This window comes from Phascolarctos cinereus, unplaced genomic scaffold (assembly GCF_003287225.1).
Source record: "Phascolarctos cinereus isolate Bilbo 61053 unplaced genomic scaffold, phaCin_HiC Scaffold_3;HRSCAF=262, whole genome shotgun sequence".
Classification (NCBI taxonomy): Eukaryota; Metazoa; Chordata; class Mammalia; order Diprotodontia; family Phascolarctidae; genus Phascolarctos; species Phascolarctos cinereus.
In genome coordinates, this window is record NW_027555736.1 from 124,075,335 (window position 1) to 124,652,050 (window position 576,716).

The 576,716-nt window shown below is 37.5% G+C and overlaps 1 protein-coding gene, 1 long non-coding RNA gene and 2 pseudogenes across 3 annotated transcripts in view; all 4 read left to right on the forward strand.

Annotated features, from left to right (window-relative positions):
• SV2B (synaptic vesicle glycoprotein 2B) overlaps positions 1-4,334 on the forward strand; it is a 165,961-nt gene extending 161,627 nt beyond the window's left edge. For both annotated transcript variants that reach the window (XM_020964491.2, XM_020964512.2), the window contains 2 exons: positions 1,968-2,127; positions 3,776-4,334. In XM_020964491.2, coding sequence (XP_020820150.1) covers positions 1,968-2,127; positions 3,776-3,959 — 344 coding nt within the window. In that variant the 3' untranslated portion in view covers positions 3,960-4,334. The remainder of the gene's footprint in view (positions 1-1,967; positions 2,128-3,775) is intronic.
• Positions 4,335-203,437: 199,103 nt separating this feature from the next.
• Positions 203,438-203,906, forward strand: LOC110192320 (tropomyosin alpha-4 chain pseudogene; annotated as a pseudogene).
• Positions 203,907-231,677: 27,771 nt separating this feature from the next.
• LOC110192313 (elongation factor 1-beta pseudogene) lies at positions 231,678-234,190 on the forward strand (annotated as a pseudogene).
• Positions 234,191-291,261: 57,071 nt separating this feature from the next.
• LOC110224076 (uncharacterized) lies at positions 291,262-295,468 on the forward strand. The gene is made up of 3 exons (XR_002328864.2): positions 291,262-291,485; positions 293,046-293,138; positions 295,418-295,468. It is a non-coding gene; the product is annotated as an uncharacterized LOC110224076 (long non-coding RNA).
• The last annotated feature ends 281,248 nt before the right edge of the window (positions 295,469-576,716 follow it).

The window sequence follows — 576,716 nt, forward strand, 5'->3', positions numbered from 1 at the left end:
CATTCTTTTGGTTTTGTTTCACAATGTCTTGATTTCTCATAAAGTCACTAGCTTTCATTTTCTCCATTCTAATTTTTAAGGAAGTATTTTCTTCGGTGAGCTTTTGGGCTTCCTTTTCCATTTGACCAGTTCTGCTTCTTAAGGCATTCTTCTCCTCATCGGCTTTTTGGTATAGGACAGAGATTAAAGTTGTGGGACCATTCCTCTAGAATTGGGGACATCAAGGGACAAGGTAGTACATGACTATAATGCCTGATTCTGGGGAGGCTGAAGCTAGTGGATCATTTGAGCTTGGAAGTTCTGGCAGGCAGGAATCCACACTAAGTACTGCACCAATGTGATAAGCCATGGGAGTAGGGAGTGGATTGCCTAAATAGGGGCAAGTTGGCTAAGGGCAGAGCTCTCAGGCCAATCAATGGGCAATCAAGCCACTACATTTCTGTCTTCTGGAAGACAGGGAAATAGTCGATTTTAAAAATTGAGGACATTAGATCATGAAGGAGGAAATTGGGAATAATTGTTTTGTGACAGTTCTTTGGCATGAGGAGTCTCTTCGGGAGGACATAGAGTTCCTCTACCAGCCTTTGCTTTCTACAACAGCTCACAGTCCTCTACGTCCCAAACTGTAGCTGTCGCTCTCAATGGATTAAATCCTTGTCTGGGTACCCAGTTTATGTCTAAGAAAAGATCTATCAGCCACCCAGAAACACTGGGGAAAACAACCCCTTAATGAGTTTGAGTGCTGAGAAGAATGTACAGAGTAATGAGAGTCTGTTCAACGTGAAGCTTCATTACAAGGAGTGGGAACAAGGAGTAAGAGGAGAGATGAAAAGAGGACCTGGTGTACTGTTCAAACTTAAACACTAACGTAGAGTATAATTCACATCAGGGCAGTGCTACGTTGGCAAGCACAGAGACATGGCTCCATTCAGCAGGAAGACGATACTCCAGCGGGGGAGGGTGTGTTCCAAAGTGCCCTTCTGAGAGTGAGGTTCTTATACCACAATTTTGGATGGCCTCCCTGGAACTGACTGAGGTGCATATCAGGAATCAGAGAAAAATACTGTTTTGGGGGTTTGTTATTAGGGAGAGAAAACAAGCTAGAGGTAGACAAAATGTTATTTATTTGGACAACACAGCTATATCATCAGTATTTTTCCTTGAGTATGTTCTATAAGCTTACAGCCTCTCTTAAGGGAAGACAGTCAGTTAGGATGGTCTTAAAACCATCAGGCCTAAGCTTATAACAATGCTTTCCATGCATAGATTCTATAAGCTATACCCTCCCTTAAGGGGAGACTGTCACGGTAGTCTTAAGACCACCAAGACTGATCTTACAATATCCACAAAGCTGAGGTTTAGAATAGCGAAGCTTAAGTAGAAGGTTAGGTCTGCGTATAAGAATGGTAGAACTAACGCGTATACAGTGGAGAATAGTCAAGACCAGGGCTGTCTGTCTTTTGTCAGTCACTGATGACTTGTGGCTTCACCCCTCCTTTTTTGTACAGTGGGAATTACACCGGATCAAGAATCGGGTGATCCAGGTTGGAATCTTTGCCACCAAATAGCTGTGTGATCTTGGACAGCTAGGTGGCATAGTGGGCCTGGAGTCAGGAAGACCTGAGTTCAGATTCAGCCTTAGATATTTACTAGCCGTGTGACTCCGGGCAAGTTACTCACCCCTTTTTGCCTCAGTTTCCTCATGTGTAAAATGAGCTGGATAAGAAAATGGCAAACCACTCCAGTATCTTTGCCGAGAAAACCTCGAATTGGATCATGAAGTCGGACATAACCGACATGACTGGACGATGACAAAGTTAACATTGTACTTCCTTCCTGGTCTTTTGCCAGGGTTTAGAGATTAGGTCATGGAGTGGGTTGACTTTTCTTGAAATATACGCTTATGTTTAACCGGCTGGTTGTTAAAGAAACTGATGCCACGCTTTTGTCTCTTGGCTTCCTTCAAGGTGGCTCCATGCTGATATCGGCGGTCTGCTGCTTCTTCCTGTTTTTTGGCCACAGTGAGTCCGCCATGATTGGCTGGCAGTGCGTGTTCTGCGGGGCCAGCATTGCTGCCTGGAATGCTCTGGATGTGGTTACAGTGGAGCTGTATCCCACCCACCAAAGGTACCCTGGGCCTGGTTGTTGTCTGGCTTTGATCAAGCACAAATACGGCCCTTCGGCTAGAGGGGGGGGGAAGGAGAGAGGAGAGGGGAGCAGACGGGGGGTCCCGCCAAGCGCCACAGCTCCTGCCCTCTCACAGGTGGCTCTTTGGTAGCCCTGAGGTCCAGTGACTGACCAGGATCACATAAGAGCTCAGTTGTTTTGAACCTGAGTTCAAATCCTGCCTCATGCATTTACTAGCTATGTGACCGCGGGTGAGTCACTTAACTTCAGCTGACTTAAGTTGCCTCCTCTGTAAAATGGTGAAGATGATAGCACCTGCCTCACAACATTATTGTGAGGAACCGATGAGGTCGACGTGGGAACTGCTTCGCGCTATATAAATGCTAGCTCTCCGAGGACAATGTCAGGGGTACCATCCTGGTCCTCTGTTCTTCAGAGAACAGGAATCTGAATAAAACTAAAGGTCAAGGAGGATTCTTGGTCCCTGAACTGAGGCAGAAGCAGGTGTCACAAGGGACAAGGTCAACACTCTGTCCCAGTAGAGTACAGGAGCGGGAGGAAGTTGGGAGACCATGTATCTCTGGCTCTTGCTGTTTCCTACATTGCACCTTCTGGTGCACTTATTTCTTTTTGTCCACCCGAAACAGCCACTTGGTATGTATATGTACTCTATAGGCCAGTATTGCTGTTAATCTTTATTAAGAAAGAAAGTAGGCAGCTCGTGGCACAGTGGATAAAGCACTGGGCCTGGAGTCAGGAAGACCTGAGTTCAAATCCAGCCTCAAATGCTTACTAACTGTATGGCCCTGTGTAAGTCACCTAACCCTGTTTACTTCCATTTCCTCATCTGTAAAAGGAGCTGGAGAAGGAAATGGCAAACCACTCCAGTATCTTTGCCAAGAAAACCCAAGGGGGTCACAAAGAGTCAGACATGACTGAAAATGACAACAAAAAAAAAGAACAACAAAAAAGAAAGTAGATGTAATGTGAACTACTAAAGTAGGTAACAAGGATACCCTAGTGCAATTTTCCCACGTCCCTAGGGCTCTCTAACATTCTTTCTTAATTACCTAAAACTATCCAGACTTGATTACTAGCCTATTTACATCCTATAAAAACTCAGCTGTGAATGATAAATACCCTGACCCAAGTGGCCCTTGGCCAGTGGTTCTGAGTTACCCACAGCAGATTAGTGTTCTTCCATCCAACTCACTTGTATTCTGAATCAGGAGATTTTTTTTCCTGCTGTAAATCTCTTATACTGAGAATAATAAATGGGGATCATAGGGTCATATATTTAGAGTTAGAAAGGACCCTAGAGGACATAGTTTACTCTAGGGGTTCTTAATCTTGTTTTTCTAATGGATCCTTTTGGTAGTCTGGTAAAGCCTATGGAACCATTCTCAGAATGTTTTTAAATGAATAAAATAAAGTACATAAGACTTTATTTTTAAAAAGTTCACAGATCCTTAAACCCCCTCATTTTACAAATAACAAAGTTGAGGCCCAAGGAGATTAACTGGTCCAAGGTCACATATGTAGTTAGTGACAGAGGTAATAAGATTGCTTTGCTATACCTAACGTCACCGTGTTCAGCTCTCTTTATCTACTCTGGTTTACCTTTATTCCTTTTTTTTTTTCTCTACAGAGCGACAGCCTTTGGTATCCTCAATGGCATCTGCAAATTCGGGGCCATCTTGGGAAATTCCATCTTTGCTTCCTTTGTAGGGATAACCAAAGTAGTTCCCATCCTTTTGGCTTCCTCTTCTCTGGTTGGGGGAGGCCTGATTGCCCTTCGATTGCCAGAGACTCGAGAACAGGTCCTGATGTGAACAGCTTAGGGGAAAAGCAAAGACCTGAAGAGCCATATCAAGGAAAATTGATACGCCCCTCTTGCTGTTTACCCTTTCTGGTGGATCCCTCAGATAACAGGGGAAGAAAAGCCAATTTTGAGACCCATAGTTTAGGACCAGTTTCAACTGTGAGAATGCTCTGGCCTCAGTGGATTGATTTGGTGGTACCAACAACCACCCATAGGAACACAGAGCTTTGTGCAGCGCCTTTGGTCTCCCTAGCCCAAGGTACGGGGAGTGAGGGTACAGTGTCTCCTCTTCCAGTGAGTGCACATACTGTGCAGGAGTGAGGGGGACCATCTCTGCTTCTTTCCCTTAAATAAAGTATAGGTCATGCTTTGCATTTCAATACTACTTTTTAGCCAGTCTCCTTCACAGAATGCGGCAGGGTCAGAAAAGTTCACAAATTGTTTTAGTTAAAGATTCAATCTTTTTGATTTTTGGTATGAGGAAGAAGTGTGTGTGTGTGTGTGTGTGTGTGTGTGTGTGTGTGTGTGTGTGTGTGTGTGTGCGTGTGTGTTTTAAAAGATTCTAAAATGCCACCTTTTCCAATTTCAATTTAAAAATTAGGCCGAAGCATCCCAAATGTCCCCAAACAGAACCGCATACATAACTGTTTGGAGCAATATTTGTTGAAATTGACTATTGTTCTTCAGCTACATCCTATCCATTAGATCAAAGTTAGGAAACCCAATGTAATGATGGGAAGTTTATTTTTTATCCAGGTTTATTGGAAGGCAATTATGTGATGAACATTCTTTAAGCCAAATGTGTAGATATGATGACACGACAGAAGAAGGTATTTGGACATTAACATTTAGAATATGGGATCTAGAGATGCTTAGTAGCATTTTGTTCATATTTGGGAAGGCATTGTTGTTTGGGATCCCAGTAGAGATGGTCAGATCTCCGTGTTTGCATGGTTTCTTGTAGCCATTTAACCTCTTATCTAGAGGATGCATTAGTAAGCTCACATTGTACAGCCCACTAACCCAGGTGCTTTTCTCTGTGTAGGTGGATCAGTTAAGTTTATATGCTATAGAGATCATCCATGAAATACAAATATATGGTCCTCATGATCTGAATTTGACTTCTATCACTTCTCGGGACTCAGATTAAGATGAGTTCAATGGCCTTTGGCTATCATCTTGTGGGCCAGAACAAAATACCATTCACTGGGGTGAAAACATGGTCAATGTTTTACAAAATGTAGATTCCCTTCATGTGTTCTAGCAGTTAGCCAAGTTAGCATCTGTTAAAAGAGGACATGTCCCATGGGCAGGTAATGCCTCTGTGCAAATACTGCATGCCTGCCTTTCTTTCATTCAAGACCTTTCCAATGTTGGAGAAGGAGAGAGTGGAACATTTACTCAGTCAGCTTTACATTGTTCGCTATTTTAAGAAAGTTGTGCTGGAATGATTGGATCTAGAACTCAGATGTGGATAAGCATATTGGATACCTTGTATGGAAAGAGGGAGCAGGAGATGGATCGATTGCTCCTTTATTATACATAGCGTTCGTTTTGCACATTGACTTGCAGTGTATTCTTTGACTGTTAAATAAATGTGATCTATCTACTACAAGGAATACTCATATAAAAATGATTCCTGCATTTACATGGACTATTCGGAGGTCCCCAGTTTTAGAGAGAGTTGTTTAGGTTCAGAGATGACTTGAGGTGGTCTTATTCAATACTCTCTTGAGTGTGGCTTCTTTAGCCTTCTCTCTGCTTCTCTATGTGACCTTGGCTCTATTGCTATGTACACCCCCCCATTCTATGTTCTCTTTTCCTTATTATTTTATGTCAAAGAAAGAAGTCACATCATCATTAGCTCCATGATCTTAAACCTTACTCCACCCCACCCCCAACCATGTATATGTTTTGCAACTTCATATTAATTATACTGCTATTCATGGTGCACAGGGTGTAACTGATGGGAGTGCTACCTCTTTTATGAGAGGTCGTATGTGTATATTAATGCTTCCCACATCTGAAATATTCTGGCTAACTTTATGAGGAAAGATCATCTAATCCCAGGATTTCCATGACACTGTCATATAAATCCTCAATAGAAGACCAGTTTAATGGAGAGTTACCACTTAAGGACGTCACAGGCTGTTAGGTATTGTATTTCTAGTTATGATTGATCTTGTGGATCCTGAAGGTGATGAATTGGGGAGTACTGGAACAGTGGTTATAACTCTCGGTTCAACTTTGGTCAGTTCTTCAAGTTCTGTCTTCTCAATTTATAGGCATTGCTGTACCATTTCTATTGCTGCTTAAACCAACCAAGTGCAACCTTCTTCCCATCCATCATGGAATCCCTCATAAACAGTGCGCCTAGTCTTTGACAGCCTTTAAATATGAAGAATAACCTGGCAGTGATGCCTAGCCACTTCTTCCATACTGTCATGGTGGTTGAGAAGGATAGCGTTCATTAAACATCATCCGTAGGGCATGCCATTAGGTAAGATTGTTGATTTTAAGGAGATCCCTTAAATAAAATTTGATGGATTCTTTGTTGTTTTAGTCAGAAAAGGAACTGAAAAGGGGTGTAGTATGGGACTATAAAACTGGTCCATATTTCATGATTCTCTTTTTTTTTTTAGTTCCTTAGGAGTAGCAGAGAAGTAGCATTGTATAGAGGAGAGAAGGCCAGTCTAAACATTAGGAAGACCTAGGGTCATGTACCACCCCTGACATATGCTAGCTCTGTGACGATGGTGAGTCATTTAACCCTTTAGCCTCCTCCTCTACCCTTAAATAATAAAATTACAGATGAGAATCCCAGCTCCATTAGCAGGAATTCCCTATGCCATTAAAATAATTGGTTTACACTAATAATTATAATATTTTTAAAATTGCACATATAAATTGTAGGGGTTTTTTGAAACTGTTCATTAGTATACTGTCACCTTGTAGTGCTGAATTTAGGCAATTGATTTTATAGAAAACAATTAGCAGTACATGGATTTGTGAACTTTTCACCCGAAACAAACTAATAGTTCCCAGAAACATTCTCTTATTCTCAATCTTTAACTGTGATTTGTTCCTGCATTTGTTCAATTTCTTCTCAGACTTTTGTTAATTTCATGGGCCTCTGATCTCATGCCCCTAAATTCCTCAAGCACTGAGATCTTAGCAACTAAACTTTCCTAGATCTTTTGGTGATGGGGGTCATATGATTAATAATTGTAAAATGTCAAAGTTCACCAAAGGCCTTTTTAAGCTGGACCTCATAGAGCTAATAAACACCCTGGGTGTTCAATCAACTGAAGTTTGCTGAATACAGATGCCACTCTGGGATTGTCTTCTTCTCAGAGTAGTTTGTCAGATTTGGATTCCCTACACAACACAGGTAAGATAGGTAGCAACAACGATAGCTAGCATTTATATTATGCTTTAAGGTTTGCAAAATCCTTTATAAATGTCATCTCATTTTATTCTCACAACAACCCATTTTACAGAAGAGCAAACTGAGGCAGCCTGCGTTTAAGTGATTTGTCTGAGGTCACACAGCTAGTAAATGACTGAGGTGATCTTGAACTCAGGTCTTTCTGGTACCAAGTCCAACACTCTCTCCTTTCACTAAAGTTTCTCTATTTTTCTTATCATTCACTCAGAGGTTTTATTTTTCAAATGGCTAGATCTAAGCCTCTGCATGATTAATAGGCCTGACAGAAGGTGGCAGCAACAGAGGTTATTGGAAAACAGTTCTTAATTAGATAGGAGATAAAGTGTAGAACTAGAAATGAGAATACATTCTTCCACTAACTCAAGGCAATTAATTTCTTTAGAAAAGATGTTCTTACCTGCTTTTGTGTCATGGACCCCTTTGGCAGTCTGGTGAAGCCTATGTACCCCTTCTCAGAGTCATATTTTTAAATCCGTAAAATAAAATTCATAGATTGCAAAGGAAACCAGTAATAATGAAATAGTTATCCCCCCACCTCCTCCTAAAAATAGTTGGTAGACCCCAGGTTAAAAACTCCTGAGAACAAAAGAGTCTTAGAGAGTTAGAAAAGACCTCAGAAGTCATGTACTCCAACCAGTACCTATGCAGAAATCATCTCTACATTATTGCCAAAGAACGGTCATCTATCCTTTCCTTATAGACCTCCATCGATGAGACCTCTCTGTCTACCAAGGTGGCTCATCAAAGTTTTGGAAAACTGCAGTTGTTGAGAAGACTTTTTCCCCTTCCTTATACTGAACAGAATACACACACACACACACACACACACACACACACAACACACACACACACACACATTTGTAATATATTGCCTTTTTCTCCTCTGCTTATCTAGCTGTGACAAATTACCTTAAGATTCTTTGATAAAAACAAAGTATTTTAAAGTGGGTAGTGAAAATTCTTTCAGCATAAATCCAGCCTTATCGGTAGTTTACATATAGCCATAGCCATAACTAACATGTAGCTATATAATATATGTATATATATTTAATAGCTTATAACTCTTCTGAATTGGCTGAAAAATATACTGGTGCACCTCATACCTACAGTAGAGACCCTAAGAATTGATAGTGGCATTACTGACCAAAACTGAGTTCTTTGTGTGTAGGGTATATTTGCCACTAAAAAAAAATTCTTTCTCCCTATCCATTGGTTTTTTTAAAAAAAAAATTTCTAGTTGTAGACCTATAGACTTGAGTGAAAATACTAAAGATCTTAGATTAATGATTGACAGGCCTCTATTCATTTCGTTTGCATGTGGTCAGAATTATATAGCCACAATTTTCTTGTCTGTACATTACATTTATTATTGAAATTTAAAGTGGTGTTACTTAGTTCTAAATATCCTCTCTCCAATTTCTCCCTAACTATGTTGTCCATAGGGAGTTATAGGGAATATTAAAGATATCATAAAACTAGAAATCTGACTTACTAATAATCATAAGAATTCTCTGTTTTAGAAATTTTACTTTAAACAGGATAAAAAACAAGGTTTTGAAGGAAAAGTGAAATTAAAAATAACTAACCTCACATTGACACTATTGACCACAATATATGTGGCATCATATTCTCCTCTAAACTTTCTTCTTCCCCTCACCCCATTTTTTGGGGGCTTTTGTGTACAAGGGATGTTACATGTGTTAGAATATTGTATGAGACACAGCTCACAGGACAGTCTGGGAATATGTCAAATAGATTCAGCCTTTGAAGTTGAGACGTGCTTTAAGCAAATTCTCTTTAATGTACAGAGATAGGGTATAGAATTTAGATGCATGCTTTTGTGCTAGTGGTGAGGTTTCCACAGAGACGAGCCAGGAAATGAAACAGAAGTTAGTCACAGAAGTTAAATGGAGAAATAAAATGTGTTAAAATATTTAATTATTACTGAGTAGATGAGGTATGTACATAGCAAATACACCATCCATTTCAAAACCTTCCTTTCATCAAAAACACATTTAGACTGCCCTAGACTATGGTTTGCATGTCTTAAGCACATTAAAACGTTTTCAAAAGCATGAATGTGTATTCAGTCAAAAAACCCTTCATCTGTCCCCTATCAATGTGAATGTGGTTGCTACATATGCTTTGAGACAGGTTGGCTAGTTTGATTTCTCTCAGGTGATATCCCTGATGGGGGCAATTGGAAGAGAGATTGCATTCAAAAAGAAATGCACTGCCTTCCATTTCTAATGTAATAAAACCTCAGCAATTCAGACTAAAAAGAAATCTGAATTTATGATCATTCTAATAGGGGCTGGACTGAAGTTTACCTTTGCCATACGTGTCCATGGAAGAAAAAAAAAGAATTGTCAGGCAAATTGATAATATGAACAAAATTGTAAAGGGGAGTTTTTAAAACTATTTGAGAACTATTAAGCAATTTAAAAGCCTCTATTTATTTACAAACAATTGACACACTAATCTCTAATCACTAATTCATTCAGTATTTACCTTTAGGCATTCTACTAGGCTGCTGTTTTCTTGGCCCTGGTCCAGTTGCCCTAAGTTCTTGAAAGTGAAACAAAACAAAAAACATAAAACAAAACTGCACTTCTAAAAAAACCCAAAACCCCCAAAACAAGCCAACCCAAACAACCTAGGAATGAAGATTTCTCACTATTTCAACCTTTGTTCAAATTAGTGGGGTGCTGCTATATAGTTCAACTGAACAAGCATTTTTGAAGTTCAAATTATGTGCCAGGCACTGTTAGATGTTGGGAATAACAGACAAAAACATATAAATCCCTGCCCTCAAGGAGTTTATATTCTATGGAGAGATGCTGTAAGTATACACAGAAATAAAATAGATTATGTTTGGAGTGGAATTCTTTTAGTTAACTTAATGATATTCCCTGTAGCAGTGGCTTTAAACACAATTTTCCAACTCTGAAGTATTTATTGTGATATCAAAATACATGACAAATGATTTAAATCACAGGATGAACAACTTTGATAATGAAGATGCCATTGAGATGTGATTTGGAACTTGGACTGGGGGAAGATAGTACAATCCATTGTCCTATTGATCATGAGGTTGAGGTGAGATGAGTCTGGTAAAATCCAAGTGTTGGATCCCGCCCCAAAAAAAGGTTATTGTAGAAGAGGTTTATAGCTCCCCTTGCCCCATACAAAGATGGTAAAGAGAAGAGACAGTCAGGAGGGGATTCATACACGAGCTGCTCTATCTATCTATCTATCTATCTATCTATCTATCTATTATCTATCTATCTACCTATAATGCAATGTTTCACATCACAATTTTATCCATACACACACATGTGCAATGTGTACTGCATTTCTATGTAAACAATGAATGAGACTGAATCATAAACTAATTTTATTAAAATCACTTTTGGCAAGTCAGCTGGAAAATAATGGAAAAGGTGAAAGAGGTCACAAATTTGTGACCTATGATGCAACATAGAGAGAACAACACATTGTATGAGTAGAGTAAAATGTCTTGAAATGTATTTAATGTATTATATAATCAGCTAGTTTGGACACAGTCTATTTTTAACATTTGAGAATAGAATTTAAAAGATGTGGGTTTTTAACAATTAATAGCTTATATATTTGCCAATTTTGCAATATTTCAAATGTCTATATTAAAAATGACTTGTGGATTCAGTTTTTCAGGTTCTAGAGGATGTATTTTGCATTGCTTTTCTGCCTGAGATTAGGCCTTGGGTTTTGATCTATCTGAATGATGGGGGACACTAAATCCAACAGCTCTAGACACTGTCCCCCATGTAATTAGTTGCATAGAAAAAGAAGTGATGTAATAAGCTGAAATATCAAATATACTTGATTTTTGGATGCATGCCTACAAACCCCTCTAGTCATTCCCACTCAGAATTAAGGCTAAATGAAAGGTGACTTAAGGAACAGTGTTGGGAATTTGAGAGGTTCCATTATGTCAGTTGTTTCTGTATTAGGAGTAGTAGTATCTAAGGAAAATTTATCAGAGGCAATGCCAGAGGTGCCATCTGTGGAAAGACGTATGAAGAGTTGGAACATGGCTGATCATTCTTGGACTGCTCAGAATGGTTTGTCAATGACGATGCTAAAATTTTCTTAGGAGCCATTACAACTTTGGTTGCCTCAGTCCTCTGACAGGGTAGAACATTTTTCTTCCTTTTCTAGTCTTGAATTGTTGGGTTGTAATGTTAGTCTAATCCAGGAATGGCTATGTTTGTGGGCTGTGTAAATAAAGATGAACCCTCTGGATATAAGTTTGTAATTTTTGTAAACTACTTTGCCATCTGTAAAAAGTACTTTGTATGCATAGTAAATGTTCTGAGTAATGTTGCTACTAATGAAACGTCCAAGGAAAGAGAGAAAATATTTGCCTTGGAGGACTTCATTCTTTCTTGAAAAGCCCTTTACATTGTGGTCTGTGACATTCATTTGTGTTTTATAGTCCTATGCCAATAGGAGGGATGCCACTGCATTCTCACACTGTTCATCCTCAAAATCATTAATTCCGTTGGCCGTTTCATTGGCTTGAAAGGGAAGGTGAAATATAAAGAGACTCAGCCTAAAAAACAACCATTAAAAAACCAAACTTAATCTAGCACTGTCTCAACTTGTCTTCAATGTGGGTTTCACTGTAAATAATGTCAAATGTAGTGCTTTTGCTGGACTATTTCACGTCTGTCTGCTCTGCTCATGCTGCATGTGTGAAATGGCCAAGTTCAGTCTTCAATTTCTCTTTGCTTCATTTAAAAACTTTAAAAAATTGAACCTCATCTAACAGTTGGAAAATGGAAGTATTCTAACAGGTTATGTTTTAGTATTGTTGTTTTTATTTTTGGTCACATTAAAAAACTAGAAAACAATGATTTGGTATATGGCTAATACTTTCCTTATATCTTCTATCCTTGTTGATTTCACTTTTCCTGGCATGTAAGATATTACATGAGGATAAATGAGATTCTGCTTAGGGATGCTTCCAGTCCATCAGAAAATCATCAGGGAACAGGGATTGGATCTGTGATATCACTGAGATGGGAAAGTCCTAGCTGAAGAAACCTCCATGTCCTAATGGAGGTCAGTACCTTCTCTGCAATTTATATCCTTAGAGAGTTCCCTGGGGACACTGACTTGTGCAGAGTCACTCAGCCAGTATAGGTGAAAGGCAAGAACTAAACCCAGAACTTCCTGTGTTCTAGCCAGCTCTCAATCCACTGTTTTATGTTCCCTCTCCAAATATCATTACAGAAGTTAAATGATGGTTTTATGGTAATGTATTGTACAGCAATAAGGTCAAACTCAAATAAAAATAAGGCCACTATACAATACATGAGAATCTCTGTAGACCACATATTGGATTAAAAAATCTCACATTAGTATTATCTATATTCTTTTGCATTTTTATTTTGTTAAATATTCCCAGTTATATTTTAATCTGGTGGACGTGGCCCTCAATGTGCCACGTGGTTAACATCTCTGCTTTAAAGGGCTATCATACAGTAGCAAATACTGATTCTTGGGAAGATGGGAACCATTGACCAAACAACAGTGACTTTAACTCCACAATGGCACAGTTTCTTTTTAAATGATATAGTGGAAAATACATTGAATTTGAAGTCAAAAGAACCTGAATTTGCAAACTAGCTCTGCTACTTATGACCTTTTATGTTTGCTTTAGTATAGTTGCTTCACTTTTCTGGGCCTAAATTTCCTCATCTACAAAGTGAGAGTGGAGGGTGGGCGGGGTGGGGTGGGTGAGGGTGGGATTGGACTAGATAACCTGTAACACTCCTTCTGGCTCTAAATCAGCCCTATGATCCCACGACTTAGTGCTGCCTACTCAGCCTGACGAACGTGTATGATTGGTGGAAGTCTCCAGGGCTAATAGCGATTATAGGCAAAGAACTAATTGGTTGTGAGGCTGGTACCACCTTACACAAAAATCTCTGCTTCCTTTCTTGAAATAAATTGAATCCACCAACAGAGGGCAGCAATTCCTCAGAAAAAAAGTAGAATGTTCTTCCTACCCTAAAACAGAAAAAGCTTGTTCATCAGGGCTGGCCGCCTGATCCCTCATTATTGTCATGCTTTTGAAAGGATTTCTTACATGAAAAGTTGAACCTTGTTTCTTCCTATGCTGAAGGTTGTATATAAGGAAGGGCAGATTATCCCAGAAGACACTTGAGCATTTGCCCTGGGCCTGGGAGAGCAACCTTCACTACCAGGGTGAAAGAGTGGGCTGCTGTCTTGGGAAACTGCCTACTGGGCTTGGTATCCTGTAAATATTCCTAGCCTGCTTAATGGAGCCTGTCTCAGGCTATGAATCTATTCAAATACATGGAGTTTGTGGGGCTAATAAAGTGTCACAAATGGGAAATGGTGTCATGGTGGTTTGTGTGTGCGTGATACAATTGACTCGTGACATTCCATAGAGATGGACTACAATGGATCTCTGTTCTCGTTGTGGGAACGTTTAGCCTGGGAATGTTCAGGAGGGACATGAAAGCTTCAAGTATTTGAAGGATGGTCCTATACAAGGCGGGGTTAGACTTGTTTTGTTTGGCCCAGAGGTAAGAGCCAGGAGCGATGGGTACAAGTGGCAATGAGGCAAATTTAGGTTTGACATCAGGAAAAATTTCCTAACAGACCTTTCTAAATGGGCTGCCTCTGAAGGTAGTGGAATGTCCCTCCTTGGGTGGCTTCAGGGAGAAGCTGGAGAACTATTTGTGAGGTATGTTACAGTGAAGATTGCTTTAATGTATGAGCTGAACTAGATGGCTGCTGAGGTCTGTTCCAGTTCTCAGAACTCTGTGATTCTGTGTAGTCTCTCCAGTGATATAAGTATTTGCCCATCTTGTGCAACTCTGTCTATAAATTCTCTATTAGAGATTATGGCAATTAACGAACTTAGGTGGTACAGTGGATAGAATTCTGGGCCTGGAATCTAGAAGACCTGAGTTCAGGTCTGACCCTAGACTCTCACTAATTATGTGATGCTCGACAAGTTACATAGTCTCTCTGGGCAATTTACTTAAATTCTCTGCCTCAGTTTCCTCAACTGTAAAATGGGAATCATAATAACACCTACCCTCCCAGGATTGTTGTGAGGCTCAAATGAGGTAATATTTGTAAAGTGCTTAGCACAGTGCCTGGCACATAGTAAGGACTTAATAAATGCTCATTCCCTTCCCTTCTCCCCTTCAAAATGAAGGAGAATCCATTTAGCTACTCGGCACCCCAGTCCTTACTAAGGCCTTTCCAGCTGCAGAATTCTGTAATAAGAGTTATATCTGTGGGAGAATGGGAGGTGTGTGGCAATCCAAACAGGAAGACAGTCTCACTTTAAGAAGTGTTGGGAGGCCTAATGCAAAGAATAATAGAAACCAATTTCATCTCAAAAGGCTTTACAAACCAAGTAAATTATACATCACGCAGGATACACTTTACTTATCCCTGACATATATTGTTTATGGGCAAGAAAGCAGCCTAAAACATATAACCACGCTGAGAAGGGAAACTTGAGACCTGGATAGCAACAACTCCAAAGAGAAAGACAAATCAGTAAAGTAATGATGGGCAAGGATAATATGGGAACAATGAGATCTGAAAAGGAAAGTCTTTTTTCTTTTTTTCTGACTGTTTCTCAAAGAGGTCTCTGCTAATGTGGTGAGCAAGTGGTCACCAATGGGTGGCAACTTTTGAGCCTCCTTGTGGCGTCATCGTGGTTTTTTTTTTTTTACTTGTGATTAGTTGTCTGATGGGACTTTGAAAGACTCCTCTGTTCTCTGAAGGTCTATGTTGCAATAGCTGCCTAACGATCTGTTCTCACCTCCTATTCATGGTCTCACTACCATTTTCTGCTTTTTATGCACATTTCCTGAGTTCTGTCATGAAACTGGAACAAAGGGCTTTTCCTATGACAGTTTTATGCTCTCAATAGAGTCAGTCTTTATTTCTGCATGTTTTTTTCCTGCCCAGTCTGCATTTCTGGATTTGACCTGGGCTTGGATTCAGACCTTGGTTTTGCCAGCATGGGGTTGTGCACTCATGCATTCATTCTTCCTGTACCCCAGGACATCACACACCTGTAATTGTATGTACACCTATTCTGTCTCACTTTCCTGAAGCTTTTACATCTGTTCGTGGTTCCTTTTGCTTAAAACATCTCATTCTCTTTTTCTCTGCCTGCTGAAATCCTTCAAGGTCTAGTTCAAAAGCTACCTCCCACATGATGCCTTCTCTTCATTATTCTCTCCATTACAAATAGCATCTCCTTCCTCTGAACCCCAAACGAACTTTCTTTGTACCTTTTTTATGCGCATTTTATTTTGCATTTCAGTTATTTGTGCATCTGTACACTGGCTGTAAGGTTGGAGAGATCTAGGTTTAAATCCCACCTCAGATGCTTACTAGCTATGTGAACCTGGCCAAGTCCTTAGCCTCTCTGTTCCTTGAAAGCCTCTAAGGTTACTTCCAACAGTAAAGCTATTATTCTATAATCTCTTCTACTATACATTACTATACTGCTGTACTCTTCTACTAAACTGAAAACTTTTTGAGGGCAGGGACGAAATCTAATTTATCTTTTTATTTCCTTCAGTGACTAGCATGGTCCTTTGCAAACAATAGGCAGTCAGTAAATGTCTGTGTAATAAATGTTTGTTAATAAATGAGTCATTGAACTTTCTTCTCTTATCCAATTCATAACTTGAATATTTACCACTAGAGGTGCGTTCTTTTGGACAAAACATGACATCTTGGTAGTCTTTTAAAATAAAAATCCTCTTTGAAGAGGGTAATATGCAAATCCAACAACACCTTATTATTGAATTATAATCAATAATTAGCATATCAGTCATGGAATCAACCTGGAAGAAGACACCCAATAGGAGTCATCACTGGTAAGTTTGGGAAAATCTGAATCGTGAGATTTTGCTGGAGCAAAATTCTTCATTAGGAAATCCTCAGCAGTCAAGGGATAGCATGAGGGCACAAAGTGCCAAAGGAGAGGGGTGTCAGTCTGATTCCCATAAATGAATACCCCTTAGTCTTAAATGCCTGATTTCTTTGGATGTCTCAGGTAATGGACAATGCAACAGGTCTTGAGTTGAATACCACCATAGCTAAGGTACTGACCCTAGTCTGATGTTTTATCTGACAGACATTGCTCCCAAGTTGTGGCACTATTTCTATTTACGTCTATGTGTGGAAAGAGTCCTGTCTTTGGGCAACAGAATGCCTACCTGTCCCCATCAAGAAAGCTGCTCCAAATCAAGACCAAAGACAACTCCTTTTCCTCCTCCCTATTCTAGAATCAGTAGTCTGGTTAGGCTGTTGTGTGCATTTAGTAGTATACTTTGCCTATACCAGCCTCTGAGATACTGTTCCCGGTTTCTGTCTGGAGTCTTATTTTTTGCCTGTTCTCTCATATCTAATTTGAATTCAGTTGATGTTCACTGACAGAGGTGGGGCAGGCAGCTAGGTGGCGTCATAGTGCACAGAGCGCCAGGCCTGAAGTCAGGAAGACTCCTCTTGAGTTCAAATGTGACCTCAGACACATACTAGCTATATGACTTTGGGCAAGTCTGCCTCAGTTCCTCATCTGTAAAATGATCTGGAGAAGTGAATGGCAAATCATTCCAGTATCTTTGCCAAGAAAACCCCAATGGGGTTACAGAGAGCCAGACACAACTAAAGTGACTGAACAACAGCAAGCTGTCTGCTGGCCCTTGCCAACATAGTCAGTATTAATTTCTTCCTGCTTTTCCCTGCCCTGTCTGCATTTGTGGACTTGACCTGGGCTAGCCACCTCAGTCTCTGCATCTTGTGCATTGCCTTCCATTTGTTTTGAGACCCTGGCTTCAGACTTTGATTTTGCCATCATGAATCTATGCATTTGTGCTTCTTTTTTCTATAATAAAACACTTCTGTGGTTGTGAAAAGCACTGAATCTGGAGATAGAAGATCCAACTGTGCTCTCTGCTTCTGGTTATTTTGTACATTTCTCTTCTATGGGCCTCAGTTTCTTAATTTAAGAAATCGGTTTGGGCTAGATGATCTCTAAGGTCTAATCCAGTTCCAAAGCCAGAGATCATTCAGCAGATCTTTGCCTCAATGCAACCCTATCCACCATGATCACCCCCACCCCCACCCTGCTCCAACTCCTTGCTTTTCTTGGTCATCTTCTTTCTACTGCCACTGGAAACTTGGTCCCTGTCAGGACTTTTTCTATTTCTGGTTTATTTTCCTATCTGTCAGCTCAGATACTCTAGGGAAGTTCCTCCTGTGGACAGTGTAAAATAGACCTGAGAATGCCATGTAAACATGATATCAATTTTCATGTACCGTAATGTAAATTTGTTGTGCTGTATTACTATATTTGTTGAAATTGTTTATCAAGGGAATTATAGGCAGCTAAGTGGGATGGTGGACAGAGTGGTGGGCCTGGAGCTAGAAAGACCCAAGTTTAAATGCGACCTCCAGACACTAGCTGTGGGACAAGTCACTTAACTTCTGTCTGCCTGAGTTTTCTCAACTCTAAAATGGGAATAAAAAACAGCACCTATCTTATAGGGCTGTTGTGGGGACAAAATGAAATAACATTTGTAAAGTGCTTAGCACTGTGCCTGGCAAATAGATGTTTATTAAATGTTTACTCCTCTTCCCCCCATTAACAACAAAATCATTGAGTTGGGCTTCTTTGATAGGAGCCAGATAGTTAAGAGCAAACACGTGATGTTTAAATCATTGTCTGGTGAAGCCTAATGTATTCTCACAGGACCTTAGAATATGAGAGTTGAAAGGGACCTCTAGACATTATCTAGTAAGGCGTCTTTATCTTACAGATGATGAAACAATAGTAATAGTAATGAAGGTGAAGATGATCATAAGAATAATAGCAGCCAACATTTAGATAGAGCTTTACAGTCTCTAAATTCCTTTATATATTTATCCCATTTGATCCCCACAACAATCCTATTAGGTAGGTCCTGTTATTATCTCCATTTTGCATAGGAGGAAACTGAGGCTGGCTGAGGTTAAGTGACCTGCCCAAGATTACACAGCTAGACTTATAAAAATTACTTGATCTAGGGCCTCCAATGCATCAGTGAGATTGTGGTATCAGTGCACATATTCCCTCCAGCAGTGCAGATTATAACCCATCTACCTTCTCATCCTCTGACCATGTCCTCCCATAAACTGGGTTGACAGGAAGTAAACCCAGTATTCCAGGGACCTTTTGCTAGATCCATGGCTTTTTGGTAACCCAAACTTTAGTGTTTTAGAAACTGTGGCATTTCATGATTCAACCATGTGAAGACAATAGACATTGTAAAGATGATATTCAATCATCTGAAGACAATAGATATTAAAAATATGGGGCTCTGTTTTAGGGAATAACTCGAGATTACCAAATGCATGAGGCAACTCTGTCAATGCAATTCATCTGCTTATTCAATTCTAGGCCCAAATTATTGACCATCTACCACAGGAGTGCTTAATATTTTTTGAGTCATAGACACCTAGGACTCCTCAGAATAATGTCTTTAAAGACTTGAAGGAAATGCTAAGTTTCAGTTTGAAGTTAGTGAAAGTGAAGATGTAGTTTCCCCCACTAAGTTCACAGACCTCTGGAGTATGTCCACAGACCGTTTGCACTCTAGGTTCAGAGTGCTGATCTAGTATTTGTCCAGGAAGCTAGTTGGTGCAGTGGATAGAGTGTGGGCCCTGGAGTCAGGAAGACTCATCTTCATGGGTTCAAATCCAGCCTCAGACACTAGCTATGTAACACTGGTCAAACCACTTAATCCTGTTTGCCTCAGTTCCCTCATTTGTAAAATGAATTGGAGAATGAAGTGGCAAAGCACTCCTGTATCTCTACAAAGAAATCCCCAAATGGGGTCATGAGGAGTCAGACATGAATGAAGATGACTGAGCAACAGCAATATTCACTGATGGCCTAGATTTATGGTTTGTCCATCCAAGTGTGTCACAGTTTGGACAGAACATGTCCTTTATCTACTTGGCTTTTCTGTGTGTATTAATATGTCTGAACTCTTTGGAGTAATTATGGATGTCATTTAAGATGCTTTGCAGTGTGCCATAGTTTATATACAGCAAGCGTAATCACTTACAAAGAAGGGAATCCAGAAGACCTGGTCATTTCTACGATCCCTTCAGTTTGGACTCTGCCCTAGATATACTCTGTGAAAGTGACAATCAACTACATTACAAGCACGCATGTACCTGTTTTATGCCTCATTTGATATTAATAATCAAAGGGTGATGAAGTGATATCTATTGTTAACTCTTTTAAGGAACTTTGTGTGATTTTAACACATGCATGACATACAACTTGTTAAATACGTCATCATTTTCTCTGCAACTTATCTTCTCAGAGAATTTCCTAGAGCAGAGCCCACAAAACTCCAGAATGCTGCTGAACCAGATTAAAATGTAATTGGGAAAAGTTTGACAAAATTAATACAAATACGACATAGATAATGTTAACTTGTGGTTTTCTAAGTCAATATGTAGTCACAGGGATCTGCTTCTGAATTTGAGAACAGTGGCCTAGAACATTGACTGAGAGGTAAACAGGGAATGCTTAGAGTCACGTTGTTATATATGTCAGAGTTGGTACTTGTACCCAGATCTTTCTGGCTATTCACGATGTCACCCTGCTTCTCAGCATTAATCTAGATGTTGATTTAAATTGGAGGATCACCAAATTCTTTGTGGAATTTTTTTACTTCTTCACATCCCCTTTAAGGTAGCTCTTTGAGGTAGAGATGTTGGCAGGTGAACACTAATGATTTGAGTGGTAGTCTTTTTGCAAATGCTTCTCACGAGAACTCTGATATGAGATGAACCAATGTTCCATGAAGCAATGCTTCTTGTTGCCTTTGGATACATAATTAAGCTAACTTCAACAAAGATTGCATTTGCCTCTCCAAGGAAAACAAGTGAACCATCCTTCCATTTCATCACAACTTCCTTTAATATTGTGGCTTCATTTATAGTGATAATGTTAAGACCAATATGCTTCCTTTCCTTCAGTAATATGTTCACTTGCTGGTATCTGCAGTCATCATTGTTGCCATCATCATTGTCATCATTATCATCTTCATGATGCACATTTCTGTCATCTTTCAAAGCTTACACAGGCCTTTATTCACAACAATCCTGCCAGGTAAGCAGTACAAGCAATATTATTACCATTGTATAGATGAGGAAACTAAACTCAAGAAATTCAATTCAACAAAAATGTATCATGAGCTTTTTGTGTACCAAGCTCTGCGTTCTAGCAAAGATACAAAATGGTGTAATTGATAGAATGCTGAATTTGGAATTAGAGAACTAGAGTTTGAATCCCAGCTTTGCTACTTCCTACCTTTGTAACCCTATGTAAGTCACATCATTTCTCTGGGACTTGGTTTCCTAAAATGAGGGGTTGAGCTTGCTGTCCTCAAAGGTTTCTTCCAGCTCCAAATCTGTCATCCTATGTTTCAAATGTGAAGATGAGTCCCTTCTGTTTTCTTACATTCTAGTAAGGGAGTAAATTCAAGATTTGTTGGATCTTTTTTTGTCCAATCAATTAATAAACATTTATTAGGTACCTACTCTGTACCAGGTACTGTGCCAGTTTTGGGTTATACAAAGACAAAACTGAAACAGTCTCTTCTATCAAGGAGTTTACATTGTATTGGAGAGACAACACACCCATCCATCCATCCATCCATTCATCCATCCACCCATACAATATGTGTGTGTGTGTGTGTGTGTGTGTGTGTGTGTATATATATATATATGTATATAGATAGATAGATAGATAGATAGATAGATAGAGGTATGTCATATACATTTACATACAGAATAAATACAAAATAAAAATAATGTAATTGATGGAGGGACAGCACTAGCAATTGAGGGCAATCAGGAAAAGCTTTATGGAAAAAATGATACTTGAGTTGATTATTAGAGGAAGTAAGGGATTTTTATGAGTCTATGAGGGAGAGGTGATAAGGAAGCATATTCCATTCATAAGGTTTTGTTGTTATTTAGTTGTTTTTAGTGATGTCTGACTCTTCATGACCCCTTTGTGGGTTTTCTTGGAAAATATATTGAAGTGGTTTGTCATTTCCTTCTCCAGTTCACTTTACAGATGAGGCAACTGATACAAACAGGGTTAAGTGACTTGCCCAAGGTCACACAGCTAGTGTGAAGTCAAATTTGAACTCAGGTCTCCCTGACTGTAGACCTATTACTCTAGCCACTGCACCACCTAGCTACCCCATCCATAGGGTACAAATGCACAGTCATCCTTAAATCATTCACTTTGCCTGAGGTAGTGACTTGGTCTCTTCCTGTTGTATGCATTTTTACAATGAAAACCTTTCTGACTGAGCAAAGGGAATGGCAATTGTTGTCTTGGATTTTACAGGAGAGAATCATTTGAAGCAGGTGAAATTAATTTTCTGCATACCTCCTCTCTGGCTGTCTAGCCTCCTTACTTTGACACTCCTCCCCAGGTAGTAGCTTATATTAAAGGCATTTCTTTATCACCTCAGCCTCCCTCATCAACTTTTACCTGTAGTAAAAGGACCTCAGGGCCAGATAGCTAATTTGGTAAACTAACCCTTACTAATGGGTTATGATTACCTCTCACCAGGTAATACAATTGCATTTTAACAAGGTGCCTTCTGGTGAACGTTTTAACTAAATGGAATTTCAGGTACTATATTGGAGGTGTTTGAGAGTGGGGCAAAGGGTTGCTTGAGAACTCTTTAAATCCTACCATCTAGGCAAATGTTTATTGTGTGTATGTACAGCAGAATTTGCTGAAGTACAAAAAACCCTGATCCGGAAGACCCAGGCTCTGATCCCAACTCTGCCACTAATAAAACATGCGACCTTCATTAAATATTTTACCACTCTGGACCTGAGTTTCCTCATCTGCAAAAGTAGGGGTTTTAATGAGATGATTTCTAAGGCTGCTTCCACTTCTGTGGTTCTGTTAAACAGTTCTAGTCCTCAACTCAGCATGGCTAAGATTGATTTGTCTGGCAGTCGGCTGATTGCTTTTTTGTATGTAATTGACTCTCTAATACGCCAAAAGCCAATGACTCAATACACATCATACCAAAGAAGAGCTATGAAAAGATACTTCCCCTAGTACTTTGCAGAGTTGAGAGGTGCATAGGGGTAGAAATTTCTTTCTTTTTTTGAAAATAATTATTGTTTTGTTATGTGAGGTAGCTCTCAAGAAGGGGAAGAAAGTGGGATACTGAGAGAAATATAGGCAACATAAGAGTGAAAGATACTATTGAAAGTTTATTTAAGAAAAAGAAAAAAAAACTAATCCATCTTTTGCTGAACCAGTGGTGAGTGTTAATTTTGTAGACAATGAGAAACTTATTCACCAGTGAGTTCAATCATCCCTAAATCTCAGAAAGAACTTGTCCTGTCAAAGAAAGCCTCAGCATAGAATTTTTCTGGGTCATACTCAGAGAGATAAAATTATAGGCAGTGAGAGCAGGAAGTGACCTGAAAAGCCATCTAGTTTAACCCTCCTACCCCAGGCAGCAGTTCTTTCTAGGGTCCCTCACTGGTGGCCATCTAGCCATTATTTGGATAGTAAATAATGGGAAACTCACTATTTCATGAGACAACCTAGATCATTGTAAGAGGGTTGGAATTATCAGAAACTTCCCCCTTATGTTGAACTGAAATCTGTCTCCTTTTAACTTTTACTTCTTGGTACCAGTTTCACCCTCTGGAGCTACACAGAACAAGTCTATTCTTTCTTCTCATAATAGCCCTTCAAATATTTGAAGGGTATTTTCTTTCCCCAGAGGTCTTCTTTTCTCCATTTCTTCTAGCAGATTCTCTTGTGACAAGATCTAAAGATACCTTGCCCCCTTGGTCACCTTCTGGATGTACTTGAATTCATCAATGTCCCTCTCAAAATGTATAACCAAGACTACTGGTAACACAATATGCCAGATGTGGTTTTACTGATACACAGTACTATAAAACTATTATTCTCCATCATCTTATTAGCTGCTGTTTGGGCCAGTCACCTACCTACTCTTAGCCTCAATTTCCTCATCTGTAAGATGGGGATTGTTGTGAAGATTGAATAGGATAACAAGTAAATCAATGTGCAAATCCTAGTGCTCTATATAAATGCTGCTGCTGCTGTTGCTACTACTACTACCCATTATTGTTTGTTGTTGTTTGTCTACCATTTTCAAGGAGGACCAATGACATCAGGGGGGATGTAGGTGAGGCAGAGTTGCACAGTCATCAGCCTCTCTCTCTCTTCCTGACTTACTGAAGTCCAGTGGCAGGACAAAAATCAAGATGACAGGTGATGGCCCAGGATGCAGTGGATGACCTTTGGGTCTCTGATATCTGACCAAGCTCTAAGTACTCCACAGAGTCTGCTTCGACTTCTTTTGTGGCCATTAGGACAAATTGTTCTCACTTCCCCATTCCACCAGGAAAAGTCTTCACATGCTTGGGGCAAACATACCCCAACTCACTCACAGGTTTGGGGCCTGTTGGTTACCCTCAACCTGGTTTAACCTGTTTGCTGAAATGTTTTTATGAGGGTGCTACAGCTTCTTGGTACCATAGCTGAGAGTTGGGTGACAGGGGGACACCAAAGGTGGATGAGCAGCTCTGAAAAGGTCTCAACAAGCCCTTATGCCAGAGGTACTAGTCCTTCCTGACCACCCCATACACCCCACAACAACAACAACAATTACTACTACAATCATTGTTACTATTATTAGTATCAGGATGCCATGCTTCAGATTGCAAGATTTACTCCAGATCCAAGATATGGGATAGTAATTGCACCTACAGGAAACCAAACGATAGTGTTAGACTCATTGTTCACCCACCTTACATCTAACACTATTGACCTCAACTAGTTATTTTCACTGGGAAAGTGCAGACCTTCAGGAAAGATGATATTTTAAATTACAACCTTTAATTTCAACTCTTTACCAAACACTATAATAAACCAGCTCTTCACCCTCTAGTCCATTAAAAGGCAGGTTTCATCCACAAACAAGCTTTTACTGAATTCTGTTTCCATTTTGTCACTGTGTACAATTGATATTCACACCCACAATAACAAAACACCACATGTGAGGGTATGTAACTTTTGTCATAATTACTTTTAGCCTTCCTCATCTTAGAAGATGTGAAGAAGGCTCCAAATAAGGATTGCAACTCTTCATTTTTCATTTACAGATTGGAAACGATTTCTATTGTTGACAGATTCCCAGCTAGGGGTAACCTCAATGAGATGTCAGGGTAGGCAGGCCAGTGGGAGGCAAGAGTGTGGGTCTCACAGCACAGAAGTCAGAGCCACTTAGCACCTTGAGTGCTGTAGAGATGGAAGAATGTTTGGAAAACTGTCTAAATGACTTCTAGGTTTCTATGATATATTTCTAGACCTATCTCCCAACGCTCCCTGTGTCTGTAAAATTAAACTGCTCCCAGGCAGATCCCTGAACCCAGGCTCAAAAATATAGAGCCAGAAGGGACCTTAGTGGTCCTTGAGTGCAAGTCCTTCATTTTATAAATGAAGAAACTGAGGCTGGGAAGTTAAATGGCTTGCTCAGGGTTAAACAGCTAGCAAATGCCTGAGTTATGATTTGAACCCAGTTCTTCTGACTCCAGATTAGTTTCCTCTCTCCATTCTTTTGTTTAAATTATTCCCTCAAGATAGAGTGTGCTTCCTATCCAACTTTATCACCTAGTGGTACAAGGCGAAGGTGCTACCTTCTATAGAGCTAGGAATCTGTCATTAGGGGGAAAAAAAGCAATGAAGAGTTATAGTCTTCCTCATTTGAGTTTCTTTACTGTTTTCCAAGATGAGAGGCTTAAAGTAGTAAACAGATGACCATGGATTAGGGGCATTAGAGAGGTGGTTCATGTTTCTGTTGGGGTCTGGACTAGATGCCCTGTAAAGTACATTCTGAATCAGAGATTCTTGAGTACCAGAGGGGATCACACGTTCTTACATCAGAAGACTGTATTTCACCACCTGGGTGTGCTCCCTTGTGTTTATTATTCTGAACTCCAGATGTTGCTTTTGTGGCACAAAAACACGGTTATTTTTAGTAACAGAGAATTAGAGGCACATGACGAAACTTAACAGTTTACTTATAGAAAAGTCATGAAATAAGTAATGCCTCACATCCTTATTTGATGTCATTAAAGAACAAAAAGTTATATGTAGTAGAATTTTCCATATAAAATTTTCCATATAAAAAAGGTTTGCTCTTTAGTCCCCAAGCTCTACATATTCGAGCCATTTTCAATGACAGTCTTTCAACCTGCATTACACACCTCCCTGTCCCTTTAAACAAAATCATACTAACAAGACTTCAGTTTGTTTTATGTTAGAGTCATCACGATGAACGTGAAATATGACCACAGAATTATAGAATATTAGAGCTGCAAAGAACATTAAGGTTCATTTAGTTCACCTCCCCTCATTTTATTGATAAGGAAACTGAGGCCCACAGAGGGTGAATGATTGCTTACTGTCACAGTACATATGGAGCCAGAACTAGAACTCAGGTAATCGACTCATCCTAGTTCAATGATCTTTTCAACTGCATCTTGTTCTTGGGAATGTAGTGACACTCTCAGCAACTATCAGGATCTATAGGCTGGATTATTCTGATCCTACATGACCTTGTGCATCTTAAATTTTTCCTTTTGATATTTTATAATTTTTTTGGTCTCTATTTTCTGTTAGATGCCAAATCTGTGGGCAGCTAGGTGGCACAGTGGATAGAGTGCTGGGCTTGGAGTCATGAAGACTCATCTTTGTAAGTTCAAACCCAGCATCAGACACTCTTACTAGCTGTGTGACCCTGGGCAAGTCACTTAACCCTGTTTGCCTCTGTTCCTCATCTGTAAAATGAGCTAGAGAAGGAAATGGCAAACCACTCCAGTATCTTTGCCAAGAAAACCCAGAATGGGGTCACAAAGAGTTGGATATAACTGAAACGACTGAACAAAACCACATCTATCACACTTGCCTCTGATATACCTCTCTCCATACTGACTAATTTGCTCCCTCTGGTTTGTAGTTGGAAACCAGATTACCACCACCTCCTCCTCTACCACCACCATCACCACCACCACCACCACTACTACTACGATGACGACGACGACAATGACGACTACTATAATGACAACTGCTACTACCGCTATTACAGGACCTGTGATTTCACTGGCATAAGAATCTATTTCCTGGTGAAGAAACTGATACAAATCAATATCTACTATGCATTTTGTAGGCCTACAGAATTTCCTGGGGCCCTAGGAGTTTGAAAAACTTGGAGAACATATCCAGTATGTAGCAGAGATGAAACTTGAACCTAGTTCTTCCTGACTTTGAGGGCAACTCTCTATGTGTTGTGTCACATTGCCTTTCTGAGACACCTAATAAATCAAATAACTAAGTTTATTATCCTAGGAATAGAGAATTAGTCCTATTGCATGGGTTTGAACTGCCAAAATTGAAATCAAGGCTCTTTTTAATTAAAAAAAATCCTTCTTGTTCTCATCTGTATTCTAGATTAGCGAGGTTGCTTCCACATGGAAGTAAATAAGTGAATTAGAGTCATGGATTGTCAGAACTAGAAAGGATCTTAGAGATTACCCAAGTAAAGTCTTATTGTATTAAGAAAAAATGGAGTTCATCGTGGATGTGGTTCTGAGTGAGGGTGTTGGTAGGGGGGATTGGAAGGAAGGGGTATTTGTGATAAACATTCCCAGAAGCAGACTTTTTACATTAAGAGCACACAAATGGACCCCTATTATTCTGTAAACAGCTTTGTATTGCTTATGCTGAGAATGCTTCTCTCTCCTCCTTCCTGATTTGTTCTTGGTTCCTGAAAGCCTGGAACTCCTAAAGAGAAGGGTGACTATCCCCTTGTTAGATCCACGATGAGGGCAGGAGTTAGGCCAGATGGGCTCTGGGGTGCAATTTCATTATGTTTCTGAATATTTAATGAATATATCCTTGCAAAGGAGTATATGCCTGCCCCTTCCTCCTTCATAATAATAATAATGATAATAACAATAACTGGTATTTATTATAGTGCTCTAAGGTCTTTTGTCTGTAGCTCCACTTAAAAGGAATTGCATTTTGGTCATTCAATTTTTAGAATAATATTTTATTTTTCCCCTAATTACATTTTAAAACAATTTTTAATATTTGTTTTTTTATTTTGTTTTGAGTTCCAAATTCTATCCCTCCCTCCCTCCCCACACCCATCTCTGAGACAATAAGCAATCCAATATAAGTTATACATGTGCAATCATATAAAACATTGCCATATTATTTACTTTGTACTAAAATAAAATTAAGAAGTAGTGAAAGAAAGAAAGTGAAAATAGCACACTTCAAGTCTGTATTTAGACAATATCAGTACTTTCTCCTGGATCATTGTATTGATGAGAAAATCTATGTCATTCATACTTTTTCATTATAACAGCATTTTTTGCTACTGCATACAAACATTGGTCTCCTGGTTCTGCTCACTTCACTTTGCATCAGTTCATGTAAATCTTTCCAGGTTTTTTCTGAAGTCTGCCTGTTCATCATTTCTTATAGCACAATAATATTCCATCACAATTATATACCACAGCTTGTTCAGCCATACACCAATTGATGGGCATCCCCTTAATTCCCAGTTATTAGCCATCACAAAAAGAGCTGCTATAAATATTTTTGTATAAATAGGCCCCTTTCCCTTTTTAAAAAAAATCTCTTTGGGATATAGATGGCCATTCATTTTTAAGTCTTTTTGGTCAATATTTGGAAATTCAGCTGTGATGTAGCCTTCAGAATGGCTATTTACTGGAGTGTTCTTGTGAACGGTTGCTTGAGACTTTCATGATGGATAGCAAGCATAGACCAGGTGTCCTATTCTATTCTGGTAGTGCAGAGTCCTAGAAACTACTTACTTAAATACAGGCAAGGGGAGCCTGCTGAGTGTAGATCAATCTTGCTCTTCCCAGAGAAGGCAACCAAAGCATATTGGAGAAGTAATAAATTCTCCAATGATCTATTAGTCTGGTCCTTGCCTATGGGAGGTGAAACAAAGCCATCTTCAGAAGGTGTCAGTGAAAATGAATGATCACCCTGTGTATCTGCCTCACTGAGTTGATTTTTTGTCTAACACATATTAGCCAGGCTTAGGGGTGGCAGAACTGCCCTGGGATATGATGAAGGAGCCACACTAGCTTGTTTTTTACGCTTAACGAAAATAAATGATCATAGACCCTATTGTGTTAGCAGCTCACCTTTAGAAAGTTCTTTTGAGTTTATGAAGTGTTTTCCTTGCCATAACCCTGTGAAGGAGCTGGCATAAACACCTTTCTCCATTTTATGGATAAAGAAACTGAGGCTCATAGAGCCTCCTACCGGCCATGTCATCTCATCCAACATCTTGTCCAAGCCAGGCCTTCAAATTGAGTCTTCTGACTCCAAATTCAGCATTGTTTTTTTCCCCTCCTACTAAGAAATTGCTAGATATCTTCTAACAAGGGATATGAACCACAAGACAGAGAATCTGTTAATCGAGCAAGACCTTAACAATTAAAAGTTAGTTCAAACAGGGGTTCTTAACCTTTTTTGTGTCATGGACCCCTTTGGTAGTCAGTCTGAGGAAGCCTATAGACCCTATTTTAGAAAAATGTTTTTAAATGAATAAAATAAGATACATAGGATTCCTAAGGAAATTAATTATATTGAAATACATTTACATATATACATACATATACATATACATATAGAATACATACAAAAGTAAACCAATTATACTGAAATACATACATACATATATATATATATATATATATATATATATATATATATACACACACACATACACTTACACACACATACATGCACACACATATATACATATACAAATTCAAAGACCATCCTGAAATATATCCAAGGACCCCTTAGGTAGTCTGTGGACCCCTGGTTAAAAACTCCTGCTTTAGGGTCAATCATTGGGACCTTTACCACATATTAGTTTAACTGAGATGAAAAAAAAAAGATAAGATTGGGAGACAGAGTAACAAGCTTCACAGTTAAATTAGGTACAAAGAAAAATTCCTGACTTGGAGATTGGTATCCCAGGCTGCCAAGATATGTCTGTTCATTTAGCAGGCCCTTCTTGAGGCCATTGCTCCATGGAAGCTCATTTGTTCTGTCTGATCCCCTCAAGGCCCTGGTTCCTGTTAGTTGATTTATTTTAATTGTCCTTGGTGTCTGTGGGAAGACCCCTTTCCCTTGGAAACTGATAGACAAATGTCAAAGGCTTGTATGTTCACAGTAACCTTCTGGAGACAATGCTCCAACATAATGAATACTTTAGGTTGGAGATTTTTGGCAAAGAATTATTAGGGGAGATACAGACCCTTATTTGCCATTCCGATGTTACTGTGAGGGCAATGTTCTGCATCCTTAAAAGCACTTTGTGGGACTGGGGAAAGGAAGAGAAGGAGCTCGTTTATTTTTTCTATTGGCTGTCTCTCTATCAGTCCCCCCCCTCCTCCCAGTTTCCTGTATTTAAGGAGCATGACATCTGAGCAAGACAAACTGGATAAACAAGGGAGTTCATAAAGAAAGGAGAGAAAAGTGCAAGCAACTGCAGAGGGGCAGCACTATATAGAGGAAAGAACACTAGAGTAGAAATTAAGACTGAGTCTGGCTCTGGACAAGTCACTTCCTCATCTGTAAAATGGGGATAATAGTCAGGGCTCTCCTACCTCATTAGAGGCTGTGTGCCTAATGAGTAGTGCTCTGGACATGGAGTTAAGAAAACCTTTCTTAAAGTCCTGGTTTACTATCTATGTGAACTTGGACAAATCTTTTAACTTCTCTGAGATTTAGTTTCCTCATCTGTAAAAATGGAGATAATAACATCACCTATCTCAGGGGGTTGGTGTGAGTATCAAATGAAATATGTGTCAATTGCTTTGGAAGCCTTCAAGCCATATATAAATGAGAATTATACTATATTCATTGAGCCGGAGGAAGGATCAAATAAGATAATATTTGGAGAAAGTGCTTTGTGAGCAAATGGGAAAATTCAATTACTTTGCAAGTGGTGGGGGTGTATTAAGTCAAAGGAAAATGCACATTTAAAGATCTTTTTCTCCTATGTCAATCTCACTTTCACCTCATGCCCTCCTCTCTTCACACTGGTATTTCCAGGTTTGGTGAGTCTCTCAGGCAGACCCACACATGGCAGAGCCTAGCCAACCACAGCACACACACAGAGTGCTTGATTGTGGCCCCACAGGAAAAGTGTGCTTTCACAGGATACAAAGGCCAATTAAAAGAAATCAATTAGTCAGTTTTAGGCAGGCAGCGATCCAACAAAAGGGGCATAAATGAGAAATGGATGTTTATCCTAATGGATGCTGAAAGACTAATATGTTTTAAAAACTCATTTATAACCACTGAGACTGGCATCAGCATCTAGGCACAGGAGGATTCTATTAGGCCTGAAGCTTCACAGTTGCTGCATTTTCTGGATCCTTCTACTCTCTTAAATAAATCAGCTCCAACTGACAGAGTATATCAGCTAGAGCAGAAGGGCTACTCAATTGCTCCTTTAAAAAAAACGCAATCGGAAGCCAGACTAATGCCAGCCTTAACATTAATTATACCCATGGCTCCAATGGTGAGGTTTCCTGATTATTTTTGGCAAATCTGTTTGGGAGATAATGGGAGGGGATCATTAAATTCGAATAATTCTTTGCCAATTCTAGGAAGCTCCTATTGGACAGCATTTGACACTGTCCTGTAGAAAGCTCTTAAGCCAGTGAAGCCAGAAGGCATTGCAGTATTTGGGAAGAGCTTAGTGACAGAGTCAGAGATCCACCTCATTCTTCAATGCTTAACCACTGAGGACTATGTCTGTGAATCCTCTGGGAGACAATAGAAAATTGGCTGATATGAATGAAGTGAGCAGAACCAAGAGAACGTTGTACACAATAACAGCCACATTGTACGATGACTAATATTGATAAACTTAACCCTTCTCAGCAATACAAGGATCTAAGACATCCCCAGAGGCCTCGTGATGGAAAATATTATCCACATCCAAAGAAAGAACTATGGAAGCTGACTTGCTATCATTTTTTTTTCTGTTCTGTTAAGTTTTGTTTCCTCTTTCTAATGGTTCCTCCCGTTGGTTTTAATTTTTACTTACAACTTCACTAATGTGAAAATATGTTTAATAGGAATGTAAATGTATAGCCTATATGAAATTGTGCACCGCCTTGGGGAGGGTGGTGGGGAGGAAGGGGGAGAAAAATTTTAAACTCAAAAGCATATGGAAGTGATTGTTGATAAATCAAAATAAATTAATAAAATTTAAAAAAAAGAAAAAAAAAGAAAATTGGCTGATAGACTCCACAAGGGCCAGACTGGAAGGTTCTCTCTTTTACTCTCTTGTTCTCTAATTACTTGTAATAGGTAGCACTAACATGATGCTCTGGGCAGCTAAGTGGCACAGTGGATAGAGTGCTGGGCCTAGAGTCAGGAATACTTCAACTCAAATCTTGCCTCAGACACTTACTAGCTGTGTGACCCTGGACATACTACCTCACACTATTTGCCTCAGTTTCCTCATCTGTAAAATGAGCTGGAGAAGGGAATTGCAAATTGCTCCAGTAGCTTTGCTAAGAAAACTCCAAATGGGTCACAAAGAGTCAGACATGACTGAAGTGACTGAACAACAACAACAAATATAGTGCTTTGTGGGTTGCAAAGGCATTTACATATATCATCTCAAAAAGAAATCTTGGCTACAGGCATATGATTTGGAAGGTTTTGAAGCTCTAGAGCCCAAGTGGATATTATGAGAACTTGAACTAGAGGCTGAAATCTAAGAGCTAGGGTGGGATATAGCCATGGGCTGAAGATAGGTCCTTAAATGTTTCTTTCCACTCTTCTCACTCCTTATTGGGGGAATTCCTCAGGGATAAATCCTGCCCATCATTTGGCACTGATACCCGGGGCCATCAAGTTCTAGAAACTTATTGTTCCTAACATCAACCTTCCAAGACCCTCATTACCTGGACCATTTTGATAACTTCATCACTAGTCTCAGAAGGATCATAGAGACTTAGATTTAGAGCTGGAGGGATCCTTCAAAACCACTGAGTTCAACTCCCTTACTTTACAGAGGAAGAAACTGAGGTTAGATGAACTGTCCAGAATCACATAGCTAGTAATTGTCTGGGGTGAAGTGTGGTCTAGTGAAAAGACCTCGAGTCAGGGGTGACCTGTATGACTGGGAGAATATGATACTGTCAACATATTAAGGAAATTTGGAGATTTAGGTGGGAAGATGATATTTAGTTTTAGATATGCTGAGTTTAAGCTGGAGCTGTTCATCAGGTATGTAAATGCAAGTAAATTTCAAAATGCAGATTCAGTCTGGATATGTAAATTTGGCCAGCATCTGTGTAGAATTGATAATTGAACTTCAGTAACTAACTGGAAAATAGACGGAGTTCAGTAAAGGACTAGTTGCAAATATCATGTTCATAACAGGCAGATCTGTTCAACAATCAGGAATCAGGGTAGTCTGAAACTTCCGGATTATCAGAGGTGAGCTACCCAGGTAGCTAGAACTGATAGCGGCAGGGCAGAGTGGGAAGACCTGTCTCAGGTTGATTAGTGACCTTTTTGTGGAGGATGCTGCAGTTCATGGTGGCAGACTCTATGTTCTTAACTTTATCGTTTCCACTTGGAAAGATGGCACTGATTGATGTTAACAATGTAGGATAACTTGGGCCAGGCCTGCACAACATGTGGCCTGCAGGTCACTTGTGGCTTGTCCTTCTATTATACTCATGGGTCAGACTGAATGCATGGTGGTGATAGATTTATTGGGTTTGTAGTGGGCTGGACCAGCTCAGTGTATGACTTGAACAGCTGGGCCCCTTTCAACAGGTAAAACTCTTAGAAAATATTCTCATTTGGCCAAATCAGACCCGTTCAACTTGGCGGTAGGTAGAGGCCAAAATTAAAATAGGCTAAACTTCTTCTAGCCACAGATAGGTTTTTAGCAGTTCACTTTCCAAGTAAAGGTATAATTGATGATTATACTATTTTGCAAATAAACCGTATTTTAAAAAAGGGAAATTTCAATTACACTTATTATTTAAGATTTTTATTTATCATGAAATCACTCCTCTCACACTAGAGACCGATGGATGGTGGTTGATTGCTGCAGGTCACATGACAAACAGGAGAGAGTACACAGTGGCAAACCCCTGCCAAATTACACCACTGGCACAGTAGTGACTAGTGGAAGGCAGGTTAAGTGGGACATAGACAAAACAATCATTACATCTCTACTTTCTCTTACATCCTTTACATTTTTCACTGGCCGCATGAAATCCCCATCTTTCCAACTCTTTTCATACCAGCTCATTGTCACCAAGTTCTGCTGGTTGTACCAAATGTGGGGTTCCAGGTTTATTTTGGTCCTATGTTCAAGGTGTTTGGTGAAATTGAGTTAATGAGGAAATTAGCCCCCCTCCCAAAGAAAAGAAAACAAAAGAAACAAAACAACCTTTTCATGCACGGCCACAGCCACAAGGTGAACAATCAACAGGATATGTATTGATCAGTTCAGGACTGAGAATGTGAGAGGTAGCGGTGGGAGGAGATTTTCATTTTCACATCAGTAGATTCTGAGTCACTGGATTCATGGGACTGGGAAATATAAATGTATTTCCCATAGGGAAAGAGAAGACCCAAATACATAGAAACTTGTAGATAAAATTAGTCCCGAGGTTATAATTTGAATTCTAGCATGGAAGTGTCTCCCAGGTGGAACCTCTTAATTGATAGGAGCAGGGGATGGGTGGGTTGATGCTAATAGCAGCCAGAAAGGTCTTATTGTGTAGGAGGACTGAGCAGCTGGTGTGCTCACGTTTTTCCCTTCAGTGGTTTGGGGCTGGGAACAGGAAGTTTGTTGCTAAAGGTAGCCAGAAAGATCTTGTGGAGCACAAGGTCTCACATCTTGGGTGACAGTTTCATGCCCTCTCTATCATACATGGGGCCAGCCTGATGCTGGGGCCAGGTTAATCAGGGGACTGGGAAAGTTTAGGGCAAGAGTATTTCCTCTCTCTTTAGCTGCTCTTGCTGTTTTTCTTTCCTTTGCAAAGATTATTTCTTTCTCTGGAACATCCAGATGGAGTTGCCTCAGTTGATTGGAGCAGGGGACAGAAGGGTCGGTGGATTCAGCATTTGCACAATGGTTAGAGTGTAAACACATCAACTTGCTGGTTTTCATTTTAGGCCAAGAAATTTAGGCTTGTGCAATCTTTTTCCCTTATTAAATGAACTCTCTAGAGACAAAAGACTCAGGGCTTAGGGCAGACGCTTGGCTTGAGGTGAGGGATAAAAATGAACAAGAATAATTCTATTCTACTCTTAATACTGTTCTGTCAGAAGAAAGAGCTATAGGGGAACTATGAATATAATTTAAGTTACCCAGTTAGAAATTCTGAGATAAAACAAAGCTCTCCTTTGTTCCTGTCCTGGTTTAGAGCAATGGTACTCAAAGTTCTCCCCACTAGGGGTTCCTGACCCCCTGTTAGGGGGCCCATGAGGTCAAAACTATTTTCATAATAAAATTAAAACATTTTTTAAATTTTCTAACATTTTCTAATTCTAAAACAGTTTCTAATACAGTAAATATTGGTAGCTTATACCCCATTAAAAAAAGCTCTTTGGGAGAGGGTGCTCAATAATTTTTAGGACTATAAAGAGAGAGACCAAAAAGCTTGAGTTTTTGAGGATCAAAATGTTTGAGAACTACTGGTCTAGAGAATAATAATTGTAGTTTATATTTTGTACTTTATAGATCAAAAGGATTTCCACATTTATCTCATTTGAGCCTGAATCACTCAGTGAAGTAGGTAGTATAAATGGCCTAGGGACATGGATCCTTGTCTGTCGCTCAGGGACAAGATTGTTCTGTTCTCTTTCCTTTTGCTTAAGAAACCCTGGGCTAAGTTTCGTGGCCTGGCCAAGTTTCCTTAGAGAAAGAAAGGCATGGAAAAGAAGATGAAATAAGAAAAGACATGGTGGGAGATATTGATGTGGGTAGGAATCACACTGCCTGAGCCCTGGGGAAGGCAGAGATAACTCTAGTATGACCAGGAAGAATTTGCATAGCACTTGAAGAAGAATGAGTTGTGGGACTCAGCATAAAAGAACAGGAGGAGTTAATAACTTCGAGCCCTTCTGGATTTGGGAACAGAGAGATTTCAGGCTTGTGACTCCAGTCATAATTTGATTGTTCAAGGGCTGGCATTATCTTCTATGGAAAGGGGTCAATTTCTGGATAGCATCTACAGAAAGAGATCAGGGCAGCAGAAAATGTTGAAATGAAATTGAAGATAGTGATGCTGGATGAAGGCTGCAAGCAGAGGAAACTTTAGCGAGATGGGGAGATGGATCGATCCCTTGCTAGAATAGCTATGGTATCCTTGCCTTGCCTTCTGTGGTAGATCCACTCACGGAGGAACTGCAAGTCATGGGAACTCTACAGGTCTTTGGGAAAGAGGATCATTGGAAGAGGAGAAAAAAGATCATGCTGGATTTCTATAGGTATGGGGGTAATTCCTTTCTGTGCCTTTACTATGTTAAAAAAAGAAAAAGTTCTATGTTTGATGCCTTATAAGCTTTAGAATTTATAAGGATATTTGGCATTATCACTTAGGGAGCCCTTCATCCTAAAAGCCCCAGGTTCCACCTGAATAGGGGCAAATGAGGCAGATAGTGAAGTTCCCAGGTTGCACCTCAGTAGGGGTAAATGAAGCAGAGAACTATAAAGTCCCCAAATATAACCAGAACCTTCATATAAGGAGGAAATTTCTGATATAAAGGTTACATGAGATTAGCTCCATTTTATTGGATGAGAAAATTGAGGCTCTGAAATAATCACTACAGCTTTATTTTGTGTTGTAGGAGAATGATGCATGACAGTTGGGACTACTATTAGGGCAATCAAGTAACCTGAAGGTCTAGTTAGGTGGCTTTATAGGATCATACATCATTAGAGCTGCAAGGGACCCCAGAGGTCATCTGGTCCAACCCACTCATTTTGCAGATGAAGAAACTTAGGACAAAAGAGGCTAGATGGTGCAGTGGATAGAGTGCTGGGCCTGGGGTGAGGAAGACTCATCACCCTGAGTTCAAATCTGTCCTCCCACACTTACTAGCTGTGTGACCCTGGGTAAGTCACCTAACCCTGTTTGCCTTAGTTTCCTCAGTTGCAAAATGAGCTGGAGAAAGAAATGGCAAACCACTCCAGTATATTTGCCAAGAAAACCCTAAATGGGGTCATGAAGAGTCAGACACAAATGAAATGACCAAATGACAATTAGCCACACGGGTGGTAAGTATCAGAGCCAGGATTCAAACCCAGCTTCCCTGACGATGAACCCAATATTCTTTCCCCACAAACTTGCATAAGTCATGGAATTACAGAATACCAGAGCTGGAAAGGTCATAAACACTCATCTAGTCCAAATTCCTTATTTTACAGATAAGGAAACTGAAGGAAAGTAATTGACTCATCCATAGGTAGTAAGCAGAAGGGCTTGGATTAGAATCCCAGGATAGTGTTCTTTCCACGAAACTATTCCCTGTGCCTTAGTTTCCTCATTTTTAAAACAAAGATATCTTAGAAATGAAGGTAATGTGAAAAAAGAAAAGATAGTAATACAAATTTAAAAAATAGGGCAACAATACTTTCTCAACCTACTTCCTGGGGATGTTAGGAAGATAAGGAAATAATGGAAAACATTTAGGTAAGCATAATAGAATGGGAGATAGGGAAATAATGAAAAACACTTTGAAAAAGCATATCTTATTGCTATTTATATGTTAAAGTCTATACTGCAGTACTTTGAAATGCTGATCAAAAAAATTCTCCAACATTTTAGTTTTCCAAGGATGAAAGTTTAATCGAGTCGCTTCTTTAAATGACTGTAAAGAGTCACACTGTGGCTGCTTGTCTATTTGAAATACAATTTCCCCTTTGGTATTTGACATCCACAAATTAAAGTACTAGACCAGATGCTTAATTGCCCTAAATGGAGATTGTTAAATGATCAGCATTTTTTTGTCTTTTTTTTTTTGTAGAACATTGTATCTCCTCCAATGTCATCGTTGATCATTAGTTTATTTTTGAACTGGGAACCATGAAGGACCTTAAGAACACTTTTTATAAAATGGTGGGATTTATTCACAGAGGAGACCTCCTAAAAAACTTAAATGCGCACATCCAGATTTCCAGTCGTTTTATGTCTGCTCGCATTTTCCTCTTGCTACACAATTAATTGGCTGTATCTGCTGAACTCCTGTTCAATGTTACAGAAATAAAACATTGAAACTAGTAAAGAAGTTTGGGGAAAATTGACCTCCGTGAATCTAACACTTTCTCATTCCAAGACTGCAAACAAAAATGGACAAACTTGGCTTCTTTTACTAGGGAATTAAAAAAAAAATCCCATCTCTTTCTTCCTGAGCTTCCTTTGAAATAACACTTTAGTGTAAAGCCAAGCTTGAGGAGAAACTTAAATTATTTAAATCTCAGTATTTTTAGGGGAAAAATGTAAATATTTCAAGGGACAAGGGAAATCTTTTGAACTCTATGGATTATTATTCCATTAAATGGCATTTACTCACTAAGGGTTCTTTGAATCCTACCTGACCTCCCATGTTTTTAATGACTGCCTCTTCCCCTTTGCTCTCATTACCCTTTACCATGTATTATATTTATAAGATCATAGTGAAGCCCTCTCCTCCCAAAGGTAAGGGGAGAGGAGAGAGAGAGAGAGAGAGAGAGAGAGAGAGAGAGAGAGAGAGAGAGAGAGATTGATTCAAAATAGGCTCACAGTTAAATCTCTGGGTCCATAACTTCCCTTTTGTACTTCCTCAATTGTGTGGTTGACCCCTCTATAGAAAACACACTCTCAGAATGCAATGAAAATCAGCTTCTCTTTGTCTGGAGACAAAATTCATTATAAGATTTCTATAAGATTTAAAGGTAAGCAATACTATTTCACTAGATAACAGTGAGGTAGAGGAGGGAAGGGAGTGAAAAGGGAATAAATTACCAGTGCTGGTGACAATCAAGGATACTGCAAAATTATGTACTAGTAGCTCAATCCTTAGGTAGGTAAGTGACCATTCAAGGCTCCACCCATGTCTGATTATATTCAGTTTATGGTAACATCACTCTTTATTTGTAGTTATTTGGCTACTGGTCCCACTGTGTGTTCACAGAGGTCATTAAATCTGATCCTCTTATTTGACACATGAAGAGGTTGAAATTCACCACAGTTGGGTGACTTACCCAGGGTCACGCAGCAGCTGACTGTCAGATGGATTATGAATGTTTCATTTCATTACAATTTCTAACTTAAGCTACTGGGGCTTGGGCCTGAGTCAGGCTCAGCTCACTACTATTGGCATAGTTGTAAGGATTGGAATAAAATGAGATATTTGAGATTGATTGGATTGTTGACAAAAAGGTTGACTTAACACTAGCTGGGGAAGATAGGGGGCAGCTAGGTGGTGCTGGAGTCAGGAAGACCTGAGTTCAAATCCAGCCTCACACTAGCTGTGTGATTCTATGCAAATCCCTTAACCTTTTTAGTTTTCTTAAGTGTAAAATGGGGATAATAACATGTCTTCCTCTCATAATCGTTGTGAGCATCAAATAAGATAAAATTTATAAATTGTGCTTAGCACAGTGCCTGGCACATAGTAGGTGCTTAATAAATGCTTGTTTCCCTTCTTTCCTTCCTAAAGGGGGAAAAACTAGATTAACTTGTATGGGGAGCTGGAAGGAACCTCAGAGACCATTTAGTTTAACCCTCTTATTTTATAGATGAGGAAACTGAGGCCCAGGGAGGTTGTGATTTGCCCAAGGTCACACCAATAGCATGTATCAGAGATGGAATTTGAACCTAGGCCCGTTGACTTCAGAGCCTGTTTTTTCCCCCCCTACTGTACCTGGATGTGACTATATGTCACAAAACCTTAGAATTTGAAGGGACAAAATCACATTCAAATATTCTAGAAAGTTGAATGGGTTGTCAGCCCATTCAAAAAATGGAGGTGCTATGTATTGCCCAATTTTGTTGTTGTTGAGTCCTTTCAGTCATGTCCTACGCTTCATGACCCTATTTGGAGTTTTCCTGACAAAGATATGGAGTGGTTTGCCATTTTATTCTCCATCTCTTGTTACAGATGAAGAAACCGAGGCAAACAGGATTTAGTGACTTGCTTAGGGTCATAGAGCTAGTGTCTGAGGCCAGATCTGAGCTCAGAAAGATGAATCTTCTTGAGTCCAGGTCTGGTGCTCTCTCCATTGTACCACCCAATTGCAGGTCTTTAAACAAGCTAGACAACCACAGATGACTAATTGTTGGGAGAAGTGGTAGGAGGGATTATTGGTCAGGAATGGTTTGATTAATGGCCTCTAAGGTCCCCTTCCTTCTCTTAGATTTTGAGATTCTCTGGTCCTTCATACTCTTAGATATTGTGATATGTCATCTGATGGTTTAGGGATCATAGACAGCTAGGTAGAATGATGGATAGAATGCTGGACTTGGACCCAAAAAGAACTGAGTTTAACCCCTACTTTGTGACTGTAGGGAAGTCACTTAGCCTCTCCTAGTTTCCTCATGTGTAAAATAAAAATAGTACCTATTTCATAGGGTTGTTGTGAGGATTCAGTGAGATTACATATGTAAGCACTTTGAAAACCTTAAAATGCTATAAATACTTATTATTATTTGACCCACCATTTTATTGATAATTCTTTTAACAATCAATTTGAGTAGATTTTTGGGTTCTTTCCACTCTTCCATCTAATCAGTATTGTTGGTTCTGTTTCCTTGGTAACTTTCACATTGATCCCTTCTTTCACCCTCTTTACCATATCCTTCTTAACTCAAAAAACCAAAACCAAAACCAAACCTGAGTACTTCTGAATTGTCTATTGATGTCAGTTGTGGGGGTATGGTCATGCTGCAATCTGGTTCCAACCTCCCTTTCCAGTCTTACATCATTCTCCTCTCCTGTCTCTGTCCTCTGCGTTCCAGCCAAAGTGGACAACTTTCCATTCTTAATTTTCTTCTTTCCCATCTCCCTGCTTTTGTTAATGGTTTCCTTGATAACTGAAATGGATTTATCTTCCTCCATAGCTCTTTCCATCTACTAAAATCCCTCTTTTCCTTCAAGAATCAACTAGATGATCCCCTTTTTCTCAGCTGAATTTTTTAGTTACACGTTATTTTTCCTTTCACTTATTATACTTTCCACTTGTACCATGATTATTTGTGTACATGCCTCTTCCTATTCCACTCAACATTAGATTATGAGCTACTTGAAAATAGGAACTGTGTCATATCTCTGTCTCTAGCACCTCACAGAGCTCCTTGTACACATTAGGCACTTAATAAATGTTTAAATTAACTCAAGTAAGCCAATTGTTTCTATCCTCATTAACTACAAACATTCCCATAGAAGTACAGATTTTTAGAGTAAAAAGAGATTCCAAAAGATCTGGCCTAGACTCCTGTCTGTAGAGAGCAGACAGAATTTGTTATCCTCATTTTATACATGAGGCAGCTAATTCCCAAAGGGCCCAAGTGGTTTGCTAACATCATACGCATACATACACTTATTCTATAGATGAGGGAGATTTTAGATCCTTTGATGAGGCTCTCTAGACCTAAAATAGGTAAGCAATAGTGCTGAACTCTCTCAGACTTACGTCTCCATGTACTTGTATATAAGAATCTATAATATTGGACTTGGGAGTGATAGCATGAGGGAGGGACAGCTCATAAAGACATCATTAATGTACTCTGTACATGTAGAGAGTGATAAAAATGCTAAATGGAAATAACCCATGTGCCAAAGATGATTGCTTATGCTACATGTCCTGATTTATTCAATTAGGTATTGAATTCATCTGGACAACATCACCCTATGTGTCAATTAAGATAGAGGCACAATTCAGGGGAGCCCTCAGGGCAGCCTGAGTCTTTAGGAAAAGAATGTGCTATAAATTGCGGGTCATATTTTATGTATTGGAGTCACTTTTTCCTCAATCCTTTAGAGATTAGAGTCTTACTGGAAGAGAGTCTTAGGATCTATAGCTGAACAAATTAAAACCACAATCCCCTCTCTTGGCTTCTATTAACAGACATTTGATTTTCTTCTCTAGATTATATAGGTTTCACATAGATGTCAATGCTGTCCCTCTACAGTTAGCACCCTCTCCTAGTGCAAGCTTCTTTAAACCATATATAACAATATAAGTATGAAATAAATATTTCATTCCTTTTTTTTTCCCTCCTGGATCAATGATGCTGCATTTGGGTTATTAGAAGATCCAGCTTGCTTCATTTATTCACTGAAATGTGGACTATAGAACATAAATTTGAATTTTAAATGAGATTAAGATTATTTTTGCTTATGTGGAATCTTTCTTTTTTGTTCCTTGAATCTTAGAGCCTATATATGGTCCTACTTTTTACTGTAATTCCTAGAAATGACATAAGAAAACAGAATCACAAAAATAGGGTCATTGCTTTCCCAGTGTATGTTATGTAGTTTAAAAGGATTACATAATATAGAAAGTTTGAATTTACCCTTTTAGTCATTCAGTAGTACTTCAACTTCGTGGGTAGAGAAAAGTAATGATGTTATATTCTGTTGTTTCTCAAGACTGGCTAGGAATTGACAAATGAGTAGACCGCCAGTCCAAACAAAAGACTTGTTTTAGGTAGTGCCAGTAGATAGATGAAATGGAAATTGGTGGCAGGAAAGAATGGCCTATACTAGAGATTAATAAAATTATAGCAATTTGTTTCCACAGAATCTTTCAATATGGAATTATTGATACAAAGAATATCAATGTGAATGAAAGAATTGAGCTGTTTTCCTACATTCCCATAATATTAATAATTGATGTGAAGCATAGTACAGTTGACTTGGTCGTGGCAATCAGTATCAGATGTCAAATTTGCTAAAATAAATGATCAAAGATCAGCTCTGTGATAGACCCAAACAGAGAGGGTATTTTAAAAATGTAAACAGAGGTCAGTTTCTTAAGAAGCATAGGACATGATTCAAGAATATAGATATCATCATATTGTGGTTCCAGTTATCATGTGGGACCTTTCAAAAGATGAAGGGCATGCTAAGCACATAGGGCATCTGGGTGGATAGAGTGTTGGGCCTGGAGTCAGAGAGACCTAGATTCAAATCTGGCTTCAGATACTTAATAGCTGTGTGACCCTGGGCAAGTCACTTAACTCTGTTTGCTTCAGTTCCTTATCATAAAATAAGCTGGAGAAGAAATAGCAAACCAATGTGGTATCTCTGCCAAGAAAACAACAAATGGAATCACAAAGAGTTGAACACAACCAACAACTTTAAGAGGTGGAGGTAGTATCTCTCTAGGCTAAATTATCCTTCTTTGAATTAGACTAATCAACTATTAAGGAAAAAAGCATTGGTCTAGAGGTGACCTGAGTTCTAGATTTGGTTTGCCATTGACTAGAACAATGGGACAGTCAACTGACTATGCTGGGTTTCAGTTTCCCCATCTATAAAATGAGAGGGTTGGATCAGATGTGGTGTTAGGTGTTTTGCTGAACTAATTTTCTGTTTTCTACGCATTTAACTTGAGTGGTGGAAGACTGATATAGAACACCAGAAATGTTGAACACTAAAGACTGACATACAATATCGTTTTCATTTTGTATAGTAAACTCAAATCTTTGTTAAAACTAAGCCTTTTCTGATTGTTTTAAATCCTGTCACCCAGGGTAGTTCCAGGGATTCCTACCCTTTAATTTGACTTTGAAGAGCATCAACATTCTGGGGAAACAACTAAAATTATCCTTTACCTTCATTTACCACTATCACTACAATTCTGTCTCTCCTCCCTTCTCCCCCCAAGCCCAAGATGAAGAAATGGAAGTTTTAAGTAGCTAGAGATAGGAGTAAACAGTTCATTAACACCAATTTCCTACAGAGTCTCAACGCAAACCAACAAACAATTGAACACCTACTATATAGAAGGCATTGTGTTAGGTTCTGGGATAGATAAAAAAAAATGAAACCAAAATTTCCCTTAAGGAACATGGATTCTGCTGGGGGCTTATGTCATCGGTCCCCTTCCAAAATGAAGGGCAAACAACAGGAAAGCTAAGAAACCACAAGTAATATTCAGCAATTTCAAAAGGACATCTAACACCTCAGGGGTCAAGAAATTACTCCTGTAGGAAGTGGCAACTAAGCTGTGCTTTGACTACAGATGAGAAAGTTACAAAGAAATACATTCAGACATGGTGGATCACCCACACAAAGTTGTGGAGGCAGCAGATAGAAATCATTTAACCTCCCTCGTCCTCAGTTTCCTCATCTGTAAAATAAATGAAGGGGTTAAATTAGATAGGCTCTGAGGTACCTTCCAGCTCTGAGTCAAGTTTCTATGATCTTATATCTTATGTGGGAAACATCTAGGTTTAAATGAAAGGAAGACTGTACAAAGAATACTCATGAAGTAAGTTTAAAAAGGTAAGTAGCGACAGGATTTCCCAAGGCTTTAAAATTTTGTATTTTATCATAGGGTCAATTGGAAGCCACTTTTTTTTGAGTAGAGTAGTGACATGGTCAGATTTATGGTTTTAGCTATATCAATCTGGTAGCATTATGGAGTAGAGATTGGAAATAGGAGAGACAAATTAGGAAGACTAATTAAGAAGCTATTCCAATAGCGTAAAAGAAAGGTCATAAGGTTTGAACTACGGTAGAGGCCATATGATTAGAAAGAAGGGAGCTGTGATAGATAAAAAGTTCGAGAGACATAATTCCTGGTTAATTGATCATTTTATTAATTATGGCTAGTGAGTAGTAAATAAAAGGAGTAATTAATAAAAGGATGGTCATTTGGCCATCTCTCATAAACCAAAGAACCCTCATGGAATGCACTCAGCACTTACATGTCTTTGGAAGAGTGTTCCTGAAGGTGGAAATCAACTCTGACTGGTTAACAAGTAATGAGAGAATGAATATTATAATGAGAAGTGGGCTTATTCTAATGAGGGTCTGGGGCACATGACTGATCACTCAGTCTTGGACAAAGAGACTTATCTATACCAGACTATCCTGTCTAGGGAAATCTAGACAAAAGAGAGAATCCACTACTACTCAGACCTGTCCGATCCCTCTTTACTCATCAGTACTATGCTTCATGCTGTATCCTGCCTACTGAAACCTATACCTGCCTATGCTTTCCCTGCCTCAAATGTCCTCCCTAGACTTAGTAAGCCTAGTTTACCCTCTTCATTCCCTTTCAGTGCCTTCTTAGTTAGACTCAGTCCTGAATCCTGGCCGTCTGGGTCCTACTGCTACCCATGCCCTGGTGTGAAATCTTGGGAGGGAGGAGGAGACAGGAAACTGAGGAAAATCCTTAGGGAAGGGTAGTCTGAAACACTTTACTACTTAATTACCATATTTAATACAGTTTCATATGTAGTGTTCAAATGCTCAATTTTGTAAATCCATGGTGGTTTGGAGTTGGCAAATTTTCACTTTCTTGCTACTTGCTTAGAGAGGGCAACTGAAGGAGAAAACAAGAAGCAGGGGGTGAAGTCAGTGGATTTTGGTTCTATCTCAAAGGTGCCCACAATATATCACTTCTTTGTGTCTTACTTAGTAAAGTGGAAAGGGTGTCTGACAGCTGAGATTAAGTAAAAGATGCTGCTTTCATTCTAAAGCCCTAAAAACTCAGCAATTATTTTTCCAGCCATAATCATAGAGTGGAGGTACATTGCAAGCAAAAGTGAATAAATAAATACAAAGATCACATTAATATAACACCTTATGTGTCAAGGTCAGTCAAGCAGCATTTATTAAACACCTATTATGTACAATCCAGACACTGTGGTAAGCTCTGGAACTGCAAAAAAAAAAAAAAAAGGCAAAAGATGGTCCCTGAACTCAAGGAAGGAGCTCACAGTCTAATGGGGGCAAGCAGTTACATATAAACAAAATATATAAAGGATAAATAGGAGGTAATCTCAGAGAGAAGGAACTAAAATTAAGGAGGACTGGGAAAGGGTTCTTGCAGAAGGTGACACTTTATCTAACACTTTAAGGAAGCCAGGAAATCTAGCAAAGCACTTTATATGTATTATATCATTTGATGTTGATGACAATTCTATGAAAGAGGTAAGATTTCTATCCTATTTTACAGCTAAGGAAACTGAGGCCCGGAAAAAGTAAGTGTCTTACTTGCCTGAGAGTATCTTGAGATAGAATTTAAACCTACCTCTTTCCTGACTCCAGGTGTAATAGTCTCATCTACTGTACTAGTCAAATCAACTAGCATTTATTAAGCGCCTACTGAGTACCACATGCTGTGTCAAGCTAGTACTTAGAGAGACCCTGGTCCTACTCTTATTTTACCTTCATGGTGTAGTAAGCTGTTACAGCAGACTGGTGCCTTGCATTTGGTCATAAGGACAGGCAGGAAAACTTCTATAGGCACTCTCCATCTTAGCTGAGAGCGGCCCTGAGTGGGTCTGTGAGTAGTCAGGCATCTGTTTAGAACTGTTATTCAGCAGAGATGGAATTTGATTTAAAAAACTTTCTATCTTTCATTACCACAGAATTCTGTGGGACCCTGGACAAGTCACTAAACTCTCAGCAACCCCAGACAATTTTCTAAGGGAAAACAAAATGCAGAGTTGGTACTGATCTACTCAAAATCATATTACATTTATGTGATAATTATAAATGAGCCTTTGGACCTTCTTTCTCCCTCCTTCCTTCTTTCCATCCTGCCGTTTCTTCCCATCCTGCCATTTCTTCGTTCCTTCCTTCTTCCTTCTTCCTTCCTTCCTTCCTTCCTTCCTTCTTCCTTCTTCCTTCCTTCTTCCTTCTTTCCTTCCTTCCTTCTTCCCTCCCTCCCTCCCTCCCTCCCTCCTTTCTTTCCTTTTGTTTTCCGTAAATTTAAGCTCTAGTTTTCATGGATAGAAAAGAAAGCAAATATACCTACTCTTTAGCCTTGCTCTCTGACCTCTAAAAAAATCTAATGGAAGGATAACTCTTTACCCATCAGAAAGGAATACTCAGAGACTCTTCTAAGCATGAAGGTCACATTTGGGACGAGCTCCTTGATGTGGAAGATGCCACTCATTTCCTATTCCTACGCAAGCTTAGAGATGGCATTCCTTCCTTCTCTGCAAGTAGCACCAGGAGGAAGCAAGCACTGGACAGGCCCCAGCCATTAGATGCTGTTTACTGTTTTTCCCCAATTTCCAGTGTCATTACTGCTGCTCAGAGGCTCCCCACTATGATAACAATCTGTCCTCGGGCTGGATGCATAATGAGAGGTGGCAGAATAGACTCGTTTTTGCAGAAGGGGATGCAGGCCACTGGAGGGAGGTCACAGTGCTGTTAACTGAAGTTCCCACTAATGTCTGATGTGGGCCCAGTGCTGCTTATTTAATCTTGAGTCCATGCCAGAATTCCAGGCATGAAGTCCTACATGAGCCCCTACTGAGGAGATTAAGATCACAGGGTGTGGGGGACAGGCTGGGTAAGCTAGTCAGCCTTAAATGACTGAGAGTGCCGGAGATAAAAATGGGAGTGTTTGTCTCAGCTGTGACATTAGGCCCAGCTGTTTATGCCCTTGGCTGCCATGGGGGAGGTCTACTCAGATTTCAAAATTCAGTGACTTACTACTCCTCAGGCTGGTAGATACTGGCAACTCTGCATGTTGACTAAGCCCTGGGAGAATAGGAAGGGGAGGAAGACGCAAAGAGGGGGAAAAAACCAAACTAAAAAAACCTTCCTATGATTTATTAGATTCTGGTAGATGAATTAGGACTCACCTGTGAATTAGTTTAACTCTGAGGAAGTTCTGCTCACTTCCTGCTCTCATTTTTGAGTCTGTGGATCATTAATTCAATGATCCATTAACTAAGTGAAATAAAAGAGTAAGGAGGAAGAGGAAAGAAACAACCTCTTCTGTAATAAATGTAAAATAAGTCTTGATGTAGAGAAATAATGCTGAAAATGTGCTTCAAAATAGCCTTTAAATATACAAATTAACCTTGTGGCAGATTTAAATGCACCTACTGTGTATTAGGCACTATGCTAACACTTTTAGAAATATTATCTCATTTGATTTTTACAAGAACCTTATGAGGTAGGTGCTATTTTTACCCCCATTTTACAACTGAGGAAACTGAATCAAAAGAGGTTATGTGCCTTGCCCAGGGTCACATTGCTAGTCAATATCTGAGGCTGGATTTAAACTCACATCTTCCTGACACTAGGTCCAGTAATCACAGTGTCACCAGCTGCCTCTGACTGATGGTGGAGCATTCACCTGGAATTAGGAAGATTCAGGTTCACGTCCTGTCCCAACATTTGCTATACCTGTGACTATAGGCAACTCACTCTAGGCCTAGAGACTTCTCATCTGTAAAACTGGGATGATAATTAAACAAGTATTTATTAAGTGTCCTCTATGTGAGACAGTTGTTGTAGGGTTCTAATAAGATAATACATGCAAAGAACTTTCCAAACTTTGAATTGCTATGTAATTGCCAGTTATTATATTAATGAGGGAGTGGGACTGTTATTGGTTGCTAATCAGTTCAGCTTAATTTTTGATTGAACCTGTATTAAGTGCCAATTATAGGCAGAGATGAAAAATGACACCCTGTTGGTCCTCAGGGAGCTAGTGTTCTAATATAGGATTTAAGATGTGTACAAATAAGAATGCTGCAAAGTATAATCTACTTGGAGCAAAAAGAGAGTTCTAGATATGATCACTCTTTGTGCCATTTCAGGAGTTTTTAACCTTTTTTGTGTGTGTCATGGACCCTTCTTGCAGTCTATGGAAGCCCATGGACCCTTTCTCAGAAGCATATTTTTAAATGCATAAAATAAAATATATGGAATTTCAAAGGAAGCCAATTATATTGAAATATCGTCATCAAAAATAATAAAAAAAATTGTTTGTGGACCCTTAGCTTAAGAAAAACAACATGGCAAAGATAATGCCATTGCTTAACGGTGGCTTCCATTTGCATAACATCTTGATAGTGAAGTTTGCTGTTTCATTATTTCCGTGGGAATGTTTGACTCCTTAATATTTTGTATGCTGTGCAGAAGCTGAGTTTGTGGATCAGTTCTGAAGGCATTATTATCAGGTATAAAGAAGAGCAATACTAGAAGTTGGCTGTAGTATCTCAGAGCTTGTTTAGAGGGTCCTTCAGTATGTCATTTCTACAAGAAATTAACTATCCAGAGAGTGATTCTGACCCATCTGCAATATCTAGTGCCAGGCCATTTATTATGTTTGTCACATACTCCATCAGTAAAATTTTACTAAGCACCTACTATGTGCCAGGCACTATGCTAAACTCTGGGGATACAAATAAAACCAAAGATAGTCCTTGCCCTCAAGGAGCTTACAATTTAATAAGGGAAGACAACACACAAAAGACAAAAGGAAGCTGAAAAGGAATAGAGAAGAAAATACTTAGCATGGAGAAATCCAAAGAAGTCTAAAACCTTGCTGGTGGGAAAAAGGGAGTCAGTTAATAAACATTTAATAGTAATTTGTAATCAGGTACTATACTAAGCACAAATGATACAAGGAAAGGCCAAAGATAGTTGCTGTTCTCAAGCAGCTCACAGTTTAATGGGGAAGATAACATGGAAACAACTATGTACAAATAAAATATACATAGGATAACTTGGAGATGATAACAGAGAGAGGGCACTAGCATTAAAGGGGAATGTGAAAGAATTTACATAGATCATAGGATTTTTATCTGGCACTTGAAGGAATCCAAGAAAGCCAGCCAGGGTGTAGAAATTAGGAGGGAGACAATTCCAGTTGTGGAGGACAGCCAGTGAAAATTCCCAGAAGTCAAGAGATGAAGTGTCTTGTGCAAGGAACAGCAAGGTCAGTGTCACTGGATTAGAGTACGTGCGGGTGAGTGAGGTGTAAGAAATCTGTAGTTGGGGGAGGGCAGTTACAAATGGCTTTGAATACCGAAGATTTTATGTTGATTAATTTAGAATTGAGAGGTAACCACTGGAGTTTATTGAATGGGGAAGGGGGAGATGTGGTCTGATCTTTAGGAAGATTACTTTGCAGTTAAGTGGAGGATGGACTGAGTTGGAGAGAGATGAGGCATTGAGACTAACCAGAAGACTTGCAATACTCCAAGCACAAAGTGATGAGCACATGAGTAGGTGTGAAGGCAGTAGATGGTATTTGTTACTGAATAGCATAGTTTAAATTTTGGTTAGAAGTAGTAAATCAGATATTTCCCATTCTATATTAATTGCTAAAGGATTGGTGTTTTTATGTTACATTTCACATGTAAAATCTGTTCAATTTTTACATAGCGTGGTTGTTCTTCAAATAGTCAATAAATGCTTTCTAAACCACTGAGCATTATTTAACATCATTTAAAAACCCACCACATTGGAGAGAGAGAGAGAGAGAGAGAGAGAGAGAGAGAGAGAGAGAGAGAGAGAGAGAGAGAGAGAGAGAGAGAAAGTTGGGGGGAGGGAGGGAAAAGCAGTGGATGGCTTGAGTAAAAGTCCGTTAAATTGCGGCCCAAGGACACATGCTCTGGGCTTATATGGCCAACCTCACAGGTGGTTCCAAAAGATCAACATCTCTGACTTGCTACTGTACCAATTTAGGGTTTACTCTGGGAAATCTCTGAAATAGCTTAGATATAGATTGTTTTTACTTCTGTGTCAGTGTCCTTAGTCATTGCATAAGCACTCAAGGTAACAAATGCATATTGGGCTCTTATTCCCTTCATCCTCTCTTTTTTCCAAGTCTCTTCTTCTTCAGGCCAAACCTTACACTACAAATGGAATCTGTTTTGTTTAGCTTTGCAATGGGGTGGGTGGGTGGGGGGTGGGTGGGAGAGCTTCTTTCAGATTCTCCTCAATGGATACTTCTGCCCAGTTTTCATAAACCTGCTCTGTTCTTTGTCCAGGGTTTCTTTTCCTGGATCCTTAAGAAGCATGTATTCCCACTATATGATGATCAACTATACATGACAGCTATTCTCAGCAATACAATGATCTGAGACAATTCAGAAGGACTTTGGATGAAAAATGCTATCCACTTCCAGAGAGAGAGAACTGATGAGCTCTAAGTGCAGATGGTAGCATATTTTTAAAAACTTTTTTTCTTGCTTTTTTTTTTTGGGAGGGGTGTTGTATTTTCTTTCACAACACGACTAGTGTGGAAATCTGTTTTGCATGACTATACGTGTGTAATCTATATAGAATTCCTTGCCTTCTCAAGGAGGAGGGAGTAGAGGAAGAGAGTGAATTTGGAACTCAAAATTTTCAAAAAAGGAGCATTAAAATTGTTTTTACATGTAATTGAAAAGGATATTAAATAGAAAAAAAGAGAAGTGTGTACTCTCTATTTCTTAGCCTGAGTTGAACTCACTCTCCCCCAGTTACCTGAGAGGTCTGTTTTCCTTTATGCCAATATTGTTTTGCATGACACTCTTTTGTGTCTTGGAGTACTTCAGAAAATCTGTCTTTGCTTTATTTTTCTTATTTAAACCCAGAGCCAGAATTTTTTCTCAGGGAAGAAGGACACATCTCCTGTGTATTCACACTTATTTGCTACAGTCCATAACACATACAGAAAATTGCACACATTCAAACACTTACAATGGTGGTGGTAGTTCATAACATCTCTTTGAGCACCTGTGTGGGTGTATTAAATGTGTGTGGTTTGCCCACAAGTCTTTGTGTGTCTTAACCAAATCCTGACATAAATGATTTTGGTGCTTTTACTCTCTTTGGATTTGGTTTTGATGGTTTTGGATTATATTCCCTGACTTAGCACTGTTATCAGAGAAATGAAATGGAAATTTTGTAGTGTTCTACTTCCTGGAAGAGAGAAAATATTTGGGTAAAAGGGAATAGGGTATAGTATAGAGGCTAAAATGCTGGACCTAGAAATCAGGAGACCTGGGTTTGAATCCTGGCTTCAACACTTTATGGTTATGTGACCTCAGACAAGTCATAAGCTCTCTCATCTCCAGTCTAGGTGCCTATTCACCTAGCCTTGGGTTGGAGACTTCCAGTGATGGGAAACTCACTACCTTGAACGAGGTGATAAATTGAATTATAATATCATAGAATTTTATAGAGTTGGAAAGTTTTAGGAAATTTTTTTTGTCCATTTGTCCCATTTTATAGAAGAGGAAACTATGGGATTTCTTAAAGTCATAGAGTTAGAAAGTGGCAAAGCTAGAACTTGAATCCAGAATTAATTGGAATAATTAGAATTGACCTGGTCTAGTGCTATTTCTTTCACATCAGTTGGGTCAGATGGAGTTTGCTTTCTCTAGTTGTTTGGCATTCTTCATGATACTTCATTTAATCCATGTGTTCCAAGACAATGTTTCTGTAGTTTCCAATCTGTGTTTTTGAATATTTCACATAGCCATCAATAGGATCAGACCATTCCCTAGTATGCTGCCTCCATATGAAATAAAAAACCTTCGCCAATTCTGCTATTGGAGACTATATAGTCCTAGCTTTCAGAAAATAAGATAGGGTGCTTGCCATATTGTCTTCCTATTTCTTTGTTCATTTGTCTTTCCATGTTCTGCTTTCTTCATAGCTAGTAAGTAGCTGCAAAGTATTAGACACGTGGTCTGTGTTCAGTTGTCTCTTCCAGAATGAAAATTTTACTCAAAACTTCAACTGAGAGGCAGCTAGGCGGCGCAGTGGATACAGCACCGGCCCTGGAGTCAGGAGGACCTGAGTTCAAATCTGACCTCAGACACTTGACACTTAACATTTACTAGCTATGTGACCCTGGGCAAGTCACTTAACCCCAATTGCCTAAGCAGAAAAACAAAACAAAACAAACCAAACTTCAACTGAACTGTTTGTTGCAGTGGGGCATTAGGTTTCCTATGACCTGAGGTTGGTGAACCTGCTTCCTTACAAATTATCAAATACTTAATTTCTGCCTAGAAAGCACTCTAAGTGTGAAATAATAGAAAATCCAGGCTTATCTGGCATCTTAATCACATCCCTTTATAAACCCAAAGATTCTCTCATTAAGTCTCACCTTTCCATCAAGAGATAGTATAAGGATAAGATCAATGTTCATTACTTCTAGCATGTTCAACTAAAAATACCCCTCTCAAGTGAGACTAGTTGGGAGTTAAATCTAATAAATTTAGCTGTCTAATAAATTTCAAAAAAGTCAGTCCCTCTCTTTTTTATCCAAAGTTTAGAAATTTCATTTGGGATCTTTTGGTTTATCCATTTTTCTTCCAACTTAAATTAAGCCTCAGGGTTTTTTTTTTTTTCTGATTGATTTTTTCTTTGTTGACAGACATTTACCAAGTGATCCATAGAAAGTCTCAGTGGAATTACATACATGGCCTCATATAGAAGCTGTTATGAATCGATACAAGTTCAGCTTGAATTATTTTCTATAATGCTTGTAGTTATCCTTGTTAGTATGGAGCATAGAAAGGATAATTTTAGGATTTTCTTTTGGCATTTCCTCTTCTCTGAGGAATTGCACCAATGAATCAGTTACTGTGGGTTGGGTTGGGGGCAGGGAGCTGTTGGCCCTACCATTTATTTGCAACAGAAGAAAAAGAAGCTTTGATTTATAGATACAGTGTTAGAAAAATAGATGTGTACACCCACTGGTAACTATCAGTTTCTATGGTTTCTGCTTCTCAATAATAATGATGATAAATCATATAGGACAGGAGAAAGTAAGTTTTTTTTTTTAAGAAATATGAGTCTGGACTAAATAAACAAGCTTGAGGACCACAATCCTATCATTTTGGGATCCAATTTCTCTACTAGATACATCTCCCATCTCATTGTGAGCTACATTGGGGATATTTTGTATAGAGAACAGCTGACATTAGCACTGCCTGACACTTCCATCTTTGGCACTGTACATGAATCTAGGATAAGAAGATTACCAAGCACAATGGGAAACTTCTGATGGCAACTGAGTGAAAGGTATAGACTTAAAAAAAATTGCAATTTTCCTATTTGATTAAAGCCTGAGAAGTAATTGCTCTATGAGACTTTTGGGGGGGGGTTAGTGATCAAATGGATTATTATCTATATATGTCAGAAAAGAAGGAGGTATTCTTTAGCAGAAAGCTAAAAAAGACAGGATCAAAACTTGGAGTGGAACCTTTGAGATCATTTAGTCCAAAGTTCTCATTATACAGATGACAAAACTAAAGCCCAGATAGAAAAGGGGATTTACCCAAAATCAAATAGGTGGTAGGTGGAAGAGGCAGGATTTGAAGTCACATCCTCTGACTCCAAATCCCTACCACTTTTCATTGGTAACATTCTACCTTTAAGAGTAAAGGATGTATCCCCTAGACAAAAAACAATTGTCCATATTTCCAGGTTGTGGATAATTAGGTAGTGATAGCAATGATGTATTAGAAGGGGAATTGTCCTAAGGCAGTGGCATTCAGACTGTGAGGTGGTGTCTTTGCTGGTATTTGCTTCCTTTTTTCATTTTTGCATAACCTTTGTTCTTTCTCCATACATAGAGAAGTGAAGAGAAGGCAGCAGGAGAAAATTAAGTATTGCTGTGGTTAATCAAAAGGCACAATTCATTCAGCCAGTGAGATCTATCATACTGTGGCTTCATGCCAAGCATTGTATAGATTAAATTACATAGACAGCTGCCTTCAAGAAACTTCCTATTTACCCTAAACACACATGAAGGTCATAGAGACAACAGGTCTGATATTAAATAGGTATATGAATTAAATGATTTTCATAGTACCAAGTAAATTGGGGAAAGGAGAGAGAGTCAAATGATTCATGTTATTGAAAATGATTCTCACCCATTGTATTGGTTGACTATTCAGTGTAAGAGTTATTTCCCATGTAGGTCCTTTGCTTCTCTTTTGCTTGCATGCTAGTTGATTGGTTTTTGACCATTGAGTTAATTAGTATCTTCACCAGAGGGAGAACAAGGTAAACAAACTAGACAAAAAAACAGAAGAGGCAGGATAATATAGTGGAGAGAGGATTGAAAAAGGCCCTAGAACAGCTGGCCTCTATTTCACCTCTGCTGTTTTAATGTATGACTTTGAACAAGTCGTAACCTCTGAACTCCAGTTTCCATAGATGGAAAATGGCCACAATTCTTGTTTTGATTAATTCATAAGGGACTTTCTTGGATGGAATGAAAGAATATACATGTTATGTCTTGGAAAACTAAAGCACTATACATGGGTATGGACTACTTTGGTGAGCTCCCCATCCATAGAAGTACTTAAGCAGAGTCTAGATGACTACCTTGTTGTATAAGGTATTCCTAGTGGTAAAGGTGGAGTTGAAGTAGAAAGTAGTAAAGTTCTATCCAATCAAAGGTTTTATGATTTGATTTGATTTGATCTTATTTTATGTTGTTGTTGTTATTTTGCTTGTTGTTAATACTTTGGGTTATTTCTTTGGGGAAAAACATACCAATCAAATTTGAGAATAAGACTTTTGCATTGCCTATTGATTTAAATTAGCTATACTGAACCTCTACCCCACCTAAATCTTCCCTTCTCACACAGATAATTAAGAAAGATAATATTGAATCATTCTATTATATGGTCTGAGATTAGACAAATTTCAAGAAATCAGATATACAAATAGGTGTATTTCCCAGTTTGACTTGCTCAGAGCAAAACCTGTGCCTTTTCCCTTTCAAATTCTAACCCTTGGAACCAACCCTTTTGTCCTTGATCTTCAGAAAACTTCAACTGAACAAAGGTCCTAAGTGTTGTGTTGAAATAAACTGAGTATCCACAATTGCTGGCTGGTTGGTTGTTCATCCTTCATTCTTGAAGATAGATGATATCACAAGGGTGACATCTTGACTCGTTCTTGAATTGGATTTACATGAGGCAGAGCTGCACAAAGTCATCAGCCTCACTGCGTCATCAAAGTCATCAAAAGTCCCATAACTATACTGGGGCACAGGGACTGGGGTCAGGACTGAAAAACTGGAGGACCTCTCCATCCCCATTCACTAGAGTAGTATCACAATCCCTTATACTGGACAATATGTGTTATCCTACGAGGCAATTGAAACACAAGAAAGGAAGAGGGAAGGAGGGAGTGAGGAAGGGAAGGGGAAAACAGAGGGGGGGGAGAGAGAAAGAGAGAGAGAGAGAGAGAGAGAGAGAGAGAGAGAGAGAGAGAGAGAGAGAGAGAGAGAGAGAGAGAGAGAGAGAGAGAGAGAGATCTTTATGGAAAGGAAATCCATTTACTTTTCTGAGGTATGTTCTTTTATGAACAGGTTTTTTAATCTTCCAAGATCTCATTAGTGATACAGGCTCACAGACTTGTGCTACAAACTTCCTGGGTAAACAAGACCCCCGAGTTCATTTTCACTTGAGACAGATGCTACCTTTGACTTTAAATACCTTGGTGAGGTAGGGTTTTAAATGACCTCTTTGCTTTTTTCTGTATAGCTGTGTGTCTCAGAAAAAGAAATTTTCTGTGAGGTAAAGGAGAACCAGCTGCGGTTTTTCTCTGGATGTGGCATGACCTGATTTTAAGCTTATGACTATGAAGAAAAGGAAAAGGATGAACTCCTTGAGTGCAGGAAATACTTCATTTTGTCTTTGTATCCCTATGCCTGACAAAATGCCTCGAATATAATGGGTGCTTAATAAATATTTATTCATATGATCATATGTTTGGAACTGGGAGAGACTTGAGAGCTCATCTAATTTAACCCTCTCACTTTACAAATAGGGAAACTAAAGGGTCAGAGACATTAAATGACTTACCCAAAGTTACCCAGGTAGTAAATTCAGGTTACTTACCTGGGTCCTCTGCCTCCAAATTTGTTTCTCTATCAATTGAATTGGAATGTTGAGACTATCCACAAGCTTTGAAACAACAGTGTTAGAATGTTCCTGGTTCAATGCAGTTATTACTCCAGTTTGACCAATCAATAAATATTTATTGAATTGCTACTGTGTGAAAGGTATTATGCTAGGCACTGTGAGAGAAAGAGAGAAAAGAAACATACATTGTGGTCTTTTTAAGGATAGTATAGTAGAGATATGTCAAACACATGGCTTCCACAGGCAGAATGCAACGCATAACATTCCTGAATATGATCCAAGCCTGTTTAAAATGTAATTGGGAAATACTTAGCAAAATAAATAAAAATACAATAAAACTAGATAACTTTACATTTTAAAACTAAGTCAATATGTGGCCTGCAGGATTTAGTGATTTAGTGGCCTCCATTTCTATTTGAGTTTGATGACATTGGTATAGTCTACTGCAGTTAAGGAGTTGACCAATATAGTTAATAACGTAATCATGTAATGGTGATAAAAAATGATATGGTACAGATGATTAGAATAGCAGGAGTTCAAAGAAAGGAGACCATTGTTGCCTGGAGTAGTTGAAGATGGCTTCATGGAGGAAGTAGGACTTCAGGTGAGTGTTGAAGGATGTATTGCATTTGAAAAGACGGAAAGAAAGCATTCTGGCTCCTACCTACCTTTCCAGGTTTATCTCTTCATATACTCTCTGTTTAAGTCAAACTGATATGCCAACTATTACTTATATATGATAGACATTCCATCCTTTGCATCAATGCCATTTGCAGAATTTGTCTTCCATTTCTGCAATGTACTCTCTTCACCTCCACATATGTCTTAGAATTCCAATCTTCCTTCAAAGCTCTGCTCAGGGACTACCTTCTAAGTGAACCTTTCTGCGATCCCTCCTTCCTGTCCTCTTCCCCCAGTTGCTAGCGTTGTCTTGAATTTTTTTTTTGTATTCACTTTTCTGCATATGTATTACATTATATCCTTAACTGACCCCACTCAAAATATAATCTCCTTGGGAGTAAGGACTTTTTTTAGGTCTCAGCACCCCTGGAGTCAAGAACAGTGCCTCAAACATAGTAGGCACTTAAATGTCTATTGAGTTGAATTGATGGGGGTAGTTGGAAACAGTAACAGAGGCAGATAGAAGAATGAGAAGGCATGTTCATGAGATCATGACTGACGAAAGTGAAAGTGTTATGCTGGAAAGTAGTGAGAAATAAACTGATATTTTAAGCTAATGGACTTTGCCTCAGGCATATATAGCTTCTTGAAATTCCTTCACCTTATCTTCCTGCACTGATTTAGCAAATTCATTTGAAACAGTTTATAAAGTTGGAAATTCATAATTCAGACTGTGGCTCCATCTTAGATTCTACCAAATTATATTTGGAGAAGATGTAGTTAACAGCTGAAATGAGAAAGGAGGATTCCTATGTAGTCTAACCAGAATTAGGAGAGTCAAGGTCCATCCCCAAACAGACAGCCGAAGAATTAGAAGCAATTGATAGACTCCTATTGTCAAGGTGCCATGTGTCAATTTTCTCATTTGTCCTTTTGGGCTTTTAAAACAAGGTAATATTGTTCTTTGAATTGTTGCTCTAGAACAACTCTTTCCATTAAGATTTATTGAGTCTATGCTGATGATCTGGACCAACTCAGATAAAAAAAAAGTGAATCACATGTGTGTAATATTAGGGAGAAGGTGGGGCCAAGTGAAAAACAGAAAAAGAATTTGTCAAAAATTTTAATTATTGACAATTAGGAAATAAACACTTCAATATACAAAGAACAAAGGAGCAGAAGATACAAAACTCAACTCCTGTTATATAGTATGTTTTTTAAGTGCATGTTAAACTCAGCAGGTTTACAAAAATACCTTGTTTCCACCTCATTCTGAGCTTTTTGCTTTTTTCTTCTGTTTTTTAAACATTGTTCTCATTATTTATATTTAGATTACCACCTACTCACTTACCCCTTCCAAAATAGGACCCCTCTTTTATTAAAAAAAACTACAGTCAAGCAAAAGAAATCAGTAATACATTGGTTATGTCTGGAATCTCATTCTGCTTTGTGATTCTGTTGATTATTGCTTTTATCGGAGTTCTGAAGTCTTGTGAAGTTAACTTTTTTTGTAATTTATTGTGTAAATTTACCCTCTTTTCATTTCACCCTGCATCAGTTCACTCTCATGTGTCTAACAAAGTTTCTTTGAATTGGTCACAACCATCAATTCTAGTGGCGCAATAATGTTCAATTACATTAATATGCCACAATTGCTTCTGCCGTTCCCCAGTTGAGTACCCACTTTGGCTTTAGTTCTTTGCTTCCACAAAAAGCCTTACCATAAGGCATTTTTATATATATATGTATATGCTTCTTCTGTCTTTGACTTCTCTGGAATTTGTGCCAAGACTATATCCAATTTAATTAATTTTTTTCTGGATACTTCCAAATTGTTTTCTAGAATGGTTGGATTAATTTACAATTTCACCAATAGTGCATTAATGTGCCTTGCCTCCCACAGTCTCTCCAATAACTGCAGATTTTCTCTTTTGTCATTTTTGTTAATCTGATGGATATGAGTTACGCTCTAAGGATAATACAAGGCTAGTATATATGTGTATGTGTATAGATATACACATACACATACATATCTGTATGTATGCATGTATGTATGTACATGCACACACATCTACAAATGTTTATATACATATACACACACACCTAGATACGTATCTGCATATATGTGCATACATATATATGTATATATATACGTATATAATATTTATATATACATATTATACTACTTTGCAAGCTTTAAAGTGCCATATCAATTTCAGCCATTATATTTTACCCTTTTAAAAGTTATTTTCTGGAATCTTGGTATTTACCCACTGTAGACTGATGTATGGTAATGGTCCAAAAACCATTTTTTCTCCATGTAGAAAAGCAAAGAAAATGCCCTTTGCCGCTGACAAGGTGAGAGAACAACTAAGTTTATTTTCTCTCCTGAACTCTTCTCTCCTTTATCAACCTGTGCCACATTTTTGCAGGTGTCCTCAAAGGAAGAAGTTATTTTAGAAAATAATCATTCTCAGGTCATATAATGTTAAAGCAAATGGTCTCCATGCAAATGTGGTTTCAAACTACAACAGCTGAAATATCTATATTTGAAATATAGCTAATGAATAGTTGGCACAATTGTGATTTTTGTTAATAAAAAATAAAGTTGTGCATTACACCATCTGGCAGGGTACAGAGTGGAGAACAATTAAAACATATAGAAGAAAAATTTCTACCTTTCTTTGGTGGTATATGGACTTCCTTGGTAGTTCTCTGACTGACTTAAGGATAGAGAAAAAAAGGAAAATCAACATTTAAAACTCTTCTGTCATACTGAACAGCACCTTCTGTTTGAATCAGCATTGTCCTTGCTAGGAATGTATGGTCCTTTTGTTGAAATTTTTAAATAAGTTTGTTTACTGAATGACTCACCCCATCCAAATTCATTGTCCTATTTGGGTATGGGATTGATTGTTGTTATACGCTCTCCCATTTCCGTGCCTCTGCTCAATCCACTCCCTATGCTTTGAATCAATCCCCTTCTTCTCATCATTACCTGTCAAACTCCTAACTACCTGTCAATCCCAGCTCGAATGCCGTCTCCATATTCTCCCCCTGCCCCAGCTCCAACAGGCAGTAATGATCCTTTCCTTCAATGCCCTCCTGACCCCACTTTGCAGAGCACTTGTTTCGTGCCTCTTTTATGCATTTTTCAAATGTCCTTGGGGATGATAGTTATCCATGTGTTGTCTTTTATTAGGTCCTACTCTGACACCTCACTGTGGCACATAGGTTAACTGTCTTCTTAAATGCTGTGCTAATGTGGTGTGGTAGATTGAGCACTGAGCTCAAAGTCAGTGGTGCTTTGATTCCAATCTTGCCTCACACATTTAGTAGCTGTGTAGCTCTGGGAAAGAATCTGACCTCCCAGTGCCTCATTTCCCTCATATACAAATTGGCAGACCAACAAGTGTATATTAGATACTTACTATGTACTGGGCAAATGTATTTAGAATAACAGGTATACATTAAGTGCCTACTATGTGCCAGGAACACACACACACACACACACACACACACACACACACACACACACACACACACTAAGTGGTCACTAAGGTACATTCTGCCTCTGGTGTCTCTGATGCTCTGATTCAGTGGAATGTAAGTGTGGACACTAGCAATTCTGACCCACTAAGTTAGACAAGATTCATGGAAGGCTTGGTCACAGACTACATGTCTAGTTTGTGAGTACCAGCCCAGTCAAGTTCGCAGAAGTTTCTTTCCAGTTGATAACTTTCTATTTTTTCCCAAAACCACATGGGAGACTAAGTCATGTTATTATTGTTGAGTCGTTTCAGTCATGTCTGACTCCTCATGACCTCATCTGGGGTTATCTTGGCAAAGATATTGCAGTGGTTTGCCATTTCCTTCTCCAGCTCATTTTACAGATGAACTAAGGCAAACAGGGTTACATGACTTGTCCAGGGTTACACAACTAGTAAGGTTCTGAGACTGGATTTAAACTCAGGCCTTCCTGACTCCAGGCTTAGCACTCTATGCCTGTGCTTAAGTCATGGGGGAATCTGCAATCTCTGTCAGTGGAGGGAGTTATCATAACAATGAAATTGTGGATCTCTTGAGGTTTGGAGAACAAGAATAGTGATTGATCCAGGACAGAACTTTCATCATGGGTTCTTAATAGATGTTTTTTGAAGTTGAATGTGGTACTTGGATGATGCTGCTATTTGCTTTATTTTTCTACAAGTTATTCATCATCCTATTAAACTGGGAAGATTTGGGAGATTTCCCCCTCTTCCTACCCTTCCAAACCTCCCCAATCTGCCTCAACATATCAGGTTCAGGGCTCCTGCATTACTGGCACTCACTCTTGTTGCTGAGTTGTTTTAGTCGTGTCCAACTTCTCATGACTCCATTTAGGGTTTTCTTGGCAAAGATACTGGAGTGGTTTGCCATTACTGGCACTCACCACTGTACTAAACACATCTGCCTCATGATTTACCCATAAAAATGTTTTATTTGTGTATATCTGTTTGGTTTTTGTACAGTGCCAAGTCCCCTGTGAGACTGTAACAAACATAGGAGAGGTCTGAATTCATTATCATTGCACTCATTACTCTAGGGATTTGGCTATACCATGCTCATGGAAACATGGCAGCTACATGGAGGAGCAGTTATGACATAAAGGAACAAGTGCTGGATCCAAAGTAGGAGGACATGGGTTCAATTCCAGGTCTTGCCACTTTCTATCTGTGTGACCTTGAGGAAGGCATATAACTTCTATGAGAATCAGCTTCCTTATCTGCAAAATGAGGGGTATGACTTTTGACATCCATTCAGGCTTTAAATCTATGATTCTGTAAAAAAGAAGACTTAAAAGACCTAAAAGATCATCTGTGGACTTATTCTTTATGTATTTTGATAACTATATTTCAATATAATTGGTTTCTTTTATAATCCAATACATTTTATTTCATGCATTTAAAAACATTCTGAGGAATCCATGGACTTCATCTGACTGCCCAATGTGTCCATGACACAAAAATGGTTAAGAACACTTGATTTAGTCCAAGTACAGGGGGAGGACAGAACCAAAGAGGGAGAACATTCAGGGTGTGGAGAACAGATATTACAAAGGCATGGTGTTATGAGAGGGAGTGCTGTGTATAGAAACATTGAGAAAGCCGATGTTACTGGATCCAAGAATCCAGGGAGAGAGTAGAGTGTAATAAGACTGAAAAAAGGACAGCTAGGTGACTCAGTGTATAGAGCATTGGCCCTGGAGTCAGGAGGACCTGAATTCAAATCTGGCCTCAGACACTAAATAGCTATGTGACCCTGGACAAGTCACTTAACCCCAATTGCCTCAAAAAAAAAGAAAGAAAAGAAAGGAAGAAAGAAAGAAAGAAAGAAAGAAAGAAAGAAAGAAGGAAAGAAAGAAAGAAAGAAAGAAAGAAAGAAAGAAAGAAAGAAAAGACTGGAAGGGCAAGGGGTGCCAACTTATAAAGAACTTAAAAAGCTACATAGAGGACTTTCTGGTTGATTTGGAAGGTAATATGGAGCCACTGGAGTTTAGTAAATAAGTAATATGTCATGGTCAGTTACATGTTAGGAAAATAACTTGGGCAGCTCAATGGAGACCAAATTTAAGTGGGGAGAGACTTGAAGAAGGGAGATAATTATAATTTTCTATTATGATTTTCTAGGCAAGAAGTAATGAGGCTTGTACCAGGGTTGTGGCTATATGAGTGAAGAAGAGGGATCATGTTAGATATGTTATGAATGTGGAAATGTTGAGATTTATCAACATATAGGATATATGGGTGAGTTAGAGTAAGGAACTGAGTATGGCACCAAGGTTGAGATTCTGGATGACTTGAAGGATTGTGGTACTCTTCACAGTAATAGGAAGCTGGGAAAGGGGGAAGGTCTTGGGAGAAAGTCAATGAGTTCTGCTTTGGGTTTGTTGACCTTGAAATGCCTATGAGACATTCATTTCAAGATATCCAAAAAGCTATTGGTGATGTGTGACTGGAGCTCAGGAGAGAGAGCACATCTGACTATATCAACTTGGCAGTCATGTATACAGATGACAATTAAATCCATGGTAGATGATCGCCAAGTGAGATAACATAGAGGCTGAAGAGAAGAGAGCCCAGGACAGGTGCTCAGTGAGAACCTCATGGTTAGAGGATATTACATGGATGAAGAACCATCAAAGGAGACTGAGGAGGAGCAGGAAGACAGGAGAACCAGGATAGGGCTGTCACTAAATCTGTGTTTAAGAGAAGATGATCCACAGTGTGGCAGAGAGGTCAAGAGGGATGAGGATTGAGAAAAGTCCATTAGATTTTGCAATTAGGAGATAATTCATAAGTTTAGAGAGAGCAGCTTCAGTTGAGGAACCATCTGAGTGAATAGCAAACACTACTAACTTACAGAACAGCCGTCTTTTCATGATACTGATTGGTAATAGTCTAATGTAATCCCATTAACCTTTAGTAGGAATTTGAGTCTTATCCCTACACGGTCCTTGTTATCTAGTTAATTTATGTGGGTTCACATCTTTGGTGGTCTTAGATTGTTAGTCTCTACCCTTTGGGAACTGTGAATGTTAATCTAGTGTTCTATTAGTCTACATTGTTGCACCCCACTGTTTTAAAATCTGCTGCTGAACATTTATTTGGCAGAGAAAGGGGGCAAGCCATTCACTCATGAGATCTGCCTTTGCCGGAGGCATTTTCCTAAGAACTCCAATACAGTGGTCTTACAAGCTGGCTTATTATCTTTCTCACATTCTCCAGATTTTCTCATGGTTGACTTGATGACATTTTCCTCATATGGGTACCATTTCCAATCTAAATCACTACACAAGGAAATTAAGTCTCTAATTACTTCCACCTTTGAAGTGAAAGGGATCAGGAAAGCGCCTTCATAGCTCTGTGGATGGCAGATTAATTCAGTGGAATAGAAGTCACGCAAAAACATCCTTACTTTGCCATAGTTTGCCTTTCATTTTCTTTTGCAGCTCAGAAAAAAAGTGAATAATTTCCCAATAAGCCTCTCTTTTGAACATATTGAAAAAACATGTCATTACCAAAGGAAGCATTTAGTTGTTCTATTACCATGTATACCCAGGTATATATTACAGCCATTTTTTCAAGTTTGGGGAACATAGCTGAACTGAAGAATTAGAAATTTAAATGCCACAATGTGTGTGTGTGTGTGTGTGTGTGTGTGTGTGTGTGTGTGTGTGTGTGTGAAAGAGACAGAGACAAAGAGACACATACAGAGAGAGGGACAGACAGAGACAGAGAGAGAGCAAAGATAGCTCACAAAATAAAGTACTTAGGAAAAGGGACTGGCTGATTGCTTTTCTGTTTGCTCAGAGGCAGTCCTAGGCAATGGGAAGGATATGAGAGGAGCTGGACTTGATTTATTTTCATCTTTAAAAAAAGATGAGCAATGAAGGTTGGTGAGTGTGAATATGTTTGCTTGTGGGATCTGTGTGTCTTTCTAAGCAATACGTAGAAGTACAAAAATACAAGGAAAGGAAAGATGACAAAGTACATGAAGAGAAATTCATCATTTCCTTTGCTTTGTCACCTTTCATGAATCCTTCTTTGCTCTTTTCCCTTCTTCTGGCTCCTCAAAGCCTTGGAAATAAAGTGTATGTCTTTGGGTATGTAGATTGGGGGAATCCAGAGTAGGCTAAGTGAATACTGGGAGAATATTAGTTTCATTACTTTCTCTCATATTTCTCCTCTTAAGAAAAAAAATGACATGAAAGGACCTCACGGACACACTAATACAGCAGTTCTTGTCTGTATCAAACAATGTTTCCCAGACTGGTCCTTAGCACCCTGATGTTCTGTTCAATGTAAAGGTGAATTTTGTGGGAATTTAGATATTAGATATTTCATTGTCTAATACTAAATATGAACTTATGTATATATCAAAAGTACTTATGTGCAACACTGGTTGCAGGGGATGGAAATAGTCCTAATTTCCTCTGTTTTGTTCCAAAATTTCTCCTACCATTGGAGAAAGTAATTAAGGCAGGACAAAGAGAGTTATATCTCATGGAGATGATTTTTTTGAGGGTGCTGACAACATTGTCTTAAGTCATTCTTCCTCCAATCTCTACTCACCTAGGGGAACATGTCCAGTCCTCAGTTTCTTTCCCCCAACATCTTTCTCTCCTCCTTTCTTGATGTTTAAACAAATACCTTGTTTGTACTCTACCTATGCTTCATTCTAGGGGTGCTCTGTTTCCTTACATATACTGTACCACCATTTGTGCATTCTGCCAATTTATTTCAAATTTAAGAGTGTTCCATGACCAGATTAATTTGAGAAATGCTAATATAGGGGCAGCTAGGTGGCGCAGTGGATAGAGCACCGGTCCTGAAGTCAGGAGTACCTGAGTTCAAATCCGTTCTCAGACCAAACACTTGACACTTACTAGCTGTGTGACCCTGGGCAAGTCACTTAACCCCAACTGCCTTAAAAAAAAGGAAAAAAGAGAAATGCTAATATAAAGAGTGGAATTTAATTCAACAATTCACAACTCCTGAAAATGAACAAAGATTTGAAAAAATATTGGGAAGAAGTGACTTAAATTTAAATAATAAGCTCTCCAATTAAAAGGTTTCCCTCTAGGCTTTCCCTCCAGGCTTTCCCTCAACTCCACTCCCCCCCCCCCTTTAGAAATAGACTTGTACAATCTTGGAGGATGGGGCATGTGTGTGAAGGGGGATTTCTTGGGTTCTCAAACCTTGTAGAAATTCTTAGATAGTAATTAGATCTTTGTCAGGAAGTAAAAGGCAGTACTCTCATAATTGGTTCTTTAAGTGATTAGGTCTCCCACAAGGAGGATGTTCGTTGTGAATTGGAACACATAAAAGCAATGATGGGAAATCCATTCCTCCCTAAACCTTAAAGGTTTTCAAGGAGTTTTCGTAAAGATTTATGAAAGCTAGAATATTGATTTGATGACTCTGATGATTTCTTTTCAGTGGAAACAATATCGATGATTAGACCAGTCTAAAACCTTTCTTCTTAATATATCCATGCAGTGAGTGCTTATATTATTTGCTCTAAATGCTGGGGTCCCTCTCCAGAACTTCATTCTCCCCTCCCTTCTCAACCTCAAATTCTTTTACTCATTATTTTCCTCTGTAAATACAAGGAAGGAGCTGGGATCCTGGACCTAGGGTACAGATGATGAGCCTGTAACTGGTGTTGATTCATGCTGAGGGAGGGTGGGGAACTCTGGGAAATTATCAACTAGTTAGTAGATATTTAGACTTCCTGCAGACTTTGCAAAAAGGGTCTACAGGCCATATTTTGCTGGGATGACTCAAGGATGTCTCATTTGAAACTAGACTTCTTAGAGGTGGGCAGGGAAACTACTGAGGTCCTGACAGTTAAGAGACCAGTACGTATCAGTACATATCAGCAGTGCACAGTATATTTCTATGGAGGGGAGGAGTGAGAAATGGGGGCACAGAAAGGATGGGCAAAGGATAGTCCATTTGTTAGTACAATTTGACTGGGAGAGGGAGTCTGCTACATTTCTGAAGAATCCCACCTACCAGCCTGCAGGACTCAGGTGTAGAAGATAACCATAGCAAATGTTCTTGTTGGACAAGTAAACACACCAACTATGTCATTTCTCATGAAGGAGACACAGGAGGGCTTCTAGCACCTCTCTCACTAGCAGGTTTGCTTTTGATTGAGTCAGACTGGAAGACAGGAATGGGATCATAAGGGGTTAAATAAGCTTACTTTATTCTAGTCTAGTCTTCTCAAAGGGAGTTTGCTGATAACGGGAGCTCCAACTCCTACAGCATTCCATAACAACCCTTCTTGCAGGGGCCGGCATGAAGGGGGGTGCAACTACCCCTTGTCTTGATGGGGTCAATCGAGACCAGCAAAACTTGTGCTCTCCCTTTAATCCCCTCAATTTCACTGGGGGCTGGTTGAGGCAAGCACACAGATTCTCCCTCCTAAGCCTTGATGGGGGCCAATCAAGGCATGCACAGTATTCAGCCTGCACATTCACCCCTGTGGGGGTCCCCAGTTACTGACCAGTGCCCACTTACTTTATAGGGAAACAGACAAATGAGGCACATTGCCAGCAATAGCCTCACAATTTTACATTACTTCACCCCTACGTCTACTGTGACTGCGCAGTAGAAACTGTTTTGAACCATGATCCTAAGAACTCATATCTAACAACTGGGAAGTAGAGATTATTATGGTTATGGATCCTGGGAAGAAAACCCTAAGAAAGAATAACAAAAAATCCACTTTACACACACTGAAATTCACCTTACTTACAGTTCTCTAGGGATGGGACAAATATGGGAACAGAATCCCCACAGGCCAGTATCATACTTTGTATTCCTAAAACGGTGATTTCCAGAGCTCAGGCACTGCAATTCCAAGTCTGGAAATTCTAAAGATCAACTTTCCAACTGGCCATTACAACTTGGCAATGGCGCTGATTCACAATGGGGGAAAGCTAGGAGACATCTGGGGAACTGGCACTTAGTTGATATCCAAACTCTGAGCAGGTGGAAAAAAGAAGATCCCTTTAAGCCTGGGATGATTGATCTGTTTCACCTGGGCTTTTAAGTACTTAGGATCTGGTAGTAAACTTGACCCCTCCCACTCCTGTGGCCAAGAACAGCCTGGGAAGCTCCTGTTTACAGGAATGGCCTTAAGAGAGGACATCAACATGACATGATCTGAAGGGTGCCAAGGGATCCCCTTGACCACGGACCACAACAAAATACTTTATCAAATTCCTACTCTGAATCTCACTCCTTAAGAGATTTTTAAGTCAACCCAGCTGTGAAGAAGCAGAGTAAAAGCCCTGATGGAACATCAACCTGGACTGACTGGTAAATACTCATAGAATCAGGGAATCGGGAACAAGGTAACTTATGAGTCCTGTGAGGTAGGAGTAGGAGGGATTAAGCTTATAGCTAAATCAGCACTTGAGGCATGAGGTACTTATGGGGAATTGGTGGTGGAGGGATCTTCCAGAAGGTGTGGTTGATGACCTTGGGAATGTAGACCCTGCCAATCAGTTACCCCTTAAAGAAGAAGAAGAGGTTGAGGCTAACAGCGTTAGGCAGCTGGCTCCAGGAGCACTATAAAACTGTTCATCAATGAATGAAAATGAATGAGCTGCTATAGGTTGCTTTCCGTTGCCTCCAATTGGATTAGTGACTTACTTTCTGATTGGTTAACCTTCTTCCCCCATACTCCTTTTACTGTTTTAGGTGTGGCAACTGAAACTAGAACCTATCTGTGTACTGCTGATCTTATGGGGCAAATTAGGTAGTGCAGCGGATAGAATGTATGACCTGACTGTTCATCTTCATGAATTCAAATCTGGCCTCAGACACTTACTAGCTGTGTGACCCTGGGCAAGTCACGTAACCCTATTTGCTCAGTTTATCATCTGTAAAATGAGTTGGAAAAGGAAATGGCAAACCACTCCAATATCTTTGTCAAGTATGTCAAGGCTGAAAGGACTAAACAACAACAGGGCTGATCTTACACCCCCTTCCCAAACAAATAAACAAACAAGAAAATTTAATTAAATGGGAGCCAGAGAAATCCCTCCAATATTCAAGTGTGAAGAGCATCATTGGGCAGATAGGTTTATTCATAACACACAGTGCTTATCACATGTAATTTATTGCTGCTGTGCTTGTAAAATTCAGAAAGTGAATTTGGCCAATAGGGAACTTCCACCCAGGCATTTCTCTGCCAGCGTCCTTCATTGCCCGAGGCCTGTCATTGGGAGTTCATTCAGCAGATTTTCTGAGCATTGACTTAGTAAATATATTCTAAAAACATGGCATGACTTTTGAATAAATGGGTAAAGGATAAGATTTGAAGGGATCAGTCGCATGTTACCAAGTCCTTTCTGAGTACCATAAGAACCTAGCTCCATAGTAACCCAGAAAAGCCACACAGGTAGATTCCCATGCTTGTGTAGAGTAGCTAACTTTGAAACACAAGTGGTCCAAAGTTTACTGTACTTTAAGACAGACAAACTGGAGTCCAGGGTGTTGGCTGAGATATTTTATCTGAGGCTCATTCAAGAGACTATTTAAAAAAATTTTTTTTTGACTTTTTGGTGAAGCAAATCAAGGTTAAGTGACTTGCCCAGGATCACACAGCTAGTAAGTGTTAGGTGTCTGAGGTCAAATTTGAACTCGGGTCCTCCTGACTTCAAGGCCAGAACTCTATCCACCGCGCCATCTAGCTGCCCCTACATTTAAGAAACTTTAATCAGAGGTTACCTACCTTCCTTTGTCACATGACTGGTATTTATTCAACAATATATGAAATTTTTAGCATCATGTAAAAGGTTTATGCCTTTTCAATCACTTGATATGTTATTTTTGTATTGTTATATATATATATATATATATATATATACACCATCCTTGTTGCCGTTAGCTTTACAATGCCATGTGACTGTCATCAACACAGTACTGATCAGCCTTTACAGGGTGTCCCAAAAGTCTCAGTGAGTTTTTAAGTCTTAAATAGATTTTATATGATATAGATGCCTGTGCACGTGCACGTACACACACACACACACACACACACACACACACACACACATTCAAAGCAGAACAAAAAGATAAATACACCAATGTATATTATATAGTATATAAGGGTGGAGCTATACCTGTGATTTCACTGGTATAGGAATCTCCTGGTGAGTAAACCAGAATGGTAGTTATTAGTGGATCTGCCATTTATAGGTTTGTTGTTATTGTTCTATAGTTTCAGTTGTATCTGACTCTTCATGACCCTATTTGGGGTTTTCTCTTGGCAAAGATATTGGAGTGGTTTGCCATTTCCTTCTCCAGCTCATTTTATAGATTACGAACTGAGGCAAATAGGATTAAGTGACTTGCGCAGGGTCACCTACCTAGTAAGTGTCTGAGGCTGGATTCAAACTCAGGATCAGTCTTCCTGACTTTAGGTCCAGCACTCTACGTACTGCAAGGTGCTTTGCTGCCCATTTATCGTTAAGTGATTAGCTAAGGATCACATAGTCAATATATGTCAAAACAGGACTTGGACCAGGTCATACTGAATCTGGGGTCAGTTCTGTGTCTATGTGTGCATGCATATTTAAGCCCTTAATAAATACTTTTAGGATTTGAATATGAATCTAACTTTGCTTTTGATATCAGCAATATTAATAAGTTTTAATAAAATTAGATGAAAGCAATTACTTTGACTCTAACTGAGGCAGGGGACCTTCTTTAAATAGTATTATTCTTTACTCAGTGGTGTCTGAAGACTTTCATGGTATTTTTTTTTTAATCTAGAAAATGAGGATTGTAGGAATTTCTCCTATTCTCCTTTATGGGTGTTTTGAATATTAACTAGAATAAGACAGTTGGTATTATTCTTTTCAGAATGCTTTAGTAGGAGAATCAAGGAAATGTAATCTGTATGTTATGCATCTCTGGAACTGCACTGATTAGGGGTTCAATGTATGGGTAATTTAGAAAGCAATGTATTTACTTTGGCTCAAGCCCCAACCCTGGGTTTCCCCTGTGAAATTCTGAAGTCTAATTGAGTTCTTGGTATATAGTGGCTGCCATAAAAAGGGAAATCAGAGGAAAAACAATCTGGATAGAAATTTAAAGTAAAATAACAGCAAAATAGTTTCACTAATATATGTCGTGAATAGAGAGTACAATCTCCTTTTACTTCTTCCTGCATAGTATTTGGTAAACAATTTTATTCTAAAGCAATTACTCCAAATTCATAGTCCACATGTAGATATTTAGTATATAATGTCTAAATAAGAGTTTCATACAGTATTACCCAAAATGAATTTTATATATTTATGTATGTGTGTGTATATGTGTGGGTATGTGTATATCTACACATATATGTATATATTGCATATGTACATATGCACGCGCGCACACACACACACACACACACACACACACACACACACACACACACACACGATAGCCTCTGTTCCCTGGGAGTCTCTACAGCTTGAGTCATAAGAAAGAATTGGACTTATTTCAGTCCTTCACTCAGTCTGGGCAGAGGTCCTCCTTGTGGCAGGGTAGTTATGGCAAGCTACTACAGCCTTACAAAGATAGCAGCATCCAGGTTTCTTTTAATTCTCTTGATTTTGATCCACTGGACGTGGACCAATCTCAATTCCAATTGTCCTTCTGCAACTGGTTGATAGGTCCTTATTGCAGCCCACTTCTTTAACTCTCCTGTTCACTAAGGATTTCAGTTAACTACACTATGATGAATGGATGGCTGCTTCATCAGCATAGCAGACTCTCCTGAATTACTTTATAGAATGGCAGATTACTAAATATTTCACTTATTTTTAAGGGGAGGCTGGGGTGCCAACATTTTTTAGAAGGACTCTGTCTCCTGAATGAAGTCCTTGATAGTAAACTCCAACACCATATGGTTGTTTGTTTGCCCTGTGCTCTTCCAAAAGGATGGCATAGCTAGGTGGAAGGTATTCTTTAAGTGGTTTCGTAGTCAAGAGATATCCTGGCTGTTTCTAGTTTCATTAGATGCAGAGCTCAATAGGCAACCACCATGGCTTTCACTTGAATACATGGTGTTGATATAGCATCCTCTTTGGTGTTGTTATGTGTATGCATTAAGGAGTGTTTTAAAAAGTACTCTGTACTTTCCTGATGATGCATTTCATGCAGGGCAAGATATCCTAATATATAAAACAATGAATGAAAATTCCTGAGTAAATTTAACTTGTTTACTGACCTTATAGAGCATGTTTTAAAATTTGGAAAATGGTTGGGAGAGTTCAATGTTAGGTCATGTATTTGCCTTATAATGATATCTTTGATTCATGTTTGTTACCCTTAATTTTTTAAGTTATAGTATTTCTCACTAGACTTTCAAGGAGCCATGGATGTATCGGTAATGGCAATTTGTGTGGAGAGGTGGCCCCTAAGCTCCAGAAATGTATCAATAAAGGAGGTTCACAGAGTCAAACTCAAGGCCCCTTTTTCTATGCAGTGTATGATAAACTTATGAGATCAGTTACAAGGTGAACCATCCCATCCTACTTCTTCCCCTTTATCTTCTTTTCACTCGTCCAATTGAAGATAATCAACAGAGGCCGGTGTAACTGCACTGCAGAATACATGGGGGAGGTGAGGTGTAAGAAGATTGGAAAGGTAGGAGGGGGCCAGGTTATGAAGGGCTTTTAATGTAAGATTTCATGTTTGATCCTGGAGGTAATAGGGAACCATTGGAGTTTATTGAATGGAGTGCGGGGTGGTGACATAGTCAGATCTGTGCATTAAGGAGAGTAATTTGACAGCTAGACTGGAGTGGAGAGTGACTTGAGGCAGTTAGACCCACCAGCAGGCTATTATAATAGTTCAGATATAAGGTGATGGGAACCTGCACCAGGGTGGTGGCAATGTCAGAGGAGAAAGGGGCATATATGAGAGATGTTACAAGTGGTAAAATTAACTGGATGAAACAATTTGGATGTGTGTGTGTGTGTGTGTGTGTGTGTGTGTGTGTGTGTGTGTGTGTATGTGGAAGGGGGGTGTCAGAGATTGGAGAGTTCAGAATGGTACCTTTATGGCGAGCCTGGGTAAATGGGAGGATGGCAGTGTCCTCTCCAGCAATAGGGAATTTTTGAACAGAAGAAAGCTTGAGGGGAAAGATAACGAATTCAGTTTTGGAAATGTTGAGTTCAAGTCATGGAAGTGACATCTAGTTTGAGTTGCCTAAGAGGTTGTAGTCAATGTGACTTTGGAAGGTAGGAGAGATGACAAAGTTCTTTACCAGTCTCCAGCAATAGTCATTGAACTTTATAACTGCATTCAGCTTTTGAAAAATTCTTTTGAGGTAGCCAGGTGGCAAGTACTTCTATCTTTTCAGGGTTAGTATTCACTAGCTGTTAAAATAGCATGTGACTTACTCACTAGAAGCTTTGCAAAAACTACCATGCTCTTCCTTATGCCCTTGGTTCCCTTAGTTTCTGAATATTGAACAGAAAACTCTTTCTATAAATCTCTGTCCTAGAGTCTCTCTGAACAAACCAGAGTCCATTCTTTGGTTGGCTAGCTTCCTAGGAATTGTGCCCTATTCCAAAGCAGTCTGTGTTGGAGGACCAGGATTTTATGGGAAATATAGTTGGGTATGTATCTCTTGCTAAATACTATGCTGGAAATAATAATAGAGAACATCTAGCTCACCCCACTTATTCTATAGAAGGGAAATCTATTGGAAGTGCAGTGTAGAGACAAGAGCACAAGTTTCCATGGCTGATTAGTAGCAGAATTATTAATATTAGAACCCAGGTATCTTAGTGCAATGTATAAATTACCATTTTGTAGTTTTTATTTTTATGATCACTGTTCAAAATACAGAAATAAGAATAAAACCAGTATTTTTTTTTCTACTCCCATACTCTGGCTGTGAAGTCATTGTTAGATGTTCAATACATAGGCTCAGTAACTCTCTTAGTGACTGAATAAACTATTTCCCCCTCCTCACTCTGAGCAGCACTTGTGTGACCCTTGGAAAGCTGCCCCTTTAAAAAAAGAGAATGATTCCTGAGTGTTTCATTATGTCTCTCAGTTCTTTTAGCTGTGTGAATTAACTGATAGGAAACCAAGGCAACTGAAAATAGAATAGCTGAGGAAGAGGCCATCCTCTTCCTGACAGATTAGAAGAAATCTGAAGTATTTCTTGATTACTAATTGAACAACCCATTTAGGGGTTTACAATAGACCCTGCACTTAGGTTAAATGCTGAACAGGTGATGCGGGCTGCATCTTCTGACTTTGATCCCTTTGCTCTTTAACTGTCTACTAAAGAGCAAAGGAGAAATGGAATTCATTGTATCTGTTGTCCAAGAGCTGGAAGTAAGTAAAGGCTGGTAGATAGTGAACAGGGACATGGCTGCTCTCTGGCATTTGCTCATCTGAGGATATGTAGACCCTGGCTTCCTTCTTACTTCTCAAGTTACTTTTTAGGTGGTGAACAGCTACATATTTTGGATCTTTAAGCTGGTGCTGGGGATAATTTTCTTCTGTGGAATTACAATGAAACCATGCCAGCTGTCATTCAGTTCAAGCAATATTTATTTATTTGTCAATCTATTAATTTGTTTATTTATTTGAAAGACATTTTTATTTATTTTGTTAAATATTTCCTAATTATGTGTAAAAATTTAACACTCATTTTTTAAAAATTTGAGTTCTGAATTCTCTTCCTCCTACCTCTCCCTTGTCCTTGAGAAGGCAAACAGTTTGATGTTGATTATAAATATGAAATCATGCAAAATGCATATCCATGTTAGCCATTTTTCAAAGAAAATAGATGAAAACCCCAAAGAAAAATAAAGTAAAAAAATTGCTTCGATCTACATTTGAACCCCATCAGCTATCCCTCTTCAAGTGGATAGCATTTTTCATGATGAGTCCTTTGGATTTGTCTTGGAATATTGTCTTGATCTGAATAGCTAAGTCCTTCATGGTTGATCATTCTTGCAATATTGCTGTTGCTGTGAACAATGTTTCCTGGTTCTGCTCCCTTCACTTTACATGAGTTCATTTAAATATTCTCAGGGCTTTCTGAAACCATTCTGCATAATTTCTTATAGCAAAGTAGTATTCCATCACGGTCATATACCACAACTTATTCAGCCATCCCCTAACTGATGGGAATTATCTCAATTTCCAATTTTTTTTTGCCAGCATAAAAAGAGCTGCTATAAATATTTTTATACAAACAGGTCCCCATCCCTTTTCTATGATCTTTTTGGATTGCAGACTCAGTAGTGGTAGTCCTGGGTCAAAGGGTATGTGCAGTTTTTATAGCTCTTTGGGCTATAAAAATGATTGGAATGGTTTACAACTCTACCAACAGTGCATTAATGACCCAATTTTTCCACATCCCCTCTAGCATTTGTCATTTTTCTTTTCTGTCATGTTAGCCAATATTTAGGTGTGAGGTGGTACCTCAGAGTTGTTTTAATTTGCATTTATCTAGTCTAATTATTAGTGATTTAGAGCATTTTTTCCTTTGACTGTTGATTCCTTCTATTTCTTCCTCTGAAAATTTCTGTTCATATCCTTTGACCATTGATCAGCTAGAGAAATGCTCTTATTTTTATAAAGTTGGCTCAATTCTCCATAAATTTGGGAAATGAGACTTTTATCAGAGAAACTTTTTGTAATTCCCTGTGGTTTCCTGTTTTCCTTCTAATTTTGGCTTCATTAGTTTTGTTTGTGCAAAAGCTTTTTTAAATTTCATGTAATCAAAACTGCCTATTTTAATTCCTGTGATGTTCTCATAAATTCTTCCCTTATCCATAGATTTAGCAGGTACATTTTTCCATGCTCCTCTAATTTGCTTGTGCTGTTATCTTCTATTTCTAAATCATTTATTCATTTTGAACTTATATTGGTGTATGGTGTGAGATATTGGTCTATGCCTAGTTTCTTCCAAAATCCTTTTTAGTTTTCCCAATAATATTAGTCAGGTAATCAGTTCTTATCCCCAAAGATTGGATTTTGGGGTTTATCAAACTGTAGATTACTATGGTCATTTATTGAAGTATATTGTATACCTAATCTATCCCACTGATCCACCACTTTATTAGTCAGTACTAGATTCCCCCCCCTTTTTTCTCTTTTTTTTTTTTTGTTACTTTTTAATTTCTGAACCATTTCCCTCCCTTCTTTCTTCCCTTCCTCCCCTGCATTTGAGAAGGCCACCATGTGATACAGATTTATAAAGATATGTAAAATCATACTATACATACTTTTATTTCTGTTTTCTCTGGAGGTATATAGCATCTTCCTTTGTAGGTCCTTTGTAACTAATTTGAATATTTACAGTACTCAGAATAGCTTGGTTGTTCACAATTATTCCTTGAACAATATCGCTATTACTGTATACAGTGTTCTCTTGGCTCTACTCAATTCACTTTTTATTATTTCATGCAAGTTTTTCCATGTTTTTCTAAAACCAACCAGCTCATTATTTCTTATAGCACAGTAGCATTCCATCACAGTCATGTACCACAACTTGTTTAGCCATTCCCCCATCAATGGGAATCACCTCAATTTCTAATTCTTTGCCAGCACAAAAGTGCTGCTTTAAATATTTTTGTACAAATAGGTCTCTTTCCCTTTTCTTTGATTTCTTTGGGATATAGACCTAGTAGTGGTATTGCTGAATCAAAGGCTTACACAGCTTTATGACTATCTGGGCATAATTTCAGATTGTTCTCCAAAATGGTTGGATCAATTCACATCTCTACCAATGGTGTATTAATATCTCAGTTTTCCCACATCTCCTCTAATATCTGTCATTTTCCGCTTCTATCATTTTAGCCAATCTGATAAGTATGAGATGACATCTCAAAGTTGTTTCAATTTGCATTTCTTTAATCAATAATGTTTTAGAGCATTTTCATGTGACTATATATAATTTTGATTTCTTCATTGAAAAACTGTCCATTTATATCTTTTGATCATTTATCAATTGGGAATGACTTGTATTCTGATAAATTTGACTCAGTTCTCTATATATTTGAGATATAAGACAATTATCCAAGAAACTGTCTATAAATTTTTTCCATAATTTTTGCTTTTTTAATAATCTTGACTACACTGATTTAATTGTACAAAACCTTTTTAATTTGATGTAATCAAAATTATTTTATATCTTGCAAATGCTCTCTGTCTATTTATAAGTTCTTCTATCCATAAATCTGATAAGTAATGTGTTCCATATTCTTTCATGTAAATCTGATAAGTAATGTGTTCCATATTTTTTAGTGGTTTTAATTGTGACGGCATAGGATAAGTAGATTAGTTCAGGTAGAATTGTTATTTTTATTATATTAGCTCTGCCCCTCATGGACAATTAATATTTCTCCAATTATTTAAATCTGACTTTATTTATATAAAGTATTTTATAATTATGTTCTTATAGTTCCTGGGTTTGTCTTGGCAGTTACATACCCAGGTATTTTATAATATCATCTCCAAGGAGTGATCATTTTGTTTCCTCATTACCTATTTTTATTTCTTCATTTTCCTTTTCTTGTTTTATTGCTATTGGTGACATTTCTAGTACAATATTGACCAATAATGATGATAATGGATATCCTTGCCCTACCCCTGATCTTATTGTCAAGGCTTCAAGCTTATCTCCATTACAGATAGTGTTTTCTCTTGGTTTTAGATAAAAAACTACTTATCATTTTAAGAATTGTTGTTTAGTCATTTTTTAGTTATTTCTGACCCTATTTAGGGTTTTCTTGGCATAGATATTGGAGTGGTTTGCGATTTCCTTCTCCAGCTTATTTTACAGATGAGGTATCTGAGGTAAACAGGGTTTAGTGACTTGCCCAGGGTCACATAGCTAGTAAGTATCTTAGGCCAGATTTGAATTCAGTAAGAGACGCATTCCTGACTCTAGGTCCAGCACTCTATCCTCTGTGCCACCTTTGTTTTCTAATGTTTTTAATAGGAAAAGATGTCCTTTGTCAGAAGCTTTTCCTGCATTTAATGATATAATTATGAGATTTCTGTTGTTTTTGTTATTGATATGGTCAAATATGCTGATAATTTTTCCTAATATTGAACCAGCCCTGCATTCCTAGTATAAATCCAGCTTGGTCATATTGTATGATTTTTGTGATATATTGCTATAATTTCCTTGTTAGTGTTTTACTTAAAATTTATTTAATGTTTATTAAAAATTTAATTTAATATGCATGTATGCACACATACATGCTTACACACACATATGTGCATATACAGGTGTGCACAATACACTTTTTACATGCATACACACATATATACTTTTCACACGCATTCACACATATACACTTTCACACTCATTCACTTGCATTCACTTGCATACACTCACATACACTCGCATACACTTGCATATACACACATATTATGTGAAGAGTGTCAATTATGCTGATAATTTTTCCTAATATTGAACCAGCCCTACATTCCTGGTATAAATCTAACTTGGTCTTATTGTATGATTTTTGTGATATATTGCTGTGATTTCCTTGTTAGTGTTTTATTTAAAATTTATTTAATGTTTTTAAAAATTATTTTTATTTAATATGCATGTATACATACCTACACAAGTGCACACATATGCAAACATGCATGCATGCATGCATGCATGCACACATACACATGCACACACACGCACACACATACACAGACGCATACAGACTCACACACACATACACACATGCATACATGCATACACACATGCATACACACACCCATACCCCTGCATACACACGTTTGTATGCATACATGTATACACACATGCATGCACACACGTGCATGTGTGCACACATATGCACATGTACACGCACACACATATACACAATGTGCGCATGCACACAATGCATATAATGTACACACATGCAGACACACATGTACACACATGTACGCACACATATACATGCATACACATATTTATATGTGTGTGTGTATATATATATATGCATTGTCCAGCCATGAGCACTGAATATTCCTCTAGTTATTTGAGCAATTCCTTATTTCATTAAGAAGCATTCTGTAATTGTATCCACATAGGTGTTGACTCTGCCTTGGTAAATTGACAACCAGGTACTTTAAACATTTTGTAGTTATTTTGAATGGGTCTTCCTTTTGTATTATTTCCTTCTGATCTTGTTGCTGCTATGTTGAAACGCTATTGATTTTTTTTGTGTGTGTATGTGTGGGCCTGTTATATTCTACTATGAAGCCACTCATAGCCTTGATTACTTTATTTGCTTATCTTGTAGAATATTCTAAGCAAACTACCATGTCATCAGCATATTGGAATAGGTTTTCTTTGCCTATCAGGATACCTTCAAATTCTTTGCCTTGTGTTACTGTTATTGCTTGCATTTCTATAACTATGTTAGTTAATAGTATGGAAAGCACGATCCTTGCCTTTCTCTTATATTTATTGGGAATATTTCCAATGTTTCCTCATTGCATATGTAAGGTGGTGGTAAACTGAATCAATCACCTCTACTCCACTTAGAATAACTATTTTAAACAGGTGAGGATCAACCAATCAATCAAAGGCATTCACCTTGGTGAAGAAAAAGTCCTTTATGAATTAGGAAAAATAAAAGCCATTGGATGAAATGAAGTGGTACTACCAATGAAGTGTACTGGGGTTGGCTGAAGAGCCTCAGTCATGCTCTGTAGGGTTTGTGTGAAATGGTAAGCCAGCCCAGGGGATTAAAGTGTCAGGCCAGTCTTGGAGTGGAAGCAATTTTAGCTATGCCTCTGTGAGAGAATCGCTTAAGCGGGAGGGGAGAGCCTTTCTCTCCTTGTCTGCCCTTGACCTTGTGAACTTCAAAAGGCTAAAGGATTTGGAATTCTCATTAGCATCCCAGCTATGTTCCCAGAACAACAGTGATTAATGGCAATGCCTGCATCAGGATCCAAAGATAAACTAGACATACCAAGAAAAGTCACCTTCAGAACTCTACAAGGACTGTGACAGAAAGCAACACCATGCCTAAGGACAAGTTCTTGAGGATTTCACAAAGTAAACAAAAGACTTCCTGCAACCAGGAACTATGAGTTATCCTTCTGTCATTTGTACTGTATGCTTGAGTTCATTTTTTTCCTGTACTCTGTATGTACTTAAGCAAGAGTATGTCCCTAATTTAGAGTGGGAGAGATTTTTTGTATACTACTTTTGTAAACATCTTCTTATAAAAGCTAATAAGCTCATGAAACGTGGCTGGCCAATTGATACAAACTGATAGTCAATCAGGGAAATATAGCAGTGGGGACCAGTAGTTCTCAAGGAATCCTGCCTGCCTCTGTGAGTAGAGGTTGGAGAGTGATTGTCAAAGCCTGTACTACATATATAATACTAGCTTTTGATTTCAGATATATCATATTAAAAGACATCCTTCTATGTCTATGCTTTGTGGGGATTTAGAACAAATATTGCACTTTGATGTACTTGTAGAATAAGTATTGTATTTTAGATCTAATGATATATCCAAGGAGTTGTGGATGTTTTGGTTTTTAATGTGATTAATTATGTTGTTTCCCTCATGCTGTCCCATCTTTGTATTCCTGGTATAAATCCAAATTGACCATAGTGAATACTTTTTTGGATAAGTTACCATATTCTTATACAGGAAATGGGGTACAGAAGTCTATCCTGCCCTACAAGAAAATAGAAGGGGAAGGGGATAAGAGAAGGGAGGGGAGAGATAGAAGAGAGGGCAGACTAGGGGAAGGGATATTCAGAATGCATGCCATCTTGGGGTGGGGTAAGGGGTGAGATGGGGCGAAAATTTGGAACTCAAAAACTTGTGGAAGTAAATGTTGAAAACTAAAAATAAATAAATTTATATTAAAAAATAAAATAACATCATATTCTTTTTGCTAGGATTTTATTTACAATTTTTGAATTGATATTCATTAATAACATGTCTATTCTCTTTCTTTGCTGTATCTTCCAAGTATTTTAGAAAGGCATGAATAGAAGTTAGATGTTAAGAAAGGTAGCTGAGAATGATTGCCAGAGTAACATGGCTAAATATGAATACTTTCAAGAATGGTAAAGTTCATAATGCACTGATGTTGTTGATGAGTTCAAAAGACAAAAAAGGGGACCTTTAAAAAACTTATGTTGGAATGAGAAATATCAAAGAAAGGATAGTAAAACTATTGATTGGAGTGAATAGATAAAATAACAATAAAGGTACATGGAGAAGAGGAGCTTTTAAACTCATTTTGCTTTTTTATTTTCTCTGCAAATGGGAAGGATATTAAAATGATTACTTTTCTGGGGTTTTGTTCCCTATTAAAGAGATAGTAAGAGAGCACCTAAGTGAATTCAAGTCAGCATTTTTATCCCAGTTTGCTCTTGCCTGACTATTCCCCAAAAGAAAAAGTGCACATGATTGTTTAGCCACAGTTGGTGACCTTCAAAAATTATAAGGAATGTGAGGGGTGCAATAAAACTGGAGATAGGCAAAATTTTTTTTTTAATGGGAGAAGTTACAGTGTTCAAACTAAAAGCCAGTGAGATTGAATTTGAATTCTGGCAAAATTTTAGAATGTATCATCAAAGGTATATTTTGTGAACATTTAGAAAAGGAAGCCATTATTACTATGTATGAACATGAATTTGTCAAGAACAGGTTATGCACACTAAACTCATTTCTATTTTGGATTGGGTAAATAGATTAGTGGATTAGAAGAATACCATAGTTATAGTAACTGGGGCTCAATAAAGCATTTGATAATATCTTCCATAAAATATTGTAAACAATATTGAGAGATGAGATAGACGATGTGATAAGAACAATATCCTAACCCTTCCCCCCAACCCTCATGCAAATTAGGCTAATTTTCCTTAGAAAGTATTATTATCTTCAAGTCTTGTTATGTATGTGGGACATCTTTTCCTGAGTACAAAGCAATTGTGAGGAGCTGGGAGGGCGGGGAGACCTTTTGATCTAATGCTTGGATGGCACATCATGATGTTCAACTCAGACAAGGAAATCTTTAGGCTCAGCTAAATTAAAAATATTCTTAATGCCTATTTGTATTGACTATTTTCTTGCTATGGCTGAGTAAAACTTTTTTTTGGTCAAACTGCTGAATGACATATTAATGTCTCATTTTGTTCTAATATCAAATCTCAATTATCAGGAGATTGTCCTCAGTCAGGCTGAGCCCAGAAGAGATAACATTTAATTGTTGAATTACAAGACCCAAAGAGTAGCCATTAATGAACAATATCAACTCAGAGTTGTCTGTTGAAATGCTCAAGAGATTTATCTTCAGTCATGCTTTGCTTAACATTTTTGTCTGTGACTTGAAATAAATTTTCCTCAGATTTTCATATGACATGAAGGTGAGAGATTCCATAACACATTTAATGACAGAATCATAATTCAAAAGGATCTCAAGAAACTGGAGTGATTGGCCAAATCTTGTAAGATGAAATCATAAATCACTATACTTGGGTAAAATTCAGTAAGGAAAGGATAAGGTACTAATGGGTAGACAACAATTTCTGTCACTGACTCAGGGGTTTAAGTGGAATGCAAACTCAATTTGAATCAACATTTTGACACTGCAGCCAAAAAAGCTAATCTGGCTATAGACTTCATTTATAGAGATATAATATTCAGTATAAAGGAGATGAGAATTCCATTGTATTCTCTACAGTGATCAGACAGTATCAGTATTGTATTGTGTTCTGGTCACCACATTTTAGAAAGAACCCAGATAAATTAGAATGCTTTTTGGTGGAAGGAAGGCAGCCAGAATAATGAGGAGATTGAAGGTGATCTCATTCAAGGATTAGTTGAAGAAACTGGGCATTTTTTTAATTTGTGGAAAAGTCTATTTGGAGGAACAGCATATAATATGTCTTTAAGTATTTGAAGGTTTTTTGTGTTTGAAAAAAGGATTAGACTTGTTCTTTATGACCTTAGAGGGCTAAATAAGAAGCAAACTATGGAAATTTCAGGAAGGAAGATTTTTAGCTTGATATAAAGATAAACTTTCGAATAATTAGAGCTAAGTGGGCAATAGTTTGCTTTGGAAGATAATAGGTTTCCTTTTCCTGAAAGTCCTCTAGTAGGGGCCACTGATCAATCAACAAGCATTCAACTGTCTCCTATGTGCCAGGCACTATGCTAAGCCATAGCGATGCAGAGAAAGGCAAAAAAGTACCTACTCTCAAAGAACTTAAAGTCTAACTGAGGAGAACCCATGCAAACAGCTCTGTACAAGCAAGATCTATACGGGGTAATTGGAGGTAATCAATGGAGGGAAGGCAGTAGAATTAAGGGGGCATAGGGAGGGGGAGTATGAAAGGTAGAAGGTGGGATTTTAGCTGACACTTGGAGGAGGCCAGGAGGTAGAGATGGAGGAGGAGAGAGAGTTTGAGACAGTCAATAAAAATGCCCAGAATTGGGAGGAGTGTCTAGTGTGAGGAACAGAAAAGAGGCCAGTGTCACTGGATTGCAGGGCATGTAATTGGGGTGATGGTGTAAGGAGTAAGAAGATCGGAAAGGACAGGAAGAGGCCAGTCTACAGAGGATTTTAAAAGCCAAATGGGATTTTGTATTTGATCCTGGAGACAATAGACAATTGGTTGAATAGAGGGATGATGAGATGACATGCTAAAACTTGTGCTTTGGAAAGATCACTTTGATAACTGAGTTAGTAAGCTATTGTAATAGTCCAGGCATGAGTTGATGGGGGTGTACTCCAAAGATAGGATGACTACATCTGAGACATTAGAAAGGAGATTCCCATTCATGGATGGGTTGGAATAGATTGCCTAGAAGGTCTCTTCTAATTATGAGTTTATATAATTCTACTAGGGTCATGAAGTCAGACAGGACTGAAAAAAACAACTGAACAACAAAAACAATAATTCTACAAATAGCTATAATTCATGACAAGTGCATTGGAAAAGTTAACCTCTGAAAATATACAGAATAGATCTAATCTGTTTTATGCCATCTAACTACCAATCAAAATTGACACTGACTGGCCTGATGCTGATTGATAGCTCATATAAGAGAGTGACACTAATAGAAAGACAGCTGGGGTATAATTTGTGCCTTTATATGATTAAAAATGATACCTTATTAATATCTTTTGTTTTTCTGTAACACTAATTTCCAGGCAGCCCCAGTCCCTACATCAATGAGATTTCCTTTGTAGAAGGGAGATTTAATCAAAATTCATCAGTATAGTGATCATCTAAAAGTATAGGCAGTATTTTACCCTTAGAGTCCTTCACCTCCTACCAAAAGAAAAGAGATGAATTTCCTTATCTTTTCCCCAGGGTCAAGATTGATCCTCACAATTACTTAAGGTTTGGCTTACTTTAATGTTCTTTTTGTTTATTCTTTTATACTATTGCATTACCTATTTATACTATTATTTTGCATTGTATTGTGGCTATTGTGTTTATTGCTCTTCCAGTTCTGCCCTGTTTCACTTTATTTAGATCTTATATTTCTGTGAATTCCTTATATTTGTCAAGGATTATGACAGAAACAATATTTCATTACATTCGTGTACTGCAAATTGTGCAGGCATTCTCCAATTGATGGAAACTTACTCTGTTTCAATTTTTTTTCTTGCTACCACAACAAGTGCTACTATCAATACGTTGGTACAAATAGGGTCTTGGACCATATTTCCTGAGGACTTCTCTGTGTCAAAGGCTAAGGCTGACTTAGTGACTTTTCTGACATAATATTAAATTGCTTTCCAGAATAGGTGGACCAATACATAGCTCCACCAAAAATATATTAGTGTTATATGAAATAGTTCTCCACAGCCCTCCTCACATTGACTATTTCTAATTTTTGTTATCTTTTCCAATATCATGGGTGTTAGAATAGCCTATGGTTTTAATTTGTATTTCTCTTATTAGTGAATAGAAACAACCTTTCGTATGGTTGTATGTAGTTTGTGATTCTTCTTTTCAGAGTTGTTCATAATATTTGCTCACTTAATTATTGGGGAATAACTCATTATATTTTTTGTGTTAATTCACTAGATTATCTTGAGTATCAGATTTTGTCAGTCATTTGATGCAAAGACTTTCCCCCAATTCACAGATTCTCTTCTTATTTTAGCTGCATTGATTGTGTCCTTCGAGAACTTTGAAGTTTAGTGTATTACAGATTGTCTCTTTTTTTTCTTTTTTGTGATCATCAAAGTAGTCATTTGCTAGAGGTCTGAATGGAGCTTTGGCCATCAATTTTTGGACAAGCCTGCCCCTATAGGTAGATTATGAGCTAACCTATACAGTATGATGTCAGGGGCCTGCCCTTCCCCCCACAAATATTGATGTCCCACTTTCTGTTCACCAATGCTAAGAATTACTTCACCAGCGATCAAATCTTTTAACTCATAGCACATGGCTAATATTAGATCCTTTCTTAAGAGCAGGTCTTGACAAAGAATAGGAAGGAAAAGAAGCAATGATGTGAGAGTCCAAAAAATCCTAGACACCCATTGGTCTCATTTGTGGCACACAAATTCCACTCTGGAAAGCCCCTTTTTTCTTAACCTTTGCTAGATTGTCAGAAAACCAAAATATCCATCCTGGGTTTCTTAGTTATTTTTAAAAGTTTTATATAGTTGAGCTATGTTGCCTTCTTTTGAATTTCTGTCCTTTCCATCCAACTTAAAATGTATATCTGGAGAAGCCTGAGGTCATATCTACCTTTTTTTTTTTAATAATGTCTGATCCAATGCCAGGTACTTGTGAGCTACTTATATGTATATATGATGTTCTATATTATATATATCTATATATATTCTAATTCTTCTGGGAAGGGACTTATCTTTATAAAGGAACCCTACTTGAGGTTGATAAAAGAGGCAACTGTTTAATATTATGGTGAGTTCCACTTTCCATCTCAGGGACATAAACAGACCCCAGTCTTATGCTACAACCATTCGATTCTGAGTTTCCTCTGTAAAGGAAGTAGGCTTGCAGTTGTTGGAGTGGCAACCCCCTTTCCCATTAGACCTAGACCATCTAAATAACTCCTGGTAATAGTGGAAAGTGAAGTCCAAGTATTTGTCCCTCCCTGTTAAGGATCAATCCCTTGCTGCTCTTTTAACTCTCAGTCCAGGAGTCTTTGATGCTCTTTGAGAAGGCTAGGGCTCAGAAACTCCCACAATTCAAAGACATAGATTCCCTCTCCACAGCTGCCATCTTGAAGGTTGAGGGGCTGTGCCAATGTTTGTCATGTCCACCTTTTGGGCCACATTGGCAAAAGCATATTGGACCACAACATGATTTTCTTTTCCTATCCATTTTATAATTCAATTAAAGGTTCCTGAGAGGGGTGGGTTGGGGAGGGGGTAAGGGATATACAGAGGTAGAAGCTTTCTTTTTATAACCAAAGACCCAAGTTTACTTTTAGTTCTTTTGTGACAGAATTGCCCCAAGACTCCCTTCATAGACCCAGTAGAAAGGGAATGGCTCAGATGCACAATAGCCTGAATCAGTCATAGACTTAGAGATAGAAGGGACCTAAGGGGTCCTGTAGTTCAACCTCCTAATTTTAGAGATGAGAAACTGAGACTTAAAGAGATAAAGTGTCCAAGGTCACACTGGTAGTATATGAAAAAATAAAGATTTGAACCCAGATTTTCAAATATTTTCCAGTCATTGAACTTTACCATCTATCCTCAGATATGAAATGTGAATGAACAAAAAGGAGAAGCATCCTGAAGAAGTGTCCCAGAGATGTGCTCAACCTTCCCAATAGAGTGCCAATGGACAATTTTACCTCTACCCTCCACGTGGTGATATAATTAAATGCTTACCTCTCCCAAACTCTATCAAGTGAGTCTTCTTATACAACATGACTAATATGGAAATGTTTCACATGATTGCACATGTATAATGTATATCTGATTGCTTACCATCTCAGGGTGGGGAAAAGAAGGGGAGAGGGAGGAAGGGATAGAATTTGGAACTCAAAACTTAAAAAAAAACCAAATGTCAAAAATTGTTTTCACGTTGGGGAAAATTGGGGAAAAAATAAAATATTGTGTATGAAGAAAAAAATTTGCTCAGATGCCTTTGGTCAATTCTCTATATATGCACCATTGGATTAAAGAAAGGATATCTTTGTCTATGTAGCATGTTAAACTTGGAGTTAGGAAGATCAAGTTCAAATTTTGCCTCTGATCCTTATTAGCTATTTGGCAATGGGCAAGTCATTTGTCCTCTGTGAGACTCGGAGAAGCTCTAAGACTATATGTTATAGACTATTAGCATTGACTAGGGTTCCTAGGAATTGGAAAGTGAGTGTTAGAATGCAGTACCCATCACCCTTATAGTCCTGTCCCTCTCTACCAGCTCAGCAAAAAGAAGGTAGGTGACAAACAGGGGGAATCTCATTTCAGTATTCTTTGTTTCAAATACCATGTCCTCCCCTATTTATTCTGCTTTTTCTCCTCATGTGCATATGTACTTTTATCACTAGGCCTGTAAAGGGCACATAGAGAAATGAAAGTATTACTCCCCAAAAGGAGGAACAGCTATACCTTTACAACTGACAAAAGCAGCTTGATTTATGAGAAGTGTTTTTCACAGGACTTGGCAAGAAGATGAAAGTTTTTCTCTAATCCATTGAAGTTGTTAAAAAAAAAAAAGAAAAGGATAAATGAGTTGACTCAACCTCGGCTTGATTTGCCTGGGAGCCAACAGACTGGTGCTGAAGGGCTTCTGGCCCCAGCTGGAAAGCTGAGATAGCAGCTAGGAATGCTTTATGTTGCCAAGAATGTCAGAAACTGGTTCTCAAGCCCTGAAAGACAGCAGCAGGTTTCACTGCTACCTTGACAAGCCACTCTAAAAAAAGACGGGTGGCAGGTGAAAGAGAAACACAGAATAGTGTTTGCAAAAATTCTCACCATGTTGTCAGTCCTTGAGACATCCTATTTTTAAGGGGCATAGATGAGGGAAGAAGTAAAATGGTTAAAAGAGTGAGGGAGACGAGACAGGTGTCTTCCTCTTCAAGAAGGGTGACCACCCTTTCCCCACCCCCATAGGAATTTTCCTGGAACTCACTGGTTCCTAGATGTTTCACTGAGTTGTGTGCTCAGTTTCTTCTGATACATCAAGTGAATTAATGAATTAGAGTTTTGTTAATCATCACTCATTTTTACACAGATACAAAAGAGTTTGGGGCTTCAGTTCTTCCCAGATGCTGGGGTAAGTCTGACTGACCAGTCCTGAAAGTATTGTTGCTGCAAGTGGAGACATATTGCAAGCTGGTTCTGGGATTATCACTTTTCCTCCGCTTCCACAAACCGTTCGAGAAAATCAGTCTGATTAATTTATAGTCACAACTCATAGTGTGCTGTGATGCCAACCCACTCACATATGCCAGCTGAATCACTCAGCAAGTTTTGGGTCAGCTTGTTTTTCCTATTTTCCCCTGGGGCTTTCGTTCCATGGGTAGATGTTACTGGGAGCTTAGAACTGTGCCAGTCAGATTCAGCCTGTGGAAAGAACACTGGATTTGGAATCAGAGAATCTGGATTTGCATTTCCAAGATCTCCTGTTTACTGCCTATGTATATTTGGGCGAGCCACTTTAGCCTGCTTCCTCATCTATAAAGCTGGGGTAGGGGAGATTAGGAGGACTATACTACTTGTATGATACCTTTTGGCTCTAAATCAATGCCCTGTATCTGCCAGGGATAGGTCATCCTAACTGCCTCAAATGCTAGTAACTCTGTAGGGGCCAGCACTTCAGACCCAGTCAGTGTACACTCAATTTGGGGGCTCAAAGCATCCCTCTAGAATACCTGTCTCCATCTAACCTCTGGACCTATTCTTACCAAATCTTCCAGAGCTCCTAATGGTCCAATGTGTACCTCAGATTGCCTGGGGTCTAGAACATACCCTTCCACTCCCATTTACTGACTCCTACTCCCTCTGCCTGCTCAGAGGTGTGTAATGCATCATTCCACTTCTACACATTACTTGGTTTGAACTGATCATTCTCTATATAATCTGTCACATGAATGCAGGACCTGCTTTATAACCACAACTATTCCACAGGTTCTGAGCATGAGGAAAATTCCTGAAATTCTTTGATAGGCAGTTAGGTGGCACTAGGGGTATAGTGATGTATTTAGAATTTAGGAAAACTTGAGTTCAAATCTTGCCTCAAATACTTTTTGCTGTGTGACCCTAGACAAGTCACTTAACCTCTTTTAGCTTCAGTTTTCTATCTGTTAAGTGAGGATAAGAGTACCTACCCTACAGGGGTTATTGTGAGGATCAAATTAGGCAACATATGTGAAACACTTTGCAAATCTTAAAGTGCCATCTAATTTGCTAGTTATTATGGATACTAATATCTAATATTATATGTAATTATTATTAAGGACACTAGTATGAACAGTTGTTGAGTCCCCTTCTGAGTGCATACCTGCTTTCTCTCCAAAGTCTATCATGCTACTTTGTTAATTATATATTCTATTAAGAAATGCCAGTATTCACCCACCTGAAGGTATTCATATCTTTGAGGCTTGTAGATTTGTCGGCTCCTAGACATCTCAGCTGCATAACGGGTAATTTGTTTCTGAGTTATTGGCCCAATTAACAAAGTGGCATTTAAACTTTGCCTTTTAAACCAAATCTCTCCTTTTAAACCAAAACTCAGCATGTCATCAGGAGTGCAACATTTTCCTATTTGATTTCTTCATAGGCAAGTATAGCATAGTGGAAAGAGTACTGGACTCGAAGTCAGGAATACTTGCATTCAAATTCTGCCGTAGACACTTACCAGCTATGTGACCCTGGATGAGAAATTTAACTTCTATTTGCCTCAATTTTCTCATCTTTAAAATAGGCATGATGATAACACCTCCTTTCTCAGGGCTGTTATGAGGATCAAATGAGATAATATTTGTAAAGCACTTTTAAAACTTAAAAGCAATGTATAAATTCTACTACAATTGTCAAATGGGATATATGACATCTCTTCCAGCTCTTATATTCTGTTATTCTATCAGCCAAAGATGGCATTTGTCTAGTCCTTCATAGTCCCATGACAGCCCAAATAAAGTTGAAAAGTCCTAATGCAGAAGCGTAATTTTAGGAAATCTTATTTCCCTGCTATGTTGTAAGCACTTGGATGTTAGGGAGTCCTTGTATTGCACCTAGTACCTAGCTTGGTACTCTGTACACAGTAGGCACTTGATGATGAAACATTTAAGTTGTATTGTGTTCCTCCTGCTCTATGGCTTTGCTCTTTGCAAGCTGCAATAGGCTGCTTGGAAACCAATAGTAAGAACTCAGTTTAGAAAGTCCTGTAACTAGGTAACCCAAAGTTGTCAATTAGTTTAGCTTTTAGCTGACAACTTTCTCAAGCTTGGTCCATTGGATTAACATAAAAGAGGGGAAGGGGTCTTCGGTTTTCCTTCTCTCTCACAGCTGTTGTGAATTGCCTAGATGATGTTTAGTAAAATTCTGTTCAAAGAGGTCCTGGTGTTGGTTTGAGCTAAAGTACTCCTTAGACTCTGCTTCAAAATCTTTTTTTCTACAAGAACCCAAGGAGAGATACTAATTCTTCCTGAGTAAATGAAATAAATTAGAGATGAAGAGAGAGAGAGAGAGAGAGAGAGAGAGAGAGAGAGAGAGAGAGAGAGAGAGAGAGAGAGAGAGAGAGAGAGAGAGAGAGAGAGAGAGGAATAGTTTCCAGGAAAAGGAAATTGAAGCAAGAACAACGGAGGCAAACTATGTCTCTAACTTTCATCTTTGGTAACTTTGGAGTCTTGGGTTCTATATTGACAATTATGGAATTCAATAAAACTTAACCTAATACTTCATTAAGAGAAGCATGATGCCTATAATTTAGAGTTGTAATTGTCCTGCCATACTCTGCTGTGGCTAGATCATAGGCAGAGTACTGTATTCAGTTCTGGTCACTGAATTACAGAAAATACATTAATAAACTTGAGACTATCCAGAGAAGGTGAGCAGAATGTTAGCTTCTTAGGGTCGGGGATTATTTTATTTTTATCTTTGTAGCAGTTGCCCCCTCTGATTTACCCAGTATGTCCCCTGGAAGAGGTTAATCCAGGTTCAAGGCATTTGGGGAGAGGGGCATAATGTCTCTCTCTCTGCATAAATACATACACATTTATATATATATACATATATGTATATATACATATATATGTTATATATGTGTGTGTGTATATATATAAATATATATATATATGTACACACACACACACATACACACTCCTGAAGTAGCTTACAATCAAACTGAATGAGGCAGGCACATGAAACACATGGAAACAGTTAGGAATAACAGGAGCTAAGTACTATAGAAAGCCAGTGGTTTGTTAGTAGCAAGCACTGTGTGGATATAGGATGAGAAATTAGGAAATATCTATGTGCATATATACACATATACATATATCTATATGAAATTTGCCAGTATAGCTTATCTACCCACCCATCCATCTATGCATGGATGAGTATGCAATGAGCTGCCTTACATCTTCGTTTCCCCAGTGCCACAGTGCTGTGCGTTCAGTGGGAACTTACATTTGATGAATTGAATTTGTTGTTGAATTTCTACTTCACCACATTTTTATTGCACTTTTGTAGACCAATAAATCATAAATCATCTCCAGATGTATGAGAGGAAAAGGCAAGGGAAATGTTCTAACTATTTAAATCTCATCTGAGTCCATATACTGAATTTTTGTGATACAAAAATCTTGGCCTCACGTTGCTGCTCAACTTTAATTATATAAACCCTGAGCATCTGAATATTTCCAAATCCACAGCAACTTAGATATTTAAAACTAAAAGGGAAGTTAAAGATTTTTCCAGTCTATCTCAACCTCACCACATTTTCCAGGTGATACAACAGATTCAGAGAGGTTAAACAACTTGCCCAGTGACACACAAAGTGAGTTAGTAGATAAAGCCAGATCTGCGATGCAAGTGCCTTGACCTTCAGTCTTTCCCCACTCTGCTATGCTACTATATCAAGCCAATCAACAGGTATAGACTGATAGAGTGTGGGTACTGAATTCAGTAAAACTCATCTTCCTGAGTTCAAATCTGGCCTTAGACATTTACTAGCTCTGTGACCCTGAGCAAGTCATTTAACCCTGTTTGCCTCAGTTTCCTCATCTGGAAAATGAACTGTAGAAGGAAATGGCAAACCCCTCCAGTATCTTTGCTAAGATAACTCCAAATGGAGACATAGAGTCAGACAGGACTAACAACTACTGAACAACACCACATGCCCACAGCTGTGCTGGACACTGTGGGTGATAAAATAGCTCTCTGCCCTCAAGTAACTTACAACCAAACTGGGTGAAAGGGACATGTGTAACACATGAAAACAGTTGGGAATAACAGATGGTAGTATATAGCTAAATATTACAGAAATTCAGGGGTTTGTTAGTGGCAAGCATTGTGTGGATGTATGATGAGAAATCATAACTAAGGAGTCTAAGCCAGAGAAAGAGGAGCACATAGAAGGTAGGTGCAGGAGTGAGCCAGGCAACAAAGGCCAGAGGCAGGTAATTTGTCAACTGCCAAGCAGGATAAGACTTGAAGGCATAGGGAGATTTCAAGTCTAGTATACAGACAACAGAGCTCAGAAACAAAGATAAGGAGGCTGAGCAGTGGTTATGGGGTATAAGTAGCAAGGGAAGAGCAAAATACTGAGTCACAAACTGTGTACACAAATGACTCCCTGCATATGTCATGGAAAGATTAGGAACTGGTGTCAAAGTATAGCCAGATCTGAGTCACAATGGAGACAGACAAATGAAACACAAATGGAGAACTGGCTGGCTGGTGTGGTATGAAGGATTGGAGAGCAGGCTAGTTCTTAGTGGAATGGAAAAATTGACATGGATTGCAGTAGTTGGACAAAGTTTCATGAAATTGCTAAGACTTGAGCTGGGTCTTGGGAGATGGATAGGATTTGAATATACAAAGAGCAAAAGGAGGGCATGTTAGGTATTAGGGACCAGCATAAGTAAAGGAATGGAGGCAGAAATAAGCATAGTGGTTTTTTTAAAATATAAATTTATTTATTTTTAGTTTTCAACATTTACTTCCACAAGATTTTGAATTCCAAATTTTCACCCCATCTTGCCCCTCCCCCACCCAAGATGGCATGCATTCTGAATACCCCTTCCCCTAGTCTGCCCTCCCTTCTATCTCTCCCCCACCCCATCTCTTATTCCCTTCCCCTTCTATTTTCCTTAAGGGCAGAATAGATTTCTGTACCTCATTTCCTGTTTTTCTTATTTCCCAGTTGCATGTGGAAACATTTTTTTTAAACATGTGTTTTTAAATCTTTGGGTTCCAAATTTCTCCCTTCCTCCCACCCCACCCACCCTCATTGAAAAGGCAAGCAAGTCAATACAGGTCATACATGTGCAGTTATGCAAAACACTTCCATAGTAGACATGTTGTGAAAAACTAACTCTATTTCCCTTAACCCCATCCTGCCCCCCCCATTTATTCTGTTCTTTCTTTTGACCCTGTCTCTCCTCAGAAGTACTTCCTTCTGATTACCCCCTTCGCAATCTGCCCTTCTCTCTATCATCCCCCTGCTCTCTTGTCCCCTTCCTCCCCTATTTTCCTGTAGGGTAAGACAGATTTCCATACCCAATTGAGTGTGTATGTTATTCCCTCCTTAAGCCAAATCCTATGAGAATAAGATTCCCTCATTTCCTCTCACCTTCCCATTTCCCCTCCACTGTAAGAACCTTTTCTTTTCTGTTTTGTGCAAGATAATGTACCCATTGTGCCTCTCCCTTTCTCCTTCTCCTAGTATAATCCTCTCTCACCCCTTAATTTTATTCTCCAGATATCACCCCTTCATTTCAACTCACCCTGTGCCATCTATCTATCTATCTACTATCTATCTATCTATCTATCTATCTATCTATCTATCTATCTATCTATCTATCTACCTACCTATCTATCTATCTATCTATCTATCTATCTATCTATCTATCTATCTATACATACATATAATTTTTTCCCCTCCCACTACCCTAATACTGACAAAGGTCTCATGAGTTATAAATATCATCTTTCCATGCAGGAATGTAAACAGTTCAGCCTTAATAAGTCTCTTATGATTTCTCTTTCCTGTTTACCTCTTCATGTTCCACTTGAGTCTGTATTTGAAAGTCAAATTTTCTATTCAGCTCTGGTCTTTTCATCAAGAATGCTTGAAAGTCCTCTATTTCACTGAATGACCATTTTTTTCCCCTGAAAGATTATACTCAGTTTTTCTGGTAGGTGATTCTTGGTTGTAATCCTATCTCCTTTGCCCTCTGGAATATTATATTCCATGCCCTGCGGTCCCTTAATGTAGAAGCTGCTAAATCTTGTGTTATCCTGATTGTGTTTCCACAATACTTGAATTGTTTCTTTCTGGCTGCTTGCAATATTTTCTCCTTGACCTGGGAACTCTGGAATTTGGCTACAATATTCCTAGGAGTTTTCCTTTGGGGATCTCTTTCAGGAGGAGATCTGTGGATTCTTTCAATTTCTATTTTGCCCTCTGGTTCTAAAATATCAGGGCAGTTTTCCTTGATAATTTCTTGAAAGATGATGTCTAGGCTCTTTTTTTGATCATGGCTTTCAGATAGTCCAATAATTTTTAAATTCTCTCTCCTGGATCTATTTTCCAGGTCAGTTGTTTTTCCAATGAGATATTTCACATTGTTTTCTAATTTTTCATTCTTTTGGATTTGTTCTACTGTGTCTGATTTCTCATAAAGTCACTATCTTCCAATTGCTCTATTCTAATTTTTAAGGAAGTATTTTCTTCAGTAATCTTTTGGACTTCCTTTTCCATTTGGCCAATTTTTCTTTTTAGGGCATTCTCCTCATTGGCTTTTTGGACCTCTTTTGCCATTTGGGTTAGGCTATTTTTTAAGGTGTTATTTTCTTCAGTATTTTTTGGGTCTCCTTTAGCAAGCTGTTGACTTGTTTTTCATGATTTTCTTGCATCACTTTCATTTCTCTTCCCAGTTTTTCCTCTACTTCTCTTACTTGCTTCTCAAAATCCCTTTTGAGCTCTTCCAAGGCCTGGAATGGATTCATATTTTTCTTGGAGACTTTGGATGTGGGAGCTTTGACTTTGTTGTCTTCTGGTTGTATGTTTTGATCTTCTTTGTCACCAAAATGAGGTAATATAGTCCGACTCTTTTTGCGAGGTTTGCTCATGATCCCAGCCAACTACTTGAGTTTTAAACTGTGTTAAGGTAAGAGTCTGCTTCCAAGGTGGAGAATGTATTGTCCCAAGCTTTGGGGATTTGTATAGTTGTTTTCAGAGATACTTGTAGGTACCTGTAAATTTTCAGTTCTTCCAAGGTGGTATGATAAGGGTCGAGGTGTTTACTCTTTTCCTGGCCTGAGCTCTGGTCTTTGAGTAACTGGCCACAAGCAGTCTTTTCTCTCTTGAAACTGTGAGGAGGCTTTTCTCTCCACCGCCACTGCAAGCTCTACCACACCAGTGCTCATCCTCACCCCACGACTGCCACCCAGAACTGTAACCCAGATCCAAGCACGGGCAAAGCAAGAGATTCCTACCTCAGCACCAGGAAAGAGATCCCTGCAGTCCCCCTCTGATCAGCCATTTGATTCCCCCTCAGTCTGTGGGCCTGAAGCTGAGGACGCAGCTACTGCCCCGGTGCTCTGCTCTCTGTGCTCTGGAAGTGGCTCTAACCTAGCTCCTCTCTCACCTCAAAAACAGACTTTTCCCACTCACCTTCTAAGTTGTCTTTGATGTTCCTGGATTGAGGAATCTGGAAACTGCTACAGTTGCCTGTGATTCATTCCTCTGAGGCCTGCTCCAGGTTCGCTGTGGCCTGTGTGTGCATGTCAAACTGTGCTCCTCTCCTCGCCCTGTGTGATATGCCTTTCTGATCAACCATCCAGGCTGTCTTGGGCTGGAAATTTGTTTTACTCTGTCTTTTTGTGGGTTCTGCTGCTTTAGAATTTATTTAGAGCCATTTTTTTATGGGTATTTGGAGGGGTTTGGGGTAGAGCTCAAGCAAGTCACTGCTTTCACTCCACCATCTTGGCTCCACCTCCAGCGTAGTGTTTTCAGGTGATAGTGAACAGAATAACTGGACAAGAGTGGACATTCTGTGATGGAGAGTATGGGGTTGCAATGGATGAAGCAGGTTCTTCTGATTCAGAGAAGAGAGAGAATGGAGTAACTGCTGTTGATGTAATTCATGAGTTCAGTTTGACTGCCTTATTAATGTCTAATGCTATTAGAGCTATGCAGCTAAAAAGTTAGTTCAGGGGCCCCAAAGAAGGTAATTATAAGGATTTCTCTGGCTCTGTATCATTATATAGTACTTATCATCATATAGGGCTTATACTATTTGGAAAGAATCCTGTTACAGCGAACACTGATATGGAATGGGAAAAAAACCCCTTGTCTTCTAAAAATATTTATTCAGGCTTCTATGATTCTAAATGTTTCAATACTTGCAGAGTTCTGTAATTTTATTGATGTGGCTATTTCCCATCCTACCACTGACATTGATTGTCACCCTTTGATTACATAGTAAATAGGCTTGGAGAGACTTTTTTGAATTAATTTTTTTTTAATGAATAGACATCTTCTTACTCTTCCTCCCACCCCTGCTAATGTTGAGAAAAATGCAAACAAAATGATTTACTTATAACAAGTGTGTATAGTCAAGCAAAATTGATTCTCTCATTGACTATGTCCGAAAAATATTGCTGTGCCTAAAAAATTCAATACCCTGTGTTCAAACTTCTCCTAAGGTTCTTTGAACTTAGTAGGCCAGCACTCAGGTGATGGATAGACATTCCATAATTAGTCCCATACTGAACACCTTTCTACTTTGATAGAGCCTATGTGAACTTACACTTTCCTGATATAGCCACATAGAAGATGACCACAAGTCATCTTCTTGCCATGATGAAGTATGTGGTGGGTGGTTTAAAATAGAAAATAATTAATTAGTCATATTAAAATTACATTTCCACAGAGCTTAACAATCATCAGATGACTAATGATCTTACAACAAAGTTGGTTAGATTTTGACCCATAGGTTTGCAATAATGTATTTGTTACATTAATGTGGCATTTGACATTAAAGAGAATTGGTCAAATTTCTAGAATATGAAATTTAATTTACTGAAAAAGATGTTATCAACAAGTATTTGTTGGGGTACAGAGCCAAGATAGCAGAGTAAAGGCAGAAACTCACCTGAGCTCTCTACCAAACCCCTCAAACTTTTTAAAATGGCTCTAAATGAATACTAGAGCAGCAGAATCCACAAAAAGATGGAATGAAACAAATTTCCAGCCCAAGACAACCTAGAAGGTTAACAGGAAAGGTCTGTTGCACCAGGCTGAGAAAGGAGGGCAGTCTAGCACAGACATGCCAGTGTAGGCCTGACCCCAGCAAACCAGGAGCAGGCCTTGGGAGTGATTGAATCAGTAAAAGCAGCAGCAGTGGCTGCTTCTGGAGCTCTCACCATACAGATGGTAAGGGAGTTGAACAACTGGTCAGAAGGAGATTACAGGAGTCTCTTAGCTAGCACTGAAGCAGGACTCTCTTGCTTTGCCCATTCTTGGATCTGGGTCACAGTCCTGGTGGCAGTCCTGGGGCGAAGAGGAGCACTAGCAGAGCAAAGCTTGCTGCAACAGTGAAGAGGGAACCCTCCTCACAGTTCCAGGGCAGAAGAGAGTTCTTGTGGTCACTCACAGACCAGAGCACAGGCCAGGAGAGGAATAAACACCTATCCTTAGATCATACTATCTTGGAAGAACTGAAAACTTACAGGTGCCTAGAAGTATCTCTTAAAACAGCTGCACCAAACCCCTGAAGTTTGGAACAGTTCTCCCTCCACACTGGAAGCAGAGCCCTACTTTAACAAAAAGTTAAAAAGTGAAGTAATAGGCTGGGAAAATGAACAAACAACAGGAAAAAAAACCTCTGAATAAAGAAAGTTACTATAGTGACAAGGAAGATCAAAACACATACTCAGAAGAAAATAACAAAGTCAAAGCTCCTACATTCAAAGCCTCCGAGAAAAACATGAATTGGTCAGGCCATGGAAGAGCTTAAAAAGGATTTTGAAAATCAAAGTAAGAGAAGTAGCAGAAAAATTGGGGAGAGAAATGAGAGTGATGCAAGAAAATTATGAAAAATGAGTCAATAACTTGCTAAAGGAGATCCAAAAAGATGCTGAAGAAAATAACAATCTAAAAAATAGACTAGACCAAATGGCAAAAGAGGGCCAAAAAGCCAATGAGGAGAAGATTGTCTTCAAAAGCAGAATTGGCCAAATGGAAAAGGAGGTCCAAAAGCTCACTGAAGAAAATAATTCCTTAAACATTAGAATGGAGCAAATGGAAGTTAATGACTTTATGAGAAATCAAGAAATTATAAAACAAAATCAAAAGAATGAAAAAATAGAAGACAATATGAAATATCTCACCAGAAAAACAACTAACATGGAAAATAGATCCAGGAGAGAGAATTTTAAAATTATTGGACTACCTGAAAGCCATGATCAAAAAAAGAGCCTAGACATCATCTTTCAAGAAATTATCAAGGAAAACTGCCCTGATATTCTAGAACCAGAGAGTAAAATAGAAATTGGAAGAATCCACCAATCACCTCCTGAAAGAGATTCCAAAATGAAAACTCCCAGGAATACTATAGCCAAATTCCAGAGTTTCCAGGTCAATGAGAAAATATTGCAAGCGGCCAGAAAGAAACAATTGAAGTATCGTGGGGCCACAATCAGTATGACATAAGATTTAGCAGTTTCTACATTAAAGGATTGCAGGGTTTGAATATGATATTCTGGAGTGCAAAGGAGCTAGGATTACAACCAAGAATCACCTACCCAGCAGAACTGAGTATAATCCATGAGGGGGGGAAAATGGACATTCAATGAGAGGAATTTCATGAATTCTTGATAACAGACCAGAGCTAAATAGAAAATTTTAGTTTCAAATACAAGACTCAAGAGAAGCATGAAAAGGTAAACAGGAAAGAGAAATAATAGAAGACTTATTAAACTGTTTGAATGCCTCCATGGAAAGATGATATTTGTAACTCATAAGACCTCTAGGAGGAGTATATATATAGACAGAGGGCACAGGTGTGAATTGAATATAAAGGGATGATATCTAAAAATTAAAATTAAGGGGTGAGAGAGGAATGTACTGGAAGAAGGAGAAAAGGAGAGGTAGAATTGGGTAAATTATCTCACATAAAACAGACAAGGAAAGGCTTTTACAATGGAGGGGAAGAAGGAGGAGGTGAGAGGGAGTGAGTGAATCTTACTCTCATCAGAACTGGCTTAAAGTGGGAATAACATACACATTCAACTGGATATTGAAATCTATATTACTCTACAAGAAATTAGGAGGGAAGGGGATAAGAGAAAGCAGGGGATAGAAGGGAGGGCAAATTGGAGGAAGGGGTAGTCAGAAACAAACACTTTTGAGGAGGAATGGAATGAAAGAGAGACAGAATAGAATGAATGAGGGGTAGGATAGGATGGAGGGAAATATAGTTAGTCTTTCACATCATGATCACAGCATGATTACTATGGAAGTATTTTGCATGACTACAGAAGTGTAACCTATAGTGAATTGCTTGCCTTCCCTTACAATATTGCTATTTCTGTGTACAAAGTTCTCCTGGTTCTGCTTACTTCAATTTGAATCAGTTTATATGAGTCTTCCCAGGTTTTTCTGCTCATCACTTTGTATAGCACAATAGTATTCCATCAAAATCATATACCACAACTTGTTTAGCCATTCCCCAATTGACGGGCATCCCCTCAACTTCCTATTCTTTGTGACCACAAAAAGAGCTGCTATATATATATATTTTTGTACAAACAGGTCCTTTTCCATTTTCTTGTTCTCTTTGGAATACAGACTTTGTGGTGGTATTGCTGGATCAAAGGACATGCACAATTTTGTAACCCTTTGCACATAGTTCCATATTGTTCTTCAGAATGGATGGACCAGTTTACAACTCCATCAACAACGTATCAGTGTCCCAATTTTTGTACATCCCCTCCAGCATTTGTCATTTTTCTGTACTGTCGTGTACAGTACAGAAACCTAACAATCTGTTAGGTTTGAGGTGATACCTTAGAGTTGTTTTAATTTGCATTTCTCTAAACTAGTCATTAGGGATTTTGAGCATTTTGTGTGTAACTATTAGTAGCTTTGATTTCTTCTTCTGAAAACTGCCTGTTCTTATCCTTTGACCATTTTTTAACTGGGGAATGGCCATTCTTATAAATTTGGCCCTAAATATTTAAGAAATGAGGCCTTTATCAGAGAAACTAACTATAAAATTTCACCTCAGTTTACTGTTTTCCTTCTAATTTTGGCTGCATTAGTTTTTTTTGTACAAATTTTTTTAAATCTCATGTATTCAAAATTATCCATTTTTTCTCTTGTTTTGTCTTAAACTCTTCCTTTGTGCATAAATCTGATAGGTACATTTTCTTATGCTCCCCTAGCTTACTTATAATATCACCCTTTATGTCTAAATCATTTATGCATTTTGAACTTATTTTGGCATATGTTGTGAGATATTGGTCTGTGCCTAATTTCTTCTAAACTATTTTCCAGTTTCCCCAGCAAATTTTCTCAAATGATGAGTTCTTGTTTCCAAAGCTTGGGTCTTTGGGTTCATCAAACTAAGGTCATTTACTACTATGTATTGTATACCTAATCTTAGGAGGTTCATTTATGGCTTGTTCAATTTTTTTTTTCTGAAATGGAGTTATTTAAGTATTTTATATCCTCTTCCATTAATCTGGGCAATTTATTTTTTTTTTAAAATATTCATCCATTTCACTAAGATTGTCAAATTTATTACTATAGATTTGGGCAAAATAGCTCCTAGTGTACACCTAATCTATTGCACTGATATGCCACTCTATTTCTTAGTATCAGATTGTTTTGATTATTACCCTTTTATAATATAGTTTCAAAACTAAAGCTATTATGCTGCCTTATTTTACATTTTAAAAATTGATTCCCTTAGTATTCTTGACCTGTTTCTTCCAGATGAATTAAAAAAATTTTTTTTCTAGCTTTATAAAATAATTCTTCATTAGTTTGATTGATATAGTACTGAAAAAGTAAATTAACAGGTAGGATTGACATTTTTATTATCTTGGCATACCCCTAAGCAATTAATGTTTGTCCAGTCGTTTAGTTCTGTCTTTATTTTGTGAAGAGTGTTTTGTAACTATGTTCATATAGTTCCTGGATTTGTCTTGACAGGTAAACTTCTAAGTATTTTATATTGTCTGTAGTTATTTGGAATATTACTTGCTTCTAGGGGGCAGAGCCAAGATGGCGGAGTGAAAGCAGTGACTTGCTTAAGCTGTCCCCCACACCCCTCCAAATACTCATAAAAAATGGCTCTAAACAAATTCTGAAGCAGCAGAACCCACAAAAAGACAGAGTGAAACAAATTTCCAGCCCAAGAGAACCTGGATGATTGATCAGAAAGGTGTATCGCGGCAGGCTGGGAGTGCAGCACAGCACAGCGTGGGTGCGCAGGCCACAGTGAACCTGGAGTAGGCCTCAGAGGAGTGAATCACCCACAGCTGTGGAGGTTTACAGACTCCTCAACCCACTAATGCCAAAGACAACTTAGAAGGTCAGTGGGAAAAGTCTGTTTCTGTTTATGCTGAGAAAGGAAGGCGAGGTCTCAGCTTCATTCCCCAAGAGCATGGTCCTGGGGGGCAGCTGCTTCCCGAGCTCTGGCCCACAGACTGAGGGAGAATCCAGTGGCTGATCAGAGAGGGATTGCAGGAATCTCTTGCTTTGCCTGTGTTTGGATCTGGGTTACAGTTCTGGGTGGTGGTGCTGAGGTGAGGAGGAACACTGGCATGGTGGAGCTTGTAGTGGCTGTGGAGAGGAACCCTTCCTCACAGTTACAGGACAGAAAGGAATGCTTGGAATTTTGTTTTTTAAATGCCTAGTAGATTTCACTTGTAAATTTATCTGGTTCTGGAAATTTTTTCTTAGGGAGCTCATTGATGGCTTATTCAATTTCTTTTTTTAAGATATAGTTATTTAAGTAAACTTCTGTTAATCTGGGCAGTTTATATTTTTGTAAATTTTCATTCATTTCACTTGTGAGTTTTACTGATGTATAAATGGACAAAATAATTCATGATTAATTTAATATCATCTCCGTGGGTGGTTCATTCACCTTTTTATTCTCCTTCATTTTTTTAAAAATGAAATTAACCAATGGTTTATCTATATTTTTTCATAAAACCAGATCCTAATTTTATTTATTACTTTAATTTTTTAAACTTTCAATTTTATTAATCTCTTTGGTTTTCAAGATTTCTATTTTGGTGTTTAATTAGGGATTTTTAATTTGTTCTTTCCCCAGTTTCTTTAGTTATACACCCAATTCATTGATCAGTTCTTTCTCTCTTTCATTGATGTGTTCATTTAAACATATAAATTTTCCTTTAATTATTGCTTTGATTGCATCCCTAAAATTTTGGTATGTTTTCTCATGTTGTCATTCTCTTAAATAAAATTATTGATTATTTCTATGTTTTGTTCTTTGACCCACTCATTCTTTAGGATTAGATTATATAGTTTCCAATTAATCTTTTATCTATGCTTCCATGGCCCTTAATTGAATATATTTTTATTGTATCATGGTCCAAAATGGGCATATTTAATATTTCTTTTTTTCTATATTTGGTTGTGAGCTTTTTATACCCTTATACATGGGTCAATTTTTGTGATGGTGCCATATATAGTTGAGAAAAATATGTACTCCTTTCTATTCCCATTCAATTTTCTCCAGAGGCCTATCATAGCTAACTTTTCTAAGATTCTATTCATCTCCATAACTTCTTTCTTATTTTTTTTATGGTTATTTTAGTTGCCCCTAGAGGGAAAAGTTGAGGTTTTGCACTAGTAGAGTTTTACTCTCTATTTCTTCTTGTAATTTCTTTAACTTTTCCTTCAAGAATTTAGATGCTATTTGGTGCACATATGTTTAGTACTGATAATACTCCATTGTCTATGGACTGTGTCTATGCCCGTCTTTTAGCAAGTGTAATTTTCATGCTTATTTCTTTTATTTAGGTCTGTATTTTACTTTTGCTTTGTCTGAGATCATATTTGCTACCCTTGCCTTTTTTTACTTCAATGTGAAGCATAATAGATTCTGTTCCAGCTCCTTATTTTAATTTTGTATTTCTCTGTTTCAAGCATTTCTTGTAAAGAACACTTTTTTTTTGGATTCTGGCTTCTAATCCATTCTGCTATTTATTTCCATTTTATAGATGAATTAATTCCATATACAGTCACAGTTATGGTTACTAACTGCATATTACTCTTTATCTTGTTTTCTTCTATTTATCCTTCTTTCTCCCTTTTTATCCTTTTCCTTCTCTAAAGACTGCTTTGCTTCTGAAGACTGTCTTCCTTTATCTGTCATCCCCTTTCACATTCCCCCTTTCTCATACCTCTTTCTCCTCCTACTTCCCTGTTGGGTATGATGTATTTCTATACCCAATTCATTGTGTGTGTATGTGTAATTTCCCCCCTTTTTTAATCAGTTTAGATGAAAATAAAGTTCAAGCATTGCCTAGACCCCAAAAGATCTTCCTTTCCATTGTAAAAGCTCTTCTTTGCATGCCTCCATTATATAATTTCCTCAATTTTTCCTTCTCATTTCCCATTTTTGCAAGGCATTTTTCTTTCTTACCCATCCATTTTATTTATATCATCCCAACATCATTGGCTCACTTCTACACCCTCTTTCTTTGTAGAATCCTTTCAACTGTTCTAATAATGATAAAGTTCTTAGAAGGTACATGTATCATCTTCCTGTATCAGAATGTAAACAGTTTAATCTTACTGAGTCCCTTATGATTTCTCTTTCATGTTTACCTTTTAATGCTTCTCTTGAGTCTTATATATGAATGTCAAATTTTCTATTCAGCTCTGGTGTTTTCATCAAGAATGCTTGAAATTCCTTTATTTCATTAAATATCAATTTTTTCCCTTGAAGGATTATTCTCAGTTTTGTTGTATAGATTATTCTTGGTTGTAATCCCAACTCTTTTGCCTTTGGGAATCTTATATTCCAAGCCATCTACTCATTTAAGGTGGTGATTAATAAATCTTGTGTGATATTGACTATGGCTCCATGGTATTTGAATGTTTTCTTTCTGGCTGCTTGAAGTGTTTTCTTTTTTTTTTTCTTTAACATGAGTGCTCTGGAATTTGGTTATAATATTCCAGGAAGTTTTCATTTTGGGATCTCTCTCAGATGGTGATTGATTTTTTTTTCAATTTCTATTTTACCCTCTGGTTCTAGGATATCAAGGCAGTTTTCATTGATAATTTCTTGAAGTATGTCTATGCTCTTTCTTTGATTGTGGCTTTCAGGAGGAGGAGAAGAAGAGGAAGGAGGGGGAGGGTTCTGAGCAGGAGCCAGAGGAGGAGGGGCCAGAGAAGCAGAAGGAGCCTCCTGGATAAAATGAAATTTCAGCTGCTGACCAGCACGTGATGTAGATGATAAGTCCTGGTAACTCAATATTATAAAAAGCTAGATCTACATGGCAACCCTTTATTTCCATCTGTCCTCCAAAAAGCAAAGGGAAGTTTGCCAAAAGGAAAAGATTATATGCTTGTCATTTGTTACCTTTGGAAGCTATAACAGTTTGAGAAAAAAAAAACCAACAACTAGTTTGTCAAATGTTTTCCCTAATGAATACTCCTCTGTTTATTAAGCGAATTTTAGATATTGACTTTATATGACAGTAATATATGTAGTGTTCAAGATTGTATGTAATGTATTTGATCAGTAGAAAATGCAGGTCCAATTCTATTACCTTATTAGAATTTTGTTGTATTTTCCATTGCATTTGTTGAATTGAATGTTACTTTAAGTAAGCAGCACTTTGTGTGAGACTTAGAAATCTTTTTGTTATGTAGGGGCTTTCTTAAATGTTATTTGTTGAAACAAAATTTTACATGCAGAGCCAAATCTGATTAATGATCCCAAGTTAAGAAAAACATAAGTCCAATGGCTTTGACTGTCTTTATTATCAAATTGGGTTGACTACTAGCTAATTCAATCAATTCTACAAACTAGTGCTTAAGAAAACAAACAAAAATGATTCTCTTTAAAGTCAATTCTGTGATCACTAAGGCAAAGCTAAGTTTTGTGTGAATTAACTTGAGTGTAATTTGATGATAGAGGAATATGAATTGATAGTACTTTGCTCATAAAGGCTTGCAAAAATAACTAATGACCTGCTCATCCAAGGCAAAAGCCAGTTTATGTCAAGACAAGTGGAAAACTATGCCATTTAATTTTAATACCAGTTTATCCAGATGAGGAGATGGCCTGATATTTTAAAAAAATGTATACGCTAATACTAAATGTTTCATACTTGTTTATCTCTGTGCTTTATCTCTGTGATTATGAGAAGGGGTGTGTATGTGTGAAGTCAGTGGCAACAAGCACTTACCTATAAACTGCTGACTCTGTGTTAGGCACTGTGCTAAGCACTGGGGATAAGAAGAAAGACAAAGACAGTATCTTCCCTTGAGGAGTTCACATTCTAATGAGGGGAAATAGCATATAAATAATAATGTACATACAATATATACACAGTATACATGGGATGTAATCTCAAAAAGGCATTTGGATTGGGGAAAGTCCTCTTGCAGGAGGTAGGATTTGAAAGGAGTCTTACAGGAAGCCAAAGGGAAGCCAGGAGGTGGAGGAGAGAAGGGGGAGCATTACAGTCACGGGGATAACCAGCAAAAAGGGACAACAATTACCTCCTAAATCTCATTTCAGATGCATCACTATTCCTTGTTTGCAATTTGATCCAGTGAACTTGGCCTCTGGGCTATTCCAAGAATTATACTCTATCTTTCCACTCTTCTGTCCCTCATGCCTGGAAAATTCTTCCTTCGCTCCTCTACCTCCTGACTTCCCTTTGGCTACTTGCAAGACTCAAATGAAAAAGCACATCTTTTACTAAAAGTTTCCCCATCCCTTATCAAATCTAATGCCTTTCCTCTGTTAATTTGTCCTATATATTCTTATATAGCTTGCTTTATATGTGTTTATTTACATTTTGTTCCCCCCATTAGATTGTAAACTCCTTTGAGGGCAGGGATTATCTTTTGCTTCTCTTGGTATCCCCAGGGTTTAGCACAGTGCTTGGCACATAGGAGGCACTTAATAAATGTTTATTGATTGATATCTCTTTAGCACTCCTTAGTAGAGACCAATGATTGCGATGAATTCTTTTAGATTTAGTGATCTGCAGAAAGATATATTAAGATAACTGTTTTGTTTCCTGAGATGTAGCCACAGTGCTGATTTCTGTCATTACCCATATATACTCACAAATTCTTACCTCTCACCTGTTATCAATATTCCTCCTCCCTCATTGGCCCCCTGTGGATGGTCAGTGTCATATCTTTGTATTGTTTTATTCTTTCTTGACATCACCATCTCGATGTCTTTCATCTTGTAGAACCAGTGGCCTTTTAAACTTCTAGTTCAGAGGCACTTCCTAATTTTTTGCCTGATAATTTTGTTTTCTCCCAACTGTTTTGGTCAGGTTTAACAAATTCAAAAAGCACAAAGTATCACTCTAAATTATTCTGACTATAGGGTTTATCCAATTAATAGACATGCTCACACAAACCAAAAAGATGATTTGCTTTCTCTGTCTTATTGGCAATGCCATCTCCAGGTTCCTGCTTTAGTCTGGACTAAAGAAATAATGCCCAGGCTAAGCCCCATACTGATCAGCCAGTATGATTCAACATGGCCTGTGAATGTTAAAGGATTATGGAATTGTACAGAGGAAGGGAGCAGGAATATGATACAAATATATCAATCTTAGAATAAACAGATTTTTTTTTCTAAATTAGAATTCCTTTCTCTCTTCTGAAAAGATACTACTTTTTCTCTTTAGTTATTTGTAGTTTAATCTATTTTAAGGCCACACTATTCTAGCCAGCTTTCTTCACATCACTCTCATGCTCCCCTCTCTTGTTTATTATTTCTTTTCCTCATTTTGCTTAACTTATTAATTTCTTTTTCTTTTTTCCTTTTTTTCTTCTCCCTCTCCCCCCACCCAATTAAGTAGTAGAATAAAACTCTCCCTTATCCACCCCTCTTCCAACTTGTCTTATTTATCAGTTTTAAAATTTCATTTTTTGTGCCTTTTTCTAAAAAAAATTTTTTTCATTCTCTTCCCTTTGATGGGGTGTGGGCCCAAGCCTACATCTTGGCCCCTTGTTACCAAGGGAATCTGGCTCCCATTTGTCTACAGGCACCAGCTCCTCATCTCCCTTTGAAAGCCTTAGCCTTACCTTTTGATCTTATTCAGATGCGCCTTTGGCCCTTGCCCCAGAAAACCCTTAAACTTTTAGGTTCCTTATCAACTCCCCTTATCTCCATTTGAAAGCCCTAGCCCCACCTTTTGATCTTATGCAGATGTTTTTCAAACTTCTACCTTCCAGTTCCCTTCATTATGTATTCCCATTGTCTATTCAATCTCTCCGACCTTCCAATCAGAATTCTTCCCTAGACCCTTTGCCCAGTCCCTCCTCTGGCCACCCAAAATTACTTTAGTGTATATAAGATCCACCCTGGCCCCCATTCAAATACTGAGAATCTCTCATGCCAAAAGGCTGAGACTTTCTCATGCCAGCTCATCCTTATGGGTGTCACTTGGCCTATATGATTTATCTCTAATAAACTTTTTCTCTACCTGGAAGAAGATTTAAGTCGAATTCATTCAGGCAGGGCCCCCACAATGTTGGGGGTTCCCAGCATCCCCAAACCTCTAGACCTCTTCACCTTCTGGTCTATTCTTTGATTTGTGACATTTATACTTATTTATTCCTTCAGTCTCCATATTTCTCATGGGATTAAAGCTTCTAAGGTTCATATTTCCAGGTTTGGCTTAGTACCATGTATCCGGCTTTTGTTTCTTTACCATCCCCTTTTGATGTTTTCACCCTTGGGAAAGAAATTTCTTAGTGCTTTCTGTTACTATTTTGTGATGGTTGTTGTTGTTGTTTTTGTTGCCAATTACCCATAGGTGTCTTTTTTTTTTCTGGAGCAATTTATTTCATTTTTCTGTGCCTTCCTGGGTTTCTGTATTGTTTACCTTTCTTTATTTTTGTTATTTGGTGTGTTTGAAAAGTATACAATTTGTTCAGATCTGGTTTTCTTTGTAGGAATGTTTAAAAGCCTGTTCCATCTTTCTTTTATTAATTATTAAACACAGGTTTTCAGGTTTGCTGGATATGTCACCTTGGTTTGCTCCTTTGCTCTTTGGAAAAGAGTGTACATTCCTTTGTGTGTTTTCTGAATATTCTAATGTTATTCAAATTTCTTTTCCTTTATATTTGAAAGTCTTTCTCCTGGTTACTTGTAGAATTTGTTGTCATTGGAATTGTTAAATTTAACTATTGTTGCATTCTAGGGATGTTGGGAACCCTGAAAGTCAAGGGCAAAAGGGCACTGGTCTTTCTCAAAAGAATCTGACCACTCAAGCCTCCTTTCAGTCCAAGTAATAAGGTTTATTGTATCACCAATAGAAATTGGTGGGATTTTAATACTCTGAGAAATTAGTAGACAAAACTGACCTTTTCCCATAAAAGATTATGGGAAAATTTGGATGGCATCAAGGAGTGATCAATAGTCTGGAATGACCAGGAGGTAACTGAAAAGGGGTCTTGATGGGATTAAGAATGGGAAATAGCCTGGGGTGGTCAGGAGGTAACTGACAATGAAGGTCTGGGCTGGGTCAGAAGTAATAGAGAATTGGAGATTGGGCTGGGTCAGGGCCAGAATGAAAGGAGAGTTGAAAGGATTATGCTGGGATGAGCTGATGCCTCAGGCAAATCCAGGGATCTGGGTTCAGGGGCTGGGTTCTTGAAATTCCTGGGAAAGTTCAAAGTCTGGGGGGGGGGGCGCGCCAGATCCCATATCCCATCATTATGTGTCTTGGATTTTTATCAATTTTTTTTTCTGGATTCATTCTGTGGATGCTTTCAATAGGCTCACAACCTAGGTGCCATCCTCAACTTTTCATCTCTCACTCCCTCCCCCCATATCTAACTTTTGCCAAGGCCCGTTTATTTTACCTTTGCAATATCTCCTGAATATGTCACCTCTTCTCTGATATTTGGTATCACTTTGGTGCAAGCCCTCAGCCCGTCATGCTCAGATTATTGAAGTAGCCTGCTGTTGAATCTGCTGACTGAAGTCTCTCCTCATGCCAATCCACCCTCCAGTCAGCCACTAGTGATTTTCTTGAAGCACAGATCCAACCATTTCACCTTCCTAGATTGATGATTAATTTAGGAAAATTGTGAGATTATTAAATGGGGCCAGACATTCTTGCTTCTTTGAATACTCACTGAAAAAGACCATGAATGGCAGTAGGAAGAGAAATGGCAATCACACTTTAATAACCATGGAGGGTACAGAGACAAATGGTGACAGGGTGTGAGGGAGACAATATGGTTACAGGAGATGGGATGGTGAAACAAGGTAGGTAACATGGTGAAGAGGATAATGAGCAGGAGAGGCAGATAGTATAATTCAAGTAACCATGGATTAGAGATGAGAGCACTAAGTAGCATGGACCTGATGGAGCTTAGATTGCTTAGGGAGCAGAAGTTGAGGTCTCATTTTATAATATTTTTCTTGAGGGGAAATAGACCTATCTGTGCTACCCTGGGGATAGTTCATTAACATATCCAAATTATCTCAAAGTTATTAGTAAACTTAAGTCATTATCTCAAAGTTATCAGCACCTTTTTTGATGTTCTGCTGGTCTGGAACTGTGGAGGTCTGGATTTTGTGTGGGATTTACATATCATAGGACCAAGAACCTTGACAGCAATGCCAAATGGCTTCTGCTGAGTCAGCGTGTGGAACCAGGGTGGGAATTTTGGTTAATATATAATACAATTTGTAAATTACACTCCTTTGAAACATTTTGTATGTGACTTTCAGGGTCCTCTTTGCAATCTTGTTTCCTGCTATCAACTCTTTATACTGGCAATTTATAAACTCACTTACTATATTAACTAGAAGGGAGTGGTGATCAGGAAGACCAGAACAAAATAAATTTTAACACACACCCCCCTACTCAAAAACTCTAGTAGTTCCGTAACACCTCCAATACCAAATACAAAATCCTCAGTTTGGTATTCAAACCCCTTCATAATCTAGCTCCCTGCCCCGCCTCCAATTACCTTTCCAGTTTTCTTATACCTTCATTTCTACCACATATTCTTTGCAATAGCGCACCAGCCTCCTGGCTGTTAGATATGAACCAGAGGCTCCATCTCTTAGCTCTGGTCATTTTCTTTGGCTATCCCCTGTGCCTGAAATGTTCTCCCTCCTCATCTCTGCCTATTGGCTTCCTTTATGTCCTAATTAAAATACCATCTTCTATAGGAAACTTTCCCCAAGACTTCCCTGAATGGGACATAACCCCTGTGAAGACTTCTCAGGGTGCCTTGAAATTAGTTTTTAAAACTATCCCTTCTGATTGTCACACCCTGGCCATTACAGCACTAGGTTTGCTAAGTCAGGACACTAGAGAGGACAAACAGGCCATAGGTTAAAGTATGCTAAATTCTGTTTCTTTTCACCCCCTTTTAGAATGTAAGCCCCACCCCCAGTTAAGGGGATAGGGAAAACTATTTCACCCCTTTTAGAATGTAAGCCCCATCCCCAATTAAGGGGGTAAGGGATAGTGGTGGGTGGAAACTCGTTTGCTCGGTGGGCGGAGATTTGCTTTTATAAGGCGGCCTCTGTTACCGGGAGCTCTCTCTCTCTCCACGCATATGGAAGGAGCAGACAGCCATCTTGCGAGATTGTAATAAAGGTAACCTTTCCTTTCCACCATGAGACGTCTCTGAGTTTAATTTGGATTGGGGTTGCTGTCCCACACATTCCCCCTGGTATTTATTTCCTATTTATCTTCTATATAGCTTGTTTGTACATATTTGTCTGCTTGTTGTCTCCCCAATTAGATTTTGAACTCCTTGAGGGCAGAGACTGTCATTTAACTTTTTTGTATCCTTAGCTATTAGCACAGTGCCTGGCACATAGCAGGTACTTAATAAATATTTATCTACTAACGGACCAATCAGTTGTTTTTGCTTTTGTTTCACAGTGAATTCTATTTTTTTTCTATTCTGCCAATTATTTCTGCTGTGAAGGTCAATTCTGCTTTCACAATTCTTATTTGCCTTTTAAGCAATTTGAGATTTTATTGTGTGTTCCATGCTTTCTTGGGAACCCAAAGGATCCTCATCAGGTATTGATTCATCTTCTTTTGTTTTGCAATATTTATTTATAGATGTCTGAACTCATTTAGCTGATCTGGAAGCCATCTTCTCTTCTTTTATTCATATCTTCTTTGTTGCTCTATGTGTTTATGCTAAAGGTCTTCAAGCACCTTTCTTTCTTATAGAAATCTTTGGGAATTTGTCTCTCCCCCACCCACCCATATTCCTTCTTCACTAATTTTCTGATTCTTTCTTTGATAGCAGTGACCTCAGGGGCTGAACCTTAAAGTTATTTTTTTGCATTCTTCAAAGCTAAGGAATTCATACTTCACTGGCCTTAATATATGCCCTAAGGGATTTCTGGTGGGACATAACTGGTCCCATCTGGATGCTAGGCCTTTTCTCTCGGGCTTACTGGAATACCACACAAGTGCCTTGCCCCAGTTTCCTCTGTTTCTTAGTTTTCTGTCTGAATGCTATTTTAACATCGCAGTTGTGCTGCATCCCAGCCAGAGCAACCTTCTTTCTACCTTTTATTTTTCTGTATGTAGAAGGATGGGTAGGTGAGAAGGGGCACAGAGTTGAATTTTGTTGTGAGCTTGTGGGTCAGCTTATACAGCTCTGCTAGAGTATGATGCCTCGTAGAAGAGTGAAAGCTCATTGAGCTAATTAGGGGTTAAGAATTATATTTTCTGCTGGTAATTCACTGGGGTTTTTATCTCATTAGAGTTCTTATAGTCTTAGACCATGGAAACAGCTGAAATTGCTTTATTTCTTATGTATAATTCCAATTTTGGCAAGGTTTGAGGGGTTGTGAGGATCAGAGAAAGTATCTAGTCCTCCATCTTGTTGGTCATATACCCTAGATTCCAACAAGCAGTTAATATTAATTAAGCACATGGGTTGATAGAATTACTGTTATGTTTGAATCATTGCTTGCCCTCGTAGATATTCTATGGTCATTGTAGCTGTATTCATCTGCTTACCTGTCCCTGAACTACCTCTTGCCCAAAGGGCCTGATCTACCTAGCCATGTGTCAACATAGCCTAACACTGTTATTGACGTTTTCTCCTTTATAATTCTTGACCATATATCCTCTCATTTTTTGGAGCACTAACTCCTCATCCTTGCCCCCTGATGACATTTTCTTTGGTTGTGGAAAACCTGGCTTCTTCCTTTTTAGTATCTTATACAATGACTGAAAATAATATGCGATCAATAACATGACATAATGATAGACATGGGGCAGGAAAAAAACTTGGACTCCCTGTCTTTGGTCCTTGATGCCCTCTTTGACCACAGCTTTTTAGGCACTGTTCTCTTTGGATTCCCTCTTACATCTCTAACAAAATCTAGGATTTCTTTTTGGAAGGCTTCTGTCATAGTGGTGTTTTCTCTTGATACTCTTCAAGGTCTATTTTTTCATCTACACCTGGATTCTCAGAGTTTATAGCTCCCATCAGCCCAACTACCATCTGTACCAGTTTTCCCTATATCCTTTGTATCTCCTTGATCAGCTCACTAGTTAAAAAGAGACACCGTCACAGAAGTGTGTGACACGGCAAGTGAGATGAAGTATCAAGCAATAGGACAGTGATAGTCCTATTGTGCTCTACCCTGGTCAGTCCATATAAATACACAATAAATGTTTTCTCATTTGTTCATTATTTTCAGGACTTCACGACATATTTTTGAAAGAACATTGGTTAGCTGAAGAATGTCTAGAGGAGGGTCCGCAGGATAGTGAAAGGTCTCCGGGGGCTAGGATAGTTGTCTTAAGCACTTGAGGGCCTGCCCTGTAGAAGAGGGGTTATATATATTATACTTGGCCACAGAGGGCAAAACTATAAGTTTTTATAAATTATAATGATTATAAGACTAGAATTATGAGTTGCAAAAGGTAAATTTAAGCTTGATGCCAGGAAAACTTTCTAATAATTAGGTGTTCAAAATTAGCATGGGCTGCCTCAGAGGATAATGGGTTTCCTTTCACTTAAGGTCTTCAAAAAAGGCTTGATGACTTGTCATAGTGTAGAGGGGATTCTTGCCTAAGTACAGTATGGAAGAGATGGCCTCTGATTTTCATTCCAACTCTGGGATTCTGGGATATGCCAATACTTAATTTATTAGATGCTAGAAGGCTGGACCATGTTAATCAAAACAAGGGAATAACCAGTTGTTTATAGTGTCCTCATTGTGTATGAAAGACCATTTCATGATCTTTCTTGGTCCTAATGAGTAAATTAGTCCACATGGAGGAGATGTCCCTTATAAGAGGGCACAGATCAATGGGTTAGACTCGTGATGTTAATGTGTCTCCCTGATTCTGACTAAAGACTTTCATTAAATCCTGACACATAGTGGGAATTCTTCCCCTCTGCCCCTTGAGGTAAATGACCATAAGCATATTCTTACATTGGAAAGGGACTTCTCATTTCCTGACTGGCTCTGGTAAATACAGTGACATGAAACCCCTCAACCAGTCCGTGCTTAGGCACTCTGTCTTTGGCCCTGGGTAGTGCCCCAAGGCCTCTCAATTCCATGAGCAACCATTACAGGAATGCTGATTTTTCCTCTCAGACTCTTGCTTGTCAACTAGTCTCCTTTGGATTGAAAATTTCTGCCTTATTCCAGATTAGTATTAATTCCTAAGGATTTAGCAAGTTGCCTTTAGTTAAAAGGTTCCTTTCTAAATTGTTTAACCCAGTGGCCAATGTCTTTGCAATAGAACCAAAGACCCCCCAACTTTATCACTTTGATCAGTAAATGGAGGGGAGATTGGAGTGGGGAAAGGTAATTTAGTAGGTTTTCTTATATTATTTCAAATGGTTTTCCGGAAGAGTTAAACCAAAATTCACAGCTCTTTTCATCTGTTATGACCCTGTCTGCCCTTCTGCTTGTTCCTAATTCATCTATTTTGTGTTGTCTTGTCCATAACTGCTTCTTCCCTATCTTTCTGATCCTGTCCACATTCTCCTTATCTCATCCAGTATCTAGATCATTAAGCTAAACAGTAGGATCTATTATTTCAGTCAAGTTGGCATGAACCAAATGCCCTACTAGTCCATCCTCTTAATTCATTTCAGTCCTTTTAAAACATGTCCTTGTTCTTCTTCCCAAAACATGGATTTCCTAAAATTAACCATAACCGTCAAGACTCCATAATGTTAACAATGCAGTAACTGAATAGTGTTTCAGTAAGGTATAATTAATTATCACAAAGAACTAGGACTTACTGTGTTTGTAATCTACTTATAGGATGCTCATTTTTCTCCATCAGGTAATTACTCAATGAAGAGTAAATCTTCCCAATTGCTCTATCACAAAGGCTACTTGAACTTCCTGCTGGATACTCTCTCCTTACTCAGTTTTTGTGCCATTGCATTCTCAAGGTTTTATTTCTATCTGACTATTCTCTTTCAGACTTCTTTGCTGCATTTTCTTCCTTGTTTCACCCACTTACATCATAAGTCTAACCCATTGACCTGTTGCCCTCTTATAAGGGACATCCCATCCAAGTGGGCTAATTTACCACTCTTTATGTGTCTATAAAGTCTTGTCCTGCGCTCTCTTTTCTTCCCTCTCTTTACTCTTTCTCAGTGATGTCATCAGTTTAAAGAGTCAAACATTTATTCATCTGTGCCTGTGGTTTTAAGTATCTCCATTAGTCATTTATGTATTATATAAATGTATAAACCTACATTTTATATCAATAAATATTGAGATATATAACATTTATGTAGTGTATCTATATATTATATCAATCCCAATATCTTTTCTGAACTCTAGTTTCATGTCACCAACTGCCTAATGAATCTCCATTTTGGTGCCCCACAGGCATCTCAAATTCAATATGTCCAAAATGGAAATCATATTCTTTCCCCTTTAAACCTCTTTATTTCTTTTGAGGACTCTACCATCTTTCCAGTCACCATGGTACATTTGTGTGATCAATTTAATGAGTTACCCAATCATTTAGTGTGGACCTTCATCTACAGACATCTGAAGGGCACCTTCCATAGAATGGCTATCTGCACTCCTTCTTTACTGACAGAACACAAGACACCTGACACACAACAGGGTTATGCTCCAATGACCCCATGGGCTAATGTGAGGGAAGAAGAAGGTATTCTATTTCTTTTCCAGCACACACGCACACACACACACACACACACACACACACACACACATGCATATAAACATATTTAAAAATCTGTTGATATGTAATCATACATATATGACACATGTATACACACATGTGTGTATATGTTATACTTACTGTCCAAAATTTTTTGGCACAGTTTTAATAACCTAAAACTGTGCTAAGACTTCTGAGACACCCTACATATACATGGAATACATGACTGCCATCTTGGATTATGTGCTTAAACTTGTTGATAAACTGAAGAATAGATAACACATTGGATGAAAGAATTTAGATTAAAAAAGATATTGGCAGGATAGACCCAAATGAGATGAAATTTTATTTGAACAAATGTGAAGTCTTATGCCTGGGTTCAAGAGACTAGTTGCACAAATAGAGGATGCCCAGGGATGTGTGTTTAACTGAAAATTCATGTGAAAAAGTCTGGGTATTTTAGTGAAGTATACACTGAAAATCAAAAACAATATGCTGCAGTAGCTAAAAATTAGTGAAATCTGAAGCTATATTAATAAATGCAAGGTGTCCTGAATGAAGAATTTTATAGTCATCCTATATTCAGCCCTAGACAGACAACTTCTGAAATACTGTGTTCACTTCTGGGTTCACTAGTTCAGAAAAGAAGTTAAGTAGTGGAGTATATCCCAAGTAGGATGCTGAGGTTAGAAATGATGTCATATGATGGCCAGTTGAAGGCACTGCTACTACCTAGGATTTATATAATACTTAAGGTTTGAAAAGTACTTCACAAATATGATCTCACTTTATCTTCACAACAACATTGGGAGTTAGGTCCTATTGTTATCCTTCTTTTACAGGTAAGGAAATCAAGGCAGATAGAGGTTGAGTGACTTGCCTAAGGTCACACAGCTAATAAATATCTGAGGCTGGATTTGAATTCAACTCTTTCTGACTCTAGGTCCAGCACTTTATCCACTGTACACCTAAGTTTACAGATTGCTAGAAATAGTACCCAAGTTGCCCTCATTTCAAACCTGTTGTTTATACGATTCACTTGCAAAAGGAGCTTCCAGTATAGAAAAAGAACAAGGAGGCCTATTTCCATGTGAATGCCAGAGAAGGGATGACATTTTTAACTTTGGTATTCCTGATGACACCTTGCAAACAAAGTGATTGAATAAATATTCTTAAATGAATGAACTGAATATATTAGTCTGGCACATTTAACATAGGTTACATCACCTAAGGTCTAAAAAACACAGTTGGAAACATGGGCTGCTCTACAATTCTTGACAGGCCCAAGTAGAAAATGGGCAGCTGCACACATGATAATGAAAAAGTATTTCTCAATGGCCTATTGCTAATGTCTGAAATTGTGACATGCTATAGAATTCCTTTACATTAATGGATAATTCTTTATGAGAGATGTCAAGGATTTGCATGTTAAGCCTTTATCAGTCCTAACAAGTCATTGTTAACTTTATAAGTGAGAATTTGTTTACAAGATAGATTACAAGAAGAAAACAAGGTGAAAGCAGATTCTGGTAGGAGAACAGACACTCTAACTGTGTGCTGCAAGACACAGAACAATTGCTGGATTTGGGATCAGAGGTCCTGGGTGCGAATTCTGCCTGTGTTAAATACTGCTTGTGTCATCCTGGAAAAACTGTATCATTTCTCAGGAATGGAAATTCCTCACGTGAAAAATAAAGGGGTTGGATGAGATAACTTCTAAAGTTCCTTGTCTTTAAATCCTATAATTCTACGAAGTGACTAAAAGCTAATAAAGAATAGAACTAAAGACAAATTTTATCTACCTTCACAATCCCCCCTTCCCCATAGTTGGGCATAGCATCAAGAATTCTTAGACCTTTCTCTGTAATCTACAATATGAATTAAGTATTTAGTTACTATATGTCTTGATTTGCAGTTCATTATCCCTGGTTCTCCCACCTCTCTCCTCCACACACTCAATACCATGGAAGGGAGGACTATTATTTATATGTTCTATTGGTTAAATAGGGATAAAGAATTGTCTTATTTTCACTTCCCAACTAGTGCAGCACTTCTCACACACGTGCTTATCTTATCCTAGGCTGTTAAAGTTGTCTGAGAAATGATATTTTGACCTTGAAGGGAGAGTACCTTTCAACTGATAATGTTGGATGCATAGGAACATTCTGCCTGGTATGGTCCTGATGGTAATGGGATCATTTTTTTTTTCCATTCTAAGGTCATCAATTGGTATCTCAGGCTGATTTTTTAAAACTTCCAAATAAGGCAACATAACCCAATCAAATGTTAGGATAGGCTACTATCAACAGGAAACTCGTAGCCTCATCCTAAAAAAGGGGATTAGGAGATTGTTCTCCCCATGCCTGATTGCTTTGCTCCAATCCATTATTCAAAAGTTATTATTCTCAACATGAAGTATGAAATGTATTAGAGGGGATATTGAGTTTGGCTCTGGGATAAGCAGAATGGAAACTCTACAGAGATATTTATGGTAGGTTAGAAATTGGAGCTGATATAGTAGCTCTTAATATGGAATGTAGCTAAAACTCAGGCGACATGTTCCCAGATTTCTTGATAATTTAGATTAGGATATCCTAAGGGGAAAATATTTAAGAAGGAAAATGGTTGCTTTTGACCTAAGATGATTTTAGAAAACCTTCGTTACAAATATAGTCAGTAGTTTCTCTGTTTATCTGCAACTTTGTCTGTTTTTGTCATTTTCCATATTTTCCAGATGCTACTTGGGCCTCCCTCAAGTGATGCCCTTACAAATGAGATGAGTTATCTTTTCAAATGTGTTTTTAAAAGAAATTAGAACAATTGCAGCTCCTGTTCTTGGAGGGAGAGGAGTGTGTTTGGCAATACTCAATGAGCTCAGATCAAATTTCAGGCAGTCAGACTCATGCAATGCCCTAATTAAGATGAACAGATATTGTCAGCCAGCCTGTTTAATTAGCTTCCCATTTGGCAGAATCATGTTTTTAAGAAGTATCTGCTTTTGCTTTGCTTGGGAAATGGCTAAAATCGGCCATTCAAGGGTAACTGGCTGAAAGAAAGCCTTACTTTCCAAAGCAAAAAAATTGGGGTGCTGTTATTTGCCCTTAAGTCTAACTGGATGTGAATGTTTGTTAAATGAATGTTAGTTCAATGAGCAAATCTCACCTTAAATGTCTTCAGAGTGCAATGTCTTTTTTGCCCCTTGTGATTCACTGAACTAAAAACATGCGAGTATTGATGCAAAGACAAGATGAGAAATAGCTAGGTCTGAAATACTCATCTTAGCCCAGTGTTTTGATTTATTCAGAGCAGGATTCTGTTTCTGACAGCATCAAGAAAGGACATTTGTGAAAGAGCAAAGAAGCTTCCTTCCAATAACTACCTCTAAATACATCATGATCATGTCCTTAAGCACCTGATAGTGCCATGCCTGGTCCATAGTAGGTGTTTAATAAATGTTGATAGATTTATTGATATCCAAGACTTACAATATCACATACGATTACAGTACTTAATCTTCTAAAAAAATCTGAGGCAACTAGTGGCTCAGTAGATCACTGGGTCTGGAGTTAGGAAGACACTCCATTGATACTAAGGCATTCAGATTCTGATGTTGGCAAGAAGAATAATTAAACATATTACAATTGATAGTGTGGTGTAGTGGAAAGAGCACTGGATTTCCCACCCAGACAGCTATTTGTGTTGTGACCTTGTTTAAGTCACCTAAATTCTTATGAAATCATAGGTCCTGTAAAAAACAAACTGGTTCCAATAATACCAGCAGTACCACTAATGGCACTATAGTGCCATGAACCCATTAAAGGTCAGTGTTCTAAAGGCGTCTTTTGGCAATGGATAATAGGACACTTGGCAGATTGAGTATCATTAAATAGTAAGACAATTTTGCATGTGTTTGATTTAAGAAGACAAGCTCTAAGATTTAAGAGGAAATTTTTAGCTTAGTAAAAACATGTAAGTCCATCAAAATGACTTTTATAAGTTGAATACATAATTCTCAGCAATATCTCTAAAGATATGAGACCCAGAAGTATTCCTGAAAAGAAGATAGAAATACAGTACAATCGATATGTGTCCTACATCTAGTGGGACTTCCCGCACAAACATTAGAGAAGAGTGGAAGAGAGAAATCATACTTCTGTGCCCCAGAGAAAGAAGAAATTCCCAGAAGAGAAAGCCCTGTTTCTCTGGCCAAAAGGAAAGAGAAAGAAAGAAAGCAGAGTCCTCCAAAGGCTATCCTTAAGTCTTTGCCACTACTTCTATTCTAACCAAGCTCTGTATTATTCCTTCTTAGAATCACAGGGACAAACTGTGACAAAAACTTTCGTAAGTGGAAGGGACTTTGGAGGTCATCTAGACCAGGGCTGTGCTGGAGCCAGCTCCAATAGTCCCATGAGAGCTGGTTACTAAGTTGTCAATGTGAGCATTGACACCATAGGAATTGGCAAATGTGGCAAATCAGTGCTTGAATGATTGTTTTATTGATTATCTAGACTTAAGAAAGTGATGGGGAAAGTGTTCATAATCCAGATGAAACTTAAAAGTGTGTCACAGGTACATTTCCTTTTTCTTTTTCAAAGAGCTGGTTGTTAAACATTTACCAGCACATTTTGAATTCTAGACCAACCCCTTATTGTATAGATGAGGAAACCTAGGCCGAGAGAGGTTAGGTGACTTGCACATAACCTCACAAAGGGGAAAAATGGAAAAGCTAGGATTGGAACCACCTGGTCCTTTGTCTCCAAATCCACGTTTGACTATACATATTTTTAACAAGAGCTATTAAAATAAATATATATAGTATTTAAATATGCTATGTTTAGTATATATACATATGTAGTATTTAGTATGTATATATAGTATTAAGTATTTTATATTTGTAGTATAGTAAAAACAAAAGCTGTTTTTCTTTTTTAATTGGGTTGGGGGGGTAATGGGGAAGTAGGAGAGTAATAAGGCAGATTTGGTTAATTGAATAAAAGATACAATTTAATTTCCTGCTCCCCATATTTCCTTCTGCAGTACCATATTTCCTTTCTTACTCAAATGTAGCCCTGCTCACCTCTTTCCTCTTGAGGATTTGAGGCAAAAGAATATCTTCTGCATTCCCACCCTCTATCAGTGACATAGAGGTAGAAGGCATTCCCTTAAAAGAAAAAAAAAGTCAGCATTAAATAAAGGCTGGCCTGTTCTGTGAACAGCAGAAAGTCACTTCTCCATTCCAGTCACTTGACTCACATTTGGACTATTTTCCTGAGATTTCTTGTTCTGGTTAGAGTCTATTCCAAACATCTGAAAGGTAACTTGTCAATTGTAATTACAATTTAGCCAAGGATGGTTAAGCAGGCTGACTCCTTACAGTGCCTACCTTGCAGGTAATGTATGTAAAGTGCTTAGGAAACCTTTAAGAGACATATAAATGTCAGTTTTTGTTATTACAATCCTTGGTACCTGCTGGGACTGACAGGTAGAGCTCAAACTGTGACATGCTGTGTGGGCTGCAGGCAACCTCTACTTCAGACCAAAGAGGATCCTGGAATCTTGCCTAAGGTACAGGGTTCCATGTGCTTGACAACACCAGCTGGTCCTAGTTTTCTCTTCTTTCTTGTGTGGGTTGAAGTCAATAACTAAAGAAACTAAAATGAAGAAGTAGCAATGGATAGTGTTGGATCAGAAGAGGGGCACAATTAGTGTTTTTGTGCTGTTAACTTTCAAGTTAGCGGTGTGATTTGGGGCAGAAGTCAGGAAAAGGCGATAGCTTCTTACTTGGTTGCTATTCTGACATTGCCAAGACTCCTAAGGATAGGGTGTAGTCTCATACTGGTCCATAGTAGGGTCAACTTGATATAAGAAAAGAATGGTGACCATTTATTAAGAGCTTACTATTTATCAAGCGTTGTGCTAAATGTTGGAGCTACAAATATTAAATTAAGACAGTGCCTGCCCCCAAGAAGCTTACATTTTAATAGAGGACACAGCCCCTGCAAAGGAGTGCTGGCCAGGGCGGGAAGTTATGTTTTCTATGGAACAATAGGGTGGTTACTTAATATTCGCTTTATAGAGGCAATGGCAATGTTGATTTCATTACAGTTCTCAGAACAAGAGTTAGAAAGTGTGTGTATATTGGGAGAGGAAGACAGCTGGTAGTCAAGGACAGGATGGGAAATGTCTGGGGAAAAGAGGTTTTATGGTCCCAGTGAGTGGCAAGTCAAGTGGCTAAGCTCCTTCTAAGTGTGGCCTCTGGGAGACTGAGCAAGTACATCTATAGGTATAACTCTGTGCTGGGCTCTGAGGGTTAGAGCCCTCAGGAAGTCTTGCAGCAGCTCTAAAGCTGCTTCTCCTTGGCCTACCATTTAGTTTGTCCTCAGTATGTTTCTTAGCTTGTCCTCAGGAGGTGTGAGATGTGACTGGCTTAGCTCCTCCCAGATCTGCTCTCATCCTGAGACAAGTAGAGCCATCATTGGTGGACTGGAGAGTATAGACAGCTGCACTAGCAGCAAGTACCAGACATCCCATGGAACTTTCAATCTGTTGGCTTTTCAAAACTTCTGCGTTACTGTTGTGGTTTTTTTTTTTTTGGGGTGTGTGTGTGTGTGTGTGTGTGTGTGTGTGTGTGTGAACAACTCATTTTGTATATTTGAGGTTGTTGATCTCTCGAAGACTCCAATGGAACCTTGGTAGTTTTTCAAAAGAAACTTGCCTTTTTCTAGAAATATGTATACATGTGGTGTCGTAAATAAATGGCCCATTTTAAGATTAGGAAAACCAGGATTCAAGTTCTGCAACTGATCCACTAGCTGAATGACTATTGGCAAGTCACTTAGCCAACCACTACCTCAGGTAACTCTCTAAGTTATGTTACATAGGATTTGTCAGACTGGGAGTTCTCCAGATAGAAGAAATCCCATATTTATATCCTCTTGCTCCTCAGACTTATATTTCTGTGGTTCTTTAAAATTTCCTTCAAATGTTTTCCTTGAAAAACTACAACCATGTGCAATAGATAATTTGAGGATTAATATGATCATGCTTCTCCAAATGAGGAAAGACTCTTAGGGTGATGAAGGGACTAGCTGGTGTCTACTATGTTGTCTCTCATCTGGTGTTTGGAATGTTTGCTGAGATTCATTAATTTTGAAAGTCACGTCTTACAATTCAATAGAGATTGCCAAAAAATCTAATTTCTAGTATTGACTAATGATTGTTTGATAATGGAAACCAAACCTCTAGTAAGACAGACAAATAGCTCATAGATCAATTTAGAGTGAACAGAAACAAGCTCAAGTTATATGCTTTTCTTTTCCTTATTCATATAGAAATCAACATGTATTTGTTGTGTCCAAGTATCTATTAGTGTGTAAATAACTATTCTAGCTGCCCCCTTTTCCTAGACTTAACGATTTTTTTAGTGTAGGAAACTCATGGTGAGAAACCTCCTTCTAAAGATCTTCATCTATTTTGTGACTTCTAGTCCTTGAACGTTTTCTGGAAGCACTGTTAGGTTATGTGGCTCACCATGGGTCGGTCACACATGGGTCAGAGATGGGATTTGAACTCAGGTTTTTCTGACTCTGAGGCCTGTTCTTTATCTGTTATTTCATGCTACCTCTCTGCTAGGCACTTTAGGGCAGTGATATCAAATGAAGTAGAAACAGGGACCATTGAACTATACACGAGGATCCCTGTGGATCACATCTTGACTTAGTTTTAAAACATAATATTATCTATGTTTTATCATATTTTTACTTATTTTGTTAAATTTTTCCCAATTGCATTTTAATCTGGTTCAAGCTGCACTCAGGAATGTTTCAGGCCTTATACAGTCTCCTGACCCCATATTTGAGTCTGCTTTAGGATAGGCAAATGTGAATAAAGTAGAGGGGCTATCCTATGCTAGCCCCGAGGTTCTTAAACTATTACTAAATGAGGAATGGCAGAGGGTCTGTCTTCAGTGAGTGAGCCAGAAGCAGCCCTCAGTTACCCTCATTAACCCTTTTCCCTTGCAGCCCCTTACTGAATGAAAATGAGTTATAAGGTTCACTTAATTGACAAAACAGCAGCCCTGGCCTCAGAATCCTTTTTACCCAGTAATGAAAGGAAGGGAATTTGCAGCTCATGTTCCCTTTAACTTGATTACTCTGACCACAACCCCCTTTGCTCAATAGGAAACTGAAAGGATTCTAAGAGCAATTGTTTTTAACCTTTTTCACCACATAGGAACTGAGAAAGGAGGCATTTCTTTCAATATTTACTTTAGACCAATGAGTCATGTCTGTCCTGCAAAATATATCTCATTCAAGCTGCCAGAAGAAAGCTCTGTTCACAGGGGGACTAAATGAACATGTGCTCAGTGATCCTCGTTGGGGATGCAATATGCTGCCTGGATTTCATTGGTTCATGGGTTTAGAGTTGGGCAGTACCTTAGAGGTCATCTAGGGCATTACTGACGTTCACTGATTTTCTGTCTAAACTTAATTAAAAGCAAGGCAGGACCAGAGAAAATGTAAAATCTAATGATGTCATTGGTCCATATTCTATTAGAATGTAAGTACCTGTAGGGCAGGGACTGTTGTGCGTGTTATATCTCTGGCGCTTGGGACATAACAAGTACTTAATAAATGCTCATTCATTCATTCACACACTAAGTTGAAAAGGGTTTAATGGGTTATCAAAGCTACTTTACCATCTTGGAAAAGGTTAGAGATCATTTGAAGTGTGGACCTAAATGTGGCAATATTGTTAGCCCTTATAATGTAATTCCCTAAAGATCAATCAATAAACATGTATTAAATGCTGACTATGTGGCAGGTACTGTACTATGTGCTGGGGATATAAAAGAGGCAAAAGACAGTCCTCAAGGAGCTTTCAATTTAATAGATTGTCAGTAATGCTCCTATACTAATAGCCGCTTGACTCACCCTGGCCAAGTTCATCCATGACAACTTTAGCATTATGGAAGTGGTCATGATTACAGCACATTGGTAGGACTGCTTTGGAACACCTAGGTGATACAGTGGATAGAGCACTGGGTCTGGAGTCAGGAAGACCTGAGTTCAAGTCTGGCCTCAGACTCTTACTAGCTATATGACCCTGAGTAAGTCACTTAACTCTTTACCTCAGTTTCCTCATCTATAAAATGAGATGGAGAAGAAAATGGCAAACCACTCTGGTATCTTTGTCAAGAAAATCCCAAAATGACATCATGAAGAATTGGACATGACTGAAAGTGATTAAGCAACAGCAGCACACCACTTGTGACTTTTCTCTTCTCCCAAGGACAGCAGCTCTTCTTGTAGTAAAATCTCAATGGTAAACCTTAGTCATAGCAAGTGAATTGATTTCGGGACCTTTCACCAGAAGCAGGAACCTGTGCTGTGACTTGTGGTAGATCCCCAACCACACATAGCAGGTATTTGGAGTGGGAACCCATAGGGCCCAATTTATAGAAATGTTGCTGTAAGAAAAAGGAACCTTATAAGAAGTCCTTACCATTCCCCAATTAGTGGCTGACACAGTGACAGCCTCATTGTCAGCAAATTTCCACAGCCCAAGGTAATCATCCAAACCAATTAGCAGGCACACACTGGACCAGCTAAGCAGAATGCAGTGAACACCGAAAAGCACAAGACCCCAAGCTTTGCCAGTTGTGAAACAAAAGATTAAATGAGTTCTGCAGCCCCATGTGGAGTGACTGACTCCTCCTTATGAAGGCAGAATTGTATGGCTCCACAAGTCTCTCGTTGTGTTTGACGTAGTCTTGAATTAAATTTCCACTCAGCAGTACCCACAGAATTTAATTTGCTACACACACTTGAGGTTATTGATGTTTCACTTATTTGAACTTCAAATGACTTTTCAGGTATGTGGTACTGAATGTCTGCTGAGGGCTATGAACAGCCACAGGACGAAAGGCTGAATTCTGGGGGATGCCATTCTATCCCACTCCTCTACTCATACTGGGTTGGGAGCCAGAAAGCATAGATTCTAATTCTATCACTGCCCCAAATGAGTTGTATGACATAGGGCAAGCCATTTAATTTCTCAGGGTCATCTATTTCTTCATCTGTAAGTTGAGTGGGTTGGAAAAATTAATCGTAATATTAACAATAATAGTAAAAATGGACATTTCTGGAGGTCTTAACATACATGTCTCATTCGATCCTCCAGATTACCCTATGAGGTAGGTGCTATTATTGTCCCCATTTTACGGATAAAGAAACAGAGGCCCCAAAAAGTTAAGTGACTTGTCCAATGTCACACAGCTGGTAAGTATCAGAGGCAGGATTTGCACTGAGTTTTTTTCTCCTGACTCAAGCCCAACCACCTCTCCACTCTCCATTGTACCACAATGCTTCAAGTGATTCCTAAGGTGCCATCTGGCTCTAACATGGCAGCTCTGGGTCTTTCTTGTTTTTCATGCTCACATGTATGATACTATGTAACATATGGTAGTGGACAGAGGGACAATGGCCTTAGAGTCAGAAAGACCTTAATTTAAGTTCTACTTTTGACTGATGCTAATTGTATGATATCACCTAGCCTTTCTGGGTGCCAGGCAACATTTTTAAGATTCTAAGCTACAAAACTACAACTAATTCTCTGAAAAAAGAAATGTGCATTAAGACACACTTGGCAGTTTAATCTGCATTGTTAATAGTTTTCTCATTGACATTTTAGAAGATAAAGTAATAAACCAAGCCCTAATTTGTAGTGTTAACTGATTTTGGAGGTGAAAATGCTCACACTGGAAATTTAACATTTGGCTCTTTCCAGCCAGTCAGAGCTGGCTCCATCATGCCCCTACATATAGGTTCAAACACAAGTCTGTGCAAAACCAAAACAAACTTTTTTTTGTGATATCCATTCTTAACATGCTCAGACAGGTAAGACCTAGACAGAATGGAGCATGACCTGAACAGATAAGGTAGATGTAGAAGAAGACTGGCTTGCCTTTAAGATATTAATCACATGCCAATAAGCTGATTTGCTTTGTAAGGCTCTTAGTCTAAAAAATGGGCAATTTAGGTCTGGGGACTAGTGACTGATTGAAGGGTCTCATTCATTAATCCTATACTCTCTTAGTTCCTATTGTAGAGACTGTACATATATTGAACATGCATATAATTCTCTTTTTCAATAGGTTTTGAGCACTGATTTTATTCAGGGATAATTGATTCTTCTCAGCCGTTCCTTTTACATTTTTTACCTTTTGTTACAATTTGTATCACTTGTATTTTAAAACAACAAATAAAGAAACAACAAAATCTTCTTCCTAGAATGATGTCAAGCTCTTCTCTTAAATTTGTGTTAATGAATTTAACAACTTGATTAATTTTTTTTGTTAGAGTAAGCTATGGAAGGGATTATTGTTATGTCCTTCCTAACATTTTGGTGAATATTTTAATGATAATTATAACTTGCATTTATATAATGCTTTAAGATATGCAAATTTCTTTATATATGTGATCCCATTTGATCTTCACAACAATCATATAGAGGCTCTTGTTGTCCCCAGTTTAAGTTATGTGACTTGCTCAGGGACACATGACACCCACATCTCAGCGAAGCAGGATTAGAACTCACACTTTCCTGACTACAAGGTGAGTGTTTTCTTCTTTATAGCTCCTGTTTGGGTGGCTGTCCTTCGTGCTTGAAGAGGACCCAAATGACATTATTATGTTGTGATCAAGGTACAGTGTATTCAACTGTGGTTGATCAGATCAATATGAACTTGGAAGGCTGTCTCATCGATTGGACACACATAGTTCATATGAACATTTGGGGTGGAGATGTCTCTAAATTTGCTCATCTCATGTTTCCTTTGAGCCACTGCAATTCTGCTTTGCTCATAGAGCACAGCATCTTCACTGATGTAGGCATGCTATGCTGGTAGGTCCTGCGCCAGTGTCTCTCATATTTCCCAATCAATTCCACAGTTCTTCACAGAGACCTTGAGAGTGTCCTTGTATCACTTCTTCTGACCTCCATGTGAGTGCTCGCCTTGTGTGAATTCTCCATAAAATGTTTTTTTAGACAAATGTGCATTTGGCATTCAAACAACATGCCAGCCTATTAGAGTTGTGCTCTCTGCTGTAGAATTTGAATGTTTGGCAGTTCAGCTTGAGAAAGGACTCAGTGTCCAGTACTGTATCTTGATAGGAGATCTTCAGTTTTCCTGAGACAGTTCAAATGGAAGTGATTCAGTTTTCCTGGCATGGCACTGATATACTGTCCAGGTTTCATAGGCATACAACAATGAGGTCAGCACAGCATCTTTATGGATCTTCAGTTTGCTAGGAAATCTAATACCTCTTTTCTCCCATACTTTCCTTTGGAACCTCTCAAACACTGAGCCAGCTCTGGCAATGTGTGCATCAACCTTATCAGTGTGTGTATCCCTGGAAAGTATACTGCCAAGGTGCATGAACCTATCCCTGGCATTTCAAAATCTCTCCGTTTTCTGTGACCTATGGTTCCATGTATGTATAGTGTTTTGCTGGTTGGTGGAGAAACTTTGTTTTCTTGGTGTTAATGGTTAGGCCAAAATTAGCACAAGCAGCAGAGAGTGATCCATACTGTGTTGTATCTAGGGCTCAGAGACTACATTGAGTGCACGATCATCTGTGAACAAAGTCGTGCACCAACTCTCCCTCCACTTTAGTCTTTGCTTGTAGCCTTTTCAAGTTAAATAATTTACCATCAGTGTAGTAGCTGACCTTGATGACATTTTTGTCCTTGTTGAAGGCATCTGACAACATTGCTGAAAAAAATCAAGTATGGGAGCAAGCACACATCCCTGTTCCATTGCATTGTGACTGTGGAAAACATGAAAGCATCATTTCCATTATCTAGAGTCTAAGCATGCTGTGATAGAACTGGCATATAATACTGATGAACTTCTCTGGATAACCAAATCCTGCCATGACCTTCCTCACAACCAGCAGCATCAAAGTCACCCAGAATTACAAGGCTGTCCTTCACCACACTGATGATGAAGATCTCCAGGTCTTCATAAAATTTTTCTTTGACCTTCTCAGGGTTTGTCATGGTGGGAACATTGGTTGCATGGCACTGTCCTGCAAGTGGCAATCACATTGTCATAAGCCAATTGTTCACTCCTTTCAGGAAGCATACAGGCTTGCAGACTAGATTATTTTTGATTGCAAAACCTACATCAGCTTCACGGTGCTCCCTATCTCTGCAGCCACTCCAGAAAACCATATGTCCCACGTTGACTTTAGTAATCTGGCCTGCATTTGCCTTGTTTCACTCAGGCTTGCTGTTTGGATGTGATACCTGCTGAGTTCTATTGCAACAAGAGCTGTTTGTCTTTCAGGTCTGCTGGATTTCATGTTGTCCGTAATTATGCCAACATTCCATATGCCAATCATGAGCGGAATCATCTTTACAAAAGTTTTTGTATGTTTTCTGTGTTTCAACTACAACCAGGAGGTGAGCAGTTGGTGCTTAAAAACGGCTGGTTGGACAACCAAGAAGCTGCTGAATCCCACTGCTGTTTCAGTCCAATGAGAAGATGACCTTATGGCCTGGGACATCTATATGCAGGGTTGTGACTACAGCTCCCAGTGTATCTATACCTGTTGCTTCATCACTTGCCTGTTGCCACAGGACTTTGAGGGTAAAATGGCAACATGGCATGGATGATGTCTTTTGACTCATACCTAAATTGCATTTAAGTGAGGTGGAGTTGCACGAAGCTGTTGGCATCGCTCTTCCACAGTCATTGAAGTCCATTGTCAAGACAAAAGTCAAGATGACTGGCGATGGCTTGGGATACAATGGATGATCTTTGTGTCTTCTATGTCTGACCAATTTCTAAGTTCTCTGTAGAGCCTGTTTCAGCTGCTTTTATGGCCATTGGGACAAATTATTCTCATCTGCCCATTCCACTAGGTGAAGTCTTCACATGCTTTGGGTAGACACCCCTTCCCCCAACTCACCAAGTTTGAAACTCCTTGGTTACCCTCAAACTGGTTCAGCCTGTCTACTGAATTTTTTTTTGAATTTTCTACTGAATGACTTTTATTGGTGTGTGCCCACTGCACGTGCTACAGCTTCTTGGAGCAACAGTTGGGTTAATCTGGTGAACACCAAAGATGGAAAACAGCCCTGAAAAGGGCTTTGTAGAACTCATATCAGAGATACTAGTCTTCCCTGAACACCTGTATGCCCCTCTGTAGCATCTATTTACAGGTAGAGCAATAAAAAAGAGTATCACTTTATCTATTGGTTTTAAATGTTTTATAGGGATAGGAATGAACCTGTGATTGTACTGATATAGATAGCATACAGGTTGGGACTTTTAATGTAATTTACTGTAAAATCAGTGGCTAAGTTCCTCTGATAGTTTACAGATCACTGGGGATCTCTATTTTACTACATTAGTTTTGGCCTAATAACTATGTGGATGGTCAGACAGAGTTTTGCTTTCTGGTTTTCACTCTATGAAATTGCCACTATGACCCAACCAGGTCAGAACTCTGGATTTGATCTATAACTAAAGCTTCAGAACAATGGAACTTTCTGGTAGCCTGTAAAGGCAGGGGCAGCCCCAGTCTCTCAAAGAACAAAGACATGGCAATCCAGGGACTTTTATCAAGCAGACATCCAGGCATTGGTAGAGAGTTGTTCCAGGAAGAGCTAGAAAATTGATTGACACTTTTAAGATTCCAGAATAAATTTCTCAATCTCAAGTCATTCCGGTATAAATGTGAAGGAAAAAAAATAACACACAAAAAAACCCCCTTTTAGAATACTGTGAGAAGTGTGATAATATGGTCATAGCTTTATATTTTTATATCTCAAGTCCAGCACATAGACCTCTTTATTTCCCTTGGGTAACTTTGCTGGCAGTTACCATATGTTGTCCCCAAAGTCAAGGCCTGATCATCTGAACAACACGTTTATACTGAACATATGTTGGTGATGAAAGAGTAATTTTCTGTTCATTTCGATTACTTATCATTCCTTAATCTTGATTTCTTTCCACACTGCTTCTTCCCAATGTGCCCTAAATCTTTACCTTAGAGTCAAGCCCTTCTTGGGATACCTCTGGGATTTCAAGCCAAGCTGGCATCAAAATGCCTCTAGGGGACTCTCCCCAGGTATGATAATTTGTACTTAGGCTAGGACACATAATTCAGGGTACACCCTGACCTCCAGATCACCTAAAATTTTTGGAATTCCTTCTATCTGTCTTCCATTCTCTTTTATATGTGGCACAGGAGCTGGAAGAAAGAGATTACAGCAAAATGTTGCATAATAAAACTAATAGTGGGAAACCTTGCTTTTTTTTCTAAATTAGAAGAAAGTTTCTCATGCAGTTCAGTATCCCTATGAACTTGATTTTTGAGAAAGACCACTCCATCAGGTATTTGTCCTGAATTTGTGCACTAGGCATGCTCTTTTCAGATCAGGGAGACCCTTAGCAACCAGCTCATCAATAGGGTCTAATAAACACATCAGATCTAGTTACACATTGTGCTGTTCTTGACAAAGGCTCCTCCATCTCCAGTTTCTGTTCTTGGGCCCTCTCTCCTCACCTTTGCCACTTAGAAGACCTTGTTTCCTTCAAAGCTCTGTTCAAGCTACACCTTCTATAGGGAGCACTTCTTTGGACTAGCTCCCACTGTGTCTCCAGGAATGTCATCATAAGGCAAGTCATCACCCTGTAGGATTACATCGGCCTTACCAGTCATACCTCATCAGTACTTTCTGCCCCCCCTCTTTTGAAGGGCTTGAGGGAACAAATTCCTCCCAAAGACTCCATTTTAAGAGAGCTCCCAGACAAGCTATCTCTTCATTTCTTACCTAAACTCCTCTTTGCTGAACTCCCTCATGATTGAGTCTCCCTGCTTTTCAGCTTCCTTTTCTGGGTTGGCTTAACACTATTAGATTGTGAGCTCCTTGAAGTGTTCCCTCCCCTCTCACTCCTCACTTCCCCATATGTATATCACCAATGCCTAGGACATAGTAGGTGCTTAAAAATATTTATTGACTATTGACTATTCAAGTCTTTCCTGATTCTCCACAGCTGCTACTATTTCCCTCCTCCTGAATTTACCTTGTATTTTATTCTATGTAGACTTATGTATGTACATGTTATTTCCTCAATCAAATGTAAGCTTTTTGAAGGCAGGGGCTATTTTATTTTTCTTTCTTTCCCCAGTACCCATGCTCCTAAAGGAGCATAATTAATGCTAGTTGATTGATTGCTAATTCTCAGAGGAACAGATTCAAACCTTGCCCTTCACTAGTCCTGTTAGTTGGTCTGTGGGAACAGGAGATACACTTTCTGGTGGTGTGCTAAATGTTTCTTCCGGAGGGGGTATTTAGGTCCTTAGCCCTGGTCAGGATAAAGCTTAGCTCTAGCAACTTCTAGCTCTTTTCCCTCAAAGGGTGACCTCTGTCCTAGGGGAATGTGTCTGAAGGGCTACATAGTTTCCTGAGGAAGGAGGGACTTAACTGAAGAAGAGTTAGCTTTTTAGTAATACCAAATGCTATTTGTCATCAGAAGAGCTTTCAACCTCAGGACAGTACTAAGCCTGGAATACTGTGTAGATCCCTGGTGGAGGCAGAGGCTCACCAGAGAGACAAGAAGAGTGGTTTTTGTGTATTTATGGGCTTGGTTATGAGGAACTCTTTACATTTTTTGTTAAGTTAAATAAAAACTGCCCCAGAGTCATAAGTAGAAATTCTGGTGCCTGGATCAAGGAAGAAGTGGAGGAAATCTGGTAAAGATCGAGGCCAGCTCCAGAAGGAGAACAGGGCTGAGCAAGGACTTCATTCATCTGGACTTTGGGGGACTTCAGGATCCCACCTCAAGCATGCTCCAGGATTCACTTTTTAAAAATATTTTGACATCTTTTGTTCTTATGTCACCTTCATTGCCAAATATGTACTTTCCCCCTCCACTATTGAAAGAACTTTCCACCACAACAAAGGATAAAAAGAGAAGAAAAAAGTGATTCAGCAAATTAACACTTCAGCTCAAGCGAGGCAGTATATGTAATTTTCCTTACCCATAGTTCCCACCTCTGCAAAGAAGGGAAAGAGGTGCATTTTCTTATCTCTTTCTCTGATCACGCTTGGGGATTATAATTACATAGTGTTCAGGTTCAGTTTTTGTTTCCACTTATATTGTGATAGCCATCATAATATTATTATATGTAAAATATGGAATATTATATATAGAATATATAAATATACACATATACATATATGTGGTTTTCCTTCTTCTGTGTTCTTTATTTTGCATCAGTTTATAAAAGTCTTTCCACTCCTTTCATTCTTCATATTTGTTTCTTATAACAAAATACTGTTCTATTACATCATTATACTACAATTTGCTTAGGCAATTCCTAATTACTTTGCTAGCCTTTCCTACTACAAAAAATGTTCTGCTGTAAGCATTTTGGTGTATATGTGACTTTTAAAAATATCTTTGATATCCTTGGGGCATTTACTTAGTAGTGAGATTTCTTGGTCAAGGGTACAGACATTTTAATTGCTTTCTTATCATAACTCATAATTACTCTCCAGAATGACTGGACTAATTCACAGCTCCACCAAGAGTGTATTATCATACTTGTATTTCCACAGATTGTCTAACATAGACTATTTATATCTTTTGTCATTTTTGTCAATGTGCTAGGTGTGAGGTGAATCCTCAGAGTTCTTTTGATTTATATTTTCCTTTTTATTCATGCTTTATAGTAATCTTCATCATGATTGATAATGGTTTTAAATTCTTTTCAGAACTATCTTTATCGTTCTTTTGACCACTTATCCGATGAGGAATTTCTTGGTTCTGTGGATTCACTTTCATTGTGTCACACGTTGCTTTCCCATGGTACACTTAATACCAAGCTGTAGGAGGGAAAGCCAATCCCACAGAAAATATGATTTGTGCCCTTACAGGGAGGCCAGTGGTTGTCAAGGACCCTTTTACTACCCCTCACATGTTCCCTTGGTTCTAGGTTGTGGTAAAAGCTGTGGCAGGTTTGGTGAACCGTGGATCCTGAGATCAGGGCTCCACTGTCAGGGTAATGCTCAGGTCCCCACAACAAATGAAACCAGCCTATTCAAACAGGGGAAGGAGGAGGAGGAGGTGCAGGAATGATAATGGAAGGATAGGGGTTGAGAGTATGGTTCCTTTAATTTGTTTCCCAAATTCTCAGCCTCCTCAGCTTCCCTTTTCTTTTACTACAAACTCCTTTTACTTACCTCTGGGTTGCCAAGGTAACTCCTTTAAAAAATTCATAGGCAGAAAGCTGGTGCTGAAACTTTTGAAATTATTTTGGAAATTTACCTCTACTGGCCTTAGGTGTTGAGAATTGAGTGAGGAAATGGTGTTTGTAGCAGAATCACATGACTTGCCTGGGATTTAGTAGTATGCAAAGCAAATTGTTCTGTGCTGCCATTACAGTTATTTTCATACCATGGATGTCATCCCTGTCCAGGTCAAATCACGTTCAACTGCCTAGCTAATACTTTGAATGGAGCTATAATTGCTGGAGCAGAATCTTTAAGAAGTTACCTACAGCATAGAGACAAATGGCCGTTGCAACATATTTGCTGATGCTTATTCTCCGAAAAAGATTTTTTTTTGGTGAGATATGTGTGTTAATGTGAATTATTTTTAAGTTCTACCAGATATAGGGAGTGGAAAAATAGTTTTAAGGGCATTCAGAGCAGCAGAAGTTAGGGTGAAGGAGGGTAAAACCATATTTATATTAGGACACATGATTTGGCAAACAATATGCTTAGATGTTTGGCTATTTTTATATCTGATGCAGATAGCTAAACTATATATGGAATTCTCAATAGGGTGAGAAAGGATACTTCTCTAAATTCAGTGTCTGGGGCAAAATCCTGTTTGCCCAATCATAATTCCACATTGCATCTGTCCAATATCATCTGTATTGTTTCCCTGGGCACTTGCATGGACTTTTTTTTTTATTGTTGTTGCTTTTATAGAAACCTAGACATGATCTAGATTCTGATGTCTCCAAGTGATACTTTGGTTGAGGATATAAACCAAAGGGAGATTATCTTAAAGTGAACCCTTCAAGACAAAACTCATTCCACCATATAAACACAGAGCTTTGATTCTGGGTCTCAGGGGTATACAGGTATAATATTGAAGAGTTATAGCTAGGCAGCAGTTTGGCTGAAGAAAAAGATCCATGGGTTTTAGTGGACTTTAAGTTATGTTTGAGTGAATAGAGTGGTGTAGAACTATAACAATCTTAGAGTGTACTAAAAGAGACCCAGTATCTAGTATTGGGGTAATACCAGATGTTAAATCTGCCCTGAGCAGGCCTTATCTGAAGTAGTATTTACAGTTGTGGACAATCCATTTTAGGAAGGACATTGATCAGTTGGAGAGCATACTGGATGTTGAAGATGATGATTCCACATGAATATCAGTTGGAGGAACTTGGGACATTTATCATGGAAAAGAGGATACTTAGCCTGAACATTGTTGAGGGCTGGCTCTAAGAGTCCAATCTGGGTTTAAGATCCAGGACAGAGTTTGACTCTTGCCCAGGCTTAACCCACAGGGCTCAATCATTTAGGAAGCAGGGCTCTCCAAATCTCCCCCTGCAAGGGAGGCTCCTGAGACATTCCTTCTCACTCTTTGAATCTTAGATTTACGCATTCACTCTCTATGCAGGTGGCACCAAGGCACCTGGGAAAACCTTGGAAAATACAACCCAATCTAGGAACCCTGATAACGAGGAGGAAATGTATGTTATCATGTCCTCAGAAGATGTTTTGGGGAATACCTTATGGGGAGGACTCTTTGAAGTTAGGTTGATTTTCTCTATATATCTTTACTGCTCCACCTGGCCCACGTCTCACATTTATTTCACACCTTCCCGTTCGGTGCACTATCTGCTTGCTGGCAACAGAACATGATAGCTGTCTTCAAATATTTTAAAAGCTGTCATATAGAGGAGAGATTAGCCCTGTTTTTCTTGTTTCTAGGTGCCATAATGAGGAGCAATACCTGGAAGTTTTAAAGAGGAAAAGTTAGCAATAAAGTAAGGAAAAATTTCCTAACAGTTTAAGCTGTCCATAAAGAAAATGAATCACTGTAGGACCTAATGGGCTCCCCCTTCTTTGAGGTCTTCAAGAAAAGGTTGGATGAATACTTTGAGAATGTTGTAGTTGGAATTCTTGCTTAAATACTGGTTGGATTAGATAGTCTGTGAGGTCCCCTCTAACACTGGAGCTCTATGATGATGAGAAATGCTTCTCATGTTTTATTGAATCTTACAATAAAGTAAGAGTAGAATTATTCAACTTTCTTTCAATTTTTTCCCTTGAAGACCCCATGAAGATGGTAGACTATATTTCTGTCTCCCTTTAGGGCTTAGGAGAGAATTTGGTTCCAGGACTGATTGATGGAGCTTATAAAATTACTTGAGGCCAGAATGTCCCTGTGTTCTGCTCCAAACAATATCTATCATGCTGTGAGGGCTCATTAAATGTTGAATACAAATAACCCTATAGTGGATTATTCCTGATAGGCTCTTGATATAAATCTCGTGGACTAAAGGGATGATCTCAGAGTATATCCAAATGCACAACCACATATTCTTTTTGATATTGGGGTTCTATGTTGTGGTCAAATGTTTATGTTTTTAATCCAATTCAAAAAGCTTTTGTTAAGGGCCTACTATGTGTAAGGTATTGTAATAAGCAAACTAGGGGTGAAAGAAAAAATGTACCATAATTAGATGAGTGGAAATTGTTGCTTGGTGGCAGCAGAGTAGTACTGCACACAACACTAAAAAGCAGTTGAATTCTGTTGTAATCAACAACCTTGGTCCTAGAGAAGAAATAGGGAAGCATGCTTTCCTTTTCACAGTAAAAGGTGGGGAATATGGATGGGAAATGTAGCATGTCTTGTGGAACACAGCTTTTCTTGTAAGAAAGAATTCAATGCTGATGGTAGGAGTTAAGTAACAATAACTATGAGAAAAAGCAAAAGATGATGATATACCTTTAAAAAATAAGATTTATCACACACCATGTTTTTCCTTTTTTTCTGTCAGGAATAAAGGAAAAAAAATTAAAAAATTTTGAAGTTTTACTAAATTTTAGCTGACCTATAAATCAGCTAAAGTTGGGAGTTGGGAGTAATGATAGGGGTTCTGATTCTTCCTAGCTTTGTGGCTTTAGGCAATCTACTTTATGTCTGGGGTCATTAGTTTCTTCATCTGCAAGATGAAGGCTTTAGACTAGATTATTTCTAAGATCTCTTCCTTGTGGCATGAGGTGGTTCTGGGAGTAAAGCAAAGATAGGGATGGAGTCAAAAGGCTATTTGAAAATGAGAAATGTGTAGGTGTAGTTTCCACTGTTACTCAGGAGAGGGCAGGTTTGATGAGTATCTTATCTTTCTGGCTTGTTTTTGTCTTGACTCAGAAATTGGCACTTGGTCTCAGGATAGCACATGGAAAAATCAGACAATCTGGTCCTTGCCCAAGTCAGTGTGCATTCCATCACTGAACAACAAGTATCAGCTTGTATTGTGAAGGGAACAGATCTGGAAAATCCCAGCTGTATCCTTAGCACCTGAAACAGGGTTCAGCTTGCTTTCTCATGAAAATACATGGCTAAGACAATAAGATACTGTTAAATGCATACAGGAGCATAGACTTCTAAGTTTGAACTTTCAGCTCCAAAGCCATGATACAGGAAGAAAGAGCAATAATTTTCTTGTTTAACTGCTTCTCTGAGATGAGATTCTTGGCACATTTCTTTCTTTTAAAAAAATAAATTTGTCATTTATTTATTTTTAGCATTCATTAAAAAAAAATGAGTTCTGAATTTTCTCTCTTCCCCTTGACAATCCCTTACCCATTGAGAAGGCAAGTAATATGTCAATTATACATGTGAAATCTTGCAAAACGTATTTCCACATTAACATGGCACATGTTTCAATGAGAGGTTTTGTGAATACATTTCCTTAGCTAGGAACTGTTAAGGAAGTTGGAATAGTGGAGTTCCATTAGTACTGCTCTTCAGTGAGGTATATAGCTCATGACTCAAACAGCTCTGGATCCTTTAAGGCTCTGGTTCTTATTAAAGGGAGTTTTGAATGTTAAATATCTTATAGGTAGTTTGTTTTTGACATAACCCAACTAGAAAATTGGGAATGTCTTAAGCTCCAGTCACAAAAGTATCAAAAAGTAATGCTCATATCTGGGAGAAATTGGGTATCTCTCTAAAATTATGGAATGGTCTCATCAATCTCACAATCCAACTGGTAATATGTAGAGTTCACTTTAGCCAAATAGAAGCAGAAGCAAATTTTACATGCAAAGTAATATTAAATAGTTTCTGGAAGTAAAGGAAAAGGAAGCAAGATACAGATTATATCCTACAGATGCAACTGGCTTCAGTATTCACTTTACAAGGTGCCCATGCAGATTACCCATGCCAGTTAGAGACTAAAAAAATACTGAGTCCTTGGTACTGGTGGTATGTTTTAGACTAGCATTCTCATATAACTAGATTGACTGTTATGATGATGAAACTAGTTCCCTGAAAATACTGATTCCTTTAAAAATACTCTATTCAATTAAAAACATATTTATGAATCTTCTACTTTGTGCATGGCTAGCCATTTGGGGATACAAAGACAAAAAAGAAACAGTCTGGACCCTGCCTCAGAAGCTTACATTCTCCTGAGTTAATACGACATGTGCAACATATCAGTAAATATAAGTTTGAGGAAGGAGAAAGCACCAAGTTGGTGGTATTGAGGGAAGTCACACAGAAGAGCCAACTCAGTTGAATATTTTAGGAAGGTAAGGATTCCAAAAGTCTGGGGTGAATGGGGGTGTATATTTCAGCTTGTGTGTGTATGTGTGTGTGTGGTTGGCTTTTGCATATGCATGGAGGTTACAGAATGTCAAATTTGGGAAATAGATACTAATTTGTCAAATTTGGGAAATAGATACTAATTTGGCTCATATATTAGAGTGTGTCAAGAGGGGTAAAGTGAAATAGTTATATTGTTAAGAAGCCTCGCTGAAGAATTACTATTTTATATAAGAGGCAAAGAGATTTCTCTGAAAATTTTTGAAAAGGGGTGTGACATTAATCAGACACATGACTTAGGATCATTATTTTGGCATTATTATTAAGTTATTAATAAATAAAGTTATTAAACCATTGCAGTCTGCAGTTTCCACATCTGTAAAATGAAGAGATAAGACTAAATGACCTAAGGTCACTTCTAGCTCTCTCCTATGTAGTGGTAATACTGATTAATATTATAGGGGATAGACTGAAAGCATAGGCTATCAGCAACATGGAATGAAGAGGAAAGATGAGAGAATTGTTGTGGCTTCTCATAATTGATGAATTATTGGAATTACATGTTTTATACAGCAGGGTTGATTGAGGTCTATGTATAACTTGGATTTCATTTTAAATGCAGTCTCTAGGTAACTTTATATTCTTGTAAGGGGTGGCCATTGTCATGGTCATTTGCCCTAGGCAAAAATTTCTCTTCAAGGATCAATAATTTCCTTTTCTCTTTTTTTCTCTTTATTCTCCCCATTTCTTCCATGATTTCTTCCTCTACCTTCAGCTTCAGAGGCCCAGTGTCTTTCTGTGTCTTCCTGACTGTATAAGCATTTTATTTGTGACTTTTAGTCATTAAGACTCAAGGGAAAAAAAATGAGGATTCTAAGCAATTTTTGAAAACTAGCATGGAAAATGAATCTGGACAAAGAGGACTTTGATGGCCCTAATTTTTTTTTTTTTACAACTTTTGCTTATTGGCTTCTCCATTGCCTTAGTTTAGGACGCAAAGAGGCTTAACGGGAGCAGAAGTAATCAGCCTCTCCTGTCTACTTTTCCCACTGTTTGGCAGCAAACACTTTCTAAACAGGCAGTTTTGTTATAAGCAAATGGCCATGCCAGAGAAGTGAAAGACAACCTATGGACAAAATATATGTATCTGGAGCCATATTTATCAAAAGATAAAGAGTCACTAGGCCTTGGATGACGAACATGGTTGTTGGTTTTTCTCAGTAATTCTCTGTGTGAGACATAGCTCATCCAGCTCTTGGGATTCCTAAATTGAATGCCAAGTGGTGAGTCAGACCCTGTGAAGAACAAATGTTTGGGAGCAGTTTGTGGGATGATAGAAAAAAATGATTGTTCAGTTTTCCCCTTGTAGACAGAAAAAAAAATCATAGTAGGTTACTTTGTCTTATTTGTTTTCCTATGTACAAAATTTATGCCTTGAGAGGACGGTAGTCGCAGGTCAAACTTTCACTTGGGAATCTGAGATAGTGAGGCCAAAGGGATTATTGAAACATTTAACAGAAACAAAATATTAAAATGATCCAATAATATAGTTTCTAATTCTACCTAAATAATTGATTATAAAAGAGAAATAGAAGTTGAATCTTACAACATTTAAAAATTTTCTTTCCACTTTAGCACTTCTACACTGGGAAGAGTTTGGTTAAAAAAAATTAGGCCTTTTCATTGCTCCCTCAATCTAAGTAACTGTTGAAACATGAGAGGAAGACATCAGTGGGAGGAGTTAAAATACTCCTTCATAATGTTTTACATAATTGCACATATATAACCTATATCAGGTGTAGGGAGGGAGGGAGGGAGGAAAAAAGGAAGGAGTGAAGAGGGAATGAAAGATAGAATTTGGAACTCAAAACTGGAAAAAAATGTTAAAATTTGTTTTTATATGTAATTGGGGAAAATATTATTAAGAAAATCCTGCCTCAGACATTTGCTAGCTGTGTGACCCTCGGGAAGTCACTTAACTTATTTCAATATCATATTCCTCATTGGTAAAATGTGGATAATAATAACATGTATCTCACAGGATTGTTGTGAGGATCCAATGAGATAACATATGTAAAATGCTTTGCAAGTTTTAAAGTATTTAATGTAGAAAAATGCTATTTGCTTTGCAAGTTTTAAAGTATTTAATGTAGAAAAATGCTATTATTATTGTTATTATCATCATCATTAGTATTGTAACTCCAAATTAATCATTCTTTTCACTGTATTATGCTGCCTTCATAAAGCCAGCCCAGGCCATGGTCATCTATGACATCTCATGACACATTAAATAATGAATGAATTCAGCAGGATTTCTTTGGGTCATGTTAGTCACTCACTCTCAGGCACTGCTGTTCTCTGGAGAGAGTGGGGAATAGGAATAGGGAGCCTACTCACTCATTAAATGTCATTTTATAGACCCAGATTAAGGATACTCTTAGATGAAATGGCTACATTACAGTATGCAGATAATTTTTATATTGGTATGAAGCAGCTTCTCTATGAAGTAGGCAGCAAGTATCTGTGGGATATAAAAAGAGTAGATATGGAAAAAAGGCATGTTAAAGGGTACGGGGGGGGGGAAATTGAATGAATCAAGCCACATGAGAGAGCTTCCTAAAGTAAAAAAAAAACTCTACAAGAAAATATATTTCCACCCCAGGGCCCTGGCAAGTTTTATTAATTTTAAGGGCTTCTTTCTTCCTTTATGGTATAAGAAAAATATTTTGCATGCATTCAGAGAAATGTTGTGTCTGCTAGAAAATGAAATTGTCTGATGAGCTAAGGTTTTAAAAGGACATGTCGAAAAGATGGAAGGAGAAATATTTGCCCAAGGACTTACGCAAAAGCATGGAACTAACCTTGAAGAAGAGTGTCAGGAAAGCTAAACTCCCAAATGATCTGAGGCTGGCAAAAAGTACTAACAACAACAAAAATGGATTTTAAAGTCATAGAATCATAGAACGCTAACGTGGGAAGGTACCCTAGAGATTATCCATGTCAACCTACTGATTTTATGGGTGAGGAAAAAAGCTCAAGAAAGGCAAAATGATTTGATTAAGGTTATAAAACAGTGATTAGCAGAGACTAGCCTTCTCACTGCCTGTCTTCTGTTCTTTAATACTACAGTGCCTCTGAGGAGGAGTTACATTAATATGTTATCATATTATAATATACTTATATAATATATATCTTTATAACATATGTTTGATTATTAATGAGGATCACTGTCACCATAAGAACAGTTCTGGGAGTGGAGCCAAGTTCTGGGAGTGGAGCCAAGATGGTGGAGTAGAAAAGCATTCATCTGAACTCTCCTAACATTCCCCTCCAAACAACTTTAAAATAACACCTCACATCAAATTCTGACATGTCAGAACCAACAAAAGGTCAGAGTGAGACATTCTTCTAGCCCAAGAAAACTTAGAAGGATGGGAAGAGAGATTTGTGATGCTAAAGTGGAGGCCAGACTAGCGCCCACCTGGATGAAACACCAGTGGTGGAAGTTGTTGGTGGTAACAGAGGCAGAAGCAGATTTGGGAGCTTTCAAGCCAAAGGTGGTAAGGGGATCTGGGAAACGGCCACAAAGAGATTACAGGGATCCCCTGTGTTAGCACCATATGCAGGACCATATACTGTTTGGCAACTCATTGCCTGTACCCACTTCTGGGTCATAGTTCAAGGGCAGAGAGGAGCAGTTTCACTAAAGAGGAATGGGAGCCTTGAGGCACAGTATTGCTTTTGACTCCAAGGCAATGGGACATGAAAAACCTCACAGCCAATTGCAGAAAATCAGAAATGCTAAATGAACTCTTTTAGACAATAATGCAATAAAAAAAATTACATTCAATAAAGGGCCCTGGAAACATAGTTTAAAAATTATTTGGAAACTAAGTAATCCAATCCTAAAGAAAGAGTGAGTCAAGAACAAATTATAGAAACAATCAATTTCATTAGAGAATGCCACAGTGAGGCAACATTCCAAGATTTGTGGGATGTAGCCAAAGCAATAATTGGGGGATAATTTATATGTCTAAACTTGTACATCAATAAAATAGGGAAAGATCAGATCAATGAATTGGGCATGCAACTAAAAAAAAAAAGAAATTAAGCACCAAAATCCTGAAAATCAAAGGAGAGATTAATATAATAGAAAGTAAGAAAACAATTGAACTAATAAACAAAATTAGGGACTGGTTTTATAAAAAACAACAACAATAAAATAGTTAAACCATTGGTTAATTTGATTAATAAAAGAGAAAGAGGAAAGCCAAATCACCAATATGAATAACAAAAATGATGAATGTACCACCAATGATAATGAAATTAAAACAATTGTTAGGAGCTATTTTGCCCATTTATATACCAATAAATCTACAAGCTAAGTGAAATGGATGAATACTTACAAAAATATAAATTTCCTAGATTAACAGATGAAGAAATAGAATACGGTAATAACTTTATCTTAGAAAAAGAAATTGTGCAAGCCATCAATGAGCTCCCTAAGAAAAAAGTCCCCAAGACCAGATGGATTTACTAGTGAATTCTATCAAATATTTAAGGAATGATTAATCCCAATACTATATAAACTATTTGAAACAATAGGTAAGAAAAGAGTCCTACCAAATCATTTTTATGACACAAGTATAGTTTTGATCATTAAACCAAGGAGAACAAAAACAGAGGAAGAAAACAATAGAACAATTTCCTTTATGAATATTAATGAAAAATTTTTGAATAAAATATTAGCAAGGAGATTATAGCAATATATTATGAAGATCATGCAATTATGACCAGGTGAGATTTATTCCAGGAATGCAGGGCTGATTCTATGCTAGACAACTATAAGCATAATTACTATATCAATAACAAAAACAACAAAGATCATGTAATTATTTCAAGAGACACATAAAACATCTCTGAACAAAATATAGTACCCATTCCTATTAAAATCATTGGAAAGCACAGGAATAAATAGAGCCTTTCTTAAAATGATAAGTAGTATCTATCTAAAACCAAGAGCAAGCATTATCTGTAATGGAGATAAACTTGAAGCCTCACCAATAAGATCAGGGGTGAAGAAGGATGTCTGTTACCACCACCATTATTTAATTGTACTAGAAATTTTAGTAGCTATAGTAATAATACAAGGAAAAGAAATTAAAGGAATAAATATAGACAATTAGGAAAGAATACTGTGAGTCTTTGAAGACCACACAATGGTATATTTGGAGAACCCTAGAGAATAAACTGAAAAACTAGCTGAAATCATTAACAACTTCAGTAAAGTTACAGCATATAAAATAAACCCACATAAATCATCAGCATTTCTATATAGTACCACCAAAATCCAGTAGAAAGAGATAGAAAGAGAAATTCCATTTAAAATAATTGCAGACAAACTGAAATATGAAACAAACCAAAGGATTATATGAACACAGTAACAAAATACTTTTCATATGAATAAAGACGGATCTAAATAATTCAAGAAATACTAATTTAAAATGGAAATAGAGGGGATGTCCCTTAACTGGAGAATGGCTGAATAACTTGTGATATATGGTTGTGATGGAATACTATTTTGCTATAAGAAATGATGAGTAGGATGGTTTCAGAAAAATCTGGGAAGACTTATGTGAACTCATGCAAAGTGAAGTGAGCATAACCAGGAGAACATTGTACTCTAATAGCAATATTGTAAGGATGATCAACTATGAAAGACAGCTACTCTGAGCAAAACAATGATACAAGACAACTCCAAAGGAATCATGATGAACAATGCTATCCACCTCCAGAGAGAGAACTGATAAGCTCTGAATGCTGATTGAAACAAACTTTTTTCTTTTCTTTTTTTTTGTGTGTGTTTTCTTTCATAACATGGCTAATATGAAAATATTTATTGCATGATGTCACATGTTTGCCTTCTCAAGGCAATGAGAAAGAAAGAATTTAAAATGCAAAATGTTAAAAAGTGAAAGTTAAATTGTCTTTTGCATGCAATTGGGAGATATTTAATAAAGTAAAAATATATTTGAAAAATAAAATATTAAGCTTTCCATAAAAAGGAACTGTTCCACAGTTACTTTCCCTGTAAACTTAGCCTTTTGTTATCTTCTCCCTATCTCCCCTTAGGTAAGTAGCTAGTTAATTGTATGCCATTTAACTGCAGTCATTTCATTTCTTCCACACCTTTCCCATGAAGTCAAAAGAAGTATGAAGAAAGGATAATCACACTGTTTTGGGGAACATGATAGCAGGTAGCAGAGAAAGAGAAACTATTTACTTGTCATTGACCTTGCATCTTTTCCACTAAGAAAGATGATCTTCAAACAGGTAATATATTCTTTATGATTTTGCCAGAACCCAGGCAGAGGAAATCATATGAAATGTTCTCTTGTTATAGTGTTATCTTTCTGGCCACCTCTCATTTATATATTATCTCCCCCATATGCTCCTTGAGGGCAGAGATTGTCTCACTTTGTATTTGTATGCCCAGAAACTAGCACAATGCCTTGCAGTTTATAGATGCTTAATAAATGTATTGTCATCATTCACTGGGGTGCTTTAAACAAATTCAGACCTCCCAATACCATGCAAATCCTATTTCAGGACCTTGAAAGAACATGTAAAGGTGTTTGAAGAGCCCTTGTCAAGTCATCTTTGAGAAATTGTGGTGGAAAGATTTGCCAAAGGACCAGAGATTGGTAAATTTTAATGTTTTAAGGAAGTGAGAGGGTGGTTAATTGCATTCTGGCAACTATAAATCATGAATGAAAGATGAGTCTCACAAAACTCATGTCTATTATTACAGAGGTGCTTTGTGACTAGTTAGGAAGGTAAATGGTATTTACTAGGTGGTAGATAGCTTAGTTTATCATAATTTGTTATTTGTAAATCTGATTTCCATTTTTGATTGGGTTAGTAGACTGATCGATCAAGGACGTGGTAGATAAGGTATATCTGGATTTCAGCACATCATTGGATAAAGTCTCTCATGGTCTCATTGTGAATAAGATGAAAATATGTAGCCTAGGTGATTATTTGGCTAGGTATACATCTAGCTGAAGCATACCTAACTGAACACAGTGTTGCTTGATACATTGACTGATGATGTTCTCTTTAGTGGTATCTATCATTGAACCATAGAGCTCTTTGTTTGATCTTGTCCTGTCCAATATTGTCTATCAATGACTAGAATGAAGGTGTGAGAGTCAACACATAAATGGATACCACAAGTGTAGCAGAGAGGTAACTATTATGTTGGATGATGGAATCTAGATGATTGTGACATGCTGGGAAAATGGGCTAAAACTAGCTAGAGAAAATTTATCAGGAGTAAGCACAGAGTCTTAGAGGTTCAATTTAGAGAAATAATTGTCTGCATTAGGGAGAATGAACTGCAATTTATGGAAAAACACTAGGGGAGTTTAGTTGATGACAAGCTTGACATGATTCAGCGATATAACATGGCAGCCAAAAAAGCTAATGGAAGCTTAGGCTTTAAGAAACAACAACAGAAGAATATTGTCAAGAACAAGAGAGATAATGTCCAAACTCTTTAGCCTGGAAATGGATGCTAACCTAGCTTTCTAATCTGAAGCTACTGTTTGGTAACATAAGCTCTCTTGCTGTGGTCAAACTAGTGCACCCATTGACTCCCAAAGATGCCTCTTTTGTTTTCTCTTTCCCATTTTTTCTCATGTTGAAATCCCATCTGTCATTCAAGTCCTGGCTAATTCTTCCCAACTTCATAAAGACTACTCTGACATCCCCCAGACAGAAATGAGCTTTCTCTTGTATGAATTATTGCATTTACTTTGCCTTGGCAGCTAAGTAGTTCCATAGTGCACAGAGTGCAGAAAAACCTGAGTTCAAATCAAGTCCCAGACACTTATTAGCTGGGTGACCATAAGCAAGTCCCCTAAACTTTGACTGCCTCAGTTTCCTCAACTATAAAATAAGGATGATAATAGCACCAGCTTTGCAGGGTTGTTTTGAGGATCAAATGAGACACTAATTGTAAAGCACTTAGCACAGCGTTTAGCACATAGTAACTGCTTAATAAATGCTTATTTCCTTCCTTTACCTGCCTTAAAATTATTATGCCATTTATCTGCCAGTTACCATAATCTACCTCTTATTATAGTTACTTTTTCTGTTCATATCTTATCTTCCCAAATAGCTTATAAGGTCCTAGGGATTAGTAACCATATCTTACTCTTCTTTACGTACTCTTATGACTACTATCATAACACTTTACACATAATAGGCATCCAGTAATTCTTATTAATGTGAATAGTCACATCACTCTTTTAAACTCAATTTATTTCAAGTAATATAAATCAAGCACTTAGTGTGTGTAAAGCACTGTTCTAGACACTGTGGGAGATAAAGAGATAAATGAGATACAGTCTCTGTCTTTGGGTGCAATCCACCCTCAAGTATATGAGAAAAAGAGGGCAAAAAAAATTCTAGGTATAATGTGAAAATTCATTGGTAGAAGAGATTACTAAAGATGACAATGATAAAATACAAGCCTCACCTCTGGTACCTTTTAGAGTATGGCAGTTTTTTTTTCACTTGATGCGACATTTATTATATGTTGCATTAAAATTTCTGTGGTTGTATCTTGTCCCTATAGACAGAATGCTGTATGAGTGTCAAGACAATATTTTATCTAAAAGGTATCCTTGTTGTTCAGTCATTTTTCATCTGTGTCTGACTCTTCATGACTCCTAGGCAAAAATATTGAAATAGTTTGCCATTTCTTTCTCCAGCTCATTGTACAGATGCGACAAACAAGGTTAAGTGACTTGCCCAGGGTCACACAGTTAGTGTCTGAGGCCAGATTTGAACTCACAAAGATGAGTCTTATTGACTTCTGGCCCAGTACTCTATCCACTGTGTCACCTAGCTGACCCAAAGTATCCTTACTCTAGTACCTAAAGTGGTATTATGTATATACATTCATGTAAAAAGCATGTGAATGACAAAATTAATGATGTTACAGCTCTAATAGTCATGGAATTTCTTGACCAGAAGAACAATTGATTTACCCTAAAGTGATTGGTACTGGCTGTGGTAGAAATCTCAGTATGCCATTGCCCTCATACAGACTTTTTTTGCCTTCAAAGACAACTTTTAGGTAAAGTCCACTATCAAATCCAATACCTTATATTTGCCTGCCTTCTTTAATTTTGAGGCAGTTGTGTAAACTTTACTTATAAATCTCTGACTCTAAGAGATTTAAACATTAAAGATTTCAGTGGGAAAGAAAAAAAAAATCCACCAATTGGAAATGATGACAATTTCATTTTATGGAAGCTTGGCAAAGTAATTGAAGCTATACAAACTAGCCCACTTTGGGAGTTTTGCAAACCTCTTTTTAAATGTTTTATTCATGCTTCTTTTATTTTTTTCATCACTGTCACTCCCTAAACCATGTCCTGGAACTTGTAACATAGAAAAAGGGCTTAGCAAAACAAATCTTTGTAGAGACTGTATTTGGCAGTGTATGCAAGATACTAAACCTGTAGTTTACCACCTCTTTACTAAGTGGAGAGACATGTGTATCATAATTGGTCCTGTGGAACCAAGACTGGGCTTATTTCACTATGTATCAATTTTATTCAAGGCTTCCTATGTGTGTGTGTGTGTGTGTGTGTGTGTGTGTGTGTGTGTGTGTGTGTGTTTTAATCCCTCATATTCATTATTCATCTAAAGGCACAATAATTTTCCATTACATTCATATGCCACATTTTTTTCAACTATGCCCCAATCAACAGGCACCCATCTTGTTACCACAAAAAACCATGTTAATGAATTTTTTTTAATATTTGAAAATTCCCTTACTCCTTCCTTCTGTTATTGACTTCCTTGTTTGCCCAGTAGTGAGATAGTAAGGTCCAAAGGTAGGGAGAATTTAGTAGGCATAATTTCAAATTGTTTTCTGGAACAATTAGACAAAAATCAGAGTTCCAATTACAGCTCATGCATCTTTTTAGGACTATAGCATTTAGGAAAGTCTCTAGAGAATTGACACAGGAAATAGTCCTATTTGCTAGCAGACTTGTCTTTTTCCTGTTGTCTTTCTTGTAAAAGAATGTGTTCTATGAAAACCAAAGGCCATAGCAAGATGTAATAAATCCTGTCTCCAAGATCCAAACTCCAGGAAGAGAAGAATAGTAGATTTTCATTACTTCAAAATACAAATTGTCATAGGAGTAGTTAGGAAACTAGCCTATAAAAATAGAACCTGAGATCTAAGTTCTGAGGCAATCTCACTTGTGGCAGGATCCTGTAAAGATGCCTCTACAGGGCATGCTCCCTTAAAAATAGACTGTTTGCACAAATAAAGTCAGATCTAAAAGATAGGAAAAGTATCAATTGCTCATGGGTAGGCAGAGCCAATATAATAAAAATTGTAAGTCTACCTAAATTAATTTACCTATTCAGTGCCATACCAAATTGTCAAAAAACATTTTATAGAGCTAGAAAAAATAATAACAAAATTCATCTGGAGGAACAAAAGGCCAAGAATATCAAGGGAATTAATGAAAAAATAAATGGAAAGGAAGGTGACCTAGATGTACCAGATTTAAAACTATGTTATAAAGCAGCAATCACCAAAACTATTTGGTACTGGCTAAAAGATAGAGTGGTGGATCAGTGGAATAGATGAGACCCACAAGACACAGTAGTAAATGATTAGAGTAATTTACTGTTTCATAAACCCAAAGACTCCAGCTTCTGGGATAAGAACTCATTATTTGACAAAAACTGCTGGGAAAACAGTATTGCAAAAACTAGGTACAGACCAACATCTCACAAGATAAGGTCAAAATGGGTATGATTTATATGTAAAGGATTAAGTGAATTAGGAAAGCAAGAAACAGTTTACCTGTCAGATCTATGGAGAAGGAAAGAATTTATAACCAAACAAGAGATAGAGAACATTATGAAATGCAAAATGGATAATTTCCATTATGTTAAATTAAAAAGGTTTTACATAAACAAAACCAATGCAACCAGGATTAGAAGGAAAGCAGAAAGCTGGGAAACAATTTTTACAGACAGTATCTCTGATAAAGGTCTCACTTCTCAAATATATAGAGAATTAAGTCAAATTTATAGGCATATAAGTCATTTCCCAATTGGTAAATGGTAAAAGGATATGAACAAGCAGTTTTCAGATGAAGAAATTAAAGCTATTTATAGTCATATAAAAATGCTCCAAATCACTGTTGATTAGAGAAATGCGAATTAAAACAGCTCTGAGGTATTATATTACTCTATGAGATTGGCTAGCATGAAAAACAGGAAAATGGTAAATATTGGAGATGTGGGAAAATTGAAACACTAATACATTGTTGGTGGAGTTGTAAACTGATCCAACCATTCTGGAGAGCAATTTGGAAACATGCTCAAAAGGCAATAAAACTGTGCATATCCTTTGATTGAGCAACACCACTACTAGGTTTGTATCCCAAAGAGAACATAAAAAGGGGAAAAGGACCTACATAGGCAAAAATATTTATAGCAGTTCTTTTTGTGGTGGCAAAGAAATTGAGGGAATATTTATCAGTTGGGGAATGGCTGAACAAGTTGTGGAATATGAATGTAATGGAATGCTATTGTTCTATAAAAAATGATGAGCAGGTGGATTTCAGAAGAACCTGGAAAGACTTTCATGAACTGATGCCGAGTGAAGTGAGTAAAACCAGGAGAACATTGTACACAGTAACAGCAACACTATGCAATGATCAACTATGATTGATTTGGCTTTTCCTCAGCAATACCATGATCCAAGACAATTCCAAAAGACTCGTGATGGAGAATGCTATCCACATCCAGAGAAATAACTAGGGAGCCTGAATGCAGATAGAAGCATACTATTTTCACTTTTTTGGTGACTTTTCCCTTTTATTCTGTTTCTTCTTTTACTACACAGCTAATATGGAAATATATTTAACATGATTGCATATGTATAATGTTAATCAGATTGCTTGCCATCTTGGGAAGGAAGGATTGGGGGCAAGGAGGGAGGGAAAAACATTTGAAACTCAAAATATTATAAATATGAACATTGAAAACTATCCTTATATGTAATTGGGAAAAAAAATACTATGTACAAAAAAAAGTGTCATTATTTCAGCCCATCTCTAAGTCTGAATCCCTACCATACTTGATAAAGATAGAGCTGTAGGCTGCACGAGAGAGATAAGACAGTCATTGAAGTACTTGCAGAAGGTAGGAGTTATAAAATACCACAAAGAGTTCTGTAATTAAGTCTTCCTTTTTCTCTTATTAAAATTCAGTGAAGATTACCTTGGAATTTGTACTTTATCTGAAAAACAAATCATAACAATTTCATAAGCCTGCACTGGGCTGGCTGGATTGAAGCTTATTATCCTACAATAGCTTGATAAATGTGAAAATTTATATTAAAATCTTCAGCACACTATTAGAGAGGCCCAAGCAACAACTGTGCTTTGCAGCCTTCTGAGAAGACTGTCTGACTGGCCATCCACCAATTATAATATAAACCTAGATACAGTATATTTTAGTAATTACAGCTATGTTTTGTTTGCATTTCTTTAACTTGAAACTTTTGGAGGACAGAGCCAAGATGATGGAGTGTTAGGAACTGTGTGGTCAGGGCTCCCCTCTCCAAATTTCTTCTAAATAGATCTTGAAAATATACCAGCTGAATTTTGAAGGGGAAATTCAGAAAATGACATAGTGCATCATTTGCCCAGATCCATTCGGAATAAGGAGACAGAAGGGGAAGTCTGTGGATACTGGGGACAGAATTGGGCAACGTAAATGCAGGACACTCCAGCACTGAGGGAAAGGCTGTGCATCAGGATATATAATGGGGCTCTACCACACCCCAACTAGGGCATTGTGACAGCAATGTGTACTAACTGGCAGCTTTGTTTTCCACTATCTGCACATTGGAGTTGTATTCCTAAGTAAGGAAGTTCTAGTGGTGTACTGAGAAAGGAGGAGGTTTAGCAGCAGCAGCAATTGGGTGCCTATAATTCCGCCACTCTGAATTAACATATCTTTCTATCTGGCTGATAGTGGCTGAGTCTGGGAGCAATATCTTCTTGGTCAAACCCAAACCTAGTTCAGGAACTTGAAGATCTCAGACCACAGGGGCAGCAAGAAAACTTTGCTCTGGATAAGACTACTTTGGAAGTACTGAACCCTTAGAAGTCCTCACCCTGTCATTGAGATCCTCAATAACATAACACTCAATACTCCAAGAAAGCAATAATAGGCCTAGCCTAGACATTCCCTCTGGAAGTGCCTCAGAGCCTAGCCCTAATAAAGAGGGCAAAGTTAGGAAGTAGGCTGGAAGAATGAGCGAACCAAAAAGGAAGTTCTCTATAAAAAGCTATTATTGTGGCAGGAAGCTTCACACAAACTGAAAAGAAAATGACTCCAAAATATCTATAAGCAAAACCTCAGAGAAAAGCATGACCTAGGCAAAAATTCAACCAAATTCCTGGAAGAGAGAAGGTAAGGATTAAATAAAAAGTTAAGAAAAAAATTTTTTTAAATAAATAGAATGAGAACATTTGAGGGGAAAAAAATGGAAAAGAAATGAGAGCTATGGAAGAAAGAATTGGAAAAAGAATAAATAGCTTGGCACAAAAGTAACAAGACCTTTTCCAAGCAACAAACTCTAAAAATTCTAAAGGATCAAATGGAAGCCAATGACTCCATGAGTCAACAAGAAATATTAAGACAAAGTCAAAAAGCTTGAAAAAAGGAGGAAAATGTAAGATACAGTAAAAACAATGGATTTGGAAAATAGAAGGAAAAAACTTCAAAGGAGGAGAAAAAAACCCTTCCAAATCATTAGACTATCTGAACACCATGACCAACTCCCCCCCCCAAACTTGAATAAGCAAACAAAAAAAACCCCCAAACAAATCCAGCCTAGAAAGCTTATTTCAAGAAAGCACAAAAGAAAACTGCCCATATGTCTTTTTATTTATTTATTTTTATTTTTAGTCAATTGGGATTAAGTGACTTGCCCAGGGTCATACAGCTAGCAAGTGTCAAGTATTTGGTCTGAGGTCACATTTGAATTCAGGTCCTCCTGACTTCAGGTCTGGTGCTCTCTCCACTGCGCCATCTAGCTGCCCCTGCCCATATTCCCTAAAGACAGAGGGTGAAGTGGAAACAAAGAATTCATCAGTCATCTGCTGAAAGAAACCTCCAAATGAAGACTCCTAGGAGCATCATAGCCAAAATCCAGAGTTTTCAAGTCAAAGAAAAAATACCACAAGCAACCAGAAAGAAAAAAAAATACTGAGGAGCCACCTACATGAATTAGCAGCCTTTATAAAGGAATAGAGGACTTGGAATAGAATATTCCAGAAGGCAAAGGATATAGGTTTATAGCCCTTGCACCCTGTCTACCACACCACCTTGCTGCCTTTTCCCAAGGATTGTGGTAAGGATCAAATGAGATAAAGTCCTTAGCAAGTGCCTGGCACATAGTAAGTGCTGTATGAATGCTTATTCCATTTTTCCTTCCTTCCTTCCTTCCTCCCTTCTTTCCTCCTTTCTCCCTCTCTTGCTTCCTTTTTTCTTTTTTCCTCCCTCCCTTCTTCCTCCTTTTCCTCCTTCCTTCCTTCCTTCCTTCCTTCCTTCCTTCCTTCCTTCCTTCCTTCCTTCCTTCCTTCCTTCCTTCCTTCCTTCCATAAACTTGACAGTGGACTTTCTCATCTCAAAAGATGGTAGCAACTTAGGGAAATAGTAGAGTGTGCCCTGGAGAAGCATGTAGTAGTTTTATACTAACCAAGAAGGAAGTTGTTGAATGATGTCATTCCTGACAGGCAAAGTAATCCCAGAATTTAGTCTTCCAGCCAAAGAACAGAGATGTCTTGGTTTTGCCTGCCTTTGGGGCTGACTCCAACTTTGTGAGTTTGAAAATCCAACCTTCTATCCAAAGAAGGGTAATTTCCCGAGCAGCATGCCTCTTAGAGAGAGAAGATGATCACCCATATGACTCCCACAGTTGGAGGTACAATAAGGGACAAAAATCACCACATGGGGAAGCAAAAGGCTTGTCTTGCTTTCAGAAACCACAGCAAATTATTCAGTTAGTATAGGTACCATGGGAATGAAATTGCCTCTCTAGCACTTCCAAAGTGTTTTCTTTTTCCTTCTAACAGAATCCAATTCGTAAGGCACTGCTGTGAATCTGGGGAAAATTGTTGAACAATGTAGAAAAACAGGATTTACCAGAAACTTAGGGGAATTCTGTCCATTGTTTATGGGTTATTGAGAGTCCTTAAGTGGGTTTTCTGCATTTATTTATTGGTTTTGGTTCTTTACATCTTCAGCATTTCCTGTGGAATAATAAAAACGCTGTCCTTTGCACTCGATAAACTGTTGTTACTTTGAGTGCTTGTGTAGGAGGTAGGGACCCTGTTGCTGAATATTTGTGAAAATCTTTACATATGACTTTGATTTCTCAAGCTGTATTCAGAGATTTACCAAAGGAATTCTAAGTAAGGAATGTACCAGCCAAAGAAACATGGTCTTTTAGGGCTAACTCTGAGATCAGGTCCAGTTAATGTGAATTGAGAGCTTGGGGTCCCTGGCCTACAGGTTATCTGTACAATTAAAAGATTGGGCTAAAAGTATGAGACCCCTTCCAACACTAAATCTAAGATCTTACAACTGTGATTTAAAAGAACACTGTTCTGTAAGTTGTATAGTAAGAAATACAAGAAGAAATACTAAGAATTCGATACTCGGACACATTTGGTCTTTAGAATCTAAGAGGTAATTAGTCATACAAGTGGGAACATTAAAAAAGCAAATGTTAAGTTTCCATGCAAGTATTTCTAGGGAACCAATTTATGTAGCCCTCCTGGGGGCACTTCTATTAGCAACATGCTTCAAATTTTAGGAGTTAATCTTCACAACAGCCCCAGTAAACTGTTTGCTGTTGGTGTTATCTCCAGTTTACAGGTTTGAAAGCTGAAGCATAGAAAAGTAGAATAATTAGCCTCAAAGCCTCACAAGTGAATTAGTGGAATCCCTACAATTAAAACTCAGTTCTGAGTTTTTAATATGGTTCTTTGGTCTTTGAACCAAGATAACTTTTGACAACCACCTGGGAGGTAAGAATGTTGTTGAAAAGGTGTCAGCATTTTCACAATGGCACAGCTGGAGCTAGGAATTTTTGCATCTGAGTCAACCACCAAAAACAGTGCCATGGGCAAGTGGCAAAATTTATGTCTTCAACTGAGGCATGGGGCAGGACCAGACACTGTTTTGTTTGTGGGGAAGACAGAGACTTTAGGATACTGATGTGACTTTTCTTTTAGGGAAGCTGGAGAGTAGGATAGGGAGCAATGTGGACTGGGGAGGAGCTCACCTCTAAAAATATTTTTGCTAACTAAATTCTAACTGGTATTTTTTTAATTCTTTTTTCTTTCTTATTAATTTATTTTGATTTATCAACCATCACTTCCATATGCTTTTGAGTTTAAAAATTTTCTCCCCCCTTCCTCTCTACTACCCTCCCCAAGACAGCACACAATCTGTTAAAGGCTATACATTCCTATTAACATATTTTCACATTAGTGATGTTGTAAGTAAAAATTAGAACCAATAGGAGGAACCACCAGAAAGAGGAAACAAAACTCAACAGAAGAGAAATAAATAGCAAATAGTACGCTTAAATCTGCGTTCAAATAACATAGTTTTTTTCTTTGGATGTGGATAGCATTTTCTATCACAAGACCTTTGGAGATGTCTTAGATCCTTGCATTGCTGGGAAGGGATAAGTTTATCAACATTAGTCATTGCACAATGTGGCTGTTATTGTGTACAAAGTCCTCTTGGTTCTGCTCACTTCACTCAGCATCAGACCATACAAGTCTTTCCAGATTTTTCTGAAGTCAGCCTGTTCATCATTTCTTATAGCACAATAGTATTCCATTACATTCATATACCACAACTTGCTCAGCCATTCCTTAATTGATGGGCATCCTCTCAATTTCCAATTCTTTGCCACCACAAAAAGAGCTGCTATAAATATTTTTGTACATGAGGGTTCTTTTCCCATTTGTATGATCTCTCTGGGATATAGCCCTAGAAGTGTTATTGCTGGGTCAAAGGGTATGCACATTTTGATAGCCCTTTGGGTGTAGTTCCAAATTGCTCTCAAAAGTGGTTGGATCAGTTCACAACTCCACCAACAATGCATTAGTGTTCCAATTTTCCCACATCTTCTCCAACATTTATCATTTTCCTGTTTTGTTATGTTGGCCAATGTGATAGAGCTGTTTTGATTTGCATTTCTCTAATCAATAGTGATTTACAGCATTATTTTTATATTCTTAAATCACTCCAACTTCTGTTAGTAAACTCTAAATTCCCTTTAAATAAGAGGTTTTTGACCTGGAGTCGGTGCACTTATCTTCCTTAATAAAATTTTTTTGGACAGGAGATAGAGAACATTATGAAATTGAAAATGGATGAAGGGAAGCAGAAAGCTGGGAAACAATTTTTGCAGCCAGTGTCTCTGATAAAGGCCTCATTTCTAACCCATAGAGAGAACTGAGTCAAATTTATAAGAATACACATCATTCCCCCATTGATAAATGGTCAAAGGCTATGAACAAGTAGTTTTTAGATGAAGAAATTAAAGCTACCTATAGTCATGTGAAAAAATACTCTAAATCACTATTGATTACAGAAATGCAAATCAAAACACCTCTCAGGTACCACATCACACCTATCAGATTGGCTAACATGACAAAGAAGGAAAATGATAAATGTTGGAGAAGATATGGGAAAATTGGAACAATAATGCATTATTGGTGGAGTAGTGAACTGATCGGACTATTCTGTAGAACAGTTTGGAACTATGCCCAAAGGGGTATAAAACTGTGCATACCCTTTGACTCAGCAATACCACATTTAGGTCTGTATCCCAAAGAGATCATAAAAATGGGAAAAGGACCCACATGTACAAAAATATTTATAGCAGCTCTTTTTGTGATGGCAAAGAATTGCAAATTGAGGGGATGTCCATCAATTGGGGAATGGTTGAAAAAGTTGTGGTATATGAATATGATGGAATACTATTGTGCCATAAGAAATGATAATGAGGCAGACATCAGAAAAATCTGGAAAGACTTATATAAACTGATGCTCAGTGACATGAACAGAACTAGGAAAACACTGTACATAGTAACAGCCACATTGTGTGATGACTGACTTTGATAGACTTGGCTCTTCTCAGCAATGGAAGGATCTAAGACAACTCCAGAAGACTCAGGATGGAGAATGTTATCCATATCCAGAGAAAGAACTATGGAGTCTGAATGCAGATGGAAGTATTCTATTTGCTCTCCTTTTCTTTTGTTGTTTTGTTGTTTTGTTCTTTCTCTTGGTTCCTTCCATTAGTTCTAATTCTTTACATCATGACTAATGTGAAAATATGTTTAATATGAATGTATAAGTAAAGCCTATATCAAATTGCATGCTCTCTTGGGAAGGGGGAAGGACATAAAGGAGGAGAAAATTTAAAACCCACAATCATATGGAAGTGAATGTTGAAAACTAAAAATAAATTAATTATAAAAGAGAAAATTTTTTGAAGACTGTATTTCAATATAAATGGTATCCCTTGTAATCCTATCTATATCTATCTATCTGATTTTATGCATTTAAAAGCATTTTTCTGAGAGGGAGTCCATGGGCTTCAGTTGCCAAAGGGATCCCCATAACACACAAAAAGACTGAGTCCGTATTGTAAATGCATTACCTTGGCACAAAACACTGATTTCTTCACCCTAATTATGACTTTACAAAGCAGCAAGTGAGTGAAGCTCTCTATCAATTTTTTTCTTTGTGTCTTCTCAGTCTCCTCATGTCTACCTTATGATTAGTTCTATAGAGTAGATTCTTACAGAGAACATGCACGTTTATGAAACATTTGGCTAAATAGTGACAATGGAGGACCCCCCAAAATATTCATGAATACAAAAAGTATATAAGCACCTAGGAGGGAGAATAGTTGTTTATACTATCTAAGAGTGAAAGAAAAAAAAAAGCAAATATATTTTAAGAAACAGAAAAAAAATTACCAGGGAGTCTGATTTGATTCAAGAATAGTTAATAATGAGACTATTTAAACCTATATATTTCAAAGTAGATCAAAAGTTATACAGGCAATTAAATTGTCCAAGACACAGGCGTCAATCTGTACTGCAAGAGAAATTTGTGAGACTAGAGACTTATTTGACCTTTACTGTCTGTGATGAGTAGAAATTTGAATTGATGATTTGAAATACTCAGGGCAAAAAGGGAAAGAGTCATTTCAAATATCTTTGGGCTAGATGGAGGGTAAATGGCCAGGGCGTGGCAGGAAGCAACTTAGGTAGAAATTTCAGCTGCTATTAAGTCTTGTACCCTGTGGCTGACTGGAGTAATTTTCAGCCAGGATAGTCAATGTTACATTTTCTTTAATATTTTTGATGCTTCTATTTTGTTACACTGACATCATTTCCCAATGCCACACCTAATAGAATCCTTCCTTTCAACAGAGAAGTTTTGTTAAATAAAAGCAAAACAATATATTTACTATGTCTGACAACATATGCGCAGTCTACATCTGTACTTTACCACCTCACTAGGGAAAAGAAAGAGATTCCATCATTGGTCCTCTGAAATTGATTGGTCATTGCATAAATCTGAATTCTTATGAACTTCTTTAATATTGCTTTCCTTTATATTATTTAGATAATTGTGTACGTGGTTTACTTGTTTCTGCTTATTTTACTTTATTCATTCAAGTCTTCCCAAGTTTCTTGGAATTTTTCATGTTTATTGCTTCAAGCGAAGCAATGATATTCTATTTAGCAGATTCATATACTAATAGCTAGTTTAGTCATTTCTCTGTCAATAATAGTGTTTGTACAATGTTTTAAAGCTTGCAAAGCACTTTACATATATTATTTCATTTGATTTTCAAAACAATTTTGTGAGTTAGGTGCTATTATTTTCCTCATTTTATAAAAGAGATAACTGACACTTAGGAAGAAGGATTTGATCTCAGGTCATCCTTACTCCAAGTCTAACACTTTATCCATTGTGACAAACAATATGTACTCACTTTATTTCAAATTCTTTGCTGTTACAAAAAGAGCTGCTATAGAAATATTTTGGTATCAGTATAGTACCTTTCCTTGGGTCTTTAAACTCCTTAACTCCTTGTGGTTATTGTTTAAAAGCAAATGTTAATACTAACACTAATTCTGTGATTTTAGGCTCTTCTGCCAGAAGCAATTTTATTTAATTTAACATTCATCTCATAGCCAAATATTTCTAGCTGAGAGAGAGAGATAGACAGAGAGAGACAGAGACAGAGACAAAAGAAAAGAGAGAGAAGAAAGAGAAAGAGGGAGAGAGAAAGAGAGAAATTTAGCCAGTAAACGCTAGATCTTTTGCCTTTCTTTCATTTTGCCAGTTTCAAGCACCTCAAATCTGCCAGGAAATGCATTTTAGGATCATGTGGCATTTATTTAGATGCTTTTCTTGCCAAGTTAGCTTAGTGTTTTAGTATGATAAAGCACTAGACTGAGAAGGCATAATGATGGGCATTTACTGGCTTATAGTCTTTAGTCATGACATATTTCCACAAGTAGAAACATATGCATACTACAGCTGTACTTCCATGGGAAAGATGGGGAAATGAACGCACACACACAATCTCTGTCTGTCTGTCTATCTATCTATCTATCTATCTATCTATCTATCTATCTATCTATCTATCTATTCTTTCATTTATATTTATTACCTTCTGTGTATATGTGTATGTATGTATCTAATCTGTCTATCCATCATTTATCTCTTAGATTTAGAAATGGAAAGGACTTCAGAAGTGAACTAGTTCAATCCTCACATTTTTTCTTTTGTGTGTGAGGCAACTGGGATTAAGTGACTTGCCTAGTGTCAAATATCTGATGAAGGATTTGAACTCAGGTCCTCCTGACTCCAGGGCCAGTGCTCTATCCACTGCACCACCTAGCTGCCCTGTACCCTCACATTTTTTAGAGGAGGAAACTCTAGCAGAGAGAGAAGGGACCAGCCCACAAGTATTAAGTGGCAGAGCTGGTATTTTTAAAAAATAATTTTTGTGTTTATGTTTTATTTTTACATAGCCTAAATTTCTGCCTGCATCCCTTGTCCTCTCTCCTCCCAGAGAGCCATCCAATATAAAGGAGTTAAAAAAAAAAAAAAGAAAAAGAGGGAGAGGAAAATCAGCAAAACTAATTTTTGCCTAGAAAAAATAATATGAAAACTTAGGTAATGTTGCACACCTGAGAATTCCCCCTCCCTGCCTATCCAGCTTGAGATGCCCAAAAGGCAGTTGGAGTTGGGAGACTGGAGGTCAAGAAAGAGATTAGGACTGGATAAGTAGATCTGAGAATCATCAACTTAAAGGTGATAATTGAATCCATGGGGGCTGATGAGATCCCAAGTGACCTAGTACAGAGGGAGAAGGGAAGAGGAGGTAGTTCAGAGGCCTGGGGGATACTCACTGTCCATTAGCAAATATGACCCAGACAAATATCCATCAAAGGAGATTGAGGAGCGCAATAATGAATTAGCGTGCCTTTCTTTCCACATCTCCCAATTACTTGTTCCTGTCTTTTCTCATCTTTGCCAGTTTGCTGTGTGTGAAACCTTGGAGGTGTTTTGATTTGTATTTCTCCTATTATGAATCATTTGAACTATTCTTTGATATTGCTGTGAGTTGTTTACAATTCTTTTGAGAAGTGTCTATTCATATCCTTTGGCCATTTATTTATAGGCCTTTCATATTTCTGTTAATTGTCTATATATCATGGATAGCAATATCTTATCTGAGAAATTTGATACAAAAATATTTTTCCCCATTCAACTATTCTTCTTATCCTAAATTCTCATGTGTTTGTCTGTGTGAATGTGTATTTATACAGAAACTTTTCAATTTCATGTAATCAAAATCTATTTAATATTTTGCAATTCCCATATCACTTGCTGTGTTAAAAAATACCTTTTCTATTCACAGTTAGGGAATGTATATGATTTGTTCTCTTCTAATTTTTTATGGTATGATCTTTAAATTTAAGTCACATATTCATTTTTTAATTTGTTATAGAAAAGTGTATAAGATATTGGTCTAACACTAATTTCTGCCAGATTCCTTTCCAGTTTTGCTAGGAGTTTTTTTTTTTTTATTTCAATAAGGAGTTCTTTCCTAAGTAATTTGTGCCTTGGGGTTGTGGTGAAAGACCTAAAAACTTTGTCAACAACAAAAAAAGATAGAAACTGAATAAAAGGTAGCATAGTTAGTTAAATGGTTAAATAAATACAACAATAATATATGCTACAATAATAGAAATAATAATAACAATACATAAATACTATAAAAATACAGGCAGTTAGGAGGCACAATGGATAGAACGCTGGACCTAGACTCAGCAAGACCTGAGTTCAAATGTGGCTTCCAACACTGACTAGCTATGTGACCCTAGACAAATCATTTAACTACTATTTGACTCAGTTTCCCTATCTGTAAAATGAGAATAATAATGGCACCTATCTCCCAGGGTTGTTGTGAGTACCAAAAGAGATAACAACTATAATGTGCTTAGCCCAATGCCTGACACATAGAAAGTGCTATGTAAACATTTGCTGTTCAGTTGTTTTTCAGTCTTGTCTAATTCTTTGTGACCACATTTGGGTTATTTTTTGGCAAAAATACTGAACTTATTTGCTTCTCTGGTTCATTTTACAGATGAGCAAAATAAAGCAAACAGGGTTAAGTGACTTGCCCAGAATCACACAGCTAGTAAGTGTCTGAGGCCAGATTTGAATTCAGGAAGGTAAGTCTTTCTAACTCTAGGCCTGGTAATCTGTCCACTGCACCATCTATCTACCCCAAGATGAATGCTAAATGTAATATATTATGTAGTTAAATGTTATAGATGCCACATATAAATGTTAGCTGTTATTAATAAATAGTGGAAGGGGTGGTGACATCAGGCTGCTTGGTTTGTGCTATGACTTCCAGAGGCTGAACTGGCAAAATAGGGAGGCTAAGACTGGCAGGATGAAGGTGGTGGTGGAGTCCCTAGCTATGCACCAACCCTCTTCCACTCCATAGCTGATGCTGTATGAAGAGATATAAAATCAATGTGGCACTTCACCTTGCACTTAGTGTAGTGCCTGGCACATAGTAGGTCTCTAATCAATGTTTATTGATTGATTGAAGAAGATATTAAATTTGTTTGTGGAAGTAGATGTCAGAAGGGTTACAGCTTATAAATTATTGTAAAGTGGCAGTTTTTTGCATTTTCTCTATTCCTGGTGGACAAAATTTTACATAACCAAATGCAAAATTTGAGTTATGCTGAAATTGTTCCCTGATTCATGAATCCAGTTGGGACAAATTAAAGTTTTCAAAACATGTGTTCTAGTAGAACTTACTGTATATATCTATATATTACATAATATAATAAATAATTATATGTTCTAGCAGAACTTACTAAATATCTATATATTACTTATTATTTATAGTAGATAACATATAATTACATATAATAAGGTGGAGGAAGAAATATCAAACCACTCCGGTATGTTTGCCAAGAAAACTCCAAATGGGGTCATGAAGAATTGGGCATGAATAAAGCAAGAACCTACTCTGTGTATATATATGTGTGTGTGTGTGTGTGTATAAAACAGATTTATAACAGATAAGTATATACAGCAAGTATAGCAGAACTATCTGTATGTATATAATCCATTATTTATAAGTGATAATTATAATAAATATTATAGCAGAAATTACTCTCTGTCTATATATATACATATATAATTATATATATGTATATATATATGTATATGTATTTTACTTAATACATATTAAACATTATCAGTAAGGGAGCCCAAAGATCTTGAGGGGAAAAAGAAATAATTTTCCTACTCTTTTAAACATAATTTAAAAAATTGGTACTGTCAGTTTTTACATCATCTTCACTTCTGAATATATCTTTTCCCTGTCCGCTAAGAAGCCATCACTTGCAGCAAACACTAAAAAATGAGAAAAAAAGGTAGTTCAGGAAATTAATGTTTCAAGTAGGTATGACAATATATGCAGTGTTTCATATCTATGGTCTTCAACCTCTGCAAAGAATTAGAAGAAGGTATGTCTACTCATCTTCTCTCCAGGGCTAAGCTCATTCATTATAATTATATGGTATTTCATTTCCTCTCTGGCTGTTCTTTCTGTTTATGTGTCGTAGTCCTTGTATATCTCACTTTCCCAGTTTTGTCTACATAACTTTCGTCAGTTCATTTGTCTTCCCATATTGTTTCTCTGTATTTTTCATATTTAGTGTTTCTTATACAACTGTCCATTGTACTTATACACCACAATTTGTTCATTCATTCCTTAACTGATATGCATCTGCTTTGTTTCTATTTTTTTCTTACTGAAAAAATGATTGATATAAATATTTCCCTGTATATGGTACCTTTCTTTCTACCTTTGACCTCCTTGGGGTATATGCCTGGCTCTGGTTTCTCCAGTTTAAAGTATATTGACATTTTAGTTACTTTTTTTTTAAAAGCACAATTGAGAAAGAAGCATTTTAAGAAAGTGATTGTTTTCCTTTTCTTTGGAGTATATTTCATTATAATGCCTGTATACCCAGTGCTCCAAAGGGGAAGTTGTTTTGTCAGGCTCCTTAAAATGAATTTTTCTACTTGTCTTTCTCCAGCTCCATATCACTTAAATCCAGTAGGAAATATATGAAACTTTTCAGCAGTGTCAATGTCTTACCCTTTCCAAATAAATGGACTATATACCATTTCCACCTAAGGCTAAGGACAAGACATCCCATTTCATGCTTCAGTAAGCTCACTAAGGAAACAAATATAGATTTTTCTACCAAATTCCTTTAGGTTATAAGGCAAGTTGATTAAGGCCTACCTCTAAATCCCAGCAGTGAAGTAAATGGATGAGAGATTTCACCTCCCCTTAAAGCATGTGGGGTTATGTTTAATGTTGACTCTCCTAATCAGTTTGACATGAAACATATTTCCCACAGATGTGACACTCCAGATAAGTTCACGTGATGGAGAAATGAATGCCATCTGGATTTCAGTTTCCTGCCAGCTCAGAATAAATTCAATTATGTTCCTTCTCCTTTTTACCATCCCTTTGTGGATTCAGTTTCCATGTGTACATGTACAATTCTTTTGGGGAGGAGCTAATAAAACTGTCTTTTCCTGATACTTGTCTCACCACAGTTTTCTCTCCTTTTGCCCAAAACAACAAGGAAATCATACAAAGTCCTGAAGAAAATGGAGAGGATAACTTGGCTTGTAGACTTTCACATGATCTTTGCTAGACTCCAGTGAAGTTGATTGTATATTGTCATGTTCTATCAGTTAGGACTGCCTCTAACTCCCCTGAAATTCCAAAAATGATGTCATGACACATTTAAAGAAGTCTAATGACCTTGATAACACCCCTATTTTTTCTTCAGGATATGGGCTTCTACAGTTCTTGAATATTGTTTCTGGCCTTTTTTATAAGGATTGGGTTGTCATTATACAACTCATCTTTGTAGGAACATGTATTTAGAAAAATGAATTAAATCCAGTCCTTGGCCTCAAGCTGTTTCTCATCTATTAGAGAAGATAAGACATGCATTCATATAATTATAATACAATGGAATTCCAACTATTACTATTCCATCTCTTCTGTTTAACATTTAAAGCCTTTTATAATCTGGCTTCTGCTTACCTTCCCAGGGTTATTTCACATAATGGCCCCTCACATGGTCTTCCTTCTCTCCCAGCTGGCTTACTTCTTTTTTCTCCATAGGCTCACTTCTGTCTTTTTGCATAGTCTGTCCTCTATCACTGAAATGCTTTTCCTTCTTTTCCTTACCTCTTGGAATCCCTAGATCCCTAAAAGGCTTAGCTCAGGAGCCCTTTCCTACAGGAAGCCCTCTCTGATTTCTTTCTTCCTCACTTAGACCTCTCAACATTATCTTTGAAATTATTTTGCATTTGATTTGTATTTCTTGTATATTTTCTTATCTGTGAATATATATTGTAGTCATGCCAACCTCTACCTCCACATAAATTCTTTATCAAAGCAAGGATTCTTCTATTTTGCCTTTGTATCTCTAGTACCTAGCACAGTGTAGGCAATTAATAAGTTCTTGTTTAATGAATGTACAACATGATAAGTGCTGTAATAGTATCAACAGAATGCTTTGAGAGTTCAGATTATGGAGATTTGGCATAAATGGTTGGCAAGATTTTAGCAAATATAACTAGGGTGAGAAGAGAATTCCACGTGAAGGAAAAAGAGAGGCCTAAAGCATAGAGCATGTTTGGGGAACAGTTGGGTAATCTATTTTGAACAGAGAGATTAGGGAGGAAAGCATCTAGCACTTTGGGTGGCCCCCCACTAATGAACTTATGAAAGGATATGAACTAGATTTGCATAGCTTAGGCAGGGATGGATGTATTGGGAGCTGTATGTTTGCTGAAATTAGAGACATGTTTGAATATTTGGAAAGGTGAATAGGGATAGGACTGGCAAGATTAATACTGTGAGATCACAAAGGACCTTGACTGACTTCATAAGGAGTACAATTTTATTTTGTAGGTTGTAAGAAGAATCTCGTTATTTGCAGCATTGAATGAAGGAATCAGTGAGAGAGTAACAGGATCAAAAATAAGAGTAGCTAACATATGGGTTGGATTTCTAGGACATGTGCCATAGCCTCTCAATGGGGGCATGTTACATAAACGTATTGTATCTAAGTTTTGTAAGAAAAGGAAAAGACTGATTTCTTGGCAGAGAGGATTCATGTTCAGAGCTTAAATGCTAGGGCAATTGGAGCTTTCCTCCAGAGTACTGACAGCACTTTCAGGCTTTTACCAGTGTCAAAATATTTGAGCTTTAGACTAAGTGAGTATAATTCGTTAGAGTGGGAAGCAATGACAGTCACACTCTAGGTGATGTCCTCTTCCCCTACTTTTGAGGCCTCCCCAGCTACATTTGAGGAGATCATTTCTGCTGTTAGCTCTGCTTCCCATTGTATTAATCTGTTCAGTTAAAAAACAATAGGTCACTTGTAACTCTGCTCAAACTGACTGACTTGGAAGGGATTTTGGAGTTAGGTTGGCCAGGAAAATGTTAAATTTGACATGGAACATGAGAATATGAAATAGAAGGAAGATGGGAGAGGGCCTGAAATAGATTCAAAGGACAGTATTGGAAAAGCATGAAGAAACAAGTGTGTTGTGAATAAGTAAAGTGGTTTTGGAGTAATAAAATTAAGGAAATGAATTGAACAAATAACATTTACTCAGTTTTGTCCTCCTCAAATAATGCACCTCATTTGGAAGAAATGTTCATTGAAAAGTGATAATGCATTTAGATAGTCAAGAAGGAAAGAAAAACAGGATCAACAGAGAATCTGAAACTATTAATACGCAGGCCTTTGACTCCTTTTGCAAAGAGTGGAAAATTCTATTTGTTACAGTAATGTTAAAATGTCATGATATCATTTAAAGGGAAAATCACTCACTGGTTTCAAAAGAGCTTAGCTCTTTGTTACTGATATACTTTGTGGGAGTTTCTGGTTGAAATACTAATGATCATAGGCTGAGGGCTGGAAGGGACTTCAGAGATCTGTTCCTTGAACAAAACACTCTATCTCCTGATTCTGAGCATTTTAATTATCTCTTCCCCATCCCTCCTTATCTCCATCTCTTCGCTTCCCCTAGCTTCCTTCAAGTCCCAGCTAAAATCCTGTTTTCTACAAGAAACCTTTCTCAGTCTCATCTAATCCTAGTGCCTTCCTTTTGTTGATTATCTCCAATTTCTCTGTCTCTCTGTCTCTGTTTCGTCTGTTTCTCTTTCTCTCTCTGTCTCTCTCTGTCTCTGTCTCTCTGACTTTCTCTCTCTCTCTCTCTCTCTGTCTCTCTGACTTTCTCTCTCTCTCTCTCTCTCTCTCTCTCTCTCTCTCTCTCTCTCTCTCTCTCTCTCTCTCTCTCTCTCCCTCTCTCTCCTTATTTTATATATAGTTACTTGCATGCTATTTCCCCTATTAGACTGTTCATTCCTTGAGTGCAGGGACTACTCCTCCCCTCCCACATTATTTTGTGTCCTCAGCACTTAGCAGATTACCTGGCTCATATTGGGCTCTTAACAGTTATTTGTTGACTGACTGCCAGACCAACTGTTTCTTTTGACAGTGAAGAAAAATGAAACCCAAGGATGTTAAATGACTTGCTTAAGGTCACGCAGGTGGTAAGTCTGAGAGGTGGTATTTTGGCCCAAGTTCTTAGGGTCCAGAGTCAATGATATTTCCACCACACTGATTCTAGTTAACTAAAATATTCAGAAAAAAGAAACTTGGATCCCACTTGAGACAACTCTGTTAATTCACTTTACATCAGTAAGGTGATGATGGGTGCAATGTGCCTTACACAGAGATTTTCTAGGGAAGCTCACACACCACAAGGGCTTCTGGGAACTGCTGATGTGAGTTGAATCTGATTGTAATTATACCAAGACAATGCTCTTTATCTGGGATATATGAAGTTATTTTTAATATGTTGATAACTATATTTTAGTACAATTGGTTTCCTTAGTAATCCTATGTGTTTATTTTGTGCATTAACAACATTCTGAGCAGGGGTCCATAACCTTCCCCAGACTGTCAAAGGGGTCTATGACATGAAAACAGTTAAACCCTTGTACCAAGGTATTTTGGGGACTAAAGAGTGGGCATGGTGTGTGATTGATCAGACTGGTCTATCCAATAGCTATTATGTACCTAGCATTTATATAACACTTCAAAATTTACAAAACACTTTACCCTAAATGCTCTTAATATTCTCACTTTACAAAATGGTAAAACTGAGGCTGAAAAAGGTTAAATGCCCAGAGCAAGTGACTAAGGCAGGATTTCAACTCAGGTCTTCATGATTCTAGGCTCAGTGTTCTATCCAGTGTGTCACCTAGCTACCTTTTTATATAGAGTGGAAAACTGAGCACCTGTTGTCAGTGTATGGCAAGTGTACGCTGTCAAGAAGCAGGGGATGGCTGTTACCTGTGGTACTGCTGCAGAGCCCACAATGCTGTGCTCTGGGTTCCCCCTGCCTTGTGTTTGTTTCACAGTGCTGAATGGAGGGTATTCATAGACATTTTGGGGTCCAGGGATCATGGATTGAGTTGTTCTTTGAACATAGCTTTTGCCAGGATTGGAGGTGCAAGGGATGACCAAGTTGTGTTTCAGATCCATACAAGAGCTGCCTTTCATTGATTTATCCAGCACTTGAAATTGTGTCTCCGTATTCCTCGCCATTGTTAGTGAATGGGTGCCATGTGGTGGGCATTGGGACATATTTAAGCCCAGTTTATCATGTATGCTTTACTCAGTCCCCACTCTAATTAAATGTTGTTATAGGACCTCCTCCCTCCTTTTTCTTTTTTTTGAGCTCTGTGTTTCTATGGGACTAGGGAAGTTATCATGCCACTTTCTTAGACTAAGAAACAGATAACGAAGAAAGCTCAGTTTTGCCAGCTTTTTTTTTCTACCAAAGCAGTTGCCTTACTTTAACCAGAGTTCTAAGTATGAGTGACTGGCGATAAGAAAATGGAAATTATACTGCACAGGAAAACCCATCTGAAGAAGGGAAGAAAATTCTTCAGAGACTTTCAGTTTCTTGCAACATCTGACCTTTCACTATAGGGACAGAAGTACCTTTGGATACTAGGAGATGCAATGGAACCTTACAAAGGCAGAATAAAATGATGGACAAATTTGTAATTTAAAGTATGTTTTAAAAGAGAAGCAGTTGTATTACTTTTAGATGTTGTCCCTATTATGAACTAAGATACAAATGGTTGCTAACAAGTAAAGTGAGATATTTAACTGAAAAATTTATATTTCACAATAGGCCTGCAGTATATATTAGTGCATTATAAAAATAAATGCTTCTTGCTCCTCATTTCTCACTGCCACCCCCGCATGCTGGGATTACTCCAATATCCCTCTGGCTTGTCTCCCTGCTTCTAGTCTCCTCTTGCATCAATCTTTCCTGCATGATTCTATGAAGTGAATTTCCACCCCCCCCACTCTGAATACAAACGGGGGGGGATTGTCTTTGTAATCAGGAAGTATTGGGTTCGAGTCCCATCCCTCTCACGTATGGACTCTGTGACCCTGGGCAAATCACTTAACCTCTGAGATTCCTAGGCAGCTCTGTAAGGTATAGCTGTAGAATAGTGACTTCTTTGCATTGCAGGAAGGAAGGGTTTTCTCACCAGGATCTCCAGACATCAATGATGTCAAATTCATATAGAAATGGAATCCACTGAACCATACATAAGGATCCCTGCAGGTATATATTGACTTAGAAGACCATATATTAACATTATCTGTGTTCTGTTGTTTTTAAAATTTATTTTGCTAAGTATTTCCCAGTTATGTTTTAACACTTGGTAGTATGGCCTTGTATCTGATCCCTCTGTCCTACAACAATGAAATTACAGGTCTGGAAAAACCAGCCTTCGTACTGAAGAACTTACAGTGGCTCCTTATGACTTGGGCCCTCCCTAATCTGTTCTCAGTCTTGTAATAACAGCCTCCTTTCCTACTCCTCTCAGAAAAAAAAACACTCTGGCCTAATCAAGTCAATCTCCTTAACTATCTGTTCCTCTAAATACCATATTAAAGCCTGCCTCTGCACCTTTGCTTATGCAGTTTGTTGGAGAAAACTATGGGGTCTGAAAGTTATTGCTGGTGCATCTATAAACCTTAATAGCAATTCAAGAAAGCATAGGACTTTCTGAACAGCATACATGAATTGAAGAAAGAAGTACTTTATCTTTTGAGAAATTCTTTCTTCATTACCTAGATCCTTTCTATGACTTGTTCATTGACCCTACTTAACAAGGTCAACATAGGTCTTGGGAACTGGTAGCCTCCTACTCCACATGGAGCCTGTGAAATTTGGGGTCAAGAGGAGCATCTTCAATAAGAAACCTAGTAGTTACTTTCTTTCCTGGCTCTTCTTTCTGCCTCTTCCTCAGCTGCCAAAGCATGATCTCACACAATGAGGTTTTTCCTAAACCATGTGTAACAACTACAAAAATCTGTAGTTATGATTTGTTAAATTAAGATAACACTTCAATAAAATATTTATTCTTTCAATATTACCAATCTTTTTAGTAATTTTTCTCTGGATTCTTTGATTTTACTATCATGATTTGCAGTAGAATATAAGCTCCTTAAGGGCAGACTTCTTTTTTTTGTTGTTTTATTTTGTTTGATCATATCTGTATTCCTACACATGGGTATGCATCAACTTGCACATGGCAGGAACTTCATAAATGCTTATTGAATTGAATTCTAATTAAAATTCTCTTTTTTAAAGAGGAAAATACTTCTGCTATTACAGATCTTCTTTGAGATTGGGTTGAATTTTAGATTCAAGGTGTTATTTATTAGTAAAGAACTGAATACATTCTGTTTTTAGTCCTTGCTATACTGCTCAACTCCAACTAGAAATAAGAAGGACTGGATTGTTCTTGCTTTTTTTTAACAAACTACTGGCAACTCTAATTTTTGTTTGGATGTATTATAGATAGCGGAGCAAGGGATCTCCAAACTATGCATCTTAAATTCTGAACTCTAGTTCTCAGTCCTTGACTGCATGAGAAATTTCTAACATTATTCCCTCCAGGTGTGATGCCTCTTCCTCCTCTGTATTTATACATTTCCTTCCTATTTTTCAAGGTACAACTCCAATTCTACCTTCTTCTAAAAGCCCTCCCTAGTGATTGTTTTTTCCCCTTTAGGTTCTTTTGTACTTTTTTTTTGAGGATTTAAAAAGTTTTATTCATATTTAATTTTTTCATTACATTTAGTTTATTCCTACTTTGTGAAAGGTTTTTATAACAAGAATAAAACAATGAAGTCAAATTAATAATACTGTGATATTATCTGAAATTTTAATCAATACTTCTCAAAGTTCTCCCATCACTATTTTTAAAAATTAAGAGAAATCAATTTTCTCACTCTTATCCTCCACTGCTTTGGAGAACATTTCCATTGTAACAAATATGTACAATAAAATTCTAATTCCCACAATGGTTGAATAAAAAAAAGTATGTCTCATGCTTTACCTTAAGGTTTTTCACATCTCTATAACGGATAGCGTTTTTCACCATAAGTCATTTTATTGATCACAGTTCATTCACCTTTCAAAACTGCTTTTTTAATAGTGTCCTTATTGTATAAATTCTTTCCTTGGTTCCATTCATTTAATTTTTAATCCATTTATAAGAATCTTCAAAATTGTTCATTTTTATAATATTGATGATAGGGAATAAACTTGTTCTGGTTCTGCTTACTTCACTCTGCATTGGTTAAATCAAATCTTTCCATTGAAAAACTAATTTTTATTGATGTTTTCTGTCTTATGTGACCATAATATGCCATGTATAGTTCCCCACCCCCTTTACCTCTCTCCAAGAGCCTTCCCATAAAACAAGTAGTGGTTTATTTGGTTTTTAGAGAGGGAAAAAAAATCAGCATAACTGGTTGATAGATTGAGAAAGCCCCAAAACATATGCAGTGTATAACATCTGTGGACCTCCCACTGTCACCAAGTCATAGATTGGGGGTGTTTTCTCATATCTCTTCATTTGAATGCCACTTGATCTCTACAATTTTGTTATGTTTACTTTTGATTCTTTTGTGGGTCATTGTTCTTTCCATCCATGTCTTTTGGAAATCAATTTTCTCATTCTTGAATTTTCTAAACTCACATAGTTTATTAAGCATATTTTGTCTCTCATCTGTGGACCATCAATATATCTGATGCTGACCTCCCCCTAGTATGTGGTTCATTGCTTGAATATTACAAAATAAGACAAATTTCTCCCTGCTCCCAAAATGAAGTACATCCTAGTACAGGGTAAAAAAAGATCATATATGGGGGTCAGGGACTGGGATTCCCCTCTGTAGGAAGTTTCCAAGCAAGTGTCATTGTCATGGTCATGCTCTGGGGTCTCTTCAGCCTCATCTGATATGGGGTCAATAGTCAGAATATTTTCATTCTTGGAGTAGAGACCAATAATGGAAAATATAGGCCAGAGAGGCTCTAAAAAGGAACTGGTGAATGTATAGTTGTAACACTTACTGTCTACATCATAAAACACTGTCTCCTGCCTCATAATCCAAAAAGTGCCCTACTTTGTAGTTTTCCTCTTAATGGAATTCTGGTCCAAGGTATGGTACAGACTATATATTTATTTTGTCTTAGACTCAAAAGTCAGTATCCAATAGAAGATTATGAAACCTCTCCAATTCTATGCACAGAGTTCTTACAAAGGCCAGCATCCCAAGCAGACTTTTTCCAACTGTCGCCTCCCAATAATGTCTTTCAGACATGAAGTTCTGAGTTGCTAGGGCAAGACCACATAGATCAGGTCTCTCCACAGCACAATGCAGCTTAACCCATGCATCTCCTCCCATTGTTTTCACATCTGTGGATAGAATGATCCCAGGATGGGCAGTTTCAGAATCCAGACTGATTTCCTCAGGGAATTTGTCTTGATCGTTGTCTCTGATTCAGGCTCCTCCTCAAGTGAGGTTGGAGTAATTTGAAGGACTGTGCTACTATGCACACTTGTTGATTGGGCCAGAGATTCTTCACAACAGAAATTTCCCAACACGCAGGACATTTAAAATTGTCCCCACAAATCGAATGAATGTACTTTAGGATACAGTCTTTGCAGAAATTGTGACCACATACTATAGATGTGGCACATGTGAAGAAATCTAGGCCTAGAGCATGTTACCTCTTCTGAAATACTAGAAGTAAGAAATGAATTCATGATTCTTTCTGATGCCTCTGATTTGGGTCTTTCCCTGTGTTTGGAGCTTCCCTCAATTTCTGTGCCGCATAATTAACACCTTATTATGTAGTATTCCATTTTTCTAGGTTTTTCATTTCATAAAACTTAAGAACTTTATTACATATTGGTTTAGAATGCAATGCAATCCTATTCATTAACCATTTCATTTCGGCTTGTCAGAGTAGGTGCTTAATAAACGTGTATTGAATGAAATTGAATCAGTAAATTCCTTGTGGATCAAGGCCATGTCTTATGCAGTGATGCCTTGATCAGAAAATTCCCTAGCATGAGATGAGAGGTCCACTGTAAGAAGTAAACTCTGTGTGTATGTATGTGGTTGTTTTGAAAAACAAACACATAAACAAACAAACAGCAACAAAGGGCCTTTCTCAAATCATATGAAGCACATATGTTTTTATTTTTATTTTTGCAGTTTTTGATCAAACCAAGCAGAGTGGGAAAAATGCTAGACTTGAAGCTATAGGTTCAAATCCTACTTCTGCCATCTATTTGTGTGACTAGAAATTAAACTCTTTGGGCCTCAGGTTCCTCACCTATAAAATGTGTTGGATTAGAGGATCTCTAAGCTTTGTTTAAATTTTAAATTGATTTTCCTTGCTCAGTTGAAAGTAAAAACAGAGACTTGTGAATTCTGGGAAGTTTGTTTCCTATGTCTTCATCTTATCCCTTCTGAACCCTTTCCTTTCCAGTTCTTTGTGGTAACTACATACTCCACTTTAGATACCCAAATATTTAATCTCTTCCATTCGACTCTCTCTCATTTCTCCCAACCTGGAAAAAATTTGAAGATAATCCTTTACTACTTTTGATGGACTGACTGATTATATGCATTCATACCAGTATTAGAGATACAAAGAAATATAAACTACAATCTTAGCTCTTCAGGAGCTTATTCACTAATCAGATTCTAAACAAGACAATATCTGTACTAATAATTAGAATACTGGTTAGTACATGATAAGGGCCACTTACATGATACTGCTAATGAGTATTAGAGGAATTTAGGGAAGGAAAATACTTTTGGCTAGAATGTTTGGAAAATGCTTCCTAAAGGAGATAGGGTTAGATCTGGGCCTAGAAGGATGTATAGAATTTTAAAAAATAGTAGAATAGCATGGACAAAGTTACAGAGCAGGAAAATTCAAGTTATATTGAAGGAGCAGGAGGTAGTATACTGCCTTGGCCAAATTGGAGTATCTTTTTTAGTAGTATCTTGTTTAGAGTATCTCATTTAGTGGGGGAAATGGACATGGAAAGTGCAATTGGGGCCAGATAATGAAGGACATTGAATACCAGACTAGGAAGTTTGGGATGTAATTAATAGACAGTGGGCCATTATTGAAGAATTGAAAGCAGAAGATTGAGATGATCAAAGTAATGTTTTAGAAATATCAATACGGTACTGGTCTTGCAAGATGGATTAGAAGAGAAAGAGAGTGGGTCCTGGGAAACCTAATGTTGTTATAAGGGGTCAATGGGGTGAGTAAATTAGGGGGAATTTAGCAATTGAATTTCTTGGTGAGTACAGAGAGACATGAGCAAGAGACATGGGAGATCAGAAAATTGTGGTCAGAAAAGGGAGTGTGTTGTGTTGTTGTTATTTGATTGCTTAGTTGTGTCTGACTCTTCATGATCCTATGAACCTTACTGTCCATAGAGTTGTACTGGCAAAGATACTGGAGGGGTTTGTCATTTCCTATTCCAGTGGATTAAGGCAAACAGAATCTGACTGACTTGCCTAGGGTCACACAGCTAGTAAGTATCTGAGGCCAGGTAACTCAGGTCTTCCTGACTGCAGGCCCAGCACTCTATCCACTGTACCTCATAGTTGTCCCTAATTGATTTTGAACTTTTTGCTCAAAGAGACTTAGATAAATTGGTTCTGAAATTATTAGAAATTAAAATTGGAGAGGTTTGAATTTAGCTTGGCTTATGGTACTTAAAATGATAACCCTTGGAAAGCTCTGTTGCAATGTCATAAACCTTTTATTTGAAATCTACTAATTCAAACTGGGCTGAAGTTTACCTTTCTGTTATTTTTGAAGATAGATTGACCTGAGCAAACTACTACTGTACATAAAATTGCATACACTATATTTAGTTACTGAAGAGAAGCTATTTTAAGAATTTTTAGTGCAAGGACTTTTTAATATGTGTGTGGTTACTAATTACAAATGAGTCATTTACTCATTTATGAAGACACTACAGGATCTCTACTTCAAAAAAGATTTGTTTAAAAAAACCCAGTTTATTGTTAGGGTCTATCTTAGATTTAGATCTGAAAGAGACCTTGGAGGTCATCTAATGTAACCTTCTCATTTTACAGATCAGGACATTAAAGCCCACAAAGAACAGACTAAACTTGACTTGGCTGATCAGAGAGGGAATTGCAGGGATCTCTTCACTGGTACAGGATTGTCTTACTTTGCCCTTGCTTGGATCTGGGTCACAATTCTGGGTGGTGGGCATCATCCCTGGGCAAGGATGAGCACTGATGTGGTAGAGCTTGCAGTGGTGGTGCAGAAGGAAGCCTCCTCAAAGTTCCAAGGCAGAAAAGAGTGCTCATACACCAGAGCATAGTCCAGCAAAGGAGTAAACACCTTGCCTCTTATCATACCACCTTGGAAGAACAAAATATTTACAGGTCTTTAGAAGTATCTCTGAAAACAGCTGCACAAAACCCCTGAAGCTTGGGACAGTACATTCTCCACACTGGAAGCAGAACCCTAACTTAACAAAAAGTTTATAACTCGAGTAATTGGCTGGGATTATGAGCAAACAGTGCAAAAAAAAAAAAGTCAGACCATAGAATCTTTCTTTGATGACAAAGAAGATCAAAACATACAACCAGAAGAAGACAATGAAGTCAAAGCTCCTACATCCAAAGCCTCCAAGAAAAATATGAATTGGCCCCAGGCCATGGAAGAGCTCAAAAAGGATTTTGAGAAGCAAGTAAGAGAAGTAGAGGAAAAACTGGGAAGAGAAATGAGAGTGATGCAAGAAAATCACGAAAAACAAGTTAACAGCTTGCTAAAGGAGACCCCCAAAAATACTGAAGAAAATAGCACCTGAAAAAATAGCCTAACCCAAATGGCAAAAGAGGTCCAGAAAGCCAATGAGGAACAGAATTCCTTAAAAAGCAGAATTCGCCAAATGGAAAAGGAAGTCCAAAAGATTACTGAAGAACATAATTCCTTAAAAATTAGAATGGAGCAACTGGAAGCTAGTGACTTTATGAGAAATCAAGACATTGTAAAACAAAACCAAAAGAATGAAAAAAATAGAAGACAATGTGAATTTCATTGGAAATGAGAATGGAAATATCTCATTGGAAAAACAACTGACCTAGAAAATAGATCCAGGAGATATAATTTAAAAATTATCAGACTATCTGAAAGCCAAGATAAAAAAAAAGATCCTAGACATCATCTTTCAAGAAATTATTAAGGAAAACTGCTCTGATATTCTAGAACCAAAGGATAAAATAGAAATTGAAAGAATCCACTGATCACCTCCAGAAAGACATCCCCAAAGGAAAACTCCTAGCGATATTGTAGCCAAATTCCAGAGTTCCCAAGTCAAGGAGAAAATATTGCAAGCAGCCAAAAAGAAACAATTCAAGTATTGTGGAAACACAATCAGGATAACACAAGATTTAGCAGCTTCTACATTAAGGGACTAGAGGGCTTAGAATAAGATCTTCCAGAGAGCAAAGGAGATAGGATTACAGCCAAGAATCACCTACCCAGCAAAACTGAGTATAATACTTCAGGGGAAAAATGGATATTCAGTTAAATAGAGGACTTTCAAGCATTCTTGGTGAAAAGACCAGAGCTGAGTATAAAATTTGACTTTCAAATACAAGACTCAGGAGAAACATGAAGAGGTAAATAGGAAAGAGAAATCATAAGGGACTTATTAAGGTTGAACTGTTTACAGTGATGCATGGAAAGATGATATTTGTAACTCATGAGACCTTTCTCAGTATTAGAGTAGTTGGAGGGAAAAAATATATGTATGTATGTAGATAGATAGATAGACAGATAGAGGGCCCAGGGTGAGTTGAAGATGAATGAGTGATATCTGGAGAATAAAACTAAGGGGTAAGAGGGGATTATACTGGGAGAAGGAGAAAGGGAGAGGTAGAATGGGGTAAATTATCTCACATAAAGCAGACATAAAAAGGCTTCTACAGTGGAGGGGAAGTGGGGGAAGGTGAGAGGGAATGCATGAATCTTATTCTAATCAGATTTGGTTTAAGGAGGAGGTAACATACACACTCAATTGGGTATGGAAAGCTATTTTACCCTACAGGAAAATAGGGGGGAAGGGGATAAGAGAGTGGGGGGATGATAAAGGGGAGGGCAGATTGGGGGAGAGGTAATCAGGAGCAAACACTTCTGAGGTGGAACAGGGCCAAAAGAGAGAATAGAATAAATTTGGGGGGGGGATAGGATGAAGGGAAATATAGCTAGTTTTCCACAACATGACTACTATGGAAGTGTTTTGCATTACTACAGAAGTATAACCCGTATCCAGTTGCTTGCCTTCTCAATGAGGGTAGGTGGGAAGGGAAGAAGGGAGAAAATTTGGAACCCAATGTTTTAAAAAGAAATGCTAAAAATTGTTTTTACATGCAACTGGGAAATAACATTTACAGGCAATGGGGTATAGAAATTTCCTGCCCTGCAGGAAAATAGAAGAGGAAGGAGATAAGGGAGGTGGGGGGAGACAGAGGGGAGGGAGATTAGGGGAAGGAGTATTCAGAATACATGCTGCCTTGGGATGGGGGAGGGATGAGATGGGAGAAAATTTGGAACTCAAAATCTTGTGGAAGTGAATATTGAAAACTAAAAATAAACAAATTAATGAATCTTTGAAAAAAAAGATGCTTGCTCCTTGGAAGGAAAACTATGGCAAATCTAGACAATATACTAAAAAGCAGAGACATCACCTTGCTGACAAAGGTCCACATAGTCAAAGCTATGATTTTTTCCAGTAGCAATGTTATGGCCATAAGAGTTGGACTATAAGGAAAGCTAAGTGCTGCAGAATCGACACTTTTTGAATTTTGGTGCTGGAGAAGAATTTTTAGGGGATGGCAAGGAGGCCAAATCAGTCAATACTTAAATCAATTCAGGCTATATCCTGGAAGGTCAAATACTGAAGGTGAAGCTTAAATAATTTGGCCACATAATGAGAAGATGGGATTTACTGGAAAAGACATTCCCCACTCCCCCAAGAATATGTTGGTAGAGATTGAAGACAAAAGGAAAAAGGGACAGTAGAAGATGATAGATAATATCATGGAAACAATGAACATGAACTTGGACAGACTTTAAGAAATAGTGAAGGATAGAAGGATCTGAAATGCTGTGGTCCATGGGAGTCACTGAGCTGCTGAACAGCAACAATTAGGGGAGTGCATGGATTTCTTTAAGTGAATAAAGAGGAAATAGGGCAATAGAAATTTATTAAGAAAGAGATTTGCCTATGCCATTGCTACTTACTTGTGCTATGACTTGAATATTGAGGTCACACTCTGGGCCAGATCCAAGCTTGCTGAAGAGCAGGTGAGCTTAGCAGGCAATATTCAAGAGCACTGGCAGAGTGGAGCATTGTCAGAGGCCAGAGTAGACCTGGAGGAGGCAAAAAAAGATGCCTCTAAGAAGAGCTGGATCAGATAGTCACAGTGTGCAGGGCCTCTGTGACAAGCAAGGTGAAATGATTCTCAGGCTAGGCTGACGCTATGTCTTCTGTGCTGAGAAGGCAAGTCAGTCTTCCAAGTATTAGTTGCATTCATTCTTTTTAGTCTATCCTTAGTGAGGTGAGGGTGGGGTTGAGTTGAATAAAGTGACTTGCTTTGTGAGATTGAAATACATGATGGGATGAATGAATGAGAGTTCATACTGACCCTCAGTGATCCTTTTGTTTCATTACTCTCTTCTACTTTGAATAAATTTCCTTTATTCTAACTATACTGATGATTGAATAATTTAAAAAAAAAACCACAGGATCAAGAAGAAAGGGATGAATTTTCCTGGAATGGTATGGAGGCAAAATGAACTATGATCTGATTAATGCCTTGGGGTGACTACCAGACTTTCCTGGAATCTTAGAAAGCTCGCTGTTGCTCTCCCCTTGGCTCCATCCTTTTGTGAATGGAATTAATGTTCTCAGTCTAAGAACTCAAGTTGACAGATTAGTCTTTGTAAGGGGAAGGCTCACCTCTTCATCAGAACCTGTCACAAAAGAGAAGGGAATGGAAAATGGGGATGAAAAGAGGTTTGTGGCATGAAGTGGTTGTTTTTTTTTTAATTTTGTGACTTTGAGTTTTAGTAGTAGAGACTATAGTGATTTCTTAAGTAGTCAGTTCACACTAATAAAATTCAATGGAGCTTAAAGCCTGCTCATCTCTTCCCTGTTATGGATACTGACAACAGGAACACAGGATTAAGAGAATTTCCCAGAAAAAAAGCATTCAAGTTGCCCATCAAAAGAACTGAAGTTTTCTAAAAGTGAATAAAGCTTCTGCTTGTACATGGGAAGGAAGAATTCAAGCAAAGAGGGATAGGAATGATAAGAAGAGGCTAGTAAGCTGCTTTTCAGGCATCTCATTCTCTGGTCCTTTTGACTTCCTCTTTGTCCTTTGCCTCCTGGCTGGGTGAGGTGTGAGCTCTTGGCTCTCTCCCTCTGGCCTTTTAGCTGAATTCCTGGTGATTGGCTGACACTGGTGAGGTGACACATTCCTAGAGGCTCTTGGGAATCTAGCATCTATTTATCTTGTCTAATTTTGTCTTTCTGACCTAAGTTTGGTGCCCAGAATCAGAGTCCTGTTCTGCTGATTCAAGAATAAGTAATTCCTTTCTATTGATTCTCAGCCTATGTTACTGGGACTGCTTCTTCCCTTACTCAAATATCTGCCTCCACCCCTCTGTCCCTAAGGAGTAATGCAGTTAGCTAGTAAAAGAATCATAGAAATTAAGTGCTACAGTGAGCCTTAGAAATCATTTAGTTCAATCCTTCATTTTATAGATGAAGAAACTGAGTTCTATAGAGGTTAAACCCTCAGTCTAAAAATCATAGAACTAGTTAGTGACAGAGCCAGAACTAGTTCCTACCTCTCCCGATGCCCAATGCAGTTCCTTCCACTGCAATATGAAATGTCAAGGCAACAAGAGGCATGCTGGACATAAGACAGAATTAGGACCTTTACTTACCCTCTTCTCTGAGGTTATAAATCCTTTTAAAGTTTCCTTCCCACTTGAGAATCATCAGCACCTGTGCCTGTCTAAAATACCAGTAAAGTTCTAAGGTGAACTCTTTCACCTCTTCTCCAAATTTTCTTATGTCTTCACATTCTCCCTTCCAGTCTCAAAGTAAAAGATGGCCCTTATTTTTTGCCAAGGATAATCCTTCTGCCTGTGTCATTGATCCCATTCCCATTCATGGGATGGAGCCATTTCACAGCAGCTCATTACTACAGGCATCAAGAGTAGGTTCCTCTTTGACTTTCAATTGCCAATCATCTTTGAAGCAGCACCAATCACTGGGGACCTATAAGCAAAGTTCATAGTGTCTTCAAATCAAAGGGCTGATGTGAATGTCTAGCTCTATGGAAGGTTCCTCCTTCTAATAAAGTTCCATACTCTATGGTCTCCTCAGTTTGATTGAGGGACTCATCAGATTGATTATAGGTTCTCCTGATCACCTCTGTTATAGGAGAAAACATGGGAAAATATATAATAACTAATGCCAGGAAGAAACAAGCAGCCGTGTAAATTAAGAAATCACTAAATAAAAGGCAAAGTCTGAGTGACTGAAAAACCAGTAATGGTCTTAGAGAACAGATAATGAAACATATTTCCCTCCTCTCAGCAGAGAGGAAGGGATTATGAAGGTAGAAAAGTTATATGTATTATGAAACCTTGTCACTGAATTGGGTTGTTTTTGCTTGAATGTTTTCCTTTGTTAGGAGGGAAGGTTCAATTTGAGGAAGTGGGAGTGATAGATCCAGAAACAACAATATAAAAACAAAGGGTATCAATTATATATATGTATATGTGTGTATATATATATACATATATATATATACGTATATATATATATACATACATATATATATACATATATATATATACATATATATATATATATATATATATATAAATAAAAAGTGTGTGTGTGTGTGTGTGTGTGTGTGTGTGTGTATACCTAATGGTACCATTGCCTTACATTTGTATCATAATGTATACTTTTCAGGACTACTTCCATTTAACCTATTTTATTTTTTTCAGTCATACTGTGAAGTAGTTCAGTAGTGCTGTGAGATAGCCAGGGAGAGAAAGGTATTATTCATCTCCATTTAGTAATTGTATTTTCACTAAAGGTCAGTAAATTACTGGTGGAACTGGGACCAGCAATTCAGTCTCCTGATACCTATCTAGTTCTGTGCTTTTTTATTTCTTCATGATTTCTCCCAGCTCATGGCAACTGAAAAGTTATTGTTGCTGGTTAGAGACCATTTATGATTTCATCTCTCCCTCTCCCAAATTCAGGCAATTATCTGGTCCTGTTGATAATTCTTATTGACTTACACTGTCATCTCCTGTCCAGCCTTTATCATCTCTCTCCTGGTCTATCATAATGGCCTCTTCATTGGTCTCCTTGCCTCCTTCTCCTCTTCATCTTTCATACAACTGCCAAAATATTTTTTGCAATGTACAAGTCTCATCATGTTTTTGTTCAAACAACTTTAATTGTCTGCCATTATCTACTAGATAAAATGGAAGTTCCTTTAGACAGTATACAAAACCCACCCACTATTTTTAGCTTTGTTTCATACCTCTTTCCATGATACGCCATATGTTCCAGCCAGATGAAAGCACCAACTGTTCCCTGATCTTATCCTGCCCTCTCCAGTTTAAACACATGTAGACAGGGGCTGCCATCTTCCTTTATGTCTTTGATACATCCCTTCACTTTTTCTCCCATTGAAATTCTTCTCCTTTCAAGGCCCAGTTTAGGTGTTCCCTCCTCTCTAAAGACTCAGGCAAAGTCACTTCTCCCTCCTTATGTATCTTTTACCATTTTGTCTGGACCACTTATTTGAACTTGTGTCATATATTTATCTGTGTTCATAGTTCATTCCATCTTTTAGACTGTAAGTACTTTAAGGGTTAGGACTTCATCCTTAGTTCTGAGCATGGAACATAGTAAATAAATACCTGTTAAGTCAAATTGAATTAGATTTTACTGATTTCTGCTGTTGTGATATGAGCTCTGGCCCTTAAATAAATGGCTTCCTTTTCTAGTGATTAAGAGGGGAATGGAAGAGTTAGAGGACCTGGATTTGATTCCTGACTGCTGCTTGTGTGATCTGGTACAAGCCACTTATCTTCTATGGGACTTAGTTTCCTCAAATATAAAATGAGGAGGTTGAGCTAGATGACCTCTAAGGCTCCTTCTAGTAGGAAATCTGCAATCTTATTATCCTATATAGAATGACATAGCCAGTGAGTGGGGGCAAAATGAACATAAATAGCAAATGAGGTAGAGCGGTGTGCTTAGAATCAGGAAGACTCATCTTCCTGAGTTCAAATCTGGACTCAGACACTTACTAGATAGAGCTGTGTGACTCTGGGCAAGTCACTTAACTCTGTCTCAGTTTCCTCATCTGTAAAATGAGCTGGAGAAGGAGATGGCAAATCACTCCAGTATCTTTGCCAAGAACATCCCAAATGTGCTCACAAAGAGTAAGACAACTGAACAACAACAGCAACAAAAGGAAGCAAATAAAAAAACTGCTCACCTACATATCACTTCTGACTTTCTGGAGTGATGTATTTAATTATAGTCATGAGGAGTGGTGAGATCTTCTGTTTTCTGTAAAAGAACCAGAGATTGGACTGAAGATTTCCAGGTAGTATTTGGCTTATTCAAGTATGTAGTCCCTAAAGAAGCCCTCTTTATTCATGATGAAAATCATTTTCAAATCAACAAGCTTTGTGAATTAGTTAACTTGAGACAAAAAGAAATGATATAAATCTTGTTCTTAAGAAGCTTACAATCTGATAGGTTGGAAAAGAAATGTACATAAATAATTATGATACAAGGAGTAATGTGGTGATGCAATGGAGAGCACCCATTTCTTTCTCTCAAGTAAAATGAGAAATTTGTCAATACCACTTTCAGGGACTGGTTTAATATGATGAAAAGGTTTAATGAAGGAGGTAGCATCTTAGTTGAAGGAAGCAGCTTCAACAAAGATGGGGAGGAGCCCATTCCAAGTAATTAACTTGACTATAGATTTATATAATCTTAGCCCTGAAAGAGAACTTAGAGTCATCCAGTCCAGTTTCCTCATTTTATCAGTAAGGAAATAAGATCCAGAGAGCTACATGTTTTTTCTAAGGTCACATATCTTTTGAAGAGAACTCACTGATCTTACAAATAAAGAATTTGGACCAGGATGCTGTCACAAACATTAAATTTGTGTTCCATAACTCTTAGTAATAATGGAAAATCATAGTTCAAGGTTTTAATTTTTATTTTCTTTTTCAGCAAATCTTTGATCACAGCCAGTAAGTAGTGACTGATGGGATTTTCATTTTTTTCCTCTCTTCCTTTTTGGTAGAAGGACCAGAGAACTCCTAAAGGACCAGAAAGTTACCATGTTAGAGGGAAAGAAAGAAATCTGCCAGGGGAAAAATTCAATAATAGATAATTAAACTTAATTATCATATTACAGGGTGATCAGGGAGATCCATCTCAGATTTTCTGTCTTTGAAGATTAGAATCACAAATATTAGAGCTAGAACATCTTGTTATAGGTCATCTTGTTTGACTGCCTCATTTCATAGAAGAACCTGAGGACCTGGGAGTTGCCAAGGTCACACAACTACATAGTGGCAGGTCTAGGACTCTTTTCCTTCACTACCACTCCCTGCTCATTCATACCCATCCAAGTGTAAGAGTTGGCCATATGTTAGGCTTATGGTCAGATAGGGCAGATTTAAAGGCATAGGTTCATTCACAGCCCTTGTAAGTATAATTATGAAACACATGAATAACTTGTGATGATGCCCTCAGTTAGGGAGAGAAAACTTTCTAACAATGAATGAAGGAGCTGGAATCCCAGGTCTGAGCTAGGAAAAAGGTCATTCTTTCTAATTTGACTCCTAGAGCTTTTCTGTGCCCTCATTCTATGAACAAAGGGACATAAGGAAAATGCAAAGGACAGGGTCAACCGAAGATGTTTGTGAATGAGACTTGATAAGTCAGATGTCGTCTATCATGTAATAAAAGGACATGCTTACAAACAAGTATCAATCATACTTGGCTGAAGTAAGGCAGGGGCAGGGATAAGGACTACCACTTCCTACATATCTTTTATTTTTTTCTTAGCATGTCAGCTACCCAAGAGAACACCTGTGATTTAAAAAACAAACACTACCACACTAAAAATATTTGATGCTCTTATACTGACCACCTCACTGTTCTCTAAGTATCTAGTATTCTCTCCATTTCTTTCTCTCAAGAACTTAAAATGAAAAATAAAACAAAACCTCTATAGTGGAAAATTCTGTCCTCTCATTTTGATCTCATGTTAACTTCGTCTCTTTTTGAGGTGAGAAGATATACAACTTCCACAGTCTTTAGTGACTTAAGCCCCTCCCAAGCCAGCAAATCCAATCCTAGTCAGAAGGGTTTTATGTATCAATCCCATACCTCTGCCAATTCCAGAGTTCCCTATCCTTCTATTGCCCCTTAGAACTTTAATCTATTGTTAACAAACTGTCCTTCATGTTAGACTTGTGACCTCCCCCCAGAAATCACTTTACATATATGCATTTATATATATATATGCACCATTTCCCCCCAACAGAATGTCATCTCCTTAAGGGCAGAAACTATTTCTTTTTGCCTTTGTATTTCAGCACCTAGCTCAGTGCCAGGAACACAGAAGGTGCTAAATAAATGTTATTTTAATTGAGTCAAAATTCAGATCTCTTGTCTATCAATTTCTCCCATGTACTGAAAATTTTTTGAGTCCTAACACTAGTATAAAGGTGTACAAGTGTTTATTTTGCTTTAAAATTTATTAAGTGAATATGTCATGGGGAAAAAAGAGTGCATTTTTATTAATGATGGTTCAATGCTTTAGTGAAAATGTTTCCCTGGAATTTTGCCCAGCTTATTATGAAAAATTAGAAGTAATTGATTTGGTATTGTTGTAGCTAACTTGGTGCTATTTAAAGTAGGCCGAAAGACTCCTCTCATTGATTCTCATCGTTTAATATACTGTCTTGCTCTTTCCTGGGTTGAACCATGAAGTTTTGGTCTTTCTCTAGTTTGCTGTCTTAATGGGCCAGAACTTGCCTGATAAAGAAATGTTCCAAAGGTAAAGAGTTCAATCAACTATATGAAGAGTGACAGCTCAGATGAATGCATACTTTGAGTGATCCATGCTGTCATTGGTGTGGGTTCTGGCACAGATTATAGACCTTTCATATCTTTTCACCCTATGAGGCTATAGCACAATTTTTACAGTATATTCACTTATGATGATAAAAATAATTTTATTGTGATAGAAGACTGTCATAAAGTTTGATTCAAGTGTGTGATGTACATATGGCCTAAATTAGTGTCTGAACATACATTAGGCGAGTGGGTGAACTATTTCAGGTCATTGGTGTATAATTTAATGTAAAGGAGCACTAGTGTAATTAATGAAATCCTTGTTAAAGTATCTTGTAAAGTTCCTAATTCATACCCAGAATGAGCAGCTTTACTTACCTGAAAACACCTGGCTTATATAATATAATCATACTTGCAAATTCCTCCATTTAAACTCATGTCCTCCTTGCTTTTTATGGAAGATTAATTTCTCTTTTCATTATTTATAGTATGTATGGTAGTATATAAGAAACTGACATGAGTATTTCAAGCAAGTTATCAATAGCAAATATTATTATTATTATAGCTAAGATTATGAAATTTGATTTGTATTTTATATTTTCCTTTACAAAAGATATTATACAACCCTTTCATGTGTCTCATTATTATACAGATTCTGGCATAACATGGGAAAAGTGCTGTATTCTAAGTATTAAAATTTGTATGAGAAAACAGTTGATGGAACACACTTAAATTTAAAGCCAATTGATAATCCTGCCCCTTGACATTAGCTTCACAAATAGGTTTTGCTGAATTTTAATAGTAGATACAGTTTCTCTTGGTCACTTTATGTTTTAATTAGTGTTAATTAAGCAGGTACCAATTATAATCAAGGGGCAGCAAGGTGGTACAGTGTTATAGATTGCCGGGCTTGCAGTCAGGAAGACTCCTCTTCCTGAGTTCAAATTTGGTCTCAGACACTTCCTAGTTGGGTGCCCCTGGGCAAGTCATTTACCCCTGTTTGCCTCAGTTTCCTCATCTGTAAAATGAGCTGGAGAAGGAAATGACAAACCACTTCAGTATCTTTGCCAAGAAAACCCCAAATGGGGTCATGAAGGGTCAGACACGACTGAAAGACAACTAAATAAATGACAATCAAATGCCGCTGTTCGCTACAGTTCTAGTTTGTACTGCTACTTAACTACTCTCTTTTCCCTTCCCAGTTGAAAAATAAAAGATGAAGTCCAGAATACCACAGTTGAGGATTTCCTGGTTGAAAAGGGATTACATTTCTTCTGCTTGATCCTGACGGGCAAAGTTTGAACCAGTGAGTTCATTGGAAGTGTATTGAATTTGGTAATCTGAAGATCTGGGTTCAAGTCCTACCTCTGTTATTTTCAAAGTGTGTGACCTCGGACAAATCACTTCATGATTTTGAGGCTCAGTTTTCTCATTTGTAAAATGGAGAATTAATAATAACAATAATTGTAACTTTCAGAGGTAACATAGTATAATTGCAAAGCAGCATGCTATAATGGATAGAAAGTTGGCCTAGGAAGACCTGATTTCAAGTCCCACTTCAGATACATATTGGATGTCCGATTCTAGCCAAGTTACTTAATATCATAATGGTCTAGGCAATTCTCTTAAGAATATAAAGTATGGAGAAGCTTCTCAACTAAATTGGCATGGGGAGTTTGATCTAAGGAGTTTCCTGAACCAATGAAATCACAGTTCAAATACTACTCCTAAAAATAATTAATAATAATAATAACAACAATAATAAATTTACTCCATGGGAAAAGAAGGGAGATAAGTCCTTTGTAAACTACAAAACTATGCAATATAAGCCATTTATTATAGGGAGTCTTATTTCAGCTGAATATATCTCTATGTATCTAACTAAAATGTATCCCACAATATAGCTGTCCAATAATGAAATTGACTAATTTGAAGATTATCAAGTTCTCCATTATTGAAAGACTTCAAGTGAGTCATCAGAGATATCATAGTTGGGTTTCATGATTTTGGTAGAACTTAGACTAAATTTATCTCCCATGTGCCTTCCAAATCTACTTCTGAGTTTCCATGATGTTTCTATTTTAAAAGTTTCTTTTCCAGTTGTCATCCCTAATATTGGCATCATATCTTATACACAAATGAATCTACCACATTCTCCTTTAGGCCAACAGGCAAGCAATTGCTAAAAAGACATCTGGTGATTTGTGTATCTTAATGACCAGATCAGACTGATTAGGCTAGAATCCAATGAATTACTCATGGGTCTACTATAATTACAATCAAAATACTGAGTCAGCAAAAGAAGGGTTAATTCAAAAGAGTTAATTCAATGCCTAAGAGTTTCAGATTGGCTTTTTCCTCTTCATTCACTTATCCTTAGAAACTAATATGAGACAGACCGCAAGACCTGGAAATTACTTAGCAAACCTATAGTATTTCACTCATTAACTTAACTCAAGGTTTTTAGTTTCCCATTGAGATGTCATCTTATGGTTTTGTGGCAACATATGAGTATTTTAATTTTAAATAAATGAAATCTTTCATCTATAGGAGTCATGTGTTCTCTATTTGTTTTAATGTACCTCAGGAGAGAAGCCAATGTGCAGTGGAGATTTAATTAGCAATAGTGGGGATGGTGATTAAAAAACTAGAATCATCTGGCTGCTTCATTTGGTCTCTTTTCATCTCATTTCTTAGGGACTAAATGTAGCTTGAAATAAAGTTTTTTTCTCTTTTTTAAACAAGCGTTCAGTACCATTCATCCAATAAGAAATGTTGAAGGAATATAGTCTTTTCTGTCTGCAACAAAATTTACCACCTGATCTCTACCACAAACTAACCACTCAAGCATTTTAGAGGAATTAATTAGTACCTTGGGTTGGGGAAAGGTGAAGGATGACTTTGTGTCACTACTGTACAAAGTTACCTCCTACTATCTTACCCTCAAATATAAAATCTGAAAATTCTATTGTAAGATAAGTTAACATTACAGACTTAGTCATCGGGTTCCAATTGAACCAAAGTAGTTAAGGCATTATTTGCCAACACAATCAATCTGGACAATTGTCATGAAATTTTGAAGCATATTATTTAGAAGTAGGTCAACTCATTCAAACATGGCAATTTCTGAGGAGATGGGAATATAATAAGGATGTGAAATTCAGCATAGTGGGTGCTAAGAATAGGGCCTATAGCCTGTTGTACTATCTCTGGGAAAGGGGTAAGGTCTGGAGGTAAAGGAGGATAGCTGGTGTTTACAGCTGCTTTCTAAGTGTTTGGATACCTACCAACACTGGCCAGGTAATTTGAGAGAGTAACAGTATAAGTAGGGTGAGAGGACAGGAGGTCTAATGCTAGGTAGGTGTCAAATAAACTAAAGGGTCATAATAATAACAACTGATTAATAATAATAACTAATCTCCTTCCTTATTTCCACTTCCTGGCCTCCCTGATGTCCTTCAAGTCTCTGCTCAAATCCCAGCCCTTTCTGGTTTGGGTTAGCTCTACCTGATTATAAAATTTTCCTACATGAACATTTATACCTCATAAATTTGACTATTGCTAGATATCAGGGCTTGATTTATTGTTTTGTTGGTTGTCTAGACTTCATAAAATGTTAATCTTGCAGATTAAATTTGAAAACATGTGCATACATTTCTCCCTCGCCCCAGAATCTGGTTGTTAAATGTTTACCAGCACACCCCTGCATTGCTCTATAAACGTTACTTGAGCTCAGCATGGCTGCAATAGAAGACTCGGGGAATGAAGTCATTAACAGCTGAAGGCCTGGTGACTATAGGGTAATAATAATAATAATAATCCCAGCTGACATTTAAATAGTGCTTTACTGTTTGCAAGGTACTCTATGTTTATTATCCCATTGGAGCCTCACACCGTTTCTGATCCTTTCTCCTCTTCTTCTCCTCACTAAATGCCTTCCTTTTGAAGTTATCTCCAACTTATATTTCTGTATATCATCTGTATCTATATCTATATCTATTTACTTGCATGTTGTTTCTCCCATTAGAATATGAATTCTTTCTGGGTAAGGACCATGTTTTTGCCTTTCTTTGTTATCTCCATAATTTAGCAAAGTGCCTGGCATATAATGCATAATAATTGAATGTTATTGATGAAGATAAATGTATGTATATATATCTCACCTAATGGAATAGAAGCTCTTTGAGATCAGAGATTATTTCATTCTTTCAATTTGTGTTCCAAGTGCCTAACACAATACCTGGATAAAGTTGGGCTTAAAAAAAAAGTTTGATGATTGATTTTCCAATTAACTTTGTGTCCATTAACCTTTCTGTTAACTCCTGTAGCTCCTATGTCATCCTGCAAACGAAGTAGGGTCAAACACATAACAGTTACATCCTCTCTGGAACCTGATATGCTTGCTGCTCTAGCTAGGGCAGGTCATTCTCAGAGAGGTTACTTTCTCAAATACATCACAAACTGCAAAGTCCCTGTAAGTCATTCAATTTAAGGGAAAATAAAGGAATAATTAAACTAGGCATTAAACTAGAGATACCAAAGAATGAGAAAACTAAGCTATGTGCTATATTGATTGTAACACTTTAAAACATGTGAAAAAAAACTGTTTTTCCCATTAAACTTCTCCAAATGGATGTTTGTTTCTGGGATTGGATATTTCATTGGTATAGGGGAGTCCTCATGAGGAAACTCCCTCTACCAATGCAGATCAGTGCCTTCTTTGCAATTCATAGTCTTAGGAAATTGCCTGGAGCACTGAGAAATTAAGTGACTCATCCAGTATCACCCAAATGGTGTGTGGCAGAGCTGAGACTTGAACCTGGGTCTTCTTGACTCTGAGGCCAGCTGTCACTGGCTACTGCAGCATACAACCTCTCTAAATGGATGAAAGAAACTCCTTGTAGCCCCTTTTAACTTAAACCCACTTCACATCTTTGTCAAAAAGAAATTGATTTTCTAAGTTTAATAATATGAGCGTCATTATTTTATTTATGAATTTTGAGCCTTTAGAGAGCAGAATTGATGGATGGAGATGGCCCTTGCTAGTTCAGGTGTCTGGAGGTATGTTGGTGAGTTCCACAGAGTCAGAGATAGAGTGTTATTAATTAATCTTTTCTATTTTAATTTATTTATATGTCAAAGTATAGTATGTGCAATGAACACTTAAAACAACTGTACTTAAATTTTAATTTAAAAATAATATTCTATTTAAGAGCGACTGTAAACAGGAAATTAACTTCTAGTTGAAATGTAAAATGACTCTTTGAATGATTCAAAATCATTCTGTTTTACCTTAAAAGAACCATGCTTACCTTACTCCCTGGGAAAGAGAGTCTCTCTTGCCCCCAGATGTTTTTTCATTTATCTTTTTTCTATAAAAGGCTCTGAAGCTGTCCTTGCTGCTTATTTCATGGTACTGACCAATTTCTCAGAATCTGGGACTGTTTTCTGCATAAAAGGGCTCATTTCTCTCCTGACATCTGATTTTCTCACTTGCTAAGTATGAGGAGTCACTTGATAGTTAAAGACAAAGTATGGTTTCTTTATTATTTGACTTTGAAGGGAAAGAAGAATGAGAATTATCAAACAAGATCTGTAGCAAATACCTATCTATACAAACCTTCCTATCTCTGTCCAAAATCTTTCTTTGTCCTTCGAATTCAAGAGACAGTGAACTCCACAGTATTATACTTCCCTTATTAGAATATGAGATCTCAAGGCTGATTGTCCCTTCTTTCCACAATGGCTTTCACATACTAAATGAGCTCCTTTCTCAATTTTTTTTTCCTCTGCCTCTCCACATTGGTTAAACCTGGGGTGTTTATAGAGTTGAAGCTGCAGATGAGACACAAATTATTTTCCTGCAACCTTCTTAATATGAAGAAGGCCTACCAAATATATATTGGAGGCAATGTGGTACGGAGGAGAGAACATGGGTTCTAGAGTTATAGGACCCAGATTCAAACCCTACCTCTGAAGATTACTACTTTTGTGACCTTGGGTAAGTCAAATCTCCCTGAGTCTCAGTTTCCTTATCTGTAAAATGAAGAAGTTGGACTGGATGATCCCCTAAGTTCTACTTACCTTGAAAACTATGATTCTATCATTTTTTACTTAATAGCTTGAGAATGCATTATGAATTGGAAAATAAAATTAAATAAGGAGTCAGAAGACCTAACTTCTAGTCCTGGTTCAACTGCTTTCTTCTGAGGTGTGTGACCTCAAGTAAGTCATTTAAACTCCCTGAACCACAGTTTTTCTTCATCTATTAGATGGGAATAATAATACTTACTATGCTACTTTGTTGTTGTTGTTTAGTCTTTCCAGTCATGTCTGACTCTGTGTGACTCTATTTGGGGTTTTCTTGGCAAAGATACTGGGGTAGTTTGCCACTTCCTTCTCCAGTGCCTACTTTACAGAAGTGAAAGCACTTTGAAAATGGCAATAATGCTTTGTACAAATATGTATTATTTTTTACCATCTACAAGTTTAAGTCTGAATTAATTTCCCATCATAATCTTCTTGTAGAAGGACCTCCGAATGTGAAATTATCATGTTCTCCACTGCCCCCTCCCAGATCCTTAGAGCATGTCTCTTTCTTCAAACTAGGATCATGGATTCAAAGAGAAAGTGATCTTACAAGTCATCTAGACCAAGCCCTTAATTTAACCATAAAGAAACTTAGAGTCAGGGACATAAAGTGACATGCCCTGCTTACATAGGATTTGTATGTTCTCCTGATTCAAATTCAGGACTTTTCAACTATAACAGGTAAGGATTAGATTGGCTAATTGGGAAACCAATTGCTTGATGTGTTTCTGGATTTACTGTTTAAAGGAAATGGTAACAGGTAAAAATATAGGTAAAACACAGGTAAAGTGCAATGATGCTCATCTATCTTTTCCCACTGTAGCATTCAGGTGTTAAAGACTTGAAGAGAAGATTTTTCTCGGTAGTGGTGTCTAGATTTTATTTAGCAACACCTCCTTATGTTTTAAGAGGAAAAAAATGTGCTCCTTTCTCACTTATCATAAAATAACAAATACAAATAATTTTCTTAACTTATGTTGTAGTTAAAAATTTATGACTATTTTATGACAGCACAAGCTAATCTTGAACACATTAAAATTGTGTGGCACACACAGATATTTACTGATAAATCATTTATATTTTATATTCACAACTTATAAAATAATAACAGTAATAATATTCATGTCATGGTAGACTTATTTTTAGTGTCTTAAAATCTCAAAATGTGTCGATTGTGATACTGCTATTCTTAATTCTTTTTCAATCACTAAGCAAGATTGATATTATGAGCTTTCTCGTAGATATAGGAGAAACGATGTTTCGCACAATAAGGTGCTATGAATGTTAATAAAAGTAGTATTGCTTTGTTTGAAAGAGAATTTTTATTTACCAAGAACAGCAATATAATCAGATTTTTTTAAGATTCAAAAGTTTGTTTCAAAATATCAGAAGTCTATTAACCATTTTCATTCATAGGGAGAAAGACCAAAGGTATCAGATTTGTCTTGACAAATGGATTTCTTAGTCATTCATATTTAGAAATAGCAAGGTCCTTAAAATAAAATGGGACCTGCTGTCCTGAATTGATTGAGTGATTAATGATCAATTATTTCCTTTCTTCTATTTCATTTGCAGACAAGGTTTTCTTTTAACTGGTAAATGTCAAAATGTAATTTTATAAATTTATTATACATAGTTCTAAATATTTCAGAAAATAATCACTTGCATGAATTTGAGGACTTTGCATTGATTTGTTTAGAGTACTGTGATCATTTAAAAATATGCAAATCTCACTAGCTGAAACATTTAACAACTTTAGCAAAGTTGTAGAATATAAAATACGCACACATAAATCATCATCATTTCTATATATTATCAACAAATTCCATCAGGAAGAGATAGACCAAGAAATTCCATTTAAAATTACTGCGACAATCTGGAATACTTGGGAGTCTATCTGCTGAGACAAAACTAAGAACTATACAAACTGTACAAACACAATTATGAACTACTTTACACATAAAGTGAGATCTAAATAATTGTAGAAATATTAATTACTCATGAGTACACTGAGCCAATATAAGGAAAATGACAATTCTACTTAAATCACTTTACTTATTCAGTGCCATTGCAATCAAGCTACCAAAACTTATTTCATAGAGCTAGAAAAATAATAACAAAATTCATCTTGAGGAACAAAAAGTCAAGAATAATATCAAGAGGATCAATGAAAAAAAATGTGAAAGAAGGTGGCATAGCCCAGATGATACTGCCTTGGAAGAACTGAAAATTTATAGGTCCCTACAAGTATCTCTGAAAACCCCTGAAGCTTGGACAGTTCATTCTCCACATTGGAAGCAGACCTCTGCCTTAATAAAGAGTTTATGACTCAAGTAATTGGCTGGGATCATGAGCATAGAATCTTTTTTTGGTAACAAAGAAGATCAAAATACACAACCAGAAGAAGACAACAAAGTCAAAGCTCCTACATCCAAAGCCTCCAAGAAAAATATGAATCCGTCCCAGGCCTTGGAAGAGCTCAAAAGGGATTTTGAGAAGCAAGTAAGGGAAGTAGAGGAAAAACTGGGAAGAGAATGAAGTGATGCAAGAAAATCATGAAAAACAAGTCAACAGCTTGCTAAAGGAGACCCCAAAAAATACTGAAGAAAGTAACACCTTGAAAAATAGCTTAACCCAAATGGCAAAAGAGGTCCAAAAAGCCAATGAGGAGAAGAATGCCCTAAAAAGCAAAATTGGCCAAATAGAAAAGGAAGTCCAAAAGCTTACTGAAGAAAATACTTCCTTAAAAATTAGAATGGAGCAATTGGACGCTAGTGACTTTATGAGAAATCAAGACACTGTAAAACAAATCCAAAAGAATGAAAAATTAGGAAACAATGTGAAATATCTCATTGGAAAAATAACTGACCGGAAAAATAGATCCAGGAGAGAGAATTTAAAAATTATTGGACTGTCTGAAAGCCATGATCAAAAAAAGAACTAGACATCATCTTTCAAGAAATTATCAAGGAAAACTGCCCTGGTATTTTAGAACCAGAGGGCAAAATAGAAATTGAAAGAATCCACCAATCACCTCCTGAAAGAGATCCCCAAAGGAAAACTCCTAGGAATATTGTAGCCAAATTCCAGAGTTCCAGGTCAAGGAGAAAATATTACAAGCATCCAGAAGAGAAACAATTCAACTATTGTGGAAACACAATCAGAATAACACAAGATTTGACAGCTTCTACATTAAGGGACCTCAGGGCATGGAATATAATATTCTGGAGGGCAAAAGAGATAGGATTGCAACCAAGAATCACCTACCTAGGAAAACTGAGTATAATCCTTCAGGGGAAAAAATGGTCATTCAGTGAAATAGAGGACTTTCAAGGATTCTTGATGAAAAGACCAGAGCTGAATAGAAAATTTGACTTTCAAATACAAGATTCAAGTGGAACATGAAAGGGTAAACAGGCAAGAGAAATCATAAGAGACTTATTAGGGTTGAACTATTTACATTCCTGCATGGAAAGATGGTATTTATAACTCATGAGACCTTTGTCAGCATTAGGGTAGTTGGAGGGAAAAATTATAGTATATGTATCTATATCAATATCGATATCAATATTGATATTGACATAGATACATAGATAGATAGAGGGCACAGGGTGAGTTGAAGATGAAGGGGTTATATCTGGAGAATAAAATTAAGAGGTGAAAGAGGATTATAGTGGGAGAAGGAGAAAGGGAGAGATAGAATGGGCTAATTAATCTCACAAAAAAAACAGAAAAGAAAAGGCTCTTACAGTGGATGGGAAACATGGGAAGGCAAGAGGGAATGAGTGAATCTTATTCTGATAGGATTTGACTTAAGGAAGGAATAAGATACACACTCAATTGGGTATGGAAATATGTCTTACCCTACAGGAAAATAGGGAGAGAAGGGGACAAGGGGAGCAGGGAATGATAGAGAGGAGGACAGATTGGGAAAGGGTAATCTGAAGCAAATGCTTCTGAGGAGGGACATGGTGAAAAGAAAGAATATAATGAATGGGGGTGGGGTGGGATAGGATTAAGGGAAATAGAGTTAGTTTTTCACAACATGCCTACTATGGAAGTGTTTTCCATAACTGCACATGTATAACCTATATTAAATTGCTTGCCTTTTCAAGGAGGATGGGTGGGGAGGGAGGAAGGGAGAAAATTTGGAACCCAAAGTTTTAAAAACATGTTTAAAAAAATGTTTTCACATGCAACTGAGAAATAAGAAATACAAGAAATGGGGTACAGAAATCTATCCTGCACTACAGGAAAGTAGAAAGGGAAGGAGATAAGAGAACAGGGGGAGAGATAGAAGGGAGGGCAGACTAGGGGAAGAGATATTCAGAATGCATGCCATCTTGGGGTGGGGGGGAGGGGCAAGATGGGGTGAAAATTTGGAATTCAAAATCTTGTGGAAGTAAATGTTGAAAACTAAAAATAAATAAATTTAAAAGAAAAAAAAGAAAAAGCAATAACAAAATTCATCTGGAAGAACAAAAGGTACAGAATATCAAGGGAACTATTGAAAAGAAATGCAAGGGAAGGTGGTCTAGCTATACCAAATCTTAAATTGTATTATAAAGCAACAATCATCAAAATACTTGGTACTGGCTAAGAAATAGAGTAATGGATCAGTGGGATTGATTAGGTATTATACAAGATACAGCAGTCAATGACTATAATAATCTACTATTTTATAAATTCAATGACTCCAGCTTCTGGGCTAAGAGCTCACTATTTAACAAAAATTCTGGGAAAACTGTACATATGATAGTATGGCAGAAACTAGGCATAGACCAATATCTTATACCTTATACCAAGATAAGATCAAAATAGGTACATGATTTAGATACAAAGACTGATACTATAAGAAAACTAGGAGAGCAAGGAATAGTTTACCTGTCTGATCTACGAGAAGGGAAGAATTTGAGACAAAACAAGAGATAGAGAACATTCTAAAATGCAAAATGGATGACTTTGATTACACTAAATTGAAAAGATTTTGTATAAACAAAGCCAATGTAACCAAGATTAGAAGGGAATCAGAAAGCTGGGAAACAATTTTTATGGCCAATGTCTCGGATAAAGGGCTCATTTCTAAAACATATAGAGAACTGAGTCCAATTTATAAGAATATCATTCCCCAATTGATAAATGGTCAAAATATATGAATAAGCAGTTTTCAGAGGAAGAAATTAAAGCCATCTGTAGTCATATGAAAAAATGCTCTAAATCACTATTGATTAGAGAAATGCAAATCAGAACAATTCTGAGGTACCACATCACACCTATCAGATTGGCTAATACGACAAAACAGGAAAATGATAAATGTTGGAGAAGATGTGGGAAAATTGGAATACTAATGCATTGTTGTTGGAGTTGTGAACTGATCCAACCATTCTGCAGAGCAATTTGGAACTATGCCCAAAGGGCTATAATACTGTGCATACCCTTTCACCCAGCAATACCATTTCTAGGTCTGTATCCCAAAGAGATAAAAAAAAAAGTGAGAAAAGGACCCACATGTACAAAAGTGTTTGTAGCAGCTCTTTTTGTGGTGGCAAAGAATTGGAAATTGAGATGATACCCATCAATTGGGGAGTGGCTGAACAAGTTGTGGTATATGAATGTAATGGAATATTATTGTGCTATGAGAAATGATGAGCACTTGGACTTCAGAAAAACCTGGAAAGACTTACATGAACTGATGCTGAGTGAAATGAGCAGAACCAGGAAATCATTGTATATAGTAACAGCCACATTGTGTGATGACTGACTTTGATGGACTTATCTCTTCTTAGCAATGCAAAGACCTAAGACAACTTCAAAAGAGTCACAATGCAAAATGCTATCCACACCCAGAAAAAGAGCTATGGAGTCTGAATGCTGATGGAAGCATACTATTTGCTCTTCTTTTCTTTTGTTTTATTTCTTCTTTCTCATGGTCCCTCCCATTAGTTCTTATTCCTCTTTACATCATAATTAATGTGAAAATATACTTAATATGAATGTATAAGTGCAGCCTATATCAGATTGTATGCCATCTTGGGGAGGGTTGAGGAGAGGGAGGGGGAGAAATTTAAAACTCAATATCTTATGGAAGTGAATGTTGAAAACTAAAAATAAATAAATAATTTAAAAAATAAAAAAAAAGAATGAATGAGCCAAAGAACAAATCATAGAAACAATCAATAATTTAATTTAAAAATGACAACAATGAGGCAACATTTCAAAATTTTTAGGATGCAGCCAAAGCAGCACTTAGGGAAAAATTTATTTTTCTCAATGTGTGTATGAATAAAAGAGAAAAAGAGTAGATCAACAAATTGGGTCTGCAACTAAAGAAAAACCTGAGACATTAAAAACTTAAAAATCTCCAATTAAACACCAAAATGGAAATCCTGAAAATCAAAGGAGAGATTAATTTTAAAAATTCTAATGAACTAAAAAGTAAAATCAGGAGCTGGCTTTATGGAAAAAACCCCCAATAAAAATAGATGAACAATTGATTAATTTTATTTTAAAAAATGAAAACCAAATTACCAGTATGAAAAATAAAAAAGGTGAATGTACTGTCAATGAAGATGAAATTAAAACAATCACTAGGAATTATTTTGCCAAATAATGTATCAGTAAAACTGACCATTTAAGTGAAATGGATGAATATTTATAAAAATATAAACTGACCAGATTAAGAGAAGAGAAAACTGAATACTTAACCGTATCTTAGAAAAAAAAGAATTTGAGCAAGCCATCAGTGAGCTACCTAAGAAAAAACTCCAGATGGATTTACAAGTGAATTCCAGGAACAATTAATACTATAGAATACAATACTATAGAAACTACTTGAAAAAATAGGTAAGAAAGGAATCCTACTAAATTCCTTTTATGACACAAATGGTGATTTTGATACCCAAACCAGGGAGAGCAAAAACAGAGAAAGAAAACAATAGACCAATTCTCTTAATGAATATTGATGTGAAAATTCTAAATAAAACACTAGCAAGTATATTACAACAATATATTGAAAAGATCATACACTTTGAATGGGTGGGATTTATAACAGAAATGAAGGGCTGGTTTAATATTAGGAAAGCTACCAGCATAATTGACCAGATCAATAACAATAACAATATCCCCAAATCCTGTGATTATATCAATAGATATGGAAAAAGCCTTCAACAAAAGATAACATTCATTGCTATTAAAAACATTAGAAAGTATGGGAATCAATGGGTTTTTTTAAAAAAAATAAGTGCTGTCTATATAAAACCATTAGCAAGTATTATCTTTAATGGGAATAAACTTGAAGCCTTTTCAATGAGATCTAGAGTGAAGCAAGAATGTCCATTATCACCACTATTATTCAACATCACATTAGAAATACTAGCTATAGCATAAGATAAGAAAAAGAAAGGATTAGGAATAGGTAATTAGGAAACCAAACTATATATTTTTTAAAGATGATGTGATGATGTGCTTAGAGAACTCTAGAGAATCAATTGAAAAACTATTTGAAAAAATTGACAACTTCAGCAAAGTTTCAGGATATAAAATAAATCCACATAAATTATCAGCTATATACTACCAAGGAAACTCAGAAAGAAGAGATAGAAAAAGGACAGCTCTAAAAGGGATTTTTGCTTCTCTGGTTCCAAATCTATAGTTTCCCAGATATTCTGGTTTTCCAATTTTGAAATTTCAGAGAATTTCAGTTTAAATCCTATGCCTGATATAAGAATCCTCAAAAACAAACAAACAAACAAATATATGAGCTACTTTTCTATTTCTTAGCCAGCACCAGATCGTTTTGGTACTTCTCCCATTGCTATTGCAAATGGTTTTATTTGTTTGTTTTTTAATAGGAATGAGTCTTGTACTTTATCAAAAACTTTCTTTTCTCTGTTTTTACTCTTCTGATTTTAGGTATCAGTATTATATATGTTTCATAAAAGGAGTTTGGTAGGAATTCTTCTTCATCTATTATTATAAATAATTTATTTAATATTGAAATTAGTTGATATTTAAATGTTTGATAGAATTCACTTATAAATCTGTCCTAGTGTTTTTTCTTAGGAAGCTCATTCATAGTCTGTTCTTCTGTCTTTTAAAATTATCAGAGAGATAATTTACAAATAGGAGAATAATTTCACTTTCTCTACTATTATCAATACAATTTATGTATAAAATCCAATTAATCTTTAATTCATAAAACCTTACAACTTATTAGGAAAACATACTTCGAGCCTGAGTTTTCATAACAGATAAATTTGAATGCCAATCGTATACATATGTATAGTTCTTAGAGAAAACAATCTAGCCCTATTGCTTTTCTCAAAATTTATCATTCCATTTATTTAGAAAACTTTTTACACAACATCTTTGTCTTATTACCTTGTGTAATCATTTCAGTCTTTGGACTATATCATCCCCATATTATAATTTGACCACAAATTAAAATTATAAGATGTTCATACTTGAATCCCATTATAGTAATTCAGTGATGTTCCAGTATAATCTATTATTTAATAAATTTAGGGTTGTACCAACAAAACTTCTTGATTATAGAAACTTACTATAAAAGGAAAAAGAGGGATATAATTATAATAATGCCAAATCATAACAGGAGGTAAAAATTCCCTTAGCTCTGTTTGATTCCAGGCATGAGCCATATCTGACAGCCAATCATGTAGTCAGAGAGTGTTGAAGGCAAGGCTCAGGATTAACCAGGTGGGGAATTTTCCTTTTCAGCAAGGAAATAGCACAGTGGGAAAATGAAGTCAGCAGGATCCTACCTAGGCTGTGTTGAAGGTCATCCCCAAAACTTTTCTCAGGCATAGATATCCACCTTTAGCAGTTCTCAGACTGCAGCACATGCCATTTGCTAGTATTGGCTTCATGACAATTTAGCCAAGTATCCTGCTAATCATAGCTCAAATTATAGTCCCAAGAATTTTTACCTTAAACAGCAAAATTTCACTAACCTCAACTTAGAGCTTGAATATCTTTCCTGATGTTTCCCTAACAGTTAGTATTTCATTTATCCTTTTCTTATAAATTAAAACTACCCATATTCTGGAGCTTCAGACATACAGCAAATACCGATGCCTGACTTCAACATTAATATGTTGAAACTACATCTTTAAACCACCTTATACACTTTCATAGTAGCTAAAATTTTTCAAATGAAAATTTGCTATTGTAGTAAACAATGTTATTCTTGTTAGTAGTATTACCTGTTTTATAACTAAATATACCTCATAAAATATTTAACTGTTTTCAAATATCTCTTTTTTTAATCACATACTTTTAAAAGCCCAATTCATGTATAATGGCATCCAAATTAAAAGGGAAGTTTTGTCTAACAGCATTTCTGGTTAGTAATGGTCTCTCAAATTTCACAATGTAGATGTAGAAATACAATGCAATTTAGAAATACAATAACAACACAAACAACACATTTTAAGATGACATCAATTGTATTTCTAAATTATCACATATAAAAATCATTGATCTTATCACTCTTGGCATTTTAAAACAACTTTAGAGTTATCAGATATGGAACAATTCCTTTCAATTAAGAAATAATGTAGGGCTTAGCATACGTCAGTCACTGTGTTAAGCACTTTGCAATCATTATATTATTTTGATCTCACAAAAACAACCCTGGGAGGTGGGTACCATTATTATTTTCCTCTTTAAAGATCAAGAAACTGGGGTAAACAGAGCTAAGATAACTTGCCTAAGATTACACAGCCAATAAGTTTCTGCAACCAGAACAGAGAAGAGTTAGGTCACCAAGGGCAGAGACTGTCTGGCTCTTCCACCTCATACTGCCACACTAGGCACTGCCAGGGGGATCTGGACCTTTCCAAACAGCAGCTGGGTGGGACCTGCTGAGGGCTAGGCCTACCCTGGAGACACTGACTGGGCTTTGGGGGGGGTGGTACTGGAAAGGGTATTGCCTAGGGGTTAAGATGGCTGGTGCCAGGATCTTTCTATTGGTGGTAATTCTTGGTGGCAGGAAAAAGCAAATGCCATCTCTGGGTGACCCCCTTCCCTGTTTTTGATAGCTGCAGGCACTGCTAGGGCTGGAGCCACTTGAAGCTGCTGGGTCAGGGTGGGTAGGATGCACTGCACCAGGATGATACCTCCAGACTTGCCTAGAAGGGTGGGCTGAAGGATGACCAGAGTCACAGGGCCATTGGGGCCACTGCCCATGTGTGGCCCCATTGCAGCTCCTGCCCTCTCCCTCTACTAGGTGGGAGAGATCATAATTCAGGTTTCCCTGCAATACTACAACATTCTCTTTTCTTAATCTGATCTGAGATTAGAGGGGTTAACAGAGAGACATGGGATGTAATGTTCTTGTTAGCAATTCCCACAACTGAAGGGAATGGAAAAGGCAGAGGGATTTACTGAATATCCCCTCCTTGTGCTACCTCTTCCCAGATCCACATCATCCTGAGTCATTGGGGTTGTCAGGAGAGTCCCTCAATACTTTCTGGGGTGTTTTCCCTTTTTTCAGCATCTACCCTAACCTTCATTCTACATTCTTTCTCCCAGTGACCAGGTTTCTTACAGTAAAAACAGACTCCTAGCTTGAATCTCTTGTTGATTAAAGGGATCATACTTTCCTTTCCTAGTAGTGTAGAAAGTACTTGGGGACTAGTTTCAATCTCTTCCACTAGCTGCAGTCTCAAGGGAGAACCCAATGTCAGAATGTTGCCAATCAGAAATAGTCATCTTAATTTGTTTAGAGATGTGTAGGTGAAGATTACTAACAAAACAGGATAATGAGAGGTTGCTATAAAGTGTAGAGCCTTTACCTATTTTTTTCTTTACTCTGGGGTTACTACTAAACTAGCTTTCCTTCATTGCCCTAGAACAATGAAGCTACTAATGTTGTCAATTACTTAAATTTTTAAATAAAATTTAATCTTTATTTTTCCTTAAATTCTACAGAGTGGTACCCCAAAACTTGCTAAGATATTTCAGAAGGGAGTGAGTTCCTGGAATTACCTCAAAGTCTCAGGAGTTCTTTCCTGCAATCTTAAAACTCCTTAATCTGCTAAAAGGTTTTTAGCAGTTCTGTAAATTTTGATTCTAACTGTCCCCTCTTGTAATTCCAATATAGCTAAAGCTGAAATGATGGGGAAAAATGTATTACAGGTTTTTCCTCTTTTCTTATAACCTAATCTTTCATGGAAAGCCTAAAGTGGGGATTAGTCTTACTTACTGGGCAACTGCTTCACCTGTGAAAGTTCATTAATCTTCCCCAGTTCTCTAGCTACAGCCCTTAGAAGTTTTTCTGGCTGACTGCATTTTAAATCTTTCAAGGTAACAGAATCTAGCTCACAAAACAAAGATGACTTAGATATTCTACATTTTACAAAGACACAGACAAAATAACAAGACAAATAAAAACAGAAAGCTAATTCACAATCCTAAATCCAGTTGACTTGAGGCACACAGGGCTGAGATATGCAGATAAAAAAAAAAGCCAGAAGCATGTACAAATCTGATATGCTCAGAGGAGCCAATTAACAAAGGAGTGCCATTTAGGCATGTGGCACTGAGGCATGCAGAAAAAAAAAACAACAGAGGCATACAGCAGCAAATTTACAGAGGCATGTAGAGAAGAACAGAGGTACGCAGAAGATGTCCAGAACTGGGTCAAAGGAGAGGCCCCAGAGTTTTCCTCGCAGAGAAAGGTGAGCTCAATCCAAAGATGAGCTCAGGGATAGGGTGGGAGTGAGAGCAGTGAACTCACCAGATGAAGGGTCAGACTCTGGAGAAATTCCCATTTCTTACCAATACTCAAAGCTCTGCCTTCACATCCATTCCACCATTGCCACCAATGAATGTTAACCAGACCAAAACTGGCCTTTAACCTCTAAATGGCCAGAGCCAAACAAAGCAGGCCAGAGGTAGGTGTGTCAGGAATCAAGTAGTGATTTAACTAATTTCAGAGTGAGGAACATGCTTGCAAGTGAAGTCCACCCAAGTAGGAGGACTTAACTTGCTGGGGCTGGGGTAGGGCTTATATACATGAAAGGCAGCCTTGTGATCCCTCAGTGGGGGTACAGAACCCATCAATTGTCAAAGTTGACAAAAAAAAAGAAAATGTTGAAAAGCCTATGAGAAAGCAGGCACACAGATGCATTGTTGAAGCTATGAATTGGACCAGCCATTCCAGAAACTGATTTTGAATTACACCCCAAAGTAGCTCAATACACACACCTTCTGCCCCACTAGTATCACTAGTAGACCAACATCTTAAAAAGGTAAAAGAAAGAGGGAAAAGACCTATATGTATAAAATATTTACAGTAGCTCTTTTTGAAGTGGCAAATAACTAGAAATTAAGAGGGTGTTCATCTATTTGAGCCATCTATTAGGACAGCTATGTGGTGCAGTGGATACCGGGCCTGGATTCAGGAAAGGTCATCTTCCTGAGTTCAAATGTGGCCTCGGAGGAGGCAGGGGATCCAGGACCAGGGCTGCGACTCCTCTCCCCAGCGCAGATCAGCAGCGCCAGTCCCGCCAGCCCCAATGCTCCCACCGGTACTGCCCCGTGCCCCCAGGCCTCTAGTCCCCATAGCCGGCCTCAAATCACTGGAGGCGGTGAAAAGGAAAACCCAGGCGCTGCAGCAGCAGGCAGATGAAACAGAGGACCGAGCCCAGCGCCTGCAGCCAAGAGAGTTGAAGGAGATGCGGCCGCTTTGAATCGAAGGATTCAGCTAGTTAAGGAAGAGTTGGGCCGGGCCCAGGAACGTCTGGCCACAGTCCTGCAGAAAGTGGAGGAGGCGAAAAAGGCCGCTGATGAGAGTGAGAGAGGAATGAAGGTGATTGAGAACCGCGCGATGAAGGGTGAAGAGAAAATGGAAATTCGGGAGACGCAGTTGAAGGAGGCCAAGTGTACTGCAGAGGAGGCTGATCGCAAATATGAGCAAGTAGCCGTAAGTTGGTCATCCTTGAGGGCGAGCTGGAAGCTGAGTGAGAGCTTAAGTGTGGTGATCTGGAAGACGAGCTGAAGAATGTCACCAACAACCCGAAATCCCTGGAGGCCACATCTGACAAGTGTTCTGAAAAAAGAAGATAAGTATGAAGAAGATACCAAGCTTCTGTCTGACAAACTTGAAGAGGCTGAAACCCTGGTTTGCAGAAACAGCTGTTGCAAAACTGGAAAAGACTGCTGATGACGTGGAAGAAAAACTCGCTCAGGCCAAAGAAGAGAACATGGGCTTACATGAGACACTGGATCAGACGGTAAACGAACTTAACTGTATATAAATCAAAAAAAGAAGAATTTTGTTTGCCAGAAACTCAAGAACTACATATTGTCGCCTTCCCTTGTAAGGAGTTTTTTCTATTATTACATCTTTTCTTTACTGGAAATATCAATCAAATCATGAATACCTGACCAATATTTGTTATCAGAGAGGCTCTGGGCACCAGTTACATCTAGTTCCTCCTTTCAAACAGCACACTAAAGCTTCTAGTTGGCTTTTTTTTTAATCCTTAAATTGCATTTTTTCCCCCTTAGGCAGGCAGGGTATTTAGCTTAAGCCAGAACCTCCAAGATTGAGAGCATTCTGTTACACTGTAGGCAATAGTAGGGAAACCAGTTGAGCTACTGACTGGATCAGGCCTGGGTTGATATAACAACTTCACAAGCATTCCAAGTCACCCTGAGCCTTTTTACAGAAGGGCAGGGACCATCTGGTAAAATGGGTGGGAACTTTCCCTCCATAGTGAAAAGGCTGCTTTAGGAAGTCATAAACCACAAAGAATGGTCTAATTATTGTGGCCCTTCCTCCCACTCCATACTGCAGGGCAAACATCCTCTGAGAAGTCACTGAGAAAATACTTTTAAAAGATAATCGACATCTAGATTTTTTTCTGAATGACTACTTGAGATTCTGTTTTTTGTATTGGTCCAAATGTAGATGGCTTGTATAAAAACCCAACCTACAATTGATTTTACTTTCACTGTACTCCTAGATTTCTTTTTCCTTTAAAAAATTTTAGGATTTTAGGTGAGAAGCCTATATTTGTACCAGTATAACACTTTACCACCTCTCATTTAGGAGCTGACTTCTGCAAAGCAACTGAAAGTCTCATTCCAAATAAGAAATGATGTTTTGTTCTGTTCCCTGATTTCTGTGTGACTGAGTATCAGGAACAAAGTCAGCTAGCAATTCAGTGGAGACCCATATGGCATCCTGCCTCTCTGATGTTTGTAGCACAGCAGTGCTTCCCATCAGCCCTTTTGCATGCCACTTTGTCCATGAATCTGTTGGCTAGAAATACAAGACTAAAGGCACCTCACTGTCACTAAAGGAGAAATAAAATTCCAATTTCCTTAATTTTATTTTAGACTACCATGGTATAGCACATGGAAGATTGTTCTATTTCAGAGGGATTTGAATCCCTATTTTTGGGACCAACTTAATAAAGACCAAGACCCTCTTGATTTAACTGGATTCAGAGATTCAAATAGACAGTACCTATTTGTTGTTGCTAAATGGTTTCCTTGTGTACAACTCAGTGCTGAAACATTCCTTATTCCACAGCAGCATGGAATAGATATGAAGACTCAGGTTTGTAGTTGTGATTAAAAATTTCCCTGCTTCTAGCATATAATCCCAGTCCTCATTCCTATTTATTAAGCATCACTCTACCCAGAAACATGCTAGGAAATGTGAAGATGAACACAACCAGTGCTTTTCATTTAGATCTTTACCAAATATACCATATGTAATAGTATCACCTTTTTCTAGCTTCTGGTCAAATAAATGTTTACATAAACTAAAAAAAAATCTGGCTTCAGACAATTATTAGCTGTGTGATCCTGGGCCAGTCACTTAACCCCGTTTGCCTCAGTTTCCTCATCTGTAAAATGAGCTGGAGAAGGAAATGGCAAACCACTTCAGTATCTTTGCCAAGAAAACCCTAAATGGAATTATGAAGAGTTGGACACAAACTGAAAATTCACTAATCATTTGTTGGAGAATGTCTGCATAAGTCATGGTGCATGAATATAATGGAACAGTATTGCGCCATCAGATAAAAAAAATTATAGTCTCAGAAACCTGGGAAAACTTGCATGAATTGATGCAAAGTGAAGTGAGCAGAATCAGAAGAATAATTTTTACAATCATAGCATGATAAAAAGAAACAATTTTGAAAGAATTAAAAAATCTAATCAATGCAATGATCAACCATAATTTCAGGGGATACATGATGTTCATTCTCCCCATCTCCTGACAGAGAAGTGATGGACTAAAGACAGAGAATGACACATACTTTTTTGTACATGACAAAGTGTGTGTTTGTTTTGATGGACTATGCATATTTGCTACATTTTTCTATTTCATTGGGGGTGAGGGAAAACGGAAAAAAACCCAAATAGTTGTGAATAAAAAAATTGAAAATTCCCATATCACCATCACACAATTTTATATTCCTTTTAGTGGGGTATTTTTTTTAAATAAAGTTGATTATTCTTGTAAATAATTTGAAAAGTATTATGTAACTCTCCATTCATATCTCTGAAGCAAGCACTGGATCCAAATTGTATGAGGGACCACATTTTTAACCAGTGCTTATAGACATTCATTTTGTTCTGGTATTGACTGAGCTGATAGCTCAGTGTGGAATCCAATACAATTCTCCCATGTTCTGTAATTTTCATTTTAAAAAACATCAAATATATTGACAATTTCTCTTGATGTAGCGTTGCCATCAATAAACTTTCAAAGTAACAGATCTTCTCTGACAGTAATTTTGATAACATATGCAATGTAATCAATTGAACATTTTGAACTACATTGGATGATTCTGGTTTCTCAATTAATCGATCCCAAAGGTCTTCAGACAAATGGGTAATTCTGCTTCCCCCATATTATCTGTAAGTGGAACCATTAGAAGTTGTCATGCATGTAATTCATGAAGCAATGTTTTGACCATTACAGTAGCTTCAGGTATACCCAATGTTTTCTCTATTTAATGAGACATTTTTCACATTTAATCATTCTCTATGAAACCTTGTAGATGAATGTAATCCTAGATATCACAGATACATTTTTTCAAAGTTTACTTTTACTTATTAAAATTACTTAATTTTCCATGACAATTTTTTCCTCTCATCTTACTAATGTATCTTGTATTCTGTATTCTTATAGTCTTCCTATAAATAGAGCTAGGTTATGCAATAGTTAAGAGTGTCAGACTTGGTATCAGGAAGACTCAAGTTTAAATCACTTCTCAGATATTTATTATCTGTGTTATCTTGGGCAAGTCATTTAACCTTTCTGAGCCTCAGTTTCCTCCTCTGTAAATGAAGATAATTGCATTTGCATCACAGGATTATTGAAAGGAACAAATGAGCTAATTTACAATACTTTCATAAATGCTATTATTATTACTGTATAGAATTATTTAACTATCTCCATGGTCTTTGTTTATACTAGTTTCATGTATTCCACTGGATTTATTCTTCAAATGGGTTTTATATTTAATATCATGTGAGATTTTTATTCTTTTAAAAGATTCAATAAAAATTCATCAAAACCTAATTACTACAAGCATAAAATTATTTTAAAAAACAATTCTGAGTTGTTTCAATTTACAGGGTTCTTTTTTTGGAGACTATCTCATTATACCTTCTTGCCAAAATAAATGATGTTGAGAACTTACTGCATATATTATGGTAATTTAAACTTTCTCAGAAAAGTTGTTTTACTTTGAGGTTACACTTCATCTTCCAATGCAGCAAGCTGCTCAATGACAATTCATCTGTGGTATAAGCCCATGTAGATTGGTGGTGATGGTAGAAGAACATGCCAACATTAAGATTCTAGATAAATTGACTCAAATTTGACCTCGTTAACACCTAACATATTAAATAATTGCTATACTACTTTCATTGTTAGTTACAGCAGATTCATTTGGTCTCACTTCTATTCATTTTGATTTGAATTTTTGTTTCATCAAAAATGAACATATTTATGCAAATGTTCTACTTGAAATTATTCAATAAATTTCACCATTTTCCCCTGTCCTCCTTGAGAACTGTGGGGTTTGAGGGAGGTGCTCTTCACAGTTTGGAAATCTGCTATAAGAGCTTTTTTTAAAAGCTAGTTTCTTCTTAAAAATATTAAAGAAAAATTGTTTGCTTTAAAAATTGGAGGTTAAATTTTTGAAATTTCCAATTAAGACATTTTCTCCTCAAATACTTTTTGTTTATAGACTTTAGATTTCTAAGCTACTTTTTCCTTTGTTATTCCAGTTTTAAAGATAAAAAAGGCATATACCTTAAACACCTCTATACTATTCAGAACATTTCTGATGGAGATATTCTTTTAAATTCATACACACACGTATGTTTTAAAATTGTTATTCTCATTTTTCTTGTTCTCTAAAAAGAAGATTTTGGATTAAGCTGCTATTTCTTTTTTTACTTCAATTTAAAAAATATTTTTCATACCTTGCTCTTAAAAACTTAAATAATTGAGTTTTATGTTCTTGAGATTTTACATGACCCTATTTTCCTTTAAGAGAAGAGCATTAAAGAAAGGAGGGATAGAGAAGATGTTTAAGAAGCCTAGACTTGAAGGGGTCACATGATATCATTGCCTCTTTCTCTCCCATAAATGCTTTCTCTATATCCTTTCTACTTCTGCATCAGCTGTCCCTACTTCCTGCAGTGTTCTCTCCCAGACTGCACTGATTAGATTCCCTGGCTTCCTTTAAGACAGTTCAAATGCCATCTGCAGATCTTTCCTGGTCCACATAGCTCTTGATGCCTTCCCTTTTTTTCTTTCTGTGATTTATTCCATATTTATATTGGAATCTTGAATGTTGTTACCTCTCTCATTAAGGCATTCTCTTTGATGGAAGGACTGAGAATTGTTGGGGTTATTTTTGTTTGTTTTGCCATGGTTTTGTTTCCTCTTCTCAGTGCTTACTTAGTTCAGTACCTGTCACACATTTAATAAATGCTTGTTGGTTGGCTAATTAGTTAGTCAACCTCTTTTATTCTTTGGTTTAAATAGCAGAGGTTAAGATCTTAAGGATTTCCCATGATGCTATTTTCTCCTCAGACAGCTCAGACTTAAAAAATGGAGGGGTTGAAGTTCTTGAACATTTATAGCTTACCCAGGACATCCCTCAAGAAGCCACTTACTTTCCTATGCTGCAAACATTCCCTTCTTATTCTACTTTATACCTTTGGCTTAAAACCCCGGGACCTTTAAAAATATAAATAAGGAGATTTTAGATGAACTCACTGATTTATTTTCCATCACAAACTATTGTTTCTATCCTTTTATATTGTATGTTCATTTTAAGGTTCTGAGTCTGTGGTCTTGAGATTTCTTGTGAAACTACCAGTACCTCGAATAGTGCCCCTTTAAGGACCAGGGAATGGATTTCATAAAGGAATCTAGATTATTTACAATAGTCTGAATATTTAAGTTATTTTCATTTTTAGATCATAATTTTTATTCCTCAGCCTTAAAGATCAGAGATTTTATACACTAGATAAATATATTTTACATGAAATTACATTCCCTTTTTTGATGATAAATACCATTTTTCTCTGTTTTAAATATCTGAGATTATGTTCTTGAGATTTCCTATGAAATGAATTTCACTTTTAATAGTGCAGTCTAAAAGACAAGGGGAGAATTTACTAAATATACCTAAACCAACAAAAATTTGTTAAACACCTGTTATGAGCCAGATGTTGCACTAAGTGCTGGAGATGTGTTGTTCAGTTGTTCACTCATGTCTAACTCTTCGTGACTCCGTGGATCAATTGTCTATGTGATTTTCTTGGCAAAGATACTAGAGTGGTTTGTCATTTCCTTCTCCATTTTTATTTAGGCAGGGGTTAAGTGACTTGTCCAGGGTCACACTGCTAATAAGTGTCAGAGATCAGACGTGAACTCTAGTCTTTCTTGCTCCAGGTCCAGTGCTCTATCCTCTATGCCACCTATCTGCCCCACTGGAGATATACAGAAAGACAAAAATCCCAGGCCTGCTCTCAACATGCTCACAGTCTAATGGGGGAGACAATTTGCAAACAACTATGTGAAGACAAGATATATAAGTGATTTCTTGGAAGTAATCTTAGAGAGATAATAGGAGCCACTAGCACTTACTAAATGGGACTCTTTCGTACTCAGACCTGTGTTTTCAACTTGACAGCTGACTGGAGGATGGATTGTAATGGGGATAGATGTGAGGCAGAAAGACTAAGTTGTAGGCTACTGGAATAATCCAGGCATGAGGTGATGATGGCCTGAACCCAGGTGGTGGTACTTTCAGAGAAGATGTGAAGAGAGAAACGACAGGATTTGTCAACTGATTGGATATGGAGAGGAGGTGAGATAGAAATTGAGTACTTAAGGATGACACTTAAGTTTTGATTCTGGGTGACTGAGAGGATAGTGGTACCCTAGACAGTAGGAGGCAAATTGGGAGGGAGGAAGGGTTTGGTGGAAAAGATAACCAAATAAGTTTTGGACATTTGAGTTTAAGATGTCTTAAGGCATCAGTTCTAGAGGTCCAGTAGGCAGTCTGGAGACACAAGACTGGAGGTCAGGAGAGAGAGGTTAGGGCTTGAAAATAGACCTGAGGATAATTTGCATAATGATGACTGAATCCATAGGGGCTGATGAGATCACAAGGGAAACAGGATAAAGGGAACTCCAAAGAGATGAGGAAGTACACCATCGTAGTTTCTTTGGGGAAGTGGAGGACTATGAGTATTACATTCATTGTCAGATGTGGTTGCTAAGTTACTTGTTTTGCTCATTTGTTTTTCCTTGTTATAACTAAAGGCCCACTAGATATGGTGGCTGTGGAAATGTCTGTAACAAATTCGAACAATAAAAGATTAAAAATTAAAAAAAAATCAGTGTATGTAGAAAAATTACCATAAAACTATTTTCCCTTTTTATATCATGACTATTATTTTTAAATTTGTATCATGCCCTGGCTTTAAGGATCTGAGATCTTTTCTTCTTTTAACATAAGGACTGCGAATCAAACCAGTTACCCTTTCCCACCACAGATATTCTCTTTTAATTTTCTTTTATTTTTCAGGCATTAAAGATATGAAGTTATATTAAGAAGATTGTGCATTCATTCAATCATTTTCTTCTTTCATGACATATTCTTTTTTTGTACTTCAGTCTTAAAGATCTAAGCCTGTAGTCCTGAGATTTTACATGAATTTACTTTCTGTTTTTAAGCTATAAGTATCTTTTTATACCTCTTTTATACCTTAAGCCCTCTTCTCTCGACAAAGAGGTTTTGCATGAAGCTGTCATCCTTCCATTGCAAATACTCTTTTGTATTGTAGCCCCAGTACAAGTTGAGTCTTAAGAATTCATGTGAAGCTACTTTCTCATTTGAGATAACAAATAGTTTTTAAGTTCATCTTATGCTTCATTTAAAAAACAAACAAACAAACCTTGAATTCCTGCTCTCTCAAGTGGAGACTTTCGAATGAAGCTAGAGTCACTTCCCCTGCCCCCCACCATACTGATTCTCTTTTTACTATTCTCATTTGTACCCTACTTATAAAGACCTATAGTCATCTTATGGTTTCCTATGAATATACTCTCTTTTCATACTTAAAACCTAGAGGTCTGAAATATTACAAAGGTTTTGGAGAGGTCAAGACATTCCTTTTGACTAATTCCTCCCCAAATGTACATATAGGGATAGGACTTTGACTTATGTTTTTTATTGGCAGCTCTCAGGTGAAGAAATTTTCTCTGCTAATGAAGGTCAGCACCTGCTCTGCAACTTTTTCTCTTAGAAATTTGCCTAGACCACACAGAGGTCACATGATTTGCCCAGAGTCATGCAGTTATTTTGTGTCACAAGCAAAACTTGAACACAGGTCTTTCAGGTCAGCTCTCTTTCCACTACATGAGTAATATCAAACTTCAATAGAACCAAGGGCCATTAATCCATATATGAGGATCCCTGCAGGCCACATATTTATTGACTTAGTTTTAAAATGTAATGTTATCTATGTTTTATTGCATTTTCACATATCTTGTTAAATATTTCCCAACTATATTTTAATCTGGTTTGAGCTGCACTAGGGAATGTTGCAGGCCATGGTCTATTCTATCTCCCATCTTCATTCACTTAAACCATCCCCAATGCCTGGAATGCACACTCTACTTCAAATCAGCCTCTTAGCATCTTTATCTTACTCCAAAAAAGTCAGCATTAGAGCAGAGATTAAAAGAAAGCTTATAAGGAAGCAAAGAAAAGATGGACATCACTGAACACAATGCTTAATATTTATTATATAGGCTTTCTTGAAATGGAAATTGCTGTATATTTTGAATCATCTCTTAAGTTCTGCTGTGTACATAGCTTCCTCCCCATTTTATATTTTAAGGTTTAATATTGAAGTTTCTAATACTTTTCTTTTTTTATTGTGTGTTTAAGTTTTTGTATTGAAGTTTAAAGTAAATAATTTTAAAGAGCAGCATAGAAGAATGGAAAGAATGCTAACTTTGGAATGAGGACCTGGCTTCAAATTCCAGCCCTTCTATTGATTACTCTTATGATCTTGGATCGTATTTAGCATTTCTGGTCCTTTCTTTCTTCATCTGTAACCTGTATCTGTACTGTTGAGTTTGGGAAGAAAGTAATGTACTGCTTTACTTGAAGTATAATATGTGAGGGGAGAAATGTGAAATTAACCTGAAAAAGTAGATAGATCCAGATTACAGAGCACCTTACATACCAGGTTGACTACTCTGTATTTTATCTTGAAGGCAATAGGGAATCGCTAAGTGTTTTCAAGCAGAGCTAGATGATAGAATCACAGAATTAGATCATAGAATTAGAGTGGGAAGAGACCTTGAAGGTCATTCAATTCCAAATCCTTCATTTTATGGCCGAGGAAACAGTGTCTGCAAAAAGGTTCTGTGATTTACTTCCATGTCCCACAGGCATATGGCTTTTTGTTATGAAAGACTACAGTCATTGAAGAATTAAAATAGAGTATAAATTAATGGAAAATGGAGAGGTTAGAAATAATAAAAATTCATTGCTGGTGGCGCTTTGGAAAAATAGGCTTCCTTACTAATACCTTGCTTTTGGAGTTCTGAATTGTTACAAGCATTTAAAAATAATATGGAATTATAGAACAGGAGCTATAAAACCATTCATGCACTTAGGCCAAGAAATGTCATTATTGAGATAATGTCCCAAAGAAGTTATTGATAGACACAAAATAAATAAAGTCTATTTGTATGAAAATATTTTTAGCAACATTATTTGGCAGAATCTAAAACTTTGAAGTAACCACAGAAGTCACTTAAACTGATGCATACTTGAAAGAGAATCTTCTCATTTTATAATAGCAAAAAAGGTAATGAACCCAGATATTTGACTATGGAAGAATGGCTGAGTGCACTGTAGTATTTGAATGAAATAGAATATTTCAAGCACATCTTTTTTATTTAAAAATATTATGGTATTTTATTTTTTCCAATTACATGTAAAGACAATTTTTAACATTCATTTAAAAAATTGAGTTCTAAATTGACTACTTTGATCTCCTTGTTGGTCAAGGGACTCTCAAAAGTTTTCTCCAGCAGCACAATTTGAAAGCATTGATTTTGCAGTGCTCAACCTTCCTTATAGTCCAAATCTCACAGCCATATGTTGCTATTCAAAAATCATAGCTTTTACTATACAGACCTTTATCAGCAAGGTGATTTTTAGTGTGCTATCCAGATTTGCCATAGCTTTCCTTCCAAGTAGCAAGGATCTTTCAATTTCATGGCTTCAGTTACCAACTACAGTGATCTTTGAGCCTAACAATATAAAATCTGACACTGTTTCCAAATACTGAAACTGAAGCTTAAATGCTTTGGCCACATAATGAGAAGGCAGGGTTCATTTGAAAAAGATCTTGGTGTTGGGAAAGACCAAAGGCAAAAGGAAAAAGGAATGGTAGAATATGAGATGGATAGATATCATGGAAACAACGAACATAAACTTGGACAGACTTTGAGAGACAGTGGAGGATAGAAGGGCCTGGTATGCTATGGTCCATGGGGTCAGTAAGAGTTAGACACAGCTGGACAACAACAACAACAGAGTGGGTTTGATTAGGCTTCAGCATTACAAAGGAGAACCAGAGTAAAGGATATCATTAAAGAAATACATGATTGAAAAACTGAAAAAAGAAATGTATGATTTAAAGTTGAATTGATCAGTTAGCAAGAGAGAGAGAACCAACGTGTGTTCTACTGGTGCAAAAGGCAATCTCTTTCTATAGTGTTAAGAGTCCCAACCACATTAGGTGAGTCTCACAGGGAACTTTTGCTAGTATATGGACAAGAGTGCCTAAGTTTAGCAGACATGGATGGGTTCTATCGCTGGAGTAAATACCCATGCTAGTGAAATCACAGATGCATTACAACATCTGAATAAAAATAGAGGTTTTAACAGCAGCAAAAAGTAATGCATCTGCTTGATCGTCATTTTTTATAGCATAGTAGTACAACAGTATAACATGCATATTTCACAACTTCTTCAGCCATTCCCCAATTGATGGACCTTTCTTCTTGCCAGGGAGTGATGGAACCAATTGCCAAGATCTTAATTTTTGTTTTTTATGTTAAGCTTCAAGCCAGATTTTATATTATCCTCTTTCACCTTCATCAATAGGCTTCTTAATTCCTCTTCACTTTCTGCCATCAGAGTGGTATAGTCTGTATATCTGAGATTATTTGTATTTCTCCTGGCAACCTTAGTTCCACCTTTTGATTCATCCATCTTGGCATTTCACATGATGTACTCTGCATATAAATTAAATAAATAAGGTGACAATATACAGCCTTGTTGTATTCCTTTTCCAATCTTAAACCAATCAATTGTTCCATGTTCAGTGGCCCTCTCCATTTTCCATTAATTTATACTCTATTTTAATTCTTCAATGACTGTAGTCTTTCATAACAAACAGCCATGTGCCTGTGGGAGATGGACCATTTATCAAATGGAGAATGACTTGTATTCTTATAAATTTGACTTAATTCTCTGTATATTTGAGAAATAAGACTTTTGTCAGAAACACTGGTTATAAAAATTGTTTCCTAGTTTTCTGCTTCTCTTCTAATCTTGGTTGCATTGGCTTTGTTTATGCAAAAACTTTTCAATTTAATGTAATCAAAACTATCCTCAAGCACATCTTTATATTAAGGTGAATAGGAAGAAAATAAACATATAGAAAGACAGTGACGAAGAATGAATAAAGAATAAAAATGTATGCTAACAAATTTACTATGTAAATATAAGAACAATAAATGAAGAATAGGACAAAAATCAAGGGAGAAAGAGAATGTGCAAGATGAACCTAAGGGTGAGCATATTTTAAATTATTTCATTAAAGATGACATAATTTGTTAAACTCAGAATTATAGATTTTTTTAGGATTTTATATATTTTTTCTTTTTTGTGTGTTTTTAAATGTTTGGTTTTTTGTTGAAAATTTCGTTTCTTTTTAATTTCAAAAAAATTACAGAAAAAAAAGAACTTGGCAGACTTCTGATACAACCTTTGAAAATCTATAGTCATCTGTTGAACCTCTGTGGTAATAGTATGATACTTTAAATTTATTTTTCTTTAAATTGTTTATTATTTTACTAACTACATTTTCCAGGCACCATTTTTACATGTCAATAGTTCATTTTGACTGCACATCTTCAAAGTAAAGTGTAAAGAAAATCACAAGTGCTAAGGGAATTCTTTTTTGGAGTAATAGAGGAAAATATTTCAAATTTCCTTTAAAAATTTAATTGCTGCTTGGCACAATAATATCATAAAGAGATTACAAATTTTGTGATATATATTTTCCTTCAGTTTTTTTGTCTTCATTATTTTTATCACCAACTCTCCTCTGTGCAAAATGTGATTTAAATATGCATACAGCACCCGCAAAAAATACTCCTGCCTTTTTCTTCCTCTTTAATTTAACCTTGATTCTGACCTGAGTGTTTCATAGGTAGTTGAGGCTGTAGCTCAGAGAGAAGAGTTCTCTGTTGTTACTCTGCTACCTTCCAGTTCTATAATGATATGGAGGTTCTTTCAAGTATAATTGACTAACTGTTCCCTCTGTCTCTCACCTTCTCTGGCTAACGTGTCCTCCAGTGGAGCATTGTGAAGCTGAGCTAAGCAACTCTGGCCACTTCTGAAGACACATGTGCTCAGCACTGAAGGACTTTGGAATGACTCCTAAATCACTTGATCCTTGTGACAGCAGAGCCTCTTCGCTCACAGCTATAATGGGAGAGACTTCTCTTACTCTCTTCTTCCTCTTTCTCATATATGTGGCTTGAACTCTCTCTTTTGGGTTTATGGTGGGACACAGAGTGTCCTTCTTTCCCCACCGGCTTTTGTAGTAGTTGCTAGCTCATGGAAAAGAGCACATGTGCTTCCTAGATGAAACTGAGCCTGGACTTCCAGCCTCTGGCTGACTTTTCTGCTTTGTTTTTCTTTCCTTGAGCATAGGTGACTCAACAGTGATCTTGTGGTGAATATTTCCAGCCTCTATGGCATCCTTAAGAGTTCCAGAGTTCCAGAGTTCCTGATTCTTCTGTCGGAGCTGACTGGCAGGAACATAGAAGTTTCTGCAACTATATCTTTTTTTAAAAAAAGATAACCACTGACAGGATGAGTTCAAATCATACTTTGTTTTTCCAGAAGATAAGAAATGAGGGATTTGTTCAGACAGGATAGAATCACAGGGAAGTTGAAATAGCTATTCAGGAGTCCCGCAAAATATTGCATATTTTGATATTTTAAATATAAACTTCCAAGGAGATGATAATAGGAGTTATGAGTTGCTGTTAATGTGTGCTTATGGGAATTTGTAATTTCAAGCATTTCTTTTGTGCGCAAGAAATAAATAATTGTTCTACTTTTGATTTACATTGTGCAGTGAATACCTCTCTGATTCCTTTGGAAGATGCCTTAGACTGATTCAAACCTAAGCCTTAAGGAATTTTCCCCAGGGTTTTAAGATAGAAGAATGAAAAACCAGAAACAATGAAAAGAATCTCACATTTCTCTTAAGAGGCTAAGCTTCCCAGGATGAATCTGCATGAGCCAGATCTCAGGGTTTTTAATTGTGAGATGATGGTACCCAGATCCCTGGGACTTGCAGATTCTGAGCTGAATCATACCAAGTCCTGGGGAATTGCCCCATCCTTCTTTCTTTTGTTACTGCTGTCCCTCATCTTGTGAAGCCATGTACTCATTATCCATCTTGCCTGGCCATACTCATTGTGCCAAATATCTTAGGTCAGATGTGGCCTGGTCCTAAATACTAGTTCTAGACTAGAAAAAATTGAACCAATGAAGTAAAAACAAATCCCTTTTAATAAAAACAAACAACCAACAAAGATACATGAACAAACATTCAGCTAGGATATGTAATATGATAGCCATAGATATGCATCTATCTATCTATCTATCTATCTATCTATCTATCTATCTATCTATCTATATCTATATATGTATCTATCTATCTATCTCTAGCTATCTGTCTAGAGAGAAGAGGAGGTGGGGAGGGAGGTGTGTTTTGGCTCTGCAGGTTCCCCAGTTGCAAGGATATACTGAGGTTAGTAAGCGTAGCTCACATAGGGATAAACAGTTTGTCATATTCCAAGAGTCACCCTCCCTTCTCTATAACAACTGATAAAAGATTATTCCAAATGGAGCTTAGTGCAGTTAGCTTATTGCTATTCTGCATCTCTATGAATAAAGTCTATGCATACTAATTACATAATTTTCACTATGAAACCTAATCAGTTCCCTGGTGGCATAGGCATGAGAAGAATAAAAAAGCCCAAGATACCACATTAAAGTTGTAATAAGAATTGGCCCAAAGTTTATATGATTAAATCTCTAAACCTTGTGCTCTTGGGGAATATCTCTATGTCTGACTTCATCACTTTTTCTCATGTCCAATCACAGCATTCCTTGTGTTACCTGTGTTGGTTTCTTTAATCACCACCTGAAGCCTCCGTAGCTTCTAGTGAACTTTTATAGGGACAAGGACTAGGTCAAAAACGGTAAAAGCAAGAATCCTCTCAGAAATCCATAGGGAAAGCCAAGATGGCAGAGTAAAGGCAGATAATGGCCTGAATTCTCCCAAATTCATCTCCAAACAACTTTAAAACAATGCCTCAAAATGAATTCTGGAGCAGCAGAATCAACAAAATGACAGCGTGAGATGATTTTGTAGCCCAAGACAACTTCAATAATCAGGACAAGCCCGTTTTACTAGAATGGAATGCAGGCCAGTGCAGGCAATGCTCCAGAAATCCAGCAGCAGGTCTTGGAGGCGACTGAACTGGCAGCTGTAGCTTCTGGAGCTCTCAATCTACAGACAAAAATGAGATTGGACAACTGGTCAGAGGGAGATTACAGGGGACTCTTGGCTGACACTGGGTTGAGGACTCTTGCATTTTCCATATGCAATTCCACGTCACAGTCCCAGGATGAAGAGGAATACTAGCACATTAGAACATGCAACTGTGGTTACTCACAGACCAGAGCCCAGGTGAGAATAGTGACCACACCTCTTCTTACATCATACCTCCTTAGAAGAACTGAAAACTGTAGACTCCCGGAACTAGCTCTAAAAACAGCAGAATGAAAAACCTAAAGCTTGGAACACTGCCCTCTCCAAAGAGCCCAACTTTAACATAAAGTTAAAAGTCAAGAGATAGGTTATAAAAATGAGCAAACAACAACAAAACTGATCATAGAAAGTTACCATGGTAGCAGGGAAGATCAAAACACAAACTCAGAAGACGATAAAATTAGAAACAGCTGCATACAAAGCCTAAAAGAAAAATAGGAATTGGTCTCAGACCCAACAAAAATTCCCAGAATAATTCGAAATGGATTTTTAAAATAAAAAACAAAATAGAGGTAAAAGAAAAATTGGGAAAAAAAAGAAATGAGAGTGATGTAAGAAAATAATAAAAAAGAGTGAACAGCTTGGTAAAGGAGGCACAAAAATACTGAAGAAAACAACACCTTAAAAACCAGAATAGGCCAAAGGACAAAAAGGACACAAGGATTCATTGAAGAGAAGAACTCCTTAAAAAGCATAATTGATGAAATGGAAAAAGAGATGCAAAAGCTTACAAAAGAAAATAATTACTTAAAAATTTGAAATGGGATCTACGCATTTAAAAGTCAATTGGGGACTTTCAGGAGCCAAGATGATGGATTATGCAGTAAATCACTGTAGCTCTCCTGTATTCATCTCCAAACAATCAAAAGCCATAAAATAATGCCCTGGAACAAATCCTGGCACAGCAGGGCCATTGGAAAGACAGGATAGAACAGTCTTTTAGCTTGAGAGACTTGGAGGATCAGCAAGAAAAGTCTATGTCACTCAGGTAAAAGGGGAGACAATACAGGACAGGAAGCATCCCAGCAAGCCAGCAGGAGAGCCTGAGCCCCAGTGCGGCGGAGTAGACAAATGCCAACACCAGAACCGCCCCCTCCATACCTTAACATAACTAGGAGAATTGGCAGCTCCAGCTCTGAGAACCACTACCTACTTTAGCATAGCCCAGGTCAAACAATCTTCTTCCAGGGGCCAGAACTCCACATGCTTCAGTGTAGCCCTGGGGAAATGCAGAAAAACCCCACTAGCTCCAGCACATACTAGCCACCACCACTAAGATTCCAGCACAGGACCAGATAAGCTGCTAGACCCCTGAAGCCTCTAGCAGCACCAGACAACTCTCACCCCACCCCTGGAATATAGCACCAGACACAAAGATCCCAGATGGGCCTTAGAGCAACATAGGTACGGCACCAGGTAAATAGCCAGGGCCTGAAGCCACTAGCACAAGAAGCCAGAGACAGTGCCCCTTCCAGTATAGGAGAAGAGCTCAAATTTAAAAGAAAGCAGAAAGGCCTCCAAAAGAGGGGAGCACAACAAAAAAAGAATCTGACCATAGAAAGTTACTATGGTGACAGGGAAGACCAAAACACAAACTCAGAAGAGAACAACAATGTCAAAACACCTATGGGTAAAACTCCAAAGAAAAATGGGAAGTTGTCTCAAGGCCAGAAAGAACTCACAGAATTGCTTAAAAAGGAGCTTAAAAATCATATAAGAGAGGTGAAAGAAAAATTTGGAAGAGAAATGAGAGTGATACAAGAGAATTATGGAAAAAAGACTCAACAGCTTGGAAAACTGCTTGAAAAGTAGAACTGGCCAAATGAAAAGGAGATACAAAAATCCATGGAAGAAAATAACTCCTTAAAGAGTATAATTGGCCAAATGGAAAAGAAAGTACAAAAGCTAACAGAGGAAAACAATACCTTAAAAGTTAGAATTGGGCAAGTGGAAGCTAATGAATCTATGAGACATCAAGAATCAATCAAACAAATTCAAAAGAATGAAAAAAATAGAAGAAAATGTAAAATATCTCATGGGAAAAACAATTGACCTGAAAAATAGATCCAGGACAGATAATATTAGAATCACTGGACTACTCAAAAGCCACAATAAAAATTAGGACCTGGATAGCATCTTTCAAGAAATTATCAAGGAAAACTGCCCTGATGTCCTGGAACCAGAGGGCCAAAGGCATTGAAAAAATCCACCCATCGCCTCAGGAAAGAGATCCCAAAATAAAAAAAATCCCCAGGTAACATAGTAGCCAAATTATAGAGCTGTCAGGTCAAGGAAAAATACTGAAAGTAGGCCAGAAAGAAACAATTCAAATACTAGGGAGTCACATCAGGATCACATAGGACTTAGCTGCAATATTAAAGAACTGGAGGTCATGGAATGTGATTTTCTGGAGGCCAAAGGAGCTAGGACCACAACAAGAATCATTTACCTGGCAAAATTAAGCATAATACATCAAGGGGGGAAATGGTCATTCAATGAACAGAAGGATTTCAAGCCTTCATAAGGAGAAGACCAGAGCTAAACCAAAAATTTGACCTCCATCATCAAGACCCAAGAGAAGCCTAAACAGGTAAAAAAGGAAAAGAAAACAAAGGGATTCAATGGAGCTAAACTCTTTGTATCCTTATATGGGAAGATGATACTTGTAATTCTTAAAAATTTTATCACTAACAGTACAAATAGAAGGAATATACATAGATAGAGGGTATAAGGTGTATCTGAGGGAATAATATAAAAATAAAGGATGAAAAAGAGGAGTAAAATGGGTATAGAAGGAAGGGAGAGGTAGAATGGGGTAAATAATCTCACATGAAGAGGCAAGAAAGACCAATTACATTGGAGGGGAAGATGAGAAGGGGTGCGATGGGCATTGTTTGAACCTTACTCTCATTGGTATTGGCTCAAAGAGGGAATAACATATACAATCAGATGAATATAGAAATCTATCCTACCTGACAGGGAAGTAGGAGGGTAGGAGATGAAATAAAGGGGGTATGGAGACTGACAGAAGGGAAGGCAGAACAGGGGAAGTGGTAGATAGAAGTAAACCACTGGTGATATGGGAAAGCGTGAAAGGAGAGAGAGGATAAACAGGACGAAGAATAGGATGGAGGGAGGTAGTAATCATAACAGTGAATGTGAATGAGATGAACTGTTCCATAAAACAGAAGTGCTTAGCAGAGTGAATCAAAAGCCAGTATCCTATAAATATGTTGCTTATAAGAAACACACTTGAGGGGCAGCTAGGTGGTGCAGCTGATAGAGCACCAGACCTGGAGTCAGGAAGACCTGAGTTCAAATCTGGCCTCAGACACATAACACTTATTAGCTGTGTGACTCTGGGCAATTTAAAAGAAACACACTTGAAGCAATGAGACACACACAGAGCAAAGAAAAACTTGGAAAGACTTGTATGAACTGATGCAAAGTGAAATGAGCAGAACCAGGAAATCACTATACACAGTATCAGTAATATCATATGATGATCAGCTGTGAATGTTTCAGCTTTTCTTAGCAACACAATGATCCAAGACAAGTACAAAGGATTCATAAAGGAAAATGCTATCCATATCCAGATAAAAGAATGGAGGGACTCAATGCAGATTGAAGCATATTTTTTTTTCACTTAACTTTATTGTTTCTCTTAGTTTTTTGTTTTTGTTTTTGTTTTTTTACTTTTGGTCTGGTTCTTCATAACCGTGGTTATATACATGATGGTATATGTATAAACTGTATCAAATTGTCTAATGTTTTTAGAAGAGCGGAGGGGAGGGAGGGAAGGAAGGAGAAAAATTTGGAACTAAAATGAATGCTGAAAATTTTCTTGACTTGTAAATGTGGGAAAATACTATTTACAGCAATAAAATAAAAAGATTTCATTGCTTAAAAAATGTGAAATGGGCAAGTGGAAGCTAATGACTCCATGAGACATGAAGAAACAATAAACCAAAATCAAAAGGATGAAAGAAGAAAATGTGAAATATCTCATTGGAAAAACAACTAGAAAATAGATCAAGGAGAGATAATTTAACAGTTTTTGGATTACCTGAACACCATGATTTAAAAAAAAAAGCCAAGACATCATATTTCAGAAATTATCGGGGCAGCTAGGTGCTGCAGTGGATAGAGCACGGGCCCTGGAGTGAGGAGGACCTGAGTTCAAATGCGGCTTCAGACATACAACACTCACTAACTGTGTGACTCTGGGCAAGTCACTTAACTCCAACTTCCTCACACAAAAAAAAGAAATTATGATAGAAAATTGCCCTAAATCCTGGAACCAGATGGCAAAATAGAAATTGAAAGAATCCACCAATCACCTCCTGAAAGAGATTCCAAAATGAAAACTCCCAGGAATATTGTGGACAAATTTCAGTGGACTTGGGTGTGATTTGACTATGATGGGATGATTTTCTAAAAAAATAAAATTGAGTTGTTAGAAAGAGGGACCTAGTTGGAGAAAAGGGAAAGGAGAGGTAGAACTGGCCTAAGTTATCTCACATAAAGGAGGTATGAAAGACTTTTTACAGTGGAAGGGAAGATTAGATGGAGTGGCAGATAATTCTTGAACCTAACTATCACTGAAATTGGCTCAAAGAGGGAATAATGTACAAAATCACTTGGGTATTGAAATCTACCTATTGGGTATTGAAATCTTATCCTACAGGGAAGTAGAGGGCAAGGCATAAAATAAAGGGTGTGGGGCTGATAGAAGAGAGGGTAGATTGAGGAAGGTGGTGATCAGAAGTAAAACACTTTTGAGGAAGGATAGGAAGAAAGGAGAGAGAAGGATAAGTGGGAAAATGGGTTAGAGAAAAATACATAGTAATCAAAATTGTAAAAAAAGTTACAAGTTTCTCTTATAAAGGCTTCATTTCTTAAATATAGAGAGAATTGAGTCAATTTATAATAATTCAAATCATTCCCCTGTTGACAAATTATCAATGGTTATATGAACAAGGAGTTTTCAGATGAAGAAATCAAAGCTACCTATAGCCATATGGAAAAAATGCTCTAAATCACAATTGACTAGAGAAGTGCATATTAAAATAACTCAGGTGACACCTCATGCCTAGCCAATTGGCTAATATGATAGAAAAAGAAATAACAAATGTTGGAGGGGATGTGGAAAAATTGGGACACTAAAGCACTGTTGGTGGAGTTGTGACCTACTCCAACCATTCTGAAGAGCAATTTGGAACTATGCCCAAAAAGGTTATAAAACCATGCATGCTCTTTGGCCCAGTAATAGCAGTACTAGATTTGTATCCCAAAAAGATAAAAAAAGGGACCTATATGTACAAACACATTTATAGCAGCTTTTTGTGGTGGCAAAGAATTGGAAATTAAGGGTATGCCCATCAATTTGGGAATGGCTGAACAGGTTGTGGTATATGATTGAGATGGAATACTATTGTGTTATAAGAAATGGCAAGTATGAGAGCTTTCAGAAAAACCTGGGAAGACTTACATGAGCTGATGCAAAGTGAAGTGAGCAGAACCGAAACAGTGTACACATTAACAATAATATTGTACAATGATCAACTGTGAATTACTTAGCTGTTCTGAGCACTACAATGTTCCCAGACAATTTCGAGGACTTATGATGGAAAATGCTAACCACTTCCAGAGAAAGAACTGATGTAGTCTGAATGCAGATCAAAGCATACTTTAAAATACTTTAGTTTTCTTGTTTTTTCTTTAGATCTATTTTCTTTTAGAACATGACTAATATGGAAATATATTTTGCATGACTGCACAGATATAACCTGTATCAACTTTCTTGCCTTCTCATGAAGGGGTGAATGGAAGGAGGGAATTTGGAACTCAAAATTAAAAAAAAAAGTAAAAATTGTTTTAACATGTAATTAGAAAATATATTATTTGAAACAAAAAAATGCAAGGAAGGTATTGCTATCGCTGGCATTTCTAGTACAATACTGAATAACAGTGGTGATAGTGGACATCCTTGCTTCACCCCTGATCTTATTGTGAAGGTTTCTGGCTTATTGTCATTATAGATAATGTTTGCTGATGGCTTTAGATAGATACTACTTACCACTTTTAGGAAAGCTCCACTTATTCCTATGCTTTCTAGTGTTTTTAATAGGAATGGGTGTTGTATTTTGTCAAAAGCTTTTTCTGCATCTATTGAGATAATCACATGATTTCTGTTGCTTTTGTTACTGAAATGATCAATTATACTAATAGTTTTCCTGATATTGAACCAGCCTTGTATTTCAGGTATAAATCCCACCTGGTCATAGTGTATGATCTTTGTGATATATTGATGTAATTTCCTTGCTAGTACTTTATTTAAAATTTTTGCATCAATATTCTTTTGGGAATCCTTTTATTTTAGAGACTTGAAACTGTAGATTCTTACAGAGGCAATTTTATATGATTCAGTGTCCTAAAATTTCCCAACTTTCAAAAAAACAGGTAGATTTTTCAGACAGAAGAGATAGATTTCATGAGAAGTCTCTTTCCCCTTTTCCACCACCAATAGTTCTCTATTTTGGCCATGTACAACAGAGGTTGTATTTTCTCAAAAATCTAGGCTATAGTTTTAGGACAACTTTCATGTAGTCATTTCTTTTCATAGGCTTCCACAACTAAATATTAACCTCACTTTGTGTATATGTAAGTCCATCTGTGTTTCTGGAAACTCCTTCATCCCTTGCACTTCTAAAAAGCCATTAGGCATTGTGATTCCATTTACTATGTCTTCAGAATACATTAACTCTTAAAAGAAAGAGTAATATTTTCTACTAAATAAATGCCTGCATCTCTTTTTAAGACTGCAATGTTTTGTTAGCATTGATATGTCAACATGTCAAAGTTCTGAGTCTTTTAATGTGGACAACCTATACAATTGAAACTCATCTGTAGTTTAGTAGAATAGTGCATGATGCACTGCCTTTCACAAATGTCCCTCAAAGGCCCCCCTAAATTCAGGGGCCCTCATGGGCTTGCATCTACTCAATATCACAGCTTTGTAAAGTGATGACCAGAGTAGGAGGCAATGAATGCAAAGTACAGGCAATTAATGAAATAGTGTAACAATTAAAAAGCAATAGAAAGTTATCTCGTAAACCTAGGGCACACTCTCCTACAAATATACATACCACCAATGGAAGGAGTAGATGTTATGGATCACATGTGGGCGTACATGAGCAACAGGCATTAGTAGCCAGTCATGTTTGTGAAGGGACAGTTCCTTTCTTCAACACTACAAGACCAGTGATGTCTTCTGGTGATATCCTGATGTTTTATTGGGCTTACTCCCCCTGTATCACTGTTGTTCCCCACTGAACATTGTCTTTCTTGAACTTCTTGCCTCCTTCCCTTTCTCATCTGCCCCCAAATACTTGACTACATGTTGAGATGCATCCATTTCCCTATAAGAGGAAGAGTAGGCTCTGTCACCCCTTTGTAGCTTATGGCCAGTAGCTAAGCTTTAAAAAAAAATCAAACAAACAAATAACACATACTCAGTCACCTGACTAGGGAGGGAAAAGTCTGTCAACTCCCAGAGTCTTAGCCTTCAGGTGTTAAGCTCTTTCGTGACAAAACAGCCAGTCTGCTAATTAAAACCACATGCTATAATAGGCAAAGCAAGAACAAGGAGTCCAAATAGGATCCCTAGGACATTCAGTTGAGATTAAGGGAGAGGTATCTTCTGGAGCTGCAGATCCTCATGAACATACACTAGGAAAAAAGGAAGGAAGGAAGGAAGGAAGGAAAAAAGAAGGAAGGAAAGAAAGAAAGAATACCACTACTAGGTCTATTTTTGAAGATGATTAAGGAAAAAGGAAAAAAACCCTATGCATTCTAAAATGTTTATAGCAGCTCTCTTTGCGGTGGCAAAGAACAAGGAATTGCATGGATGCCCATCACCTGGGGAATGGCTGCACAAGTTGTGATATATGATTATGATGGAATACTGCTGTGCTATGAGAAATGATGGTGTTGATTATCTTAGAAAAACATGAAAAAACTTGCATGAAATAATGAAGAGCAAAATGAGCAGAACTATGAGAGCATTGTGCATAGTAATAGCAATGTTGTTTTAAGAATGCCTTTGAGCAAATAAGTAATTTTGACTATAACTATGAAGGACATATGAAGAAAGGCACTATCTGCATCTAGAGAAAGAACTAATAATTAGAAGTATGTATAGAATAATTTTACATATACATACATACATGTATACATATATACATATATATCCTATTTGTGTCTAGTGGTAGCCATCTCTGGGGGGGAGGGAAGGAAAAAATAAATTTACATGATGGCTATTACATATTCAAAAGGAATAGCAAGTTGTACATAATAGATTCATAGTTTCATGTTTTATTCTATAAATTAAAAATAAAATAAATAAATGTGGAAAAAAGAAGGAAGGAGGAAGGAAAAGAAGGAGGGAAGGAAAGAAGGGAGGAAAGAAACAAATTTTTATTTAGTTATGTATCAGGCACTGTACTACTCATTTTGCTAATATTATCTCAATTGACCCTCACAACAACCCTGAGAGGAAGATTCTATTATTATCCCCATTTTACAGTTAAGGAAACTGAGGAAGAAAGAGGTTAAATGACTTGCCCATGACCACACAGCTAATAAATGTCTGAGGCTGAATTTGACCTCAGGTCTTCCTGTCTCCAAGCCCAGATTCTCTCTGTTGAGCCATCTAGTTGCCACTGTAAGAAGAGGAAAAAGAATAAAGAGTTCATGGGCTGATTGAGCCAACAGAATATCACAGAGCAGAGAGAGCGGAACAATAGGCAGCCTGCAAAAAGAAGGATGAAATGGGAGTGGCAATCCCAGCTGGCAAAAAAGATGAGGAAGGAGGCCAAACAATAAGCTGAAGATATCTTTCAAACTCAATTCCTTCTTCTAGCATGAGCCTCATCTTAATCCTGAACCTCTATCTTACTTCGCATTTAGAAAGTACCCTTTAACTCCAGTCAGTTTGTGATTGCCAATCTGTGTTCCCCTGGAACTACCTTTTTGGGGGAGGTTTGCTGCCTTCCAACAAAGAACTGCATGGGTTCCTCCTCCATGGGAGCAACCATCTTTCTTTCAGCCCTCCAAATAGCTCTGCATTTCCCATGCAAATGAATGAACTGGGGAAGTCAAAAAACAAAAAGGCTAGGTGGAGGTGGGGTCAGGTGGGCGCTGCAAGGTTATTCTAGTATCCCTCAAATCCTTTGTTACTCAGATTCCTGCTTTTCAAATGAAAGCATGTTAATAACAAATCTTCCAGCAATTGAACTTTCCAATGCATTGATAGGCATTTATTAAACACTGACTATATACTGGACACTTGGGCTAGGTATACAAAGACAGAGGAATGAAATGAATTTTTCTGTCAAGGAACTTGTGTTTAATCAAAGGAGACAGCATGAACCTATATGTGTATATGTAAAATAATTACAAAAATAATCACAAGGTAATGTAGTTATAATAGCATTCATATAGCACTTTATGGTTTGCAAAGTGATTTGTATCTGGTCATTTATTTGATCCTCATGACACTTTGTGCAATAGGTTTTATTATTATGATCTCCATTTTATAGATGAGGAAAATGAGGCACAGAGAGGTTAAGTGATCTCCTGAGGTCAGGAGCTAATAAGTATCTGAGGCAGGATTTGAACTCAGGGCTTCCTAATGTTGTAGCTACTGTATCACCTTGATGCCTAGTAGTTGAAGAATGAGGGTCCTGGTAATTGAGGCAAGGGATAAAGAAAAGCATCATCTAAAAGAAAGTGCATGAACTGTGTCTTGAAGTAAGTAAGGGATTTTATGAGGCTGAGGTAAGGAAGAAATGCATTCTACATGGCCATCTGTAGGATGGCCAGTGCAAAGGTAGAGAGGAGCCATGTGCAAGAAATTGAGGAAAAGTCACTTTAACTGTACTGTAGAGTATGAAGAGGGGAGGGATACAGAATGAGTCTGGAAAGATAGATTGGAGTCATGTTATGAAGGGCTTTAAAAGCCAAATGGAGGAATGTCTTTTATCCTAGTGGCAATAGTGAGTCACTAGAGTTTATTGAAAAGGGAAGTGATGGCATCACAGCTGCAGTTAAGGAAGTTTAGCAAATATGTGTAGGCAGGGGTGAAGAAACACTTGAATCAAGGAGACCAATTAGGAGGCCATTGCAATAGTCCATGAAAGAGGTGATGAGTGCCTTAAAAAAGGCAATGACTGTGAAAGGAGGGAGAAAAGGTCAAACACAACAGATATTGTGAGGTAGAAATTGCAGGATATGGCCACATTTTGCATGTTGGGGTGAGAAAGAAAAAGAATTTGAGGATAATACTGAAGTTATATACCTGGAGGGACTAGAGATAAGGGGGTGCCCTCAACAGAAATAGGGAAATGCAGTAGAGGGAAGTATTTGGTGGGAAAGATAATGTCTTCTGTTTTGGACAGGTTGAGATTCAGATATCTACGACATATACAGTTTGAAATATCTACTAGGCTTTTGGAGGTGTAGATCGGGAGCTCAGGAGAGAGACTGGGGCTGGATATCAAATGTGGGACTCATCTACAGAGAGAGGATAATTAAACTCATGAGAACTGATGAGATAACTGATGAAGAGAATCTACAGTGAGAGGAGGGCTCAAGATAGACCCTTGCAGTATACCCAGAATTAGGAGGTGTGATATAGATGATAGCCTGTTAAGAAGACTGAGAAACAACAGTCAGACAGGAAAGAGGAGAACCAGAAGACAGTGGTGTCAAAAAACCTATCATTTAATCAACAAGCCTTTATTTAGAACCTGCTATGATGCTGGAGGTACAAATACAAATGATGAAATAATTTCTGCTCTCATGATAATAGCCAGGATGCAAGGGGGATGGAGGGCAACAGTGTGAAAAGCAGCAGAGAGATCAATGATAAGAATGGAGAAAAGACCGTGAAAATTTGCAATTAAGAGATCACTGGTAGCTTTGAAGACGGCAGTTTTTGTTGAGTAATGAAATCAGAAGCCGGATTGCAAAAGGACAAGAAATGAATGAGAGGAAGTGGAGTCATTCAGTCAATAAACATTTATTAAATGCATATTATATTCCAGGCAGCTAGGTGGCTCAGTAGATAGATTGCTGGGACTGGAGTCAGGTGGACCTGAGTTCAAATCTGGTCTTAGATACTAATCAAGGATAGAGAAATTTGGGTAGATGAGTCTTAGAGATACCATTCTTGGCCATTTTCTGTCATGATCCCTTTTGGCAGTCTGGTGAAGCCTACGGTCCTCTTCTCAAAAGAATATTTTTGGACAAATGAAGGAAATACTAAATTTCATTTAGAAGCTAGTGAAAATAAAGATGTATTTTTTCCCATCTAAGTTTGTGTAACCTGTGGAATCTATGGACAGAACCTATAGTAAGAACCCTTTTAGCAAGGTGCCTGAGACTCAAAGAGATCGTGATTTATTCTTGATCACAGCCATGAAATGTCAGAGGCATATTTGAAGGACACATGCTACTGATTCCAAAATTATTCAATCAAACAAACAACAAGTATTTATTAAGAGACTTTATTAAGGGCTATGTTGCAGGTACAGTGTTAGGTATCAGTGATACAAATGTAAAGAATAAACAACTGTATTTTTAATGAATTTATACTCTATTCTCTATGCCTTAGTACTTCTATTAGCATAAGTTTAATAACAGTGATTCAATGTAAATTTTTTGAAGAGTTGCCTTAATTCATTAAGCAACTTTGTATCATTAAGTGATAGGAAACTTTTTTATCCATGTTTCCTCAGGTCCATGGGAATTCCTTCTCAGCTTTCATTAAGCTGCTGCTGGTCCCTTCAATCTCTCCACATTGAATTTCCTTAGGTTTTCCTGAGGTGGTTAAAGGAGACTAATGAGCCCAGACAACTTCTAGAGGACTCTTGTTTTTCTTTCCCTGGTGTGAATGCTTTCATTATTCAAGGCAATCTGGTATAGTGGGAAGAAGCTGGGCACTTAGTAATTGTGTGCTCATGGGGAAGTCATGAGCTTCAGTTTCCTCATCTATAAAATGGTTAATGCCATGGTGCTAACTCATAGGGTTGTTGTGAGAATCAAATGAATTCATGAATGTAAAATACTTTTTATATTTTAAAGCACCATATAAATGTCAACTATTATGATTTTCTTTTCCAAAATTATGAAAATATACTGTCATTGTCTAGTCCCACTATTCCCTGACAGTCTTTGTGTCATGGTCCTGGGCTTCATGCTTTTCACCTGGGTCTCTAACCTGGGTTTCTGAGTGGTTAACATTCACCATAACTAATCTGACCCCATTTACCCTTGAGCTTTGAGGGCTCCCTGGCAACCTTCATGCCATGCTATAGTGTGCATACTTTTCTTCTGCTTTCTACCTATAGCTCTGGGAACAATAATCAAATCTACCCTACTATTCCTGGAAAACTCAAGTCAATCAGCAGCCCTGTGATACCCCATACCATGGAATACTTCCCTAGCTACCATGGCCTTATTTGTGTTGTCTTCTTCTATTAAGATGGGAGTTCCTTGAGAACAGGGGCTGTTTTCTTGTTTATATTTTTATTTCTAGTGCTTAATAACTATTTTATCATTCAGGGCTCAATAAATGCCTTTTTTATTCATTCATTCATTTAAACAGTTATGATCAATGCCATGACTCTGAATATTCTTCACCTACCTACCCGCCCACTTCTTCTCAATACTTGTATATTTTAATAGATATGTGATCTCACTGATGTGACTCCAATAATACAGATTATACCCATTTACACTTTATTCTATGCAGCTCTTATGGATGTCTATCCAGGAATCTATCACAAAGGATCTGCCTGTTATTCCAAGGACATTCCTCTACACCTCTTAATATTACAGAAGTACAAGTAAATCATGTGCCTTGTCCATAAACTCTTGCTCTTGCTATATGTCCGGCCCACCTCCTTTTCTGGTCACACATTTCTTTGATGATCCCCTTTTCACTGCATTATGTATTCAGTTACTTAATGGAAATAGGCTGCAGCCATTTGTACTTATCATATATTTTTCTCTCCATTGTTCTTTAGGTTACCCTCAATTTTAAATGCTTGGGGATTGTGATATTCTATTATTTACAGTGATAGGGTATCACCAGAATAATATTGATCTTTAAAACATGAGCATTAGTTTCAGGGAGAAGCTTGGGGTCAATAAAAGCTTTACTCAATTTCCCTAATGCTGTTTATCTGATTTCCATTCACTTTTGGGCCAAATATATTTTTGGTATATTTTCCATCATTACTGTCTATTCACAACCCCACCACCCCCCTCACATTGATTATAAACAGTTTGTAACTTCTAACCTGAAGAATGTCTCTCTTATTGTTGAGATTGACAGGTCTTTCCTTTTGAAATTCTATCGACAAAGTTAATTCCTCTTCAAGGTTAAATTCCTGCTGCAAAGATTAATACAGATGAGGTCTTTGTATTGGTATGAATACTGTTTCCTCAATCTGATGTGAAATCTCTATGTCCTCAGCACTCCTTGATCCAACACTGTATGAAGGACAACTTATTGAGTCATGTCTAGTCATACATATGAGCTACATCCTTGGGCTTGGCCTTTAAAAGACATTGTAGAACAGGTACAGGGAGATGCAAAGAGAACCAGAGCTGAGATAGCTAGAAGATGATCATCCACACACAGATTCTGGTTCCCTGGAAGGAATTCTGTTTAGTCCTGCAGGTCCTCTAGAGAGCAATGTGCACCAGGAGACCACGTACAGAGCAGGGAGTAACATAGTCCCAGAAAAGCAGGAAAACAAAGGGAACAGCAAGGCTAAACACACAGAGGCTAGAGTGAGAAAACAAAAAGTTCTCATTCTGTCAATAGAGAAGCTACAGGAACTCAAGCTGCCTGCACTGGAGTGGTAATTTCAGAGTAAGGGAGGAACTTTTGGACAAGCAGAGGAATTATAGTACCAAGACTCCTGGACACAGAAAGCAAGTTCCAGGATGATACTGCATTATTGGACTAAGACTTGTGGAGAGAAAAGGAGTCTTAGACAACCTTGATGTCCTAGAACTAGCAGCTGAATTTTAGGATCCAGAGGGAACCGTAATCAAACAGCATTAAGAAACAGATCCATGATGTTGAGATACACAGTTGGACCTTGCCCTTCACAATATTGTGAATTATTTTTAGGTATTATATTTAGGTTTGTTTATATTTAGGTATGGAGACAAAGGGATTGACTTTCCAAGAATATCAAGTGATATGATGAAATAAAAATTAGTGAGGAGAGGTGTTTGACGTTAAGAAATCTCAAGCTATTCTATGAAGCAGTAATTATCAAAACTATTTAGAACTGGATATAAAAAATAGAAAGAAAATCAATGGACAAGGCCAGATCAGCAAGTCGTAGCAATAGATGTGCACATCAGTCTTGTATTTGATAAACACTAAGGCATAAACAATAGAAACAAATTTAACCAAAATTTTTTATTTAGGTCACTATTTTATACCTTTTACCAAAATAAATTTGAAATGAATAATTTAAAGTACAAAAAAGTTACATGATAAAAATTAGAATAGGGTTGTTTTTTATAGTTGTAGATTGTAGATGGGGGAAAAAGTATAACCAGACATAGGATAGCTATTACACAAATAAAATCAATGCAACTAGAATCGGATAAAAATGTATGAACTGAAAAACAAATATTTGCATCAAATATCTATGATTAAAGTTTGGTATTAAAAAATCTACAGGGAAAGTGTACAAATATATAAGCACAAGAGATTTTCCCAGTACAAAACTGGTCAAAAGATATGAAAAAAAATGGCTTCAAAAGAAAAGAATACAAGTGATCGATAGTTGTTCAATAATGAAAAATGTTCAAAATCACTAATGATCAGAGAAATGCAAATTAAAATAACTCTGAGTTATTACTTCACATTAATCAATCTAGAAAAAAATGGGGAAACAACATGAAGGGTTTGTGGGAAGATAGACATATGGATTTGGGGCTGAGGAGCTACAAATTAGTTAATTCTGGAAAATGGTGCAATTATTTAAAAGAAGTTACTAATTTTTTTCATATCTTTTGATCCTAAGATTCCATTCCCAAGACTATATCCCCACGAGGTTCATGATAGCAAGGAAAGAACCATTGATAAAAAAATATCCATAGCAGCAATATTTGTGGTAATACCATCTTTTAATAAAAATATGTGAAGATGGCTAAATACATTCAGGTATATGAGTTAGTGGAACAGTACTATGCCATAAGGAATGACAAATATGAGTAATCTCAAGAAGCATGGGAAAACTTGTACAAAGTGATGTAGAGTGAAGATATCAGCTTTAAAAGAACAATAGACTTTAGCCATTTATTTTCTCCAAACACACTTCCATGGTCTCTGTAAATCTATAGACACTTATGGGTCTGTAGCACTCCAGTGGCTTTCTGGAGGCTAAGAGCTATACCACAGGCTATGTGCCATGGCAAGCTAACATTGATGTATTTGAAGCAATCTGAGGACCACCACTTGCTGCCTTGTACCATGCTCTCTGTTGCTATAACCACATGAAGTTTTATGAGAAGCAAAAGGCAAGTTTGCTGGGGGTAAAGAGGTATTTGGAAGTATGGCCCTGCTGATTTAGAAGATAATCACAGGAAGTGGAACTACAAATAGCAAAGATGTTGTTGATGTTGATCTCTCTGGAGCTGCTGGAAAGTGAAGAAGCAAAAAAGCTAAGAGAAGAATGCCTCACTCAGAATGGGTCAATATTTTTTTAAAGCTGGGATTGTTGCTACATCTTTCCTCTTATTGGACCTAAAACTTTGGGATGATGAGGCAAATATGGCAAAGAATAATAAAGAAATAAGAATAATAGAAGAATGTGTCAGAAGAAGTCAGACAAACGGCTTGATCTGGAGATCTTCTAATTTCAGTAGGATATGACATCAAAAAATTTCAGATAAAGTACGTAGTTAAGATGATAAAGTGGGGACAGACATGCGGCAATAACAGATAAAGGCCTTTGATGACTATGTGCAATCCATGGAGGTTACTGCCTTCAATGAGATCTAAAATATACCATCCTTAAAAATTGTGTCTAAATAAAAGCATTTGTAAGTAAGCCAAGGAAAAAGAACACACATAGAGACTATAGCAATGTAAATAAAGAAAACATGAAGAGGAAATAATTCTAGTTAAATGCAATGATCAATGTTTTGACAATGCAGAATTATGGAGTCAACCCAGCATAATGGTTTGGAGCCAAGAAGACCTTGGTTCAGTCTAAAACTGACACTTGCTGGCTATGATCCTGGGCAAGTCATATAACCTATCATTGCTCTAGGCCAGTGATATCAAACTCAAATAGAAACAGAGACTACCAAACCATTTATAAGGATCCCTGTAGGCTACCTATAAACTTAGATAATTATAAGTGTTTGTGTGTGTGTATGTATATGTATATATGTATAAAATGTACATATATATACATATACATATATTAATACATCAACACATTAAAATTGGGTAGGTACCACATTTTTATCTGATGTTAGTCTCACTGGGAAATATGTTAGGCCAAATAGCCTGTGTATTTGAAACCTTTGCTCTAGTCAGCTCTTTAAGACTGTAGGTTATAGAGAAAGTACTAACATGAATTAATAGGAGTTTCCTCCTTTGAGAATTCCTCATATCAATGACATCCCAGATCTTGTGCCTCTCCCAATCTCACTGTCAGAGTTAAAGTATACATCTATTCTTTCTGTTATTAATTGGAATGAATTGCTATTAATTGAGATAATTAATTAATTGGATAGGAAACATAAAAGGGCATGAGTTTTTGTTGGTAAGTGGTCATTGTGTCAAAACAAAATGTATCAAGGGACAGCTAGGTGGTGCAGTGGACTCTGGCCTTGCGGTCAGGAGGACCTGAGTTCAAATTTGACTTGAAATTTACTTGCTGTGTGACACTGGGCCTCACCAAAAGAAGCAAAAAAGAAAAATTAAAACAAAAAGTGTTAACAATTTTTAAAAGGAGGTTGATTCTCCAGTGATCTCAGATGTTTTCCTCCTGTGAGACATTCTTCTACTATAAATCTCCACAACCATATAGAACCTTGGGGGAAGGTGGAGACCAACCAGAGCAGGAAAGATGTTTCAACTGTAGTAGCTGGGACTGCTAATGCATTATATTCTGGGTCTTTTTGTTTGATAAAGTAAAACCTTTCTTATATTCAGTGCATTATTGGCCTGAATGCTTGGTTGGGAACTGAAGGTGTTTTTCCTGTTATATGGAGATCTGCATGTGAGCTAAACTCTGTATTCTCAGGGGACTCTTTGGGTGGGGACAAGAGTAGAAGATTTTAGGGAGAAAGCTTCCCTCCTCCCAGTATTACATATGGTCCCTGCATAGAACTTTGGTTCCAGGCCACAAATAATATTAAATTTACTCTTTTTTCTGGATTCAGCATCTCTGTCCGTAATTGTTCTTACTTATTCCTCAGAGGAAATTCCTAATTTCTTGCTAACAGATTTTTCTAGCCCATCCTCTTGTCTAATATCATTTTATATCTCTAGTATTTAAAATACTGAAGTGGATCTGTGATTTCATCAATCAGGGCATTCCCTCCAAGATGCAGGTAACAACTCATCCATGCCTGATCATTCTGTATGACTTTTGTCCCTGTTCACCCATAAATTTGCTCCTGGGGGTCCACCCAAATGTTGGAGGCTTTTCTTTATCTCTTTTGAAATTGTGAAGATGTCATAAAGTGCACTGTATTTCCACCTATCACCGCTGTCATTATCTATGTGATCAGACCATCTTTTCTTCTTCTCATCTATGTCCTAGGTGGCATCTTTTTCTCCTGTTCTTCCTCAGTATTCTTCATTGGTTGTGTATTTCAATTGGCTCACACCCAGCATACATTTTCCCCCAATGCTTTCATTGTTATAATCATTAAAAAAATTCTTTGGAGACTGTCATATTCCATGTCTCACTGCTATATAATAATGCCAACAGAATGTTGGTATTTAAAATATAGGTATTTGTTTCCATGGGAAACTGGGGGAGGTGATTTTTAAAGTAATTTTGTAATTTCTTGAAGGAAATCTAACCCACTCTCCTTTCTTTTAATTCTTGGCTCAATGTATTACCAGTCTTTACCATCTTTTCCAAATATTCATTTTGATGGAGAAGCCCAATGTGTTTTCCATTTAAATGAATGTTTAGAAGATAGATATTCTTCACCCACTTGGCCTTTTCTTTGTGTATAGACCTGCTAAACTCTTTAATTTACAAATTTCTTTGAGGAGGCTCTGAAATGTTCTAGGACTTGACAATCTCATATGCAAATATCACATGCAAAATAAAAAGCATCTGAAAACTTTCCCATCCACAGAAAAACTTTTTGCAACTTGGATTTTGTGTTGATTCCTCTTTTGTCATGGTGGCAAATACCTTTGGTGAAGATACATCTGTTTTATGCTTCTTCTACTTTTTATTGTCAGAGTGTCACCAGACGGTGTTATTTCTGTTATATTTTGCAATGGACCTTGAATTATTTTGTTTCCGGATTGGAGACATCTTTTTGGAAAAGAGCCTTTAAGGTGGTATTTTTTTCTATCCAATTAAGTGCTTTTTCATAATTAACAAACAACACATTAGATGTTATTTTCTCTAAATCTTTCAATTAACTGTAAAATGATAAAAGTAGGGACAGCTAGGTGGCACAGTAGATAGAGCACTGGCCCTGGATTCAGGAGGACCTGAGTTCAAATCTGGCCTCAGACACATAGCACTTACTAGCTGTGTCACCCTGGGCAAGTCACTTAACCTCATTGTCTAGCCCCCCCAAAATTATGAAAGTGGTCCACTTTTTTAAATATCACTTCTAATTTATTCTCTACCAATACTTTCTTTAAAGGTGATTATCATATAGTTATCTGTATGATGACTCATATTAACATTTTGTATAGGTGGGAGAATAGCATATTGGCTGACAGTAGTTGATGCTGTCTTGCTCACCTTTTTTGAAATCAATAAGGTCTGAGTCTTTTCCCCAAGCCTTTGATATCTTCTTCTTCAGGTATCTTATACAGTTTTTCAAAATTAAATTTCATTTTTTCAATTTTCAAGTTTTCTTTTCTCTTACCTACCTTACCTCCCCCCAATTGGGAAAAGAAGGGAAAAAGCCCTTTGTGGTGTATATATATGTATAGTCAAGCAAAACAAATTCCACATTGGCCATGTCCAAAAAATATACATGTCTCAATTTTCCCTCTGAGACTATCTCATCTCTGTCAGGAGGTGGGTAGAATGATTTATTATAGCTTCTCTGAAACAGCAGTATGTCAATGCATCAATCAGAGTTCTTACATCTGCCAAAGTTATTTGTCTTTACAATGTTGTCGTAAAACTTGTTCTGGTTCTGCTCATATATGAGTGCTTTTCATCTTCCTTTGATCTCTGATCTCTTCAGGTACAGACCTAATAGTGATATCATTGGGTCAAAAGCTATGCACAGTTTAGTAATTTGGGGGGCATAGTTCCAAACTACTTTTCAGATTGGCTCAGCCAATTCAGGGCTCTATCAATGGTTCATCAATGCTCCTGTTTTCCTGCATTTTCCCAACATTTATCATTTTACATTTTTGTCAACTTTCAGTTGCCTTGCCAATTGATATCTTTTTTAGTGCTCTCACAAATGTGTCTCCCCTGAATGATTAAACCCTCCTCACAAATACAGTAGAATATTTCAATTTCTGAAAAAAGAAATCTAATTAAATATCCAAATTATTGCAGCCATTTTCCTTACCACCAGTAGAAAGTAAAACTATCTTTGAAAAGATCACTGTTGCATAATATTGTTCCTCCCTCTCCTGAAGTTCTCAAAGGGAACTAGCATAGCTACATCAAGAATAGGTCATGTTGCTTATCAAATGAGTCATGAAGTATTTTTTTGTAATAGCAAAATGTAGAGACAAAAGGAAAAAAATTGGAAGCAAATTTCCCTCAAAAGGATAATGGCTGAACAAATTGTAGTATACAAACGTAACTGAATATTATCTCCTCAGAAATGATATATGTAAGTAATTCTCATAAACACGGAAAGAAATATAGGGAATAATGTAGAACAATGATAATAAAATATGCAATAACTACACTAATGTAAAGAAAAACAATATTAAAAGGCGGCTGAACTTAGATTAATGGTGATGACTAATCTTGGTTCCATACAGCAGATGATGAAACTCATTTCCTTCAATCACTAGAGATGTGAGGGGTCAAGAATGCAAAATGGTGTATATGATGTCGTGATAAACCATTGTTGGTCAGTTTTGCCTATTTTTCTTTGTTACTATGGTGGCTTCATTTGGGGTGGAGTATATCTGCATATGTTTGATTAAAAAAAGCATCAACAACATTTGTGGAAAATCAAGAGACAGGACATAATAGATTAACTTCATTTCCTTTTTATAGGATTATTAGATTGGAAGATCAGAAGAATGCTATTCACGTAATACACAGATTTTAGCAAAGCATTTCCACATAGTTTCATATGCGAGATGGAAGATGGGAAGATGTATGCTAGATAGTATTGTAGTTAGATGTATTTGGAACTAGACGAATAGTCAGACCCAAAGAATCATTATTAATAATTCAATGTCAACCTGGAATAGACAGCTTAAGATGTAGAGCAATGGGTCCTTATAGATCTTCAATAGCAGACTGAATCCACACTGCTCTGCATAATATGGAGATGAATTCTCTTCAGATATTGAATACTCAAAATGTTTTGTGTTTCCATCCACATCTTAGAATATACGATTCTCTAAGTACTCATTCAAACTTCTCCTTTGCATTTGAAAATTCTCTTTTTCTCAACTAGTCTCAATATTGAGATAGCATACATTTGTGGGGTTTTGTGTAGTTTGTGGTTAGAGATTATTTCAATTGAAAATACAAAATCTCCCATATTCATTATTTCCTGTCCAAATCACACTGCATATAGTAGCTTCATTTTCACAAGTGACTATAGAAATTAAATTATATTCCACATTTCAAAAGAAAATTGAGTAAAGGAAGAGGAATGAATGAACATTCTCATTGTATTCTATGGAAAACATTTTAAAATACTAAGAAGCTTACCTATGGAAATAACTCATAAAGTAAATAAACCAAAGGAAATTTTGACATGAGCATTTTCAAAAGACATATTCTGACAATCACCTTTTTTCCCCATCTTGTTATTTGTTCTTTCTTTTATTTTTAATTATATGAAGGATAGTGCTAAGTATGGTGAAGGCACTGGAGATTATGCTATAATACAAAAAAAAAGGAACACAATGGTGATATTTACAGTAGAAAGGCATTGGACTTCCTCTCAGTTTACAATTCCTTTCTATTCTCTACTCACTGAAGTAATCTTATAAAATCAGTATTTCCTCAGCTGTCTGGAGTTGTTAAAATGGATGGGAACAATAACATTTTCTACCTCCTTTTCAGTAGTAGGGAAGATTTTACCATGCCAGAAAGTCTCTGTGTACGGTTCCAACAATGGACTAAATCTGCTATTTAATAAGCAACTTGAATAAGTATAGAAAGCTCTGCATAGGTGGCCAGTAGATGGAGAATTCTGTAACCATGGTAATTCATGAAATAAAGAAAAAAAGGACTCAATCCTATAAGGTCCCCTTCCATATCCACAATGATATTGGCAGGGTGGTGGAAAAGAGGAATATTCTAAGAATTCACAATTTTATATTATTTTTAACATTACCTTAGTTATACATACTAAACATGTCATACTTTTGTTATTAACATTCTATGATAAGAATTGAACCACGTAAATACTAATATTCTCATGAAAAACAAAATCAGAAAGGCAAAAGGAAGCTGAATACAGATGGAAGGATAGCTCCTAGGTTATTCTTGGTTTGGCAAGCAATAGTTGGTGAAATCAATTTCATTGTGTGCTCCAAAGCAACATATAATTTCATAGGATACTTAGTCATCTTGTCTTGTTCTAATGACAATTTTCATGAGCAAAAAAACAACCCAAAGAAGTTTATGTACCAACATCTTGTGTAAGAGATGAAGAAGGAAAAATGTTTTTACAAAAAACTTGACCAGATCCTCCAAACTAAGTCAACAAATGTTTTGATATTTAGTGATACCATCCTGAAAGTGGCCCTGGGGAAGATGGTGAAAAGATGTAAAATACAGCATAAGCTGAAAAATAAAAGAAACTTATAGATTATTCAGAAGCCTTACAATTATATATAGTGAGTGTTTTCTTCTGAAAGACAATTGAAATACACTTGACATGGTCCAAATAACATAAAAATAAGCCCCCCAAAACATAAAAATAAAATCATTTCTATCTTGAATGACAAAACTCTTGGTCACTAATATGTAAGTCAGATGAGTATCCGCTGACTCCGTTTAGTGAGACCATTGAACAATAACAAAATCATCAATTTAGAATTAAAGCTAAACATTAGAAGGTACTTTGAACAATTATTAAAAATTTCAGTCTCAACTAAAAGGAACTCTCAATGATAAAAAATGAAGAGGGCTTTATTTTTCATTCTATTTATTTTTTGTTCAGTTGGAGAAGGCCAGTGGAAGGGATACATCATAAACATTTTTAAAAGGCTTTCTTTGCTTTATTTACTTAATCAATTAACTTTCCTTTTTCTCTGTTCTAAGCTTTTATTACTTATTAAACTTGTGTGATTTATGATCTATATATTAATTTGTTCCTTCTTAAGATTTTTTGTGTTCCTCATGGAATAAAATTTTTGAAAGTGTCCATTTTGAGTTCCCATTTCTAACCAATTCACATGGTATTCCTTTGTAAATATTCCTCCCTTGTCCCCTCCCCATTTTCTGGTTTTGCCGTACTCTTAGAAATATCAGGACAGCTAGGTAACATAGTAGACAGAGTGCCAGGCCTGGAGTCAAGAAGACACATCTTCATGAGTTCAAATCTGTCCTCAGACACTTACTAGCTGTGTGACCCTGAGCAAGTTACTTCACTCTGTTTGCCTCCATTTCCTCATCTGTAAAATGAACTGGAGAAGGAAATGGCAAACCATTCCAACATCTCTGCTGAGAAAACCCCAAATGGGGTCAGGAAGAGGTAGACAGGATTGAAAAATGACTTAACAACAACACAAATTTCCCTATGTCCCAAATCATGTGGTAGGTACAACTCTGTCTTCTGCCTTCCCCATGATCAGTTTCTTTCCCACTTACCACAAATTCTTTTTGTGTCCATGCCCTCCCACTTATCTAGATGGAGGCTGTTCCCAGAAGCCCTAATTCCCCTTCTTTTGAGACAAGATGTCCATGGAGGCTCTATATACTGTATCAGGAAGTAGTTTTCCTGTGCACCAAATCCCTGAAGATTAGATCCATTATTAATTAAAATCTCCTATTACAGTACATATCTCTAGCCCCATGATAGTATTTTCAGTTGGAACCCTTCCCATCATTGAGTCAAGATCTCCCCCCTTATTTCAATCTTTTACTTTGCTGCTCCACCCAATGTCCTGTATCCCTCTTCCTTCTGAGAGACTACAGGAATTATTTTCTCTTCCTTGAAATTGAAACATGCAACTGATTAGTATATACTACATATTCTCTTCTATTCTCTACCTCCTCTTTCCTCTTTTATGCACCCTCCTATTTTGCATTCTATCCCACAAAATTAATTGATTCCCCTTAGGGGGTGTTGCAGGATTTAGTCTATGGCAGGGGTGGGGAACTTGGGGCCTCGAGACCACGTGGCCCTCTAGGTCCTCAAGGTGACTCTTTGACTGAATTTAAAAGGTCACATGTGGCCTCGAGGCCCCAGGTTCCCAACCCTATTTTTCAGATGTGTTCCTCCACCATCACTTCTGTTTCTTTAGATGCCACTTTCATCTTTATCCCCTTGTGTATTTTTAGAATGAGTTCTCTTAATGGTCCTTTTCCTTTGTTTCTTTTTCAGCCCATTAGGGGCCTTTCTTTTTTTAGTCTTTTTTTCCTACTAAAGTGTCTAACAATTGAGTAATTTGTTCTAGTACTTGTGCTTTTCCTGATGGATATGTCTATTTACCTTCCCTTTGTTTCTGTTGTTTGGGTTATTCAGAAGCTGAATGATCTGAGCATTTTTTTCTTTTGACAGGGATGCTTCTCATACCTCTCTTACTGAACATTCTTTTTTCATTCCATTAACATTTAGACCTAGTTTTCCAATGCATATAAGTTTTTGATTGAGCTTTTCAGAATGTATTAATTCATTTATTTTAGTGGTTTCTGGTGGGTGCTGAATTGTCTTACATTATTTAGATCTCTTTTCCTTTATATTTGAAAGTTGTGCTCCAAATTGCAGAATATGTGGTTTATCATTGGAATTGTTAAATTGGTATATTTTGGAAGTGAACCAAGGATTTTTTTTTAAATGGAGGCAATTTGTGGATTCTTTTGATTGGTGCTTTGCTTTCTTTCTTTAGAAGTTCTAGGCAGTTTTTCTGTATTATTTCTTTGTGTTTAGGTTGTTTTTTTCTTGTCATTTTCTTCTGGGAGGCCTGTGATCCTCAAATTGTATCTCTACATCCTGTCTTCAAGATCAATGCTTTTTGCTTGTGTAGAGATCACATTTTCTTTTAACGTTATTTTTTTTAAAAGCTTAGATTGTCTTTCACTTTGGTGTATATGTATCTCTAGTCTGTTATTTTTCTTTTGCTTCTTTGGAGAAACTCATGACAATATCAGTCAGTCAATCAATAGACATTTATTAAGTGCCTACTATGTGCCAGGCACTATGCTAAACACTGAGGATACAAATAAGAAAAAAGAAAGACAGTTACTGACTTTAAAGAGCTTATAATCTAATAGAGAAGGACAAATCGTAAAAGGAAGGTGAAAAAGTCAGGGAAGGGAGGTAGAGAGAAAAGGATACCACATGCAGGTTATAGTGGAGAATTCAGTGAAGTCCTGGAGTAGTGCATCCAGATGAGAAATGAGGAGAAGTCTGAGCTGAGCTCTCTTTAAGTGGAAAGGTTTGGAATTCATAGCCCCCTGAAATCAGAGAGGCTGAGAGTAGTGATGGGGTGGAGTATACCAAAGCTGATGGGATCATGGAAGATGGGATTATCTCAATAATGAGCTTCCTAGGGCCTGGTGGAAAGTAAGTCAGAGAAGTTCCAAATTAGTGTATACAGGTAAGAAAAGAGGAGATATCAGTAGATTCAAATTTTTCTGTTCTGCTATGATCTCTGCTGTGCAAGCCATACATTCTATCATCTGTTCTCCTGTAAATTCTTGTCTCAATGTTCTAATTTGTCTCAAACCATTCCATAACATACTGCTATCGTTCTATATTCAATGGAGAATCTATGGGGGTTTTCTGTTCCATAATGTATTGGTTCATTTTCCTTTTATCTTGCAATGTTTATTTAGAAAGGTTTGTGATTGTTTTTCCCCATTTCATCACTAATCTTCACCTCCTATGTTTACATTTTCCCTGTTGATTTATCTTCTCATGCTGTAGGCTTTTCATTCAATTTTCTTCCTCCTGGAATTTTTGGTTGTTTTATTTATATATTCTCTCATCACTCAATTTCTGATTCCTTTCTCTTAGGTTGTGGGTTTACTCCTGAAGTTGAACTTCAAAATTGTCTCAGCCTCTTCCCACTTTGGGGAATTTACTTTTTAGCAGTGTTGGTCCCTGCCCAAGCAGTTTCTGGGAGGACTGTGCTTCACCCAGTCAAATTCAATTTCCTATTCCTTTTAACCCTGTGCAGCCCTGAATTCTGACTGTGTGGCCCAGTTCCCTTAGCTCTTTACTTCTCTGATTGGATTGAGTCAGTGGCACTTTTTCTTATTTTTGCAGCTTTTATGGGAAAATGGAGTGGGTGTTCCTTGCAGAGTTACTACGTCCTTGTGTTCCCTTAATTTAGGGTTTGTTCATGTCAGAAGTGAAATGTGATCCCCCATTTTATACCTTTCTCCCCTCCTTATCACATGGCTGGGCCTAGTTGAGATCCAGTGCTTTTTGTAACAGGATGATGAATACAAGTTCAGGGAGATTCATTAGAGATCTCAGCTGGAGGAAATTCAACAGTGTGTCCCAAAGCACAACCCAGTGAATCAGCCTATGCATCATACTAGAACATGGAGACTGATGGGGAAGGGACGCTTAGTGAGTATGCTTAAAATGAGGTTTTCCACTGTTAACTTATAAGATTGTTACCTTACTGGACTCCTGTGGAAACAGGTATAATTATTCTATCTCTGGCATATAATTCCTATTTCTGATTATTGGAGATTGGAGAAAATATCTAGTCATCTATTGGTCACATGATTTGCCCTGTCCATTCGTTGTTCTAAAGTCTTTTGCATTCTGGTCCCTATAGTCATAGGTCTCATTCATAAAAAATCACTTAAAGGCTTATGGGATCTGTTTTCTCTGATGTTGTATAAGCTTACTGCTTTCCCCCCAACTCCACGCAGGTTCTCAATGACTAATTACCTCTTCCATTCTCTCTCCCCTAAAGCCCATGCAGGGACCATTACCAGTTGTCTTAACTTTTGTCTTGACACTGGACTCTGATGACTCTGGAGGAGAGAATGAGTCCAGGGATTTTGTGCAGCTCCGCCTCACTTAAATCCAATTCCCTTGCAAGTCAAGGCATCACCCTCATGACGGGTCAACAACAGCAACAAAGCCAATGAGTGAGTTTTCTGTCTATACAGAATTCACTCTGATAGGGTTATAATTAGCTTAGCCTTTGATGTGATCAATACTCCTTGTTTTTTCAGTATCATGCTTATGTTTTGGGGATTTCTTGTGCTGACCACTATGGGGCTTGAGGTTACCCTTTGTTATTGTATTGGAAAACCCAAAGAAGTGGAAGTCCTTGTGGAGGGCTTGTCTGCCCTAAGTGGGGCAAAAGGAACAGGCACCCTGGCTTATGAATATTCCCCGGGGATCACTGAACTTGGCTTTCTGTAAGTAAGAGCTGCCTTGCTTTGATTTGTGACTCACTCAGAACTACACTACCATGTAAAGACTTAGAGAAGGAAGGAAATCATGGTGGACTCTGTTTCTATTATTCAAATTATGAGAGGCAGAATTGTGATGGGGATAGGGGAGTAGACTATCTTTCTTTAAAAATTTTTCTTTTACTCGGTCACATGCTCCCTCTGCAGTGCCATTTCTGAAGTAAAGAGAAGTAGCTTGTAATTTAAAAGGTGGGAGAAGAGAACCTTGGTTGCCATGGGAATTAGAATGGTATTTCCTTCAGAGAAATTTTGATTCAAGGGAAAAATCAGATTTAAGAGTGAAAGAAATGCTTCAAAGGAGCAAATTTACTATATTTATGCAAATGTCTCCAGCAATAACAGTTTAAAAAAACTGGTCTTCAAGACATTGGAGCCAACTTTCTCTATAAAAATCACTTGCTCTTAAAAAAAAAAGTACTGAAGTCCCATGTTAAAATAAGTATCTTAAAATGGAATTCTAGCTTTTTAGCCTTTACATCCCAATTCTGACAATGGTTGGAGATCTGACACTGATGTTTGAAAAGCAGGTAGAAATAATTTTTATTTGACTAGACCTGACCTGGGGCCCTGGTGTTTTCTCTCTGCACTGGCCAACAGTAGCCACCTGAACCTGGCAAAAGAGCGGTGTGTCTTACAGTGCTTTTAGACTCAGAATTATCTTCCACGTAGCAATGGGAGGACAGAACCTTTAGGGCACTACTTCAAGCCCTAGTGGGGAAAGTGAGTAAGAGAGCACTGCAGTATTATTATTGGTATTCTGGAACTGTGATCTGAAAGCTTAAAGAAGTTTTTTTTAATTAAAAAAATAAATAATTGCTAGATTAGATATGAGAGCCATGATATCACCCTCCAATACTTGCTTATCCATGGCCTGTAAAAAAAAGGTTACCAGGTATTAATAGTTAGAATTAATTCTCATGTATTCAGGAGCAGATCGTCCAGGTTCTTTGCTTGTCTTTCCTCTCTAGCTTCCTACCCTTTGGTCATTTCACTGATCCTTAGCATCCCTACCAAAGAGAAGAAAGAAAGCTACATGAAAATTAATCAATGTGACTTTTTATAAGTGTAGGGCTTTGCTATTTGAGAATTCTAGGGAAGAGGCATACAGACAAACCCCTGCAATTACCAGAAATGTCTATATATACAAAAAGGCACCTAAATAATGTAACAACAATTATATACACCACTAGCTAGCTGTGTGACTGTGAACAAGTGGTCTCTATGACTCAATTTACCTATTTATAAAAAGAAGTAATGTGTCAATTCCAGAATATCAGTGATGAAGTGTACCACTTACCTCCTGAAGGAGAGATGATGAGCAATCAGAATGTGGAATGAAACATATTTTTAGACACAATCAATGTGGGAAATTATTTTTCTCAACTAGACATAATATCACAAGGATTTTTTTTTCTTTTTCTTTTTTCCAGTGAAAGAAAGGAGAAGGAGGAACGAGAATAGATTTTTGTTAATTAAAATTTTAAAATTTGATTTAAAAAGAGATTCTAATAGATTATATTTACATTCTCTCCCATCTGTAAACATTCTATGTTTGCATATATTGGAAGAGTTTCTTAAAAATTTCTTCATATACAAAACCAGGAGAATATTATACACAATTACAGCCACTTTATGCGATAGCTAACTTTAATAGACTTAGCTCTTCTCAGCAATGTAAGGATCTAAGACATCTCCAAAAGTCTCATGATGGAATATACTATCCTCATGCAGAGAAAGAACTATGGAGTCTGAATGAAGATCAAAGCATATTATTTGCTCTCTCTCTTTCTCTTTTTTTTTGTTTGTTTCTTCTTTGTCTTGGCTTCTCCCATTGGTTCTAATTCTTCTTTACAACATGACTAATGTGAAAATAGGTTCAATATGAATGTATATGTAGAGCCTATATCAAATTGCATGCCATCTAGGGGTGGGGGGAGCATAGAGATGAGGAGAAAATTTGGAACTCAAAATCTTTTGGAAGTGAATGTTGAAAACTAAAAATAAATAAATAATTTTTAAAAATTCTCCATTTAACTATAGTTTTAAGTATACAACAGTCCTGCAGAATCTCTACGACTTATAGCAAATTAATCAGGTTGTGTATCTTAAGGTGTCAGCATTTATTCCAGATTTAGCTTCAATCTCATTTTTCTCCAGGGAATACTAATTCATACTTCTTTTTTCTGTGAGGTGTTTATTTTTATTTTAAAATATTTGAAAAGCTGTTGATTACAACAAAAATAGATTAAAGAATAGACATTAATACATGTTAGTAACATTTTTTAAACAATTATTTTTATGTTCAATGACATCAGGATGTTCATATTTTAGTTCTAATATCATAGTCCTTGATGCGTTATGTGAGGAAATGGTAATGGCACAAAAATAAACAAATATGTGTATGGTATGTGGACTAGTATACAGAGGAGATGACAATATTGGGGCATTAAGAGAGCTGTTCTTAAAGAAGGTACAAAAGAAAGGGTTGGAAAAATTCATAATTTATTATTGATTAAAAAGTTAACTGAGGAAATATCAGTAATTACTCTCAGTCAAGGACATTTCCCCATTTCTACATTATTTTTATAAGGGCAGCCTTGATGAAGGTTTGAGGGGGAAATAGAAACTTTTTAAAAAAAATATGTCCTATGGCAGACCACATATTTACCACTCAATTGATTGAAAGGCATTGGGAGTATAAAAATCGACAGCTTCATAGCTTCAAAGCTGTGGCTGGCTATAAAAACAAACAAACAAACAAACAAAAACAACAACAGCAATTGATTTGAGAAGCAAAACAGTGTCTTATGGACTCTCCAACAAATGCCTTTCACAAATTTGTCAAAATCATACATGACTTTTGGAGTAATGTAACAATAGAGGTAATTTTATTCAGTGATCCTATAGTTAATCAATGAATCAATAAACATTATTTAAAGGCTTGCTCCGTGACAGGCCCTGTGCTAAGCAATGAATATGTGTGTGTGTGTGTGTGTGTGTATGACAAATGACAGTCCCTGCCCTCAAGAAGCTTGTAATCTATAGATTATTTTTTGTTTTTTCATGAGCCTCTTTGGCATCTGGTAAAACCTCAAACTCCCTTCTCAAAATAATACTTTAAATGCATAAAATAAAGTGAATATAAGATTAAGGTACACAATTATCTTGAAATACAGATATTAAAATATTTTTTAAAAGTTCATGGTCACAGGTTAAGAACTCCTTCTATTGATGGTGAGGGGCTCAATGTTGCTCCTTTTTTTTACAGATAATGTTAAACTGATTGCATAAAATCACAGTATATTTCACAACCTAGTAAATGAGATCCATAATTACTCAAGAGTTTGATCTAAGTATTCATAACAGAAAAATCAAGTGGGTAAGGTATGCCTATTGTCCAAACTATGATGTACATTTGCAGAGACAACCCAGAGAGTTGGTCCACTAGTGTATAGATCTTGTATAGATGTAGCAAGTGGATAGAGAACTGGCCCCATGTTTGTACAGGAGGAAGAGATTGGGTTGTTTCAGGAAAATTGCATAGTGTTTTTTATTCTCTTAAGCATCTCCCTGAAACAAAAGCCCATCTTTTTAACAACAACAAAATTTTCCCTGTGGTACTATATGTCAATGAGTCATGAAAAAAAAAAAGAGGTTCCAAAGAATGGAAGTGGAGGGTCACCCAGAGGGCAGTGCAGTGGTACATGTTGCATTGCCTTATAACAAAGAATTACACAGGAGAACTCCACAAAGGAAGTCATCGGAGAGATATTTAACCACTCCCCCCACCAAAAAGAGACTGATTAGCAATTCAAGTAGTGAAAGTGAAGGATAACTGAAAAACATTTTATGTACTCCATTGATAGCCATACTATGTTAACAGAATTAGAGGAAAGCCCTCGATATATTTAGTGGATCCCCTTTAGTGAACTAATGGGGTGACATGGAGAAAAGCCAAATAGGGCAGGCAGGCATGAATGAGTTGAAATCTGTTTTGTTGAAGGGAGCACCCACAAAATGAGGTCAGACATCCAGTGGAATATCAAAGTGAGGGAGAGACCCTTCCTATCATAGGGAATGATACAACCAAATTAAAGGGAAATGGCATTTCACAAGTACCTTAATAAAAAAGGTTTTGTTAAGAAAATCATTAATACCAGTGGTGAAGAAGAGGTTATGAATAACCTGTGGGTTTCTTTTCCCTTGCTCTTCCTATTCCTTATTACCTCAGAGTTAGCTGTAGGCTCAAAGAAATCAGAGATTTAGATTTTTTTTTCTTTCCAGTTGATTTTTCTTTCCAGTTGAAAGACTTTTTCAGTCTTTCTTACACTCAGCAGAATAGAAGACAATACCTAATGACAGAAAGTGTGAGTAGCCTGGATAAGTATTAGGTCTATCAGTCATATGATGTACTTTCACAATCACTTTTTTCTATGATTGAAGCTAATTCTTTAGATCTATTTGATATTCTGTTGTCTATGGGTGATGGTTAATTTGTTTGGATAAGTATTAGGTCTATCAGTCATATGATGCACTTTCACAATCACTTTTTTCCTATGATCAAAGCTAATTCTTTAGATCTATTTGATATTCTGTTGTCTATGGGTGATGGTTAATTTGTTTGGCTACAGTGAAGTTTATTTTTGGCTTTTCTCTGCCCTGTTTATCTAACTGTGCAATTAACAAGCATTAATTAAGTTCCTGTTATCTATCAGACATTGTAATAGGCTCCAGAGATACAGAGACCAAAGTGTAAGACTCCCTGCCCTCAAGAAGCTTCTTTTCTCATGGAACAGCAATCAAGGGGTCACATACATATTTGGAAAATTTAGAAGAGGCAGTTGAGAGCTTGCCACTATTCCCTTTCCCTCACATCATGCAAGAAACAAAAGAAGTACATATTCATTAAGTATCTGCTATATTTGAGGAGCTATGCTAAGGGCTATTGTTGCTTAAGTCATATACTTATGTGTGTATATGTATGTCTATGTATATTTTATACATACATTTATATTTATATACATATGATGAGGTTCATGCCTACCCTCAGTAATATTATATATACATAAATAACTATAATAAAATTAATATATTGTGGAGTCAATCTTTTGTAATGGAAAGAGCACTTGATTTGGAGTCAGAAGAACTAGGTTTAAATCCTAACACTGTTACTTATTACCAGCATGACCTTAGGCAAGTCACCTTATCTCACCAGACCTGTTTCCATATCTGCAAAATAAGTGTTTCATACAAAATGACTTCTAAGGTCCTTTCCAACTATAACATCCCATGATCCTAACAGCTTAATAAAATATATTAAAAAACATAGAATCATGGAGTTAGGGCCATATGGGACTTAGCAACAAGAATTCATAGGAAGGAGGGATCACTGTTGGCTGGGGATAATCAAGGAAAGAGGGTTTGATGAAACAGGTGGTACCCGAGCTGGTCTTTACAGGATAGGAAGGAATTGGGCATGTGGAGGTAGAGAAATAAGTGCATTGTGGTATAGGCAAAATCACAAGTAAAGACACCAATCCTATCAAGGTCAGGGTAATTATGCAGAGCAAAAATAGTGTAAGGAGTCAAATTATGGAAGACCTGGAATCCTGGACTAAATCATTTGGACTTTTCAGTTGGATAATGGTGAGTCATTGAAGTTTTTTGAACAAAAGAGTGATGTGATTACAGCTCTGATTATGAAGATGAAATTTATTTCATTATTTAGAATGTATTATGAAGGAAGTGACTAGAAACAGAATGTAGTCATAATGATATTAAAATTGTCTATGTGAGAGGTAATGCACTTCTGAACTAGGGGCTGTTTGAGTGGAAAGGAGAGGCAATAACACAAGAGAGATTCCAGAGGTAGCACTGATAAAGACAGGCCAAAGATTTACAGGGCTCTTTGTCACCATTGTTACCCAGAGCTGGTACACATGACATTTACAATGTGAACAAACAGTAATTCCCTTCAAGCTTGTGTAGCCATCTGCCAGAGATTCAGAATCCATATTCTTTCAAGCACATGGTGCATACGGTCGCAGTTCTGATGATGGAGGGGCCAAGTTTGTAACAAGAAACCTATTGATACCATGGAGTAATATGATGCAAAAGCAGAGACCAGATAAAACATGGATCTCTCAATCTAGTGTCCAGAGGCAAACAAAAGAGACTTGTTTTGAAGCCTGTTCCTTGCCTGGTGTGCTGAGAGTCAGATGCTGCTCTTCTGCTGTTAGAAATGGGAGCTGTGTATCGAATTACCCTGCCCATGGGGAGTCAATGTAACCCCATTTGCACCAATAACAACTCTCTTGTTTGAGTCATAGAAATTAGAGATGGAAAAGACCTCTTATCTCCTCAGTCCGTCCTCTGGAGACTATAAACTCATTCTTACATTCAGCCTACTGGTCTGCTCTTCTGTCTGGTTCTAATAAATATGAAAGGGGAAATATCTAGTACCTCATTTGGAATCTGTGGTTGATGTGAAAATTAATTGTGTCAAATCAAATCAACAAATATGTATTGAATGTAAGCAACAGTGCCAAATGCTAAGGTCTATTTTAATCCTCAGTGATCAACTATTTTAAAATTGATATTCAGCTTGAAACACCCTTATAAAAACAATAACTATTGACTGAATGAGTGGATGGATAAATACTATTCCTTTAGGCAACTCTGTTTCTCTAGAAATCCATAAATCACATTGATTAAATGGAATTAAAAGAAAGTTATGAAGATTAAAAATCACCACCTTTGGAAAGAGAATCTGGGTATACCTCAAGCTCCCCAATTTCAATTAGGATTGGAAATACTTAAATTCTTCGAGGAAAGGTATATTTCCCAGGCCACTAAGCCAGCTGCCTAGAGATAGATTCTTTTGTATCATTAGATAATGCCAAAGTCAGACTGTAGCAATTTGGTAGAAGTGGGTAAAACATAGCATCACAGAGCTGAGACGGTCTCCAGAAGTGATCTGGTCAGCTCCTTTCATTTTACAATGGAAGAAACAGAAGCCTAGAAAAGTTAACTTATGGAAGGACACACAGATCAGAATTTGAACTCAAGCCTTACAATTTTAAATTCAGATCTCTTTTCACTAGACTAGATAGTATGCTAGCTTCTTGCTGCTTACCTGCCACAAAACATGAGTCCTTGTAATCAAAATAATTTCTTTTGGAGATAAAATGTACCAGTTGGAACCTCTATATATTCATTAACTCTCCCTGATGCATAACACAATTTTTCACACAGCTCCTTTGAGGGAAAAGAGAACGACTTGTTTATAGCTAAAAATAATACAAAAGACTGTTCCAAATATTACCTTTGTTTTTTCCCCCACAAACATTTATTTTACAGAAAATCCTTTATGTACACAGTGATTTTTAAACACTTAAATCAACAAATGCCATCACTTTGGAACATAAAACAAGACGATTTGTTGAAAGACTAATTTGGTTTGGTTAGGTCTCCTGGACAATTTTGTGGCATTGGCAAATTGCACTTGTTTTTTCATTTGATTCTCAAAAGAATATAGTCACACAGTCTACACCTGCTTCTACTTTACCTTACCCTCTCATTAAGGTTAATCAATGCAGAAATCTTTTGGGAAAGGAAAATCATAAGCAAAGTACATGCCAGGCACTTCACACGTATCTCTTTTGATCCTCCTAGAAGCCTTGTGAGGTAGGTGGTTCTTACTCCCATTTTACAGTTGAGGAAACTGAGGCAAAGTGACTTGCCCAGGGTCACACAGCTAATAAGTGTCTGATGCTGGATTTGAACTCAGGTCTTCCTGACTGCAGGCTCAGCATTCTATTTGTTGTGCCACCTGGCTGCCTTTTTGATATACTTTCCCCTCTTCATTTCAATTTTCTAAATTATTACGTTGGCTTAAATCAACACTCATCAAGTGGAATTTTAACTAAAATTGCATTTGAACATTTTCATCCTCAGATCTTCTGCTGAAATAAAAGGCAAATGAGATTTCCAATGAAACTAATGAATTTTCAGGAAAGACTTGCCAGATGAGAGGTTTTAACCACAACATCTTGAAGTGGAAAGAAATAGGATTCACCTCCAATCGGTCTTTTGGCAGGTTTATTGTGTTATAGCTTATTTCTGTCAGTGAAAAGTTTTATAAATTTCAAGGGGATTGGTTTCATAGAAATTGAGAAGGCAGTGAGATATTAGAGAGGAAATGAAGAGAGAAAGAAATGAATGACCCACAAAATTTAACCAAGTTCTTATGCCTTCTCTATAAACTACAAATTATTAATCAAATGTCTTGTTGAAAATCTACATTTTTGTCTGAAAGAATTTGAAGACTTGGGGAGCAAGAGTACTTCAGTGTTTTGGGAAAGCCTCATTACTTCTGATTTTACTGATTCAGAATCTGATTATTCAGACAGGGGCTGGACTCAAGTTAGCACCAAGAAAAATAAGGTTTGTTAAGCAAATGAATAGTGTAGAAAAAATTTCAAGGAGGATATTTAGGTACCTAGCAAAATATGTGCCTTGGAAGCATTCATTCATAAATCTAAGCATTCGAATTAGACTAGCTGAATAGCCTAGTGGCTCAGCATTCATATCGATGTGTTCTTTTAGTATACTGGGATGTAGTTTGTCCAACCTCAGAAACTTGAACTCAAAGCTATAACTAAGAATTTTGTGTCCAGAATGAGTGTCCCAAACTGTAACAGTATTATATCACCTTCAGTTGAGGTGTGATGGTAGGAGATGGAAACATTGGCACATGCTGGGGAGGCTACAATATGAGAAGGAAGAGGAAAGGCAGCTTATCACCTGATATTTCTTATTTTAATTATTTAAGTAATCTTACTAATTGAATTGCTGGAAAATTGCTAGTGCCTTAGGGACCTCAAAATTTTGAATTTTCTAAATTCTTCACTTCTGTTTGAATTCACTAGGGACAGGTTAATAAGTATATTACCATCTTCCAACTTTGGGTTTCAAATGCCTGTTGACAATTTTCATTCTACTCAATTTATTCAACAAACATTTGCTAAGTGTTCGCTAGGCATTGGGATAAATGCTAGGGATACAAATTATTTCCTAGCCTGAATAACAAGTATGATGGTGTTAGAGACTAAAGACAAACTAGGAGTTAAGTCATTCTTTCTCTTGACAGAAGAAATAAATTGAGCTTTCTTTTTCTTACCCGTTTTCTTATTCCAGTATCCCTAAGCCGTAAGATCCTTTCCTAGTCTCACTGTAGCTGTGAAAGGCTAATGTAGCCTTTAAAAGTCCTTTTTCTTGTCTTTAGCATTGATTGAAAAGTTCATTTCCAACTGGGCATGAGTGTTTCTGGCATTGTTACAGGACTGTGGGAACATGTTTGTGCTCATCTGTCATCTGTCCTTGCTTCCTTGGTTCTGTGCGTGCCTTCTTATCATCTTAGTTCACCAATGATAATAACAATAAGTGCAATTTCTATTTTTACAAGTTTAATCTCATTTGATTCGCACAATAACCCTGTGAGATAGATACTGTTACTGTCTCCTTTCACATATATGCAGACAGGCTGAGAGCTTAACTGACTTGCCCAGCATCACACAATAAATGTCTCAGGCAAGAGTTTAACTCAGGTATTCCTGACTCCAGGTTTAGCCACTCTATACAGCTAGGTGGTACAGTGGATAGGGCACTGGACCCAGAGCCAGGACAGACATCAGTTCAAATCCATCTTCAGACATTTATTAGCTGTGTGACTCTGACAAAGTCACTTAGCCTCTGTCTGCCTCAGTTTCCTCATCTGTAAAATGGAGATAATAATAGTATCTATCTTCCAGGGTGGTTGCGAGGAGAAAATGAGATAATATTTGTAAAGTACTTTGAAAACCTTAAAGCACTATATAAATGTTTCTTCTTCTTCTTCTTCTTCTTCTTCTTCTTCTTCTTCTTCTTCTTCTTCTTCTTCTTCTTCTTCTTCTTCTTCTTCTTCTTCTTCTTCTTCTTCTTTTCCTCCTCCTCCTACTTCTCGTTCTTTTACTTTTCTCCCAATTTCTAGCATTCGTGTCTCACTTTACCTTGCATTTCACTCTGTTTACTATTAACTCTATTAAGAAAAAGGTGTGATTATTTTTTCCCATAGTTCCTACCATGTCTATAATCACTTTCCTGATGCCATGACTTGTAAGTGAATTGGATTTAAGTGAGGGAGAGCTCTGCAAAGTCACCAGCATCACAGTTCTCCTCCAGAGCCATCTGTTTATCTAGATGGGCATACATCAAGGCAAGCTAAGAATGTTTCAACTGTTTGATTCTCAGTAGCTGCCAAAATAGTTGAATTGCCACATTATTATTATTATGTCTAGCTCAGTACTTCCAGAACTCATCATCTATTTACTTAATCTGAACAAGCAATCAGTAATAAACTGAAGCTCACCATCGTTTTTTCTCCCTCCTTTGGTCCTCCCCTATCTGCTCTCCATTGTGATCCCCCATATGCTGATAAGTTCCTAACCAGGATTGTGATTTCTGATATACAATGCTGTCCTATTGCCTCTTTCATCTAATCTGTCCTCTTAAATCTCACTCTTCCACGTAATAGTCCAGTAATAAGAATGGCCAAAAGGACATAACTGATGAGTCAAAATCAGCTGTGTCATAGCCCATCAAGTCTCATTGATGTTTGTGTGGTTAAATTTCTCTGACTGCATTAAGATCACTAGTTCGCTTTATTGCTATCCATTTTATAAAGAAATCTGACACAATAATTATTGCTTGCTCCTTTTCCTCATTACTGTCTCTTGTGAAATATTGGATACTTCCACTGCTATTCTTCTTCTTTTGTCATACCTGACTATTTTTTGTGGTATCTGGTTTATTGGTTGTATAAAGGCAAATTCTTCTATCCCCTTAAATTTTAAATTTAAAGCCTTCCTGATAAGAAGCACAAGTACCAGATGAATATATTATTTCCAGCCATCTTTAGATTCACTCCATCCTTGACCAAGAGTATGTCATACAGATGAGGTATAACTAAAAAGTAATGAGCTTTTATGTTGGTCCTTTTCATAGTGCTTCCCTAGGGAAACCCTACATTTATTCTAGCAATGCTTTTATTGTAATCCCATTATTGCTAAAAAATGCCTCAGGTTCACTATCTTGGCATTATCCATGACTCTTCACTTTCCCTTACCCTTACCTCACAGATCTAATGAGTTACTAAAATTTGCCATTTCTATCTTTGAAACATCTCTGGCACCTGATCTCTTCTCACCATTCACAGAGCTATCACTTAAGCCAAGCCCTTCTCACCTTTCCCCTATGTTATTGCAATGGGATCCTAATTGGTCTGTGCCTCAAGTTTCTCACTATTCCAGTCCATTCAACACACTGACACCAATTTAATTTTCCTCAAACACAGATATGACCATGTGACTCCCACATTCAACCAACCCCAGAAGCAGCTTCCTATTACCTCTAGAATAAAATATTAAATCCTCCATTTAGTTTTTAAGGCCCTAATGTAATTTTCCAGTATCATTGGCCATTACTTCTCCTCCCCGCCCGCACTGTGCAATCCAGCCAAACTGGCGTATATCTGTTCCTCAATCATGAAACTCCATATCCCACTGACATACCTGCGCACTGTCTTCCCCCCATGCCTAAATTGTATTTCTTCCTTACCTCCATCTCATAGAGTCCTTTTCTCTTTATAGTATGTAACTCAGATACCATCTTCTGCATGAGGAATTTCCTGATCTCTCCCAAGAGCCAGTGGTACCCTGGACCCTCCAATGGTACCTTGTATTTAACAGCTATGTGTATATGTAACATGTATGTCTACATGTATTTACTATCATTATATTTACTCAGTATATATTTTAATATGTGTTTGCTGGCCCCTTTATTATTATAGGGATTTTTTATTCACTTCCCACAGTGCCTGTCAAATAGCAGACACAATAGATATTTGTTGATTGATTAATTGATTATTGGCACTCTTTTCTTGGAAATTTCTGTCAGATCTGCTTTGTGAATTATCTAAGAAAATTAGTCTCATTACTTGATTGTTGTATCTTGTTTTTGACTAAAAATTTTAAAATGTCATTTATCTGGCTTGATCATCTATTTTATTCATCAGACTTTTTGCCAAGTCATTTTTGGCTGTTTCCAAAAATCAAATCCACCTTGAACAGTTAGATTTTCCAGCATGAAAGGTGTTTTAAAATGATGTAGAGCAAGCCTCAGATGTAGTTAAAAAAGTACAGTTCCACAAATATTTGGGGCAACTGCAGCATTGTTGAAATAACTTGTAATCTCCAAGGGAGTTTTGAGGAAAATGAGCCTTGTTTTTATGCATAAGTTCTATATTATTCATTTTAAAAAGGTTAGTCATGGGGCAGTGAGGTGGTGCAGTGGATAAAGCTCCGGCCTTGAAATCAGGAGGATCTGAGTTCAAATCTGACCTAACACACTTTATACTTACTAGCTGTGTGACCTTGGGCGAGTCACTTAACCCTGATTGCCTCCCCCAAAAAACAAAACAAAAACAAAAATTAGTCATTGGCTACTATCATATCTCCTGCCTTGAAAAATATAGAAGCCATTGTATAAGTGGTAGAGCAGCTGCACAGAACTGTGTGTTTGTTTCCAGACAAGGGCGGGCTGTTTTAGGAGAGCTGACTGTTAAATTTTCAAACATTTTACACCTCAGAAATAGGTATGTGCTACAGATCAGGGATTGATTCAATGTTTAACAATGGGCTCTGTGAAAATGCATGACATTCTTTTAGTTAAATATTCATTATTAACATTTTCTCCATCACTTCCTTAAGCCTAGACGATCAACAAAATGTAAATCAAGGCAGGACTGTGCTGGAGTCAGGTCCTGTAGGCTTTTAGGAGTGAACGTTAACTTTTCAGTGTGAGCTTTTTTTGTTGTGGTTGTCGTTTCAGTCATGTCTGACTCTTCATGACCCATTTGGAATTTTCTTGGTAAACATAGTGGAGTGGTTTGCCATTTCTCCAGCTCATTTTATGGATGAGGAACTAAGGCAAACAGTTTTAAACGATTTGCCCAGGGTCACATAGCTAATAAGTGTCTGAGGCAGATTTGAACTTATGAAGATGAGTCTCCCTGATTCCAAACCCATTGCTCTATTCACTGTGCCACCTAGCTGCCCTGTGAACATTGTAACTTTGAAATGAGCAATTTTTTGATTGTCTAGATGTTAAAAAAGAGATGGAGAAATTGTTAATAATGCATATTAAACTTAAAAGTGTGTTGTGTATACATTTTTTCCCTGGAGGTATGGTTGTTGGGCATTTACCAACCTACTCCAGTAGAGGCCCTAAAACTAGGAAAGAATATAAAAGTTTTTGCTTTGTTTTGTTTGAGGCAATTAGATGCAAGTAGTGAATAGAATGCCAGATTGTCAATAAAAAATGAGTTCGAATCCTGATGCAAACACTTACCTGTGACTCTGAGTAACCATTTCTCAGCCTCAGTATCCTCATTTGTAAAATGGGGATAATAGCACCTTCTTAACCTCATTTGTTGTGAGGAGCAAATGATACAATACATGCAAAGTTCTTTGCAAACCTTAAAGCACTATGAAAATATTGGCTATTATTATGATAATCATTATCCAGCCTTTGGTATGATGTAAAGAATATAGGATTTAGAGGTTAAAAGGGAGATGATGTAGTCCAACCCCCTCATCATTCAGATGAAGAGATTCATGCAGGGGTGGGGAACCTGTGGCCTGGAGGCCACATGTGACCTTCTAGGTCCTTGAGTGGGGCCTTTTGACTGAGTCTAAGTTTTACAGAATAAATACTTTTATTAAGGGCATTTGTTCTATGAAGTTCAGATTCTAATTTAGACAGAGGAAGCCAAGTTGTCCAAAATACTGCTCTGTGCGGTTGGGCAGGTAGATGGTGCTCTGGGGCCTAGAGTCAGGAAGACTGCTCTTCCAGAGTTCAAATCTAACCTCATACATTTACTAGATGTGTGACTGCCAAGTCACATAACCCTGTTTGCCTCAATTTCCTCATCTATAAAAAGAGCCAGAGAAGGAATGGCAAACCACTATTGTATCTTTACCAAGAAAACCCCAAATGGGGAAACAAAGAGTTAGTTGGATGTAATTGAAAACAATCGAACCAGATTCAGAGAGCTGTTTTCAACGATAACATGTGTATATCCATAAAACACAGACTGGATTCTTTAAGTGTAAATTTCCATTCTTTTGAGTTCCCCAGGATATCTGCCACTTGGAAACTTTAAATTTCAGGCAGTAGAGAAGTGCTCATTTCATCATCTTTTTGAATCTCAAAATGCAGAACAGCCTGATTGAAGTCCTGTAGCCCTGATACCAACAGGTATGGAGTCATCAGCTCCATGCCTGTCATAGGAAAAGATTATGTGTGATTAATTTCCACGGGAATTTCTTGTCTCCTATTACATTAACAGTATGCAGACACAGCAGCACACTCTGTGAGGCATCTGTGTTTAATAGTGATGGAATCCACACTAAATGGCAGACCTTTGGAGGGCAATCATTGTTGACTTGAATGAATAAACACTTTCCAAATCCACGCATACATAATCACTTCCACAGTAGCATCCATGCATTGTTACTTTGAATCTCTAGGAGATACCCATAGCATAGCTTTGGAATTTCAACCAACAGAAAAAGGAAAAAAAAACCATCATCAGAGTTTAGTTCCATGATGCTTAGTTTCAATCTTTTGAGACACATGTCCATAAATCTTTCCCATTTAGTCTGCAGATCTCTGTGATATCTGAATTCTGTATTAGAATATTCAGCCAATTTCACAAACATTTATTGTGTATTATGTACTATATTGAGAAACAGTGCTGTATAATTGATAGAGAGCCTGCCTTGAAGTCAGGAAGACTCAATTTTAAGTCTTACTTCTGACACAGTAGATGTGTGACCATGGGCAAGTCCTTTCACCTCTCAATGCTCAGGGCAACTTTCTAAGACTAGTATGGATCAGTGGAGGGAATCCCTACACTGGCGTTCACCACAATGGTGAAATCAATCAGTCAATAAACATTTATTAAGCACCTACTATGTGCCAGGTACTGTATGTATATCTATGCGCGCACACACACACACACACACACACATACACACACACATACATATATACATATACACATACATATATATGTATATACACATACATGCATACGTATATTCATATATACATAAGATAAATAGAAAATAATTAACAGAAAGAAGGCACTAGAATTAAGAGGGGTTGGAAAAGACTTCCTGTGGAAGGTAGGATTTTAGTTGGGACTTAGAGGAAGTCAGGTTAGTAGTCAGAGTAGAGGAGGGATATTGTGCCAGGCAAGGAGGAACAGCCCAGAGCCTAGTTTTGGAGTGTTCTGTTCCTGGAATAGCCAGGAGGCCAGTATAATTGGATTGAAAAGTACCTGTCAGGGAGTAAGATGTAAGAAGATTGAAAAGGTAGGAAAGGGCTGCATTTTAAAGGGCTTTGAATACCAAACAGAGCATTTTATATTTGCTCCTGGAGGCAATAGGAAGCCAGTGGAGTCTTTTTTTTGAGCATGGGGTGATGGTGATGTGGTCAGACTTGTGCCTTAGGAAAATCACTTTAGTGGCTGGATGGAGGATGGGTTGGAGTGGGGAGAGACTTGAGTCAGGTAGATCCACCAGAAAGGCTATTGCAAAAATCCAAGCATGAGGTCATGAGAGCCTACACTATTGTGGTGGCAGTGTCAGAAGAGAGAGGGGGCTATATTTCGAAGATGTTGCAAAGTGGAAGTTGTTGGGTCTTGGCAACTACTTGGAGATGGGGAGTGAAAAATAGTGAAGATCCCAGGTCTTCTCCTCCCCCATACAAATATAGATATAGATTTAGGTCACAGATACAAGAGTTGGTGTGGCATGTTGTAAAATGGGCTGACCTTGGTATCACAATGACTATGTTCAAGTCTTGCCTCTGATACATCCTGGATGTGTGACTCACTTAATACTTTAGTGTCCCTAGGAGACTCTTGAAGCCTCCCAACTCTAAGTTACATAAAAATTAATAATTTACGTGGAGGGACATTCCACTCTAGGGATCGCCAACAGTGATGAAATCACAAGTCTAGATCAAATCCTTCCCTCCAAAATCCAACATTTGTGTGTGTTACTTACATATACCATATATATGCATTAATAGAAGGAAAAACTGAGGCATAAAGAGATAAAGTCTTACCTAGAAAGTTAAAGATCGTGTAATAAACCTATGTTTTTCATCTTGATCCAGTATCTCATCTCTATATAAAAGTTATCTTTTCAAATCCAAAATGTGTGGTGGCAAAGAACAGAGGAATGTAACAAAGAAATATTTGTGTAATCACATGCCATGGCTCATCTATATCTGTGTGATGGAAATATGAACTGAAAATCTAGTTAATAAATATCTATTCAACCTCTAACTTCGAATCTATTTTAGAATAACAAAATTTTGAAGTTGGGAGGAATCTCAGAGGTTGTCTAGTTCAACCTATGCCTATACTTGCAAAATCTCTGAGAAGTAATTATCCCCCTTTGATAGATGAGAGATCCATTGTTCAGTTATGGGGGACCCATTTATATACTGAACGATAGCCCATTCCAATTTTAGATAGGTTGATAAGGAGGAAGCATGGCACAGTAGAAAGAACGATGTCTTTGGAATCAGAGAACCTTGATTCAAACCAGGCCTGGGAAACTTCCTATCTATGTGACCTTGGGAAAGTAATTTTACTTCTCTAGGAATGAGTTTCTTGTCTGTAGAATGAAGAGGTTGGATTGGATGACCTCTGATGATTGTTCTTTGTCTATGACCTTAGAAAGTTTTTCTTTACAGTGAAACTACATTTGTCTCTGTAAGTCTCTCCTTTTCCTCTCCTAAAAAGCATAATAGTCCTAATTATATGAGGATAGTAGTTGTTGTCTTTCATTTTTGAAAAGCCCCAATTACATCAGTGGTGATGTCTTGACTTGTGTGTGAAATGCATCCAAGTAAGGCAGAGTTGCACAAAGTCATCTGTCTCACTCTCTTCTCCAGAGCCAGTGAAGTCTAGTGGCAGGACAAAAATTAGGACAACTGTCATTGGCCCAGAATGCAGTAGATGACCTTGGCATCCTCTGATGTCTGACCAAGCTCCACGTGTTCCACAGTGCCTACTTCAGTCACCTCCATGGCCATTGGAACAAATGGTTCTCATCCACCCATTCTGCCAGGGGAAGTCTTCACATGTTTGGGGTAGACATCCCACTAACTCACTGGTAGGTTTGAGTCCCATTGGTTGCCCTCAACTTGGTTTAGCTTGTTTGCCAAGATAGTTCACTGGGCTGTGTTCACTGCCCATGCTACAGTTTCTTGGAACCACAGGTGAGAGTTGAGTGCCAGGTGGACTCCAAAGAAGCATGAGCAGCCCTGAAAAGTGCTCAGCAAGCCCTCACATCAGAGGTGCCAGAGCTCCTTGAACACTTCATAGACCCCAGGAATACTAATAACTCAAATGCATATGTTAGATAGTATAATTATTAATGTATGTTGATAATAATAGTGAGCATTTATATATTGCTTTAAGGTTTGTAAAAACTTTACAAATATTATCTCAGTTGATCCTCATTACAATTCTGAGAGGTAGGTGCTATTATTATTTCCATTTTACAGATAAGGAAACTGAGGCAGACAGAGGTTAAATGACTTAACCAGTGTGACACACCAGTTGTAAGTATTTAAGGACGTATTTGAACTCATGTCTTCCTGACTCGAGGCCCAGATCTACTATGGCACCTAGCTAAAAGAGGAACAAAATAGTATATGAGTTATCTATGACCCTTCCCTCTCCTTCTCCCATTATATTCCTGTCAATTTGCTACACCTTGTCAACTTTATTTTCTGATCATCTCTTAAATCCTTTCCCTTCTCTTCACTTACACAAAACAACATCTCCTTTAGGCCCCAATCATCCCTTGCCTGTATGTACTCTTGAAATAGCCCCCTAACTGATTTATTTGATTATAGTCTCTTTCCTCTCCAATCCATCCTCTATCTAGTTGCCAAAACATACTCCTAAGGAACAGGCCTGACCATGGCATTCCTGTGCTCAAAAACATTGCCTCTAAGATAAAATAACCATTTAAGACTTTCTATAGTCAGTTTCTTACGTACCTTTCTAAACTTAATAATCACTACCAATCAATCAATAAACATTTATTAAACACCTACCATGTGCCATGAACTATGCTAATTGTTGGGGATACATTTATTAAAGAAAAAGACAGTCCCTGACCTCAAGAATCTTAGAGTTAGCAGAATGGTGATGAGATTAGAGGTGATGAGTTTAACTTGGAGGCTCATCTTGTTCTGTGGAGTTGAAAAAAAAAATCCAGTGAAACAGCAGATTCAGAATGGAGTATAGCCCCCTGACTTGCAAGCTGTTGTCTAAACTCAACATTCCATTTCCCTCCCTAGTTCACTACTTGGACTACCCCTCATACCTGGAATGGAGTCCTTCTTCATGAACTTTACAAATCCCATCTTCCTTTGAGGCTAAACTGAAGTGACACCTACTTTTTGAATTGCTCACATGTAACCCTACTTGTTACTGTTCTGTCCCTCTTCAAGTTATCTTGTATTTCCATGCATACATCTTGCGTCCTCCTAGTAGAAAGTAAGCTTAAGGGAAGAAATTATTTTTGTTTTTTGCCGTTTTATGCTCAGTGACTAGGTGTATTTTCTCACTTATAGTCTCTGAAAAATAAATGTTTATTAAGTGGAATGTGAGATGCAAGAGCATCACCAACTAATGCTGTAAGGGGAACCTTCATAAAGGAGATGACATTTCAGTTGGATTTGAAAGGATGACTGGAAATTCAGCAGGTAAAGAAGGAAAGGCATTACAGGCACAAGAATAGTAGGAACAATCACATGGAGGTAAGAAAATGTGTTCAGAAATCAGAGAGTATTTCTGCTTGGTTGGCACATAAAAACATGTGCAGGGAACAGGGTGGGGTGGAGCTAAAGCTGGAAAATTTAGACAATATCAAATTGTGGAGGATCTTGAATAATGGACAACATAGTATGGCAATAGGAAGCAACTAATGATTTTTGAATAGAATCTGAATAAATTCAAATGGAAAATTCAGTTGGGCAATGATATAAAGAATAGATTGCAGTGGGCAGATATTGGAGAGAAGATCTATTAGGAAGCTGTTACAATAACCTACTAGGTGGTTTATTAGGGCAAGTACTAGAGTGGTGGGGGGAAAGAGAGGAGGGATGAGTATTATGTTAGGTGCTTAATAAATGTTTGCTGATTGATTGGTAGGTTTATAGATTGGAAGATAGACTTTAAGAAGTAAGGTAACACTAACAAAGAGATAACACTACAAATTAAAGTATGGCAGACTAGATGAACCATGGAATCATTGGCAGAAATAGTTAAGTTGGAAGGTGTTAGGTGGCAAGTCAAAAAGTGGAAGTAACAGAGATTTTGCCTAGAGATATGAGGATAGAATTTATTGATAATTCAAGCTATCCAGTAATGGCTGCCTCTTGAGTTGGTTAACTGTCTGTCTACTCTTGTGTTCAGGCTAGGTGACCACTTGTCAAGAATATTGTAGAGAGGACATTAGATGAGGATAGAACTGGATGACTTCTAAGGTCCCTTGCACGTCAGATTCTATAATTTCTGTTCTCAAAATAAACTATCTCACCATGGTCCTTACTATTACTACCAACCACTTTTGTTTACTGTTGTTTGCTCCTTGAAGCTATCACAACTGGTCCAGCTCTTTTGGGGATGGAGTATGTGTATGGGGATGAATAGAAGAAAAAGTGGCAGACAGAGGAATGGAGGGCTGGAGGCTTCATCTGGGGTAAAATAAAGGAAGGGTAGATGACCTAAGGTGAAGAAGATAAGTGAATATCTGGGGAAGGAGAAAAATTGACATTTCTATTTCTGTGTCTAGGATTTACACTGAATGAAGATTCAGTATTCAAATCATTACTCTCACTCCTGTTACTAAATACTCAGTTCTGAATTCACTCAAGATTAGGAGAGTCAATTCTCTTCAATATGCAAGTAGATTCTTATTCCTTTTCTACTTTGAGTTAATTACCCCTTCCTCATTTACCTTCTAGTTTCTCAGTCAGTTGGCACTGAACTGTTTCCCACCTTTGATAGGTCTGATACTATGTGCATTCCTCACATATGGTTGTGCTAGCTAGTAGGACAGTAATGAACAAAACATGCTAATCACCTTTCTGCAGCACTACCAACACCCCCTCTAACATCACCCCCGCCCAAACTCAAAAACCCTTACACAAAATTTCAAAATAGAAAGACAATAAAAATCAGTAACTAGAAAACATTATTTTCCCTCTTTTTAATAAGAGCCTGGAAATGTCAGAGTCAGTGATTATGTCAGCTGGTGCCCAGACTTCAAAGTGGGCACCTGTCACCAGAAAGATAATTGACTTTATTCAACCAATTGTCTCCCTGTTGTAATCAAGCCATTTCATTCAAATAGATTTTTCAAACTGTTCTCTTGAGTGGGGGGTGGGAGGGGGAGGGGGAAGACTAGCAGTAGGGATAGCATTGGTAATAGCATTGAAATTACCTTAGAAAATGAGAGGCAGGAAGAATAATCTGGGAAACAGAGGTAGTGAGGAAGGAGTTGTCACTTAGTTTGAAGCTCGTCTCCAGCTCAGCAGAGGATTTGTAGGTGGAATAACCAAACGGTGATTAGGAAGAGGGGGAGAAAAAACCGACAGTTTCTTTTCTGATTCAAGTGCATGTTTATTTATTTTGCCTTCTGGCTGCAAATATACACTCTCCAGACTACACAATGTTTTCTGAAGCAACTGGCCTGAAGGAACAGAGGCTGAGTGAATCTATTAGTACATAGAACACTTATTTTCCACTCCTGTAGACTAAAGTTTAAAGGGAGCTTGGCAGAGGGGAACAGGGATGTGAATGGAGAGAGGTTGAGGGTCTTGGTCTTTCAGAAGAGGGTAGTTTCTTATTAATAAAAAGATTTCTCACCAAATTGGCAGTCACACGGGTAAGGAAAGGTGTTTGAACTAATTGGGAGCCCTAGGCAGTGATGGAATTCTGAGGAGAGTTTCAAGTCAACATAGTGTAAAGAGAATGCAGCCCTGCATTATAAATGAATGAAAGTCCTACCAGTAATCCCCAGGAATGCAATAATTTCTAATAGGCTTCTTGAGAAGTGTGATCTCTGAGTTCATCCCTGCCTACCCAGTGCAGGGAAAGGGTTATGTGTGTTTGTGCGAATTTATGTGTATTTGTTTTTCAGCATTTTGGTTGAGGTAGGTTTGTGGGTTGAAGGATCAAATACCAAACCAGGTCTTAATTTTAAAAAGCTTTGATCTCAGGATTACTCAAAATAAAAATGGATTAGGAAGGACTAGTTTCGGCTCTTTCATGTATCATCCATCCTATGTTAGGTAAGTCTCTTTTTTTCTCTCTCTCAGGTTCCTAATCTAGAAAAAAGAAGGGACTGGATTAATTGATCTCAAAGGTCCCTTTCAGTTCTGATATGTTACAATTCTATGAAGAACAATTTCCAAAATCATAATTGAGAGATGTACTTAGACGTTTTACTCTCCCACCCCCTTAAAAAAAAGTAAGATCCTATCAACTGAATATAGCTGTCAGTCTCTGACAGTTATTAACTACATGAGTGGCTCTGCAACAATTCAAGACTTGTGAGATTCCAATTTGCTTGTGGAAACACAAAGGTGTAACCTTTATTAAAAAGAGCTAATGACTTTGGTGAAGTAAAAATCTTAGAGAAAATGAATGTTATTAGAATCTGCAATTGAAAAATTGGTTTACAGATGCTACTTCCAAAATCTAAGAAAAGCTACAGAATTCTAAGCTGATCTGTTTAGAAATGTGTTTATTACTCAATGTGGGGCAGTATATGAAGACTGCTAGGACATTAAGAAGTTATTCAAATATGTTTTAATTCTGGCAACAATTTCAGCAGGATATCAGGATGGGGTAGAGAGAATACCAAGCGATGCAAGATGACTTAGATTAGTTTTAGCGCTATCTGTATAGTGCAAGTTCACCATGAAGTAAGTACTCATAGGAAGATAAGGTTAGAAATGTCAACTCCAAGAGTTGCCCACAATGATTTACACACCAGATTATTGTCCAGTGTAAAGTATGAGGTACAGAAGCTTGTAACTGCAATGAAAAAACAACGTGTAGAATTTTTCTGCCTGATTGCATGACAGATGAAGAATTTGTGTGCTTCAGAAGGCAAGGAATAACAGATACAGTAGAGACAGTTTTATTGTGTGAAGTATCGGGAGGGTCACGTAACAAATATGAGCAAGAGAATGGTTTACAGATGAGATCTCACAGAACCTCAAATCTCCTCATCCTACTAGGTTCTTGGCCTCCCTGTTTCCATTTGCTCAGAAAGAAAAGTAAATACTGAGCATGTAATGATAATTTCTTGCATTTAGTAACTCTGGGCTTTCATTGTGATGAGAAATGGCAGACGCTAATGAATGAGTAAATGAATTAAAATGCAAGCAAGAGGATTCTTATTAGTATATCTAATGATTATTCTTTTCTACCAAAGATATCAGTGTCTGCTGGGATTGCCTACAGCATATTTAATGTTTTAGCTAATTTTCAACAACAGGTCATATTATGAGCAAATAGTACAAAAGACTGGCAAATGTTCAGTATGAATGTATGTAAGGTTGTAAGTTTATTGAGGGCAGAGACTGTCTTTTGCCTCCTTTGTATGCCCAGTGCTTAGCACAGTGCCTGGCATATAGTAAATGCTTAATACATGTTTATAGATTTATTTAATATGAATAACGGTAAGCATCCACTAGAAGTGTGAATGAACCTTCAATTTTGTGATGTGAATTCCTAGAGAGAAGGTTCTGGCTTTTATGTCATTATTGTCATTACTATTGTTGTGGTGGTGGTGGTGATGGTAGTGGTTTTATCTGTCTGGCATTTGGTACAAGGTCTGGCACATAGGAGGAACTTAAATGATTGTTAACCTGACTTGGTTTTTTTATCCTCTTGACTGCATTGTGACTTAGATCACTTGCCTGAAAGTAGATGTTTGTCAGAGCCTTACTGGGGTTAGCAGTCTGTAAGAGGTTCAAGTTGGCTGGCAGCCACTACAGAGATGTGCAGAGGGAGAGCCAGGTCGAATGAATTCAATTAAAGTAGACCATATGGACAGCTAGGTGGTACAGTGGATAGAGCATTGGGGCTGGAATTAGGGAGACCTGGATTCAAATTTGTCCTCAGGGCACTTACTAGCTATGTGACCCGGGGCAAGTCATTTAATCCTGTTTGCCTCAGTTTCCTCATCTGTGAAATGAGCCGGAGAAGGACATGGCAAATCTCTCCAATATCTTTGCCAAGAAAACCCCAAATGGGGTCATGAAGAGTTGGACATGACTGAAATAACTGGAGAACAGACTAATTGGAGAGGTGGTAGACACTACCGGGATTAGTGCTGAAAGCACAGAGCAATTATCTGTTGGTAGTACAAGAAGAGGTTAGATTAATTGCAGGTAATGCAATGAAACTGAATACCAAAGCAAGGAACAGAATTAGGAAAATCTAAAGTCAAAGATATCTTAATAGCATATTAATTGAACCAAGAAAGAGATATTTTTAAAAAAAAAAGTGAAACCCATTGAAGACAGACTCATGGTAGAGCTAGATGGTGGTTTTGAGGTTGGTCATTTCTAAAACACGTTGTTAATTGATGACTAGGATTGGTTCCTTGCCTCCTTTGGGTGAAGCATGGTGGTATGGTTTTCATATCAATTTCCAGGACTTAAAGGAGTCAAAGGCTAGTTGCCCTGGTTCTTGGCAGAATGGGTGAGGAAAAGAGGATATTTTATTTTGCTTTCCATTGGATATAAAATATGAAATGGTATGATGATATAGCAAAATAGATAATGAATATTCTATATTGAACCTGAGCTCTGCCATATATGATCAGTACAATTTGGGCCAGGTCACTTCAGCTTTCTGGTCCCTAATTGACCTTTACGGTCTTTTATGACTCTAAATTTTTGATATTCTAAATCAAAACAAGGAATACCATCACTTTTCAGAAGACTAGGGAGTTATTCCCTTCTGTCCTAAGTACTTAGCATAGTGCCTTGCTTATAAGACATTAGCAAATGCTTATGGAAGGAAGGAAGGGAGGGAGGGAGCAAAAGTGTGAAGAAGGAAGGAGGGAAAGAAGGAAAATTGCAGGAAATAAAAAGGAAGGAGGTAGGGAAGGAGGGAAAGAAGGAATAATGAAAAGGGGCAAAGTTTAGAAGGAAGAAAGAAAGAAAAAAAGGAAGGACGGAAAAGGGCAAGGAAGTAGAGGGGAAGGAAGAAAGGAAAGTAGAAAGTAGTTACTATGTGCCAGGCACAGGAAGGAGGGAAAGAGGGAAGAAAGGAAGGAGGGAGGAAGCAAGAAAAACATAGACAAGTAGAACAATTTTAACTACACTAAATTTAATATAAACTTTAAAAAAACTAAATAAATGAAGCTCAGTTTCATATTTAATCCTCTTTTCTCTTCTTTTGCTATTAAAATGTTAATATTTCTTAAATTCAGAATATTTTATTTAAAAACTACAAGTAAATAAAGTTCAGTTTTTTATACAATGCTCTTTTTATCCTTTTCATATATTGGTATGTTATTTGTTGATGCTTGTTGAGGGCATGATAAAAAAAAGATAAATTGTATTTTCAAAATACCTAATCATAAGATAACCCAGAGCTCCTTTTACTGCCCGAAGAAGTCAGACCTGGATGAGATATGCCAATTGGGTAGTTGGAGGTCAGCACAAAGGCCTGGGAAGGGTTGGGAAGACAATTGGCTGCATTATCATGGTTTCAAGAAAGGGGGAAAATGAAGAAAAACAAACAAACAAACCAAACTTCAATAGCACCATGACTTTGCCTAAGGTCTGGTCTGCTTTGGAATTGGAGCAATCGGTATAAATTTCTGATATTGAGATGCCTGCTTTTATTCTTAGTCTGTAAGAGTACCTTGAAAGATCTGATTTAAATGGTTGAAAATATGACTATCATCAAATAGCTTTCTTCTATTATTTCATGAACTGTCACTTGAAGAGAGTGCTGAAAAAGAGTGCTGGGGGAGAATTTCATCAAGGCTCAAGAGACTGAGGATCCAGCATCACTCATCTTAACATAAGCCATGCTGAATAGGCATCATTACTTTGGTACACTGGGGAGAAAAGAGAGAAGGGATGCACATCAGGATATAATTAAAGATTAGTAAACCACTTCAGAGAAAACAGTAATAATTCTTATACAAAACTACTCGTAATGAAAGGATTATTTCCCCCTCCTTAAGATGATAGATTTGTTCAGCCTTTTTCATAAAATACTTTCTTCTCTGTCTCTCTGTCTCTCTCTGTCTTTCTGTCTCTGTCTCTCTCTGTCTCTCTCTCTGTCTCTGTCTCTGTCTCTGTCTGTCTCTGTGTCTCTGTGTCTCTCTGTCTCTGTCTCTCTATCTCTCTCAGAAATAGATAGTATACTTTCAACTAGAAATTGGGAAGATGATAGAATTTTTTGAATTGAGAGACCATAGAAATTGTGGGCAGCTAGATGGCACAGTGGATAGAGCACTGGCCCTGGTCAAGAAGACCTGAATTTAAATCTAGCCTCAGACATTTACTAGCTGTGTGATCATGGGCAAGTCACTTAACCCTGTTTGCCTCAGTTTCCTCAGCTGTCAAATGAGCTGCAGAAGGAAATGGCAAACCACTCCAGTGGCTTTGCCAAGAAAATCTCCCAAAAATGGGGTCATGAACTGAAAAATTAAATAGAAATCCCTTCATTCCAAGATGAGTAAATTGAGACCCAAAGTGGTAAAGGGACTGGTTCAAAGTCACACTAGTTAGTGACATAGTGAAAATTAAATGGTAGGCTGTCTAAATGAGGCAATGTGGTATACTGGGAAGGATATGGATTCAGGAATCTTGGGTTGATATTCTGCTTACTACTTATCTGATCTTGGGCAAGTTGGTTTCACTTGTTTGGGTCTTATTTTCATTATCTATGAAAGGAGGGGGTTGGACTAAATGGCTTCTGAATTTCTTTTTGGTTTTGATTCTATTTTAATCATTTTAGAAGTTCTAGGCTGGTGTCTTTTAGAATGCTACAGGGTTACAAAGCATGTTTGATATTCTGACCCGGGCCGGGCCCTTCAGGTACGTCTCCTCCCCTGGGAGCTGGGCTTCGGACGTCTCCGGACCCACCCTGGGGGAAGGGTGGGCTCAAGGACCAGACAGGACGCGAGTGTGGTGTATGCTCTTTATTGTGGAGGATTCCCCGATCCTTTGTTCTCAGCCCGTTATATAATCTGAGGGCGGGTCATGAAGGCTACAAGGATCCACCCCGAAGGCGGTGCCAACAACCCATTAGCAGAGCCTCCCCAGCACCTCATCTGGGATTGTCACGTAGCTCACTGCTGAGCCCGCAAGCTATCCCAGAAGAGGCGGGTCCCAACTCCTGGGGTGTCACCTCTCCATTCAGGTGTCCCCTGCCAGCCCCCAATCACCTTTACCTCTCCATTCCGACATCTCTTACCAGCCCCCAACAATCTCCCCCTTTCTGTTTAAACAAAGACAGGGTTTTTCTTAGGGAGGGAGAGGTCGGCTTTGACGTTCTCAAGAAAGCGTCGCAGCACACGGAGCCAACAAAAGAAAAGGCAAGGGGCCAAAAAGCAGATTAAGGATCAGGAAGCCTGCACCATAAATGAGCCAAAGAAGGAATTGCGAAAATCCCAGGTTATGTAACCAGTTGAAAAATTGATCGAAAGGGGAATCAGGGAAGAGATTATCCCTTGTTTGACGGGTGACATTGCGAATATGCTCCAAAATATGTCCAATTGACCAAGGCAATCTTCTATTTGCTCAAAGTCAGTCAAGTTCTTAATCAAAGAATCAATGGCAAGAACGCCCTGCTGAAAATAACAAGTCCCACCACCAGTCGAAGAGTGCTGTTGTCAGATAGAGGTGCACTGTTATCTGTGAAGTGGATCAAGGGGCCAAAGGCAGCAGCCAATTTCCACAGATGTGCATGGGCTATAACTCCTCGAGGGCTTCTCACATTGGGTACCGGGGCCGCAAACCAAGGACCCGGTTGTCCATCCAGAAAGTAGAGTTGAGTCCCATTCACGTTTTCGCCACCTACTTGATGCCCTGTAGAACAGACTTGGAAGCCTGCAAACATGTTAGGGGAAGGGGTGCAAAGAGGGAGTGGAGAGGGAAAAAACCCGCTAGTACTATGCTGATGTTGCAATACATAAAAGTGTAATGATCCCCTTTCCCTATCCAACCGTGGGGTCCATGCGGTAACTCAGTGATAGTATCATTTTCTACCGAGCACAACCGGCATGGGTACCTTTGCTGAGGCAAATGGGTAGTGTGGGACTCCTCATAATAATGGTCTTATTTTGAAGATGGGAGATAACTGGCCGTCCCACCCCTTCGCCCATAAGAAGTGATGCATTGGAAACCACAACTAGGGGAACAGGATCCCCATTCCAAGTAACTGGACGTGGTTGGGGGAAGTGTCGTACTAGTGCCCAATAGGTATACTCCTGGTTAAGGTTATTCCAGGGCTTAGCAGTGTGATTTAGCTGTGCAACCAGGTGTTTCGCCGAACGCCCTTCGGCGCCAACGGGTAATCCCCACCCAAGGCCAAGACTAAGAAAGGCTAAAGAAAAAACACAGTGGGAGATCCGCTTCTTATTCTCCCTCTTCAGCCTTCTGGGTTGACATCTGCGGCGTCCTTGCTTCCGCCTCCTTCTCTGCATCCGCTCCTTTCGCCAACTCTCTAACCCAGCGGACGGGAACCCAGCGACCTTCTCCATTCTGTGGAGACACAAATAGATAACCCTTCCCCCGGATGGTTACCCTATCTGGACCATGCCACACACCCTCAGGGTCTCTCCACATAACAGAAGCGCCTTGCTCCAGCAGCTCCTGCCGTGGGGTCAAAGACGGTGCGTGCCCACCGGTATCACATGGGCGAAAAAACCTCTCAGCTCGGGTTAGGCCATCATCAGTCACTTGTAGGAAATTTAAAGTGAATAAAACCTGATCAAGGAGGGCCTTGGTAAGTCTGCCTGGGACTCCCCCTTTTGTTTAACAAGAAGCTGCTTCAAAGTTTGGTGGGCTCGTTCGACAATGGCCTGTCCGGTGGGATTATGGGGAATGCCAGTCACGTGCCGTATGCCGAATTCAGCAAGGAAAGTCGCGAGAGAGCGCGAGCGATAAGCGGGGCCATTGTCCGTTTTAATTGTGTGGGGGAGACCGGCTATGGAAAAACAATACAGTAGATGAGCACGAACACTTGAGACATTTTCACGAGGTTGAATGGAGGCCATAAGGAAGCCGGAATAAGTGTCTATTGACACATGAATAAGTAGTTTGAAAATGGGTCACATCCATTTGCCACAAGGCATTAGGTGTTGACCACGGGGATTGTAAGTCGGTATAGAGGGTGGTGGTCGAAAAGGAACACAATTAGGGCAAGCTCTCACGATTTGTCTGGCTTGCTCTCTGGGAATGCCAAACATTGTTCTTAAAGTACGAGCAGAAAGGTGTAATTTCTGATGAGCCGTGTAGGGTCATAAAGAATACATCAGTAGGGGCTTGTTGTAAAGCCGCATCCGCTACGGCATTGCCCTGATATAAAGGCCCATATGGGCCTATATGAGAGCGGACATGAAGTATATAAATCGGTGTAGTTCGGCTCAGCAGATGTTGCTGCAGTCGTGAAAGAGTGGAAGGACGGACGAAGGTGACCGTGCCAAGGCAGCATCTGGTAAATGCTGGAATGCATGATAACAGTACATACTATCTGTGATAAGATTAAAAGATTCTGTTGCTAAGAATTCACAAGCGCTGATAATGCTGCTAATTCATTCTGCTGAGCAGAATTGTAGGGGGTAGCATACACTTGTAAAACCTGTCTTTCTGGGATATAAAAGGCTGCTTTTAGGTGTTTTGTGGCGTCTGTAAACACATTTGGTCCCTGCACTGGTTCTGCAGCAATTATAGTGCTAGGACGTTGAAGGGGAACCGCTTGCCACAACGTAAAGCTGGGGGTAACGTTAACGGTAGAATGGTGTGGGCAACAAGTAAGACCGCCCAAGCTTCGCTAGTCAAAGCGAGCTCCTGTAGCACCTGAGGGGTTATATTAAGAGTTATAAGAGGTTCCTTACCGCTAATTCTTCGTGCCGTGGCACTTGCTTTTAGCAGTAAGCGAGCTTGAGTTTCTATTCTATTAGGGAGTGCTTTTTATCTCTGTCTGGATAACCCACATAAGCGGACCGTGCTGTTGGTAGATTACTGCCAACATGCCTTTATGTTCATCTTGTAAGAGAGTGAGTAGAGAGGACTTTGCAAATCTCTACGTTGTACTGCTGTTTACACTGCTGCTGAATATATTGAATTGCTTCAAGGGCGCTCGTGGTCCATTGTCTGGGAGAAGTTAAAGCAGAGGGCCCTTTAAGGCAATCATAAAGTGGCTGCATGATAGTATCTGAGATAGGAATCACTCCTCGAAGCCACTGTATGCACCAATTAATCTTTGAAAATCATTGAGTGTCTTTACTTTGGAGTATCTATTTGAGGCCATGGACGATAAATGGCAGTCTCAGTCACTTGGTGGCCTAGGTATGAGACTGGATCGCCCTTTTGTATTTTCTCAGGAGCCACTTCTAAACCTGCTCGTTCTAGCATTCCTAGGCATTGCTGTAATATAACCTCCGTTTCCTGAGTATTGGGCTGGCTAACAAGATATCATCCATATAATGGATGATCATTGCTTTGGATGGCCTCCCGGAGGGGCTGGAGAACGGCTGTACAAAAGCCTGACACATGGTTGGACTGTTAGCATCCCCTGAGGGAGGACAGTAAACTCAAAACGGCGATAAGGCTCTTGAAAATTCGGAGATGGAACAGAGAAGGCAAATTTTTCTGTATCCTTCTCTGCCAAGGGAATGCTGTAAAAGCAATCTTTTATATCTAAACTGCAATGGCCCAATGTCGGGGAATCATACTAGGTGTGGGGAGCCCAGGTTGTAAGGCACCAAATGGGTATAAGGCCTCATTGACAGCCCTGAGATCAATGAGCATCCTCCACTTCCGATTTTTTCTTAATAACAAACACAGGTGAATTGTAGGACTCTGCGAGGGCTGCACGTGCTTGGCCTGTAGTAGACCGTTTACTATATTATTTAGGGCTTCAATCTTCTCTGTAGTTAGTGGCCACTGGTCTATCCAAATTGGTGTTTCATGTTTCCACTTAAGGGGAATGGGTTGTGGCCCCCCAGTGGCCCACATTAGTTTAAAGGATCAGTAGTCAAAACAGCTCCCATTTGCTCCAAAATGTCACGCCCCCATAAAGCTATGGGCACTCCTGTAAGGCACATTGGACGAAAAAACCCATCTGTCCCTCACTGTCCCATCGGAGCAGTCTAACAGATCGCATCCAACGGCTCCGCCGCCTACTCCTGTCACAGAGCCCTAGGTCCTAGCTCCCAAGTTTGTCCATTCACTCTCAGGGATAACAGAAATATCTGCCCCCGTGTCCAAGAGGCCTGTGATTAGTCGCCCCTCAACCCGCACCTCCAATTGGGGTCTGTCCTGTCCTATACTTTGTGTCCACGCCACCCAATTTGTTGTTTCTGTGGGGCTAAGGGAAGAGAAGCTGCGATCGGCTGACCTGGCTCAATGCGTATTGACGTTGCATGAGGATTGGTAAAAAATGTGTTTCTGGCCAGCCTTCTGCACTTGGGTATGTACTATGACATCTTTCATCGTGACGTCCCAATGATTAATCTGGGCTCAGTGGCCATCCCTATTTCCACTGTACTCGTTGTCCATGGTCCCAATGTTAGTTTGGACAGGGTAGAGTATATTACCGCCCGAGGTTGTAGCTGCGGGTGTCCCTTCTCGGGCTAAGGCACCCGCGTTCGTTTCCCTGCGGTTTCCTCCTTGCCTTCCTGGTGCCTCTCCTGTAACCCCGTACGTCTTTCCTTTCTTCCCTGCCTACAATACTTCTTAATATGTCCCGCCTTCCGCACTTAAAACAGCGGACTTGTGGGGCACCCTGGGTACACTGACTTTGAAAATGACCTGCTTTCCCGCAACGGAAACAAGTCCCCTTTGCTCTAGTCCCCGTGTTAACTGCCTGCGCTGCAGCGAAAGCTCTCAGTACCTGGACCATGCCTGCATCAGGTAAGGGACCTTCCTCCAGGCAGACATCAATGCATTCTTCCCATGTGGGGTCTGGTGGTAACTTTGACAACAACCCTCGTGACTGTTTAAGTCCTTCTTTGAAAAGCTGTATCAGCAGCTTTTGGGCAACATCTCCTGCTCCATATCTCTTTTCCACAACCTCTTGTGCTCGGGACGCGAATTCCATGGCACTTTCTTTTGGCCTTTGCACGAGTTTGTTTAAAGGAGGTTGCGATTTCTCCCCTAGTCTATCCAATGCTTTTAGCGCCACTATCTGGCACCTTGTATACAAGGTCTGGGAGTAAAGCTGTGCCTGCAGCCCAGCATACTGGCCATACCCAGTTAGCATATTAATGGTATCTTCTACATTCTGAGGGAAATTAACTCCGCCCAGGTCCTAGCTCTCGGCGTCTATACGCCGACCAGGCGGTGTAAGCAGCACTCTCCAATACAGCAGACATAATTTCATCCCAATCCCCTGGGGTCCAAGCGGCCACAGCCACAGTAGATTGCAACAGCTGCTTGACATAAGAAGAGCCTGCTCCATATAATTTACTGCCTCTTTCAAATCTTTCATGAACTTATAGGGCACTGGTCGGTGAGACCGACCACCTCCTCCGGCTCCTCCTGGACAAAAATCGGGAATTCTGTCCCCACTCTTTCCAGTCTACTACCTGCCCATCCCTGCGGCCTCTCGCAATGAATGCTGTAAAAGTGAGCCTGCGGGGCTGTTCATTCTTCCCTCTTTTATCAAGCCGCATTTGGTTTATTTGGGCTGTAGTTGCTGTATCTGCATTTCTAACTGCGCCACAGGTGGAACTTCCTCTTTCTGGAATTCTAACTGCGCCACAGGCGGAACTTCCTCTTTCTGCTGCCCACTTGGCACGTACGGGGGGAGCGGCTCCGGAGGGAGCGGCTCCAGACTCGGCCATGGTGCAGACGGTATTTCAGAGGGCTTAGGGGCTCAGGCCATGGCTCTTCTGACCCTCGAGGTCTTGTTCCCCTCCTAATAAGGATGTTCCTACCTGTGGTCTCCTCCGCTACTATTACCGGCGGAGGGCGGGAGAGGGCAAAAGTCACAATGCCATAAAGAGTAAAATCCTCTGGTTTTAAGAACCCTGGTTCTGTCTCTGCGTAGGAAGACATCTGACCCCAACTATTTTCCATCTTTGATAATCAATCCCTTGGTTCTGTAACCACGGGGACACCACTATAAGTTTTTCTACCCATTCCTGACAGCGTCTCAGCTGTATTTTTACCCCATTATCCCTACAAAGTTTATACACTTGCAGGACTAGCACTCGCTTATCCTCCGGTGTAATTCCTTTACTGTATCGTGCTCCCATCTCTTCCTCTATGCAGCCCCGATCTGCATAGGCTGTCGGTCCCTTCCTCTCTTTCACTGGAGAGAGGGTACTTACCCGTACCTGGCGGGGTCGCCGAAGAGGAACTTAGGTCCCCGTTCGGGCGCCACTTGACCCGGGCCGGGCCCTTCAGGTACGTCTCCTCCCCTGGGAGCTGGGCTTCGGACGTCTCCGGACCCACCCTGGGGGAAGGGTGGGCTCAAGGACCAGACAGGACGCGAGTGTGGTGTATGCTCTTTATTGTGGAGGATTCCCCGATCCTTTGTTCTCAGCCCGTTATATAATCTGAGGGCGGGTCATGAAGGCTACAAGGATCCACCCCGAAGGCGGTGCCAACAACCCATTAGCAGAGCCTCCCCAGCACCTCATCTGGGATTGTCACGTAGCTCACTGCTGAGCCCGCAAGCTATCCCAGAAGAGGCGGGTCCCAACTCCTGGGGTGTCACCTCTCCATTCAGGTGTCCCCTGCCAGCCCCCAATCACCTTTACCTCTCCATTCCGACATCTCTTACCAGCCCCCAACAATATTCCATTACATTTCTGATGTTATTGGGATTTTCATTTGACATTTCTGCTTTATTTTTAATCTAAAAATGTGGATATTTCCATTTCCCCCCCATATTCTACAAAGAAATATTCATATTTATAGAGTTCTTGGAAGTCAAGTATCTTCATTAGTTCCCAGTAATCTATTTCCTTAGTTGTAGAGATAGACGGGCTACTTTTGCCATAAACTGAGGTTAAGTGAATTGCCCAAGGTCAATTAGTCAGTTTACAGGATCATAAACAGCTGTTGCTGTTGTTGAGTTGTGTCTGACTCTTCCTTACCCCATTTGGGATTTTCTTGGCAAAGATACTGGAGTAGTTTGCCATTTCCTTCTCCAGTTTTTTTTTTTATAGATGAGGAAACTGGGGCAAACAAGATTAAGTGACTTGCCCAGGGTCACACAACTAAGTATCTGAGGCCAGATTTGAACTCAGGAAGATAAGTCTCCCTGTCTCCAGGCCCAGCACTCTATCCTTTGCACCACATAGTTGCCCTAGGTGTCACAGACATCTAGTGTTGTAAAAAGGCCTTGAGTTTACCTAACCTAATCTTTACCCTCTTGCTGCAGCCCTTTCTTTTTTTTTTTAATATAAATTTATTTATTTTTAGTTTTAAACATTTACTTCCACAAGTTTTTGAGTTCCAAATTTTCACCTCATCTCACCTCTCCCCCCACCCCAAGATGGCATGCATTCTGAATATCCCTTCCCCTAGTCTGTCCTCTCTTCTATCTCTCCCCCCTTCTCTTATCCCCTTCCCCTTCTATGTTCCTGTAGGGCAGGGTAGATTTCTATACCCCATCTCCTGCATTTCTTCTTTCCCAGTAGCATGTGTAAACATTTTTTTTAAACATATGTTTTTAAAACTTTAGGTTTCAAATTGAAAAGGTGAACAACTCAATATAGGTTATACATGTGCAGCTATGCAAAACACTTCCATAGTAGACATGTTGTGAAAAACTAACTCTATTTCCCTTAATCCTATCCTGCCCTCCCATTTATTCTATTCTTTCTTTTGACCCTGTCCCTCCTCAGAAGTATTTGCTTCTGATTACCCCTTTTCCCAATCTGCCCTCCTCTCTATCATCCCCCTGCTCTCTTGCCCCTTCTCCCCCTATTTTCCTGTAGGGTAAGACAGATTTCCATACCCAATTGAATGTGTATGTTATTCCCTCCTTAAGCCAAATCCTATAAGAATAAGATTCACTCATTCTCTCTCACCTTCCCCTGCTTCCCCTCCACTGTAAGAGACTTTTTTTCTGTTTTTTTTTGGTGAGATAATTTACCCCATTCTACCTCTCCCTTTCTTCTTCTCTGAGTATCATCTTCTCTCATCCCTTAATGTTCTCCAGATATGACCCCTTAATCTTCATCTCACCCTGTGCCCTCTATCTATCTATCTATCTATATATACATACATATAATTTTTTTTCCTTCAACTACCCTAATACTGACAAAGGTCTCATGAGTTATAAATATCATCTTTCCATGCAGGAATGTAAACAGTTCAATCTTAATAAGTCTCTTATGATTTCTCTTTCCTGTTTATCTCTTCATGTTCCACTTGAGTCCTGTATTTGAAAGTCAAATTTTCTATTCAGCTCTGTTCTTTTCATCAGGAATGCTTGAAAGTCATCTATTTCACTGAATGACCATTTTTTCCCCCTGAAGGATTTTTCTCAGTTTTGCTGGGTAGGTGATTCTTGGTTGTAATCCTATCTCCTTTGCCCTCCAGAATATTATATTCCATGCCCTGTGGTCCTTTAATGTAGAAGCTGCTAAATCTTGCGTTATCCTGATTGTGTTTCCACAGTACTTGAATTGTTTCCTTCTGGTGCTGCAGCCCTTTCTATGTCATTCAGCCTCTGTTGAGCTACTCTCAGGGAAGTCATTATTTTCATGATGCAATCTGCGCCATTTCCAAACATTCTTCTATGGGCTCTTTTATAATGAAGGTCTTCATTCTTTCATAGTGGATAGAGACTTGCCCTCAAATTCAAGAAGACCTAAGTTCAAGTCCTGCCCCCTGGCAAAAACTGACTGTAGGATATTGGACAAGTCACTCTGTAAGCCTGAGTCACCTTTATAAGACTGTAAGTTACAGAAAAGGTGCTTATCTGTATTGGTAGAGTGATTTCTTCATCAAGAATTTCACATGTCAATAAAATCAGATATTTAGCTTAAAAAGAGAGACTATTCTGAGCACTGTTCTAGCTACTAAGGGAGATAAAAAGTTAAATAAGACACTGTGCCTGCTCTCAAAGAGCTTATAGTTTAATAGGGGAGGTAAGAAATGTGCCCAAATCATAATACAAAATGAATTATTATAATTGAGAGCACAGCAAATAACGTGGATAACAGCCCATATGCATTTGGTCAGCAATATAGCGTTCTCTGAACTTCCATGAATGTAAACTGAAGGTCTAGAGCCTTAGAAAGGGGAAGGCTTCCAGATAGAGCCCCAAGAGGAGAAAATTGGATCTCTGGTGCAACATTAGAATCCCTTAGTTAATAGAGTACAGCCCCTATTAAGTGAAAATAAACCCCAAAGACCTCAGCACTTCAAAAACATTTTATGCTTCTAGAGACATCACATTTGGAATCAAGGGTAAGCAGTAGATTTGCTCTTTTTGTCAAAGAAATAGCTTTCCCCCCTACAATGAAGCCAGCTCCATTATAGCGTTCTGTATATAAATTGTTCCCTTTGGGGAGAAAATGGAATTAATCAAAATGAAGTAGTATTTATTTCAGCATCTCTAGCTAGTGCCTTTTGTCTTGACCAAGGAAATAAATTAAAGGTCAGTAAAGAATCAGTGTTCTACCCAGGCAAGACAATGAAATAAACACTTCACTTGTCAGCTACCAGTTATTGCAAAATAGAGCATTAGGAAAAAGGCCTAAAGATTAGAAGCAGCAGCCTCACCATTGATCATGAGCAGAGCTTAAAAGGTGCTAGTTGGATGAAAGAGCAAATGATTTAGTTCATTTTGTAACTGTTATTTATGCATTGTGTTTTGAAGCAACAGAGCTTTCCCTCCCCAATTTCCCTTTCCCCAAATGCCTAAGCACCTCATGCAGTTGTTTAAGATTGTTAGTTTAAGAACAGTTTCTGATAAATATTTGTAGAAAGAATTTCTTCTCAAAGGAGTTTCATACACTGATGAAGTCAAAGATCAGGTCCAAAAATGGATGGGCAAGTAGGGAAGTTCAACTAATTCACACATGAAGTAACTAGTGTAGAAATTGAATTTATCTAATGAATGAAAAAAATTCTGCCACTAAATTCTCAATACTAAAGATGAACCCCCACCCCACAGAAAAGGTTTTATTAGCTGTATTGGGGAAAATTGTAAGTAAAGTCCCCAAGGCCAATCACTTTATAGAATCATAGATGCCTAGAGTTGGAAAGGGGCCTTAGAGGTCATCTAATCCAATTTCTTCCCCCCACCCCACGTAGAAATCTCCCCACTCAGGCACTGGCACGGAAGGAGGATCAGATCTTCTCAGGAATCTTCACTGGTTAGGGTAGATGGGATTATGATAACCAAATATGGAATGAAGTCAGAGTTACCCAACTCTTACTTGGCTTCTGTTTTCTCTGTGGATAGGAATGATCTTTGTAGTAGAAAAGACAGAACAAAAATGGCTCACAGGGCATTGAAATCCAATGTACATAAATCATAAGATATATATGTAGATAGTGAGAGAACACTTAGCTTCTTTTGATAAACTAAAATCACCAGGTGCAGATTAAGTATGCCCCAGAGCACTGAAAGAATGGGCAGATGTACTGGTTTTTGAGAGATCATAGAAAAAGAAAAAAATGATATAGGAATGGAAAAAATTAAATGGGGTTCTGACTTTCAAAACAGAGAAGAGAATAGTATCTACAAATTATAGGAAAATGAGTTTGACTTTGATTCCTAGCATTATTCTAGTCAGGGGTGGGTAACCTACAGCCTTGAAGCCACATGTGGTCCTCTAGGTCCAAATTTGTTCTGTGAAATTTGGATACAGTGAAAAGGCTGCACTTGAAGACCTAGAGGGCCACACGTGGCCTTGTGGCCACAGATTCCCACCTCTGTTCTAGATCAAAGGGATGGTCAATGAGGACCTTAAAAATTAATAGGGACAACAAAGAGTAAACACTGTTTCATCAAGAATGGCTCAATCTCTTTTCTTTTTTTTAACATGGCTATTAAACAGGTAGGACAAGGGAATGAAAACCTTTTATGCTATTCTTGTGGAGAAGATGGGAAAAACATGACCCAAATGTTAGTACAGTTCATTCATTCAAAAACATTTATTAAATACCTACTATGTGCCAGGTACTGGGCTAGTCACTGGGAGATAAAAGTAAAGAGATAAGAAGGGGTGCTCAATAGCGTCAAATCCTGCAGAGAGATCAAGAATAATGAGCATCAATAAAAAGGTGTTAAATGTGGGCTAAATGATGAATTTATAAGCCTTGCTGTGTTGGAAACATGGGAAGAGAAGGTGTATAGGCAATAAGAGTGTTGTTGTTCAGTCATTTCTTCAGTCTTGTCTAATTCTTCATGACCCCATTTGGGGTTTTCTTGGCGAAGATACTGGATTGGTTTGTCATTTCCTTCTCCAGCTCATTTTATAGATGAGAAAACTGGGGCAATCAGGGTTAAATGACTCGGCCAGAATCACACAGCTGGTAAGTGTCTGAAGCCAGATTTGAACTTAGGAAGGTGAGTCTTCCTGACTCCTGTTAATAAGAATAGACAACTTGGCTGTCTTGGAGTTCAGCTATGAAAGGGAGCAGTAAATTAGGATGATTGCTTGAGGGGGTAGTAAGGTAAAGGGAAGGTTTTTTTCAGGATAGGGAGCCTTGGGACTTCTGTATGGAGGAGCAAATGAGTCAATACATAAGGAATGACTGAGAATTAGGAAGAAAAAAAGTGATAATTGTGGATAGAAACTGCTGGAAAAGATAGGAGAGGTTAAAATCAGGAGCGGAAGTAAAGGAGTTGGCCTTGATCAGAAGAAAGGTCACTTCTTCATGAGAGACTGGAGAGAACAGTCAGTGATGTCAAGGGGTTTGGAGATGTAGAAAAAGGTATAACAAAGAGCTCTCAGGAATGACATTTCTTTAATACAATATGAGACAAGATTCTCTGATAAGAGGGCATGGAAAGACTTGAATGAAATGATGAGTGAAGTGACCAGAACCAAGAGAATATTGTGTACAGTAATAGCTATATTGTAAGGCAGCTTGGTGGTGCAGTGAATAGAGCTCTGGCCTTGGAGTCGGGAGGGATCCAGCCTCAGACTCTTGATACTTACTAGCTGTGTGACCCTGGGAAAATTATTTAACCCCAATTGCCTCACTGAAAAAAATTTTTAAAAAGGCAATATTGTTTTAACAATGACTTTTAGGGATTAAGTCATTTTATCTATTATAAATACATAGATCAAAAATAAAGGACATATGAAGAAAGATTCTATCTGCATCCAGAAAAAAACCTGATAAATAGAAGCATGTATAGAATAATTTTACATATATATGTGTATATATGTATATGTGTGTATATATCTGTGTATATATATATACACACATATATGTATACATCTATATCTATATTTATATATACACACCTATTTATGTCTAATGGCAGCCATCTCTAGGGCAGGAAAGCAAGGGAAGAAAAAAAGAAAAAGAAGAAATGTACGTGATACCTTTTTTGGAGGGAATAGCAGGTTGTGGTAGGCTTGAAGTTTCATGTGCAATCATCTTTTTATTGTACTGTGTTATGGAAATGCTTGTTTTGTTCTGTGAACTGAAAATAAAATTTTTTTTTTTTTAGAAAAAGAAATGATAGGGAATATTCCAGGGGCAGGGGAGAGGCTTAAAAAGAGAAGAAAAGGTTTGGAATAGCTACTGCTGGAAATATGATAGAAAGTCTATTATGGAAGAGTCAAGTTGTTGGCTTTGTAAGTTGGTCAGCAGTCAGTCAAAAGGCACTTAGTGAGAGCTTATTACATTCCAGATGCTGTGCTAAACCCTGGAGACACAAAGAGAGGCAAAAACACCAATCTTGCCATCAACAATCTCACATTCTAATGGGGCAAACTACATGTAAAAAGAATGATGCCTGTACAAGATATATACAAAGCAGATGGAAGGTAATCTCAGAGGGAAGAGGGGCAGAGAGGGTGTGCTGGGAAAGGATTCTTTCAGAAAGTGGGATTTGAGCTAAGTCTTGAAGGAAGACAGCAAAGCTAAGAATTGAGGAAGTGAGGGGGCAGAGCATCACAGGGATGGGGAATAGCCAGTGAAAAGGTATGGAAAAGGGCAGCTAGGTGGTACAGTGGATAGAGCATTGGCTCTGGAATCAGGAGCACCTGAGTTCAAATGTGACTTCAGACACTTACTGGTTTTATGACCCTGGACAAATTCCTTAACTCTATTACCTCCACAAAGAAAAAAAAAGGCATGGAACTGGGAGATACAGAATCATATGTTATTGCTTGCCTTTTCAATAGATGGGAGAGTGACTGGAGGGAGAAAGAGAATTTGGAACTCAATTTATTTTAAATGAATGTTTAAAAAATAAATATTAGAGCTAGAAAAATAATAAGAAAATTCATCTGGAAGAACAAAAGGTCCATAATATCAAGGGAATTAATGAAAAGAAATGCAAGGGAAGGTAGCTTAGCCATACCAGATCTTAAAGTGTATTATAAAGTAGCAATCATCAAAACTACTTGGTACTGGCTAAGAAATAGAGTGGTGGATCAGTGGAATAGGTTAGGTACACAAGACACAGTAGTCAATGACTATAGCAATCTACTGTTTGATAAACCCAGAGACCTCAGCTTCTGGCATAAGAACTCACTATTTTGCAAAAACTGCTGGGAAAACCGGAAAATAGTATGGCAGAAACTAGGCATAGACCAATATATTACACCACATACCAAAATAAAGTTAAAATGGGTGCATGATTTAGATATAAAGGCTGATACTATAAGCAAACTGGGAAAACAAGCAACAGTTTACCTGTTATATCTGTGGAGAATAGAAGAATTTATGACCAAAGAAGAGATAGAGAACATTATGATATGCAAAATGGATAATTTTGATTACATTAAATTAAAAAGTTTTTACGCAAACCCAATGCAACCAAGATTAGGAGAAAAGCAGAAAACTGGGAAAGAATTTACAACCGGGGCCTCATTTCTAAAATATATAGAGAACTAGGTCAAATTTCTAAGAGTACAAGTCATTCCCTAATTGATAAATGGTCAAAGGATGTGAATGGGCAGTTTTCAGATGAAGAAATTAAAGCTATAGTTATATGAAGAAAATGCTTTAAATCACTATTGATTAGAAAAATGCAAATCAAAATGACTCTGAAGAGCCATATCACACCTATCAGATTGGCTAACATAACAAAACAGGAAAATGATAAATATTGGAGAAGATGTGGGAAAATTCAAACACTAATACATTGTTGGTGGAGTTGTGAACTAATCCAACCAACAATGACTAACTTTGATAGACTTATCTCTTCTTAGTAATGCAAAGATCTAAGACAACTCCAAAAGACTCATAATGGAAAATGCTGTCCACATGCTAAAAAAGAATTATGGAATCTGAATGCAGATCAAAGCATATTATTTGCTTTCTCTTTCTCTTTTTGTTTCTTCTCTCTTATGGTTTCTCCATTGATTCTAATTCTTCTTTACAACATGACAAGGTGAAAATAGGTTTAATTTTCACCTTAGTCATGTTTATATTGAGCCTATATCAATTTGCATGCTACCTTGGAGTGGAGGAGGGGGGAGATGGAGAGAAAATTTGAAACTCAAAATGTTATAGAAGTGATTGTTGAAAACTAAAAATAAATATTTAATTAAAAAATAAATGTAATCAAGGTATTTATGCAATAATTATTTTCAATTAAGAAAATAAAAGATTCATGTGTGAGGAACATGAAGAAAGCCACATGGCTGGGTCATAGAGTATGTGGAGGTGACTAAGGTATAGGAACAAGGTGGAGCCAGGTTGTGAAAGGCTTAAAAACTAGATACAGAACCTCATGAGGTAATCCATAACCACTAGAATTTGTTGAGTAGGGAGGTGACATAGTTATATCTGCAGTTTAGAAAAATTGCTTTGGCAGCTGAGTTGAGAATGGATTAGAGATGAAAAAGAATTGAGTCAGGGAGAGCAATTAGAAGGGTATTGCAATGGTCTAGGTAAGAAGTAACAAAGTCCTTGTGTTGATGAGAAAACTAAGGTTTAGATAAATCAAGTGACTTGTCCACAATCACACAGTGACTCAACCAGTGCCTTTTCCACTCCTTTATTTTTTTCACGTTTTATCTTTGTATTTCTAGTGGTTGGTGTGATGTAGATTAAAGGTGTCAAACCTGCAGACCATGAGGCAAACAATGTGGCCCGAACAAGATTAAAACATAATTGGGAAATGTTTTTAAAAAAGAAAAATACAATATAACATGCATAATGTTAATTTATGGTTTTCTAAGTCAATGTGCTACCCACAGGGATTTGTTTTATTTGAGTTTGATAACACTGATGCACAGCCTTAATAAATGCTTGTTGGATGGAATTAAGATGCCAGTCAGATAAACACCTTGATATATCTCCTTAGCAGCTGGACATGTGGGTCTAGAGTTCAAGAGAGAAGAGGTTGGAGATGTGAATTGAAGCTTAAAGGAGGTAGGGGATAATCAATTCCTAGAGACTATTTTGTTGCCTTTTATCAGAACTAATCCATGTTATGAGGCAGCTAGATGTCTAAGTGGTTAGAGTGCTGGGCCTAGAGTCAGGAAGACCTCAGTTCAAATTTGGCCTCAGACACTTATTAGCTGTGTGACCCAGGGCAAGTCACTTAACCTCTGTTTGCCTTAATCCACTGGAGAAAGAAATAGTATCACACCCTTTTCTTTGCCAAGAAGACCTGGACCCTATGATCATGGGGTCACAAAGAGTCAGATACAACTGAACAACAACAATGCATGTTATGGGGAAATAGGGAGAACCCTGGTCCTATCACGTGATGATAGTGGATGAGATTGCCAAAGAAGAGTTTGTAGGAAGAGAATAGGCCTGAGGACAGAGCAGTTCAATATTGAACAAATAGATAAAAGAATATTCAGAAACCTTTAGAAAAAACTAAGAAACTACAGAAAGAGAGATCATTAAAAATAGGTTGATAAAATAAAAAAAATACTTTAAAAAAGTCAAGGAGGATAGGGATTGAAAAGAGATCATTGGATTTGGGGATTAGAAGGCTTTTGGTGACCTCAGTGGGAAGTTACAATCAAACCCTTTGCAAGTGGTTAAAGAATGAATGGATGGTGGGGAAGGAGAGTCAGTGAATATAGGTTACTTTTAGAAGCATGAAGCAGTGAAAGACAGTAGTGAGATGAAAGATCAGCTCAAATAGGAAACAGAGCTGGAAGATTTTCCTTTCTAAAGACAGAGGAGACAAGAGTAAGTTTGTTGTTTTCTGGAGCAGCATCCAGTTTCACATATTCCCTATGCCATCTTGGAAAACAAATGAGATCGACCTTTTGGCAGCAACAGGATTAGAACTAGGGGCATCTAGCTGAGGAAATGGATAAAGCATTGGTCAGAGTTAGGAAGACCTCAATTAAAATCCTGCCTTTGACTCCTGCGACTTATCTGAGCCTGGGCAAGTCACTTAACCTCCATAGGCCTCAGTTTCTACATCTGTAAAATGAGGGAGGTTGTAACTGATGGCCTTTCAGCTCTAAATTTATAATCCTATGAACTGAGGGACTTATTTATGTATTTATTTATTTTGCTTAGCCCATTAATGAAGCTATTTTGCAAACATTGTCAGAAGAAACATTGAGTAAACTAATTGTAAAACAGTGCCTATACCTCATGGAAGAAAGGTGCTCTATAAATACAGGCTGGTGAACTAGTACTTTTTGAGTTGTCTGTATACATATTTTAGCCAGGAATGAAAAATATCAGATGTGCTTTATCTCTCCTATTCAGCTCCAATAAGATTTACATGAATTGAACTTTTTAGGACACATTCATCAACAGTTCTTAGTAAGAATTCAAGTTCTTTGGTAATTAAATTCTCATTTCCCCACTAATTAGTATGTATCTATATAATTTCCCTTCCTTCCAACTGAAAAAAAAATCACTCCCTATTGACAGTGCTCAAACCCCTGATGCCAGTGTTGTGAAATAAATGTGGAGCAAAAGCGAAATTTTTGATGAGTGGAAGTTTTTATTTTCTCTTGACTTTTACATCTTGGTAAATGTTCAGGTTGGTGTAGTTATCAGTAGTTTTTGAAAAGGTAAGTATGGGAATGTAGCAGGTTGATCTGACGGTCTGACATGGCATTTCATATATATGCTTACATGTGCACATATATATGTATATGTGCACATATTATATGTATATAAGCATGCCTGTATTTTATATGTACATTCATATATATATATATGCATTTCATACACACACACACACAAATATATGTGTATATATATATATATATATATATATATATATATATATATATATATATATATATATATATATATATAATAAAATGGATGCCTTGGGAACATTTTTAAGATCATCAAAAAAACACATAGAGCACATCTTTCTTATTGCAAGGATGTAGTCAAAGGGAATTCATCTCAAATGGAAGTGAATCTAGAGTCTATAGAAATGGAATGCAAAATCTTTGGATCATCAGCAGAAATGTGCTACTGATCATTTTTGAATTAGAGAAACTGAATAGACTAGAATATATTTCTAGATCCTATTTGTCATCAGACTTTAAACCCTCTCTCAAAAGATTAAATAAATTTGAGACTCCAATAAATGATGATCATGATTGTGATGATAATGATGATAATAGCTAACTTTTATATAGCACTTTATGGTTTATAAAAATATTCTATATTATCTAATTTGATCATATAAAAACAGAATTATGGAATTATAGAACTATAGGTAGGAAGGGATCTCAGAGGCCACATCTATCTGAACTGGAACAGTACTTCTCAGTTCTACGTATCTGAGAAGTGTGCATCCAGTTTGCATTTGAAGATCTCCAGTGACAGGATACCTTCTTCCCAAAGAGGCTGCTCATTTCATTATTGGATGGCTCTTATTATAAGAAATATTTCCTTGAAATGAAGAATCACATGTAAAACTTAAAATGAGGGTTGTAGAGGAATGGAATATGTTTCTGAAATACCTTGAAGTCTCAAACACAGATATGCATTCTGTTCAAATTCCTGGTATTTGATACAGTTGATTCTTATCCATTCCATAGAGATTTTTTACATCTTGACCCCTTAAGATATTCAGTTGCCCACTTAATGGAGACAAATTTCCTACTCCATGTTTCATTTATGTTTGCCTCATAGGCCTGTTTTAGCATTAGTGACTGTGATTATATGCAGATGTTAATGGAAAAGGGAAACAGCTAATTGCATGTGTTATCAAAGGAAGCCTACAAGACCCTAGGGGGGAAAGTGTATCTGTAAATCTCAGAGTGTCATATTATAGCATTGAGTATGGAATCTACAAGAAGGAAGAGGGATTATTTATGAGGGTTCAATTAGAAAAACTGGAGCACACTGTTCTGAAAGCTCAAACCTTGATTCCCTCTTCCCAATACCCAGTTACCTTTGTATATGACCTTTGAAAAACAGCCAGTTACTGGAAGCACATGGTTTATATTACAAGTAGCTAGAAAAGACATCCACTATTTTAAAAGTCCCTCTGAGGTTATTGGACAGACTCAAAGAATATTAGGTCTGGAAGGGACCTTAATATTATCTAGGCCAATACTTTTATTTTACAGATGAGGAAAAAGAACCAAAGAGGAAAAGTGAGTTGGTTAAGGTCACAAAGTTGGCAAGTGGCAGAATCAGGTCTAATCCAGGTCTTCCAGACTCAGATCCAGTCAGTTATTTTTTCACCATACCATGTTTCTTCTTCAAAACAATCATTTGTGGGGCAGTTAGGCGGCCACAGTGGACAGAGCACCGGCCCTGAAACCAGGAGGATCCGAGTTCAAATCTGGCCTCAGATGAAACACTTGACACTTACTAGCTGTATGACCCTGTGCAAGTCACTTAACCCCAATTGCCTAAAGAAACCAAAAACCAAAAACCAAAAGCAAAAAAAACAATCGGTTGGGAATTGAACTGGGTTAACTTCTTGGAATGCAACAGCAACACAATACCATTGACAGCAATCGAAAGAGAAAAGATCAAAAGAAGCCATTGTCTTGACTCCCATAGCTTTTTCATTCACTTCTTCTCCCCAGATAGCATTCTTTATCCTCCCCTTAGATAGACAACATCCTTTACTTCTCTTTGCTGTCTTCCAATCAAAATTTGCTCTCACTAGGGTATAAATCACTAACTGATTAAAGTCCTACCCCTTTTTGTGTATTTTGATTTTTATAGAGATCAAAGCCTTAAATTATAGAGATAGAAAAGACTGCATATACAAGACAGAGTTTTCCTGGGGCACTCTACATAGTGCCAGGGCTGTAGAAAATAGTTGAATTAAGTGAACATTATATGAACATTTCCCCAGGGAGCCAAAGAATGGGAAAGGGACTTCTGTATTGTGTGAATTGATTAGGCCTCTATTTGGCAAGGAAAAAGAATAGCTGGGGTGAGTCACTATAGGAAGCTTAGAGAAGCGGTAGGTTGAGGCTTGATGATGCAGTCTAGCTGCTCTGCCTACAGTATTTGATCTGAGTTCTCTTTCCTTTGGGTCATAATTGTAGAATGTGGAGGGTCATTGTTGGTTAATGGTCAAGACTTGTGTTTTCCTGAGCTCACAGATAGCAACCATAACAGTTGAAGAAGTAACTGACGATGATAAAGTTGTAGTTTATTCTAAAATGGAATTCCTGATCTTAATTTTATCAGCTCACGAAGCTCATAAAGAATGAAATAATGTGCATACATGAGTTTTGAAAACTTTAGAACACTATGTAACATCATCATCATCACATCATCTTCATCCTCATATATTTGATGTAATTCAGAAAGAAACCACTTGGAGGAAAGGTACTTCCTATTATTCTTCTTATTTAGCTTAATGTTCAATGGACTGTTATGCAGTTGAATGAAAGCATTACAGTGTAAGCTTTTCTTCCATAGGCTTTCTGAAAGCATCTTCTAGCCAACTATAAAACAGATGGGGGGACTGATAGGTATGTCAACCTATTTCCACGTTTGTGATTTGTTATAATATCTGAGTGAATGTGGGTTATGGTTCTGTGTTAAGACTCTAGTTCCACCATAGTTTATTGGTTGAGTTTTCAAGAATTTTTTTTGAGGCTTGGATTTATAGTATGGGGATTTACCACTAATCAGACACAGGTTAATCAGGATGAAGCATACCTTGTCCTGTTCTTAAATGATTTTGATTCCCTCCACTAGGTCTTTGTATTTTGAGAGCTTTTTGTTCCATGTAGCTTAGACACTATGAGAATGTCAGATTGTGACATATGATAAAATAATTTCTCAATAAAAATAATAACATTAATAATAATTTTTATAATTGGTTCCGTAAGAGAGGAAATTGATCTTGTCTATTCCCTATCATCTTTACAACTGCACTTCAGTGGAATAGAAAGATGACACGCGGAGAGTTAGTTTGGGGTAGGTTGCCCACCAGAGGTTTTAATTTTTTATATTTGCAAACGCACCAGTTTGGGTACACATTTCACTTTTCTCTCCATTTCGATGATACCATTATGTGAGTATCCTGGCTGGTGAACGGTAGTAGGATTTTGTAGTTTTGACTCAGAAATGTGGGGCCAAACACAAAAGCAGCACTTCTACTATGTTAAAATGTTCATCTAGAGGAGTAAAGGAAAGAGCTGTTTTCTTTGATGGGCCTTTAAACTTGCTTGCCGCTTGATTCTTTTGTTGTTTAACATCACCTGAAGAGCTTGATCCTTGAAACCAACTGCCTGAGGCAATTTGCAGCAAAGTTGATCTCCTTTGTCCTGTCCTATCTTCCAGCAATTCACCAAGGGGCTGCCCCGGAAACTCTGACCGTAGACTTCCACTGCTAGGAAGTGGTTTGGCTTACGATAACTGAACTCCTCTGGACTTCCAGAAAGAAAATTTGAAGTTACAAATTTCTGTTTCCTCTTCTATGCCCAGGAGATTGTGATATTATCATGCCATGTTTAGTTGAAAAATCCCCCCACTCCTTTCTTTCATGTTTTCACTCAAAAACCAGTATAGCAAGAGGCCTAATCTAAGTATTTAAGGGCTAGGTCAACCAGCAGACTTGCCAACATTGATTAAGTGTTTGGGATTTCCACTCTCCCCCATCCCCATTTTTTAAACAACAAAATTAATCTATGCCAAAGTTAATAGAAATCTTGATTGTCTAACATTTCTTCCTTCAGTAGTTTTGTGTATCTCTTAAAGGTACCATTTGTCCATGAAGATGAGAGGTAGTTTTGTGTGGGAGCTCTGGGCATCATGAGGATAGGGTTTTAGTCTGCTCAATTTCTCAGTTGATTGTTTCCAAAAGAAAGAATCTGAAAAGAAGATGGTTTATAAGTGATTGAAAGACAGAATTTAAATGCAGGTTGTCTTTTCCTTCAGGTTTAAGGTTTCCACACCTTTGATTCAAAGAGAAGAAGAACCAGGCAACTACTTCAGCTGCAGTTCACTGTGGACATCTCCTTTGAGTTGCAGGTACTTCCTAAGACCCTGGAATAACACTTTTTCCTCAAGGGAAGTAGGAGGGAGATAGCCAAGGAAGGAGACATTTGGGCTGGGAGAGGAACGCTAATTAGATATCTCCTTCCTTTACCACATCCAGCAGTGAACTGCTGTGCTCTCTTTTAACTGCCTATCCTGAAAGGGAAAGAGCACGTTCCATCTAAAGATGTCTCTGTGGAAAGACTGTTGTTTCAAGGACAGGAAAAAAAGGTAGTGGGAGAGTTGATTCAGTACATATATTTTTTATGGATTAAAAAAATGGATATGGGGTACTGTAAATGTACAGGGAAGAAAAGCCATAGGTTAGTAAGGTATGTATTAATAAGGCATATGTATATACCATATATAGGTGTATATATATAGCTATGTTATATATATATATATACATATATATACATATATATATATACATATATATATATATGTATATCATATATACTAATAATAGAATAGGTGATAAGAAGTACAAGTACAGTATGATAGAGGAGATTTGATTGAAATAAGCCAAGTGAAAGATTCTACTGAATTTTTCCACCCAAAACACATTTGTTCATTTGAGATAGCCTTAATACATGTTAGGCCATAAGGTCATGAAATTTTGGAACTATAAGGTACCTGAGGGATCATATACTCCAAGGGTTCTTAACCTATGTTTCATTGAGTGCTAGGGGGTATATGGATACATATCAGGGAGTCTTTGAACCTAGATGGTAAATATTTTTATTTATTTTTTGAACCTCTAGCTAAAATTTAGCATTTTCTTCAAGTATAAATGGAAAATAATATTCTTAGAAGTGGTCCATAGGCTTTACTGTCAAAGGTGTCCATCACACACACATACACACACACACACACACACACACACTCACACTCACACACACACACACACACACACACACACACACACAAAATATTAAGAAGCCCTGATCTAGACCAACTTCCCATCTTACAGATGAAACCTGGAGATGCTAGGTTGCTTGCTCGAAGTTACACAACTATTTTATAGAAGAATTAGTACTAAAAGCATGGATCTCCTAACTTCTAATCCCATGTTTTCTCCCTACACCCCGACCCTGACTCATGCCAAAAGAATGTAAGAAGAAGCTTGAGAACACAGATTGTTTAGTTTTGATATTTGTCTTTGTATCCCAAGAGTCTAACTCAGTGTCCGATACAAATTAGTTGCTTGATAAAAGCTTGTTGGTTAATTGATTGAATGCTCTTTTTTATATATCTAGCTATTCCTTATAGCATGGTACGAGCTTGAGGGCAGCTCCTCTCCCTTCCCTTTTCACTAAGGTGGGAGACAGGCTCTCAATGCATCCATGGAATGTGACAGAAGAGGTTGTTTCATGCTGAGAATATGAGAAGGAATAGATTTAGCTGCCAGGTTCGTGAACATGTACAAAGAGCAAAGTTAGAAAGCATGGACAGGTTGAAGAATGGTAGACCATGATGAACAGTGAGGAGTAGTACCTGTGGAAAACCAAACCTGGAATTGAATAAGGCAACATGGAAAGACTAAGGAATCATTTGCTGAGACAAACCACACTGGTACCTTTATGGAGAGGCGGTGTACAGAGAGCATGGGGGGAACAAGCAGGGGAAGAAAGAGATCCTAAACATATATTAGCCTTGGTCCTTCACTGAAAACTTCTATCCCACGAAGATTATTAGTTTATACTCTGGCTGTAGAACCAGAAAATAATCCGAGTTCTGATTTTGGAGGAAGTTTAGCTCCAAACTACTATGTGAGAAAAGAAAATTATAGCATTCACCCAAAATAATTGGAATAATTTTTTTTTGGCTGGGCAATGGGGTGAAGTGACTTGCCCAAGGTCACACAGCTAATAATGTTGTGTGTCTGAATCCGGATTTGAACTCAGGTCCTCCTGACTCCAGGACCGGTGCTCTATCCACTGTGCTACCTAGCTGCCCCAGGAACAATTTATAACACCAACAATGTATTAGTGTTTTGGTCTTCCTCCAACATTGACTTTTCATTGTTTGGGATATTTCCCAATCATTAGTGTATGAAATAAAGACTCAGGGATACATTAGTTTTCATTTATCTCATTATTAGTGATCTATAACATGTTTTCATAAAATGGTTGAACTTTTGGAGGTATTGATAGCTTTGAAAACTGCTCAAAGTTTTTATTACTTATCTGTTAGGATCACATCATTAAAGATTTAGCAAACATTTAGGGAAGATTTTAGAGAACATTTAGGCCAACCTGCTCATTTTACAGATGAAAGAACTGAGAGATGAAATGACACGCCCATAGTCATATTTTAACGGTAAGTAATTCATATAAATATTTCCTCATTTAACAGTTTTCTTATTATATCTGCATTGATTTTGTTTCTGTAAAAGTTCTAAATTTTAAGTATTAAATTTGTCTGTTTTGTAATTCCTGATAACTTTTATCATTTGTTAGGTTAGGAATACTTCATTGGGACCTTTTCCTGTTCTTTGCTTTTTTAAAAAAGATATAACCTTTTATATTAAGACCATTTATCTATTTAGAGTTTATCGTAAGTTTATTTATAGTGCAAGATTTATAATGTTAAGAGTTTATTTATGATGTAAGATGCTGGCTTAACTTTAATTTCTACCAGACTGCTTTTCAATTTTCTTCACTTCTTTTCCAATAAAGCCCTTTATCCAAGTCATTTACATCTTTGGGTTTGCCAAAATTGGACTACTCTTTTCCACTGATCTATTTTTCTATTAAAAAACAAACCAACCAACCAGAACCCGTATTGTCATAATGTCAGGAAAAAGTGATAAAGGCACTCTGAACATTAGTGCCTCAGTCTTGAGGAAGGATATAAACAGTATGCACAGAAATAGAAAGGTTGAAATCTGTACTATTGGAGGGAACAGTCACACCAATGAAATCATAGTGTAATTTAAATGATTAAATATTTAAAAATTGTTTGCTAAAGAGTTGATAGAATTCATTTTTTAAATCCATGTAATTCAGAATCCTTATCCCCATTTCCTCCTTTGGAATTTTGTGGTTTGCTTGATTTCTTTTCCTGAGCAAGGTTCTTTAAAATCTTTATTCATTTGTCAACTTGGGTTTTGATATTATTTTTGTAGATACACATATTTTCCTCAGTCTTATTTGCTTGTAATTGTGTATAATAGTTTCTCATAGTTCTCTTTATTCTCACTCTGTAACTTTGTTCTTTTTTTGTGGGGGTAGGTGAGGATTTAATTTCCCTTTTTCTCTTTAAAAATTAATTAGTGGCCCATTAATTTTGTTAGTATTTTTAAAAAGCAGCTCTTAGTCTAGTTTATTAGTTCATTTTCAAATTTAACACTTTCTCTTTAAATATCTGGGGTTTCTTATTTCAGGTTTGTCTCAGGGTTATTAGCTTTATTTATTTTCTAGTGCTTTAAATTGCATGATCATTTCTTTGAGCCTCTATTTTTCTAGTTTATAATTGTAAGTTTTCAGATATACAAATTTTCTTCTGAAGCCTGCCATACCTGCATCCTATCAGTTTTGGTATTTAAGAAAATACTTTTTAAATAATTCCTTGAATATTTTCTTTAATGTGTAGAATAATTTTAATAGTATAAATGAGTAACTTTCAGATGTTTAATTATCTTAATCACAAATGTGCTTTTAAAAACTCCACAAAAAAAACTTTTAGGCAAATCAACATCTTTTGATCAACAGAAGGATCTTACGATGCCAGGATAAATATGTAGCAATCTACTTTTCTTTTCCACTTTTCTCATAGTTTAAAAAAGAAAGAAAAGTCTTTCTTTTTTTTTTCCCTGTTTCAAATGATTTTAGGATTCGGAATGAATTAATCCAAAGGGAAAAAGTATTCCTTCTACAATTACTAAAAAAAACACTGCAAAGTTCAGCAGGTTAGAAGTCTTTGATAATTCCTGATGTCTTTGACCTCCATTCCTTTATGTTTTACTTGCTTGCTATTAGATTCATATGTATTAAATATTGATATCAATTTATTATCTATGCTACTTTTAAGCATAATGTAATTTCCCTGCTTGTCTCTCCTTTTTTCATGTTTATATTTACTGTAGCTTTATCTGAAATCATGATTGCTACCTTTGTTTTTTTGAGTTCAGTTGAAGCATAATAGATTTTGTTCCAGTCCCTTATTTTAACTTTATGTGAATCTTTGTCTTTCAAGTATATTTCTTTTTACCTAGCTTATTTTAATAGCTTTCTAACTCATCTTCCTGCCTCTAGTATGTTTCTTCTCTGAATAATCCTCCACATTGCTGCCTGAATAATCTTCCTAGTACACCATCATAAAGATCCTTATACACATTATCTATCTGTATGTATGTATGTGTGTGTGTATGTAGGTATGTATGCATGTAAACACACACACATGCTAGTATTCCTATTATTGTCATGGGTAGTAGAGTGGGAAGAGTGTTAGATTTAGACTCAAGGGGCATGGATTGAAATCTTTGTGCTACCAGTTCTAATCATTGTCTAGACTAGACATTCACATACAACATTGTAATTGCTCCTATTGAAACCATTCTAAATCATTGATGCTACCATCTAAGGCACTAACCATCTCCAATATCCCTGCCCAGCCTAATATAATTCTATTTATCTGAACATAGCCTGCATTCTGGGTAAACTGTACTACTCTCAATTGCTTATTCTCATCCTCTCTTCTTGAATCTCTTTCAAGTCTCTACTCCTTTAGTTATGCCTTGAATGCACTTCACTAATTGTTGTACACATCCATTTCTGTTAAAGTTTTTCCTTTCTGTCAAAACCCACCTCAGTTGCCACCTCAGCTATGAAGCCTTCTCTGAAACCCTTCAGATAAAGGTAATCTCTTCAAATTGCCCACACCTTGACTCTCTCTTTTGCTTTTATTTCATTTGGATTTGTATATTGCGTATTGATTGTGTGCTTGTCTTTCCTTCCATCAGATTGCAACCTCCAAGATTGGGGACTTCAAATACAGCCTCAGACACCGACTAGCTATATGACCCTGTGCAAGTCACTTAACCTTTGTTTGTGTCAGTCTCCTCCTCTTCAAAAAGGGGAAAATAATAGCATCTCCCTCCTAGGGTTGTTGGGGAAGCTTGGTGGAACAGTAGATAGAGTACTGGGCTTGGAGTCAAGAAGACTCAAATTTCTAAGTTCAAATCCTGCCTCGGACACTTACTAGCTTGTGACCCTGGGCAAGTCACTTTACCTTGCTTGCCTCAGTTTCCTCATCTGCAAAATGATCTGGAAAAGGAAGTGGCAAACCATCCAAATAGTTGTGCCAAGGAAACCCCAAATGGGGGTCACAAAGAGTCAGACATGACTTAAAATTACTGAATGACCCAAGGTTGTTAAGGGTAACATGAGATAATACTTTAAAAGGGTTTGCAAACCACAAAGTGCTGTATAAATCCTAGAGTTATTGTTATTATTATCATTACATCATATTTAGTTTGAATCCTCAGCACTTAGCACAGTGACATCAAACATTGGATACTTCATAAGCATTTGTTGAATTAAATTAAACAGAAAATTTTAATAAAATTATAAACCATCCAACAAGTTTTTTCAGTGGTTATTATTTGAACAACCTTAGGCTATCAAGTAATATTAAAAATAAGTAAAACAAAACAGACAAATAAGCAAAATCAATGAGGATATCGCTTAGGGTCAGAAGATATTTAATTCAATTTCCTAGCTTTGACACCTAGCCCTGAATTGTAAGAACTGACCTCCATCAAAATGACCCACTGTAGAGGCACACAACAAAGACAGTATTCACTTTGATGTTCTCAATGAATTTGTTAGATACCAGTCTTTCAAAGGGGTGGCACTTCAATCTCTGTCATTACAGCTAGTGGTACAGTGGATGGATTACTGATCCTGGAGTCTGGAGCCTAGGGTCTGGATAACCTGAGTTCAAATCTGGCCTCAGACATTTAGTTACTAGATGACTTTGAGTATGTCACTTAACCTCTGTCTGCCTCAGTTTCCTCAAGGTAAAATAAGGATACTGATAGCACCTTCTTTGTCAGGTCATTGTGAGTGTCAAATGAGATATTTGTAAAAGTGCTTAGCACATTGCCAGACATAGCAGGTGTTGTAGTAGGTGCTATGTCAATGTTTTTGTCCTTCCTCCTTTTCCCAGCCTCAGAGACTTCAATGCCAGCCATGTGCCCATACTACCTCTCCCTAAACTGTCATCCTTATTCTAATGCACCCTGGATTCACTACAATCTGGTTCACTATGATTGCACATTATTCCATCTTGTTTTAGAAAGCTTTTCACTTACTTTGTTGCAGTAATGTTGGTTGGATTGGCATACCGTTGAATCTGTAAATTAATTCATATAGTATTGTCATTGCATTCAATGTAAAAAGACATAGAGGAAAACCTCCTCTCACATGATGGGTAGGTTCTTGAAGGGAAATCAGTAAACCTGTTTTTATATAATCTTTTTTTTTTACAAAAACTGTATGGATTTTCACAAAAAGATTTATCCAGTTATTATTTTAATCATAAAAATTTTATGTGCCCTGTATAAAATCATTATTAAGCAATTTACTATTTCAAGGATTCAACTAAATTTATTTCTCCCACATATATGATAAGATTAGTATCTCACTCCCATAATAAGAATACTTTATCTATTTCACTATTATGCTTATACCAAAATACATTAATCCATAACAGAAGCCAAGCAGGCTAGAGTTGGAGTAATACATGAAAATCAGATTGCTATGAAGAAAAGAAGGGACAACAGTAGCAAGTTGAAACTGACACCTATAGATATTTTAAAAAAGAGATTCAGTCCTCTCTCTTTAACAGCATAAAGGAGAAATGAGATGAAGTCAGCTGTTTCTATACAAATAACACTGGGCATAACAAAATGTCTTGCTATGTTATGTCTACAATACCTAGCCGTGTTTAGTTAGCTTGATTATTACGATAAAGCATGGTACTAAAGAGGTCAAAGCTATGGATAAAGCAAGATAATGTATATAAAGTGCTTTGTAAATTTTAAAACTTTATATCTATATACATATATACATATGTATGTAGCTACACATAAGATATATATGTATGTAAATACACACACTAGCTAGGATTCCTATTATTGTCATGGGTAGTAGAGTGGAAAGAGTGTTAGATTTAGAGTCAAGGGACATGAGTTGAGATCTTTGTGCTACCAGTTCCTATCATTGTGATATTGGGTGAGTGATTTAATCTTTCTGGCCCTCACTTTCCTCATTTGTAGAATAACAGGGCTTGGCTTCATGATTTCTAAAATCACTTCCAGCTTTAAATTTTTGATGTTTGCCTGTGTTACATTTGTGCTCTTTCTAATGCATAGATGGTACCCATCCTGTCAGTAAAACCAGGTATGTATGGACCTACATGAGACAATGTGAATGGATCAGTTTAAATGCATCACTAGTACTCAAAAGCAACTCAGAGATCCTTCCATGGACTGATAACTGTTTCTCTGGATCTAGTGAACAATAAAAATAATTAAATTCAAATTGCTTTCCAGTTTGCAAGAGTTAAATCATGTCTGCAGACCATAAGTATAGTGGGAATGTGAATTAGGCAAAGGAGAAAGCCCTGGTTGTCTCTATACATGTGTTCCATGACATTCAGTCTGTCAATTAATGTGTGGGTCATTAAGACAGGCTCAGGTACAATAGCACTGAAATTTCTGGGTTCCTTTCTTAAACCAGGTGGGCTAAATATTTTAGTCCAATTCAACCTGTCATGCAGAACCACTCTATGTGTCAGAATAGAGGTGTGTGTGGGGAAGTATGTCATAGAAAGAATAAAATGGTGAGGGGGGAGAAAAGAAATCCAACTAGGATGTCTCAATTGATTTGCCAAGATCTGTAACTGAATCAAATTTTACTAGAACTCAAGACCATTTGCAAAATCCCTAGTCAAAGATAACCAAGCTCTGATTTCCTGTTGCTGAGGTCAGACAGAAACTATTATCAAATATCAAGACCTAGGGGCAGCTAGGTGGCACAATGGATAGAGCACCAGCCCTGAAGTCAGGAGGACCTGAGTTCAAATGCGGCCTCAGACCAAACACTTGACACTTAACTAGCTGTGTGACCCTGGGCAAGTCACTTAACCCCAATTGCCTAAAAGCAAAAAAAAAAAATACCAAGACCTATCTCCAGACTTACAGGTGAAGAAAGTTTAAGTATCATTCTCACCCTGGATTTGTTGTGTGAAGCTGAACAAATTAACAATTCAAACATTACTTAGAATACTCACTTATAAAATAGCATTGCTTTGGCATCAGACATAGAAAGGGGAAAAAGGAGATGATTCTAAAGGAAGCATGCAGTATAAATTCAAGGTTAAGTAGTCATCATATTGTATCCCTTGCTCTGCTTTGTGGCATATATAATTTCAGCACTGACAATTATCAGGCATCCTCCATCTTTACGCATAGACTGGTAAGTGGCATTTTCACAGAAGCTCACATTCTTATCCAAAGCAGCACCCAGAGTCAGTGATTTCTCCCTGGATTCTGACAACCTGGAGTCTGAAATACTCACGCTTTCCTCCCTAGCAGTCAGAGATTCACCAGCAATGTGCATATGGGGTTTGATGATCGAATAATAAATAAGCTCTTTTCCTCCTAAAAGTTTAAAGTGCCTGACAATATACTATTTAACTCCCCCCAACCAACAACAATTGCATGGTTAAGTATAAGCTTCCATCAATAAAAGGAGGATAACAGAATGAGAAGTCAGGTTATTAAATGCCCTTAATGTAGTCTCAACTGAAGAATAGAGTTTGAGCCTTAGACCAGAGGGATGATAAATGAGCTCTGTCAAACCAGGAACAGGAGTTCAGTAATGAACCAATCCTTGAAATCAACAAGCTTTGTTTCCTGGGAAGCTGTATTTTTTTTCTTTGTAGGGGAACTACTGACACAGAGTAGGGGAAAGTTTGAGTGTGAATATTAAAGGAGTCCTATCTTGAGCAAGATGAAATAAAACTGATTAAAACAATTATGACTGTTAGCAGAATAAATCCAAATTACATAGTGGGAAAATTTCTTTATTTCAAAGCATTTAGATGTAATACATTTCCCCTTAAGATATCAAAAGAATGAATAGGCAAAAAGCATGCAGAGCAATGGTCCCTAAAAATGGTTTAAATCCAGAAATGCTACCCAGTTCAGTCTAAAGTGTCTCTTACTGCCTTTTGTCCTCATAAAACACAATTTAATGAGGATAAATTTAATGCAGACATCAAAGGGAAAAGGCTACAACTGCTTTCTGTCTGCTGTAGAGTATTCACAAACATGCTCCCCCAGACCTTCCTATGGAACTCAAAGTATTCATCTTCTCTGTAGAAAATTCTCTAACCTGACAGCTCGAAGTGTACTTTTTTAAATAGCATTTTGTGCTATACCCCTGTGGTAGAAAATTGTGGATAACAGCAATAAAGATTGTAACTACCCTACATTTCCCTAATGCTTGGGAGCTAAGTCACTCATAGAAAGCAACTTCATAGCCCAGATGAAGATGGAAGACTAAAAAATTCAGTTGTTTAACCACACCAAACAGAGCATTCCTTTTTAGTCTCTTTTCTCACAAATCCTAGTTGACAGAACCTAATAAATTCTCACCTCAAAACCTTTAATTTCCTTCAGATTTCATTTTACTAAATTTCTTCCCATCTCTACTCCCTTGTGTCTAGGTGATAGGCTCATAGCTCTTGCTGATGGAGAGGCTTGCCATGGTAACTGGTTATATATTTTTTTGAAGCCATACTATCTTCTTTTCAGTATTTCTTTAATGGCTTTTCCCCCTTAGCTTAAGGGTTTCTCCTTAAGATAGTAGAAATTCAGTCTGTTACTTAAGATTCTAAGGCTGATTGAATCAGTGATCCCATTTCTTTGGTCTTTCAAGTGCACATCACATTCAACTGGCTTAAAGCTTTGCAGTTTGAAGCTTCTTTGCCTAGCGGATACCCTTTTTCCCTTTTAAGAAACTTAGGGTGAAGGGATGTAACAGAATCTCAGGAGAGTGCTTTTTCATTTCCTGGAAAAGCAATTTCCTGAGACATGGAGGATCCAAGCTCTTATTTTAAAAAAAAAAATATTTTTTGGTAATATACTTTGGGCATACTTTTAACCAACTTTTTACAGCTTTATTAATGGCCAGAAGTTTTCTCTTGAAAATTATTTCATAATGAAGTTTAAGAAGGATACTATAGATTCCACGTTTATGCCAATACATCTAACAATCTAAGTGAAAGGCATGGATATTTACAAAAATATAAATTGCCCAGATGAACAGAAGAGGAAAAAAAAATTGAACAAGCCATAAATGAGCTCCCTACAAAAAAATCCCCAGGACCAGATGGATTCAGAAGTAAATTCTACTAAATGTTTAAGAACAACCAATTAGAGTACTATACAAACTATTCGGAAAAATGGGCAAAGAAGGAGTACTACCAAATTCCTTTTATGACACAAATGTGGTTTTGATGCCTAAACCAGGGAGAGCAAAAACAGAGAAAGAATACTATAGAACAATTTCTCTAATGAATATTGATGGAAAAAATTTAAACAAGTACTAGTAAGAAAATTATAGCAATAAATAAAAAAGATGATACACTATAGCCCAGTGGGATTTATACCAGGAATGCAGGGCTGGTTCAATATTAGGAAAGCTATCAGCATAGTTGACTATATCTATAACAAAAACAATAGAAATCATATGATTTTCCAAATAGACATGGAAAGAGCTTTTGATTAAATATGACACTCATTCCTATTACAAACACTGGAAAGCATAGGAATAAATGGAGCTTTCCTTAAAATAATAAGTAATATCTATCTAAAATCATCATTAAGCATTATCTTTAACAGGAATAAGCTAGAAGCCTTTTCAGTATAATCAAGAGTAAAGCAAGGATGCCCATTTCACCACTGTGTTTCAATGTTGTACTAGAAATGCCAGCTATAGCAATAAAGGAAGAAAAAGAAATTGAATGAATTAGAACAGGCAGTAAGAAAACAAAACTATTGCTCTTGCAGATGATATGATGATATGCTTAAAGAATTCCAGAGAATCAACTAAAAATAGTTGAAAAAAATGAACAACTTCAGTAAAGTTGCAGTGTATAAAATAAACCCACATAAATCATTAGCATTTCTATATATCACCAACAAAGTCAAGCAGCAAGAGAGAAAAAGAGAAATTCCACTTAAAATAACTGCAGACAATATAAAATACCTGTGAGTCTATTGCCAAGAGAAATCCATGAACTAGGTGAACACAATTACAAAACACTTTTCATGCAAAGTTAGATCTAAATGATTGGAGAAATATTAATTACTCATGGGTAGGACAACCAATATGATAAAAATGCCAATTCTACCTAAGTGAATTTTCTTATTCAGTGCCATACCAGACAAACTACCAAAAATTTATAGTGCTAGGAAAAATAACAAATTTATCTAGAAGAACAAAAGGTCAAGAATATCAAGGAAACCAATAGAAAAAAATGTGAAGGAAGGTGGTCTAGCAGTACCAGATCTCAAACTGTATTACAAAAGGGCAATCATTAAAGCAATCTGATACTGGCTAAGAAATAGAGTGGTAGATCAATGGAATAGATTAGGTGTATAACAGTGTTGTTGTTGTTAATCAATCATTTCAGTTGTATCCAACTCTGTGACCCCATTTAGGGTTTTCTTGGCAAAAATACTTGAATGGTTTGTCATTTTCTTCTCCAGCTCATTTTACAGATGAGGAAACTGAGGCAAACAGGGTTAAAAGTGACTTGCCCTAGGCCATATTTCATTTCAGATCTTCCTGACCCCAGGCACAGTGGTCTATTCATAGTACCACCTAGATGCCAGTACACAATACATAGTAGTAAATGACCATTGCAATCTAGTGTTTAATAAACCTAAAGATCCAAGCTTTGGGGACCAGAACTCAGTATTTGAAAAAATTGCTAAGAAAACTGGAAAGTAATTTTGCAGGAGCTAGATATAGACCACTCACACCATATACCAAGATAAAGTCAAAATAGGTACATAATTTGGACATAAAGGAAAACATCATAAGCAAATTAGAGGAACATGACATATTTTACCTTTCAGATCTATGAATAAGGGGAGAGTTTATAACCAATCAAGAGATAGAGAGCATAAGGTGATATAAAATGGATAATTTTGTTTACAATAAATTTAAAAAGTTTTGCACAAACAAAACCAATGCAGCAAAAGTTAGAAGGAAAGCAAGAAATTTGGGGAAAAAAGTTTAGAACAATTTTTTTTTATGTTAAAGGCCTCATTTTTCAAATATATGGAGAACTGAATCACATTTATAAGGATAGGAATCATTTGCCAATTGATAAATGGTCAAAGGATATGAACAGGCAGTTTTCAGAAGAAGAAATTAGAGCTATCTATAATCATATGAAAAAATGCTCCAAATAACTATTGATTAGAGAAATGAAAATTAAAACGAACTCTGAGGTATCACCTCACACCTATCAGATTGGCTAGTATGACCAAAAAAACCAAACAAACCAAAAATGATAAATGTTGGAGAGAATTGGGAGAACTGGAATACTGATGCACTATTGGTGGAGTTGTGAACTGATCCAACCATTCTGGAGAACAATTTAGAACCAGGCCCAAAAGACTATAAAACTGTGCATACCCTTTGACCCAGAAATACCACTACTAGGTCTTTCTCTCTCTCTCTATTTATGTGTGTGTGTGTGTGTGTGTGTGTGTGTATACATATATATAAATATAATAAAATAATATTTATAAAATTTATTTATAAATTTATTATTCATATTATTCATATTATATTTACATTATTATTTATACATTTATTTATAAAATAAAAAATATATATGTAAAGCAATGACAAGCAGGATGGTTTCAGAAAAAAAAACCTGTGAAGATTTATATGAGCTGATGCAAAGTGAAATGAGCAGAAGCAGGAGAACATTGTACACAGTATCAGCCATCTTGTATGAAGATCAACTGTGAATGACTTGGCTTTTCTCAGCAATACAATGATACAAGACAAATTTGAAGCACTTATAATGAAAAATCCTATCTACTTCCAGAGAAAGAATTGATAGAATATGAATGTAGATTGAAAGATTTTATTTTACTTTCTTATTTTTAGTGTTTTATTTCATAACATGACTAATATGGAAATATGTTTTACATAATTGCACATGTAGAATCCACATCAATTTGTTTGCCTTCTTAAGAAGGGAAGAGGGAAGGGTGAGAGGAAGAGGATTTGAGCTAAATTTTTTAAAGGAATGTTAAAAATTGTTTTTACGTGTAATTGAGAAAAAATAAATTTGAAACAAAAAAAACCTTAAAAATTTTTTAAAAAAGAATTCCATGGTTAAAAACTTGAAATCTATTCTCTGTTACTGTCATAAGAATATGTCATAAGTCTCAATGGGGCTTGATTATAAAAACAACCCTGTAAGTAGATAATTATTATTATTTGGAGATGAGGAAAGTGAGATTCAGTTAGGGTAAGAAACTTGCCCATTATCACAGAAGGCTTTTTGTTTGTTATTCAATTGTTCCAATCATGTCTAACTCTTTGTGACTCTATTTGGGATTGGCTTGGCAAAGATACTGGAGTGGTTTGTCATTTCCTTCTCCAGCTCATTTTATAGATGAGAAAACTGAGGCAAACAAGGTTAAGTGACTTGTTCAGTCTCACAGCTAGTAAATGTGTGAGGATAAATTTGAACTCAGGTTTTCCTGCCTCCAGGCCCTGCCCTCTATCTACTGAACTACCTAGCTGCTCTTATTGCAGAGCTAGTAAGTGTTAAATACAGAATTCAAATTCTGATCTCTGAACACCAGGTCCAATACTTTTTACATTACATTGATAAAACTACATTAGAACTTTAGTTGTTAATGTGCAAGGTAGATTCTAAGGATTATTATTCTCTATATAATTGTATCTATGTACATCTTCATGTGTATACATATACATACATATATGCATATGCTCATATATGTCAGTATGAAGTAGTGAATGGAGATCAAGTTTTAGAGCCAATATTAGTTCATACATTCCAAATAGCAAAAATTATCCTCAGAATTTGCAAAACACTGAAAAAGAATTTTCTTGTTATTCCATATAATGGTCCTATGTGGTAAATTATTGTCTTGATATTCCACATAATAAAACTGGGTCACAGACAGGTTGTGGAACTTGCTTTAGGCTCTTTAGCATGTCAATGACCTCATTTTAAAAGATTATTTTCTAAAAATTTTCCTGAATAGTCAATTTAACCTTTGACCCAGCTATACCACTGCTAGGCTGTTACTCAAAAAAGATCAAGGAAAGTGGGAAAGGTTCTTTATGTACAAATATATTTAGAGCAGCTCTTTTGGTGGTGGCAAAAAAAAGAACTCCTGAAAACTAAGGCAAAATCCATCAATTGATGAATGGCTGAATAAATTGTGGTATATGAGTGTGATAGAGTATTATCATGCTGTAAAAAATGAGGAAATATATGATTTTAAAGAGACTTGAAAGACATATGAATGGATACAGAGGAAAGTGAACAGAAACAGAACCATTTATATTCTAACATCAATATTGTAATAATGAACAATTTTGAAGACTTACAGACTAATGGAGAAGAAAATGAGCATAAGCAGGAGAAAATTTATGTAATGCCAATCCTTTAAAAACAATTTTGAAAGCTATAAGAACTATGATTAATATAATGACCATACCTGATTTGAAAGGTCTGATGATGAAAAATGGCAACTATTACAAAGAAGTGATGGATTTAGGATGCAGACTGATACATACATACATACATACATCTATATGTATGTTTACATATGCATATAAACACACATTTATATGTATATTTGCATGTAGCTATTGGGTGATTTTTTTTTGCTTGATTATACATGTTTGTTCCAAGAAATCTATATTTTCTATTTTTTCAGTTGAATGGGTGGAGATAAAATCAATTTCTATTTATTTAAAAAATAGAGTTCTGGGGGTACTACAGACATGAAATATTACATGAACTTTCAAATAAAATTATTGTATTATTAGTTTTACTTAACTGGTTTACTTTGTTACAAGAGAGTTCTCTCAAAGGGAGAGTAATCTAAATATTTGTCATATGAAAACCAAAACATTAGTAAAATTCAAAGTGTAAAAAAGTTTTTATCTGTTGACTAAGCTCTCATGGCACCAGGGCCGAACACAGTGCGTTGAACATAGTAGGTGCTTGATAAATGCGTGTTGACCATTCATTGACAGACTACATTGCTTTTCAGTGTGATATAGTGGATAGAGTGCTGGACTTGGATTCAAGAATCATAGGTCTCAGTCATGCATGGGCAAATAACATAAAGTCTCAGTTTTCTAATGGGGTTCAGTACCAGGGGTGGGGAACCTGTGGCCTCGAGGCCTCGGGTGGCCCTCTAGGCCTTCAAATGCCTCTTTTTGACTGAATCCAAACTTTACAGAACAAATCCCCTAAGAAAGGATTTGTTCTCTGAAGTTTGGATTCAGTCAAAGGGCTGCACTTGAGGACTTAGAGGGCCACCTGCAGCCTTGAAGCTGCAGCTTCCCCACCCCTGTTAAACTATATGTCTCACAAAGTTCTGATAATGTGGTGTTTTGTGAACTTTAAGATAATATATATCCACATATACATATGAATATGAATTTTTATTTAGCCCTAACAAAGTTTAGTCTAACTTTGTTGAAGACTGCAATTAGGTTATATTTCTTAAAACAAGTCAAATGAAGCATTTCATACAGGAAACTTCTTGAAAATCCTTCTGATATTGTGATAAATAAGTGTAGTCTAGTTATGGGATCCTAGTGCTAGAAGGGACCCTAGAAATCATTAGGCTATCTCCTGGTAGGATCATAGCATTTCGAAGTCAAAGGGCTCTCAGAGATGCTAATGGATTCTTAGCATAAAGATGGGAGTCCTGATGTTAAGCCAAAAATAAAATGTTGATAGGGCTTCTTAACCTTTTTTTATGTGTCATAGTCACCTTTGGGAATCCTTTAAAATCTATGAACTCCTCAGAATTAGTTTGGGTTTTTTAAAACATTATTAATTAAAGGAAATGTTAAATTTTAGTTAGAAGATAGTGAAAGTAAAATGTAACATTTCCCCATTTGAGTTCATAGATCTCCTGAAACCTATCTCTTAAGGTCCATGGACACCAGGTTAACAACTCCCCACTTTAACCTATAGTAGACTTTCAGTTTAACAGTGCATTCTTTACCTTCAGATTAAACACACTGGGCAATGTTCTCAGACCTGAAATCCCTATTAGATAATCTCTGAAGTCCCCTCCAACTCTAAATCCTAAAAAAACCCAAGTGTTTTGGAGAGGTGTGTTTCTTTCATTTGTCATTCTATGGATCCTGTCAGTGTCTTCTGTTCTGAAGCATGGGGTCTTGCAGTGTCTGGCTTTGTTACTTTTAGATTTTGGCCTAATAGAACCCACAGTCCTTTCTAATCTGGTCTTAAAAGTGACCCATTTCTGGACTGAGATTCTAAAGGATTGGCACAGTTTTTCAGAAGCATGTCTGTCGTTATTGTGGTTTCAGTCATGTCCAACTCTTTGCAATGCCATTTGGAGTTTTCTTGGCAAAGACACTGGAATGGATACTTGCCATGTCCTTCTCCAGTTCATTTTACATGTGAGGAAACAGAGGCAAACAGGGTTAAGTGACTTGCCCCATGGTCACACAGTTAGTTAAGTATCTGAGGCTGGATTTGAACTCAGGTCTGTCTGACTCCAGGCTAACCACTCTGTGTACTGTGTTGTGTTGCTGCGCCAGGAGCATTTCTGGATTAGGGTAAATCACATGATACCTCTGAAACATCAATCATCCTATGAGGATCTTGTCTATGTTCAGCCATACATTCTCCATTGAGCACCAATGAAGCAACTGGGTTGTCAACCTGTAATTGTTCTATCTAACTCTATGACTGCCCCTCTTCTTTTTAAAAATCCTTCAGTTCCCATGTACCTTTTACAGCAATGACTGGTGTACAAGTTACCACTAGTGATATGCTACAATTTACGTATGACCAACAGATGTTTCTGCATTTTTGGGGGCATCAACTGATCTTTTGATTCTCTGAAGACAGTATTGTTCCAAGATTCATAGCCATATAATCCATGGAAGAACATGACTATTAAACAAATGAGGGTTTCTGTGTGAGAAAGCAGGATGGAATCATTAAAATTACAACAAAATTTGCCAGATGCAATCCAGCCCCTCTCTTTTTTCTTCTGGGAAATATGACTCATTTATTTTTTATGGTGGTTTAAAGATATTATTTATTTATTTTCAACATTAATTTAAAAAATGTTTTGAGTTTTTACTTCTCTCTCCCTCCCACTCCCACCCCACCCATTGTGAAGTCAAGAAATGTGGTATTAATTACACATATGAAATTATGCAAAACATATTTCCGTAGTGGATATGTTTCAAAAAAAGGCAAGAAAAAGAATGTTAAAAAAAATTATGCTTCGATCTGCTTTCAGACTTCATCAGTTCCTTCTCTGCAAGTGGATAATATCTTTCAGCATAAATCCTTTGGAATTGTCTTGGATCATTTTTTTTTGCTCAGAATTCACAGTTGATCATCATACAATACTGTTCTTACTGTATATACAATGTTCTTCTGGTTCTGCTCACTTCACTTTGTATCATTTCTTTAAACCTTGCTAGGTTTTTCTGAACCCATCCTGCTTGTTGCTTTTTATAGCACAATTTTATTCTATTGCAATCATATATAACAACTCGTTCAGCCATTCCCCAATTGAAGAGCACGCCCTCAATTTCCAATTCTTTACCACCACAAAAAGAGCTGCTATCAATATTTTTGTACATATAGGTCTTCGCCTCCCTCACTTTTTCAAATCTCTTTGGGATATAAGTCTAGCAGTGGTACTGTTGGGTCAAAGAGTATGTACAGTTTTATAGCCCTTTGAGCATAGTTCCAAATTGCTCTCCAGAATGGTTGGATCAGTCACAACTCCACCAACAGTGCATTAGTGTCCCAATTTTCCCACATCCTCTCCAACATTTGTCATGTTCCTTTTCTGTCATATTAGGCAATCTGATAGGTGTGAAGTGGCACCTCAGAGTTTGTTTTAATTTACTTTTCTCTATTCAATAGTAATTTAGAGTCTTTTTATATGACCACAGAAGCTTTGATTTGTTCTTCTGAAAATTGCCTGTTCATATTCTTTGACCATTTATCAATTGGGGAGTGACTTATATTCTTATAAACATGACTCAGTTCTCTATGTATTTGAGAAATGAGGTCCTCATCAGAGAAACTTGCTATAGAATTTTCCCACAGTTTCTTGCTTTCCTTTTAATCTTGTCTGTACTGGTTTTATTTGTGCAAAATCTTTTAATTTAATATAATCAAAATTATCCTTTTCATATGCCATGATGCTCTTTATCTTTTATTTGGTTATAAATTCTTCACTTATCCATAGATATTACAGGTAAAATATTCCATTCTCCCCTAATTTGTAGGTGATATCACTCTTCATGTCTAAATCATGTACCCATTTTGACCTTATCTTGGCATATAGGGTGAGATATTTCTGTATACCTAGTTTCTGCCCAACTGCTTTCCAGTTTTCCCAGTAATTTTTGTCAAATAGTGAGTTCTTGTCCCCAAAGCTCAGATCTTTGAGTTTGTCAAGCAGTATATTATTATGGTCACTTACTACAACGTATTATATACCTAATGTATTTCACTGATCCATCGCTCTATTTATTAACCACTATCAGATTGTTTTGATGATTACCGATTTGTATCTGGTATTGCTAGGGCACCTTCCTTCATATTTCTTTTCTTTGATTTCCTTAAAGTTCTTGACCTTTTGTTCTTCCAGATGAATTTTGTTATTATTTTTTCTGGGTCTATAAGATAATGCTTGTTACTTTGGTTTGGCACTTAAGGAACTTGAATTATACTAAAAGAATAGAGGTTCACACTTCATTATCTAAGTCAGAAACAAGTACTAACAACCAGTAGGGTGATCAGGAAAGATTCCTGAAAGAGGGAGCCTATGAGCTGGAACTTGGATGGCATTAGATACTCTAAAGAGGTAGAGGTGAGAGAGAGGGGAGGAGGTTGGGATTCCTAGAATAGAGGACAGATGGTGCACTTAAAAGCACTATTCTGGTTCTCAAATGATTTCTAGCTTGCTCTCTTCTTCCTATTCAATTCTGGGCCCTCTTAATTGTCAGGAATAATTAAGAAAAATGTTAGTGCATGTCCCAGCTGAAGAAATAAATCAGCATAATGGAAAGAACCTGTGCCAAAGTTATTTCCACGCTGGAGCTATTTCATTTTAAAGAGATCTTGTGTTTCTTAGGACTGAACAAAAAACAGGGAAATCTCCCCAGGCATTCTTGAGAGGTAGCATTTAATTCCATAGAATTTAGAAGTGGAATGGATCTTAGAGATTTGCCTTATTCTATCCCCTCTCTACTTACCAAATTCCACATGGTTTTGTCTGTTCTAAATTCTAAATAAGGTTATATACATTAATATTTAAGGATTGATGTCTTTTGAATGAAATAGCCTAACATACTGAATCTGAGTAGTACTGTTACTTACACAGGAGTGGTGGGTGTTTAGATGTCAGTGTTTATGGGAAGAATTCAAGCATTTCAACATCCATCTAATCCAGCCAATAGTCCCCAAAGAATCCTTACATTGGGCCCAATAAGCGGTCATCTAGCCTGTGTTTGAAGAATTTCAATGAGTAATGGGCACCCACTGCTTTCCATGGTAGCCCATTTTCTGTTCAGACAACCCTAATCAGGGAACTGCCTGATGTTAAGCCTTAAATTGGTCTCTTTGCAACTTCTGTCCTTTAAATCCAGGATCTCCCCTCTGGGGCCAAACAAAATAAACCTAATCCTTTTTTTTTTTTACATGATAACTTTTCAAATACTTGAAGACAAGTGTCATCTGTCCCTACCCCACCAAATCCTTTGGTCTTTTCTTCTCAGGGCTACCTAAATATCTCTTGTTCCTTCAGTTGCTGTTACTTGACTTGTAGAGTTAAGGTCCATTATTTTGGTCGCCCTCCCTTGTGCACTTGCCGGCTTATCAATGTCCTTCTGTGGTACTCTGACCTGAACAAAATAATCCAGATGTGGCCTGAGTGAGGCAGAGTATGGTGGAGCTATTACATCCTTACTCTTGGAAGCTGTGCCTTTTAGTGCAATACAAAGCAAATTAGTTTTTTTTTTTATCTTTTGCATCATGTTGATGACTCACATTGAGTTTTCCATCTAATAAAAATGCCAGATCATGCCTTCCCCATCTTGTATCTGTGAAGTGATTTTGGAGCCAGGGGAAGACTTTCTATTTAATCTTATTAAGTTCTATCTTATTCAGCTCACTGTCTAGCCTGTCAAAAACTTTTTGTGTCCTGATAGTCATTTAGTGAATCAGCCGTCCCTTCTAGCCTTTGTGTCATGGACACATTTAATGAGCATATCATCAATATCTTTATCCAAATCATTCATGGAAATTTTAAATGCTAAAGATATAAACATAAATCTCTGGGGCATTTCATTAGAGAGTTCCTGCCAAATTGACATCTGAAATCCTTAATAACTTCTTCAGTCATTCAACCAGTCCTAATCCATGTAATTGTACAATGATCTAGCCCATATGTCTCTATTTTTTTCCATAGGAAAAACATAGGATACTCCATTAAACACTTTGCTAAAATATAGGTTAACTATATTGACAAAAGAGTGTTTTCAATCTGCCGCTTTAGTAACCCTGACAAATAAAGAAAATACACCATTCTAGTAGAATAGTTTTTCTTGGGCCACACTACTTGAAGGCTAGGTATGCTACATTTCACCCCTCTCCCTGGGCTCTTGGGTACCCTTAAGGTGTTGGGCACATCTAGTCTCTGCCGTTGGCTCAAGCCCTCACTGATTGAATTCTCTTAATTTTAGGGGTCTCCCATACTCCCGTTCCCTGTAACCACATACTAGATTATCTTTCACAAAGAAAAATTTACTTCAAAGGCACAGCAAGAACAAACATAGAAACACTGTCCCCAACAGGGTGATGCATATTTTCTCCTACCCCTCCTTAGTCTCTGGGAAGGGGTGAAGAATTAGATTTACAGCTTAATTTAGTTCCCTTATAGAATTAATCCAACAAGTTCTGAGTCTAAAACCCTCCTGGGCTCACGTCCCAGCCCTTGGCTTCTCAGGCCTTTCCTGCTGGGTTCTTAGCAATGTCTGGCTTTAGAATCCTGCCTCCAAGGTCACCATGACATAAAGTCCTGGGTCTGGGAATTCCTTTGCCTATGCCTACAACTGAAAGAGAGCAGACTAAAATTGTTAACTTGATTTTTGAGGCTACAAGGAACCAGAAAGGAAGGGGGAAGGTAGATCTTCCCCCCACATGCAGCTCAAATGCTTAATATTTGAGTGAACAGAACCTTCACCCCCTGGACACTGCCAGAAAGAGAGCAAGACCATCCCAGTCTGGTCATTTTAAAGGGGAAGGCTATTCTGATATACAAGCCAAGGGAAAGAGGTTGCACCCATCCATGTGGTAGGAGGAAGGAAGGATATCTTCTTCCAGAAGCAAGTCCCTGCAATCTCATATCTGGGTGCTCCTATCTTAGGTAAGGTGGATGTGTGCAAAACCTGCTTACATTTGCATGATCTATTTTTTTAGGCAATTGGAGTTAAGTGACTTGCCCAGGGTCACACAGCTAGTGTCAAGTGTTAGGTCTGAGGTCAAATTTGAACTCGGGTACTCCTTACTCCAGGGTCAGTGCTCTATCCAGCTGCCCCGAAAGATCTATTCTTAATGAGCCATACTGGCTTTTTCCTTTTCTATACATTCACTATCCATTTCTTTGATAATCCATTCTATGAAATTTGCCAGCAATAAAAATGAAGCTCATTGTCTTTTGTTCAACTCTTTTCTATTATCTTTCCTTTTTTTGAAAATCTAGACATTAGCTCTTGTCCAGTACGATGGTAATTCTCCCATTCTCTAGGAAGCAATAGAGACTGTTTATTTAGAGCAGCTATGACATTAAACTAAAATTTTTTACCTTTTCCCCAAATAATCACTGCAGAGAGCAAAAGGACAATGTGGAACAGAAAGAGTACTGGATTTGAGTCAGAAGATCTGTGTTCAAATCCCAGTTTTGGCACTACCTGTGTGATCTTAGCAAAGCCATTAAGCCCAATGATGTCAAACTCAAATAGAAACAGGGGACACTAAATCGGATATGAGACTCCCTATGGCCCACATCTTGACTTAGAAAACAGGTAGGAACTGTATTTTAATCTGGTCTGGGCCACACTCAGAAGTGCCCTGGACTGCATGCACCCACCTCACTGGACGTGTGGCACCTCCCACTTAGCCCCTCTGTGCCTCAGCTGGCTTATCTGTAAAAGGAGGTCTAGATGTTTCTGTGGTCCATCTGAGCTCTAGTTCTGTGATCCTGTTATATCCTATTGCAGCCCTGTGTGCCACCCAGGTCCCTTTTCTATCTAGCACATCAGTTGCCATTATAAATGCATTTACTTTAGCACATTTCATTGTAACTGAAACCACTCTGTTCTATAATCTATTTCTAATGAAATGTTCAACTTCCAAAGTAAATACATTTGAAACAGTTGATGAATCTGAACAGTTCTGGGCTGTAAATACATGATTTTGTTTGGAGGGTGTTGAAAATTGCTATGCCATATTGATACCTCGGTTTCTCCTCTATTAACTAAGGAACATGTTGACCAAACAGGCCATTAAAATAAAGCAGTTCTCTGACTCAGCTTTAATCAAAAAGCAGAATTGGTCAGGTTGCAATGATAGGCTTCTTGCAAGGGAACTATAGCTTTTCTATCCACAAAATCATAATAAAATTCCAAAGCAATGCCTTTATTTAAGCTACAGTGAATTTAAACAGTGCTCTTGGTTCTGTGCAGAACATAATGAAATATGGTCTTTGAGATGGAATACTGATGTTCCAGTGCAATGCCTTCATTTTTATGAGTAGTTGACAACGTCTGAGGAGAGAGGGGGCAGGGACTATTTCCAAAACTCTTGCAATAACAAATCTCAAAAACAACGACAACAATAACAAAAAACAGAAAATATCTAACTTTACAACACATGATCCTAATAACCTCAGGCAACTAAATGAACCTCTTTGAATCTCATCTATAAAAGGAGATAATTCTTGTATTGCCTACCTCCAAAAGCTGTTTTAAAGATTAAATGTCCCAACATGATCAGGGAAAAAGAAAAAAGAATTTATATGTTCTAAAATATTTATAGCAACTCTCTTAGTGGTGTCAAAGAACTGGAAATTGAAGGGATGCCTCTCAATTGGGGGATGGCTAAACAAGTTGTGGTATATGAATGTGATAAAATGCTGCTGTGCTCTAAGAAATGATAAACTGGTTGATTTTAGAAAAATGTGGAAAGACAATGTGAAATAATGAAGAGTGAAATTAGCAGAAGCAAGAGAACACTGTATACAGTAAACAATGTAATATTGTTTGAAGCATAATTATGAACCAAATTATTCTGAGTATTATAAATACTCATGTCAGCTACAGAGGACCTATGAAGGAAAATGTTATCCACTTCCAGAGAAAGAGCTGATAAATAGAAGTATACCTACTATGGGTTTATATATCTCCATCCACCCATCCATCCATCTATCTATCTATCTATCTATCTATCTATCTATCTATCTATCTATCTATCTATCTATCTATCTATCTCAAATAGTAGCCTCTAGTGCAGGGTGGAGAATGAGGGGGGAGACAATTTGTTTTTTTGTTTGTTTGTTTTGTTTTGTTTTGTTTTTGGTGTTGCAATTGGGGTTGAGTGACCTGCCCAGGGTCACATAACTAGTAAGTATCAAGTGTTTGAGGTCAAATTTGAACTCAGGTCCTCCTGACTCTAAGACCAGAGCTCTATGCACTGTGCCACCTAGCTGCCCTAACAATTTGGAAATTAAAATGTAATAAAAAGGTACATTAAATTAAATTAAAATAACAGCTCAAATGAGACAATGAACTTTATGTGAAGCACTTTGTAAACTTCAAAGTGCTATAAACTGTTATTCTTAGTATAAGTAAAATGGGTGCTGATAACATTATGTTTGGGGGTTTTGTTTTTGTTTTGAAAAGTCCTCAAAGGGATAGCTTAGTCTCCAGAAGCAGAAATTAAAGTGAGCTCACAGGTATGAAGCCCTAAATTCAAATTCTGCCTCTGAGACATACTAGTTGCATGACCATCAACAATTACTTAACTTCTCAGTGTCCTAGAAAATGCTTTAAGACCACAAATGTTGCTGATCTTCCAGGGTAGAGGGAATTTAAAAGTTCAGGATCCATGGAAGGACGTATCAAGACTTTAAGAAATAAAGAGACCAGGACAAAGAGAGCATTGCTATTGGGTGATCAAAATTTGACCTCTGTGTGATTTTGGTCAAGTCAATAAACTACTTTGTGATTCATTTTTTTCTAGGTTGCAGATGAAGGTAAGTTATCTATCTCATCCTTTCTTCACAGAGATCTTATAATAATTTTGAATATGTATATCTGTGTGTGTGTGTGTGTGTGTGTGTGTGTAAACAGCTTCTCTGCATGCAGATAAGCAATCATTTTTTCAACTTAAGATCTTAGAGAGTTGCCTGGGATACTGAAATTAAAATCACATGGCCAAGTATTCATTAAGGATGGAACTTGAAGCCTGCTCTTAGTAGCTCCAAAATCATATGTATCTATATTCACTATGTCAGACTGCTTTTCTTCATAATATTAAGGTACATCTCACATCCGAAGGGGCTCAGAGTTCCTAGAAGAACTTTTTTAAAACAAAGGTGTTATTGACCTTAGACCATAGCTCTGTGATTGTAGATGCTTTAAATCTTCCAAGTCACTGGGGGTCGTTGTAAGTTACCATCATGTATGTAGACCTCAAGGGCCTTGAAGCCCCAAATATTAGAAGTCTCTTCATAAAAGAAAGAGCTTGTTCCTTTCTCTTCAGTAGATTGGACCAATTAAATCATAAAATGCTGTTAAATACTTATTTAGAAGTGTGGTTTCTAGAACCCACTAATTCTGTCCATCATCTAATATCCTTTAATAAGGGCTTATCTTGCATCCATATATTCCTTCAAAGTCTTATAGTAACCTAGTTCATTAATTCAATGAACATTTAATACAATTTGGCTCTTATTACCTGGATTATTCCTCTTCAATTAGTCTACCCACTTCTGATCTCTCCCTTTTATATCTTTAACATTGTCAAAACAATCATTTTTCTGAAACATAGCTCTGATCATGGGACTCCCCTAATCAGAAATCTTTGGTAGCATCCCTAGTATAGCAAATAGAATTTAATTTACTTAAGACTGTCATTTAAGATTCTCCATCATCTATCCCCAGCTTGTCTTTTGATTCCAGGATGCATTAAAGGACACAGACTTTAATACAGATTCCCTGACTTTCAGAGTCAAGAGCTCTTTCCATTAAGTCATGTAACCACCTAAGATTGGTCTGGAATTCTGGATACACACAGTGCTATCATTTATGACCATTTGTGTTACTATTTTCTTCATCAGTTCAAAAAGTATTCCGCAAGTGTCATTCATACTAATGCCATAGTCAAAATTGGATGTTCCTAGGTGCATCATAATTGTTTGTTTTCTAGACTAAAGAAGAAAAATGAGAGAGAGAGAGAGAGAGAGAGAGAGAGAGAGAGAGAGAGAGAGAGAGAGAGAGAGAGATATCAACTCCCCCTACAGACTACTCCAACAATTATCTAAGAAATTCACTGGATTGAGTAGTGATAAGGAAAATGAAGGAGAAACCATAGTAGGTCATCCTTTAAGTCCAAGATCACATATTTTACCAGATTTAAAGACTCAGCCCTCATAGCCTGCCACAGGCTAGCATTCCATAAATACCCAGGTCTGATTTCAGACTTACTCTGATCCCATTCCAAGAAGTGACACAGAAAGGATGATTTAATTATGAGGTTAGGAATGCTCAAGATGCAAACCCAAAGAGGAAAATCATTCCAAAACACCAACATGCAAAGCCTCAAAGAAAAACACAACTTGTCTAGAAGATCAGTTAGATTTCCTAGAAGAAATGATGCAAGAATTTAAGATGTTACTATAAATTAAATAAGAACAATTGAGGAAAGTATGTGAAAAAATGAGATCTATGGAAGAGACACTTGAAAAAAGAAATAATAGCTTAGCACAAGAGGTAGTAAACCTTAACAAAGTAATAGTCTCTCTGAAAATTATAATGAACCAAATGGAATTCAATGCTTTGATGAAGCAACAAAAGGTATCAAAACAAAGTAAAAATATTGAAAAAATAGAAGAAAATATTAAGTATCTCATATAAAAATTGACCTGGAAAACAGATCAAGGAGGCATAATTTAAGAATCATTGAACTACTGAAAGCCAAGGGAGAGAGAGGGAGAGAAGGGGAAGGAAGGGAATGGGAGAGGAGGAGACAGGAAAAGAAGGGAGAAGAGAAAAGGGGAGAGAAGAAGGGAGGGAGATGGAGGGAAGAGAGGGGAGAGAGAGAGAAAGACAGAGAGAGAGAGAGAGAGAGAGAGAGAGAGAGAGAGAGAGAGAGAGAGAGAGAGAGAGAGAGAGAACACAAACAACAGAGGGAGAACATGAATATACTAATTCTAAAATTCAGGAAATAAAATACCCCAGATATCTTAGAATTAGAAGGCAAGGTAAAAACAGAAAAAAATCCATCAATCACCCCTGAAAGAAATTCAAAAATTAAAGCTCCCAGAAATCCTATAGCCAATATCCAGACATTCCAGGTTAAACATACATGCATACATATACATATGTGTGTTTTATGTATATGTAAATGTAAATGTAAATGTAAATGTAAATGTATATGTATATGTATATGTATATGTATATGTATATGTATATGTATATGTATATGTATATGTATATGTATATGTATATGTATATGTATATGTATTTATGTATATGTATATGTATTGCAAATAGCCAGACAATGTTCAAGTCAGGTTCATACAAAATTTAGTAGCTATACTAAAAATGGACCTTTAATAAAATAAAGGAATTAATAGCATTCCTGATTGAAAAAAAAAGAGATGAGTAGAAACTTTGAAAAAATATTAAAATAAACACAAATATAAATGGGAAAATACAATGAGCACTCAGAAGAGACTTTCTAAGGATGAGGTGTTTGCATTTTAATGGGGAGGGCAGGATGATTCTAGTATCATCTGAATGTCATTATGTCAACAGTGGTCATAAAAAGAAGCAAATATAATGGAGGACCTAAGAGTGATTTATGTTATGTTTTGATGATCTTAAAAGAAGAAAAGAAAGGGGAAGAATGGGAGGGGAAGTGATTTATTTCTTATATTCAGAGGGTACAAGTAAATATTTATTTGAAAACTCTTAAGAACTCTGATCAGTAAAATGATCAGTCATGATTCCAGAGGACCAGTGCTTTAAAATGCTGCTCATCTCTTGACAGAGAGATGATGGACTAGAGTTGCAGTGATATATGCATATTGGACATGGTCAATGTGGGAATTGTTTTGCTTGACTGTACATTTGTTACAGTGGTTTTGTTATTTTTTTCTCCCAGGGGTGGGAGGTAAGTGTGAGGGAGAGGGTAAATATTTGCTAATTGAATTAAATTGATTAAAAAAAAACAAAGGAAAGGTAGTTAAATTGGCAAAAAAGGAGATTGATATAGGAATCGGAAATTTGGTTTAAAATGTCTGTTTCGCCGTATCATACCTATCAGATTAGTTACCATGACAAAACAGGAAAAAGACAAATGTTGGAGAAGATGTGGGAAAAATGTAACACTAATGCATTGTTGGTGGAGTTGGAAACTAATCCAACCACTCTGGAGACCAATTTGGAATTATGCCCAAAGGGCTATAAAACTGTGCATACCCTTTGACTCAGTAATGCCACTTCCAAGGCTATATCCCAAAGAGATCATAAAAATTGGAAAAGGTCCCAAATGTACAAAAATATTTATAGCAGTTCTTTTTGTGGTGGCCAAGAATTAAAAATTGAGGAGATACCCATCAATTGGAGAATGGCTGAAGAAGCTGTGGTATATGGATATAATGAAATTTCTTGTTCTATAAGAAATGATGAGCAAACAGACTTCAGAAAAAACTGTAAAGACTTACATGAACTGAAGCTGAGTGAAGTGAGCAGAACCAGGAGATTATACACAGTAACAGCAACATTGTATGATGACTAACTTTGATAGACCTAGATTTTCTCAGCATTGTAAGGATCTAAAACAACTCCAAAAGACTCATGATGGAAAATGCTATCCACATCCAAAAAAAAAGAACTATGGAGTATAAAAACATATTGAAGCAGAGCATTTGCTCTCTCTTTTTTTTTTTGGTTTCTTTTTTCTAGTGGTTCTTCCCATTGGTTCTAATAGTATCTTCTTTACAATATGACTAATGTGAAAATATGTTTAATAAAAATGTATATTTAGAGTCTATATCAGACTGCATGCCATCTTGAGGAAGGGGGAAGAGAGGAAGGAGGAGAAAATTTAGAACTCAAAATCTTATGGAAGTGAATGTTGAAAATTAAAAATAAACAACCAAACAAATAAAATGTCTATTTCTAGCATTTTGCTTTTTTTCCCCTCTAAGTTATCTATACAGAGCTGTCAAGATTAATAGACCACACGACACTCCTGAATGTGATCAAAACCAGTTTATAATTAAAAATATTTAACAAAATAAATATATAATAAAACAGAGATAATGTTACGTGTTTTCTAAGTCAACATATAGTCCGTAAGATCCTTAGTTTTGCCCCTCATTTCTATTTGAGTTTGCCATCACTATACATCATGAACAATGAACTAAACTAACTAGATTTGTGAACAATTAACTGAACTAACTAGATTTGTAAACAATTAACTAAAAATATCAATCAATCAGAATTCATTGAGCATCTTTAATGTGTTCTGCGTTGTACTAGACCTATAAAATCTAGTTTATTTAAGAAGCACTGGTTACATTGCTTCCATGGTTGAGAACTGCATATTAATAGCATCACTGTATTCTTCCCTCGTGTGAACTTTGTAAAACTATATATGGAATTGTAATCAATTTTTTTTCTTTCTAGTAAAGGAATTAAAAAGAAAAACAAAACCAAACCAGCAGCTATGAAATTCTAGCAAACGATATGACACCCTTTATAAGTGAGGCAGAGAGGTAAAATAGTGGAAGATGCCAGGAGTCAGGGAGTCAGGAAAAAGTGAATTCAAATCATTCCTCAAACACTTACTAGATATATGACCCTGGGCAAGTCATATCTTCTATAAGCCTCAGTTTTCTCAACAAAGGATTTACCCAACATGGTATGGCCCACCTATCTTTCTTCTGATACCCTGAGTACTTGGGCTATGCCCCTGCCAATCTTGCCACATGGCTAACCCATCTTTTTTTCTAGTGTAATAATCACACTGGTGACATAAATAAGAGGAAATGAGTTTTAGTTACCTTACGAAGGCTTTAAATTTGGCATAAGGAAGAAATTCACAATTGTGAAGGTTATTAATAGCTAGAAGGGATCACGGGACTTCAAAAACACTCCTCTGAAAACCTCTGCAATTAAAATAGATGCCACCTTTGGGGTGAGGGTGGGATATTAAGTACAGTACTGCCTAAAGTCAGTGGGTCTGGTTAAATCCATTCTTTCCTGATTTGTTTCCATTCTAGGCTCTTGCAATTCTCTGAAATGTACCAGATTCATTTCACTACAGTCTGAAACAATTAGGCTGCATTATTTTTCTTCCCTCTTTTTCAGTTGTTGGCTCCTTGACTACCCATTCACAGTTGCCTTGTAGGGCTTGATTGCTGTACATTTATTTCTTTTTTCCAGTTGGTCTAGAGGTAGTAAAGCCTCCAAAGGGGATTGTTGGCCTTTTGATGTACAAGTCTCATGACATATCTGCACTTATGGATTATTTTTTTTAACTCCAAAAGCAATTGAAATGAGAGAAATGTCTGATAGGAACTCTTGTAAGAATATTTGAATGCATTCATTAGATTAAAAAAAATAGTTACTGGTTCCACTTCTGCAAAATGTGATTAAATACTCTATTTAATGGTGTTGAAGTTTTCTTTGGCATCTTAAAATTATGCTTGTACTTTCACTGTATTTTGGACTAATAACTTAGAAAAGCCCAGTGGGCTAGAAGTCCTTGTGAGCGTCAAATACCATGGATATTTCCCTGAAACATGATAGTTTTTCTAAAATGTTAAAAGTAAGCTCTGCTCTGTAGGTAAAATGACTTTTTAGTTTTTACCAACTTTATTTGCCCATTGCCTTGGAAACAAGGTGAATCCAATTTACAGTGATTATTACCATTTACTTATAGGAGGAATGAGGTGGGCAGAAAACACCTACTACTTAATGTTTATACCATCATTTCTTCAAATTGAGTCCTGTGTATAATCACTTCAGCAGACAAGTACCCAATTAAAACATTAAAATAGACAGAACATAGCAGAACAGCAATTAGGTTTGCAAGCAGTAAAAGTAAAATAAAATAAAATAAAAACCCTATTAGGTCTATCAGTCTTATGGAGTGCAGCCCCATCAAGAAATCAGCTGAACATTTTATTTTATATATTTAATAGGATTCCTCTCCCAGGAGCTTGGACTGTGCTCAAATCAGCCTTGCCAATCTTTTCAATTTTTCAGATCACTTGTAAATTTCCAAATTTGTTGCTGTCGATCTTGAAAACTGTCTGGAAATCCAAAAAGCTTCTCTTGGTGAATCTAACCCCTCTTGAGGCTAACCTGTCTCACTCCCTTTTTCTGATATAATGGGTGGACTGGCTAATGAGAACTCAGTTCTTGAAGAATGCACAGAAATGTCTTGCCTGGTTCCAATCCAACACATGGAACTTTAGGGAGACAGACTTTGCCAGGATAACTCTAGTACTATGAGATGATGAAAAGCTTTCTAATTATCTTTGAAGTCAGAAGAAATGGTCACGCATGAGCTGCTGAGCTGGAATTGAGTGTACATGCAAAAATGGCTCACTCTCTTGTCTCCAAACTCATGTAACTGCCATTTCCAACTCTCTTCCCAAGGGAACTCTTATTAGTCTCTAGAAATTTGCAGGAGATGAAGACAACACAGTCTTACCATAGACTTAGCTAGAAACCTCTGTGCAGCCTCTCGAGCAGTGGGAGTTTCTTGCGGTCAATACCTCACTATTCTTTTCCTGTGACTTCAGAGACAGAAAGGCAATCATATGCTCCTGAACAAGGATCTGTGCCCTCTCTGTATGCTGTAGAAGGAAAGTTAGATTTTGATGACCATCTATGGTTGCACCCAATATTTAAACTTCTATGAAAGCTTGAAATATCATACCTGTGCTTCTACCAACTTTATTAGCCCATTGCCTTGGAAACTAGGTAGTGTAATTGCCTTAGTAATAATGCCAATTTGCTTACCATGGTATGGGACAGAGAGAGTTAGTGCAGATTGATTGCTGCAGACAACCAGCACCAAAAGTCAACCCTAGTAGTGGTTCAGTTGTTTCAGTCATATCCAACTCTTTGAGACCCCACTTGGGGTTTTCTTGGCAAAAATGCTGGTGTGGTTTGCCATTTCCTTTTCCAGTTCATTTTACAGATAGGGAAACTGAGGCAAACAGGGTTAAATGATTTGTCAGGGGTCACACAGCTAGTAAATGTCTAAGGTGAGATTTGAACTCAGGAAGTTGAGTCTTCCTGACTCCAGGCCTGGGACTCTCTATCCACTGTGCCACCTAGCTGCTATCAGCTCTAGACTGAGATATTAGAAATGGTTGACAAGGGAAAGGACAAATGACATCCTGCAAGCAGAAAGCCTAGTCTAATATGAAGAATAGGGTAAAATATCAGTATCTTGCACTTATAAATATATAAATTTATATCATTGTTCATTGCTTCTGCTAAGCACATTAAGAAATCAAGATTGATGGTATCGTTCCCTTTTCTCATAGCTGAAAAAAAAGTCCAGCCTTAATGAATTGATCTTGATATATCATTTAGGCAGCTTTGGGCTGCATGATGGCAAAATCTGAATGAAAAAAAGAGGGAAAATCAGCTAATATTTGGATTTCCAAATGTAGTATTGTATAGACAAACCATCTAGATGACTCTAAGTTTCCCAGTTTTTATCTGGTTGTTTGACATAGGGTAGACACAGCCCTAATGTTTGTTGTTTTTGAGACCTCATAATAGGCAAACCATGTCTTCATTGTTCTAAATTTTCTGGATGCAAATATGCTGAATATACTCCTGGGACACACAGATTCCAGAGGCCCATGGTAATGGGTACAACATTCCAAATTTTCAGAGATGCTAAGCCAAGTGCTCTCCTCAGTCTCCTTCACATCCACGTAAGTATGGATGAATTAACAGTCAGAGTAGGGACAGTACCAGCATTTCTCAAACATAATATAGAACCCACCCAGCCAGCAATTGGAGCTGAAAAATCCTTGTTCATCTGGGATGATTTGTGCCTAAATGCTCTCTGGACCTCTTTTTTTCAACTTGCTGCCACTGCCCTTTTGGCAGTTAAATCATTGAGCTGTAAAAAAGGTTCTACTCTGGGATATCAAGCAGTGAATGTCAATTGTTTTGCAGTGGTCAGTATGTTCCAGCTTTCTATCTCTGTACTCCACTCTAACTTCTACCCTATAAGAGATGATCTTTCACAGAATATCAATTCTAGCTTGGTTAAATATATATATTTATATATATATATATATATATATATATATATATATATATATATATATAAAAATCTAGATTTTTAAAAAAATCATATGCCGAAACAAGCACAGAAGCAAGCCACAGAATTTTGCTACCATATTTCACAGCTAGCATTTAACCAGACTGTCCTACAAGTCTTAGTGAAGTTTTAAGATTTTAACTGTTTTAAGACTTTTGGGACAATTTAAGATTTGCAAAACACTTTATATTATTTCACTGGATCCTCATAACAATCATATGAAGGTCTTATTATAGGTGGTGTTGTCATAATATTATTCTTATTCCTATTTTATAGATAAGAAAATTGAGGCTTAGAGAGAGTTTAAGTGACTTGCCCAAGGTCATGTAGCCATTAAGTATCTGAGGGAGTATTTCAACTCAGGTCTTCTTAACTTCAGGTCCAGTACTCTATATACTCCAAAGTCTAGCTGTCTCCAAATTTTACTATTAAATATAAAATGTTTTTGCATCTGGATGAGGTACGTAAGCATGAAGAACGTAAAAAGAAAAACCAACTATTCATTCCAGAGTTCCTCCATACCCTACTACATTTGTAGGCAATTTGAAAAGTTAGCTGTACTGGGTCCACAGGCACCTTTATCTTTTGTCAAAACCCCCCCAAATATCTTTAAGATCCTTCAAAATTGAACAGCCTCCCTATATACCAAGTAGAATCTCTAGACAAATTGCTTAGACCTGCCCTAGTTCTGAAAAGCAGCTGTAGACACTCTGAAGTTGTCTGGAAGCTCAGAGAACCACCTGGAAACATGCAGCAGCCCAATTGCAACTTGTAAGCCAACTCTGATTGTTTTTCAAATGAAATACATTTTTGTCTATTTTTTTCTGATTATCAAGCATTTATTTTCTCTCCTCACTCCCTCCTTGCACTCAGCAATCAAAAAAGAAAAAAGAAAGAAATAAACTCATAACAAATGCCCATAGTTCAGCAAAAAAAAAAATTCTCACATTGGCCACACCCAAAAATGTAGGTCTCATTTTGTGCTTTAATTCCACCACTTCTCGGGCACAAAATGGATACTGGGCTTCATTTTTGGTCCCCATGAAATGATGGCTTGTCAACACTGATTGTTTCCTGAGTACCTAATATGGGCACTGAAATGAGTACCCTGAAATTTTCTTAACTGTGAAAGTGATTGTGTTTATATGTATGGTGTTCTTGGCAGGGGACGAAGATCGGCTACTCCAAAAATCACATAGATTCAATACCTCTATTTGTTTCCAATATATGTAATCCAATGTTTGGCTGCATCTATTCATAGTGAACTAGTATGTTATGTGAGTGGATCTTAAACATGTCTGAGGTTGACTGGGCAGAGTGTTATTCAGCTACTCCCTTAGAAAATCAATCTAGGTTGTCTTGGGAATGCTGCATCATCATATATTGACTTTTTTTGTTAATTTTTATTTTTCCCCACTTACATGTTAAAACAATTTTTAACATTTTTAAAAAATTTATGTTGTCTGCAATTTATTTAAATGGAATTTCTCTTTCTTTCTCTTGCTGTGGGACTTTGTTGGTAATAATATTTTGACCTTTAAGGGAAGAATGATACCCAGCCAACATTCAGGTACAAAGCATACAGGTACCCTAAGGGAGGAGAAACACAGATTGAATTTGGGACTTTGAAAACAGTCATATTATGTGTATGGAGTTCAAACAGTGTGTGTGTATATATGTGTGTGCACACCTGAATGTGTATGTGTGTGTGGGGGTGTATGGTGTGATTTGTGAGTGACGTGGAATATTCTACACAAGCAACCAAATCTTTCACCCAGTGCCACATAAGCCACTGCTCTATTAACTCCTGGCAGTAGGCTCTGTCCTATCAATTCCTAAAATCTCGCCCGCACATGCCAAGTCCAAATGCCTTTGGGGCAATGCAAGACATTTTATCTGAGAATGGCTCAGACCTTTGGTGGCTCAGTTCATTACTCCTAGCTTCATCACTTCCTCTGATCAGGATGTTGGCAATTGGATTGAGATAATAAATAAACTCATAGGCACACAATTTAGCTGCTTCTCAATTTCACAATGGAGTTTTGTGGTTGGATACACTATTTCTTTTTTTTTTGGAGGGGTGGGCAGATAGTCTAGGACTATGATTTCATCAATGTAAGAAATTTCCAGTGTGGAAAGCCACTCTACCAAGTCAGGTTGACCACTTCTCCGTAACTCACAGTTTTAAAGAGTTGCTTGTTCACTGAGTAACTTGTTCATTGTCACACTGCTTTTAATAACAGGGGTAGGACTTGATCCAGGTCTTTCTGATTCCAAGACTAACATTCTCTCCACCACTCCCTTGGACTGGACACTCTGAAATTGTCTGGAAGCTCAGAGAGCCACCTGGAAGCACTCAACCAGCCCAAATGCAACTTCTAAGCCAACACGATCAAATGAAATATGATTTTTCATTTTTCTTCTGATTAGTAAACATTTATTTTTCTCTCTCTCCCTTCTTTTTCCCCCTCCACTACTGAACAATAAAAAATAAAACTCTCATAACAAATATGCATAGTCCAGCGAAACAAATTCTTACATGGTTACATCCAAAAATGTATGTCTCATTCTCTATTTTAAGTTCATCACTTCTCTGGCATGAGTAGGCTTCATCTTTGGTCCCCTGGAATCATGACTTGTCAACACTGTTTACTGAGTTTCATCAGTGTGGAGAGTTCCCATCATCAATGTAGATCAGCAATTATTCTGCAAATTATTGCCTTAGATAATTACTTGAGGCACTGGGATCACACAGCAAGTATGGGTCAGAGGCAAGAATTGCCTTAGTGACAAGCTCTTTATTCATTAATCCACACTGCCTTTCTAGGATACAGAATAATATAAGGACTATTTGTGTAGTGAATTAAATGCTTTTCTTAGATGATCCCTATGAGTTAGGTAATATACATACCTTCATTTCACAAATAAAGAAACTGAAGCTTAGAGAAATTTATTGACTTGACCAAGGCCATATAGTTCCTAAAACCCTTTGCTTGGATTCAGCTTCTCCAGCTTCAGGTTCATTGACCTTTTCATTATAATAAGCTGCCTAAAATTCAATTCAACAAGTTTTTCATTAGCACCTACTATGTGCAAGGCCTTCCACTAGATACTCGGAATTTACGGAAACAAATGAAACAGTCTTTGCCCTGAAGGTGCTAACCTTCTTCTGTGGGTCATACCATACGTACACAGCTGAGTAAATACAAGCTCATTTGAGGCAGCAGAGAATACTAACGACTGGAAAAATAAGGGAAGGTTTCAGCAGAGTAGAGGTAACCAGAACTTCTGAAGACTCTGAGAGGCACAGAAAATGAAGGTGTCCATTCTAGGTAAGAGGGATAGCCTGTAAAAATCCTCAGAAGTGGGAGATGGAGGGGGTCAAGTTCAGGCAGTATGTGGTGATTCAGTTTGTCGGAACATAGAATGTATGAAGACAAACAATGTGAAATAGGTCTGGAGAGGTAGGTTAAAGACAGATTTTGGAGGACTTTAAATGCCAAGTTAAGGAATTTATAGTTTATACTTGAAGCAATGCATCTTAACCAAAAGCTTTTGAGTGTATGTGTGCAGGGACATAGTTATATCTATGATTCAGAAAGATATTTAGATTAAAGGATGAATCAGGGAGGGAAGGGACTTGAACCATGAAAAAAAGTAGGAAGCTATCACAATAGCCCAGGAAAGAGGTGAACCAGAGAGGTTACAATATGAGTAAAGAAATATCATAGAAGGGGCACTAAGTGGCACAGTAGATAAAGCACCAGCCCTGGAATCAGAAGGACCTGAGTTCAAATTTGGCCTCAGACACATAATACTTACTAGCTGTGTGACTCTGGGCAAGTCACTTAACCCCACCTGCCTAAAATAAATTGTCATAGAGGTAGAATGGGCAAGACTTGGTAACTGATCAGGTATGAAGAGTGAAGGAAAAGGAAGAGTCAATGTTGACTCTGAGATTGTGAACCTGGTTGACTAAGAGAGTTGTGTGTGCTCTCAACAGAAATAGAGAAGTTTTGATTGGGGCAAATTTGGCAGGGCCAGGGAGAGATAATCAGTTCCATTTTGGACACAGTGAGTTTAAGATGCCTCTGAGGATTCTCAATAATGATGTCTAGAAGGTAGTTAGCAACTCAGGACTTGATTTCAGGAGACAGATGAAGCAGGGTATCAATATATACGTTTGGGAGTCATCTATGTAGAACATCTGTTGGAACAAATGAAATCAGAAAAGGATTGTAGAATGATCAGGAAAAATGACCCAGACCTGAGGCTTTGAGGATATCAAAGTTTAAGAGGTGGGAGATGGATGGTGAATCAGCAGGTTGAAGTGAGGAGAACCAGGGGAGAAAGGTGCGGCATCCCGGAAGAGATGTGCTTGAAGGTTTCAAAAGCTTCAAGGGTGTCAAAGATGATGATTGAGAAAAACTCACCACATTTTGCAATGAGAGTTCCTTAGTATTCTTGGAAAGAGCAATTTCAGCACAATGTTGTGGTTGCAAACTGGATTGTAAGTGGTCTGGAGCTGAGTTGATGATATGGAAGTAGAGGCAATGAGATCAGATCTTTCTTTGTAGTAATCTTTTCTGAGCGTTTGGTGGAGAAAGAGAGGAGAGAAAGGAAAATTGTTTGAAGCTGTATACTAATGTGTACTGAAAACCTCTGTTATTCTGAGCTTAGCTGTCTTTGTGACAGGCCATTTCTGTTCTAAACACTCTCTCTCTCTTCCCACCCAGTACCTCCACTTGCCTCTTTTCTGGAATTCTCTCATATCTAGAAACTTCTAGCTTACAAGCAACCTCTACAGATTGGCACCAAGCTTGTGACATCAGAGGTGGCTGCCTCATTGCTTTTTTTAGTATCCCTACCACCTGGCATAGTGCCTGACATACAGCAGGCACTTAATAAAAGACCTCTTATTTGATTGATTGAATCATGATCCCATTGAAGACTAAACACATATTAAATGCAAAAACCAAAACTGTTCTCAGAAAATAGTATTCTCCTTTGCCTAGTAGAGAGATGTGGACAACAGTTAACACACCCTATCTGATACAGTTGCTATGTTGGTTTGTTTTCCTTAACTATCTTTCTTCATTACAAGGGCAGATACTATGGGAGGAGAGGACTACAACAGGAAATTATTCTGATGTAAAAAATAAAACACACAAGAAACATCAATGCAACAATTTTAGCTGTTCCCATCAGAAATATTTATGTATATGTATACTTATAACTCATAGAAAGCAGAACTCTACTACCCTCTTACCTACTTTGCTCAGTTTGTTTAAACAAACAGCCTATGTCTTATAATACTCTCTCACATTCAGATCTTAGGTCCTTTTGGGCATTCTCTCATTTCCCTTGTCACCTATTGATGACTTAGAATTATGCCCACCCATCATCATCAAAGTTCCAAATGTTGTCACTGTGAGGATTAGTTCCAGACCCAGGGCTTTTAATCACCCAAACTATGACTCAGGCAAGGCTGACCTCCCTCCAGAGGCACAGTAATCTGTTGCCTCCTCCCCCAAATTAGGCTCAATACCTATCTGAGATGATTTCTTTACTATTTTTATGCATTATCTCTGTAAGTTCCAGAATTGGGAAGTGGTCCTAGGACCATAGAACTTGTCCAATCCCTCTGATTTACAGATGAGGACATTGGGGGTCTAAGAGATTAAGTAACTTGCCTGATATATACTTAATAAGAGGCAGGAATGGGATTTGAAATCAGGTATTGTAATTCTAAGTTGTATCATCCTTGCACAGGGTTCCACATCTGGGCACATTCACTGACCTGCACACTAATAACTACATCCAAATACTTACTATATTGCACTCACTGTATTAAGTTTTAAGAGTACAAAGAATGTAAAAAACAGTCCCTGCATTCTAAGGAATTCACAGTCTAATCACCAATTAAGTTAAAGACACATACATGCACATGCACGCACACACACACACACACATCTAAACTTCCAACATTTTCATATCCATTTTCAGCAATTCTGTTCAGCTGTAAAAGGGCCATCTTAACAATGCTCAGTGCAATATTTCCTCCACCTTCCACACCATTGCTAAGAAAAGATCCTGACACTTCTTTTGCTGGATTCACAACATAGGTGACTTCTCCAATCTAACCCTATTTATTTGGTTTGTGGGTATTTGCTTGTTTTTGCTAGGCAATGGGGTTAAGTGACTTACCCAGGGTCACACAGCTAGTAAATGTCAAGTGTCTGAGGCCAGATTTGAACTCAGGTACTCCTGACACCAGGGCTGGTGCTCTATCCACTGTGCCACCTAGCTGCTTCCCAACCCTATTCATATGTCAATGTAGTGAAATACTCTTAGGGTCAGTAGTAACATGTGTAAATATCTTCTTTTGTTGTAAACTTTTCTTTTTATTATAGTTTCCCTCAGCCTTTATTTTTTTTCCAGGCAGAATCATAATAAAGTTGTCTTCAAAGGAAATGTCATACCTTTTATCAGTTTTGTCTTCCAGCTGTGGATCTTTTTTCCCCACCCTTTCCTTTTCTTTTCTTTTTCTGAAAGAGCAGCTACTATATTTTATTTTTTAACACTCATTTTTTATTTGAGTTCCTAATTCTCTCCTTTCAGTCCTTTCCCCACCCATTGAGAAGGTAAGCAATATGATACCCATTATATATGTGAAGTCATGCAAGACATTTTCCACATTAACCATGTTGCAAAAAAAATAAAAGGAAGAAAAACAACAAAAACGAAAAGCAACGTGCTTCAATCTGCACTCAAAGTCTAACATTTCTCTCTCTGGAGATGGATAACATTTTTTTTGTCGGGGGGGTGTCATCATTACAATATTGCTGTCACAATGTTCTCTTGGTGCTGTTTGTTTTCACTTTTATTCATATAAATCTTCTCAGGTTTTTCTGGACCTATTCCCCTTCTTTCTTTCTTCCTTCCTTCCTTCCTTCCTTCCTTCCTTCCTTCCTTCCTTCCTTCCTTCCTTCCTTCCTTCCTTCCTTCCTTCCTTCCTTTCTTTCTTTCTTTCTTTCTTTCTTTCTTTCTTTCTTTCTTTCTTTCTTTCTTTCTTTCTTTCTTTCTTTCTTTCTTGTCAATTGGGGTTAAGTGAGTTGCCCAGGGTCACACAGTTAATAAGTGTCAAGTGTTTGGTCTGAGGCCAGATTTGAACTCAGGTCCTCCTGACTTCAGGACCAGTGCTCTATCCACTGCACCACCTACCTGCCCCCCATTATTTCTTATAGCACAATAGTATTCAATCATAATCATATACCACAACTTGTTCATCCATTCATTATCCAACTGATAGGCATCCCTTCAGATTCTAATTCTTTGCTACCACAAAAAGAGGTGCTATACATATTTTTGTACATATAGTCCCTTTCCCTTTTTCTTTGATCTCTTTGGGATATAGAGCTATTAGTGTTATTCTTTGTGTCAAAGGGTATGCACAGTTTTATAGCCCTTTCGGTGTGGTTCCAAATTGTTTTCTAAAATAGTTGGATCATTTCACAACTCCACCAACAATGCATTAGTGTTCCAATTTTCTCACATCTTCTCCAACATTTATCATTTTCCTGTTTTGTCATGTTGGCCAATCTGATAGGTGTGATGTGGTACCTTAGAGTTGTTTTGATTTACATTTCTCTAATCAATAATGATTTAGAGCATTTTTTCATATGACTATAGATGGCTTTAATTTCTTCATCTGAGAACTGTCTGTTCATACTCTTTGACCATTTATCAATTGGGGAATGGCTTGTGTTCTTATAAATTTGTCTTAATTCTCTATATTTTAGAAATGAGGCCTTATCAGAGAGACTGGTTGTAAAAATTCTTTCCCAATTTTCTCTTCCTTCTAATCTTAGTTGCATTGGCTTTGTTTGTGCAAAAACTTTTCAATTTAATGTAATCAAAATTATCCATTTTGCTTTTCATAATGTTCCTATCTCCTGTTTGGTCATGAATTCTTCTGTTCTCCATAGATCTGATTGGTAAACTATTCATTGTTCTCCCAGTTTGCTTATAGTATCAGCCTTTATATCTAAGTCCTGAACCCATTTTGACTTTATTTTGGTATGTGGTGAAATATATTAGTCTATGTTTAGTTTCTGCCATACTCTTTTCCAGTTTTCCCAGCAGTTTCTTTCAAATAGTGGGTTCTTATCCCAGAAGCTGGGGTCTTTGGGTTTATCAAATAATAGATTACTATAGTCATTGACCACTGTGTCTTGCATATTTAACCTATTCCACTGATCTACCTCCCTATTTCTTAGCCAGTACCAAGCAGTTTTGATGATTGCTGCTTTATAATACAATTTAAGATCTGGAATTGCTAGGCCACCTTCCCTGCATTTCTTTTCATTCGTTCCTTTGATATTCTGGACCTTTTGTTTTCCAAATGAATTTGTTATTTTTTCTAACTCTATAAAATAATTTTTTGGTAGTTTGATTGGTATGGCACTGAATAAGTAAATTAGCTTAGGTAGGATTGTCATTTTTATTATATTAGCTCGGCCTACCCATGAGCAACTGATGTTTTTCCAATTATTTAGATCCAATTATTGTGAAAAGTGTTTTGTAATTGTGTTCATAGAGTTCCTGGGTTTGTTTCGGTAGGTAGACTCCTAAATATTTTATAATGTCTACAGTAAGTTTAAATGGAATTTCTCTTTCTATCTCTTGGTGTTGGGCTTTAAAATATTACAATTCTATCCAAGATCTATGACTCTGTCTTTACGGTTTCTTTCATGATAGCAATATCTTATTGATCGAAAGAGCCACCAGGCTTACTTCTCTCAAAGGCTGCCCTAGCTTCTTTTAAGGCTATTTAGAATATGGAGAATGGGTGAATGAACCACTGATTTATGGGGAGGTAGACACAACAATACTATAGATATTTTCATCCTCACAATTGATTAAGTTAAAAGCAAATGAGAAAACAGCATGTTTATAATTTCCATTTTTTCATGCTTAGTGATGAATAATGAGGAGTTACCTCCCCAGGGTCCCAATTCCATATAGCTTTCTTTTCTTTAGTTTATTGTTTTCTCTTATTTCAGATTCACTGAAATTAGCTCTATACCATCGCATGTGGGGCTGATAATTCAAAGCAGACTCGAATATGTTCTTAAGGGTTATGATGGTGGTGGTAGTGGTGTGGTGTGTGGGATGTGTGTGTGTGTGTGTGTGTGTGTGTGTGTGTGTGAGAGAGAGAGAGAGAGAGAGAGAGAGAGAGAGAGAGGAGAGAGAGAGAGAGAGAAGAAAGTGATGAGAAATTTGTCTAAGAAGATTTCTGATAGTAGAATTTTGCTTTTGGAAGTATGGCTTGAAATATATTAATGTCAGTTGCTGGACAGGAACAGAATACCTAACAAATGCAAGTAAACATGTATTTGAATGATGTTTTGCAAAGCTACTAAAAGGGAGTTTAAAGAGAGAGAGAGAGAATATGTATGTGTAGAATACACAGGACTTACTAGACTTTTTTTTTCCTTTACTTTTTTGGTGAGGCAATTGGGGTTAAGTGACTTGCCCAGGGTCACACAGCTAGTAAGTGTTATGTGCCTGAGGTCAGATTTGAACTCAGGTCCTCCTGACTTCAAGGCTGAAGCTCTGTCCACTGTGCCACCTAGCTGCCCCTGGACCTTCTTTTCTGACTTCACTTGCTACTTATGCTCTCACTTAGACAGAAGCCCCAAATACTACCTGAGAAATTTGGGCCTGTCACTTTATATAGCAAAAAAAAGATACCACTCTACATATTTTTTACAAAATCTGCCCACCCCTTCAATGCCTATAGAAGTTACCTGGTAGTAAAATGAATGAAATTAGCATTCATTTATTCTTATCTGGCATAACCTCCTACTCATACTGGAGGTGATGCCTGAGGTGTGTTATCCATGAAGATGGGAGGAAAAATGTAGGAAAATTGCTCCTCTCTTACTTTCCCCCAAAGATAAACTTAAACAATCGTAGGCTGATAAGAATCAATTCTATTGTTAACATCCTTCAACACAAATTATCACCTTCTGTAGCAACTTGCTTTAATATTTAACAAGTAATAGTCAAGAAATTTTTCTTATCTCTGACCTAAATCATTTACAATTTAAGTACACTTTTTTTTGCCCATTTTTTTCTATGGTTATAGAGCCTATCTTTCTAAGACAGAGGACCTTTGGCAGATGGGAATCATTTTGTCAAAATACCCCTCTGTCTTCTGTTTCCCAAGAAGATGAGGTCAATGATAATAACTGGCATTTATATTATGCTTTAAGGTTTGCAAACATTTTGCAAATGTTATCTCATTTTGTCCTTACAACAATCGTAGGAGTAGTTTCTATTCTTATCCCCATTTTAAAGATGCAGAAACTAGGGGCAATTAGATAGTAAGTGACTTGCTCAGGTTTACACAGCTAACAAATTCCTGATGATTTAACCTCACATCTTTCTGATTCAAAGTCCAGAGCATTGCCTATCTCCCTAAATCTGCAGTTCTTAATCTGGGGTCCAGGAATAGATTTCAGAGAGTATGCAAATTGGTTGGGGAAAATGTACACCTTTATTTTCATCAAACCCTAACTGCAATTTGTCATTTTCTTCAATTATGATTTAAAAAAATTATTCTGAAAAGGGAACCGTAGCTTTCACTAACCTGCCAAAGGGGTCCATGGCACAATAACTGTTAAAAACCCTTTATATAAATATTCCTGGCTTTTGAACCAACCTCTTATAGGGGTTAAATATATCAAACATTTGTGATTTTTTTACATAAAGGAATTTTTTTTAGATTATAAATCAATCTAAGGGAACAGCCTGAGTCCCAGAGAGGTTAATGGTTATATTGAGTCATTTTAGATGTGTCTTTATGACCCCATTTGGGGTTTTCTTTACCAAAATACTGGAGTGGTTTGCTATTTCCTTCTCCAGCCCTTTTTACAGATAAGGAAACTGAGGCAAACAGGGTTAAGTGACTCATTCAGGGTCTCATAGTTAGGTAAGTATCTGATGCCAGATTTGAACTCAGGAACATGAGTCTTCCTGAATTCAGGCCCAACACTGTATCTACTCTGCCAGCCAGCTGCCTGGTTAATGGTCAGGCAACTAAATCAAGATTTGAATCCAGGACATCTTTACCACTCTATTTACTATGCCATTTTTCCTCTCTCCCTTAGAGAACACTACTTATTATATTCCAGTCTAAATTAAAATAAGCTAATACTCCTTCTTATGTGGCACTTTAGAAAGTACTTTGCTCACAATAATCATGTGAAGTTAATAATGCAAATATAAACATCTCCATTTTGGAGATAGGAAAGAGAGTTTCAGAGAATTTAAGTATCTTGTCCACTGTCCTGACAAGTGCCTGATCTGTGATGTGAGTCCTGTGTTCCTAATTCGAGATTCTTGGCTATTTCCATCATGTCATTTTGTCTGTCTGTTTCAGGCACTCATATTTTCTCATCTGATCGTCTTTGGCTAGCATCAGTTTCCCTAAAAATAAGATGGATTGCATCTGCTTCTTTCCATATACCAGTCTTATTATTTTCATCCTTTAAGAGATGAGATGAGCTTGACAGGATTTCCTTAAATCAGCTTTCTGCTTACAGACACTTTGTTTTCCTTAAAGGATTTGCCAATTTAGATGCATTCCCCCTCTCCCCAACCAACCCAGAGGATTGTATGGACAATCCTTTATTTATCTATTTTTTTGGCCCATAGAAATAGAAGTGACATTTGCAAAGCTACAATTTTTGGTGTCAAATATTTTGCTACAGTTTATGTGTGTGTGGGCGTGCGCACCCTATTCCAACAGGATCCCAGTCTTGTGTGGGGACACTCCTGTTACCCACTGCCAACTCTTTCAGTTCAGGATGGTCCTGAATCCAGTGGAATCTTGTAGAATAATTATGACTGCTTATTCCCAAATAGAGATCACTAACTTTCTCTAGCTAGCATATATTTAACCTGCCTGTGCAGCAAAAGCAACCATGAGTGGGCTTCTTGTGTCAGACAACGGGGATGCTCTGAACTCAGTAGCTCAGAGTGAGACAACTGGCTTTTGGAGTTGAGAGCGTGTTGGGATCATTGAAAATTCTTCTCAGTTTCTCAGATGCGATCCAACCATATCTCCTTATATAGAATTCTGTGCCCAACTCATTATCCTTCTGTAGCTCTCATACAGCAGACATAAAGTGATATTCATACCGAATGATACATGCATTAAAAATACTTGTGAAGCAGCACGATGGTACTTACATAACATATTGACATTTTGGTACTCTGAAGTGTTGTAAAGTTGTTTTACCTGTTTCCGTGAATAGATTATGTCCTTTTCAAAGGCCTTAATGGTATTCTCTCTGCTCTTATACCTCTCCATAGCACTTAGTAGATAATACCTTTGACATATTAAATTTTTTCATCTTAAAGTGTGACAAAGAATATCAATGCTTTTACTATTAAGACTCAGGAAAATAGTGAAAAGCTGCTATTTGCTTTTTGATTCTTATCTGCAAGGTTACTTTTATTTCACTTTGTTTTAAATAAAGTTCTGTTGATGTCTTTTGTTTTTTACATACTTGGATTCCGATGGCTCACTTTTTTTGTTTGTTTGTTTTGTTTTGTTTTTAGGATGCAATGGGATGATTTGAGTAAACTCTACCCAGTTCATATCTTCATAATAATTCTGGTCTGTTTCCTGCACTTTGGTGTCCTATCTCTTTCCATTTGAGTGGATTCCTGATTACTCATTTGGCAATTTCACCCCAACGATATCTCTTCCACCAATTTACTAATCATTAATTTATCTTCTTCCATGTAACAGCATGATTTAAGAGAATCCCTAATTTACTTCAAAACTCAGCTTGCATTACCTTCTACAAGAAATGTTTATCTTTCCTACCTGCTTGCACCTTCTCCCACAAATTCTTTTTAATGAATTTTGCATGTATTATATTATACATGCATATAGTTGTACATGTTATCTCCCCCCAGTAGAATGTAATCTTCTCGAGGGCTGGCACTACCTAATTGTTTTTGTATTCCCAACAACTAACAGGGTGCCTACAAATAAAAAGCAGTTAAGAAATGCTTGTGGATTGAATTACTACTCCACTTCTGAATTTACTTTTCTAGAAAGAACAGCAGATGAGAAACAAGAGCAATTTGAATGGTATGTGGATAAACAGAACTTCCTGTTGCCTTTTCATCCTACCATGGGTTTGGATAGACTTGAATGTGAAAGTGGTGTTAGCAGGTGTGATGGACTTGATGTGCTTAGCAGATATATTTTCATGGTTCATGTTAGCTCTGTTTCTATTCAAATGTGTCAGCAATAGACAATGGTATCATTCCAAAGGATGAGTAGGAAGTTCCTATAGACTATTCAACATTTCTGATTTAAAAGAATGGGAAAGAAATTAAATTGTCATGTTGGAGATTAGCCTTTAGGAGTCAGTCTGACTGACTCATAAATATAATAACATATATTAATTGCCTACTATTTGCCAGGTATCATGCTTAGGTTTGGGAATGTAAATACAAAGTAGATAGTCCCTGCCTTCAATGAGCTTATAATCTAATGAAGGAAGACAAAACACAAAAGAAAGTTTGAGACGGAGGGTGCCTGGCTCAAATCACAGAAGTCTCAAAAAAGTACAAACTAGTAGGAAATGAGGATTCATTTGTCTTGGTCCCTCTCTTTAAATGGAAGTTTTGGAGTTCATTATTCTACTCTTCAATTATAGGGGCAGAGGGTAGCGATAATGCGTGAGTACCAAGATTCTATCTTGCAGGATGGAGAGATTTCTGAAAGATGAGATTTCTGCAACATGGAGGAGAAGTCAGAAATGCCACAATGGATTCCCGGCTAGATTGGAAATTAAATGACAATTTCTTTTCTATAAGGACTGTATTGATAGCTATAGATGAGGAAAATTTTTATTACATGTTTTTGATAATATAGAAATAGAAAAAAAAAGAAGGGCATGCCAATAGAGGGATTTTTGTTGTTTGTTTTTGGTTTTGGACATTGTGTCTCCCTAGGTTTCCTAGGCTAGAAGTGCAGTAGTCATTCATGGGCCTAATTCTATATAATCTATTCCATTTCTGACCCAGGCTGGTTCATTCTCCTATAGGAAGCCTGATGGCCCTTTGCTTCTAGTGGCTTGCCATATTGATGTCACTCTTAGTACAGAAACCCAATTGTTTTAACCTACTGAAGCTAAGACCTCCTAAACTCAAGGAATCCACCAGCCTCAGCCTCTCCCATAGCAGAGTTTACTGTATGCTAGAGTACCAGATGATTCTTAAGATTTGTTTACTTTATTTGACTGTGCTGAGAATTAGGAAACCTGAGAACTTCTCTAGATTCTGATGTTGCTACACTAAATGTCTGTGGAAATTTTACAGGGATAGTGTGAGAATGGATTATATACTTAGTTTTTTTTAAAAAATTTATTTATTTTGAATTCTTTATTTTTATTTTAAGCTCCAAATTCTCTCCCTTCCACCTGCCTTTCCCTCACTCACTGAGAAGGCAAGCAATGTTATCTTTTATGCATAAAAATGATGTAAAATATATTTTCACATTAGCCATATTTTGCAAAGAAAAGCAAGAAAAACAAAGTAAGAAAACTATACATTAATTTGCACTCAGTTCATCAGCTCTTTCTCTGGAGGTAGATAGTATTTTTCATCATAAGTCCTTTGGAATTTTCTTGGATCATTGTATTTATCAGACTAGCTAAGTCTTTCACAGTTGATCATCATTACAATATTGCTATTACTGTGTACAATGATCCTGGTTCTACTTGCTTTACTCTGTATGAATTCATATAGGTTTTCCTACATTTTTCTGAAACCATCCCTCCCTTCATTTCTTATAGCACAATAGTATTCCTTCACAATCATATGCCATGATGTTTTCAGCCATTTTCTAATTGATGGGCATCCTCTCAATTTTCAATTCTTTGACACCACAAAAAGTTGCCATAAATATTTTTGTATATATAGTTTTCCCCCATTTTCCTTTCATCTATGGGGTACAGACCTAGTGGTGTCGTTGCTGGGTCAAAGGGTATGCACATTTTTATAGCCCTTTAGGAATAGTTCCAAATCATTTACTAGAATGGTTGGATCAGTTCACAACTCCACCAACAATTCATTAGTGTACCTATTTTTCCTTATCCCTTCCAGCATTTGTTATTTCTGATAGGTGTGAAGTGGTCCCTCAGAATTGTTTTAATTTGCATTTCTCCAATCATAGGTGATTTAGAGCATTTTTTTTTCATATAACTATAGATAGCTTTGATGTCTTTTGAAAACTGCCTGTTCATTTCCCTTAACAATTTATCAGTTGAGGAATGGCTTTTATTTTTTATAAATTTGACTGAGTTCCTTATATATTTGAGAAAAGAAGTTTTTATCAAAGAAACTTGCTGTAAAAGTGTTTGATATTACTTCATTATCTACAGTACCTTTTATCAAAAGGTAATTTCCCTGATTATCACTTTTAATTAGATCAATTTTTGCTTTTGCTTTTTCTGAGATTGTGATTGCTACCCCTGTCTTTTTTTAATATTTATATTTAGATTTTTTAGATTCTGCCACATCTCCTTATTTTAACTCCATACGTGTCTTTCTGTTGTGAGTATGTCTCTTGTAAACAACATACTGTTGGATTCTGGTTTAGAATCCATTTTGCTATCTGCTTCTGTTTTATGGGTAAGCTCTTCCCATTCACATTCACAGTTATTATTACTGTGTATTTCTCTCCATCTCATTTTTGTTTGTTTATCCTTCTCTCTATCTCCTTTTATCCTGACCTGCTCTAAAATCTGTTTTGCTCTTGATCTTACTTTCCCTGAATGTGCCCTCCATTTTGTCATCTACCCTTCCATTTCTCTTCTCCTCCTATTTCCTTGTTCAGTAAGATAGATTTACCATACCCAACTAAGTGTGTGTGTGTGTGGCATGTGTGTGTGTATTCTTCCCTCTTTGAACCAGTTCTAATGAGAGTGAGGTTCAAATGTTGTACACTCCTCCAATTCCTCATGCATTGTAAAGCTCTTTCTTGCACAACTCTTTTGTGTGAGATAATTTTTCCCATTCTATCTCTCCCTTCCTCCTTCTCTCACTACATCCCTCTTTCTCACCCCTTCTTTATTTAAGATCATCCCAACACAACACTTCACACTCATACCCTCTGTCTAGGTAGATGGTTTCTAACTATTCTAATAATGATAATATTCTTAGAAATTACATGTGATATCTTTCCATATAGGAATACAAACAGTTGAACTTTATTGAGTCTGTTGTGATTTTCTCTTTCACATTTACATTTTCATGCTTCTCTTGAGTCTTATGTTTGAACGTCAAATTTATATTCAGCTCTAGGCTTTTCATCACAAATGCTTGAAAATCCCTTATTTCATTAAACATCCATTTCCCCCCTGAAGGGCAGTACTCAGTTTTGCTGGTTTGGTGATTCTTGTTTGTAATCCTAATTCCTTTGCCCTACAGAATATCATATTTTAATACCTCTGATCCTTTAACATAGAAACTGTTAAATCTTATGTGATTCTGGCTATGGCTCCATGATAATAGAACTATTTTTTTTTCTGACTGCTTGCAATATTTTCTCCTTGACATGGGACCTCTGGAATTTGGCCATAATATTCCTGGGAGTTTTAATTTTGGTATCTCTTTCAAGAAGTGATGGCTAGATTCTTTCATTTTCTATTTTTCCCCCTGGATCTAAGATATTGTGCCAGTTTTCCTTGATCATTTCTTGAAAGATGATGTTTAAGCTCTTTTTTTGATCATGGCTTTGTGGTAGTCCAATAATTCTTAAGTTACCTCTCTCAAATCAATTTTCCAGGGAAAAAAATGCTCTAAATCATTATTGATTAGAGAAATGCAAATCAAAACAACTCTGAGGTACCACATCACACCTATCAGATTGGCCAACATGACAAAACAGGAAAATAATAAATGTTGGAGGAGATGTGAGAAAATTGGAACACTAATACATTGTTGATGGAGTTGTGAAATGATCCAACTATTTTGGAGAACAATTTGGAACTATGCCCAAAGGAATACCAAAAATGTGCATACCCTGTGATCCAGCAATAGCACTTCTAGGGCTATATCCCAAAGAGATCAAACAAATGGGAAAAGGACCCACATGTACAAAAATATTCATAGCATCTCTTTTTGTGGTGGTAAAGAATTGGAAATTGAGAGGACGCCCATCAACTGAGGAATGGCTGAGCAAGTTGTGGTATATGAATATAATGGAATACTATTATGCTATAAGAAATGATGAACAGGCTGACTTCAGAAAAACCTGGAATGACTTATATGGTCTGATGCTGAGTGAAGTGAACAGAACCAAGAGGACTTTGTACACAATAACAGCCATGTTATGCAATGACTAATATTGTTAAACTGAACCCTTCTCAGCATTACAAGGATCTAAGACATCTCCAGAGGCCTCGGGATGGAAAATGCTATACACATCCAAAGAAGGAACTATGGAAGTCGAATCACTATCACTTATTTTTACCTTTTGTTGAGTTTTATTTCATCTTTCTGATGGTTCCTCCTATTGGTTTTAATTTTTACTTACAACTTCACTAATGTGAAAATATGTTTAATATGAATGTAAATGTAAAGCCTATATCAGATTGTTCACTGTCTTGGGGAGGGTGGTGGGGAGGAAGGGGGAGAAAAATTTTCAGCTGAAAAGCATATGGAAGTGATTGTTGATAAATCAAATTAAATTAATAAAATTTTAAAAAAGATCTATTTTCCAGGTCAATAGTTTTTCCAATGGGACATTCTTCTATTTTTTCCATTCTTTTGACTTTGTTTTATTGTTTCTTGATGTCTCATGGAGTCATTATCTCTCAGTTACTCAATTATAATTTTTAAGGAATTATTTTCCTCAGGAAGCTTTTTTTAAACCTCTTTTTCCACTTGGCTAATACTACTTTTTAAGGAGTTCTTTTCTTCAGTGAATTTTGTACCTTTTTTGCCATTTGCCCTATTCTGGTTTTTAAGGTGTTATTTTCTTCAGTTGTGTGTGTGTGTGTATGTCTTTTACCAAGCTGTTTATTCTCTTTTCATAATTTTCTTACATCACTCTCATCCCCCCCCAAATTTTTCCTCTATCACTCTTATCTCTTTCTTTAACTCTTCCCAGAATTTTTGTTGGGCTTGGGTACAATTAACATTTTGATTATAGCTATTTTCACATTGTTGTCTTCTTCTGAGTTTGTGCCTTGGTCTACCTAGTAGCTTTCTATGGTCAAGTTTTTATTTTTTGTTTGCTCATTTTTCCAGCCTATATCTTGATTTTGAACTTTATATTAATGTTGGTCTCTGCTTACTTTGGGGTGGGGAAGCACTGTCCCAAGCTTCAGGCTTTTTCATGCAGCTGTTTTCTGAACTAATTCTGGGGTCTGCAAGTTTTAGGTGCTTCCAAGGTGTTGTGATATGAGGAGAGGTGTGGTCACTGCTGTCCTGGTCTGTGGTCTGGTCTTTACCTAGGAAGGGCACTTGATTCCCTGCAGCTGAAAGCACTAGTATTCCTCTTGGCCCTGAAACTCTGACCAGGTCCCTGCTCTCCTGCAGCCACATTGCTAGTGCACTTCTCTGCTTTAGAACTGCAACCAGGGTCCCTGCTCCCTTGTGACCAACCACAAAAGTTTCTCTCCACACAGGAATTGTAACCCAGAACACACTAGGGGCGATAGAGATCCCTATTAGTACTGGCTGCAGCCACTGCCAACAATGCATCCCTCCCCCCACCTTTTTTTGTGCTGAGGTGATCAGGGTTAAGTGGCTTGCCCAAAATCATACAGCTAGTATGTGTTAAGTGTCTGAGGCTGGATTTGAACTCAGGTTCTCCTGACTCCAAGGCCAGAGCTCTATTCACTGTGCCACCTAGGTGCCCCCCTGTATCTCTTTCTGACCAGTTTTCTGACCCCCTTAGTGTCTCTGGGATGACAGTTCCCAATGCTACTGTTTGTGTTTGCAGCCTCCAGTGCCCACTGGTGTTACAATGCATATGTTTTGGTCCTGCCCTGGTTTCACAGACCTCTCTTAAGGTTTCTTAAGTTTGAAAAATATCTCATCCTGACTTTTTGTTGGCTCTGCTACTCCACAATTTTGTTTGAGACATTATTTTAAAATTGTTTGGAGGGAAATGTTGGGAGAGTTCAACTGAGTGGCTGCCTCCCATCTGCCACCTTGGCTTTGCCCTTGGATTATATACTTTGTAATATTAATTTTATTCTACTGTATAAATTTATTAACCATGTATATTATTCTTCACCTTCCTTTTATGTACTGGATGAACTCTACACATGATTACCAATGACAAATCTCTCCACCTTCTTGTCTGAGCTTCTCCTGTAGTCATCAACCACAATAAGATGTCCTTGTTCTTCTTAAAAAGAATTATAAGGAAACAAATGTGGAGTAAGTTTGTTAGGGTACAAGAAAAAAATTATAAAATCATGTGATTTTAAGATTAGAAGATTCATCCAGTTTAACCTCCCATTTAGTAAGGAATCCCTTCTAAAACATCATTGGCAGATAGCCACTCAATGTCTGGTTAATTTCTCTAAAATAAGAAAGCTCGCTATGCCCTCCCTCCCTTCCTTGACCCCCACCCCCAACCAGAAAAGGTGGGGAAATTATTGGTTAGTAATTTTCATTAGAAAATTATTTCTTATGTTGAGTCAAAGTCTTTCTCTCCAGATTGCAGTCATTTGTGCTAACTCTTCCTTCCATGAAAAAAAGTGTTCCCTCTTCTCCATGACAACCCTTTACTTATTTGAAGACATATACCATATTTTCTCTCTAATATTTCCCTCCTCCAATCTAAACTTACCTCTTCCTTATAATCTATTTCAACTCTTCCTTACAAACTATGAGTTTTAAACTCTATACCATTTAGTTACTCTCCATTGTAGGTTACTCTGTATTATCAGCATCGGTTCAGTTAAATCCAAGTGCATCAATATTTGTTAAGCACCAAAATGGAAGGCAGAGTTCTAAATATTGATGGTAAAAAACCAAAAAATTACCTATGCTGACTTCCTTAAAGCGGCTAAAATTGCTTAGGGGAGATAGATTTACTACATTTATATAAACAAATATACAAATTAGTGGAGGAGGTGAATAATTGAGGTCAAACAGACACATGGAAGGTTGGAAAGGGAGGCATCTCATTCATATAGATTGTAAGAATAAGGAAAGGCCTCATAGAGGGGGTAATACTAGGCCTTGGTGAAAGCAAAGAATTTCAACAGTGGTATGAAGGGAATCCATTCAAGCAGGAGAGGGCAGGAAGAGACTAAGGAATGCGTACTCTAATTTGACTGTTCCTTTTAAATATTGATGCAGTGTTCTAAATGTATTCTGATCAGTACAGAATAGAATGGAATTATCACTTCCTTTGTTTGCAACACTTTAATGTTAATGTAGCCCAAGACTGTGTTAGCTTTTGTCACAGTAACATTGAACAGTTGCATCAAATTAAGCTTGTATAGTGCAGCTAGAAGAATAACTAGTTACAAATAATGTGCAACCACTGGTCCTAATTTTTACATGTTGATTTTGAAGGTTATTGGATTCATTGTCATTATGATCTCATTCTTCTCATCTTTTTTTCAATGAAATTCAGGTAGAAAAGGCTCTATGAGAAGTCACAATCCATCTATTATTTTATATAAATATTCTGTGGATTTTTTTTTATTGCCCAAATGGATTAAAAAACCCCCAACAACTCAAAAAGAATAATGAGATGTGAGCTCATCTTCTGTTGAATCACTGAAAGCATCTTTAGGAAAAATTCAGTAGTATACAGAATGAAAGGATAATATAGTCCTCATATTATTCCCAAATGACTTTGATTCCTTTTAGGAATCTATATTTTGAAGATGTTTCATTCCATGTTACTTAGAAATTTTGAGTCCAATGGCAACCTTTATTAAAAAATATTGTTATGAAATTATTATATGTCAGTATTATGTCTAAGCAATTGTGAGCAACAATTCTATGATAATGATTCTGTGTAGTAGAGTTTACTTGTTGAATTCCTAGGGAATTTTAAAGTTCTATATCCACAGTATGGGAATTCATTGTCTTATAAACCTACAAATGACATTAATTAGATAGTTCAATTCACTATGCCATATCTTGCTAAGTATTTAGAGTTTCAAATTTTTGTAGATTTTATATGATTACCAATCATTACTTCCTAAAGATAATCCTTCTGTCACTTCTGGTGGATAATAACCTGGTCCTGAATTGACATCATGAGAACTTCTATTTCCATAAACAAATCCATATGATTAAGCCATCTGTGTGGTGCTTCTTTGTTGATTATCAGTGGCTGAGTTTATTCGGATGTTGCTCATAGAAACCTTTTTGATTCCATTGTTGGATCTTAGCCATTTCATAAATTCCATCTGAAGGCAAATCATTTTGTTTATATTCAACAAATACAATGGCAAACACAATATACTTACCGTCAGCTTTTACTCTTTTATGATGAAATGAGAGAGGGAGGAAGTCATGTGTTGGGTTATGGTGACATTTTTCTGCTCATTTCCAAAAAGCATTTCTATAGGATTTTTTTTTGTTCTCTAAACTGCCTATCAGGGCTTTTCTTCTTTTGCCTTTTTTTTTTTTGGTGGGGGAAGGAGGCAAGAAAATTAAAACTTTAGTAACTCCCTAAGCATTATATACCTTGAATTTTATTAATATCATAAAGGATTTTATAAGTATATTTTCTAAATCTGCTATGTTCTAGTTTAGAGTTCTGAAAGTGTACATAAAGAGGACATTGCATTGGTGTCATTATTATTCTCATTCTTCTTATCCTTTTTGATGAAGTTTAAATAGAAACATTCCTAAGACAAATGCCCACACTACTATTGTTCTTTTATTTGTAATATTCAGTGGGCTATAGCAGAGGTAGGGAAAATGTTTGCTTTTTGTAATGTAAAAAATATTGTGATGCTCTTATTATTTTATAAGTCATTGAAATTCTCATGAGAGAGTATAATTTTGCATTTTGGCCGCTACAATAATAAAGTCTTAGAAATAGAATCCTCCATAGTGTTGATTCATTTTTGTGAGACATTCATTCCCTTTTTTCATTTATAGGAGATAATTGGTAGAGAGGTTTATTAAACAGGTTATTGAACCATCTTCTAATATCAATACGCAAACATATTCCATAAAATATTCCATCAGAGAAAAACTGATACATTTTCTTTTCCTGTATGTTGCAGAGTCTATCACTCTCAAAATGACTGATAGGCCATAATGGAGCTCCGTGGGGATAGAGTGTGATGGCAATATGGCTGGCTTTTGGTTTCCTTAGCAACTCTCTCTGTAGGAAGCCAGAACAGCTAAATTTATTTAAAGTTGTAGCTGTTAAAAAATTGACAGTATTTCAAAAGAGACACACGCCATACTTAAATTAACTTTGATCAAGAAAGATGCAGTCCATACTGTTAGCATTTTTCTGTTTGTATGTTAATTTCTCCTTAGAATAGCAAAACTTTCCCTAAGAGGGGAGAGGAAGGTAAAAGAAAAGACTGGTAAATGTCTAATAATCAAAACTCCATAAAGGAAATTATTGCTTCTTGGCTTTACTTTTTTAAAATATGGTCTTAGAGAAAAACTGCCTAAGCCACACCTTCATAATGGATGAATGTTTCTTATATAATAGTACTGAATCTAAGGGGAGTGGTCTCTGGCTTTCATATTATTTTAACAAAGAGTGAGCTATCAATTTGAGTTTCAACATATGCTAAGTAAAGTGGACCATAGTCTTAAAAACCTCATTACCATATCCACCCTCTTTCACCCAAATGAAATCCACCATCCCAACATATACATGCACACTCCCCACCGTCTTCCTTTTCTTGTGACCTTGGAACCTGAGAACTAGAGAGCCCTCAATGAATTCCTGATGCCACAATCAGGTAAATGAATTATTTAAAAGGGTCACAGAATATTTACCACTACTACTGCTAACTTCCATACTATTAATGATTGAATAACTACCCATCCATATCTACTTTCCCATCTATACAATAATTTTATGATACTAATCTACATATGCTTGGGGGATATTTTGATTAAAACATTATTTAAAGAGAATAGACAGGCTTTTTTTTGCAAGTTATATTCCACAGATCTTTACAATCACACAACTGACTAATAGATATGGAAAATACAAGGACCATTATTATAATGTATATGCTTATTTTAATATATAATAAAAAGGATTTGATTAAATAGAGAAAAACATCATTTTTAAAAACTCTCCTCTAAGAAATTTCTCCCTTAAAATGTAAAAATCATACAATATTCCTTGAAGGATATAACAACAGACATTGATTGTTTAGGTTTTGATGGCTGAGAATGAGTGTAAACAGCAATTGTTTTCTGTTCTGGTTAGAAACTCAGAGGGTCTTCTCTTACCAGATTGATATTTTTGTGATGGTAAGTGAAGGCCATTTTTGTCTTATTTCTTACCTAGCTCTTAGCAATTCAATTTGCACTGCCTCAGAAAAACTGAGAACTGGGAAAGACCTTAATTTAGAAAGGTAAACACTGCATTGCCAGTGAACTAGACTTTTTTTCTTGCTACTGGACTTTGATGACTCTGGAGGAGAGAGTGAGACTGATGACTTTGCCCAGCTCTGCCTCACTTAAATCCAATTCATGAACAAGTCAAGACATTACCCTCACGATATCATTGGTCCTTTTCTAGAATGAAGGACCAGAAACAACAACAACAACAACTTTATTTAATGATCCTATGATTATTAACATAAATTGAGGCATAAAACAGAAAGAGATATGTGCTTGACAATTTTTTTTTATCACTGTCACTGAGAAGATCTAGTGCAGACTCCAAGTGAAGGAGGGATTCCCTAGACATGATGGTGTTCTCCAGATGCTTGAATTTGTAAATGACAATGTGATGATTTTATCAAACCCATAAAATTATGGAGTCTTCTAAATGAGATTTAGGATAATCACTCTAAATAGCTTAGCCTATTTATCCCCACAGGGAAAAACAACAGATGAATAATGCATTTTTGCCACACTATGATTTGCAGTTGAATGTGTGACCATTAGAGCCCAACCATCAGTACCATATTTTGGACATAGTAAAAGGACAATGATCTAGGACCAGCATTGAACAGGTGGTGGAGAGCAGGGTGGATTGCCTTTGGGAAATTCAGTAAATCTTCACATATCCTGAAACAAAGACCATTTTCAAAGAACAATTTTCTCTAGGTAATATTGGATGGTTCTGAGTCATAGAAATACCATAAACTCTGAGGAACTGAAGTTGAGAATCAACCTAAGGGTAATGAAGAGGTATATGGTGGGCATGAGCAAACTGCAACAAACTGTAAATGAGGAATTATAAGGGAAAAGTAGTCTAATAGATGCCACCAGAAAAAATGTATGCACAGGGGGCAAAAAAAAAAAGTTGGGCTTCTGACCATAATGAGAATGAAGGATAAGCAATGGAATCCACACAATGTCAAGAGAATGTAAGGAAGACCCTTAAAATATCAGATACCTGCTCTGTGCTAAATAAATGGAACAATGATAATCTTATAGGATAGTCAGACATGACTGTATTAAAAATGGCATTGGAGGATATGCCAATATCAACAATATTACAGATCCATTGGCATATTGGAGTACTGAAGTACAACATGCAAAGCATGGGCACTGTGAATATAAAGACAGGAAGCTACTTACCCTGAAAGGCCTTATATTCTACTGGGGGGTGGGGTATAGTACAAAGGAAAAATAAATACAGTACAATCATAGAATTTGGAGAATCCCATTGTTCACTGAGACTTTTATGATTTATCTAAGCCTAGGAGAACTGCCCACTGCCCACGTTGGCTGGTGTAGATATCAGATTTGGAAATCTTAGATTGTAGGGGCTTTTATTGGTTTTGTCTTTGTTTTTATTTTTGTTTTGTTTTTTGGTAAGGCAATTGGCATTAACTGACTTGCCCAGAGTCACACAGCTACAGTTATGTGTCTGAAGCCGGATTTGAATTCAGGTCCTCCTGACTTCAGGGCTGGTACTCTATCCACTGCGCCACCTAGCTGCCCTGGTTTTGTCTTTTATCAAAAAAAAGGGTAAGGACAGGTAGTTTTCTTCTAGAACTTCTAAGTCATATCCAGACAATCATTGTTAACCAGGGGGAAATGAATAAACTATTAAGAAGAACTTGGGAAATAAAAACAAGGGCAGAGAAGGTAAAATGGTGGTTAGAGGATCACAACAGACAGCTAGAAAGAAGTAATAATACACTTAAAGAAAAGAAACAAGCCAAAATGAATGTATGTAATTTAAGCTTACAAAAACAGAATCTGGAACAATATTAAAGAAGAAGACCAAACTGACAGGTCAAGAAAGCAAGAGAGTTCCAAGGCCTCCTAAGTATCAACAAAACAAGTTGCTTGTGCTTAATGTAAACTCTAGTACAGGCTTGTACAACATATGGTCCGTTGGCCACATGGGGCCCACCAAAGTATTTCATGTGGCTGTCATGTGATCCGTGGCAATCGATCATCATCAGTCTGTCTCTAGTCTAACCTATCTGTGGCCTAAGGAAGTTTAGCCCATTTTGGCCCCTACCTAGTGCCAAGCTGTGCAGGTCTGCTCCAGTATAACATTCTTTTTGTGGTATATTTATTGGCTTCCACCTCTTCACAGAATCAAAGGATCCAGTCAGTCAAAAACATTTACTAAACATCTACTATATGCCAGACACTAATCTAAACTCTGGAGACACAAAAAACCCCCAAACAAAACAAAATGCAAAAAACGGTCCCTGCTCTCCAGGAAGTCACAGTCTAACAGGGAAGATGACATAAAAATAACTATGTCCAAACAAAATATGCACAGAATAAATCGGAGACAGCCCGTGGTGGGAAGGTACTAGCATCATGGAGATCAGGAAATGGGATTTCAGCAAGGACTTGAAGAAAGCCAGGGAATCCAGGAGACAGTCAATAAACTTTTGTTAAGTACCTGCTATATGCAGAAGGTATTAGACTGGGAACCCAAAGATCAAAATAATAAAAATAGCCTGTGACCTAAATAAGTTTGCATTATATTAGGAGTGAGGAGATACAAAATGTGAACAGATGAGGAAGTATATTAACAATTAGGGGACCAGAAAAGTCTTGCTGTAGGAGCTGAGCCTTGAAGGAAGTTTTAAGTACCACAGGTATTAAAGACAAATGGGACCTTTTGTCTAATCCACCAGCTAATCTAATCTACCAGCTCGCTAGTCCAGATGAATACACTGAGACTCATGCCAGGTAAATCTCCTTCTGTTCCTTATGGGAGATAAGCTGTAAGGAAGTGGAGACCCATACAATCTAATTCATTTCATCATTGAAGACAAGATAAATTCTGGAATTGAGGTTATATGCTGCTTCAAAATGTCATCTCTAAGTCATACCAAACATCAACGAGGTGGTTTTGTTCAGTCATTTTCCAGTCGTGTCCAACTCTTTGTGACCCCACTTGGGGTTTTCTTTGCAAAGATTTTAGAGTGGTTTGCCATTTCCTTCTCCAGTTCATTCTACAGATGAGGAAACTCAGGCAAAAAGGATTAAGTGACTTCTCCAGGGTCATACAGCTAGTAAATATCTGAGGCCAGATTTGAACTCAGGAAGATGAGTCTTCCTGATTCCAGGTTTGGCACTCTGTCCACTGTGCCATCTACCTGTCCATCAATGAGGTTACAGATTGTTTAAATTACATAATGTTTAAGTTTTGGAATCAAATTTTTTCCTTCTGTCTAGGGTTAGTTCATACTAACAATGTCTCACAATCTTAAAAAAAAAGACTTAGCAGGGCAAAAAAAAATATGATGTCCAAATTCAGTGAGTTCACCTGGGTTTCTAGGATCCCCTAGGTCTCTCTGAATAACTAAGACTATCGTCTCCTTGACTTCAAAGTAGGCATTTGAAAGATGAATAACTGAGTCAATCAACTAATTATTTAATCTGCATATCCTCTGTACTCAAAATGATTCAAAATAATTTTTTGGGGGGGTGGCTGGATGAACTGATGATCTGATCCCTGATTTTCAGTTCCAAGGGGTTTTACAAGTCATTGAGTCTGACTTTCTTGTTTTATGTCTGAGGAACTAAGGCCTAGAGACATCAAGTAATTTGCCCAAGGTCATTCAAGTAATAATTTGGAGGGCAGTATATGGAGGTAACATGGAGAAAGTATCAGCTCTTCAATGAGAGGTCTTAGTATCAGCTCCTGCTTCTAATATTTACCTGTATGACTTGGGAAAGTTACCTTAAAGGTCTCTTGTAGCTCTTAATCTAGTATTCTTTGATCAGTGCATTTAGCCCCCAAAAATGTAACAAACAAATTTGGGTAGAATAGTTCAGACATGAACAAAGGTTCCCTGACTGCATATCAGTACTCTACATTAATGCAATGACTATCTAGTCATTTCTGTCCAAACCATTAACTGATTATTTCTATTTTTAAAATATTTCTATATTTAAAATAGAACATCAAATGTACAAAAACTACAGTGGTGGCTATCAATACCAACACTGAAGATGCAATAGGAAACTTGTCTTTCAGCTCCATCTATTCTTGCCTGGGTCTATTCCTTTCTTCCAGAATCCAATGAGTAAAGGGCTTACATGAGACCTTCTTTTATGCATCAGTGATGTGCTTTCATTCATAGAAACCATGTCTGAGTTCAGAATAGCAGAACTTAGTTGCTAGGTTTAAACCTGAACTGGAAAATCAGAGGGATTCAAAAGCTAGAAAGCTTCAAAATGCATTTATGATTGCTCATGTTTCTAATGCTCTTCAAGTAGGAATTAAATACATCAATGTAGCTAAGGCCAAGCTTGCAGACTTGTACAGAGTAGTACATTCTATTTTTCTTCTTTCAAGGGTAGCAAAATTTCCCCTGAGATATCCTGGTTCATAACTGTTATGTACAGCATTAAATAACAATGCAACTGCATATTTTAAGCATGGTAATTTTAGGATTTTGCTTCTAAGATGAGCCAGTTAAAAGTCATTGTCAATATTTCTAAATACAAGGTGTTGAGAAGTTATTGCTGCATTTTGGACCATTGGTTTATTCTATCATTTGTTCTTACTTCCTTATTTCAGTTCTGGATAATAAGAGCAAATGAAGTACATCATGTCCCTGGGATGCCTATTCATAAAAATTCATTACAAAATATCTAGGCCTCATGCTAATGTATCAGAAAAGTTCATGTTATGAAGCTTTAACCAGATGGAATACAGAAAAGTCTAATCCTACCACTCGGTAAAGGAATTTCCTATAGCTCATGTTCTAATTGCATTTATTTACTTTGTAAAGGATTGGTAGATGTGATAGGAAAGAACTATGTGATGAAATATGTTTTCAGGCCCCTAAAATAGGGTGTATCTATGGGAAAATCAGATGAAGAGATATGCAGTGACTACATTAAAATTTTTCAGTAAAGCAAGTTTCATCACTTTGTTTTCTGTCCATGGTACCTGTCCGACTCAGGCCTATAAACACAAATTCTCTCAGTGTGCTTTATTGGCCTTTTGTTTGTGGCTTGACTACCTAGCATTGGCCATTTGAAAATAGCCCCATGATGAATGCTGCCTGGTTAATAGAGACATGGGAACATGGGGTCAAGGGTGGAAGGTTTGTGTGGAAGAATGAGAAAGAGAGAGAGAGAGAGAGAGAGAGAGAGAGAGAGAGAGAGAGAGAGAGAGAGAGAGAGAGAGAGAGAGAGGTACATAGAGACTTGGACATCTTCCCAATCCTTCATTTCAACAGTGCCACAATCATTTTAATTAAATACTCTCCCAATGGGCTCAGCAGCAGCTGACAAGGCTGCTTGCCGAGCCAGAAGCCTGATAAATAGAGTTTTACTGGAGGTAGTCAAACTTCAAGGCTGCTGCTGGAGTGAGACAGCCATGTATCCTCCCCTGCCAGTATGCCATGCTGACTAACGACATCCCCAGATCTCATTATCTGTTGTCAGGAGTCCCTGGGAGAACAATGGGGGGTCGGGGGGGGGAAGAAGGGGGTGGATTAGATGTGCTGTGAGTTCTAAATGCATCTTGGAAGAGAGATTTTCCAGGTTCTAACGGCCTTGCTTTTTTTATTCCTACCCTTCAAGCCTTGGTGCTCAGAAGGTTGGGGATATAGTTTACCAGACTCCTGTTGGAAAGTTACTTCACCATACAAAGCACCCCACCCTCTACATCTACATCTAGGGCTCTGGAAAGGAATCTAGACATTAAAACCATCAATAAATGAATACCAGGCAAAATAAACTTAGGAATGACAGAAGCCTAAATTCTTAAGGATTACCTATCTACTGCTTATTTGTGGCAGTCTACACACAAAGAGCAAGAAAATCACAAGCCCATGTTGTATCCAAGACAATGAAAGATGTTCATGATAACATAAAAGAGTAGGTGATGTGAAAGAAGCCAACGATAACAACTTGGACAAAATTGAAGTTTACATTTACTGAAACCTGTTTTCACAAAATACTCCAATACGAAGACAGTTAGAGGAGAGGGTGATGGCATGCAGGGTTTGAAGTGACAGTTTTATGTATCTAATAATCAGGAAAGAGGTTTTATCCCCCCTAAGAAAAGCCATGATATATGAGTTAGAGCTTAATAAGTTCAAATGCCTTATTATCTTCTAAGAAGAACCAATTCAAGTATATCAGATATAGTGCAAGATTGCTGGCAAACATAAATCTAGGTAGTTCAAGAAAGGAGGGATTTCTTTCCCTTTAATTCCATGCTCTTATTTCCTCATTATGTGATGAGAAGTATCATGGGGATGGGGTGACAAGAGGCAATAACATGCCAGTTTACAATGGGCACCTTCTTGATACTTTGATTAGGTCCCAGCCTTCACCATTTCCATAGATTCTCCCAGAAGTTCAGAGGGATTTAAAACTGAATTTAATTAATGGCATATTGATGATCAAAGTAACATAACCCTAGAACATGATAAATATTTTTAAAACTTATTTTAAAAATTAATTTTTTATTTTTAAACATTAATTCATTTTAAAATTCTGTATTCTCTCCCTCCTTGCAGTCTGTCCCCCACCATTGAGAAAGTAAGCAATATATCAATTATACATGTGAAATCATGCAAAACATATTTTCCTATTAGACAGAACAAGACAAATCTTAAGCTGAAATAGATTCAGAACAGAAATAAGGAGGGGGCTGGGAGGGAATGTCTCTAAATAGCTTTGTTTTCATTGCCTTACATATATATATATATGTATATATTGCAAGATGACTAGAGCCCCTTCAAAAAGGAGCAACTTAATGTATCTTCCAAAAAAGATTGGGTCTGGCTGAGTATTATATGCAAAGGTAGTATTTTAAGAATTTATTATAGACTCAATAAACTATGTTATAAATATCTGTAAAGTGAGAGGATTGAATAGATGGAGGGATAAATAGAGCCTTTATTAAGCACTTATTATTTGCTAGACAGTGTGCTAAGCACTGGGAATACAAATATAAAAAAACAAGATGAACTCCAAGATCAAATCAATAAGCCCTCCTTTAAACCAGGGATGGGGAACCTGTCCTTTTTTCTTCTTTAAATTTGTAAAAGTTGAATAGCTGTGTGATAAATCAATAGTAAGGTGGATTCAAAGTCAGAAAGACCTGGATTCAAGTCCTGCTTCTGACAAATACTGACTATATGACCCCAGACAAGTCCCTTAACATCTGAGAAGTATAGGTGACTCTCTACAATTATATATTGCAGGGAAGGCACCAATCTGTATTGATAGAGGGAATTCCTTACACCAGGGGTGGGGAACCTATGGCCTGGAGACCACATCTGGCCTTCTAGGTCCTTAGGTGTGGCCTTTTGATTCAGTCCAGGTTTTATAGAACAAATCCTTTTATTAAGGGGGTTTGTTCTGTGAAGTTTGATTCAGTTGAAGGGATGCACTTGAGGACCTAGAAGGCAACATGTGGCCTTGAGGCTGCAGGTTCCCCACCACTGCCTTAAACTGTTGCTATGCAGCAAGTACTGTTCTAAGCACTGGGGATACAAAGAAAGGCAAAACACCATCCCCGCTCTCAAGGAGCTCATAGTCTAGTGGGGAAGACAAAATGGCAACAAACAAAATGCATTCAGTATAAACTGGAAATAGAGAAAAGGCATTAGCATTAAGGGGGACTGGGGAAGACTTCCTGTGGAAGGTGTGATTTTATCTGGGACCTGAAGGAAGCCAGGGAAGGCAGGAGATGGAGGTGAGGAAGGAGAGCCTTCTAAGGCCTTCGAGACAGCCAAGGGCTGTCTATGATCCTGATTAAATTAACATTCTCTTCTAATAGCTTTGAGCTCTGCTACAATTTTGGTAGTGGTAATTTCAGGTGGCTATCTTGGACTATTTCTGTTCTGGCCGCTTCAAATCATATGGGAGAATAGACAGTAGTTTTATATATATATATATATATACACACACACACATATATACATACACACACATACACACACACACACACACACACACACACACACACACACACACACACATATATATATATATGTATTTCTAATGAGAAAGATGTTTTAATCTCCTGGCATAATACAATAAACATGACAGACATTTGAACCACTCTTAAAAGTTTTCCCAGTACTTTAAGTACATTTAATCCTCAAAATGACATGTATTATACTTACTACAGGTATTACTATCAGTACTTTTTCTTTTTTTTTCCTTTTTTTATTAGTACTTTTTCAACTATCCTATATTGCCTTTGCATGTGCCCCTCCCCTTTTCGTATCAGCCTCAGATAATTAGTAAGCAGATATTTGGCAGCCAGAAACTGTGAAAATGACAGTGGTTTCTGGCCATAAACAGGCACGTTATTTGAGATAATGGTCATCAAGGAGAGCATGAATTCAGTGAAATCCTGTGTCACTTCATCTTATCCTTTTTTAAAAAATAGTTTTTAATTTGTTTCCCAGTTACATATCAAGACAATTTTTAGCATTTATTTTTACAAGATTTTGAGTTCCAAATTTTTCTGCCTCCCTCCATCCCTTCCCCTCTTCCTAAAATGGTATGTAATTTGATACAGGTTATGCATGTGCTATCACGTAAAACATATTTCCATATCAGTCACCTTTGTGAAAGGAAAAACAGATCAAAAGGGGAAAAAAAACACACAAAAGAAGAAAGTAAGTAAAAAAAATATGTTTCAGTCTTCATTCAGGGTCTGTCAGTTCTTTATTTCAGTATGGAGAGCATTTTACTTCCTGAGTCCTGTGTACTTGTCTTGGATCATTGTGTTGCTGAGAAGAGATGAGTCACTGACAGTTGATCATCACACAATGTTCCTGATACTCATACAATGTTTTCCTGGTTCTGCTCATTTCACTTTGCATGAATTCCTACAAGTCTTTCCAGGTTTTTTTGAAATCTGCCTGCTCATCACGTCTCATTGCACAGTAGTATTCCTTTACACTCATATACCACAGCTTGTTCAGTCATTCCCTAATTGATGGGCATCCCCTCAATTTACAATATTTTGCCACTATGAAAAGGACCACTATAAATATTTTTGTGCGTGTAGTTCCTTTTCCCTTTTTTATGATCTCTTTGGGATAGAAACCTAGTAGTGGTATGGCTGGATCAAAGGGTATGAACAATTTGGTTGCCCTTTGGGCATAGTTCCCAATTGCTCTCCAGAATGGTTGGGTCAATTCACAACTCCTCCCACAATGTATTAGTGTCCCAGTTTTTTCAATCTTCTCCAAACTTATTTTTCTTTTCTTTTTTTTCTTTTTTTCTTTTTGGTCATATTAGCCAATCTGTTAGGTAGGAGGTGGTACCTCAAAGTTGTTTTAATTTGCATTTCTCTAATCAAAAGTGATTTAGAGAACCTCTTCATATGCCTTTCTTCATCTCAAAACAGTCTGTTCATATCCTTTGACCAGTTATCAATTGGGGAATAGCTTGTATTCTTCTAAATTCAGTTCTCTATATATTTGAGAAATGAGGCCTTTATCAGAGGCACTTGCTGTAAAGATTGCCTGTTTGCCCAGCGCTATGCTGATTGGAAATCTGTCAGTTCCTGTGGCTATGCTGTGGCATGTTGGGAGTCCTGTTTACCTGTTCCTCCACACTGGGGGTCAGGATCTCCTGATGGTTTGCTGATGTGGGGTTTGTAGCTGGCTTGCTGGGACATTTCCTGTCCTGGACTACACTCCCCTTTCATTCAAGTAAGACAGTCCTTTCTTGCTGATCTTACAAGTTTCTTGGGCTAAAAGATTGTTTCGCCCCATCTTTTTGCTGGTTCTGCTGTTCCACATTTTGTTTTGGGGCTCTATTTTATGGTTGCCTGGAGATGAATATGGGAAAGTTACAGTCATTTCCTGTCTACTGCCCTGGCTCCCAAAAGTCCATCTCCCCACTTCATCTTTTTCTCAGAACTGCCCCTTCCCTTTGCTATCATATTGAATCATCATGTTTTGGAGTTTGAAGGGACTCATATCATCTTAAGCTATTAAAGCTGGAATGGACCTTAGAGATCATCTAATACCACCTGTGGATAGAGAGGCTAATGAGCAGTAAAATAGACAAAAGATAAGCAACAGGAAAAGGTAGAGAAGTGGAGGGCCTGGCTAGCTTACTGACAAAATGAATTCTCAAATAAAAACAAATTGGCTGTGTATCCACTGGTGATTTGTGAGGACCCTGGAGTTGCAGATGTAGATCATGTCTCAATTAATAGGCCCTGTTTGTCTTTCAAGGAAATTAAAACCTAGATAACAAATATCATTTTCTACTATGACTTACCACTGCACAATATTAGAAACTTAGTATTTTATCTCGGTGTAGTCCTTTTCTCATCAAGAGGGTATAACTTTCCCAAAACTCCCCCTTCTCTCTCCAGAACTCCCCAGGAATTCAACTTTTTTTTTCTCCCCAGGAAATTCACTTTCTTCTAGGCCAGGGGTTCTTAATTTTTTCATGTTTGTGTCATTACTCCTTTGGCAGTCTGGTGGAGCCTGTGAACTCTTCTCAGAATAATGCTTTTAAGTGTATAAAATAAAGTACATAAGGTTCTGAAATCAAGCATATTAAGATATAGTTATTAACATTTTTTAAAAGGCAAGACCAAGGACCCCAGGTTAAAAGCCCTGTAGGCAGTGACTCCTAGGAGTCAAGAAGATAGGGTTCATGTCCTGCCCTATGGCACATTTTGCCTCTGTGACTCTAAGCTAGGAATAATAACCATTATGCTAGAGGGTTGCCTGTGGGCACTGAGAATTTAAATAGATTAACCTGCTTAACCTCTCAGTACCCCTAGGCAACTCTCTAAGACTATAAATTGGAAAATAGATGGTGATGAGCATTTGTAGAGGGGAGTTTTTTTCACTGGGGATTTGTTCCCTTTACCAGTGAAATTATAGATCTACTTTTTCCCTCTTCTCCACTCTCTATTCAGAAGATTAGGAGATGCAGCTTCATCTTCTCTGGGGGCTGCCATTGTTACTTTTCAAGATAGTTGGTGAAAGTAAATGCAACTATAAGATGTCTCTGTCCTTAGTCTCACCTGGGAGGAGACTAGATCCATAGGCTTTTCCCTCACAGGGCCACTATTAACTGGTCTGCACATCTCCAATGTATGCTCTGCTATTCCCTCATCTTCTAAAGGCACTGGTAAACTGGTAAATGTTTAACAACTGGTTCTCTGGGGGAAAATGCTCACATGACACACTTTTAAATTTAAACTATATTATTAACATTTCTCCATCACTTTCTTAAGTCTCTAGAGACAATTAAAACAATAAATCAAGTCCTGATTTGTAGCCTTTGATGCTTTCCCGGGTGTTAAGCATGCACTGAAAAGTTAATCCTTGGTTCTTGTTAGCCCACTGGCTCCAGAATACTTGCAAAGGCCAACTCTGCCCTGATCTCCTGTCAGGATCAGGAGATCCTGACTCCTAGTGTGGGGGAGCAGGCAAACACCAACACCAGGACTCCCTACATGCCACAGCATAGCCGCAGGAACTGACAGATTTAAGCTCATCAATAAAAATGAGAGTAACTCTAAATTCATATCCTGAGCCATTCAAATCATCCCCAATCATTGTGACTTAATCATTCATTCTCCATGAAGTATGAAAAGGTCACTTGGTACCCAGGCCCAAGAAGTGTCCTCAACCCTCACAAAGAAGTGCTAGTGGGCAAGTCCACATCTCCCATATGAAGATGCCATCAATATTCCAGACAAAGTTTCACTTCCCCCAACCACATCAAAGTTTATCATGCTCCCTTTCTTCAATCCTATACTCGAGGCATTATATGCATAGTATACACTGAGCATCAGAGTGCTATGGAAGAGGGGAAGATATTGGAGAAGATTTGATGTTTGATTTAAGCCATATAGAATGCTTAGAGTTAGAAGGACAGGTATATAAGGCAGGAATATTGTAAGCAAAGTTGCAGAATCTGGAAAGAATATTGGATTTGAAGTCAGAGGACCTGGGAATGAATCTTGGCTCTGACTCTTACTATCTGGGTGGCTTTGGCCAAGGCACTGAATCCTTTTGGTTCTCTGCTTTCTCATTTGCCAAATGAAATGGTTGGAATAGATTGTGTTTCTAAATCCATACTTCTTGAACTGTGAAGAGTCTTAGACTACAAAGGAAAATTGCATTAAGAACTGAATATTCAACTACCTAATTAAGATAGATACAATGTTAAAAATAGAACATTAACTAATATAATATTATAATTCCTTCAAAAATTGTTCAACATGATCAGCAGACTTTACAACAGATATAGAAGGCTGGTTAACATCTGAGAAACTATCAAAATAGTACCAATATCAACAGTAAGGACATGATTACCTGAATAGATTCAGGAAAAACTTTGATAAAATCCAATTTCATTCACAACATAAAAAAGCTATTAAAATAGTTGTAAAGGGATTTTTCTCAAACTGATGAAAAATGATTTGACTTAAGTGTCAATGGGGAAAAAAACCCAACTTATACGCATTCTAAATAAAAACTGGCATAAAACCAAGATACTTATTTTCACTATTTTTCTTTGATATTGAACTAGAAAATTTAGTAATTTCCTTAAGATCTGAAGCAGATATTAGAGACATAAAAGATTTTAAAATGAAGAGGCCAAAATTTGATATGTGGCTGGAAAATCAATCACAGTGAAAAATGGATAGAGACAATTATTATATTCTGTTAAGTAGCATGATATAAGATTAATCCACAAAATTTGCATTTTTATTTACTAGTAATAAAGATTAAGAAAACTGTACAAAAGAAATTCCACTTAACAATAGCAATGAGAAAAAAAATCAAATATTTGGAAATTAACTTAGAAATATACAGGGTCTACTTAAGGGTCACTATAAAACTATATAAAATGAAATAAATGTGATTATGATTATAAAGTTATAATAACTAAAATTAATGAGTGGAGTAGTGGAGAGAGTAGTAGTCTTGGAATCAAGAAGAGTTGGCACCATGTCCTTCCTCCACCATACTGACTGTGTGACCATGTATGAACCTAGACTTTCAGTGGCACAGTCTCTAAGACTACAAGCTTCAGAAGGTTCCCAAAAGCAGAGGTGGAGGGAATTTTTAGCTCAAGAATTCCCAGCTTGTCGGAAGTGACATTTATGTACTGAAAGAAAACAAAAAAATCATATAAATGATCTAAGTAATTTGAGGAACATACAATGCTGCTGTATGGTAACGTATGGTTCCATTAGACTGTAAGCTCCTGAGGGCAGGGACTGTCTTTTGCCTTCCTTTATATTTCTAGTGTTAAGCATAATATCTGCCACATAGTAGGTGCTTAATAAATTTTTGTTCACAGACTGTATGGTTCAAATTATTATTGTTAAGTGATATTCTCTAAATTGATTTTTATGTTTAGCAATGCTAACCAAAATATCACCAAGATCTCCTGAGGGGGAAGAATACCAACATTTATTTATCTTTTTGTATGTTATTGTATTCCTTCCAAGGTTATTGGAGAACAATTTCTGTCAGGTCACTTCCTGACCAGCTGGATGCTATGCTGCCTGCTTTTCAGTCTCCATGTCCACCTAGCACTGAGAATCCCAACCCTGTCACTAGGATTGGTGAACATGTCATCATATCTTGCCCAGTCTCAGAACTACTGAGCCACTTCCTGGCCATCTGCATGCTATGTCTGGCACTTGTATTTCTTCCCTCTCCTCCCTCCTTCCAACAACATATCTAAGAACAATAAATAAATTAACACCACCATTCCCCAGGTCATCTGAATCAATTGCCCTGTGACTCCAATCACCATTCTTTCTGACTTCCTTCTCCAACACATTTCTCCTTTGCCATCAATCCCTTCTATGACTGTCTTCCTCTCTGAAAAGGTAAACTTTTTGAGGGCAGGGACTATTTTAGTTGCTTTTATTTGTATCCCTAGCACTTAGCACAGTGTCTGAAATATATGTGCTTAATAGTTTTTCATTAATTCATTCACTCATGTAGTAGAGGAAGAAATCATATTTCAAAGGACTAAGAAATGAGTAGGAGGTGACATTATGGAAGCTGAGAGCATAGACTGCTATTTCAGGAATCTTAGGAAGAAAAGGAGGATGAGAAAGGAGTAGTAGTCTCAGGGAATAGTAGGTTAGAAGGAATGATTTTTAAAAATAGGTGAGACTCATGTTGGCCAGAGTTGGAGGAAAGGAGAGTTTGGAGATGCAAGAGAGTTGGTAGATATCTAGAGCAAATTGTAGAAGAGATGGGAAAAGTTGAGAACAAGAAGCTAAGTAGACAAGCTAGTCTTACAAAGGAGAAGGGGCATTTTTTCCTCTGAGAGAACAGTAAAAGAGAAAAGGGCGGAAGAAAATACAGATCAATTTAGAAGTAATGAGGAAACTTGCAAAAGCTCACATTTTGTGACCTTGAAAAGAAAGAAGTGCATCTGCTGAGCATAAAGGTTGGGGGCAGTTGAAAAAGGGAGCTGGGAATTTGAGGAGAGGGAAAAATTGTCTAGAAGTACTTCTGCTGGGAATGTGAAAGGGAATGGAAAAGAGATAAGCAAAATAATTGCCAAGCACTAGAGCGCAGAGAAATTCATAATCACAGAATCTCAGAATTGAGAGAGACTTCAGAGAATACCTAGTCTTATCCAGTCCCTCTGATCTCATCAGGCTGATTGAAGAACTGCTCAAATTGATCTCAGATTCTTCTGATTACCTGCCTTATATCATCCTTAGTATTTACTGACAGCCTCAGCTCACTCCGAACCTTAGTGCTTCTCTCAGATTTTCTACAAGGTGGTGCCACACCTTTCTATTTAACCTCTGTTACTTGTCCTTGCTACTATATTCTTTACATGTATTAAAAAAAAAATCTAAGTTGTTAAAAAAAATTATTTGGCATCTACAAGCCTGTCTTTGGATACTTTTGCCTTTTTCTTTTTGTTGCACTTGTTAGCATTGTTTCTTTATCATGTTGTTTTCAAGAGTTTCCCATGAGATCCAAGTTACGTCTTTGTTATAAGATATCTCCATCTTTGTGTTTATCTTGCTCACTTCAATTCCTGACATCAGGGACTTTTCCCATTTTATTTTGTGTAATCGGAACCTAGCAGAGCACCTGAAAACACTAGGCACTAAATAAATGTTTGTTGGTTGATTGTGCTTGATTTGAATATGGAGAGTTGAGGTTGTGCTTCTTTCTTTTTTTTTTTTTTTTGGACTCTCTTTTGGGGTATTGTCTTCTGTGAATTATTGATCCTCTTAACTGATGTTCTTCCTAAGTTGTACTTGTTACTCTTTGTTATCTAGCTTGGCAGCTACATGTAGGAATTTTTATTTTGCGTGATTTATATGTAATAGTCTCTTTGTCAAATTCATATGACTCTAGCAACTATATTTTTTATCTATATCCTACCTACGCTCCTACAGCCCAGGACTTTTTAGGTTTCTACTGGCGGCATCATTTATCCCCTTGTGAATCACCCAAAGAAGTCAATGACATTTAGTTCAGACCAGTCTCAGGAGTTCTCCCATCATTCCTAGATGCATGTGACAGGAAAACAGTAGACCACTTTGTTGTTTACAGTTGAAGAACAGTTTCCTTGTTATTCCTCATCTGGCCATCAAACATCCATGCATCTCTTCTTCCTCTTTCCTGATAACAGCTATGGATCTATATCACCATTCTCTGAAGCACAAACTTCCCTCCACAAGGAAGGCACCATTCCTGTTACCTGGGTTCAAATGTTCTGTGGCTCATTTTCTTCCCTTTCTTCTCTGCATTTTCTTCCATCTTCCTAATATAGATTATGACTCCCTGCTGTTCTGGATCTTATTTTTTATTTGTATTGCTCTTCCACTCTTTAAAGCAACATTTAGTTCTGATGGCTACAGTGTTGAGACAAATTGCTCTGTCAACTTTTCCTCCAGTTTAGTGACCAGCTTACATTTTTGTGCATACATTGCCACTGCACCTCTCTTCCAATTCTCCTTGCCCCTTGGTACCAGCTGCAAGTAAGTCTCTCAGTTCCAATTGATTCTCCTTGGTAGCTCTTGGAGTTGAACACTGTGGAACCCTTTGCCATGCTGGGGTTTCTAATGAGATACTAGCAAGTTCCAATGTCTTTGATTCCTACCAAACCCTTTCCTTCTTACCTTCCTCTACATTCCTTTTCTCTTCTTTTCACTCCAGTCCTCTCCGCAGGTCTCCTCTCCCTTCTTCTCATATCTTCTTTGTATGCATCAGATTTCAGACACCTGCTCCTATATTGTTATTTCACTGCCTTTTGTCCCCACTGGCCCCTTAGCAAAGCTTTATTTGTAGCAGATTTTTCAATTTTTCTCCTAATGTGATGCTAGCTTGCTCAGCTGCCTTTACTAACAAACATCAGATTTCTGCCAAAGCTTTATTACAAACAGGAACTACCTTCACCTATTGGTTGTTTCCCAAAAGGTCTTAAATATGAACTCTATCTTCTAGCTCCTCTTTATTTCTTTCTTCTCTCTCTTGTCTTCTTCCTTTTTTTATCTCCTTTGCTCTCCCATCCGATCACATTTAAGAAATATACTCTCATTTTGCCACATCTCTACCTCAGACACTTTGTTATATGACTATACAATACCTTAATAGCATGAATTTGTTGCAGAGTCAGTTAGCAGCAGTACAGAATATTTTCCAACAATATTTGCCAGCTTAAGAGCCAGGAAAGCTGGGTTTTACTCCTAGTTTGGAATTAGCAAGAGTTTTCTTTTGAAGATCAAATGAGTGAGAAATTTGAAGGAGCTTATAAGTGGGGGCCTAACTGAAATGATTGGCCATGGGGTCCAGTGTGTCTGGGAGTATAAATGAAAACGGAAGAGGCCTGAGAAGGAAAGGGAGCATGTATAAGGGCAAAGACAGGAGATAACGCAAGTTAGGCAAAGAGAAGTTTCGGTAGGAGTGGGGTAGAAAAGGAGTAAGAAATTTCAGATTTCAAGTTCATAAAACTTTCTTTTGTTTGCCTCCATTAGTATCCAATTCCTAGCTTTCTGGCAGCACAGCAATGCTTAATTACTTGGACTTAAGTGGATTGCTTGGTAGTTGCATGAGAATATATACTGAAGCTCAACTCGTAAAAGGAAACCAGAAACCTAGAGTATTATAGCAAGAGGTTGTGACGTTAAGTGAGATTTAAAGAGGCCAAACCCTAGAAACGTTGGCTGTAGCACTGAAAGGGACTTTTAAGATCTATTCCAACTCTCTCGTTTTAGATATGGGTAAACTGAGGCCTAGAGAGGTTGACTTGATGAAAGTCACTCAGGTAGTTAGTGGTTAAGTTTTATTTGAACCCAAATCATAAAACCATAGATTTGGAGCCAGAAGGGATAGGCTCATTTTAAACACCTCACTTTACGGATGAAGAAACTGAGGCCCAGAGAAGTTAAATGACTTGCTCAAAGTCACATAGGTAGTAACTTGAAAAGTAAATACTCCAAACCCACTGTCGTTTCCAGTTCTGCATCCAGGAATGGAGATCATTGGCTTCTAAGAGTAAGTATTATAATTTATAAGTCTTGTATCAAGGAATTTTAATTAGATCTTTTATGCTAACATTGTTCAAGTTCTAGGTAATTATTTTAATGGAAAGTTTGTTTATTCATTTTTATTGCCTTTAGCTTAGGGGTTTCCTTAATTACTTAATCTGGCCTCGACTCACAATAATATAATTATGTTTTTAGATACCTAGGATCTCACTGTATTAGATGTTACTCCTTTCATTGATATACTAAACACTCTATCCATGTATGTGTGTGTGTGTGTGTGTGTGTGTGTGTGTGATACACACACATACATATACGTAGAAGGCTGACCTTCAGATAAGATTCTTTGTTTTGTTTACTTTATTATCACTAGTTTTTTCGTCTTCATTACTTTTTCCTATTCTCTGACTAAGGCCATTATTATAGGACAAGCTCAGTCTTGATACATGTTAAATTATAGGAAAAACTATAGCCTACATTAGTTCTAATATGGAACTTCTCTCCTCTCCTCCCCTTTCCTCTCTTGTCTTCTCCTCTACTCTTTTCTATTCTCCTTTTCTCTCCTCTCCTCTCCTCTTCTTTCCTCTCTTTTCCCTTCTCTCTTCTTTCCTCTCTTCTCCTTTTTCCTCCCCTCTCTTGTCCTCCCCTTTCTTCTCCACCCCTCTCCCCTCTTTCTCCTCTCTTCTCCTTCCTTCCCCTCTCCTTTCCTCTTCTCCCTGATGTTTTTATTAGTAATAATTCAGCCTTGTTATTGGAAAAAAAATTCTTGAGCCTCAAAGTATAAAAAGCTAGAACTAGGACTGACCTATTGAGAACATCACACATACTCTGTTATCTATAAATTATTTTTTATAATTAAGATCATGGTCAATTCAATGATCTTTAAATGAAAACAGAATAATTAATGAAAACAACCATAGGTGGGAGGAAAATTCAATCCTATTTGAATTAAGATGGATGAAAAAATTGGTACAAAATTAGAACAGCAGATGGTATCAATATATTATACTAATTTGCTATTTACATATTCAATTATAGTTTAAATATAAACTAATAAGGGCTAATTTATCTCATGATTTTAGTATACATAGCCTAATCATAAATTCACATAATGTCTTAGTGTATGTTCATCTATTAGTTGTACAGTGAACAATTATAAAAGCAATTATAGTAGGGTGTGACGAGCTGCTCATTCTGGAACTATGACTATGCAGCCCAGGGGAGGGGGGGATGTCATAGGGCAGGATGTCAAATGCTGACTTCACTTTCCCAAGAGGTGGGATAATAACCATGAAATTCAAAGCCTTGGAGTGACTTATGACTGCTCTATCATGGAATGTTGATGGAGGAATGAGAAGCCTCCTGGCATGGTTTGTGTAATGGACACTAGATATGGACTGACATCACAATTAAATTGCTGACCTCCACCCTGTGTACCACATTTGAAAGCTGTTTTATGAAATTCTAAGTGTGCCAAGGTTAGCATAGTCACTAATAGTTACAGTGCTAAGTAATAAAGTCTTAAGCTGATAAGTAAGTCATTATCGCTAGGGAAAGAGGCAATGGAAACAGGGCACTAGAAATTGTAGGGGATGTGTGGGGGGGAAGGGGGAGGGGAACAGAAGACAGTACATGTAATATGTCAAATAGAAAGTGGAGAAAAGGGATTTTACTATGCTCATCCCTTCTCCCCTTTTCTTTGGCCTTCTAGTGCTTGGCTATTTACTACCTGCCCCTGTTCTCCCCATCACGTCAAAGAACAAAATACAATGCAAATTTCTTGAGGCTAAGGCACATAGTAAGTGTTTAAAGAATTCTTCCTTCCTTCCTTCCTTCCTTCCTTCCTTCCTTCCTTCCTTCCTTCCTTCCTTCCTTCCTTCCTTCCTTCCTTCCTTCCTTCCTTCCTTCCTTCCTTCCTTTCTTCCTTTTTACCACAAATGTTAAATGAATATATTTGGGTAAGAGGCCCTCATAATACAGAGGGTCTCTGATAGGCTTTTAGGAGTTTTCTCACTCTCTCTGTTGGTAATACTCACTTTGGAAACCTGGGAATGGATATGTATAACAAATTCTAGTAGCCTGAGTCTGACTCCACTGGCAAATGTTTAGTTCACAAAATCACAGGACTAGTTTTATTTTTTAAAAAAAGATGAAGCAAAATAGATAACTCTAAAAAAACAACAATTACTTCCAAAGGGATATGGAAATCCCCTGGGTCATTTGATTTCCCCAGTATGGGACTTCTCTAGGGGTCAACCTCCTTCATCAAAGGCCTGTCTTAAAAAACACAGATATAGAGCTGGAAGAAAATACGGACATCAGTTCAACCTCCTTGAGGCCCCTGGAAATGAAGTGACTTGCCCACATTCACGTTGGTAGTAAGCCACAGAGCTGAGATGTGGACCCCAAATTATTTTACCCACTGCACTACATTGACATAAAGAACAAATTCAAAAGCTGTGTCATGAGTTAAACATCTTCAATAAAAGGTTATGAAACCCAGGCACACCTTTCATTCTTTGTTTCAGATAGAATAATCTTCCATTCAGCATTATACTGACACTGAAGACATATGAGTATTCTATGAAGCAGTCAGATTCAGAAGGAACAAAAATGAGGGAAAATACCTTTTCTTCTCATGTGAAAAAAAAGTTATCCACAATAGCAATACCTTCTTAGTGGTTACCTTTCTAAAGGAACCCAGAACAAAATATGCACATTTATATATTCCCTTGTTACAGATCATTGTGAAAATATTTCCCTTGATGTATTTTATTGATTAAAAGGAGGTAAGAAGAGGATGACAGGTCTGTAGCAAAGCTACTTGGTCCACCAGTTTCTTTTTGTTTTTTCTTAAATTTATTTATTTATTTATTTTTAGTTTTCAACATTCACTTCCACAAGATTTTGAGTTCCAAACTTTCTCCCCTCTTGCCCCTCTCCCACCCCAAGATGGCATGCATTCTGAATACTCCTTCCCCTAATCTGCCCTCCCTTCTATCTCCCCCCCTTCTCTTATCCCCTTCCCCTTCTATTTTCCTGTAGCATAGGATAGATTTCTATATCCCATTGCCTGTATATCTTATTTCCCAGTTGCGTATGAAAACAATTTTTTAAAAACAATTTTTAACATTTATTTTTAAAACTTTGGGTTCCAAATTTTCTCCCTTCCTCTCTCCCCACCCACCCTCACTGAGAAGGCAAGCAACACGATACAGGTTATACATGTGAAATTGTGCAAAACATTTCTATAGTAGTCATGCAGTGAAAAACTAAGTATATTTCCCTTCATCCTATCCCACTCCCCATTTATTCTATTCTCCCTTTTGACCCTGTCCCTCCTCAGAAGTGTTTGCTTCTGATTACCCCTCCCCCAATATGCCCTCCTCTCTATCATCTCCCCACTCTCTTATCCCCTTCCCCCCTATTTTCCTGTAGGGTAAGATAGATTTCCATACCCCAATTGAGTGTGTATGTTATTCCCTCCTTATGCCAAATCCCATGAGAATAAGGTTCACTCATTCCCTTTCACCTTTTCTCACTCCCCCTCCATGTAAAAGCCTTTTTTTTTTTGGCAATTGAGGTTAAGTGCCTTGGCCAGGGTCACACAGCTAGTGTCAAATGTTTGGTCTGAGGCAAGATTTGAACTCAGGTCCTCCTGACTTCAAGCCTGGTGCTCTAGCTACTGCGCCACCTAGCTGCCCCTGTAAAAGACTTTTCTTGTCTGTTTTATGTGAGATATTTTACCCCATTCTACCTCTCCCTTTCTCCGTCTCCCAGTATAATCCTCTCTCACCCCTTAATTTTATTCTCCAGATGCTATCCCTTCAGCTTCAACTCACCCTGTGCCTCTATCTATCTATCTATCTATCTATCTATCTATCTATCTAGTTATATATACATATAATTTTTCCCCTTCCAACTACCCTAATACTGACAAAGGTCTCATGAGTTATAAATATCATCTTTCTATGTAGGAATGTAAACAGTTCAACCTTAATAAGCCTGTTATGATTTCTCTTTCCTGTTTACCTTTCCATGCTTCTGTTTAGTCTTGTATTTGAAAGTCAAATTTTCTATTCAGCTCTGGTCTTTTCATCAAGAATGCTTGAAAGTCCTTTATTTCACTGAATATCCATTTTCCTCCCTGAAATATTATACTCAGTTTTGCTGGGTAGGTGATTCTTGGCTGTAATCCTATCTCCTTTGACCTCTGGAATATTATATTCCAAGCCCTCTTGTCCCTTAATGGAGAAGCTGCTAAATCTTATGTTATCCTGATTGTGTTTCCACAGCATTTGAATTATATCTTTCTGGCTGCTTGCAATATTTCCTCCTTGACCTGGGAACTCTGGAATTTGGCTACAATATTTCTAGGAGTTTTCCTTTAGGGATCTCTTTCAGGAGGAGATTGGTGGATTCTTTCCAATTCTATTTTCCCCTCTGGTTCTAGAATGTCAGGGCAGTTTTCCTTGATAATTTCTTGAAAGATGATGTATAGGTTCTTTTTTTGATCATGGCTTTCAGATAGTCCAATAATTTTTAAATTATCTCTCCTGGATCTATTTTCCAGGTCAGTTGTTTTTCCAATGAGATATTTCACATTGTCATCTATTTTTTCATTCTTTGGGTTTTGCTTCCAATGTCTTGATTTCTCATAAAGTCACTAGCTTCCATTTGCTCCATTCTAATTTTTAAGGAAGTATTTTTTTTTCAGTGAGCTTTTGGACTTCCTTTTCCACTTGACCATTTGTGCTTTTTAAGGCATTCTTCTCCTCATTGGCTTTTTGGACCTCTTTTGCCATTTGGGTTAAGCTATTTTTAAGGTATTATTTTCTTTAGTATTTTTCGGTCTACTTTAGCAAGCTGTTGACTTATTTTTTCATGATTTTCTTGCATTACTCTCATTTCTCTTCCATTTTTTTCCTCTACTTCTCTTACTTGCTTCACAAAATCCTTTTTGAGCTCTTCCATGGCCTGGAACTGATTCATATTTTTCTTGGAGGCTTTGGATGTAGGAGCTTTGACTTTGTTGTCTTCTGGTTGTTTTGATCTTCTTTGTCACCAAGGAAAGATTCTATGTTCTGACTTTTTTTTGCACAGTTTGCTTATGTTTCCAGGTAATTACTTGAGTTTTAAACTTTTTGTTAAGGTAAGGATCTGCTTCCAGTGTGGAGAACATACTGTCCCAAGCTTTGGGGGTTTTGTGCAGCTGTTTTCAGAGTTCTAGAGACCTGTACATTTTCAGTTCTTCCAAGGTGCTATGATGAAGGGTGAAGTGTTTACTCATTTCCTGGCCTGCACTCTGGTCTATAAGTGCCCACAAGCACTCTTTTCTGTCTTGGAACTGTGAGGAGGATTCTCCCTTCATCACCACTACAAGCTCCACCATGCCAATGCTCCTCCTTGCCCCAGAACCGCCACCCAGAACTTCGACCCAAATCCAAGCATGGGCAAAACAAGAGAATCCTGCCTCAGCACCAGCAGAAAGATCCCTTCAATCCCCCTCTGATCAGCCACCCAATTCCCCTCAGTTGGTGGGGCCAAGTGCTCCAGCAGCAGTTGCCACCCCAGGGCTGTGCTGGGACTGGGGCTGGGACCAAGCTTCTCTCTCACTGAGGTCATAGACCTTTCCTACTGACCTTCTAAGTTGTTTTTGGCATTTGTGGGTTGAAAAGTCTGGAAACTGCCACAGCTTCCCGTGATTCAGTCCCCTGAGGCATGTTCCAGGTTTCCTGAGGCCTGTTTTGCCTGCACACTCATGCTGAACTGACCTCCTCTCTCAGCCCAGCACAATAGACCTTTCCAATCAACCATCTAGGTTGTCTTGGGCTGGAAACTTGTTTCACTCTGTCTTTTTGTGGGTTCGGCTACTCTAGAATTTGTTTAGAGTCATTTTTACAGGTATTTGGAGGGGTTTGGGAGGAGAGCTCAAGCAAGTCACTGCTTTTACTCCACCATCTTGGTTCCACCCTCCTGGTCCACCAGTTTCTTAAGCTAATCAAATGTGAATCCCTTGACCTTTTTGGATGCCTTTTCCCATTGGAAGATGAGAGTAAAACCTCTAGAATCTTCTCCTTTCATTACTGACATCATTCTTATTCTATAGCTCTTCATTTCCATCTTTAGTCTCTGCCAGCTACTATCTATACCTATCACCTGGATTCTTTTAGGAGATAATCCCATTCTTTCTTGAGGAGGAGAGAGAGACAAAGGTCCCATTCCTATTACATACACATAATTATTAGGCATAATAGTAATATTTGTGTTAGCCAGATATTTCTTGATTGCAACATTGTATTCTCATCCATTCAATCTACTGTTGGTCATGTATCTTGATCCTCTACTACACACATATGGGAAAGATCAGTCAATTAACAAGCATTTCTTAAGTGTTTGCTAAATGCTAGGCAGTAAGGATACAAATATGAAAATGAAATAGTCTTAGTCCTCATGGAGTTCATATTCCATTGTGGGAAATAACATGTACACATACAAGTGCATACAAAGCTACATTTTAGTGAGAAAGAAGCCACTACCAGCTTGGACGGGTGAACCAAATAAAAGCTTCCTTCATAAAATAGTGTTTGACCTGAGCCTTGATGGGAATAAGGACATGTGGGCAGAAATGGAGCTTTGTGACTTTGGACAGTGTAGGAAGCTCCTTGTATGTGAACTCTTTCTACCAATGTAGATTGCAACCAATGCAAGCTCATTGTGAGTATGGATTTTGTACTTTTATCCCCACCCCCTAAAACAATGCCTGACATGTAGTACCCTTAATAAATATTTGTTAGTTGATTCATTCATCCTAGTATAAAATTCCTCTGGAATTGATTGAAGTACATAAAAATAAAGTGACTCACTGTGGGTCATAGAGCTTAGTATCCAAGGAAGGATTTGAATCCAAGTCATCCCGAGTCTAAGCCTAGCACACCAAGTCACTACTTGTTTGATACCAACTGAAAAACAAAACAAAACTGGAGCACTAAGAGTGAGGATGGCATATTGTTTAAATGCTGGACCTCAGAGTATCAGGGTTTTAGCTGTAGTTCTGCCACTGGCTAGCTAGAATGATCTTGGCTAAGTTAATTAAGTTTGGTGAGGATCAGTTTCTTCATCTGTAAATTAGAGAGGGACCTCTAAATTACCTCTGAATTTCATGCCAGTCCTAACACTCCATGATTTGTTATACATTTGAGTGAATGCTTATAAAGGTCTCTGAAACTTTCTGATTAAAAGCTCTGGGGAAAAGAGCAAAGTGAGAGTGTAGCAAAGTGAGATGGCATTGAAACAAGTTGGTGATAAGTGCCTAAAAAAAAAAAGTAAAGAAAAAACAACCCAGGCATCTAGGGAGGGTGCTTTATAAATATTCATCGATGATAGCTGATGAACTTGGCATAAGCATAAAGGCATTTGCTTTGGTGAACAATGGAGCTCAGGGTCATCAAACTTTTTGATGAATTACAGCTGTTCTCCATGGTACTGAGTTCAGAGATAGGAAAAACATTACTGATATTTTATACAAAGATTTTAAAGACAGAATCTATTGTTTTCTAAGTCCTAGGGTTTGGGATGTATCTTTAAGTCCCTTCTTAGACTGTGAATGCCCTGAAAACTTCAATTAAAAAAGTCAGTGCTGGAGTAGTCTTCCCCTGATGGTTTTTTCCTGAGCATTAAAAAAATGTGAATAAAATGTTTATGGTAAAATATTTATTTATTTATATTATCTTCTACCTGATATTTGCTCCCCTCTTTCTATCATGATTGCCAAACTCTGCAATATTAGTGGAGGAGGAAATAATAGTAATTATATAATTGAATGAGATATTAGAACCTTTATCATAATAGTTACAGAATATTAAACACAGAGGAATAATTCAGGATGAAGTCTATCCCAGGACCATTTCTATCTCAACTTCACTGAGCAAGACAAGAAAAAAAATAGCAAAAAACAATAAAAATAATTGATATTTTTAAAGTATTCTAAAACTTGCAGGGTAGTTTATATTCATGATCCTGTTTGACCCTCACAACAGACCTGTGAGATAAACACTAAATCTATTGTTACCCCATTTTGAGGGAGGAGGAAACTGAGGCTTGAAAAGTTTTTGACTTTTCCATGGTTGTAGGGAAACTAAGAAGAAAGGGAATCTGGGCACCTGAAGAAAAAATGCACCTTCTTAATAGCTTTGTTTCTGGCTTACACTACTGAAATTCATCTGTATGAAGTCAAATAACAATAATAATAATAGCTAGCATTGATATAATATTTTAAACTTGTAAAGCACTTTATTAATATTATCTCATCCTTACAACAACCCTGGGAGGTCAGGGCTATTATTATTCTCACTTTACAGATAAAGAAAGAGAAGCAGATAAAGCTTAAGTGCCAAAGGTCATATAGGTAGTAAATATCTGAGGCTAGATTTGAACTCAAGTGTTCCCTTCCCCAAGTCCAGCACTCTACCCATTATGCCACTTAAATCTCTCTAAATAGAATGTGTCTATCTTGTCCAAAATGCCAGGGCATGAACATCATACCTTGGCTGACACTCTGGTGGCAAGGCACAACATTTTTTCTTCTTCCTTCACTTCAAAATATTTCATGCAGTAAAAGAAATGAGTATGAGTTGAAATATATCAAAACCAAACAAAGAAAGAAGCTTAATTGTTAATGGCTAGGGGAACTTGTCTCAATCTGAGCAAACCTTCCTTTCTAAAATGCTCATGAAGAAGATAAAAATGAAATTTTAGGCAGTGGTCGCTGTTGATAGTGATAATTCAAAAAACACAACCACCTAGTCTCAGGTGGCAAAATTTTTATGTTTTTTGCCAGCTCTTTTTCTAAAAATAAAAAGGGCAGAAAAAATTAAAGACAAAATTTGAGAGGGATAGTCACAGGAAAATCCCTTCTCTTTTTGTTGACATTAACAGTTCTGTCTCTGCTTGAAATTGTAAAGGACGTTAAGTCTAGGAAAAAAAGAATAATATTCTTTGACTTGCTGTCATGTTGATAATTTCTTCAGTTCTAAAGTTTTTGACTGCTACTTGTAAATGGAAATAAGAAATGTTCACTGTCTTAATATTCAGTAGCTCATCACTTCTTTTGTAACAGCATTTTTAAAAGATCTAAAAAGTAACAAGGATTTATTAAGTACCTACTATGCCACAAGCACTCTGCTAATCACTTTATAAATATTATCTCATTTGATGCTCCCAACAACCCTGGGACCTAGCTGTTATTATCAATCCCATTTTACATTTAAGGAAACTAAGGCAGATGGAGGCAAAGTGATCTGCTCAGAGTCATACAGGTAGCAAATATCTGAGGTTGGATTTGAACTCAGATCTTCTTGACTTTAGGCCCACTCTGTCCCCTGTACTGTGAATAAATATTTGAGTAAAATGTCCTTTTAATTTGAATATGCCAAACTCACCTTTACATAGATAGTCAGAAGGTTCTGGTTCTTTTCCTAGCTCTACCATCTATTAGCCATGTGATCATGGCCAAGAGAATAATCTTTTGTAAACCTTGGTTTCCTCATCCTAAAAATGGAAATAATATTCCTGATTGTCTAACTTGTAGTGATGCTGTAAGAATCAATGACAAGATATATATGAAAGCATTTTGAAAAAAGTGCTATATAAATGCTAAGTATTACTTTTAGGCAGGGGTTCCCCACTCTTGTTTTAAGCTAAAAGGGCTTTTGATGTGTGTCCTGGATCCCTTTGGCAGACTGGTGAAGTCTTTGCAGAATAATGCTTTTTAATGCAGTGTGTGTGTGTGTGTGTGTGTGTGTGTGTGTGTGTGTGTATGATTTCAAAAGACAACAAATATATTGAAATACTGTTGTCAAAATAATAACAAAAACTTCACAAGTATATGGATCTCAAGTTAAGGATCCTTGACGTAAAGGATGATAAAAATTATATTGCACATCTTCATTTATTACACAATTTTGTGATTTAGTTTTTGTTTTTAATACTAGAGATTTTTTTTTAAAGGTGGTACAGTAGATAGAGTGCCAGAGTTACAGTCAGGAAGACTCATCTTCCTGAGTTCAAATCTGGCCCCAGATATTTCCTAGCTATGTGACTCTGGGCAAGTCACTTAACTCTGTTTGCCTCAATTTCCTCTTCTATAAAATGAACTGGAGAAAGAAATGGCAAACCTATTCAGTATCTCCCCAAAGAAAACCCCAAATAGGGTCATGAAGGGTGGGATGACTGAATAACAAAATTTTTTTTTCTGTGGAATGGCTCTCTGGGAGGAGAAAATAAAAGGGCATTGGGGAAACTAAGACAATGTTAAAAAGCCCCAAATCATCTATAAAAACATATAAAAAATAGTAACCAACTGAAAGATTTTTTTATAATTTTAAATATTTTTATAGCTTTAGTGATTATGTAAATCTTTCTCTAATCTTTTCAAGAAATTGTTGAGGTGTATTGATTTGCTTTGATAGGTGATATAGCTTTAACAATAACAGGTAAAAATGACTGAAAGTAGACTATTGTGCAAACATTAAGTGTTATTAATATGGGTCTACAGAACAAGAAATAAATTGACAAAAATATGTCCCCTCTTACTGCCTAAATGCTTAACCTTCTTTCTATTTATCCTGCCTTTATTTTGCATATACTTATCTGTGTACATGTTTTGGTTGTTTATGTACATGCTGTCTCCCACAGGTTTCATTTTTGTCTTTGCATCCTCAGAGTCCAGCGTAGTCCATGGTATATGGTTGGTACATGATAACAATAATAATAGCACTTACATAGCCCTGTAAGGTTTGTAAAGTATTTTGCGCATATTATCTCATTGAATCTCACAACCATTGGAGGTAAGTGCTATTTTTATCTCTATTTTACAGATGAGGAAACTGAAACAAAACAGAGGTTAAGTTACTTGCCCAGGGTCACACAGCTTATAAGTATCCCAAACTGAATTTAATTCTTGCCTCCAGGTCTAGCCCTCTATTCTCTATGCAACCTAAATGCTTATTGAAGGGAACAAGCATCGATCAGACTTCTAGTATATTTTAGGCACTGTGCTGAGCACTTCACAATTATATTTCATTTGATTATCACAATTCTGGGAGGTAGGTGCAATGACTATCCCCTATTTTACTGTTGATTGATTGATCTGGTTAATTGATTTACCCATTCTCTCTTTCAATAGGCTGAAAGGCTCCAGCTTGCCAGCCTGGGCCTTCTATTTTTTGATAACACTTCCTTCCTCCTATCCAAATCCCCATTCTCATCTCTATCCCATACCTATGGGATTAAGTGCCCTCCCTTCCCATCCAGCTTCCTTTGTTCCATTCCCCACATCACAATGCACCTCTTGGATAGCAGCCTGATTGAGTGGGCTTTATATATTTGACCCTCACAAAACATTTACCAAACTCATTGCCTAAGACCAGAAGGGGGACAGCAGCTGAGCAGATGGAAGAAACCTCAGATCAGAGAAAGTAAATTGGAAATGAAGTTCACTGCCATTTGGAATTAAAGGAACCAGGTTGCTAGCTTATTACTCCTAGGGAATGTTTCTGGCCCCCTTGAATTTGTACTAGGAAAGAAGCAAATAGCAAACTATTCCTCCCATTTTATTTCTTTGAGTATAAGCAAGAAAACTAAAGCTGCATAGGCCTGAGAGGAGATGGCCGCTGCAGAACATTCTTTGGACTTTCCATTAGATACCATTCATCAAGCTGCTTAGGCTTGTTTCTGAAATAGTGACAGGTTGGGTTTCATCTTCCCTTGAAGTGCCTGCTCCCTCTTTTTCCTTTGTCTATGTCTTGCTTGATCTGTCCAGCAAGTACTTCCTTGAAAGGCAGAATCTACAAATGAAAAGTACATGGGTCCATTTACTGTGTGCCTCAGAGAGGCACATGTGATCGTCTCTTTTTCCTCTTTCCTCTTCTGCCCAAAAGTCCCCCTTAAGGTCAAGGTCTCCTCATTGTGATGAATTCTAGCTCTGTCCCTGACCACTAACTAGCTGAGAGAACTGTGGCTGTTCAAGTTAATCAATTATAACTAGTTCAGAGCTTCATAATTGTTTTTATGTCAGGGTCCCCTTTGGCAATCTGGTGAAATCTATGAACCCCTTCTCAGAATAATTCTTTTAAATGGATAAAGGAAACACATGAGATTCAAAAGGAAACCAAATATATTGAAGAGCAGTTATTTGAAATATTTTAAAAATCAAGTTCATAGCATCCTGGTTAAAAACTCTGGAAGTAGGGAAATTATAGGGGAAAAATGTTAACAAGGGAATTAGTAAGAAGAAGGTGATAACCTGTATCCTTTTGTTGGGGAGATTTTTAGCCAATCATTTGCATACATAAAAAGTGTGGCTTTCCTTTACAAGAGATGCATAATTTGAGAATTAGCTCTCTGATGAGTGTATAAACCAATAAAAGATTCCAACATGGACCTCTCTGGTGTGTCCTAGGGGAAATGTTAAAGTGAGTGAGGTTGATTTCTGTTGCCCCATTTCCTCTCTCTTGCCCATCTCCTATCCCCCGTTGGCAGCTTCTTGCTACCCTTCTGATGGTAGCCAGTGCCCTATTCAGCATCAGTGCTCTGGGTATTCTTTCCTGCTCTTTTCTACGTGAGAGCTTCCTCCTCCCTCTGACCAACTGCTACTCAATATTTTCTCCACTTTCCTTTCAAAGCAAGGATGTCTTAAAATCCTCTATTCTCTTTGGCCTTTAAAAAGCAGAATAATATCACCTTCTTAAATCATTGCAATCTTCAAGCTCCAATATGCATAACCAATTTACCACTGTTTGACGCATTGGAATAGAAGTCAGAAGAGCTGGATGCAAATCCTGGCTTTATGACTTTGGCAGTGCCTGTACCCCCTGACATGTGATAGGAACTTAATAAATGTTGAATGGAATTGGCAACTGATTTAAACTCTGTATCTCAGTTTCTTTCTCTCTATAGAGATTTGGTTTAATTCAACCAACATTTATTGAGCTCCTACCATGTGCCAACCACAGTGTTAGGGGGTTGGGGATTGGTTAGGGGGTTGTCGTAGAAATAGGATTTGAATTTTGGTCTGCTGGCTTCTATTCCATTTCTTTTTGCATGTATTAACTCATTTGATCTTCACAACTACCTTTATAAGGTAGAGGCCATTATTATCTACATTTTAGAATAGCCAAAACTGAGGCTGAAATTAGGTAAATTGCCCAGGGTCACACAGCTATGGCAGGATTTGAACTCAAATCTTCCTCTAAATCTGGAGTTCTAGCTACTTTACCACCTAAGTATCTCTGAATTGTAAATCACTTGCATGGATTAGAACTTGAAAATGATAATAGTTTAACTTGTATAAAATGTTATTTGTTGAATTGAATTGGCAACTCAGCAATTGCATAAGCATTTATTGAGTGCCTAGTGCATGGAGTGAGTCTTGCCAAATGCTAGAGAAATAGGCAAAAATGAGAGTAATCTCTGCCTTCTAGAAGTTTGCAGGCTAGTAGAAAAGAGATTGTAGATGGAGTAAGTACTGGAAATGGGTTCTAGCCTCAGTTTAGCCATCTCTAGCTATGTACCCTTAGGCAAGTCACTTAGCTCCATTTGCCTCAGTTCCTCATCTGTAAAATGAGTGGAGAAGGAAATGGCAAACCATTCCAGTATCTTTGCCAAGAAATCCCCAAATGGGGTCAGAGTCATCTATGACTGAGACAACTGACCGACAACAACAAATGAAAAGCTTCACAGCCAAGGCCACCTTGGAATGGTCAGTATGTTAGATTGTGAGTTCCTTAAGGACAGGCATTGTCTTTTGTTTCTTTTTGAATCCCTACCACTCAGCCCAGTACCTGAAGGTAGTAGGCACAAGATAAATGTTTAATTTGTCAAAACAAACCACAAGAGTAAAGAACTGGAAACAAAGTGGATGCTCTTTGATTGGAGGATGGTTAAACAAATTATGTTATGTAACCATAATGGAATACCATTGTCCTCCAAAAAAATAAGTGAAATGTGAGGAATTCAGAGACATACATGAAGTTTTTTGCGGAGTGCAATACGTAGAATCAATGGATACAAAAGACTATTATGATGCAAATTAAAAGAATGGTAAAATTCAATGGAATGTTGTGTAAATACATTGGCTAAGCTTGGCCCCTTTGGTTGAAGTTGTTTTGTTTTGCTTTGCTTACCTTTGTTATAAGGAAAGTCTTCTTGAGTAAGAGAGAAATATATTCAGAAGTGAATATGATATAAAAGCCAAATGTGATATAATAGCCAAGTGGCCAAATCAACAATACTTTTACAACTAAAGATGGTGGACTCAAAAAAGAAAGAAAGCAAACCTGAAGGAGAAGGTAGCATCTTTAGGATCCTCTTCGTTTTCAGTTTCTCTTTCAGTGTGTGTGTGTGTGTGTGTGTGTGTGTGTGTGTGTGTGTGTGTGTTTGTGTGTGTGTGTGTTGGGGGAGCAGTATGTGGGATGTGCATATGCAAACAGAGGGAAATAGAAAACTGTAGGGGCTATGGTTTAAGATGTACAGCTTTTCCAAGCCTATACCATCAAATCATTGGTGAACCAGTAATGGCGGTTAGAGTCAAGGCTGAGGAAAGGAAAGCGATCTACGGTCTGCCATAGCCCTTCTCAGAACAGAAGATGTTTCATCTGAATCCCTCATAAAATCCTTCTTTCCACTGAGTTGGAGAAGGAAATGGCAAACCATTTCAGTATCTTTGCCAAACAAACCTCGAACAAGATCATGAAGTCAGATGTGACTAAAATGACTGAATAAAAATATCTAAGTACCAAGGGATACAATTTGGGATATCGATTTAGACTTTTCACCTGTCTGAAGGGATGAAGCCGTATCAGGTGATCTTAGAATCTAAAAAGGTACTAGAAAGGTAATATAATTTATACATTTTACCCTGCTATTTCAAACTTTATTTTGATTAGATTCACTGATTTTCTTTTTTAAATTTCCTTGATGCATGACTAGGCTGGTGGTGGTATAACTGGAATGGTTCAGAGACAGAGGGATGACCTCTATTACTTCTTCAGTAAGATAGTCCGTAGGAGACAAGTGACCTAAGACAGGGATTGCAGACTGCTCACCCTGTAAGGTCTCTCCACCCCTGTTGCTCCAACCTCTATTTAATGAGCTCCTCCTAAAACCTCCATTTTGAGGAAGTGCCCGGGGCCAGGCCCTTTGATCATTCCATTCCTCCATCAATTCCATGCCTAATTCTCAAGACTTCTCCACATCCTCCAAATGGGTACTTTCTCTTTCGAACCCCCAGCCCCTCCCCATTTTTCTCCCATTAGAATGCAAGCTCCTTGACTGTAGAGACTATCTTTCCTTTTGATATATTTGTATTCCCAGCCTTAACACCATCCTGGGCACATGGTAAGTGATTAAACATTAATTGATTTGACTTGACTTATTAAAGACTATCCATGTGAGAAGGAAATGGCAAACCAATCTGGTATCTTTGCCAAGAAGCCCCCAAATGGATTCATGGAGAGTTGGACGTGATTGAAATGACTTAACAACAACAAAATTCACAGAGAGCACCTGCTATGTTCCCATCCTCCATTTTTCTCCCATAATCTTTTTTATATGATTGAAATTAGAATAAACTGATAGTTTGAACACTTTTAGGGGCATATGTGGAAAAAGGAGGGGTTGAGAAGAGCAATACACACCTCTCTTGCCTTGGTTGTGGTGCTGAGATTTTGGATTGAAATGAACCTCAGGTCTTTTGTTTAGTGCTGGTTGGATGAGGAGATACCTTTTTCCTCCTCTTTCTGCCTCTCTGGATCAAATACCAGCTCTGCCAGAGCGTGACTCCCAGGACTATCACCCTTATTTGCTAGACTCTAGAGATGATGCTGTTTCTGAGGTCTCAGGTCTTTATGACTGGTACAACTATATTTCTGTACGCAAGATTCACTTCCGTTTGTACGACATAGTATCAATTTGAAACAAATAGAATTTTTCAAAAGGTAGCTCTTTGAAAAATAAACTTACTATTTCTCCCTCCCACTGACTACCCAAAATGAACAATACAAAATAAGATCCTTACAATAAATATACATAGTCCAACCAAATAATCCTAGTTTCACTACTGTCTGTGAAGGAGGTATAGTTAGTATTTCCACATGCATGCAATCTCATCAATGTGGGTATTCTCTTCAGAATTATAGATTTCATATCATCCAGGCTTTCTCATCCTTTGTGACTCTTTCCATTTCTCCTGTAAACCATCCACAAGTGACCCACCTGCTTTCTTGGGGACCTTTCTCCATGTTTCCTAGCATTATAGTAGTGCAACCTATGGATTGTACTTCTATTCTCCCTCATGTTAACAACAAGAAAAGCCTATTTACTCTTTTTCTGTGAATTTCCAAAATCACTTGGTAAAAACTTAAAAAAAGAAATTATGGCTAGAACTTTGTGTGAGAGGACAATTCAGTGACCAGCTAGAGACACTAGAGTGACCCTGCCCTGTAGCTATTAACCAGTACAATAAAATCCTTATTCCAGTGTCCTACTGTTGAGATCATCTATTTACTATTCTCACCATTCAAACAAACCTAGACAGAAAGAGCAGTGGGGTTCAAAATGGTTAGCAGCATGTAATAACAGCAGCTGTTTGCTTAGCAAATGTGAATCCTGGACCATGTACGATCACTAGGATGGGCAAATTTTTTTGGCCCCCATCATGACATGGGGCCCGTGCCAACTATCTTGGCAAGCATATTTTTCCAGAGTATTAATCTGCTATAAATCACTGAAATGAATCTCCAGAGCTGTTCCAATCCATGCCATTTAAAAAATTTATATAATTCATCAATTAAAAAGATTGGATGAGAAATAATTGTGTTGCAGCAGAACATTGTCTAGACTGCTGTTTACAAAATTAGTGCTCTATAAACCTTATCCTTCCTTCTGTCTTTTGCATAAATCTTTAGTCATGTGAAGGTGAACACTGCAATAATATAGTAAAGAGGATGCCATTTGTTATCTTAAACATTAAATAGGGAGAAATTATTTTGGACTATTCTTTATTTCCAAATGAATTTCAGGAACATTTTACAACCTAAGTCCCAAACTATAAGCCAATTCCTTATCTAATGTCAGGAAAGGTTTTTTCACAAAATCTTCAGATTTGTTAATACATTCAGAAGCATTAGAGTAGGTAGTAATCTTTCCATAAGGACAGAGTTGGGGACTGGACCTGTGATTCCATCGGTATAAGGAACTCCCTCTATCAATACCAATTGGTGCCTTCCCTGCAATACATAATTGCAAAGAGTCACCTACCCTTCTCATATGTTAAGAGACTTGCCCAGGGTCATACAATCAGTATGCGTCAGATCTAGATAGATCTTGTTCAATCTCTCACAGATTGCTTTTAGTCTTATTGCCCCTTCCCTTCCCCCCCCTCTCCACCACTCAGATTTTTCCCTGGGAATGTCAGGTTTTGATGCATGTTAAGAAGTCTATTGAAAAATTTTTTAAAAAACTCTCATATCCCACAAAAGAACTCAGCCTAACTATCAACTATAGCATGGATCTTATTTCATCAGGAAAAAAAAGCAAAGTAGTTATTCCCAAGCCCATAAAAAGTCAAAGTAACCCTCTCTGGTGAACCAAGGACCAATAGAGTTCCCCATCTTTACAGTAATATCCTTGCATTGATGCTCACTTCCCCTTTCTAAGTAAAGTACTCAGGGCTAGGAGATAGCCAAACTCTTTCCCTGCTTTGATCTTCATCTTCTCAGGTACTTTACATCAGCTCCAGACTTATAGTATAGCCCTCACTGAAGATAAGGAAGAGCATTCTGATTTGGTAGAAGTAAGAAATATTTTCTTTTAGTGACTTCTATCTTCCCGTGGACCTATTCGGTCATCTCCAGTCTTATAGCATGACCTTCCCTAAAGTCTACCATTATAGTGGAAAGCACTCAGAATTATGATATAGTAAAGCAACCCTTCCTTCCAATGAGCCCCAGCTTTCCAGAGACTTATGTGCCTCTTAAAGCTTATGCATTACACTGTACTAGGCATTATAAAACCAAACACAAGCAAAAAGACAGTCCCTGCCCTCAAGGAGCTTACATTCTAAAGGTGGAGGCCTTTTTGATCCCCTCCAAAGAAATCCTCCCAGCACCTTACTGTTAGCTATCAGGAACCATACTCCCCAATCACACCAAGGAACTTCCTTGATATGTCATTACAACCTCCTTGGAAGCAGGGTCCCAATGTCTCCACATGGAGAGGTTGCAGCAGATAAGCAAACCTGGTCTGTGCATATGCCACACCCTCATTATATAAATGTTTTAAATTATTATGAGTGTAATAACAAGTTAGGGGTGGGGATTGAGACTTCTACCAAAAGGTGAACTAAAGATCACTAATGGGTTGAAATTCCACCTCTTCCAAGTGCGGACTGTCCAGTCCATACAACTCATATTACCAATGAAGAGCACAGTCTGGGCTTGTTCCTCCACTATGTTCCTAGCTTCATCTTGGCTTTAGCCTTTGCTTGGACCAAAAACTCAGGATGGTCCATGTATTTTTTTTATTATTAGTTTAAGAAATGAACAATAAAATCTCACAAGGTCATTGTTCATGTGGTATAAGCAACAAATTTCATGAGTTTGGACAATTGTAGAGAATATAGTATGGTAGGATGAACATTAGGAGTAAGGTGATATGGAGACAAGATAGTTCCAATTCTGACACTAGCTTTCTTTGTGACTTTGGGATCAATTTACTTCTCTGGCCCTCAGTTTCCCCATCAGTAAAGTGTAAAGGAGTTTGGACTACAATATCTTTAGAATTCCTTTCAGTTCTAAAAACTTGTGAGTTAATTAATGTTCTTAAACAACTATGTGAAGGAATGGAACTTGTACTTGGCATACAGAATAAAAGAAGAAAAATGTTCCAGATGGTGAGAATGAAATGAACAAAGCCATAGGAGCATTAAAGTATAATTCATGTGGTGAACACTTAGTGCTTATTAAACACTTATTCCATGCTAGGGCTGTGCTAAGCCCTGAGGATACAAGAAAAAGAAAAACACTCTCCCTTTTCTTAAGGAGCTTAACTCCTAATTAGTATTAGAATATATAAATGCCTAAGGCACCTAAAGGTACCTAAAAAGTATTGGTCCAGTAGTGAGTAAAACTTGAGTTTAAATCCAGCTTCAGACATTTATTAGCTATGTGACTCTGGACAAGTCACTTAATCTCTGTCTCAGTTTCTGTATCTTTCATTTTTAGGACCTATAAAATGACATCATAATAGTACCTCCTTCACAGAATTATTGTGAGGATTAAAAGAATAGTATGTGTAAAAGTGCTTAGCACACTACCTGGCAAAGAATAGGTATTTAATATAGGCTTAACACAGTACCTTCTGGCACCTAGTAGATATTTAATGAATGCTTATTCTTTCCCCTTAGACTAGAAAGAGATCCATGGAATAAAGGAAAGGTACCAAGGAGTGGGAGAACTGAGAAAAGTCTCCTGTAGAATGTGGGATTTGAATTGAGTCTTGAATGAAACTAAGTGACAGTGGTGAGGAAGAAGAGCATTCCAAGGATAGGCAACAGCAAAAGATGGACTGATGGACAGTCCCACGTGAGAAATAAGCAGATCAGTGGTGCTGTATCGTAGAGTTCATGGAAGAGAGTAAAGTGTAAGAATACTGGAAGGATAAAGGGGTGCCAGGTTTGAAATCTTAGAGGACGGTTTATTGGATCCTAGAGATAATAGGGATCCACAGGAGTCATATTCTGGGACAATTTGGATTCAACAAACATTTATCAAGGATCTGCTTTATAGAATTGTCTGCATGGCCAGTTTGTGTGACCTTTCTTTATCTAATGGGAATATTTCTTCCCATTTATAGAGCCTAAAAATGAAAGAATACGTGCAAAGTTTCTGACTGTATTTAAATAAAAGTACCATAAACATTCCCATTCTCTCTCTTCTTATTAAGAAAAATGCTAGGTCTCCAGATGATATTTGGGCCATAATTTTTATTTTAGTGACAAACGTTAAATATGAAATTGGTAAAGTAACAGGAAAGATACTATTGAGGAGCTTTGTGTGATAACAAACAGCAGAAAATTTGTAAATTGCAAAACCAATTGTTTCTTCTAGTGACTATTTTCTTCAGTGGCTCAAAGCTGAATTCTGTAAAAATCATAATAATTTCTACCAGATAAGGCCCATTGGGCTGTGGTTTAGCCTGAGTAAAGACATTATACTGATGGATTCTTATTTGTGAAACATTTGCTTTTTAGAGGAATCAACTATAGCGGGCTTAAGTTCTGAGATAGCTCCTGATTTGTAGGTCAGTCATCTCTTCATTTTTCACCAGACTGCATTCCTGTATTTCTCCTTCATCTCCATTTCCTTCCACCTTCCCCTTTCAGCTTCCTTTTATATGTTTCCCTCCCCCATTAGAATGTAAGCTCCTTGAGGGCAGGGACTGTCTTTTTGCTTGTATTTGTTTTAACAATGCTTAGTACAGTGCATAGCACATAGTAAGCACTTAATAAAGCAAGTTGACTGACAAACAGAAGTGTTTGTATTGACTTAGGACATACAATCTTATGTTCTCACCCATACATACATGCATCCTAGGCCTTCTCTAATCTGAAATTTCTGTTGCTCTCCCTAACAAATTAATTTTTATGAGGGGGCCATTTTGTTCCAGCATCCTTTTTGTATTAGAGCATCCTTTGCTAGAGCCTGACAAGAAGGGGTTCCTTGCTGGATAAATGAGAAATACTTAGTTTCATGTAGATAAATGAGAATTTGACTCAAACTTGAAAGGCAAATATTGTATTGAGGTTTACTAAGGCTAAGACATTTGGTGAACTTCACTCAGGTGGTTTAACTAAATTCAGTAAAAATAGCTAAATCAGCAAAGCAACTTTTATTTAAAAAAATCTTAGGGTAATTCTTCCCCCAACTTGTTATTAGACTCATTTAATAACAATAATGTAATAATGTTTATATAATGAGGGTATGGCACACGCACAGACCAAGTGTACTTATCTGCTGCAACCTCTCCATGTGGAGACATTGGGATCCTGCTTCCAGAGAAGTTGTAATGACATATTGGGGAAGTTCCTTGGAGTGAGTGGAGAGTATGGTTCCTGATAGCTAACAACATGGTGCCCAGAGGCTCTCTTACCAACTTTGGAGGGAATCAAAAAGGCCTGTAAGTTTTGGCTGCTTCCTTTTTATCTCTCTTTACTTCATGTGTTGGCTACTTCACTTAAAACATCCAGTGAGAGACCATACTATAAGACAAATAAGTCAAACAAGCATTTATTAAGGACCTATTATAGGCCAGGTAGTCCCCTTACCCTTCCCCTCCCCCCAAAAAAACCAGGCATAAGTCCCTAGCCTTTTTGTGCCTTATTTTTCTCTTTTTAGATGAAGTCATGTGAGCTTTAAAACCTGGTGAGTGTGAAATATCACCATGAAGGCACTCTGGCATCACAGTGTTCCATAGTCTGGTTCTAGTCCAGTTGTTGCCACCAGCCTAGGATCAATGCTACAAGGAGCAAAGAATCATCTTCTGTACCAAGGCCAAGAGTGACTGAGGTGAAGGCTCATCCAGCATCAGTACCATCTTTGTACTTGAACACAGTGGGAGCTACACTATACAGGAACTGTGCTAAGTTTGGGGCTTATTCTCCCACAGAAGTGGTATAGGTATGGATAGAACTCTGGTCTTGGAGTCAGGAGGATCTGAGTTCAAATCCAGCCTCAGACACTTGACACTTAGAAGCTGTGTGACCCTGGGCAAGTCACTTAACCCCTAGTGCCTTGCCAAAAAGCAAAAGAAAAGAAAAGAAAAGAAAAGTCATATAGGGGATAGCATGCCTGGGAGGCACTGGGGCACACGTTTATACTTTGTTCTAACTATGCCTTCAAAGTAAATATCCCTTTGCAAAAGCTGCCCTATGGGGGGTGGAGCCAAGATTGTTGAGTGAAAGCCGTGACTTGATTGAACTCTCCCCCCAAACCCTCCAAATACCTGTAAAAAACGGCTCTAAACAAATTCTGAAGCAGCAGAACCCACAAAAAGACAGAGTGAAACAAATTTCCAGCCCAAGACAACCTGGATGGTTGATTGGAAAGATGTATTATGCTGGGCAGGGAGAGGAAAGCAGTTGAGCATGGGTGTGCACTCAAAGACCAGGCCTCAGTGAACCTGGAGCAGGCCTCAGGGGACTGAATCACAGGCAGCTGTGGTGGTTTCCAGACTTCCCAACCAACAAATGCTAAAGACAACTTAAAAGTTCAGTGGGAAAGGTCTGTGGCTTCCTGAGAGAGGAGCTCAGTTCCAGCCCAGTCCCAGCAAAGCCCCAGGACAGCAGCTTCTGCTGGAGCTCTCAGGCCACAGACTGAGGGGGAATGGAGTATCTGATCAGAGGAGGATTGCAGGGATCTCTTTGCTGGTTCTGAGGCAGGATTTTCTTGCTTTGCCTGTGCTTGGATCTGGGTCACCATTCTGGGTGGCGGTCCTACGGTGAGGAGGAGTGCTGGTGTGGTAGAGCTTGTGGTGGTGGTGGATAGAGAATCTTCCTCACAGTTCCAAGGCAGAAAAGAGTGCTTGTGGTCCCTCATAGACCAGAGTACAGGCCAGGAAAGGAATAAACACCTCATCCACCTTGGAAGAACTGAAAATTTTCAGGTCCCTAGAAGTATCTCTGAAAACAGCTGCACAAAACCCTTGAAGCTTGGGATAGTACATTCTCCACACTGGAAGCAAATCCCTACCTCAACAAAGAGTTTAAAACCCAAGTAATTGCCTGGGAACATGAGCAAACTGCACACAAAAAGTCAGACCATAGAATCTTTCTTTGGTGACAAAGAAGATCAAAACATACAACCAGAAGAAGACAACAAAGTCAAAGCTCCTACATCCAAAGCCTCCAAGAAAAATATGAATCAGTCACAGGCCATGGAAGAGCTCAAAAAGGATTTTGAGAAGCAAGTAAAAGAAGTAGAGGAAAAACTAGTGATGCAAGAAAATCATGAAAAAAGTCAACAGCTTGCTAAAGGAGACCCAAAAAAATACTGAAGAAAATAGCACCTTAAAAAATAGTCTAACCCAAATGGCAAAAGAGGTCCAAAAAGCCAATGAGGAGAAAATGCCTTAAAAAGCAAATTGGCCAAATGGAAAAGGAAGTCCAAAAGCTCACTGAAGAAAATACTTCCTTAAAAATTAGAATGGAGCAATTGGAAGCTAGTGACTTTATGAGAAATCAAGACACGTAAAACAAAACCAAAAAATGAAAAAATAGAAGCAATGTGAAATATCTCATTGGAAAAACAACTGACCTGGAAAATAGATCCAGGAGAGATAATTTAAAAATTATTGGACTATCTGAAAGCCATGATCAAAAAAAGAGCCTAGACATCATCTTTCAAGAAATTATCAAGGAAAACTGCCCTGATATTCTAGAACCAGAGGGTAAAATAGAAATTGAAAGAATCCACCAATCACCTCCTGAAAGAGATCCCCAAAGGAAAACTCCTAGGAATATTGTAGCCAAATTCCAGAGTTCCCAGGTCAAGGAGAAAATATTGCAAGCAGCCAGAAAGAAACAATTCAAGTATTGTGGAAACACAATCAGGATAACACAAGATTTAGCAGCTTCTACATTAAGGACCAGAGCTTGGAATATAATATTCCAGAGGGCAAAGGAGATAGGATTACAACCAAGAATCACCTACCCAGCAAAACTGAGTATAATCCTTCAGGGAAAAAATGGATTCAGTGAAATAGAGGACTTTCAAGCATTCTTGATGAAACTGAATAGAAAATTTGACTTTCAAATACAAGACTCAAGAGAAACATGAAGAGGTAAACAGGAAAGAGAAATCATAAGGGACTTATTAAGGTTGAGCTGTTTACATTCCTGCATGGAAAGATGATATTTATAACTCATGAGACCTTTGTCAGTATTAGGGTAGTTGGAGGGAAAAAATTATGTGGGCAGATAGATAGATAGATAGATAGATAGATAGATAGATAGATAGTAGAGGGCACAAGGTGAGTTGAAGATGAAGGGGTGATATCTGGAGAATAAAATTAAGGGGTGAGAGAGGATTATACTGGGAAAGGAGAAAGGGAGAGGTAGAATGGGGTAAATTATCTCACATAAAACAGACAAGAAAAGGCTTTTACAGTGGAGGGGAAGTGGGGGAAGGTGAGAGGGAATGAGTGAATCTTATTCTCATCGGATTTGGCTTAAGGAGGGAATAACATACACACTCAGTTGAGCATGGAAATCAACCTTATCCAACAATAAAATAAGGGGGAAGGGGATAAGACAGAGGCAGGGGGATGATAGAAGGGGGGCAGATTGGGGGAAGGGAATCAGAAGCAAACACTTCTGAGGAGGCAGGGTCAAAAGAGGAATAGAATAAATGGGTGGCAGTATTGGATGAAGGAAAATATACTTAGTTTTTCACAACATGACTACTGTGGAAGTGTTTTGCATGACTACACATGTATAACCTGTATCTAGTTGCTTGCCTTCTCAATGGGGGTGGGAGGGGAGGGAGGAAGGGATAAAATTTGGAACCCAAAGTTTTAAAACAAATGTTAAAAATGTTTTTTACATGCAACTGGGAAATAAGATATAGCAATGAGGTATATAAATCTATACTGCCCTACAGGAAAATAGAAGGGGAAGAGGATAAGAGAAGGGAGGGAGAGAGAAGGGAGGGCAGATTAGGGAAAGGGGTATTCAGAATGCATGCTGTCTTGGGGTGGGTGGAGGGATGAGATGGGGAGAAAATTTGGAACTCAAAATCTTGTGGAAGTGAATGTTGAAAACTAAAAATAAATTAATAAAATTTTTAAAAAATTAGAGAAGCTGCCCTATGTTAAGTGGCTAAATTGAAGTAGTCACAGGCCCCTAACAATGTGAGAAATATAGCTGGTCAAGGCTAGAGTTGGTGGCATTATAGAAGGGGCACCCCAAGTTTGCAGGGTGCCATTCTGGAATCCTGAAGTGGGATGTAGCTGACTAGGCTCTGAGAGTGAAGACCAGAGCGTCCTCATCACATTTATGTAGAAATTGAAAATTTCTACATAATGAACTTCCCATTCAGCAGCTTGGGAGTAGTTTATGAGTATTATTATCAACAAATTGCAATTGAGGAACTGGGGTTTAGAGAAGTGACTTGCCCAATGTCACACAGGTAGTGACTGAGCTTAGATTCAAACCTAGGCATACTGACTTGAAGTTCATCATTCTTTTCAATGACCTTGCTTCCTCTCTAATCCCTCTTTCAAATGATAACCCTTCAAATATTTGTCCCTTATAAATATTTCTCTCAGCTAAAACATACCCAGCTTCTTCAACAGTTCTTTGAATGAAAAAATTTCAAGTCCCCTTATTATCATGGTTGCCATTCTTTGGAAATAGTCCAGATTATCAATCTTGTTCAAACTTGGCAATCAAACTATACACAATACTCCAGGTGTGTTCTAATCAGTGGATAGTTCTGCTGTTTTTCTGTCATTCATTATCATCATCTATTTTATCCACCCCCAGAAGTGACATTTTTCTTCTTTGTTATTCTTCTTTCCCCTAGAATTTCTAAAACAACAAGCAAACAAAAAACTTTTTTTGACCCAACCACATTTTCCAATCCTTAATTCATTTTGGGCTCTAACTTCATTAATAATATTCTTATAGGATTTTGCCATGTATGAATTCATCCTTGGTTATGACCCCTGATTTTTTTCTCATACATTACTTACTAAATTTTGAGCCTATTATCTACATACACATATGTATATATTTTATATTTCTATATATATATTTTTATATTTTCTATATATATTTTCTGTTTATATATATCATATGTAATCTGTCTTCTTGTCTCTATGTAACTATGTCCATATCTGTATGTCTGTCTGTCTATCTATCTATCTATCATCTATCTTTTATTAATAACTTATGTTCTGTGCCAGGAACTGTGCTATGTGCTTGAAATACAAATACAAACAAAAGGACAGACATTTCATTCCAATGGAGAAAGACATCACATAAAAAGGAGCTGAAAAGTAACGAGTCTCTCTGTGTGCACGTGTTTATGCATGAGGTTTATGTGCTTGAAAAGTAAAAAATGGTCAGAAACATTGTGGGCTGAGATGGGTTTGAAATGAATGTGGCTGGCATAGATAATTGCTCAGACAGAGATTCTGGGGAGGAATTCACCAATTAGAAGAGGATACTGTAGGCATGGAAGTGCTGGTAGCATAAGAATTCATTAGAGAACTCCCTTTGCAACCACATCTATGACTTTAGAAACACCCACATTTTTCCTCTTAGTGAAATGATTTGAAATTATATTATCAAAATTTCATTCAATAAAATCTCATCTCTTCTGGGTTGCCTCTTAGTACTTGCCTTTTAGAATCTCAGGCAATAGAGTATACTTCTGTTTTCTCTGAACTTTACAACTCTTTTCTCCCAAGATCTAGGTTATGTGCCATAGCGTGCCTAATATTCCTCTGCTTATCTGGCATATACTCAAATATTACATGGATATTTTCTTCTGGGGTTGTCATTTCCACTTCAACAATTTTCTCCTTATTGGCTGTAATCAGGCTCAGAATAGCCTCCATGTCACTCATTTCTCTGTTGTTGATATCCTTATCACAGATGATTCAGTCTTGTGGGGGAAAGTCTAGTGAAAGGTACATTCTCCAATGAAAATGGGCAGCTGTGTAATGTTGAATCAGTGCTTCACAATGAGGTGCCACCTCAGAGAGACATTCCCTAATGGACAGAAAATCACCTGGTGCCAAATACCATTTTCTTTTCTTGCATATAAACTTCATGGACCAGCAGCAATGGTGACAGATTACAAATCAATGCAACCCAAGGCAGATTAGAGCTAGAGTGCAGAATGAGATAAAAAAATAGTGCTATCAAAATCCAGGAATAATTCCCGGAAAAGAATAAGCTATCTATGAAAGGCAGTGTGGCATAGTGGAAATCACACTGGTTTTGGAGTTGAAGGACCTATATCCAAATCATGCCTTTGTTACCTATTTAATTTTGGGCAAGTTACTTAACTTTTCTAGGCCTCAGTTTCCTCATCTGTAAAGTTATAGTATTGGACTAAATGGCTTCTAAGCAGCCTCCAGTTCTAAATATATTATTCCATAATTTTATGGCTACCTAAAGATGGATGAAACCCAATTAAATGGGACTTAATTATGAAATATAAGATGCACTCTGAGGGTTTAGTTTTGACTATCAGTCACTCATGTAAGGGATGAAGCCTCTATGCACCTAAGTAAAGATTTACTCTGAAATGAAAAACTCATCATATTTCCTACCACTACCACCACCACCAAAAAAAAAAAGTCTTTTAGAATTGGAAAGAAAATGGATATAACCAGAATACTCTTGATAGAGATAAATAATTGGTTACAAAAAAGATTGCAAACTTGAAGTGCTCTAGAGCATCAGTTCCTAGAATAATGCATGAGAATGTGTGGTATATGAAGGGGAAAACACATCTGGTATATAATGACAGAGAAGCAATGTCCAAAAAATTAAGCATATTTCAGTTCCTCATGTTGGAACTAGGAACAAATTCTGCCACTGTCTTCATAAAATTATAAAGAGACAGTGAAAGGTGAGTCTAAAGGGGACAAAAATGGTCTCCAGCAACTTAGAAAATATAGAAATAAACTATTTGGCTAACAAATTATCTCATGTAAATGCTCTGGATATAATGACACCAGATGAATTCTAAAGCACTGGCTTTTAGAGTCTCTTTAAGAAATTAAGATTAATTATGTGTTCATGTAATAATGTGTTTTTCTGGGTTCCCAGAAAGTGGAAAATGTGCAAACCAACAAAACAAAGAAAAGTAAGATGGACTTTTTTTTTTTAAACTGCAGAGCAAGGGCAGCTAGGTGGCGCAGTGGATAGAGCACCAGCCCTGAAGTCAGGACGACCTGGGTTCAAATCCAACCTCTGACCGAACACTTGACACTTAGTAGCTGTGTGACCTTGGGCAAGTCACTTAACCCCAATTGCCTAAAAACAAACAAAACAAAACAAAAACTGCCTACAAAACTGTAGAGCAATAAGGAAGCACCATAATTATGGGAATGTATACAGAGCTTAATTGTCACAAGAAACTTTACACACATCTTGTTTAATACTAATTAACAAGATTAATCCATGTGATAGGTAATCCAAATACTATTGTTTCCATATTATAGATGAGGCAAGTGATTCTCAGCTGCTAAGTGGCAGGACTCAAAATCAGGTCTTCTGATTATAGATGCAGAACTTTTTTTCCACCTCACAGCAACAGTGAATGAATAAATGAAGCATCCATTAGGTAGTTACTATGTGCAATGGAATGTTGTGGAGCAGGTGTGTTAATATGAATGCCTTATATTTGAATAGATAGAAATACTGTAGTCCAAGATTTGATTTTCATTTGCTTATTCTAAAGAGAAAAGGGAGCATATTTTACATCTAATTTCTCAGCATAACCAATATAAACACTGGAAAAGTGTCTCCTAATCAGACAGCCTGCTCTCTTAGGAAAAAAGAGGGGTGAGAGAGAGAGAGCAAGAAAGAAAAAGAAAAAGAAAGAAGAAAAGAAAGGAAAGGAAGAAAATAAGCATTTATTTATCAATTTCCTACTATGTGCCAGACACTGTGCTAAGTGCTTTACAAATATCTCATTTGATCCTTACCAAAACTCTGCCTTGTAAGTGTCTAAAGCTGGATTTGAACTCAGCTTCCTGACTCTGGGCTCAGAGCTCTATCCGCTGTGTCACCTAGCTGCCTTCCCTTAGGAAATAAATTGATAAACTGGAGAGATGCCAGAGGATAATCAGAACAGCGAAGGGCCTTTGGTTCATGCTACATGAGTTTCAGGTAAAGAATTGGTAGTGTTTAGACTGAAATGGAAAAGACTGAGGGAAGAGGCATGACAGTTGTTTTAAGAATTTGTAGGGCTGTTTGGGAGAAGAGAAAGTACTTACTTTGCCTGGCCCTACAGAGACAAAATCAGGAGGCAATTGGTATAAATTGCAAGAAGAAATATTTAAGCTTAATATTGAAAAAAACTTTAAATTGCAGTTCTGCTGCTTAATACCTTTATGATCTTAACCAAGACTCCTCGTGTCTCTGATGCTAAGTATCCCCATTTATAAAATAGTTTGTTTGAGGGAAGGACTTTAAACTAGATGATCTCTAAGATCTCTTCTATTTCTAAATCCCAAGACCTTAAATATCCTAAATTCTGTAATAGATGAAATGTATGCTTGAAATTTTTTGATCGTAATAATGTGGTATATAATCAATTATTATGTTGTGTATGTAAGATCTGTCCTATCAATATTGGATGTGTATGTCCACTTGCAATGTTTAAATAGATAGGTGGCTCTAGAGGAGACATTAATATTTATCTCTAGAATCTTATCCACCACTCTCCAAGGGAAATTTTGATTTCTGTTTTGAGTAGAGAAGGAGGAGGAGCCACAAGTCCGAAGTCTTTGTTCTCCTCTGAGAGAAGGCATCTAGAGCAAGATCAGTTCAAAATAAAGCAGCTTTCTTGGTCTCTATCCCTTAAAGGGGAGATGAATATTTAGTTTATACCCACTAGTTTTGACTCCCTTCTATGAAATTCTAGTCACACAAAAGACCACCACAAATACCAAATAGTAGTATTTATTCAAGCAAATAGCAAACAAAAATCAGAGTTGTGCCGATTAGAATATTCCAGAATATACACAAAAATATAACAGAATATGGAAAATACACGTAAGGGGTATTTGATTCATGCTTAGTTCACCTAACAAAGAGGTTCCCTAAGGAGTTTGTCCTGGGCATACCCAGATTACCCAATGTGGAAATACTCTGCATTGTCTATTGTGTGGGTGGGGGCAGCAGGGGAGGGGAAGTAGTGTCTCCTTTAGTTGGATGCATTTCTACAAGCTACATCTTTGGAACTGGCTAGACTGAGACGGCTTCTCTTTTTCTGGCTCTCACTCTTTCCTGCTGCTTCCACAAAGGAAAGATCATAGTTACCCTCATGAATTGAACTGAACTGGAAGGGATTTTATCTTCCATCTCTCTCAGAGGGCCTGGGGCCACTGTTTTGTGCTGATTGTCCTCACTTTCAGGTGCCAGAGGTGATTTTCCACTGGACCCAAAGTTGAGACATAGGGAAATTGGAATCCTGGTTGCATATGCAGCCAGCCAGTCCATCAGGGAAGCCTGGAGAAACCAGGGGGCCTGGGGATTGTTCCTAAGGGGAATCCTGGACTTGAAACTTGGGGTTCTATTCTATAAAATCTGAGCTAAGCTTAATCCCCTACCCAGAAATTTAGGTGGCATGTGGGATGGATACTTAAACCCCATGTGTTGGCTGAGTAAATTGGTAATCTTTGTAATTATGCCTTTTGAAGCAAATATTTCTTTGTAAAAGCTAAACCAACTGTTAGTGGCTAAATGTAACAGAGGTTCAGGGGAACCACCTCCTATATTGGGGGGAACTCCATAGATGTGGGCTAGAGCCCTTTGCAAAGAGCCTAGATACCCCTTCCCCCAATCTCCATTAAGGGTACAACAGAATCCTGGATGAGGGGTGAAATGTAAAATCCCCCTCCAGGCAGTGGAGGCCAAGGTAGTAACACAGATACCTTTGATATCAGAATATATACAATATAGTAATGAGCTGAGATTAATCAGCAGAGAGGCACTGATCTCACTGAAGGGGAAATTCTCCGAAGTCTCTAGGGATGCAATCTGGAAAGCAGAGACATGTTGCGGTTGGCCTCTCCTACATGTCTGCAAGAGAGTCTTTTGTTTTCTCCTTCCTGGAGTAGGTACCAGAAGGGGCCTGAACCATACCTCATTCAAAGAAGGAAGAAGAATATCTCTTCTCTCTAAATTCTGGCATTAACTATGATCTTTACACAGGCACACAGCTTTGTGTCAGCATTCTCTCCATAATCCAGCAGACTCATGCCAAATAACCTAGGCATGGCTGGAAACTTGAGTTACAAGTTGTGTCCATTTGGAGTGTCCTGGTACAAAGAGTTTGGAGTGAATGAGGTGTTCAGAGAGGATGAGCACTTCTGATGTGAGGGCCTGTTGAGCCCTTTTCAGGGCTGCTCGTCCACCTTTGCTATCTATCTTTCACCCAACTCTCACCTTTGGCTCCAAGAGCTATAGCATGCCCAGTGGCCACACCTCAGTAAAATATTCTTGGCAGATGAGCTAAACTGGATTGAGGGTAATTGTCAGGGTTTAAACTCATAGGTGATTTAGGGGGATGTCTACCCCAAGCATGTGAAAACTTTACCGGATGGAATGGGCAAATGAGAACAATTTGTTCCAATGGCCAGGCACTGTGGAATGCTTAGATCTTGGTCAAATATTGAAAACATCAAGGTCATCCGCTCTATTCTGGGCCATGGCAGTCATCCTCACTTTTGGCTTGCCACTGGACTTCAATGACTCTGGAAGAGTGAGGCTGATGACTATGTGTAAGTCTTCCTCACTTAAATCCAATTCACTTGGAAGTCAAAATATCATCCTATGATGTCATTGGTAGCCTTCGAAAGGAAGGGTGAATAGCATAAGAATTAGCAAAGGAAAGAATTGTCAGCAGTTATTATAATGAGGGAAGACTTCACAGAATAGGTAGGACTTGGGTAGAATGTTAAAGGAAATAGATAGAATTCAGAAGGTGGTTTAGAGGGGATTCTGTAGTAGCTGGATGAACCATTGCTTGGTTCTTTCTCATTTGCACTAATGCACGTAAGGTAAGCCACCCATAACTCGATTGCTCCCTCCATCTCATTCACCAAGAAGCAAATGATCATGTGAACAGGCTGTAAACAGACCATGGAATTATCTGATGCTTGTTCTGCTTTTAATTTTTGTACCTAGAAGTGGCTAATTTTGTAGGAATTGGTTATTCCTTCTGCTGTTGCTGACCATGTGTTTTAATGCAACTCAATATATGCATTCTGGGATTTGGGATCTCTCTTTAGTGTGGGTACTCCTTCTAATGATGCAAATGACAACTCATTTATGGCTTCTCACCCTGTGCTATCTCTACCATGTCCTGCTACAAACCCTCCACAGAAATGTCTTGTCAATATACAAGGGTCTTTCTTATCGATCTCTTGACATTATATAGGCTTGTACAACTGAATATATTACAGAAAGTGATAGCCAGTGACCTACCCAAGTCAGCCCAGTTTGAGCATTGAGTCTTTATTCTAGGGAAAATATGATAGTGCTATTGTAAGCATAGCCTTTATTGGTAGCAGCCCTATTCACAACAAAAAGGCACTAAATCTGTTGCCCCCAACTAGATGCTTTTAAAAGATGAACATAAAACAAATAAAAAAAATATTGATTAAAAAAAATTAACCTGGGGGCAGCTAAGTGGCACAGTGGATAGAGCCCTGGCCCTGGAGTCAGAAGGGCCTGAGTTCAAATCCGGCCTCAGAAACTTGACACTTAGCTAGCTGTGTGACCTTGGGCAAGTCACTTAACTCCATCGCCTACCAGAAAAAAAAAAGAAAAGAAAAAAAATTAACCCTATTTCTTCAGTTTAAAGTCATTGTTCCATCAGTAGTCCTACCCCTCCATACTTTTGAAGGGTAGAGAAGGTTGAACAGAATTGTAGAGAAATAAATAGGGGAATAAATATTAATGTCTATGTACATGAACATACGTGTACATATATACAGGTATTGTTGTTCGTCCTTCATTTTTGAAGATGACCAATGACATCACAGAGGGATGTCTTGCCTTATATGTGAACTGTATCCAAGTAAGGCAGAGGTGTCAGCCTCACTGTCTCTTCCAGAGTCATCAAAGTCCAGTGTCAAGACAAAAGTCAGTATGACTGACCATGGCCCAGGATACAATGGAATGACCTTGGCGTCTTTGATGTCTGACCAAGCTCTAAGCATTCCGTAGTGCCTGCTTCAACTACCTTGATGGCCATTGGAACAAATCATCTTATCCACCCATTTCTTTGGGGGAAGTCTTCACATGCTTGGGGCAGACACCTCCCTAAATCACCCATGGATTTGTGGTCCATCAGTTACCTTCAACCTGGTTTAGCCTGTCTGCTGAGATGTTTTTACCAGGGTGTGGCCACTGCACTTGCTACAGCTTCTTGGAACCACAGGTGAAATCTGGGTGAAAGGTGGACCCCAAAAAGGCTCAGCAAGCTTCACACCAGAGGTGCTAGTCCTCTCTGAACACCCATACACACCACATATAAATTATATGTGTATATATGTGTGTATGTATATATGGTATACCACATATATAATATGCATATATATTACACATGCATGTACATATACATGTATGTATTCTAGGAAATGTGAGATTTAAAAGAAATAGAAGACATAATCCCTTCCCCTCAAAGAACAATCTAAAACAGAAGACACAAAGTACATACTTGGAAAGTATTTAAGAACATTGAAAACAACATATAAACAAGTACAAATTAATTTGACAATCCCATATAGATCAAACTTGTTGAACTTCCGTAACTAGCTTTGCAGAAGAATAATTGTAAGTGAAATACCTTTGCAGGTGGAAAGTTAGTTCCGCAGGTACAAATGTATACGTGTGTATATGTATGTATGTATATGTGTATAACATCTGTAAAGTTCTTTGAACATGCTAATTATAAATGTTAGTTGTCACGACTATTATTGTTTTAAAATAGAAGTTAGGGGACTCCTCATTATGGAAGTTAGCTCCTATTTCAGGGGTGTGCTTATAAATGTTTAACAACTGACTCTCTGGAAAAAATATATTTATGCTATGCATATATATATGTATATAAACATATATACACAATACACTTAAAAAAATTTATTTGTTTTTAGCTTTCAACATTCACTTCCATAAGATTTTGAGTTCCAAATTTTCTCCCCATCCCCTTCCTCCCCACAAGACAGCATGCAATTTGATATAGACTCTACATATACATTCATATGAAATCTTTTTTCACATTAATCATGTTGTAAAGAAAAAACAATACACTTTTAAGTTTAATCTGTGATGTGACTGTTATTAACTATTATTAACATTTTCTCCATCACTTTGTTAAGTCTAGACAATCAACAAAAGAATAAAACAAGCCTCAATTGTAGTATTCGCAAATTTCTGAACTGTAAATACTCCCATTGAAAATTTGACAGGACATCCCCATGGGTCTATTCCCACTTCAACTTTCATTAAGTTACTGCATTCTTTAGGTCTTTCTCTTAGTCCTTGAAAATTCTCCGTGAAGATCCCAGGCATGTCTGCTTCTCCATTTGCTAGTCGTTAGCCCGTCCCTCAAGCCCTATGCTTAATCATTGGGACAAAACTCCTGATTCTGTACTAGATATCTAGTATTCACAAACTTCAGGAATCTTTCTGATAAACTGGAGTTTCAGGCACTTACCCTTTGGATTTATTAACATATCCAAGCAAACCTGTTCTACCTAGACTCACCAAGACCAGCCCACTTCCCATAATTCCCTAGAATAGTCCTAGGTCTCTGTAAAGATTTATTTTAAGCATTATATTTTGCATTTTGGTTGCCCAGAAACATATCTCCCATTTATAATGCTGTTGCTATGGAAATAACTCTCCCCCTGAAAAGGTGTTTCACCTACAGTTACAATTCTGCAAAACCAATTACTGAAGTTCGACAAGGTTGGTCTATATGGAATTGCTGAATTAATTTGTACTTGCTTGTATGTTGCTCTCAATGTTCTTAAATAGTTTTCAAGTATGTAGTTTATGTCTTCTTCCTTAGATTGTTCCTTGAGGGGAAGGGTCATGTGTTCTATTTCTTTTAAATCTCACAATTGCTAGAATTATGTTGTTTGTGGTGAATACTACATAGGTTAACTTTTTAAAATTTTATTGAAATATTTTGTTTTAATATTGCCTTCATTTCCCAGCATACCTTCTCCTTCCTCCAAGAGAGCCACAACTTATAACAAAGAGACGAAAAAAAAAGAAAGGACTTTAGCAAAACTAAACAACACATAGACAAAATTCACATTCTATGCAGTGTTCCAAACCTATAACCCTGCCCTCCTTATCTCCACAAAGATGTTGAGGGAGATTCTCATATCTCTTCTTTAGGAACAAACTTAGTCATTATTATTACAGAGCTTTTAAGATGCAATTTTTGTTATTATTCTTTCCATTTGAATTGTGGTCATTGGAGGTACTGTTTTCTTGGTTTTGCTTGTTTCACTTAGCATCAGTTCATTTAAGTCTTTCCATGCTTATCTACATTCATCATATTCATAGCATAGCAATATCCTATTACATTAATATACCACAATTTGTTTTGCTGTTTTTATGGATTGACTTTTAATGCCATTTCCCTCTTTGTTTCATGCAAATGATACAGTCTCCTAGGCATCCTTGTTTCCTTGAAAGAACATGTTTGTATCCCCAGTTATTCTCAATCACTGTTGTCCAATCAGTCCAATCAGATTGTATTCACTATTTCAAATTTACAATTTTTTCAGTTATCAAACATTCAGTTTTTTCTCTCTCCTGCCTTCCTCACTGAGAAGGAAGGAAAGAAGGAAGGAAGGAAGGAATTCTGTATCATATAAGCATAGTTAATCAACATATATTCCCCCATTCATCATTTATTTAGCTACACCAACATAAATAGTGATAAAAAATAATGTTGCCTACCTCGTGACAGAGAGTTTATAGATTAATATGCAGAAAAAGAATAAAAAACCAGTTCAGCCAGGAACAGTTAAGAGTTTTAGGGATTTCATAATAGACTTGCCTCTCTCAATCCCTTACTTAAGATCCACAGAATCACATCACAGATATGATCTGGTCAAATAATGGAAGCCTTTTTAAAAGCCCCTGTTCTTGTTTGTAAATCCAACTTATATATAGAAGGTATGCCACTATATGAAGTGTTGAACATAAGCTCTGACTAAGTATTATTCTATGTATTGTACCTAAAAAGCATGCATAAGTTTCGGGGGATTTCTTAGAAGAGTCAAGAGTAGATATGGAATCCAAGAAATTGAAGATGACCATTGCCCAGGAGGAAATGTAGAGGCACCCTGTAGGTTTGAATGGGCTTCAACACATTACAAAAGAAAACAGGAATAAAAGATGTCATCAAAATAATAAATGAGAGAGTAAGAAGATTATTGCTTCACTTGGGGAGAGTAAGGAATAACCTACAGAAAGCATTTTACTGGTAGCCTTGAAATAGCAAGAAAAAGTAAGAAACCCTCTCTCTCTGCCCTCCCCCATGTTGGGTGAACTCCTTTTGATGACTTTGTGGGAATACATAGAAAAGAGCTGCAAAAGAAAAACAAGAATGGATTGATCATGATCCACATAATTGGAAAAAATAAATAATCACATCACAGATCCATTTGAGTTTTGAGTGTTTCTTATGGATGCCATGAGGAATTGATAATTGATACATTTTAATGCCCTTATAATACAGTGGCTGCATCAGTTTTATATCTTTTCCATCAATTGTTGAGCATTTTCCCTCCATAGCCACAGGAAAGATTTGCAAAGTATGTTTGGTTCATAGATAATTATCACTTATCCCAGCTTCCCCTTTAATTTGCACACAGTACATTTCCTGAGATCTTTAAAAGGAATTGGGCCAAAAGAGTTTTGTGGGAAAGAAAGGGAATTATAGTGGTTGGGGGAAAGATAAATTGTAATGTCAGCTTGATTACAGTGGTGGTTACTACTCAGTAGAAACTTTCCCATCAAGAGAGATATTCCGCAGGATATCCATTTATAGACTGTGTTGCAAGCACCACCTGTTTGCAGCTAACCAAGTGCAGCTTAAAAACAGAGAGAGACAGAAGGGTCATATGTGGCCTGCTTAGGTACATACATCTGTTCACTTTGAAAGCACGCTAAATTTAGGCAACCATCCAAGGCTTCTCAAGTTCAGGACAGATGTTAATTTGATATTCAAACAGGTGTGTTCTAAGAGTGATAACTTGAAAATGCCTGTTGCTATATATACGTCTGTGTGTGTGTGTGTGTGTGTGTGTGTGTGTGTGTGTGTGTGTTTATGGTTACTCCATAAATAATTGGTAACTGACTGATTGCTTGCTGACTGATGAAAATTCTATCTTTTATTGATGTTATCTCAGTAACAGTCTTTATGATGTTCAGTTATTGTTCTACATAGCTCTTAAACATAAAAAAGACTTTCAAATGAAAATAAAGGGTCCCCTTCATAGCTTGCCAGGTCTCCTTAATTCAAATTAAATCTGATTTCTTAATCTCCAAATCTTATGGTTTCTTTTTTAATCCTTCATTCTTCTTGGCTTATCTGTTACATTTTATAGTGTTAACCAACCTCTCCTTCTGGATACTCTCTCTTCTCTGGATTTTTGTGGCAGCAGTCTATCTTCATTCTCCTCCTATCTATGTACTCACTCCATCTCAGTTTCTTTTGATGTCTCATCATTTCAATCATGCTTCATAAGTGGGGGTTTTCTCCAAAGCACTGTTCTAGTCCCTATGTCCTTCCAATTGTACACTTTTTTCTTGGTAACTCCATCAACTCTGATGGACTTAATTATCTTGATTCCATGATTCCCAGATTGATATATCCAGCCTTTCCTGAGCTTCAGTCTCACATCACTAATTGTCTCTTGGATATTTGCAACTGAATATCTTATAGATATCTCAGTTTGAGCATATCTAAAGCAGAACTAATTACTTAGCCACAAAAACCATCCCTCTTCCAAATTCCATTCTTCTGTCAAAAGCGCTACCATTCTTTTATACTTCCAAGTTTGGAACTCCTCCTCCTCCTCCTTCTCCTTTTCCTCCTCCTATTAGGGATTGTTTCATTTATTGTATTTATCTCCACAATGGCTAACACAGTACCTGGAGTATAATGAGTGCTTAATGAGTACTTGATTTACCAGTGTTAAGGTGCTGTCTAGGACCCTTTCAATACAAAGACAAAAATGGAACACATGTCCTTTAAGACCTTTCAGTCTACAGAGAAGATTCAACATGAGCATGAAGAAGTAAACAAAAGTATGTACAGGTAGAATTATACTATAGCATTTGTCTGACAAAGGACTCAAAGGGGGCCTAGGTTAGAGTCAGAACTCATGCAATCTAAATGGGATTGTCTGTCTTTAATTTGTATTACAAGATGTGCCTTCTACCTAAACGACAAGGTACTTAAATGCCATACATTTATTATAGTTTCAGAATCATGTACATCAAGTTCCTTGTATTCAGAAATAAATTTTCAAATAAATAGTCATGATATCTCCTGACAAGAAATAGAAAACAGATCAAATCAATGACTTGGACCAATATGATATGAAATATCTAATATCCTGTTTTGAGCTGTGTTATTAACAAATGCATGTTTCTACTGAGTGGAACCACCAAAAGAAAATCATCATCCTAATTCATTCAAATGAGCTATAAGGCTTAATGAAAAATGTTCCTATGTGTTCTTATTGAATTCTTCACATATTTCAAAATTACCCACATTCTGCCTGATTCTTAACTTACGGAAAAAGAATAATTGAACAAGGATGGCAGTTGATGCATACAATAATTTTGTAGAGTCCCCACATAAGCAACTATTTTACCAGTTGTTTTTACCCATTCAAACACTTCTGGAAATCCAATAATCTCAATTAAATTCAATAATTAAACACATATTAAAATAGTATTGATATTTTAAAAAATCAACTTCTGCTTCTGGGAGCCAAGATGGTGGAGTAAAAAGGTAGTCACTCTCACCCTCCCCTATCAACCTCTGAAAACCCAGAAAATATCACCCTAGGAAACAAAAAACCCTAGAACAGCTGAGCTAGAAGAAAGATGGGGAACAGCAGTGCAGCAGCCCAGCAAACTGGTCTCCCAGTACCTCAGCAAAAATGAGGGAATCAGCACTACAAAGGACCCTAGGCAGACAAGCACCCTGCAGCATTCATCTGAAAGGAGCTGAAGAAAACAACCTAGAGTCTTCAGATAGTCCCAGCCTGGCTGATTCCAACCCAACACCAGGTAAGCTGTCAGAACCCTACAGCCTCCAACTGTCAACCAGGAGGAGACCCTGAAGCCCAGGTGGTAGAGCAGGCAAACACCAACACCTGGACCTCAGAGTGCCTCAGTGATGGTGAGGGAACTGGTGGAAGCCAACTAGAAAACCACCAGGTGCCTCAGCACTCTACTGCAAAGGAATCTCCCAGTGCATTAGCAGAAACGAGGGAGGCAGCATTACAAGGGGACCCAGGCAGATAAACACCCTGTAGCACCCATCTAAAAGGAGCTGAAGAAAGCTAAAGGAAAGGAAAAGCAGGCAACCCAGAATTGCCTGAAAGTTCCAGCCTTGCTGATTCCAGCCCACATGAGGTAAGCTGCCAAAACTCTACAGCCTCCAATTGCCAACATAAGAGGCCCCAGCACACAAAACCAGTGACCAAGACCTAGACTCCCAACACAAGAAGCTTGGGTCAGTGCCCTCTATTCCCCAGCAGGAGAGCTCAATCTCTTTAAAGGACAGGGAATAAAGAAATCATGAGTAAAAAGAAATATACCATAGATTCATATTATGACAAGAGTGAAGATCAAGACAGAAATTCTGAAGAGGACAGCATTGTCAACAAACCCACATCTGCAACATCAAAAGGGAATATGAACTGGTCCAAAGCCCAAAAGGTGTTCTTAGAAGAGCCCAAGTCTAATGAGAGAGGTAGAAGAGTCCTTCAAAAATACAATTGGCCAATTGGAAAAAAAGTACACTGAAGAAAACGAGTCCCTAAAAAACACAATTGGCAAACTGGAAAAAAAGCACACTGAAGAAAATAAATCCCTTAAAATTACAATTGGCCAGTTGAAGAAGGAAATACAGAAACTAACAGAAGAAAACAATCTGTTAAAAACTAGAATTGGACAAATGGAAACTAATAACTCTATGAGAAAGCAAGAATCAGTCAAACAGAAACAAAAAAAAATGAAAAAAATGGATGAAAACATAAAATACCTCATCAGTAAAACAACAGACTTGGAAAATCAACCCAGGAGAGATAATTTAAAATCATTGGACTACCTGAAAATCATGATGAAAAAAAGAGCCAGGACAGTATCTTTCAGGAAATCATAAAGGAAAACTGCCCTGAAGTCCTAGAACCAGAAGGTAAAATAACCATAGAATGAATACACCTCTCACCACCTGAAAAAGATCCCAAATTGACAATACCAAGGAATATAATAGCAAAATTCCAAAATTACCAGATGAAAGAGAAGGTGCTGCAAGCAGCCAGAAAGAAACAATTTAAATATCGTGGAACCACAGTCAGGATTACACAGGACCTTGTAGCTTCTACATTAAAAGACCACAGAGTGTGGAAGATGATATTCCATAAGGCAAAGGAGCTTGGATTGCAGCCAAGGATCAACTACCCTGCAAAAATGAGCATGAATTTTGAAGGGAGCAGATGCATATTCAGTAAAATAGGGGACTCCCAAAACTTCCTGGTAAAAAGACCAGAGCTCAACAAAAAATTTGATCTTCAAGTACAAGATTCAAGAAAGACATAGAAAGGTAAATGGGACAGAAAGATACAAAATATTGTTAATAAGGGTGGACTGTTTACATCCCTATAAGGGAAGATGACACTTGAATTCTTGAGAACGGTATTGTTATTATACCATGATAAAGGAGTATACATAAAGGGGGTGGATATTAGTTGACTTTGATGTAATGATAAAAAAAAATCTAATCAAGTGGGTTAAATGGATCCAAGTAAGTGGATTAGTGTGATCTTAGAAAATGTACTGAGAAAGGAGGAGGCAGACAAGGGTAAATTACATTACAGGAAAAGACACAAAATCCTATTACAGCAGAGGGAAAGAAGGGAGGGGGGTGAGCATTGTTTGAAACTTGCTCTCATCAGATTTGGCTCAAGAAGGGAATAACATAGTCCTTTAGGTATGGAAATCTAACTTGCCCTATGGGCAGTAGGAAGGAAAAGGGGAAACAAAAGGGAGGGTGGATGGAAGGGAGGGAAGAAACTGTGGGGGCGAAGGGGAGGAGGAGGGGTGGTATAATAGAAGGGAGGAGAGACTGAAGGAGGCATTGGTCAAAAGCAAAGTACTGGTGGGGGGGAAGGGAGAGAAAAGAAAGTAAGACATGAAAGGGGGAAAAAGGATGGAGAAAAAGACACAGATAGCAATCATAACTGTGAAAGTTTAATCGCTATCTTTTTTTTTCTCTTCTGTTGAGTTTTGTTTCCTCTTTCTGATGGTTCCTCCTATTGGTTTTAACTTTTACTTACAACTTCACTAATGTGAAAATACATTTAATAGGAATGTGAATGTATAGCCTATATCAGACTGTCTTGGGGAGGGTGATGGGAGGATGGGGGAGAAAAATTTTAATCTCAACAGCATATGGAAGTGATTGTTGATAAATCAAAATAAATTAATAAAATTTAGAAAAAATTTAAAAATCACCTTTGTTTCCAAATATATCCCTTCATCATTCTCCATCCAAAGACTCCTTATGGGGAAGAAAAAAAATTAATGAGAGGGGGAAAGCAACTCTGACAGTATATGTAATCTTACTTATCCATAGTCCCCACCTCTGCAAAGAAAGAGAAGTTTCATTGTCATACCCCTTCTTTAGGATCAACCTTGATTATTATAATCACATGATATTTATCAACCAGTCATTATTAAGCATATATTATTTGCAAGACACTCTGCTAAGTGCTGGAGCTACAAATACAAATGCCCTTCTCTAAGGAAATACACATTGTAGGGCATGGGAGTAAAAGTGTGAGTGTGAGATACATCAGTTTTTGTTGTTGTTGTCATTATATAGATAGTAAATGAAATGTATTTTGAAAAAGGAGAGAGAACTAATAATTAAGGGAATCAGTAAAGGCTTCTTGTCAGACTTGGGCCCTGAGCTGGGCTTTGAAGGAAGTTAAGGAGTCTCAGAAGTGAAGTAAAAAAGGGAGAGTCAGAGCAGAGATAGAGAGGCCCTTCTCCTTTCAGCTTCAGAAGTCACAGAGTCCTCATCTCAAACCCATAAGTTATTTTTTAATTGCCTTGAAGCCCAGTCAATGCTGCCATTACTATATACACATACATATGCATATATGTACACACATGTACACATGCATATATATGTATGTGAGAGATTTAATTCAACTTTTTCCTGTGTACTCTAGAAACTTGCCCCTTCTTTTTACACCTGTTCCACAGCCCACAACCTTAAACACACACACACACCACACACACACACACACACACACACACACACACACACACATCTTCTATAATCCTGTATATCTCCTACTTTCCAAAGGCAAACTCCTAGGAAAATCTGTATTTGTTTTGGTTTTTTTAGGCAATTGAGATTAAGTGACTTGCCCAGGGTCCCACAGCTAGTGTCAAGTGTTTGGTCTGAGGCCAGATTTGAACTCAGGTCCTCTTGACTTCAGAGTTGGTGCTCTATCCACTGTGCCACTTAGCTGCCCCTGAAAAATCTGTATTTGTTGACCCTGCTTCTTATCAAGTTCCAACAAATTATTAACCCTTTGTGACCTGGCTTCCCATTCCACCATTCCCTAGTATACTCTCTCCAAGGTTTCTAAAAATCCCAATGCCTATTTCCAATAACTTTTTCTTGCCTGCTGTAAATTTTTATTTGTTTGGCCACTCTTCTTTTAAACTTTTCATCCCTTGCTTTTTGAGATCCTGCTGTCTCTTGGACTTCTTTCCATCTATTTAACTGCTCCTCCTTAATCCCCTTTGCTGGGTTTTCATCGGGGTCCTCCCCTGTAACTCTGTGCCTGCACTTACTCTGTCCTAGCTTCCCTGGCTTCCTTCCAGTCTCATCTAAAATCCTGTATGATTCCAAAAGCCTTTCTTTCTTTCTTTCTTTCTTTCTTTCTTTCTTTCTTTCTTTCTTTCTTTCTTTCTTTCTTTCTTTCTTTCTTTTTTTGTTGTTGGTGAGGTAATCAGGTTAAGTGACTTGCCCAGGGTCACACAGCTAGTAAGTGTCAAGTGTCTAAGGCTAGATTTGAACTCAGGTCCTCCTGACTCCAAGCCCAGAGCTCTATGCACTGTGCCACCTAGCTGCCTCCAGAAGCCTTTCTTAATGCCAATAGTTTCCCTCTGAGATTACCTTGAAGTTATCCTGTATTCATCTCATCTGTATTTTCATGTTGTCTTTCCAATTAGATATGAACTCCTTAAGAGTAGGGACTGTTTTCCCCCTTCTTGGACTTCCAAGCCCTGAGTACAGTGCCTAGACAGAACAAGTACTTAATGTTTATTGACTTCTTGACTTGAATAGGACCTTTTCTCTCTATGATAAAGGTGATTTCAGCAGTTCTCATGGGTAATTATTCTGTTTACATATCCATTCCTCATATCTTTCCTAAGTGCCATGAGACTCCATGCTGGTCATGTTAAACACAGTGTATCTCTAATGGAACTCATATTTCCCCTCATTCCCTTCTTGGCCTTTCTCCTGACTTTCTGGACTTCAAACCCATGTCTCTACTATTGTATCATCCTAACACTTCTGTCAGCATCTGGAGTCCCCTTGCCCTGCAATAGCTACCACTCCTATGGCCTGGAATATCCCTCCATGATGCTTACACCTCACACCCCTTCTCCCATTGGTGAGTTTCCCCATGAGGGTTCTACTTTGTAGAGGAATCAGGCCATGCTATCTTAATTCCCCTCTCAGACATGTTTCTAACTTTTTGGATTATAGAATCATGGCCCTGTGCTGGGTAACTTCTTCTTCTCCCTGACCTATTTCAATTCATATTTATGTGTTTTCTTCCTCCACTAAAAATGTAAACTACTTGAGGACAGGTATTTTCTTTCTTTTTTACTTTTATTTATATCCTTTGAATGTAGTATAGTGCCTGGCACATGATAAGGGCTAAATAAATGCTTCATTCCCCTCTTCCCTCTTCCAAACAGTCCAATCTTCATAAATTCCCTCCCTGTGTTGAAGATATCTATCATTATTCAAATCACCTAGTTTTCCTTTTCCTTCAGCTTCCACACTGATTACATTTTATCAGTGCCAGCTTCACAGCAACTCACATCCATCCCTCCATGCTCTTTATTCCACTTACATGGCTACCCCTCTAGTTCCTATCCATATCTTCTATCACCTGGACTATCAAAACAGCCTCGTAATTTGACTCAACTACCATTCTTTCCCTTCTCCAATCTACCTTTCTTGTAGCTGTCAGAATGATCTCCCTAATACAAGTCTGACCATGTAACTCTCTTGATAAACATTCTTCAGTGACTTCATTTTACTACTGGAATAAAATGTAAACTCTCCAGCTTAGCATTTAAAGCACTTCAAAATCAGTTTTCAGCCTGTCTTTCCAGGCTTATTTCATGTTACTTTCCTTCATACACTCTCTATTCCAGCTAAACTGTCTTTCCTGCTATTCCCCCAACTCAAAATTCCATCTTGTTCATCGTTGTCTTTGCAGAGACTGACCTCCATATTTAGAATGCACTGTTCCTTACTTCCACTGAGACTCCCTAGATTCATTTGAGGCTCAGCTCATGTATTTTTCTTGATTACCCTAGTTGTTAGTGTTTTCTCCTTAAAACAAATTTATGTTTAGTTATCAGTTTGTTTGTTTGTTTGTTTGTAGCCCCCAGCAATATGTAACTTGCTTAAAGGCCTATACTATTTTTAATTTCTGACTTTGTATCTGAGGACCTAGCATAGTGGCATGACACTTAAGAAAATTTTTGTTTAAATGAACTGAATTACAGAATCAGAGAGTGGTCAGTAGGGTAATATTCTACATGAGTGGCTAGGTGGAACAGGAGATAGAGTGTCAAACTTGGAGTCTGGAAGACTCATCTTCCTGAATTCAAATCTGATAATAGATATTTACTGGCTGGGTGACCCTCGGCAAGTCACTTAACCCCAATTGCCTTAAGAAAAAAAAGAAAAGAGGAATGAAGTCTAGAATCTATCCATTATGTCAAACTTTCTTTTTAATGTTAGCTTTCCGTGCATCTAAAATCTTATAAACTTTAAAGCAATATGTAAAGTACTATGTAAACCTTAAAGTACTATATAAATGCGAGATGTTTTCTTTTCTTATTCCCTGATCTATTCTTATTTATATACCTATAGAAATGAGTGAAAAATAAAATCAAAGCAAACATTCAATGTGGAGTAATTTTTTTTTTACTTATTTTACATAAAAAATAGGTAAGAAATAACTGATAACAATGGTTGTCATGAATAATACTATTCATCATCTCAGGCATTGTGGAAAATTACTCTATTAACAGAGAAAACTACTGAATCAGAAATAATGTCCATGGCCACAGTATAATGACCCAAAACATAGACTCAAGTAGAGTGTTAATGGGATAATTAAATATTTTTTGTAGTTGCCTCTTTATAAAACCTTACCATTTTATTAGGTGGAACTGATTGACAAGAAATTGATTGACTCACTGCATGGGACAATCAAGTTAGTGGTTAGGATAGTCACCTTGACCATTTTCAAAATATTGTCAGACTTACCCACCAGTTCCCAGGTTCTGATATGGGGGCTCCTTTAAGATATGAGAGTAGTCATGGCCAATGTTCCCCAATTTTCCATCTAAAGGAAGCTATGGATAGGTATTTCTTGTCATGTGACACCTTGTCTCCATAGTAATTGACCAAAGTTTTTGTTCTGGCTCTGCTGGTTTTTAGTGTTTGCCTTTTTTGCTCTAATTCTCCTGTTGTCAATCCCCATCCAGTTTATCTGTTTTTCTCAACTCCTCATTTTGTACAACTTCAACTACATTTGGTTTCTACTTCTGCCTGGTCCATTGAATTTGGGGGTCCTTTCATCCCATTTCCAATCTCATGCTGGCACACCTACTAACCTTGAGCAAGTACTCTTGGTCTAGCCTAATCCCAGGTACCAACTTGCCCTGGCCATTAGTTTCTCATTTGAGTTTTGATATGACTAGTTCTTGAAAATTGATTGCTTTGATGGCCTATAACCTCAAATTAATTGGTAAAATGCTTAATTTAGCCATACTTGTAGATACAGCGTTGCTCGAAATTCTCAATAAAAATTATGTATGAAAATACTAATACAAAAAATTCTCATAGTTCTGTCAAATACTGAACAGATTACTGTATGCCTACATATTTGGAAGTACTAATCCTCAATCTATAGGATAATTGTGTACACTCTACATAGTGCAAAATAGACTTCAGTCAAGTATATTATTCTTCTTACTATTGGTATATACTCTGTTACAGAGATTCTCAAAAGGCTATTCTAATTAAATATTTACCAAATGAGACTTGAGAACAACCCAGCAATCTCTTAAGCATTCAAATAAGAAGGGGAAAGTGTCTCAAAGGAGAGACATGTTGGAAAGCTACAACATAATAAATTCCCAGTGACTCATTTAATACCACCTTTATTAGGCTTGCAAAACTTAGATGAGGATCTGATCTGTAATGTGTTTCACATTTTTTTAAAGCCCACTAACTAGTAAATCCTTAATGCTTCGTTAAATTTATATTTGGGAAAACTGTGGAAGAGAGGTTTGAAGAACTGCACAATAAGATACAGAGTATGATAAAATCCCTGATTAAAGGATTTGTATTCAAAATCATTTATTTTAATTCATGATTTTTCATTCTATTACAAAAATATTTCCCAGAATATGGACTGCTATGATGGACATGGCCAGTAGATATCACTGTACAAAGAAAAAGTCTATTTATGTAGAACTGCAGGAATTAGGTTTTAAGATAGGTGGAAGTATGATGGGAGGAAAAAAAGTTCACTGGGATAAAGTTAACAGAGTTTCACAGTGCTATGAAGCATAAATACCCCCCCACCATGTAGATCAGTAATAATTGAAGTATCTAGTAATGATATACTTAGAGAAATTATCTAAGTCAAAACTTTCCATTTTATGGATATGAAAACTGAGAAGCAGAGAAAGACTCTTTGAAATTAGCACCTAACTTTGATTGGAAAACTATGTTTTATGTCTAAATGAAACAAGAGATGAAAGTAACCATAAAAGATAAAATTATAAATTTATATTTTTTAAAAATGCAAAAAACCCCACCTCTTATGTGAACAGAAACAAAATCAAAGGAGCTATGACTAGAAAAAAAGAAGCTAATTGGAAAAAATCCTTATATGCATCTCTAATAAAGGCATAATATCCAAAAAGTATAGGAAATTAACACAAACATATAAGAACAAGAGACATTTCCAGTAGGTGAGTGGTCAAAAATATGAAACAGCTTTGAAATTTTCTTTTTAATACTTATTGATATAGTTTGTTTTTATATCATCTTTATTTCAAATATTTCCTTCTTCTTTCCTATACACATCAAATTATCACCTGTAACAAAATGGAGAAAAGAAAGAGAAGTAAAAAAAGAAAGAAAGCATTTCAGGAAAACTAACCAACACATTTACTGAGTCTAGGAGTATATTCAATGTTCCATACCCATAGTCCCCTGTCTCTTCAGTCCAGAGAGGAAGGTGTAATTACTTATCAGGAACAAGCATAATAAATAGTTTTTTAAAAAAAGAATGCAAACTATCTGTGACCAAATGAAAGAATAATCTAAATAATTAACAAGAGAATGGCAAATTTAGTGGACTGTGGGATTCTACCTGACAACCATCTTATTCATGAAGTTGACAAAATGGTAGAATAGTCAGCACCCTTTTGGTTTTATGAGGGGGGTTACATATAACTCTGTCAGTAGTTCTAGAAGTCCAGTTGGGCCAGTCATTCTGGAAAATAATTTAGAATTATCCCAAAAATTTAACAAATGGTGTGTATATTTAAACTCAATTCCAACACTATAGATATATACATATATATGTATGAATATTGTACACGTGTATATATGTATATCTGTATGTACATATGTATGTATATATATATATATATAGAGAGAGAAATTAACAAGACAAATGAGTGAATATACACGTACCCAAAGAGTACGAAGACAGAGTAAAAGTTCACAATGCAATGTATGTATATAAGCTTATGTGTGTATACACATACATACACATGTATTACAAACATGCTTACATATATGCATGCATGTGTGTACATTGATCTGTGGTGTCATCAATTCAGGAGTTATTGACAATGATGTAGATCTCAACCCATCCATTCCTGCCCATCCTATATAACTCTCATCCATTGTCTCCCAAATTCATCACAAGGGGTCCACCCCATGTGCTAGAGGCCTTTCTCATTTTCTTCCAACATTAAGTGGAGCACTGTCATCCCTTGCTTTTACCTTATAACCAGCCTATCTTCTCTTGTTTCCATGCTATATCCTTTTCTTCTTTATTTCTTCAGAGTTCTTCATTGGTGATGTCCTGCAGCCTGCTCATGTCCACATGATCACACACCATAAGTATAGAAACACTCTGTAGTAGCAAAGTATTCAAAATAAAATAAAATGGTTCCCCATTAATTAGGAAATGGCTGAATAAATTATGGGAAATATGCAAAATATAAATTACCACACTATACAACTGACTATGAAGAATTTACAGCAATTTTGAAGACTTGTAATGAATGGATGAAGAATAAAATAAACAGAGCCAGGGAAAAATTACATAATGCCTCTATATGTGACAGGGGAAAAAAATGGAAAAACTTCAAAACTCTAAATAATATAGTGGGCAATTATAGTTTTGCAAGGCCATTGGTAGTATATCCTTCTTAAAGTAAAAATGGTAACAATCAGTGAAGAATGGACATCAAAGTTTTCAGACATGTCCAATGTTTTGCTTGACTATGTGTTTTTTCATTACAAGGGAAGGTTATATTGAAATAGAAAGGAGAAGAAGTCAATGGGAAGTCACAGTGAAGAAAAAAAAAGAAAATCACATCAATAGTTTTTTTTTAATTGAAATTCTGTTCCATTTCTCCATTCTCCTAAGTCCCAGTGCCTTGAGGCCACAGCTTCCCCACCCCTGTAAAGGTGACTGTGGTAGTAAAAACTTCAGATCATACCCCCTCTAAAGAAGGCTGTTTTATTTTTTTTGCTGTCTGTTTACATAGGTGTCCCAGGTATGGGTCAGAAGACAGAATCTGACTTCTAGTAGCATTATTTTCAAATAATTTTCAATAGTACTTTCAAAAGAAAAGTACTATTGCCCATTTAATAAAAGAAGCCCAGTACCCAATAGCTGCTATTCTGTCTTTTAAAGTTGGCAACACCTTTAAACATTCAAGGTTTAAGATAAAAAACAATTCTTTTTAAGAAGGAAAAACTTTTCTTTTAGAAAGGGTTGTAGTATAAAAGAATCATAACAATGACATACAGTACTTTAAACTTTGCATGGTGTATTGTGTATATTGTCATTTGATCCTTAATATTGTCTTATTTTATGGATGAAGACATTGAGGCTGAGAAGTGAATTGACTCACCTAGAGTCACATAACTAAGTATTATCTTAGGCAGGATTCAAATGTAGATTTGACATGATCTTGAGCTGCCATAAAAGATGAAGAACTTTCAGGAATTAAGAGCTAATAGTCTCTCCATAGTCACCGTTGGTTTATATCACATCTAGAAAATTGTGTACAGTTCTAGGTACCACAATTTAAGGGCATTGACAAGCTTGATGACATCCAGAGGAAGGCAACCAGCAGAGTGAAGGGCCTTGAATCCATGTCATGAGAGGATCACCTGGAAATGGGGCATGATAGTTGTGTTCAAGTGTTTGAAGGATTGTCATGTAGAAGTGGAATTATATTTGTCTCTCTGGATGCAAAGGGTAAAGCCAGAAACAATGGGCAGAAGTTGCAAAATGACAAATTTAGGTTTGATGTCAATTTTTTCCCCTAATGATTTAAGCTTTCCAAAATTGGAACAGACTACTTTATAGGGGAGTAGTTTTCCCATCTTTAGAAGTCTTCAAGGAGAGGCTAGCAAACATACTTGTCAGGTATAGCACAATGGCCACTAGGAGGCACAGTGGAGAGAGCACAGGACCTGGAGTTAGGAAGACCGGAGCTCAAATTTACCTCCCTTGGGCATGTCACTAGACCTTTGTCCATTTTGGTGTCCTTATATGTATAAAGGGAATAGTAATAGGACTTACCTCCCAGATTGTTGTGAGTGTAAAAGGAGATATTAATCGTAAAGTGCTTTGCAAACCTTCCAGAGCTATTAGAAATGCTAGTATGGGTGTGACTTAGACTAGATTGCTTTCTGAGGTTCCTTCTGATTCTAAAATTCCATGATTCTGATTTGGATTCAACTTGATTCATTCTAGAATCATTTTGATTCTACTTCTAGCACTTTATCACCTATATTCATGTTGCCCCTTAAAGGTAATGGGGTATAGTGGAAAGTGGGTGGAATTTGGAGTCAGAAGACCTGGATTCAAATTCTCACTCTGCTGCTTACTATATGGTAGCATCAATCAAAAAGAGAGAAGGCAGGGGAGGAAGCACAGCCAGAGTGAGAAGGCAGTTGAGGCAAGGAGGGAAAGTTCTTCTGGGAGTTCTTTCCCTCCTTCCTAGTATACCTGAAAAGTCTTCCACTCTTTGAAGACCTCGCAGGGTTTCTCCACTGAATCTAGTCATTCCAACCACTCTAGTAACCCCATTAGCATCTCTATAGACAAAGCTGTTTCTGTTAATATATATAATTTGGTCCTTTCATCTAATATATCACCTATTCTATCAATTAATAAACCAAAAGGCATTATGAAACACTTATATTCCAGGTACTGTTGTGGGTGTTAGGGATACAAATAAAAGCAAATAAAATGATCTCTATGGTCAAAGAGCTTACATTCATTCATAGGGAGATGAATATATGCATATATGCACATATTTTCATATGTATGTATCCTCATGTGTGTACATATATACACATACACATATATAATGTATAACATTTATACTATATATAGTATATATTGTGTATGCATACATATACATATACATTGAGAGAATAAATATAAGGAGGAAAATACAATGGAGTTTGAGAAGGAGGAAACAAATAGTTGGAGGGATCAGGGAGGGCTTCACATAGAAAGCAGGTCCTTGAACCTCATCTTTTAGAAAGAGAGGCATTCTACGTAGCAGAGGAGACATGAAATATATACTCCAGGTCGTGGGGGGGGGTTAGCTAATACAAAAGCATTATATTTGTCAAATTAAATTCCATTCAACTCAACAAATATTAGTGATATTTACAGCCAGTTCTAATGGACAAAGTGCTACTTAATTTCCTCCCAAACTCCCTGAAGTGCTTATTATATGTTTTGCACACAGTGGGCATTCAATAAATGTCCAAGTGCTCTTGGTAGGAAGGCTAAAGACAGTCACAAATTCCATTAAGGTGCACAATAGGTGCAACAAATAAATATTTGTTCTGAACAATAGCAAATATTAAGACTTTTTAGAAAGAAATGAGCTAGCTAAAATTGACGGTGACGAAATCTGTTTTTAAAATGTCATTTGTTATATTTACTTCAAAATGTACTTCAGAGAAAAATTTTCTCTCTGAGAGTTCTGATGAAAATCTTTTGATGGGGGCACATTCAGTTGACATTTATGGAGGCAAAATATAATTCTATATGTAATCTCTAAAATTCCCTTGCTAAATTATCAGCTTATCAAACTTAATGAGAGGGAAAAGTTTTAAAAGCAGTTAATAGATCAGCAAATTCTTTCCTCTAAGTTATTTCCATTCTGTACCATTTTGCCCATGACTTTGCTCTTTGATAATTGGAAACAGTTATCTACAGTAAATTCTTCCACCAAAAATACTAGTTATCTGAATCATCCAAAATCGTCCAAAGAAGCTAGGGGTAGGTTTTGGAAGAGGGAGAAAAGATTACTATTGAATAGGAGGTTTACTTTCTTAGGGGGGCTCTAAATAGAAAGCTTGTGAACCATGAAAATTTTTATAGTCACCCTGCAAAGTACTATCCCACCAAACCTGTTCCTCCATTGGGGCCTACATTCTTGGGTTTCCTGATAAGAATATTGAAAGACCCCTGCTAAAAAAGGTAGTTGCTCTCACCCTCCCCTATTAACCTTTGAAAACCCAGAAAATATCACCCAAGGGGAAAAAAAAACCTGGAACAGCAGAACTAGAAGAAAGACGGGGAACATCAGTGCAGCAGCCGGCAAACTGGTCTCCCAGTGACTCAGAAAAAATAAGGGAAGCAGCACTACAAAGGGCCCCAGGCATATAAGTACCCTGCAGCATTCATCTGAAAGGAGCTCAAGAAAGCAACCTAGAGTCTTCAGATAGTCCCAGCCTGGCTGATTCCAACCCAACACCAGGTAAGCTGTCAGAACACTACAGCCTCCAACTGTCAACCAGGAGGAGATCCTGAAGCCCAGGTGGTAAAGCAGGCAAACACCAACACCTGGACCTCAGAGTGCCTCAGTGAGGGTGGGGGAACTGGTGGAAACCAGCTCAGAAAACCACCAAGTACCTCAGCACTCTACTGCAAAGGAATCTTCCAGCACATTTAGCAGAAATGAGGGAGGCAGCATTTCAAGGGGCCCCAGGCAGATGAACACCCTGCAGCACCCATCTAAAGGAGCTGAAAAAAGCTAAAGGAAAGGAAAAGCAGGCAACCCAGAATTGCCTGAAAGTTCCAGCCTTGCTGATTCCAGCCAAACATGAGGTAGGCTGCCAAAACACTACAACCTCCAATTGCCAACATAAGAGGCCCCAGCACACAAAACCAGTGACCAAGACCTAGACTCCCAACACAAGAAGCTTGGGTCAGTGCCCTCTGTTCCCCAGCAGGAGAGCTCAATCTCTTTAAAGGCCAGGGAATAAAGAAATCATGAGTGAAAATAAACGTACCATAGATTCATATTACGAGAAGAGTGAAGATCAAGACAGAAATTCTGAAGAGGACAACATTGTCAACAAACCCACATCTGCAACATCAAAAGGGAATATGAACTGATCTGAGGCCCAAAAAGTGTTCTTAGAAGAGCTCGAGAAGGATTTTAAAAGTCTAATGAGAGAGGTAGAAGAGTCCTTCAAAAATACAATTGGCCAATTGGAAAAAAAGTACACTGAAGAAAACAAGTCCCTAAAAAACACAATTGGCCAATTGAAGAAGGAAGTGCAAAAACTAACAGAAGAAAACAATCTGTTAAAACTAGAATTGGACAAATGGAAACTAATAACTCTATGAGAAAGCAAGAATCAGTCAAACAGAAACAAAAAAATGAAAAAAATAGATGAAAATGTAAAATACCTCATCAATAAAACAACCGATCTGGAAAATCGACTCAGGAGAGACAATTTAAAAATTATTGGACTACCTGAAAATCATGATGAAAAAAAGAGCCAGGACAGTATCTTTCAGGAAATCATAAAGTAAAACCGCCCTGAAGTCCTAGAACCAGAAGGTAAAATAACCATAGAATGAATATACCGCTCACCACCTGAAAGAGATCCCAAATGGACAATACCAAGGAATATAATAGCAAAATTCCAAAATTACCAGATGAAAGAGAAGGTGCTGCAAGCAGCCAGAAAGAAACAATTTAAATATCATGGAACCACAATCAGGATTACACAGGACCTTGCAGCTTCTACATTAAAAGACCACAGGTGTGGAAGATGATATTCCATAAGGCAAAGGAGCTTGGATTGCAACCAAGGACCAACTACCCTGCAAAAATGAGCATGATTTTTAAAGGGAGAAGATGAATATGAAATAGGGGGCTTCCAAACCTTTCTTATAAAAAGACCAGAGCTCAACAAAAAATTTGATTTTCAAGTACAAGATTCAAGAAAGATATAGAAAGGTAAATGGAACAGAAAGATACAAAATATTGTTAATAAGGGTGGACTGTTTACATCCCTATAAGGGAAGATGACACTTGAAATTCTTGAGAACTGTATTGTTATTACACCATGATAAAGGAGTATACATAAAGGGGGTGGATATTAGTTGACTTTGATGTAATGATAAAAAAAATCTAATCAAGTGCATTAAATGGATTCAAGTAAGCAGATTAGTGTGATCTTAGAAAATGTACTGAGAAAGGAGGAGGCATACAAAGGTAAATTACATTACAGGAAAGACAGAAAATCCTATTACAGCAGGGGAAAGAAGGGAGGGGGGTGAGCATTGTTTGAAACTTATTCTCATCAGATTTGGCTCAAGAAGGGAATAACATAGTCAGTTAGGTATAGAAATCTAATTTGCCATATAGGCAGTAGAAGGGAAAAGGGGAAAGAAAATGAAGAGGGGATAGAAGGGAGGGAAGAAGCAGTAAGGGCAAAGGGGAAGAAAATGGAAAGGGATAATAGAAAGTAGAAGAGACTGAAGGAGGCAGTGGTCAAAAGCAAAACACTAGAGGGGGAGGGAAAGGAGAAAGAAGAAAGAAAACCATAAACGGGGGAAAAGGATGGAGAAAAGACACAGATAGTAATCACAACTGTGAAAGTTGAATCGCTATCTTTTTTTTTCTCTTCTGTTGAGTTTTGTTTCCACTTTCTGATGGTTCCTTCTATTGGTCCTAATTTTTACTTACAACTTCAACAATATGAAAATATGTGTAATAGGAATGTAAATGTATAACCTGTATCAGATTGTGCACTCTCTTGGGGAGGGGGGGAGAAGGGGGAGAAAAATTTTAAACTCAAAAACATATGGAAGTGATTGTTGATAAATCAAAATAAATTAACAAAAAAAATAAAAAAAGAAAAGGAAGGGGGGATAGAAGGGAGGGAAGAAGCAATAAGAGTAAAGAAAAGAAAAGGAAAAGGGATAATAGAAGGGAGGAGAGACTGAAGGAGGCAGTGGTCAAAAGCAAAACACTAGTGAGGGGGGGTAAGGAGAAAAAAACATAAGTGGGAAAAAAAGGATGGAGAAAAAGAGAGATAGTAATCATAATTGTGAATGAATGATGGGATGAACTCTTCCATAAAACAGAAGTGGATAGCAGAATGGACTAAAAAACATAATCCTACAATATGTTTTTATCTATTATTTGATAAACCCAAAGACCCCAGCTTCTGGGATAAGACCCCACTCTTGGATCTAAGACATATCCAGAGGCCTAGTGATGGAAAATGCTATCCACATCCAAAGGAAGACCTATGAAAGTTGAATTGCTATCTTTTTTTTTCCTCTTCTGTTGAGTTTTGTTTCCTTTTTCTGATGGTTCCTCCTATTGATTTTAATTTTTACTTACAATTTCACTAATGTGAAAATATGTTTAATAGGAATATAAATGTATAGCCTATATCAGAGTCTGTGCAGTCTTGGGGAGGGTGGGGGGGTAGGGGGAGAAAAATTTTAAACTCAAAAGCATATGGAAGTGATTGTCAATAAATCAAAATAAATTAATAAAAAACTTAAAAAAAAAAAGAAAGATCCCTGCTGTACTCCTAGGAAAATCAGCTCCTGGCCACTCCTGCTGGCAGCCTTTCAGCTGTAATAGCTGCAGTGGGCTCTGGATAATTTCATACATTTCAACATATATAATTATGAGTACTCTCTGCTTCAATCCTCAACTTCCTAGCATCTACATCTATGCAAAAACTCTATGAATTCTAATAATAATAACCGACATTTACATAGTACTTTATGGTTCATGATGCACTTTACAAGCATTATCTCTTTAACAGGTTTTTAGCAGGGGGTTTATAAACAATCTCTTCTTTTCTGTAATCCTGCCTTCAATGTGCTCTAATTGACTTAGTCCTCATCCCAAGGGAACTTAGATTCAGTGCTTGTCAGCAAATCCCACAGACTTCATATCAGAGTAAAGAATTGAAACAATGTCCTTAGAATAAAACAGCAAGAATAAGAGAGGGATCTGGGCCTGAAATCAGAAAGACCTGAGTTCAAATTTGGACATAGATACTCACTAGATGCACGGCCGTAGGGAATGCAGACTTACCTTTTGTCTGCCTTATTTTCCTAATCTGTAAAATAAGAATAATATAGTACCTACCTCCCATGGCTCTTGTAAGGATATGTCTAAAACACAATATAAATGCTAGTTATTAAATATCAAAGAAGTACATCCTTAGCAAGCTTTCCTAAAATTCACAATCCCAAGCAAATAAACTCACCTGAATGAATAAGGGCCTAGAGATGGGAGGTTGTGAGTCTGGCCTAGTTCCATCTTGGCCTTGCCTCTGAGTTCAGTCTAGGGAAGCTGGAGATATTATGACAACAGCCTGTCCACTGACCCTGGTATGTCACATCCTCCATCTGGGAAGTGCTGCTGTGTATGGGAAGGGACCCTTCTCAAACAGGGACAGAATTGGCTGACTTTATTGCTCTTCCAGCATATACCAAAATGCAGTTTCTTCGTCTTTACCATTTCTTCCTGAGTTCAACTCACTCCCCAGAAAGAAACAGATGATTGTGATGCAGTGTGTCTTCAGAGCCGTTATTATTTTCTGGAGATATTTTGCAGACTGGTAGATTACCCGACCTTTCAACTATTTTCTATGCAGCAGTTTACCAATGGGCCACTGTCTTTTGCCTTGCACACTAAAATTTCTTAAGATCATAAATCATTGCTGAAGTTTTGGAAAATAAAATCAAGTGTTATACCATCACTTATTTCTTTCTGCATTCTTTGGAATTGAAGCTATATCTAGGTGACAGACTTTCTTCAATCAATCATTTAGCCAAAAGATATAGTGGTTATGAATCTTTATGTCTTCTTCATCTTCTGAAACTTCAAAGCCCAATTACTTTGATGCAAATGTCATCAGTTATGGGGTAAAATTAATGTGGTTATTCTTGCTGTGTGTTCACTGGTAATGCCATGTGTTCACCCCACTGAGCCTTCAGCTCAGGTCTCAGGGTCTTCAACATATTGCAATTAAGACACTTAGGCTATGGTTCTCCTATGGGTGTTAAAATGTATTTCTAGTCTTGATTCCTAGAAGAATTAACACCTCTTTGAGTATTCTGTTCTCAAAGGCTCTATCTTGGTTGGAATGGATGCTGGCAGAGAAGTCATATTCAAATAATTAATTCTTTTATGATACCTTAATATAAGTAGAAGTTCCTAGTAGGAACTATCACATCAGTATAAGATAAAAAATGGTCATCATTTATGAAACTATTGCTTATATTCTTTTTTTCTTTTAAAAAAAGTTTTATTGATACTTTTTTTCCAAACAATACAGTTATTTCCCTATATACTGATCTCATCTCCCTTGTCCATCTATAGAACTATTTTTGTTGCTGCTATTCATTCATTTTCAATTGTGTCCAACTCTCTGTGACCTGTTTGGGGTTTCCTTGGCAAAGATGCTAGAGCGGTTCACCATTTTCTTCTCCAGCTCGTTTTATACATGAGGAAACTGAGGAAAACAGGGTTAAGTGTACCAAAGAAAAACAGCTAAATAAAACCAACTGACAGAGGAACTTTGACAGCTTGTACAACATTCTTTACCTGCAATCTCTTGCCTTTTTTTATTTTTTTAAATTTTATTATTTTGATTTATCAACAATCACTTCTATATGCTTTTGAGTTGAAAATTTTTCTCCCCCTTCCCCCCCCACCCTCCCCAAGATGGCACACAATCTGATATAGGCTTTACATTTTCAAATCCATTAAACATGTTTTCACATTAGTGAAGTTGTAAGTAAAAATTAAAACCAGTAGGAGGAACCATCAGAAAGATGAAACAAAACTCAACAGAAGGTAAAAATAAGTGATAGAAATTCAACTTCCATAGTTCTGTCTTTGGATGTGGACAGCGTTTTCCATCCCGAGGCCTCTGGAGATGTCTTAGATCCTTGTAATGCTGAGAAGGGTTCAGTTTAACAATATTAGTCATCCCATAACATGGCTGTTATTGTGTACACAGTCCTCTTGGTTCTGCTCACTTCACTCAGCATCAGACCATATAAGTCTTTCCAGATTTTTCTGAAGTCAGCTGTTCATCATTTCTTATAGCACAATAGTATTCCATTACATTCATATACCACAACTTGCTCAGCCATTCCCCAATTGATGGGCATCCTCTCAATTTCCAATTCTTTGCCACCACAAAAAGAGCTGCTATGAATATTTTTGTACATGTGGGTCCTTTTCCCATTTGTTTGATCTCTTTGGGATATAGCCCTAGAAGTGCTATTGCTGGATCAAAGGGTATGCACATTTTTGTAGCCCTTTGGGCATAGTTCCAAATTGTTCTCCAAAATGGTTGGATCATTTCACAACTCCACCAACAATGTATTAGTGTTCCAATTTTCCCACATCTTCTCCAACATTTATCATTTTCCTGTTTTGTCATGTTGACCAATCTGATAGGTGTGATGTGGTACCTCAGTTATTTTGATTTGCATTTCTCTAATCAAAAAGATTTAGAGTATTTTTTCTTATGAGTATAGATGGCTTTAATTTCTTCATCTGAGAACTGTCTGTTCATATCCTTTGACCATTTATCAATTGGGGAATGGTTTGTGTTCTTATAAATTTGTCTTAATTCTCCATATATTTTAGAAATGAGGCCTTTATCAAAGAGACTGGTTGTAAAAATTCCCAATTTTCTACTTTCCTTGTAATCTTAGATGCATTGGCTTTGTTTGTGCAAAAACTTTTCAATTTAATGTAATCAAAATTATCCATTTTGCTTTTCATAATGTTCTCTATCTCCTGTTTGGTCATGAATTCTTCTGTTCTCCATAGATCTGATAGGTAAACTATTCCTTGTTCTCCCAGTTTACTTATGGTATCAGCCTTTATATCTAAGTCATGAACCCATTTTGACTTTATTTTGGTATAGTGAGATTTGGGTCTATGCCTAGTTTCTGCCATACTCTTTTCCAGTTTTCCCAGCAGTTTTTTTCAAAGAGTGGGTTCTTATCCCAGAAGCTGGGGTCTTTGGGTTTATCAAATAATAGATTACTATAGTCATTGACTACTGTGTCTTGCATATTTAACCTATTCCACTGATCCACCTCCCTATTTCTTAGCCAGTACCAAGCAGTTTTGATGATTGCTGCTTTATAATACAATTTAAGATCTGGAATTGCTAGGCCACCTTCCCCTGCATTTCTTTTCATTAGTTCCCTTGATATTCTAGAACTTTTGTTATTCCAAATGAATCTTGTTATTATTTTTTCTAACTCTATAAAATAATTTCTTGGTAGTTTGATTGGTATGGCACTGAAAAAGCAAATTAGCTTAGGTAGGATTGTCATTTTTATTATATTAGCTGGCCTACCCATGAGCAACTGATGTTTTTCCAATTATTTAGATCTGATTTTATTTGTGTGAAAAGTGTTTTGTAATTGTGTTCATAGAGTTCCTGGGTTTGTTTGGAGGTAGACTCCTAAATATTTTATAATGTCTACAGTAAGTTTAAATGGGATTTCTCTTTCTATCTCTTGCTGTTGGGCTTTGTTGGTAATATATAGAAATGCTGATGATTTATGTGGGTTTATTTTATAGCCTGCAACTTTGCTAAAGTTGTTTATTATTTCAAGTATTTTACTTGATTCTCTAGGATTCTCTAAGTATATCATCATGTCATCTGCAAAGAGTGATAGCTTTGTTTCTTCTTTGCCTATTCTAATGCCTTCAATTTCTTTTTCTTCTCTTATTGCTAAAGCTAAGGTTTCCAGTACAATATTGAATAACAGTGGTGATAATGGACATCCTTGTTTCACCCCCGATCTTATTGGAAATGCTTCTAGCCTGTCCCCATTACATATAATGCTTGCTGAAGGTTTTAGATATATGCTATTTATTATTTTAAGGAAGACTCCATTTATACCTATGCTTTCTAGTGTTTTTAATAGGAATGGGTGTTGTATTTTATCTAAAGCTTTTTCTGCATCTTTGAGATGATCATGTGGTTTCTGTTGGTTTTGTTGTTGATATGCTCAATGATGCTGATAGTTTTCCTAATCTTGAACCAACCCTGCATTCCTGGTATAAATCCTACCTGGTCATAGTGTATTATTCTTGTGATAAGTTGCTGCAATAGACTTGCTAGTATTTTGTTTAAAATTTTTGCATCTATATTTGTTAGAGAAATTGGTCTATAATTTTCTTTCTCTATTTTGACTCTTCCTGGTTTAGGTATCAACACCATATTTGTATTATAAAAAGAACTTGGTAAGACTCCTGCTTCACCTATTTTCCCAAATAGTCTATATAGTATTGGAATTAATTGTTCTTTAAATGTTTGAGAGAATTCGCATGTAAATCCATCTGGCCCTGGAGATTTTTTCCTAGGGAGTTCGTCAATGGCTTGTTCAATTTATTTTTCTGAGATGGGGTTATTTAAGTATTTTATTCCTCTTTGTTAATCTGGGCATTTATATTTTTGTAAATATGTATCCATTTCACTAAGATCAAATTTGTTGGCATATAGTTGGGCAAAATAATTCCTAATTATTTTAATTTCCTCTTCCTTGGTGGTAGCTTCACCCTTTTCATTCTTGATAGTAATTTGGTTTTCTTCTGTCTTTTTTTTAATTAAATGAACCAAAGTTTATCTATTTTATTGGTTTTTTCATAAAACCAGCTCTTAGTTTTATTTATTAGTTCAATAGTTTTCTTAATTTCAATTTTATTAATTTTTCCTTTGGTTTTCAATATTTCTAATTTGGTGTTTAGTTGAGGATTTTTAATTTGTTCTTTTTCTTTTTTTTTTCCCAATTCATTAATCTCCTCTTTTTCTATTTTATTTATGTAAGCATTTAGAGATATAAAACTTCCCCTAAGAACTTTTCACTGCATCCCATAGGTTTTGGTATGTCTCATTATTGTCATTCTCTTGAATGAAATTATTGATTGTTTCTATGATTTGTTTTTTGATTCAATCATTTTTTAGGATTAGATTATTTAGTTTCCAATCATTTTTTAGGATTAGATTATTTAGTTTCCAATTATTTTTTAGTCTATCTTTCCATAGCCCTTTATTACATATCATCAAGGATGCATTTAATATTTCTGCCTTTCTGCATTGGATTGTGAGGTTTTTATGCCCTAGTACATGGTCAATTTTTGTGTATGTGCCATGTATTGCTGAGAAAAAAGTATATTCCTTTCTATCCCCATTCAGTTTTCTCCAGAGGTCCATCATACCTAACTTTTCTTATGTTCTATTCACCTCCTTAACTTCTTTCTTGTTTATTTTGTGGTTAGATTTATCTAGTGCCATGAGGGGCAGGTTCAGGTCCCCCACTAGTATAGTTTTGTTGTATATTTCTTCCTGTAACTCCCTGAACTTCTCCTGTAAGAATTTGGATGCTATACCATTTGTTGCATATATGTTTAGTAATGATATTACTTCATTGTCTATGATGCCTTTTAGCAGGATGTAGTTTCCTTCCTTATCTCTTTTGATTAGATCTGTTTTTGCTTTTGCTTTTGCTTTGTCTGAGATCAGGATTGCTACACCTGCTTTTTATTACTTCAGCTGACCCAGAACATATTCTGCTCCAGCCTTTTAACTTTACCCTGTATATGTCACTCTTTTTCAAATGTGTTTCCTGTAAACAACATATTGTAAGATTATGTTTTTTAATCCATTCTGCAATCCATTTCTGTTTTATGGGAGAGCTCATCCCATTCACATTCACAGTTATGATTACTATCTGTGTCTTTCTCTCCATCCTTTTTTCCTCCTATTTATGTTTTTCTTTCTCCTTTTTCCTTTCCCCCCTTCACTAGTGTTTTGCTTTTGACCACCGCCTCCTTCAGTCTCTTCCCCCTTTTATTATCCCTTTCCCTTTTCTTCCCCTTTACTCTTACTGCTTCTTCCATTCCTTCTCCCCCCTACCCTTTTCGTTCCCCTTTTCCCCCCTTACTGCCTATAGAGCAAGTTAGATTTCTATAGCTAACTGATTATGTTATTCCCTTCTTGAGCCAAATCTGATGAGAGTAAGGTTCAAACAATGCTCCCCCCTCCCTTCTTTCCCTCTGCTGTAATAGGATTTTGTGTCTTTTCCTGTAATGTAATTTACCCTTGTCTGCCTCCTCCTTTCTCAGTACATTTTCTAAGATCAGATTGATCCACTTATTTGAATCCATTTAACCTACTTTTTTTATCGTTCATCAAAGTCAACTAATATCCACCCTCTTTATGTATACTCCTTTAACATGGTGTAATAACAGTAAGGTTCTCAAGGGTTGCAAGTGTCATATTCCCTTGTAGGGGTTTAAACAGCCCCCTCCCCTTATTAATAACATGTTGTATCATTTACCTTTTTAAGTCCTTCTTGAGTCCTGTACTTGAAGATCAAATTTTTTGTTGAGCTCTGGTCTTTTTATCAGGAAAGTTTGGAAGTCTCCTATTTCATTGAATATCCACCTCCTCCATTGAAAAATGATGCTCATTTTTGCTGGGTAATTGATCCTTGGCTGCATTCCAAGCTCCTTTGTCTTATGGAATATCATCTTCCACACCCTGTGGTCTTTTAATGTAGAAGCTGCAAGGTCCTGTGTAATCCTGACTGTGGTTCCATGATATTTAAATTGTTTCTTTCTGGCTGCTTGCAGCACCTTCTCTTTCATCTGGTAATTTTGGAATTTTGCTATTATATTCCTTGGTATTGTCCATTTGGGATCTCTTTCAGGTGGTGAGCGGTATATTCATTCTATGGTTATTTTACCTTCTGGTTCTAGGACTTCAGGGTGGTTTTACTTTATGATTTCCTGAAAGATACTGTCCTGGCTCTTTTTTTCATCATGATTTTCAGGTAGTCCCTCTCCTGAGTCGATTTTCCAGGTTGTTGTTTTACTGATGAGGTATTTTACATTTTCATCTATTTTTTCATTTTTTTGTTTCTGTTTGACTGATTCTTGCTTCTCATAGAGTTATTAGTTTCCATTTGTCCAATTCTAGTTTTACAGATTGTTTTCTTCTGTTAGTTTTTGTACTTCCTTCTTCAATTGGCCAATTGTGTTTTTTAGGGACTTGTTTCTTCAGTGTTTTTTTTTCCAAGTGGTCAATTGTATTTTTAAAGGACTCTTCTACCTCTCTCATTAGACTTTTAAAATCCTTCTCGAGCTCTTCTAAGAAGGCTTTTTGGGCTTCAGACTAGTTCATATTCCCTTTCGTTGTTGCAGATGTGGGTTTGTTGACAATGTTGTCCTCTTCAGAATTTCTGTCTTGGTCTTCACTCTTCTCATAATATATCTATGGTATATTTCTTTTTACTCATGGTGTTTCTTTATTCCCTGGCCTTTAAAGAGATTGAGCTCTCCTGCTGGGATACAGAGGGTACCTACCCAAGCTTCTTGTGTTGGAAGCCTAGGTCTTCGTCACTGGCTTTGTGTGCTGGGGCCTCTTATGCTTGCAATTGGAGACTGTAGGTTTCTGGCAACTTACCTTGTGTTGGGCTGGAATCAGCAAGGCTGGAACTTTCAGGCAATTCTGGGTTGCCTGCTTTTCCTTTCCTTTAGCTTTTTTCAGCTCCTTTTAGATGGGTGCTGCAGGGTGTTTATCTGCCTGGGGCCCCTTGAAATGCTGCCTCCCTCATTTCTGCTAATGTGCTGGGAGATTCCTTTGCAGTAGAGTGCTGAGGCACCTGGTGGTTTTCTGAGCTGGTTTCCACCAGTTCCCCCACCCTCACTGAGGCACTCTGAGGTCCAGGTGTTGGTGTTTGCCTGATCTACCACCTGGGCTTCAGGATTTCTTCACAATTAGAGGCTGTAGGGTTCTGACAGCTCACCTGGTGTTGGGTTGGAATCAGCAAGGCCGGGGCTTTAGGGAGCCTTTGGGTTGTTTTCTTCACCTCCTTTCAGATGAATGCCGCAGAGTACTTATTCCTGGGGCCCCTTGTAGTTCTGCCTTCCTTATTTTTGCTGAAGTACTGGGAGACTCGTTTGCTGGGCTGCTGCACTGCTGCTCCCTATCCTTGTTATAGTTCAGGTGTTCCAGTGTTTTTTTTTCTGGGGTGATATTTTCTGGGTTTTCAGAGGTTGATAGGGGAGAGTAACAGCGACTACCTTTTTACTCTGCCATCTTGGCTCCTGGAAGCCTATTGCTTGTATTCTAAAAATAAGTATATAATTATTGACCTGAAGGCTTATGGATACCTATATTCTATAAGTAGGCAGTTGGCTGTATTTTCCTTTGAATATCAATAAAAAATCTCATGTTTCTTATAAATATAGTCATGTAATTTCAGAACTAAAAGGGGGCTTATGAATCCAACTCCTTTGATTTTATAAATGAGAAAAATCAGGTACCAAAGAGAGTAAGCAACTTATCTGAGGTCATGTAATCAATAAATACAAGAGCCAGGAGTTGAACTCAGGACCACTAACTGCAAGTCTAGTGCTCTTTCTTCTAAAACAAATTGATCTGCTGTCATATTGGGCTAGTAAAATATGCTTCATACCTGAGTTTTCTCAACACATGCTCAATATCTTCATGTAGAGATGAATCCTTTGGATATTACCTAAGCTGCTTTATTGTACCCCAGATTAGATCAATCCTAATCCTGTATAGTACTGTAATGCAGAATTTTGCAATTCAGTCTTGAGGGAATTAGTCTGTACTCTCAAGGAGCTTACATTTTAATAGAGGAATACAATTTTTCTCAGATAATTACACATATTATATATATATATATATATATATATATATATATTATAATATAAATGGTGGGTTATGATACTGATGGAATCAGAAAAAGATCTATTGAAGGGGATATCACTTGATCAAGAGATGGAACTTTCAAGATGTGGAGGTGAAGAGGGAGAACATGACAGACATGGGGGCGGCCTATGCAAAGGCATGGAACGGGAGATGAAATTTTATATATGGAAATCAGCAAGCAAGATATCTTGGCTAGAATGGCTAGAACCTAGAGTGTCTAAGGAGGAGGAGTATGGTATGAGTAGAGAAATAGGCTAGATGTGAGATTTTTAGATGGACTCAACAAGCCTTGGAATTGGATTGAATATGGGTGAAAAAGAAAGAGTGACTTCAATATCATGGATCCTGATTATGAAGATTATTGGAGTCCTGCACAGAAATAAAGAACTTAGGAGGAACAAAGAAAAATGATAAATTTTTGATGTATTGATAAATGGTCAAAGGATATAAACAGGAAGTTTTCCAATGAAGAAATAAAAATAATTCATTGAAGGAGAAAGTGATAAATGTTGGAAGTGATGTGGAAAAAATTGGGACACTGATTCATTATTGGTGGAATTGTGAACTGATCTAACCATTTTGGAGAGCATTCTGGCATTATGCCCAAAGAGCTGTTAAATTTCCTATACCCTTTGACCCAAAAATACTGCTACCAGGTCTATTTCCAAAGACGATTAGGGAAAAAGCAAAAGAACCTATGTGTTCTAAAATGTCTATAGCAACTCTCTTTGTGGTGGCAAAAAACACTGAAAATTGCAGGAATGCCCATCAATTAAGAAATATCTAAACAAGTTGTGGTATATGATTGTGATGGAATACCATGGTGCTATAAGAAATGATAAGCTTAAAGGTCTTAGTAAAACATGGAAAGACTTGCACAAAATAATGAAGAGTGAAATCAGGAGAACCCAAGAGAACATTGCATAGAGTAAGAGCAAAATTGTTTTAAGAATGATTTTGAGTGAATGTTTTGTCTATTGTAAATACCCAAATTAACTATAAAAGACATAGGAAGGAAGATGCCATCTACATCCAGGGAAGGAAGTGAGAAATATAAGTAGGTATAGAATAATTTTACCTATATACACCTATTTGTGTCTAATGGTAGCCATTTGAAGGGGAGGCAGAAAAAAAGGGGAAATTTTACATGATAACTTTATCATATATTGAAAAGGAATAGCAAGTTGTACAAAATAGATTTGTTTCATGTATAATCATCTTTTTTATTAAACTATTATGCAGAAATGTTTGTTTTATTCCATAAATAAATAAGTAAATGAATGTATGAATAAAATGAATCATATTTTGGGTGTGTTGAATTTGAGCTGTTTATTGAACATACATTTAGAGATGTCGAGCAGGCAGTTGGACATGTAAGATTAGAACTCAGAGAGAAAGACCTGGTGTGTAAGCTTAAAAGTCTTCTCCGTAGAGATGATAGTGAAATCCAGAGAAGCTGTTGAAATAATTGAAAATGAGGGTGGAGAGAAGAGAGAGGACAGAAGGTAGATGAACCTGCAAAGGAGACTGAGGTGGAAAAATCCTATAGTCAGAGAGAGAACTTTGATAGAGCAGTATTACACACACACACACACACACACACACAGACAATAGTTTATCTAAAATGAAGGAATGGTTAACAGTTCTTAAATACTAAAGAGAAGTCAAAAGACTTAAGGACTCTGAAAATACCATTAGATTTGACAATAAAGATTCATTGATCTCTACTTGAAGAACTTCACAGTCCACAAAAATCTACCAAGCCCAATATGCTTAACTTTCTTTATAAGCATTCCCAGGTGCCCTCATAGTCCTTTGTTTTACAGTGAACCTCTGCTCACATGGGTCAGTTTGGTTTTGCCCATTTGCTATGCACTCACTCACCTCTTGACCACCAGCCTCTGAAGCAGCCATTCTATAGACCCTCTTCTGAGATACATTGAATTAACCTAAGTAAGTCACTTGATGTCTCAATGCTCTGGGCAACTATCTAAGATTATAAATTACAGAGAAGACATCAGCTTGCACTGGTAGAGGGAGTTTCCTCATCTGATGTTCGCTTTACCAATGAAGTCAAAGATCCAGTCTTTATCTCTATCCCCTAGGGTTTCAGGACATCTCTCCTTTTGGTGGTAGCATTGTAGATGAAGTCTTACAGTATCACATCAATAAAGATACATCAATACCAAATGTCTAACCTTGGCAGGAGGGGAAGAACCGTCTCAAAGTTTCCAAACCCTTTCACATCCTCCCTATTCCTCAGAATACAATGTACTCTACTCTCCTTATTCCACCCCCAGCTTCTTCTTTGCACTCTCATTTTTTCTCCTGGTGTTCATTTTAAAAACTCTCATCAACATGCCTATCCATTCAGAGTTATTGTTCTCCCCCTTCCCTGCCCCCCACCCCCCAGGGAATGAGGTTAAGCATCCTGGGAAGGTTGTGCAAATGGGGCTAGGTCAAAATGTTAATATATTGTCAAAGCACCTGTCTCATAGCAAGTCTATGAGGTAATTTCTGGTTTTTTCCACACTTATGATTTCATCAGTATGGGGCGTTGCCAGTCCAAAACTCTACCAATTAATCAGTCAGTTGGCCAGTCAATAAACATTTATTGAGCTTGTACTGTGTGCTAGACACTATGCTAAGCACTGGGGACACCAAGACAAGACAAGACAGTCTCTGATCTCATAGAGCTCATGGTCTAATGGGGAAGACATATGCAGATAACCATGTACCAACATAAAGCGATGTACAGAGCAAATTTGAGTTAATCAATAGAAAGAAGAGAATTAAAGGGGATCAGGAAAAGCTTCCAGAAGAAGGTGGGGGTAATTGGGACTTGAAGGAAGACACAAGTCAGGAAGCAGAGATTAAAAGGAGCATTCCAGGCATAGGGGACAGCCAGTGAAAATGCCTGGAGCCAAGAGATAGGATGTCTTGTTTGGGGAAGAGCAAGGAGGCCTGTGTTGCTGGATCACAGATTATGTGGTGGGGTTTATAATACGAGAAAACTAGAAAGGTAGGGAAGGGGTAGGATTTGAAGGGTTTTGAAGGCCAAACAGGATTTTATGTTTGATCCTGGAGATGATAGGAAGACACTGGAGTTTGTTAAGTAAATTAAAGTTTGGAAATGTTTCCTAGAGCACTAAGAGGTTAATTAACTTGCTTGTGGTCACACAGCCAGTATATTAAAGAGGCTAAACCTGAACCCAGATCTTCCTGACTACAAGATTTGTTCTCTGTCCGCTATACCACACTACTTCTTATGTATCAATATACACTTCCTCTGAAATACTCACTGATACCTCATCATGGTGTGGTAATATTTGGAAAGTGTACTTTACTTTGTAAAGTATATATTTGCAACATGTTTGCACCATGCCTGGCACATAGTAGGCGCTTCATAAAAGTTTGTTACCTCCCTCATTCCCTCAAAGAATATTCAGGTCAAGTACAAACTTTGTTAGTCTCTACCAGCCTGGAAGGGCCTAAAGGACAGGAATGTTGACAGTCTATGTGATTATCATCTAAAGATCAGTGGAGAGAAATTCATGACCAGAAGGTTGGCCATTAGGTGATAATTTTTTTTCAGCATGGCAACTAACGAAGAGTAGCAGTTAAGGTGTAGAGAGGCTGTAATCTTTGCCACTGGAGAGAATGCTCATAATGATAGAATCACAGATACTTGAGTATAGAGCTATCAATGTAAGAGTCAAGATGGTATAATGGAACTTAGAATGAGGACATACAGGTTCAAATCCTGTCTTGAACACTTACTACCTATGTCTTTTTGGAAGTCTTAATTTTGTCATCTGAAAAAAAAGGAAAATAGGGAATTAAGATGGGCCTTGTAGTCTATATGTGTCACTGCCCTGTCAGTTGCTATTGAGAAAATGCTTTGAAAACCATAAAATGTCACGTCAGGTAACCAATCAATCAGCTTGTGTGAATAGGAACTATACGCCAAGAGCAATACTAGTTGCCAAGGGTACAAAAAATGTGACTCCCCCCTTTTTGTTTGTAGATCTGTGACTTAATCAGTGTAAGAAAATTCAGAGGGCAGCAAGCAGAGGAATGACTTCATCTACCAAAGAAGGTTTGCAACTCAGCTATAACTTGAAATCTTAGATAGTTATCCTGAACACTGACAGGTGATGACATGCCCAAGATTACACAGCCAGGCAGTATGTGTCAGCATATTGGAACCGAGGTCTTCCTGCCATCACACTCTATTCTTAATCCACTAGACAACACAATCCAGGAATTGTTATCATGAATAAAAAATGGTGACCTACTAAATCATGTATTCCCTTTAAATATTACCATTGAATATCACTTTCTAATAAGGGGATTAAAATCAATTCAGAGCATTATATAAACATACATGTGTCTTAAAGGTAGTTAGTGATGTTGGATCCGGGAGGGGATTGTGGTTCAACTCCCTGACATGGCCTTTGTCTCATGTTGAAGAGAGTTCTTTCAGTTTTTCAGAGAGAAATTCATTAGAGAAAATAATCCTGCAGAGAGACCCAATCCTAACAGCAAGCACTATTTTCTTCATTCTCTCATTATTAGACTCTTGCTTTAGCCTCTGTTTTTTTTTTCTTTAGGTTTTGTCAACTAGGAAAGGTGTGTTTTCTGTCAGTGTAATAAGCAATATAACACATTGTGGCTTTTCAAGTTGCCTCTCCACTGACTAATACCAGCTGGTTTTCTGTAGCTCTGTATACCCATTCCGTGTGTGCACTTAAGCCCCCAGATACACCCCCTGCCAGGACCTAAATATGCTAGTCACATTTATGGCATCAGACAAAAACCATCTGGAAAGAGACAGAATATCAGATAGCAATGCAGTCAGATATTTGACAAACAAGTTGAGATGGCATTGCATTGCCACTTGAGGTGAACTGTCATGGCATACCATCTGGCCACCCATTTCTCTATTGACCTGCTGATGCCATTTGGAAAATTGGGTTACTTACTCCATTACTATTCAATCTAGTGTATCAAAGAATCATAAAACTTTTGAGCTAAAAGAGACCTCAGGGATCACTTGGCTTAATCTGTCAAATTTCTGTTTCTTGAGGTGGATAATTATGTACAGAGGTGACTAGGAATGAAATCTTGACTTACACAAGAGGAAACTTCCTACTTATATTCTGTAGAGGTCAGTGGAAATCCATTTTGTGATATGGTAGAGGGGCTGGCTGTGATTTGTTTGACCAATGTTTTGCTTACATGTATGTAGTTGTGTCTTCCAAATGTCCAAATCTTTGGGAGTTTTCTGTTGTAATTCTGCTATATACCATAACAAAAAGGTGAGAGTTAAAGGGTCGACCAGAACCATAAGACCAGGAAAGGACTAGTTGAACTGGATCATACTAATGCTGGGATTTTCTTTTCTTTTTTTAAAACACATTTCAATTGCTATCTTTTTTTGCCTCATCGTAATTTCTCATAGTATACTTCTCCCTTAACCCTTTCAGAGAGCTATCTCATAAAATAAATAATATTTTTCAAGAGAAAAAGAAGAGGCCCCAAAAAATCAACAAAACTGATCAATACCTTAAAAAAAGTCTGAAAGGATACATATTGTACCATACCCATATTCTGCAAAAGAGTGTGGTGGGGATGTCTTCTCATATCTTTACTTTGAGGCCATCTTTATTCTTTATAACTTTATAACATTCAATTTTGATTGTTTTGTGACTCTTTTTACATGCATCATAGTGATCATGTACATTTTTGCCTTTAGTTCTGCTTCATTCAATACCAGATCACATAAGTCTTCCCATCATAGTTGTTATTTCTTACAGCATAGTAATATTCCAGTATATTCATGTACCACAATGTGTTTAGCCATTTTGTTTCCCACTCTGCTACCACAAAAATAAAACTAGTATTTCCAATTCAGGGGATGGATTGGAATACTAGTAGAAGAGAAATAGCATCTATAACACCGAGCCAAGGTCAACACCAAGAAACTACACCAAAATTGTAGGATAGCTAGAACAAAGATGGCATTGCATGAGTATATTAGTAGTCAGAAAAAGAAGCTAAAAATCTGAAAGCCAAGAGTAAACCAAAGTTTACCAGACATATCTGTTCAGGTACAAAAACCTTCTGGTAGTTAGAAGAAATGAAATTTTTATTGTCCCAACTCAAATTTTCTTTAAAATAGCTAACATGTGCTTGCAATTCCCTCTTGCTGCTCTAAACAGAGATGACTCTGTAAGTATCATCAGAGGTGGGGAACCTGTGGCCTTGAGGTAGAGACAAAGTGACAGAGACAGAGATGGACAGAGAGACAGAGACACAGAAACAGAAAGCGACAGAGACAGAGAGAAAGAGAGAGAGAGAGAGAGAGAGAGAGAGAGAGAGAGAGAGAGAGAGAGAGAGAGAGAGAGATGTGAGGAGCCACTAGTCAGCACTGTAAATTGGCATGTTCGTGGCTATCTAGTGGAAGAAACACAGAACTCTCAGGAACTGGATTCCAATCCTAACTTTGTCTATCATTGACTATGAGAGTTTAGAGAAGTCACTTAATCTCTCTAAACCTCCATGTTCTCATCTGTAAAATAGGGATTGTATCACCTCTCTAATTAGTTTGTTAGAAGGATTAAATGAGATAGCATACATAAAAGCACTTGGTTGCTATAGAGTAATGTATAGGAAGTATGGTCTCAGGCCATACTTGCTACCAGAAGTTAACCACTCCCCCCCTTTTCTAAAAAGGACATCCTGATTAAGTCTAGGATATAAGAACCTCTGAATGAATGTCATGTCAGAGTAACCTTTTACTTGAAACAGACTCATTGTAATCCTTATCACATCTTTCCACCATTTCCCAGCAACAATACCATACCCTACACAGTACAAAAAGGAAAAAAAAAATCTTGAGTTTTGACTAGTTGTATTAAAACTGTAAAAGTGGAAGATGTCGGAGTAAAAGCAGTGACTTGCTTGAGCTCTCCCCCAAACCTCTCCAAATACCTATAGGAAATGGCTTTAAACAAATTCTAAAGCAGCACAACCCACAAAATGACAGAGTGAAACAAATTTCCAGCTCAAGACAACCTGGATGGTTGATCAGAAAGGTATATCATGCCAAGCAGTGAGAGGAGTATAGTTTGGCATGGGCACGCAGGACTCAGCGACCCTGCAGCAGGCCTTAGAGGACTGAATCACAGGCAGCTGTGGTGGTTTCCAGGCTTCTTAACTCATAAAAGCCAAAGACAACTTAGAAGGCCAGTAGGAAAAGTCTGAGTCTGTGGTGGTGAGAGAAAATCATGGTTGAGGTCCCAGTCCTAGCCCCAGTCTCAGAGAATGGCCCTGGGGTGGCAGCTGCCTCCAGAGCTTCAGGCCCAAAGATTGAGGGGGAATCAAGTGGCAGGGATCTCTTTGCTGGTGCAGGATTCTCTTGCTTTGCCCATGCTTGGATCTAGATCACAGTTCTGGGTGGCAGTCCTGGAAACAGGAGGAGTACTGGCGTGGTGGAGCTTGTAGTGGCTGTAGAGGGAGAATCCTTTTCACAGTTCCAAGACAGAAAAGAGTGCTTGTGGTCACTCATAGACCAGAGCACAGTCCAGGAAAGGAGTAAACACTTTGCCCTTGAAATCATATCACCTTGGAAGAACTGAAAATTTACAGGTCCTTAGAATTATCTCTGAAAACAGCTGCACAAAACCCCCAAAGCTTGGGACAGTAGATTTTCCACACTGGAAACAGACCTTACCTTAACAAAGAGTTTATAACTCAAGTAATTGGCTGGGATCATGAGTAAGCAGTGCAAAAAAGAATCAGACCATAGAATCTTACTTTGGTGACAAAGAAGGTCAAAACATACAACCAGAAGAAGAAAACAAAGTCAAAGCTCCTACATCCAAAGCTTCCAAGAAAAATATTAATTGGTCTCAGGCCATGGAAGAGCTCAAAAAGGATTTTGAGAAGCAATTAGGAGGAGTAGAGGAAAAACTGAGAGTGATGCAAGAAACTCATGAAAAACAAGCCAAAAGCTTGCTAAAGGAGACCCAAAAAAATACTGAAGAAAATAACACCTTAAAAAGTAGCCTAACCCAAATAGCAAAAGATCCAAAAAGCCAGTGAGGAGAAGAATGCCTTAAAAAAAAATTGGCCAAATGGAAAAGGAAGTCCAAAAGATTACTGAAGAAAATACTTCCTTAAAAATTAGAATGGAGCAATTGGAAGCTAGTGACTTTATGAGAAATCAAGACACTGTAAACCAAATCCAAAAGAATAAAAAAAAAAAGAAAACATTGTGAAATATCTCATTGGAAAAACAACTGACCTGGAAAATTGATCCAGGAGAGAGAATTTAAAAATTATTAGACTATCTGAAAGCCATGAGCAAAAAAAGAGCCTAGACATCATCTTTCAAGAAATTACCAAGGAAAACTGCCCTGATATTTTAGAAACAGAAGGCAAAATAGAAATGGAAAGAATCCACCAATCACTTCTTAAAAGAGATCCCCAAAGGAAAACTCCTAGGAATATTGTGGCCAAATTCCAGAGTTCCCAGGTCAAGGAGAAAATATTGTAAGCAGCCAGGAACAAATTCAAGTATTGTGGAAACACAAACAGGATAACACAAGATTTAGCAACTTCTACATTAATAGACCACAGGGCATGGAATAGAATATATTCTGGAGGGCAAAGGAGATAGGATGACAGCCAAGAATTGCCTACCCAGCAAAACTGAGTATAATCCTTCAGGGGATAAAATGGTCATTCAGTGAACTAGGGGACTTTCAAGCATTCTTGATGAAAAGACCAGAGCTGAACAGAAAATCTGACTTTCAAATACAAGACTCAAGTGGAACATGAAGAGGTAAACAGGAAAGAGAAATCATAAGAGACATAATTAGTTTGAACTATTTACATTCTTGCATGGAAAGATGATATTTGTAACTCATGAGTCCTTTGTCAGTATTAAGGTAGTTGGATGGAAAAATTATATGTATAGATAGATAGATAGATAGATAGATAGATAGATAGATAGATAGATAGATAGTAGATAGATAGATAGAGGACACGGGGTGAGTTGAAGATGAACGGGTGATATCTGGAGAATAAAATTAAGGGATGCGAGGATTATCCTGGGAGAAGGAGAAAGGGAAAGGTAGAATGGGGTAAATTTTCTCACATGAAACACACAAGAAAAGGCTTTTACAATGGAGAGGAAATGGGGAAAGGTAGAGGAAATGAATGAATCTGGTTCTCATAGGATTTGGCTTAAGGAGGGAATAACATTTACACTCAATTGGGTGTGGAAATCTAACTTACCCTACAGGAAAATGGGGGGGGGAGGGACAAGAAAGCAGGGGAATAATAGAGAGGAGGCAGATTGGAGGAAGGGGTAATCAGAAGCAAACACTTCTGAGGAGGGACAGGGTCAAAATAGAGAATAGAATAAATGGGAGGGTGGGATAGGATGAAGGGAAATATACTTAATTTTTCAAAACATGACTACTATGGAAGTGTTTTACATGACTATGCATGTATAACCGGTATCAAGTTGGTTGCCTTTTCAATGAGGGTAGGGGGAGGGAGGAAGGGAGAAAACTTGCAACCAAAGTTTTAAAAACACATGTTAAAAATTGTTTTCACACGCAACTGGGAAATAAGAAATACAGGAAATGAGGTATAGAAATCTATCTTGCCCTATAGGTAAATAGAAGGGGAAGTGGATAAAAGAAGGGGGGGAATTGGAAGAGAGGGCAGATTAGGGAAAGGGGTATACAGAATGCATGCCATCTTGGGGTGGGGAGAGGGATGAGAAGGGGAGAAAATTTGGAACTCAAAATCTTGTGGAAGTGAATGCTAAAAACTAAAAATAAATAATTTAAAAAAAAAGAAAAGAGATAACAAAAAGGAAAATGACCCATACATAAAAATATATTTGCAGCAGCTCTTTTTGTGGTGGCAAAGAATTGGTAGTTCAAGTGATGCCCATCAATTGCGGAATGGCTGAATAAGTTGTGGTATGTGATAGTGATAGAATACTAGCATACTATAAGGAATAACAAGCAGGATGCTTTCAGGAAAAAAAAAAACAACTTGGCAAGACTTACATGAATTGATGCAAAGTAAGGTCATCAGAAGCAGAACTTTGTACACAATAATAACAGTATTATATGATAATCAACTGTGAATGACCTAGCTCTTCTCAGCAATACAATGATCTAAGACAATTCTGAAAGACTCATAAGGAAAAAACGTTATCCATCTCCAGAGTAAGAACGAATGAAGTCTAAATGCAGGTTGAAGCATACTTTTTAAACTTTCTTTTTCTTTTTTTTTGTCTGTGACTAATGTCTGTGACAACACGACTAATATGAGAATTTGTTTCTTATGACTGTGCATATATAACCCATATCAAACTGCTGTCCTTCTCAATGAGGGGGAAGGGCAGGGTAAGAGGAGAGAACTTTGAACTCAATAATTTAAGAAACAAATGTTAAAACTTTTACATGTAATTGGAAAAAAATTGTTTTTAAAAAAATGAAAAAAAAAACCCTGTAAATGTGTATCCTCCCTTACCTCACAGAGGCCATCTCAACCTGGCCTTGAAATCCATTTATTTGGGGTGTTTTCCTAATGTTTACAAATGAGCACACCTGGGAACAATCAACAAATATTTATTGATCACTTACTCTGTGCCTAACACTTAGCAGGATGCTGTGGGAAGATACAAGGAAATTGTAAGACATAGTTTCAACTTTCAGTTGCAACAAATGTATTGTATTTTGTTTTGTGAGGGCAAGCAGAGGTGTAGGGGGTAGTCTAGACCTGTGATTTCATCAGTGTGTGGAATTCCTGGTATGTTAACACCCTCCACAGAGGCAGATCAGCAGCCCATCTATAATTTACCAAGAGTTGCTTGGGATACTAAAAAGTTAAGTGGCATATATAGCTGGTTGCCCAGCTAGTATATGTCAGAAACAAGGCTTGAACTAAGGTCTTCCTGACTTCAAGGGCACCCCTCTGTCCTCTCTTTCATGCTCCATCAAATGTTTAGATGATTACAACAAAGGGGTCTGCATGCTGAAACACTGGGTGACCAACTCAACATTTGGAAACTATAGCCATGACTAAGAGGGATGAAATTCCCTTTGATCTCCCACAGGCAAAAATATCAACACCCTGCAGTGAATGGCTTAAGACCGAAGACTAAAGACTGAAGAATTCCTTCTCTGGAGCTTAAGCACACCACATTATCCTTCTTAAAACAGACAGTCTATTGCCTTGACAGATTTCCTAGGTAGGCATTTCACAGACACAGGGGAATGCAGATGACTTGTCCCCCAGGCTGCAATGAACCTGTTCTGTGGTTCCAGTAGCTCTGGTAGGGCTCCTAGCACCACTCTGAATTTCCAGTCTGGGCAGCCTCCATAGCGGCCTGGTCTGAGACAGTGTTATTTATCAGCTCTGGTTTAGTTCAGGAGTACTGTACAGCAGCTGATGAAGTGCCTTATCTTCAGGATTGTCATAGCTTACCTTCTTTGGGCAAGAGGCCTAAAGTGGATAGAAGAGAGCCTCTCCTATGATTAAAGAGATTATTTTTGCTTTCTAAATTTCCATACATTTCCTACTTTCCTCTGCTTTTTCTACAGAGCTTGTAAGAAAAGCTGTACAGGGAACTGTATCCCATTCCAGCTACTACATGGGAATGATTTTAAATCATTGAATACATACTGTATCAGGCCTCTCTACCCTCCCCCTATCCTCATCAACATTGGGGGTAACTTTTCCATAAGCAGAAAGGTAACCTTTCCTTTAAAGTTTGAGATAGAGCACTCTCCCTACTTGTGGTCAAGAATGCTGGATGTGGGTATGATAAGACTAATGCTTTATTCATGTAGAATAGTATATTGAAATTGTATAGTGCCTTACAGCTTCTAATCACTTTCATATACATGAGCAATCACTGCTATGTATGCAACTTCCAAATCTATGTATCCAAATTCAATCTCTCTCCTGAACAACAGTACCACATTACTGCTAGAGATCTCTACCTGGGTATCCTCTAGGGATTTTCAACTCAATGTATCCAAAATAGAACTCATATTCCTCCACCCACCCAAAAACCATCTATCTTTTAACTTTTACAATTCCTGTGGATGGCACCATCATCTTTCTGGCTGCATGGGTTTCTTGACTCTTTCTTCCTCCTCAACCCCCAACAGCAACCAGTTGCCACGTCTTTTAGATCCTACCCCCATATCTTCTCTTCCATCTGTCTAAGCCAGGGTTCTTAACCTGGGATCAGCAAACTTAAAAAAAAAAGGCTCTGACAATTTAATATAGTTGTTTGTCTTTCTAATCCTGTATTTTATTTCAGGTATTTGAAAACATAATTCTGAGAAGAGAACTAAAAGTTTCACTAGAATGCCAAAAGATTTCAGGGGTTTCATTCTTGGCGTTCAACAAAGGTTAAGAACATTTTTGAATTGTGGTGCTGGAGGAGAGTTTTGAAAGTCCCTTACAAGGACATCAAATAAGTCAATAATTAAAGAAATAAGTTCAAGGTATTCACTGGAAGGTCAAATACTGAAGCTGTAGCTTAAATACTTTGGCCACATGATGAAGACAGAAGTCACTGGAAGAAGACCCTGATGTTGGGAGAGATTGAAGGCAAAAGGAAAAGGGAACAGCAGAGGATGAGATGGATAGATAATATCATAGAAACAATGAACATGAACTTGCACACTTCAAGTGATAGTGGAGGATAGAAGGACCTGCTGTGCTGTGGTCTATGGGACCATAGAGTCAAACTTGACTGTATGATTGAACAACAACAAAAAGAACCCTTGATCTACCCCCTTTTTTCCAATCATAACCTCTACTTTGAGGTAGACCTTCATCACCTCTTACTAGCCTATTAAAATAGGCTCCTAGTTGGACTTCCTTCTCATCTCTCCTCTCTCCAGTCCACGCTCTACAAAGCTATCAGACTGATAACTCCTAAAGTACAGATGTGAAATGTACTTACAAATCATCAGTGGCTCCCTACTGCCTCTGAGATACAATGTAATATCATTTGCCTGGCATTTTAAACCCTCTGCAATCAGTTTTCCCCTTTCCTTTCAAGGCTTATTTCATATTACTTTCCTTTAGGCATTTTCTGTTCCAGTCACACTGGCCTACTAGCTGTTTCTTGCTATATGACATTCTCTTTCCTGTGTCTTTGGCATTGCAGAGGTGTTGTCATGGCTGGAATGACCTCCCTTCTCATCTTACCTCAAAGCATAAAGCATAGCTCAGTACCACTTCCTACACTTTTCCAGATCTCCTCAGTTGTTAAATCTCTCTCTCTCTCTCTCTCTCTCTCTCTCTCTCTCTCTCTCTCTCTCTCTCTCTCTCTCTCTCTCTCTCTCTCTCCCCTACCTTCCCTTCCCCGCTCCCTGTCTGTCTCTCCCCTCTATCTTTTTCCATCCTCCCTCCCCTTCTCCCTGCGCCCCTCCTTTTCTCTCTCCCCATCTTTCTGTCTCTGTCTTTCTTGTAATTATCAGGCCTTACTTTGTGGGTCTTCATTATATCTATATGTGTGTGTGTATATAAAACATGGCTTACACAATAGATTGTACTTATATGTGTAAGCTCTTTGATGCCAGAGACTTTGGTTGTTTTGTTTTTGTAACTCCAGTGCCTAGCATAGAGCCTTTCATATTGGTGTGCAGTTGTTCAGTCATGTCTGAATCTTCATGACCCTGTGGACCATTACGGTCCATGGGGTTTTCTTGGCATTTTCTGTTTCCTTCTCCAGCGGATTAAGACAAATACAGGTTAAGTGACTTGCCCAGGGTCACACAATTAGTAAGTGTCTGAATGTTGAACTCAGGTCTTCCTGATTCCAGGCCCAGTGATCTATCCACTGAGCAACCTATCTGCCTTAGGCAAACAGAAGTTAAGTAACTTGCCCAGGGTCATGCAGCAACTAAGTGTCTGAGGCCGGATTTGAATTCAGGTTTTCCTGACTCCAGGCCCAACACTCTATCCACTTAGCCATGTAGTTGCCTCTATTCATATAGCAGGTGTGTAATGTGTATTGTTGAATTGAACTGAACCAGAACTAGAACTGAGTTCTTCTTAATCTAGGCTACAGCTTACACCCAGTTGGAGAAAGATTTCATCCAAAGGCATGGGTTTCAAGTATAGTCTAATTAGTGATTTAATCTCTTCCATAACCAATCAAGGCAATGGAAATAATTCATGTTCATTAGGAAAGCACTGGGTATATCACTGATGAATGGTGCTATCTAAATAATATGCAGCATCCATCTCAGTCCCCCACTGTGAGTTGGATGGCTCTCATGCTAGCTAGCTGTCTGACTTTTCATAAAGAGTTGCCAAAAATTTAGTCCTGGGCACAGACCATCTGTAGTTGTCAAACCATTTCCAGCACCAGGAAAGTACAACAGGGTCATTGCATCAGGACTAAAGAGGTCTTTTTCCTTGTAGGAGAAATCGGAACAGACTTTACTTATCATTGAAAATAAGGCAGGAATTCAACAGATTTTGCCCTTAACATCAACAACCTAGAGCTAGGTAAGAAAAAAAAAACACCTCCATGTTATTATTAAAACTATCACAGTCACAGAGTAAACCTAAGGGTAGATGTTGCCAATGTTCCTTATGTATATAAGTAATAATAACAACAATAATAATATCTGACATTTATATATGGATTACGTGTACATATAAAGTATACATATATCATTTACATGTTTATATAAAATAAATGCATGTACTTTACATACATTATTTCATTTGATTCTTACAACAACCCCTTGAGGTAGATATTGCTTTTCTACCCATTTTACAGAAGAGGAGAGTGGAGCTTAGCATCATTAAGGGACTAGATCAGAGTAACACAGGTAATAAGTGTTTGAAATAGGATTTGAACCCAGATCACCCTGATCCAGAGCCAAGAATTTTATCCTCTAGGTGGAAAAATACAAGCAATCAGAGCATTTTAGTGTTCTTGGGGACATTGGAGATTATCTTTTCCAACCTGGTAATTATATAGATGAGGAAACAGAGACATAGAGACATTGAGTGACTTGCCTAAGGCCAAGAAATGTTTCAGTAGGAGAGCTAGGACTAGTACTTGGGTTTCCACACTCCTTACCTAATGACCTTTCTCCTCTACCTTTGCCTTTTCCTCAAATTGGAGATGACTTGAGAATGAGATTTTTGTAAACCTTCCTAGACTTCCTCTCTCCTCATTTCTCCAGATTCTACTTCATGTAAGACATGCATGAATCATAACTCAACATTTAATTTCAGGCTTGGCATTTAAGCAACATCTCTGCTCCTCCCTACCTCCCCCACATCCTCCCTTCTCCTTAACTGCTGCGCTTTTCAGTCCTGTTCATTATTTAGCCTTGAGATTGTAGGCTATGACCTCATCAACCTAGAAACATCTATCATTATCAGTGTAATGCTAGAGACCAGCAATTCAGTGTCTAGACTTCCAGAGTGTTCTGTAATTAGCCCAAAGCCCTATGCTTTTTATGCTAAATTATCCAGGTTACTATTTGAAGTAATCCATTCCAAGCTTTCACTATGTAAAATAGCTAGCAAACCTTAAAACTGAGCAAACCTTTTTTATATGTTTTCAGTCACTTTCCTCAGTTCTCCATTTCACAGTGGCACCCCACCCCCAACCTTGATCTTGAGCTGGATATCGTTTTGATGCCTAGAAATGGATTATGGGTTATGGTGCTTTTTCATTTAATTTGCTCAAAGTTTTTACTTTTAATAATGTAGTTTGTTTTTGGATATATAAAAGCAATCCTGTTTGTTGTCTGGATAAATGCCATGCAAATATAGCTTTTAAAAATTGGAATATGCTTTATTTTACTTCTTAATTCATTCCTCTTTTTTGCCTATCTAGAAGACCTGAATTTAGGGCTCCAGGTGTGCCTAGCCCATTAGCAATAAAAGCACAAATTAATCAAAGGGAAATAATTCATCTGACCTGACTCTGATGAGGGGCTATATGTAAGAATTTTGTGCTCATGAAGCCACACCAATCATTATGGGATACAGAAAACGTGTAGGTAGAAAGAGATCCTTCCTTTCTTCTCTTCCCACCAACATCATTGCTATCTATCTATCTATCAGCAAAAGGCCTAGCCAGCAATGGTTTTAATGGGTTGTTACAGAGTCTTTGGAGACAAGTCCTGTTGCTGATTAGCAGAAGATGCTTGGGGATGCAGAAATGCAGGACTGTATGTGACACATACAGCTCCTCCTTCTTCCCTTCACTGATTCACCACAAAAGGACAGACCAAAGCAGCAATCTCAGTTTGGATTGGACAGGGCTTCTCCATAAAAGGAAGAACAATGGTGGACAGCACTACTCCATCCTCAGGCTGCTGTTGTGTTCCTCATGCCATAGGTGAGAGACTTTCACCCAGACCTCTCCACATGGGAAAACGCTCCTATGTGGCTCTCTGGTCTTGTGACGATGCCCTCAATAGCTATGTTGGAAGCTATCCCAGCTTCGTTGTAGGTTAGGAGGAATGAGTTTTCAATTTTCTTAGGGAAGTCCGAGAGATTTCATTCTTCATTTGAGTAGCTTATAAGAAGGAATGCTCCAAATGGAGATTTTGATGTTAATTTTTTTTCAGGATAACCAGGTAGCCCATGAATTCATTAAAACATCCAGTTACATTAGCCATCACCACAGGCTTAGAGAATACAAAAGGATAGCTTTTACCCTGACTTTTTTTTTAACCTCAAAGACCATATTTCTGACTCCTCCTCTCAACATTTTCCTCTTTCACCCTTTCCTTCATTCCATTGTTTCTTATTCTTAACCCTTCTCTCTGGAATAGGAGAAGCAGCATTTTAAACTGTTTCCAAATGATCCATGAAAGACATAGAAGGAAAGTTCACAAACATTTTTTAATCCCTTAGCTTCCAACATGTATTCTTCCTTTCCTCTAGCCCAAGGCCACAACAACACCCTCAGCATTACCCTGGCTAAAAGACAGAATTAAGGTATTTACAATAGAATTATGGTAGTTATAGTATATCCCTTCCCACTCTTTTTCATGAGGCAAGTCTCAGCCCCATTCAATTATGTTCTGTTGTCTATTTCTGACATTTTCTTTGTTTCCTTGACTAGAGATACAATCAAGTAAAGGGAGGGCAGTCTATTGCTGTGGTGTCCAGGAAAGGTAGCCTTGCTTTTATGATGCTTTGACTGCCAGTCCTGGTCCTTTTTTGCCTGCTTGTTTAACCTGGAGCAAGCCACTTGTTACTATTCCACAGATTTAGGCAGCTACTGCTGGTAGTATATGTGTGTGTGTGTGTGTGTGTGTGTGTGTGTGTGTGTGTGTGTGTATGAATGTGTGGGTGTATGTTAGAGAGTGGAGGGGGCAGGAATACTAAATTACTGCTCCTACATTTGGAGGAGACAGTTCAAAAGGACTGTTTTAAGACTTATGTGAGTACTTGATGCTTCTATGGCAAATGATAAAAAGATGCTCTATGAGACATGATTTCAATAGAAATGTAGGCTTTTCATATTGGGACTTTTTTTTTACTTTTTAAAATAATGGTGCCGGAGGTCTGGAAAAACTCGTCTACCTTAAAATCTCCCTTAATTATGCATCCAAAAATATTAACAAACCATGGGTCTAAAATGTTCAACCTTTCAGAGGGGGTCAAACCAGATCAAAAATTCTCCTTTGTCCACCTCTCCCATCCCTCCTCCAGAGTCTGATTCAATGCTATAACCTTTGGTGAGAAGACAGTGGTGGCTTTGCCTCCCTGAAAGTTAGATGCCGTCACATTTAAATAGCAGTGGCCCCAGGAGTGACATTCCTTCTGTCAACTGAAATGAACAGACTCATTGTCTTTAAGCTGAGGTTTAATTTCCCTTCTTCTGTGTTAGGCACGAGTTTTAAGGTTTATTTGTTGGAAAACTCCATTGGCTGTTGCAAGCCTCAGCCTCAGTCCTGGGAGAGCACCAGTTATGCTTTGCCGCTTTGCAGCACTTTAGACTAGATCTCCCAGGGATATGAGGAAAGAACTATGGAGTTTGTTTTCTTCCAGCCACCCAAAGAATAGTGTTGCATGATGAGTCCTGACAAGACATGGAAAAATGGGAGAAGGTAACTTAGGAAATATGGATAGGGTGGAAAGGAAAAGGTAAATCCTGACGAACATCTCTAGTTTTCTAAATAGGAAAAGCAAAATGAAGTCCCATGGCCAGATAGGCATACCTACCAAGAAGTCATATGTATGGAAAAAAATCATACTGAGGGAGGGATAGTGGTTGCAAGTGATGATTGCATCACTGTGGCCAAGGTGGTCTTTGGGTAAATGAAACACTACCACTGCTTATGTAATCTTTAACAAATATGAGGTTGTAATACATCAAACACAACATGGAAGGAGAGTGAAAAGACCAGGATCCAAGGGGTCTCTTCCTTCCTATTTGTCTGGTTCTTAGTTATCTTTTGAAATGCCACAGAAGGAAAGTCAATGAATACCCACTGAGGGTGAAGGAGAATTCTTCAGAACTCCTCTAGGACTAGATATACTCTTCTACCCATTCAATCTTTTCTTGTATTTAGGCAATAAGGTGATCTTTGCTTCTGCAGGCACTGATTAGGAGTGTGATGAGGTCTTCCCCAATCTCCCTTTCTTCTTTCCCACCTCAAAACACAGTTCTTGGAGTTTTATGGAGGTTACTTTTGTAGATCCACTGTATAAACAACTGAAAGTTCAAAAATGGATTGATTTGACCAAAGTTATTTCATCCTTGTCTGAGTGAAAGGAGAAATAATACAATCAAATGTCTCATTCTATCTAATTTGGATATAATCTTATATTTTCAAGCTTGAGAGAAGTTCTAGTAAATCTCTAACTGTACCACCACGCCAGGTGTTGAGTAGGTGGGTGGATAGGGGAAATTGGGCACCAGTCAGAGTCAGGTTTTTCCTTTTTGAGGAATTTTGTATCTTTTTTATGAGTTTGGGGAATTTGCTCCCCCTACTCCCACCTAAAGGGAGAGTTGAAGTCATCTTAAGAACAGAATATGACTGTACTCTATTGCTAAAATCCTTCTTGATTTGTAAACTTCCATTTCCATGGCGACGCTTATATGTAGTTTAATAATCCTCGTTCTTCTATGACTGAATTCCAGCAACTATTCCAAAACCCTCATCCCATTCTAATCCCACAGCTGTTGCCATGGTGATGATCAGATAAGATACAGTTCCTGAGGCAGATGGGCCTATGGTGGATGCTAAATCTTGGCCTACATATAATTGCAGAAATATTTAGGATTCAGATTTCCATCCCTTTCCCCCTGCCCAAATTAATCTTTGCATTACTAAAAACTGCTGCCACAAAAGAGAGGTTAATTTATGTGCTGGTGTGTAATAGGAATCTTAAGCTTACTCACTCAGAGATGGAAATGGGTACTCCTAAAATAGTACTGTTGCAATGGTGAAGTCAGGGGTTTTCTTCTTTGACTAACTTTTTGGACATTTGCCTTAAAAAAAAAAGAAAATTCATGCTGAGAGTTTCTTCCTGTTATTCAACATCCCCAGTCTGGCTTAATCAGGGCCCCTCCCATCAAGGACTTAAGGTCATACCATGTCACCAACAGAACTTTGCCAGATGAGGTGATGTAGTTTCATTTTTCATCGTTCATAAGGAGTTTCATTTTTCATGGTTGATAGGAGTTTATAGTGTGCCTCCTGGGTTAGCTAAGGTTGTGTCAGCAATGTACTTCAAGGGATAGTAAAACAAAATCTTCCTGTGCCTCAGTCAACAGCCCCATCTTTTTCCCATGAGTAATATTGCAAGAAGATTACTTTGAGAGGCCTAACATTGTAATCGTCTTGTCTCAGTAATGCCATTGTGCTGCTTTGTTTTGTTTAAACACCTTGTCACTTCCTTTGAAGAATATTATTTCACTGATTTTAAAGGACAAGGAACAGAAGTGTCACTCAAAAATTTGGACCTCTCCCCACAGCAATTTCAACTTGATAATGTGGTCCAGATTATTTTGTTACGGTGGCATGGAGGGAGAGGGTCATGCACATCTATGTAGGGGGGAGAAAAGGAGAAATAGGACAGAGAAATCATGGAATTTCAAAGTGCTAGGGGGTCCTAAGGGATTATGTAGCCCAACCTATTCATTTTATAGATGAGAAACTAAGGCCAAGAGATGTGACTTGCCCAGGTTTACATATTCAATTATTACTGGCTATGCAGTCAAAAGACTTAGGTCTGAGTTGTGGTTCTATCACTAAGCTAGCTTGATGACCTTGGACAAGTCATTTAATTTCTCTTAATTTCACTTGCCACATCTGTAAGTCACAGATAATAATATTTATACAAGGTCTATCACCAGACAGTTGTAGTAAGTTGTAGTTGGTACATGTAAACCACTTTTTCAACTGAAAAGCACTCTACCAGTGTCAATTAATGATGATGACAATGATAATAGAACCTGAACTAGAAGTCAAGTTTCCTGACTCTTAATTCAGTGTCCAATCCATTATAACATAGCTGTTGGCTTTTTTTTGTTTGTTTTTTGTTTTTTGTTTTGGCTCAAAACTTCAGGTACCTTACTTTTTTTTTCCCCTTTTCTTTCATTGTCCAACTCCTTCAACTATTAGTTTACATCTGGCTCAAGCTTTGACTATAAATGCCATCCACTATCTTGCTAGAAGTATTTCTTTATATGTTCACTAGCTCACCAGCTATCTTTTCTCCCTGTTTTATTCTTTGTTTCTGTCTTTTATTTCTCCCCAAAACATTTGTTTCTGCCATGTAGAGGAAAGGTTTCCAAATAAAAGTCTGCTGATTGATTGTTAAAGAGTCAGATTCCATTATACTGAGCATTGTCTCTTGAACCATGGTAGTAAGATATCACAGAAGAGGAAACATGCTTTTGGAAATATTTTCTCACATCACAGAGGTCCAACCTAAAATGGATTGCAGTCCATAATAGTTGCTGAAACTCCCTTCCCATGTAAAGTTGAAGTCATACAAAGTAATTAAGAGGTGAGTTGAGATTTATATTCCACAAAGAGAGAATAAGGCACATTTTCAGAGAGAAGATTTGTAGGTGTCATGCCATTGTGTGGGATATAACTTTTTATTTGATAAAAAGGCTACGTGTAAGGGATTGGGTGTTCTTCTAGGCTCTTTACATTTAATCAATTCATATGGCATAGAAGTTAAAAAAAATAGATAAGAAGTTGAAAGAACTGGGTCTTGGTTCTGATTCTGCTATTTTGTGTTGTGACCTTAAGCAAGGAAAGCCACCTCCCTAGGCCTCAATTTTTCATGTGCAAAATTAATAATAATAAATACATTTCTATGTACCCTTAAAGGTTTACATGAGGTTTGTTTTCTTTTACCATAGTCTTACAGGGTAAGTGATGTATTATAATTGCCATTTTATAGATGAGGATACTGAAGATGAGAGGTTAAACAAGATGTGAAAAGTTGTACAGCTGTTTATAAGTGTCAGAGCCCAGGTCCCCCTCACTGTAAGTGCAGGGTTCATTCTACTACACATGCTACCAGGAATTGAAATGTAGAAATTATAGACCAGGAGCGCAGAAGAGGTTGGTGCATTCATGGAAGGATATCCTTGGGTAATGCAGAGCAGCTCTGCATGGCTGGAAAACCACTGGACTGACAGACAGGCTTGGCCTGTAGCATATAAAGAAGAGAGTTGCTTGGCCTGTGTCATGTAAGGAAGAGAGTTACTGCTTTGGAGCCCTAGTTGAACTGTAAGTCTAGGAGGTAATGCTACAAATATCGACAAAGCTTGTCATAGCAATTACAGGTGTTAGACAAGAGACAGATTTCACATGCGCTCACTATGGAAAGAACTGTCAGTCCCACACTGGTCTTTTCAAGCACTTACAACAATACTATCATTTTTGAAAAAAGGACAACTGTGCATATGCTTTCTATTGTTCCCATACTCCCATCTCCTCTCCTATCCACCCACATTCCCCCTCCCTACTTCCACCATTCTCTTTGTTATAATCCATCTCAGAGGTACAATTCTGTTTGTCAGGACCAACTGTAATTTGGGAGGGGTCAAATGAGCTTCTAATTTTTGCACCATTCTCCTGGCACCATCACTTAGATCAGGAAGTATTTAAATGTTGAAATACTGTCCGAAATGTTATCTTATATTTTTTCAAATATCCTACACCTTTAAGGAAAAAAAAAAACAGCTGCAAAAATCCTGTCATATTTCTGAAACTAGTTCCTTCCCTTTGGGACCAGGCTGCCACTGAGATTTGATGTCTCTAAGCCTATCTGTGCTGTACTAGGGCCTGGATGAAGTCCAGATACAATACTGTATGGGCAAACTATTCTGGAAAAAAGTTAACAGAGGTGTGTGAGTGTGTGTGTGTGTGTGTGTGTGTGTGTGTGTGTGTGTGTGATACCAATAATCCAGTTAAATTAAATCATTTGTCATATAAGAAGGAAATTTAGGTGTTTGTAACACATGTTGGTCTTTTAGGACTTAGTCTAAAGAGCCTTTCTTCGATTACCCAGCAAGTTTCCACAATGAGGCATCTTACAGTCTGTGAAGCAACAATGCAGACAATCATCTGTCCATCGCTTAGTTGACATCCAGTGAGAGAGGAATCACTGTCTCCTGGGGCAGGCTATTCTCCTTTTGAACTACTCTAATTATTAGTGAGGGAACTTCTCCTTACCTTAAATATGAATTGTACTCTCTGTAACTTCCACTCATAGTCACTGACAGAAAAAGTCAAATCCCTCTTCCCCACAATAGCCTTTCTTTAAGTGAAGCTATTGTATTCTTTCCAAGTCTTCTCTTCTCCAGGTTAAGCATCCTCACTCTCTTCAAATGATCCTCATGTGATATAGTATCAACATCCCTCATCATTCTGGTTGCCTTCCTTTGCATGCTCTCTCAAACCTCAGTGAGTGTGGTACCCTGAATGGAACACAATTTTCCAGATAAGGTCTGTCTAGGAAAGGAGACAATGAACCTATCATCTCCCTCATGGTGGATACCAGGTCTCTCAGAATGCAATCTATTATACACTAGATATATTGGGCACCATGTTGATTTGTTTTTTTACTTAGCATACTGTCCCCACATCACATCTTTATCATATGAAATATTGACTAAACAAAACTCTTCTAATGAATTCATGATGTCAGAAGACCTGGGTTCAAATTCTAGTTCTGTCATTTCTTGCCAATGTGACCTTGGACAGGTCATTTCTCAATGCACCAGAAAACTTTCCAAGTTTATGAGTTACAGATGAGTTGCTTATTTGAGATAGAGAGAGGAGTTTTAATATTAGGAATTTCTCACACTAATGAAATGATTGAGCTGAATAATAATGACAAAATTATCTTAAATGATTTTAAAATGTCATTATTAGATACTGCATTTATCTCTATTTAATTTCATTATCAGATTTTGTTTGTTCTAGTCTGTTGAAATTTTTGGGTTCTGACAATCATCTAATATGCTGTCAGTCCCTTCCATCTTCATGCTATTATTAAGCTTGATAAGCCTTTTATCTATGTCTTCATCCAAACTATCGATAAAGACATAAAAAAGGGGTAGAGTCCTTGGGCACTGTACTAAAGACATCTTCCAAGTTGACAATGACCCATAAATGCACAATAATTATTTTTGCCTCTGGTATCCATTGAACGATATATTCTTCCAAACAGGAGCTGCTATGATAGATGAAATGGATTTTAACACAAATGTGAATGAATGACTGATTAAAAATTTATCTGAAGCCCACTATTTGCCAAGTATTGTGTAAAATGTTAGTGATGCAAATGCTAAAGCAAAGCAAGCCCCTGCCCTCATGGAATTTACATTTAATGGAAACTAACACATGGGGAGTGAAGGCCAAGGAGGGGCACTTTGTTCCAAAAAGTTGCAGGGATGGTGAGTGTGGATGTAGAGGAATAAGTCAATATGTCCTATTCAGGAACATTAATACAGCTGTTTTTTTGATGGTTCGTGATTCCTGAACCAGAGGGAGAAGTGGGAATTAGGAGGGAGATGCTGGGAAATTAAAAACAAACAAAACAGTGAGCAAAATAATTAGTGTGCCCTTCCTGTCTTTCTGCAAAAGTCCTACTCATTCTTAGAAAGCAAGAGCAAAACTCATGAAAATGAACAAATGATTACCCAGAGAATTCTGAAAGCACAAACTTGAAAAAATATATATTAATTCCTGCCTTGTGGCAATGAAAAGTCCAATCACTGGGGGCAGAGAGGAGAGAACTCTGGTCATTTTGTGGAAACAGCTCTTCCAGGATAATGTCCAATGCTGACATTGTTATAGGACTCATCTATTTGATTGCTTTAAGATGTGTTATCTTACTTTGATCTTCCTAGCCTAGAGTCCTTCTGCATACAAATATCATTATGTTGGGATATTGTTATTAGTCCTAATTTTATCTTATTATTAATTTATATTTACACTCCTGAAAGGAGGATCAGGATTTTTAAACAGAACATGTAAATGGTTTAGTCCTATTTTCACATTAGACATCACACCTTGGGAAAGTGTGTGTGTGTGTGTGTGTGTGTGTGTGTGTGTGTGTGTGTGTGTGTGTTTTCTCTATCTCTTAGAGAAGGATGAATGAAATTGGAATGGAAAAAGTGTAAAATGCCTCAGGCTCCTCAGAAAAATAATGTTCTAGAAGAAAAAAAAATAGAAATACCTATTTTAAATAGCACAACAGGAGCTGTTCTGTTTAATGGACTATCAAATTGACCAACTGAAGGGAGGCAGTATGGAAAGAAAATTGAACTGGGAATCAAAGGACTTGTTTCTAGTCCTGGTGCTTCTACTTACTAGCAGTATGTCATTGATCATGTCACTTTCACTGAGGCTTTGAGCCTCAATCTCATCACGCCTAAGAAGAGGACAATAATATCTGTTCTACTTAGTTTACAAGTATTAGGTATGACAGTATGTAGCAGAGACAATGTGTTCAGAATTGCAGGAGGCTTCAGTGACCATATAGTTCAAATGCCACCTGAACAACATTCCCCTTTACAATATATCTGCAAGTGACCAGTCATTCTTTGCTTGAAGACCTCCAAGAAAGAGGATTCCATCAATTCTGGAGGTGGCCCATTCTATGGATGTGTAGATGTGTTACAAAGTGTTTCTTTCTATCAAGCCTAAATACGATTCTTTGCGATGTTTGTTCATTGCTCCTGGTTCTGTCTGCTGGGTTCAAATCCGATATTTCACCCATGATTGCCTTTCACATTCTCAGACACGGCTATCTTATTCCCACTGACTTCTTCAGGCTAAACATCACCACGTGTTGTAAAGGGAATCATTTATAAATGGATTGTTCTAAACATCCTCTACTTCTAAACATCTTCCTACTTCAAGATTTTGAGATTCTTTTGTATCCCATGAATCCTTTTTTTGTACTCTGGAGGGTCATTATCCTATCTCCCAACTACACTGACAAGTTGGAACCCCTGAGTGAGGCTAATAGGTCCTATCAAGGTTTTAGGGTTAAGCCTGATTGGGAAGGAGAAATTTTCTATTACTATAGCTCACAAATCACCACTCATATTCTTGTCCTGTTGATTATTAGTTGCTATTAATCAGCCAGACTTAGTTTTTAGCATGGGTATTTACTAAGGAGGTATAGTAAGGATAGCTGGTATAAACAGCCCCTCAAAAGTATGTGATTCATTCACCTGTAAGTGCTATCCTTGGCTCTCAGTGCAGACACTGCTGTCAACAGTTGCTGTCTAGAATCTAGAATTCTGATTCTAGATGCATCATTTTCCAGGACTCAAAATTCACAGGATGCTCCTCTAGGCAAGCTGGGCAGGAAAGGAGGGAAGACCTAGACGGAAGCTGAAGCCAGAGTTCTGCTCCTCCCCACGACTTTGATTCTGAAACTCAAACCTACTCACCATTTCTTTCCCTGATCCCTCTCACTTCCCTTTGATTGGAGGAGGTGCAGGGCTAGGGAAGCTGTGGCCTCAAGGCCACATGTGCCCTCTAGGTCCTCAAGTGAGGCCTTGAGGCCACAGGTTCCCCACCTCTGGTCAGAGGTTGGATATTGGAGAACTCTTCCTTAATTCTCTACCATTTAAGGAAGGCACTCACTTCATCATTTCCTACCTGGCCAACCTCCTGAATTTCACAATCTCTAGAACCTCATCATTCTGGAAAATTAAATCAACTCTGACAGTCACACATTCGCAGATCATTTCCCACCCAGCTGCGGGACTTCATTTTGTGCCTGTGCTGGGTAAGCTCCTTCCCTGTTTTCAGCTTCATTTAATGTGTTGTCTAGCCCAATTAAATTGTGAGCTCCTGGAGGGTAGGGACTGTCTTATGCCTTTCTTTGTATCCCCAATAGTTAATACAATACCTGGTACGTAGTAGGTACTTAATAAATGTTTATTGACTGGCTGACCAACAAATTGATTCTTTCTCAGAGATTTAACTAGAATGATCTCTCCTCTTTGTTGCCAGATACTGAAATCTCTACAAATAGTTCAGTGGTTTTATATGGATCCTAGAGGGTATGACTGATTCCATCAGTCAATCTAAACAGACTTCCAGTCTTACCTAGTGAGGTAGCCACTTCTTGTTCATACCTAGTGTAGAACAATAAAAATGGGTTTTCATATGATAAGTGTATCACTGCATAGTATCTCAACCTTATTTTAAATGAGATGATTTATCATTTTATTAAATTGTTCTTACCCTTACACTTTGACAAAAGTAAAGTCTTAGTGTTATTATCAAGAAGTATAAATATGAAGAAAGGCAATAGGATATAGCTGACAGAGGGCTGATCTTAAAGTCAGGAATACCTGGGTTCAAGCTCTATACTATGACATATATCTCCCACTTGGCTGCTCACCTCAGCCCTAAACTTTATCCTTGTTTCTAGAAACTTGTCTTTCTGCAAGATGACACCAACTCTGAAACTTTCCCCTGGGGTTGGATGGAGGGTGGACATTGGAGAGCTCCTCCCAGATCCTCCACTTAAGGAGGGGGCCCATAACTTTCTACCCAACTTCATCATGCTCCCATCTGGTCAGCCCTACCCCACCCCCTTTTCAGCTTCATTTTATGTGTTGTCTTCCATTATTAAATTGTGACTACCTTAAGGGCAGGGAATGCCTTTTGCCATTTTTTTCCCTTCTATCTCCACTGCTTAGCATAGTACCTTCCAGATGGCAGGCACCTGAAAAATACTTTAAAATATTATCTGAGGACCACAGGTAAGTCAGTTAACTTCTTAGTGTACAGCAACTCTTTGACACATCATAAATTATAGACAAGTGGAGAGTGTTTCTGCATTGGAATTCTCTAAGTAAACACACATATACAACAATAAATAAATCTTTAAACAAAAAAAAAGCAGTATCTTCAAGGTAATTTTTTCATTGCATGATTTGGAATACTGATCTTTTTTTTTTCACTATAAAATTCATTGTCTTGTTTCACCCCACCCTCTTCCAAAGAGTCTCAATAGTTCCCATTGTTTTTCTAATTTTCCTTTCCCCGGGCAACATAGCTGAATTCCACTAGGGTGTCAAACATTCACTCTACTTGGCCTCTCTCTGTTTATCCATGCTTTTATCTTCTTTCCTCTCTGTTTGATTTCCTGGACTTCTGAGTCTCCCTTCTTTCTTTCAAATACACCCGCAATTGACTTTGAAAATGATTTCTACTTGAACATTTCTGCAGTGTTTTCCTCATTTGTTTTTTATTCAGTGTCAGCAAATCCTCTGCCTCACTGTCAGTCGGATGCTCTCTTCTTACAGTTTAAACCTTCACCACTGTAATCTTTCTCATCATGTGGTTTCTTTTGGGGTTTAACCCATGACTTTGACAATGTTTATAGCTTACTTGCTTCTAGATCAACAGTCAAATACTTGTTTTTTGATGACCAGCATATTATTGATTTCTTCCTTCTTGTTTGAAGTGATTATTGTGATCTTTATATTTTATATCCATGAAATTTTAGCTGTTCTTTTTTAATATAGAATATTTTGGAAGGATGGTAGGTATAAGAAAGCAAGTTGGTTTTTTTTAAAGAAAATTTTAAACAGTTTCATATGTTACCATCTGAATTGATAGACTTTTCTCTTGATTTAACAGTCTGGCTTTCATGGCCAGAGGATCCTATTTTCTTCTTATATCATTGTCTCTTTTCACTTAACCTTTATGGGTAACTGACTTGTCTGTAGAATGGAACCTACTTGACTTCAGGAGTTGTATCATTTTTCCCTTTGTATCCCTAGTACCTAGCATAGTGACTGACACACAGTAGGGTTTTAATAAATGGCTGATACTTAATTGATTCCTAGTTCCTTTTTTCTGGTTGCTTACTTCTGGTACAAGCTTTATCCACAATTTTTTTGTGATCTAATAGGCTGTGGTATCCTACTAGCTGTAGGATCATAAAGCAATATAACTTACAGCAGACAGAGCAAGGTGTATATAACAAAATTAAGATCCAGAAGGCCCATAGAGAGATTGCCCTGACTTCTTTATTAGGCTCAAAAGATTATTTTATAGTGTATACTCATTCAGTAGATATTTGTTGAGTTTGTACTAGGCGTACTGCCTTTCGCTAAGCACTATGGAAGTTACGGAGAAATGTAATACCAAACTACCTTCAAATAGCTAAGTTTAGCCAGGGAGACAATTCATTTCAATTCAATTCAACAAGCATTTATTAAGATCCTACTGCATATCGGACACTTTGCTAGGCATTAGAGAAAAAAAGATAAATGTAAAAACAGTTCCTGTCCTCCAGTAGCTTACATTGTAATGGCGATCCACACATACATGAAATGTTACATGACAAAAAGAAACAATGATTTAAGAAACATACCAAGATAGTTCATGATTGTCTCAAATGACTGGGACAAACATAAATGATATTAGACATCTGAAGACATCTTAGGATATCAATTAGAAGTCAGATAGTAGGGAAGATTGTGGGATGACTTCTTAGAGGAAGCAGGACTCATTTCAGAATCAGTTTATAAAATTGATTCTGTTTTCAGATTACTTTAAAAAGAAAACAAGTGAAAGTCTAATAAGTAATAAGTTCTAAACTTTCCTCTTTCATATACTTTGAGAGTCTATCCCTCAGTCACCTCAATACTGTGTTACATCCAGCACCGGGGTTTTCTGTGCATAATTGGTCTAATTCATCTGTTTTCACCTTATTATTTTCTTTAGTGCCCTTTCCACTTTCCCTAGCAACACTTCTGGGATTATGATGGCAGAGTACAAAGACAGTCACACCACCCTCCTTAATGGTGCTTGTTGCAAACAAACTTACAGATCTTTTCTATTTTTCATCTTTTTGTTGTTCCTTCTTACAGATACACCCTTGGGTTGATTTTGCTTAGTTTAGTCTCTTGTCAAGCTTTTTTTAAATCTCCTTCACTGCTTCTTACTGCTTCATGAGGAGATAATACTCACTCTCTTCTACCATCCTTCTCCATAAGATTATACAACTGAATTTATATTCCAAAACAGCTTTGTTATTAGGTGCCATCTCTATCCACTTAGCAAAGAGATTAAATGTTTCCTGGCTGAAGTGTTTCCTAGGCTATTTTGCTCTTCTCATCTTAATTAATTATGTTAGTCAAACTTTGGTATGAAATTATTTTAATCCTTGTTGACGTTCTTACCTCCATCCATTTCTCATTTCTCAGCAGGAATAACTTATTTCAGTAGATCTGGTTGTCATTGTTTTAACTTGCATATTCATATCCTTGTTCTCATTTCATTACTTTTATTTCTATTTTTTATTTTATTATATATACATATATGTATATGTACATCTTTTATCTATCTATCTATCTATCTATCTATCTATCTATCTACCTATCTTTGCCCAAATGATTTAGTAGTCTGACTCTACATAGACAATTGACTCAGGAATGACTCTTACATCAGTCATGAGTCATTAATTAAATTAAAATATAATAAATGTCATTTTTTGCCTTGGTGCTTTTTGTGTCCTGAGCTTCCCTGGACATGAAATTCTTTCCTTGAAGAAAAAAAATATATATAGGCATGAAACTTTGACTTCTTTTCCTGAAACATATATCTTAACATTTTGGTTTTTTACTATTCTTCTTAATGCTTATCTTAACACCAAAGTCACTAAGTGTGGAGTAGCAGCTTGAGAGCTGGCCTTGAGGTCAAGAAGACTTGCTTCCAAGTTCTATCTCTCACAGGTGTTTGCTATTTGAACCAGGGCAAGCCAGTTAACCTCTATGTGCTCTCAGGAAACTCTTTAGGACTTCGCAAGAAAGGTGCCTATATTTATCAGTAAGAGAATTTATACATCCTTATACCAATGAAATTATAGATTCTTTCCCTACTGTATTCAGAAGATTTTATCAAAAAAAATAAAAATAGAAAAAAGATTTTATCATATTTTTTTCTCTACCTCCCCAAATCCACATCCAAAGTTGATATATAAACTACAACTTTTTTCCTGATGAACATTTTCCAAATGCCTTTTTTTTTTTTTTTGCTAGCTATACCTCACACCTGAAATGTGTTCCCTCCTCACCTCTGCCTTCTGGCTTCCCTGTCTTCTTTCAAAGATCAGCACCTGTACCCCTCCCCAAGTGTCTTACCTCTGGAATTATCTCTCATTTACAATGTATATAGCCTGAATGTACATAGTTCTTTGCATGTTGTTTTCCCCATTAGAATGTGAGCTCTTGAGGGTAGAATACCATGGTTTTGCCTTCCTTTGTATTCCCAGCACGTTGCACAGTGACTGACCCATAGCAAATATGTAATAAAGTACTATCAATGATGATGGTGAAGATGATAATCATAAGTCCCCATGAAATTAGGTTCCCTATTGCCTTTGGGTATAGGATAAACCACCTCCTCTAATGTGCTTCGTTTCCTCCAGTTACATATTCACTCATTGGTCAATAGATGGGATCTCACATTTAGATACTAACAGCTAAGTTGGAGTTTTCAGATAGTATAAAGGAACTATACTTTTATTATGCTCTACCTACTTTTCTGTCACTATCACTGTAGAATAAAAAGGGGGCTGCACAGTGAGGGTCATTTTTTTCTTTGTGCCATGCCAAGGCTCAAGACTTCCTACTCATTGATCAAGAAGCTCTCCATATTTAGCTATGCTAGACCTTAGAAAATAGCTAATAACAGCTAACACTTATATAGCACTTCCTATGTGCCAGGTACTATGCTAAATACTATACAGATACCATCTCATTTAATCCTTACATTCCTGGAAGGTAGGGCCAAATATTATCCCAATTTAATAAATGAGGAAACTAAGATAAACAGAGGTGAAGTGACTTGCCCATGATCACACAGCTAGTGTCTAAAGCGGATTTGAACTCAGGTCTTCTTGTCTCTAGGACCAGAACTCTATACACTGTGCCACCTAGCATAGTCTGCTAGGGGACCCATATCTGAATCCTTTCCATCATGGTAGAGACCGTCAGAGTTTGTGCTCTATTGGCCTGGCCACTAAGCACCCAGGGGCACCTGCACACTGTAATGAGGCATAAGAGCAGTGCTTCATGGAGGCAATAATATTAATCTGCATTAATTGAATGAAATATCCAAGACAAGAGAGATTATAATTCTACTGTGTTCTCTCCTTTTCAGACTACATTCAGTCCTGGACATCTCTTTCTACAAATAACTCAGATAAATTGTAAAACATGCAACGGTGGATATTTTCAATGTCTAGTATTTTTAAATAGGATGAAGAAATACAGGTTATTGGGCTCAAGTGGTTGAATGATAGACAGAATAAAGGAAGTTGCACTTTACCCTAGGGCACCAGAATTTAGAGTGTGCTGATGGCACTTGGCTTCTGCCAGCAATGTAGAAAAATGGATCATAAGATCTAGTTAGCAAGAATAGTCTGTTAAGGAAGATGCCAGAAGGCACACTTAGTACCCCCGCAACCCCAGGTTCACTCCTCCTAGTTCTGGTGCAAACCCCTGGCAAATTCAGGCCTTTTTCCACCCCCTTAGCAGTCTTGCATTATCCTTGGAGTTCTTTTTTTGTGTGTGGCAGCTCTTTCTGGCCTAATCCCCAACTCTACTAATTTTTCTCCTTAAAAGTTGATTTGAAGAAATGTTTTATGGTTTGCTATTCATAACTCTAAGTGATTTTTACTCATACCCTTACTAGTCAGAATGGCCTCCATGCAGTTTGTTGAGTTGACCTTTTAGAGTGAGAATACAAACCAGTGTACTGTTGGCTGGGTATAATTAATCAGTAATTTACACACCTTAAAAGAACACAGGGTTCAGAATCAGATGACCTGGGTTTAAGTCCTAATTGGGCTCCTTTCTATCTGTTGGCCTTTCCCTGGGTATCATTTTGCTTTTTGATCTACCTGCCTGATATAGCCTACCTCAATCATCAGGGAGTGATTTTCCAGGGCATCCATGTCATAATGATTGTCTTTCTTTCAGGCAAGACCCTTGAATATCTCTCAGCATATTGCATTTCCCTCCATAATAAAAGCTAGATCTTTACTACAGTGCCAAAAGTAGGAATTAAACCACATTTGAAAATTTAGGTGGCCATATCACTCTTAGGCCAATAGAAGGCAGAATAAGGAGCATGAAAAGAGCATGAAATCACAGAGGCAAGAATCATTAAGGCCAGGAGGAAGGAACCAGTCTGAGACCTTGTTCTGTGCAATAGTAACTGAGAGTTTTACATAAGGATCAATGAACAGCTGCATAGCTATCCAGTTATCTGTCATTCCAATCTCTAGTTAATTGTGCCCAGGAAAGTATGTCTACTTTTGGCTCAATGGGCTGAATTACCAGGAAAAAATCTTAGGAGAGAGAAAGTATCCTTGGTTCAGTCCATCTCCAGCTGGCCAAGTTTTAACAGGGAAATACACTGAATCAATAGCTGGAGACTGCAAATAGATTAGACTAAAACCAACATGTCATATACAGGAAGCAGGAGCTCTAGGGGACTTAATGTCCTTACTAAAGGAACTACATTGCTGCAGGAGGCCAGATTGGCAGTTCTAAAGCTCTTTACTGAACCACTATGGTACAGAAGTAAAGAGCTAGACAAGCAGACCATGTCTCTCCGCTAATTTATCTCTATCTTAAGATATGCCAACAAATTTAATCTCCCATTACCACTTCCTTAGATGTTTTGCTGGGAGTAAAAGCCTACGGAGTGCTTGACAAATCAGTGTGCAGTTTTGGATTCCATTTCTAGTTCAGACAATAGTTCAGCATGTACTCTTTGGGCCTTTAAGTGTGTCTTAAATTGCCTAAAATTTGTGCAATACTGCAATATCAGAGTGGTTTAAGAAGGCTACCCAGGTAAGGAAGAAAAGAAGAAAGAAAGAAAGAAAGAAAGAAAGAAAGAAAGAAAGAAAGAAAGAAAGAAAGAAAGAAAGAAAGAAAGAAAGAAAGAAAGAAAGAAAGAAAGAAAGAAAGAAAGGAGGAAGGAAGGAAGGAAGGAAGGAAGAAAAAAGAAAGAAGAGAAAGGGAGACACAGAGTCAAAAAGAAAGGAAAGAAGGAAGGAATAGAAAAGAAGGAAGAAATAAAGGAAAGAAGGAAAAAGGGAAAGAAAGAAAGAAGGAAGGAAGGAAGGACAGAAGGAAAGAAAGAAGAAAGAGGAAAAGAGAAACAGACAAAAATAAAGGAAGGAAGGAATTAAGCAATAAAAAGGAAGGAATGAAGAAGGGAAAGAAAGAAGGAAAGAAAGAAGAAAAAGGAACAGAGAGACAGAGACAAAAAGAAAGGAAAGAAGGAAGGAAGGAATGGAAAAGAAAAAATAAATAAAGGAAGGAAGGAAGGAAAGAAAGAGAAAGAAGAAAGGAAGCAATAGAAAGGAAGAAGGAAAAGAAAAGAAAGAAGGAAGAAAGAGAAAGGAAAGAAGGAAGGTAGGAAGGAAGGAAGAATGAAAGAAAAAAAAAGAAAGAAAGAAAGAAGAAAGAAAGAAAGAAAGAAAGAAAGAAAGAAAGGAACAAAGAAAGAAAGAAACTTATTAAGTACTTTCTATATGTCAAGCCCTGTGGTATTGAAGACACAAATAGAAAAATTGGTAAAATCCCTGCTTTCAAGGTCTCAAACTTTAATTGGGAGAGACAACACTTAAACTAATGTTTTGCTTCAGAGTAGATAGGAAAACCCAGTCCTAAGACAGAAGTAAGAAGAGTACACTGGTAGTATGGATGACAAGACCCAGAGATCCCTAGTTACACAGGTAAAGGTGGCAAGGCTGGAGGACTACAGGGCATAGAGACAGGACAAATGATAAGGCCTGGAGAATATTAGGGGGCAGTGTTAGGATAGATGGAAAGGCCTAGTGGTCCTCTATCTCATCAGGAGCAATGAGGTTGTTGATTCCTATTTCATCTAATTCCCATCTGCAATCAAAAAGCCTGGGCAAAGGGGGAAAGCAAGGAGGGAAGGTGACCCCAGTGGTGTCAGAGGGACTTGAAAAAAGGCTAGTTTGTACTTTCCTCGGGTTGGCATAAAACATAACTTTCTAGGATTTTTTTTTCAGATAATTCCTAAGTGTTTAAGAAAAAAGATCTGAGTTTTTGAGTCTTTTATGAAAAGAGGTCAACCGGGGATAAGACCTTGATATATGCCAACGAGCTTGAAAAACACAATGCGACATGATTTCTACTTAGCAAAATACCATTAAAGAGAGAAATAGCATGATGATGGGGAAAGAGCACTGGACTCAGAGTCAGAAGGCCTAGGTTTGTGTCCCAGCTTTGCTGCTTATCAACTGCATGACTCTGGGCCAGTCTTTCTCTGGGCCATAGTTTCTTCATTTCAAATATGAAGGGGCAGGATTGGATGACAACAAGGGTATCTTCCCCTTGTAACATTCTGTGAGTCTGAGATCTTTATTTATAAAGGCTTCCATCTTGTTTCAGATTATTTTCTCCCAAATGTCTATTTCCTCTGTCTGAAGTCCTCCCTTCACCTCCTAAGCCTCACCACCTTCCTTTTCAACCCCAGGAAATCACTGATGCAACTTATTTTTTTCCTTTAAGAGTGACTTTAAGACAGGCAGAGCCAAGATGGCAGAGAGAAGGCAGGGACTCTCCTGAGCTCTCCCCCAAATCCATACCCCCCACCCCACCTCTCAGGGCCATCTCCTGGCCCTGATCTATATCTTACCACTGATCCTAAATGGCTCTGGAGGAGAAAGTGAGGCTGGTGACTTTGCACGGCCCTCCCCCACATAAATTCAATTCACTTGCATGTCATGGCATCACCTCCCTGATGTCATGTCCTCTTTGAGAATGAAGGATAAACAACAACAACAACCCCCAAACCCCTCCAAAGACCTTTAAATAACACCCTAAAACAAATCTTGGAGTGGCAGAATCTACAAAAGGATAAGGTGAAACAACTTTCCAGCCCAAGACAACTTAAAAGTTTGGCTGGGAAGGTCTGTTGCACTGAGGTGAGAGTGGAGTAAAGTTCAGTACAGGCTGTGCCAGAACAGACCAGGCCGCAGAAAACCAGGAGCAGGCCTTGGTAGTGAAAGAATCAGCAGCTGTAGTGATTACTTCTGGAGCTCTCAGCCCACAGATGGTAAGGGGGTGAAATGAGTGGTCACAAGGAGATTACAGGGGTCTCTTTGCTGGCACTGGGGGCAGGACTCTGTTGCTTTGTCCATACTTAGATCTAGGTTGCAATCCTCGGTGGCAGTCCCAGGGCAAGGAGGATCACTAGAACATCAGAGCTTTTAGCCTCTGGAGCAGAGACCCTCATCACAGTTCCAGGGCAGAAAAGAGACCAAAGCGCAGGCCAGGAGAGTAGTAAACACACCTCTCCTTTGATCATACCACCGTGGAAAAACTGAAAACTTACAGGTCCCTCGAAGTATCTCTGAAAATAGTTGCACAAAACCTCTGAAGCTTGGAACAGTTCACCGTGTACCCTAGAAGTAGAACTCTACTTTAGCAAAGAGCTTAAACTCAAGAAATAGGCTGGGAAAATGAACAAACAAAATTTTCTGACCACAGAAAATTACTATGCTGACAAGGAAGAAGGGCACTCAGAAGAAAACAGCTAAGTAGTGGCAGCTAGGTGGTGCAGTGGATAGAACACTGGCCCTGAAGACAGAAGGATCTGAGTTCAAATCTGGCCTCAGACCAAACACTTGACGCTTACTAGGTGTGTGACCCTGGGCAAGTCACTTAACCCCAATTGCCTAAAAAATAAAACAAAATAAAATGATATATAGATCTAGTTTGGGGCAGTTAGGTGGCACAGTGAAGCTCCAGCCTTGGAGTCAGGAGGACCTTAGTTCAAATCTGGCCTCAGACACGTGACCCATACTAGCTGTGAGACCCTTAATCCCAATTGCCTCGGAAAAAAAAAAAGCAAAAAAAAAATGAAAGAAAGAAAACAGGTAAGTAAAAATTCCTACATCCAAAGCCTCCAAGACAAATAAGAATTGGTCTCAGGCTTTGAAAGAACTCAAAAAGGATTTTAAAAATCAAGTAAGAGAGGTAGAGGAAAACTTGGGAAGAGAAATTAGAGTGATGCAAGAAAATCATGAAAAAAAGTCAACTGCTTGGAAAAGGAAGCACAAAAGAAAAATACTTAAGAAAATGACACCTTAAAAAACAGACTAGGACAAATGAGGGGGGGAAGCCACAAAAATCTAATGAGGAGAAGAATGCCTTGAAAAACAGAATTGGCCAAATGGAAAAAGAGGCACAAAACCTCATTGAAGAAAATACTTCCTTAAAAATTAGAATTGAGCAAGCGGAAGGTAATGACTATATGAGACATCAAGAAATGATAAAACAAAACCAAAAGAAGGAAAAAACAGAAAGCAATGTGAAATATCTTATTAGAAAAACAACTGACCTGGAAAACAGAACCAAGAGAGAGAATTTAAAAATTATTGGTCTACTTGAAAGCCATGATCAAAAAAAGAGCATAGATATCATCTTTTAAGAAATTGTCAAGGAAAACTGCCCTGATATTCTAGAACCAGAAGATAAAATATAAATTTAAAGAATCCACTAATCGCCTCCTGAAAGAGATCCCAAAATGAAAACTCCTAAAAATATTACATGCAAATTCCAGAGCTTCCAAGTTAAGGAAAAAATAATGCAAGTAGTCAGAAAGAAACAACTCAAGCATTGTGGAGCCACAGTTGGGATAACACAAGATGTAGCAGCTCCTACATTCAAGGATCAGAGGGCTCGGAATATGATATTCTGAAGGGGAAAGGAGCTAGGATTATAACCACTTACCTGGGTGGGGGGTAAAAAAACCTGAGTATAATCCTTCAGGGGAAAAGATGGGTATTCAATGAAATAGAGGAGTTTCAAGCATTCCTGATGCAAAGGCCAGAGCTAAATAGAAATTCAACTTTCAGATGCAAGACTTAAGAGAAGCATAAAAAGATAACCAGGAAAGGGAAATCACAAGGGATTTAATAAGGTTTAAATTTTTACATTCCTGCATAGGAAGATGATACTTGTAACTCATAAGAACTTTCTTATTATTAGAGCAGTTAGGAGTATATATAGACAGAGGGTACACGTAGGAGTTGAACATGATGGGATGATACCCTTAAAAATAAAATTAAGAGATGAGAAAGAGAAGTGTATTAGGAGAAAAGGAAACAGAGAGGTAGAATGGGATAAATTATCTCACATAAAAGAGGCAAGATAAACCTATCGCAATGGAGAGGAAGATGGGGGAGGTGGTGGAAACACTTGAATCTTACTCTCATTGGATTTGGCTCAAAGAGGGAATCACATACACACTCAATTGGATATAGAAATCTATCTTACCCTACAGGAAAGTAGGAGGAGAAGGGGATAGGAGAAGGAAGAGGTGCTCATAGAAGAGAGGGTGAATCAAGAGGGGCAACAGTCAGAAGCAAAACACTTTTGAGGAGGGACAGGGTGAAAGAGAGAGAATAGAATAAAAAAGGGGGAATAGGTTGGAGGGAAGTATGGTTAGCAATCATAACTGAAAAAGTTTATGAAGCAACTTTCTTTGATAAAGGTCTCATCTCTCAAATGTATAGAGAAATGCATCAGATTTATAAAAATAAGAACCATTCCCCAGTTGACAAATGACAAAAAAAGAAGTCATTTTTCAGATGAAGTAATCAAAGCTATCTATAACCATATTAAAATACTCTAACTCACTATTGATTGGAGAAATGCAAATTAAAATAATGCTAAGGTACTACCTCACACCTATTAGATTGGTTAATAGGACAGAAAAGGAGAATGATCAGTTTTGGAGGGGATGTGGGAAAATTGAGACACTAATGCACCATTGGTGGAGTTGTGAACTGATTCAACCATTATGTAGAGCAATTTGGAACTATGTCTAAATATTTATAGCAGCTCTTTTCTGGTGGCAAAGAATTGGAAATTGAGGGGATGCCCACCAACTGGGGAATGGCTGAACAACTTGTTGTGTATAATTGTGGTGGAATACCGTTATCCTATAAGAAATGATGAACTAGATGCTCTCAGAAAAACCTGGAGAGACTTACACGAACTGATGCAAAGTGAAATGAGTAGAACCAGAGAACACTACACACAGTAACAACAATATTATGAGATGATCAACTATGAATGACTTAGCTATTCTCAGCAATGATCCAAGACAACTTTGAGGAAATTATGATGAAAAATGCTATCCATCCCCAGAGAAAGAACTTAGGGAATCTGAATACAGATCAAAGCATATTTTTTAAAAAAAACCTTTTCTTTATTTTTCTTAGGTTTTTTGTTTTGGTCTATGTTTTCTTTTACAACATGACAATGTGGAAATATATTTTGCATAATTATATATATACATATATACATATATATAATATATATATATATATATATATATAGACACACACACACACACACACACATACACACACACACACACACACCCATATCAAATTGTTTGCCTTCTCAATGAGGGGGGTGAGGCAGAAGGGAGAGAATTTGGAACTTGGTTTTGAAAATGAATATTGAAAATTGTTTTTATATGTAATTGAGGAAAAATAATATTATATCTTTTAAAAAAGATTTTTCAAAAGGTGGCTGTAGAGGAGTTTGAAAATGCCTCTGAAAGGTTGCCAACATTAACAGCTAGGCAGGAGGAACTGTAAGGATCCATTAGATGAAGCAGCGTATTATTGTAATTCTTCCTTAGAGGGATGAAGATGCAGGCTAAGTACACATTGACTGCAGAGTCCACAAGTCTCCTCAATTTATCTGGGGAAAGAGGCCTTGAGATGACCAACCTCCTCCAGGCATACTTTTACCCCTATGGTGTTCCTGTCCTTTACAGAAATGCGGCTGAAAGGTAGTTGAAATTGTCATAGAAAAGTATGACCTTTTTAATGGAAAATTTTGCCAAGATAACATTGGGCAGTCCAGCATATGCCTAACAGGTTCTTAATAAAAGGCCAACTGCTGGATCTATGAGTGCCCTGTTTAGTACATTATGGCACTGCAGGTTTAAGGTGATGTTTCAGCATCCCATGTCTTTTTCAATAACAGAATGGCAAGAAGGATTCAAAGTGCTACTTTGGTGGTTAGTTTTCTGTATCCCAGCGCAGCAGTGTGTCTTCTATTAACATTTTGGGAGCTCATTTGAATTACTTCATACTGTGGGGAGAGGAACTACCCCATCTCTGCTACTTAAAGAAGGAAACTTTTTAAAGATTTTAAATCAATCTGCAATGCTGCCCCCATTTCCCTGGCAACTCCTGGAATGTCAAGGCTCCATTGGAGAATTATCCCTCCCTGAGGAATGTCCTTTCTTGTATGCTTACGCACAAGAGGTAGCTACAGGTGATAGGGACACAGAGGTTGGAAGTTTGAGTGTGAGAATTCCAGAGTTGGACTTTAGAGGTCGTTCAGCCACATCCACATCCTCCCAAATGGATGAACCCTTCAGCTCCCATGATAGGGCTGTGCTCATTACATCTAGCAGACTTCAGCTGTCAGATGTTACCAGACTTTGTTTTACAACATTTTTTTTCCCTCCAGTCCCAATCTCCCCACTTCCATTTCCTGCACTTAAACAGTGATCAGATTAACAATACCATGGCTTGGGGGGTGGGGGTGGGAGTAGAGCATGTCAATCAATTGTCCTAGGGTTCTGCTTACTATCCCTGAGACTTCATCCTTCTCTGGCCACCACTCTTCTGTAGGTGTGTTATCTTCCCTTTTTAGAAAATAAGCTCCTTGAGAATAGAAGCAATACATTTGTATCCCCAGTGCTTATATTTTCATCTTTGGCGTTTGTATCTTTTGTAGTTACATCGCTAGTGCTTTGTACAGAATTTGGTAAATAGTAATTGCTTAATAAATGCCTTTTCATTCATTTAGTCCAACTCTCCAACTAAGGGTGGTGAGGTAACATAATGAATAATTTGCTGTCCTTAAAGTCAAGAGAACTTAGGGATAAATCCTACTTCTGACATTTATTAGCTATGTGACCCTTTTACTTCTCTGAGCCTGTTTCCTCATCTGTATAATGGCACTAACTATTCCTCTGGCATCAAACTTTTTGAAACTGTTATGATGCTCAAATGAGATAATATCTGCAATGCTCTTTATAGCTTTACACTGTGATGCATACTTCTGTCTAAAATATGCCTGATAGTTGTTGTTCAGCTGTTTCCGACTCTTCATGACCCCATTTAGGGTTTTCTTGGCAAAGATACTACAGTGATTTGCTGTTTCCTTCTCCAGTTCCATTTTACAGATGAGGAAACTGAAGTAAACAGGTTAAGCGACTTGCCTGTCATAAAACTAGTAAGTGTTTGAGGCCAGCTTTGAAGTCACAGAGATAAGCCTTCAGGCCTGGCACTCTATTCGCATGTAAATGCCCTATGTCAGAAAGATGTTCAGTCTTATCATGTATATACCTTGAATGATAACTAAGTTATTGCCTCATAAATCAATTCCTTTTTATTGATGAACAGTTCTGGTAGTAAGATTCTTTTTTGTCATATTGAATTAAAGTTTAGTTATCAGTAACTTTGATCCCTTGGCCCTACTTCTTGCTTCTAGAACTATATAGAGTAAATTCAAAGTTTCTTCCAAATGGCAGTCCTTTGGATATCTGAAGATAGTTATTATTGTTTTTATAAGTCATGTATTCTCCTAGCTAAGTATTACTTGTTCCTTCAACTATTTTTCATAATATGGATTTTGGACCCTTCATTGGCTTTTTTGTCTTCCTTTGGATTCATTTTAAAGTGTGAGAGAATGAAAATAGAATGCAATCACGTAACTCTCACTGAGACTGACTCCTATCATTAAAGCTTTCCCAAGGTACTGAATCCAGATGGCTAGGCAAGACCTAAGGAAGCCAGCCAATGGAACTCTAAAACACATCTATCAGTCCTTCACACACTGCTTCAAAATGTTTGTTGCCCTTTGTCCTTGATATCCATATTAATTTGTGTAAATATATTTGAGTGGGGAGGGAGGATATGTCGTATTTTTCCTCTTCATCTCCTTCTCACAAGCTTGTTCAACTGGAAGAGCACCTATAAACCAAGCTTGAAGGTTGATTGGGGCTAAAATTCCATCCAATGGTGTCTGAATACAGATTGAAAGACTTTTTTTAACTTTATTTTTCTTGAGGTTGTTGTTGTTTTTTGGTCTATTTTCCCCCCCCACAACATGACTATTATGGAAATGCTTTGTGTAACTACACATGTATAACCTCTATCAAATTGCTTGCCCTCCCAATGTGAGGGTAAGGGTGGGGAAGGAGGAAGGGAGAGAATTTGGAGCCCAAAGTTTTAAAAATGAATATTAAAAATTGCTTTACATGTAATTGGGGAAAAATATGATACTAAAATAAAAACATAAATAAAATACAATTCCATCCAAAGGAACCACCTTTGAAAATTTAATTCCCAGCAAGTGGCATAGCAGAATTAACCCTCTTTTCTTCCATCTCTTATCTGCTTGTCTCAATATTTGAGAATCCAAAGCATTACAGAATTACAAAATAATCCATAGTTTCCCTTTAGTGGTGTAAGTAATGAACGAGCTCATCCAATTCCTATTAAGAGTTGAAGCTATTGAACGATACATTCTAGAAGTTACACTAATTAGCCCTTTATTAAATGTTGTCTTGTTCACTAGTTGTCTTATATGCGTATGTGATTTGTTTCACCAATTAACTTATTTCCCACACCCTAAATTCACAGTATACAAATCAGCCAGGCCCTTGCTACTGCTCCTTGATCCAACTACTCTCCCCTTTATCAACTCCCTTTCTTAATGACCATGGGAATTGTCCTAAGCCTCTTCTTATCTTTCATTTCCCAACAATATCCTCCTACTATCCCCCAATAGTCACCAACATTGTAGAGCAGATGATGTTGCTTCCTACCTCATTGAGAAGAATGAGACCGTTCAATGTGAGTACCCTTGTTTCCTTCCTAAACTCCTAAGTCCTCCTTTCCATCATACTCGCTCCTCTTTCAGATCACAAAAGAGGTATGGACGCTGAGTTCAGCACCTTCGCCTCTCCCCTTGATCCTATTCTTCCCTACTTTATTTGGGCCTATGCTTTAGTATTTGGCTGTTGCTGAGCTCTCTCTCATTTGTCTTAAATCTTTCCTTCTCCACTGGAACCTTCCAATCTATTTACCAACATCCTCAGGTCTTTGCAATCCTAAAACAAAGAAAACCAAAAACAAACAAACAAACAAAACTTTCCTAAGAGATGCTGATTTACCTTGCTACTGTCCTATCACTCTCCTCCCCTTTACCGCTAAACTTCTTGGGGAAAAATGTATACGTTGCATTTCCTATTCATCACTAACTCACTTTGAAATTGCCTTATCGAAGTCACGCTGCTGAAATGGTCATTTTCCCTATTATTTCTGCCAATGACATCAACAATGTTCCAGTTACCCAAGTTTGCAACCTTAGTCTCTTTCTCAACTCTTCATTCTCATCTATCCTTTTTAGAAAATGAGTTGACAAATCTTGTTGTTTCTACCTCTACTTTTCTTTGATATAGTCCTTTCTCCCAATTCACACAGCCATACCCTATTGCAGGCCTTCATCACCACTCACCTAGGCCATTACAACAATCCACCATACACATGGCCACCAAAATGATTTTCCTAAAGTACAAATCTGACTATGATACTTCCTTACTAACTTCAGCGGTTCCTAGTCCCTATTGAATTCAATATAAATTCTTCCCTTTGACATTTAAAGCTCTCAACAACCCAGGTCTGTCCTACATTCTAATTTTATTATAAAGTCATTTCCTCCTACACATTCCATGGTCTAGCCATATTGGCCATTTTGCAGTTCTGTAGGTATGAAATTTTATCTCCTATCTCTGATCATCCCCCACCCTGGAATGTGCACTCATCCATCACCTTCACCTCTTGGAAAATGGTTTCCTTCAAGACTCAGTTCAATTTTTATATTCCTCATAAAGACTTTTCTGGTCCACCCTTCTCCTTTACAAGTTGCCAGTGTCTTCTTCCTGTCCCCAAGATTACCTTGCATATATTTTGACTGTGTTTTTTTTTCTAGAGCTATGTATATTCACATGATCTTCCCTATTAAAATGTAAAATCCTTACAATCAGGAACTATTTCCCTTTTGTTTTTGTATCTCTAAGGCCCAGCACCATGCTAAGGCCCCTGGTAGATTTGTTGTTCGATTGTTCAATTGTGCTCTAGGCTTTAGTTAAATGAGACTACTTTCTACTCTCTAAATACAGACAGTATTTTTAAAAAATCTGTTCCCCCTCTTCTCCATGCCTGGAATGCCTTACTTTTTTCCTCCTCATCAATTGAATTCCTATCTCTCTTTCAAGAATCAAATCAAGTGTTGCCAACTCTTCAAAATTTTCTTGATACTTCAATGGGTATCAACAGTCCCCCTTGAGTTTCACTTAGCACTTTCTTTTATAACTCTCTCCTTCACTTGTGTAATGTTATATACTATAGTTATCCATGTCAGTGTCTCCTTACTCAACTATAAGCTCTATGAGAGCAAGGATTGTCTATTATCTAAGCTTTGCTTTTCCCATAGCACCTACTATATTGCTCCTCACAAGGGCAGCACTGAAAAAAATTAGTTATTGCTCTATTCATATTGTTTTCCCAAATACAGTATAAATTCTTTACAGGCCATCTAGCACAATCATAGTCAAATAGTCAAATCCAGTAAAACCTTTTCTTTCTCCAGTAAAACAAGTTGGGCATTTGCCTTGGAGATAAGAACAGGCAGCCTTCCTTCCATTTCTCTGGCTTCTAAATAGCCATCAAGGCCAAGAAAAATTCCAATGTCACTTGAGTTCCATGAGGCCTAATTAAGGATTTTTAAGAACTTAGAAATGTTCTGATGGAAGATGCAATTTAAATGCAAAACACTAAATAAACAGATCTGGAAAAGGGCCATATTATCAGATTTAGAAGGAAGAGATCTTTTAAAAATGTACATTTTGCCAAAATTACTTAAACCTCTCTTGGTCATATTTATACTATATCTTTCTTTTTACATGTCTTTCCTAAAATGGTATTGTTTGTCTATTCAGGTGGTCTCTAGGTTCATAGAGTCCCTCTCTTCCTTTATGATGCAGCTCAGGCACCATCTGTCACATCATTTCCCCAAATGTTGATGCTTTCCCCTCCAAACTACCTTGTATTTCAGTACTTTGTATATATTCACATTTATGCTATATGTATTCACCCTTTATGCTCCTTGCAAATAGAGATTGTTTCATTATTTGTATTTACATCTACAATACCTTGGTGTCTGGCACCAAGTAAGTACTTAATAATCATTGAATAATTAACACAGGTGGCAAAACAGTATCATATGATGGTTAAGACTCCTTCAAAAATCAGCATGTTTAGTGGGGGGCTGGGGATGGAAGGAGGTTTGTCCTTCTCCATGCTGCTTACTATTTGGATGAACAGTGGTGATTTTCTCATATGGCCATCCTATTTGGGCAGAACTTCTTCATAATTACAAATACACACACACACACACACACACACACACACACACACACACACACACACAGCTCTAGACCTGTGGTTTCATTGATGTAGGGAGCTCACTGAGATCAGTTCTTCTGTATCTCATGATGTTACGATGCTGTCTAGGCCACTAAGTAACTTATCCATAGTCAATCATATAGTAAATTTTAGAGGCTGAGCTCATTGAATTCAGGTCTTTCTGACTCTAGGACCACACTTCTGTACTGTAGGGATGTGGCCCTCTAGGTCTTCAAGTGTGGCCCTTTGACTGAATCCAAACTTCACAGAACAAATCCCCTTAATAAAAGGATTTGTTCGGTAAAATTTGGACTCAGTCAAAAGGCTGCACCCAAAGACCTAGAAGGCCACATGTGGCCTCAGATTCCCCATCCCTGCTCTAAATCATTTTTATGAGAGTTTATTTCTTTAAAAATTAAACCGATCAGTCATTTCATCAAAGTGGATACTATGCCCACTTGGGACAGTTTGCAGCCTTTTTGATCCTCATTAGGCAGTCTTCATGACTTTCTATGAACAACAACAAAAAATGTCAACTGGTAGCTAAACTTTTAGAGATTTGCCTTTCTGAACTTTGCTGTTTGCTATTAGAAAACAGATTCATAGTTCATCACAGGTCTTTCCAGTTTTTTAAGACTTGTACTCCACTGCCACAGACTTACAGAAACTAAGGTTCATCTCCTTGACTTGGAGTAGGACCTCAATGGCAGTTTTAACAAATGAAGTTAGAAAACAGTATAGATTTTCAGAACTTTAGAGGTCATTTAGTCCAACCTGAATGTGTCCTTTGTCAGCAATATGAATGTCTTCTATCAATCACTCAAATTCCATGAAACATGGATGAAACCAAATTGTATCTTATAAATAATAAAACCATTGTCCATCATTGGTTTCAATTTTAATCTACAGCCTCATTTTTTTCTTCTTTTAGAAGCTATGTAAGAAAGCTTATAAGTTATGAAGGTCAAAACTCAGAATCTACACAAGAAGCACATTTGTGGCTAGATTAGTCTGACCACTCAGGTATAAGTGACATGCTTCCCACTGCCAGTAACCCTATGTAGTCTGAATGTGGCATTCTAGAATGTTTGACAATTGCTATGTTCACCAGGTTTTTAGTCCTAATTTTGCACAGCCTATTTGTGTTTGGAGGAGATCAGACTTTAGTTGTGAACAGAAGGGAGTTACCATCTGCCTGACCTGACATACCTCTCCTTCTGTCTCATAAATTCATGGATGAGAAAATCCATGCTGGATTCAGCAAGCAGGTAATTTATTGTTTTCGTTTCCTTAGAGCATGACACACTACAGCCTTCAGATTCAGAATGGTTATAAGGGAGTTAGCTGCAGCTGAGTTTAATTATGCATCTTCCTCTTCCCAGCGATTTCTAGAGAAAAAGCAAGAATTCTCTGTTTCTCTCTGGCTTCTTTTTTCTTTGAGTTGAGGGCCACCAATATCCTAGCATCAAACTCTTACATGTTATGGACAATTCATTTGTTTTGTGGATTATTCTGGCTAGAGGTAATCTATTGACATCACTTGCAGATTCCAATGAGCTGAGGCTCCCATCTCACACAGACTATTAAAGATAAACCAGTCTCCCCGCTATACTCTCACTCTAATCCACCTAACACATTGATGAGAAGAGTGATCTTCCAAATGCACAACTCTGATCACATTCTGATCTGAAACTCAAAAACCTTCAGTGGCTCCCAGCTGCCAACTGAATATAAGCCAAAGTCCTTAGATTGTCATTAAAGGTCCTCCATAATCTTACTCCCATCCACCTATCTCATATCATTCTCATTAACATGTTCCAACTCCATCTATGGTCACATTTTCTCAATCTTGACCTCTGATTCCATAGGCAGAAAATACTCCCTCTTTCCATCTCTATCTGCTGAAATCTTAGTCATCCTAGAAATCCAGTTCCAATGCTACTAGAATTATGTAATCACTGATTTTCCCACTGAATTCCCTCCTGGAAATTCCGATAGCACTCTATACCTCTTCTTGTTCAAGCTGTGCTTTGTTTTATAGTTCTTTATGTGCATGGCATATCCTTTTTAATAAAGTTTTATTGGTGTCTTTTTTGTATACGCCACAATCATTTCAATCAATCAAGAAGCATTTACTAAGTACCTGCTATGTTCCGGGCACTGTACTAAGCACTGGGAATACAAAGAAAGGCAGTGCTTCACTCTCAGAATCCTCTCTTGTAACAAAGAAAATTTGTGGTTTTTTGGGTTTTTTTTTTTTGTTTGGTTGGTTGTTTTCAGTTGTATCCAACTCTTTGTGACAACTTTTGGAGTTTTCTTGGCAAAGATACTAAAGTTCACCATTTCCTTCTCCAGTTCATTTTACTGAGGAAACTGAGGCAAACTGACTTAAGTGAGTTGCCCAAGGTCACACTGAAACAAAGAAAAAACACATTTAAAGAAAAATTAGCCAGAATGGAAGCCTCAACATTCCACAACTCATCCCTCTACTAAGAGGAAGAAAGTGTATTCCCTCATCTGTTTCCTAGAACAAAGATTAGTTATTTCTCTTATCATGAGTTCAATTCCTTTTAGTTTTTTTAAACTGACATTATTATATTGTCTGTTGTCTTAGTTCTGCTTTTTTGCTCTGCATCAGTTAATGTCTTCCCATATTTCTTTGAATTCTTCACTTTTGTGGTTGATTCTATTCAAATATCATGTGACATGATATTCATATATCACACTTTGTTCAAGTTATTCTCTATTCTACTATAGCCAAGAAAAATGATTTTATGAACATTTTAGTATTTGTGACATCTTTCTTCTTTTTCTTTCTGTACATTTTATTTTCTCAAATAGAATGGCACCTTGAGGTGAATGGCCATCTCATTTTTATCTTTATATTCCCCAAACATAGCACAGTGCCTGGCAAACAGTAGGTACCAAATAAATGATTACTGATTGGTTAATTGATTGGTTTATAAATAGTTAAATATTCTTCTCATGGTTTCAGATTGTTTTCTGAAATGGTTCTATCAACACATAACTCTACCAAAATTGGTTACTGTACCTATCAGCCCTAAACCCTTCCAACATTTACTATTTCCAACTTTTATCATCTTTATGTGTCTGTGTGAGACAGAGACAGAGAGAGATAGAGAGAGACACAGAGACAGAGAGAGACAAATATGTGCACACCCACATTATTCTCCAACAATTGGATTGTATACAGCTTGAGATCATGAACTGTTTCTTGTTTATCTTTGCATTATCTGTGCAACTTGCACATAGCAGACATTCAATATATATTTAATCAATTGAATCTTGATTAAATGAAAACTTTAAAGTATTTAGTCATTTAAAAGACTTAAAGAATTCAACTTCTCTCCACTACACCAGACTTTGGTGCTGTAGCACTGATTCACGTAGATTAGGAAAAGTTTTTCAGAAACTGTTCTCAGTTTCTTGTACTAAGAATATTCCTTTACTTTAGCCAGCTTGAGTTAAAGATATTTATGTGCCCCTAAATCTGATCAATCGACTGTAACTAGAAACACCTCCTCAGCACGCTCATGTCTTGGTAAAATGGTAGATGCTCCCATAGGTAGTGATTTTGTTGGAAAGGTCATATGCTGTTGGGCTTTACAAGTAGGTCTACGGTCATAGATCTAGGCAGGATGATGTTGGCATTATTTGAACAACATTCTTTATGATTAGAAAACAGACAGTTTATGCTAAAACTCCCCTCTGCATCAAGTTTCCCTCACTAAAAGAAATTCCTGCCAACAAGTGATGCCTGCTGACGGTAAATGATTCAGGACAAGATATTTGAGCATTGTGAGGGAAAAATTTTGGGGGTGATTTTGAATGTATTTGTGTCAAATTTTAGGTGAAATGAGAATGAGGAGCAAGTGAAATCAGAGTAGCAGAACAAAAAAGTTTCTCGCTTTGATAGGATGGGGCAAGGAAGTCAGTATTTGAATCAACATGAAATTTGTATTCTTTTAATAGCCTCACTGAGTTGATTGAGCAATGGGAGAATATTAGAATATTTCAGCATAGGAATAAGGAAGGAAGGAATGAAGGAAATTAGCATTTATTAAACTCCTACTATGTGCCAGGCATTGTGCTAAATGCTTTACATATATCATCTAATTTGACCTTCACAACAACCCTAAAAGTTAGAAGGAAACCGAGGCAGATAAAAGTGAAATGACTTATCCAGGGTCACACAGCTAGTAAGAGTTTAAGGCTGGATTTGAATTCAAGTCTTCCTAACTTCAGGTCCAGTATTCTATCTACCATGCCACCTAGCTGCCACTAGGTATAAGGCACTATACTAGGTATTAAAGATAATAAAAAACATCTACTATGTTCTAGACACTGTGCTAAGCAAATAATATCTCATTTGATCTTCACAAGACTCTGGGAGGTAGGTACTATCCGTATTTTTACAGGTGAGTAAGTTGAGGTAAGCAGAGGTTAAGTGACTTACTCAAGGTCAAATTCAAAGATGAATTTGATGTGATCCTTGTCATCCTGGAGCTTACAATATCGTTAGTGGGATGACACAAATACATGTGCTGTGCCTTAAGTTATTAATAATAATAATAAATAATATGTTAATGCCTTAAGATTTTTGAAGCACATACATTATCTCACTTGATCTTCATAAAAACTCTGTGAGGCATGTGGAAATGAGAAAATTAATGTTGAAATGCTAAGTGATTTGTCCAAGGTCACATAGCTAGTAAGGATCTGAGGCAGGATTTGAATTCAAGTCTTTCTGATTCCAAGTTTAGGATTCAACTCACTGTTCCACTTGGACACCTTTTCTTATTCTCAGCTTTAGACTCCAATAACTAACTGCTTCTTAAGAAAGAATATCAATTACTACAATAAGAATAGTGTAGGGTGCAATGATTCTACACAATTATTCTGAGGCATAAGAATATATTGATATTACCACATAGTCATACATTTTTGTTTGTAATTATTGTCCTTTTAATCTGGCCAATGGGATCCAGTCCTGGGGAGAGGAAGCTAAAATAAGGGCCAGTGACTCAACACATACTAAGGTATAGTAGGAAGGTGATTGGAGTCCAAAACTGAGAATAAGAAAAGGGGTGTCCATTAGCAGTATCCATTCACTTTGATGTTTGACCATCAGATCTGGTTGGCCATTGAGTTGGGAGTTAAGGCACAGGCACAAGTGGGTGCAGATTCAGAATGGGAGGGAGAGAAGTTCAGTCTTGGGCAAAAGAGCAAGGTAAGCAGCATAAGGATCAAGTACCAGGGGGATATAGACCAATGTAACACTTGGGAAAAAATGATAGGAAAATCAAGAGCTGATGTAAGAAATGAAGAAAATAAGAAATTAAAAGAAATATAGGAATACTTGTACTAAGTAATGCAGAGTAAGGAAAACAGAGCCAAGAGAACAATTTACCCAGTGAATATAATAATGTAAACAATAGGGCTAGGATGCAGCTGGCATATCTCTGTCTACCAATACAGTACCTTCTCTGTAATTTATAGTCTTACAAAGTTGCTTAGAACACCGAGAAGTGAAGTGACTTGCCTAAGGTCAGTCAGAGCTAGGATTTGGACCTAACTCTTGCTGGCTTTCTCTCCTTTATGCCACACCATGGTTCTATAAATAATAACAACAGTAAAAAGTGGCTGACCTGTGACAAATTATAATGAATTATTCTTATTCCTGTAGAACTTAAAGGGAAACAAAGATTTCCCCTTTAAGTACAGGGGCAAAGAACACAGATGTGGAGTATAGTATACACTATCAAAGATGGTTACTGTTGGTTTTGTTTAACAGTTGTGCTTTTTTTTTAAAGGAAGTAATGAAAGAAAAAAGGGAGGAAAGAAAGAAAGAGGGAGAGAGAGGGAGGGAAGGAAGGAAAAAAGAAAGGAAGGGAAATGAACAGAACCAAGAGAACATTGTACACAGTAATAACAATATTGTTTTAAGAATAACTTTGAGCAAATAAGTCATTTTGACTATTATAAATGCCCAATTTAACTACAAAGGACCTATGAAGGAAGATATTATCTATATTTAGAGAAAGAACTGATAAACAGAAGGATGTATAGGATGATTTTACCTGTATATTTGTGTGTTTATGTATATATCTAATGGTAGCCATCTCTAGGGCAAGAGGTGGAGAGATAAGAAAAAAAGGGAAAAAAAAGAGGTTACATAGTGGTTTTTTTATATATCTAAAAGAAATATCAAGTTGTATATAATCAATTTACAGTTTCATGTGCAATCATCTTTTTTTCCTTATTCTATTATCTGGTGGAAAAATGTTTGTTTTATTTCTTAAGTTCAGAATAAAATTAAAAAAAGGAAGTGATGAGCATATGCTGGGAGGGGCATCTTGTTCTGTGGAGTTGAAACCAGGCAGAGCAGCATATGCAAAGTGGATGCATCCCATCTTCTTCTCCTACCATACATTTGCCTGATGATATCTTTCACTCTTCTTGTTCAAAGTTCTTGTTAGTTATTTGTTAGAACTTGCCCACTCTGTGCCAGTCAGTGATTCAACATGCATTTATTAAGTACTTACTATATGCCAGGAGTTATATCCCCTGTTTGATGTTCATTTTCCATTTCTTGGAGACATGTTCAATATCTCACAGTCATACAACAAATATATTTTTGAAAAAACAAGGGCTGGGACAAACTAGCTAGAATCTGTTTCAAGAGAACAAGCCAGAATAGAAAGGCAGGTGAGGGCAAAAGAAAGAGAAAATTTCAGGGACCAGAGTATAAACAGTCCCTGAGAAAATGGGGAAAACAACACTTGGCTAAAACTTGAAAAGAACTTTGAGGGGCTCTGTATGAAAGGAATCCTCAATGAAATTTGAGACCAAAAGTCAAGGGGAATTAATGGGTCTAAAATTAATGGGTTAATGGATCTAGGGTCATCTAGAATGTCATCTAGAATGACCGAAGTGAGGGAAAGTGGAGCTGGTATAAGGAGAAAATATCTTGCTTGTGGCCTAGGCTCTGGCACTTCTAGAGGTTTGGAGAAGCAAATTGCCAACTAAAGTGGAGTTAATATTCAAAGCAGACTGTGATAGGGAGATCATGGGCATGAAAAGATCCAAGGAAAACTGATATACTACCTGACCCCCTGCTCAGGACCATTATTTAAGTGTTAGAGCTATTGGAATTTTTTTCATATGTCATTATATTCTCTTGATGTATTTACTCTGCAGCATTTTATAGCTTATAACCCCCTTGAAAATACTAGAAAGTGATGAGCTGCTTTCAAGAAACAGGGTAAAAAGAAGGAGAAGTCGGTGGACCAAACCACATGGCATTCTCCTCACATAGAGTCCTAATACTAGGGGAATGAGGGAGGCTAGGACAAGTGGTTGATTTAAAATCCAGTAGAAGACACTGGCCACATGGGTCTTAGCATGGGTTAACATGAAAGTAAGTCTGTGTAACAAAGTTAGGTGGTGGGGACTCAGTATTGACAAGAGATTTAACAGGAGTGCTATTTCTGGGGCTTTATCACAGAGGTCACTGACAGTACTTTCAGGTTTTCAGCAGCATAAAAAGTGTGAGAATAGCATCTATTTTGAAAGAATAAATAGTTAAAATAGGAAACTGTCAGAGGTTTTCTCCCTCCTTTCCTGCTCCTCCTATGGTTTCCCCAGCAGTAGCCTTGTGGTATGCCAGGGTCCCTGCTTTCTCTCCACCGACTCAACTAAGGATATGGTTCATATCATTTTCCCCAGTCTCTGAAATTGTTATTTATAACAACTTTGGTGGCCTTTGCAACCCAGGCTCAAGTCATATGACATGAGAGAGACATACATATAAAGTGCTATCTACCAGAGAGAAGACAAAAGACCTTGGGGTAGGTGAAGACACAACACCTTGTGGATGAGATGGCACCTGAACTCGGCCTTGAAATATGGCTAGCATCTCAATGGGCAATGAAAAGTTAAGGAGAAAAATATTCTGAAAAGAGTGAAAAATATGAGGAAAGCAACATGAGGTATAATAATAACAACAATGATAACCAACATTTATATAGTGTTTACTATGTACCAAGGACTGTGCTAAGCACTTCACAATTATCATCTCATCTGATCCTCACAACTCCGGGAGGTATGTGCTATTATATTAGCCCCATTTTACAGATGATCAAACTGAGGCCAACAGGTTAAATGACTTGCCTAGGGTGACACAGCTATTAAGTGTCTGAGGCTGGATTTGAGCTCTGGTCTTCCTGACTCCACCTAGCTACACAAAAGAAAGGGATGAATGTAGGGAACCAAGATTAACAGGAAGTAGTCCTGTTCTCTTGAAACATCATACAGGGGATGGAGAATTGTATTTGTATGATCAAATAGGTTAAAACCAAATCATGGTAGGTCTCCAATGCCAAGCTAAGTATGATATTTGGAAGGCAATGAGGAATCATTCCAGATTTGGATTGGGGGAGGAGGGATGACATGAGGAGAGCAGTGGATTAGGAAGATTATTCTGCTCTTGTTCTGCCTTCCTAATTACTGTCAGCAGCCACTTAAGCGAGGGGCTTAAGTGCAAAGCTGCCGCAGGAGGACGGTTTCAAATCTTGCATGACAAATGCTCCCGAATTATTGTTTTGTATCATGAGAATTGGGCCAGGAAGATGAAAGCAACACTGTCAACTCTTTTTCACCCAAGCCAAGACTGCCTTTCAGAATCAGAAGAGATTTTTATGAAACAAGCAGGGCTCAGTCAGGTTAGGGGTAGCTTGAGACGAAGACAGGCAGAACAGCTTGAGTCAGGAAACTGTGCCTTGAATGGAGGCTGAATATGCAAGAATGACTGACTACTTCAGGCTACTAACAATGGCCTCGTAACACGTTGCTTTGAGATTTCATTTTCCAGTTTTCATTTTTAATTTTGTTTACTTAAGTTTTAAATTCCCAAGATTCTAGTTCATTTAACTGTGAGTGTGAAGGTTCCCTGTTTGTTTTTTGGGCTTTTTTTTTTTAGAAGGAGCATGGCATTACAGCTGACTGCATTGGAAGAGCATAAGTCCAAAGTCAACGTTGAACTGGCATTCAAGGAATTTCACTGGGAGCAGAAAGGTCACATGGCATTTATAACTTAAGCCTTCCTTTTGTGGCTACTCCAGTTGGATTTAAGCACTCATGAAAATATATTTAAGAGGGATGAATTAAGTTTCACTCAGTAATCTCTATGGTGTTCCCACCCTCAAGTTCAGCCAGGACAAAGCTTTATTTATTTATTTATTTATTAAATTGAATTTCATTTTAGACTCAAACACCAGAATACAAATATAGAATAGAGAAAAGAAAAAAAATCATATCATAAACTTAAATATTGGAACTTAATTACAAAGAAAAGAAAAAAAGCATGTTATCTATACCAGAACATGAGACAATTCAAAATATGTAATGACACATTTTCATTTCAAGAAAGACTGTATGATAAATGCTACACATTGTGTCTGAAAGCTATCCATCTTTTCTTTACTTCCTTGTAAGTTTTCTTTTGTTCTCTGCTGTGCACTTTTTGTACTTCATTCTTTTTTTTTCCTTCTCCCTCACCCTAGAAGGCTATAATTGAGTATGGATATATTTCTCTATAGCTATAGATATATATACACACACACACACACACATGCATGCATATAAGCTTACATATATAGATATGTACTTTCCCAAACAAGTTCTACTCCTGATCTTTGTTTGCATATCTCTTGTTTCCTATCCCTCCTGATTCCTCTACTTTACTTCTACCTGCTACCTTGCCCTTCTGTTACTTAGCCTACCCTCCTCCAAGGATCCCTTCCCTATCCTGTTCCCATACATCTAAACACCATTCTATAGCCCCCTATAACCTATTCCCTCACCCTCCCCTCTAGAGATACCTACCTGGTTCTCCAGACAAAGATTTTTTAAAGAGAGTATTGTCCACTTCTATACTCTTCCCTTAAACTCCTGTTTAAATGATGTCCAGTGTCAGACAGGATGGTGGCAAAGAAGAGACTGATTTGGCTTCTTGAAATTCCTTTGAAGATTTCTAGAAGTCTTAGGCTGATAAAGACCTTGACAACATATTGTAATAGAGGCATTGTATGACATTTGCCTGGTATGAAGTCATTGCATGCGGTGGGACTGACTTTTTAAATAAAACATCAGAATTTGCATATCTAAGGTAATACTGTCTTCTTTGGAGGAAAAAAAATATATCTATATCTATATTTATATACTTATTCCATTAATACCATCCTTGCCCAATACATTTCGGGAGTTCCCTTCAGGAGCAACTTTCAGAGACATTTTTAAATGCCACACTGCCCCCAGCAATAAGAAATCTCTTTCCTTCTCTAGACAGAGAATGGCAGTCACCCAAACCTCCACTAAGGCCTTTTGATGGTGACTTTTTAAACAAACAAAATAGGCTGAGCCAAAACTTAAATGACTGGTATTCAAAATGAGGCAAAAGCAAAAGGCTGGCTGAGGACAAGAAGAATGCGATTTGTATATCTCTTCATAATTTTGAGAGTGGATTAAATTGGGACTTCGGAAGATACTTGGAATGGATGAGTAGAGGTTTCTTGAGAGATTTAACAGCAAATGTTTAGCATAACAGAAGTATGGAATTATGGAATCTGTTCCCTTTCAAATTAGCAGTGCTCTGCTGGAACAGGGCCCTGCTCCCCACCCCCATATTGTAAAGGCTCCGTTTGGAAGACCAGAGGACATTTGGAGGGCATAAAGGGTTTTTCAAAAAAAGAATCTGCTCCTAGGGAAACAGAATAACAAGGTTATGCAAAAATGTGACTAGGATGGATGTGTGAGAATAACATAATTATTTTGTGACACCACATAATAGCAATTGGGTAATGGAATGCCTTGCTCTGCCCATCTCTGTTTTGCTTCATTACCAAAAATCAGTGAAGGTTTGGGGTAATGAGCCTGCACAATATCTTAGGCAACTCTGATTGTGTAATCAGCTTGCCAATAAGTACCTAAAATATACCAGCCCTGCCCCTCTCCCACACGAATAGAATTAGCTTCTTGCCTTCTCCACAAGAGAAAAATTCTCATCTTCCTCCTCTTCCTTTTTCTCCTCTTCTCCTCCTCCTTTTCTTTTTTCAATTCTAATTTTACTTCTTCTATTTCTCCCCTTCTTCCTCTTTCTCTTCTTCCTTCTCCTTTTTTTCCTATTCCAATTCTAATTTTAATTCTTCTATTTCTCCTCTTCCTGTTCCTGTTCCTCTTCTTTCTCTTGATCTCTCCTTACTAACATTCATATAGTGCTTTAAAGTTGTCAAAGCACAGAACAAACATTTGATTCATCCAACAAACATGTTCTTTGCCTACCCGTGTTAGGAGAGGGGCAAGTTGTAAAGTGAATACAGTACTTTCTGGACTGGTATTTACAGTTCCCCAAAAGGATGTCACAATCACAGAAGGTATTAGAAGAACTAACATTCAAGGTGGGCTTTAAAATACAAATGAGAATTCAGTGGTTGAAGAGTTGGAAGAAAGTATTAGTATCTGTTAAGCATCATGCTCAAAAGCCTTCTGTAGGTCTCCATTTTGCATCAAATAAATTTCAAACTCTTTAATCTGGCATTCAAGGCCCCTTACACATTGGCTCCAGCCTACTTCGTCAGCCTTTTATGACTTAGCTTCCTTCAGTCAAATAAAATTCCCTATTATTCTTCAAATATATCTTATACTTTCATAAAAACATAGAATCTCAGCATTGAATGGGACCTCAAAGTTTATTTAGTTCAACCTGTACCTAATAGAAATTCTTTATCCAATATCCCTGACAAGTGGTCAGTCTTTTTATGTAAACTTCTAGTAAGGGGGAACTTAGTACCCTCTGAGGCAGCTCATTTAACTTTTTGACAATCCTATTTGTTAAGAGATTTGTTTCTGGTTGCACCAAAATCTGGGTTCCTGAAGCTCCACATTCTCCTCCTGATCCTTCAAAACCATTGAAGACAACCACCATGCTCTCTTCCTTCCCTAGTCTTCAATTCTCCAAGCTAAGTAACCTCAATTCCTTTACTGGCACAGTAGTCATTTGATCATCAGTCAACAAGCATTTATTAAGTGATTACTGTGGGCCAGGCCCCATCCTAAGTGCAGGAGATATAAGAAAGGCAAAAACAATCTCCACTCTCCAGGATATCACATTCTAATGGTGGAGACAACACGAAGATAACTAGATACAAAAGTAATAGTAACATTGTGAGATGATCAACCATGACTGACTTAGCTCCTCTCAGCAATACAATGATCCAAGACAATTCCAAGAGACTCATGAAGGAAAATGCTATCCACATCCAGAGAAAGAATTGATGGAGTCTAAATGCACATTGAAGCATAATATTTTCGCTTCTTTTTTGTTTTCCTCTTATTCTGTTTCTTCTTTCACAACATGACTAGTATGGAAATATGTTTTACATGATTGCACATGTATAACCTATATCAGATTGCTTGCCGTCTTGGTGAGGGGGGAAGGGAGGGAAGGAGAAAAATTTGAAACTCAAAATCTTTTAAAAAAATGAATGTTGAGAATTGTCTTTGCATGTAATTGGAAAAAATTAAATACTATTAAAAAGATAATTAGGTACATAAAAGACATATAGGGTGGATAGAAGATAATCTCAGAGAATAAGGCACTAGCTGCAGGAGCCAAGGATAAGCCTCCTGCAGAAAGTGGTATTTGTGCTGAGACATGAGGAAATCCAAGGAAATTAAAGAGGTAAGGAGGAAGAGCATTCCAGGCATAGGGGACAGCCAGTACAAAAGCACTGGGAATGGAGTTGGAAGAAATTCAAGTAGGTTAGTGTTTCTGGATTGTAGGGTGTATGGAGGGGAGTAAAGTGTAAAAACATTGTGAAAGAAGTAGGAAGCGTCCAGAGAACTTTATATTTGATCACAGAGGTAATATGGAGTCACTGAAGTTTATTTACTAGGGGCGTGGCTTGGCCAGATCTTCACTTTAGGAAAGTCACTTTGTAGCTGAGTAGAAGATGGATTGGAGTGAAGAGAATCACAAGGTAATGACACCAGAGAGAAGAGTGATGAGGTCTGAACTAAGGAAGTAACTATGTGAGTGGAGAGATGGGATTGTAGAGGGGAAATGTGGAGACGGAAATAACAAGCTTTGGTAATAGATTGCATTATCTAGTATGAGTGAGAGTAAGCAAGCAAGGGGCACACAGAGACTGTAGGTCTGATTGACTAGGAGCTCTGCAGATCCTTTGATGCTAATAGCGAAGTTGGGAAGGAAGGAAGTTATAGGAGGACCTGATCCTAGACTCCCTATTCTGACAACTCTTCAGTCATTATTTAACAATTTTACTCGTTTGGTGTCCTAAACTGAACACAACAGTCCAGATGGAATCTGACCAGCTCAGATGATGAACTATAACATAAACTCCTTTTTTCTGGGTATTATCTATTCCTTTTGATTCAAAATGAGATCACGTTAACATTTTTTGGGCTGTCGTATCACATTTTATCTTGTTATCCATTAAAAATCTCCCAATAGTTTATATGAATGGCTATCTAGCCATATCTCTTCCAACTTCACAAATAAAGACTTCTGAAATTGATATTTTTGAAGCCAATTATAAGATGTTATATTTACCTTTAATCATCATATTAGTTTTAGTCCAATATTCTAGTCACCAAAATCGGTCTTGGTCTCCCACCTTTGCCTGTTAACATTTGGTACACCCTTTCAGGCTTAAGCCCCAACCCTGCTTTCCTTTTTGAGAAGTTCCTTGATCATAGTGGTCAGAAATTATCTTTCCTCTCAGATCTCCCATAGAATTTTGATTAGCCACTATCTAATGAACTAACTTGTAATGTATACTGTCTATGTTTATATCTTAGCCACTACTGCCTTTTGAAGCTAAGATTTAATGTTTAAAAGTTTGCAAAGTACTTTTACACATTATCTCCTTTGATTTTGAGTCTTTTACAGATGAAGAAACTGATCCTGTCTTGCTCACGATTACATGGTCAGGAAGCATCAGAGGGAAGATTCAAAGGTAGATCCATCTCCCCTGACTTCCCATCCACTTTCCATGCTGCTCTGTAAGACCTGCCTTAGTATAGATTGTTTCTGATGTCAACTTCTTATTTCCCTGAGTGCTCGTCATAGTGCTCTGCATGAGGTAAGTATTTAGTAAAATATTAAAGTGAATGAATGAACAATTCACCTCCTGAGAGTAGGTCAAGCCACCATTTCTTCCTTTTTTTGTGAGCTAAAAGTAGTTTCTCCCTCATCTGATCTCATAGCACTTATCTTTTGCATTTTATCATAGGTTATTTTTTTTGTTTCTATTTGTGTTGTCTTATCACTCCTATGAGATTTTAAGTACTTTGAGAAGCATTATTTATCCCATTCAACTCCTCTTTTCCTCTCCCCAAAACTAACATAAGAAGCTTCATAGCATTATTAAGGACCAGACTTAGTTGCCACTCCCTTCAACAGAAACACCATTAATACTGGAAAGCACCAAGGAGCTTTCAGTTTGTAAAGATCGCCTGAGGTGTGAATTTATACAGCCCTGCAAAAACACCGAAATATCAACCTCCAATATCTCCAAATAGCAGTCTTCCAATATCAATGGAAACTTTGGGAAGGATTAATTCTTACCATCCAACTGAATAAAAGTGTGAGCAGCCCAAATAAGACAAACAGAGATTCGCTGACCAAATGCTAGAATTTTAGGAGGAGGAGACACAAAGAGGAAAGTTGGGGTATGTAAACTTAGGACATTCAAAAGAAATACGTACAGGGTAATAAATGTATTTATCTATACACTTACCTTGTGGGCTTGTTATCCACTAAAAACCTCCCAGTACTTTTATGTGAAAAACTATCTAGCTATGCCTTTTCCTGTCTTTACTTGTGAAGTTGATTCTTTGAACTCAAGACTTTACATATGTGAAGATTGCAAGGATTAAATGAAATAATACATGTAAAGCACTTTGTGAGCTTTAAAGAGCTATATGACAGCTATATTTCAATTGTAATAACTTCATATGCCACATCCTTGAAATATTCATATGCAAGTTGCTTGAAGATGCTGCTGATGGTTTTCTCTCATAAGTCAATTCAGCAAACTTTAATTAAAAGCAAATTAGTTGAGACAGTGCAGCTAGGTTGCACAATGGCTGGAGTCCCAGTCCTGGAGTCAGGAAGACTTATCTTCCTGAATTCAAATCTGGCCTCAGACATTTCCTAGTGGTGTGACCCCTGAGCAAGTCACTTAACCCTGTTTGCCTCAGTTCTCTCATCTGTAAAGTGACCTGGAGAAGGAAATGGCAAACCACTCCAGTATCTTTGCCAAGAAAGCCGAAGATGAGGTCATAAAGAGTTGGACACGACTGAAATGGCTAAACAACAAATTAGTTGACACAGGGCACTGTGTAAGGCACTGGGAGCTTATTTGTTCATGATGATACCATAGAAACATAACAGACAGCTCTGCGCTAGTGGTTTTTAAATCACATTATCTAGACATGGATGTGCATAAGTAGTTCCAGATATAAGCTCTTTTATTTTTTCCCCCTCGAGCATAGCATAAACTTTACTGTAAGGAACATATTGTATTTATTTTTCACCTTAGGCTTTCTTCTTGGCACACAACACTCCAATCTTGGTTCCACTGGGACCACTTCCAAAATTCCAATCCTATCAGCCATTTCCCTTCTGTCAGCTACTTCCTTACAATCACCACTGTATAAATTGATTGTTATTATTATTATTATTGTTACTAAGAATAATAATGATAAACCAACTCAAATATCCATTTTCCCTTGGCATGTATATTGGTCAGAATTAGGTAAGAACCAGAATTATTACCTACATCTTCCCAAAAGTCCAGGTAGGGGTGTGTGTGTGCATGCATGCATGTGTGTGTGTGTGTGTGTGTGTGTGTGTGTGTATAGTAGTAGTAGTAGTAGCAGTAAAGTTGTCAAATTCCTGAATTCCATTCAAGGAAACTTTAAAATCAAACCAAAACAAAAACAACTCGCAAAGAGTTATATAACCACTTTGGAAAACAAACACTTCAACTGATTTTGAAAGAATTTGTGCCTTGTTTTCAAGAAATTATATTTGAGTTGAAAATGCTATTAGGGTCATCTCATATATGAAAGCTTTTTCAAATTGACCATTAAGGAGAGGCAGCGCAGGGCATGGGAGAAAGTGCCCAGATATGGAGGATACTGCACGGTGGGATCGAAAGAAGGCTTAATTTGGAACCAGGGGACTGAATTTATAATCCTAGTTCTGTCCCTTACTATCTTTGTGACCTTGGGTGAGTCATTTACTTCTCAGTGTCCCCAGTACCTTTCTGAGACTCTAAGTTGCTAAGAAGTCATGGATCTACTTTGGGAGAGGAAGCTCTTTACCAAGAACTCCTGATACTGATGGAACCATAGGTCTGATTTAAAAAATAATAATACTGCCTTATATGAAATATTTGTTAGTTTGATTCCTATCTTACATAGAGATGCAGATAAACTTGTGAGATTACAGAGACAGGTATGAGAGGAACATTCCTTCCACACTTCTCTCTAGAACGTCACAAGTTTATATCTCCATTTTGGATGGAAAGAGAGATGTTAGATGAAGAGGCAAGCATTACTCTACCTTGACATATTTCCATAGGCTTATGGATTTAAAACTGAAAAGAATATCAGGGATTTTTCAGTCCAACACCTCTACATTACAAATGAGAAAAAGGAGTCTCGAGGATGTCAAAAAATGATCAAGCAAGGTCCTAGAGGAAACAAATAGCAGTCTTAGGACACAAATCCAAGTCCTCCAACTCCAAATCCAGAACTCTTTCTACTAGACAGAGCTACTTCTTACCACATAACTTCACCTTCCTGCCTCCTGAGCAGTGGATGGAGTATTAGACTTTGAGTCAAGGAGACCCAAGTTCAAACCTTGCTTAGTCACCTGTTAGCTACGTGATCCTGGGCAAGTCACTGGTTCCTCATTTATAAAATGAGAGGTTGGAGTAGATGGATTCTATGATCCCTTTCAACTCTACTTTTGAGTCCATTTAAAGGTAGAATGGAAAAGGAACAAGCATTAATTAAACACCTGCTATGTGCCAGATACTGTGCTAAGTACTTTGCAAATATTATCTCATTTGGTCCCTATAACAACCCTGTGTGGTGGGTGCTTTTATTATCCCCATATTACAGTTGGGGAAACTGAGGCAGACAGAGGTTACATGAATTGCCCAGGGTTACAAATAAGTATGTGTCTGAGGCCAAATTTCAGCTCTGGTCTTCCCGACTCTAGGCTCAGAACTCTAGCCCCTGTGTCTGTCACCCAGGTACCTGAAATTGCCTTTAATAGCAATTGAAATAAGCTATACAATTAATTGGAAGTACGGATAACCATAGTGAAATCTAGATCTTCATTGTTAGAGGGAAACATTTGCATGGATAATATCAAGCTGGAAAATAGGACACAATCCAAAAGTTATATGTGTGTCTTTGGAGTGTTATTTTATCATTTTCTTACAGCAGCCATAGCTTAACTTGAGATAATGTTAAAATGTTAAAATGAGCTGGCATTACTTAAGAATACCTAACATGAAAATGGAAGGAAGAGCCCCAGAACACACAGAGGTTAAAGAGAAAAGCAAGTATGGGATTTAAAATGTATCATAATTAGTCCACCAATACAAGTAATTATTCCAGGGGCAATTATCATATTAAGGGGTAAAAAAAAGCTCTAAAATGACATGTTAGCTCCCCTCTAGAATTCTATTCAATACAACATGCATTTCTCAGTCATTTATGATATTCAAGGTATTGTCCTAGGTATCGATGCAAAAATGCGTGGCACATACCTGGGTCTCAGGCAGCCTCTAATCACTGACTTATGCAGAATACAAAATAGGGTAAAGGAAAAGATGTATTTGGGACCTAGGGTTGGAGAGGCCTCTCTTGTGACCTTGGTATTTTTGAACTTTCATACAAAGGACAAAGAAAATCTGCCTCACTGTCTGAGTAAAAGAAAAATGAAGAAAAAGAGACTAAAATTGAGGAGCGAATGATGAAGTGGTCATTTCATAATGTACTATTCTGAAAAAGGATTTACTGCAGTGAGGAGACCATATATATTAATGAATATTCACAATTTACTTGGTTAGTAGCCAGAACTAATATTATATTTCTGCCTTTTACTAGCTGCATAAATCTTGCTATATTATTTCTTAGCCCAGATATAAAAAATGTTACTTATTATAGGATCATAAATTTGAATCTACAAGATTCTTAAAGGCCATTCAGTCTAACCACTGGATTTTACAGATGAGGAAAATGAGGCAGAAAGAAGTTTAGTGATTTTCCCAGGACCACACAGCTAGTAAATGTTTGAGGTGGGATATGAACCCATACCTTCTAATTTCAAGTCCATCACTCTATCCTGTCCACTACATTGCTTCCTTACTATGCTTAATGCTTCTAATTGATTTCCTAGCTTTTAGTTTCTCTTCTCTCCAGTCCATCCTTCACTGAGCTGTTAAAATAATCATTATAAAGCATATCTGATTATGTCACTCTCCTGCTCAGGAAACTTTAATGGCTCCCAATTACCTCTATGATAAAGTACAAACTCCACAGATGGACATTTAAAACCCTCTGATGTTGTCATTTGGGGAATGGTTGAACAAGTGGTGGTTCACGAATAAAATGCAATACTAATGTTCCATTAGAAATGATAAATACGAATATAAAGAATATAGAAAAGCATGGAAAATTTACATGAACAGTTTCAAAATGAAGCAAAAATAAAACCAGGTAAAATATATTTGTTGTTGTTGTTCAGTCATTTGGTAGTGTCTGACTCTACATGACCCCATGGACCAGGTTGTCTGTTGGTTTTTCTTGGCAAAGATACTGGAGTGGTTTACCATTTCCTTCTCCAGTGGAGTAAGTAGAAAAATATACACACAATGACTAAATGAGTGTGAATAGAAATACAAAAACCAAAACCAAATGTCATCATTATAATGATCAAGTTTGACCCAAAAGAAGAGATATGAGACCCTACTTCCCTTCTTTCTTTGAGGAGGTAGGAAACTATGAATGTGAAACACTATGTCTGACTTTATTCCTGTGTTAGTTTTGTTGAACTGCTTTTTAAAAATGTATTTCCTTTTTTGTTCTTTTTGCTGTAGGAGATTTTTCTCTGGATTGGGCAGAGGAGAAAAAGATATTGGAACATGAATGTAATGTAAGAACAAAATATACGAATAAACGTGTGTGTGTGTGTGTGTGTGTGTGTGTATGTGTGTGTGTGTGTGTTTTGTTAGATCAGTGCTCCATAGGTGTGAATAAAAATCAGAAATCTTGGATAAAGTAAACATGTCACTAGACCTGTTCTGAAACATGAGCAACTTACTTCTAATAAGGAAAGATTCTAATGGTATCCTCACATTTAGCACTAGACAAAGCCTTTTTCTGTGCTACAGACTAACATGTTTGGGAAAAACTATGTGACATTTGAATACAGAGACATATTGCAGTTAAACAATATGCTCTCAGACCTCTTACTGTGTACCATAATCTTGCAGTCAACAGTGCTTGACGAAAGGCTAAAATGATAGACCATGGAGAAAAACTACAGGGTTGTGGCCCTGCTTCAAGAACTCAAGGTTAACCACTTTCTGTTTAGTAAAAGGGTCTTTCCTGGAGGATCCGGGTTCTTATTCAAAGACTAAAGCCCTCACTGGATTAAACCATTAGGTGATTATGCGTTGGGTTGGGGGTTGATTTTGAAGGACCATGAAGATCACAGACTCTACAGTCACTTGAAGAACAGAGAATACAGTACATTAGGAAAGGACATCTTGTTTTGCTATATAGATTTTCTTTTTATTTTCAACATACATATATAGTTTTTCCACATTTCAATGTTACCAGAAACTGAGCACATATATTTACTGATGGATTTATTTAGGTAACCTCACAAAGATATTACATATGTAAAGACTGTATATGTTACTTAGGAAAAAACACCATATGAAAATTAGAGCAGTTTTAAAATTATTAAGGAACACAACCTTATGTGTGTATGGATGTATTACATATTCACAAAAACACATTTGCATACCTACAAATATGCATATGTGTATGTGTGTATGTATAAATATGTATATGTGTGTATACATATATATGTGTGTATATATATATGTATATATGTATATGTGTATATATATGTATATGTATATATGTATGTATACACACATATGCATGTGCATTTCTTCCACCAAGTGCTACTCTGATGCTATGGATGTGACCCTGGATTCTTAAATTTTATTGCAAGGGAGTATGTTCTCTGAAATTTTCTACCAAGCTAGAAAGGTTTTCAGTATCATCTGAGCAACACTTTGAAACAGTTTTTAAAGGACCAATCTAGCCAATTGTAGAGTGTTTTATCATCAGTAGTCTGTCCAGTTGGTTCAATTTAAGATTTGTTAAGCACCTACTATGTGCCAGGAGCTGTGATAGAACTATAGTGAAATCTAGATCTTCACTGTCATAAGGAAGCATTTGCATAGATAAAATCAAATAGGAAAATAAGACAGAATCCAAAAGTTATGTGTGTGTCTTTGGAATGTATTTTATTATTTTCTTAATGGGGGCCTAGGAAAAGATCATTCACAAAAGAAAGCTGAAAAGCAAGGGTCCTCAGGAGGTAACTGGAATGGAGGCATGATATTTTGTGTAGTCAAAACCAAACTGAGCTGCTGATGGGAAATGAAGAGTTACCTGGAAAGTTCTGAAAATCTTGAGCCCTGTATGATGGAAGGCTTTCAGATGAATTCAATTCCTGTCCTCCAGCCCTCTAATCAGAGAGGGCAGTAACTAAGGGAACTGACAAAGTGTTGAGTATCAAAGACTGAGTCAACCTGTATGGTGATGAGATTTCAGGTAATCAGCTTATCCTAAGGGAGGCCTGATGTTTTGTAGAGTTGAACCAAGCAGAGCAGCTGATGGACAATGCAACATTACTTGACGGATTGGCAAATGGTAATAGTTGGTGGTGAATTCTTTGGCTATGGAAACCTATAAAACAAGCAAAAAAAAAATTACAAAATGACGCTTAGTCTTTGATGCCCCCTTCTGCTTCTTTAATAATGTGAGTGTACAGTAGAGGAAAAAGGCAGAAGATACTAGTAATCACTGAGTTTTTAGGCCATTTATGAACATTAACTTGAAAGTGGGTACCATAAATGTTAGATCTTGGCCACCTGATCAACAAGCAAACATTCCTGCAATAACAGAACCTATAAATCTTAATGTTTTCCTCTTAAATAAAAAGAGAAGGAATGAAGCTATAACTACATGGTATGGTGACCCACAGCTTCTTGAAGTATCAAATAAAGGATTTGTAAAAATTGGCTTTACCATGCATCCAATGCTAATAGGGAGCATCATTTCATGGAACATTTGGTCATCTTATACTGCAGGGAACGTGATACAGTGAACAATATCTATAAGGTCACCATGAAAATTATTTTAGCTTATGCACTAACATCTGCTATAGAGGATAAACAGGTAGAGAAATTCTATCAAGAACTTAATAAGACCATTCAAATTAAATCAGTATGTACTTTTATATTTGGTGATTTCAGTGGGAATAGGTAAGAATAGGAAAGTATCGTGAAAATATATTGGAAAACATGCATCTAAAATAAAAATCGAAAGCTTATAGACAACACAGAAACGTTATGCTTTGGTATTCATGATCAAGACTTTCTTCATAATAGCAAGTGCTGAAAATGATGGGCACTAAATAACATCACAAAAAGGAAATTGATTATCTATTTACCAATGATTTGTTATTGATGTAAGAGTTACTGTTTTTTTGTAGAGTCAGGCTACCAACTCATAAGAAGTAAGATCAAAATAAATGCAAAACTAAAAGAAAGAAAAAAGATAGTATGCACAGCTGAAACACCTCAACTTAGACAGATTCAAATAATCATTGATAATGAAAATGGATAGTGGAAGAAGATAACACCAACTGTAATATAATAATTTAATATAGAATTTTAATCATTAAATTGATTGCCATCACAACAACACTAAATAAAAATAAAGTGATTTAGTCATGAAACAGTTGACTTACTTATCTAGTAGTCAAAGACTATATCAATTCAAAACATAAATTCATTTGTAATGGCTTACAGAGAAGGATGATACAGAATTCAGAACATTACTGCATAAAAAATAGAGAGAAACTGAGGAAGGTAAAAACTAATTTTTGAACCACTGGAAAGCAAATGATGTTAGTCTCAAATGGTTCAATTTTTACTGTTCGCAGAAAAAAAGATCTTAGGTTTTCTCTGTCCATTTGAACATTTCAGAATTCATTTGTTCATTCACCAATCTATCAAAGCCTGCTGGGCTCAAAGCAACATGGTATATAGTGTATAGAGAGATTATTTTGGAATCAGAAAGTTCTGAATTCAAGCTCAGACTCTGGTCCAACTTGAACAAGTCATAACCTCTCAGTGCCCTAAGCAATTCTCTAAGACTGTAAATTGCAGGATACATGTTAGTCTGCTTTGGTAGAATGTATGTCCTCATTGAAAGTTCACTCTGTGAAATCATGAGGTCAAATCTTAAAAAAAGAAAGTCTCAAAGCCTTTTGTGCCTGAGGAGGCACAAAAATAATTAATGCAAAGTCTCTAACCTAATAACCTGGTGCTAATTATAGTTTAGTACTGGAACTACCAAGCACATGCAAACATAGAGAAAATAGTGTTCATTTAAGCAACATTTAATAAGCATCATGCTAGACATGGAGAAAATACAAAGATTAGATAAAATATAAATCTGGCCATTATGTAGTCTATTAGAAGGAAAATATACATTACATGATAAATTCATTAGAAAAGTGCAAAACAAATAATGGTGCAGAGTAGCATAGCATACGAGCACAAAAGGGTAATAAAATTCTCTGCAAGGTCAGAGAAGAGAGAGATTGTTAATGACAAGGGGAATCAAAGAGGAGGCGTTATCTCAGGTGGACCTTAAAGGATGGGTGAATGTTCATTCATTTAGTTCACTAATGGCTACTCCAACATGAGGAGACTTTCCCATCGTACATAAGAATAATTGTATGCCTTTGCCTTGTGGAAAACAATCAGTTAATGGAGAAGGTTTGGGGGGCGTGATGAAAGAGGATATTAATGACAAGTTTTGTCATTCTTGCAAATCATAAATTTGTTCCACAGACTGTGCTAGTGCAGGTCAGGAGACACTTGATCCATTTGAATGAAAATGATCTGATGCTAAGTTTCATTTTGTTACCTATCCACAGATACCCAATTGCTGGTCAGTACAGGTTCTCAAGGTTTCACTTGACCTGGTCAGGCTCCAGGTCATATCCTACCCCTCAGATATAATTGTTAGAATCAAGAATCATCAGCTAGTGAACGATATTAAATATCCTGGTTTCATCAAGTATCATCTGTTAAGTATTATTTGCTGAGAGACCCTGTCCAAGACCTCAGTAGTTAACTGCCCCTAACTACTCCAAACCCCAAGTCACTGGTCCTACCCTCACATAAGCCAATCAGCTTCACAGTGTTCCACAGCTGTCAATTAAACCCTTGACTGTGGTCATCTGCACTGTTGTTACAAAGGACAAACAACAACAGCTATCACAAAGATGTACCGTTCATCGTAAGAGGGAGCAGACAATACAATGTACTTAGGTCAGTTCAAATTTATTATCAAAATTGAAAAGCTAAGTCAAAATACCTGCCTTTTCAATGGATAGGAGGTGAGAGGTCTGGGTGTATAGGCTTCTGATGGTAAGCACACCACGTCACTTATTTTCATTGTTCTTTACTGGTTAAGAAAAAAACTTGTCTATCCTGAGGACAGACGAATTCCTTTGCCTTAAGAGGTATAGTAAGAAGGGATGCATTGTGGGACAGCAGAAAGAGCATTTGATTAGAAAACATCAGGAGATCCAGGGTCAGGTCACAGCTCTGCTCATATTAATAAATTTGATGAAATTTGGCAGGTTCTTTGCTTTTCCCATTGGGATCTGCTTTTTTTTTTCCTCTGTGCAATGAGAGGGGCTAGATTATATGACCTGTTTTCAAGGTTAAAGACTTTAAGCATTAAGGGAACTTTAAGGTAATTTAGTCCAAGTCCCTTGTTTTTGCTGATGGGTAAACTGAGGCCCAGAGAAGTGAAAGGACTTGGCCAAGATTACTTATGGAGTTAGTCACAGAGTTGAAAGGTTCATTTTAAGCTCTTACATCTATGAATTTCTTCATGCTGGCTTTCAACATGCACCCTATATTTGAATATTGGGTACATTTCATAGATCATCAAATTAGATATGAAAGGGATCTCAGAGGCCATCTAGTACAATTCCTGTATTTTACAAAGGAGGAAACTGAGTCAAAGAGAGGTTAAGTGAATTTTTCAAGGCTACAAAAGTAGTTGGCATGACAGGTATGTTTTGAACCAAAGTCCTCTGAAACCAAGCCAAATATTCTTTGTACTGTACCACACTTCCTTCTTCTGCTTATGCTATACTTTAAGGAAGGAATGATGGATCTGGTGGAGATCAGCAAAGGACACCTAAAGTAATTGGGGGAGGGGGGGGAGACTGAAAAGAAGATGGATAAAAGGCAACAAAGTCAATGAAATCATGAAGTATGCATGTATACAGTATGTATTAATGTGTTGGCCTGTACATAGCACAGTGCCTGGTATACAATAGATGTTAATAAATGTTTATTGCTTGAGTGATCAAATTCTAGAACACTAGAATAAAAGATCATTCTTTAAATCTTGAAAGAAACAAATGGTGATGGGGTAGGGAGTAGAAAAGAAGGCATTCAAAAAACTTATAATGTAAACTCCTTAAAAGTAGAAACTGGGTCACTTTTAGAATTCTTCTATTCTGCAGCAACTAGCATAGCATCTAGCACATGCTGTTGCTCTTTGGTCATGTTCAACTCTGTATGACCCCAGGGATATTGTCCATGGGATGTTCTTAGCAAAGATACTGGAGTGGTTTATCATTTCCTTCTCCAGTGTGTCCTCATTTTACAGTTGAGGAACTGAGGCAAATAAGGGTTAAGTGACTTGCCCAGGATCGCACAGCTAGTAAGCGTCTGAGGCCAGATTGGAACTCAGGTCTTCCTGACTCCAGGCAGAGCATCTTATCCACTGCACTTTCTAACTATCCCAATCTAGCATGTACTAAGTGCTTAATAAATAATGCTGAACTGAATGATGGTCTTGCCTCATACTCTCACAATGCTTTACTCTTTTCAAAGCAGTGCTGCATAATCTCACTTGATCCTTGGAGCGATCCTAGGATTAGTTTCTCTGTTTATAAATGAGACAATCAAGTTTTACAGAGAGCAAATGACCAACTCAGGGTTCCACATCTAGTTAACAGCCCAACTTGGAGCAGAATTCAGAGGGCTGACCTTCTAGATCTTGGCTCTTTCCACTATACTACATAGTTTCATGGCCCAGAATGAAAACACAACTAGCTTCCTAAAGTAGCGTAGATAAATTAATGGGTGACAGAACTCTAATGGAATAAGAGGAACTCAGATGTACTAGACTCCATTCCTGAGCTGTTAAGATTGAAATCAAGGAGAGCAAGCATTCCTTTCCATAAGAAAACACAGCTGCCACTAGCAAAGACAGAATACTAGGCTGAATGGAAAGTTAGCCTGACCTAGTATGAAAATTCTTGCAATCTTCTCCTTTTAAAGACTCCAAATGTGATTCCTTGTCAAGATTGTTTAAAAAGTTGTGTGGAAGAGGAATTCCACTTGTTTTGTTCAACCCCAAAGGACAGAATGAGAAATAGGTGAAAATTACAAGGAGTCCAATTTTGGCTCAATATAAGGACAAACTCTATAATAATTTACACTATCAAAAAGTGGAATGGGCTGTCTTTTTAGTAGTGAATTTCCAATCATTGCAGCTCTTTAAAAGGCAGCAGAATGTCTGCCTGGTGGAGATATTAAAGGTAAGATTTATACTTTGGGTAGAGGTTGGACTACAATTTTATGGTTCTATGACATAGCATAAAAGGATATACCATAAAAGTCAACATTGATTCTGGCATCTGGTATATTCAGCAAAAGAAATATGAAAGATCTCACAAAGCCCCAAACTATGTCCTTCCTTACAATGAGTCCATTCCTCCAATTGGCCACACATCCCTGTGGCTATATTATATTTCCAATGGCAAAATATAGAGTATGCAGGCATCTGAATGTGAGAAGACACAGAGCTAAAACCTAGCTCAAATATGTGGCTTGTTATTTCTTTCTCCAGGAGTCAAAAAAGAGCCCTTCTGCTTGACATCATGTGGGTATCAATGAGACAGGAACTACCATACCAGTGCTATGAATTCCCTGATCTGACAGTTGTTGGAAGAGAGTTGAAATGAAAATAGAACCATGTTCACAGATAATAGATACCCAGATTCTAGTCCCACATTACATAAAACAGCTGGTTAGGGAAAGGGACAGATGTTGGTATTTTTTTTGAGTTTTTATTTTGAGTTTATCTGTGCAATGATATATGTCCATCTTCCCAGAAACACCAACTGCTTCATATGACTAGAAGGCAGGAAACAGTCCTGTTAAACCACAGAGCATGAAACCCAAGTTGGCAGGGCATAGCACACCGAGCTTCATTTAGCAATATAACAAGCCTTTGTGGAGACACACTCTCCTGGTGGGAGGGCTAGTCTCTGGTTCCTGCATCTGCTAACTCTGGGCAGTTAGGAAATGTTGCTTTTTCACTTTGGAAATGTCCAGTGCACCAGGGTCAGAAAAATGTTGATAATTAGCAAAATATCTACTTCTGGCAGCTGAGTTTAGGTTCTGGAGTTAAAGTAGGAAAGTTTCAGGTAAGCTGCTAATGAAAACAAACTAGGACTTTAAGTCCCGCCTCCCTTTCCCTTGGACTGAAGTAGGGCTTCTGAGAAATTGTCTGTTCTTATCACCTTCTAAATCTCTCAATCTTTTCATTTTTTCTGTCACAACTATATTTTTGTTATTGTCATTTCAGTCACGTCTGACTGTTTGTGATCCCATTTGGGGTTTTCTTGGCAAAGATACTAGAGTTTGAACAAGTTTGAACTCAGGAAGATTAGTCTTCCAGACTTCAGGTCAAGCACTCAATCTACCATGCCACTTAGCTAGCCTTCTGTAACTATTAATTAATTAATTAATGTATTTATTAATATATATTTTGAGGCACTAAAATGGCCTCAAAAATACTACTTGACATCTCTCATCATAAGATGATTGCTATCCTTTTTGAATTCTATAGGCAAGCTTTTCAGGGTCCTTTTTTTTTTTTTGAGTGAGGCAATTGAGGTTAAGTGACTTGCCCAGAGTCACACAGCTAGTAAATATTATATGTCTGAGGCCAGATTTGAACTCAGGTCCTCCTGAATACAGGGCCAGGGCTCTATCCACTGCATTACCTAGCTGCCCCAAGAGTCCTTATGAATGGAATCTTGTGGTTGTTGTGTAGTATCCTTCCTCCAAGAATCTCCTAGTGTATCATGTACATTGTCTCACTGCTATAGTATTCCTACTTAGGGCTGGCCAATAGATGATTTTACAAAGAGCAAAACGAGAGATTAAGTGATTTGCTCTAAGGCTGTACATACCTTTTGCATATCTGTAAGCAGACTGCAGATCTCTTTTGTCTCCAGTCTCTACAAATCATTCTGATTTCTGTTATCTCTCGATCTCTGGAGTGAACTTCATACTACCAACTACAGACAAGTCACATGCAGACATCATAGTTGAATCAGTGAATCAGGAAACTAGATGTGTGAGCATTTCCTCCTTTATGTTGGGGACTCCAGCAAAAATGATTTCATTTTTTTAAATCAGAAAAGTCAAAACAATGAAAATGATGAGGAATTTGAACTAATTGATCTTTAAGATTCTTTCCTGCTTATAAGATTTCCTGTTGTGGTTGTTCAGTTGTTCAGTCATGTCCAACTTTTCATGGCCCCATGGACCATAGCACAATACACTCTTCTATCTTCTACTGTCTCTTGAAGTCTGTCCAAGTTCATGTTTGTTGTTTTCATGACACTATCTACCCATCTCATCTTCTGCCGTCCCCTTTCATGATTTCATCAGTCTATTCTTTTGACCATGACAGACAAAAGAGACAGAAAAGAATACAGCCCTAGTTGAAGATGGGCATTTTGAATCCCTGAAGATATTGTCATTTCTCAGATTTCCTGAAAACATGTCATCCAGGGGAAATGGGTGACAGATTTTGAAATTTACCCTGGACATCAAGAAATTTCCAAAATTCCACTGTATTCCTAGGGACACTGGAGTAACGCCATAAAATTTATGGGAACCAGGATGACCTTGGTTCAGATACCACCAGTGAAGCTCCATGGCCCTGGGTAAGTCATTTAAATTTTCTATGCCTCAGTGAATTGTACTTAGGGGTTCAGACCTGATTGCATTAAAGTTCTTTTCCAGATCTAAATTTGCGATATTATGATCCTACTAGTTTCTTTATACCCTTTGGTCATGACTCATTTTTTTTTCTAGATGTTGGACTTCAATCCTCTATTGCTCAGGATGGATCTTAGAGATCATCTGATTCAACTTCCCACATAATACAGAAATTACTTTAATCTTCCTGATGCGTGGTTAGTCAGCCTATGCTTGACCACTTCCAGTGGTAGGGAATCCATTTCTAGGCTACTGTTCTGAGCAGAAAATGTTTTACTTCTCTATCCTTATCTTAGTTATATTTTCTAGTATTGACACCAAAAAAAAGATATTGAGTGGATGCTGCAGCATACAATTCATCACCACAATCAATAGGGAGCCTGTCACAGGAAACAAAGCTTCTAACAGTGTAATTTTCAAATACAAAGGATAATGATCTCCCAGGACAGCCTGATATTATTTCCCAGTAGACTTGTGAAGATTAGCTTATATCTCCTTGAATCTTCTCAAAGAGAAGCTCATCACCCAGGTCTGTTGCTCCTACATTTTCTCCCATTAGACTCTGAACTCCTTGGGAACAAGGACTTTTTGAACTTTTCTTTGCATCCCCAATTCTTAGCACATTTAGGTACTTAACAAAAGCTTCTTGACTTGGCTTGCTTCTACAGTGACCCCACAGGTACTCAACCTTTCCTTATAATTCTCATTGCTATCAGCCTTGTAAACTTTCACCTGAACTATGACAAGAACTTTCTAATGGGACTTCTCATCTCTCATTTCTTCCTAAAGTCAGTGTATCCTGTGCATTGAGGCCAGATCAATCCTCCATAGGACAGAGTACAGATCATATCACCACTGCCCTTTCATGGTTCAACTAGTCAATAAAATCCCAAATTCTTACTTTTCATTTGAGACTCATCACCATTTGGTGTTCCCAATCGTCTTCCCCATCATTTCCTTTAATTTACTTTGTCAGAGTCTGAGTTCCTCTGATCAGGTTGATGCCAGTAAGAAAAGAAAACATCTCTTTGAGGGTGCTTCTGGCACAGAGGCAGCTGAGCTTAGCATTAGGGCTTTCTCAGATGATGAAGATATCCCATTGCTTCTGTATCCCTAGAGAGACATAAGTAGTTTAACTTCCAAGTACCATAAACAGAGGTTATCCCCCCCCCCAACTTAAGAAGCTAATTGAGTTAAATGTATTTCCTTAGAACAAAAGGAGATCATATAACTTTCTTTGACAACACTCCTGATACCATCAAAGGTCATGTCAGCATGCCGAATCTGAGATGAAACCTCGGACTTGTTCTCAATATACTTTAGCAGAATACTAGTAGTCCAGTTTTAAAACTACTTCTAGCCTCTATCTGTGTGGCTTGTATTTAATATAGGAGATAGGGACTGGGCCAATGGTTTTATTGGTATAGAGAACTCCCAGATAAGAAACCTCCCTCTACCAGTACAAGTAGGCAGCTTCTCCACAACCTATAGTCTTAAAGAGCTGCCTAAAGAATTGAGAGATTAAATTATTTGCCTAGGGTCTCATGGTCATTATATGTCAGAGGCAAGACTTAAATCCAGACCTTTTGCAACTAGCTGTCTATCCACTACTATAAGATGCCTCTTTTTTTGTATTTAACATATATACATATATATATATGTATATATATATACATATATATATGTATATATATATACATATATATATGTATATATATACATATATATATACATATATATATATGTATATATATATACATATATATATGTATATATATACATATATATATGTATATATATACATATATATATGTATATATATATATATACATATATATATGTATATATATATGTATATATATATGTATATATATATATATATAGTGCCACCACCCCTCCCCTAATTGAAGCAGAATCCATCCTGAAAGTGTTCATTGTCAGTTGTCCATATTCTGATATTGAGCAAATCATTTAGTCTCTCTGTGTCTCAGTCCCTCATCTGTAAAACAGAAGATTTGGACTAAGTGGTCCCTGAGGTCCCTTCTAGGACCAGATATATGATCCTCTGATCATTGGGGTTACATGCTTCTCCCTACTTCCATGCTGTCCCTGTATATGATTGACAGTATACTTCGGTTAAATAGACTTGCTCAGAAAATTTGACTTTCTCTTTGACCTGAACATACTCATATTTTCTTGCCTCTGACCTTTTGCTTATGCTATTTCCTCCAACTGAAATTCCCCCTCTCCTCCCCCCACCCTAACTTCAGTTGTTGAAACTCTATACATCTTTCAGGGCTCAAGGTAAGTTCCACTTTCTCCATGAAAACCTCCAGCTATTGGTAGACAAATATTTCAAGTTGAAAATGGATAGAACACAATCAAAGGCAGAGAAGTAGGAGACCATTCAAGAGGAAGCTAAACTGAAAAAGCCAGGATCCAAAAAGGAAAGGTTTAATCAAATCCAGATGAAGTTCTAGTCATTCCTGAAGAGATGTGAAGTACATAGTTCAGGATTCGCAACGGAAGAAGATGTATTCTTCCCAGGAATCCTGGAACCCAGGAGGAAAAACAATGAGCTTGTGCTGTGAACTTTCCAGGAATAGCCCCATCAGGGATTTCAGGAAGGAATATGTTGGTAAATGTTTAACAACCTGGTCTCTGGAAAAAGAAAAAATAAGTATATGTGCAGGACACACTTTTAAGTTTAATCTGCATTACTCATATTTTCATCATCACTCTCAAGTCTAGAAAATCAACAGAAAAAGAAATCCAGCTCTGATTCATAGCATTTGCTTCATAAATGTTTCTTCCCTCCCTCCCTCATTCTATGCCTTAATGATGCCTGTCCATGCCTTCTGATATCAAAGCAGGAGCTGCTGCACCTGCCACTGCCCCACTGTGAGCTGGTCATACTTTCTAGGGTACTTAAGCCATAAATGACCTCTTCCTCTTCTGAATTCCTATAGCATTTTGCTGAACTTGTCACATTCTACCTTCTACTATGTCTATTTCTTGGACATTTCTAATGTCTCCTTCTAGAATGTATCTGCCTTGATTTCAGAAAAACCTGGAAAGACTTTACATGAACTGATGCAAAGTGAAATGAACAGCGGGCGGAGCCAAGATGGCAGAGTGAAAGCTCTCCCCCAAACCCCTCCAAATACCTGTAAAAAATAGCTCTAAACAAATTCTAAAGCAGCAGAACCCATAAAAAGACAGAGTGAAACAAATTTTCAGCCCAAGACAACCTGGATGGTTGATCAGAGGGGTATTTCATGCTGGACTGGGAGAGGAGCACAGTGTGGCGTGGGTACACAGGCTGCAGTGAACCTGGAGCAGGTCTCAGAGGGCTGAATAGTGGGCAGCTGTGGCAGTTTTCAGACTTTTCAACCCACAAACGCCAAAGACAATTTAGAAGCTTAATGGGAAAAGTCTGTTTCTGCAGTGAGAGAAGCTCGGGATCTCAGCCCCATTCCTAGAGAAGCTTGGCCAGGGTGGTGGCTGCCTCCCGAGCTTCCAGCCCACAGACTGAGGGGGAATCAAGTGGCTGATCAGAGGGGGATTGCAGGGATCTCTTTGCCAGTGCAGAGGCAGGAATCTCTTGCTTTGCCCATGCTTGGATCTGGGTCACAGTTCTGGGTGGCAGTCCTGGGGTGAGGAGGAGTGTTGGCATGGTGGAACTTGTAGTAGCTGAGCAGAGGAAATTCTCCTCACAGTTCTAAGACAGAAAAGACTGCTTGTGGTCGGTCACTCATAGACCAGAGTACAGGCCAAGAAAGGAGTAAACACGTCGCTCCTTATCATACCACCTTGGAAGAACTGAAAATTTACAGGTCCCTAGAAGTATCTCTGAAAACAGCTGTACAAACCCCCGAAGCTTGGCACAGTACATTCTCCACATTGGAAGCAGACTCTTGCTTTAACAAAGATGGGATCATGAGCAAACCTCGCAAAAAGAGTCAGACTATATTATCTTACTTCTGTGACAAAGAAGATCAAAACATACAACCAGAAGAAGACAACAAAGTCAAAGCTCCTGCATCCAAAGCCTCCAAGAAAAAAATGAGTCAGTCCTGGGCCTTCGAAGAGCTCAAAAGGGATTTTGAGAAGCAAGTAAGAGAAACAGAGAAAAAATTGGGAAGAGAAATGAGAATGATACAAGGGAATCATGAAAAACAAGTCAACAGCTTGCTAAAGGAGACCCCAAAAAACACTGAAGAAAATAACACCTTAAAAAATAGCCTAACCCAAATGGCAAAAGCGGTTCAAAAAGCCAATGAGGAGAAGAATACCCTAAAAGCCAAAATTGGCCAAATAGAAAAGGAAGTCCAAAAGATTACTGAAGAAAATACTTCCTTAAAAATTAGAACAGAGCAATTGGAAGACAGTGACTTTATGAGAAATCAAGACACTGTAAAACAAATCCAAAAGAATGAAAAATTAGAAAACAATGTGAAATATCTCATTGGAAAAACAACTGACCTGGAAAATAGATCCAGGAGAGAGAATTTAAAAATTATTGGACTATCTGAAAGCCATAATCAAAAAGAGAGCCTAGACATCATCTTTCAAGAAATTATCAAGGAAAACTGCCCTGATCTTTTAGAATCCACCAATCACCTCCTGAAAGAGATCCCCAAATGAAAACTCCTAGGAATATTGTAGCCAAATTCCAGAGTTCCCAGGTCAAGGAGAAAACATTGCAAGCAGCCTGAAAGAAGCAATTCAAGTACTGTAGAGGAAGGTGAGAGGGAATGAGGGAATCTTATTCTTACAGGATTTGGCTTAAGGAGGGAATAACATACACTTAATTGGGTATGGAAATCTGTCTTATCCTACAGGAAAATAGGGGGGGGAAGGGGACAAGAGAGCAGAGGGATGATAGAGAGGAGGGCGGATTGGGAAAGGGGTAATCAGAAGCAAATACTTCTGAGGAGGGACAGGGTCAAAAGAAAGAATAGAATAAATGGGGGAGTAGGACAGGATTAAGGGAAATAGAGTTAGTTTTTCACAACATGTCTACTATGGGAATGTTTTGCATAACTTCACATGTATGGCCTGCATTGCATTCCCTGCCTTTTCAGTGGGGGGGGGGGAGGAAGGGAGAAAATTTGGAACCCAAAGTTTAAAAACATGTGTTTAAAAAAAATGTTTTCACATGCAACTGGGAAATAAGAAATCAGGAAATGGGGTACAGAAATCTATCCTGACCTACAGGAAAATAGAAGGGTAAGGGAATAAAAGAAGTGGGGAGAGAGATAGAAGAGAGGGTAGACTAGGGGAAGGGGTATTCAGAATGCATGCCATCTTGGGGTGGGGGGAAGGATGAGATGGGGTGAAAATTTGGAATTCAAAAACTTGTGGAAGTAAACGATGAAAACTAAAAATAAATAAATTTATAAAAAAAAGAAAAGGGAAAAAAAGTGAAGTGAGGAGAACCAGAAGAACATTGTACACAGTAACAGAAATATTTCTGATGATCAACTATGATTGACTTAGCTCTTCTCAGTAAGACAATTCCAAAAGACACCAAAAAGTAGAAATGCTATGCACATCCAGAGAAAGAACTGATGGATTTGGAATGCAGATGAAAGCACACTATTTTCACTTTCTTTATTTCATGTGCATATGTATGTTTCCTTTTGCAAACTGAATTTTTTTTTGCTAACTGTTCTTTTGCAACATGACTAATATGGAAATAAGCTTTACATGATTGCACATATGTAACCTATATCGAATTGCTTACTGTCTTAGGGAGGGGAAAAGGAAGGGAGGGAGGGAGAAAATTTGGGATTCCAAATTTTGTTTAAATAATGAATATTAGAATATACCTGCCTTACGTACAGGGGTGGGTGGTACCCACATTATCTTTGTCACCCTTACACATTCTAGCACAAATAGTCAGCATTCAATAAATATTTTTAAGTGAGTACTGAATTAAGAGGAGAAAGTGACTTTTAACTAGACGAATAGCAAATGAGAAAAAAAAATCCTAATAAAATGAAAATGCTATTTTTTTTAATGAGCAGGGCAAGCCACAGGAAATACCAAGAGATCAGACACAGAGCCCACCTAAAGTTTAGGTACACTATTCTGAGCTGGCTACCTAGTGATCTCCTTCTATGATGGACCCAATCCTATACTTCCTAGAAACCAGTTCACAGTGGGAGCATCAGGGCAGCTTACCTTCCTTTGGCAATCTATTTGAACTGTGTCTAGTTTGAGAGGTGGGAGGAGGCATAGAGAAAGCAGAGGGGGAGTTGATCATAGTTGCCAAGTAGAAGAACAAAAATTTCCAAATGGAAAAGAGATGTAAACATTGGGGTTTTTGATCATTCTGTGATGGTTTGGGGTTTACTGTGGTGCAAGGGAAAATCATTAGATTAGGGATCAGAGAATCTAAGTTTGAATCCTAGTTTTTTTCCTTATTTCCTCAGATTTTTCATCTGTAAAATAAGAGGATTGAGTTAGATTAACTGTTTTCAAAGTAGGATATTTGCACATCCATTGGGATACAGGAAAAATGTTTAAACTTCTATTTATATTTATTTAGCCGAAAAAAGAAAATAAAAATGAAATTACCAATATTTAAAGTACAGATTGACTTTTCCAGTGTGTAGTCTCTTATTTGCCCTTCCAGCTACCACTGAAGGTAATTTGTTTTAGGAGAAAAAAATCCTGGTAGGGTGAATTTTTTAATGTAATTACCATTAATTTCAATGGGACAAATTTTTATGTATTCCTGGATACCAAAATGAATACCCATGTAACACCAATTGTTATTTACGTAATTGAAACATTAATGCAAGAAAGAGGCAGAAAGAGACAGACAGAGATAAAGAGACAGACAGAGACAGAGAGAAACAAGAGCAAACACAAAAGAAATGATAAAAAAAAACAATGCAGATGATTTCATATTTAGGGAACAAGTTGACATCTTGAGGAAAGGCAGGAAAAAGGAGTGAGGAAGACCATAAGGAGAATCACTTACGCACTTTGTTCATTCATGGGGCATGACATTAGATATACTATAAACTAGAAAGCTATATAGCTTCAGAGAAGTACTTTAATATGACTTGGACCAATTATAAAACTTGAAAGATGAGAGTATAATGGCTTTCTTTTTGGTACTCAGATGCTAGAGGTGGATACAATGCAAATATGTTCTAGTAAATTAAAAAACCCTCAAAAGTCTAAGTAGGGATATTTAATGAAACTCCACATAAAATGGAAGTCTTTTAACAGATGGATTCATCTTGTGGCATTATTGTATTTCTATGTACTGTGGTTGATAACAGATAAGTAAACAGAAATTGGCAAAGCTGTCATCTTTCTTACTTCTTCTATGATAGCTTTGGCAGACACATTAAGAGACAAAAACCATGGTGATCTAATCAGATGTGATGAGAAGTAGGACCCCCAAAACGACATCACCAATAAGATTATTTGAAATATGAATTTATATCTATTATCATTAATTATGTGCCTTTAAAATTAGTAATGATAATATGAAGCCATCATAACATTTTAAAGCTAAGCTTTTGTTATAGATCTGGGCCACCTACAAAACCTTTCATATCTGCACACTTCAAATAGAACTTTCTCTTATTTAAACATCTTCCAAATAAAAAGTTTCAATGGATTTTAATCACATTTGTTAAAATATAAAAATGAAGCAACTTCCAATGAATGGCTGACAGAAAGAAAAATGGAAATTTATTATCTCCGTTTCAATAAAAATCATTACATAATTCGGAGACAGGATTTAAGCATGACTATCATGATTTAATAAACAGAACCAATTATGCACTCCTTCTTCCATTTGGATCTATATATCTATCTGAAGCCCAAATAGTGCCAAAGGCAGAATTCGAAGCCAAATATTCTTCAATAAGTCAACAATATTCATTAAGACTCTATGGACAGATCCTGTGCTACATGCTATGAATTCAAGTACAAAGTGCAATATCCACTCATAAGTAGCTTGTATGAGTAAATGAGGAATGAGGAAAGAAATACATACAAAAATATATGCAGAAAAAATATAAAGTAAATAAATGCAAGTGTATATGCATACACACCAAATATGTATATAGCAATATATATATATGCATTTATATAATCAAATGAGATATTTATTTTTTTAATTTTATTGATTTATTTTGATTTATCAACAATCACTTCCATATGCTTTTGAGTTTAAAATTTTTCTCCCCCTTCCTTCCCCCCCAACCCTCCCCACGATGGCCCACAATCTGATATAGACTTTACATTTATATTATTATTAAACATATTTTCACATTATTGAAGTTGTAAGTAAAAATTAAAACCAATAGGAGGAACCATCAAAAAAGATGAAACAAAACTCAACAGAAGGTAAAAATAAGTGATAGCGATTTGACTTCCATAGTTCTTTCTTTGGATGTGCACAGCATTTTCCATCTGAAGCCCTCTGGAGATGTCTTAGATCCCTGTAATGCTGAGAAGGGTTCAATTTAACAATATTAGTCATTGCATAATATGGCTGTTACTGTGTACAAAGTCCTCTTGGTTCTGCTCACTTCACTCAGCATCAGACCATGTAAGTCTTTCCAGGTTTTTCTGAAGTCAGCCTGTTCATCATTTCTCATAGCACAACAGTATTCCATTACATTCATATACCACAACTTGCTTAGCCATTCCCCAATTGATGGGCATCCTCTCAATTTCCAATTCTTTGCCACCACAAAAAGAGCTGCTATGAATATTTTTGTACATGTGGGTCCTTTTCCCATTTGTTTGATCTCTTTGGGATATAGCCCTAGAAGTGCTATTGCTGGATCAAAGGGTATGCATATTTTTGTAGCCCTTTGGGCTTAGTTCCAAATTGTTCTCCAAAATCGTTGGATCATTCACAACTCCACCAACAATGTATTAGTGTTCTAATTTTCCCACATCTTCTCCAACATTGATCATTTTCCTGTTTTGTCGTGTTGGCCAATCTGATAGGTGTGATGTGGTACCTCAGAGTTGTTTTGATTTGCATTTCTCTAATCAATAACGATTTAGAGCATTTTTTCATATGATTATAGATGGCTTTAATTTCTTCATCTGAGAACTTTCTGTTCATATCTTTTGACCATTTATCCATTGGGGAATGGCTTGTGTTCTCATAAATTGGTCTTAATTCTCTAGAGATAATATTTATAAAGCACTTAGCACAGTGCCTGGCACGTGCTAAGTACTATATAAGTGCTAGTTATTTGCTATTATTATATAAACTTATATAGAATAAATATAAAGTTAAATACAAATGTATCATATACATTAGATATCATTTATATTATGTTTCATACATTATATTATTGTATACATTATAGTTATGTGTATTAAATACAAAGTCATTTGAGAAGGTGGGCACTAACAGTTCGGAAGATTAGGGAAGGCTTCATACAGAAGATGGTGCTTGAGCTATGTGTTAAAGGAAGAGAGGGGGTTCTATGAGGCAGAGGTAAGGAGGAAGTGCATTCCAGGCATAGGTGAAACCTTGTGCAAAGGCCTTTGCACAGAGAACAGTGTGCCATGTGAGGAACACAGAGAAGTTTATGCTATCCACTATGTTATGAATTAAATGTAATAAAAATTAAAAGTCTATGAAATTGAATTTCCCATAACACAATTGAAAGGAAATATGCTCAACCAGCATGTTTTTATTTCTGCCCAAACATAGGATATTAAAAGAAAATAGCTGATGATATTTTGTGGGATTAAAAACATTACTGCATTCAAGTACTCCTATCCAGGGACATTCTGACTTTAGAACTCGGCCACTCACAGTCTGGAAGTTTATGATTTTTGGAATAGACTTCAGATTATGTCTGGAAGAGACATTGCTTCAGCCACACAATCCTAAAACTTAAGAAGCCATGAGCAACCAAAAAGCCAAATTGCATTATTTGTCCCCTTATTGTCCCACCATGACCTCCATTTAGGGTGCTGTTCTTTGTCTTGAAGTCCTGAAATTCAAGGTTACTTTTAACCTAAGCTTTCTAAGCACCCTGTGAACTGGGTTTAGAAGAAAGTGCCCTCCATTGAGAAAATAGCTTCTGTCAGGGAGGTAATTATGAAAGGTTAGCAACCCAGTCTCTTTCCTTTAATGAATGGAGCACTGCATGCATAATTGAATATATGAGATGGTGAAGGAGAGGAAAAATAGATCATGACTAGTTCCATGCTCATGCATATGAAGAAAGAACTGACAAGCATATAAAATGCTATCACCAAAAAGATGAAAAAAGCCACGTAGGGGGAGAAAAAACAACTTGGCTTTCCTCATACTTGTTTTCTAATTTTTGAGGTTGTGAGATATTAGACCATTTAAAAATTAGAGTTTATGTAGTGTTTTGGGGGTTGTTATCTCATGCCTGAATCCTGCCAGGTTGTGAATAAAAATAGCCCAATTTACATATTCATTAGCTATATTTTACAAGAAAATAACAATCCCTTCTCTCTTACCCACCATGATCTGTAATGACTGGCAAGGACATTTGAAATAAAACCCTATGACAAATTCTTATCTTATACTGGTCACAGCCAGAGCAGTGCATTAAATGAGAATGGAGAGCCATATGAAGGCCTGTGGTGAATAGCAAGTTTAAGAGGGAGAAAAATCATTTGGTAGCTATGTGACCCTTCTAATTAGGAAAGGGAGTTTCTGAGACCTCTCCATCCCTTCCCATCAGTGGAATGCATTGGCCTAAATTTGTTCACAGAACAAATGAATGTATTATGATACTCTCTGTCCAGGGGATCATGGCATCGGAGAACCTCAAGGAAAGGTCTCTTGACCTCCAAAGAAACAAAAGTAGATCAGGTCCCAGGGCTCAGTGCTCTAAAATCCGCACAAAGCTTGTCTGGAACTTTGACCTCATGGCAGAATCCCCACAATGTTTATGGGGAATTAGACACCTTCAGCTGGAGAGGAATGAAAATTAATCTCTTGATCTTCTTTCCTTTCCAGTACTGCAAAAAATCCTTCACCATGACTGGTTTACAGAAATAGTGGTACAATTGGTATGGAAGCTACTGAAAAAATAGAAGGATTCTTAAATGGAATTGCTTGAAAAGAGTGAGAAAACCATAATGCCCCAGCTCTATATAACTAAAGACCTAGATGCCAGGCCTTTGGTCAACCGAATCCAGCCCAGGATCAAAGCCTCAGACATTAGGGAGAACAATGAATTGAAAAGTAGCTTAGCACTCCATTTTTATCAATTGGGAATCTTAGGTAAAACTGTCATTATTTATGAGGAAGGGTAAAAAAAAGTAACTGTTCTATAGCAAACTCTGTCCTCCTCACTGACTTCTTGAAAATAGACCTCCCCTGCCCCTTCATTCTTCTCCAACTCTGTCCTACCTCTCTCATGGTCCTGTTCTGCTTGGCCCTCATTGTGCCCCCTAGATACCCTGTTCTATCATTAAGAACCTTCTCCTTAGCTTAGAACCCATCTTCCCATGCTATTTCCATTGTCTTGCATTCACTAAAATCTGTCTTTTACTGGAAAACACTGCATCCCCATTCACCTTCTCCAACATTAGGTGCTACTTTTCCCATACTCCCAACACATTGGGTCAAAAAATGTAAGAGGATTATTACTCATTCTTCAGGCCACTTTGAAGTCTTCCTTCTGATACCATCACTCACCAAGCTCTCCTTCTTTGAGGTTCACTCTATTCATATTCATCACCTTATCAAAATCTTGGTTGCTCTTGTATCAGCTCCCAAACCTTTTTCTAGTATCGAGGGACTTCAATGTATGTGTTTAATTCAGCTCAAATACCCTGACCTCCCAGTTCATCAACTGTGTCAGCTTCCATAATCTCTACCTTCACACCACCTAGAAAGGTGGCCATATTTGTGATCTTGTAATAAACCGTAATGGTTTGACATTCATGATCTAGAATTTTGAAGCTCTTCTTTCTGAGGAGACTCTCCTATCCTTCCATTTCTTCCTCTGCTTCCTTCCTTCCAAATCTATTTGAGTCTTTTTCTTATTTGAAAATTGCATGAGTTGAGGGCCAAATCCAGCATGCAAGTCTGTCCCTGTTTTTGTAGCCACAGCTAGGAATAGTTTTTATATTTTGAAATAAAGTTTTATTGTATTTTAACATGTTTGGGGCTCTTAAAAAAGAAGCTGGCAGCAGGTTAGATTTTGCCCTTGGGTGTTAGTTTGCAACCTATGGACTAAATCACCTCTCAGGTTCCTTCCACCTTTGACATTCTATGTTTTTTATGATTTTGTTATATTGGACATGGTAGATATAATTTTTGAATGTGTAGCCCTTGGGTCTGCCTCATAGGGAGCTCCCCAGAAACTCACCCCAATGTTAAAATATTTTTGAGTCATCATCTACTCAAAACCATAGTTCATGTGTCCATCTAATATGATTATTTTACCAGAGAACACATTAGTTCAAAGTAAAATACATCTATATTCAATACAGTTGGAAGCTTCTTGGGGTTTTTAATGTGTTTTCTGATGCCAAATTCAGAAACATAAATAAATTAAATGACTCTGTTATTCACCAATATTATGGCACTTAAATTTTTGTCCAGATCTATGATTTCACTAATGTAGGGAATTCTCTGTGCAACAAATTCTTACCAATTCAGATGGGCAATTGTTCTACACTTTATAGCCTTAGACAATTAATTGTCTAAAGTGCTGAGAGATTATGTGAATTGCCTTAGAGTAGTACATGTCAGCAGAAGAATTTGAAAGTTTTCCCAACTCCAACATTGGCCTTCTACCTATTTATTGCCAATGGTTGCCTATCACCACAAATTAGCACTTGGTTTTATATTATCTGCCATTAGTGTCTGATTGTTTCATGAACGTTAGTCATGTCTTCCCAACCAAACTATAAGATTTTTTAATGGCAGAGACTATCCTTTTTATTGGATGACTTTTATGGTTCCTGCTAGCTTAAAATCCTCTGATTCTTTCAGCTGTATTAGTAGAAGGCCCTCAAGAAAAACCTATTGGTTTACTCATAAAGATTTATTAGGCAGATAAGGAGAGGAAAATGAATACTAGGGCCAGGAAGTAGAAGGAAAAAAAAGAAAAGAATAAAGGAAAAAGAAAGTTTAAAAAAAGAGAGGAGAAAACATAGAGACAGTAAGAAAGATGAAAACTGCAAGTAGCAAAACAGTAAAAAAAAGCCAAGATTTTCACATGCTTTCTAGATATTGTCTCATGAATGAGCTGATAAAGGGAAAGTCAAATTAGTCTCTAACATAATGTAGCTCCCCGTGGGCAGGAGATTTCCATTTTGTCTTTTTATTTCTAGTGTCTCATATAGTGCCTAGCATATAATAAATGTTTAGCAAAAGCTTACTGATCAAATGGTTGATTGATTTCCCCACTATATGTATATAAGAACTAGGAGTGTTAGTAAGTAGGAGCTTCCTTTAATTCATATTCTTATAGAGCTCAGAAATATACACAGCCCTATTGCTGACAGAATGGAAGGTTCATAGACGCAAAGATTTTTAAAATCTAAGCTCATAAATATTTTAGGTGAAACAACTGAGAGTTTAAGTGACTTGCCCTAGTAGACTTAGTAACTTAGTAACCTAGACTTAGTAAAACTAAGGTCACACAATCTGGACAGCAATCCATAAACCCAAAAAGCAGTGCTGAGAATAGAAAACAAGTTGTTAAGATTCCTGAGTCAGGGGAAGAAAGTGCATGATCTCCGCAGGGCTGCCATAGCACAAGAGAAATTATATCAGCCTTCATCCTGATATAACCTGTTATTAGGGAATTTCTTTGGTAGTCATTTTAACAAGAGAAAACATATAGGGATAGCTCAAAGATGAGAAACTGGGAACAGCATTTGGACAAGGCATTTTTGTGCCTTAGGCAAAGTTTGAAAATTGCTACCCTGGTGGTTTACTTAGCCTTCATTAGAGACCATGAGCTTTTATTTGTGCAAAGGCAAGAAGATGAGAGATAAGAGTGTCACGTATAGGGAACAGCCTAGGTGATGGAGCAGAGTGTGTGAGAGGGCATAATCAGACCAGAAGCCAGACTGTAAAGGATTTTAAATAGTGGACTGAACTGATTGTGTTTTATCTCAAAGGGAATGAGAAATTCATGAAAATTTTTGAATGAATATCTGTAAGGGTGGAGGGGGTGGGAGAAACATGGTCAGAATTCTGTTTTAGGGTTATCATTTTGGCAGTAGAAGGTAAACTGGAGTCAGGAGAGACTGAAGGCAGACAGATCTCCTGCAATGTCGTATAGCTTACAAGGGAAAAAGTGCACATAAACCCAGGATATTCAGAGTTTTATCTTTATATTTAGAGAAGTGGCATGGCTTAGGAGATAGAAAACCCTCTGATATCTACTGGATGTAGGGCCTAGGCAAGTCACATAACTTTTCAATGTTTTAGGCAACTCTAAGATTGTTTTTCATAGAAGGTGTTAATCCATATTGACAGAAAGAAGTTCTTCAGTGAGCACTCCTTATACCATTTTTTAAAAAGGAGCCGTTAAAAAAAATCCCCAGGAACTATATTGGTATTTAAATAATATTTGCATTTATATAAATCAATGCTTTGTTACCTGAATATTCTCTTACTAATGTTATTAGTACTGATTTTATTTATATTGAGAATTCTCAGATGAGAGATTCATAGCTTTGAAAGCCAAGTCATAAAACATTTATTAAATACTTAACTTTGTTCTAAGTGCCTAGGATACGCATAAAAGCAAAAAGAAAGGCAGTCCCTTCTTTCATGAACCTTACATTTTAACTGGGGAAAAACCATATAAAAACTAGCTGAAAAGGATGGGGAGGGCATAAATGATGACTCTCCTGGGCCTTTGCTCAACATGGAGGTTTTGCGAAAAACACCAATGGGAGAAGGGGGCTTCAGTGACTGACAGAAAAGGCAGGTGAGTTATGTACCTTTTCTGTAACTTAGAATCTTATTGAGTTGTCTAGAGTACTGAAGTTAAATAACTTGCCCAGGGTCAAACAGCCAATATAAGTGAAGCTTGAACTCAGGTCTTCCTAGTTCTGAGGCTAGATTTGTATCTACCACACTATGCTGCCCCTTAATACCAACCATCTAGCTATTAAAAAAGTGCAGAAACTTTCAATTCTGACATTTGGTAGCTTTCTATAAGTTATAAGCATTATGCAAACCACTACTTTGGGGACATAAGCAGAACTTTGAAAGAATATTGAAATTTGGAGCACGGATTCCTGGGCAGGGTGGAATCAGGCCTGGGCTACTTCCCTAGGGGCAGCCATCCATTCTAATATGAGGAGCCTTCAGAAAAACAAAACTAAGAGTAATGTGGACCCTTGTCTACAGCAGAGCACTGTGGGACTGCTGCAGAGATTGCCAGAGGCTCTCATTCCCTGTTCTGGACCATTAGGCTCTCATCAACTTGTTCCAGAAAAAAATTCATCACCACATTCAGAAAGAAACTGATCATCAAACACAGTATGAATCTTCAACAATTGGTTGCTAAGTGATGTCTCCCAAAGAGAAACAAGTAGAAATATTAATAGGTATAGGTGTAGAGGGTCATTTGGAATAGCTATTAAATATTTGGATGATTGCCAGCTTAACTGTGTAAAAGATTGGAGTCTGCTAAATTTGGCTTGAAAGTTTTTGGGATAAGGTCCTCCCACAGGATGTGTAGCTATTCTGGAAAATCTGAGATAACAGCCTCTCTTACAATCTGCCCTGTGCTACCTCTTGTGAGCTGACACCCTCAAATGGATCAAAAACTTATTTTGAACAGATTTTTCCTTGAGTGTCCCTATCCTAGAAAAAAAAAAACGATGCCTTTACATCATTTCAAATGGGACAGTACTTTTCCCATGGCACATCAACACCAGACCAACTCTAGGATTTCATGGCATGGTTCAGAAATGCTGATTAATTATTGCTATAGGAAGGCATGCAGATTAACAGATGGTAGGGTATAGCAAGAAACCAAGTAAAATTTCAGGGATCATAGGCTCATAGGATTATAGATTTACAGTTGGGAGGTCCTTAGAGGTCATCAAATTCAACCTCTATTGTACAAATAAGAAAACTGAGGATGGAGAAGCTAAGCAATTTGCCCAGGGTCATGCAGTAAGTATCTGAGGCAGGTCTTCCTGACTCTAAATATAATTCTCTATTCACTATTCTAGAGGTGGCAAGGTTGAATTAGGTTAGGGGCAGCTTGGTCTAGGAGAAAGAGAATTAGATTTGGAGTCAGCGGATTTGAGTTTGAGACTTAGACCTGCTACTTATTCCCTGTGTAATCTTGGGCAAGTTACTTAATATGCTCGTAACTCAGTTTCATCCTCTGTAAAATGAGGGAAGTAGGCTAAATTATCTCTAAGGTCCCTTTCAATTCTAAATCTAGGAACCTATGGAATTGTAAAGGTGAAGCAATGTTGGTATTTCCAGTAGCATCTCTCCACTCGGAACAAAGAATGTCCCTTCCATGCCTGTCCTTTTGATCAGTTACCTTCACCAATTTAGGTGAAAGAGAAATCAGAACAATGAATATTTTAATTAAGCACTTTTTAAAAACCAGAACTTTGATTCCATCCCTCCCAGTGAGGAGCTTCCTTCACCCACACAGATCAAGTCTTCACATAACATGTTTGTACATGGTTGTTTGCTTGTTGTCTCTCCCATTCCATTGTCAGTTCCTCGAGGGCAGGGACTGTCTTTTGACTCTTTTTTTTGTGTTCCTGGGGCTTAGCACATGCCTGGCACATAGTAGACACTTAAATATTTATTGCCTGATTGGCTGAAAGACTCAGTACAGAATGAGACTTTTTTTTTAATATGACCAAGGAGGAAATTTATTTTGCTGTATTATAAAAAAAACACAACTGATATAGTATAGGGCACAGAAAAATGACAACAAGTAGAGGTGATTCAGAAAATTGTGGCATAAGAGGTGAGATCTGAGCTGGATCTTGAAGGATGGCTTATACATGAATAGAAGAAGAAGGACAGAAAACAAATACATGAGCAGTAGTTCTGGGCAGGAAAGAACGAAACATTGTGAGAGCTTAATAGATTATGTCTGCTCCCCCTTTCATATAATATTTTCAAATAACAAAGGAGGGGTCCCTGGTTCTGTTTCTATATACAACCTTGGACAAGTCACTTAAAGTGGGTCTCTGTTTCTTTATTTGCAAAATGAATGGATTGCACTCAATCATTTTTATATTTTGTCCAAATTCTAAAATTATGACTATATCAAATATATGTATGTGTATATATATGTATATATATCACTTAGTAAAGTTATGGGAGAATTATGATGATGATGGCTATTCCTCCAAACCAATTTCATAGGTTCCTCTAGACCCAAACTCCAATACTATTTTTGTAATCTCAGAAATCTACCTATTTCTTAGAGATTACAAACAAATAAGGAGAGAATGGCTCCCAGGATCCTAAAAGACATCCCAGTACCCGATGCAATTAGAACTTATGCCATTCCATCAAGGTCATCTATTTGCTTCCACTGCCCTGCTACTTCCTACCCACACTTCAGGAATTCACACTCCTAGTCTTGGGAGGAGGGAAGAAGTTAGGCTTTGAGGTGAGCTTTGAAATTCAGTAGATGAGTTAATTCCTCTTTGAGACTCCTGTCTAGGGCCTAGCTATTTTAATTGGTAACTGAGTGAGTACAAAACATTCCATCCTGTCCAGCATATCTAACTCGTCTTGGGACCCAGTTGATAGTTGACCCTCATCCAGCCATCCAGCCCTATCATCTGGCATTCTACTCTGTTTCTATGTACATACCTTCCTCCAACAACTCATCTTCCAAACACTCCACATCCCAGTCACCAGTCCTCTATACTTATTGTCTTTTCTTATTGTGTAAGCTCCTGACTTTTGTTTAATTTTAGTTTTGTACTATTTGTATCGCCAGTGCTTATAACAATTTCTGGTGTATGGTAAATATTTAATAAATCCTTGTAAATTCATTTACACATTCATTCATTCATTCATCCATCCATCCATCCATCCATCCATTCATGCTTTTCTACAGTGTCTAGAATACATAAGTGATTTATTATTAATAATTTCTATTATTATTTATTAATTATTAATAATTTCTATTAAATGGAAATGTTTTGCATGACTGCACATGTATAATCTATATCAAGTCACTTGCCTTATCAAGGAGGGGGAGGGGAAGGGGGAAAGAGAAAATTTGGAACTGAAATTTTAAAAAAATAAGTGTTAAAAAATTTACATATAATTGAGAAAATAAAAAATAAAAAGAAATGTAAAAAGAGAAATTTGTATTAACTAACAGAAAGGGGAATTCAAATCTTTCCAAACTATGGTGCCACGGAGAGTATTAGACTGGATTCTGGGCTCTGCTGCTGTCTAGCTCAACAACCTTGACTGAGTCTTTCACATCTCTGGAGGTAAGTAAGGTAGGATTAGCTGATATAAGGTGAGAGTTTGTCACTTAGTAGCCAGAAATAGGAATGCGGACTATAGCAGAAAGCAAACAAAGACTGCCCATGTGGGAAGTTTATTTAGCAAATACCAATTTATACCTGTTAACCAGAATGAATCAGATGCACAGAAAAGCAGGCTCAGTATTTAAATACTCATTAATGCATTACTCAGAGTAGTGCATCAGACTGAATAAATTCCCTGGAAGTGGCTCCAATTAAGCAAACAGTGCCTCTGCAAATTTTCTCATCTGATATTTCATCCTGCCATGAACCAATCAATATATTAAGTGCCAGACACTGTGGGGATGCAAAGACATAAACAAAACAGTCTTTGCTCTAAGAGAACTCAGAAACTGTCAGGGAAGCAATATATACATATAATATAAATAAGTACAAATATCTACAAAGGAAAATACAAAGTAATTTGGAAGTGAGTTCTAGAACTGGTGGAAAGGGGAAGCTCAAGAAAAGCCTCAAGTTCCAGGATCCTGGAGCTTAGCTTTGAAGGGAGTTTGAGACTCTGATCATTAGAGATGAAAAGAGAGCACATGCCAAATGAAGAAAGAGCCTTTGCAAATACTGGATGAAGGAGGTAAAAAGTAATTAATCAGTAATAGATAGTAAGCCAGCTTGGCTGGACCATAAAGAGTGTGAAGGGGTGTAATGTAGAATAAGCTTTGGAAGAGTTTTATTTTATCCTAGAGGCAATTGGATGCCAATATAGCTTATTGATAAAGGGAGTGGAAATCATACCTGTGTTTTAAGAATATCACTTTGCCAATTGTATGGAAGATGGCTTGGCATGGGAACTGACTTAAGTCAGGGAAATCAATTAAAATGCTCTTTCAAAAGGAGATGAAGGCCTGATGAGTATAACGGCTGTTTGAGTAGAGAAAAAGTAACAGGTATAAGAGTCATTGTGAGGTAAAATTGTCAAGACTTGGCAAATGGGTCGATATGGCAGACGAGAGAGAATGAAGAGGTGAGTTTAAGAATTCTGAAGTTGCTAACCTAACTGCATGGAAAAATGGTACTACCATCAACAAAAATTGTGGGACTAGAAAGTGGTAGATACTGCAGTGTAGTGAATTTGAATTCTATTTTAAACATGTTGATTTTGATATGCCTATGGGACATCCAGTGGGAAATAAAGATGAATTCTTGTACATCATGACTTTGTATGGAAGGTCATAGAACAAAGGTAGAGAGTGTTCAAGTATAGGCCTGGCTGTTATTAGTGTTTGGGGACCAACCTAACTAAATACAGAGAAGAGAAGCTCTTTACCAGGTATTTGGATGGGGGATAATGTGGGGCTAAAGGGTGTTGTCAATCACATAGTTCTTTAATCATCTACAAATATTAATTTTATACTCATTTAAAATGCTTTCTATTGAGAACTTTTGTTTTTATATCACCTTTATTTCCCAATATATCCATTGTCCTCTCCCTTTGCCCCATTATTCCTTATAACAAAGACTAAAAAAAAGAAAGAAAAAAAGCAATTTAGCAAAACTAACCAAAACACCAATCAAACCCAATGACATATGTAATACTTCATATCCATAAACATCCCACCACCACCACCAAAGGAAGGAGATAGTCTAAGATTTCTTTTTTGTGGTCAAATTTGGTCATTATAAATTAGATAATTTCCAGATTCAATTTTTGTTACTGTTGTTGTCCTGTGTACTCATTATGTACATATATTTTTCTAGTTATGCCTGCTTTAAATTACATTTCATATGTCTTTCATATACATTAATTGTCATGTCACAGTAATATTCCATTACATTCATGTGAACTGAAACCTCAGGGTTGTTTCAATTTACGTTTTTCTTGGTATTAGTAATCTAGAAGATTTTTTTCACATAGTTCTTGAAAGTTTACAATCTTTTTTTAAAAAAAACTCTTCACATCTTTTGGCCACTTATTAACGGTAGAGTAGCTTTGAGTCTTATGTATTTGTGTCAATTCCCTGCATATCCATCCATCTTTATTCCTATATTTATTAAGGAAGCTCCTACTGTTTACCCATTGCATATAATGCAAACTTTTGGTTTTTATAGTATGGAACAAAGTTTCTTATGTTTCTATGCACAGCTCTACCATTCAGTAAGTAAATCAACTCTTTGGGCCTCAGTTACAATCTCTGTAAAATGACGGAATTGGACGTTATGTTCTTTATGATCTCTTTCAGCTTTAATGTTCTATGATGCATGATTCTTGCCAAGCAGAAGATATATGGAAGCCAAGAGAAATTTCACTCCTTTAATGTACAAGCTTATTTTCAAAACATAATATATAAAGACACTGGAAGATTATGAACAATATTTTTCTTCTCAAAAGCTCATACATCTAGAGCTGAAAGAGACTTTAAAGACCATTTCCCTTATTTTACAGATAAGAAATTTGAGACCTGGTAAATGTGTTACTTGTCCTTCCTCACACATTTAAGTAGGATTGAAACCCAAGTCCTATGCTTCCAAAGTTAGAACTCTTTCCCCTATACCACAAAATATCACCTAACTGAAATGTATAAAGCAATAGAGTAGAAAATGAGCTTAAAGAGACCCTAGTATAAGACACTGCTTAGATACAGCATCTGGAAAGTGTCTGTATATAAAACTGGAAATGGAACAAATAGACATGATATAGAACAGATTTATTCTCATTTAAGAAGATAAGAGTGGATGGACTTGAACATATATGTATATATTTATATATTCTGTCTACTTACCTATTTATTAATCTATTTACATACATTTTATGTATAAATGTACATACAAATATACATACATTTTGTGTGTATATATATATATATACATATATATTCATGTAAGTATGTGTGTGGTGAGTGAAAGATGAAATGACTGAGGAAACAAAGGTCTGAACTTCCTAACATATTGATTTATTAAGCAATACATGCCAATTGCATAACAAATCAGAAACAGCAGCCTTCCTCAGCTTAGGCTTTGTCCCTGAATACAGGGAGAGGTAGACTTTTTTGCATGAAAAACAATTAATCAAATAAGATTAATTAACTAAAAGAAAACGATTAACCAGCATAAAAAAATTAGGTAATCTGATTTCTCCTTGGAGGAAAGATTAGGGACTTTCCGAGTTGGAACAGAGAGAGCAAACAAGTACAATTTCCTACAATCAGAAAAAAGATGTGCCCCATTCCCTCAAAGTGTCTGTATTCAATCAAAGGAACATGAGAACAATAATTGATTGACCAGCATGAGGACAGTTTTCAGAGGAGACATATGGGTTGCTTGAGATGTGTAATTATGGGGGAAAAAACAAACCAAACACACCTGGAATTAATCTTTGGATCTGACTGGGTTCCTGGGCGCTAGAATGTTAAGAGTCTCTAAGCAGCAGGTGAAGGTGGTCCAGCTTCTCAGACACACAGGGCTAGGTTCAAACAATACTATGAAGTTTTTTTTACCATTCCCATAATTGAATAAAGTTTCTTCACAAGACATAAATTGGACTAGACCCATAATTGAATAGGAAGGAAACTGAACTAAATCCAGAATTTCATCACAAGATGGAGTTAGTGTGGTTCATTCAGTTCCCACTACCACCCTCATGCATGCATATGAAATCTGGCCTGGAGGTGAGTCAGTTTTTTAAAAAAGTACTTAATGATGAGTTTTCAAGATACCTCAAAGAAGGAGTGATTCCAAAAGAATAGAAGAGATTATATATATTGCTTTTATCAAACAAAAAAGGCAACTGAGACCACAACAGCAATTGCTGACTCAAATGCCTGATTTCTCATCTTTATAAGTATTGGCTATATGTGAATTGAGGATATCCTTGATCGATACATGAGATGGAAATAAATGGTTTTCTTTCTTTCTTTTTTTTAAAGTGTAACCACTTTATTTTGTAGGTGAGGAAATAGACCCAGAGAAAGAAAGTAACTTACTTGCTAGAGGTCACAGAGGTAGTAAGTCTACGAAAGCCTGAATTTAATTTCTTCTGACTCCAAATCCAGTGCTCTTTCTAAAAATCTATGAAATTTAATTCTATTCTCTTGATTTCTGGAAGTACTGTACCTACTCTATCTCAAAATGAAAATTTCTTCTATCTAGAAACACCCCTGTGGAAAGAAGTGGGCGACATGGAGAGGGAATTTTCTGGGGCAACCAATCTGATGCCTAATAATACTCTGTGTCAGAATTTCTAACCTAACTCTCTCCTACTGCAAATTGACTCAAACGGATGCAAAGCAAAAAGAGAACCAAGAGAACATTGTACACAATAGCAGCATCATATGATGATCTGTGAGTGATTTAGCTATTCTCAGCATTACAATTAATAATGCTAGACAATTCCAGAGGACTTATGATGAAAAATGCTATTTATCTCCAGAGAAAGAACTGATGGAATCCAAATACAGATTGAAGCATACTTTTTAAACTTTCTTTATTTTTCTTGATTTTTTTTGTCTATGTTTTCCTTTGCAACATGTATAATATGGAAATATGCTTTGCATGACTCCACATGTATACTCTGTATCAAATTGCTTGCTTTCTCAAGGGGAGATAAGGGGGAAAAGAGAGAGAGAGAAAACTAGGAACTCAAAAATTTTTTAAATGAATATTAAAAATTTTTAATTACATCTAACTGAGAAAAATAAAATAAAAAATTAAATGTAAAAACAAAACAAAACAAAACCCAAATTGACTCCATTCTCTTTTATGTTGCTTTCATGGAGCTGGTCCTCAAAATCAGCATAACAACCCTTCCTAGACCTGAATGGGTATGGAGAGACATGGGGGATTACTGATTTTCACCCCCAAAAGCAGTTGAAAGCTAAAGAGACTTAAAGGAATGGCTTCTGATGAAAGGCAAATGAAAAAAACATGTTTCCTATAGTACACATGCTTATGCCCACACTATTAGCTAAGAAGCATAGGGGATATGATAGCCTTATGGTTATTATTTTTTGTTTTTTTATTCTTATGGTTATTTTTAGATAACCTATGTAAAACACTTGCAACCCTTAAAATGCTACATAAATATTAGATTTTATTGACTTGTTGAAAAATATTTTAATTTGTAGGACAAAATGCTAAGAGTAATGTATAAAAAAAGGTTCCCCAGGAAAGGGTACATTAGATGCACTACAGTCATAGAAAAATACAGTATCAAATCTAAAGGAAAGAACTATTTCTTATTGAGAGTGAGATTCCTCAAATGTTTCTGTCAGCAGATATTTTACTAAGTGCATCGTCCCAGAATGCCAGAAAGACCCTTTGGTGAAATCCACAACAAAAAATTCATTTGTAGTCTATACCGAAAAAAATAAATTGGATGAAAATTGTCTAGTATAAACACCAGGACATGTAGCTGGATGGGTAGTCACTCAATTCATCAATATGTATAACTTGAACAGACACTTCAGATAAACAGGGACTTGGCCTCAGGTTGACTAGGAAAAAGAGAAGAGGTGGGATCTGAGTGTTCATAGTATAGTTTTCAACAATTCATTGCCATAAAAGCCCCTCTTTTATTAAAATTAGTATGCTCCAGTGGGGCTATGGGAAACAATGGAACAACACAATCCTAGACCCCTCAAAAAGCAAAAGACAGACACACAGACAGACAGACAGTCACAGAGATAGAGGCAGACAAAGATTGAGAGAGAAGGGGACTATTTAGGACTTTTATTAGATACAGAGGTTAGCCAGCCTTATAGTAAGAATAAAATACAATAGTACAACGTGAATCATGTGACATATTGTTGACAACAAGATATTAAAAGAACAAAAATCTCTAGCATGTTGGATAGTTCCTCTGTAGAGGATTTTCAGAATCATGGGCTTTAGACCTGGGAAAGACCTTAGAGCTCATCTAGTCCTACCTTCTCATTTAACAACTGAGCAAAAGGAGAAGTTAATTGACTTGCCCAAGGTCCTTTAGTAGGAGAAAGCTGAGCTCCATATTCATCCCTGGATCCTCTGACTTCTTCCTATTACACCAGGTAACCTCTTTTAAAGGCATGGACAAAAAATGCACAAGGTGCATTGAAAGAAAGTTTCAACTGTGTACACGGTGGAAATGTCCACAATGGATCCCTCAAAGTATCCAAGTATAAGTAGATGATTTACAATGAGTTATATAAGCTTACAATGATATATGTATAGCCACTAAGACAGAGGACTGGTGTCAATAGTTACAGATTAATCAGGGCTTTATCATGAGTCCAGGAAAACATCTCTGCTAGTATGTTTCTTGTTAGCTCATTTGCAGGGAGAGGCTTGAACACTAGACTAGGACCAGTGCTATTTGCAAGTAGTTAAACATAGATCCCCAAACTGATAATATATAGTTTGTTCTCTCTGGTGCCCAGACCATCTTGTATGTGCCATGTTGTTGTTGTTCAGTCATTTCAGTTGTGTCCAACTCTTTGTGACCCTATTTGTGATTTTCTTGGCAGAGATACTGGAGTGGTTTTCCATTTCCTTCTCCAGCTCATTTTACAGATGAGAAAACTGAGGCAAAAAAAGGGTTAAGTGACTTGCCTAGGGTCACATAGCCAGTAGGTATCTGAGGCCATATTTGAACTCAGGTCTTCCTCACACCAGGCCTGGCACTCTATCCATAGTGCCACCTAACTGACCTGTAGGTGACATGTGTGATTATAATGCTTCTGATGTGACAAATTGCAGTAACCAGAGATTGTTGCTACATAAGAATTCTACCAAGCAATATTTAAATGCAGGAAAGGGATCATCAGAGTTCAGACTTCATTTAAATTTTCTTGACCTCCCAACAGTTTCTTTCAGTGCTGCAGCTGACAATGACATGACAGGAAGATTGCTGGAAGGAATCCAAATGTTTGTTATTTTTAACAAAAAATGCAGCATATTCTATAATTGGAGTGAGAGAATAGGAGGGGGAGAGAGAGGGAAGGAATGTATGGGGAGAGGAGTATACAAGAATCAAAAGATTTGGATATGCTGTTTTCAAAGCAGCAAATGGTGATCCTTTGTAAAATATTACCATTAAATTATTTTTCTTATAGCTTATTATTATTGCCTAGGTAGAAGGAAATTGCAAAACAAGTTATGCTAAGTAAAGCAAATATTTGACCATTTTTTGTCTAATTCAATCAATATGTACAGCCAGTCTTATTAATTTAGGATTCTGCATGAGTTTTTTTATTTGAGCCTGAATAATCTTTATTTCTTTGTACATTAGTCAAATGAACTACATGAAAACAAAATTTCTACTATGCTTTGTTCTGGGTGAAACCATATGGAGGATTTTAGAGGAAGTGAAAGTGAAATACCTGTTTTATCTATAATCACATAACCTCCCCTCAAATATTCAAAAACTCTGATATCTCACGTATAAGAAATCAATTCAATTCAATCAATATTTGTTAAGCACCTACTATGTGCCAGGCACTGTGCAAAGCACCCAACTATTCTGCAATCCTTCCCTCTATCAGGAAGTCAGCAGTAGTTCTTGTGGTTAACAGAAAAGGTTTCTGAGCCACCAACAGGAATGACCCAGAATTCTGACTCTGAAGTTCATGAGCTTTGTTCGGAGGAGAGCCTCTTAGACTGAGAAAACAATATAAACAATGACTACGACAATAAAAATTGAAGGACAGCAAAGAAATAAAAATTAATTTGGATCCCATATCTTCTTATTTTAAAAGTTGGAACCGCTTTTCCTTCCCCTAGTTTTCAAGCCTATGGCATATTAGCATTAACAAATTATAAATGGGGAGAGTGGCTGCTACAAAGATAGATACAGATACCTGACAGCTGACAGCAAGAGAGGAGAGAGAAAAGCTATAAAGAGCAGACAAAAGAATTTGAAAAAGCATAGTGGCTTATGGTCATTTAGAGAAAGAGAGAGAAAAACCATCCTACATAGCATAGCAATCCCTGAGGGCATCATAGAATCATACTGTGTTAGAGCTGGGAGGTACCACATCGCTTTCATCAATGTTCATAAAGATAAACCTGTCAGCAATAAAAAAAAAAAGCTAAAAATGCATTTAAGACCAAAAGCTATCCCTCAATAGGTAAGTAATAAGAAAGTATGAATGAGCAGTTTTCAGAAGAATTACAAACCATTAGCAATCATATGATAGCTCCATAGCGCTAATAATAAGACAAAAGGGCTGTGAGCTTTCATCAAACATCCAGAAAATTGGCAAAGATAACAAAGAATGGAAAAAGTCAACATTGGAGGGCTTGTGGAAAAATGGGCACATTGATGCAGTATCGGTGGAGCCATGAATTTGTCAAAAGATTTTGGAAAATAATTTGAGAATATGTAAAGAAAGTAAGGAAAACACCTATATCCCTTGACCCAGAGAACTCACTACTAGACTTAGCCCTGGGAAATACAGTGACAAAAAGAAAAATCTTCATAGTAGCACTTTTTTTGTAGCAGTAAAGAATGGAAAACAAAGTAGATGACCATCAATTGGACAATGGCTGAACAAGTTGTGGTATATGGTTGTGATGGAATACTACTGTGCTATAAGAAATGATGAGCTCAATGATCTTAGAAAGGCTTGGAAAGACTTGCATGAAATTAAAGAGTGAGGTAAGCAGAACCAAGAGAACATTGTATACAGTAACAGCAATATTGTTTTAAGTAAGACTTTGAACAATTAAATCATTTTGATTATTACAAATACACTAATTAAAAGTAAAGGACATATGAAGAAAGATGCTATCTGTCTCCAGAAAAAGAACTGGTAAATAGAAGTATGTAAAGAATAATTTTACATATATCTGTAAAGGGTATTTGTGTCTAATGGCAGCCATCTCCAGGGCAGGACAGAGGGAGGGAAGAAAAAAAGGGGAAAATTTACATAACTTTATTATATATTTAAAATGAATAGCAAGTGGTATATAATAGATTTTCAGTGCCATGTGCAATAGTCTTTTTTATTACATTATATTATGGAAATGCTTATTTTATTCCATAAATTAAAAATAAAATAAAGTAAAAAAAGAAAAGATATAATAAATATAGAGAAGCATAGTAAGATTAATATGAGTTAATACAAAAGGAAGAATGAGAAAACAAAACAAACAATGACTACAATAATAAAAATGGAAAAAAGAACAATGAAATAACTGAAACTGAATGCTGGAAAAATATAATGACCAAGCTTGGTCCCAAAGAAAAGATATTGCAAGACACTATGAATGCAGAAAACCAAAGATAATGATATCAGACTTTTTTAATGTGTTTATTTTCTCATATACATATATATGTATGTATGTATATATGTGTGTGTGTGTATGCTCACATATATGTGCTTTATTTTGAGAAGGATATATTGAAAAATGTAGGTGAAAGGAAAACAAAAGATACCAATTTCTTTTTTTGAATAGGTCGTATAAGTATGAAATAGGTATTAGGAAGTCATTTAGGACATGTATGACTGGAAAAGGATGCAGACCAATAATGAATTAATAAAGTAACAATAGGCAACTCAAATGTGATACTAGTAACATTCAAAAGCACTTGGGTAGATTTTTAGTACTCTGAGCAGATTCCCTAAGGGAACTTTATGGAAGGTCATGGATAAGAACTGCATAGAATAAGTGGACAATTACAATTTGTTTTGGTGGAGGAAGCACACACATTAATGACATGACAAATTAGTTGGAGTGTTGAAGATTTCCATCCAGTGAGAAAATATACTCCTTCCCATATTTGCAGTGAAAGGGGACTATGACTGTGAAATATTACAAATAAGTGGCACAGTGAATAGAGTAAGGGGCCTGATAATCCTGAGTTCAAGTCCAGGCTCAGACTCTTACTAGCTGTGTGACCTGAGGCAAGTCACTTAACTTCTGTCTGACTCAGTTTCCTCCTCTATAAAATGGGGATAATAATGACACCTACCTCTCAGAAATGTTGTAAAGATCAAATGAGACACAATTGCAAAGCACTTAGTACAGTGCTTAGCACATATTAAATGCTATGTAAATGTTAGTTGTTATTATTACTATTTTTATAATTACATATTATCAGATTTGGTTGACATGCTGGTTAGTTTTGTTGATCTACATTTTTTTTCCCTTTTCTCTTAATTCTTTATTACAAGGGATGGCTTACTGAGAAGGAAAGGAGAAAGAGCACGAAGGTGATATAAAAATGAGACAGCAACAAAAATGTAAAACACTTCTAGAAAACAGATTTCCATCAGAAAGAAATCATCACCAAAGACATGCTTATACATTTGGTCCTCACAATAATCTTGTCAGGGAGAGATGGAAATAATTATTATCTGGAGATAGTGATTTGCTCGTTGCTAGCAAAGCGACAGAACCAACAGCTTGAGTTCAGGCTTTCTGACTCCAAATCCAAAGCTATTTCTGCAGTACCCTGCTGCCTAAATCTTTGTTTAATTTGAGAGAAAAAATCTTTTTGGCCAGTTATGAGTCATTGCCTTTGCCATCTGAATTATTTAAATGCTTTACATCACAGAGAGTGGTTTCCTCTTACTTATTTCCTTGACTTGACTCTTAGTACAGTGGCTACGGTGTTTTCTGATGCTTCCCCACAATTAGTGATCATACTTTATTGAGGTGAGGTGTTCTTAACCTCTTTTCTGTATGTCATGGACCCTTTGGCTTTTCAATGAAACATATGGACCACTTCTCAGGATAATGTTTTAAAATGCATAAAATACAATTATATCAAAATATAGTTTATCAAAATACTAAAAGTTCCAAATCCCCAGACCCCCTAAAATCCATCCACAGGGATTTGTGTAGATAGACAGATAGATAGACAGCTAGATAGATAGACAGATATAAATATTTTATATGTCAGTATATATTTATATCAATGTGTTTATATATACACACACTTAAAAAATTAAATTACATTTATTTTTGTTATATTTTAAGTTCTAAACTGTCTCCCTCCCTCTCCACCCTGTACTAGAGAAGGCCACCATTTCACACACATACAAACATGTATGTGTACACACACACACATGTATGTGTACACACATATGTAAAACTATACTATGCATATTTTTATTTTTATCAGTTTTTCTCTTTGGAGGAAGATAGCATCTTCCTTCATGGGTCCTTTGTATTGATTTGAGTATTTATAATACTTAAAATAGCTTAGCCATTCACAATTGTTCTTCGATTTACATTGCTGTTAATGTATACAACTTTCTCTTGGTTCTGCTCATTTCACTCTTCATAATTTCATGCAAGTTTTTCCATGTTTTTCTATAATCAACTAGCTCATCCTTTCTTACAGCACAGTAGTATTCCAATGAATTGAGTATGCAATTAAAAAAAAACTAGAAAAAGAACAAATTAAAAGTCCCTGATAAAACACAACACACTTTTAAAGTTAATCTACATTATTAATGTTCTTCTCCAACACTTTCTTAAGTCTGGACAATCAATGAAATTATAAACCAAGTCCTGATTTGTAGCATTTGCCAATTTTCAAGATGTAAATGCTCACACTGAAAATGTATCAATCAGCTCTCCTGAGCTGATACAGTCTGGCCGTAGCACAACCTTTTGTGGACTTCAGGTTAAAACTTCCTGATTTAGGTTAAAGCTTATAGGATGCTTCACTGCTACGAAAAAATGTCCTTACAAACTTCTTTTCAGTGTACTCTGAAAGATTATTTTCCCTCCAAACTTCTAAATTTCACTTGCATTCAGAAAATGCTCATCTGTGTGAGCATGCTATGCTAGCTAGCCCTCTGAGGCCAGCCTCAAACCTGCTATTTCAGGACTGTGTCTGTGAGTGACATGTTCTCCTGCTGGATATGTTATCGCACATCATGGGAAAACTAAAGAGTCATCCATCTGGATTGACTTTACATGATGATACAGGAGGATCTGGGTCTTGGCAATATGCTCACGTCTCATCTTTGAAGCTGCTTGTTAGATGGGGAAGATGGTTTGGCAGCAGTGGGGGGCTGAAATGAAAGAGACATTGAGATGTTTGATATGCAAGTAGATAATGTGGTGACAAAAAGAGATTCATTTCATTATCAGGCATCTCAAAACCTACTCTAGACAAGCTTATTATTTATAGACAGGAATGCCCCACCCCAGTTAAAAATATACAATTTAGAAGCACACAAGAGGGCAACAGGGTGAAGATAATGTTACTAACTGTAATATGATTCAGGCAATGTACCCAATAACCTTTGTAATAATGCAAATACTTTTTAAGCTGAAGATTTCTTTTTATTCTATATGTTTCTTTTTTTGTGTGTGTTCATGTCATCAAATGGGCAGCGAATTCTTTCAACAAGGTGACAAATCTTGTTAGAAATTAAATTCAATGGCTAATCTGGTAAATGAGATTATCCTAATGCTCAGTTTTTAATCGACTATGTTACACTTGCTCATGGACAATTTTCATACCCTGGTAGAGTATCAGCTTTCTTTTTGATTGACATTAGCATTCGTTAAGTGAAACTATTACCAGACTTCATCCATGCTAGAGGGGCATTTTTTTCTTTGTCTTTAGGACAAATGTCTTTAGGACAGGAACTTTGGTGAATTGTGTTCACAGCACAGAATCCAGCTAAAGGGGAATGTTCTTGGATGAACAGAGAGTTCATGATCTTGCCATGTGTCTATACTTTAAACTGGAGGGACTAGCTTCCAAAAATAGTAAAATGTCTATAGTAATTGTCATCTTAGGATGTGGAGCAATGGGCAAGGTTAACCAGGAGTAGTCAAGATTGAGAGTCCAGGTAAATGGGAAGGTTTTCTTTAGGAAAATAGTATTATGTCCAAAACCAATTTTCACAAACAGGATGGAAAATGGATGGGAATGAAGATTCTGGTGCTGAAGAGAATGGATCCCCTGTGACAATCTACTAAGGGCTAAGGCTAAATTTGGCTCAGTCCAACCGGTTTAAGGTTGTTGTTGTTGTTTTAATGTTACAGGCATTTGTGAGCCATAAAATGATCACCAGAATCCCTTCCAGCTTTAATATTCCATATTTATATTTAGTTTCTTTTACATGAATAGTCTTTCATTTTTCTAATTAGTCTGTTTTTTTCTTTAAGTAAACGGATGCAGCAACACACATCCAAAGAATGTAAAGGGTAAATGACACACAGAACTGTCATGAATTGAGAAATCATAATTCAAATCTTCCTCATCACCTTTTTCTAATATCCATAAATGAAAGGTGTCAAAAACATTACATTCACTGGTTGGATATGTATTGAATGACAAGGCTAAATTATATGTGGCTTAGGTGGAAATATTCATTAAATCTATTTGGGGTATGGATGTAGATAAAGCTATTCAATTTTTGTTTTCATACAGCATAGATGCTACATTAATATTTATTTATAAATAATCCATTGCTATTATTTTTATAGGTGCCTGAAGCAATATAGGACATTATGAAAGGCAGGTGAGGATGACATGGGCCTCATTGACTTTCCAGATAGCACAAACCAGATATTAATCCTTTATCTTATGATGTGATCAGACTTGGCAATGCCAAGCACACCTCCTTGATCAGCACTATAGATGTACTGGAGAGAATGCAAAGGGTCTAAGAGGAATAGGGAGTAAAGGAAGAACCTGGAGTCGCTCAGTTAAAAGGAAGGCATGTATTGGGGTAAAAGTAAAGAAAAAAAAGAATTTGGACTCTTCTCTCCCATAATATTGTCAACAACAACAATAAAAAAGAGCTTATTGTGCTGAGATTTGGAGAGAACATTTGACTTTAAAATAACAACAGTAATAAACTTGAAAGTTTGTTTAATCTCATACAGCCCCCTAGTACCAGGATTCAACTCCCTCTGGGGCTTCAAACATTTGTCTAGCAAGCTCACATTCTGACTACATGCCTGACCCCTTAATTTCCCTGGAGAATCCTTCACTCTGGAGAGCTGCTCTCTTGATCGGTGAATCCCTTCCTGATTATATGTCATTCCTTCTCCACTCCCCAGTTCAGAGAGAGAGAGAGAGAGAGAGAGAGAGAGAGAGAGAGAGAGAGAGAGAGAGTGACTGAAAGGCAGAGAAATACACACATGCATACATGCACATACACATAATTTTCCCTCATTATAATGCAAGCTCATTGAGGGTCTTGTCTTATCTGCATGTATTTGTATTCCTGGAACTTAGCACAATCCCTGGCATGTGGTAATCTTTAATAAATGTTTCTCTTGACAGATGAAATAAGATGAAATTTAATAAGAATAAAAGTAAGCTCTTAAATTTGGGCTCACTCAATTCATCAGGTACAAGATGAGTTAGGTGTGGGTTGATAAAGGATTATCTATAAATGATCTGGGAGTTTTAATGAACTGCAAACATATATGAGTTAGCAGTTTAATATTGTTCCGGCTCTTTCAGTCATGTCAGACTCTTTGTAACCCAATTTGGGATTTTCTTGGCAAAGATGCTGGAGTGGTTTGCCAGTTCCTTCTCCAACTCATTTTACAGATGAAGAACTGAAGGAAACGGGGTTAAGTGGCTTGCCCAGGGTCACACAGCTGGTAAGGCTGAATTTGAACTCAGAAAGAAGAGTCTTCCGTACTTCAGGCCCAACATTCTATCCACTGCACCACCTAGCTGCCCGATAGTTTGATAAGGTAGCCCCAAAAAAGCTAATGTAAGAGAGGCAAAGCCTTCAAAAATGAAAAAGAAACCATTCTTCAATATGCTGCATTAGTCAGACCACATCTGGAGCATTGTGCTCTGTCATGGGGGCCATATTTTAGGAAAGATACTTAGAAGCTTGAGTGCCCAAAGGAGTTCAACCAAGGTGGACCAAAGTATCAAGGTGGACCAAAGTATCAAGGTCATGCCATATGAGGATCATCTGAAGGAATGTTCACATTGAAAAATTCTCCTAGGAACATGAGAGCTTTTTTTCAGGCATCTGAAAAGGCACTAGACTTCCTCTTTGCCCAGAGGTCAAAAGTAGGAGCATAAATAGGAGATACAGGGAGGAAAATTTTGGATTGAGGTAGAGAAAAACTTCCTAGTAATTAGAGTTATTTAAAAATAGAATAGGTGGTCCTGAAAGGTGGTGACTTCCCTCTCATGAGAAGTCTTCAAGTAAAAGCTATGTATCATTAATAGGATTGTTTTTCCAGGTAGGGAGTGGAATAGATAGCTGCTCAGGTCCCTTGCAATTCATTCTGTAACATTGCTAACTATCTCCACTTCAAATGCTCTTTCAACACTGTTTCAGTAACTTACTTAACAAATTACCTGCTTCGTTGTTGTTCAGTCATTTCAGTTGTTTCTGACTCTTTTTGACCCATTGTGGATTTTCTTGGCAGAAATACTAAAGTAGTTTGGCATTTCCTTCTCCAGTTTATTTTACATATGAGGAAACTGAGCAAACAGGGTTAAGTGACTTGCCCAGGGTCACACAGCTAACTGTCTGAGACCAGATTTGAACTCAGATTTGAACTCTTCCTGACTCCAGTCCCTTCACTCTATCCACTGTGCCATCTAGCTGCCCCAAGAAATACCTATAGATCTTTCCAAATTCTCATACTTGAATATCCATACCCAATAAGTTTTCATTGATTTTTCTGAGTCAACTGGAAGGGTGGCTGCTAGTGGAGTGCCATACACTTTCTCCTATTCAACATTCTTATCAATCTTAGATGATACTCAGAAGGCATGATCACTGAATACTGGTGGTAAAAAGTCAAGAGTGAGAACTAATACATTGGATGCCAGAATCAATAATTTAATATGATACCAACAGGCTGAAGTAATGGGCCAAGATCAACAACATAATATTTAACAAGGAGAAATGTAGAATCCATGTTTAAGGTTTTTATTGAAAGCAATTGTACAAACTAAGGCTAGAGAACACCTTATCTTGGCTACAATTCATGTGAAAAAGACCTGGGGCTTCTCATTAACCACAAATTCAATATAAACCAACTATGTGACATGGTTGCTAATAAAGTGATATAATCTTAGGTTACATCCATTGACACATTGTATCTGGATCAAGAGAGGTCTTACTATAGTCTATGCTGGTCTGAATATATGTAGGACATTTTGTTATGTCTGAGGCACCACATTTTTAGAGAGACATTGGCATGCTGAGATGAGTATTGTTCAGAGGAAGATGGTCAGGACCATGAGGGTGCTACAATCCACATCATGGGTGGAATAGTTGAAAGAGTTGGTGATATCTAGCCTGGAAAAGATAAGACTAAGGGGTGACAGGATAGCTGTTCCCAGATACCTGAAAGTTTGTTACATAGAAGACATAAGCTTGTTTTGTTTATCTGCAAAGGTCATTGTGTTGTTATTCTGCCACTCCTGTCCTATTCTTCATGATCTCATTTGGAGTTTTTTTTGGCAAAGATACTTAAACGGTTTGCCATCTCCTTCTCCAGCTCACATGCAGATGAGGAAACTGAGGCAAATAGTGATAAGTGACTCACCGAGGGTCACACATTTAATAAGTGTCTGAGGTTGGATTTGAACTCAGGCCTTCCTAACTCCAGGCCCAGTGTTCTAGCCACTGTGCCACCACACTGCCCCCTCCAAGGATCATAACTATGACCAGTAAGTAGAAGTATGGGGAATAGATTTTGATTGATCCATGGCATAACTCCCTCCCTACACTTTCCTTTCTAAAGATTTGGGCTCACACAGATCCTGGAGGTCTGACTCCAAAAGGATGTGTTTCTCTACATGATTCAACCCCACCTTGGAGTAAAACCCTAGGGAAATCTAACAAAACCTAAATATGATTTTTGTCTAAGTTTCTCCCCATGTGAGGAATGGGATCCCTAGTTCCTACAATGTCAATATACAATGTGATTATAAAGGGAAAACCTTTATCCATTCCAATACAGAAAATCTCAAAGATGTAAAGGACTCACAGGAGCTTGTGGACAAATACAGAAAGAAAAAGCACTAAATTAGCACATTCAACTGCCATAAGAAGGTACTCCTTACCAAAGCCTTCCCATTCACCTTCAACATGCATTGTTGGAACCACTCACAGTAACATAGTGTTTTGGCAGGGTACCTGTGGTGTGACTTTAGTACTCCAGAGCCAGAGCAGATCTCATCCTTCTTCAGACTGCATACTCTTGAGGAACTTAATCTAGGAGGAATGTTAAATTCAGGACCTCTCAATCTCTCAGAAACTACAGAACCTGAGAAATCAATCATTGGGAATTGCTCATGAGGTAATCCCCTAGGCTAGAAATGTCTGTTCTTAGGATAGTTATTCTCTGACATGTTCTCAGAAAAGAAAATGGAAAGACAGAAGAAGGCTATCAGGAACTTTCAGTCTAAGAATTTCCGTCTCAGACCACATAGGCAAACAGAGGGAGCTCACCATGTATGTCTCCTGCCAATGGTCATTTTCTGCTCTTGAGGATCTAGAAGAAGAAAAAATACCTTTCCTTGTTCTTTTTGCTTCACCCTAGTTTGTAAGTCAAAAAGAGAAAATTTGAGGAAAAAAAAAGCACGTCCCTGCTTACTCTTAGAGAATCCAGGGAAAGGGCAATTTCCTTGATACAATGTCATTCTCCTTGGCTCTTAGAGACCAATCATCCTGAAGGCTGCTCTAGTCAGTCAGGATCATTCCTTGTGTCTTCTCAGCAAGGTTGAGGTATCCATGGAAGGTGTCTTTCAAACAAAGGTCTAGGCTATAATCGAATCGAATTGTTGTTGTTTAGTTGTTTTTCAGTCATGTCTAGCTCTTCATGACATTTGGAGTTTTCTTGGCAAAATACTGGAGTCATTTGCCATTTTCTTCTCCAGTTCATTTTACAGATGAAGAAATTGAGGCAAACAAGGTTAAGTGACTTGCCCATGGTTATGCAGCTAGTAAATATCTGAGGCTGGATTTCAATTCAGGTCTTCCCAACTCTAGGCCTAGCATTGCACTATCTACTGTACCACCCAGCTGCCCTAATCAAATTAAGACTCACCAAATTGACTCTGAAACTCCCTTAAAAAACCCTCCTATAGACTCAACACAAGAACTTTATCATGGCTACAACTCTTCAACAATAGAATAAACTTTCAAGGAAAGAACTGAGCTCTGTTACCAAAAATGACTGAACATAGAGTGAATAACTATCATTTAGAGACATTGTAGAAGAGATTATTGCATTAGGTGAAGGGTAGGCCCAGATGGCATCTAAGTTCCTATCTAGGGCTAAATGAGATTTCATTTTTTTCGATCTTTATAGTGTTGAGGTGCTTTCTTACACATTTTCTCACTTGACCATGATAGCAACCCCCTGAGGAAGGCAGTGTAAATACTAGTATTACCATTTTATAGCTGCAGCTTAAAGAGATTAAAGGCCTTGCCTGAGATGTGGGCTAGCTGACAGCAAAGCCAGGACTATAGTGTGGGGCTTGTGATACCCAGCTTAATGATCTTTCCAATATCCCACTAGTTCTCTATGATGCTGGGATTCTACTAGACATCCTGAAATAACTTTTTTTTGGCACCCAGTTTATCATTCTGTATTTCTTTTTATCTATTCTGCTTTTCTTAATCAAACTAGATTCTATCAACAGCAAGAAACAGAACATGGTAAAAAAAAATCCTTACAGGAATAGTTCTCTACTTAACATGTTTACCATGCAGATAACTTGGCTCTTGTACCTCTTATGACATTAAACTCCCAAGGGAACTGATATTGTTATTTGCAGTAGAGGAAAAAAAAAGAAGGGGGAAAAATGTTAACACTTTGAGACTCAGTTGGATCAGCCTGTGGCAAAATTGTTACCATTTATTTATTTTTAATCTTTCCTACGCCCCCCTCCATAATTTTTAGTTCCTTTGTTCGCCTCAATGTCCATTATGGGGTAGCTAGGTAGTGCAGGGTTACAGCATCAGGCCTGGAGTCAGGAAGACCTGAGTTCAAATCTGGCCTCAGATACTTACTAGCTGCGTGACCCTGGGTGAGTCACTTAACCGTATTTGCCTCAATTTCCTCATCTGTTAAATGAGCTGAAAAAGGAAATGGCAAACCACTCCAGTATCTTTGTCAAGAAAATCCCCCAAATAGAGTCATGAAGAATTGGACATGACTGAAACCGCTAAACAACAACTGGTCATCATACACCACTTCAACCTTTTTTCTTCCTCAGTGATTCTGTACCCTCAATTCGTCCTCTGATTTTTCTGTTTTCTTCCAGCAACATCCCTCCTTCCCCATCCCACCAGGCCTCTTCTCCTTGATGGTGTTTCATAGTACACATCATTGCCAACACTCTTTTTATCCTCACTAAAATGAGCCTCTACACGTACCCCAGGATCCTGCTTTTGGTCAATAGGACCCTGGGCATTAATGCAGGAATGCGCTACTTCTCCAAGGAAATTCACTTTGACATCTTACGGATCTGCAAGCTCATCAATGCAGTTACTTGCTCCAGTGATGCTGATTGAAATCCATGCCTTCCCATCCTGTGTGACTTTTGTCCGGGTTCTCTAACTCATCCACAAGGTTTCCACCCAATGTGCTGAAGACTCACTATGCTAATGGAATGCACAACCTATCATTTATTATCACTTATAAAACTAGCCCATGTTTTGTTTTTTTTTTTTTCATATTTTAAAAAACTAATTATATCTCTTTCCTACATCATGTTCAAGGCTTCCCTAAGGTAAGCGGGCCAATTGTTTTTTCAAGGCCCCTATCTATATAAACAATCTGATTTTTAAAATGTGTTAAAAAATCATGAGTTTATGTGATATTTAGCAATTTATCATTATATTATCATGTACATTAAAGTAAATAAACGAAATAACTAAATTTAAAGTCTTTTCAAAAGTGTTATATCTTCTAAAATATTCAAAATTCTCATTTACATCTTTTAAGGATCTCATTAAATGAAGTTCAGGTTTTAAAGACCTGGATACAGATAAATGTTTTATTAATATCAGTTCCTTATATTTGATTATAATAACGAGCTAAACAAATTTGGTCCACTTCAGAGCCCTCATCAAAAAGACATCCACATATGCTTGTATTCATACTTGGTAAGTTTATCTTCTCAGTAACTTTTATTAGTGCAGCAAAAGGTATCCCAGAAAGTCAAACAGCCAAATACAAAAGGGAACTGAATACTATGAGATATGGTTATATTACCATGCAACTGGCAATTAGTATGTTTGATAGGGTTTTAATATGAGTTTTCACAAAAATGCCCTCTGAATGCATCATTCAGTCCAAGATGTTTTATTTGCTTTTTCAAAATAAATTTGAGGGTTTTGGCTTTTGTTAATAATGAAATTTATATTCTTGGTGACCTCCTCTTGAAGTAATGAGGTGCAAAATATAGAATTATATTTTAAATAAGGGTCTAAGGCAGAATTTTACTGAGTGTTTAACATAACCATAATACACAATTTTTTGTCAAGTGTTTTCATGCGTGTGTGTGTGTGTGTTTTTAACCTGTTCCTCCTTTCACTGTTCAAGGGCGCCACTGATGGTGTGTATACCTTCTACTAGGTAATGTATTTCAGGCATTCATGCAAATTTTGTGCTTTTCTACTGTCCTTTAATAACGCTCAATTCTATTTCCTTCAGGGACTTCTTAGCCATACAGCATTGCCAAAATAATACTGTTGTTAAAAATGGGCCTTTGTTTCCAGAAGGAACTCAGAGTCTTTAAAAGTACTGCAAAATATAACAGAAAATTCATCTAACTCTCCTCCCATTTAACTCTTGACTCAGTCCAATACCCATTTTGTAATATTTGTTTAAGATATATGTATTGACAGAAAACATCTAACAATTGGGTATCCAATGGATATGTTCTTCATACACTTGATTTTTCCAGTGTGTATAGGTAAGATAAAGATCAACACAGATTATAACTGTTTCCTAAAGAAATTTACCCAACATAAAATCAATTGCCATAATGTGCCCCCAAAGACCTAGGACTTGTGGACCCTAATAATCAACAAGATGGAGGACTAGATATTTTCTCTGACTCTCATGACTTCTCAAACCTTTCTAAAATAGGAATTATGCACAGAAGAAAGTAATTTCAGTTTTACATCTCTAAATGCTTACGTGAATAAAATAGAGAAAGAGGAGACCAATGAAGTGGGCATGCAACTACAAAAAAACTAGAAAAAGAACAAATTAAAGATCCCCCAATTAAATATTAAATTAGAAATACTAAAAACAAAAGGAGAGATTAGTATTGATAATAATGAAATTAGGAAAACTAAGAGCTAGTTTTATGGGGAAAAAACAATAAAATAGATAAACCTTTGGTTAATTTAATTAAAAAAAAAGAAAGAAGAAAACCAAATTACTGGTATCAAAAATGAAAAGGGTGAGTTCACCGGCAATGAAGAAGAAATTGAAACAATAACGAGGAACTATTTAGCCCAACTGTATGCCAATAAATTTGACAATCTTAATGAAATGGATGAATATTTACAAAACTATAAATTTCCTACATTAACAGAAGAGGAAATAAAATATTTAAGTAACCCCATCTCAGAAAAGGAAATTAAACAAGCCATCTACAAACTTCCTAGGAAAAAAATCTCTTGAGCCAGATGAGTTTACAAGTGAATTCTATCAATTCTATCATTTAAAGAACAATTAATTCCAATACTATATAGACTATTTGGGAAAATAGATGAAGAAGGAGTCTTACCAAATTCTTTTTATGATACAAATATGGTCTGATACCTAAACCAGGAAGAGTCAAAACAGAAAAAGAAAATTATAGACCAATTTCCCTAATGAATATAGATACAAATATTTAAACAAAATATTAGCAAGTAGATTACAGCAACTTATCACAAGAATAATATACTACAACCAGGTAGGATTTATATCAGGAATGCAGGGCTGGTTCAATATTAGGAAAGCTATCAGCTGATAATTTTCCAATTATTTAGATCTGACTTTATTTGTATGAAAAGTATTTTGTAATTGTGTTCATGTAGTTCCTGGGTTTGTTTCAGCAGGTAGACTCCTAAATATTTTATTGTATCTACAGTAACCTTAAATGAGATTTCTCTTTCCATCTCTTGCTGTTGGGCTTTGTTGGGAATATATAGAAACACCAATGATTTATGTGAGTTTATTTTATACCTTGCAACTTTGCTAAAGTTGTTTATTATTTCAAGTAGGTTTTTACTTGATTTTCTAAGTAAGTGGAAAACTATCAGTTGCTCATGGATAAGCCAAACAAATAAAATAAAAATGATAATTCTACCTAAGTTAGTTTACTTATTAGTGCCAAAACAATCAAACCACCAAAAATCATTGTATAGAACTAGAAAAAATAATAACTAGATTCATTTGGAAGAACAAAAGGTCCAGAATATCAAGGGAACTAATGAAAAGAAATATTAGGGAAGGTGGCCTAGCCATTCCAGATCTTAAATTGTATTATAAAGCAGCAATCATCAAAACTTCTTGGTACTGGCTAAGAAATAGAGTGCTAGATCAGTGGAATAGTTTAGGTACACAAGACACTGCAGTCAATGACAATGGTAATCTACCGTCAGATAAACCCAAAGACGCCAGCTTCTGGGATAAGAACTCACTATTTGACAAAAACTGCTGGGAAAACTAGAAAAGAATATGGCAGAAACTAGGCATAGACCAAAATCTTATACCATATACCAAAATAAAGTCAAAATGGGTACATGATTTAGATATAAAGGCTGATACTATAGGCAAAGTAGGAGAACAAGGAATAGTTTACCTGTCAGATTTATGGAGAACAGAAGAATTTATGGCAAACAAGAGACAAAGTACATTATGAAATACAAAATGGATAACTTTGATTACATTAAATTAAAAAGTTTTTGCACAAACAAAACCAATGCAACCAAGATTAGGAGGGAAGCAGAAAACTGGGAAAGAATTTTTACAGCCAGTGTCTCTGATAAGGGCCTCATTTCTAAAATGTATAGAGAACTAAATCAAATTTATAAGAATACAAGTCATTCCCCAATTGATAAATGGTCAAAGGATATGAACAGGCAGTTTTCAGATAAAGAAATTAAAGCTATCTATAGTCATATGAAAAAAATGCTCTAAATCACTATTGATTAGAGAAATGCAAATCAAAACAACTCTGAGGTACCACATCACACCTATAAGATGGTCTAATGTAACAAAACAGGAAAATGATAAATGTTGGAGAAGATGTGGGAAAATTGGAACACTAATGCATTATTGGTGGAGTTGTGAATTGATCCAATTTGGATCAATTTGGAAGAGCAATTTAGAACTATACCCAAAGGGCTATAAAAATGTCCATACCCTTTGACTCAGCAATAGCACCCCTAGGGCTGCATCCCAAGGAGATCATAAAAATGAAAAAAGTACCTACATGTACAAAAATATTTATAGCAGCTCTTTCTGTCATGGCAAAAAATTGGAAATTGAGGGAATGGCTGAACCAGTTGTGGTATATGAATGTAATGGAATATTATCGTTCTGTAAGAAATGATGTGCAGGCAGACTTCAGAAAAACCTGGGAAAAGTTATATGGATTGATGCTGAGTGAAGTGAACAGAACCAGGAGAACATTTTACACAGTAACAGCTCCATTGTGTGATGACTAACTTTGATAGGCTCAGCTCTTCTCAGCAATGCAAGGATCTAAGACATTCTTGAAAGTCTCATGATGGAAAATGCTATCCACATCCACAAACTCTACATGCAGTTTGAATGCAGATTGATGCATACTACTTGATCTTTTTTTTTCTTCTATTTTGTTTTCTCTCTTCTTTCTTGTGGTTCCTCCTTTTGGTCCAAATTCTTACTTAGAACATGACTAACATGAAAATATGTTTAATAATAATGTATGTGTAGAGCCTATATCAGATCACATCCATCTTGGGGAGGAAGGTGGGAAGGGAGAGGGAGTAAATTTAAAACTCAAAAGCTTATGGAAGTGATTGTTGAAAACTAAAAATAAATTAATTAATTAATTTTTTAAGAAAGTAATTTCATCTGTCTCCATAGTCAAGCCACCTAGAACACAAAGGAGATAATAGTTCAATGAACTAACAGCAGATATAGCTAACCCCTAACTCCTGTTAGCTGTCTTAGCACACCTTCTCCCATCAAAATTTAGCGGCAAGACTACACAATCTGATCCATGAGCTTGCAATAGAATTCAGCTCTACTTACCCTTGTCCTCAGTGACAGAAAACCAAAAAGTAGAAGCTTACTCAGTCTAGTACAACAGTTTAGCAGCTCTCAGTGCTGCAGCAGAGCTCAACCAAAGAAGTGAAGAATAGAGGAAACTTGGGTAGGAAACATGTTGGTGACTATATGGCATTCCACTAAGCCTAAGAAAAAGAGCCCAGCATCTCTCTGGGTCTGATTTTTCCCCCCCAGAAATTGGGGCAAAGAGGGGGGCCAATGAATTGCCCAGATGAAAGGAGACTAAGAATGCTGGGAGATCCAGCCCAAAGGGAAATAACCATTAAAGGGAAGTCAGAAAGTGGGAATAGAATAAAGGAATAGAAAAATATCTTTAAAAGATTGAAATTACCAAAAATGTCAGGAGGAAGAAAATTCAATTAAAAACATTGCTTATAAGCAGATAAACCAACAGGGAAAATGTTAATAACAGAAGGGAATATGAATATTGCCTCCAGATCAGGCAAAAGAATCCAGGCAACTTTGAATCAATATTGCAAGATTAATGAAAATGAGCCAATTTCTGATGAAACAGAAGATCCAGATAATTATGAAAAAAGCATGAGATCATAGCAAGATGTTCCAGAATGTTTTAAAAGAGAATATGAAAGCAAAATATATAGCCTGAACTGCAGAATAAAAAAAAAAACTGATTCCATAGTGACAAGTCTAGAAACAAAAAAGAGAATAACTAATAATGCAAATACATAGAAGTGAATAGCAATCTGGTCTTACTTTTACTGCCAAATTACGAAGAGGTCACCCAGTTCTGAGGGAGAGAGAGAGAAAAAGAGAGAGAGAGAGAGAGAGAGAGAGAGAGAGAGAGAGAGAGAGAGAGAGACAGACAGACAGACAGAGAGAGAGAGAAAGAGAGAGAGAGAGAATAGGGAGAAGACATGGATTATGATCCTTCAATGGATACTGAGAAGGAGCAGGCAAATACAGAGGAGGATTAGGAAGGCAATAGTGCCCAACATTGCAGAGGAGGATTAGGAAGGCAATAGTGCCCAACATTGCAGAGATGAATAAAAACAAGGACTAGGAAGTCTGCTACATAATATCTTTTATAAATCTCTCACTGTCTCTTTCTCAACTATTCATCAAGGATGCTTTTAATATTTGTTTGTTTGTTATAGATTGTTATTATTATAAAAATCATGTATAAGGGCAGTTAGGTGGTGCAGTGGTTAGAGCACTGGCTCTAGAGTCAGGAAAACTTGGGTTCAAATCGGGCCTCAGACACTTTATTATCTGTGTGACCTTGGATAAGTTGCTTAACATCTATTTGCCTCAGTTCCTCAACTGTAAAATGGGGACATACTGGAGAAGGAAATGGCAAACCACTCCAGTCTCTTTGCTAAGAAAATCCCATGTACAATGTCACATAGAATTGAACATGACTGAACAGCAACATATTGTGACCTGGGAAAATCACTTAACCCTGATTTCCTCAAAAAAATAAAAAATAAAAATAAAAAATCATGTAAGGATGAGAACATAGACAAATAGTAGTTGTTGAGATTTTTTCTTGGTCCTTTTTTTAAGGGTAATATTGCTATGACTTTTCCCCACACTTTCATGAACGTCACCTCTCATGTACCTTGAAAATCGCTCACTCATAGCACTCAAAACTGTGATCTCTGTAGCACAAAATGCTTCTATATACACTTGATCTAATGTGGTTGTCGTTCCTATTTGTGTTTTCTTCATTGCCTTTTCAGTTTCTTCATGGAGGGTGCTGTTAGACTCTAAAAGTAGTGGTTCTACTTTCTTTGATAGTAAAAAGTCAGTTTTAAAAATCTACATGAACTTTTTTCTATTTCTCTTCTGTCGTCCTAGTCCCATTCTTAAATGTCTTGGAGATGACTTAACTTACTTTGGTCCTTTTTTTCCCCTCATTTTTATGACCACTGTTTCTCACTGTTTATGAGTAGATGATCCTACTCATAATAATATACTTCCTTTCTTTATGAGATTTTATAAATGTGTCTTGATTTTTTTGTTTACATATATCAGAGGCAGCTAGCTACCAGAGGGGATTGTATGCTAGATCCAGAGATAGGGAGATTAGTTCAAGTCTGGCCTCTGATGCATAATAACTGTAATAATAACTAGGCGAGTCTATCTGCTATAGTTTCATTATTAGTAAAATGGAGGAAGTAATAGCACCTAAATCCAGCATTGACATGAGGCTAAAATGAGATGATACTTATAAAATATTTTGCAAATCTTAAAATGCTGTATAAATGTTAGCTATTAGGAGTAGTAATAGCACTACTAATATTCTAAAGCAGTACTGCCTCTGGTTGCCATAGTACTCTCCTTCTGACAAAGTGATCTCATGTTTGCTGGCTAAGGCGGCTTCTAGCCTCTTTTAGTTACCTTGATGTAGGAGCTGATACGCATAGTTTAAATTTCTTAAGAAACACTGACAATCTGTGTCGCTGTTGGGGTTTCCCTTCAGAAACAGCAGCTTGTTTAAAAACATTAGGTTGCTGTTGCCTCATTTGCAAGACACACCTCACTTTTATTCTTTGTTTTAGTTTGATGTTGAGTCTGATATCTGTCCTCAGAAGTCAGTGGTCAATGACTGTATAGAGATAGCTGATTCAAAAATGACTCCCACATCAATAGTCATTTCCTTTCTGCTAAAACATAATCAAAGTCATTGTACGTAACATTATGTAGTGCTCACTATGCCCTGCTCATAGTGAGTCATTTCTCAAAAAAAAAAAAAGGATTTATGATATATAGCAATGAGGCTTCTATGTAATCTACAAGTCTTTGGCGTCTCTCATTTCTTACTCTGGAGCCATATTTCTTGCCATTCTTCCTCCTGCCTATCTTTACACTGCAGTCACCAAGCATAAAACTATATATTGGATTAATTTCAAAGGTGCCATTGAATTGGCTACATAATTTCCTTGTCTATACAAGCTCTGCAACAGATTTTGAATAAATGAATGACTGTATTAACAGCATTTATTAAGCACTTATTATGTACCCAGCACTGTACTATAAACTGAGATTACAAATATAAAAGGAAAAACAGTTTATGCCCTCAAGGAACTTATGGAGAGAGAGAGAGAGAGAGAGAGAGAGAGAGAGAGAGAGAGAGAGAGAGAGAGAGAGAGAGAGAAGATATATTGAGGAATATTGGCCGAGGTGTAGTATTTTGATTTGGAAAGTCACTGGTATGGTATGGAGATCTACAGCAAAGAAGAATGATACACCCTTTCCAAAAGCAATAACCGCATTGATTTGATTATGGTCCTAGAGCTGGAAAGAGGGTCAAGAATGGAGAATAGAGCATGGTTGCATATCAAGCTTAGATGTAGTGAGTAAAGTAGGCAACCACCAATCAACTTGTTACATAAATTCCAATCACTTTCATGGTAGTCTTTAAAAAACAAACTAACAAGAAAAAACTTTTTATGAGCTTTTCAATACAAGATAATTATGTTCCTCATGAAATGATGATTCCTCTTGTGTGAAAGCCTGATAAAACCAACTACTTCCATCTTAGCCTCTCTAATAAGAAACTCTAAGCCACTCTCATTTAACTACAATGTCCTTCATTCTTTTGTTTTATTCTGAGCAAGACTGTCAAGATTAATAAGATTCAGTTCCTCCAATGCTATAGCCATTTTAGGAGCCTTGACTAAGGAGCTCATAGGTGGAGTACAAATAGCTGTGTTATTTTTTATAAATACCAAAGCACCCTATAATTCTTAGCTCTCTCTGTCTTTACGTTCACTGCCAAAATACAAAATATAAGGCCATCCAGTTCTGAGTAATACTTTGTATTAATTTTGTGTGTTTGTTTGTGTGTGTGTGTCTTGTGGTTTGCCATTACCAAGTAGTCAGCCAGCTACTGATAACTCCGTCTGTATTAGCCTGGCCCTTCGAAAGCAAACAATAGATTTTTAGGTCCATATTAAAAACCTTTGTAATTTGGTAAAACTGAGATTTTTCTTTTTTGCTTTGCTAGCATAGCTTTTGTAAAAGTTGTTGTGTTGTCTTATCATAGAAGTTGCATGTGTCTACTACATCTGTCTAGATGTGGTTTGCAGGAAGACATATTTTTAAAAAGTCTCCTCCCCCCAACTTTCTCCAAGGGAAGCAGGAAGCTGGGGCCAGAGGCTAGACACTCTGCTCTATAATTCTTCAATTCCTGTCAGGAGAGGGAGAGGGAAGTTGTAGTTAGAGGCTAGCCACTCTGCTCTCCTCAGAGAAAAGGGGTACTGGCTTAGAATTTTATTTATCAACCCCACTAAATATTGTTAGTCTAAGGAAAATAATTTTTAGATTCAAGCTAAGTCCCCGATCTCTATTCCTTAGTGGGGAAAGAGTGCCCCCAAGCTATATATACAAGGCTTGACCCCTCTCCCACCAAATGTCAATTACACAAAGAACACACAGAATGAATAGACAAACAAACCCATTCATCCAAGCCAATAATAAAGAAAATCAGAGAGGTATACAGATGAGAATATATTCCATACAATACAGGACATATTAATTGAGCACCTAGAAAGTGCAAGACACTGTGAAAACAATTTCTTGATTTTCATTAATACATAACGGTTATATGCACATTCAATTTTCTAAAATACTCGTATCAAAAAACAGGTAGGTGGCTCAATGGATAGAGGGTTAGACCTAGAGACAGGAACACCTGGGTTCTACTGTGTGGCCCTGGGCAAGTCACTTAACTTGTGTGTGACTCATTTTTATCTATAAAAAATGGGGACAATAAGAGCATTTATCTCCCAGGATTGTTGTAAAGATAGGATGAGGTAATATTTGTAGAGTACTTTGTAAACCTTAAAGATATAGATAGATATAGATGTATATACATATATATATACATATATATGTATATGTATGTGTACACACATACATACACATGCATATATGTTAGTTATGGTGATGACAAAAATTACATATATTTATACAACTTTCTTTTGAACAAATCCTTCGCTTTTCAAATCAGAAGCTCAATAATGTTGAGGTTTAGGGGCTTAAGGGTGCTGGGACCCCGAAATCACAATACATGGGTCCAAGAATTCGACCCAAGCCTTTTTTTTCAGCCAAAGACAAAGTTTATAGAACATTTGTCATATTGAGCAGACTCTTAAGGAATCTGAGCAGTGGCTAGATTATAGGAATCTGAGCACCTTAATAGTGACAAGATGGACCTAGAAGTGGCCAAGTAGTTTAGGGTGACTAGAAGAAGGGTCTAAAGAAGATCTGAATAGAAGTGGCCAGTAAGCTGGGATGAACAGAATGCCTGGGACCTGGACCATGTGGCCAAAGAAGAATGGAGTCTAGTTAGAGTCAAGGGTGGGAAGTAGCCAGGGGCCATTGGGAGGTAGATAAGGAAAGGCCAGTTGATGGGATTATAGATTTGGCCATGAGGGAAAGTCCAGGGTTTTTCCTTCTTGGGGTCCAGATCTCATTCTCATCATATAATATAATGTTAAAGTCCTGAATAATATAGTTTCAAAGATGTACGATATCTTAAAAATCATCTGTTCCTACTTCATCTTACAGTTGGGGAAACTAAGAGCCAGAAAGGTTAAGTGGCTTGCTCATAGTCTCACAATGAGTAATTAACCCAGATCTACTCTCTTCTCTGTCAGTGTCCTTTCTGCTACACATCATGGCATCTCAGTACCCTTTGTTGCAAGGTTAGGAAAATCACACTCCTGCCATTTTTGTGAAAATAAAAGGAAATGAATATATTTTTTAAAAAGTCAAATCAAAAGGGGCACATCAAAAGGTGGCACAGTTGATAGAGCACTGGCTCTGGAGTGAGGAGGACTTGAATTCAAATCCAGACTCAGACACTTGATACTTACTAGCTGTGTGACCCTGGGCAAGTCACTTAACCCCAAATGCCTTGGAAAATAAAATCAGATCAAGAATTTACTATGTACTAGGTACTGACCTAAGTAGGTACATTTATCCATATCCTTCATTTTCTTTTGCTCTTAGCAAAGCAGCAGCATTGCTATGTTTCTAATATCCACTTGTACAACCTAAAAACTATAGATGAACCAACTATATCCTTGAGACTTAATCTTGTATTTATTTGCTTTTTCCTTCAGCTTCAAGACTCAATTCAATTTAGGTAACAGTGAATTATTAATAATCAGGGAGAAATGTTGTTAACTACATTTGCCAGTTGCACTGTAATTTATAAAGTGATATTATATGTAGCTAAGTAAAGACAATATAATATATGATCGTACACTGTCCTTTCAAATGCTGCTCTCTTGTCCTATGGTGAGAGTAGAGTGATGTATATTTCTAATTATATTCAGCTAGACTCTCCTTCAATCTATTTAGTTCCCTGCTGGTTAGACTATATGCCATTATCTATGTTTCTCTAGAAGTAAAAGAAACAAATTCTAAGTCAAAAAAGGCAGAACCTCTTTACCTCCCTGTCAGGTTATACTTATTATGTGTATTTGAAACCATAACAATAAATTAAAAGAAAGACTGGATTGGGAATCTCTCTGAAAATAGAGCTAATTGTCCTATATTCCCATTTCTTAATGCGAGGGTTTGACCCAGAGTCTGGATTGGGTTGAACCTGGTAGTTATGTAGGCCTAGTTGCTAAGTATGTTGTTAAATAAGAGTTATTCGTAACCAATGATTTGGAAGAAATCCAGAGTTCTTTCCCTTTTTCTAGAGTCTTCATTTCAAACTTCAGTCTCTGAAGGACATTACTGATAATGAGATTGAATTAACTCTCTCCTCAATCCTGTTCAGACCATACCCAACCTTACAAGGAATTAATCTAAGGTGAAACTCCCAGCCCATTGTCTTCTGGTCAGGCTTGGTGGGTAGACATAGATTCTTTGTCTTCATTCCCCATTTGGTAGCAAATGATATAATTAAAGTTATATTCCACAGCCCTTCATTAGAATAGGTCCACCTCTCATTGTAATATTTATTCTCTCTCATTACTTGTTAACCAATCAGAGTTCATTTCCACCCTCAGGAACACCTACTCTTCCTAGGGCATATAAACTCTGAGCCCACCACCATGACTCGTCTTTGGTATTGAGAGCCTCACTGACCCTTTTACTGATAAAATGCTAACATTATTAACAAAATGATAAATTACCCAGAAATTATGTCTCTCAAGCTTTTTAAATGTCACATATATAATATGTAGTTTGTCATCTAGGAGTCTTAGCTTTCATCCCTACCACTACTAGAATTTCTTTCTCCAAAGTCAACAGTAACCTTTTAATTATTCAAGGCAATAGCTTTTTTTATAATACTCATTGACCCTCCAGCATCACTTCCTTCTTCATGATTCTCTTCTCCCTTGGCAGATGTAACTGTATGCTCTCCCAGTTCTCTTGCTAGAGAGCTCCTCAGTTACCTTCATTGGTTCTGCTCACCTTTACATGTTTCTGCTCTTAGTTCTTTTCTCTTTCCTATTTACATCCTTTCCCTTGGTGAAGAGGGCTTCATCCTCCTCTGAAGCTGAAGGAAAATCTAACCCTATGGTTTCCACTATTGCTGCTGTGAAGATCACTTCCAAATACACATATCTGATTCCAATCCGGCATCACTAAATGATTTCTGGACATGTTCACTTACAGAAACCTCTGGGATCTCAAAGTCAACATGTCCAAAGATGAACTCATCATTTTCTCTTTTGAACCTGCTCTTCTTCCAATATCCCTGTTTCTGTGGATGGCACCCAGGTTCAACTTCATTCTCACTCATCCTTTTCATCCAGTCAGTTTTTTAATCAGACTGGCACATCACTTGCCTCCTCAAAAAAAACCTCCAGTGATTCTCAGGTGTCTTATACATCTAACCTAATCTACTTGGCATCTGCTTTAAACAACACTGTTAATTTCCCTCCTCATTCACCTGTAACCTCCAATTTAGCTGTCCTTATGTCTTGTTACTCCCTGGCTTATACTTTTCTTCCATTTGAGCAAACCTGTCTACTATTCTTTGTCTATGAGCACTTATATTGCTGGCTGCATACATGCCTCTCCAGTTTGTTGGACTACACTTTTTTTCTTTTCTATCTCAAACATGCTCTCCTCTTTCATGAGAAATAAAGAAACATAAAGAAATAAAAAGAAATAAAGTATCTTAATATTCATGAAAACTTTCCAGGTTAAATCCCCTGGGTTCCCTTACTATATTCATTACAACATTCCCTTGGCAGTTGTACATAGAATTCTGTTTCACTAGAATTATGATTCTGCATACAGTATGCTTTGTTTTATACAACAGAGGAGTCCTGAAAAATTTTAAACCATCTTTTTATAAAAATAAATAACAAAACGTAATAGGGTGGCTCACTATTAAACTTTGGAAGGTTTAAAGTAAAGCTTTTTAATCCAAATAATTACACCCTATTTTATTTTTTCTGTAAGTCCAATTTCTGTGTATTGACTTTTTTTCTGTGCCTCTTCAGATAACCAAATCCTAATTATAAGGTCATAACTCAGTCTATTGGCTTACTTGGCTTTCTAAACTAAAATCTACCTACACTAAAATCCCATCTTTTATGGGAAGCCTTCCGCAGCCCTTATTCATTCTAGTGATTTCCCTTTGTTAATTATTTCCTATTTAACTTGCATATAACTCACTTTGTATATATCTATTTGTATGTTGTCTCCCCAATTATGTTGTAAGATCCTTAAAGGTGGAGATTGTTCTCTGCCTCTTTTTGTATCCCCAGAACTTAGCACATATGAATGTTGATTTATTTAGAGCAGAGATTTTTTTTTATATTTCTATTATCTCCTTCATAGCACACAATGACAACCTGATAAATCTTATTGTGTAAGGCTAGCTTTTCTCTAAAACTTATAAGGTAGAGCCATAGAGTTTAAAAGTTCATTAGCAGTGGATAGAGGTCTGGCCATGGAGTCAGGAGGACCTGAGTTAAAATCTGGCCTCAGACACTTAGTAGCTGTATGACACTGGGCACCTGATTGCCTCACCAAAAAGCAATTTAAAAAAAAAATACATTACATGTTAAATATTTTTCTCAACAATATTGGAATCTATTTTATAATAATGAAATGGGGCAAGCCATTTAGCTTCTCTGGAGCTGTTTCATCAACTGCAAAATGATATATTTGGATTAAGGATGAATTCTGAAGTTCCTTCAAATTTTACCATTTTGTGACTATGTATCATAAGGATGCCCACCATGGATCAAAATCCAGTCAGGGAATTGAATTTAATCATGGTAAGTCAAAAACACAGTTCCCAGATTAGATTTGTGGAAGAGATCATTATTGCCAAAAGTGTCCTAGTAAATATTTAACGGCCTAGCTCTCCATAAAAGAATAGAAAAATATATGCACAGTTTTAAAGTTTAGTCTGTATTTTAACATTTTCGTAAAACCAAAAAATCAACAAAATAATAAATGAAGCCCTATTGTCAATTTCTGAAGTGTAAATGATCATACTTAAAATATAAGAATGGGCACTCACAGGCTGGTCAGAGCTGGCTCCAGCACACCTCTGATTATTGCTCAGAACCTTTTTAGGATTACTCTGAGACCTAGATCCTGAGCAGAACATGGTCCTGACCATGGACTATGGAAGACAGCCCAGGTTACAAAAGCACATTACAAGATCTCTTAATTACAATCACCTTATCCTGGAGGCATAAGTAAAAGCCACATACCACAACATAAAGAAAGACAGGCCAGACCACTTCGTGCCATTCACTTCTCTACTCTCTCAAAGAATGGTTTGGTCTGACCAATATAAACCAAGCACTGAAAGCAGTGCAAAACTGATATAAATACCTGATTCTTCCATAAACAAGAATAAGTCTAGGTCCTGGTGCTACCTCCAATTTACAATTCCAGCTATACACCTCTTGCCCTTCACCTTTTCTTAGCACCCACCAGTTTAAAGAGGTTTAAAGAGATAGTCACACTGTGTAGTAGGTCACATGTTGGACTTGGAGTCTGAAGACCTAAGTTCAGATCTTTCCTGAAAGACTTACTAGCTATGTGATCCTGGGAAAGTCACTTACCCATCTGCAAAATGGTAATAACAATAGCATCTACCTCAAAGTATTGTTGTGAGAATCCAATGAAATAATATTTGTCACATGCTTTGCAAATATTAAATTGCTATATTGGTGCTATCATTATTATTAAAGGGCCTTCTAATTTGTAAAGTGCTTTCCATGTTAGTTCATTTAATCCTAACAACAACCTTATGAAGCAGATGCTATTATTAGCCCACTTGTATTACAGATGAGGAAACTGAGGTGATAAGTGAATAGTCCAAGGTTGCACAGCTGAGTAAGTGACTGAGATAGGATTTTAATCCAGCTTTTCCTGACTCTGAGTTCAGTATTCTTTCCATTGTGCCACCTAGTTTCTATGGTATGGCTTTCATCCTTCGACTATTGGGTCTATTATCTGTAGGGTCCTCCTGTATCATCAGGACTTTTTCTTCTCCAAGGAACAGATTGTTATAGAAGTGTTCTTCCTCTAAGTGTCTCATGCTCAAATTCTTGACCTTTTCGGAGCTCTTGAATTTGCTCTGAAAAATCATTCTCAAGAAAGATAGTCTCTGCTCTGACATATGTTCAGAAAAGAAAGAAAAAGGCAGAAGGTAGTCAGAAATTCAGGGTTCCTAAGTTTGCCTCAGGAAAGCATAGATGACTAGCCATATGCTTCTTTTGCCATTTGCCATTTAGCTGCACTTCAGGCTGGAAATTCATAGAGAGAGAGTGTGAGAAAAGAAAGAAGAATGAGACATTAAGAATGTTAATTGCAACCCCAAGGGACCAGGAGTCCTTCCTGGGTAAGGACCAGCATGCAGACCGAGAACAGTCACTACACCTTTTCCCAGATCATACCACCTTGAAAGCACCAAAACCTTCTGAACTCCCAGAACTAGTTCTGAAAACAGCAGTGCAAAAAAGCCGAAAGGTTGAGACAGATCCCCTACCCATCCCATTCCCATGCTAGGAATAGAGCCCAACATTAACATAAAGTTCCAAATCAAGAAATAGGGTGGAGAAATGAGAAAGAAGAAGAAGAAGAAGAAGAAGAAGAAGAAGAAGAAGAAGAAGAAGAAGAAGAAGAAGAAGAAGAAGACCATAAAAAAGTTACTATGGTGGCAGGGAAGATCAAAACACAAACTCAGAAGAAGACAATGAAGTTTAAAAACTACAAGCAAAGCCTCAAAGAAAAATGTGAATTGGACACAAGCCCAATAAGAATTCCTGAAAGAACTAAAAAAAATTCTCAAAATCAAATAAGAGTGGTAGAGTAAAAACTAGATAGAAAAATGAAAGCAAAAGAAGAAGATTATGGCTTGGTAAAAGAGGCACAAAAATACTGATGAAGAATGAACCATTACACCCCTTCAATATTAAAGCCAATATGAAAAGAACAGATTCTCCAACAGGTTTGTGCTCCTTGACTCTCAGGCAATAAGGATCTTGGAGGTAGACACTATCACTAAAGTCCAATCAGAAAAGTTCCCTGCAGTAATGGGGCATATCTTTCCTTCCATAAGAAGTGTCCTTCAAGCCAATGTTAACATTCTATAATCTCCTTATGTTGACTGGGGAAAAGGAATTAAATTGATCAAGGGCTCCCTGATCCATTCCCAACCCCTACACACACTCTTATACAGGAATATCTACAAAACAGAGATATAAAGTTTATCAATTTGCCCAGTCATTGGTAAATATTGGGTCCAATTCTGTAGAAAAATACATGGGTCAACCTCATATGGACTACTTTACTGCTTGGCTAACCTTTTCCACTTGGATGTTGGTTTGTAGGTGGCATGCTATTGTGAGAAATGTTTCTCCTAGAAGCCACCCTAGAATTTTACCGTAAACTGTAACCTCCCAATACAATCTGAGCTGGAAAGGAATTTGATTAATGTATATTTTTAGAAAGCACCAAACTATTTGGGATGCAGAAAACAACTTTGTATATTCACAAGAAGTAGACTGTGGTCACATAACCTAATGATGAAGATAGGTCTGACAAAATCTACCCTTAACAGGAATTCAGTTATAGCAGGGGACAGGGAGAAGGGAAGGGAATAAGCATTTATATAGTGTCTACCATATGCCAGGCTCTGTGCTAAGTGTTTTAGAAATTTAATCTTATTTGATCTTCACAACAATCCTGTGAGGTAGGTGTTATTATTATCCCCATTTTAAAGTTGAGGAAATTGAGGTAAACAGAAATTAAGTGCCTTGCCCAGGATCACACACTTATAGGGTGTCTAAGGTCAAATTTGAAATTAAGTCTTCATGATTCCAGGCCCAATGCTCTATCCACGTGCCACTTGGCTTCCTCATCCTACATGCATTATATACATTTGCAGTCAAGAGGGTTCTTGGGTTCAAATGCCAGCTCTGACACTTACTAGTGTCTTAAAACCTTAAATTCTTATCTATAAAAAGGGCATAAACATACTTACACTGCCTATCATGAGGTGATTGTGAAGAGAGCCCTCTGGAGACCTGAAAGGCTGGCCAAAATAGGAACTATTCTTGTTATGGCTTGCAGTAGGGCTTCATGGTGTGCTGGCACTTGTCACAGTCCTTCATGTAGTTTCAAATAGCATATGACTGATCTAACCACCAGTAGTGACAGCTAAATTCTCTTCTCTGGGTCTCTGCAAGAAACTCCATTAACAGGGAACCATGGTAAGCCCACATGACCACCTTTCTGCAATGAGGGGGGAAAAACCACCCTCTATATTAAAATACATTAACTTCACTCATCTTGTCTTTTAACATAGAGGAGGGGTGAGGGTGGGGAGGAGTAGGAAATGGTCTCTTCTGTCTCCTCTCTGCCTTACACAGATTGCCCTAGCACCACACTCTGAAATAATGCACCTGCTAGAGTTTCCTTGCTCTCTGGCATATGAATTACCCAGAGACAAAAATGGGAGAACAGAGGTAGCCATTGTACATGATATCTGGACAGGATATATGTTTCTTTAAAATAAATTAAATCTGTATGGGCAATGGAGACAAACATGCAATACTGAGCCCCTTCCAGAAGCTTCTTCCATGTCTCTAGAATCACTTTAATTTCCAAGTATCTCTCCATTGCTATATAGTTTCTTCTAGGGCTAACTGGCCTCCTTATTAGGTATAGGAAGTTGTATGGTTGCTAGATTTTGATTCTCCTTATTGCACAAATTCTTTTCCTAATTGCTGCTTCAAAAGCTAACCCAAATGCATCTATAAAAATATATTAAAAATCTATAAAATACATGTATAAAAATAAAGCTGGGGTACCATACTTGTGGGGCTATCATAAAAGTCTTGAGAGGACTGAAACACCACTTTTTTTCTTTCTTTTTTTTAATTTTTAGGCAATTTGGGGCTAAGTGACTTGCCCACAGTCACATAGCTAGTGTCAAGTGTTTGGTCTGAGGCTGGATTTGAACTCAAGTCCTCCTGACTTCAGGACCGGTGCTTTATCCACTGTGCCACCTAGCTTCCTCAAGACTACTTTTTTATTCTATTTCCTAGTGAAATTGAGCCTCCTTGTGTAAAAATTTAGTCAAAGACTCTCAATCATAAGTATTTGAATATAAATTGCAGGACTAAGGTGGCAGTTGGGGTGGGGGTAGGGGCAGGGCAGGAAATGCGGTTTGAAGGAAATACTGCAAGATTTCCTCTTCCAGAGGTCCCAAAATAGTATGGCCTGCATATATTCTAGATATCTTTATATTCTTTTCATTAAAAAAACTATGTAACAATCATTTCCAAATATACCTTTCCATCATGCCCATCTTTGCAGCAAACACAAATTAAGTAAAATCCAATGAAGGAAAGTAAACTCTTCCAAAAATGTATGTACCATTCCATCTCCATAGTGCCCTATTTCTCCATAGAGGTAATAGAAGTTAGATTCATTATCTATTTCTAGGACTAAGATTGGCTAATGTAATTATTCTGATTTTGATAACCTTTTAGAAGCTTTTATTTATACTATTGAAGTAATTTTTAATATTTTCCCTCGTTTGTCTTTGTTCTACCCAGTTCTGATGTTTCCCTAAATTCTTATATTTGTCATTCTCACAGAACAATGATACTCTATCACATATACCTGTAGGGGGCCGAGTCCTTATGGAAAATCTCTAAGTCCTTATAGACTTTAGGGGTCAGTACTTATAGAGGCTTGCCTCGGGATAAACACTCCAATGACTCTTGCCCTAGCTCTGTTTGTTATGGTTTGTTGATTCTAAGTTCTCTCTCATGCTTAGCCTTGAGGCCAGGTGGCTGACTCAGGCAGACAATACTAAGAACTGGTCAGGGAAAACAACAGATATGAAATTTGGCATTAAAACTGCTTTCTCATGAGAAAATGAGGATCTTTAGCTGCTTAAATTGTTTATGTTATTAATTAGCGCTTGTAGATTATTTCTCATGGTACAAAGCTGTTTTCTATAGTATACAATCATGTAACACCTGAAATAAACTAATCTTATGAGCATTAGTCTCAGACTCACCTCACCCGACTTTTCTTTCTCCAGTTCCCCTTCCCCTTTTTCTTTCATCGCTCTAATACCATGCTGGCTACAGACCTATAGCACAATTTGCTTATCCATTTTCTAGTTAATGGAGTTGCACTTTGTTTCTTTTTTTTTCTTTGCTATTATACAGTCCTGTGAATATTTTGTAACATGTGGGGCATTTTTGACATTGATCTCCATGGGGTAATTACATTCATAATAACTATAAAATACATTTAAAAAAACCCAGATATTTGCTTACAAGGATCTACTCAGGACATATATAAATGTAATTACAAAAGACTCATAATAGGAATTAAGAAAGACATAATTAGAGAGAGTTCCAATATTTATGGTCGGGCTATATCAGTGCAATAAAAATCATAATGCCATCTAAATTAATGTACAAATTTTAGTGCCTCTCAAAACTATGAAGGGGTGATTTTATAGAATTAGATAAAATAATAACCTAATTCCTATGAGGAAACAGGTCTAGACTCTCAAGGGAAATAATGACAAGAAGTGGGATTGAGGTGGATCTATCATTACAAGCTTTCAGGCTTTATTATAAAGCAGTCATACACCCCAGGGGAAGAACCGCTGGTCTAGACCAAAGGTCTTTCCCTAGCTAGCACTCCACATACATGCTACATATGCCAATAAAATGCACATTGTTGATGACAGCACTTAGCATTGAGCATGACATGCAGTAATCATATAATAAATGCATTTTCATCTTTATATTCATTCACTTATGCTAAAACCGCATTACAAGTCCCAATCCTTCAAGGGTAACTGAGCCCTTTCGGCCTTACTTGTAGCCATTAATCCTGGGAGAAGTTTCCTCAGTTGCCTTCAACTTCAGCTGAAAAGATAGCCAAGGAATTATACAGCGACCCATGTCCCATTCAATATACATATTGTGCTACATAGCTACAGCAGCCCAAACCCCATCCTAGCTGCCTTCAAACATCAAAGTTGCTTGTTTTCTACATCTAACTTCCTGACAAATCAAGATGCCTATGGTGTTGCCAAGAGTTTTAGGATGTTTTCAATCCTCCCTCCTCTCAAGTGTCTCTCCTGATTTGAAGTAAGCTTTGTCCTCCATCAGGAAACATCTACATCCTTATTGACTGGGTTAATTTATCTGTCTTTATACCAGTCCTTCATGCCCATGTGGGCTTTGCCTGAAGGACTGAACAAGATAATTAGGTTATCCAGACTGGAATGAAATTCTGTGCAATATTCTGTATTCACACAGAGCAACTAGCACCTCAGACTGACTCCTAGTTCTATCAGATCTAGGTTTTCTTTGTTCTCCCTTTAACTGACTTTCATTTTATGGATGCCCTGCTAGCATGTCTCTGATTTGTCGCTAAAATCTACCATCAGCTTTATAAACTCTACTGGATTTTATGGTCCCAGGCATCCCACAAAGGAAGCCCTCAGATTTTCATTTAGAATTATGAAAATTCTTATCAGTGCTGGTTCCTTCAGTTCACAGTAGTTTATAGCTTCTATGGTTTATCAACAATCTTATTTAACCACATGCAGTTATTCCTTCCACATGGTGGTGGGGTGGGAGTGGGAGTTAAGGATACAGTGCCGCATGATCTAAAACATCCACGTAAAATTTTTTGGCCCTCCCTTTGAACCAGAGAAGAAGTCTGACTTTTTTTTTTCTTTTTCTTCTGTGGAGTGTTTACAGTACCTTATTGTAAAATTTAGTCATTGTAAGTGTTTGATCATAGGCTCTGTGCTGTCTGCTGGCCTTCATGTATTGTCTGTGGCTTCTGCAAAACTCCCTAAAAATTCCCATTTCATTTCTTATGCTGACCTGCAATATACCAGAACCACGAGGGGGAAAGTGATGATGTGGAAGGGATAATTGTACTCCCCTACTTTAATCTCAGCTAGAGTTGCCAATTACCCAGTAGACTCTGTATTGATCATTGGAGGGCCAGCCTACTCAAGTTTGGACAGGCACATCACCAACAGATCAGAAAAAAAGGTAATGAATGCTTTTGAGTATAGCAATTCATAAAACTATATCCCTAGTTGTGAAAGGATTATGAACTGCATCCGTGGAGGAACATTTATGAAATTATGGATCCTTTATTATACCAAAAATGTTTTAGCTATCACTCATTCGTTCATTCAGTGAACATTTATTAAACATCTAGTGTTTGTATAGCATGATGTGAAGAAATCTACCTGAGGAATAAAGCACTAGACCTAGTAGGGAGAAAACCTGGATTCAGTTCCCAACTCTGCCCACATACTAGCTGAGCAAGTTGCTTGATCTTTCTGGGCTCCAATTTCCTAACCTATTGTGACAGAGCAAGTACTGTATGCTCCAATTGATGGGGACCTCATTGATCACGGTCCCCAGGACACTATAACATTAAGACAATGGACTTTGTGGTATAGCATACCACACAATTGCCACAGAATCTTAGAACTGGAAGGAACAAAGTCCATTGTCTTAATATTATAGTCTCCATTTCCCCATCTGTGAAATGGGAATATTAATGCCTGCTGACCCAGCCTCATAATTTTGCTGTACAAATCAAACGAGACTATGTGTGTGAACTATATGGTACCAGACAAATCACAAAGCAGTATTTGAATGTAATTTTGTTTGTACTTTAAGACTTTTAGAGGATATGACATCCACATAGATAAGCGATCATAGCAGGCAGGGGTGAACAAGGGAAGCTCTGATTTGCTGGACTGGGGCACCTCCCATGGAACTGGACATGGTCTCTAGCTCCTTCCTGAAGGACATGTGCATTGCAGGGATAATACATCAACACCTACTAGGTCCCCAGTGACTGCGAAACATCTTGAAGAGGACTGAGGACTAAGGGCCAGTTACCAAGGATCCATCAGGATTTGCTGTTTCATCTCCAGCAAGTTGTATCTTTCAGCAAGAGCCAGAGTCCAGTCCAACAAATCAGACTTCCCCCGCTCACCCTTGCTACAGTTGGCAATGGATTATGTGACTACCTTTCAAGGACCATCCTAGCTAAATTAGAAGAGGCTCATGAATAAGAAATTGGCCATCTGATAATGAGTATTTTTAATGACACTAACTTAAGGCTACTTACTTTGGCAAACCCACAGTTGCTTGGCTTTAACCAGTACACAGACATAAAAAGGCCCTCTCTTAGACAGATTCTTTGCTTATGACAAATCATCATTCACCTATATTTTTTTATTTTCTGCTCTACAGTATCTTTTCTGGCCTTGCTCCACATATTCTATCTCCTCTCCCTTTCCCTTCACTCTCACCTCTTCTGACCCCCACCTTTCAATTTTTGGACTCTTCCTCTCCCCCATTCACCTGTTTTTCTCCTTCATGCACCATGCCTTTTTCCTGACCTTGTGGAATTACTAGCACATACTTGATCCTACTCCTGTAGATGATGGGATCATGGCACTACTGAGACATGGATAGGTGGTAATCTGTATCAGTGGAAGAAGTGACTATAAGATGGAAGGAAGGAAGGAAGAAGGAAGGAAGGAAGGAAGGAAGGAAGGAAGGAAGGAAGGAAGGGAGGGAGGGAGGGAGGGAGGGAGAGGAGGAGGGAGGAGGGAGGAAATATTTTTTGTGTGCCTACGTCCAGAAACTATGCTGAGTAGCTTAACAAATACCTCATTTGATCCTCATAACAGCTCTGGAAAGTAAGTGCTATTATTCCCATATGACAGATGAGGAAACTGAGTCTGATAGCAGCTAAGTGACTGGCTTAGGATCATATACCTAGTAAGTGCCTGAGGATACATGTCAACTTAATTCTTCCTGACTCCAGGCACAGAGCTGTATTCACTGAGTCACCTACAAAATCACAGACCTTTAAAAGTATTGAAATACATATTGAACTTCACTTACCCATAATATGATAGATATTATTATACTTAAAGTATGACAAACAACACTGGTGGAAGCATGTCCCTAGGGTACTTTAATTGCCAGATATTGTCTCCCTAATATAAGGCAGTACTAAGTCCTCCTGCTCCATAAATCAGGAATTTCTTGAAAGCCACTGTAAGTTAGTCAATAAGCATTTTGTTAAGCACCTACTATGCACCAGGCATTTGTTATACTCTGGAGATATAAATAAAAGCAAAATATAGTCTCTTCTCTCAAGGAGCTCATATTCTAATGGGAACAAAACATGAAGCATAGTTATATACAAAAAAAAAGACATACAGGATAAACTGAAGATAATCAATAGTGAGAAGGAACTCACAGATTTGTGGTATACAAGGAGTAGCAGCTATTCAAAACCAATAGCTCCAGCCCCCACCAATGTTTCCTTTTTAGACCAGTTAGCATTTAACACGAGTTCCTATTTTAGTTAGAACAAGAACAATTTACTTAAAATAGAAAGCACTGGGTTATCAAGAAGCAGCAAACACACACACACACAAAAACCATCACAAAGTACATCAAATTCAATCAACTCCCAAGTCACCTCCTTCACACTCCTGATAGTTAAATAAAATTATGATCCTGGGTCTCAGGTTAGAGCCTCTGTTGTTCTATGGGGACAAGGGTAGGTATGAGTACTTGTGACAAATGGCTACAAAATGGACTGTGTCCAGGCGTCTATGCCATTGCTGCTGCTCACCATAGCAGTATTGCAAGATCAGAATCTGCTGCCACTGTGACCCTGTTGATAGACGCAGTCTCTGGACTCTAGAAGATTGTGACCTCATTAAATTCTGAGTCAATGGGAGTAATGAAATCTGATGAAACTATGTGAGTATTACTATTTCAGAATCCAATTCTTAATCTCAACAGGAGTCATGGGAAAATCATAGGGTTCACAAAATTCCCAGTAGTATTCAGTGCACTGTAATATTTTCCTTTCAATTATGTTCTTTCCCTCGCCTCTTTTCTAAAACACTCTCTCAAACCCATCCCCAAAATAGGCACTTTCACACAACCTCCTATAATTCTTGTGGATCTTTGTCCATGCCACTCTCTTGCCCAAGAACTCAGATTACCATATAATGTATCCATCCTACCAGTCCAGTGTTATTACATTTTAATCCATTTGGTAAATTCTATTTTCTAGTCAAACTGGTCTACTTATTTTCCCCTGAATTTCTCACTCTATCTCCCAACACAAGTTATTTTTCTTGCCTAGAATGTATTAACTCCTTATGTCCACTTTGGAGAAGCCCAAATTTCCTTTAAGATTCAGCTCATGTGCTGCTTTCTACAAGAAACCTCTCCTAATTCTCATAGGTACTAGTAGCTTTTATCATCTTCCCTAAATTATTAGATCACCACTTGTCTACATGTTTTATCTGCCCTCTTTCCCCAGGAGAATACAAGTTCCTAGAAATCATGGACTGCTGATGTTGTTTTAATTTTGTGTTTGTGTCACAGGACCTAATGAAATGCTTTACACATAGTAGGAATTTAAATATGCTTGTTGGAATGGATTGGACTGAAGTGGATCCTTTTGGCATGACAACTGTCCAATCCATTGGCTGCTTTTATTACTGGCCACACTATAGGTCTGGGAATCAGAATCCTTGCCCAAGTACTTCCTACTAAAAAAGTATGTTCCTATTATCCTCAGTAATATTTCACAAAGAATTTTTAAGAGTTAGAGGATAAATATGCCAACTTGTAGTATCCTCTGCAACCTATTATCCAACCAATCAGGGTCTCTTTCCTCTTTCCCTAGTTGTCCTCCACTTTTGTTCTTTGTTACCTAGGCAACTCACAGTTTTGCCTTGTTTGGGGACATTTGGAGCTCCAAATGAACACATAGATTTAGTAATCATAGACAGGATTGGAGAACTTTTAAATTAATCATTAAACATTTATTAAGTACTTACTATTTGCCAGATACTCTGCTAAGAGCTAGAGATATAAAAAGAGGCAAAAGCAGTCCCTACCCTCAAGAAGCTTATGATCTAAATGATAACTTATCATTACTGTGATATGTTAGCATTTCTTCACAGCTGGTTGTAAATTTCTGCTATTCTCCTTTTAATCACTTTTCTTTTTAAAGATCATCTGATCATATATTGAGAACTGGCAGAGAACTTGGACATCATCTAGTTTATCCTCTCATTTTGCAGTTACAACCAAGAACTAAAACACTGGAGTGATTTGTTCAATGTCAGACAAGTAATAAGTGGTAACATCAATATTTGAGCCCAGGGTCTCTGAGACATTAATTCATGGTCTACTACATTTCATCTTTAAGGAAGTTTTCTTTGGAATTAAAAAAAAAATCCCACTTCCTTATTACTAGGCTAGTTATTGTCCCATATCTCACCTTCCCTTTTTGGCTAAACTCCTTGAAAAGACTGTCAGGATGCCACCCATCTCTTTTTCCTCCTCTCTTTTTACTATTAGGAGACACTCTGTTTTCCAGAGCTAAGGCCCAGCTAGCAAGCTGTGTCCTGAGCTTGGCATAACAACAGTCCTTTGCAGCTCACCCTCTGGGTGATCTCAGCCACAACAAATTTCCAGAATTATTTCATCCCAGCACCAGGTGGTCTTGGAGCTCAGACAAGCACCTGTAGTACCCACATTCTGGTCATGAAGTCCTGCTATGAATCAAACTTGTCTTACTGTTTCTGTTACTCCTCCATTGTCCAGGCTACAGCTCACTGCACAGCTCTTGGTATAAATATTGAGATTTGCCCACACTAAAGTGGATGTCGTACTAGAGGGGGGCACAGCACATGTGTCGTTTCCCTCCTCCAATGGAACAAAGAAAGCTTTTTGCTTGTAATTACTGTTAGCTCTTTGGTTTTATTTGATTTTGCTTTATTTTTGGAGTTAACTGTGGTTTTGATAACAGTATGAACTTTCTGGTTTTTTAGAGTTAACAGCAATTGCAAAACCTCTGTGACTCTTTGGTCATTTATTCTCAGGTTGACAAGACCATCTGTAATCAACGTTGTAGGAATTCCACTTCCTTTATTCTCACTCTCTTCTCTCTACAATTTAATTTCTGACTTCATCCTTCAACAGAACCTGCTCTCTCCAATGTTTGCTAAACTGTTAAATCCAATGACCTTTTATAAATTGTTACTCTTCTTGATCTCTCTGAGCCTTTGACATGTTGATAACTCTCTTCTCTTTGCTACTTTCTTCTCTCTAGGTCTCCATGACACTGCTGTATCCTGGTTTTTCTCTGTCTGTCTGACAGTTCCTTCTCAGTCTCCATTGCTGATTTTTCATCCAGGTCATGCCTGCTACCTGTGGGTGTTCCTGAAGCTTCTGTCCTACGTCATCTTATTATCTCTGTCTATACTATTGCCATGATTTTAATTATCATCTCTGTGCAGATGATTCTCATATCTACCTGTCTAGTCCTAAACCTCTTCCAGTCTCATATTTTCCTGTTGGACATCTAAAACTGGGTGTTCCACAGATATCTTAAATTCAACATATTCAAAACTGAATTCATTATCTTTTCCCCAAACCCAAACCTACCCCTTGTTTTCTCTTTCCTATTTTTATCCAGTCACCCAGACTCACAACCTAGCTGTCATCTTGACTCCTTACTCTCTGTCACCCCCACATGTCTAATCTGTTGCCAAGTCCTGCAGATAACATTTCATGTACCTCCTTCCCCCATTTCTAGCTAAAACGCATAGGTATCCTGAAGGAGAAACAGAAAACATAATGCTCCACACAAGTCAACCACAACCACCTTGACCATTATCTCTCCAATGGAGACACCTGAAGACCTTGAACCCATGATCCTTTGGAATATCAATGCTTATAGCCAAGAGCTCACAACCATTATTCTGAGAAGCAACTCCTGCAGGGGCTTCATCCACATCTGTTGAAGACCCAGAAAAGAAAGTTCTTGCCACCAAAGTCACTCAGTCAATAAACATTTATTAAGCATCCACTATGTATCAGACACTGTGTGGACTTACTGTCCTTATTTTACAATGGTTAAACATCAAAAACCGGTGTGATTTTATTGGTGGAAATGACATTAAAAAAGAAGCATTGCCTCCTTGAGTGCAACAACACCCTCAGGACCATGGGACCTTTCCATCTGAATTGCAGCCGAAATCTTCATATGAGTTGTCTTCCCCATTAGAATGTAAGCTCATTGGGAACAAGGACCTCCTTACTTTCCTATTTGTACCTCAAACACTTAGCACGGTATTTTGCATATATTAAACACTTAATAAACTCACTCATTCATTTACTACTACCAACCTGGTACAGGTCCTCAGCACATTATGCCTGCAATATTGTCATAGCCTTCTGATTAGTATTCCTGCCTCAAGACTCATCCCACTTCAGCCTATCCTCCATTCAGCTATCAAATTAGTTTCCCCAAAGCTCAGGTCTGATCGTGTCATCACCACCTCCCCCCATTCAACAAAATCCAGTGAATTTTTATCGTATCTAGGATGAGATATAAAATTCATTGTTTTCATTCAAAACTCTTCATAACCCCTTTCTACCTCTCCAATTTTCTTATACTTTACTCATCCCCCATGTGCTTTACAATCTAGGGACAATGACCTTCTCGCTGTTTCTTGTACAAAACACTCTATATAATGACTCCATTCTTCTTCAATAGCTGTCCCCTGTGCTTGGAATATTCTTCTCACTTCTCTCTCTCTCCTGGCTTCCTTCAAGTCCCAGGTAAAATCCAACATTCTATTGGAAGTCTTTTCCAATCCCCCTTAATGCTAGCAGCTTTCCTCTAAGACTATGTCCAGTTTATCCTGTATATAGCTTGTTTCAACTTAGTTGTTTGCTCCTCCATTAGATTGTGAGCTCCTTGAGACTAGAGGTTGTCTTTTGTCTTTCTTTGTATCTCTAATATAGCACAGTGACTGGCACATAGTAAGTACCGAATAAAATTTTGTTGACTAGACTAATCTGCTTTCTGTATGACTGAATACTTGTTTTGCCTTTATCCATTATAACCTTTAGTTCCTTTATGACTTATCTTCCGTCTCTCTGTAGGTTTTCGTTGTTTTTTTTTAAAGATAAATTGATTTGGATGTTGAACATTTCAGCATTCAATTGAACCTTCTGGTTCTGAAACTACTTCATAATTTTGGTGGTGAGGTATAATAACATGTGACATAATATCACATGACTAATGTAATGCAATATAATATGATATATAGCATAATATTGTATATGATGTTGTAGATGCAATAATATGATGTAATATGATATAGGTTTGGTATGGTATGTTATGATGTGACATAACATATTAGCTCATTTCATAAACATGACATAACACAATATAATGCAACATAGGAGAGGATTGATACGTGACATGACATGATATATTATTTGATATGTTTGATGTGGTATATTATAGTGAGTTATGTATGACATGGTACATTGAGAGATTACAACAGAACACGGAATAAGATAAGAAAAGATAGCACATAATAGGATATGATTAACATGATATAATAATATAATATAACATAACATATAATAAGCCAGGCACCTATTTTAATCCTCAAGGAGCAGCTGCCCCCTGGGCAAATCAAAATTAAGTAAGAGCTATCCTCAACTTTGCTAGTTCAGAAACTTGATTTCTAACAGTTGATCCAAGGATACTCAGATTCTAGACAATTGATTTATTTTAAATAAATTCACATGGAATGAATTTGTTAACTGGATTCAGTTCTTTGCTCAAGGCATTCTTTCCCAAGTGGGCCAGTCTACTCAAGAAACCAAATTATCAGATAGCATAGATATATACTATCAACTTAGTTGATGACTAAGTTAAAAATATGAACATGATAATCCTCACAAAATTATCCCAATGACCAATATGCCTACTATATTCACCTTGGGATTTTCACTTTTTCTTGGTTCCCAGGTAAATTGCTCAACATGTGTCTACAACCATTGCATTTTTGTTTATGCTCTGTTAGTTCAGTCACTTCCCTGACCCAGTCTCTTTAGAACTTAATTACTCTTCATTATTCACTTTACTTTCAATTTCACTACTATCTGCAAATCTACAAAGAACTCTGGTTGATCAAATGGTGGCTTGCTTTCTCCGACGATGGTGAATGTATTTGAGGTGAGGTTTAATTTTTTACTGATTAAAATCTGGTTCTTACAATTCTGGATCTTGCTAGGATTCTCACTTTCATTCTACAGTTATCTTCTCAAAACATGGAACTCCAGATTCTCTATGCTTCCCCTTGAAACATATTTCTCTCTCTTTTTTTTCATTTGCACTGGGAGTGAATAAAAAAGTTTATGAAACCTGCCTGCAATCTTATTTGATACAAAAGTAGGATATAAAGGGAACTGAAGTCTTTGATGGCAAAGACAAGGCACTTGGGTGCTGTTGAGTTGTCAGAAGACCATGAAACTTGGCCCTGGGAAATGATAGAAGCTTGATGGAGATGTAGTAAAGGAAAAGTTAAATGGTGTTGGGCCTGGATTAACATTTGATGATGTGATCTCTATAATGAGCAAGTCTGGCATTAATCTTACTTGGAAGATAATTGTACCCAAACACGATAGCGGTTTTGTAAAGCATAAAAGATACTTGATTCCTGTCTTTGGGAAGACAGCTGTGAGGTATTTTTATTTAACATCTTGAACTCAAATCAAATCGACCAGTTATGTTTGAAAAAAAGTTGTTGTTTTAATATTTGGTTTTTGTTATAAATCTTCTGTAAACGATTTTGAGAATATGTACAAAGGAATCTTTCAGATGTTCATTAGCCCATAAGTCATGTTTTATGCTAAGACAAGGAAGGAAGGGGTGAACAACATTTGTTAAGTACCTATTATGTGCTAAGTTCTTTACAAATATTATCTCATTTGATCCCCACAACTTGTGAGATGGGTATTATTACCCCCATTTTATTGATGAGGAAGCTGAGGCTGAAAGAGGTTAGATGATTCACTCAAGGTCACATAGCAAAGTAAATGTCTGAGGTAAAATCTGAACTGAGTTCAAATGGGCCTGACTCCAGGCCCAAGTGCTTTTCTTACTCTGCCACCACCTACGTGTGGGGTCCGAGTTGTGAATGGAGGTGTGGGTGGGTGGATGTATGAAGGATAGGGATGAGGATTGGATCTTGCAGTTTAATTGGTTTGGGGAGCTTCTAGGTGAAGGAACTCCCTTTACTTTTGCTGGTCAGTACCTTCTCTGAAATTTATGAAGAGCTGTCTAGAATATTGACAGGTTAAGAGACTTACCTAAAGTCACATGATCAGCATATGTCAGAGATAAGATGTGAACCCAGATCTCCCTGAGTTTGAGGTTGGTTCTCTACTGGGCTCTTGAGTTGTATGTTAGAGGAAGAGAAACATTTTAATAGGTAAAAATATGGAGGGCATGAGGGGTAGCCTACCCCCCCCCAAAAAAAATGAACAAACACGAAAGGTCAAGACAAGATGCTTCTTTACATATTCATATTTACTTTACATATTCGAATATATAGAAATAAGGACTAGACCTATAAGTATATATATATATATATATATATATATATATATATATACATACACATATATGTATAAGTATAGTATTTTACATATACATATATAAGTATATACACACATATATATGTGTATATATAAGTATAGAGAACTCCCAGATAAGAAAATTCCTTCTGCCAATGCAAGTCAGCACGTTCTCTGCAAATTATGATCTTAGAGAATTTTGTAAATCATGGAGTGATTTACATCCAGGTCTTCTGGCTCTTCTAGCCACTGGACCACATTATTTCTCATATATATATACCCCTATATGTAAACATATAAATGGGGCTGTATATGTAAACATGTGTACATATTTTCAAATCTCACTTTTGTCACTTACTGTGTGATACTCAACAAGTCACTGCACCCATTTGGATCTCACTGTCTTCATGAACTATATAATTATAGATCCTTTCCAGCTCAAAGGCTTTTGAGTCTAAGAAGACCAGAAGTTGCAAGCCTTTGTACAGAGAGAAGCTACCTTTCATGTCTCTGAAGTCTTTAGATGGTGTTGGGAATAGGGTATTGCTGACAATACCCCAACCCTTCCTTAGTGGAAATCTGCTAACTTCCAGAGAAGAGGTTGTGCTAAGAATCCCCTTACTTTCCATTAACTACTGCAGAAATCACTCCAAAACTAATACTAGCATTCCTTTCTCACAACCTGCTTTTGACACTCTTGGTCACAAAACACTCAAGGAAATGGTTTCCATTTATTATGAGTACCAAGAGCATTTTGTGATGTTTTCTTATGGCCCAGGGACAATTTATTATTATAGGCAATGATGAGCCCCTTTCTCTTAAGCTGCACACCTGCCACCTCTCCAAAGTCTAACACATAAAGTTAAAAATTTAAGGAACCAAGGGTACTCTTGTGGCTGTCATACCCAAATATGATGGCAGAGAGGAGAAACACTGCAAATGGATGATAATGGTGATGATGATGATGGTGAAACTGTGCTAAGCCTTACAGTGTTGTGAAAGGTTTTGTTCTTTTAATATATAGGGTGTCCCAAAAAGATTTTCAGAATACCTTACATTATTTTTCCGTATAATTTGTCTATATGGCATATAACATTTCTGTACCCCCAAATTCAAGAATAATGTTTGCCTCAACTAAAAATAACAATGATCATATCTTGCTTTAAGACAATTTACCATTTTAAGTGATACAACAAAACAATAAGCTAAAATGTGGTTATTTACCTTACAAAAGTCAGCAAGTATGGCTTCCTTTAGATTCTGACTTCCTATGTAATTCAAAATATGATTCAATTTACAGAAATTTGACTCATAGAAAATTTTACAAGAAAAAAGTTATTATGTAAAGCATTATGGACTAGAATTTTTATCCAGGAAGTTCACAGCCTCTAGGAAAAACAGCATAGCTCAGAGAAAAAAAGTACTGAAAGCAGTTTCTAATGAGGCCAAAAGATTAAAGACAAATGACTAATCACTCTCTTACCTCCTTCTGGGGTTAATGGTATTTCTAAAGCTACATTGTGATCTTCCCTTGGCTCAAGCAGTGGCAATTTAGCCTTTTGTCATTTCATGTCACCAGAATATGGGACAGCAAGCAATTCTATCTATCGACTTTTGGGCTGGCTCGAGAGCAAAACTCATGCCAAGGGGCTGACCTCAGTTTCTTCCTCAAACAGTGTCAGATAGCTGCTTAATTTTTAAAATCCACATTTAAGCCTTAGGTCCCAGGGCAAGGCTAGTTCAAAGCAAGGGCATGGAGAATGAATCAGGGTTTTTTGTTGTTGTTGCTGCCATCCTCGGTACATCATATGATCAGATCAGATTGTACATCACACAGGTCATACGATCCCAGGAGGAATTTATACTGGGCTCTATTTCATAAACATTTAAGCTCACCATTTGGTTTCTGACCTAGAAATATCACACCCTTCAAATTACATTGCCTTCTAATTGTTCCTCCCACCAAATTAAAAGTCTTAATCACTGCTGTGAGGAGTTGGGGGGGAGAGTGTAATACAATGGAAAGGATGGTGGCTATGAAGTCAGGGTCTGGGTCCAAATTCCAGCTCTGCCACTGGGCACCTGTGTGACCATTGAAGTTCATTAACTTCTCTTAGCATTAACATCTGTAATCTTTAAAATGAAAGCATGGCACTAGATGACCTCTATGCATGTCCCCTTCCAGCCCTGAATCTATAAGCTTTCACTATATCAACTAAATGTATCCATTCGTGACTATTAGCCTATCCATCCATCCTTTGAACACAATACACCCGCTCTTGCTCATTAATTTTCTCTCTTTATAGTCCTGCCACTTAGAATTCCTTTCCAAATCCCCTTTTACAAATATT